This window comes from Neolamprologus brichardi, chromosome 7 (assembly GCF_056152115.1).
Source record: "Neolamprologus brichardi isolate AB-2024 chromosome 7, ASM5615211v1, whole genome shotgun sequence".
Taxonomy (NCBI): domain Eukaryota; kingdom Metazoa; phylum Chordata; class Actinopteri; order Cichliformes; family Cichlidae; genus Neolamprologus; species Neolamprologus brichardi.
The window spans coordinates 37,696,542-38,273,257 of NC_142110.1; the positions used below are offsets into that span (position 1 = coordinate 37,696,542).

The window sequence follows — 576,716 nt, forward strand, 5'->3', positions numbered from 1 at the left end:
CACCCAATCAGGAACGTTCTTTAAACTGAGTGCTTTCTAACTACATTCACACTCTTGACATGCAGACTGGAGGAGCCGGGGATCGAACCACTAATTTTCGGATCAGTAGATGTCCTACTCTACTGCCTGAGCCCCAGCCAGCCAGTGGTAAACATGAGTAAACCCTCACTAAGTTTTGGAGAAAGTGTACACTCACAAACCTGTCAAACCTGCATTTGAAATGTTAGCTACCATAGCAGTATAGTATTGCAACATGGCAATGGGTGTTCTAACTAAAATAGAAAAATATGAACCCACATCTGGTTGACATACACCTTGCCATGACACTAGTCAGTCAGATGTGCCAGCTTGATGCCGGATCCGGGCCATTCCTCTTCTCTATGAGCCTGGGCCACATAAACCAAACCACAATCGGGCCAGATATGGCATGCCATCACATAAACAGTGCCATCTACGCCAGGCCTGGCCCATACCTGGATGACATACCATACCATGCCAGAAGTCAGCCAGCAGTGCCGGCTTGACACCAGATCCGAGCCAGACCTGCCTGCTATGTGGGCTTCTAATCTAATCTTTTTAATTTTGCCAAGTTATTTTTGACTTTAAAGATGACTTTTATATTTTTGAAATACAGCTTTAAAAAAAATTAACCATACTTTCAAAAGTTGTGCATTCATAAAACATATGCAATATTGCATATTGTGGCTCTCAAGAATACATGAAGGGTTGCAGTTCCAAGTGTAAATCAATAATTTTATTCAAATGTATATAAAATGAGAAGATGCATGCAGTTTTTTTTTTAGTTGAGGTCATTGTGTTCATTTTGGAAAAGTTTTCGCCTCACAATTTTCATGCGAGCAGTGCACTGCCAACATTCTGTGCAAATACAGAAAGTAGTAATTTACTGTGTGGGAAGATGAAAAAATAAGAGTGTGGAGGTCAGAGTGGTGGATGATTTAAGTTCTGTAAACAGGAATAATGCTTAAGTTCAGATACAGAAAAACGAATAAATTGTGCCCGTTTAATAACAATAACCTCCATAGTATTTATATTTAGAGTTGTGGTTTCAACCACAGCTGACACAAAGTGCTGTACATTAAAACTAACTGGCCTTTAATTATTTCTTTAAACTATTCTTTTTCCACAGTGGAATTATTGCACAGCACACATTTTGATGATTTTTAATCCAAAATGAGTGTGGCAAGCGACAAGTACGCCCCCGCTAATGCTGACATTTTTGGCTTTGGGAAGGTTCCAAACCAGTGTTGATGTCTGTTTGGGAAAACTGTCTGTTGGAACACCCAACCAAGTTTCAACTATCTAACCACTGAATTAGTTAGATTTAGTTCTCCTTCTTCATTGACTTCATTCACTAAAGTACTAATACCATGGGCAGCAAAGCACCACACAAACATGATTCTACCCCCACCATGCTTGACAATTGGTAAAGTGTTATTACAGTGTTCTCTGAAAGCCTCAACTTTACACCTCCAAACATATCTATTTTCATTGTGGCTAAAAAGTTCAATCTTTGTCTTATCTGACCAAAGAAAATTCCCCCAGAAAATATTTGGCTTGTCCATATGGACAGCTGCAAATTTTAGCTCTAAGGTTTGAACATGTTCAATATGGAGCAGCTGTTTTCATTGGCACTGTTTTGGTCCATAGCCATTAAAAACTCTCTTCACCGTGATGCTGGTGTTCCAGCATTTTTCAGGTCATTTTTCCTTGGTGGTTTTCTGAACATCCTACTTTCCTCTCATCTAAGAGTGACAGTTTAGGTGTACAGTTCTTTAGAAATGGCTTCAAGAGGTCTTTTCATTTTGGTTACATCTACAGTTTTCCTTCTTAGATCTTGCTCCTTGGATTTCCCAAATATTCTGAATGGGTATGCCCTGTATTGGTTAATCCAATGACTACTGTCAAACAAATCCTTTTTATGCTAGCAAACAGAGACTACCAGTTGTAGGTAATCATCATCATCACCAACAAGAAGTTAAGAGGCCTTGGCCTTGTCAAGTTAAAAGACATTGTAGAACCTTCAGCACCACTTATAAAAGATTTAACTCAGTGTATTTGAGCCCATTGTCACGGTCGTGTGGCCAAATAACTAAGATGGACTCAAAAGCAGAACCAAACAAGACGCAGGATAAATGTTTCTAAATCTTTGTTTGACTGGAGCAGGGGCAGGTTAACGAAAGTAGGAGCGAGAGACCACTAGGGAGGTTTCCTTCCAGGGCCAAAAAGGGAAAGCTCCTGATGGGAAATTTTGTTAAACCATATCTCAACTTAAGTCTGCAGGAGAGCACTTAATTATTGGGGTACTTGGAAGGGGATTTGTGAAACAGGAAAACGAAATGAAAGCAGAATAGCTGGGGTAATAAAGATAAGACCACCCGTCTTAGCATGTCAGCATGGGCAGTGGAAAGTTCCATACATTAAGTACTTGTAAAACTCAGAATGAACCCCACTATAAATAAAGGCAAGACTTTGCATGCTGTAGTCCTACTCTATACACTGCTGTACTCTGTATGACTCCTTGCTGCAAGTACATTTATTGAAAACATGATTCTGAGACTCTGTGGTCTTAAATGTTTTGTTAAAGATTCTTCTGACACTTCCCTGAAAAATGGAGTTTCACCATTGAGACTAGAGAAGAGTTAGCACCGAACATCTTCAGACTCTTCAGCCGACAGGGAGAGAACTAGGAACAAAGGAAAAACATGTAAGCACAGGGAAACATGTCAAAGCTCACAGAGAACAGATTTTGGCCTGTTTCCACTGATGACAGGCATGCTATCTGGTGGAGGCTAGATGGTTATGCTGGTCCCTTTATACTGATGCTGATGAAGGAGACAATGATCAGGTGTGTCTGGTTAAAGAGCGAGAAGTCCCAAGGCTCTGGCCACATGGGAGGAGAGTGCCTGGCGGAAGAATAATGTGGAACAGAGAGAAACTATCCCAAGCAATGCCCCTATGGCACCTGTAATTACCTGTAGGTTTTTGGAACTGATTAAATGTGACTGCAGTATAATCACAACAATTCTACCCTGAAAAAACAGTTTAGCAAAATCATTAAAAGTCCCAAATTACCATGACATTCATGCCAGTGTTGAGTGTATGTAAACGTCTGACCATGACTGCATCTAACCGTATCCTGGTGTTTAGTTTTGTAATCAGCTAAAGTATATCAGTTTGATTGTTTTTGTTTTCAGTGTATTTTGTTATTTTGTTTTGTTATTTATACAGCACCAAATCACAACAACAGTCGCCTCAAGGTGCTTTATATTGTTAGGTAGACCCTACAATAATACATACAGAGAAAACCCAACAATCATATGAACCCCCATTATGTCCATGTTAAAGGTTTGTCGAGTTACAAAAGGCCAAATTCCAGGCAACTGGGAGTTATATTTCTCACAGAAAGTGCTGGCACACCCTCAAAATGGAAAAAAAAGCTGCATCAACTAAATCCACATGCAGCCTCACAGGCCACCATTTTTGCTCACTGTAAAAATGCCTCTGGTGTGAGCAATGCACCACAAATGCTTTGTTGTTGGCTGTTGTTGGCTAAGAGTGAATTGAAGGGTCTTCACGCACTCCCAGCATCTAAGTAACTGAAGGACCCTGTGGATTACTTACCTTTACGTATTCTCAGTGCTCATGTGTGCTAGATTTTATTCAGAGTAATTCCCATAACGCTGTTCTCATTGACAGTTTTTTTCTATTTATCTTGTCAGACAATGAGCAAAAATGAAACAAAACAAACAAAGCCCTTTTAGATTAATGTGCTGCCTCACATTTTGCATTCCGATCGACCAACCAGAGCACGCTGAGCTTTCCAGGATTGGGGCCTTAATAAACACACATGAGACAAAATTACATTAACATTAAAGCATATAAACCTATTGTGGAACCCCTAAAATTAAATTCATGATACCGTACATGACTGGCATTTAAAAATAGACCAAAATCAAAACTTGAAAATTTAGCTCATTGGGTCTGTAATCTGTAAGGACATGACAGAGCCTTTAGCCTTTGACCTTTATCCTTGTGCTTAATAACTGTTGCCATTTAACATAATCACAGTCTTTCCTTGACCTTAACCAAGCCGTTTGAATCGTCTACTTTTCTTTTTATTGGGTACCAGATGATGTGAAAATGCTGTTATTATATCTGAAATGCTTCAAATGTCATGTATGAATTTGTAACTTTGATTCAGTGAAGATGTGGAAACTCCTCCACTAGTCTCTGTTCTCATTTTTTTAACAAGGAATTCTGTTTCAAAGTAACTGGAAAGACCCGAGTCTGCACTTACATTGCATTTTCCTACTAATGTTGCTGTCCAGAGTACTCCATCCATTCGAGTGTTTTTAAGCTATGATAAATAAGCGAGCTTTGTTAGGTGTTTCAAGCATGCAATGGAAATGTATGTGGTGTAGTAAGAAAGTTATTAATGAAACTTGTCACATCTGCGCTAACACATTTTCGCTGTGAAGAACTGGGCTGACATGAATGTCGTCTTAGTTCACCAGCAAGGTTGCTACATTTTCTGACTTTTACAATAACTTTGCCTTAATTGCACTTGTCAGATGAAATATAATTTACTTAACAGCAAAAGGAGCAAAAAAATTAACAACTTGTAACAATGTCACACAGACATGTCATATGATATCAAAGAAAGGTTTCATTTAATTAAAATGTGTTTTGAAGTCTAATCACTAAGAATAATTTGTTTATTGTTTTACACAGAAATAGAGCCAAAGTGTTGTATATGAATAATGCTGAGAGATTAAACTTACATCACCAAAACAGTTTTCTTGGTGGTGTTTTGAAACAGTAGCGCTGAAGTACCAGAAAGCATGTATAATCAGAATTAGAAGAAGTAAGAGCCAAGAATATCCCTGATATGAAAAAGTGATTTAAATATCTAATTTTGTTAAACAGCTATAGGCTGTTATTCAGACTGTATAATAGGCAGAGCAGGAGATAAAAATCTTCAGAATATCAAAATTATAAAAATCCTTTTGTGTGTTCATTTCAGACACACTTGGGTACTGCAATGAGAAACAGGAAAAACATGCAAGCTTATCAACACTGCAAGGCAGCAAGGCTTTTGAAGAGATAAGATTTTTTAAGAACATGGTCATGTCGCAATGTAATTCTTTTTTTCCCCCATCAGCTTTATAGAAAAAGCAGTTAATTTTCTAAACTAAAAGTTCAAAATCAAGTTTTAGAAAACTATGAAAAGTAATACTAGAATATGGGGTCATAATGGTCATGTTATCAAAGTTACATTTTGAGCTGAACATAGAGTAAAGGCTGGAGGGTCATGCTCTCTTGAGAGTCATATATATAATATAAGTAAAACATGGTAGTGACTACAAGCTGCATAAATACCCCCACAGAGCAGGCAGCATCCTCTATACAACACTGCTGCTGAAAAGCCTAGCTGCCAGGGACACAAATATTCCTACATGGCATGGTAAATATGTCAGTGTGTATTCCGAGATGCAGTGGTGGAAGCTGCTCAACTTAAACATTTAATTAGAAATCAAGCCACTAGTCTTCTGATGTGTTCAGATCCGAAGGCGATCACTTGAATACCATCAGCATTCATGTCTTTATCTTAACCTGCTTGGAGCACTAGGGCTCGGTAATGACACATAGTGTTTATTTTTTTGCATAGCGTTTATACTCCCAGTATCATCATAATCACCAATGCTCCTTTCACAAAGAATTAAAACTTTGCAAAAGTAAGTTATCCGTTGAGCCCATATAAGCAGTGCTGTAATCAACAGTGATAACATTAGGATTATTTATTCACCAGTAGTATTCCATAGTAATATGCATACTGTATTCAATATTTAATGCTGTGAATAATAATGAATCACTGATGCAGTATGTGCCTTATGAAGAATGCATACATGGAAGCAGAGCATGGTTGGAACTCAGTTAAAGAGGAAGATGTAGTGGGAGTAATTCAGGCAACTAGGCCAGACAGAGGGAGTTAAATGGGCACAGGTGTTTTATGTTGCTTGAGTACTCACTTTTCTTTATTAGCTGTGGTGTACTGGAAGTCATGCCCCTAGGAGGAGACGCAAAATAAAGAGCAGGAGTGTGTACCATGTCTTTGTGTTCTGCTGATTGTTGTTTAAAGGTGGGGTCACACTAGGTGATCCATACCAAGCACTCTGACTTCTAAAGTGTAATTTGTTTAAGTAGAGTGATTGCTACACATCATCCCAAGATCATTACGTTTCTATTTGTTAAAAATAGAGTAATATTATTCAACATCAGCATTTGAATTACTCTTGCAAATAGTAATTCAAAAAGTTGATCACATTTATAGATAATAATAATATAAAAAAAAAAACATACAAAAAAATCTGAATATAGATAAAAGGTAGAAACATATGTGAGGTATAGAAAAACATGCCCATATTTCATATTAGATATCAAAGATGAAATTATTGAGGTCAGAGACTTACAATGACACTTCTTCAGCTTATGACAAGTTTGATTATCCAATAACCATTTTTTCTTTGTTTGTGTGTTGTTTGTTTGGTCTGTAATTCTATGTAAGTACAAGTATGCATCACTCAATAAGAAAGAATACCATTAAAAGCCATACTATTAAAACGTGTATGCACAATATGATTAAGTGTGCCGTGCTCAAGTAAGCTTGGAGAGCTGGGCCTGACTTTAGGTGGAATCTCTCACACCCGAGCATAAAAGTCCAACTCTTCCTCAATGACAGCTGCCTGTGTGAAAGTTTCCATGTTAAAGTATTAAATAATCTATCAAAGATGCGAGTAGATGATGTGTAGCCACTTCTCAAAATTACCCTAAGCAATACCCCCCCCACACACACACACACGCGCACACACACACACACACACACACACACACAAAATACAACCATGAACCTCATTGTGCCCACAAGAGAGCTATGTCTGTCTGTGTAAAAGAGAGAGCATGAAAGAGAGTAGTTCAGCTGCCGAGACAAACTGAAGTGTGCTTGGGCCCAGGTCGTTAAACACAATATGGGTGAAAGTAGGCATAGGAGTGAGGAGGGGGGCAAGGCACCCAAGCGATCCTAAAATGAGGTTGTAGCTCCTCTGACCAGTAGGTCATTGGAAGTAGTGCACAGCATGTGGCGGGGGGGGGGGGGGGGGGGGGTGTTTTTTTGTTTTTGCCTTAGAGTGTAAAAGTAAACACAAGCAACAAAAAAAATGTGTTAAAGGCACAAACCTTATGGATGCTACTAAAGCAACAGAAGCAGCTCTTATGCAAAGGTTGCAAACATTTTTAAAAAGTGGAAAACTAAATAGCTACAGTAACTGGCAAGATTGTGTCGTGAAGTCAGTTTTGTTCAGAGCAGTGCTGGAAGTAACATATTACTATGCTGTAATTACAATACATTTTCAATAATGCAATAAAGCAATTTATTACTGTACATTCTGCAATTACAGTTCAAAAACAATTATGTAATTATTTGTGTTACAAAGGTTTTTCAGTGATCTGCAGTTGGGGTGGACAGAAAGAAAAAAGACAATCAAACAAACATGTTTTGTTTTTTTTTCCTGCACTTGCTACAGCTGATACCAGTTTACAGTGGCTTGCAAAAGTATTCGGCCCCCTTGAACCTTTTCACATTTTGTCACATTACAGCCACAAACATGAATCAATTTTATTGGAATTCCATGTGAAAGACCAATACAAAGTGGTGTACATGTGAGAAGTGGAACGAAAATCATACATGATTCCAAACATTTTTTACAAATAAATAACTGAAAAGTGGGGTGTGCATAATTATTCACTTGGAGATCACGTGAGGAGCTCAGTCATTCGAAACAGACTCACAGTAGAGCAGCTGCTCCTCCACATTGAAAGGAGATATAGCAGAGGTGGTTCAGTCATGTGACTAGGATGCCCCCCCCCCCCCCCCCCCCCCAAGAGGTCCCCAGAGTGAGGAAAGTCTGTACTTCTCTACCCGACCCGAACCCAAATAAGTGGTACAAAAAGCATGGATGAGTTGTTCTAAAGAGGTCATTGAACTTGAGATTATCAACTTGCAACAAGTCACTTCATGAAATTCATGATATTCCACAATCAGCTGTAAGTAATCTTTTAGAAAACAATGGAAGTGTTTGGGAAATGCTGTAAATCATTGAATGAGTGGTAGATGACATAAGGTTACAGAGCAAGCAGCTCTAATAGGTGCAATGGATATGTTGTCCAATACTTTCGCCCATTTGGTGTATTGGTTTGCACATATTCCCATTTTTGCACATATTCCCAATTTGTAATAAGCTCAGCATGCTAAACGAAATGGTTTCCATTTTGAGACCTTTGCTCTTTCTTAAATTTCTCTCAATGTTTTGGCATTTGATAATGTTTTAAATTCACTGGTTGCAATATCCTTGTTCCGTGACTGTGAGGTCAGATAGAGACATTTTACCTCAATCTAACCTTTACTGACAAAACACTGACTTGCCAAGGCTAATTCATAGTATAGTGATATACTATGAATGTTCTGGTCTCCTTGATGCCAGTGTTTGAAAAATGTTCACGATTTTCCTTTTGCTTCATTCTGACTTTGTTAAGAAGAAAAGACTAAACTCTATGAATTGGCTCACAATGCCTTCCATGAAATGCTAAAGAAGTCCTTTAGAGACCCGTTGCAACAAAGTTGCTGCCAAGAACTGTGTTTTTGTTTAAAAGAAAGAAACATAAAACAGATATTCTGTTTCAGACACATCACTAAATGCACTGTAAGTATATCTATCTATTTTCTTGCAAGAAAAATGAAAACAACAACAAACAAACCCATAAACCAGCATAGCTGCGCTATGAATAAATTAGTATATTTCATGAAATTGCAGTGTCTCTAATCTCCTTCATTGCTAGCACTTTCATCCTCAGGAATAGCAGTAGATGAATCGTGTGTTAAGTATCTCTCAGAAGTGTATATAAAAATGTGTAATTACCAAAAGAGATTATAGGAATCTTGCTTTTGGCAGTGTAGGTGTGTTTTATGAATTTATGGATAAAATATAAAAGCAATCCTTAAATTTTGAAAATTTGGATTGAAAAGGAGAGTATTTGACAAAAATGGACAGGGAGCACCAGCTGAATAATGCATATGTAAAGCAGCTTCTTTGAAGTTTTATACAAATCACAGCAAGAACATTGGTTTAGGCTCAGAATTGGTGCCCACATATTTCCCACATACATCCAAAATAATGGTAACAGGGCTGTGGGATTTGGCAGGTGGTTGGCAGTCCCATTGTAGCAATACAGTGCAGGGAAATGACCCACTTAGAAATAAATCACATAATAATTTCTCTTGCGAGCTGAAGTAGATTTGTTTTCTTTATGGACATGCTGTGGTAAGCTGACTTGTCCTGCTGCTTCTGCTCCAAGGTTTACTGCTCTTTTGATTTAGCCAATGATGTTCTGAAGTGTATAAATCCATGCTTCATGGCCCGCACAGGCTACTTTTTCTTTTTGTAACTCCTTACCACTATAAGCAGGGCTGCACATAAGTGGTCCGCAGGTGTGCATTTGCTGTCAAAATAAAAGACGTGCACCAGATAAGAAGTTGCAACGCACGTTTGAGTACATAAGATTTTCTGGAGGAGGACAGACATTTGTTTAGAACTCTTAAAGATGTTGAAGAAGCTCCTTTAAGCAATTACTTTGGTGTTTCTCCACCTCCACAGAAATGTCAGGAGTCTGAACCGCAAAAGAAGCGCGTACTCTCGGAAAAGTGGTTGCAGGAGGTGAGCTGGCTTCAAACAAATGATGAACACACAGAGATGTGGTGCAGAATATGCCGTGAAAATCCCACTCTAGCGGACAAAAACAGTGCCTTTTATATGTACGCAAACGCATGTTGCAACTTGCGCGCGTCTTTTATTTTGACAGCGAATGTACACCTGCGGACCACTTATGTGCACCCCTGAGTATAAGTGTACTAAAGAACATCATCAGTTTAAATTCAAACTGATGACTCCCACTTTGCTTCCAGAACCAATTCCTGTGAGTCAGCAGGCATATGGCACATGCACTTGTTTGGGCAGTTATATTAAAGCATTATCTAAAATAGCTTTCATTTCAATAGTCATTGAGGTATGACAACTGCATATATATCCAGTCAAATCTGATAAAACGTGCTTAAATGTTTGCTGACTTGCATACATATAAGGTTTTAAATGCTTGATTCGCTGGAAGTTATACAAGTTATACTGCAATTTTTACTTCTGCAAAACTCTCCCATAGGTTACAATTGCAATTTTTTTCAGTAATGCTTCTGCTTCTCCCCAGGTCTAAAACTAGCTGTGACCATGGATCCCACAGTCTGCTCTGCAACAGTACAAAACAATCGATCACGGTACTATACTATAATGTACTATGCCACAATGCTTCTAACTATTGAGTTTAACCTTGGCTAAACAGTATTTTGTATCAATTATTATTACATAATTTCCCTAGTGACGAATAAAGCATTCTGATTCTGATTTATCTACCTATCAGATTGAATTACTCATTATCTGAAGGTGCTGAAATGCGTAAGTGTTGTTTTGGCCCATTTTAATCCCTAAGCACATTATAGTTGGTAGTTTAAAGGCTATGAAAGCATACATTTCATTTGAAGGTCCCATGTGAAGCCATTAAGGCCATCGTTCTTCTCCCTTATCCACAATATCTGGATGTGAAGAAAAAGAGTCACTGGTATTTTTAAAAAAAGATACATAAAAGCATGTGATTTAATGTGCCATTTGTTTTTACATCAATTTTAAATAATGAGGAAAAGGGACTGTATAAAACCACTAAGACAGTAAGATCCTAAAGCAGCCAACAAACTCTTTTTACAAATTGAAGGACAGACAGACAGACAGATAGAGTATAGATAGATAGATAGATAGACAGACAGACAGACAGACAGACAGATAGATAGATAGATAGATAGATAGATATCATTTAAACAAACCTACCTAAACTTCTATTTAAGGCATGTAAGTTTGCCTTGAGGCAAATAAGTGTGAATGCAGTTTACAAGGGTACTTGACTCTGAATAGTGTATCGTATTAGTCATTCAGCGCTAAAGCCTATCTGCTAGCTCATGATATTAAAAACCTCTGAGGCACAGACCCAGTGCAATTATATCATGTCAGGGTGCTCCTTTCAGCCAGTATCAAGGGGAAAAAATCAATGGCTACTATCTTGTCTCCTCTCCTGTCACATGATTGGAACAGCAGTTAGGTTTGTGCTTTAGGATACATGGCTAGTTGTATGCCGCTGGGTCTCTGGTCAACAAATGTACTTCCCTTGTCTAGGGAGGTATTTATGGTCTGTAATCATGCAAAAAGGGTACACTCGCATTCCTGATCACTCTGTGTTAGAAAAGGGAGAGACATCTGTGTCAGGCAAACATGAATGAATCACACTGTAGGCGATAAGAAAGCCCTATACAGGTTGGAGTGACAGTTGAAAGTTGAGCTGTAGGCACAGTATTGACTGGAAGTATGCCTGCTGTGGATTCGCAACTTCACAATTAACTGCTGTTTCACTGCATACCATTCACCAGGCACTCGTACAAAAACAGGGGTATTTAGAATAATGAGCACCATCTATGCAAGCTGTCTTCCTTCTGGTTATATTCAGAAATGGACTCGTGCTTCCTCCCACATAGAGTGTGATCTCGGTGCATTATCAACTCACAGTGTCAAACCAGACACTGTTACCATCAGGGGCATCTGTAAAACATCTGTCTGGCCTCTATATAGTTTATCACCTGGTGTTGTTGTGTGTTTGCTCCCCAAATTCACCATACAACATATTTTTGTTATTATTGTTATTTTGTTTTGTATTTCTAATTACCAGATACACTGCTTCAAGATTTGTGGAGATGTTTTCAGAGCAAACAAAGGTTCGGAGTATGTTCCTAAATACATGTACAGTTGCAGTGAATTGAAATTCATAGAAAAATTGTTTAAAAAATTATTCTCAACAATATGGAAGGCTTCAGGGTAGTGTGCAAATACTGAAGTTTTTATATTTAATGTATTTTTTTATGAGTTGCTCCAGGACATAATATTAAATATTGAAAACTTTGTTATTTTAAGGGAGGAGAACTACAACACCTTTTTGGACAAATGACATGCACGATCTTACAGCTATGCTGCCACACATACACATATTTATAGCTTCTGTCAAAGCAGTGCTTTGTATTCATTTGACACCTCAGCCTTCACATTTGGCATGTGATGAAAAACTGGTCAGTGGGCTATTGATGCAGGGAGAAGTGTGTTTGATAGGGTCTGCAGGAGTCCTGCTCGGCACCACCACTAACGGACTCCACTGAGTGCCAATCACATGGAGCCAGCAGGGCTATGGCTTCCTGCTGAGTTGAAACCCCACCATGATCCAAGCAATCAATGCAGACTTAAATGCATTGTGGATGTACAAGCAGTGACGGCCTGATCTAGCTGCTGCATGGCACAGCTGAGCTCACCTGTGAAAAGCGAATGTTGATACAGGAGAAAAATGTGGAAACATCAATTCTAAGACCAGGCTGTGTAGTAGAATAGAATCATCACTTAAATTCTGTAACTTTTTTTGCTTAATAGTCAGGAGTCAACAACATACTGGAAAATTATTCCATTCATTCCCTCTGTCAAGTTCCTTCAGACTGGAAAGAAAGCTTCTGTGAAATACAGTGTTTAGGTCTCTGACGATGCTCTGTGGGGTTTAGCCTTCAGCATTGCCTGGGTCAATCAAACACAGTGAGATATCTGTCCTTAGTTTACCCAGTCATTGTCTCAACTGTATGCTTTGGGTAATTGTTAAGCTGTTAGCTTCTGTAAACCTGAGAAAAGGAGGTGAGTAATATCCTTTGAAAAACATCATGTCTGTTTCGGTGTTCTACAATTTCACATCATAGCATACTAAATTACGATGCGTTTAAATACTAAGCATTTTGTTCTGACTTTTTACTAACTATGCAACATTTTTTCATGTAGTAACAATATTGTATGGAGCAATATAGAACTCCAAGACTAAATTGTATTTTTCCCATTTTTATATTTTAATTTACAAGTGTTTAAACCTTAAATATAAACTTACAATAGTATCACTGGACAGGTGTACAAAGTAGACAAACTGAACCTATACTCAGTTCAAGGTTATCAGTAAACCTTAAATATTAATATTAAATAAATAAAGTATTTAATATTCTGTTCTGAGAAAGCATCACATAGTCAAAGCAGCTTGATCATATGTCAGTATATTTAAATATATACATAAGTATTTGTACCCCGGCCAATCACTTCAGCTTCGTCTGACCATATTCACTACTCAGAACAACTAAAGGTACAATTATTTTTCTTTCTGCAAAATTATTAAGCACTTATTTTTATGTCAAAACTTGTTTAGTCACTCCTTTTGTATGCCACAGACAGCAACACTATATTAAAGCATGTTTGTGACATAATACTACTACATTTGTCCTTTTAGCCTTCAGAGATTGCTAAAACCCTTTTCAACTTCTGCTGAAAGAATGATGCAAGAACAACAGGAAGCAATCTGTGGAGTGTTTCATCAAAAGCCAAGGTCTCCTGGCCCAATCCCCTTAAGAGTACCCATACTTTCACTGCTAGACAGGGGATTTTGTTTGTTTTAAATTGTACTTGGTGTATTTTCAGGCAGTGTGATTAGAGCTTGATTATAGCTTTTGCAGCCAAGATTCCAGATTTTGATAATTTGCATTCCCCTCAGCTCAAACCTTTCTCTAAACTGTGTATACAAAACATTACGTACTTTGTAAAATTCACTTCTGTAGTACTCAGAAGGGGATAGGTGTGCATGCGCAGGAGCACACCCTTTGAAATGCTGAGGTGGCCTATGGGCATGTAGAGCAGTAAATGGAGCGAGATGAAATGTTTCACACATCATTTTGTGCTTTGGTAAACAGCTTGGAAACTCTCTGGATTCGGTTTTGTATCCACTGTTTCTTTCACACATGTGACAACAGAAAGCAAGCCATCTATAGTCCACTTTGACTGTGGAGGGAGGCACATTCAAAGCCTCCAACTTCAGTTGTCTTCAGTGCACACAAAAGACAGAGAACAGCATTCTCCAGCTGATATTTATCATTCAGCACCTTAGCACTACCATCTGTGTCTGACTAACCTGCTGTTCTCTAAAACAAAGGATGCATTATACAAAAATCCAAACCATTATCAAGAAATCTGATTATATAAAAACTGTGACACAAAAGCCTGTAATTGGCAACCTGTCCAGGGTGCACCCCACCTCCCCATGACCCTGAACTAAATAAGTAGAGAAGGAAGGAATATCGTGACAATGTCTCGGTTTTTCTTGGGCCTTAGTTCTTTTATGGTGTTGATTTAGATTTAGATTTACTTTGTTTCCAGAGCCTTTAGTCCTGGTTGCATTTTAGTTTTAATTAACTGTTTGTATTTATAGTTTTTATCCCCCTCAGTGTTTCCCTCTGTTTCATCCTCCTGTGTTTACATCTCTGCTCATGTTATTGCAATTGAGTTTTGGTTGTTCATTTCCTGTTTTACTTTGGTAGAGGCATTAATAACACATGAGCTATGGCAAACATATTTTAACCTGTTTCTGTGGAACTACGAGGTATTTAATATGTGTGTTATTCTAATACCTTATGATATAGATGGGGTTTCTTATTACTTAGGTTACTTACTTATTACTTACTTACTTATTAACTCATTTATTTTGAATTACTAGTTAGAAAGATTAGGAAGAAAACTGAGACTAGGTAGACATTACAGGTACGTCTAGAACAATAAAACTTCCATCCCATGTTCCTTCTACTTCCATCCCATAGTTCAGGGACAGAGAGGTTCAGGTCATCTTTGCACTAAAGTGCAAAGGTTCTAAAGTGGATTTCCATGTTGTCTGAAAAGTTGACAGTCTGTGTAGTAAGAACGAACAAAAATGGTCTATTGCTTCATCTCTGAGTGCTTCTTTAAAGGTCACACAAAAGTAATAATGCACATAAATGAACACCAATGGGGATGAAGAGGGACTGGGGAAGGGGGTGGGGTTATTGTGTTTGCAAGACACAATATGACAGGATTTGAAAAACTATTAGGAATCTAACCACTTCTGTATTTAATTCAATCTAGAATGGCTCAACCAATAAACTCTTAGTCTCATGAAGAGACACTTAACCATTATTATTATCAGAAACTGTTATCAATATATAGTTTAGAAAAGTGTTCTCCAAAGGTGTCTGCACACTGCTATCTAGTCCTCATGAAAAACAATAAAAACAAAACCAAACTGACATTGTGCTTCTTTTCTCAATGATGTGCTAAGAAGTCTGTGTTTGTGTTTCCATGTGGCGTAGCTGACATCCTTTGGGGGTCTCCGCAATATCTGTTCTAGCATCAACGATAGAAACAATGAAGGCAAAACTGCCTGAAATAGAAACACAGGCAGGAATAGCTCTGCATACAAATATGTGTTTGTTCACTGCAGCTTTGTCCATCTTTGTTTATTAATAGATAGATAGATAGATAGATAGATAGATAGATATTTCATCAGATCCGTTTGATCAATTACAGAATAAATTCAATAACACGCACACAAGAGATACAGGGAGAACCACAACTTTAAAGTGATGGCAGACTTTCCTGCTGGGCGGGGTCACTGTCATTAGAGAATACAATTGTCATGGGGAGTATACTTGGTCTGGCGTGCGTAGGTGGACACTTTGTGTCAAATTAACATCCACTTGAATGTCAGGATCAAAGGTGTCCCAGCAGGTATTTACATTATGAGATGATCAGTGGCTTTCATTTCACTAGTGAATGCTTTCAATGTTGTGGCTGACTGGCACACTTCCCATCACAAACAACAACCTTTTTGTTTAGGGTTTTTGTTTTTAATATATCATACTGAGAACCATATTTACCTGTCATGATATAGCTTATTTTATTTATTCTGCCCTGGTCATTTAACATCTCTGCTGTAACTTTAGTCATTTTAGTCCAGCCACACCTACCTACACTGCTTTCCTGCCTGCTGCATAATCTGATCTGATCTTCTGCTCAAATGTTAGTTGTGCAAGATATCAGTTATCTTCAATATGACATGAAGTAAAACAGGCTGGTATCCCCGATACAAATACAGATATCAATTTTTTTTTTTTTGAGAAAATCATAGCATACTTTATTTAGAAAGTCTAAATTTTAAAAAAAAGTTTGTAAGCTTTGAATATTCTTTTGAGAATCATCTATAGGAAGGAAAGCACAATTGTAAAGTGGCTAGCACTGTTGACTAACAGCAAGAAAGTGATGGGTTTGAATCCACAGACAGGTGAGGCTTTTCTGTGTGGGTTCTTTCCAGGTACAGAACTCCGGCTTTCCATGCTTAACTGATGGATTGAGTTGTTTGGTACAAGTTTGGTTCTGCATGCAGCCTTTCAAAATATACAACGATATGACTTAGTGATATAGGACTGTTTCACCAAAGCACCTTGCTCCTGTTCTCCACTGTTTCACTGAGAGCAGTAATTAGCATGTGATAATGAGAGGCACTTATCAAACAGCAATTATTTCGACTAAATTCTGATGATAGGTTATTTACTTTCTATTATATATTCCCTAAGTTACAGAGTCTAAATGTCCAACCCTTTGTAATGAAATTAACACTAAAACAGAAAGATTAGGATGGAAATCATTAGTATTGATCTATATGGTACTAATCAAGATTCCCACTCTCCTGGTTAGGTCTTCAGTATTGACTTGTCCACTAATACAAGTTTGTAATTTAAGTTTGTAATTATTTTGTAAAAACAAAGTTTGCAATTTTAAATAAAAAAAGATCTAAAACTAGTTACCGTCACATGTCAGCAGTGGTGTGTCCAGCGGGGTGGCCTGGGGGGGCACAGGCCACCCCCCCAACCAGACTGGCCACCCCAGGTGCCACCCCAAAGCTAAAACACTAAAATTGAATGAAATATCAAATGTACGATTATGGTTTCACAGTGAAGCTCAGATATCCGAGGGTAAGTGAATGCAGCACCAGCTTCTGCACTATGAGCATCATGTTAGCAAAGGTAGGAGCAGAAAACATTTTTTCAGCGAAAGATTAACAAGTTAACATAGCTGGACTAGCCATCGGACATTTGCACGGTGGGCTGATGACTTATTTATTTATTTATTTATTTTGTAACGGCATGAACAATGAGAGGTGGTGGATTGGCCAGATGCTGGCCGATGTGTAAAAATAACTCAGTTGTTTGGTGGTGGCTATGGCGGAGCTTCCACAGAGGCAACAGGTGGATGAGGGAAGGGGAGGCAGGAGGAGGAGAGACCCGTGGCAGCCGCCGGTCAGACTATCAGGTGAACTGAACTTCAGGTAAGAAGTTATTACCTGCAGTCTATCTGGGTCAGATATAAACCAAGTTTAGGTGGAGTTTATTTTTGTTGTGCTGACTTTTTACAGTCAGTTACAATAACTCATACTGCGTGAGCTAGTATGACGGAGTTTCTATACAGCTGTTCGGTTGCTATGATGTTACTGATAGTGAAGTTTATTTTATTCATAAGGTTAGTTAGTAGAGTTGCCAACGGCTCCTTAAAAAATGGAATGGTCCCTCATTCAGAGAAAATATTGTGCGTTTGGTATTGAGCTGAGAAGAGATGCAGTTTGTCCCGTACTTTAGCTAGAATGAAAAAAGACACAAAGCTGCAGTTATTCTGTGTGTTTACGCTGCACAGCTGTCTCTTCTTCTCTCATTCTCCCCCTCCCCTGTTGCTACTTCAATCATGAAACTGATCAATGATCAGCTGATCGGCTTTTCTCTCTTGTTTGTTTATTGCCCACTTTGCGCCAGAAAGAGGAAGCTAGCGAATGTCGCGCTAAACAACAGTAGCACGTTTCAGCTTGATCAGCTGTTGTTAGAATTTATTTAATATTAATTTCTAGTATCAGCTGATGTTTGCTGGAGCCACAGCTGTAAAGCTGCTGGTCATGATATCGGTTTGGTTATCTGGTGAGAGGGAAATATGAGGATGAAACCAGGAGATGTCCTTACTGAATCATCAGAGCTGAACAGGTGATGGAGAAACAGGTTTACCTTTTAGGTGACATGAATGAGTTGAAGGGAAGTTATGAACTGTTTCTGAGAGACAAATAACACCAGGATCCTTTTTTAGGTAGCTGACAGCTGGTAACTGTGCAGGGGCGGGTCTAGCAAAGTGTTGCCAGGGGGCCAGGCGGGGCATTAACAGGAAGAGGGGGGCACAAAGAAATACTTTTCTTTCTTATTCTCATTTAAAATATTTAGCTTTTATTAAATAATTATCTGAAGCTTACAAACAAAGTTTTTATCTGACGTAAAATGTATAGAAATCATACATATACCAACAAGACAGTGTACATCACTGTCACAACAGCATTTGTTTTCATTCAAAGGCTTTATGGCTTTAATACCTGGTGGGCCGGTCTGTAGTGAAAATGCCCAATTGTATGTCCCAGTCCAGCCCTACAGGTTAATACTGGCAGTGTCACCATGCCAGCTGACTGTATTTCATCATCAGCCAGTGTTGTTCTTCATACATCAATATTACCAAAGTTTACCATAAGGCAGCATATAAAGTATTTACTTGCTTTCAGGTTTCATTCAAATGTTAGTCTTTTCATTTGTTTCCCCACTTTTTTCCTGTTTCAAAATCAAACACCAGTTTGTGAGAAGATTGTCTTCTTTTTTTAATAGGCATTGGTTTTGCATTGGCTAATTTGGCAATTGTATGTTAAAAATGTTCGTATTTTAATATTCAAAAATGTTTTTGCCCAAAACATGTGCACTACACGTCAGTAAAAATACTATGCAAATATTGATGTCCTTGACTGCTGAATAAACACTGACTGATTGTATCTCTTGTACTTTATCAACGCAGTATCTAACAACTTTGCACCATAGTGGTTAAAATCTCATTCTAATAAGAGTTAAAAGCGCATTCGGTTATTAGGTTTATAGGGGTTTTTATATGGTTAACGGTTGGTAGAATTGTTTTTAACATTATCTGCCAATTACATCTGCCACCCTTCTCCAAATCTATGCCCCTAATGCCCCTACCTGCCCCCCCCCCCCAACAAAAATATTCTAGACACGCCACTGCATGTCAGCAGCTCGGGCAGCAAACAGTCACTAGTCTGCCACACTTTGTTTTATCAGTCAAATTTTTTACACATTATTTCTTCTGATATAAATGCTTCTTGCAAGAAAAACCTCAGTCAGAATAAGTTCAGAAGCATTGATGTTGTGGATCATAGTCATCATGTAGATCATTGTCATATCCACAATAACAAATGAATTCAAACACAAGATCAAAAAAAATCCCTGCATGTTTTACCTTTTTATTAACACAAGGTAAGGGCTTGTACTGGTAGGTACTGCAACACAAAGCCCAAGCAGTGGGGATTGAAGATCCAGACAAGTGAAAGGGAAAGTTCAGTGCTTTTTCCAGGTAACTATTAAATCCGAATTATTCATTCATGCTTGAGTGAGTTCCTTGAATTTTCCTGGTGGGTTTCCAGCTGGGGGAGGCAAAGTTTCAACAGGTACTGTAAGTGAGATGACCGGTGGCCAGCTAGGCCTTCCTGGAAGATTCTTACTTCTCAAATTTGTCGATTTGTAAATTCTGTTTTCCATCCAGTTAAAGCCCACATGAGAAGGAGAACACCACAACATTAACAATAATCTGGCAAAGACTTGAGGTTCCAGGTGGCCTGTTGAATGACAGAATAATGAGTAGGTGAGGAACAGGTGTGATGGCTGGGATAGGATGCAAGAGCAACCCCATCCATGGGTGGGACAACAACAGAACCCCACCCAAACCCACCTGAGAGCAAAGATGAAGAGGAAGAAGAGGAGAGACACAGAACCACAAAAAAAGATCTTGTTGGTGCCATGGCAACATTTCTTTACAGACATAAACCACACATGACAATAATCTAACACTGGATCGGCTATGTTGGACTCTTAATACAATTCAGATTTTTACACTTGTACTACCACTATAACAAGTCACATATGCTCAGCTCTTCAAGTATGAAACATCACATTTTTAACAAAACTTTATTTAAGAACTTTTTGTTTAACTATATTAACTTCTATGATGTATGTAAAGATTATTTAAATTTAAGTGAAATGAATCAACACAGTGTATGCAGGACTTTTAGCTCATTTGCAGCCCTCATCCCTGGTTCAGTCTTTAGGATATATGACCCTGGTAAATCATAAAAACAATAACAATAAAACAATCAGATAATTAAACAAAGTATTGTTTTGTTTTGGTTTTTTTTTTTAGTTCAGATTGGCTTCGGCTTGTGCCAAAGTTTTCAATATGTGTTATTTAATATCACATTTGTGGACCTTAACTGTAGATGAGGACTAGTACAGTGTAAGTTTCCATTTTCCTTCTCCTAGCTTTTCCCATTGCAGTGACACCTTTGTGTAATAAAATTATGTGACTAATTCAGCCTGGGCAGAGCTGGTCACAGATTTAAATATTAATCTTGGATATTAAAAAAAAAAAATCTAATTCTCAAAGGTTAGCAAGTTATACTTATTTTCAGAACTTCATGATATCTGGCCCAATACGTTGAAGCTTGCTTGTGTAATAACACTATGAGTTTCACTTCTGATTTGACTGCTTGGCCCGAATGGTTAGCAAATAAGACATTCATCAAATTAAATGATTTAAATGAGTTGAAATAACCATCATTCATGCAAGACTTTACAGTCTTGCATGAATGAAAAAAATTGGGTTTTAACCACACATACAGCCTAAAAACACTGGCTTGTTTCTACATCCCTGTTATGGGTGTAATTCAAGATGTTCTTTTTAATTACTACTTTCGATATAAATACTCAACTCTATAAGAACAAAGAAGCCACAAGAAGAGTGGGTCTGTAGCCTATGCTCTGAACCATATACAGATTCAGCCTTTCCTTTCATTTCCCTCAAATCCAATGAAGCTGTGGTGTTGACATGCAGTAGGGGGCTGAAGTGTGCTGCTGGCATGGGGGAACAGTGTGGATCCTGCCTGCAGGCACCCTGCAGACCTGTTTGTTGATTGCAGATAAAGGTTATATACATAAATGTTTATCATGTATTAAGATGGCAAATACTGTTGTAGAAATGGGAATGAAACATTTCATTAATTAGCAAATAACTGAACAGTTAAAATGCACATTAATTCATTTCTCTAACAGGAAATATAAATTTAGAAATAAACAGGCAAACCAATTAGCTGAAAATAAAAGAAGAGTCATTAAAATGTTTATTTTAGAAATGTAAAGTATTAATACATCAATAGTTCAAATTAAAAAAATATATAAAAAAGTCAACAGGAAAATCATTTAAAAATATACATGATTAAGTCATAAATAATTAATAAACTTTTTTTTTTCATTTTTTTTCAGTGCAGTTTAAAGTGAGTTAAAGATTACATGCTATAAATGTACATTCAGTCCGTTTTGTTGATTTGTGTTTTTATTTTGTTATTTTTTCTATTCATTGTTGAATGCGATTTGTCATTTAGCTTCTCTTTTTGGGTCTGATATACTGGTCAGTGATGTGCTGGGACAAATCCAAGTTGGCCATCACATTGACACAATTAAAAAGAATTGTTTAAGGGAGATATTGTCACAAAACTTCTGACCTCGACATGAGCTTTTTTAGCTGTTGTATATCACAGTTTGGTTAGGGTTAGGCACAATAAGCATTTGGTTAGGTTTTCGAAAAACTGATGGATTGCCTTGCAATAGACTCTTTTGCAACATTTTTCACAACATCAGCAACAAGCTTCTCTTACTTTGGATTGCTAAAGGTCTCTTGGGTTAGACCACCCTGCACACTGAAAACCTTCACTAAAGGGAGTGAGCCATGGCATAAAAACACAATGCCAATGGGGCCTGCCAGTACTAAATATATGACAGTTAACGCTCAGCCCCAATCTGGGCCAAGGATAAATCACCAAAGAGATAAAACAAGGCTAAATGATGCAATCTGTCAACTTCTCTGATTGTCATAAAGTCTAAAGTGTCTAAAGCTTGTGTGTACAAATAAAATCCAATGCAACAGAAAATCCTTTCATATCTCCTGCAGTAAACCTGATGAATGACAAGATTATACCCCTTTAAAGTGCAGCATACTGTGGACAATGTGGAAAGTATCAGTGTGTAGTCTGAGGAAAATAGCACTTCTTAAATGAAATTTTGCTGCTGCTCTCTTTGTTGCTGGTTCCCTTCTATCTCTTCAGTCTCTGCAACCTAGCAACCAAACCTGCTGCCTATGTCTTTACATCATGACTTGGACACCCACTTAAAGGCAGTCTAAACTGAGCAAAATGAGGAACAGCCTAAAGTCAGAGTCCTTTTGCAGGTATGCACTGTTGGCAGCCAAAATCATTCCCTGGGTTGAAAAGTCTGATATTTGTAATTATTGTTTATCAGAGCTCACATTTTTTCCCAAACGAGGTAACAAGGCAAATATCAGTCTTGGCTGAATCTCATACAAACACGGGCAATTCTGTTTGCTTTATAGCTACACTATACAACATGAAAACCATACAAATGATGAACATTGCTAGATTGATGAGCAGCAGCTTTTTTTCCTCTTTGTCTTTCCTCGTGTTTCTCTGTGCCTCAGCTTTTTCAAACACACACACACACACACATAGAGAAAAAGATTCTATTAAGATTAACCTGTATGAAATTGTACAAATTGAAAAAGTGAAACTTCATCTTCAGCTCCAAATAAAGTACACTAAGCTTCTAAGGTTTATTTTATCAGTTCGCTGAAAAAGAAGTCCTTGATCCTCCATACACAACACACACACAAAAATAATAATCTCAACAATCTAAGAATTGTGGTTGTATCAATATATATATATATATATATATATATATATATATATATATATATATATATATATATATATATATATATATATATATGTGTGTGTGTGTGTGTGTGTGTGTGTGTGTGTGTGTGTGTGTGTGTGTGTGTGTGTGTGTGTCACTGTTGAATTGATTTTTTGACCCTTTGTAACATTTAATCTTCTTGTTTAACAAGGTACTCTTCAAACAGAGAAGAGCTGCCACAGCCAGCATTTGTCAGTGAAAGTGAAGATAAGCCCTAAAATGAAAAGCTATATCCAGAATGATTTGTCTAGGGTTTGAATTTGTTAATAATAAACTGAGCCAATTCTCACAGTGACCAAAATAAAGATTTTTTATCCGGAAAATGTTTACAGTGAAGGGCCCTGCTTTCATTAAGGTGACAAGTATAGTAATAATAACACTTTGAGGTTGACAAGCCAACAGGCTACACTAGAAATGTATGATTTTTTTCAAGTTTAGGAAACACTGAACAATTCAAATCTATCTGAATCTATCTGTATGTTACGTAAGGCCCAAAATGGCCTCCGTACAAAAAAGTAGTAGCTCTAATATTGACCAGTAACGAACCACCACACGCACACTGCAATGGGGTACACAAGATTTATATGTTCTTTCTCCGGGTAAAACTACTGGCTGAAGACACAACTCTGGCCAGGAATCCAAGGCCCAAAGCCACCACGGTCAGGGTTGTTAGCCTTTTCAGGCCTGACTTTGTTTGAGGCTGGGTCTCCACATCACATCCTGGGAGCTGGAACTTCCCCAAAACTTGTCCAGTTTCCTCGTCAGGGGCACAGAGAGTCTCCAGTCCAGTGTTTGTTTTCCTGCCTCCCAGCACATCCACTCACATCCCAATAAAAACGAGTCCTCCCTCCAACATCCTCAGATTATTTTAAAAGCAAAACCAGGCCAGGTTAAAAATCTTTTCCGTTAAAATGTGCACACTTCATCCTGGATCTTCGAGGCTTCCCTGCTACACCAGTGTCCTACTAAAAAACAACGACAACGACTACTTCCTGTTTCCTCTCCCCTTTATAGAGAAGGGCTCCAATCCTCCCCAATCAGCTGTTCCCTGTACTCAACTCCAAATAGCTGGCAGCTGGACTAGAGTAGAATCTCCACTCCCACATGGGTGTGGCCCACACCTCACATCAAACACAAAGAAACACCAAAGCATGCAATTAATACAAAACAAAATCTAAGGTAATGCCAACCCAAAAGCTTAGTGGGGGATTCTCTCCATACTTTTCCACCATGCTATACTCTGTAACATGTATGTCTTAAAAACACTGTTAGTACTTATTCTAGGTATCAGAGTTCATTTTTTAGATATTTTTTCTGTCAGTGAGAGAATTTTTTAACAACAAAAAGTCTGAAAGGCAATACAACACACCACCCCCTACCCGTCGTCAGACACCCTGCTGGGATAATAAGCTGGCCAAGTGAGGAGCTAGAAGCCGTTGACATCAAGACAAGGAAGTGCCTTACCAGTTCCTTGGAGGGTTTCACCCCAGATCCATCACCCAGATACTGTACACTAAGTGGAAGGAAGGAGTCAGAGGACTGGTGAGTGTCAGAACCAGTACTACTACTACTGCCCGTCACCCTTCCCAGGGTATGGACCACCAAAGGTAGATCTCCACAGATTTCTATCCTGGGCCATTCTTTCTAGATGTGTCCAGGTGTAGTCCATCTTTTTCGCTTCTGCCTCGAGGTCTCGTCACTAGGCGTTTCTTGGGCGTCCTCTTTTTAGCTTGCCTTGGGGCTTCCACTACCAAGATGAGGAACTGGCAAATAGAGGAAGAGGCTGATATTCAGAAATCCTGCCAATGGCTTCAGTCAAAAAAATGGACTGAAAGAGAGCACGGAGGCACTAAGCATGCACAAGAGGTACTCATCAGTGCAAGATCAATAGAAGCTGGGGTCAACCACATGAGGCAAGACGCCAGGTGCAAGCTGTGTAAAGATGCCCCTGAAAACATTCAGCACATAACAGCAGCGTGAAAGATGCTAGCAGGCAGGGCACACATTGATTACCATAACCAAGTTGCTGGCATTGTATACAGGAACATCTGTGCCAAGTATGGCCTGGAAGTCCCGAGGTCAAAATGGGATACGGCCCCTAGGGTGGTTAAGATTGACCGAGCTAAGCTAGTTATTGTATGATCCAAAGTAATCATATTACAGGCTTTAGCTCAGGAGGTAGAGTAGGTCATCCACTAATCAGAAGGTTGGTGGTTTGACCCCTGGCTGCACCATTCTACATACCAAATATCTTTAGGCAAGATAGTAACCCAAAGCACTTGGATACACTTACACAGAAAAGTGCTTATGTGAATGGGTGAATGAGGTTGCGTAAAGTGCTTTGAGTGCTCAGTGTAGAAAAGCGCTATATAAGAACCAGTCCACTTACCATGTTTACATGACCAGACATTCCCTTGGCAGTTACCGTAAAGACTTTTACCATTGCAGTAACATTTGCTAGTTACTGCTGTGGTAACTAGCAAAACCTTTAAAGTCAAATGTTTTACGTAAAATTTAGCAGTACTTGGCTTGGGGTTTATGGACATCAAAAAGTTTTCACCTTTACCAGAAGTATAGTATAATCATCTGTTAAGCGTTATGTCTTTTGATACTTAAAAGTTGTATTTCTAATTCTTCATTTCATATTTAATGGGGACCCAAACTCAATATGAAACAGAGAACTCAATATCGCAGTCATGGGGGTTGATCAAATGAACATGATATAAACGAAAATCAAAAGAACTAGATTTGATATATTTATTTTTTTTAAAATATTGACGATAATAATTGCTGCACAAAACAGAGCTCACGATGATCTGTGGTTTGTTGCCTTTGTAACATAATTTTAAATGTCGTTTGCAGAATCTTCTATCCAGATGTCGGAGTCTGTGTGAGATTACTACAGCCTCATAAATGCAGCTGTTCCTCTTGCTTACTTATTGTCATTCTCCTTCCAGAACAGTTTTTCCTGATTGGAAAACTTTGTCTCAAATGGCACTAATAGTTTCAGTGTCCACTGTGGCATCAGAGCAAAACCTTAGCCTTGACTATTAAATTCCATAGTGTTATTTTTGATTTGATGATACTCAAGCGGGAAACAGTCTAGTAAAACAACCTTTTCTTCATTAACTGTAAAGCAAATAAATAAATAGGTGAAGAAAAATTTGATTAGATTATGATAAGATGTTGTGACCCAGCCTATCAAAATAAAATAAAATGAGAAATTCTAATGAAGCCTCTGTTTGGCAGTAGAACACAGCAGTGGGCGGATTGATCCAAATATTGATAGATTGATGCTTTAGTTTTTTTTTTCTTCTGTAAATTCAGTATGTTGCTCCTGTTCGTCAGAAAGTGTCTGTGCAAACTCTGTTCCTGTCATGCAGGCACACTTTGTCCCGCCCCCTTTTGCCTGCTCTGCTGTGTTTAGTTGTCCTGCGGTCATGTGACTCATATGCCACTGAGCAGAGCTATCTAGGCTGACTTAAGCGAGAAAGCAAAGCAATGTGTATAGGTGCTTTGCAACTTTAAATTAAAGTACTGCAACCAATGATACTACTGGAAGGAAATTCTCTACTGTGGCAACACCACCAACTTATTGAAAGACATGAAAGACCATGAAAAAGAGAGCTTTGTCCTGGAACAAGTAGTAAAAGAGAGAAAAAAGAGAGAAAAAATGGAAATCCATCAGACAGACCCAGACCCCCAAACCAGAGACAGAGCCCATTGTCACAGTCCTTTGAGAGAGGGAAAGAATAACCAGGTAGCTCAGTGGCGAATGTAATGTCTCAGCCTTAACTGACACTGGATCTTCAGCAATTGTCGTAGTTGTTACTTTAGGCCAATTGCCTACTGTAGCAGAGCAATCGCCTCAGATATTCAGATAATATATTCAACCCACTGAACTGTGTTAAATAAATTTTATTGGAAATGGAAAGAAAATACCTCAAACACGAGCTATGAAAAATGTCTCTCTATACTAACCTTTTCGTACTGAATGTCTGGTCAGGTATTTCATATTATATCGCGCATTTAAACAACGAGTGCTTTAGCAGACACATTTACATTCCAGGTCTCATTCAAAGTTGAAAGTTGTGTTTTATTGTGTTAACGAATTATTATGGAAAGCAAAATTCCGAGTGATTTAATGGTGATTAAATTTGATAATTAAAATTCAGCTTATGAATCATAACACAATGCTCCCCTTTACATAAGCTGTCTTTATAAATTGAAAGTATTGATATTGGCAGTCCTGGTCCTGTATTTACCAGGTTTTGGATTTTTGCAGTATCACACTCCATGTCGATACATTTTCTGGCAACAATTTCGCACTTCGCCTTGAAATATTTCTAAAAGAAAAACAAGTTCAGGTTGATGTTTTTAAAAAATGCATTAAGCATGGTCACCATGAAAGCAAGATTAAATGCTGCCTGCATCTATTCTCACAAGGGCAAGAAAAACAGTCTTTGATCTGACAGCGTTTTCCATTTCCAAATCTAGGGTCTTAACTATTTACTCTTATGTTTGGCTGAATGGCTTATGTTTTCTTTGGACTGCTTCTTAGACTGTGATGCATGTGCATGTCTTTTCTTTTTCGACAGTCAGCTCTCGTCAGTGCTTTCCAGCTCCCAGAGGTTGCTAGACTGGAGTTCTCAGTTTGAATCAAAGCAAATTTTCACCTTTCTACACATCACGCTCATTTCTGTGGTTACACTATACACATTGGTAATGTAAATCTGCACAGAATAGTTTGAAAATTGATTCATGTATACAGCAAAATAGCTGTGGCCAAATTAAATCTAACCAAAGTTGAACTGCAGAAGTGGAGATTTTGTTGTTGTTTCCCCTTGTTTTCTTTTCTTTCCTCTTCTTTTTTGAGTAAATGTTATAAGTCCTGAGCAATACCTTCCATCCATTCTTAAATACACATTTCATCTATTCGATCCTTAGTGGCTTGTCTTGCCTCTCTCAATCCCAGCTCGCAGGCAGCATTATGGGTCTTTGTGCGCTTATGCCACAGCAATATTAGATGCCTCTGCCTTCATTTGTTTGCTGGTCAAGTTTAAACCCCAGAAAGCTTGGTTATTTTTTGGTAAAAGTATGCTCCTTCAAAATATTATGCCTGCATGTCCAAAAATTCATGGCTGCCAAATGTGTGTACACGTGATGCAGAGAGGTCTTTTACAAATGATGAAATTGCAAAGGACTGGGAGTGACAAACACACTGGGAGTGACTCACAATTGCCATAACACAGTCCATAACAGCACAGATGCCAAAGGACACCATGTGTGTATCTCTAAGACACCAGTTGCTTTGGCAAAACATTTTTGACGGCCTGGGAATAGATATAATTCTTCTATAAGAAAATTTGCTAGTTATGTATACCTTTGATTTTCAAACTCAGGACTCTTCACATAAAGCAAAACTTCTGGCACGGATTAATGGAATAGGCTGAAAGGCAGTTTAAAGAAAACACAAGCGTTAGAGACAAGTATAATTGGTAAGACCCTGGATTTGAAAATGGAAAACCTTGTCAAATCAAAGACTGTTGGCAATATTTTTTTAAAAAGTAAGTTTTTTCCCCCCTTTGTGAGAATGGGTGAAGGCAGCAGTTGTTGTTAAACTCCTTTTCACTGCAAACCCATTTAGGGCTTTTTCTCTTGTAGGAGGTATTTTTATTTTTTAACAGAAAAATGATAATAATTTGCACTTTGTGGGAAACCATATCAGTAATGCTAACATTTATAAGTAGAGTGAGGGACTGCTGTTTCTGCTATGTCACCAGCTAACTCCAGGTCTAAATACCACTCGCTGAAGGTCAGTTGTTTGAATAGACATTATATTTTGAGCTATAAAATGTAAGAGCTTTTGAACTTACACTCTATGAGTACAGTGAGTGCAGTAGACTAGAACACTCTTATCATCTCCATCTAAAATAAACAGGTTATGCAACAACCAGGTGCTGCTAACCAACTGCATTTGATTAACCGATTATCAGCGCATGTGTCCATCTCTATAAAAGCAGGAGTTTTGGCAGTTTGCTGCTCTGGAGCATTCAGGTGTCTCTTAACACAATACCACAGTTCTGAGGAGTGGATGTCCCAGAAAAATCCACCCCTTGGTCAGACTCTGCAGTGCTTAAATAATAACATAAAAACCCAAGAAGAGCTACATCTCATACTCTACAGGCCTCAGTTACTTTGCTAGATGTTAAAGTTCAAGAAAGTACAACTAGAAACAGACTGCACAAGGATGGCTTGTTTGAAGGGTTACCAGGAGAAAGCCTCCTCTCCATAAAAAGAAGATGGCTGTATGGCTTAGCTTTCCAAAGCTGCATTTAAACAAACCACAAGACTTCTGGAATAATGTATTTTGGACACCTCAAACCAAAGTAGAAATGTTTGGCCATAATGCACAGTGTAACATTGGTGTAAACCAAATAAGATAACCAAAGAAAAGTTGGCCAAAATGTCTCCATGAAGATGTGAGAAACTGATAAAGACATTTCATGTTATTGCCTCTACTAGCCATCCTATCCAATAGTTGATCTTACAGGAAACTGTAAAAATAAATAAATAAATAAATGAATAAAATAAAATAAAATATAAGCTTTTTTACAGGAAACTTTCATTTTCACATGCATTTCATTTTCAGCACTTACATCTAAAACAGTCACGAGGTCTTAGTGACCAGTAAATAAAAATAGTTGCTTTTACATGTTTTTATTTAAAAGCAAACACTCACAATGAGACTGTGGAGGTTTATGGTGTGATGATGGATCTTGATTAGTGCCAAAAAAGATGCTGTGATATATCTTGATGATAAGTACCCAATGGAGGCTTGGTGTAATTATAGAATTAATCAGTTTCAAAATTCCATTTATGAAAATTCATTTTTTGCTCTCCACATGGACTCTTTACCAACATAATGGACCCCACTGACTATAAACAAACTCTAAAAAGTAAACCTTACCATATGTGAACAAGAATAGAGCATTTTGATCAGCAGCTACTTGAGATAATCTGAACAAGCTATTGGTGTCTGTAGCAACCGATCATCAGCCATCATTTAATCCCAACTGTGAAGGCCACAACTTCTAATAAATTATTTTCATGCTGCATGTTTCTCTTTGTTTGATTGGTGCATTCCTTTCACATCTTTTCTGTGAAAGATTTACATTTTTTTTCTTTGATACTGTTTCTTAGCCCACATCACACAGTACATATTATGACAATTTAGCTAAAATGGAAAATAGGGCTAAATATTTCCGTCCTGCTTAAAAAAATGTCTTAAATGTCTTTGCAATGAAAAAGAGGTAAATGGCAAATGCTGCTCTCACCTTTTCTTACAAGAGCAGAACAAATCTTTTTAAATGCTCCATGAAAAACGACGGTCTTTGATCTGACAAGATTTTCCATCTTCAAATCCTCCCTATTTATTCCTGTGTTTGCTTTTGGCTCTGTTTTCTTTCCACTACACATAAAATGTCATTTTAGACTGTGACAAATATAACTATTGTAAATCTACTCAGATTAGTTTGAGTATTGAAAATTATGAAAACTGCTAGATTTTCCTTTGTCAAAGGAGCTGAGTTTAACCAGAAGATGTTGGGTTTATGTTTAGTTTTGCTTTGTTTGACTTCATCCCAAGCAATAACTTCCTCTCACTCTTAAATACAAATCAAATCATAAATCTATCTGATCCTCTCTACCTCGTCCTTCTCTCAGCCAAAACTCACTCCCAGCATTATTGCTCTTTGGGTAGTAAAAGTGGTCTTTTTGTCTCAAATCATGGCATTCATATTCAGGAGGATCTATTCACACAGGTTATCAAGTAGCTGATGATTGGATGGTTGCTATGAAAACCAAATGTTTGTTGAGATCACTGAAAATGAAAGCAATCCCAGGGTGATGTGATTTTTCTGTCATATGTACACAGTATAAGCCTGAACAAACTTTCATATATATTTCAGGAGTGACACTGGCCACCAATATATATATATAAATATAAAAAGCTGAAAATCACTGAGAATTTCCCATTGATTTTATCTTTCTACAGATAAATAGTTAATCATAGAAATAGTTACTTTTATCTATATAAATAGATAAAGAGTTAGCTGTCTGTGTGATGTATGTGTGTGTATGTATATAGATATACCTATAGCTTTAGATATACACACACACATGTGAGCGTGTGCACACACGCACACACACACATCACACACACACACACACACACACACACACACACATCACACACATCTCTCTATCTATCTATAGATATTGGAAATTCTCTGTGATCATCATCTTCAAGTGTTGTTTTCTTTCATTGCAAGTGTTGTGCACTTAAGGTGTGTGCCATTTGTCTTGCCCCTACTCATCATGTGTATGGCCATGATGGATAGTCTTCTTGCGATAATGATAAGCTCAGAGGAGCTGAGGATGCATGCATGAACTGTAATTGCTATCTGTCGGATTCAGAGAGGAGAAAAGCACTGAGAGAAAGAACTACGCAGAGTGGTTCTTTCTAGACCTGCTGTGGCAGCCTTACCTATATTCATGAAGCAGATCTAAAACATGTTTAACTTTAAATCATATCCTTTACATTTTCTCAATCCCCTGTCTCACAGGATACAGTACACCCTGTGAGCTCTTTCTGTCTTTGCTTCCAAAGGAAAAATTGTGTAATATGGAGTAGACAATGTCCTGAATGTCCAAAATGCAGAAGTGGGTCAAAAAGGCTTGGGGATATATTCTTTTTGATGTGAAAATCTACTCAAGTGAATGCACTTTTAGAATGACAAACATGTTCACGTTAAAATGTTTTTCACAGGAAAAACTTTACACCCCACCGTTCAGTGGCTTGTAGAACCACTTTTCAATTTAATGAATCATTTTCTGTATAATTTTATCAGTCTCTCAAGTCTTTGTGGAGGAATTGTGGCAAACTCTTCTTTATCATCTTACTGTAGTTCATTGAGCATTTGGTTATGAACAACTATATTAAGGTCTGAAGTAGACTTTGGGCTTAATTTTTTCAGCCATTCTGTGGTTGCATTCTTTTGTATTAACAAATTTCTAGCTGTCAGACAGATGGCCTCACATTTGATTCTACAATACTTTGGTTTAAAAGGAGGTCCTGGTAGATTCAGGGACTGCAAGCTGCAAAACAAGCTGCAAAACAAACCCAAATCACCCTTCCCCTGCCATTGTCACTGGCAGTTGATATAAGGTGTTTGTGCTGATATGGCGTCACTATAAATTTTGGCAAAATGTCTCCACATTAGCCTCATCTGTCCAAAAGTTGTTCAGGTGCAACTTTGTAAACCTAAGCCATGCTGCCATTTTCTTTGAATAGAGAAGAGGCTTTTTCTTAGAAATCCTTCCAAATAGTTGCAAATACTATGCGTCACATGGCCTAAATGCAGTGACCTTGGTTTGACTCCAAACTGTGTATCTTCACTGCTCCATTATCCAAAAAAGTCCCCCAAAAAATAAAATTAAAAAAAGAGAAACCATACTTGTTCATTTTTTTCAGCATCAAAAGACTGTCAGAAGGCTATATCCCAGTAAAGGTTCAGTAATTAGTGGATAGCACTTACATATGTAGCCATGTGTTTGAGAAATTGCATTATACACTGATTTGCGCTCATGCACTGAAATAATTTTTGGCTCTCATTGTTGGGTATTGATAAAACTTCACTGGACAGAATAAGTGGTGTCTTATTATGGTAATGTGACCTTATCTGCTTGATTGACCTCTACTTATACTGTTGAATAATTGATATGCATGTTTACAATTTATATCAAATTTAACATGCGCCGTTTAGTCTAGTTAAGAATCATACAAAGCCTGAAGCCTTTTCTTGTATTTTTAAACTGATGTACAAAAACAGGACAGCACTTAAACGTTCCCTTTTTGCAGCTTAGATACTAGATGTTTTCAAGGTCTCGAGTCAGTCCTTTTCTTTTAAATCTTTCATAAATCTATTTGTAAAATACTACGTAACCAATTCCAGTTTCTCTCTATGAATAGAGAAGAAATAAAAGCAAAAATCTGTATAAATATATTAGTAAATAGTAAATATCCTTGTACTATGAAGAGACCAATAACCTACAATAATGAGATGGAAAACTACAGACAGTTATGTTTTTATTCTTGCAGCTGTGAATCCCTTTATTTTAAGTCATTAAAACTGAGAATGAATTTGGAAACCACACAAATGTAATTATCAGCCTAGTGGGATAGAAAACCAGCAGGATTCTGCACCTTGAGAGCTCCAATTGAAAACCACTGATATGCAGAGATATACCAGCACGCCACTCAAAGCTCTTCACATAATCTGAGGAATGTGATAAAACCAGTTACCGCATGCATTTTTTAAGGGCTACTGACCCTGCAAGCTGCAAAACAGATCCGCTATAGAGATGATAAAACTCAGTAGATATTTCATTTAGGAAACCAATGTAAATGAATGAAGTGGTTACAAGTCAGTAAATTGGCCAAGGAATAACTTTCCAGCAGCAGTATTTCTATAGAGGAGTAGTCCAGAATTTTGCTAATAGACATGTTTTGTCTGAGATGATTGACATCACTCTCATATCTACAATATGAATTAATGGAGCAATGGTTGGGAGTTGTTAATCGTACCTAGGCAAGAAGACTTGAGTCTGTATATAACAGCTTGTCTGGCTCTCTTAAAAGTTCAACAATACAGCACCTCTAAAGCTCACTAATTAATACTGTATCACATTTTACCAGCTGCACCAATGTGGCTGGCATTGTTTTAACTTTGTGTGTGTGTTGTGTGTATGTATGTGTGAGAGGGAGAGAGTGACAGTTGCATGATGGCCAACTGTATTCTGAAGGGACCTAAATAACTATCACAAAAAACTTTTGATACTTCTTTGGGAGTCAAAAGTAACTGCCATGTGATTCATGAAATGATCGAAGCCATGGACGGTGTTATGGCAAGATGACAGACTTTTCTGGCAAAAAAAAAAAAAAAAAGTCCATTGCTGTTGAGTGTTTATCCTTTTACAATATTTAATTATAGCTCTGACATACTTAAAATTAGTAAGGATTTACTGTTTCATGCTAGGCTCAAACTGCAGGAGATTTAAAGTCTTTATCAGTTTTGGACACATATGAGGAGAAACTGCTACACATTCATGTGCAATGTTAATGAATGTGTAGGTAGTAATAGTAATGTAGTAATGTTACTAAAAGACAAGTATCAATTATACTGGAGTGAAAAAAACAGACAAAATGCTGAATGTTTTGTAGATGAGAAAGTGGTTATAAAGAGGCGATGAACAAGAACATTGAAGATGTTACCTGTCCTTTACCTGACATATACATGACTTTAGCATAGTCATGTATATGACAGATAACACAAATTTATAGGACAATTTAAAACCCAGCAAAGATGATGATAAACATTTAATGACAACAGGGGGAAAAAGTTTTAGCTTTTTTTTTTAATCACGTTAACTGCTGATTGCATGCAGTATTTATGTCTGTGTGTCCACAGAAAATAATGTAGATAATTCTTCAATATAACTGCCCAAACAGGTGCAGGGGGTATTTGAAGATGGCTGCCCAGTGGCAAGACTTCTTAAGGGTGTTTGCCTCTGGGCTAGAATATTTACTGTTGCTTGGCAACACTGGGAGCTCCGTGTTTTCCTACATATTCAAAGTTTTTACTCTCTACTGTCCAACACATTTTCCCACACAAAAAGAAAAGAAAAGAAAACATTTGCACAGTAAGTTCTGATTGCCATTTCAAACATCCGCTGTTGACGTCTGTCTCCATCTTTCTTACTAATTTTTGAGAAACTGTTCATATAATCACAATCATCTGGCTTTTATCCCTTAAATATCAAATACTTTTTTTTTTTTATCAGTGGTGTGGCTAAATCACAGTCAGAATCAGAATCAGGATGCTTTATTAATCCCAGAAGAGGTTGTGTGGTCACAGTTTCTCCAAGACAGTAAGAACAGTAATTAATCAAACTAAATTTAATATTACACTATATTACAAAGTGACAAAATATAACAAAAAACTCTAATAAATACAAATAACTCTAATTATAAATATTCCAGTATATGCCACATAATTAAATATAAATAGTTGACATTGAGGTGCCCCTCTTATTATATTGACTTTGTCATTTTCTCTGTAGAGGAAGTGATATTATGGGTGTGCAACTATTATAGCGTGTGCTGTGCTTTAGAGTTAGGAATTGAGCTGAGAGAGAGATCTACAGGCAGGAATGATTTCCTGTGTTGTCCGGTGGTATATTTGGGTAATCTCAGTGAACATGCTTCTGTGACTGGCCTGCAAATCATGGAGTGGGTGGGAGGAACTGTCCAGCATTGTCCTTATCTTGGACAACAAAATAAAATGACTTTTGTTTAATATAGAAATTTGAGAGTTGGAAACACCTCATATTAAAGTGAATTTGGGGAGAACATCACTGAAAACGGGGGATCAGATTTCTCTTTGGACAGTCAGTGAATTAGAGCTAGAATAGCTCAAACCCCTGCAATCCAAAACCAGAATTTCATCATCATCATTCTGAAATGTACATTTAGCAGACACGTTATTAGGTTCACCTGTTAAATTAAACTCCTGTTTGTTATTTTTAATACTAATATCTAATCAGAAAAATATATTGTAGATAAAGTGATTTAGTGAAAGTGATTTGTGTCAAGATGACCTGCTAAAGTTTTAACTGAGCAACCGAATTGGGAAGAAATGGGATTTAAGTGACTTTGAATGTGGCATGGTTGTTGCTTACAGACAGGCTGTATTTCTAAATATTTCAGAAACTGCAAATCTACTGACCTTTTATCATACAACAATTTCTACGGTTTAAAGAAAGTGGACTGAAAAACTGAAAATATCTAGTGAGCAGCAGTTCTCTTGGCCAAAATACCTTGTTGTTATCAGAGAGCAGAGGGAAATGGCCAAACTGCTTCAAGCTAAAAGGAAAGGAACACAAACTTGAATAGCCAGAAGAGCATCTCTGTATGCACAACAGCTCAAAGCAGATGGCCCACAGCAGTAGAAGACCACACCAGGTGCCACAGCTGAGAACAGGAAGGTTATAATTTACACAGAGTCAACAAAACTGGAAAATAGAGTTTGATAAATCTTAATTTCTGCTATGATATTCTGACATCCCAGTCTTTTACTAATGCTTTGTTGTATACTTGTGATAGCAGTGTCATGGAGTGTCAGATTTTGTGACCCTTCAGTAGTAAATAAGTATAATTTAAATCCAATCCACAGTTCCCAGTCCTTTGGGATGAGAGGACCTTTGGAATATGGTGAAATGAAACAGTGACATCATGGATAAGCCGTCAACAAATTTGCAGTAGCTACAAGATGTTATCACACCAATATAGACCAAAAATTCAGAAGAATGTTTCCACCACAGTGTTGATGCCAAAAAGAATTAATACAGCTCTGAAGGCTAAAGAAGGTCCTAGTAAGGTATACCTGAGAAAATGTCCTAAACAACAAAATTTGAGATTTCAACTTGGATTTTGGAATGATGTTGTCTGTTGGTTGTTGGTTGCTGTCACATTATAGACTCAGCAGTCAGCAGTGACCAGAACACTTGTTGAGCCACTTATCTCTGCATGGCTAAACTACAGAGGATAATTGAAGACTGCTGAAGTTAATTATTCAGATTGAACATGCTAAACTGTGTCATGCAAATTATTTTATTACTTTACTTTCATTGTGGCCTTTGCTCCATGGATTTGTCCTTTCAATTCTACTTCAGTTACTGAGTTCCCACATTTCTACAAGAAACCGACATGAAGCTGGTGAATCAAAAGGTTGAAGAGTGGCAGCATAAATACTCCCAGCAAGTCAAATGGTTGGTGTATATGAGGGCATGTCTGTGATAATACTGTCTGGTGGCAGCACAGTATTGTGAGCTCCCAGTATTTTCATCTTTGCCTCTTGAACAAGAAATCTTTCCCTGTGAGAGACTGACACCAGAAGCTTACATGTATGTCTGATGTTTCAAAAGAGCTGAGGATGTTAATCTATCAAAACATTTAGCTGTAGCTAAGCTACAAAAGTAATCCTGTCAATGTTATCCTACTTATTCCACTATTTGAAAAATCAGACAAATATATGGAATTAGTTAATTGATATATGACTTATATCACAAATTAAAGTTAAATTTAACAACTATAAATAGTTTAAAGTCTAGTTTATACATTACCAATGCAAACGTCTCTCGTGATTGTCTACTTCAGAGTCGTGACTCTCCTAAGATAATTTGCAGACAGTAATGCCTTACAACAGCAGGGCGATGTGATCAAGAAAGATGGCTGCCTAGTTGAGACATTTAACATTTCATATTCACGGTACAAGATGTTGTTGTCCTAGATATGACAAAAAGTTTTCACTGTCGACTTGCAACTGATTTGCAGCAGCAGAATCACGCAGTCTAATTAAATAAAAAACAGTATGTCAAAAGATCGGGAGAAATTTGAAGCCACATAAAAAGTTATGAGAGCAGGCTTTTAGTCTTTCAGTTTTATTTACGGCCAGTGACCATGGTGGAGAATTGTCCTTTTTTAATTTGTGAGAGTTTTGCAGATGTGATATAAATATAAGCAGATGTCACAACAGCTAATTGTGTATTATGCCCATGATAGGTATTCACATATCTGTTCACATAGATTAGAAAACTTCACCACTTACAGCCTTAAGCCAAAGTATTTCTCCAGGTTTTAATATATCCTTGTCCAAAATAAAATTAACATGAATGAAAACATAAGTGAATGGAAAAATGTGGTGCACATGCTCTGATCATGAGCAGGGTCAACCTCCCCAGGGCCCTGTATAGGCATCATTTTGCTCAGGAGCCCTCCTAAGTGACCCATGAGTCATTAAATCATTTGCGATTGCCTCACAGTCACACCTGACACTCTAGTGCTCCAATCAATCCTTCCTCCTTTAAAACGTCTTGCTCCATCTGTTGGTCCAAGAGGAATTAGACCTACAGAACAAAATGGGGTATAAACTGACAGCCTTTACTGAATAAAATATTTCAGTTTGTAGGAAATTAAGTGAATATTAACTTTAAAAATTAAACACTATTTATACCAATTTCACTGACTACTTAATAGTATTTCCTGCAAGATAAGCGTTTATATTACTCATTTTGGCCTGCCAATCGATATTGCAAATTGAATATTCAATCAATACTGAATGTCAGTCCAGTTTCCATCTTGTATTAGTCGAGTGCCCCCACTGAATCTGTCTTTCCAATAAAAAACAGGTCTTTTAAATAAAGGCTAAACGTGATAAAGACCTCTACTGCCATCGAAGTTATGAATCATGTCCGTTGGGAGAAATGGAAGTAAAAATAGAGGAGTTCACAGTCAGACACAAAAACACAAAACATACCTCTGACTGCTTCATATTCAAGAATGTTTCTTGACTGAATCTCCTTTTTGCAGTTTCCTTAAAATTATATGACTTTTTTGTTTGGTTTTGTGTGTTTTTTGTTTGGGTTTTTTTTTTTTTTGGTGGGTGGGGGGATTTTTTTGACTGAGTGATGTAACCTTTGATATGAGGAATTTGTTTTTAATCAGCTTTTAATTTATAAATCCAACAACTAAAGGATATCATTCTAATTTAGACTTATGTTTCTGGCTGGGCCCTACTTTTTGGATACTACACACCTTTGCCAGCTCAGGGCTTGTGTCTGTTGTTGGTGCAGAAACAAACAACTAGCCTAAATAAAATGCAAAATATGTGCCATTTTTTAACATTAAGTGAAGAGACTGAACAGTGTGTTTTTTTGTTGTCTCGAGGGTCTACATACCACTGCAAGAAAGTAACACAAAAATATTTCTCTCATCTCTGAATTTAGTTTCAGCTATAATATTTGTAATACCTTGCTTGGCTGATGTACAGAATTTCATCCCCAAAGACAGGCAGATGTAGACATGTGAGTACTTAAAACTCCCTTTGTGCTTGTTCTACTCTGGAGTAGCCACCAATAAGTCCACTCACATAGAAATAAACATTCTGCTCACATTATCTACAACATGAAATATTGATCATATTATCTATAACCTTGGTACACACTTTTCTAATAAAATTAAGGTCTCCGTTTCTAGTTTCAATTTTTACTGAATACATGATAATATTGTGTAAATTATAGAGTTGTGTTTGACAAGATGTTACCGTATTAAATTTTGAAAATCCCCCCCTCTTCTTCACTCTTTGTGGTTTCAAGACAGGAGGGGATAGGACTTCAGTCATAATGGGCAATGCTATGTCCATCTTTATATAACGTCTACAGTGAAAGTAACACCATGTTTTGTCATGTCTGGTCATTTAAGTCTTCCCTTACTCTTACCACCATCCACTAGCTAATCTAGTTCCATCAACCATCCTCACTCTGTCATGGTGGACACTTCTATCTGATTCCACATGACATCTCTTTGCTGACACCACACTTTGTTGCAATTCAATCCTCCCCCTCCTCACTATCAGCATTAAGACCTTGTCTGCTGTTAAGAAGAAGGAGGAGGGACTGTACATCAGGACTTTAAAGCCCTTCTGATTTACAGCTCCACCTCCTTGCGCCTGTGGCTCCAGGTGACAGAACAAGCTTCGAACCTTCAAACTTGCTGCTCAATATGCTTGAAATATCTAGAAATTTTACAGTACTTCTCACTCTTAATCGCAAGTGTTTTCTCTGTCTGAGCCACTGAAAGTGCTATTGGCAGATTCCACTTCAAAAATGTGTAAAACGCTATGGAACATGTAGCATAGCTGAATGTTTTTGAGCTGTGTGGTATGCAAAGAGCTGAAAGGCTGAGCCTTGGGAGCTTCAAGGAGACATTGTCAGCTTGCTAGTTGAAATTCATCTAAATAAATAAATAAATTCATGGGTAAAATAAAGGCGCTCTTGTTAGTTTACAGCTGGTTCAAAGAAAATGACCATATCTGACATTCAAAGATGTTTTGATCCATAAAATATCACTGTGCTTCTACAGCTGTTCAGCTTAGCGACACGAGGAACAAACAAATAGGTTGGAAAACATGCTGCTTTGCATCTGTGTTGCCCAGTTTGTATTGACATTGCTTTAGCTCCTCTTATTACACATGAACCCTGCCTTTGAAAATCAGTGGAAAATATATATAACGTATATACAGAAAATTTAGTAGGCTCTAAATAAAGAAGCCAGGCTGCTCACATCAGTGGAGTTGTGTCCTTCACAACCAAGGATGCAAACATCCAGGGAATACGTCAATGTTGCCTGCATTATTTATTTATTTATAATAAAGAAAAAAAACCTTGTTTATTGCTGTTGTAAATGGACACGTCCCAAAAGCATGTTTTTTTCTGAGAAAATCTCACTGAGCAATACTTTTGCATTAATTATTGTTTTGACACTAATCGGGAAAAGGGATGGTGAACAAGTGCAAGAGACAGAGGGAGAGAAATGGAACTGACGAGATGTAAGGAGAAAAAGAAGAGATCATCAGGGAGACAGAGACAGAGAGAGGGTGAGGGAGGAAGGAGACAACAGGTGTGTGTGTGTGTGTGTGTGTGTGTGTGTGTGTGTGTGTGTGCAAAGACAGATTAAATATTAAATATATCCTTATACATTTTCTAATAGAATTTTTAAAGAAAAAACAAAACAAAACTGATCAGCAAAAGAAGTACCCCAAGGCCCACCAGACATTTGCGCCCAGGGGTCCGACAACATAAAAACAACTGTTGGAAATTGTTGGGTATTTAACCCCTTGTTGTCTCATTGGAGGTGGTCCTGAGTGTCGTTGCCCACTAATAATCATGTGAGTTACCACATGAGACAAGATGTGAACAACGGTGCGGGTCATTATCATCACCAGAGCAGAGGTGTGATTCTTGTATGAGACATTGCCCAACACCACCATCATTTGCGCTATTGTGGTCACATAAATGAAGGTGTGAGTGGGACATGAAACACCTGGGAATGGATCTCAAGACTTGTAGCTGGCTGCTGGCTGGAATTGTAAGTCACTGCCTCTGTTCAGCAATACTCGTTCATTCATTTTCTCAGTCCAAAATGTGAACATTAGCATCCTTATAACACTAACAATGTCCTTTCTCTAGATGCAGGCGTCCAGTGGAGTCTTGTCCTGTTAACGTAGCTTTCCTGTGCTATGCCTTGTGTTTGTTGAATGGCCATTCGGTTTCTCCCATGTAAAGGATTCTCACTGAAGCCTAACCAGTTTTGTCTGAGCTTGATGCTGTGTTTAAAGTGCCCTGGAATGTAAAGCTTGAAGAAATTTCTTCTGAGTTCCTCTGACAAATGCGCCATTGAAGAGATGACAATCTTGTTCCATTAGTCCCCCTTTTTCTCCATCATTAATGTCTGAGGCTCTTTCCTTTGCAAGTTCACTAATTTAAGTAATTTATGTTTGTGTACTCCTTGACTTACGTGGCAATGTAACAATGTAGCACATTTAACAGGACAACTACGGGTAAAATATCAGAGACTCTCAGATGTTTTAGAACAGAAGGTGAACTCTCAAATCAGGAAGAAGTCAGTTGTTCTTTTCAAGCACTCAGTGGAAGCAAATTATGTGTTTGTGACAGTCTGCTAATACCTGCTAATAAGTGCCTAAAGAGACCGTTTCATATTGGTTCTTTGCTAAGTGATCTGTGATGTGTAGACACAACACTGGCTCATTCCTTGAGTTTGGTGCCTTTTTTTAAATACTTAAATGATTCACTGGTCAGTGTTAAGTGCCGTAACAACAAGAAGAACAATGGTCAGTTACAAGGATTGAAAATGAGTGAAAGCAGCCAGTGTCCAAAGAAAAACTTGGAATGACCTCCACTAAGCCTGGAAACAAATTTGAAAAAATGTCTGGATCCTTGGAAGCAAAATATTAGGAAACAAGTAGCAGCTTGAGACTTTTACACAATACTACAACACTCAAACTTTTGACTCTCAGGCTCTTGAAATGTGGACTGTTCCTCAATAAGGCACTTGTACAAGAGTGAGAGAAAGATGTGTGTAAACCTCGCACTTTCAATGTCATGGTGTTATAAAATGTTCAGTGAATCACTTTAGCCCACAGTCTGTCAAGCCTAAACTTAAAGCTATTTCATAATGGGCACATTTTTATAATTGATCTTCCTTTTTTAACTCTGTGTCTGAATCATCTAAAATAAAGGAATTACCGTTTGGGTGACTTAACACCATCCCAGGGATTAGTCAGAATGTAAAGTGAGTCAAAAAAGGAAGCACCAAATCAAACATTTGAAACCATTTTAAACTGGTACCTTCAATGTAAGAGAGGAATGCCATATCAGAATGTAATGTTTTACAATTACGCAAAACTTAAACAACCACTATCTCTCTGGTTTCTCAGTAGTAGTGTCATGCCATCCTACAGAGAAATATCTGGATATGTTTCAGTGTTTTATTCCTCTATTTTTAATTAGCCCGACACCCTGTCCAACAGTTTCCCCGCTCTAACAGGTTTCCCGTCGATCTATCTGCAATAATTATGCAACACGAGGTGGGATCAGGCAGGCTACCCACTCATGATATAATGACGACCACATATAGCCCTCAGCATATCCTCCACACCTGCATAATAGACTTGGAAAAGCATGTTAAATGGGGGGGGGGGGTCCTCCGCTGATTTGTGGTGGCGGTGGAAGAAGCAGTCGAACCTAAAGAAAAAAAAATAAGAACAAAAGAAAACAAAAATTTCATATATGACCAAAAATATGCCTGCAGCTGTTAAATGCTGCGTCGAACGTGTTCTCCTCTCTCTCTTTTTCTTTCTCCCACATGCGCGAACACACGTTCCCTCGCGCGGCCGTGCGCGCACACGCAAACCTCGCCAAAGCACTGCACAGGAGCCCCCGACAGTGCCCGTGCTTGCTTGTGCTCCGTGCCTAGCGCCTTTGCTGCTCTGCTGGACGATTGCGCAGAGGACACCTGGCGCACAACCGTTCATTGCAAGCGATCCCAGTGGTAAATGCTCGTTTTAACCTCTCAACTTTTGCAGCGTGACTGTTTTGTTTTTTTGGTTGCAGTTTTGTTTTTTTTTCTTTTTTTTTTCTAAAGATACCTGCTCCGAGACCAAGGGTCTATCAGGGTAAAAGAACCCTGTAGAGCCAGGCGTTTGGCTTCCAACTTAGGGCTTAATGACACGGCTATTCGCGACAGGTCTGGAAAGTTGCTTCGTGTGAGGAAGCATGTGCGCAAACTTTAAAAGCTTTTTTATAATCGAGCGACAGTTTTTCAGAATGAAGGCAGGTGAGTCACCCGTGGCGTGAGGGGCGAAAAGAGCTCCTCGGCTCTCCAGGTACTGACAAGAAAAGACAAGAGAGAAGAAGTCGTGATCTGTGCGGTGGATAGCGCTACGGAGGACGGAGGGAACGGACCGATGAGACAATATGGGTAAGTAAGTGGAGAACTGTGTCGTTTTAAAACGATTCCCGCCCTTTGTGAATGTGTAGACGTTTAGGGAAAAAAAAAATCCCCAAGTCTTCTGTGGCATATTAATGCGCAGCAAGCTGGCATCTCCTTTATTTAAGAGCAGGAGACTACTTTTGTCCTATTCGCTCAGAATCTGTGTGAGTACTTGAAAAAAACAGAGGCTTTCGTTTTCTATTTGGGAATTTGAGCAGGGGGGAAAAAAGGAAGGAAGAAACAGACGGGAGAGTTCATGCTTGTGAATATCAAGGCGAGGAGACAGAGAAGACTACTGTCACCTTATTGGTGTGGAAGTGATGTAGCCCTAATCTGAATCAGTCGACGAGACATTGCAACACGAGCTGAAGCTGAACAGCTCATTAACTGTCCTTGATTTTTATGCTGCAATGGCAAGTTTGTTCACCCAATCTGAACCTGAAATGGGCAAAAAAAATGGTGGTGAGATGTGCCTGTTTTCTTTGGCTTCCACCTCATACCCCCTCTTGTTTCTCCTTTCTAAGCACTGACATGTTTTGACTGCCCCTCTTCTCCTGACAGCTCTGGGTACCTACAATCTCATCCCACACTGCCTATCACCTCCTCCATTTTATTGACTGTGGGTGCTCCAAAGCTAAATTCACTCCTCAGCCTTACAAACCCACACTTCTCTTCAGTGTTTCAGGGGATTCTTCGTGTTCTGCAGCTCCAGCACTTTTTTTTTTAAACATATACTTGGGATCCTCAAACAAGTTTTGGGTGTTTGGGATTGTCACTGAATATGCGATGAAATGACGCTGTCACTTTCAAGCAGTCTGGAGCTGCTCAAACGGAAAACCTCATGATGTTTCATGTCATTTCCTTTCAGTGCAACTTTTGTTGTTGAATAGCTCAGTGAAAGACTATTATTCATATCCAGGCATGCACGAGCGCTTACACGCACCGTTGGACCAGAGCATGTGGTGCACTGAAACCTATATGAGTTGTTTTCTTTTTTCCTAACTCTTCCTAACACTGCAGCCACTCTTTTTGTTTGACTTGATTTTCTGTTGGATTTATGCGCCTTTTCTTTGTTTTTATTTTTCTATTACTAAATCTAATGAAAAGCTGAAACAGGCCCAAGGAAAACATGGTGCCTACACATCTGTGCAGAATTGTGGCATTTTCCCAAGTAATGAGGAGCTTAGTGCTGCTAATGAGCACATTTTAATTATGTCATCACAATTACTATAACCCAGAATAAGTGGCTGCATTTGTTAGGATATCCACACTTCTCACTAAAGCGCTCTCTTACATCCCAGTCGCACCCATCACCTTGTTTTCCCTCATTCAGGGGCTGATTAATTAGGGGAAGTTTATGCTGTTGGCAGGGCTGAAGTTTTCTTTGTGAATTCAACAATAAAACTTGGCATTATCTTAATATCATATACAGAAAACTAGCAGCTGAACAGTTTAGCATCAACAGAAGAATGCTCAATTGTCCTCTCATTAATCAATTACTAGCTTGGTCTAACTGTGAATAATTTCCATAACAACTTTCTTCACTGTGCCTGTTTTGCCAGACTGACTCGGCTTCAATGCATTCAATTTGCATTGATAAAAAAAATAGAAATGCAATAAAATGTCACATCTCACATTTTTCTTTTTGACCATTTCATGTTCAAAACTGGTAACAAACAATCAAGTAATATTTTTACAGTGCATAATTGCTCAGTGTGCAATTTCACTGACAGCTAAACAGTGATGGATGTGAACTCCCCTCTCCATGGCCCGAGCAGTGAAACTTGTATTCATCCCACAACAATAAATGACACAAGGAAGCTACATTTTCAGCTCGAAGAGTGAAGCAAGAGTTTCTGTGACACGGCATCTCGGTGTTCACCAGTCTGTCCGTACACACTCGTCTACTGTAGCAGAACTGAGGAGACAAGAGCAACAGAGCCGTTAGACTGAAATAACGTCCCTTATATTCAATAATCCGTCAGTTTCCTCAAGCAGACTGAGACGCTAATTAGTCCATGGAGCACTCTTGAAAAACCTCAACTGAATGTCTTTGAAAACAAAGAAAAAAGAAGAAGTCACCTGTGTGCACAGCTTTTTTTTAAAAATTTCACATTTTAAGGCTTATAATAGTGCAGATAATTAGGAGATCTACTGTTGTTTATAGGTTGCTCTTGGCAGTAAACCATCCACTTTTCTGCAGCTCCTGCAGTCTACTTTTTTTCCTCAGCTTCTTAAATTCATGTTGCCAGTAATACTGCCAAGTTTTAATTAAATCAAATACAGTAAATAAGTTTATGTAAAAGACAAGGTCTCTCTGCCCTATGGATTAAAACTATAACAGAACTTGTTGCAGTTTCCTTTAGACTTTGCACAACTTTATGACTTTTACAAAACCCTGTCTCTACTTTTTAGAAAACGTGAAGACAAAAAGTCCGACTTTGAACAATCTAAACAGTTGTAGCTCTAGCTACTTTAAAACCTGCTGAAGCCACCACTAAGAATTATTCTCATTGTGAGGAATCTTTCCTTATTCTGAGAATGACTGAAAGTCCCCATTAGTCATTTTTTTTTGCTGAGGTTTAGTAATATGTTCTGTACTGCTTCCCACTCGTGCCATCAAACTGTCATAATATAGCAGATTATTTCAGTGTACCTCCAGGTCATTGATTTGAAGGGTTTTTGTCCCTGTTGTTGTGCAGACTGTTGGGCTATTTTGAAAAGCAATGCCTTTTCCATTTTTTTTTCCTTTTCTTGAAATCCTGCAATGACTTCAGCTGTGAATGGCTTTCCCAAACAATGTGTCCCGCACATTGAACTGATACGGTGAAATATGGGCAGACACACAAAACTGAGAACAAAGTCTGGCAGTAAGAAGTGGGAGCTGAGCTTGGAGAAGAAAAAGATTCTGCAGCTAGAGGCATATGATAATGTTTTATGCCACTGAGGTGCATCACGGCCTGAATTTGGTTGTCATGGTTTTACATTTGATTATGCAGGCTTCTTAATATTTTTGGCTTGATTTGCTTTCTTTGCATGTCCACCAGCCTGAGCAACAGAAAAGATAATTAATTATCCAAAATTATTCTGGTCTGCTACGATTCTGCAACTAAAATCACTTGGTAAATAGGAAAGAGATTTGGGTTTTGGTTAAAAGAAACCGCCAATGACATCATCAAACACCTCTTACTCAGTTACCACAGTCATTATTCATGTGGCCACAAGAGGTCACTTGTCAGAAAACTTTAAACATAGTGATTTGAGAAATAAAAACAACATTTCTGTCAAGCTTAAAGGTTCTTTATGCTTGATAGTTAGATGTGACAATATAAGGTTAATTTTCGCTTAAATACTTATTTTCTGTCAGAAGTTGAATATGATAAATGTACTGTCAAACAGTACAGTGAACTCAGTGTGATCTTCGAGGCTAATGATGCAAGCAGCAGGAAATCAAGGCTAGTCAGACCAGGAAATGTTTTTCAAATCCTCTAATTTTCCAGCTTTTGTGAGCCAGTTAAAATGACAGGAGTGGTACTTGTTATGGTCTTCTGTTGCTGTAGCCCATCTGCTTCAGCGTCCAACATGTTGTGAATTCACAAATGCTCTTCTGCACATCTTGGTTGTAATGAGTGGTTATTTCAGTTACTGTTGCCTTCCCACCGGCTCAGAGCAGTCTGGCCATTTTCCTCTGACCTCTGGCATCAACAAGGCATTTTCACCCAGAGAACTGCCTCTCATTGGATATTTTCTCTTTTTCTGATCATTCTCTGTAAACTGTTGATATGGTTGTGTGGAAAAATCCCACCAGACCAGCATACTCAGACCAGCCCATCTGGCACTAACAACCATGCCACATTCAAGGTCACTTAAATCAACTTTATTCCTCATTGTGATGCTGAGTGTGAACTTCAGCAGGTCATCTCAACCATGTCTAGATGCCTAAATAGAGTTGCTACCATGTGATTCTCTGATTAGTTATGTACCTTACAAAAAGTTGAACAGGTGTACCTAGTGTCGTGGCTGCTGAGCATAGATGTGTTTGTCATACATTTTAATTATTGAAGACTGTGTTCTATACTTCTCATTGTATTGAGTTATAATATATATATATTGATACTATAAGTAATGGTTTCTAGCTAATGTATTAGGCAAATCATAACAATATTGTTATTGAAAATTTTTGACTGTGTTCATTTTTTTTCTCTTCCCACAATCCAATTTTCCATCACATTATCTGCTTGCAGTGCTTGCAATCTTCAACTTCATTCAACCTTTTATGGTTATATTTAGACACTCAAAGAGAGTCGTTAAGGTTACGGTGACTTGACAGAGGTGTTTGCTTCAGCTGACTAAAAGCAGTTTTTCTCTAAGCTTAACCAAAGAAATTTCGTTGCCCAAATCACAAACAAAAATCTGGATGAAACCTGTGTCTCTGTTGTTGACTAATGGCGTATCTTCTTAAACTGGCCGCAACTATTATGCATTAGGCAAACGATGAATTCAGTTGTAAAATGCAACTCATTGCACTCCCCGCATGGAAGTACATGACATCACTTTATTCCAGTAATGTCCCCCACACTCCAGACCTGTGCACATGATGACAATTTGTTATGTGAAAGAACCTGCAGTGGTTCTAACTTTGGCAGAGAAAGTGTTAATTTATGTAGTAGCCCATCGCTCATATGACCTGTAAGAGGCTGATTTAGAAATTAGGTTTCCAGGGGCTTTAAAATAATGAAAAGTAATGACCAACACTGTCATTTATTCTGACTACCACAGCATCCCTGTGTATGCTCATCTTCGTGTGTGAAGACACATGAAGAAAAGAAACTGTTCAGATAATATTTATGCCAGTTTTGTGCCTTGGTTATGTTTTATTCAGAGCAATTTGTGCATTTGGTGCTTTATTCTGAAGAATTTCTGCCAGGAGTCTTGATTTTTCAAGTTAGCAAAAGCATTTTGGAAAAAGAAAATGCACCTTGTTTTCAACTATCTATGCTACCTCCTTTTTTCTTTTTCTTTTTAACTGGCTCCAGTGAAAACCAATGTAAGAAGCAGTTAAAATGATGAAGGCAGAATCCACGATCCAGAGTTCAGATATCTAATGCAATATAGCTTTCTCAAAGTAAAATGAGCTGGTTACAGCATAAGCAACAGAAATCATTAAACTGATTATAATGCTCATTGGGACTGACTAATCACTGGCACAAAGTGCTGAATTCTGATTAAACATAAATGTATTTTGCCACAATTTTGGATGAAAGTAACCTGCAATGCTTTCGACCTTTGCTGATTACCAGCATGCCACCACTCTAACGCGCACACATTTGGACACACACACTTATGCATTAACATCATCTCTGTTGTCAATTCCTCAACATTTACAGCAGACGCGCTTTGCAGTGGCCAGCTTAAACGGTTCAGTTTGTGCTGATCTTTTGACATCAGCACTTATATTGATCTGCAGAGCTCTCTGGCTCTCTGCACCGATTTATAAACCAATAAGTTGTGCGTGTGTGTGAGTGTGTAGGCCCATCGGAAAGGCAGGAGCAGTAAAGTTCTTGATATGTACGATGTTATGGGGCTGTGAAGAGTTTCAGCTGTCACTGACAGCCTGAGATGGAAAGCGCTGTGGGTGTAAAGATGGAAGACTTTGTGATATGGCTGATTTATTGGGTGGAACAGTTTGAGAAGCAGCCTGTCTGCCTCATGCAGTTTGATGCTGCCTGGACTTTAGACACAAAGATTTTTCTTTAAATGCTGATTCTTAAAAAATATATAGGTAGGTAAATAAAAGGCAGATCCACCCCAACCAGAACAGTAAATTCCATCATAATATTGGTTCATCCCAAAATCAAATTTATGTAAAAAACTTTCTGGCCCGTAAATCTCTTTATCCATCAAGATTGTTTTGGTGTGAGTTGCCCTATTTTGGATGTATCCACTGTATGAAGATGTCTTCTTTCTTTTAAACATAATCAAACTAAATGGCACTGACCTTGTGATGTGCAATGTGCCAAAAAATACATTTAAAAAAACTCAGCAGCAATATCTCATTGCAGAAGTCATGACCTAGTTACTCCAAGCAATCATACGTAGTGACTTTTTCTGTCTTCCTGACAAACAGTATCTGCCAACCAATAGAAACATTCAGCCAGTTAATATTACTGATATGACAAGGTGGAGATAATAAAGTGGTTACATCGTGTCACATAAACTGGCTGATTTTTGGATTTCTATGTAATGATTACTTAAAGGGAAGTTTTGTGTTTATTTCTTTGGAAGAGCAAATTCAGTTAGTTCCTGTATAGCTAAAAGAAGACAGACAGTTCTACAGCTAGTATTTCCAAACTGGACTAATCGCACCAACGCAATGTAGATGGATAAGTAGCACTAAAGGCCAAAGGAAATAATATGAAAAATCTATTTTGGAGTTAAACGTGCTTATTACTTTATATTGTGCTTTATTATTTGTGAAGAAATTGCACTTAAAATTCTGTGTATCTTTTCAACCAAGGAATTAAACTTCTTCCACTAGACTAGAAAAGATAAAGAGTACAATAGCTAGATAAAATAGCAGATATCAAGGTATAATAAAAACTGTCTGCTGTTTGATAACTTTAATTACACTCCTGCAGCTTCCTGTCTTTCATGGATCTTCGTAAGACACGTCATGTCAGATCAAAACATTGCAACCACCAGATAATTAAAGTTTTAATGGGGATGTTAAACAGTACTCTGACATCTCTTAAATACCACAGATTTCCATCTATTATTCTCGGTTTTCAATATGTCATTTTTGTGATAGTCTGTGATATTCAGAAAAACATAGGCTACTCACACATGCATAAACAGATGTGTATTTATGGATATTCATGTGGCTCAAAGTCACACCAATATCAGGCCAGCAGTATGGCTGAGAGAAAACTGTAGGCACCAGACCAGAATGGGCTGGCTGAAGCTCACTTTAAAAAGTCACATGGCTAAGAGCACTTCCATCCAACTCTTCTCATTAAGACTGGCTTTTTCAAAAGCGGGCAGCTTTCATGGGCACAAAAACCTGGTGGTATAAAAATGTTGACATTCAAAATTACCAATTAGCCCTTTTAAAGGTCTTCCTCTTTGCAAATTAAGAATGTGGTGTGTACAAATACTCTACATTAGGTTGTGACTTGTGTGAGACATCACTTTAGTCGTCATGTTTTCGTTTGCTGGGCTCCTTCGCTTAAATGACATCGGTTAGAGCGCCAGTCTAAACTGTAGTAATGATTATTTAATTGGTCGACACCTCCAAAAAAGAACAACAAGTGAAAGAATTAATTCATTTCCTTTTTAAAACATGATTGCCAATTGACCTGATGTGGTCTGGCAAATTATTTTCAAGAAAATTGAAAATAATGTTTTGTTTTGGTTTTTGTGATGGAAAATGAAATAATTTAAGATTACCTTAACCCTTTAGTTTTAGCTCATGGAAACATAAACAAGATTCATTTATTTTTAAAGAAGTAAGTTCATTGGTAGGATCCTCCCTACACCATGGCCACTTGCTTTAAACCATTTAACTATTTAACATTTTGTATTCATCTAATTTTTGTTCCCTTTTTAAAATTTAATGCAAGGTGAAATCCTCGCATTGCTAGGCAACACGTACCTTTTAGACATGTTTCACACACCCTGGCTCAAAACTCTATCAAATTTGAAAAACCTGAAGTTAATTTTCAGTAATTGTTTGCACATACTCAAATTAAAACAATACAGATCACACCCAGTCTTTCTCCATTCCAGCTGCGATACTGTGGTATTCTTTCTGACACACACAGACATTGTTTCCCCTCTCCTCCCCTGCTTCTATCTGTCAGACAGACATCCAGAGGTGTTAACTTTCTGTCGCACCACCACTTTCCCTGCCACACTTTACTGGCAACTTTATCCAAATGTCTTTATTTTCCGTGGGGTTTCAGTTACATTTACATTCTGCTTTCCCCTGCAGCAGTCCCTTAGACCCACAGCCTCGTTCTTCACTGTAGCTAGCTAAAGAAAAGTCCTCTTTCCTTTTCCTGACATTCTTTGACTAAGCCATGAATTTGCTGTCTTTAACTGCAGGTTAATATTAGCTCTTTCATTTAGGTCTACAAACTGATTCTTGCATCAGTGATCTCTGGTTTTACTGTCTGCCCGTCACAATCAAGAATTCTCAGTGGAAGCAGCATATCCATCGTTAGCCTTTACTTTCAGCACCTCTGCACAGGATTTATAAATAGGTATTGATGTTTATTACAGTTAGTTGTGGATAAATAATAAATGCATAAACAAGGAATTGTTACTCATCCTATTGATCTGGAATATTATATGCTTAAGGGGCATTCACACAGGAGGCGTGTTGGCCTTTGGTTGCCTGGAATGTCACTACAGGCTCCAGTTGCCTAGGTAACCCTAATATATGTTGATTAACAGTGGCTTTCCCTCCCATTGGTAGTCACTTTAATTGCTCACCCCAAAATTGAGAAAAGTTTCACTTGGAACCTGCCTACTTGATGCTGACAGCAGTTATTTTGACTGTCGTGTGTTCTGTGTTCTTTGGTTGCCAACAAGTGACTTCAGTTTCTTTAGATTTAGAAAATCCTGATTACAAAATTAGGTCTTGAAGAGTTAATCTATAGGCGTGCCTATCGGCAAATTACATATTTTGTATTGTCATATTTAAAGAGGCATAAACACAATCCCATGCAGCAACAGGTTTCTTTCTTTTTTTTTTTTAATTTTATGACAAGAACTGCCTAAGCTTTCCTGAATTCACAAACCTTTTATAACTTTATAACAGTGCGTAGAGTAGTATAAGCAGTAGTATAAGCAACAGATTATCAAAATCAAAATTATTCAGTCATGCTCCCAAAACAGTTGAATTCTCTGAAATTTACTTGACAAATAGCCAACCAACCCACCAACTGAGTATCATATCAGGCACTTTTTTCCCTGTTTGAAGCAACTGATGCAAGAGTGCATTGAAGAGCACTTTTATCTATTCCCTGTCCAATTCTACATTTGTGAAGGGCGGTGCAAATGTAGCTTACTTTTGTTTTGGGTTAACGTGCATAACTTTAAAACCCTGAATGCATACTGCTTTTGTTAAGTTACCAAGATGTTGAATTTATCTTTCCTTTTTTATACACACTTGTTCACATGGCCACTAGAAGTAAGTTCACTTTTAAGATGTGACTATATCTTATAATAACAGATTTCATTGTTATTATATATGAAATTCCAGTTCAGCAGAAAAGTAGAAATGGAGAAGATCTCGAAGACAAAGAAGCCTTTCAGATGACACTTTGCATCTGCTGGGCAGAATGGCAAAGCATACCCTCAAACAACTGTACAGAGTGGATGCACAAATGGGGTCTACGTGGAACACTCATCAGTCTTCACCCTTATTTATCAAGTTAATGACATAAAAGTTAATTAACATTTGGCTAATTCTTTGCTGCAGTGGTTGCACTTCTTTTCTATTTGCCAGAACTCTATGCCTCTTTTCCTAGTGAAGGTTCCAGCAAGAGCAGCTCTGTCTGTCTTCATTTCCCCATTTAACTGCTATGCTTGAGTAGGTCGTGGACTCAATAGACCTCGGTTACTACGTCTCCCACAAATCCAGACAGAATAACTGAGCTCACAGAATTGACTGCTCATTTCATTTAAAATTTTAATGGATGCTGCCCCATTTAAGCTGTATTTTTCTATTACTGCTATTAAGCTCCACTTTTACATATATTTTGCTCACCATATGCAGTGTATTGTGTATGTAGGACTGGCTGCTCGTCTGTATGCACGTATGTGCAGCTCCAGTAGTAGTAAAATAAGCTTTTATCATAAATCAGCTGTTTTATACTGCTTCATGCTTTCGCTGTGAGTTGAAATTACAGCTGACTCCAATTTTCAAATTAATGGCCGTAAAATAATGGGTTTTAAGTGTGTAAAAGGTACTTCATTTCAATATTGTAATGCCACTGTGTCCAATTAATCACAATTGCATGATAGGCCCCGTGACTGGTAATATGTCACGTTCTTCTGTCCTCTGGAAGTATTTTTAATTCTATGTGCCTTAAATCTGAGTGAACACACTCAATAGTGTAATATATCACACATGCTGTAGTACCCTACAGTTTTGCTTGCCTAAGCTCAATCACACATCATACACTTTAAAATTCTTGGATGCTGTGTCAGAACAGAAGTGTCAGGTAAAAAAAGGATGCACAGGAAGTAGGACTGGGAGAAGCTTTAGGTTATGCAAAAATACAGATTAGAATGTATTATACTCTTTTATTTCTAGACTAAAGCCTCATATTGGGATCTGTATTTCTCACAGTCACATTCTATCTTTATTTAGTTTAGTATGTTGGCATGTTTACAGAGAAGAAAGAAAGAGAAGGTGACAATTAAGCCTATAGTGTAGACGGTCTTCTATTTTCCAATTTAAAACAGGCACAGCTGCAGTGAATGTTTAAATATAAAAAGCTAACTATACTTTTCTGCCAGTCAGTAACCTTTAAAAGCCACCTCATACACCCCTCCTTTTAATGTGTATTATCTTTTATATGGTAGAACATTTAATAAGAAATATTTAGGTTTTTTTTTCTTTTTTTCTCCACACTTTCATTTCTTTGAAGTGCCCCAGCATGTGGCCTGTTGCAGCATGTAGCGCTATTGGCCAACCCACTTGGGCACTCTGGGTAATAGCCTTTGCATCAGTGCCTGAGCACTGTGCATTCAAATGAAATATCAACTTGTCTCACCGCCAAGGAAGATGACAGCTGACTCTGCTGGGCCTGCCAGAGACCACTCTGTCCTGGGGGGAGGGGCAGTGTCACTTTTATGGGATTTCGGAAAGGTTGCCACTGGAACCTGGCCTTGGGTGAGGTAATTGGAGAAAATATATATTTTAGGATATTGTGTAATAACTTTTGCTTTTTTTGCATTTGAAGCCCATTTCAGCTGACATTTAGTGTGCGCATTTGAGTGTAACTTCAGCAAATTACCTCTGTTCAGGACGTTGTTGAGCCCCAGGGATACCGGAGCACAGAACCTGTTTCTTAATTAATATTTATGGTCTTCAATTGCATTTTCTTCAGCTGCAAATTGTGTTGAAACATTTGTTGCTGCACAAAATAAAAGAAAGTCTGCTCTACTTGTCTCCTACATACTTGACTTAGAGTACAATTCCATCTTATAAGAAATCTGTTTTTAAAACCTTTTATTGCTATTGCAAGAAATCTTTAAATGAAATGCTAAACTAATAAAGGTGGTGTTAAATTTGGTATGGGTTTAGTCTTTTAGAAATTTTTGACACTGTCCCATCTGTTTTTTAAAATTATGTTAAAATTATATTTGTATCTAGTTTGGTTGCTGAAACATTTTCTGTTATGTACATGTTGAGAGTCATTGTGTACATTGAGTACATAGGAAATCTAATCTAGATTATCCTTACTGAATCAGTAAACTGGGTTACTTAATGCATTCACTAAAATATATAATATATTTTGTGGTAGAAGACTACTACTATTTTACTACTACTCCAGCTTGACCAATCATCGGCTTTATATTGATTTAAATTTAGATGTACCCACAGGTCATTGGAAATAAAACCGTTCATCTGTTTATCTTTCTCTGACCTTTGAATTTAGTCTTTATGTGTTGACAAAAAGTACAATGAGATTTACCGTTGTTCTCATTTTCAAGGTCACTTTTGATTTTTCTTTAAGACTTGTGGTAGTCATTAATGTATAATTCTTTTTAAAACGAATACTAAGAGAAAATTAACTTCAAATAAAAGCTAAAGGGTGAAATACACTTTACAAGGCTGTTACATAGGTTATAAGAAGACATTTGCACAAAGTTTAATACAAATCTTTTCTGGCTTATAGGGATTTGTACAGAATCTGATCTGATATTGTCTGTAGTGATGTCACTTGTTGCCTGGAGACTTCCGTTCAATAAACACCTTCTACTGCTCTTTGTACTTAATGTAAAATAGGTGGTAGTGACAAACTGGAGCTTAATGCAATGTTGGTGTTGCTGCACTATGCTGGTTTTGTTGAAATCTCCAAGATGTTAAATCTACAAGATATGAAATCTTTAAAACCCTCCGGCTCTGATTGGTCACGCTCTACTGAGAAGAAGGAGCCTTGCTGCTGGAAAGTTGTAGCTTACCACAAATCCCATATCAAATCTGATCTGCAGGGGAATGGATTTAATATCAACCTGTGGCAGCTCTATTTTATTTAAGCTGTATTTAGATAAAGGTTGTAACTTTATGATTTTCTATGATTTTTAATATTTTGGTTGTTGTTGTTGTTTTTTTACTTTAATAATGACACAAACACAGCTATATTGAAAGACGCATTTTATATTATTAAGTAATTTATTTGTAATAGTTATCATAGGTATATTTACTTATGCCCTGGTGTACATCTAATACATGAAATCAATGGAAACCTAGTGACTGCCTGCACGTAGCACCCCATTTAATTTCTGATTAATGAAACTGTACTGAGAGTAAACATTTCTCTTCATTGTATTCTATAAAGCCTCTCATGGGAACCTAGCGCACACATGTCCAAGGGGCTTTTATTACTATTCTCTCTATGCAGAAATCCATGCTGAACCATTGTGTGCTAATTAAAGATGCTGTCATGCGTAGGCGTCTATGAGCCCAGTGGCACATTATTGTGGCTGCATAGCTTTGAGTTTTCTGTCATCTAATAACCTCCTCTTGTTTTTTTCACATTTTGCTATTCTTTTTTTAGGAGTACATGCACATGAAATCACAGATGTAGTTTTAGTGATATGACATTGTGAGGTTGCCCTGGGGGTTTGCAACACAGCCGATGTTCCAATGGGATTATCTTTTAGGGAAAACTGATGGCTGCGTGTAGTGCAACGAATGCTTGGAGAGTTCACAAAGTAGTTACAGGAGGTGATGGAAGTGCCACTGCATCTTTTGCTTCAAGGGTTAGAATGATTTATTTATAAAACTATTATTTTTTGTTGAATTTATCTTGACTTATTTTCATGCACTCATTTGCTTCCGTTTATTTCCCCCAATAACCTGCTGTACAGTTCAGAAAATAGCTTTATTCTTGAAATTTATTTACATATGTTTTGCTATTTTATGATATAATTAAATGTAAAGTTGAGTGCTGAACTGAATTTGTATGCCTGTCTGGATCATAGCAGGATATATAAGAAATCTGAAAAGTATTATTTTGGATGATTTTCCTTTTAACAGTCACATAACTCATTAAACACAGGGGAAGGCTGGATGAGATGCTGAAACCAGATAAGTTACTTCAAAGAAAATCTGTACCTCCTATCTCTCAAGATGCAGATTAATGATTTCTTGACATTTTGTATTATTCTGATAACACACACTTTCTCAAAGTTGGTGTGTGCACTCCCAGTGGCCACAAAGTAATTGTTGTTGGAACACATTAAGTTAGAAATCGTGTCCTCTAATGCATACACTGATGCATAGACTAATTCATGTTCACAGGAGCTGTCGACCAGGTTACCCAATGTAGTTTCCATTCATCTTTCTTTATTGAATGTAATTGAATAATGTAAAATAATAATAATAATAATAATAATAATAATAATAATAATAATGTATTCTGATTCTTCTATTATAATTCCTCCAAGGAAGGCATGGCAAAAACTGCTAAAACACTGCAAATTTAAAACAGCACTGATTCAGGAAGCGTACAGGAGTAAATCAAATCACTGGTTAAATGTAATTTCCACAAAGGTCAAAAGTTACCTGCCAGTGTTGAAGTATAGCATAGCTGCATTTTGCAGTTTGTGGTGGCAGCTCATGTATGACATTGGATGTTTGTTGCCCATTTTAGCATGAAATTGTCACTGTGCTGTATGACAACCCCTAAGTTGTGGATTAATGATGCATACTAATATTTTCTGCATACCATTTTCTGCACAGGGGAAGAATTGCCTTTTATTTTCTTACTTTGCAGCTTACAGCAGCAGGTTAGTATAGAGAAAGTGCAAGAGTTAAACTGTACAAAAATTGGATATTCTGAAGCTAGTAATAAACAATTATTTGTTCAGCATCTTTTTAGTTTCATTAATGTAACACTAAATCATTCAGGACAGTTTACACAGTACGAAAGAGACCTTGGAGTGTTGTAGAGGAAAACCCTGTGATCTTTCCATGAGTAAGCAATTGATAATTGTGAGGAGTAAAAAGACCCATTTAACAAGAAGAAACATTGGGCAGCACCAAACTCGGGGAGGACAGCTTTTGACTCACCTGGGTGGGGTGAGAGGGGAGCAAAGAGGGGAAAAAAGGTTGATCATTAAGAGATAGCAGACACTGAGCAGGCTGTTGGGGCCAGTAACTACAGAACAAGACATGTACAGCTCTGGAACCAGAGATACGGGCAGAAAGGTACAAGAAGAAAGAGGACAGAGAGGAAAGGGCACAAACTGCAGGAGAGAGAATATCACAAAGTTAATTAAATGTAAAAGTGAAGTCTAAAGTGTGGAGAGTAGAGGAGAATTACTTAGAACATTATGGGAGGTCCCCATAGCAGCCTGAGCTTATAACGATATTATGATATTACTAAAGGATGACACAGGGATTACAAAAGTCCACCTTAGACATGCCAAACAATACTTTTTCACCATTACTGTGATACAGGATGTGCTCAATTTTGACAGCACTGGATAGCTTGAAGTTCTAGAGACTTCAGTTATGTGTGGATACGGATATGCAGTCAGGCCCCTTAGTATTTGGACAGTAAGGTGTTTTTTTTTTTTTTTTTCTACTTTTGTAAATCACACAGGGTTTTAAAATCAATCAAGATTTTATTGAACTGCAGACCTTCAGGTTTAATTCAAAGAATTTACCAAAAGGAATGCATTGTTGTTGTTGTACTTGTTGATATGATATATGTTTATCTTTAATGATGTTGGTCCATCTGTCTGTCCTCAACATTCTGGAAAGAAATAATCTCAAAACTTATGTTCAACGAACAATCCCATCTTATAACTCAGACTCAGAATGTGTTAGGACAGTGATACATCTTTAAACATATTCGCACTACAGCCGAATCTGAAATCAAGGTCTGCCTGTCAGCATTGATATGAAGGTGTGTTTACATAATTTGAGTGGTGTGGACTTGTTTTGGTTGTCTTGCTGAATGTCCAAAAAATGTAGAGCAATGCGGGAAAAAATGTGCCAAGATCTAAGATCAGCTTTAAAACTTGGACAATCGCTGCATTTGCATGGCAGATGAGGCTGCCACTGAAGCAACAGGCAGCAGTTGTGCTAAGGCCATGTTGATAGGCTGCACAAGGTCTTAAGGTCCTATATAAAAGATCTGAGATACTATAGTCTAACGCAGGGGTGGGCAACTCCAGGCCTTGAGGGCCAGTGTCCTGCAGGTTTTAGATATCACCCTGGGTCAACACACCTGAATTAAATGATTAGTTCATTACCAGGGCTTTGGAGAACTTCAAGACATGTTCAGGAGGTAGCCATTTGAATCAGCTGTGTTGGATCAAGGACGCATCTAAAACCTGCAGGACACTGGCCCTCAAGGCCTGGAGTTGTCCACTCCTGGTCTAATGGTATTGTAAATGATTCACAGAGCCCATTGACAGAACAAATGTCATGTAGGGTATATGAAATCATGGAAGCTTTTTTACTCAAAACAACTTGATGAGGGCTAATACTTAATCTGAGAAAATATCTCTTTTACATCATCCTGTAAACCTAAAATGCTGCACATTTAAGCAGTAGGTCTTGTGGTTACTTAATCAGATGTGTATATTTTTTATCATGCTGTTATCATCCTTGAGAAGTCTGTTCAGAATATTCATTTATGAGGAGAACTATATGTCAGTTAGTGTATTTCTTTTAGGAAACCATTGGCATGACCGGTTGGTTACGTAGAACCACTGTCCCAACTGTGTGTTAGGGCATGACATGACTGGCGGGTTTTTGTAAATATGATTCTTTTCATGACATAATGTAAAGAAAAATAATGTGAAGATAAGTCATAAAGATACTTAAATAAGGACCAATCTCAACAGAAACAGAAAAGTACCACTGCTGAATGATAAACTATTTAGATCACTAAAGAAATAATTTAAAACCCACTATTAAAAAAACCATTATATTTGCCAGTCTCGAATTTTGAGATCTTTGTAGAAGAGATTTTATATTTAAGTCGTTTTCAATGCATGTATAAAGCTGTTGTTGCACCAGCCCAAGCAACACATTGCTGACTTTGCATGTTAAATCAGTAATAATACTTCTTAGTCCTTTTTGTTTGACAGCATGAATATTTTGAAATTGTAAAGATAACTTGATCACCATTCAAATCTTTACGTTTTTCTCTGTATCTCTTTCTCATAATGTTTTGTAGGTCCATTGCTGTGTGATGGACGACTGACACACCTCCTCTTCCCTTTGCTTCTTCTCTTGCGGGCTCCCCTGTTATTCAGTTTTGGTGAGCGAACATGCCCTAATAGCTGCCGATGTGAGGGAAAAACTGTCCATTGTGATTCATCTGGATTTTTAGATGTTCCAGAAAACATCTCAGTAGGCTGCCAGGGCCTTTCCCTGCGATACAATGAACTGCATACGCTGCTACCATATCAGTTTGCTCACCTCAGCCAGCTTCTCTGGATCTACTTAGACCACAATCAGATTTCAGTTGTTGACAGTCGAGCGTTCCAGGGGGTCCGCAGACTCAAAGAGCTCATACTGAGCTCCAACAGGATTACAGCCCTACACAATTCAACATTTCATGGAATTCCAAATCTTCGAAGTCTGGACTTGTCCTACAACAAATTAGAAAACCTACAGCCAGGTCAATTCCATGGCTTACGAAAGCTACAAAACCTTCACCTACGCTCCAATGGTCTCTCCAACATCCCAATTCGAGCATTTCTGGAGTGTCGAAGTTTGGAGTTTCTGGATTTGGGTTACAATCGAATCAAAGCTCTTACCCGCACAACTTTTCTGGGTCTACAGAAGCTGATGGAGTTACATCTGGAACATAACCAATTCTCTCGGATCAACTTTTTTTTGTTTCCACGTTTAGCCAACCTAAGATCACTTTATCTGCAGTGGAATCGAATTAGGGTGGTCAACCAGGGTCTGCCATGGACATGGTATACACTGCAGAAACTTGATCTGTCTGGAAATGAAATTCAGACTCTGGACCCAGCTGTGTTTCACTGCTTGCCCAACCTGCAAGTCTTAAACCTGGAATCCAACAAGCTGTCCAATGTGTCTCAGGAGGCAGTGTCAGCGTGGATCTCACTGACCTCAATAAGTCTTGCTGGCAATATCTGGGATTGTGGAACTGGGATATGCCCACTTGTTGCTTGGTTGAGAAATTTTCGGGGTAGTAAAGACACAACAATGATATGCAGCAGCCCAAAGTATCTCCAGGGAGAAAAAGTCATGGATGCTACAAGGAGCCATGGTATTTGTGAGGAAACCGATTACATTCTGACTGAAACACCTTCACCAACATCAGAGCTCATTTCGGAAGCCACTGCCGAACCAACCTTTGGCCCCACAAGTGGCATTCCACCTATGCCACCGACCAGTACCTTTGGTCCTCTCCCACCATTTAGACCTCGACCCATTCCTCATCCTACCTTTCCCGGGCATATGAGCAAAGATCCCAGAGACTCAGTGGTTCGCCCTCGACCCACTCACATACCACCCCCAGAGATAGAGCACATGACTCTGCACAAAGTGGTTGTGGGCAGCGTAGCACTCTTCTTCACCATGTCGTTAATCTTGACAGTTTTTTATGTTTTGTGGCGGCGCTACCCAGGTGCAACCAGGTTGCTGCAGCAGAGATCCATGGTGGGACGGAAGCGTCGCAAAAAGAGTCCAGAGCCAGAACAGAACCTCAGCTCCCAGCTCCAAGAGTATTACATGAGCTACAATCCTGCTGCAACACCGGAAGCATTGGAGGTGCTAGGCAATGGCACTGGTTCCTGCACTTGCACAATTTCTGGCTCCAGGGAGTGTGAGGTATGATCGATCGCATCAGCCTAAAAATAAAAAATCAAAATCAAAATACAAGACCCAACAGAGAGGTAAATCCTTTATCAAGTATGTACTGTAAGAACACTAATCACAGTTAAGCACCCTTAACTCTTCATTTAAAGCACGCTTGACTCCAAATGTTAGATGTCTCCAATTATTCCAGTTTTTTATTTTGAAACCAACTCTAAAGGGGAAAATACAAAAAGCTAATCTGATCAAGGAAAAGAAATCTACATCATGGTCTCAGAGGACTGCATTAACACAATAATTAATGCATGCATAATTTTTTGTTCTCTGAATTATATTGGTTATGGCTTTAATTACCATTCTTTTGGTTGGAATTTATCTTTATATCACTTGTTATCTGGATGATCTTTTCAAAGCTACCCTTTTGAAAATGTTCTTCATGGTATATAGACTTGAAAGCACAGGGAATAATTGGAAACTGTCTAACTAATTTGTAGACACTACTCTACATTAGCATTGCATGGCTTAGATGTTTTAAAGCTTTTTTGGTTTGCGTGTTTGGAGGAGTGAGAATGATGTGTTTGTGTGTGCGTGTGTGTGGACTAATGCATAAATGTGTGCCTACATAATTAATTTTTGTAATGAAAAATGCCAAATATACTATATTTAGCATCTATTAAGGTAAAATCCCAGGGTCTACGAAGTGCAATGCTGTTAAGTAAGAATTTGGTAGTTTTGCTGTCACAAAGTGAGAGCAGCTGATCAATACTAGATAGAACATAAAGTTCAAATATATTGCCTATCGTCAGCTGAACATCCATTATAGATGTCTAAAGTTGATGATCTGCACTGAGTGTGTCTGGCACACTGTATGCCTCCTCACTTGAGGAAATTTATGTTAATCTGCATAGAGGGGAGGCACTATGGTAATCCCAAAGCTTATGATATGGCTTAAATGAGGATCCCTCTGCTCTTGTAAGGAGTGAATGTATAAACCATTGTAATTACAACCACCAACATGAAAATATGTCTAATTTTGGGACAAAAATTTTACCTTTCAAAATAATGACTGCACACCTGTGTGTTTTTCACCAATGGGCCCAAGATAGTTTAAGTAAATTAAAATACTTAAAATATTTTTGTCTAAATATTTTATTTTAAATGTGATTGATTTCAATTAAATTGAAAAAAGGGGAAATTGGAGGATACAATACATCAAATAATAGTTTTTTCTCTAGTTATCCTAACTCATATTCAAACTTTGTGGGTTCTAATGTGAAAGAGGCTCACTGAGCAAAATGTTTAATTTTGAAATTTAAATTGTTAGGTACTATTCGTTTTTACTTAAACTATAAACTTAATTTTCTCACATTGTGAAGTTGTAATATAATAAGTAAATGTCAGTAAGAAAAAATTTTTTTTTCCTTCCCTGTAGGTGAAGTCAGCATTACAGCAGTGGGGAGGTCGAATGAATTAAAGCAAGTCAACCAAATCACCTAATCAAATCAGCCTGTTCCATATACTCTAAGTCGTAACTCACTTGATATTGACAATGGAGCAGGTCCAGCTTTTAACAATTTACATCAACTGTAAAATTGTTTTCAATCTCCTACTTGCAGTTATAGCAGTATTTTTATTCCAGTTTTCCTCGAGGCATGTGTTTACAAGGACATATTGACAGTTACAATGGTAGCTGGTTTGCTTTCATGATTCACTTTCATGATATTAGACTATTGTAGAGTTCAGTCATAATGCACTGCATTATGATCGAATGGATCATGTCAGCAGTAAAGATAAAGAGAAATGTACTAGGATTAAATTGATTTCAAGTCCTCCCAAGGATAAAAAAAATGGTGTGTGTTAAAATCACATGTACTTATATACAGAATAAACAAATGGCGATCAGTTTCATGCATAGATTTTTGTGAGCAAAGCAGCTAATCAAGCAGTCAGACTTCAAGGATGAATGAAGGAGCACTTCAAAGATGCAGTCCAGTGGTTAAGGGGTGAAACTAATGTCAAATCTAAAGCCAATTAGGATGCTATTCATCCAGAGGGTTATGGCTTCTTTCAAAAATTCTCCACTTCCCCTTTGGTGCTTATTCAGTTTCAATTACAAGTTGTCTTGGTGGCATAGAGGAGGTGTTTTGATATCTCTTTCCCAAAGCTTGTAATATTTGCTGAAGAAATCTCAATTTTGTGCGCATCTTGAATGGATGTTTGCCCCTAAACTTTACTAGTACCCCAAAACTACGCCAATTGAAAACTCTTAAAAGAAACATACCTTTGCTTTTGTAAATAGAGAATCAGATGCCTGATTACGCCTGGGTTTGACCAATACTAATCTACCCTCCAGAGATCAAAAACACAGCTGTACATAGCTTTTCTCTGCTCTGAATAAATGAATCTGGGGCTCATCAGTTGCAAATAAAAACCAGCCAATAAAAGGTATCTTGCTCACTTGCATACTATGAAGGTTTTTTAAGCATTGCTTACCCTGCTACAAGACCAAGCATCCAACACACATTTACGCTGAACAAAGGACATTATGTTAAATTTACATATCTTTAGGCCGGTTTTATTCAGTGGAGTATTTGGGGGTTTTTTTCTGAACAAGGATGTTATTAACTTTTCACTGTAGAGAATAATGTGGGAAAACATAATGTTGTGCAAACTCAGTTAATAAAGTTAATTCTCACTTTCAAAATCCTACTTGGAATTTGGTAAAAAGCATTTAGATTAATAGTTTGTTGGGCTTTTTTTCATTGTTTTGTTTTTATAGATGTATGCAAATTCCAAAGAAGTCCATAACATCAGAGTTAGGTTCTTTGTAAAGAATTGAAAAAAATGAATGTCTTTTAAAGATAAAAAAGTATTGTATACTTCATTTGAAAAGATTAAGAGACCCATATTTGTACAGAGTCTTGTGACTGCTGTGTTAGTCACCAGCACACAGCTTGACTCCAGTTTGATACAAACAAAAGCAATGCTCTGATTCTCTCTTTTGACTGCAAATATTTCTGTAGCAATCAGTGTCAGTGTAAGCATTGTTTCTCTACACATAACCATAATCCAAATCTCATCATCTCAAAAACAATCTTTCCTTTTCAACATCACTGACGGTGTCTACAGTAGTTTGCTTGGGGGCGTTCTACACTGTTGCCTATTTCAGGCGTTTAATAATTGAGAAGCTGGTGTCAGCCTGGTTTAGTTTGATGAAAGTGCCATCTTACTGGCTGTGCCTTTCATTACGGCTGTGTGCAGCGCCAGCAGTCCCTTTTGGGTGGCAATGGGGACGAACAAAAGCTAGCACAACACATTTACTCTGGTGTGGCTAGAATTCGGTGAGGTATTCTGACTGACACGGCATGGCATCAGAGCCTAGCTGGAGACAAGTTGATGTCTTTTTTTACTTACATCCTAAAGATTTTGAGGCAAGAAACTCAACACTTAAAAGTCTGTGCAGCTCCAGAGGTTTGTTTTTCTTTGGGGGGAGAGGGGGTCACAGGTTGAGGTTAGCTGTAGTTATGCATGGCGTTTGCTGAGATCACCAAAATGGATCAGTAATAAACCATGTACAGAATTCAAATATGGGCAGGTCTCTCATGTAGGAGTTGTGGAAAATTTACATCTATGGGAAAAAAAAAACAGCTTTAGACGTGGTGCCTAAATGATAGCAAGCATTACCACAAATAGAAATGAAACACGGCTTATTTCAGGAAGCTCATATGTGTGGGTATACTCTGCTATTCAAGATTCACAACTATCATCCTATTTATCTTATTAAAACTTCCCTTGAAGCTTTAATAAGCCCTGGTAGGCCTCATTGTTTCTGTACCAAAATAGTGATGTTCATGAATCTTCAAAATAGTGAATGCTGAAGTTTAATTTACATAATAGCATTACATTAACAGGCGGCATGAAGTTTAAAGCATAAATGGGTGACTCTTTTAAATATTAGAATGATAATCTTTGCCTTCTGATTCATTTTGTTGCTGATCACATTCGGTTGGCAACACAGTGCTGTATTTCACTGTAGATGGGTTCAGCTACTTTGAAATATTGTAAAAAGTCTAGGCTATGGAATAAAATGGAATAGTCTTTGTTATAACACTGAATATGTTTCAATCACATTTTTATATTTCTAAAATTATTTTCTAAACCCTTGGAATGCCTTTTAAATAATGAAAAATGATACCCCAGTTAATACACAATTTATTATAATTACTTAAACTGAAAAAATAAATCAATGTCATTTAAGAAATATATTTTTTCTGTCAGCAGTAAAGCAACTATTAACTAAAGTTTAATTAACTATCAGTTTATATTTTATTAACAAATTCTGTTATAAAGTGATATTGTGAAAGGTCAATTATACATATTTTGACATACAATGATAAGAAAAGGATAGTAGTAAAACATACAGTTGTGGACAGCACGAGTATGGTTGCAGTGTGAGCATTACACCATGCTGCTCAGCTCTGTGGCTATAATATAGCAGTACACAGTTTTAACTCATTGTATTCAGTTTTGGTGTTGATAAAGTTGACAATTCTCCCCAGACAATGACATTCACAGACTCTGTGTGTGAGCTATGATAACAGGCGGATTGGTTCATCTTCTGTTTATTTATTTAAATTTTTTTAAAAGATGTTTTTGCTGCATTTCAACAACCATTCACTTTTTAAGACTTCAAAGCATAAATTAACTTCATCTTGGGCTTGTTTGTGATCCTCCTACATGTTGACAGATTATTGAATAGTACAAATTGTTACACATACCTATAGGGCAGTTAAAATAAATAATACTGGGATGCATATTTTGATCTTAAGAGCCCATGTATACATACATGTATTTTTGGTAAGCAGTTGTAATGATTTTAATGTTGTACTGTATTGGTGTTGTATGTGTGTGGAAAGGCAATCATATGTGTTTAAAATACTGTTATAATAGCACGCTTTGACATGAACAGTCACTAAAATAGTTTAAGAAATCAACATGAGGTGAGTGATGTTTGATTGTCCCATTGGAGAAAACGGAAAAGTAGATTTGGCAGTTCCTTCTCTCATTGGTCTTTCCTCAAGCGATCCCTGCTTCTGGGAGATACTGTGCTGGTATCCTACCCCACCCTTTACCTTAACATGGCTTTGAAGAGAGGCGGATGTCACACAGTCAGCCCCAGCGTACACTTTGCATGTCCCCTGGCTAATTTCCCCTCTAGTCTCGTTCCACTTGACAGGCGTTCTTCCAAAAACCATTTAGAAGAACACTTTCATTTTCCGCTCTCTCTCCCCTTTACCTCATCAGCTCTAAGGAACCATTAAGAGCTTAAGTGCAAGCAGGCATACACTGCTGAGAAAGATCTCAATGAATATACAGTAAGTCTCACACCCCTGATTCCAGTTTAGTCATTTGCTCCCTCCTGCCCCTCCTGCCCCAAATTCTCCCTTGCAGGCACTAAAACAGCTTTTAATATGTGCATCATGCAATCCTCTCTGGTCTTACATTATTAAATTCATCATTTCTGTGATTGAGCAAGATAGAGTTTAAAGTAACTGAATTATTAAGAGGTTTTTTTGGTCTATAGTAAGCTTTCTGTCTTGTTTTCTCTTGTTTTTTAAACTTTCTGTTTCTTATGCTCCAGAGAGCAAGATCCTGCTGCTCCTGTCAGCCAATAACTGAACCTCTTTTAATGGAAACGGAGGGCTAATGAGGGAGCGATATATATTTCTGGCTGCACAGCCCAAGTATTTTTCCAGTTGACATAACAGAGAAAAGCTGCAAAACATCTTACTTTATCATCATTGAAAATGGCGGACAGTTGGAACAGCTGCTTGTATGACAATGCCAAGAAGTCCCTTGGTGAGAAGTATTTCCACTTCTTCGGTGCAACAAACCTCTTAGCCCTCTCAGAGGGACAATTTCATGCCCTCTTCCCTCGATTGCTGGGTCATCCTCAAAAGAACTCCCAGGAAGGTTGTGCTGGATGATGATGCATGTACTAAAATGTTGTCGACGTGATTCTGCACCCTAGGCACTCCCTCCTATCTCACATGAAGAGATGCAGTCATACATACACAACACAAACCCCGGTGAGTGGTGTATTCTTAGCAGCTTCTGGAGCCTGATTTGGCCCTGGAGCTAAGACAAATAAGGATCTTCTGTTTTACTGGATATCACACCAAAAACAGAGAGGAGATTCTATAGTATATTTTTTTTGAACAGTTTTTAGACTGAAAAGGGGAAAACAGCTCAGTGGCACCTTATATAAAAGATCCACCTCCGCGTTTGCCCTAAATTGAATTTTCTAATCTGCTACCTGCCCCCCTCCTCTCCCTTCTTCTTGCCGTTGGCTTTGGCAGCCACTGTATACTTCATCCTCAGATAACAGTAGCGTCAACCCACCCACCTCACTTGTTCTGTCAAAAACACACAAACATCTTGTTTTGTTTCAGTCTTAATAACTGCAAAGCTGGCACATGTACACACACGTACTAAAATGTGCAGATACAAAAATGAGAATAAGGATAACTCACTATGTCATCACATTCACTGCAGAGGCAGGTCGAAAAAGATGTTAACATATATAACTAGACACACTGACACAGGTAAATTGTGTAGTAATTATGCATTTAATGTGAATAAAGCAACTGACAAATGTAGCAAGGATAAAGAAAATAAAGGTAGGAAAAAAAAAAAGGTAAGGAACTTGCAAGAAATGTTTCTGGCCATTCTTGAACTGTAATAGTCTACAGCAGGCAGTCTTGGCATATTAAACACCTAGATGTCTGCGACACGTATGTAAGTTAGTAAGCAACAGCAAAAAAATAGGTGAATAAACATATATTGAACCTCTGTCTTAATGTGACACTCATATGCCATATGCGTTTCATACCATTTACTGCCTTAAACTGAATCAATCAATAGATAAAAAATGAATGGGCAGTTCTTGTCACCTTCATAGTCAGAAGGATTTATTTCAACAACACCCATCTAGTCGAGAGCGTGTCTGTTTCATGCCAGAAGCCACAAAACCTCATTAAGTGTCATCACACAAAAAAGGGGATTTCTTTTTTTTTTTTTTTTTAAATGAAACTAACTTCTTAAAAAATTTAATATTACTTAAAATTAAGCCACACAGTATGAAATTAACTTCAAAAATGAATTTACTTTGTATTGACTTTCCATTTGCCTGCAGTGCTAGTCTTGCAGAATACGGCAATTCATCTCCAGCACACTTCTTCATCCTGCTCTTATTTAATACAAGTAAATGGGTGTAAATGGGTGTGGACAGTGCCCTAAAGCTAGTGAAGCAATAAGATCTTTGTGTGATTGGCTAAGTAGTTAATAAACAACTCGCGTAAGATGTTGTCCTTGCTTTTTATTGCTGGTACTCTTAGTAGTTTTTAACCAGAAACTTTTATCCGCTATTCTCCATTCTTTGAGGAAACAATGGTGTGTTGAGAAAAGATTTTCAAATTAAGTAGGAATGCTGGGATGTGGGATAAAGTGTGTTGCCTTCAGTTGAGATTTTTCTCAATTGTATTTGGGACCGTTTTCTTTGCAGCATTGTGTGGCTGAAGAAAACTCCAGCAATAACCTAGCATGCAAATGCCAAGATGGAGAAATGCATATGGTTTGTCGGGATGAGACTGCTGATTCTTCATATTAGGTTTAGCAGAATACATTTACTCAGGTAGAGAATTATGAAGTGCAGTAAATACATGTGTCTTTCTACCAAACAGTGTGGCGAGAAGTGATAGTAGCACAAAATCCACATGTACATTTTTGATTTCAGCTTAATGCAAATACCAGTATGGAAACATTGTCATTCACAAGGGTATCAAATACTCACATTTTCAAAACCAGTAGCATCAGACTGATATTAACAAGGTTTCCTTTGGTATTGGTGTCTTGATCAGGCTGAGTGTTGGCTATATTAAAGTTCAACATTCCAAGGGCACTGCTAGTTATAGGTTAACTGGCTAAGTTAACTCACTGAGTTAATCCAGTGGTACAGCCAGTGCAATGCACACCAATCTCGAAGGACAAAAAAAAAAGTATGATATTTCAGACTGGACCAAAGCAGCAGACCAAACGTCCACTACAGGGCCTAAATATGCTGTACTTTATGGAGCTGAATTTCTTTTTCTTCTTCTTCATGATGATCCTTGTAATCGTCTTTCAAACCCTCACAATGAATCTTTACTCATTAGTTGGAGCCCTGTAGTGTAGCATTCTAATTCTGCAGGGAATAAGCATCCACAACTATCTTCCCATTTGTCTTATTAAAACTTCCCTTGTAGCACCTTTTGATTCCTCATTGCTGTTTTATTGCCAACTGTGAAGCATTTGAGTTTAAAAAATGTGAGAAAATTAAGGCTGAAGGAAGTCAGCTGGAATGAAAATGTGGAACAAGGAGGCACTATGCCATTTGGGCTATCTATATCATTAAGAGGTTGGTGGCTAATGTGCAGCCAGGCAAGGAATCCCATGGAATCACCTCTATGTAGGAAGAGCATGGCTGTAGTACCATAAGAGGGTTTACAGCAATGACCAGTGTATCCTGACAAGCTGTCTTCGCTAGACAGACTGTACCCTATGAACCTTGAAACCGTGTGAAGGTAGTTTAGTCATAAAAAATACTTTGTTGTTCTCTTCAAAAGACATAGGTTAGAGTAATTAATTGTTTTTACATACATTTTTTTAAAGTAAGTACAATATCATTTTTGCCTTCTTTGTGCATTGCTTATACAATAAGAATTGAATAGGACAGCAACTTTTGTGCAGAGCTCTGTGTGTGTGTGTGCACTTATATGCTTCTGTGTGTGTGACAGTGCGGCCTTGCCTCAAAGTGACTGATATTTGTCACTGTATGAAGTGTTCGTGTGGGGTGTGTGTGTGTGGGGGGGCTGTTTTTTTTTTTTTTTTTTTTGTGTGTGTGTGTTTTTGCTTTTGTTAGGTGTGGGGGGGAGGGTGTGTGTGTGTGGGGGGGTTGTTTCTCTCCTTTTGCTCCCTCATTTCAGTTGCACAAAGTTGCTGGTTCGTTCTCTACAAATGTTTAAATCATTAAAGTGTGGTTTCCTAAAGGGAACAGAAACATTTGTGGAGATCACATATTTTTAAATGGCTCCCTATAGGCACAATTTTCTTTTTGAAAATCCACATCCACCCATGAAAGCATGTCTTAGCAGACCAGAATAATGCTGCCTGAAGTGCCTTTTCTACTCCAAGTGACCCGTGATAGTTTAAAAAGTTTAAATAAAATACCTATACCTCACACACCACTTACATTTGTTGCCCTGTGCTTTCTATGAGTAATGGCTGCATGGCTACTGTTTGTAATAAATTTTGCTACTTAATAAGTTATCACTAATTGATCTTGCATATTATCTGAAGACATCCTCTGTGTGAACAAATTTATTCCACTTTCTGTCATTATATTGCTGTTTCCATGGTCCTGTGGTGCACCCTGTGTGACTGTGTCTTATAACAGGGTGAAATGGCACTTGGTAGGGTAAATAGTGACTCAAAAATGGCTGTAGGTTATCTGTCTCTCTGTGTTACCCATGTGAGTAGTGACCTGTGGTTGGTGAGCCCTGCCTCTTTCCCAGTGTCAGTTAGGCACAGCGACTCCATGACTTTGAGGATGACTGGAGCTATGGAGCTATTTTTATTTATTTATTTATTTATTTATTTATTTTTATCTAATTCCGCTCATGTATTATAACTTCATTTTCTTCTTCATTGTATTGATTCAGCACTGGTCCATTTTGACATGATAGCATCACACACCTTCTACAGCTTTGTCATATACACTTCTTAACACTTTAAAAATGCATCAGATCTTAATAGGAAAAAAAACAAAACAAGACAAAAAAAAACATGCTGGATATCTGTCTATCCTGATATGGACCGGGTAGTGTGTTAGGAATGAAAGGATGCCACATCGTTTGATGAAAATAAAACATGCTTGTATCCATGCCTGACAATGTTGTGGCATGCTCCTAATGAGATGACGGACAGTGTCGTGGACGATATCCTCCCAGATCTGTTCCAGGCAGTCACTGAGCTCCCGGACAGTCTGAGGTGCAAGCTGGGGATGTCAGATGTGATGGAACATAATGTCCCAGAGGTGTTTTGCTGGAGCTTGGGGGCCTGACAGTGGTTTAAATTCCTTCATCCTCCAGGGACTGCCTGCTTTCATGTCTGTAACATGTTCTCAGGGGGAACCCTGTTTATGACTTTTTTGATCAGACATTCACACCAGTGGCTTGCTGAAAGTAACTTTGTAGTCCTCCATCAAAGTTAATGCTATACTTCCCTGATGGGTTGAGGACCTTCTATGGCCCTGTCCAGCTCTTCTAGAGTAAGTGCCTATCTCCTGGACTCTCCTGCATTATTAGTGGTGATCATTTTTGGATAAGAATATGTAAAGTTAGTTTTATATTCTGGTTATTAATATAATGTACATTCAAGTTTTGTTAAATGTCACATTGAGGCTGTCATTTATTAAATGCTGAGTATGACACTGTCACTAGTAGTTGCATTTGGAGTGCTACTTGCACTTTTGCACCCTCTGGCAAGTGTCAACAGCCACTTCAGTAGAAAAAAGGGGAAAGAAAAACAATATCTCCTGTAGCTGTTTGGCAGTTCGTCAGGATAAAATCTTATTATGTCAGACAATCAAAAGTGATTTGGAACATGTGAACATGTTTTGCATAAAAACAAAAAGAACAAAACACAACAATGTCGTAATGAATTAACTAAGCTAAAATACCCGGTAGTAAAAGGAATAATAGCCAAATTTCTACTATATTTAGATGCATTTAAATTTCTGCGGCCTGCTGTTACTATTAGAGACTTTTTTTTGTATTACACAAATTTTGTCACGTCATGTTTAAGGCTCTGAAGTGAGGAAAGTAATGATGGATAGATATGTTTGGCTTGTAAATAGTACATCTATTTTTGAAAAATAGAGATAAAAATTATATGTCATCAAATTATGTATACCAATAGGAAATGACACGTAGGCTTTTTGATCGAAAGAACCACTGTAGATTCAGAGGAGGAAACGTGTATGAGTAATGCTTTCCCCTCTTTCAACAAGTACCAAAAATATAACTGAATGAGACACCATTTACTCAGAGCCTGCTCCCATGTAATTTTGTTTTCTGCACTATCATGTTCAAATGCAAATGCCTACACAATATGGGAGTTTTCTTTCCAGAGTAGAAGGCATACATGAGTGAGAAGAAATACAGCTTATTCTCTGAAATAGTGAATGGAGATAAATTTGAAATTTCGGCCCCGTTACACTAGTCAGTTCAACTGAATTGTAGGGGTGATGAAATCAGAATGAGATCTTCTTACACTTAAAGTATATTTGCAATAAGGCACATATGGTGCATGAATCTCAGATCGGAAATCACACATTTCACAAGACATTGCAGTCAGTCTTGAATACTTGGCAGCAATGTTCGCAAAGCTGTTTAATAAGTTTACTCTTTACAATTTTTTGTTCATTTCACAGGATCATGTCCACGTCTCATTCTCAGATATATCCTTTAATCCAGGATCAGATAAGTACTACAATAGTTCAGTAGACCCATCATATGAATGTATGTCATTATATTTATCTTCTGATTATTGTATATTTTTCAGTACAGTTAAAACATGTTTCCTGGAGAAACTGATGCTTTAACCTGACACTAGACTGTGTATCAAATCAACCTCAAACTATTTCCGTATATACTGAGGGAAAACACAATTTAAGTCTCACTTAATCTCATACCTTACCTGGTCTCAAATCCTCATTTTATTTATACCAGTGCTTCCTAGAAATGGAACAGCTTCCCTATCTTCCTTAAAAGCATTGTGTGGTATGCGGATATTAATAACTGATAGCCTGAGGTGATTTAAAGTCATCTGACATAATCCTAAAATTTGCAAACTTTTTTTTCTTTTTCCCTATAAAATTCCAAAGATGAACATATTAGAAATTGCTGCTTTACACACCCAAAAATGAGAAATGAACGTCTTTCCTTTCATATCATGTGAAGACTTCTGTCAGTCTCTTAAATGTTAGTGCATCAAAACATTCACAAAAAGAAGGATTGGCATAAAAATGAAATAAACCACCCCAACCAATCTGTACCACGTGATCACTTAGACATAGTGATGGTTCTGTTATCTTTTAGGCATGTGTGACTGTTAATGGAACTGGCACACTGGCATTTATTGATGTTTATACTGCGGACAGTATCAACACAATGAATTCAGGGTTCTAAGCCAAGATTCAACATCAAAATTTAATGGACAATTTTCATCATTTACAAGACCATTAATTATAAACATGGGTTCATAGTAACCCAAGAGCTTGACAGTATCTGGCTGACCAGTCAAAGACCTACTTTGACTGGTCAGCCAATAATTAGATTTCATTTACTTACAGAAGCATAAATCAAAGGCAAAGAGATCATACAACAAGCTGACTGTGACTACAGTGGAAGCATCGTTGAAGGTGTCTGCTGATGAAGGTTCACGATTTCACGCAGCTGTAAAATCAAAAAGATTTTTCACAAATTTTTAAACATAGTTGTATGTTGTGTATTTGTCCAATTACTTTTTAAAGCTCTAAACTTTGGGATTATGTGCCAAACAGTTCTTTTTATATTGAAAACTACTCAAATTAAAGCAGAGACTTGACACTTGTGAAATGTGCACTTCATTGTCTTATGTCAAAATTAATTTGCCAAAGCACAGAGCCTGAATAGTACTGAAAAGTGTACAGTCTGGAGTATAGCGCTGGGTAAGTGGTACAGAAAACCCTCCAACCATGATAGAAATCAATTACTGTAAACACTGCACATGCAGTATATAAACCATAGCAGTTTGGTATTATGGATAAACAATGGGGTGTTTGAAAGGCTTAAATTGAGTTGAGTTATTTCTTTTTTTACCTCTTATAAAATGAAACTGTACCACTGCCTAAACACAATACAATTAATCATCTAAAAAGGTTTTTATCATGATCATTACATTATGAAAGAGTCCATTTTAATTTACATCTTTGCCTCTTACTGATGCCAAAACCTCCCTTGTGTAACCGTTGGCCAAACTACTGTCCAGATGAAATAATTGAATAATAAAAGTGTTTACAACATCTCTATCATACTTAATCATATTAAAATGTATTGTATTGCATCAGACAGTCCTGACTTGAATTCCATTTACTCAGTGACTACAGATCATGATTCCCTATTAAAATATTAAGTCAGTTTGTGAAGGAAACACAGAAGCAAATTACAGTTTCTCACATCTTCAGATTTAGAAATAATCTGTAAGACTGAGCAAAGGCTCAGGAGACTTGCTGCAGCACAGTTTTGCACCATATTACATGAACTCACACAGCAGACTGTTGGTTCCCTTGTGTCACTTTGCTAATGAGTTATTCACGCTTATAAAATGTTGATTAATTGAACGGTCTCTGACCACATAATAAAACATGTGAACTCTGATTCAGGGTGACTTTCTCCCTATATTAGTTATTGTTTCATTTCATGATAATATTTCATAAAGTGAGTCACTGTAGTCTTATTTCCAATGTAAAATAAATAAATAAATGAAGGTCTAAAATAGGAAAATGGAAAACTGACCTCCCGTTCGTGTCACTCTTGCAGAAATCAATAATCACGATTGTAACCATGTTACCAAGATATGACCTAGACAAATACAAGTAAGATGGCATTGGGGAAGGACGAATTAATTTTTAATCAAACAAATGCAGAAACTTGGTTGTAAAAGCTGAGTGTTATAGAGAAGAACTAAGGAAATGCCATTTCTGAGATGAGAGGATCTGCGGGGAGCCAACATGACCAAAGAAGAGCCCCTGCATTTCTAGCGGGGTCCCAGAAGACGTGTGGAGAAAACGGGGAGATTTTGATTTAAACACTGTGCCTCCCAGTGCACAGCCAAACTGTGTGATCTAATAACATTAATTCTATGAGAAAATGTGTCAACTGTCAGTTGAGATTTTGCTGTAGTGTTCCTAATGATTATATCTGTGTCTGGTTTCATTAAGCCATTGTAGGCACTGCCGAGGGCTTGGGGACCCATGTATCTGGATCCACACTGTTGTACAAAAGTTTAAGATGTTCAGATTTTTACAATATGTAGCCTCATTTGGAAGGCATCTGATTTGCCTCAAGTGAATTTCGCAGTGTGGCTATGGTAGTAGGTTTAGAGTTTGACTACTCTTAAGACTCCTGTATCATACAGTACAGCCTCAACAGAGACCTGGTCTCAACAATCTATTTGAACAGACAGAAGCAACAACAAGGCTTGTCTTCACAGATGAACTGGGAGATTAAACATTAACTCTAATTTAAGATTACCAAATTAACTATTATTAACCAAATTACCTATTAGCTCCACTAGTCTGAGAAGAGATATGGAATTTATGATGGCTGTAGATGCTTTTGGACAGAAATAAATGCTTGTTTGTGCAGCAAGACAGCCCACATTGTTACTGTGTGTTCATGACTGTTTAATAACTATTTGTCAGACTCTGTGTTTGACATGTTTTTAGACTTTTAGTGTGGGAATCAGTGACAGCTGATAGAGCAGCAGACTGATGGCTTTGGTGGGAATATGTATCATGTTTTCTTAGACTTCTCTAGAGAGGGGGAAAAAGATTGCCTTTAAGCGATGCTGTTTGGCTGATTGTGCTTATTAAATCCTGCATTGATACATTTGGAGTGAAACTACCAGTTTAACTGCACTCATCTCTGCTTAGGTTTTGGATTAATGCCGAACACCTGGCCGATATCCAGTATCTGGTACATTTTAACGAAAGAGGACTGAGTAGTCAGGTTGATGCTAACATTAAACTCCGGTAATTTCTCTACTTATAAAGCTAACATCCCTGATACAGATGATAGATGGTTTTCCTACCTCATCTTCAACTGATATCCTGTTAGACATCCTTGTTGGTAACAGATGGGGCTAGGGATGAGCATCAACTGCTGCAATAGTTTTTCTGGATTTTTGTAGCTGGTAGCATTTTGTAGCATTGTCACAGATATTGCATGAGATGTTAGGAAAAATCAGTTTGCAACAATTCATATGAAGGGGGACAAGTGCAACCCAACATCTTTGGATATCGCTTAAGGGAAATGTATAACAGAATAGCCCACCCATGACGCAGATTTACTACCGTTAATGCTAGTTTTAAAACTGCATTTTCCAGGTATGTAGGTCATTGGGAACAACATCTAAATTCAATTTCCTTGAATTTCCTATATCATTATAGCCTTACCTTCTAGTCACTTCATAAAGTATTCGCTTATGTGACAGCAGCAAGACCAGGTAAGAGTTTAAGCATTTTACTGAGGTAAAGATGGGTTCAGTACACAAAAAAAGAGTAGACCAAGGCGAAAAAGAATGAGACAGAACTGTGTCAAATATATGGGGAAGCTAAGACTAATAAACTGCTGGAACTGAAAGAATATATCTAATGATTGGACAGAGGTATGGGGAAAATGCAGTTTAAATATACAGGGGAGACAGTTGCACACATGTGCAACATGCTTGGGTGGAGTAGGCAGTGATGCAGGAAGGTGGCACAGGAGGGCAGTAAGTAGGGACAGTTAGGAATCATGCCAAGCCTTCACATTATGGCGTTATTTTTGTGCCACTATTCTGAGCGCACGTAAAAAAAAAAAAATTGCAGGTGCAAGTGTTGCATTTTGAGGAGAAATTTATTTCAAGCGAAGAAAAGCTAAATTTGAGTGAACAACATTCATTGCTGCATGCAAAAAAATGTATTTCAGTGTTTGCTATTATCCATACACACACACACAATAGCAGCCCCTCTCGCTCAGTTTTTGCATTTGCGCTCGCTCGCAATGTGTTGCTTGCGCTCTCAACATTTCTGCCCGTGCGCGCTCAACTCTTTCTGTACACCGTAAGGCTGCCACGATTACGTCGACTATCAAAATCGTCGACGACTGATTTAATAGTCGACGCGTCGTTTGAAGCTTTGTAAGATCCCAAAAGACGCAGGAATAAGTAGTAGGATTTAAGAGTGTAATAACGGACTGAAACAGAAGATGGCAGCACTGCATGTACAAGGATGCCAGCTGCCGTTAAACCCCGAAGAAGAAGAAGAAGCTGTGTCCCAGAATTCATAGCGCAGCCCAGCTCAGTTTCCAACAATGGCGGCAGCTAGTTAGTTTTAATATTATTCTTATTATTCTTTCTGGGTCACAAAATAAACGTTTAACATATTTTCAGGCGAGAATGTAGCTGTGTAAACCTCAAATATCTGCTCAGTTTATCAAGACACCACATATTTTCAAAAGCACTCCAACGTTTTTCAGAGACGTCTGTTACCCAGTAGCTCGATAGCTAGCCGGGGGCTAGGCTAACTAGAGCTCGTGAGAACACCGGACTCCCGGCAAATCGTTTTCAAACCCACCGCCATCTTTCGCTACTCAGGTTAAATGTATATAAGTCACTTGGATAACTTAAAAATGTTATTGTTTGGCTTTTTTTTTGTATTTTATTTGTTCCTGAGTAAATGTTTTGGCTGAGATTAAAGTTATAGTTTTTACACAGCTGAATAAACGTCAAGCAGACAGCTGATTATCAGAAGTGTGAGATGCTGGAGAATTTACTCCGGTGTCCTGTTATATTTTAGATAGCAAGGAGTTTATTAAACTTCACCAAAACAATCTGCAAATTTCATTAAAATTTAATAAACTATCATCTTGTCTTTATTTTTAGTTAGCACATACCTGAAACACTTAAAGCTGTAAGCTAATGATAGTTATATAAGAGCAGATGCATGCTGGTGCAATAAGCTGTACGTTTTACGTCCAATGGATGATGATCTGATTAGTCGACTAATTGCAAAAATAATCGTTTGTGGCAGCCCTAGTACACCATTATATTTGTGCCACAAAACCAGCCAATCACAGACTTGGATGCAAAAATATCTGATTGGCTGTTCTGGTCTCCAATCAGCTCGAAATGACGAAATGCAGTATCCCAGAATCCATTTTGTCCAAAACTCAAACGAGGCCGTGGCAGAGGAACACAGAGCGGCGGCGTTTGAAATATTACTCTTTCTGTGTCACAAAATAAACGTTTTAAGATATTTTCATGTGAGAATGGTGCTGTGTAAACTTCAGGGTGAGGATGCCCGTGGGTAACAGGCATCTCCAAAAACATTCTTCCGGACTGATATTGTCAAAGTGCTTGGAAACGTCCAGCTCCAGGTCTCAAATGTTTCCTCTCGATTTTAGTTGGGCCTCTTATGGACAAAACAAGACTTTTCTCAATTTAGTGGCCAAATTAAATGGACCGCTTTCACTGTGTCCCTATGGGTGAGATCCACACCCATAGTATCATGCTGCCACATGCTTCATCCAAATATTTCAGTTTCTGACTCAATGGTTTTCCTCATGCTCATAGAGTTGTTTTAAATGCTCGCACTCATGATAAAGTATTTATTGATGGCGAGTTGTTGACATGGTCGTCCTTGTGTCAGGTTATTTTGTCTCTGCAGAGAATTTCTGAAACTCTATTAGCGTGAATGTGACTGCTCTTGGTTTTTACTCTGATGAAGTAGGTCGTTTCTAGGTGCTCCTATGAATACTCAGCTTTAGAATTTATTTCAGCCCTTCCCCTAATGTGTGTTTCACAAATTCATTGTGCCATTTTATTTTTTTTTCTTGACACGCATCCTTTTATACACACTTGTGTACTTTTCTAAAGAATTTAATTAGCCACAGTGGAACTTTTAATTTAGTTCTTGACACATCTCAAGGATAATTGAAGCAAAGACGATACACCTGACTATAATTTGGAGAGCCCTGGGGTTTGATTGTTGTAAATAAGAAATTGTATTTTTTTTAAAGTGTGTTGATTATACATTACCGATATATAGACTATAGGTTATTTAACATACATTATTGTTTAGAAAAGTTTGAAAAATTGCTTATCACCATATAGTGTGATGTTTAAAAAATGATTTGCGTGCTGCTTTAGCGCACTCTACTCTTGACTTTTCTGTCCAATAAAGGCAAAAAGAATCAAATTAAAAATAACATATATGTACAAATGTATTATGTATATGTTGCAATTTCAAATCAAACAGTACAAATTCACTTTTCAAAGATGGAGGAAACATTCAAGTCAATAAACAATCCAGTGGGCTCAGTGAAGACAGCAGTCAATAAGGTTAAGAATGCACAAAAGCTAAAACAAAAAAACCCTAATGTTTAGTTTTTGTTTTTTAAATTCTTTTTGTTACCATTTTGCTGTTGTTGCTACAGAGTTGTTTGCCAGAAGTTGGCATATGTCACCATTGTCATGTAGAGGATTCTTTGTAATCGCATTAGTTTTGGTTCTGCACGATGAGGTGGAGTGGAGAGTAGTAGATCTTGTGGTAGGGTAGTTTTATGGTTCTGACCTAAGCAGTTTCAAGAGCATCCAGCTGTGCTTTCTATAACCAGCTCCAAGGTTTTGCTGAAATTTAGTAAGTAGTAGTTAGCTGTGTAACATAGTACCTTGCCACTCCCAACTAGGCCATTTGATCAATGATTGTGAACCGATATGCTGCTGCAGTATCATCAGCGCACATCAGTCCAGCAGAAACACATTGGATTTACCCTGGATTGAGACAAATGTATTTTTAATTAAAATCTAAATCAGTAAATTGGAATTTATTTGAAAAGGGGTTCTATTTTATCACATGCCTCTATGGTGAAATAAAAAGACAAGCAATTCTGTCATTAAGTTTTCAATTTGTTACCATTTGCATTAGTGTTTGGCAGGTTTAACAGACAGCTGCAGGAGAAGTGTTGTTGAAACTGCTGAGGCTTTACATTCACAGATGAAGGACGAGCGTTAACAAGTGTGACAAGGAGACAGAGAAAGTAACCATATGTGTTCTGACAACGGAAGGTAGAGAAAAGGAGAGTGAGGTGAGTCTGTGCATGCAATAGAGTGAAAGACCCTCTGAAAATCCTGTTGTTCGTGATGCAACACTGTTCTTTATTCTTCTAGTTTAAGTATATTCATGATTCAAGGCAGATAATCACTGAAGCTTTGTGTGATGAAACATACTTCAAAATTAGTCAAATCTTGCAATCTAACCTCGTCACACTTGCCAAGCTGGCCCTTTGGTGTTACCTAATGTGAGCAGCATTCTAAGGCGCAGGAAATAATATTGGTGGTATCCAACATTTGGATATGAGACTCAAATGCTGAGATGTAAGAAGATGTTCTGTTTTAAGTCCTGCAGTGAAATAACACAAATAATGTGTGACACTGTGGCCACGTCCTTCATTACACTAGCAGAACATTCCTTTTTGAGTATGATTGCTGAGATGATGCATGTAACCTAACAAGGTCAAAAATTATTACTTGCCTTATTTATTTATGTATTATTGTTTGAGATATGTGAAGTCAGATTTATTGCGTGCTACATAATATATACAGAGAAAGACCTGAAGGGAAAAAAACCTGCTGCTTCTAATGCGGTCATCCATCACCTGCCTGAATCACAGCTATCATAACATTCAAGCAGAGATAAACATGCATGTGCATACACTTAAATAAATATGCATACACATTGAGATATTTCATTAGGGGTGTGCTCACTTTGCTCCCAGCCACAAATCACTGAACCGGATGTGCTCAGGGAAATCATTGAGCTCTACATTTAGACCATGGATTAAATGCCTCCCTTAATTTGTACAAATAGAATATTGTTTGTTTGGTTTTTTTTTCAACTTCACATGACATAAGAACAGTTTACTCTTACTTCTGGTTGTACTGGCCTACTTCAAAGTGGATATCTTTACTGGGCAGTACTATGCAAAAATGTTGAGCCACACCTTGTTTCAGGAGAACAGTTCTCCTGACTTTCTAAAGGTCTTTCAAATTTTTTCATGGATATTGGCTGTTTTTTTTGTTTGTTTGTTTGTTTGTTTGTTTTTTACCCTTTCTCCGTCCCGTCCTTGTGCTTGACCATTTTCAGAGGCATGTTTTTCTTTGTTTGTTAAGCCACTAAATGCTGACTTATGGATCATTCAGACATACTGTAAACAAGGTTACCTAGCTCAACAGATGACCCAATGTTGTGTCTACAAATAACAGAAAACTTGGCAAAGAATAGTTTTTATATTTTATCTTTAGATATTTTGATACTGGCAGTTTGTCACAAAAACACACCATTGGTTCCCATTTCTTGAGCTGAAATTATGAAAAATGCCTATGATAACACAGTTCTACAGGCATAAAATTGTATTTCTGCCCCAACAAGGTTGATTCCCAAAAATCTAGTAGTAAAAAATTTGTCATATCATGCCATGGTGCTGTGGGAGTCCCGTGGACAAGTGGAGGATAAAAGAAGCGTGGCAGGCTTAAACTATTTACAGCAGATGATCAGTATCTGTAAGTCACGTCCTTAAGGAATAGAAAAAGTGCAATAAAGAACTGACATCAGACCTGAAAGATGCATCTGTTGGCCCATCTACAGTTTGCTGAAGCCTAATCAGAAATGGTATCATGGCAGCTGTCAAGAAGTCATTCTTAACCCTTTAAGACCTACCATAGAACCAAGTCCGCCAGAGCTTATATTATATTTTTACATGCTGTAGTGCCATTTTTGGGAGCATTTCAAGTTGCTATACATCAATACAACCATTACAGCCTAGATTTTAATAATATGTATGAATTAAGTGCATAGTGATTACATAAATTGCAAAAAAGTGCAATAAACTACAAAAAAATTGAAAATCGTTTTTGTTTTTTTAACATATATTTCTAGTTAGAGAAATTTAAGAGGCTTATCCCTGAAAACTGTAAATACAAAAAAGGTGCACAAAATAGTTTCCCACCACAGGAAATTTATTTTAAGTGTCTTCATAGTTTTATTTTTGAAATACACCAATTTTTATATACTGCAGGAAAAACGAAAATAAATATTATAGTGCAAATTTGCAAAAAAGCAGCATATGCATCAAAATAAGCTATTTTCAGCAGTGCAATATGAGTCCTAAGCATCCCAGAAACGACACAGAAAGTCATAAAGTCAAACATAACTTTTAAAAACACCAGTATAGGCTCATTGAGGCCCGGACGGTAAAAAAACTACATTTTCACAAAATGACGTCACTTCCGGTTTCGGGCAGGTCATGGCGGACATGCGATAGTTCGCGCTGACGTCTAATCCAATGTAGGAAGTGTTATGATCAGCTGATCGGATCGGCAAAGCGTGTTTCTGGAATATTATGTTTTTGTTGCTGCAAGCGCTTTTTATGCAGTTTTTGCAAAACTATATGTGGAAGGAAACCGTGACCGAGGACAAGCTGATGGCATAAGATGTAAGTACAACTCCTCAGGTTTCATATGCAAAAAAAATTATTGCGCTAGCTCACGTGGTTGCAGAGCTACCGGGATTTTAAAATAGTTACACAAACAGAGCGTGCCCGCTCCGACCGGTTTTAAAGGGTTATGGAATGAATTTTCTGTCCAGAAGAACTGGACTAACAGTCAATGGCAACAACTCCTATGGAGTCATGAATCCAAATTTTACATTTATACATTTCAAGTCACTGTAAACATGTATGGATGAGGTGTACAACAGTGAATGTCGGCAGCCTTGTTTTAACAAAATAAAATAAAATAAATATTGTATGCGCTGTATTTCCAGTGGTATTGTGAATCTTGTCAAGACTGAACGCAGAACAATACGATCAGATTTTGACCCGCAATACAGTGCCATCTGGAAAGCATCTGACTGGCAGAAGCTTCATTTCTCAGCTTGCAAACATATTGCCAATACAATAAAAGCATACCTGAATAGAAAAATAAATATAGAATGGAATGCAATCAGGCATGAATTTCTTCCCTGGACCTCGACATTATTGAAGCAGTGTGGACTCATCTAGACACAGAATGAAACAAAGGGCAGACAGTTTCTTTGAATATTGTCCAAGAACTACTTAGTGCTTAAAGAAATTACAAGGTTATTTCAAAATATGTACTTCAAAGTTGCTTGGTTGTTTGTTTGTTCTTTTACATTTGTATAAACTCTGTTTTTGCTTTATATACAGTATGTGTAGTTACCCAGATCCCAATATTTCTATGTAACACTGTGAGCAACAAGTCACATTTGACAGACCTTGCTAAAAACTAAATTAGAGGTCCTTAATGGATGAATTTCAAGTCATTGGTGGAGAGTCTATTATTTTACCTTTTAACTTTTATTTCTATTGAACACTGTTATATAAAGAGAGCATCCTCATTACTTGTCTAAGGAGCTTGGAAAGAAAAGCGTCTGGACTTCTTTAAGTTGCTTGAAGACGTTTCAACTCTCATCCAAGAAGCTTCTTCAGTTCTAGGGTCAAATGGTGGAGAGTCCCAGATTTAAGGTCTGTGGGACTAACCCACCCTATCATGTGATTTCCTGAGGTCAGAAATCACATGATTGGGTGGGGCTAGGTTTCACATTGAGCTCACCCAAAACCTTGGCTGATTGTGACCTACACCCATTTTCACACCTTGGCTCATGTCATTAGGTAGAAGATCAATAGGGGGTCCATTGTCCCTCTCTGTGGGAAACTCCCACAGAGCTTAAATCTGGGACTCTCCACCATTTGACCCTAGAACTGAAGAAGCTTCTCGGATGAGAGCTGAAACGTCTTCAAGCAACTTAAAGAAGTCCAGACGCTTTTCTTTCCAAGCTCCTTAGACTACAATGACTCGGATGACTGAGAACCTTCACAGACATCCTAATTACTTCAAACCATCTACAGATATCTTTGTTCACAGTGGCTTTTATATTGTCATGTTCATGCAGAATTAGTATTGCAAATTATTAACCAAGAAAGACGATTGGTTCCTAAAGAATAAGAGGATTGAGTATTTGTTTGTGTTCCAGAAAGAAAGTCAGACTGAGGGCTTTTTGTAAGTATTCATGCTGTAGAGATCAAGAGCTTATATGGGCATTAGCTCCCCAGAAAGAGCTCCCCTGTTTAATTGTTATTGTGTTTTGTTCTTTGTTTTTCTTTGAGTAAAAATATGCCAGGTTGTGGTGCTTTAATTTTCCTGCCTTGTTGATGGTTAGAGGTGTTCCATTCATGTACATGAACACGCAAGAGTGGCTATTTTCATACATAAACTTATAACTCAAAATTAAACTATATATCCTTTGTCTCATTAACTTTACATTTCACAATTGGCACATTCTGTCAAGTTCATATTGTCTGCCTGCCTTTGAGGGACTTTGAGGGAACATGCAACTTCACACAAACAGGGCGGAGAATTAGAACAGGGTAATTGGTGCTCTGAGTGGAGTAAGAAGCTTGTGATCCTTTTGAGTGTGGCAGGCATATGTCTGTGTTACTTCCAGCTGTCCTAACTGAGAGCAAACTAATTACATCATGTTTGCACAATGCTAATTAGTATCCTAATTAAAAACATAACCGCTTTAGTGGGGGGTGGATGAAAGTAGGTTCAGCTCTGGACATGTAACCTGTGTTCTTAAAAGACCAGGACTTAGTCTTAAAAGTGCTCATTTGTTCACTGGTATGCCTATGTAGCATAAGAGAAACATTTATAATTATGAAGCTTTTAATGATGGTGTTTTTTAGTAGGTTTTTATATGCAATTATATACAAGCAGAGAAAGAGTTGTGTGAGTTTGCCACGCTGTTTTCAGAGTTTCATTAAAATTACTTTTCTTTGTTTGTTTTTCAGTACAAATACATGGATTTAAATTCTTTTTCTCGCATGCTTCATCCACACACAAACACTATTTATTTATTTACTTACTTATTTATAAGTAACTCAGTACAGTTTATTTATAGAATATTTTTCACAGACATAAAGTGCCTTACAATAAAATAAGCAAATGCTAGGAGTAACCACAAAAAAATATGAAAGCTAATAGAATTACACTTTAGTAGAAATACAAAACCATATTTTAAAGAACAAAAACAAAAAGGATTTAAAAAAGAAGGCCTGGTTAAGGGGAGAAGTTTTGAACGGAGTCCCCAGAGTCAGATGTATCTCTCCAAAAGTTGATTCTGTTCATCTGGACGTAGCGTTTTGTGGGAGAAACGTTTTGTCACTCATCCAAGTGACTTCTTCAGTCTCAGCTGACTGCAGGTTTCCCCAATCTTATAAACATACATTTGCATAATGACTGAAACCAGCCCACTGAAAGAACAATGGGCTGGGAGGTCAGTTCCTTAATGTTAATTATACAAATTCCTTAATCTTAATTATGCAAATTCTCATGACCATTGATCAACAACCACTGACCAGTGATGGTGTAGGTGTACATAGACTGCAGAGTCCTGGCCTGATGAGGTAGCTCTTCTGTGTTGTGCCATCTGCTTCGCCAAAGGTTGTTTGGTTTCCCCGATGTATAAATCCTGGCAATCCTCCTGGCACAACACAGAAGAGCTACCTCATCAGGCCAGGACTCTGCAGTCTATTTACACCTACAGGCCAGTGGACACTCTTTCAATGATGAGGGTGTACACATCTTGGACAGGGAGGAACGCTGGTTTGAGTGCGGAGTCAAGGAAGCCATTTACGTGAAAAGGGAAAAACCATCTCTGAATCGAGGAGGGGGCCTAAGGGTACATCTTTCGCCATCTTAAAATGCTGTGATTGCAGCCATTCCCCAACGCTCTGTGAATGGTACTCATGGCCATTGATCAGTGGGTTTTGGTCAGTGGTTGTTGATCAATGGTCATGAGAATTTGCATAATTAAGATTAAGGAACTGACCTGCCAACCCATTGTTCTTTCAGTGGGCTGGTTTCAGTCATTATGCAAATGCACTGTTTATAAGATTGGGGAAACCTGGAGTCAGCTGAGACTGAAGAAGTCACTTGGATGAGTGACGAAACGTTTCTCCCACAAAATGCTACGTACAGATGAACAGAATCAACTTTTGGAGATTTACTTACCTGGATGATTGAGCATGTATCAAGAAAGAGTCAAATGTAGTTGAAGTCGTAGACTATTCCAAAGTCTAGATGCTGCAGTCCGTTTCCTCTAGTCTTAAATCTCGTACAAGGAACAGCTAATAAATTTTGAGCCTGCAAACGAAGACTGCAAACAGCAGTGTGTTTAACAAGAAATAGGTTAGGGTTAGGATTAGATAAATAGTCTGGAGCTAGTTGATTTAATGCTCTGTATGAAAGTATGATCCATCCAATTTCTTCCGCTTATCCGGGGCCGGATCACAGGGGCAGCAGCCCAAGCAGAGAAGCCCAGAGCTCCCTCTCCCCAGCCACCTCCTCCAGCTTATCCGGTGGAACACCAAGGCGTTCCCAGGCCAGCCGAGAGATATTATCTCTCCAGCATGTCCTGAGTCTGCCCTGGGGCCTCCTCCCGGTGGGACATGCCTGGAAAACCTTGCCCAGGGGGCATCCTTGTCAGATGCCCAAACCACCTCAACTGGTTCCTTTCGATGTGGAGGAGCAGCAGCGGCTCTACTTTGAGCCCCTCCCGAATGACCGAACTTCTCACCCTATCTCTAAGGGAGAGGCCAGCCACCCTTCGGAGGAAACCTATTTCCGCCGCTTGTATTCACAATCTCGTTCTTTCGGTCACTACCCACAGCTCGTGACCATAGGTGAGGGTAGGGACGTAGATTGACCGGTAAATTGAGAGCTTCGCTTTTATACTCAGCTCTCTTTTCACCACAACAGACCGGTACAGCGTCCGCATCACTGCAGCCGCTGCGCCAATCCATCTGTCGATCTCCGGCTCCCTTCTCCCATCACTCGTGAACAAGACCCCGATATACTTAAACTCCTCCACTTGGGGCAGGGTCTCGTCCCTGACCCGGAGTGGACACTCCACCCTTTTCTGGCTGAGGACCATGGCCTCAGATTTGGAGGTGCTGATTCTCATTCCCACCGCTGAAAGTATGAGAATTTTAAAATTAATTCTCAAAATACCTGGAAGCTAATGTAGAGAGTATAAAATTAGGGTAATGTCAACTTGTTTGCTAGATCATGTAATGAGTGTGGCTGCAACATTTTGTATCACTTAGAGGTGGGAAAGAGATGATTTATCTAATATAGTAAATAGGGTATTACAGTAATCTAGATGCAATGACACAAATGCATGAACAATTTTCTCCAATTCAGGGGGACAGACTATAGCTACTAAATTAGTGTCCCCTAAGTGAGAGAAAGAGAGGAATGTGATCAAATATTTCACTGAGATTGCGAACACTGGAGTTCGCAGATGAACAAAAGGAAGCAATCACTGCACTCTTTCTTAAAAGCTTTTCAGGAGGAGCCATAATCATGACCTCAGTCTTATTGGAATTAAACACAAGGTCATTGTTGGAGAGCCAGTCAGTTATCTGGGATAAAAAGAGAACTAGGTTGGACAGCATATCCAGCTGGTGAGGCTCAAGACATATGCAGCTAAATGTCTTTTGCATAAAAATGATAAGAATGCCAAAAAAAAAATTGAGATGCCGGCTAAAGCAAGGATCTAAAAAGAGAATAATAACTGGTCTCGGATTGAGCCTTGCAGAACCCCAAAGGTCAGAGAAGAGTTAAAGGAAAACTTCCTTACCCTAACAGAAAAAGCCCTTTAAGACAAATAGGACAATATTGTCAACCGCATCAAATTCTATATGATTATAGACTGTAAATAAAAAAGCCTGATTGGACAGGCTTTGACTAATAGAAGCACAGTGCAGTCTGTCAGCATATATTCTAAATTTGATTGCATAAATGAATATTTTTAAAGTATTAGACATTCCATTGTGAAAAAGAATAATCAATTGTAAAAAAAAACAAAGGCAGCACCAGCAGCGGCTGTGTGTCTTCTGAGCGACACTGCAAAGCTGGATTTCCAACCAGAAAGGTTGTTAGAGACAGGGCTTTGGGGAGGTTAACTGAGCACTATCCTGTTCTGATTTTGACACACAGTATGCGCTGTGTGTCAAAATCAGAACAGCTGTGTGCCGTAGGCCTAGGTGCAGCTCTGGCTGCTTCAGACCTCAGATGCATGAGAAGAGAACGAGGCAGAGAAAAAGATGGAATGAGTAAGCCCACCTTAATTAGGGTACATAAGTGGATAGAATATATTTTGTCTGGGGTTTTTTTGTTTTGTTTTGTTTTTGGCTCTTTCAGGTCATTTTTATACACTTTTTATACATTTTTATTTTTATACCACAGCCAAATTCTGTGGTAAACAATCAAGGTATGATTTAAATGCAGAACTTTAGGATCAATTAAAGTGCTTTAACAAAAGTACTGTGTTAACTGTTTAGGAATTATTTCCATTTATGTACATAGTCCCACATTTTCAGATTATCCAATTATACAAACCTGCCTAATTTGAAATATATAGGTTTTTGTCCAGGTTTTTTTTCCCCCACTTGGAATAACCTTAAATTCTCTGGACTTCATACATGAGAGCATCTATCAATTGCAGATTTTGACAGCGACTTTGCCAAAGGATTCTGTGATCATTCACTTTAGTTTTCTTTAATGATCTTCCAGGCCTTTGGGTGTTAATCAGCTGGCTAGTACATGCCATTTTTCCCTTCTTTGCACCAGATTGTTTATCTACTCCTACAGTTTTTATATCTCTTTGTCTTTTGGTCTAAAGATGTCCTCCTTCGCTTGTATTTCATCACTATACAGTTCTTCACAGAGAGTTCCAGTGAACAGCTACCAAATGCAAATTGGCAGCTTCTGATTCCAAATGCTTGGAATCAACTCAGGATCATTTATCCGCTTAATTTGTCCCAAGATAATAGGTGGCAATATAAGTGGTTGTGAAACTGCTTGTCATTCAATTGTATGACTATGTTTGAGTGGACTTTAATAGAATACTTTTGTTTAAACCCCTGAAATAGAAACTGACATCTGCCCACCACAGAGCATATATAGAGAGAGAATATAAATAGCATATTACAGAGGACTGATATTTTCATAGAAATGCATTTTAAGTCACATTTTCTTTTGTTGATTATCTGGAATTTTTTTCAGAATTATATTTTAACTTTAATGGAAACCCATCCTCTTTTCATCCTGCACCCATATGATTTTGCAACTATGATTCTAACACAAATCAAATAGCCAAATAATGAAGTCATTTGGCAGCACTTTGTTTACAGAGCATGGTTTCAGATAATATTCTGCAAGAATGAGTAACAAAAACACCAGCAACCATACAGCCAATATTCACAACACAACTCACTCTCACAGCACTCACAGCCAGTACATTCCCTCACAACATAAAGTGTCAATTATAATTCCTAACTAGGGATCAAGAATATAGGTTTTACAGGTGTATGTGGGTGATGCAAGTGTATGTGTATGTGTGTGCGCAAGATATGATATAGGAATTCTGAAATCGGCAGTCACAAACCCACAGAGATGGGGGTTATGCAGTGGGTCGGTGTGAAAGTTAAGAGAGAGAGGATTTTGGAACTAGACCGGAAACTTTGGATTCGCTAGGTCTCTAAAATGAAATTATTGTACTGGCTTTCTTCTGACACTGAGGTCCAAATGCTGAAAAAAGCAATTGCATGTCAGTGAACAGAGACGAAAGACAGAAGCAAGCCTAATATGAAAGCACTTCACAGCGTGTAGAAAGCTTGCTCAAAGGTTGGATTAAAACACCTGTCAGTCCATGATGAAAATCATAAAACAATCCTTGGAAACCCATATTTCCTTCAAAAAACTTGATTAAAGGTTTGAATACTATTAAAACTGTAGGCCTAGTAGTCTAGTGATGGTAAATTTGATTCTTTTTACTGAATCAAGTTTTAATGAGTCACTCACCAAAGTGAATCGTTTTTTTTTTGAGTCATTTGATTCACTGAGTTAGATGACCAGAGAGTGCAAAAAATGTACATTTTCACTCAAACTTAATTTGTTTCTCTTTTCATGTAAATCCCACTGCTAAGATGAATGATTCTAAAAAAAAAAACCAACTATTTTATAGAGCAACATTTCTAAAATTAAGCAATTTCCTATCAAAATTGCTTAATAAACATTTATTTTGTTTATTTGTATTTTATTAGTATTTTCCTTAAATGTGTCAAATATATATTTTCTCATCTAAATGTCCACTGAGCTGTGAGCCAAGGGGCAGTAATGCGCCTTAACATTGGTTGCCAACCAAGAAGAAGAAAAAGCTGTGAGCCAGGAGGGAGGGGGTGAGTGATTCGTTCGCTCTATGATTCAGCACAGGAGGGAGGGGGTGAGTGAGTGAGTGATTTGTTCGCTCGCTCTACGATTCAGCACAGGAGGGAGGGGGTTAGTGAGTCCTGAGTGATTCGCTTACGTTTGCGATTCAGCACAGGAGGGAGGGGGTTAGTGAGTGAGTGAGTGAGTGATTCGTTCGCTCTATGATTCAGCACATGAGGGAGGGGGTGAGCGAGTCCTGAGTGATTCGCTTACGTTTACGATTCAGTACAGGAGGGAGGGGGTTAGTGAGTGAGTGAGTGATTCGTTCGCTCTATGATTCAGCACAGGAAGGGAGGGGGTGAGTAGCTCAAATGTACCGTTAGCATGTTAGCAGAGCGATGCTACTGTGAACCAAGGAGCTATTTTCTTGATGTGAGCTTCTACTCAGGGTTTTTTTCTTCCAGTTCAGAGCAGAAATGCTTTTGTTAAGAAACTGGCTGTTGTTTTCCCCCACACAATTTTAATTATAAGCTTGTGGTGGACCACTAGAGGGCTCCACTCACACCCAGTGTTGAGGAAGTTGTTCCTGTGTTTTGTGGCAGATATGTGCAGTTGATGTTGGAGATGAATAAAGATGGAGTGAGAACTGAGAGCTCTGTGTCGTCGATGCTTACCTCCACATTGGTGACCCCTGACTTGAGCATGCAACGGGCCGCAGATAACGCAGACTCCGCTATGGATGCATCAGCGGCCGCCGGACCTCCGCCTCCTGTTGCAGCTACGTTCGCTGTGGCGCTGAAACTGCCGGACTTTTGGCTCCATGACCCCCCGTCATGGTTCGTACACGTGGAGGCTCAGTTCGCCCTTCGCGGCATCTCGGCTGACGACACGAAGTATCACCATGTGGTGGCCTCGCTCGACCCACTGGCCACCCGTCGCATGATGACGCTCCTCCGGGACTCACCCGCCCAAGGGAAATACGCCGCCCTTAAAGAGCTGCTTCTTCGGCGCTATGCCCTCTCTGACGCTGAACGAGCCGAAAAGCTCCTCAACCTGTCAGGCTTGGGTGGCAGTACCGCGCTCGAGCTCATGGAGAACATGCTATCGTTGCTCGGGCCGGATGACGGGGGATTCCTCTTTGCCCACCTCTTCCTCCGCCAACTACCAGCCGCCGTGAGAGCTGTCCTCGCAAACTCCCCGCTTCTGCCTGCGATGGATTATCGCTCTCTGGCTGAAGAAGCGGATTGCATTCTCCTGGCTAGCCGCACTTTCGATGTTCACGCCCTGGCTACGGACTCGCCGGCGGCACCTTCCACGCCTCCACCTGCCTCCCCCGGAGCATCCGCCCCCTTGCTGACGGCAGGGATTGCTACACGCCGGCACCGCGGAAAGAGCATCTGTTTCTACCATCAGCGTTTTGGCGACAGAGCGCGTCGCTGCCTGCCGCCTTGCGCTTTCACGGCCCAGGGAAACGGACCCGCCAGCGCGCCGTAGCAGCCGCGACCGCTGGCAATACAGAACGGCTGCTCTTCATAGAGGACTCGCGCTCCGGGAGACGTTTTCTCGTGGACTCCGGCTCCCAGAAGAGCCTCCTTCCCCCTACCGCTGCCGACGGACTAGCAGCGAACTGTGGGCCGCAGCTCATTGCAGCTAATGGCTCTTCCATCAAAACGTTTGGGGAAAGGTTGGTTACTGTTTGTTTTCATGGCCGGGATTTCCAGTGGAACTTTGTTGTTGCCGCTAGCTCTGTACCTATTTTAGGTGCTGATTTTCTGTGTGCTCATGGACTGCTTGTCGATGTTGCTAACAGACGTTTAATTGATGCTCTCTCGTTTTCTTCGCTACCCTGTTTTACTCGGGCCGCCGAGCCCCTGATTCGGGCGAATGTAGTGACCTCCGGGGATGCATTTCAGCGTTTGCTTCCGCTGCGTCCACCATATGACGGGCCATACAGGGTTCGTAACCAGGCAACAAACATTTCATTTTGGACTTTGGCGGTCGGCAGGAGGTTGTCTCTGTTGACAGACTTAAGCCTGCACATGTAATGCAAGAGGATCAGGTGGCCCCGGCCCAGGCCCCTCGCCGCGGCCGCCCACCTGCCACCGGGCTGATGGATTCTGTTTTTTCCCCCAGGAGCGACCCACAATCAACGGAGTCCGAGTCGTCTGCAGCTTTTTCTGACCGCCAGTGCCAGCCCCGCTCCCGGGCTGGGTTGCCCTCTGTCAGTTCCCCACCCCCCCGGTTCAGCCGTTCCGGCCGTTTGCTTAAGCCCCGGGTCCTGGACTAGTTCTGCTGGGTGTTCGGGGGGGGGGGGGGAGAGAATGTGTGGTGGACCACTAGAGGGCTCCACTCACACCCAGTGTTGAGGAAGTTGTTCCTGTGTTTTGTGGCGTGATATGTGCAGTTGATGTTGGAGACGAATAAAGATGGAGTGAGAACTGAGAGCTCTGTGTCGTCGATGGTTACCTCCACAAGCTAGATATATTTCTACTAATGGAATTAGTTTGCTAACAACAACAGGGATGAGTCAGTGAGTCAGTTGGGCTTGTGAATCATGATTCACGAGTCAGTAAAGTGATTCTCGAGTATTGAACGATTCGTTCACGAATCGAACATCCCTACTAGTAGTTGTCAAATTATGATTTTGGAACTAGATTAGATGTATTTGTAGCCTAAAAAACTACAAAAATGTGCTGCAGTTTATTATAGCGTCCCCTTTGTGCTGTTTTTGAAGTCTGTTCAGTCTGTTAAATTAGTGTCAAGATTTTAGCTTTGCATTCTATCTGAATCTAATATTCATCCACACGTATTTTAGACTGTTAAAATTATATACTGAAATTAAATATAACTGATCATTCAAAACCAGCAGGCTCAAATATAATTAACCTTTATTTTCAAATCTTGTAGTTACAACGTCAGATGAAATGAAACATGACTTTCACCATGGATTTGATTTTTGTGCCAAGATCACAAAGTACAAAACACAAAAATAAATACATAGAGATACATAAGAACTGTTTATCAAACGTTGAATAAATACATCTGTACACACTTTAACAACTTAGTCATTTTTGGAACAACTAATTTCCCACTGCTAATCAAATACAGAAGGCCATAGAAACTCTTAACCACTTATGCAATTTAGGCATACGCTGTCATTGGTTGAAAGGCAGGGTATACTGTGGACAGGTTGCTAGTCCATCACAGGGCTAATACATAGACACAACCACATTCACACCTATGACCAATTAAGAATCACCTCTTAACCTTGTATACATACAGTGGGGCAAAAAAGTATTTAGTCAGCCACCGATTGTGCAAGTTCCCCCACTTAAAATGATGACAGAGGTCAGTAATTTGCACCAGAGGTACACTTCAACTGTGAGAGACAGAATGTGAAAAAAAAAATCCATGAATTCACATGGTAGGATTTGTAAAGAATTTATTCGTAAATCAGGGTGGAAAATAAGTATTTGGTCAATAACAAAAATACAACTCAATACTTTGTAACATAACCTTTGTTGGCAATAACAGAGGTCAAACGTTTACTATAGGTCTTTACCAGGTTTGCACACACAGTAGCTGGTATTTTGGCCCATTCCTCCATGCAGATCTTCTCAAGAGCAGTGATGTTTTGGGGCTGTCGCCGAGCAACACGGACTTTCAACTCCCGCCACAGATTTTCTATGGGGTTGAGGTCTGGAGACTGGCTAGGCCACTCCAGGACTTTCAAATGCTTCTTACGGAGCCACTCCTTTGTTGCCCGGGCGGTGTGTTTTGGATCATTGTCATGTTGGAAGACCCAGCCTCGTTTCATCTTTAAAGTTCTCACTGATGGAAGGAGGTTTTGGCTCAAAATCTCACGATACTTGGCCCCATTCATTCTGTCCTTAACACGGATCAGTCGTCCTGTCCCCTTGGCAGAAAAACAGCCCCATAGCATGATGTTTCCACCCCCATGCTTCACAGTAGGTATGGTGTTCTTGGGATGCAACTCAGTATTCTTCTTCCTCCAAACACGACGAGTTGAGTTTATACCAAAAAGTTCTACTTTGGTTTCATCTGACCACATGACATTCTCCCAATCCTCTGCTGTATCATCCATGTGCTCTCTGGCAAACTTCAGACGGGCCTGGACATGCACTGGCTTCAGCAGCGGAACACGTCTGGCACTGCGGGATTTGATTCCCTGCCGTTGTAGTGTGCTACTGATGGTGACCTTTGTTACTTTGGTCCCAGCTCTCTGCAGGTCATTCACCAGGTCCCCCCGTGTGGTTCTGGGATCTTTGCTCACCGTTCTCATGATCATTTTGACCCCACGGGATGAGATCTTGCGTGGAGCCCCAGATCGAGGGAGATTATCAGTGGTCTTGTATGTCTTCCATTTTCTGATGATTGCTCCCACAGTTGATTTTTTCACACCAAGCTGCTTGCCTATTGTAGATTCACTCTTCCCAGTCTGGTGCAGGTCTACAATTCTTTTCCTGGTGTCCTTTGAAAGCTCTTTGGTCTTGGCCATGGCGGAGTTTGGAGTCTGACTGGTTGAGGCTGTGGACAGGTGTCTTTTATACAGATGATGAGGTCAAACAGGTGCCATTCATACAGGTAACGAGTGGGGGACAGAAAAGCTTCTTTCAGAAGACGTTACAGGTCTGTGAGAGCCAGGGATTTTCCTTGTTTGAGGTGACCAAATACTTATTTTCCACCCTGATTTACGAATAAATTCTTTACAAATCCTACCATGTGAATTCATGGATTTTTTTTTCACATTCTGTCTCTCACAGTTGAAGTGTACCTCTGGTGCAAATTACTGACCTCTGTCATCATTTTAAGTGGGGGAACTTGCACAATCGGTGGCTGACTAAATACTTTTTTGCCCCACTGTATCTTTAGACTGCGTTTGGAAATCAGAATATCCAGAGAGAACCCATCCAGGCTTAGGGGGAACATACAAACTCCACACCAGAAAGCCCCAGCCAGCAGATTGAAACCCAGAAACCTTCTTGCTATCTTGAATTTATTCATAGCTGTGTTAGAGTAGTGCAATACTTATTTTACTCAAAAAAGAAAGCATACAAGCAAAGGGCTCACATTTATGGGCTCTGGTTGTATCCATAATTTTTCAAGAAATTATTAGGTCACACTTACATTGATTATGAAATACTCTTGTACAAGCAGGCTTCATCTGAAAATTAATATCACTGTTATCGAGAGTGACAGTAAAAGATTAGAGTAGAGTAGAGTACTGGGGATACTTATCAACAATATCATCCACAACTGTTTAGTACATGAGTTGGAATGTGGGACTTGATTCACTATGAATAAATCACGAGCCTTCATACAGTACTACTTTTGGGGATATGCTTTGTGTTTCAAAGTAATGGTAAATGGCCTGTATTTGTATAGCGCTTTACTTAGTCACTATGGACCCCAAAGCGCTTTACACTACATTCAGTCATTCACCCATTCACCCACACATTCACACACTGGTGATGGCAAGCTACATTGTAGCCACAGCTGCCCTGGGATGCTCTGACAGAGGCGAGGCTGCCAGATACTGGTGCCACAGGGCCCTCTGACCACCACCAGTAGGCAACGGGTGAAGTGTCTTGCCCAAGGATACAACGACCGAGACTGTCGGAGCCGGGGCTCAAACCTGCAACTTTCCGATTACAAGACAAACGGTCAACTCTTGAGCCACAATCGCCCTAAGTAATGCCACTACAGCAGACAGCCCTAGATTTCTGTGCCAGGCCTATTCACAATGTTACTCCTTGAGGTGCTGAACTACACATCACTTCTGTCCCCAGTAAATCTGTATAGGGGGACTGATGAGGTTGGTGCTACAAAAGCCAAGCCATCTCTGTCTGTGTATTCAGGGGAAACTGTCCATTTTGAAACCACCAGGATCAACGCCAGCTTCTTATGTCTTCTTTTCTGAACAACTAGCAGGACTGCACAAGCATCCAAGAGGGTGGATGGTTATGGGTTGGCAAGAGATCTAACATGACAAAGTAGACGTAGAAATCTTCCTCAAATTTTTGGATTCTCTTTTGGTCTATCTTATCGCCTACTGGCTTTTCTGTGGACATTAAGTTTGTCAGTTCAGATGCCTGGAAAGGGCTGCAATGTGGGGGAGATTTTGTGTGTGTGTGTGTGTGTGTGTGTGTGTGTGTGTGTGGCACAGTGAAATAGGTTCTCTGTGATTTTTAGTTGTAAGTAAACAGCAGCTACACTTCTACCACATATTGCAATATTTCAGTGGTGGGAGGCAGGGACCCCTGAATATAGAATTTATTGAGCTTTTTCCCACCTTTTTTAAACTCTGAGAAAGCTACTAGAAAAAAGAAAGCACACCAACGTATGTGTTGCTTCATTGAATATACCAGTAGTTCCTGCAGAGTTTTTAACAAGCAGGTGAAGAAGTCAAATGCCCCTGCAAATACATTTTGCTCTGGTTTTAAAAAAAAAAAAAAGTCAGCATTGCTCTCCAGCTGTCCTGCTAAACAATGGTGGGAAAGCAACAGGAGAAAAAAAATGTCATTTTTCTACAACAAGAAAATACTTAACTGCTTAAGTGAAGTCCGACTGGTGACAAAACCTCTTCATTGCTGTGTAACAGCAACCTTCACTGTTGCTGTGAAGGACATTAATGATTTTTTCTTTTTTCACCAGTAGAAGTGATTTGAATGATGGAGTCTGGAAACAAAGATATTCTTAGACATCCAGCATGTGAGGCTATAAAACGTATAGCTTTAGAAGCCACTGACCATCTAATGGCTGTTTGCACTGGAAGTGTTTGAAGAGGTATAAGCTTAAGTGTTTATTACAATAGCACTCATTTGCCCAAGCAATTCAAGAAAATCATCTTGAAGGACCATCATGAGTTTTGCAATAGCTCAGCTCAGATGTCAGTAGCCGTGAAGGAAAGTCTGCACTGTGCTAAAATGAGGACATTTTGCATAATTGCATTGCACAAATGCAAGACAACAACATAAAGCTCATTAATTAACATGTGGAAATTGTGGGCTTTTATCATCAGTCCTCACTTCTGCCATCACTCAGCAAGTTATGTGAAGAATAGCTCTTGAATACAGATTAAAATTACAGCCATTCTGACCACATTCTGTAATGTTCCAAGTTGTTTCTGGAATGCAAAGTACAGACTTTGCAAACTGTAATCAGGACCACTACAGTTCTGCATCAATTTATATTTGGTTGTGACGTGCTGTTAGGGGACCTCTTTGCCCATCAATGCACAGAGCAGGAGAGCAGCAGCAAAAGCAATAACAGCCCCGGGTAGAGAACAGAGAAGGCATCTGCAACAACAGACTTTGGATAGAGTTACTGTAAGTGTCAAAGTGGCTTGTAGCCACAGCAGCAACTATAGGCACGCTAAAGCAACTTAAAAATGATATGTGCCAATTGGATGCATGGGAGGATATCAACTGAGGGCATTTGTGAGTCTACCAGAATTGCAGGCACATCTGTTACATGCATATTTATGAAGATCTATTCAAGACCTTTCCATATATCTTGCTGACTGATGGCTGAAATTCAGTGCTTTTATATGCATATATAATTGTATTTTTTTATAAATCTGTATAAAGTAACTTGTACACATTGCCAGGATTTGATTATGTTTTACAAGATGAACAAATGGCACGCATGTTCTGCATACCATTTGCAATGTGATAAATTAAGTCTGCAATACTGATTAACAGCAGAAATTACTGAGTGGATGATCTGATGGCACAGTACCTGATAGGATTATTTCCTTCTGTTTAGGTGTGTGTCTGCACAGAGTTGTGCACTTTATTGTCTCTGTGTTGCTACACATGTGTTCAGAGATGCACAGTCTGAGGTTTTGCTGCAAGTTGTTTCTGTTTTTGTGCTGTGTTGAAATTGTCTAAGGTATGACAATTTGTGCAGCTGTCTCCACTTCTTTCACATCCACCTGAGAGGTAGATAAAGAGTGGAGTGAAGACTTGTCAGCCTGTTTGATAACGTTTAAATCAAAGTTCTGCTCGGGGCATACTCGTCTGAGCCCTTTGTTACAGAGATCTGCTTCACGCTGACAACAATCTCAGCTTGAGCTGCAAAAAGTTGAGCTGGAATAATTTTGAGCAGATTCAGAAAGCTTTAGAAATTGCTTAGCCTGTCAAAACTCTGAGCATTTTTTTCTTATTAATGCAATGTGGATTTACCTGTAGCCAAGTCACAAATAGGCTCTTTTAAAGGTTAAGTTGTAAAGGGTCTGAGAAAAAAAATGCTCAGAGGCAAAATTGGATAAGGAGGCTGAGTGTGCCTTTGCCTTTTTTTTAATGTGGAGATCAGTTCATAGCAGGTTAGAGTAAAATGTCAAACAAAATTCTTACTTATTTGCAACATCTCAACAAGGTTGACTTGACCTGTGGGAAAGCACTGACATTTAAACTGTTCCAAATTATTCACCTGTGATGATTTCTAATTTACTTTTTCTAGTGTATCCAATGTGCTGTGTGATAGAAATGAGCCTTTTATTATCCCTGTATTTAGGTGTGACCGTGCACTTATCCCCCAGGGTGCACTCTTCACAGGTCACCAGGTCTATCAGAGAATTAACATGGATAGAAAGACAACTGCTGAGAGCATGACCAAAAGTTGACTCTGTTCATATGGACTTTTTCAGTGGAAGAAACGCTTCGCCACTCATCCAAGTGACTTCTTCACTCTCAGCTGACTGCAAATTTCTCCAACCTTATAAACAGTACATTTACATAATGACTAAAACTAGCACGACTAACGAACAATGACAATGTTCGTCGATGAACCTTATAATAAGGTCCGTCCATAAAACATTTCTCCCACTGAAAACACTATGTCCAGAAGATCAGGAATGAACCTTTTGTGATTTTCTTACCTGGATGATTGAGCATGCATCAAGAATACTCAGAGCATGGTGGTGTAGTGGTTAGCACTGTTGCCCCACAATAAGATAGTCCTGCATTTTAATCATGTCTGGGGTCTTTCCATGTGGCATTTACATCTTCTCTCCAGCTACTTCCTCCCACACTCCAAACACACAGATGAGGGATGGATGGATGAATGGATGGCTATGTATAATGCAAAAGTTACTCTATATATTTTTTTCAGGAACACGTTGTTCTAAAAACAAGAGCCTGGAAAATAACGGGGGAAATGCTTCTCTTTCAATAACCATAATAATTCATTAAAATTGTTATAATAATTAATCCAGTTGTATGTTAATCATCAAAGAGTAGTAAACAGTTACCAACTAAAGTGAAAAATTTAATATTTTAATTTCAGCTTTAATTAACATTTTCAAAAAGAATACTTGTGTGCAGAGCCGCCTTTTAATCTTTGTGAGACATTTGGGAAGTCACTCCACCTCAGCCTTCTAAGTTATCTAAGCTTATGGGATTTCATCATCTGCTTAATTGCTTACCCTAATTTGCTTTGCTGGCACTGTCACAGCCCCATTGTACTGTTATCAAATCACTGGGCACTGTAATTAACTTTACATTGTAACCACCACCTCTGTAGCTGGTGCAGGCCAACTGTTAAATGGTCTTCATTGTATTTTTTTTCTGTTCTTGCAGAATGAGTATACATGTCCACGCCCCCTACCCGGTGCCTGGTTGGGAGATTTGCCTACCATCCATTAACCCTCAAACGGACTGCTTTCGGATGATGCAGCAAACCACAGAGACGCAAGGAGAGAGACATATGCAGAGAACCCACCAGGATCCTACTCCCATAGTTCACATTTAAGGACACACTTACAATGGCATTCCACGCTAACAAAGGCAACCACGGACCAACACAAGGAGATACTACTGTCTTTTTTTTTTCTTAAAATTTTCTAATGTCTTTTTTTGGCCTGTGGTCTTTGGTCATTGGCTTTGCTCCTTTCCATCACATCGCTTCATCACTACACAGATACTGACACTGATGACTGTGAACATACAGTCTTACTGTATGTTGCACAGTAGACCTTTTGATTAAAACTCATGAGAACTAACTGGATGATTATGAACAACAACCAAGCTTATTGTATAGATATTAACAGCTTATTGTCTCCATGAGGACAACGAGGCACTGTACAAATTCAAGAGGCTTTAAAAAGTGTAAATCGAGCAATGAGTCGTCAATGAAAATGCACTGAACAAGTAATGGTGATTGCTCTGTTAACTAATCTGTGTATAATTTAAACTGGGCTTGCATATTTTGTTTCCATATGAAGCATCATTGTGTCACTTTTCACTTTTTTACTTTTTTTTTTTTAAGAAAGACTATTCAAAGGCTATGATGTAAATGTGCCTCACTGGAGCAGAAAATTTATGGAACGAGTCACTGAGTTTTTAAGCACCTGCCAGTAAAGAGGAAGTCTGTCGTCTGGTGGAAATTAAGTAAGCAGCTGGAATCTCCATTTGAAGCTTGTGGAAAATTGCCTGAAGAAGGCAAACTATCCCCCAGCCAATAACATTTGGTGAAGATGTTTGTTTATTTGCTTTTTTGAAATTATTTTTTTAAGTTGTCATTAACTGCAATCAAACTTCGACTGTCTTGTACGATTTGGAGGACAGCTAGGGCAATCAAACGCAAATGAGGGGATAAAAGAAAAAAAAAAAGGTCCTATCAAGGATAAAATGTGATTTTCTGAAATTATAATGTCGTTAACGTTGTACTTTATATATATAAATATATATATGTGTTTCTGCAGTTTTCAATGACAAATACCAAAGAGCCAAATGGATACTTCTTGGCTTTTGGCTCTCCCAAACAAGAGCCATAACAGATCCAGGAATGGTTCTTTTAAATGAAATAACCCCCCCTCCCCCCAAAAAAATCTTAAGCTAGCCTCAACACCCCTGACGTACAGCAGTGCTCCATTACTGAATCGGCTTTTCTCATGTGTATAATGTGTATGTCTTTGTGGAAAAAAAAAAATCTTACAATTACAGTCTTCATAAGGAAGATAACTCTGAGCACTGCTTTACATTGTATGACTTTTGTTTAATACATGCTTCACTTTCCTTAAGATAATCAGCCCGCCTCTCTCCTCAAAGGAGAGTGCAGATGTTGCTGTGTGTAGTTCCTGCGTGTGCTTGTGTTTCATTCGTTTTGAGTTTGACACACCGAGTTTTGGATTGTTTGTTTTGGACCTCTCGACATAACCTTTCTACGGCGGAAAATGATAATTTTCTATTGTAAATTTCTGTCCCTCCTCCCTTGAATTTGTTGATATTTAGTAAGCAGCTGTATTCTTTATTCACTTTCGACAGTATGTTTTATAAAGAAAATAATGACTTTATTGGTGAGCAATATGAATTGGTCCAATTAAAATATTCATTAATCATTTTTCTTGGGTTCTAGCTATGTGTTTGAGGCATTTTCTTTGGCATGCACTGGAATTTAATAAGCTTGTACTTGTTTCATGTCTCCATTCACAAATGGTGAAATCTGTCTGATTCCCCACAGATCCTGAGTGTCGATGCTGTCACACCAACATTAGCCTCATTAATTTAGAGAGCAGAACATTGATCTCTGTTTGACCATTCTGTTCAAGGTGATGCTGCAGGCCTCTAATTATGCTTCCTGTGTAATGTGCTGCTATCTCAAGAGGGGGGCCCTGCTTAGTGAATTTGCTCCACGTTTGCTGCGCTTGGAACATGTCAGGCTGTCAGCTCAGAGGTCCAGATGGCCAATCTGTCGGGCAGTCTTCATACTCTTCTCTACCTTTATCCCCCTGCAACTCCCCCTTGCTCACACTTTCTTCCTCCTTGTTGGGTGCCCATACTTGAGTCGTTTTTAGTTTCTTTATATTATTATGACATACAAGGCCAATCCTATGCATATCAGTCTCACTCTTAATCCTTGCTTCCCCTCCATCTGCCTCAAAGCATCAGTGGACTCAAATTTATCAAAGGAGATTTATTCCTGATACTATCTAGCTATACGGATTATAAAACTTGTTGCAAATAAGTTATGTTTGAAATGGGTAAAACAAAAAGATTAACACCATATACTTCAATAATGTAGGTTTCATTTCTGGGCTGTTCCATTCGAGTGCAGTAGCTTCACGGAGCTGATGAAGTCAGCTGGTCATGTGTCAAAGTTGTGAAATTTCCAATGGGAGTGAATGGAAGTGTGAGTGGTTCATTAATCATTGACAGCGCACAGTAGAGACAGACAGGAAACACGCAGAGAGACCGGGGTCGGCCTGCATCCAACAGTTAATATTTGTATCGATCAATGCCCCAGTTGTGTGCTTGATTAATTAATAGAATGATCTAGTCCAAAAAAGAAAATGGCACGATAGAGGAACTCTTCCAGCAAATGTGTTGTGAAATTTAGGAGCACAAAAAAAAAGATATTCAATTTGCAGTTATAGAAAATACAAATGCAAAATCTGAGACTCGGCAACGGTGGGCTTTGTTTGCAATTATAGACTTCCACAATGATGTCTGAAAACATTTAAATAGCATTTATCAGGCACCAATAGTAAACATTTACCACAATCAAAAAAAAGGGTTGCAATTTAACGTCTCTGCCATTTGTATTTTTAGAAACTCTAGACTAGCATTATTTAATTTTAGAGAACCCCTACTTTGAATGGCCTGTTCTTCTCTATTGTGTATTATACATTTCTGTGTTTGGTCATATTTTCTATATTTCTCTGTCGCCTTCTCTTTTTTCCCTCTGTCTATCTGTTTTATTCGCCACTGTTCTCTATGATCTCTGTAACTCAGAGTCCATCTCTGGCGCTGCATGTGCAGTGGCAGCACAGACAGGGCTGTATGCCTGAGAGCAGACACCATGCATAATTCATGTGATTTGGGCTCCCTGTTGACCCGAGTCCAAACAGTTGGCAGTCTATAACACTTGCACAGAAAAGCCCCAGGAAGAAGATGTTAAACTATGAGGGAAATACACTGATGCAAGATTCATCAAGCCAATCCCGTGACATCGTAAACAACGTAACATTCAGACATCATCGCTGTCATCTCAGGATATGAAAGAATAGCATAAAGTATCTGAAAAACCTTTGAAGCAGCTGCAGTCACATACACTGCAAGTAGGACAATGGATCATATGGAGAATTTAAAAATATGACATTACTCTAAGAATTTATGATAGCTTAAGAGATGTCAGATTATATGACAAATGAAAGAACAAAACTGAGAATGTATGTAAAGGCAAATTTTAAGAAGAAAGGAGACAAAAATAATGAGAGACCCCGTTGGGCCTTGATCTATAGTGTTTTCATCCATTGGAGGGCTTCCAATTGGAAAAGAGATGCGAGAAAACATTCTTTTTCCCTTCCCTGCTCTTGGTCGTCACTTCAAACAAATGTGCCACTAATAAATTTGCCTAGTCTCAACCTGACTCACAACCGAATCATTCTTTTTTTTTTTATGTAAGGCATGTTAATTTGATGTGACACTGTAATCTGAAATTTCATTCCGACAGTAGGATTTGTATTTTTTTTTAATGTTAAAATAGCACTGTGTCTGCTTCTCTAGGAATGACTTCTAATCACTCATAACCTCATATAATCTCCAACTTGGAGCACAGCTCACCAGGTGGCTCTCACTTTAATTACGACTGCTGGAGCTATTAGTCAGCCACTGCCTGAGAGAAGTGAGTTAGAAGCTAAAATATCGAACTCCATCAGTGAACGAATGGCAAATCTTTACGTAAGCACCAGTCACATCACTGCTTTCACAACACACCAGGAGTGGCGTTCAGCAGATCATCTGCTTAAGCCATCTGCTCCTTGCTGGGGGACTGCAGGGTTCTCGTTGAGATCATCTTCAGTCGTTGCCAATTGCTGGTCTGATATTTTCACATGCTTCCATCTCCTTTCTTTTTTCTTTTTTTCTGAGGGAGTCGGGGCACCATATATACCATGACCATGTATGACTGATCCTTTAAAAGACATAACTGAGCACATATTGAAATACACCTCTGGAGCATTTTCTTAGCTTCGTTAACTTTTGGGGCCCTACAGTACCTTTACAGTAACATAAAGGAATACCTCTTTACATGATGTCTTTTTAGAGCAATTCCAAAATTAACAAATGTCAAGAAAATCATGCATCTCAATTAGCCATATCTCATACAATGTGAAGTTAATGTGTGCTATTTTTACATCAACACATTATATGGTATGTGTATCTGTGGGGCATCATTGAAAAGCCACGTCTCAACAAAGCATCTCCACCCACTGCAGGGAAAAACATAATGAGCTGGAATGAATAATTTTAAACCGAATAATTCACATAACATGTAGCAGAAAGCTAAGATAGGAGGAGCTGATAATAATCATCTCATGGGTATAAAAATCTACAATCTATGTCTTGGAGCACTAAGCCACTTTTTTATGAAGTGCGATGTAGAATTTGCAAGAAGCAGATCACCATAAAGTACCTGAACTTAAATGTTACCCCTGAATGCAACTGGACTGAGGAGCAAAGTTTACACATATACACGGTTTAAAAGAAGCTCAGTAGTTTAGATGGATTTATCAAAACGGGCTCTCTTATGACCACATTTGAGATAAAATATGTTTCTAATGTTTACCTGACTATGAAATGTGCTGAGAAAATGTGAAGAGGACAACGTCCTGTACACAGGGATTTTCCCAACAAAGCCAATTGTACAGCCAATAATTGTATGTGCAAGACAGCAGTAGACTTTACATTCTGCCACCAGCATATGAGCTTCTGCTAAGCCAAGAGGAAACAATAACCAGCAAAATCAATGTATCCCATAATATTCTTGCATGAGCACAATAAACCACAATAAAACCTTCGTGTTGGAGCTGCCAGACAGTGCAATACAGAAAATTTAGGTCAGCCACAATAAATATTAAACTCATTATCAATAAAATTGCAAAAGCAGCGCCTAAAGTGAGTTCAGCATTTGTGCAGAAATTAATACCCAGGTCACAAAGGACATCAACCCACCATAAAAATTTACTTATTTATTTAATTTTTTTAATTTATTTATACATATATATATATTGCTAACTGTAGCTTGCGGCATCTAAAGTGATAATACGCCCTTCTTTGGGAAAACCAAGGTGTTGACAACAGCAGGGAAAGACAAACTGAGCCTGTTAGAGTATGGCGACTGATATGACTAGCCACCCCCTGAGGAGTACCCTGTTTCTTTTTCCTCCTCTAAGCTGTTTTGTGTGTTCACTTTGTTAGCAGGCTAGGCAGCTTAATAACAGAATTAAGAGTGTTATGTTAGATGCTAAAGCAAATTTAAGCCTGCACAGCAGAACAAATCAGTACTTTTAGTTTACCTGTGGACATGTGTGCTTGAGATTATCATGCACACTGGCCACACATTTTATTAAGTAGTGTTTCTGGACAGTTTCATGCGCTAGTGTACTACACTGCGCATGCTCAATGACATTATTGATGTTCTCCAGAGTGATGGATGTCTGGAGTATTTCTCCAAAACAAAGGGGTTTAAATGTTGACTCAATTAAAAGGACAAAGTTACATTAGGGAGGCTGGGTATTTGAAATGAGACTGGAATTCAAATATGCCTAAAAACACATGGATACAACCTTGCATATTATTTGTTCCATGAAACTGAACACATAGTTGTGGTAGTTATGTCCAAATTAAATCAAGTTTACCAGTAATCAAAGATGAAAACAATAATCAAAATCTTGTAAAATAAATTAAATAAATGCCGTGATAAGATTTATAGTCATGACTTGCATGAAGATGCTTAAGAATAAAATGAGGGTTTTTTTTTAGATTTTATACAGTGAGAGCTCTTCAAAAGTCTAGGGTTTGCAACTTCAAAAGCTGAGCTCTCTGTGGAAACACTAAGAGACTTATATGGGCTGACCTAAAAGGTCAAGGCCTTCTAGTCCATTTAAAGCTTGCAAAACAAGCAGGAGAAGCCCTTCAATTCTGAGTTAAAATGAAAGCCAGCAATGAGAATGAAGCACAAGGATAAGGACCTGCCAGTTCCTTGAACAGAAAGCAAATAAGCAGCATTTATACATAAGTCAGTACCCCAATCAGTCACATCGGTTAACTCCCATAAACAAAACTGTATATACAATCTATTGTATATTACACTCAAGTGACTGCAGTAATAATGGGCAACACTGTGGTTAATTGTTAGAACAACCATATGTAATCAGTCTCAAGGAAAGCTAAGCAAAAAGCTTTGATTAGCAGTTAGTATGCCCCAGATAGCTAACTGTTATGCACAAATAAGAGGATTGTTCATCACAATGATCAACTTCTCAATTTTGATGCGGAATAAACTAGATGTTTGAATGCCCTTGAATAGCAGCAGAGTTGGGAAGTAATAAAGTATAAATACTAAATTGCTATACTTAAGTAGAATTTTAAAGTATCTGTATTTTACTTCTTAATTTCAATCTCTAAAAACAGAGTAAAACTTGTTTAAGTGGCATGTAATTTTAAATGCAGCATTTTAAACAGCTCAACAAATATCCACAAACACAAAACTGTTCCTGTGTAGTTTGCCACACAATGTCTGCTAGCTAAAAGTATAACTGCTTAATTTCCCAGGGAGACAAAAAAAAATAACTTCACTCACAGATGAAAGAAAGAAGAAAGAAAGAAAGAATAAAGATGAAAGAAGATGTAAGAAAGAAAGGACAGGAGAATAAGAAGAGAGATTTTTGTCAAAGGTAGGTAATGCTCGGTGACATTCATTAAATTTGAAAACTAAATCTTACATTTAATGTTCTAATTTATTCTAGGGGTTTGGAGATCAGCCTTGATAGCTCATGGAATATCTGGTTATGTCTTATTGAATTCAGTTGGCTAAAATCACAAAAAGCAATGTATCTCAGCAGGCAATAGGCAAAAGTGAACAGACCTTTGTTTTGGTTTGTTTTTACTTTTAAATAGTTTGATTGGTTTGTTTCTGCCTGTGTTCTAAATAATACATGTTCATGACGTGTGAATTCATTAGAATTTAACTTAAAGTTTGTATTCTGTTATATTAATATTGGTTTTATTATGATGTTAATATGAAAGATGAGGATTTAGTTAAATTTGTAAAATAAAATGTAAAAAAGATTATAAATAGGTGCCAGAACAGCTAGTTTTTACTTTTATGGTTTGAATCAATTTCACAGCCTTCTTTACTTACCACTTATTAGTTGATACTTTACTTAAAATTTAGTTTCATTCATCTCAAGGCACTTTATATTGTAAGGTAAAGACACTACAGTAATGTAAAGAAAACCCCAATAATGAGACAATGATTATGAGCAAGCACTTGGCAACAGTGGTTAGGAAAAACTTCCTTTTAACAGGAAGGAACCTCTGGCACTACATGGGGGTGGGGCAGACATCTGCCATAATTAAATTGGGTTGAGGGCAAAAGAAGAGAGCAGAGGAGACAAAAATCCAAAATCCTGTATACATAGAGGGTGAAAAGAGGTAAGTATCACAGAAATTTTCAGTTTAACAGGGAACCAATGAAGAGTATGGGAGAAATGTCTCTTTCTCACTGCAGCATTTGGGATCAGTTGAAGTATTTGTTGAACTTTTAGAGCAACCTGATAGTAATAAATACAGTAGTCCAGCCTAGAAGTATTAAATGCATAAACTAATTTTTCAGTATCACTCTGATTAAGATTTTTTTCTAATTATAGAAATATTGCGCAAATGCAAGAAAGCAGTCCTACATATCTGTTTATTAAGCACACTGAGACACATATTATGGTAAAAAAAAAAAAAAATCAATAAATATCTCTCATAGTGTTGTGGGAGGCCAAGGTAAAGCTATCCAGTGTAAGTATCTGGTTAGGCACCATGTTTCTAAGAATTTTAGGGAAGCATTAGGGCCTTGATGTCTTTAAGATATTCCTCTAGTTTAACTAATTGTGTCTGTCATCTGGCTTTATAAAGCTGACTGTCATCTGCAGAGAAATGAAAATTTTATGTGATGTCTTCTAATAATAATGGCTAAGAGAAGCATGTATAATGTAAATGTTCCCAGAAAAGAATCCTGTGGAACTCCATAATTAACCTTAGTGTGTGAAAAAAAACGAAGTGCAATACCTTTAATGCATACGGCATGTTCTAAGCACAAAAATCAAAACAAATGTCATCCATAGTCTTCACTTATGTTGTTTCTGTATTTTGATGAATTCTGAATCCTGACTGAGACTTTTCAAATAAACCAACCCTCTGCACCTAATCATTTGGCCTTTTTAGAACTAGTTTTCAAGGATTTTAGACATAAAAGGAAGATGGGAATAGGGATTGACCTATAATTACCTGTAACAGCTGAGATTGATCATATTTAAGATAAAAGTATTAATTAATGGTAGGAATTCTTTGACCAGTATTGTAGGAATGGGGTCGAATAGACCCCATGGTTTGGAGTATTTAGATCAGATTGGCTGGAACCTCCACTGGTACTTGAATAATTAAGCTAGTCACCATAAGCAGCACAAGCAAACTCCAGAGATAGAACCTTAACCTTAAATAACTGCAACCTGAAGAACTGTTTTAAACAAAGACAAAAGGCCAATATGATAGTTCAGTTTGTAGGACATATTCTTAACAAAAAAAGAAGTAAAATGATTACAAAAAACATACAAAAGGGGGGGGGGGGGGGGGGGGAGATGTATCACTACTTTATCACTATTTTACACTTGAAGACTGAACTGAAGATTACAGTAACAGAAAAAAAATTCAATGGTGACATCTAGCACATTTTTAAAGCCAACAGAGATTTTTGTTTTAATTCTCACATTCAATACCTGATATTATGTCCCACCACTGTGCAATGTCACCCAGGGGATTTATACAATTGATTATCTGCTAAAGTGTGCAGGTTTAAGAGAGCTGGGTATTTTCCACATAGCAATGATGTTCCCAAACACACTGGGATCAATGAGATGTGTCTCCTGAGGGAAGGATATTAAGCATAAATGCAGCCAAAGATCGAATCCTATGAATGAGAGAGCATATTTGTAGAGCTGCTCCTACTTCCTATTTTATGAGTTAGGCTAAAAGAATTTCATGTATTTGAGATGAAAAAATGGGAAAAAAATGGACTGAGTGGACACTATGACTGAGACAGCCTCGGTCAGTCTTTGACACACCGGACTACAGAGTATTAGAAATAAGAACCAAGACAAAAACACACTACTGTGCAAACATTTGAGCTACCACACCAATCATTTCTTTATATTTCGCTGACACATGTGCAAACATACATGGAAATAAAGCATATGTCAAAACAGAGCTTGTGCAACTCTAAAAACATTGAAAGTCCATGTTCTAATATGCCTTCCTTTATTCGTCTCTGTTAGAGAAGAGCGTTGTTAGAATTTTTCTAAATAGTCTTCAGGAACAAATACTCTGAGTTTCTTAAAATACAACGTTCTTCTCTCGCTGTTGTCTGCTTTTGGTTCTGTTCAGTGTCAAGATGAACAAAAATTGCTTCAAGAATGTTAAGGCATGAGCTCTGCAGAGCCCAATTCATAGTTTTCCATTATGTTTTTTTTTTTCATGGATAGTGCAATGCCTTTTTGCTTTTTTGAATGACAAATGAAATGGGCTGGAAATGTTCTTTTTTTCTCTCAGCAAAACATGCTTTTTTTTCTTCTTCTTCTTCTTCTTTTTTTTTTTTTTTGCTTTAATCAGTTTAAAATGCTTGTTAAAAAAAGCCAAATGACTATAACAAATAAATATCCCCTCAAAAACTGTAACCATTTACTTTACCATTTAATTTGGCATTCTGTCATTTTTCTTTAGGGTTGTAGGGACCCTATCTCACACACTTAGATAAGTGGTAATCTGTTTTTCACAAGCCACACATGAATGCAAATGAATATGTTGCTGTTATATGTTTTTGCCTCACATTATTTTCACACATTTCTCAAAGCAGCTTGAGACCACTCCCCACTGAATCACCCACCAACATATATAATAAAGTAAAGAATATTATTTATAGGTACCCTTACATCATGTCAATATGGTCCAAAATCTCGATTTTCAACACATTACTTAATCTAATCGGAGAAGAATTAACAAAAGGGGTCCAACTTGGTTCTAGCAAAGTGTCCAGTACCTAACAAAGTGATAAGTGCGTATATTAATTTAACTTGCTATCACCTTACTAACTATAGTTTCAAAGTATTAATTTGTGGTGAAATCTACATTTTACATCGTTTTGAAACATTTCTCATAATTTGTAAATTATTACAAAATCTCTCTTGTAGCTGAAAAAGTGCTAATTGGTATTGAACTTGATGTACCTTCTTAAGTTGTTGTTTATATTTGCAAAACAGAAGGAAACTGAAACTGAAACAGTGTACAAAATGACGATGACTGCTTTGTGATTTCTCTGAGTGAACAACTACGGTACGGTATTCATCCATTTTTTTAAACTTCTGTATATATTTATATGAGAATTAAATTAAATTTTATTGAATAAAAGGAGAAAGTAATACATCTTCATGCGTGGGACTTACATGTACCTAAGGACAGAACGTTGGATTTGTTAATGGGATTTCCCCAACAGGTGAAAATTAAAGTGACAGGAAGTGGATGGGGCGCTTTAGTTTTTGGCTGACTGAGACGACGGACTTGTCGTCTCATGTGCTACAGCGAATGCCAAATACAAAGGCATTCGCTGTAGCACATGAAGGAGGAGCTGGGACCCAGGCTGGAGCAAAAAAGAGAAAGAAAACCAACCATTTGTAATCGCGACCTCTGTCAGTTCAAGCTAATAGCTAAGCAATGTTTTCTTTAGCGACAGGTTCCCTTCCTCTCCACTCTCTCGTGCTGCTTTACGTCGAGCTCTGTCAACTCTCCGATGATGATGGCATCAGTTATAATCAAGTCATTTTGAAGATTATGCCCTTGTTAAAGACAGGGGTGGGATCTGTAGATTTTATTATGAGGACAGATGGTAGCAAACGCTGTTCACCCTAATGCAGCATTCAAAGATCTCTTTCCTCGACTTCCACATAAGAAATAAGTTATGATTCAGTCTCACAGTGAACATGGTTTAATTCACAGAAGGCCAAGTTACTGCAGCTGGCCTTCGAGAGAACTTACCGCAAGTGCACTAATGAGTGGAGAGATGCTATCTTCACACGGCTTAACTGAGACTTTGTCCGCCTTCAGCTATTTCAAGGGTGAGTGAAATTTATTTTTACCCGTTGGCATTATTGTGCTTCTGTTCTTCTGTGGCTTAATTTGTATATGGCTCACAAACACGGCGCTTTCTTGTTTAGTCCATGCTGTCACTGTCCGTGGTGCTAAATGCGCAGGCAGTGAGTGTTTTTATTTCTGTGCTGTGTCAGTATCTAATTTCCTTGTGTATTCATGAATGACAATTCATTCTGAATCCCCTTGAATGCTTGGCAGCACGGTCACTTCTTTTGGTCTAGCTGCCTGGGTTGTTGTCTATACACCCAGTTGCTATTGCAGTCTTTTTATGACTCCTAGTACAAATCTGCCTGTATGCGCGACAGAAACGTTAGGTTGCTGGTTGTGTTTCAGCTGTGACTGGTTTAAGTGAAACTCGGAACAACGGTCTCGGTTGATCTTTTGCAAGCTAGCAAAGACAAATAGCAAGGGATGGCACCAGACTGCCTCTCAGCGATCAGTGGGTGTTAGGAGATACTCATCAGGGGAGAAAGTGGGACTGATAAAAATCCTGTCAATCAAATATGTGCAATCAAGTGATAACGATTAAACAACTCTGTCTTGTAAGATTCTATTGCATGATTTATGTAAATAGTTATGTATAAAATAAATAGTAAAGTAAACCAATGTGATGACAATGTTTTGAAGGCTGCTTACCAGATTTCACACATCAGTTATAGTGCTACCACATGTCAGAGAAAAAGAAAAGTATATAACCAGGTAGCTCCAGATGGAAGTTGCTGAAGAATTCAAGTTGAAGAAATGAGCACTCCTGCTAGGGCTCTTTTGCCAGTCTCCATTTTTATTTATTTATTTTCTTAAGGCTCGTGAATTGATGATCCTTTGGCTGCTTTTAACATAAATGTATCTCTGACCAAATTGAGTTGGATTGTGAGTTTGATGCACAAGCTGCATATATTTTGATCCTTTCTTTTTTTGAACCCTTCACCATGAGTCATTGTCAGACTCTGAGGAGTGAAATGTGCAATTGGCACAGCATATTTCTTATTGCTGGTTTAAGGCGGAACATAAATATCAACGTCAAAGTCAGATGTGCTATATGCCCATCATTTTCCTCCAGACTTTTTCTCTCTTCAAAGAAAAAACAAAGTTGGATGTTGGTATTGGGTACAAATTGGTGCTAGAAAATCATCTTGTGTACATTACATTCTAAAGCAAACTGGCCTCTCACTTTGAAGTGAGCAAATTACAGCTGCTAAGGCAGCTGCATAAATGACTCATCAAGTTTTAAAAGGGCCTCAAAAATCACAATGTTTGTTGAATACGGAAAGTCTTCTCTGACAAATGGCAGCAGAGGCCACGAGGAAGTCCTTGCAAGCATTAACTCAGTGGCTCTTAATAGGATATTTGCATAACAACAATAGAAAAGACAGGATAAACATAGTTGCCGGCATTGTATCAACTAATTGCTCACGTGATGAATGCATCCTTTCTTCCAGTTTTGAATGATTGCATTAATGTTACACTTCTGTTCACAAGCCACTGCGTGTCTAAATAAATAATAATGACATCTATTTAAACTAGCTGAGCTCTGGTTTAGTCCTGTGAAAAGCGTTGTTTATGGCTACACACTCTGATTACACTGCACTGGAAAGTATGAATTTTTAAAGTTGGTGCTATTGCCCAAAGGCAAACACCATGGCAAGTGATTTGACAGGTGTTTAGAAGCTACAGTAATTACAGGAACATTACTTAGAGACTTTGCTGGAAATGTTATTTTGTTGTTTTTTTCTTTGATATTGGATTAAAAAAACAAAAAAAAACACTCCACAGTGCAAAATCTCAAGAGATAGTAAAAAATGCTGAACTACTAAGATTTAAAAAAAAAAAATGCTGAAATTTGTTTTGGGTTTTTAATTCATGTACCACAATATCGTGGCTTCAGTCTTCAGTCATTTTTTTTTTAATACAAAGCATTTATACTTCTAATGAACTATGGCATTATTATCAGTGATGACTACAGCTTTAGGTTTTTGCATCCATGCTTCTACACTTGTTAAACTTTAACATGGACACTGTATGCTGATGCTTGTTTTAAAAATCTGAGCCATTTTTGAGGCTCATGTTTCACTTATGTTGCACATATTCATTCATATTCATTCAACACAATAGTTTGGCCAACTATTTTCTACTTAGCACTCATGATATCCCAATGGTAATGGGGATGGGAATGCATTTATCATTAAAATCAAGAGTTGGATTTCAACTAATGATGGAAAAAATAGCAACCGACGAGGCAAGCTGCCATTCTCCCAGATGGTACATTAATGCATGTGTGCCTTGAGCTGGCAATGGCATATATCATAATAAGGTACCTCTGAGAGCAATGAGGAGTTCTAAAATAGTAGTATCCACTATACTTTGCCTATTATTACAGACGACTCATAGAAAAATGTACATAAGCATCTTTTTGCATTTTATACTGAATTTATTCAGAATTTACTTACACGAGAACCATTGCACTGATTTCAGCTCATTTGACTCTCAACAAAAAATGGGTCAGTAATCAAATGCTAGAAATAATCAAACATGTTCAGAAATGTTAGGACACTGGCCTTGATTCAGCCTGGGCTGGCTTAAGTGAAACCAGGGAGAACAAGCAGTTGATTCAGTGCAAGCTAGTGATAACAAAGACAAATGGAAAGCCATGGCGCCGAAGGAGTCACAGACTACCATACGGTGATTAGTGGGCATTTGAGATTCTCTCTAGAGGAGACATTGGAAGTGACAAAAATCCTTTCAATCGACTGTGCAATCAAGTGATAGCGATTAAATCACCTTCTCTTGGATATGTCTATTGTGTGACTGGTTCATCCATCTTACGCTCGTTCATCTTTTTATGGTTTTGTGAGTCAAAAAGCATGCTTGCGGAATAGCTTCAAACCTTTCATCCAGATGTTATGGCTTTGTGTGAGACCTCAAAAGGCATACACTGTAAAGGCTTGATTTTCTCATGACAAACTGGTTTTAACTGCAGTGCAGACCTTTTTTCCCTCCTATTTAGATAAATAGTTTCTTTGAGTTTTCTTAGCTATTTTTCCCAAAGGCTCTACCACATATATCTGTATTCACCAGTCACTTCATTAGTTACACCTTGCAAGCAAAAGTAGAGTACATGTAAAAGTCCTGCATTCTGGTCCTAATGTCAGAAGCACAACCTTATGACTTTGGGGGGGGGGTTAGGGCGTGTTGTTGTTGTTGTTTTTGTAGTCACTGCTAGTGAAAATAATTTAGATTCCAGCAAAACCTTAAGTTTTTACCCGTCAGCCATAAAAGGCTGATGGGGTATTGCTGTCACCTTGCCCGGCTGGCAGGCGGGCACTGTGGAAGCTTGTTAATGCAATAACTCGAGAACGAGACCATTCAAATTGATACCACAGGTGCAACTACTAAAAACCTTGAATGGAGTTCCAATTTCAGTGGTCTGACCTCAAGATCAGAGGTCTGAGGTCAAGTTTTTTGAAAATCTTGTGAAATATATGTCCCAATATATTTTTCATCTTGTTTTAAATTCTTTTTTTATTTATTTATTTTTTGTTTAAATGTACTCTTGGTTTACAGGGGTTTTTGTTATCACAGCAGAAGGTTGTGCTTGATTGGTGAAAAGGCATTTGTGAAGTACTCCTTGATCTTTAATACTGTATTTTGATGCTGAGCCAGCAGAAGAACAGCTCCTATTGTCAGTGTTGCTATAACCACAGATTTGCTTGTAGGCAGGTACACGAGTTTGGATGATGGTCTTTGCTTAGAAGCACTTTTGACATTTTGAATGCGCTGCAATTCTTCCTGCTCCTCTGTGGTCAGAGTCATGTGGGACACTTCAGCCAGCACCTCCAGAGCAGCTCTCTGACCAGCTTGCACCGCTCCATCCATGTATCCACACCACTGGGTGGCTGTCTCTGTTCCTGCCCAATGTATCCTGTAAATCAAGAAATTTAGTGAGTCATATACGAATACACACAAAGTTCAGTGTTCCCTTGCCCTTGTCAATACATGATAGTAGTGTATTTATGATGTCTTAAGAAATAATAATACAGATGATGGTGTTGACTGATAAGATTTCCTCTCACTAACAGATACCGTTTAAGATTCACCCATAAAACAAATCTCTCCTGGCTTAGATGGTCTATGTCTCTGTGCACTGAAATCTCCCACTAACAAATTAGATTAGGTCTGTTCAATGCTGTAGGGCTTGCTGCCTGGAAAAGCACAGTAACGATGTTGCTCCTCATCCACCTCTTCTGCTCCATGTAATGACAACACGGCCAAGAATGTCTTATAAATCTTACAAATTACTGCCCATGGTATCCAGCTTTATTGTCAACATCAGTCTGCATCATGTGCTTCGGATCTGAACATATTGCTGTCAAAGTAAGCTTCAGCCAGACTGTGCAGGGCTATGTCACTGGTAAGAGTCTATCATTGTGGGTTTCTCAAAAGAAGTGCTGTGTTGTTGTTGATCTAATGAAAGAAATCTGGAAAACAAACGCTGGTCATAGACTATAGAGATACCATGGCAATGCATGTAGCTGCTTTCATCTGGTGATCCCAAAGACACAGTAGACAAAAGCTCTGTTAAATAGGGGTGGTTTTTGATTATCGATTTGTCGATTAAAATCGATTTTAGCTTGAATAAAGCAATATCGATTCATTAAGATCCTGAATTGATTTTTAAATATACATGTATTTTGTCAGAAATGTCAGAATCTCAGGTTAAACCTCACAAAACTATTTCAACAACCACCAAACAGCTAGACAGCAAATGACAGCAGGTAAATGGATTGTGCAAAAAGACGTAAACACAAAGCGCGAATCTGACGCATCAGAATCAGTGAGACGTCGGTTTTCTCACACCGTCGCGGCTGAAAGCAGACAGCTCAAAGATTCTGATGCGTCGGATCCGCGCTTTGTGTTTACGTCTTATTTTGCAGAGATCCAAACTAAGCTTCACATTACGCTTCCCATAAACATCGTCATGAATTCCCTCCTACTTTTGCTGTTTTGCTTCCCCCACAATAAAATCACACTTTGCAGGGCTCTCTCTCCCTCTCTGTGTACTTTAAGAACAGTTTCCCATCTAAAAATCTCCATTTTCTGCATTATTCGCTTGCTTTTTACCCACTAGTCTACCGTTGGTGTACAGCGCTGTCGGCCGCTGTTTTTTTTTTGTTTTTTTTAATGACTTCTGACAAGAAAGCCTTACTTCTGCTGTTCAATACCGAAGAAATGTAAACTTTTTAAAATTATGACAAACTGCAAAACGCTTAGCTGTGTCTCTGATAAAACCTCTGTAACTTTGCTCTGCTTCACTTCAGCAGCATCAGGTAATGTTCATATGCTGATTGATGGTCTTCTTCTGTTTTTGCTCTACTGGAGAATATTTTTAAGCCTATCTACTATAAAAAGCCAGGTCAGGAAAATCCGAAATGTTGTTCTGTGTTTTATCCTTAGTTACTTTGACACAAAGGCAACTGCTGTGATGCTTACACCTCTGATGAAGTCTCCCAAGTGTCAGTACTGATAAATATAATATTTCTGACTGTCTGAGGCAAAAATTTCCCCAATTTGAATTGAATCGAAATCGTGGATCGAATCAAATCGGGACCTTGTGAATCAGAATCGAACTGATTCTAGAAATCAGTGACGATACCCAGCCCTACAGTGCATGCATTACTGTCCCTTATCATCAGCTACATTATGCAAAGAGGCCACTATCCACCCTCTGCTGTTGATACAGGTTAGCTATTTTTTTCAAAGATCCAATCAAATAGCTATAGAAGCGAATGGCAGGATACTATTGAAGAACTGTCTGGGAGGTCTGGAAAACCAAACATGAGCCCCTAAACAAGCATAATAACACGTAACGCTTCCTGACCTGACCCTGTAATTGAGATTCTGCAGAAGCTAAACATGCAATGCAGATTGGGATGGGTGTCATGGCTAGGTGCTTTTGGATGATAGTCTATCTGTGCTTAGTAAATTGTTTCTATTTTTTCGAGAGGTAATTTTCGTCCTTTTTTTGTGCACTGAACTGAATTGTGCACCTCCTTGAGAATTTATTTCAGTAAATAATTACCTCTAAAGAGTGCTTACTGCATTGGCTGATTCGAATTAGCAGTTGGAGTTGGGCCATTTTATACACACTGTTGTTTTTCACCAGAAGAGGTAGTGACAAAATGACTATTAGGGCATCTACAGTCATTTCTGTCTGCTTGGTTCTTAATTGCAACAACAATTTTTAGTCGTAATTACGATCAACAACTGCACACTGATCATTTGATACCAGTTAGGATCATAAATATATGGGGCAATCAAACTTTCATAATTTTGCCTCTGCATATCTTTGCAGTAGATTTTAGCTCATAGAATCAAAATGTGACAGAAGTGCAGGCTTTCACAGGGGTTTAACAAAAGCATTGCAATAGTTGTTTGGGAATTACAGCTATATAATGTCTACTACTTTTTCAGAGGTACAAAAGTAATTGGACAATGACTGTTTCTAATAACTGGGTGAAAATCCACTAAAGTCAAAGACTGTCTAGAAGCCATCGGGATCACCAAATGCTGTGTTTCCGTCCTTGATATTCTCAGTCAGGCCTTTACTGTAGCTGTCTTTGGTTTCTGCTTGTTTGTGGGCATCTCTGACTTCAGTTTTGTCTTTGATATGTGGAAAACATGCTATGTCAGATTGAGATCAGGTTTTTGACTTGGTTGTTGGTTGTACTATGCTTTGGGTCATTATCTGAGCACAGCGGAGAGTGTAGCTGTCAACACATCAAATTTGATCCTTCTACTTCTATCAGCAGTTAAAACATCAATAAATACTAGTGCCAGTGGCTGCCTTCCTGTTCTTGACTGTAACCAGTTTGTACCTTGTTGCAAACTCTCTGTGTTTATATTTATGAAGGTCTCTCTTGGTAATACAGGTTGACAAAGACAAGCAAGAGTTCTCAGTGTGGCTAAATTTTGTAAAGGCATTTTTACTAACCAAGGAAATTATTCTGCATTTTAGTCATCGTCGGTGAGCAAACAAAAGTAAGTTCAACACTAATTAATTATTCTTGAAATAACAAAGGACCAGTCTGGCTGTCAAATTCCTTTTCAGTCAATTGTAGAATTTTTTAAGCGCTTTAACATGTGGGGCTATTTAGAAAACTGGCTCTAATTATGCAATATTTAGCAACTGGACATATTCCTTAACCTCATTGCCTCCCTGTGTCTGTTGGCTGTCTGTCTGTTGGTGAAAATAGTTGGATTTATATTGCTGCTCAATCACAGCTGCCTGATCAATGTTTTTCATTAGCAATTTAGCAAAGCTGATGTTGGTGGTGAGTGTCTGTGAGTGAAAGACAGAGAGGGAGAGTGAGCGACAGATTTTCTGTTATAACCTTCATTTTATGGACGCACAGTGTGAGTCTCAGGTCGCATCAGAGCATCGTGACCTACGAACTTCTAACCCCTGCGAGTCAATCGTGCAGTTTGAGCAGAAGCTGAATAACGCGACTGAAAAAAATCGCACAGTGTATGCCCAGCTTTACATGTTTAGTCCCAAATAGGTGATTATGTATTTTTGCCAGCAGTCTCTTTGATGTTTGCGTTTGCACACCTTACTCAGATGATGGTTAATTAGATTTTTTTTTAACACAACACTCAATCTTACTGGAATCTAACACCAATAAAATGTAGGATCATTTTTGCTTTCACTGGACAAATCCCCTTTTTGAGGATGGCAAATTTTAGAGATTTGTAGCTTTTTATTCACAGCTTTCTACACTATAGGTACTTCAACATACTATTAGATATGATGAGGGTTTTTTATGTGGATGATTTTTTTTTCTTTGGGATATATGTTTTTGCACCACGTTTTGATCTGATGGAGTCACTCACAACCTCTCCAAGTTAAAGAGAGACAATCTTCCGGGTGGTTCAAGTGCCCTACAGCAAGTAAGAGTGCCAGTTCATTATGTAGTAACTGTTGTCCTATTGTTTTATATTATCTATGAAAAAAAATCTATTTGCCTCCTCAGTGGTAGTGAATCTGAATGACCTGCGGTCAGAGGTGGGTTATCTAAGGTTTCATATGGCAACCATGCATTTAATTTGGTACATATGATTGGTTCTTTTGTTCTCATACAATTTTTTTTTGTTTGTGGCTACCCACAAAAAGGAAAAACCATATGGCACAATGAGATGTATCAACCAATCACCTTGGTTAAAAATGATGCCAGTCTAACTCAGTTTTGATACTTAGAAGCTATTGTTTACACTACCACAATGATTGTGTGCAGTTACATGTTTCAGGCCATCAAATGCATTTTAATACTGAATTAAATAAATAAATAAATTTATCGAGTTATGTATGTATTAGCTTACTAAGGGGCATGCAGTTTTTTCCCTTGGATAATGAAACAGAAAACTTGTATTTACCTGAGTTACCTTTATCTAATATTAAAATCAGTTTGATCTGAAGCTTGTAAATGTGACAAATATGCAAAAAAAAAAAAAACGAATAATGATACAGGAGCATCAGATAATGACAGCTGTGCATGGTGGTTACCTCCATATGTGATAACTGTGTTAGAGGAAATCAAGCCAGTTGAAGTTATGAGTTTAATGTGTGTGAATAATGGGTGTGCTGATTTAAGCCCCCCCCCCCCACCACTGATCTAGACTACTTTAATTATGTTTGTCCAGTTAGACATAACTTCTTCTAACTGGTTTTAAGGTTCTTCTGAAACTACAGCAGCCACCAATTTTCACTGATCAATGCAACTGAGAAGGGCTTCACCTCAGCTGACCTACTGCCAAATATGCTTGATGAATTTCTGTTGTCTGAACAATAGTGTTTGATGTCTTTGCAACAAACAGTCTTTACTCTCTATTCACACTATTTGTGGATGTCATAGGCTATGTCGATGAAATCCACAAATAGATGCGAACACTGAATTGAACAGCTAAAATACCATTCAGCGAAGGTGCTAAAAGAGTAGAGAGTAATCAGGAGTAAACAGAGGGTCAATGTGTGGCAAAGCTGCAGTGTGAATGTAATAAGGATTTTGACTGTTTAGTCCAGCCCAATAGGCAACTTCAACAACAGCAGAATTTCTAAGACCTTAAGACCCAAGTCTGAGATGTCAGAGAGCTTGGTAATGAGCTGGTAATGCTGAGTCTGTCTCTCACAACACGCAACTGCCTAAGCTTAGAGGTAAAGTTTAGCTTTCCAGAATGTATGTTTGGAGGTACCAGATATCACCTCAACTATAGGATAATTGGCTGCAGCATATGATTACACACTTGCTTGAGGGGTACTCTGTAATGGATTTATGCAGCAGTGATTCATATCATTGAGATATAGGATACATGATAATGAAAAAGGAAAGCAATATAGCCAGTATGAATAAAAAAAAATTCAAACATGCAGAAGTGGTAGAGAGGGAAATCAATCAACTCAGCCATTACAGTGGCATGCATAGCAGGTGGCAGTAAACAGTATAATGAGCCGCAGCATTATGATGAAAAGAACGAGAGCTTGTCAAATTAAAACGTCTGCATTTTGGCCCTGATTGAACTTGATTGGTGTCTTATTTAAATGGGCGATTAAATGATAAGAAGTAAGTGAAACCGTTCGGCTGACAGCCGTCATAACTGTAGCGCTCTTTCAAAATAAAGGAAATGTTTTGTTTTTGTGAGCTTAAATGTGTGTGGGATGTAAAAGTAGTGGTATAAAAGTCAGTCATATAACACAGGTGCTGCTGGATATGCACAAGTATAACATTTATACAGTTTCTAAAACTGGGAATGATGAAGTCAACTAGTATTTTAAAATTGATACCAACTAAAGCAACTAATCGTCTCAGACAAGTTTGAACCCCGGGTGACCTTGGCCTCAATGTCATGGTCAAAGTTGAAGTTTTCTAAAAATCTTGTGACCACAATAAATCGAGAACAAGGTGACGTGGGTTTTTAAATTCATCCCATACATGCAGTCGCCTGTGTGAGTTCGAAACCTTTGATCTTGAGATCAACTTTTCTGAAAACACTCCTGAGGCTGAGGGGTAGAACTGGTGGCCAGTATCTTTTTTTTTTTCTCAGCCATTTAGAGTGAGGGTGCCTTGCATGTTTTCAGCACTCCTACTGTGCAGTGTTTCCTAGCCATATATCAGTGTTCCTTGATTATGGCAAAATCAAGATTCAGAAATTCAGAAGGATAAGTTTTGCTTAAAGAATGTATTTGTTTTCAAAGAAAATGTAATTTATTGTGAAGCATGTAAATACATAAAGAATCAGTAATGAAGTGGTTCCCCTGAAGGTTTGCTTGTGGAAAATCTGTCATGACTTAATTTTCCTTTGCATTATTTTGGCTTGAGCTAACCACCTGTAAACAGTAAGAAAGTTCAGGCCTTAACTACTGGAACAGGGACTCATACTGGTATTTCAGAATGAGGCTGCTGCTGTTAAGACAGACTTAGATGGGACTCACAGACTAATCATGAACTGACTGAATAGATGCACACTTTAACATAGATCCGATGGAGAGTGATAGCTCTGTAAGTTGTTAGAATTCAATGATACAACGATGCAAGCCCCGGGAATTATATTAAACATAAAATTAAATTAGTGTAAACCAAGCAAGCTACTTTTAGTTGCTCCTTTTTCGCAAAGGGGCACAACAGTGCTTGTTTTGGATTTGACATATTATTCCAGATGTTTCCTCCCTTGGTAAAAAAAAAAACAGAGATCTTTTGTTTAAACTACGTATTTATATTTATACTAAAGAATTAATCTTTCTTTAAACAAAATCTGCTTACTTGGTGTAAAACCTACTGAGGTCAGTTTATTCATATGTCTTGGTTTTTCCTCACACCTCACATACCCTGTTCTCTGCTCTCAAACATCCTCCATGCTGTCCATTCAAGCGTATTATTAACCTAGAATAATTAGTCAGTGTGTGAAGTGTGAAAAACACATTGTCAGTATAAAGATACAGACCATGTCAAATCCCATAATGGGATAATAATGGGACACTAGCTAAATTTTTTGCACTGGTAAATACATTAACCTGGAAGCACCAGCAGCATTTTTGCCCACCAGTCTTGGGTTTGTCTTCATTACATGTGCTAGATTTGTGTCAAGGTTACAGTATGCCCTTGAGAATCAATTTCCTATATGGGGTAGGGATGTGGCTGAGAGCTACCATCACCTTTCTGCTGTTTCAGTCACGTTATGTAATGAGCTTCCTCTGCTCCCCATGGACTTGATGTCATTATGGAAATGCATTACCTGGATCCCCATCTCTCTCTCTCTCTCGCTCTCGCTCTCGCTCGCTCTCTCTCTCTCTCTCTCTCTCTCTCTCCAGCATCTCTGAAGAGGCCATTAGAAATGGATTATAGGGCATTTTCCCATGAGAACACCCCTCCTGATGACCTCTTGCCATTTCTTTAGAACTGGACTACTATGTATCATTAAAGATGTAATCACTCCCACGACTCATGTCAATGATCTGTACGCACTGGGTGCTAGTGAGTAATACCTAGTTGGCAGGGAGAATAGACCTATTTTTTGTTGTATAAAAATAGTATAAACATTCAGCAGATATTCTCAGTATCTCTCATCCTGTCACCTTCTGTACTGTGTTAACATTTACATCTGTGAATTCTATAACTCAAATGCAGATGGACGATGAGTTATTTTAATGTAAGGGAGAATAAGTATTGTAATTCACTGGTATATATGTCATTAGTCAGGTGTTTACCTGCCAAAAGGCTTCCTCAGGCTAGGGTGGTAATATGTTAGCAAACCTGGTGCCATGACATTAACTGGACAGCCACCACTGTAGTCCTCCTTGGCCCAATCCTGCAGGAGAAAATGGATTTAATTATATTTTTTAGTATTGTTTCACATCACATATGGCTTGATTTCTTAGCAGTCATAATATTTTTGACAATTTATGAGGACATAACCATGGACCATGGAAGATACTATGGACTACTTGACATTCCTGTATAGTATGCTAAATAAGCTGTTACTAGTTTAATGTTTGCAGGCTGCCTAAATCCGTAAAACTTGTATTACAATCATTCAATATTAAACATTTTAGAGTGAAAACTTAAATATATAATGATTCTCAGGCAGGGACCAAAAAGACATAATAACATCAGAGTTTTGATTATACAGAATTTGACTCTTTTTAAACCCCAGTGAGGCCTAAAGTACAAAATGTAGCATCTAATTTTCCTTTGGAAAATGTTAACTATATTGAATTGTTTATTGAGGAAAATGTGTAATACCAGCCAGTGATGGGAATAACGGCGTTACAAGTAACGGCGTTACAAGTAACGAGTAATCTAACTAATTACTATTCCTATCGTTACAACGCCGTTACCGTTACTAACAAGAAAATGCGGTTCGTTACTATTTTCCAAAAAACAGACACTTGAAGCTGTGTTCAGCTTACCGCATCTTATATCAGTTGCATGGAAGTAGCTGTAAGTAATCTGGGCGCTACAGCTTTAAGCAGCTGCGCGCGCTCCCGCGGACGATAATCACGATCACTTTCTAGCACAACACCTGGAGCTAAGGGGGCAAAACAATCGCATGAGTGCTGCTGTTTGACTGAGGAAGAATAAAGTAGTTGTGGTAATCCAATCACATGACCACAAAGCAACAAGGTGATATATACCAGTTTTTAAATTGTGTTGATAGGCCAGAATCATGATAAACAATATATACGCGTGTTTTTTCCTCAATAGTTTCGTCACGTTTACTGTCTAAGGACAGCGCAGCAAGCACTCTGCTTATGAGCAAAAAAAAAAAAAAAAAACAGGGGAAGTTTTAGGAGTGACAGAGAGAGAGCAGAAAAAGAGAGAGAGCGAGTTTTGAGATGTGAGAGATTTGTGACGTTTAGCGTGTTTGGAGTGTGTAGTTAATGTGTCGTCTTGTGTAGTTAGTGTGTAATGTTGTTGATAGTTTTGTGTTGTGTGTCAGAACAATGAGGCGACTGCTGTCTCCAGGTACAAAAAGGAGTGATACACCTGCTGCTGTCAGACCTGCAGGTATCAGGCTGTGATGTTTCCTTTATAGTGGACAGAAATTATTTTTTTGGAGTGGCACAAATAATTTGTGTGTCATCTTATTGAATGCAGAACAGCTGATTGTTCTGTAAATAGTTTGAAATTGTTATATAAAAAATCAAGGTAAAAGGTAAATGGATGCAAATAACTTTCTTGGCAAAACCTGTGCATAGGATTTTAAAATTGACAATTTATATTTGCATTTAAAGTTATGAAATATGATTTATTAAACATGTTTGTGGTTGTTACAGTAAAAAATAGAACTTTTTCTACTCTGATTTTATGTTTTTTGTCTGATTTTAGATCAATTGTGTTAATACAGTATGTCAAAATGTACACATAACTGTAAATTCAGAAACGTGAGGTTGTGCTGAAAAGGATGATACCAAACAAGGCAAAGTAAATAGTTTTTAAAGGTAAAATGTGGAGGGAAAATCATCCATCCATCCATTCGCTTCCGCTTATCCTTTTCAGGGTCGCGGGGGGTGCTGGAGCCTATCCCAGCTGTCATAGGGCGAGAGGCGGGGTACACCCTGGACAGGTCGCCAGTCTGTCGCAGGGCCAACACACAAGGACAGACAATCATTCGCACTCACATTCACACCTAGTGACAATTTGGATTTTCCAATTAACCTATCCCCACAAGCTGCATGTCTTTGGACGGTGGGAGGAAGCCGGAGTACCCGGAGGGAACCCACGCAAACACGGGGAGAACATGCAAACTCCACACAGAAAGACCCCGGCCTGATGTTGGAATTGAACTCAGGACCTTCTTGCTGTGCGGCAACAGTGCTAACCACCGTGCCACCATGCTGAGGGAAAATCAAAAGTTGTTAAAAATGGCCAATTATACCTTGGACCCCAGAGGGTTAAACCATGTTTTTTAAAGTAACGCAATAGTTACTTTTCAAGTAATTAATTACTTTTAAATCAGTTACTAACTCAGTTGCTTTTTTGTAGAAGTAACCTCAGTAACTAGTAACTATAATTAATTACTTTTCCAAAGTAACTTGCCCAACACTGACTAATACTAATCATCCAACACCTTGAATCTGCACACAGGAAAACTAATCTTTCAACTTGCACCTCCTAGGATGTCATCCAGTTAAAGAAGAGTAAGGATGCCTTCATGACAACACATTTAAATAACACCTCTATTTATTTAATAGAAATAAAAATGTTAGGGACTTATCAGTCACTATCCAAAGTTCTGTGCAGATTTACTTATTCTCTTCTTTTAAACTTAACATTCTTTCTAAGATGGATTATTAAGTACCAGATTAAATTTCTCTGTTCCTTTAATGTCTAGAAAGTTCGTCACACTGCTTAGCCCAGAGTGCAGAGAAGATTTCTGGTGTATATTCTCCGTTTAGCCCTCACTCATTACTTCCCTGATGTTCTCAACAAGACCTGTGGATTATTCAGTGACTTTAAGATCATGCCAGTGCAATCCTGCCATATATTTTCTGTCTCCACAACTGCTGGTGAAGTGAATAAATTATCTGCCTTGTATCTGGCCTGTATTCCTTTACAGGCCCTAAATGAATGTGCTACGTCATGTAATACAGCTGAGCTATTTGGTTTATGTTTGACACATTTTTAGGATGATAGGCAGATTAAAATTAAAAATATCTTTCAAAGTTTATTGCATGTACATTGTTTTTTACGCAGGACTGTAGAAGATGTAGTATCTCGTGTGCAAAATGGGTGATTGTGCCCCACTTGGAGACCCAGCCTACATTCAGCATGCTTGCCTTCCAGTGACTTATTTATTCAGTTTCTGCTTGTTTTGACAGCATGTTTTTAAAGCAGCCACCTAAAGTCTGCCATTGAATTTTCAAAATGTGACCTTTTTTTTAGTGTGTCCCTAGGGGCTGTCACAAGTCAAGAATTACCTTGTTTATGAGCCTTATTTAGAGTCACCACTATACTTTTTGATTCCATCCTGGCTTTCGTCCTCATTATTCTGGCGGCTGATGACACAGTCATGTTAATTGTTTGTGTATGTTCTTCATTGTGGTGTTTTTTGTCCGTCCGTCTGTCTAGAGCAGGGGTAGGCAACCTTTCTGATGGCGAGTGCCATTTAAAATTTCGTCAGAAGTCAGTGTGCCACATGATTGCATTAGCAATAAATTTAATAACGCTCTATATGAACAGTTACACACTATATAGAACCACTTTATAGAATTATTTGTTTGCAGATGTTGGCAGCTATTAGTGAATAGTTATCAGCTATTTTGAAACAAAAAAATACTTTTTATCCATAACAGCAAATGAACTGTACAACAGAAAATGCAAATGCTATTTATGGTCTCCTCACAACAATGATAAGAAAAATAAACTGGGCCAATATGGCATGTTTGTTAATACAGAGACACACGTGTTAATATGCTCTCTGGTCTCCCACTCAAAGACACAGGTCTCTGAGTGTCCAGCATTCAAACGGCTACCTGAGGTCACTCTTCATGTATGAGAAAATCTGCTCACACAGATATGTGGAGCCAAATACTGTCAATAAGGCCTCTTCAATGTTCTGAAGACAGTTAAACTTGTCAGGTAGTGATGTCCAGCAGGTGAAAATGCAGCTCCATGAACACGCACAGCTGTCGATTCCAGCTGCTTCGATGTTGCATTAACTGGCATTAACTCAGCCAGTTAATGCGAGACAAATCCAGCTGCTCATTAAAGATTTCTGGTTTGATTAGAAAATAAAACATTGGTTCATACACCTGAAAGTCCCAAAAACGCATTGTGTCTCGAGTCTATGGATGTATCCGTGTATTTCCGTGGTGCTGATGCTGTGCTGAGCGGAAAGCTCCTGAAGCTTTTGAAGTGTCGAAATGTGGAAAGCTAACAACATCCCTCTTTCCAGTAGGCTACGTTATTTTTAGCCAATTACAAGTTGAATCTGTAAGTTGGGGCTGTTAGCTAAGATACTGTCAACTAATGTGTCTATGCGAGCTGATTTGCAATGTGCACCGCTGGCCCGGCCATTTATTTTTTGATGCACCTTCTCAGATTAATTCACTGCATGTCGTGCCCAGGGCTGGACTGGGACAAAAAAACAGCCCAGGCATTTTGACTAAAGACCAGCCCACCAGGTATTAAAGCCATAAAGCCTTTGAATGAAAACAAATGCTGTCTTGTTGGTATATGTATGATTTCTATACATTTTACATAAGATAAAAACTTTGGTTGTAAGCTTCAGATAATTATTTATTAAAAGCTAGACATTTTAAATGAGAATAAGAAAGTATTTCTTTGTGCCCCCCTTTCCCTGTTAATGCCCTACCTGGCCCCCTGGCAAAACTTTGCTAGACCCGCCCCTGCACAGTTACCAGCTGTCAGCTACATAAAAAAGGATCCTGGTGTTATCTGTCTCTCAGAAACAGTTCATAACTTCCCTTCAACTCATTCATGTCACCTAAAAGGTAAACCTGTTTCTCCATCACCTGTTCAGCTCTGATGATTCAGTAAGGACATCTCCTGGTTTCATCCTCATGTTTCCCTCTCACCACATATCCAAACCGATATCATGACCAGCAGCTTTTACAGCTGTGGCTCCAGCAAACATCAGCTGATACTAGAAATTAATATTAAATAAATTCTAACAACAGCTGATCAAGCTTAAACGTGCTGCTGTTGTTTAGTGCGACATCCGGGGGTTTCCTCTTTCTGGCGTAAAGTGGGCGATAAACAAACAAGAGAGAAAAGCCGATCAACTGATCATGGATCAGTTTCATGATTAAAGTAGCAACAGGAGAGAATGAGAGGAGAAGAAGAGGCAGCTGTGCAGCGTAACGACAGAATAAATCCAGCTTTGTGTCTTTTTCCATCCTAGCTGTCCAGGACAAACTGTGTTCCTTCTCAGCTCAACACGAAACACGAAATAATTTCTCTGAATGCGGGATGATTCCGTCTTTTTATGGGACAGTTGGCAACTCTACTAACTAACCTTATGAATAAAACAAAGTTCACTATCAGTAACATAGTAGCACCCACCCAGCTGTATAGAAACTCCGTCATGCTAGCTAGTACGCAGTACGAGTTATTGTAACTGACTGTAAAAAGACAGAACAACGACAATAAACTCCACCTAAACTTGATTTGTATCTGACCCAGATAGACTGCAGGTAATAACTTCTTACCTGAAGTTCAGTTCACCTGATAGTCGGACCGCCCTGCCTCGGGTTTCTCCTCCTGCCTCCCCTCTCCCTCATCCACCTGCCAGCCTCCACCACTTGTTAATTTTACTGAATCTGTGGAAGCTCCGCCATAGCCCCCACCAAACAACTGAGTTATTTTTACACACCTGCCAGCATCTGGCCAATACACCAGCTTTCATTGTTTATACCGTTACCAAAAAAAAAAAAAATCATCGGGCCACCGATGGCCAGTCCAGCTATGGTTGTGCCATCAGTTAACCCTTCGCGTGCCAACTGTGGCACACGTGCCTAGGGGTGCCGACCCCTGATCTAGATTGATAGAGATATGGTGTTCTAAAGTAAATCAAAGCTAAGATAGCACTAGCCATAAGATAATTTGCCTATTATGGTGGTATTGCCATCAACTTAAATGTAATCCACTGGTTTTTCATTTCCTAAGGTGCTGGGAGTTCAGGTTTCTTGTATTTGCTCATGCAGTCAATACAAGAGCAAACCATGCTGTGCTTGTGCCTGAGATGTTTTAAAAGCGGAGTAATCAGAAGCAGTACTATCAGGAAAATAAGAATAACAGAATGCAGCAGCTACTCATTTGGAATTTAAAAAGGCAGGTCTGTTAACAGAACTTGTCCACTTTCCACACTAGAAAGGGAAGCAAATTTGGAGGGTTTTAGACACAATTTATGGTCTGTGGAAATGATTCTAGACTCACTGTGAAACCCCAGTGAAGTCTAAAATAACTTTTATTTTAAGCTTTTTTTCCCTAATATAATACAAAAACTTTATACCTTAAGAATACAAACCAGAAAACTGCAAAGTGAGTGAGAGAGATGGGATACATTTTGGCACTGTACGAAACCACCTTAAACTAAAAATATTGTTTTATTTCACCAGACATTTGGCACTTAGCACTTACTTTTTCTTCATAATGAATGAAAGATGCAGCCTCAGGACCTAGATATTTGACCAGACTGGAAAGCACAGCAATTTTCCTTTCTCCAACCTGTAAACAGAAAACAGAAATGTGTGTTGTAACTTGGCACTTTCTCTAACTCAAGACTATAACAACATGCTTTCTACTGAAGTATGAATGTATTGTCTAGAAACCACCAAGTTGGACACAAGAAGTAAAGAATTTGTGCAACTCATTCTCACAGGTGTATTAGCACACATGATGAGCAGCTGAGGCCTGGTAACAAAAGGACATCCAATAAAAGTCATTTAAACTTTGATTGTGTTATAGAGATTCTAGGAAAAGAATTAAAGCCAAACACGTCATGTTGTTGAGTGTTTCTGAAAGTGATCTATTACAGTAAATGTATGTAAATCAAACACAGATGATTTCCTACAAATATTTTTATTTGTAGTTTTTTTATGTTTCCTAATAAAATAATAAATAATACATTATTTTTTTGTGTGTCACAACAGTCACGGATTTCTCCTTTACACTCTGACCGGCGTTGCTAACATCAGCCTGTCATTCTGTTTGAGTTTCTCTGTAAAACCAAACAAGAATGGCCTCCTATTACATAAAATATGAGCTGAGCAATAATATTTATACTTCAGGAACGTTGTAGTTAATTCTAATTTATTTATTTATTTATATTTATTTATTTATAAAGACTTGAGTTCAACGAAGGTGAATGAAGTGCCAACTTAATTTTGGAGTCATCCCATTTGCGCCAATAAATGGTAAAGTTTACACTATTTTTTTTGTGCGATCTTCAATCTCCTGTATTTCTGCATTGGGGATGTTGGCATACTACAAAAAAACAGGCAAAGAAACAGCATCCAAGTAAACATTTAAACACATTTAAAACTGCAACAATAGAAAGCCAGCAAAGTGCAAGAGACCTGAAAATGGAAAAGAAATACAGAAAAAAAATAAACCAAAAACACATGAAATACAAAAAATAATAATAAACTCATGCGTAATTGCATTGTCTACTCACATATACCACCATAGTTTGGGGATTTTTCTTTCTTTTGTTGGGGAAGTGGAGTTTAATTATTTAGCATCCTACACAGAATAAAGCAGCATAGTGATAGTTACTCAAGAGCTTTAGGCAGTCAGGATGACTTAGATGGCAAAACAACTGTAGAGATGGGGCTGAATATATTTATATTTTTATGTAAAGGGAAAACACTGCTACCTGTATGTATGTATGTCTCTATGAATATAGAAGGAAAGAGTGTAGGCTGTGTGCGAAAAGCATGTTGCAAACCACTTTAACCATACTCTTATACACATGCTTAAAGGCATTTAAAGCCTGCATTCTTCCTATACCAAAGTTATTGCTGAAAAGAATTCAAAGGAATTTAAAGGATTAAGACAAGACTTGTACAATTCCAAATATTTTTAAATGCTCTTTGTTAAGAAATAACAGATTGGTTGGCCAATAACATGAACAACCATGCATCTTAAATTTTAGTTAAGTCATTCTCTATATTTGTGGGTTGTCTTTTACAACTTAAACCTTAAACTTAAACCTGGTAACAGTAATTATAAACACCTTCCCTTTATTTCTAAACACTTAACAAGCAAAAAATACCCACTGTCTATTTTTAGGAATGCTCTTAGTCTTCTTTCTATCATACAGGTAAAAAACACTTCTGTCTGTTATTCACTTCAGTTGCAGTTACTGAAAGCTTGCATCAGTACCCCACAATTCTCAGTCTAAAGGCAGTGCTTTATCTGCACTCGGTGATGAGCAATCTTGAGTGCATTTTTAAAATGCTGCCACTGAACAACATCATTTTGAGAATGCATTCTATGTGGCTTTTTTTCTCTAATGCAAACAAGACTTAACCCTAAATATACCCATGATTGCGGAGCTCTTTAGTTTATATCTACTAGCAATGGACATCCAAGTAAAAGCAAATGACCCTGATGGTGGAGGAGTATGCAAGTTTCTGCTTATTAAAACATGTTGAAAATACTGTCATGTTTAAATGACATGTGCATAGAAAGTTACTTAAAAGGCTCTCTACAGCATTTTTCCATTACCTCTTTTGATTCCCAATGAGAAGCCTGCTGGCCAGCAATAAATCCTACCAGAGCAGCATTACCAAAAGGGCTGGTGGCATCAAAGGTTACACAGAATGGACACTCGGTGGAGGACCCTGCCACTATTTCCCCAGAAAAGCCCTTCTCCCTCCAAAAAGCCTGCGAAGAAATACAAACATTCTTAGCATCATCAATAATGGCAACACTTTAATACTGAAACGAGCTACAAACCATTTGCATACAGTCATTCCTTGATTACACGTTGGGGAAATGGCATTAAATTTTGACTGGATTAATTTAAAGGTTTGGCAAAAAAAAAAAAAAAACAACAAACTGCTTTGTCAAGAAGAGTTGTTTAAGCTAAACAGAGGGGAGCTATCATAGATCTGTCTGAAAACAATAACGAATACCTTCTGTGCTTCATGATTAACCTCCAAGACCTGAACTCTTCCACGGCATGCATTTTTAATTTCTCTTTGATATTTGGGCTGATTGGGACCTGATAAATATAAAAACAAAGAATTACCAGATTTTTTTTACCTAATTTTTGTTTCTGAGAAAAATGAGAGCCACATATGAAGATATTCATTTGAAATTTCGATAGAACAGTTAGCAGTATAATGTCCTGGTTAGTGGATATCAGGCCCTTGTAGAGCAAAATTTAGTATTTTGGTCTAAATAACCCAAAATACATATGTGGACGCCAGGTCCTAGGAGGTTAAAGTGATAATGTCAGGGGGAAAAATATTCTTTTGTGCTCATATTTCCTTCAATGTCTTTAAATTTGAAGATAAATCAACAGAACCTTGTATTGACAACTTTTAGTTACTCAAAGTTGTCAGTGGGATATTGGAACTTCTTTTCACATCCAAATGTGAAATATTAAATTTCACAGGAAAACAGTAAAGAAGCACAGTGCACCATGTGGTTAGCACTGTTGCCTCACAGCAAAAAAAGTCCCAAGTCTAAATCCTCCACCTGGCTGGGGCCTTTCTGTGTGGAGTTCCCATGTTCTCCACGTGTTTGCATGGGCTCTCTCCGGGTACTCTGGCTTTCTCCCACAGTCCAAAGACAAACAGTTAGTGGTGTTAGGTTAACTGGTGATTCTAAATTGCCCATTCGTGTGAATGGTTGTCTGTCTGTGTGCTAGCACAGTCCTGCAGGGCTAGCAGGATTGTGCTAGATAAGGATAAGTGGATGGATGGATAGAGAGAATACTGTTCATGAAATCAGGATGGTTTACTGAGCACTTCTTCTTATGTACCATACTGACAAGCTGTTCACACAACACCTTAGTAATAAGGTTGAGGTCCTGTGCTGGCCACTCAGTTATTGAATACCTGTTACCTGACCAACTTCTTTAAAATAATTTGTATAATTTTTGAACTTTGCTTTTGGTTATTATCTGGTTTCACTTTAGAATGATGTTAAACTATAGTAGTTGGGATCAACCACCTCTTTCAGCATCTGTGTATTTATTCTACATCTCACAGCTGTTTTTCTTTTGGTTCAGACATCTCAAACACAGACTGTTTGTTCATAGCACATTTTCCAATCTTTCTCTGTCCAGGTTTTGTGTCCCTTTGCCCATGTTGATCTTTTGGGCCAATATCAGGAGTGGCTTTTTTCTTTGCATCTCTACCCCTTTTGAGACTGTTATCGAAACCTAAGCTGAAGTTCCAGACATGCAACTACACTAGGGAACAAAAAGCAGTGCTTCTTTAATCAGCAATTACCATTACTGGCAAAGTCTTTTTATAATGATCAATCAGCCTTAAATTAGGTAACACATCACTGGATGGGCCTCTGTATAGTACATCTATGTAGTTATTTTATAAAGGAAAGTCCTTGATTTGTACTGATTAAATATTAAATTGATTCCTCATTAAATTTCTTTCAAAAACAACAGATCCAAAATCTGTCAGTAATTGTAGGTTTTATTTTGTTTTTTTAAGAAATGTGTGCTCAATATACATATACAGTCTGTGACAGCTTTGTTTTACTAAACAATATTATAATATTAGCAATATTATAAAGTATAATATGTCGTAGCCAATGCAAATTACACGTTCATGTGTAACTATAATTTTATTTTCATATATTGAGTGTTTGTAATTTGAATACATTTCATGTATGTGAAGACCATTCTGTGGCAGTAAAATAGCATGAGATGTACAAATGTAATACAAATGCTTCATAAAATTATAATCATTTGGCTCTGTCACACACACTATGTGTTGCTTTCTGGCAATCTCATAGCCTCATGTAATAATAAGTAACTTTAATGTTCTTACAGCACAGGCTTTTGGAATGTAGGGACTTTTTTGAACCTGCATCAAATAACACTTTAACTTTTTATTTTAAGAATTTATTCACTTTGTGACATGGGGAATTTTTATAAGAAAACATAATATCACCACTGCTACTAGCAGCATTGTATCACAAATTATTGTATTACTAATGCTACTATGTATTCTGCATTTACATTTGTATAAGCATGGGCTGTCACGTTTACATCCACGTGAATTTAAATGTGTGTTGAGTCACCCTTTTATGCTGTTTCTCTCTAACATTGTGATCAGTGTCATTGTATAATGGCAACTGTGATTCTGAAAGCATATTTCTGGATCTTGCTTTGAATTTGTATTCTCTCTTTTAATTATTTCCATTGTATTTTTGCTCAAAATAAATAATGACTTTACTTAATACATGATTACTGGAGACTTGGTTTCAATTACAGTTTCCTTTTTGGATCTTGATTAGGTATTCACTGCTAAGGACCCCAACGTCCACCCCCAAAAAGGCTAAATAGATTTCAACCAAAATGTGCTTACATTGTGATTGAAATTAAGCTTTTATTTTTTATATTTGATATTTTATTTTTTTATTTCTCCCAGGCTAATTCAAATGCTAAACTAGAATCCAATATGCTGTTTAAGTTCACATTATTTCCTATTCTAGAAACAATCCGAAGAGAAAGCAGATTCTGGCAAGAGAAATGCACTATATTGCCAAAAGTATTTGTGCGTCTGCCTTCACAGATGCACAAAACTGAACTCGAGTAACATCCCATTTTTAATCCATAGGGTTTAATCTTTGATGTGTGCTGGCCTTTGGAACTATATCAGCTTTAACTCTTCTGAGAAGGATTTTCACAAGGCTTATGAGTGTGTTTTAGGGAATTTTTTGGCCAGTCTTACACATGCACATTTGTGAAGTCAGGTACTGATGTTTTATGAGACAGTCTGTGCTCTAATCCCATCCCAGAGGTGTTCTATAAGGTGGAGACCAGGACTCTGTGCAGGCTAGTCAAGTTCCTTTACACCAGGGGTGTCCAACTCCAGGCCTCGAGGGCCGGTGTCCTGCAGAGGGGCCGATGGCGCGATATGGCAGCCTCGCTTCTGTCAGTCTGCCCCAGGGCAGCTGTGGATAGGATTGCAACGATACACAAAATTCACGGTTCGGTTCGATACATTGGTGTCACGGTTTGATATTTTTTCGATAAAAAAATTTTCGTCATGCTTTTTTAATTTGTCATTTATTAAAATTATAAATATATATTTTAACTCAAACTACATTTTTTAAATTTAATGTTGCTGAAACAACAAAGGGATAAAAAAATAAATCTATCTGATCGAGAAATCACTCATCTTTGGAAAAAGAGAGTTTATTACAGAGAAATGGCTCTTTCCAAAATAAAAGCTATACTATACTCTTCTTCTGGGCTATATTCTCAGCAGCATATTAAACATATCAGGTCCCCATAAGGAGAATCATGTGCTAACGGCTGTCTAAATGACTCGGGTAAAGTTTGTAGCACGCGTGCTTGTTGTTTTTGTCTGCTTCCACTTGTCTTTGCACGAGGATGATGTCGGAGTAAATGTGCAGTCATATTCGTTGTGTTCCCACTAGTGCTGTCAGCGTTAATCTAAAATGACGTTAACGCCACAACACAGCAAATCTCCGTTAACAAGCTACCGCGGATCGCCCCGTGCGTGGGGCTGGACGGCGTCAACACGTTAACGAGCAAACTGCGCTAACGCGTAGTTCCTACCCATGTAATTGAGCATTGCTGGCACATCCGACATACTGTTTTACTTTTGTCCATGACGCGCTTACCTTCAGGGTCATACGTCACATGAAGACCAAGATAGTTCCAAAGGCCAGATCTGAATGAGGGTGGGGGAGGTTCAATTTGCCATGTTGCAACGAGCTTAACTTCTGTCTTGCTAGCTTGCGCTGCGCTCAGTGTGGATCTGCGCTCGACAGTGCAGCCTAGGCGGAGTAGTCGAATGCAGATCCACTGAGCTCTCAACACAGACAGCAGAAGAAAAGTTGATAAAATAAATAAAAAATTTTGTATTTATGCCGGCTTGTACACATACACGAGAGACACGAGAGTTCTTCTTTACTGATGTTTACTGTGCTTCTTTAATGTACACAGGTACACCGAAGAACTGGTGAATACAAATGTACAAGAAAATTATATTTCAGCATTAAAACATATTACAATATAAAATTCACAAAATATAAACAAACATACCACTTTGGCCTGCAAGTAGACAAACCGGTGTAATTGGAACTCAGGACTTATTTCTTCTTTCTTAGCTTGACTTTTACACGGCAAAACCGTCACCATGAGCAGCTTCTCCGACCTTACTTCCCAAAACAGTGACCTCTGCCCTTACCTTATACTTACAAAATTAACCAGTTATTTTCCATGTATCAAATTAACTGCAAAAAAAATGTTTAATTACTACTCCCAAAAAATAAATAAATAAATAAAGCAAACCAGATTTAACCAGAAATTGGCTAAAATAAAGTGCAGAAATGAAATGGAACTCTAGAACCGCGGATTTAGATGTTCAAAATACTAAAAACAACCATTAAGGTCAACAACAGAGGTATTTTGTAGGGAAAATGAGATAGTTTTGTCACTAACCAAGTTGTTAAAGAGCATTTTCACGTTGACATTAGTGTAGGATGAAAGTAGTTGCACATACACATGTAAGACCACACAACGGTAGTGTTAAAACATCTGATAAAGCAAATGGGTGTACCTACACCACGGGAATGTTGTTTTTTGTACTTTTATACATGAATAATCAGAGGCAGCTGGCAGCCAAATTAGGCACAAGGCATCCTTTGGTGTCTATGTCTTGACCCACCAGCTGTGATAATACTGTGCACAAAGAAATAATGGTGCTCTTTTCAAGAGCTACAAACAATGAACTTTGTTTCTCGTGATGATTTGTTTCCCTTCCATTCACGTATACTCTTATTTCCTTCAGCCTGTCAGGGAAATGTATATGCTTTACATCTATTATATTTAACCTTTTTAAACATGTATATTTCAGACATATGACTTATGGCTCCTGGGCTACAACTCATAATCGTAATTGATAAAAGTAAGGTCTCCATACATCTGAGAATATAGAATTTCTGCAGATGCACAGGAGCAGAGTAAAAATTAAACCATATTGTCTATCAGTGAGCAGTTTTTCCATGTGTTTATTGGAATCTTAGTGCATCTTGCCAAGACACTGATCAAATAAATGTTTGCATGAGCACAAATTGTTTTATGTTCTGTACAGCTGACAATTTCAGTTACTTAACAAGGCACAAAAGCATTTTGTTAATTAACTGTGGTGTTGTAGTGGAAGTGCAAAATGGATTAGATTACACAAATCAAATTTCATGTGTTCGAAGCTTTTTGTACAGATTGTTGTCAGATTGATGTATAAATGTGTCAAGTTAGTTATTTGCTGTCTGATAAAGACTCCTGCTTACCAAATAAATATTTTTAAACTTTTTCTACACCGGAAACTGCAATTTGTTTTGTTATTGATATACAATTTTTGTCTACAATTAAAATCAGCTGTTAATTTCCCCACATGTCACTGTAACATATGGTATTTTCTTAATCAAGCAAAGTGCAAACTTATAAGGAACCCCCTTGTGGATTCTAACATTTATTTGAAATTTATAAATCTATCAGCAAAGTATTTTTAGCTTACCTTTTTATCCCCCCGCAATAAAAGGCTGAGTACTGTTGACACCCCACTGAGGAGGAGGGGGGTGTGGACACCCAACTTTATGAACTCTGTTGCCTCGTTCCTAAGTTATAAAGGATTGAAATTGGTACATCTACTAAATCTCACCCTAGTGACCTCAACCTCAACAACAAGGTTTCTGAAAATCCTGTGCACACGATAATTCAAGAATGAGGCAACACAATTATCAAATTTATACTATATATAGTATATTTAGTATTATATATATATGTCACATAAAACCTTTTTAATCTACAACCAACTTCATTATCGACCATAGCCAATCAGTCTTAAATGTGGTAACTACCATATTAATTGGAGTGAATTATATGTAACTTTGGCTCAACAGATTTGAAGGGAAAAGAGTTATCATTTAAAACAAATGCTTATTGATTAGATCATCATAACCTTAATCATATAAACATTGCTTCTGTGTGTTCTTGTCTTTTTTTTTTACTTACCATTTTGTAGGTAATAATGAATTTTATTATATGACCCACAGGCATGCTCTGAGTAAGGAATTCTCTCTGGCTGGGCAGGGCTGGTTGGTAGTTGATCTTTGCTGGTGGGAAAACAAAGGTAAACCATGAATCTTAATCTGGACTAGTACTTAAATAAACAGAGTGGTTTTCATATCTATTTTAGCACTTGAAGTATTTTTATTCCAAGCCTTATTCACTCACACATTCATAGAGTTGCTTTTTTTCTATGTCCTAATGCTTTCAACTTGATATTCACACACTCACACTGCATCATGTGCAGCTTGGGGTTCAGCATCTCAGCCTGGGACATTTTGGCTAAAGGAGCTGGGGATTGAACCGCCAACCTTCTGATTGGTAGACAACCTGTTCTACCTCCTTACTGACAGCTACCCCAAAAACTGCCCTCTAGTGCATCACCTTCACTGATCTTACTTCATGCGCTTTACTATAAACCATACTATAACACATATGACTAGTCTACTTTTTTGTTTTTTTTTCTTTTGAAACACAGAGTAAAGGAACTAAAGTTAAGACAGAACTCAGGAGCTAATCCTTCTATTGATCAGGCTTTATCTTTAATCACTGACTAGCATTAATGACCTTCTAAATAAATCGCCAATACCTACTGCAACTCTCTCTGCTGCTTGGCTTCAGAGTACTAATCACAGTGCTTACATCTGTTAAAGCTCAATCTCACTGATGTGAAGGCAGTCAAGTAACTTCATCAGTACCGTTAGAGTTAGCGTATGTCACGCATAAAGAGAAGGCAAGCTGTTTCTGTGCTTGTCCTGGCAAGTGTACCAACATCTGGCTAGAAGCCAGGCTTTTAACGAATGAACCACTGGAAGATGTGAAACATCATTTTGAAACCGTCAAGGGCCTGTCAGCAACCTCAAAATAATGCCCTCAATGCAGAACAAAATTTATGAGCTTGAAGCAGTATAATTGAAAAACAGTGACATGATAAGTGGCTCAAAACTAATTTGACATGGGCACCTAGACATTCAATTGACGGCACTGTACACATGACATAAGACCTGTCAAGTGGTATCTATCCATAATACTATTTTTGACACCATCCATTGCTAAGTTGATGGCAAGGGATGTCTTTTACCACATTTCTGTCAGACAGCTGTTGAATTGCAGATAAGTAAATACAAAATGCACTGGCATCTCATGCTTTTAAACACAAAAGTGCAGTGAAAACACTATCATCCACTCATAAATATGCTAATCTGTTGTGACACTTTTGTGGAACTTTGCTACCGCAACTCAAAATCACAGTCAAATCAAGATGACATAGGTAAAATTATAAAATAGCAACAATGCCATGGCAATTTATGCACTTACATAAACATGAGCGAGTGCGAGCAGATTTTCCTATTTGAGAGAGCCATCAGCTGTTTGCAGCAGAAAGAAAAATAACACTGTTGTCTTATCTTTTTAAGGTATCTGATAATTTCTGTTCTTTTTACTGTTGAGGTCCACTTGTTTTTGGCATCTTCTGAAAAGGTGGGTTAAATCATAAAGCTTTGAGAGCACAGATTTCAGTATATACACAGGATAAATACTGATGATTTTCCCTGACTGATATAGAAGTGAAAAAGCCACTTTGACAATAACAAAATATCCTTCACTCTAGAGCATTTAATTGTACACTGTTGGGATGGCATCTCTTTAAATTGCACAGCCTAGCAACTGAGAAAGTAACACACTTTTGTTTTTAAAATTAAACCTTAATAGAAGTGATGATGTTTGCGCAAATGTAGCATATTCACATTTTTAGTAGTACTAAATAAATGGGTTTACTTAAGGCAATGATAGTCTCTTGGTTCCTTACTGGGTCCAACACTCAGGGGCTGACAGTATTTTTAGTTTTGATCGGATAGTCATTGTCCTCACATTATCATTTCTATTTGACTGCATGGACCTTTTAAAATTTGACATGTGTTACATCTATTCAGTGATCTAAATAATATTCAACTGATAAAGACAGTTTCAATTTAGAATGATAAGAACCTTAGCCATGATGCTAATTAATATCCTAAACTATTTGAGTGAAAGAACCCCTTCTTTAGTTTGACAAGTGAAAGTTGCACGTGAAGGTCAGAAGATTTACATTTGGACCAGACATGGAGAAAAATTTCCCTCTAGTATGCTGACACCATCCTCATCTACCGTCTTCTGAAGCACTCTAATTTGACAGCTCATCAGACTTTTTTTTGCATTATACTGTCATCTATGCAAAACAGTGCCAAGTTCAAGAGCATCTCATAGTGTCCAAGCTATCTGCACAAATGTTTGTTCCTGACCCTTAATACTCTGACATCTGAGGATACTGCTTCCCCTCTGAGTGGTTTCCTTTCAATTTTTTATCGTCATTCTGTCTGTCTTCATTTCATGTCCTTCCTTTTAAAAAAAATTCTGGCATTTGATCCTCTCTGACTTAATTTTTGTGAATGCACTCCTGGACAACAGTAACCACACTTTCTCAATTTCTTCTGGATGTGACCTGCAAGTCACATCTGCGGTTGCCTTCGGCAACTAAGGCCTCAAAATTTCCATTACTTTTTCACTCTGAATTTTTAGCACAGCATATGGTACTGGCACTTTCAGTGTCTTTGACTGTTAGAAGGATGAGGAAAGTGAAACTTGAAAAGCCACTCAAATCAAGACATAACATCAAAGGGGTGATGATTCAGAGATGCAGCTTCTGAATGGCAATTTATGAGGAGTGGTGCAAAAAAAAATCCTTTAAAAAGTATGAAAAGTTCCGGCTGTCTTTTTGTAAGCTGTAAAAGATAATCATTTCCATCCTCACAAAAACAACAGAGCAGTCCACAGCGTAAGCCTCAGCTACCTGCTGTGGAGAAAAGGAAAAAAAATAGTGACACATACACCTTCTTGCCAGGTAACTGGCTAAGATAATTGCATCTGAAAATAGAAAAATAAATTAATGTGTCAGCTGTTAGATTGAAACAAAGGAGGAAAAAAACACAGTTCTGGCCATAATCCTGGGGAGGTATCCATACCCAGAGCTAATTTAAAAGATACAGGTAATAATGACAAATGAATACCAAAGAAATAGCAGTCGCTACTATCATAAATCTGTAAGGCCATTAGAGATGGGCAGCACTCTTCATCAACCACTTAAACAAAATGTTAAAGATGGAGGTCTGTATCTATGGCCATGTTACAGCACAGACCCTTTATTGAATTACCTATGCATCCCCTTGACACTTATTGAAATTGAAGGCGCAGTAGTCGACATATACACCCTCCCCCATCCATACCTACACCACTGTTCGAGTTTTGCTGTTGGTCTAAGCAAAAGTGGACTTGAGGACAATGACCTCTGAGTCCAAAGCAATTTGTTTACTAATTAATTTAACTATGCTTTAATATTGAATGACTTTGAGTTTTATCTATTATTTATTGTAGCACTGAATATTTTACCACCACAATTAAGGCATGGCAGCTGAAAATGCTCAGAAATGAAGAATGGCATGTTTGAGATGAGGGGATATATTTTTTTTAAAAAACTATTTGATTATACTGTATCAGTTAAATACAATCAAGCTACACTGCACACACAGAGTGCATTAATGCCTCAGTGACCATTTCTATTTGTTTGGATGCAAAGGACTAACCACAGCTTTTTAATGATCAGGTTTAACCCCCAAAAGTGTAGTTTGTTAAATGGTCATTTATGACCCTTTTTATGTCATCATTTTTATCTTTCAAAAACTAACATCCCTACTGACCTAAAAAAAAAAAAAAAAATCCAGTAACGATCAATCTCCAATGACAAAAGATCATATCGACCATGGTTTAGCCTTCCAGGAGACCAAATTTTCCATAGCAATTATCCATTGGTCAATGAAGGTTTGCAAAATTATAGCTATGATTGTCTGTTCTTCAACACTTGCTATATTACTCATCAGGAGAGATGTAAAATATAAAGAGAGAGTGAAATTTATTTCCACTGAGTTTAAACTCAGCAAGATAAAAATCACAGTGCGTTAATTATCTTCACAATCACTTTAGCTCCCACTTCACGTTTAATCCCTCAATTAGGCTCCATTAGTTTCATTCACAGCACAGCAGATACTGACCTAGAATCCTGACTCATGCAGTGTAAGTTGTCAAAATCATTGCTAATGCAGTGTTTACCCATTTTTCTACTAGTGTAAACCAGACCTGAATGGCACATTTCCTCACCATTGCCCAAGCCTCTTCTAATTAGAGCAGCTCCTCCTGCACGAGATATGCATCCCACTATACTCAGGTACTGTGAGTTTGCAGTCTTTGAGAACTTTAGCTTCACCGCTTTCAAAATAAATACACACAGACAAGCCCACACAAACATGTGCACTCACAGCATGTTCTACTAAGAGCTTCCTGAAATGAGAAACAGTAATACGGTGTGAAACTAAATGCTAATTTAGCAGCTGCAAAGCTCTCTGTAACTGTTGCTGAATATTGGATGGTATGCTTAATTGCATTATATTAAAAAACAAACAAACAGAAATTTGAAAATGCTTTTCAGGATTTTTATCTTAATCTTATCTAGTCTCAGATTCTATAAACATACTAACCTATAAACTATTTGCCAAGAAAAACATCCAAATATTTTACATGTCCACATTTCAAAATTAACACATGGCAACAGATCCTAATTCCACATTCATCATTTTCATGCATAGCAACCTCAATATGCCATGTGACAAAACAGTTCATAAATCATGAGTGAAAGAAGGGCTATCAAAAAGAAAAGGAAAAAAACCTGACGGGACTCATTACAAAAGATGGATGGATGAACAGGGAGGTAAATACAGGAGCCAGGAACAGGTCTAAGATGATGTATTAGAAAACAAATCCTGGTGTGTGTGGATATAGTGGCACATCTTGATTGCCAGGCATCCTGTAGACTCGGAAAGTTTGGGGGGTTTTCACATTTTGTAACCAGCTGCCCATTACTCCAGTGACTTTACAATTCGTTTGAAATGTCAGCACCAAAAATCTGTAAAAGAGACAGAATTGAGGTGCAGTGCATACAGCAAATATAATTTTAGACTTCAGCCGTCAAAGAGAGACTTGGTATCATTTCGTCTTTATCGTCAATCCCACCTGTCTTGTTCTTTCGCACACCCACAAATCACAAAGCTGCCCAGGTTTACCCAGGTCCCAGAAAATTCAAACTGAAACATGTCACAAAGAGGACTTTAAGCTGCAAACCTTTGTTAAATTTACACCCAACTTCTTTCGGGAGAGGTGTCGTCTCAATCACTGGGTTGACTTTGGCTTTCAAGAGTCCCTGTCAACCTCCCCACACTGATTTAGGGCCAAAGTGTGGCACTGCCAGAGCAATCCATGCTGCATAATTCAACATTGCTCTCAGACCTGTCTCATTAAGGATCCTGGCTTTGGTCCATGGCTCTGACTATGAGGCTTTGAGTGACAGATCTTTTGCCAGCTTAGTACAAATAGGAACAGACTCAGTATAAGCCTGCACTTCGGATTTAGCTTCAGCCCTTTCCAAACCTGGCAAAACCAAGTGTGCTTCCAGTCACAACTTCAAACTGCATCAACTCCACCCTTGGTGTGTGTCCTACACATGACAAGCACCAGCTGGAAGGCAGAAATCAAATCCAAATCCCAATCAACATCAACACAATTTTCCACTATAGCTGATTAGATGCTGGGGTGCAGGTATCTCTATTTCCATATGAGGAAAATAAATCAAGGGTTGAGAAAAATCCCCATATATTTTCAGACAGCCACGAATAAACAAATCACCTGTCTGTAAAAATAATTTTATAGCATTGCTTTCCTTTGAATTTTGGTTCAGTTAAAGCTTATTACAAACAGTCCAAAATATGAAAAGCATTCCCTGCTTTGGTAACTTGAATTTAGAAAGGTTGGTAATGGCATCTTTGCCACTTTCAACTTCCCACAGCTAACGGCTGTAAGTCATGTTAGACTCCAGTTAAAGTTTTGGCTTTAACATTTGCTGTGGTTCAGAATCTAATCCAGGCAGTCCATGAGCTGGAGACCCGAGTGTACTTCAGCCAAAGTGGCTGCCACACTCTAGAGCTGAAGAAGATTTAGGAAAATCGTAGATTTATCTGCATGGATGGACAGTTTGCCACATTTGACAGACAGATGAGAGAGAAGGATATTTGCCTTCTGCATCACTGAGAATTTCATTTAGCAAGTTGACAGAGGTGGGAGACGCACACTGACCTGCCAAATGAGGGGGGCAGGTGACAATCACAGCACTGCACAAGAAGGTGTCTGTAGCAGTCATCACCCTGGCCCACTCAGCATCCTGTTTAAACACAAACAGGAATACAGTTTTATTTTAAAAGCAAGTCACACAGACTTGCAACTAAATTTCATTTTGTTTGATATGGTAGAGCTGTTTTAGGTTACGTCTTTGATCGATTTTGGATATAATTTATTTCCAATACAGTATACACAAAATGAAGTTACTTGCCCTCAGTTGTTTGTCCCTTTGTTCTGTTGAATTACCTTTTTTTCCCACCACGGTTAAATTCTGGGGTTTTGCTTTCCATTAAGCCACATTATATAATCATCTTGTTATATATGTGTTGTATATTTTTGTTACATTAAGTGAACCATAGTCATTGGAGAATGAGTTATGAGGAGAGTTGTTAAATGATAAATCATATTTACTTGTCTGTGTTCATTAAGTATTCCACTAATGTGCTTTTAGAGATCTTTTTAAATGAAGAAAAGTCTGGATTGCACAGAGTGGTCAGTGAGACTAGAAATACCGTATATAAAAGCATGTACATTACATTACAGCACATTAAAAGAAAATCCTGTAGTAAGGGGGTTGTGGTAATTCTTCTGTCTTGTTTTTGGTCTATTTCTACTTTAGGAGGGTGGGGTCACAGCCGATCATTGCTTTGAGTAGTTAGCTCTATCCTTATAGTCTAATGGTATTGGCCATTCCCAGCATCATGATGACTGCATCGATAATGGCAGAGGGGATAACTGAATGCTTTGAGCATAAAAATGATGTTAATCACATGCTGTAGTTTCACTCACCAGTCTCAGTTTTGATTGACAGTTTTCTAACTGCTACAAACTTAAAACAACTTTTAAACGGTGGTTTATGGAGATAGAAGAAGCAGTGTCAAACTATCAGAAGTAGGAATTTATGTAGACATTTACATCTAAAGATCTGAGATGTAGCTCTTTGTTTTTTGAGTTGTTGTTTTTTTTCACTATTTTGTTTTTTTGCTGTTTCTGTAAGTGGCAGTGACCTTAATTTGCTGGATGTTCACAACTTGGAAAATTGTGGTATTGTGTTAACACAAAGCTTTTATCCGGTCGTTAAGTCTGACGTCACTAGCCGTGTCTGGGCCTAAACTTCGCTTCAGGTCCATGTATCAAACGATCAGTATGGCATTACTGAGAGTTGAAAAACTGTCTAAAGTCTTTCATCTTTAATAAAATGATCAGCGTTCTGCTCTACCAGGTGTAACAATTGAGTTTAACATCCAGGCATCCATGAAAACGGAATTTATGACATTTAACGGAGTTAGAAGTTAGCTCGCTAGCTTCTATCTAAATACAATATAGCATGTCCTGACTGCGGGGTTTTGGAAACAAATTAAAACGTACAGCTCTGTTATCACTTCCAACATAAATGAAGACAGAAAACTAAACAGCAGTGACGTTTGTAGGGTTACTGAAGTTTGGCTAGCTGGTATATAATGATGTGCTACGTGACCGCTAGCGACACAGCTATGTTAGCATTATATACAGGCTAACTTTTTTTCTACTCGATAAAAGTTAACGTGAGTGTTCTTGGTGGTCAGGAACAAATGTAATCGCATGGCAGGATGCTGTAAAAGGACCAAACTTCAGCCAGGAGAACAACTGAGATAATCCATCCACAATACGAGGTTAGTCATTCATATACTGCTGCATGGGCTGGCTACAGTGTTGCCAACTCCTCAGTAAGGAAAATCGCTATTAGTTGTCCTAAAAGTCGCTAGAAGTCGCTAAATGATGTCATCACCTAATTTGCATAATTAGTCATGCTAACGTAATTGTAACCTACGCTGCTGGAGAGAGAAATAACATCGTGGACGAGACATAAAGTGAGCAAAAAACGTCCTCAATGCATTTAGTTTATTTAGAACTACAAATTAAATTTCTTTTAGCAATTATTGTTTTTTGTAATGTCACAATTCCAACCCTGCTCCTTTATCCGGGCTTGGACCGGCAAAAGTGACCCGAAATAGGCACTCTGGTGGAGTTACTTTGTGTGTGTGTTTATAAGTAGTTTTAAACCTGATCCACAAAACAGCATAAGAGTAAAAGAAGAACTGACTGCGTTACAGCACCCGCTGCTTGTTGAGAGTAAAAGCGATATGCGCTTTCACGTCTTTTTTTTAGCGACTTTTCTTGGAAAAAAAGTCGCTAGGGGGTCTGAAAACTCGCTAAATATAGCGACAAAGTCGCTAAGTTGGCAACACTGGCTGGCTATAGTTACATCCTAAGGTTTTAAAAACTGAGCTTAAATAAATGATTAGCGGTAATAAAAGCCGAGGGAGGTCAACAGTGATCACTGACTGTTTTAGGAGCTTTTTGAGATTAAATAGAAGAAAATACAAAACATTAAACATGTTAACAACACAAAAGCCATATTAAACGCAGACTACTTTAGGCCCGGAAGTAGGATTCGTCATGTCATCACTTAACGACCGGATAGAGGTGGTCACACATACTGATTATCAGTTAATCAAATGCTTTTGATTAACAGCACCTGGTTTTTAGTTATGCTCTTAGTCCCTAAGAAACCAACAACAACCTTTTATTTGTGGCACTGTTTAAAGCACAGAGTTACAAAGTGCTTCACATTTTGGATAAACATATCGTGTCATATCAAACATATGGTCTTCCATTTATTCCTATATACTTCACAAGCATAGGTGAAATTAGATGTCAGTTATAGCCAAAAATAATAGAATAATGATTAAGGATAAGACAAGCTATTAAAAAGAGTTTTCAGCAGCTTGTAAAAGAAACCACTGATTGTGTAAATCTGATGGGGTACTCCAAAGTTTAGGAGTTGAAACCTCAGCTGTGTGGTTGTCTTTTTCCTTAAAATATAAGACCCAGATCAGATGATTAGAGAGGCTGACCGCAAAAAACAGGTCTCAGTAGCTTATATATGCAGGAGCCTGTAGCCATGTTGCACTTTACATGTTGTTAATAAAAAATTCAGAATGACTCTGAGTTACTTATTGCTTAATGACGGGCTTGGATAATGATGTGCATACCCCCTGCAGAGTGTTCTCCTTTGGATGTTGTAAAGAGGTCTTTCTTTATCGTGGAGCCATCAAAATGTCCCTGCTATCTTCCTGATGGATTTGTTAGAATGGCTTGTTTCAGTGACATTGAGAGGTCCTTTGACCGCATGCTGTGGGTTCACAGAAACAGTTTTCAAATGCAAATGCCCCACTTGGAATCATCTCCAGACCTCTTTACCTGCTTAATGTATGAAGAAGTAACAAAGTTATAGCCCATACCTCTCCATGAAGCAGCTTTTGAGTCAATTGTCCAATTACATTTGAATCACTGAAAGTCTGTGTCTGCATATAAAAATGGCTTTAATTTCTCAGCAGGTAAAGCAATTTTTTTTTCAATCCCTTAAATTGAAGCTGGTCCAATTTTATAACTTCAGATGGCGTCTGATGGAGTCACCAGACACATAAGTTAGAGATAATGGCTGTGCTTTGATTTCAACTGCATTTAGGTGTAAAATAATTGTTCTCAGCGAACGTTAGAAAGAACAGAACGTCTGCACTGTGTGAGAAAGAAAAATAACAATGACTTTCACTGGTGCACCTAACTCTCCAAGCAAAAAGGTTGACCTCTAACTGCAAAGCAGTACTCATGTATTTTTAATCAGTGAGTTTTATTTTAATTTATTTATTAACATTTAATTGTAGGGGGAAAACAAACTGCTTCCTTTCTGATCCAGTATACTTGGTTCTGATTGACCATTTTTAGAAACAGACTTGCAATGACATGAAGCTATTAAAAACCAAAAATGGAAGAATCCTTTCACATTCTTCAGTTAAAATAGCAGTTTTTCAAATATGTGTTTGATTGAACCTCAATTCAACTTGAAATTTTTGACTGTTCAGTGGCAACATTGGGAAATAGGGTAAGGTTACTAAAAAATGCTTTCAGAGGAGGCTGAAGCTTGGCATTTTGATTAAGAAGTGAGCATTTGTACCTAGTCCTTAGTAGTACTCTTAATTTGTTTGTGTCCACGCTTCACGAAGGCATAACTCCCAGAGTTACAGCTGGAAAATTTTATAATCAAATGTGAGATTTTGTCACGTGCAGTTGTTATCATGTTTTTATTTTCTGATATCTTTTTCTTATTTTTTTGTTTTGTTTTTGGCAAGGCCATATGTCTGTCGGCAAAAGGTTCCTGAGTGTTATCGCAGCCTCACCAAATGGGACATCTCTGTGTGAAGTATTTTGAGCTTCTCATGCTTGTATTTGTTTCCTTTCTGTGCTTTGCTTCATCTTAAGTGAAGTGAAAACTCCCAATTGCCCGTAGCTGTGAATGTCAGTGTGAATGTGTTTGTCTGTCAATACGTGTTAGTGCTTTGATAGGCTGGCAAAATGTCAAGGGTGTGCCCCGTCTTTCACCCAGTCTATGCTAGTGCACACTATTGCCTTTTTGTGACCATTTACTTCATAAATGATACAGTTTTACCTTTAGATATTTTCTAAGTAATTAATATTTATCAGGACTGAGTATATTTTTTATTTGATTGTTTTACTTTAGACACTTATTAAAAAAACCTCTTTCTTGAACCAGCTTTTTAAATTTTTGTATGTAAGAAGTAAATTTGCAATGAAAGACAACATAATTTAAGATTTTTGTATGTCTGTGAAGATCTTTATAAAAAGATAAATAGAAGTGCAGGTTCCTTTCCTGGTTTCCAGATGCTGTTCATCTGCTGTAGAGAGTTTTTTTAAGGTCTTCCACTTCTTCTCTTGTCCTGCAGTTTTCTAGGTTTTCTAACACTGCAAATCATGCCAGGATTTGTCAGCTAATAAGTATTTAGGAATAAACTTGTTGGTGCAAAAATACTATTTTATGTCTGTCAAACTGTGTTACATTTGGCATTTTTCATAGTTTCAACAAAAAAAGGGGAACAAATTATATTTTTGCGACAGGCTGCTAGTGTCACAGTGCCTAAAGGTACAATTTATGATTGGTTCTTTGCTAAGTTGTCTGTTATGTTTCGAGATAACGGTGGTTCATCAATTTCAAATTCTAATTTTATTTGTCACATACACAGTCATACACAGTATGATATGCAGTGAAATGCTTACACAACTTGTGACCTAAAGAAACAAAAAAAAAAATGCTATGAATAAGATAGGAAATAAATGTGAAAATTAAAAAGGGTCAATTTAACTAGGAAGGAATAAAATAAAATATAAAAATCAAAGTTAAAAATGAAATAACTGTACAACAACAAATTAGAATGAAGGGTAAATTTAACTGGGAAAGAATAAGATAAAATATATAAATTAAAGTTGAAAATAAAATAAATCACACACGCTATGTGCACTTTCTATGCTTAAATGATTCATGATTACAAGGACTGGACTGGAAAAGAGTGAAAAAGCCACCAATCTTCAAAGAAACAAAAAAAACTTTGAAAGACCTTTACAAAGCCTGGAGAACAATTTTTCAAGACCACTTTGAAAAATGACAAGAAAGTCTGGCTTCTTGGAAGCAAAATCCAAAGAAATGAGGGGCGGTGTGACAAAGTAGATGAGCAGTTGCAATGCTCTTCATTTGTCCCATATGTGTTGACCTTTTTTTTGCACATCATGCACATTATTCTGTTTCTATTTATTTCCTATGATTTGCTATTTGTCAAGTAACATTGCTGCACTCACTATCCCGGGTTTGTTTGTGTAAGCGTTTTGCCGGCAAATCAAACATTCTGCAAATTAAGGCAAATACTCAGTTACATGTTTCTTTATATTTTATTATGTTGCAGATTAAGTAATTTGTTCATACTTATAATGCTCTTTCTTTTCAGTATTCATGAGGGTCAGGTGTGGGGAAACACCTGCCTAGCATTTCCTTATTTTAAAGTCCTGATGATGTCACACATGACATCAGCAGGTCGAACAAAGTGGAGGTGTTTCTTTGTCCATAGAAATGCTTCCTTTTGTTTGTGTTAAGGTTTAAAGGGACTTGTTGAATCTTTTTCTTTTCGTTAATACAGCCATTTAGTTGTGTAAATGTGCCAATTAGAAGTGTGACGTTTTGTGTCTTTTTAATCATCTGTGTAGTGTTTTAGATCCCTCAGTTTGAGTGAGTGGTACTGCCTGGGCTAATTGAAGGGAAACTGATGGCCCTATTTAAAGCCAGTCTCTACCAGTTACAGATGAGAGAGGAGAGGTGAGCTGTGTTACCAGATCCATGTTCTGTTGAGGTTTGTTAATTGAGTTACTTTGGGGGAAAGTTTTGTTAAGTTACCCATTAAATTAAGTTCACTGTAAATAAATTGCTCACGTCTGGAAACCTGAAATGTCTGCGTAGTCTGCTTCCCAACCACCTTCCTTGATGTTCAAGTTTGACTACTTCACAGGTGGATCAAGGTTTCTAGGGAAATGTAAATAAAACACAACTCGAGCAACTGAACTGTAAAAATCACCAAAGGGTGAACTAACAGAGCATGCAGAACATTTTGGTTACTGCCTGTAAACTGTGGCAACTGTGACTCCCAGGCCAGGCAGATAACCGGGTACTAATGAGAGCCATGATAACTGAGAAAGGTTGAAGGAGCGTGGGGCGTGAAAATGAGAACAAACAGCCCGGAGTGTGGGAAGGCATATATAGTCATCCAACCTGAAGGGGACTATGAGTTGTGGTTCAGAGACGTGAAGCGTTTCTTTTATTTTTGTTTTTGTTCAAAGTAAATATTTGTATAATATTTATGTCTGCACAGATTTTGTGTCAGAGTTGATGGCTGTAGCTATGGGTGGGTTGTTTTTTGTTTTGTTTTTTCAAACAAGAAAATATATTGATGAGAAGCACTGCATTTACATGGAGCCCTCTTAGTCTCTCAGCTGTGGATAAAGGAGACATTCAAGCAGAACAGACAGGGCCTTCACATGAGACAGCCTGTTTCCCTACTGAGGAAGCTGTTATCTCTGTGTCGCGCCTCATCAATCCCTGAGTGAGCCGTTACTGTACCCTACCTGCCATATGGCTGTCACAGCACAACCCAGCCGGACATTCTTCCATCCAACACGGTCTGCCAGACACTCTGAAAGCTGTTGGGTGCCTCCCTGTGGAGAGGCAGATATTAGACTTCAAGGTGTGCTTAAAAACTATTATTATTAATTAACAAAATACTTGACCCCTGCAAATGATCGATTTTTCTATACATTTCAATTTGCATTGCTCTCAAGTGTATTTCTAGGAAAGGTTTCCTGGTTAGTCTTCATAAGCCAGAAAACTGACTTCAGGTAGGTTTTTTGTTTTGTTTTGTTTTGTTTTGGGGGGTTTTGCACCAGTGTAAAACACAATATGAGCAAGCTGCTTAAGTAGAGAAAAAACAAACAAATAAGTGATAATGATACATGCACACAAATAAGTGCTGAGGTTGAGAGGAAGGAAAAAAACATAAAATACCACAGGAATAAGCTTCTGTTAAGTTGAAACACTTTTTCCAGTTCACATTTGGTGCCGTGTCGTGTTCAGTGATGCTGCGGCACTCATTCCAGGCCATAGCGAGGATGCAATTAAAAGAAAACAGCTCCAGATGATAACAAGTGCTGGAATTGTGCTAAAACATAGGTTTTTAAAATCAAGCACTTTGCACCATTTAGCAAAAGGCCTTCTTTTGTCGATTAGTTTTTATGCCCCTTTTTTTTGGCTCTCAGCCCATTTTTACACATGACCATTGTTGGGAGGGAGAGAAGTTTCTGAAGCAATAGCACAAAAATGGATCACACAAGTTTTATGCTTCCAGAGGACTAAAAAGTGGAAAAATCCAATACAAGACTGCGGCTTTAAATGCGAATCAATATTTCGAGGACAAAGGGAGGCAGTGGGATTTTTGGGACATAGAATGGGAGGTGCTAAGTTTAATAGAAAATAAATAAATAAAAAGGTCAGTGTGGCCTGAAGTTTTGAAAAGGCACTTGTGCCAACAATATTGAGTGTGGGGAATGATAATAGGTATGTACCTTTATCTTGAACTCTTGAGCACAACCTGGAGTGCTCTCCAGCAGCTTCAGTAGCCCTCCAGCAGCTGTAGCATACATCAGGAAGAATAGGAAAGACATCTGGGATGGCTCAATTCCAAAGACAGACCTGCTACACAGCCCGATTTCCTCTTTTAGTTCTGTCATGGAATAATACATACTATAGACTTCACACATGCGATAACAATACACATTTTCCTACAATGACAGTATAAAATTGTTATGAGCTAACCAACACAGAGTACACTGTCAAAAATGCAGCTTGCTACATGAAAGAGCTACCTGAGAGGATGGTAATTATTGCTTCTGCAATTATCCTGTCAAATGTAGATGCCTTTTTTAGTTTCCTCTCAATGAATCTGCCGATGCAGTGAGTCATTTGATTTGGCGTAAAGAATTTAATCATTAATAATCTATGCAGCATCCACAATGCAATATCTTGACAAATGCATGCCAGATTTTCTGACAGGGGCGATTCCCAAAGGATTAAAGCACGGTTCCATGCCACCATTATGCTTGCATGCATCATTGTGAGCAAATTCTTGCACATATTTTATTGGTACATTTATCTGCAGTGGAAACTATTTTCTTTCCTAATCTTGTTTTCTACTTTTTGAAGATGAGATATGAGGAACTCAAACTTGAATCTCTGGAGTCTCACCAGAGGAGCTCGACATGTTTGCTTGAGAAAGATTGAGGCGATGAGAAGGTTAAAGGAAATCTTTAAACTGACCTGCAGTCCAAGCGTGTTTCTCAATGTACGTGTGCAGTGTCATGCTGTCCAGTTCTTCAGCATTTGGAGTCTTTGAGGGATCCTGGACGCATACTGTTGCGCACAGTCTGTTAATCTGAATGCAGAGGAAAATCACCACATCACACCCACACATGATGGTTCACCACTGTGAACCAAAAGTATCCCATTGATAGAGATAATAACAGAAGAATAGCTCAAGGCTGCCAAATATGATTTTGCCAGTGCAATGTTCCCCACAGTATATTCTTCCTATTGGTACTCTAACCATTTATCTTGGACTCAAGATTTTCTGGTGCTTTGCTGTGTGATAAATGCACTTTTGTCCTATAAATCCAAAAACAGAAAACAAAGTATCATTACCATATTGATTTGAAACTTTTACATTTTTATTGGATAATAAATTAATTTTTAAATATATGTTTGGTATACAAGAAATCAAACCAAACATCATAGATTGGAACTGTAGTATTTCCAGATCCTTCTACTCTGACTGGGCAAAGTACTAATGATAGAATGTTACTGTGCAAGTCTCACCTTCCACAGGATCTGAGTGAAGTCCATTAGCACCGCAGGGGACAGAGCAGGAATGCTGGTCTTGTAAGTGCGAACTTTGGAAGTTGGCCCACCCATGTGGTGCACCTTTCTACCCATATTGAACTGTGGGTAGACTTCTAAGCCGAGCTCTTTTATGAGCTTCAAGATGTGCGTTTGAGTACTGTAAGAGAAAGCATGCTGTTTTAAAACCATTGTTTTTGTCTTTACTTTGAAGTTTTCTGCTAATACATGGTCCAAATGTCATGTTTACTGTTTGTATAGAAGCAGACCTCAAACTTCTACAAGGTTCTACGTTTCACTTCTCAGAGTTCAGATGTTTTCATGTGTTCTGTGACTCACTTAACCGATGTTGGGCTGTAGTTTCAAGCTCACATTTCTAAACTAAGTAACAACGAAATTATGGTTTTATTAGCTGAAATTGTAATAACTTCATATTCTGAGAGCTGAGAATCATTTGCCGTCTTGACCTTTTAGTGTGGAGCCATGTATATGTAATGCTTGCAGAATGTTGCTTGGCATTGAAATAATATCAATATTGATTGATTGGCAGTAAATGTTGCTCCAGAGGATTTCTAGAGATGAAACAACAGGAGAGTTTCCTACTTCACCTCTGTCCAGATCAGAATCCAAGGAAGTTGGCAGCTTTTCTGGTTCCTGGTCTTTTCTGTTCATTGTAAAGTTTCAGCATGTGTGCTGAAAGTGGTGCTTTATGAATAAAACTAGATTGAATTGATTTAAAGTAGAGACTGCATGTAACCATACGAGTTGATTAATTAAAATCATTCTCAGCAATATCACTGATCAAACACTGAATTCAGAAAAAAAATAGCCAGAGTAGGAAAATGAGATAGATGACGCAAGTTTGAGAAATACTGGCTGTTGAATTTAAACCTTACATGTTTGTTTTCGTCGATTTTGGCCCATTTTTGACATTTGATAGCCCAAAGTGTGATTTCTTTTAGTCTAAAAGTTGATTACTTATTTGGACACAAAATACACAATTATGAAAATGTTTAAAAATATTTTATTTTAGTTTTGTACAGCCTCTATTGTGTAAGCTGAGACTGTTCCAGGTCAAACTTGATCTGTATTGGTAAATGGACTGGTTCTTATATAGCGCTTTTCTACTCTTCTGAGCACAAAGCGCTTCACACAACTTGCGCATTCACCCATTCACACCCATTCGCACAAGCACATTTTTTCTTAGTGCTTTCTAACTAACATTCACACACACATTCATACTCTAATGGAGCAATTTATGGTTAGTATCTTGCCCAAGGATATTTGGCATGCAGACTAGGGGAAGCCAGGAATCGAACAGCCAACTTTCCGATGAGTAGATGACCTGCTCTGACCTGAAGGTTGGTTGGGATGAATTTAAGATCCATCAGTAGTGTGAGTTAAATCAAGGAAAATTGTGGTTTTAGGGAATCTTGAAACTGGGACACTATGTGTCTGTGTGCATGTTTTATTCCACAGTTGTGACAGAGGTTAAGGGGACCTTGACACGTCAAGAATTGTCTGTGTGCTTGTTGGTCTTTGAAGGATCACTGAGGAACCTCAAAACAGTGAAATGGTAAAACAACAAAGAAGTGATCATATATGGTGCATGTAAGGAACAGAGGGCAAAGGGTGCCTTGACACAGACACAAACTCTGCAATAGAGCAGTACAGAGCTGCAGGATTTCTGGTTAAAATCCTGGCTGGGCCTTGCACAAGCATGTTCTCTCTGTGCCTATGTGAGTCTCCACCTTCATACCACAGTCCACAGAGGTGCATCAGTTTCTTAAAATTTATAGAATAAAGTGCTTTATGAATATGTAATTAAAGTGTGACTTGTAATTAAGTGGTTTGAGTGATTAGTAAAACTAAAGAAGAAATTATGTAAAAGTCAGTACATTATGTTACATTTACACCTACAAGCAACTCCAATTGAATAGAACACATTAATGGTGTTATTTTTGTGCCACTATTCTGAGCGCACGTAAAAAAAAATTTGAGCGCATGTAAAAAAAAGTTTGCATGTGCAAGTGCTGCATTTTGAGGATAAATTTATTTTGAGCAAAGAAAAGCTAAATTTGAGTGAACAAAATTCATTGCCGTTTTCATCATCATTGGTTCTTTAACAAAAAAGAATCCTACATTTCACTTTACTTACACTTGATCACACTCACAATGGCATCAAAGTTTTCACACTCACACTCATGTTTTCACACACACACATATATATATATATATAGTAGGGGTGCAATGATACTCGTATAGATATTGAACCGTTCGATACAGTGCTTTCCGGTTCGGTACGCATATGTATTGAACAATACGAAATTTTTAATTTATTTTATCAACTTTCCTTCTGACGGTGCTGTCTGTGTTGAGCGCTCAGTGGATCTGCACTTGACAGTGCAGCCTAGGCGGAGTAGTCGAACGCAGATTCACTGAGCGCAGGGCAAGCTAGCGAGACAGAAGTTAAGCTCTCCTTGCAACATGGCAAATTGAACCTCCCCCACCCTCATTCAGATCTGGCGTTTGGAACTATTTTGGTTTTCATGTGATGTATGACCCTGAAGGTAAGCACGTCATGGACTAAAGTAAAACAGTATGTTGGATGTGCCAGCAATGCTCAATTACATGGGTGAGAACTAGTGTGTTAGCGCAGTTAGCTCGTTAACGTGTTGGCCGTCCACCCCAAGCAAGGGGCATCCGCGGTAGCTCGTTAACTGAGATTTGCCGTGTTGTGGTGTTAACCTCATTTCAGATTAACGCTGACAGCACTAGTGGGAACACAATGAATATGACTGCACATTTACGCCGACATCATCCTAGTGCAAAGACAAGTGGAAGCAGACAAAAACAACAAGCACGCATGCTACAAACTTTACCCGAGTCATTTAGACAGCCATTAGCACATGATTCTCCTTATGGGGACCTGATATGTTTAATATGCTGCTGAGAATATAGCCCAGAAGAAGCGTATAGTATAGTTTTTATTTTGGAAAGAGCCATTTCTCTGTAATAAACTCTCTTTTCCAAAGATGAGTGATTCCTCAATCAGATACAGGGCTTGCAAAATCGCTAGCCCGACGTCCCGGGGCTAGCGATCTTTCCAGTCGGGCTACCAAAATCTATCTCTGCCCTGCCCGTCGGCCTATCGTAGGAAGGAAAAATATATGTCAATGCTTTTGCATTCTTTCGGAAATGTAGCTGGGTAATTATGTCATTGGCATCAGTGAGCCACTGTGAATATGTGACATATTGAAATCGCGTTTGCAATCCCGCGAACTGTGTATAGAGAGCGACAGCACTGATTGGTGAGTGATGATAATTTGCGCACCAATTCCTCTGACATCGTCTTATCAATCGTTAGCTTACTATGCAAACATGACAAGTGAAATCTCCCGCAGCAAGCTTAAACATGTGAGAGGTTGATCGCGCAGAGAATCGCTGAGCGTTATGTGAGTGCGTGTGTAAAAGCAGCAGGATATATATTTTAGTTCTGCTGAGCCAAATAAGACAGGTCAGGGTGAAGAAGTGACCACAAAACAGAAAAGTTATGACAAATCAGACTATAAGGCAAAAAGAAAGTGCAGCTTTATGGTTTCATGGACAAAATGTGGCTGCAATATGACGAGCTAAATAACCAGGGCTGCACTTATCTTGTGCGCGGTTTTTATTCGTTGTCAAAATAAAAAACGCGCACAAGATAAGAAGTTGCAGCGCGTGTTTGCGTACATAAGATTTTCTGGAGGAGGACAGACATTTGTTTTGAACTCTTAAAGATGTCGAAGAAGCTCCTTTAAGCAATTACTGTGATGTTCCTCCACCTCCAAAGAAATGTCAGAAGGAGTCCGAACCACAAAAGAAGCGCGTATTCTCGGAAAAGTGGTTGCAGGAGGTGAGCTGGCTTCAAACAAATGATGAACGCACAGAGATGTGGTGCAGAATGTGTCGTGAAAATTTAATAAATGACAAATTAAAAAGGCATGAACATTTTTTTTTTTGTATTGAAAAAATATCGAACCGTGACACCAAAGTATTGAACCGAACCGAACCGTGAATTTTGTGTATCGTTGCACCCCTAATATATATATAATATATAAATTTTATAAACAACTTAATAAGAGATGGTTAGGCTGGTACCATTTAGTGAGTTAACCAACAGGATATAAATATATTCTGTAGTGCAAATTTTTGTATAGACACGTATTTTGAGGTATTATTTGGAAATGGGGAAAATTAACCCAAACCATGCAAAGGCACAAAATAGGAACGGTATATGAGGGTTAAGAAAAGGTTGGACACAAAGGTTAACACATAAGTGCTAGTGGGAATCATTGAAAGAGAACTGCCCTTGAATACGTGTGAAGCCTTGAAACCCTGCATAATGATAGTTTATTTTTTCTAGGTAGCTGTTTATTTGTAGATAGATAAATGTTGTAATTGTTGTTGTAGATAAATGTTCAGTAGTAGACTGTAAGAATACTGCTAAGAAATCCTGCAATACACACTTTGTGACTAGTTTCTCTGAGACTTTAACCCTGTAATCTCAGTATTACATTGCATTACATAAACAGTATCAAGTAACCTCATTCACATCAACCAATCCTATCCAAGGGTTTTCTTATAAGTGGGTATCTGCCAGTACCTTAGCTGCCTGTGTTAACAACATCATAATCTAAATGCTCTGTCTGTGCCGTAAAGATAATGTTTCCGTAAGCAATGCATTCACATATATTCATATATATTATTCTTTACATGATCATGGGAAGCTGGAGTCAGTCCCAGCTCTCATTCAGCCAGCATTTGTCATTGTCTGTGCTGTCAGGTGTCAGTGGTAATCATTGTACAACTAGGCCATTCAACAATAGGCAACAATCTGTTGCAATTATTGTGGATAAATTTCATTTGTTTGGGTAATCTTCCAAATCCCAGTGACTCAGTCAAAACGTCTCCCCTTTTTCCAGAATAACACATTTGCATTTGAGTCATGTTTACTGTAATTCTACTGCATTTCTGTTTCTACCTTCAGTATTAATGTATTTATTTGATCAACATTACCTTCCTACCCACTGCCCTCCAAGGTCCCAGCAATCAACACCGTTGGCTCCTGGTAACTTGGCAGTCACTGTGCGCCCTCCCACCCGATCTGCATGACACAACAGTCATAATTCTGTTATAACAGTGCAATAATTTTTGCTTCATTATATAATTCTGCATTACAACTTACCAGTTGCCTTTAAATAGCATGAAATTTTACAAACCTTTCCCTTCCAGAATCAGTATTTTCATACTGGCGTCCCTTTTTTTAAGCCAATGAGCTGCACTCAGTCCAGAAAGTCCAGCACCAACAACTATAACGTCCCAAATTTCCGCAGTCATAGTCACTTTCTTTAGTGCCAACTTAGCGTGTGCCGGTAAACTGAGGATTCAGACACTCAAATCCAGCCTGTATTCCCTTTTCTTCTCTGTATCAATTAGGTTATCTTATCTTGCAAAGCCTGGGCGGCTTTCATAATAGTGCACTTTGGAACTGTGAACAAGTGAGCTTGTGACCTAGTTGGCAAAGAATCGGCTGTGCAAATTCCAGCAAATAAAGCCAAGAGAGGCGTTTGATTCTTGAACAGTAGAGACATTGTCAGATATAACATCTTTGTAAGACTTTGGAAAAATTTTCAAATATGAATCTTGGAACATGCAAACATTCAAACATACATACATATATACATACAGAGAATGGAGTAATCAGTTGTAAGTCAGAAGGAGAATTGGCACTATAGAGCAAGAGCAATATTATGCAAATAAAATGTAACTTTGAACTTGGAGAAGAATAGATAAGAAGACTGGATAAGACTTCACCAGGTTGCTGGAGACAAAACTGAAGGGAGAGAGTCCCACAAACAAGCAGCAGCTGAAAGCAGCTGCAATGAAGTCCAAGCAGAACATTTCAAAGGAGGAAGCACAGTAATATTTGGGGATGTCCATGGGTTCTAGACTTCAGGCAGACACAGACTGAGAAGGATTTTCATCCAATTATTAAAAATAATCCTTGTATTAGTTTGACCAATTAGTTTGGAGTCTCTGAAAATGGGGGCCTGAGTATAAAAATGGATGTGATCTGTAAACAGATAATGCAGTGCATTTGTTAAAACCCTTGAATTAAACATGAAAGTTGATACTTCAATTACATCTTGATTGTTGGATTTAAAAGCCACTGTGCTGGTGTACAAAGGCAAAATCACAAAAACTGAGTCATTGTCCAAAAACCTGCGGGTCTAACTGTATTATCTCCATATAAATGTGTACAGGCTTTGAAGCCGTTCTCAGTGTGAAAAATAAACGAGTAAAGAAAATTCAGTCAGGTCGAGGGCACAACAGTGTACTCTGCAACTTTTACGGTTTGTTATGAAATAAAACCTGATTCTTTCTGAGTCTCTTTTCTTAGTTAAAATGACAAGGACGTTCGGATCATTATGCAATAAAAAGGACTGCTTAAAAATGACTTCTGAGGCACAGCAAGTGAAAACCATACCAACAAGTGTGTGGAACAAGAAGGGCTTGCATGCCTGTACAAACAATAAAAATTCCTCTTGTTCTGGTTTGGATCTTATGTCTTTGAGTCCATCTGTCTCCATTTGTGCCAAACCTCATATGGAGGTGTTCAGAGTTTCTAATTACTTAGCCAAAACCAAAACTCTGGCACATCGTTTGCTTTTATTTTTATGGCAGTTCTTTATTTTCCTTTTAATTTTATTTTGTGGTCAGAATGATCACTGCTGTCTTAAAGCAAGTTCTCAGAAGACTGGAACAATGAGCAAATAAATGAACAGTTCTAGTGGCTTTATTCCACACGTTTTTATTTCAGTTGTTTTCATTCCAAGACAACAAAATTACCCAGACAGTAAAAAGACCCAGAACAAACATTTATTTGTACCTACAGCAGATGACAAGCATTTGTTTAGAGATGTTTCTGTGTCCCTAACAAATGTAAATTAAGGTTCCTCTTTGCCTCTTTTCACTCCCTTACCAAACAGGTTAACAAAAGACAGGATGTCCTCATCACTTCACATAATAATGTTGCAGAATAACTTTAACTATGTACACTGATGTTCTAAAATCTTTTTTTTTTTTTTTAATTTTTCAGCCATCTGTCCAGACAAAAATTCCTCTTAACTAAAACTGACCCCTTTTCAAAATAGTTAGCAGTGTGTGAACAAAAATTGCAGATTAGTTTGTCACTGTGTTGCATTTTCAAATTAATGGCTCAAACAAAAACAAAGGATCAAGGGTTGCGTGGCCTTTGATAGGGCAGCATTTAATTTGATGAATTGATAGACATCAGAGATGCTGTCAATGGCTTTATCTTGATGTTGTTACTGTTCGCTTATTCATGTTTTATAATTAGTTGAAATAGTTTGACAACTGAAACAGAAAAAAGTAACCAACTTTATTTTAATATAGCCACTGTATCACAGTGTAGGTATCACAGTGTAGATGACACTAGAGCAAGAGGAAACTGAACAGAGGTGTAATATGGTGAAGGTTTAATCGCTCGTCTTGTTTTTTTGATCATTAACTACCTGACATTAACTTTGGATATGTGAGGGTCAAGTGAAGAATGCCTCAATCACACAGGTCTAGTGACCACTGGTTGATGAGAAAAATATGTATTCCCCAAATGATTATAGTTCATTTAATGAAGATTATGTGTGAGTTTAAAAAGGAAGATCTGCAATCATTCATCTTTCCTCCTTTTTATTCCATAATTGCGTTGCACATGTTCAATGAAAATATAAGGCTAGTCTATTCCTGGGTGTTTTGCTCCTAGTCTACTCTTTACTTCACTACTCCTTCCCCTTCCTGTCAAACTTAATACTGTCAACACTTGTCCAATCATCTTCTTGCCTGCCTTGTTTGAGCCAATCAGCCTCCACTCTGTGTTTTAAATCTGTCCTCCTCTTCATTCTCCTTTACAGGCTTCGTGCAACCCATGTCCACGTCACTCAGAGCTCCATTCAAGAATCCATCTTCATCTTCACCACCATGAGCAACTAGAATCCTATAACCACTGGCATTCTATTTTGTCATAATGGGCCATCAGAGTCTAATTGCTAAATACATCAATTTTTTGGCAGTCATGTTCAATTCTTCCAAATGATCTCTCCTTACATGTTCCTTAAGTATTTACAGATGAGTTGGATTCTTCCATCCAAACTATAGGCTACCTACAGCTAACCACCAAAGCAATCACAAGGTTTTTGATTGGGCATCCTCATTGCAACCAATTTCACTTAGCTGCTAAATAGCAGCTGTTGAATATTTGATGACACTGTACAGCTGTTGTGATGAGCTTGTAGATAAACACTATTTCATAAGGATTTGGTCAGATGATGACAAAGGTTTCTAGGGAATAATATAGGAAGACTAGTGTGGATGCAAATTTTGTGCAACTTATTGCAAACATTTTCTACATCTTTTTGTAGAGATTTAGACATTAATATCACATAGACCTTATCATTTCCTTTTAAACTTTACATGTTTAAGTGTCCAGTGAACTGTACCCTACCAATCAAAACCATCAGTCAGATTAAATTTCCAGTAATTTCTATTGCAGCAATACCAACGCAACATCTCACCAACCATATAACAGTGTACTAGGGAACTGCTCTGTAACTATCTGGAAACTATTCTGCATAAATAGCATATTATCATACTGGTACTTACTGAGTGATATGCAATGCTGAATCTAATCTAACTTCATTGTGCAGGTAAATTCCAGAGGAAGTCCTGAACAGGTTTCGTAAAAGGTTCACATTAAAGTAATTTGGAAAAGGGGAGCAGCGACAGTTTCATGCTTTTAAAGCCCTTAAATGTAATTTCTTCCCACAAAATCCAACCTATTTCTAGACAAGTAATTCCTTTTTTAAAGCAGTTACTCAGAAAACTTTACAGTGTATTTTTAAAGTTTGAAATGAGTGGGTGTGCAAGGTCAAAGAGAAGGTAAGCTGGGTTTTAGATGTTTTTTCTCATAGTGTTCTTTATCGAATAGTGGCCATGGATAAAATGACTTTTTAAAACAGGCACAGAGCATTTAAAATAGCTGAAAAAAGTCATATATACATTTTAAAGAAGTGTTATATATGTGTCCTCCTAAGACCTGAACTCTTTCATGACATGTATTTGTAATTTCTCTTTGATATTTGGGCTGATTGGGACCTGATGAATGTAAAAACAAAGAATTACCTGATTTTCTTCTTTTTTTTTCTTTTTTTTTTTTTTTTTTTACCTCATTTTTGTTTCTGAGAAAAATTAGATCCACATATGAGGACATTGATTTTAAATTTCGACAGAACAGTAGCAGTATAATGTCCTCGTAAGTAGATATCAGGGCCTTGTAAAGCAACATTTAATATTTTGGTCTAGACAACCCAAAATGTGATGTCCACATATATGGATGCCAGGTCCTTGGAGGCCATAGTACAGTTCACATAAAGCACTTTATCCTCTGCCTCTAATGTGTTTTCTTCATGTGTCTGCTGAAGAGTACCCCACCTTTTCTTGTAGCAGAGACGTGAGCTTTGCAGTATATTGCAGGGGTTTTTTAAGGAAAGAAAAAAGAAAGCAAATAATAAAAAACAGTTTTTCATCACTTTAGACCTCATGTACTCTGTTTTTAATAGCTTTTCATTTGAAACTATGGACATTTGGCAAATGGGAGGTGTTTAGGTAGTGTATACAACAAATAAGGTATACAGAAATTGTGTGTTTCCAGGAAGTTCTTTTTTGGGTGGTGGTGGTGGTGGTGGTGGGGGGGGGGGCGGTATAAAAACAAACCAAAAAATCAATAACAACACATTTTAATGGGTAATAGGAGAGTGAACAGGGACAGACAACTTAAACAAAAAAACACACAAAGCGTACTGTAGACAAAGCAGCAATTTGTGGCAGGTGATTTGCTTTCAGTGGAGTTCGGCTCTCTTCAAATTAGCACCCTGAGTTTCCCAGCCATTGTTTGCTCCTTCAGTTTCCCTTGTTTACAGAGAGATTGTATTGCATTGTTATTCAGCTGCCTGGACACTGATTTCCTCAAGCACATTTTGATTGGTTTTCTAAAATTGTACATAATTTGTATTCATTAACTTGTGATTACAAAAGGAAGAATGGAGGGTGTTGAAAGCAATATTAACAGCTGAATAGCAATATCAAGGTAACCTTTTGTTAAAGTGGTCACTATCCAATCAGAAAGCTTTATGGTAATAAGAAAGGGCTACAGGAGGAGCTCACATTAAAGCAAGAGCAACAGGTATCACACTGCTGTTGTTCCTTTGTATTCCACAGATAGATGTGTGTGTGTAGCACCTCCATTCAGGTAATATCAGTATAAAGTATCTATATGAATACTTAATTTTTTTTATTTTTACATGTGACGTATAAACGATATATTTGAGGACACTGTACTCATTATTTTGACCAGCTACTAGCGACTATTTTAAAAAGGAACAGTATGTTTAAACAAAGCCGCTCTCAGTTGAGAACAGGATTTTACCTCAGCTGCCCGCCCTGGCTCTCTGTGTTCTTGTTATGTGCTGCAGTTTTCTTGAGCCCAGGTAAGTGCACAGACTGAATCACATGAATCTACCTATGCATGTATAAATGGTAAATATGGTATATTTATCTACTGCATAATACTGTTTTAGAAAAACTAACATTAAGTAAGGCATATTTTTATAGACTGTAATTGAGACCTTCACATCTATTCTCTATTGATGTCTGCTGAGACATAGAGCTCAGTGGTGTTAGTTTTCCATGTTACCATGGCGCCCGGGCTGTCCAATCAGAGATTATGTTTGGAGATGATTGTTGACTCCCTAATGTTCCTGGGACTTACATATGTGCAACGTTTGTGTGCGTGTGTGTGTTTTTCCTTTTTTAGGGTGCGGCTCTTATACTGGGCAGCTCTTCTTATTTTGACTGAGAAGTATATTTAAAGTTTATTTTATGTACTATAGACAAACAGAATTATCTGAAATGTAGTTTATGTTTATGTACTTTTTCCCACTAAGCACTTACAGTTGTGGTCAGAAGTTCACATACACTCATTATGGGTATGAATATCATGGTAATTTGTTTTGGCTTTTTAATGATTTATTTGAACTCTTCTATTTCTGGTGTGTAATGATTATATAGCATGCACCTTTAAGAATTTGTGGGGGGGATTTCTGTAACCCACACAAACGTACACATACAGGGTCAAATATATTCAGACAGTCACTTAAATCTTTTATTAAGTGGTGCTGAAGTCTCTAAAGTGTACTTTAACTAGCAAGGCCAAGCCCTACTAACTTCTCAGTAGTGATCATGATTGACAATGACTGGTGGTTTCTCTTTGTCTACATAAAACATGTTTGGCATCACTCATTGGACTGACAAATATCATGAACAATGAGAAAGTCCAAGGAACTCAATTAAGATCTGAATTTACAGAAATTTGGAAGGTCTCTTGGAGACATTTCTAAGCAATTACAGATTCCAGGATCATCAGTTCAAACAATTGTACAAAAGTACGAGGTATACAAGTGTGTCATCCAGGGGTGACGCAGCATGAACTGGAAACTGCTGGAACACCACTGTCATTTGGCCAGAATGATAAGGTGTGTTTGAAGGAGTAAAGGTGGGGCTTTTAAACCTAAAAACACTACACCAGCAAGAACAGCACAGAGTTACTTATTCTCTAAATCTCATTTTTCTTCTGGAGGGCTGCTTTAAAAAAAAATGTAACCAGTCTTAAATATTTCTTAATTTAATTTGTCCAAGTGCTTTTCATATCCCTTTGTGATATTTGGCTAAAACAATTATGTTTTTGTACTCAGCCTTCCTTTAACAAAATATCCTGAATCATTAGATGTGGAGACTGTAAACTGTGGCCCAGTAAGTGTGAAAATAGGATATTTATCACTGACAACAAAAAGAAGGATTAGATTAGAATCAGTATGTGTGTAATTAATTTATTTTTACTTACAACTGGCACGGCTGTAATTAAACAGCTAGCAGAAATTTCTTAATTCTTTATTTATTGCAAAACAATAGACATGGAGGAGGCTCTGATGAGAAATCAATCAAATACAGTTTATACACGAGATGATAAAATAATAAGAATATGTAAACATATCTATATAAACCTTTGGGAATGTCTTGAAAGACAGAAAGTGACCTGGTGTTGTCTTTCCAAAGTTGTGTAGCTACTGCACAGAATGAAGTAGGGTGATCAGAGCAAACTAGCCTATTTTGTACACAATATGGTAATATTTCTGATATGAATCTAGATTTAACCTTTTGTTTTCAAGTGAGTTCTGTGAAGTACTTTGTGTTTGATTCCACAAGTTGGCACCTGATGATGATGATGATGAAGCTCAGTTCTCATTTTGCTTTTAGGTTTGTTTTTGTTTTTTTGAGGAACAGATGTTTATTAGTTCTCAAGATGCAGAAGCAAGATCCAGGACGATAACTGCAAAATTAAGTTTTGACTGGATGGATGATTTGAGTTGCAGATATTCCAGAAAATGTCTGCTTCTCATGCCATTGCCTCTTGATGAAGTAGGAGAATGAGAGCAGGATATTAATTTGAGAAATATGTTGCAGATGTGTGATACATTTTCCATACAGTGTACATCAAATGTTAGAGTAGAAATAGATGGTGCAACCTGTCAGTTATTGTTGCTGTTAATGTTTTGAAACAATGCTGTTTGAGTGTCTGACAGGAGCATGATTGATCTGAAACTAAGATGTCTTTACAGACTGTTTGATCTCTAACTTATCTGATCATTTAAGACGTCTCCATGATGAAAATGATTAAAACATTGTGCTCCTTGTCCTCTTTTGTTTTTGTTTGTTTGTTTTGTGGGGGGGGGGGGGGGTGTTTTTGGGAAGGGTTGTCTGTTTAATTCTTGTTGTCTTTTAATTCTTGTTGTCTTGTTTTTCTTGTAGTATTTAGGAATTATACGGTTGGCAGCAGGACGAGTTGAGATAACTGAATAAATAATTTATTTTTAGAAGATATTGATGTTTTAACAATTGGAATTCAGCCTGTGATGAATAGTGGTAGATTGATCCAATGCTCAAGGTCATCATTTATTATTTTAAGTAGTGGAGTGAAACTGAGTCCAACCAGCATTGACAGCCAAAGGAAGGCATTGATGCCTGAGTATGTGATGTGACCTGTGCATTATGGGATTGGTAATGTATTGTCTGCTACATTCCAACTATGACTGTATAGGAGGAGAGAAGATTTATTTCAGTAAATTGAGTAATCAGAGATTTTTTGGGGGGGATTCAGAAAGCTCTATCGTCTAATGCACTACCTTATGATGTTTATTTAATGTTTGCATTCCTTTGATGCAAGTGTTCTGAATTTTTTAAGAGCTGGGATACACACAAGGCTTGCAGGTGACATCCAAGGGCCCACAGACCATCCGTAAGGCAGAGGGAGAGAGTGTGACCTTGGGATGCAGCTACAAATCAAGCCCTCATGACACTGGGGAACTTGACATTGAATGGTCTGTGATCAGTCCAGACACCACACAGAAAGATCAAATGGTAAGAAGTAATGTGAGGTCGACCCAGACAATGCTATCTATAAAATGCATACAGGATGAATTTACTAATTGGAGTATTCAGAAGTTTTGTTATTTTATGCCATTTCAAATGTTTGGTAATATTTTGGGTCTATGTACCAGTTATTTTTGAGAATATGTTCTTTGGGACAGATTGTTCCAGTTAAAAAAATCTACAGTTAAGTAGTTCCACTGTTTCCTTATTATTCATTAACTCTTTCAGATTTTATTCTTTCATGTTAAAGTTGAGTCATGCCTATATTTTTGCATGTCAATCTGACCGGCTGTAGCACTCAATAAAAAAGACTGGCATGCCCTTCACTGAAGCGCATTGAATGTTGTCTCCATTTTCCCATTAAATTATTAGTGAGTCACAAATGCATTTCCAATAATAGCATCTGAAATTGTTAGCAAATGATTTGAACACGAAGGTCCATGAAATGAAAGATTTCAACATCTCTCACCATACTCAAACAAAGGTTCTGAATACAGCTAAGCGAGCTTATTAATGTTGCTGTTCCTGTTACTCATCACCACAGCAGATCATCTGTTTGAATCTCTTCCTGCCCTCTACATCCTTACCAGCCACTTGCAAATCTTCTCTCACCACACCCATAAACCTCCTCTTCGGCCTTTTTCTTTTTCTCTCACATAACAGCTCCCTCTTCAACATGCTTATCCCAGCATACCGGGTCTCGTTCCTCTTCACATTTCCAAACCAGCTCAATCTTGCCTCTCTTACTCCGTCCCGCATCTGTCAATCTCACCTGAGCTGTTGCTCTGATATACTCGCTCTTAATCCTGCTTATCATTTTCAGTCCCAATGCAAATCTTTGCAATCTTTAACTCAGCTGTCACCATCTCTGACCCACATAGGAGAGCTGTGTTAACTACCATCTTGTACACCATCCCTTTTGGTAGACTTTTGTCATCAATCACTCTATTCACCACAAACTGCATGCACCCCTAATTAGGTGTCAAAAAAAACCACTTCACAAAACAATCCCTAAATCTTTTAATCTATTCGGATTTCACATCGTCTTTTTCTATTCTAAATCTCATGTGGTGCACATGCACCCTAAACCTCTAAGTCTAAACTAATGTTCATTCAAGGAGACTGGAGAGTTGATGAACTCTCACTACCTTTTAATTTCACAGGAATTAGTTGTTTATCCCATTTGCCTTTTAAATTAAACAAGTCATTAGTGTTTAAGACTCGGGAGAACGTTTTTCCCCCCTTTCATCTCTCCCTATGCAAAGTCGACGATTGACTAGATCTACTATGTATAATGTACCAATATTAAACACATTGTAAAATTGTGGTCTAAGTCAAAATTTAATGTGATATATTGTAGTTTAACGTATAAAGTAGTAGAGGCTTTGCTCCTAATTGTAAACTACTAGACCTATTTATGCACATTTCCAGCTTCATGTCTTTATTCTTGTTTACTAGGGGGTGGTTTTTGCATAATTCACAGTTCAAAATAATCATCATTTATCCTCCTCTGGGCTTTGGTACTTATTTTAGTTCTGTCTAAAAAAAAAGCAGTTTTAGTTTCTGTCTCTTTGAGCCCATTCTTCCTTTTTGCCAACTTTCTTCTGACTGCCTGACAAAGGTTTGAACAGCTGGCAGATGGAGCTGGATCTAAAACTGTGACTGAAATGATGGATATCTTTTTTGACTGACATCATACATAGCCAAGAGTAGAAAAAATGTGGAGCACATATTGCATGACTTTTGTGTGTGTGTCTTATAGAGGGTACTTTTACTCAGTGACCTCATCACTTTTGCCATGTTTAGTGAACAAAAAGGAAACATCTGAAAATAAGGAACAAATAATAGCTCCTCCTTAAAGAACTTACAACCAGCTAATGAGCACACAACTCTAATATCTGACCAAAAAGAGTATATAGATATGTTAATGTGCAATCAAACAATTTTTCATTTACAAGTCTTGCAAATGGGAAAAATCCTGTCATCCATATAAAACCAAAACTTGAAAGCATTCATTTTGAGTTGTTTCTCTTTTTGATGATGTGCAGATACACTACAGATCTCCCTGATTTGTTCTTGGTTAAATGAGGAAAAAAAATCTAACTGCATTTCCATTTCTTACTAACTAGTTATTATGCCTTTTGGTGCTTGGCAGGTTTTTTTTTTTTTTGGGTTTTTTTGCTGCTCCCTGCTGTTGCTGGAAATGAGACTGATGAGTGTTGTGAAACTGAGCCACAGTAAACGTGCTTTAAAAGTAAAACACTGAACTAAAAGAGATTTTTAGAGACCCTCTGAGGCCCAGATTTGGTGGTAATTCAACCAAGCACTCATGGTACATTTAATTTAAGAAGACTGCATTTAACATTAACACCATTTCAGTCAATTGCTGAATTACGCTTATATTTGTCTTTATTTTTTCCATCAGCTTGTATCCTATACCAGTGGCACTAAGTACTTCTATGGTAACCATGCATTTGAAAAAGAGCTCAGCTTTGCTGCTGGTGATCCCTCGATGGGTGACGCTTCACTGTCGATTGCTCTGCTGTCACCTGCTCACACCGCTACCTACCAATGTAAAGTGAAGAAAGCACCTGGAGTGGACATGCACAAGATGTCACTGGTGGTAATGGGTAAGACCAGGCTTTAGGTTGCGTCTCGCTGCATTATTTATGTCCATCACCTTTCCAAACTGCAGTGTTCTTGGTGTTTAGTACTTCAGGAGGCACCTATTCTATTTAAGACTTGTCATGTCATAGTGTGATTGAGGATGGAGAATGCTAGTGATATGGTGCGACAGAGGCAGGTGATCCTCTGCGGTGACCCCCTAAAGGGGGCAACCAAAAGAAGTAGTAGTAAGAAAAAATTATTTATTTGATGACAAGTGAGTCCCTAAATTTGTGTTAAATGGGCCGATTTGATCTAGTGCTTCAACCATTTAATCTGCAATAAAGTTTCCCTGCTTTGTTAGAACATGCATTTTACTCCTTTTCATAACGCATTACAAAACCGATCACTTAGAACTCATCATTTTTTAGAGTCCAGTAATCAATTGCGGGATTGTGAATACTTGCATGATTGAATTACACAATCTGAAATGAAGGTTCACTTACTAGCTTTCTCTGGACATCAGTCTTCATCAGTAGATGGAGTTTGCTGCGAATAGGCCGGTGTGTTTGCAATTTTACAAATGGAAATGAATGAACTGAAGGAAGATGGCTTTGTCTAAAACTAATGACACTTCACTAAGAGCCATTTGTCAGTGTACTGAATCTTAAAGTTTGCCAGTTGGGAAAAGGAACTTACTTAGTCAATCTCATCTATTTTGAAGACTGAGCAGTAACTGCGGTGGAGGACAGTCACCTCGCTGCCAGACTTACAGTGGAGTATGGTATTAAATAATGTGTCTCATAATGGAGCAGATAATTGATGCAGTCCAACTCTCTCAGAAGTCCTGTAGAACCTACATCCACAAGTCTAAACTGAAAGTGTACAACGTATTGTACAACTGTAGTGATGAAACATTCTTCAAAAAATACAAGTTTGCAAGCAATCTCGCAGCTAGGTCTCGGGATAGGAAGGAAATAACATACATTATTGTTTTGCAGTAATGTTTCAATTTAATAAAACATTTTTTGGGTTTAAAATGACCTGAAGAACATAATCTATCCAACCTGGGACCAAATTACCTACCTATATCTACCACAGCCTGAGTTATTTCTCCAATATTTTCCAAGAAGCATTTAAGTGTTCTAAAATTCCAGATAACATCACCTCCCTCCTCAATGAAACGTACACATTGTTAAATAAATATCCATACCCCACTCTTATATGTCAGCAGATAACCCATAGCTATTTTCTTGCTGACAGCAACACAAGGCAGTCCTGAGAGCCAGCAATTCATTTTATAGATTAGACTCCTTGTGCGATCGTGTATAGCATAAGTCGTTTGAAAAAAATATCTGGAGAAATTGGGGGGCAGATTTTTGTAAATCGTCTTTTACTATGTAAATTGTGCAAATGTGCAACATGCCCAGAGTATTGTGTAACATTTTCAGTCTCACCCTAATGGGTAGCAATTTCGACCCTCTCACATCTCTTCACAACAAGATGGCATTGGTGTCTAAATTGTTCAGCCTTGCCATCATTAGCCATCAAGCTTTAACTCCATAAGGATTTGAAACATTAATTTGTCTTGGAGATGTCCTTTTTTGGGGTGATTCATAGATTTTATAGCATATCTGAGTTGGAAAACAAAAACAAGAAAACTCTCTGTATTGTTTGTATATGTGGCAAAACTCAGTCAAAAAGGTTCCCCCTTTTTCATCCTAAAGCTATAAAGCTGTGCTGTTTTATTTCATTTTCTTTTCCCTTTCATTTGAAAGGGAAGGAAATAGAATGGAAATGGCAATGGAAAATTATCCATTTGTTGTATGATTTCAGCGAAGCCGTCTGTACCTAAGTGCTGGGTGGAGGGAGGGGAACTGATTGGCAATCCTGTGTCTCTGCACTGCGAGTCTGCAAAAGGCTCCACTCCCTTAAAATACACATGGAGGAGAGAAAGAGCTGGCTCGATCGCTGATGGAGCCGCACAGAGTAAGTGTGACCTCTGCTGATGTCACAATGATACTGCACATCAAAGAGAATATGTGCATACTCGAGAGTCTATGTATGTGTATATGCGTGTGTTGGAGGTTTGGAGGGGTGGGGGCGGGTGCCTTGGGACTGGGGCACTGTATCATTTGATGCTGTGTGAGCAAAAACTCAATGAAAATCATTTTCTTTGTGAGCGTCTATTATTTGCTAACTTTGTCACCTTTGTTCCAACAAAAATAAATTTTTTTCATTGATTGCTTACATGGCAAAACTCCTGGGTGGCAATATTTGATAATAACATAAACCCTGTAGCTTATTTTAAGCAAGACTATTATAATGGTAGCATTTTACCATGTTACTTGCATTTCTCCACATTAGTTCTCACTCTACAACTAGAAACATCTCCTTGTTCTTCCCAAACATATTTACTGCAAACTACATTGATCAGTGCCTTATATAAGCAGGGAACAAGAAACACACTGCTTGCATGCATACGTAATGAAAATCTGCTCCAAACCTGCATACTAATGAGCTTCATGTTTTTTTGTTTTTTCATGTAGAGATGGCAGTTTGATCAATTTTCATTTGAGCGCCTTATAATGTACAGTATGTATACCCTGAATTCATCTATACTTGTTGGCACGTGCTCATTTTCCCAGACAGTGTGACCGGAGAGCTGAAAATCCGCAACCACTCAGAGAGCTTTGCAGGAATCTACCTTTGTGAAGCAAACAATGCTGTTGGAGTAGAAAGCTGCACGCTGAACCTGAAAGCCAACAAACGTAAGAAAGCACGCTCACACAGACTGCTTGTGTTCACATGCATGACGGATGACGCACACATCAGATCATGAAAGACGTGGATGTTCGAGTTCATCCTCTTAAATCTCCTCTCTTTGTAGCTGTGCCAAAATCTCCTCTTTGCTGTGCTTTTCACACACTGTAACATTAGTGTGACGTTCCTTTTATGCTGTCTAACGATGATGGGAGAGAGACGCTTTCCGTGACAAGAAAAACATTTATTCGTTGAAAGTTTTTAGCCTTCTGTTTTTCATCGCTAACTTTTTCCGGTGTTAAATCCCAAATTCACACAAGTGTAAAGCTATGATAATTCTGCTGCCAGCAGGTCTGCAGACCCTGTTGGCTTTCTACAATGTAGATGAAACAAAGCAAAAGCCGTGTCAAAAAAAATATGTGGACTAATTAAATACAAGCAGAAACGCTAACCAATTTTAAGTGAGATGCCTTAAATGAGGGCAATCTATGTACAGTAATACATCTAAACAAGACAGATATGAGGGGTATAGCAGAGCAGTATCACAGGCAATGAATCTGTTGACAGTGAGTGCACCAGTGGGAAGTACAGTCTGTGTTACAGCCTGCCAGTACAGATGAGATCATCATTTAGTTTAAGACTCACACAACCATCTGCATCCGTTGGATCCATAGCACAAGTTTCTTTTTGGGCCTTATGATCTTTGGAGCAGGCCCCAGTGCATCTCGTCAGGTCCAGAGCCCCTTGAATAAGTGCTTAGATGTTATGCTTCGAACAGTGAATCATTCATAGTCATTCATTTTTATTCCAAGTGCAGGCTTCTGTCCTACACAAGAAGTGTCAACCCTTAGGCTCGTGGCCCTCAACCAAGGATTTGCAGCATAATTAGTGGCATATTATGGAATAAAAGCAGGTAGAAACAGTATAAAACTAGCAGTTTTTAACTGCCAGGAAATACATTATTATACATTCATGCTTTTACATCCAAGTCTCAGGAAACCTACGTGTAGTTTTCATTGGACTACACTGATTTGGTCTACTATTGGCAATGGGGACATAATTTAAAGCACAACTGTGTTCTCCAGTAAACTTGAGCTCAGAAAGAGTGACATTTCCTGATCTGATAACAGCACTCAAAATCTGACAGGCATTGATGTCCCAGCATGATCTGACAATGTTTCAGTGTGCAATAATGAAACATCCATGATATGGCTTTAAGGCATTTTGGGCCCATTGTCCTGCTGCAATATGAATCCTTCTCCACAAAGAGTGCCAACCACAGGGTGACGCATGCCACGTAGCATATCTCTATGAAAACTGGAGTGGTACTCCTCCTTGGTCAGGGTGAAAGTAAAATCACCCTACTATCATTCACTGTGAGCTTGATACACTGCAGTATCATTCTTTCCCCTGTTTGTCTCCTTTCACACACCTGTCTGCTAACACTACAAATCTCAAGCATCCACCATAAAATCCGGATATATTTCATCCCACACCAAGAGTTGTTCCTCCTCCTGAGAGGTGGACTGCTACTTAATGTATTGATCTGTGGATGGTGTGCTTACCTTCGGTGTGCCTGATCATGCTTTGAATACAACTGTTGCACTTTCTGCAAAGGATTCTTGAGTACCATGCACCGTCACCTTAGAAACCCTCCGCCTATCCATTATTTGCCACAGAGAGAGAGCCCTTCTGTGTTTAGAATAATAATTTGACTTGACTTTTTCTTAGCTATGCTAAAATACTGCTACAGTTAAACAGAGTCAGCAATATTCTGCTGGAAACCCAAGGCATTGCCATGTTTATAACAGGTGAGCAATGGCTGTAAGTTAATTTACTTGAAAAAGCTGCTCATGAGTATATTAAGTATATCAGCCAAGCACTTTGCATGTGTTAGTGTGTGAAAGGAGAGATGTGTTAGAAAGCATTTTGTAGAGCCAAGCTAAAGTGATATGCAAGTTCAAACATTTACTCAAGAAAATCAGAAATTCCTAAACCATTTTCAAGTACAGACAGACACAGATAGACAGAGTGAGGCCCATAAGTAATTGGATAAGATCACAGTTTAGCCTCTGGTGTACAGAGGCACAGTTCAAATCAATCAAGATGTGACTGAACTGTAGACTTTCCGCTTGGAGAGGGGTTTAACAAAAGTATGACAATTAATTGTTTAGGAATTACAGTTTTTTATACTTTTATTTCTTTGAAACAAGATGTTAAAACAGAACTTCAGGGTGAATAATTTAATGTTTTTCATACTTATTTTGCAGCTCCAAACAGAGCTGCTGTGATAGTTGGCACCATTGTTGGTTCCCTGCTCCTCATCTTTATCTTCCTGGTCTTTGTTGTGCTTCTGTACTGGAAGTTGAGCAGCAGACATCGCTATGAGAAGGAATTTTCCAATGACATCAGGTACAGTGCAGATACACCAGTGCATTTTAAGATGATGATGATGGGCAGATAACTTACTTTGCTAAACCTCAGCTTCTATTAGTGCTGAATTTTACCAGCATGCTGTGAACATTTGGATAGTACATTGTGTGATGTACGTTTTTTGTTTTTTGTTTTTTGTTTTTTTGTTTTTAATCAAAACCGTGACACCAACGGCAGAGCTTTAACAGGCAGAGAGGCAATTAAACTGTAAGATATTAAACAACACACATCAAAGCCATTCAGATAAGAATAGAATATAAATCCCAGATATCAATTAAAACCAAACAAGAAACATGCAAATACAACAAAAGTATAGGGGAAAAAATGACATGACACTCCATGCGGTAACATATCTCTTCTCCACCAGAGCTTTTTTTTTAAAAAAAAGTTATGATTCTTTTTACCTTTTTTTGTAATTTAAGTGTTTATTGAAGTTATGCATAAAATAAAATGTACAGTATTTGATGGCTTCCTTTGTTCTAAGACTCATAGACAGTCTGGATGACCGCCATCACTTCAAGTACTTTTCCTTCACGCAGGTATGAAAACAAGAGAAAGAAAAGGAACAAACAGAAAAACAACACACAAACAAAGAAACATGTGTACAGATGGATACAGTTTGTAACTATATACATCCAGAGACAGGGCAATTGAAGTAGCAGATGGTGACATAGCATTAGTACATGTTATTATAGAAAACAAACAAAATAAACAAACAAACATTTAAACAACCATTCTTTCAATGATGAATATCAGCGATATCTGGCCTTATAGAACTCGGAGCCATTTTCCCCAGTGTTTTACAAATTTCTCATACTCAAAATTCACTAAAAAAGTAATCTTTTCCATCTTCTAAATCTCAAAAGTTACATCAATCCAGCTGTTTAATGTTGGTGGATCCTGTGTTAGCCACCTTTTGGTCAGTGACTTTTTACTTGCAGCTAGCAGCACACCAAGTAAGTATTTATCTATACCCTTTATGTCTGAGGGTATGTATCCTAAAAATATGGAGTTGAAATTAAAGTGTAAATATGTACTAAATATGTTTTGCATCACTTTATGGACTTCTCTCCAGTAGTTCTTAATATTCTTACAATCCCAAAATATATCGTAGTGGTGTGCTGTTTCGTAGCCACAGTTTCTCCAACATTCACAACTTCCATCATCATAATGCGCTTTTAAAGCTGGGGTAGTGAAAAAACAAACAACACTTTTCCAGCAGAATTCCTTCCACATATGTGAGTTGGATAAATGCCCTCGCTGTAGTGGGTATTTGGTTTTTAATGTTTCGAGTACAGAAGTTTCTTAACTGTAAGTATCTAAGTGGTCTTGGTTTTCTAAATGAAACGTTTGCTTTAAAGTTTGGAAACTCATAATTTCATCTTCCTTTACAATATCACATATCAATGTGATTCCTTTATCTATCCAGTTTTTAAAACTAGGGTCTATTTGATTTGGTGTGAATTCCGAATCATATGCACACCATTTTAATATTTTTATATCCTTCTCCAGCTTATTTTCTTTTACCACCATTTTCCAAACCCCTAGTGTGGCCTTTACCCAAGGATTTCTTATTTTGGAAATGTAGTCCTGTAGATTTCTATCTGCTAGAACTGCCTGTGTATGCATATTGGTTATTGTTTTGCATTCAATTTCCTTCCATGCTGCTACATATGAGGGATCGCACCAGTGCAACACTACCCTGATCATTGCTGAAGTATAGTATTTTTTTAAACATGGTAGGCCCCAGCCGCCATACTCTTTGGGCAGTTGTAATGTTTTGTATCGTATTCTGGGTCGTTTCCCTTGTCATATAAATCTAGAGATCGGTTTATCCCATTCAATAGAATCTTCTTGATTAATCTGGAGTGGGAGGGTCTGAAATAAATATAAACATCTTGGTAAAACATTAATTTTGATGGTTTCTATTCTAGAGCTTATGCTCAGACATGGATATGATTCCATTTTGTAAGGTCATCTTTGACTCTTTGATATACTGACATTTATTGTAACCTGCGATTTTTCTGTTTTGCCTTATATGTTGGGCTAGTGGCTCCAGAAATATAGCAAAGAGAAGAGGAGACCAGGCACAGCCTTGTCTCACTCCCCTCTCCAATGTTAGAGGTTGACCTAATCCTAAACCTCGCAGTCGGGTTATCATATAATGCAAAATGTTATGATTCAATTCCTGTTCTCCACATTCATCACTACAATGCAGATTTTTTTAACACCTTAATTTTATTCAGGGAGGGTAATGCAAATATAGTACACATGCTGACCTTATAACTTTTAAAACATACAGAACGGCAGTGGATACCACAAGTGTCTGGAGCAGTTTCTTAGATCTGTCTTTGAAATATCCTCCACGCTACACCATTAAATTTTTTATTTTTTTAAAATAACAAACTTTAATGCTCAATCTTTTGCAATTTTGTATTTGTGGTTTAGTAGCTTAGGGGACTACATATTCAATTGTGTTCTGCAGCCTTTTGTAATTATAATTTAGAGAGCTTTAATTTTGGAAGGAATGTCAGACTTCCTATTTGATATAGAGAAAGCCTGACAAAGTGGAAGGTAATGTTATTTAAAAGTACTGTTTTACTACTAAAAAAAACAGAGAAACATGTGGAACATGGTTGCATTTTTCAAGCAAAAGCTTTTAAAATAATATTCTTTGCTTTATGGAGGATCAGTACATAAGATCACTGACTTCTGCACCCTAATTATAGCTTAGGGTAAAGACTAGAAACAAAAATTTAATTCTATTGATTGCCTTTTTTTTGTGGCAGATCATAAATAGATAGCTATTGAAAGAAAAAAATGTTATAGCAGTGAGTACTGGTGTATATAATGTTTAAATCTCCAGTAAGCCAAACATTTTTAGCCCAAAGTCTGATCAACGTTTATGTAAACATATGTGTTATTTTAGAGGTTATATTTTGTAGGTAATATACACTCCACAGAATTGCATTAAGGTTTGGACAGTCAAAACACAAAAATTGTCTTCAGCAAATCCCAAAGGTCTCCACCAGTGGGGGTAAGATCCAGACTCTATGGTGGTAAAAATCCATGTATGAAAATAATGCTTTCTGAACCACTCATTCACAATTTCGCCTCAGCGAATCCAAATTCGGGGGGGGGGGGGGGGGGGGGGACAAATTGTAGTTCTAAGTCAAACTACAACTTGACTTAGAACTGTTTTCATGGGTGACAGTCATGCGTTTGGCCCATTTTTGCACAACCTGCTGGATTTGTTTACTTTTTTACTTTTATCTTACCTGATAGCCTAGAGGCTTTCGGGTAGAAAGCCCCGAAGGCTAACTTCCCCCGCTATTAGCGTCAGTCAATCCTACCTCCAAATACATCATTTCACTGGCTTGAAAAGATTTTGTAAAACTTTGCCATCCTCTGTAACTCTCTGCAGATTTCAAAAGCAGAGGATGTTCAAAGTGCATAATGTAAGGCAGTATTAAACACTGGCATGTAAACCATCTAAAAGTACTTTTAAAGAAAACTGAATTATTTAAAGTAAAATAAAATGTGTCCCACAAATATTGAAATAAATATGCAGAGAATGGAGTTCAATACATCCATCCATTTTTTGCTTATCCATTCAGTGTCATTCATACTTCTGTTTAGAATCATGTAACCCTATTAACCCTTTAAAGCCGGTCAGCACGCTCTGTTTTGCGTAACTATTTTAAAATCCCGGTAGCTCTGCAACCACGTGAGCTAGCACAATAATTCTTTTTGCATATGAAACCGGAGAAGTTGTACTTACATCTTATGCCATCAGCTTGTCCTCGGTCACAGTTTCCTTCCACATATAGCTTTGCAAAAACTGCATAAAAAGCACTTGCAGCAACAAAAACATAATATTCCAGAAACACGCTTTGCCGATCTGATCAGCTGTTCATAACACTTCCTACGTCCATCAGTGCGAACTATCGCATGTCCGCCATTACCTGCCCGAAACCGGAAGTGATGTCATTTTCACGGAAATGTAGTTTTTTACCATCAGGGCCTCATGAGCCTATACTGGTGTTTTTAAAAGTTATGTTTGACTTTATGACTTTCTGCGTCGTTTCTGGGATGCTTAGGACTCATATTGCACTGCTAGAAATAGTTTATTTTGATGCATATGCTGTTTTTTTGCAAATTTGCAGTATAATATTTATTTTTGTTTTTCCTGCAGTATATAAAAATTGGTGTATTTCAAAAATAAAACTATGAAGACACTCAAAATAAATTTCTTGTGGTGGGAAACTATTTTGTGCAACTTTTTTGTATTTACAGTTTTCAGGGATAAACCTCTTAAATTTCTCTAACTAGAAATATATGTTAAAAAAACAAAAACGATTTTCAATTTTTTTGTAGTTTATTGCACTTTTTTGCAATTTATGTAATTACTATGCACTTAATGCATGCATATTGTTAAAATTTAGGCTGTAATGGTTGTATTGATGTATAGCAACTTGAAATGCTCCCAAAAATGGCTCCACAGCATGTAAACATATAATATAAGCTCTGGCGGACTTGGTTCTATGGTAGGTCTTAAAGGGTTAACTGCATGTATTTAGATAGTGGGAAGAAGCCTGAGTACTCAGAGAGAGCCAGTGCAGATACAGGGAAAAAATGTGAACACCACACAGAAAGGCCTCAGCCAGATGGTGGAGTCACACCCAGAACCTTATTGCTGTGAGGCAAAAGCGCTGCCCCAAGAATAGTTTTTATTTTATAATTATATTTTTTCTGCTGTCTGGAAAATGCTTGCTAAGATTTTTCTCAACATATTGTCCAATATATTGAAGGATATGCTAATTTCCCTGTCTACAACATTTTAGTGGGATTCAAATATGGACTTAAACCTGGCCATTCCATAACCCTCCCTTCCTTCTTTTTAAGACCTTCCTTGGTGGACTTGTTTGCCTGTTTTGGATCATTATCCTAAGCTCCAGCTCCAGCTTTTGGACAGATGGCCTCACATCATCTTTAAGCAGTCTTTGATGATGCAGAATTCATGGCTAAATCAATGACTGCAAGCTGTCTGGTCCCTGAGGCAACAGAACAACTCCAAATCATAACAGCAACATGCTTCACAGTTCGTACAAAGTCCCTTTCCAGAAAAGCTGCCTTTGGTCTGCGTCAAACATGTCTGCTGTTTAAAATACTTTGGAGCTATTTTTAAATCCCATGAAAGACTCACAGGCATCAACAATGTCTTTACTTAAGGCCTTAGGGAGCTCTTCAGATCTTGGCACGATGACACCATATACCTCAGCAGCAGAGAGAACACCATGCCCTTGATGTCAGAGGTTTAAATAAGACAGGTAACTCGCTTCTAACGCGTTTACATTTCAAATACATCAAACATGCACAGGATGTATGTATTTTTTCACATTATTACCTATGTAATTCCTGCTACATTTTCTTGGGGGTTTTTTTGTACTTTGGCAGGAATGTTCAAAAAAGGCTTTGATGACCGTCACTTCTGGTACAGTTTTCAACAGTACACCTACTTGGAAATGGGGACAAGTTTTCACTAGCAGTTAAGGTAGTTTCACTACCTCTAAATTTCCCATTAATTACATTTTTTTAATCTACAGTAGACCTCTGCAAATTGCGAATCCTCCTGTTTTTTAGCCTTTTTTTGTGAAAATATTTTCATGGTTTAAAAATCCACATGTGAGAAAATCCAATTAGTTCATTTCTGGGTTATTATTTTTAGTGGAGTTTTCTCCCCTGGCTCTGGAACAGTGAAAACTGTGTAACTAGTTAAAAAGGGCATGTGGGACACCAAGCGCAGTGCTACTCTAGGGGCAATGTTCTGCAGATGACCTTATGTTCTGACATCTCTGAAAGGATTTCTCCTGTTGCAAATAAACATTGTCTCACCAAAAAGACAAAAAAAAAAAGAAATGTTGGAGTTGTGGTTCATATCCAGTTGAAAACAGCCCACATGCTTTCAAAGTAGACATTGAAACGAGTGCAGTGTCAGTGTGGGAGGACAGTGTTGTGCACAGGAGACAGAGAAGCACTTCAAGCCACAATACTTATACACGGTTCTCCATATCTGTGACATACTGAGGTTCAACACGTTTCACATGAACAAGTCATCAGAGAGAAATGCTAATAGATGGAAAATGGCAAAGCTCTAATAACTTGAGTGATGACGACTATAGTTAATGTCAAATCCACTGGGGACTTGAGTTTTCTGGATAAAAAGTAAAGAAAGCAGCTTGAAAAGTTCAGATTAGTCACAGGGAGAATCATATCAATTAAAATAGTGACTCAGCTCTCCATCGTGGCCAAAACATGGGAGATGTAGCATTTCACACTGAATCAAAGCACTGGGAGCACTGCTGCTGGACAGATACTTCTGACTACAGTGATCCTATAACTGAGGATGAAATTGGTAGATCGAACAGTGTGACTTACACTTGAAAGCAACAGTTGCTTATTTAGACATCAAGCAATTATCAAGCAAAACCGTCATGCATTTGGAGTCAATCTACCTGACAAAAATATACGTCAACCTATTTATCGGCCTGCAGGGGGCTGAAGCCTGTCCAAGTTGACTCATTTGATCCAGGCTTAACATAAATAATCCTAGATCAAATAATCCAGGCTTCAGTGTGTAAAGGAGTGTTACAATAATTACAGCAGATATAAAGAAGTCATTTTAAAAAGAAACAAACCCTTTGTATAAAGATTTTTTTTTAAAAAACATCAAAAAATATTATAATTATACATTATTATGCAGGAAGAATGAAAATGAATAGAAGCACAGAAGAAAACAATCGGTATGAATCCATTAATAACTTGCAGCTAATTCTGTATGCAGGTTAACAGTTTTCAAATCAGCCTTTATATAAATTATGAGTGAAATGGTTTCACTAGCAGAATAAAGTAGGTGTGGGAATACCTTGGAAATAAGATACTAATTAGAGTTTAATTAAACTAGTACACATTCAGTTCAGGGCAGTTTTTTTCCCCTCATAGGATGCTAGACCCAACACACCCAAGAGCCAAACTTGCCCAATTTTTTCCATTTCTACTAAACCAGGGTAAGTTTATTTCCTTTTCCGACAAAAACATGAGTCCTTGGCTGGCACAGGAGAGAAGAAAATTTCGAATTCGATAGGTGTGAGGATGTTTTCTTTGACAGAAAAGCAGATTCCAGCTGGTATTTCAAAGTTATATAAATGCAGAATGCAAAGTAGCTAAGCTTGGAAGCTGGCAGTGTTGACGAGGAGAGATTGTATGCTTCTGTATGCTGTTGTCAGTGTTTGCTGGTTGAAACCACCACCAGAGTGAATGTTATGCTTTAGTAGAAGAGGAGAAAGTTAAAGCAAGGTCTGCTGTGAAAGTAGGGGCCCCTGGGAAGAGCCTCCAAATAGGCAAAAACAACAAAGGTCTCTGCTTTTACCTACAGGGAAACATTATTTTGCTCGGTAAATAGTGTATGTCCACTGTGTGTGTGTGTGTGTGTGTAACAAATATATAGAAGGCAACTAAAAAATAAGACTGCTCTTTTTCATAAATACCACAATGTGTTTAAAGTGGGCTGTACTAAAACACTTTCAATTTTTATCCCATTGTTTTCTTCCAAAATGATTTCATTTGTTTTATTTTTGATGAATGCAGAGATAACTGTTCATATCCTTCACAATAAGCATAACCCAAACCACTGACAGTAATGTAGGTTACATTACTACTTTAGCCACTAACCTTATAAGCCTAAACAAATGTTGAGGAGATTAAAAAGCTAGTATTTGCAGCATTGCCTCTTATATATTTTAACGCTGGTATTTCAAACTGAAACAACACACTGAGCTTGCCAGTGTTTCCAAATAGAAATATAACACAAAAACTGTTCAGTAATAATGCCAACAGCCCTCCTTTCCAGAGCACTGCATTTGCTAAATCCAATGGCAATATTATTGTTCTGTTCTGATAAGAGAGGAGCCTTCATGTGCAGTGTTTTGTTCTTTGTAGCTGCTGCTACACTGGAGCTGGTTAATCTATGGCTCGATGTGCTTGCTCTTGTAAAACTACTGACATACTAAACATATTGGAATATGACAATTCTGATATTTTAAACGCCTTCAAGGTTAAATATAAAAGCTGTAGAACATAGACATAGACATCCTATAGTTTTTCGTTCCATGTTGGTTTTTGAGCTATGATATGCAAACTGCTCCAAAGTCTACACTTGCTGTTCTATCCATCTGTTTTGAAAGTACAGCCAGACCAACAACTTGTGTTGATTTGTTTTGGGCCAGCAAAAAAGCCAGTATTTAATGATTCTAGTGGAGTATTGGTTTGGACTTTATTATTGTTCACAGGTGGTCCTTTCTGAAGGAAATAATGTCTGAAAGTCCATTTGATGCAGTGGCTTTCTCCTTTGAACATAAAGTTAGTGAGAATTTGGTTGAATGGGGGCATATTCACCCAAATAATAAGCTTATCCTGAAAATAAAGCTAGACATTCATACTATGAAAGCTTAGCAGTTAAAGTGGATCTACAATCCATGCATCCATTCATTCTCTTCCACTTCTCTAATTCAGTGTTGCAGGGGGGCTGGAGCCTATCTCAGCTGCCACTGGGTAAGAAGCAGGGGAAAGGCAGACAGACGGACAACATTCACACCACTGGCCAATTTAGAGTCACCAATTAATCTAACCCCACTATCTGTATGTCTCTGAAGTCAGAGTACCTAGAGAGAACCTCCCCTATACAGCCAGAAAATATTTTACAAAAAGTATTTTTTGTAAAAGCCAGATTGCTTATTTGTTGCCAATTAGAGGACTCTTATAACTCTCTTCTTTTTTGGACTAATTACAGTAACAAACCAAACATGTTAAACTGTAACTTCAAATATATTTTAGTATTTCAGTTCAAATAATCGCCTGTTTTTGCCCAGCTTCTGCATTTACTGTCTGTAGAAATGCTCCTTTAACTCCCTCTATTCCACTTTTATGTCAAACAGGGAGGACGCGCCACCTCCTGACAGCCGCCCCGTCAGCCGTCACACAAGCCAGAGCGCCAGTCAGCTCCCACAGGTCACTTACTGCCCGGTTGATGGCACTGAGGTGATGTCGTTGAATGAGGGACTCAGCCACACTCCTTCCAGCACCAGCCACGGACACAGGCCGGTCAAACACACACCAGCAGAGTATAACAGCAAATATGGATATGCAGTGTGACACTCAGAGTGAGCTCAATTAAAGAGAAGTTTCAGGACAGTTTGAAAACTTGAAACTGAAAATATGCAGTAGTGGCAGTCCTGCTGAGACTTTAATTAACTAAATTCAAAGCTATGCACTGTGAGGATTCTATGATAACATTGTTCAATGTGATTGCTTTAAGATAATCTTAGTAAAAGGAAGTTCTGTTATTTGATTGGCTTGGATATATTAGATTGTATCCTTCAACATTTAGGTGGATGTCTATAAAGCAGATCATCGAAATATGTAGCTATAAAAGAGCATTAATTCAAGAAATTCAGAAATTCACTCTACTATTTGGAGATTGACGTTTAGGTGTTGTGTGACACAATTTTGCAATAAAATAAATGAAAAGAATCCAGTCTCAAATTTAAACCAAAAGAAATATTTATTCATGATAGACCTCATTTGGAAATACTCAACCATCCAAAAAATGTACACGAGTAAGTACTTATTTTTTTCTGAGGATGAACTGACAGGAGTTGAAATATTAATAGCCACATGCAATGGGTTCTTGTCCACTACAAAAAAACAAAACAAAACAAAAGAAAAAAGTGACTACAGCTGATGTCCCCCAAACCCCTTATTCCAGACAAAAAGGAGGCTTCCTGTGTGTCCCCGTTACACAGTGGTAGGACTTTGTGTTTTCCAGGGCATTTGGCCTTTGGAACAATTCACATCTTAGACGGTTACATGTTTAGAATCTAAACATTTTGGCATCCTCTGCTCCATAAGCCTTTGTGAACCAGCCAGAGCTGATGTGCTCAGTGTTTGCACTTTACTTCCAAAGGTTTTTGTTAAGTTGGTTCAAGCTGTAATGACTGACTTGTGTTTTTGACCTATTTGCAGCAAGAAAGCAGTCTTTATTATAAACATCTACATACATTCAAATTTTAGCAAAACCTTTTTCTATTGGTTGTGTGTGCTGAATCAATACAATACCAAGCATGACCTCATTCACTGCTGCTGCTATTTTTAGATCACCCTGTGTGGGTCCTGTTCTATCCCCTTCCACTCGAACTCACACTAGGTCTCCCACATTGTGTCAAAATGGCAACCATTCAGCTTAAGAGTGCGCAGCCCCATGATGTCAGGAACGCATATGGCTGAACTGATATGCTGCCTCTGGGCTTGAAAACTGCTAACTCATAACTGAAATCTGCCCAGCGACAGAGACCTAACTCTTACCACCAGTGATGGCTTGGAAGTTGGGTTAGTTGGATACAGTCGCATCCCTACTTTCTGCACAATTTGAGATCCATGGTAAAACTACAGAAGCAGACATTGTGAGAATAAAATTAATAAAAGCAGCAGCACTTTAAGTGGCCCACGGGTGCACAAGTACATGACCCTGAAGGAGTCCTTGATGTTTAGGGACAGAGTCAACTGCCTTTCAATGTCCGCAACATGGTAATTTTTTGAAAAATGAGAAGACTGAAATGAAAGCCATTCATTAAACTGTAGATCGTGTTCCATAACAACTGAACCCTTTAAAAGAAAGAATTGCCAAAAATTAATACCTGTACAATACTAGATTCAGAAAGCTGCCTGGTACATTTGTGCTGTCAATAGAAAAACTGATGCCAGCACACTGTGGTGTAAATAGCTATAAATCTATTAAGTGTGTATGGCAGGAAGAAATGAGTGGAAATAAATGGAAACACTAAGCACCGCAACCCTAGAAAATCACAAAGCGATTAAGTACATCTTCTGTGGTTTAACGTCTATAGCACACACAGTTTTTCCTTCAGATGAAAACACTGTTTATCAGTCTGCACAACACGAAAATAATTTTCACACAGGAACATTTAAATTAAGGGGGATACAATCCCATCACCTGATCAACTCTTTAGAAAACAGTAAGGCAAGGTAGAAAAATCATAAATCAATTAAATCCTGTGCAGACACTGAAATACAGCTAAATTTGGCTTTAAATAATAATAATGATAATAAAAAATTGTTGGTCCAGTTTAAAAAAAAAAATGAAGAAGCATGATTCTGTGCAAGAAAAATCACATGAAAAACACTGAGACTGTGTGACGTGACTGCTGAGTTGAAAGTTTTCCCTTTCATATCCATCTGACTGACGACTGACTTGTAGACTGTGTATGGCATTGTGTTGGCTATAAAAAAAAAAGAAAAACACATCCAGTGAGTTCATCCAGTGGCCATTTAGGACATAAATGCCTCACCATCTTGTTTTCGGGGGCTCAAGCTCCTCTTTTAGTGAAGTATTTTTGAGCATGGCAATGTTCTTGAGTGGCTGAAGTTGAGGTTCAGTAAGCAACACCCATTCTTCAAAGGCACCATACTGTACATTGGTCTGTGTGTGCGTGCGTGTGCGTGTTTATGTGGGCCACATATGAGCACATGCATACATGGAGAAGTAAAATCAGTCAACAAAGTCGATTCCCTCCACTGATGACAGCCCACAAGGCATCACCATGACAACTAAGGCAAAATCTTTCAACATAAAAAACACAGCATTTTTTTTTCTTTCTTATTTTAGGTTTTCGGATCAGATTCTTTGCTTAAAATCAACTCCCCACAATAATCATTAGTAATGATGATAATCTCTATTCAATAAATTATCTATACTGTACAATTATTTCACCTCGCGTAGACCTGCAAAAAAAGGGGAGCCTTTTTTTTTTTCAAAGTAAAGCTATCAGCAGTCAGTTTCTGCAGTGTCCTCAGTCCTCAGTAAAGTCTCTGCAGAGCACACAGAGGCTGACAGACAGCAAGCCATTTTTTCCTTTTTTCCCCTGTACAGAAATTAAACAGGACATCCAGCAAAGACAAAAGCTGATGCATAATTGAAGATAAACAGAGTAGAAACACTCGCTGAAAAATGAGTATCCAGCAAAACAACAACAAAAAAAAAAGTTCTTTGTTGGGTTTTTTTTTTTTTTTCCCTTGTGTTATTTTCCTGGAGAGACTGAGTAATTTTCTCTGAGAACAGTAGATAGAAGATGGTTCCTGATTTAAAGGGAGCCAGACCAGCAACATCTGAGCCTTACTGCACTCCTTCTTCATCCACATAAGTTGAAGGAAACCATCCAATCTGTAACATGAAACAGTAATTATCAGACACACACAGTATTTTACATCAACCAGTATAAACAAAAGATGTTAATTGGGTTCATTTATTTGCTTTTTTTGTTTTGTTTACATGCTGTGAATCCATTGGATGTGCACCACGACTACATTAGGCCGAGAGCTCTCGGAGCTCTTTCCTCTATATTATTTTGGCAGAAGATGTGCGTTATTTTCCGATAACTGCACAGCTCAGCAGCATCCTTGCCTCTGTTCTGAAAAAATACTTGAAGGCTACTTCAAATGCTACTTCAGCTGTTGCTAGGCTACGACTTCTCCTACTTGTTAGAATTGTAAAGCATGTACTGAACTAACAGAGATAATAGAAACACAAAGGTTGTATTTACAGCAACACAAAGACATCCATTAATACCTGTTGAGGTCTGTATCTGGGTATGTTTTGTCAAAAGAAAATCTCATCCTGAGTCTCTTAATTTTCCTGAATTGGACTGGGTGTTAAAATGCTGAAATGAGGTAGTTGAAAGTAGCAGATGTCTTAATTTAAAAAGAGAAGCAATAATATTTTATGTGCTCAAGTTAAGTCGTGATTCAATTAGTAGCATGTGTACTGTCCATAAACACAGATCAGCACCATGCATATTGGCTGAATTAATCGCTGTGATGCCTGTGGTGCTGCACATGAATGTTAGGGTTGGCGTGATATGTGAAGATTTCAAAATGGTCATTTTTAATTCAACAGCAGGGGAATGAAAATATATTTGCAGGGACCACCGCATCCCATGTGCACACGTGGAATAAAACAATTCATATTTTGCCGTATTTTAGTTTGAAACCAGACAGAACCAGCTAGCCAGGAAACTACATTAAAAGAAAAAAGCTAATAGAAACCTTTCAGCTGTAAAATGAACAAGAGCTAGTAAATGAACCCATAATATGTAATGGGTCTTTGTGGAGAAACCACCAACCAAATGATAATCTACTTAGCATAGGCTCTGGGAGAGCTTATCTTTGCTGGACACAGAATGGAGACTTCCGCAACGTTCTTCACCTTATAAGAAGCTACACAAAGTCATGTCTACACAGAACTGGGAAGTCAAGCTTTTCTTGGGTTTAACACAGCAAAGGAAGGACAATGAATACTCATCAGTTGCACTAGGTTATTCACCTAGGTCAAATCTTATTCTTATAAATATCAAGAATGTAAAAAAAGACGTAAAAAGCCATTAAACAGCAGCTCTGATGTCGTCACTAATAGCCACTACATTCAGCAAATCATCCAATTACGGTGGGTATTTCTTCATAATGTAGAAATAAATAGTATCTAATTTTGTGAGCTTGATGTCTTTCTCATACACAGCAGCAATCAAGACATGAAAACTTAGAGGCTTTGTCAGACTAGATTTGCAACCAGCTAAAGTAGTCGACCTGGTTATCATAGTATATGATACACAAATGTCAATGTATTTGCTGTACACACTGCATTAGCAAATACTTTTTTTGCTGAGTTCTACCAGGTGTAGATGTGCTTTTTTTTTTTTTTTAAGTCGGCACATTTCAGCTTTCATCAACTGAATACAGATGACCTTTTTTACCACTTCTGTTCCATCAAGGTCATACATTACAGAGAGACCAATCCAAAGAAACTGCGTGTGCAGGCAGATGGTTTCATAGGAGAAAGTTAAAAGCTTATTTCCAGCAATCCACACAAGAGAATAAAAGTAAGGTGGGGAAAACACAGATAAAAATCAAAACTAGACTCTGTGGCATTTTTACACCAGGCTGTACAGCAGAGTGTGGTAAGGTTTAGCTTTACAACCGCTCAAGTTGTGGAGATCCTCTGGCTCCACAGCACAACTCTAAATTTACAGCCTAATAGGGAACGTTCCTAAAATAAAATGCTGACATCACATTCACTTTTACCGCCATCCTATTAAACTGGCACATTTCCCAGGAGCTAGTTTTTGTCTTTCAACCACATCTTTTTGTTTTGTTTTTCCTTTTCCCCCGATATCACTGGTTAAATTGTCAAATGTATCAATGCACTTTTGGGGACATGCTTTCCCCAAATTTCTCTTTTGCAGATCTCTAACTTAATAAAGTTAACTGGATACATTTTTGATCAAACTCAAAATATTACAACATTAAGGTATTTAATCCAGTGGTGGCTTTTATGCCTCGGGTCTGGTCAATTTCCCATCCACAACTAAACACTTTACTCATAGTTACTTACTCTTCCATTGGCTTCTCCTTTCCACCAGCCCTGGTCTCCACCGATCTTGCTGTAGATTTTGACAATGTCGCCTTCTCGCAGTGACAGCTCTCTCATGTCTCGCGCTGCAAAGTTATACCTGGCCACTGCTGTGCTGACCACTCGAGGTGTAAACACTGAAAATTGATAACAATAGGAGTTGAGCCATAGTTAATTAACTCAATGGCACACCGCTGAATTCGTAACAAGAGTTATTATTTACTGGTATTGATGAATATTCATGTTTATGTATGAGGGTGACGGTTGTAAGACAAGGTCACACTGAACATAATGGTAATAATTAGTTGTGAAGAATGTACAGAGGCGAGATGGTCAGGTCAGTTTTCAGCGTGACACGCTGTTGCCACAAAATGACAAGTGAGCAGGACAACTTGTTTCATCACTGGAGAGGAAATTGGTTTTCTTTTCTTGATTTAATGAGGAAATGTCATCCTGAGAAGAACTGCAGTGTTCTTGTTAATGAAAAGAGTGCCACAGAGAAGAAGTAATGAGGTCGAGGTACATAGGCTTATTATGTAATTACAAGAGATGCGGCGCGAGAACACAACAGAGGCAGCGGGGGAAAGGAAAGGATAAGTAGATAGTACCTGACCAAAAGGGGGCTTGGCTCTGAGAGGAGGAGAAGTTGAGGCCCTGTGGACTGAGGAAGGAGAAGTTGTAGGATGCACAGGTGGCTGCTGAGAGGAGGAGAGAGAGAGAGCGAGACAAGGGAGGAAGTAAAGCTGGAAAATGTTTGAGGTGAACACATGCAGAGGCGAAGCCAAAGAAGCAGAAAGATAAAAAGATTTTGCATTGAAGCTTTGTGTGCCTGTGCGTTCGGTTCTCATTATATTTAATCTTAACCATGTAGGTGTTGCAATTTGACTGCTTTAAGAGTGTGAATTTATTTACAAAGTCTCAAACAGAAGCAGCGTGGGAACTCTGTTGTTTTTTAGAAAGAGTCTGTTCTGTTCCTATTAGTGACATTATTATTCAGTATTACACCAACCTGCAAAATACATTTTGGTGTTATGTTTATTTAACTGTACAATTTACATTATATTATATTAAGAAAAACATATAATGTCACTAATAGGCATTACGATGACAGCCCAACTGAAGGTTGGATTAACAAGACTTCATCATTTGTGACAACTGATCAAATGCTGCTTTCCATTTTTATGCAGATGGCACTGTTATCTATTATTTACAGTAGTGAAAGCCTTTAAATAGCTGCAGTCTGCGTTTCATGTTGTTCCCATTTAACTCAACTTAAATGGAGGAAAATCCAAGGTCATGCTATTTTCAAATAAAGAGAAAGATAAAAGCTGCTAAAAGGGCTGAAAGTGAAATTATCAAAAGATATTAGTATTTAGTATTGGTATGCATTTAATTCTTTTATTTAACAAGGAGACAGAGAGCTAAAACTTACATTAAGATTCTTTATTTTTTTCCCTCCAGGCAATGAATACGCTGCTCTTTATGAACGCACTCAAGAAACACAACAAGCTGGACACTATACCGATGTTCCTCATGTTTTACTACCATTTTATGTTAAACTACTATCCAATTGGTTGTTATTTTTTCCTTTTTTTTTTTAAATATAAAGACATAGTTTTACAGCCTCTAATTTCTAATATTTTAAAGACAGAGGTGTTGATTATGCTGCTCTTTTTTCTGGAATAACCACTTTTAAAAGATTGAAAAATTAGTACTCTCGTTCACTGTGATATCTCTTAGAGATGCACTGAAATTTATTTGAAATTGGACCTTTTTTGTTCTTGATGTATAATTGCACATGATCTTGATTTTGTGCTTGCTCACTTGCACATTGTGTCACTTGTGTGTATAAAATCTCTGCAGCTCTCCAGGCCAGGTCACACTTTATTTGATTTTATTTTTTCTCAAACTTATTTTTCTCAAATAGATATTTACCTGAAGGTCTACAAAAAACTAATAATACAGACTGTGACAAAGCTCAAATAATCTCAAACAGCTTTTTTGACATTGAGATCACTCAAATGGCCTGCACAGCCACCAGATCCAAGTCAAATAGAGTCACCCTTTGGGATATTCTGGGACAGAAAATTCCCATTGTGAATATGCATTTGAGAAATCTGGAGCAACTTTGAACCAAAAAGGAGGGGCCAACCTGGAGCTATGTAGCAAAGGAGTTAGCACTGGCCACCCAGCAAAGTGGCCACTAAAGAAAACTGACTGGCTTCCTCTTATCTCTGTACACATGTGTAAAATCCCACACCACCTTTTACAAATCCTTTTCCTGGACTTGGAACAGAATTCCTTTTTTGAGGAATAATAGACAGAGGGATCTAAAATTGTTACAACTTGTTGAAAGGATCAAGAAAACAGTAGTAGTAGTAAAAGGTGACATCTTATGAAGCTCCACTGAAATTCACATGAAACCTGAGCTTTTTGTTCTTAATATGTCATTACATACGATATGGATGTCGTTGGGCCTGTGTGTCACGTGTGGTTATTGTAGGGTCCTATTATTACAGGGCCTTTACGTTACAAAGCGCCTTAAGGGGGGCTGTTGTCATGATTTGGCACTACAGAAATAAAACTGAAGTAGTTGTGCTATTTATTTTATATAAAATCAACTCCCCACAATAATCATTAGTAGCTGCCCTATTTATTTTATATAAAATAAATAGGGCAGCTATATAATATAATATATATTTTCCAGCTGCTTCAATTGTTGTTGATTTGACTTATCAGAAAATGTTTGTGTGAACTCAGCCCTCTCAATCATAATAGAGTTGAAAAGTAAAAGTACGCGCTTGGAAACAGTCAAGGATAAAACTGAGAGGAAACCCATTATTAGCAAAAACTCCAGTTGTCTCCATCCGTGTACAACTTCAGCCAAAACAGGAGGAGAAATGATTTCACTATACTGGCCAGTTGGGTCTTTGTGAAGAGCGAACAAAGTGAGGCCAGTGTAGGACAGAAGCTAGCACAAAGACACAGCCAGTATTCATATAGTGTAATGGCCACGAAGGGCAGCCAATTCAGTCATTCCACAGGCTGGAGTTAGCTGACTTTCTCTTTGTCACTCTCTTTATCATTTCACACTGCTGCCCTCCTACTCTGCCCAGCTGCCCCTCTGGCCTCCATCTTTTTTTTTTGTCTGTATGAGTCATGAGAGTCACTGTCCTTGGGAAAAACAGAGGACAGGGGAAGACAAAGAGAGTGGGAGGAAGTGTGTCTCATTTATTTTACCCCCTTCTTACAGTATCCACAGCCACGGTGTCATGAAATTTAATTTGTACTGGACCAGCGTATTTTGGTAACAGAGAGTGAAAAAGGTATTTTCATAATCGTGCATTGAAGCAGGTATTTAACATGCAATGCTCCTTCAGTCTCCATGCAAAAACACTGACACTAGCATTTGAAGATGTCTGTGCATGTCTCGTTAGAGCTTTGGGTGGTTCCACTCAACTTCCAGTGGGCATTACCCAAAGCTCATTAATGGAAATGAGGTCTGTAACATGAGTCAAGTGGTAGAAAAGTTAAAGCCACAAGTCATAGTGTATTTAAGAGTCAAGTCCAAAGCCAACCACATGTGATTTTATATGGGAGAGACATGGCACTAAAAAGAATCCTGAATAGAAATATCTGAATAAATCTTGTACCTACTACTCCCTCCAAAGGGCCAACCGTCTGCTTTATAATAGCTGAAACAGAACAGACAGAAGTGATTCCAAAATCTATACAAGTTTTTTTTCTTGGCTTACTGCATCCATAATGAAAATTAGTCTCGTATTTGTTCAAATGCCCTTGCGGGATCAACCAGATATGTTGATTCTGTTGGCACACTGGATTGAAGTGGAATTTAACTCTTGAAGGTGCTGTATAAAACTTTATAAAACTTAAATATCATGAGGCAAAGTCACCTTTTTTTATTAGATTTTTCTGGTTATTTATGCAGCTTTTTATTAACGTTGCGGCTGTCTCCTTATTCATTTAGAGAGGGGCTTAGTGTTAGCCTGAATAAACTCCCAGGTGCTGTTATGAAGATGCCTGCCAAGGAGTGAAACTTGCTTCTAAAAGAATGATGGATGTTTTATCTGAAGATGTTCTCAAAACTTAGCTTCATCAGAACCACACTGATAAGCATCGTGGTCACTTAATCTATACTATGAATCCACATATTAAGTTACTTGGATTAAGTTATCATTAACACGGAAGGACAAACATTAGGCTCTCTTTCACAACCGATAAACATCAAACCGTGCTCTGCCAAAACGCTTACTGACTATCATTTGTCAGCTGGCTGTACTTAGCTGTTCATTGCTCAAGGATCTAATATGATTTTCTGGTACTAACAGATTGTGTTGTTTGCAGAGTTTGGCTCCTATGCGGTATCAGAATGACTGCAGAAGTGGAAAGTCAAGTATTGGAACAGAGAAAAATTCAAAAGGTTTACCTGGTGAGCGTGTGTTGGCCCGCGTAAGCGAGCGTTCTCTCGACTTGTAGGGGTATCTCAGTGTGGTATCTAACAACTTGAAGCTTTCTTTCAGCGAATGAGACTGATAGTACTCCACAAGCTCCTGTAAAGTAACAGGATACAAAAAGGTGAATTTTTCTGCTTTCACATTGACAACAAGCTCCTATGGGTGTTTCTGTGTTGGCAGTTCAATATATGACCTTTTTTCTTTTTTAACAGTTTAATATGACTTACCAACAGACTTTCAAACTTCTTTGCCTCTGTGATGTGTATCCAGCTGTCTTTTTCAATGACTTTGATGTGCTTTACTTCATCGTTGAATCTGTAAAGAGAAATCACCAAGAACAGATGTTGTTTTTCCACTGTTATCGATTTTCTTTATCCATATCTTGCATATTACTGTTGAGCCTGTATTCTCCTGTGCCCTTAACTTAATGTGTTCTGCTGCTCCACACATTTCTTTTTCAGTACATCTGATTGAATAAGATGAAAATTAAGTATTTTTTCTTAACAGATTTGTTTACTTAATTATATTGAGCCTGGTCCCCACAGTCACTCATCACCTGAGTTAGACACAAATGTGTAAATGTGCATTCCCTTTCCCAACCCATCATTATATGACAACTCCAGTAAAGAACTCATGGATTTTTTTTTTTCCCTCTTGAGAATGCATCCTCTCATTGAAAAGGCACAAAAAAAGGAAGGATTAAAAAAAAAAAGCAATTACTGAGTAGTAATTTGCTGGAGCTAAAAGATGCACAGAAAAAGCTGACCAGGGCTCCCTGTGAGAATATTTATTCCCCATGAGATATGGATAAAAACCTTCCCTTGACATTTTCCTCTCCTGTAAGATCTGAAATACTCACTTGATGCTGATGGCGAACCTCTCCGCCTCAGCCGTCCTCTCTCTGATAAGGTAGGTCCCACTGCAGTGGGATTTTAAAAGGTTGTCTGCCTGCTGCCGCTCCATGTTTCCTGCAAACCTACAGAAAAAACAAAACAAAAAAACAGTGACCTCTAAATTTAAAGTTGTTTCATCAAATGACACTAAAAGCTTTAAAAACACTACACCCATATAGTAATTAATCTTTTGGTTAGGGTCAGCTTGCTTTCAATTGAACCACTGCTTTGAGATAACGCTATAGTTTAACATTAACAGATCTGCACTAATTACAGGATATTGACCTTGGGCTAATGGTACCTTATAGTGCACAGGCCCATTAAATGCACAGTTATGGGTCTTACCAAGGATATCCATAGTAGTCTGCATCCCTTGAGGACGACCGGCATGACTGGAAGGGCTGTCGCACATAACAGACACCGTTCATTAAAGAACACAGCACAGGACTAACTGACATGCACATGCATAAACTCGTCCAATCTCAAATCATACACACTGTAATCAGTCACAACCCACTTTACAGGTGTAAGGGTGCATTACCTTTGGGTCCAAACAAGGCTTTACATAGGAACTGGGGAAAAAGCCGCTCTTTTGTGTCTGTATCAGCTTTCCCTGTAAGACAAACACAGGGTAAGTTTATTTCTAGATGTGAAACAAAACTGTGCTTACTTCAGGCAAAGAAATACTTTAGAACATCTGTGGAAAAAAGGGGAAATGGGTAATATATAGTTTAGTGTAGATGCAGAAAATTTGGAAATCCTAAGGCGCACTGAAAAATTTGTAGGGTGTATAGAGGAAAAACTAAAACTGAGAACTATATTTCCTCCTTGCAGGTAATCATTGTTAAGTAAGACTATATTGATAAACAAATATCTGAAGCAGAGATTCTTTAGTTTAATGTGTATAATGTGAAACAGTGTTACGTTGGTGCCTCCTAGTGGTGCCAGTTTATCTGCACTGGATTAGTTTTGTCAAAACATTTCTGAAAGACGATGTATTCACTTGGCGCTAAATAAATATTACACACTATGCATCATATTTTCGGTGCTAGATGTTGTATGTACAAACTTTCCCCATCAAAGTCAGACAGAGGATGAAATGACTCCACCATCTTATGCCTGCAGCAATCGATTTTAAACTCTGCACACCCGCTGACATCACACTGAGAGATTAAACTGCCATGCTGTAGAGGGATAGCCTACTGTTATAGCTAAGATCAATTAATGTCATCAGAAAGTTGCCCAGAGTCACTTCAGGAAAAGCCAGCCTGATATTAGAGTCGGTGATTCAGCAGGAATGCCAACAGTTCCTGGAGCAAACAGTGTCACAGTTCCTATCATCCAGACTAATTCACTGCAGAGGATCCTCCAGGTCTGCACGTACACTTCTTCTAATGTTCAGCTAAAAGTGATTTATTTCCATTGGTGAAGGTGCAAAGAAGTCTTTAACTTCCTCTAAGATTTTAGAACAATTTTAGGCGAGCGTGGCTCAGTTTATCATTCAAACACTCTTTAAAGTATCCTGTGGTATTTTAGTGAGACGCACAAGCCAAAGCACTATTAATTTAAACTGACAAGGTGACAAGGGGACTCTGTTTACAAGATGTGCGCTGGAATATGATGATGATTTGCAACTACAAGAAAAATTATCTTTTTTTTGTAGCATGGGGGGAAAGAAAGCACTTAGGGATTTGCCTACTCCACAGCAATTTGAATTAAGGGCATTTTGGGGTATGTTACTGTACTTGCTCACCACCAGAGGGATAAGATTGATAGTGCTTTCTGCAGCCTGGTTAGAAAACATGAAAAGAAATGACGGAAATGGCTCCAAAGGCAACAAAACGTTTGCTACTGGCAACTCTAAAGCTCAGTATAAACACATATATCTTGTTTGTTCAATCAATACAAAAAAAACAGTGTGTGTAAAAACTAATATACAGTTTTACAGGAGGTTGTGTGCTTAGACTTTAGTTTTGCTGATTATAAGACTCCACCAAAGTCATTGCAATTGTCCAATAAAATAAGGTTTTTGTCCAGATCTAATAATAGCGATCCTATATGCTAACTATTTCGATCTGGAAGTGCCGGTATTTGAACAAAGACAGAACCTTGACTTATGTTCTATACTTTCTATCTCACAGGTAAACAAAATTGAATTTAACATGAGAATCACTGATTCATTTCAAATTCACTGTGTGAGGTGCTGTGCCAACATCAGCTGTCTGCGTAACAAGCTGTGTGTGTCAAAGTGGGGGATGGATTGATTTAAAAATGATTGACTACTCTACCTCCCACCATGTGATATCCGGGTCTCCCTTCAGAAGCTCGATAAAATCTCCTGTTTGGAAACAGAGAGGTGTCTTCCCCGGAGGCACCGGTGTGCCATGGTAGTTCTTCACTGCCACCATCTTAGGACCTGCAATAACAGTCAGTGCCCAGTACATTACCGCTTCCAGCTTCTCACTAATAAAAAGTCCACTGACATTGAGAAAACAAAAGCTGTAGAAGAGTTGTGAAAGAAAAGATCAGATTCTGCAAGTGTACCTAATAGTGTCAGTCAGTGTATCTCTACTGTACTTCTGCATACTCTACTAATGCATTTATATTGTGGAAAGGTTACTTTTTTGTAATATAATAGAGAAAGGTAAACTTTTACATATTATATTTTCATTAGCTGTAAAGTTAAATATCTGCAGACTTTCTCAAATTTGGAGTATTGATGCTTATTGACAGACTTATTGGCATATTTAATTTTGGGTTTGCATTAGTTAGTATTCAAACTATATAAATAATGTGTATCTCTCGTTCTACTTCAGTACATGCAACCACAGTGAGGCAAGACTCCTAGCTTGACAGTTGTCCAAATGATAGTCGACTCCCTCCTCGAGGACGTAACACCACACAAGGTCATTGCAAAAAAGGCTGGCTGTTCAGTGCTGTATCAAAGCATATCAATGAAAAGATGAACCGGCCGGGAAGAGTGCAGAGCCAAGAGAGGTGACCAGAGCCTTCACAAAAGTGTCAAGTCCACTCAAGAAGAGCTTCACAACAAGTGGGCCGAGGTTGGAGTCAGAGCATCAGAAGCCACCACACGTAGACCTCTTCAGGATCAAAGCTACAACTGTTAAATTCCTAAAATCATGCCACTCCTGAAACAATGGAAAACATCAGATGCAAGTACCTGGTTTAAAGAGAAAAAGAAGTGGACTGTTGCTCAGTGATCCAGGTTTTCTTTTGATTTCAATTAGAATCAAGGTTCTAGAGTTTGGGTGAAGGATGGAGAGGCACACAATCAAAAGGGTTTGTGGAAACCTCATGCTAGAATTCAATCTTTGATTATTTAGGGTGCCATGCCATCTGCTGGTGTTGATGGTTGCTGCTCTACTCTGTCCTATCACGTAAAAATTCAATGTAACCACCTACTAGAGCACTTCATGTTTCCACCTGACAAAAAGTATGGAGCATATTTCCTTTTTCACCAGGAACTAGGAACTCCCACCGCACCAAAGCTAGTATTTATTGGTTTGCTGACTATGATAATGCTGGGTTTGACTACCCAGGCAACTGACGTGACCTGAAACCCCAGAGAGAATCTCATTTTCCTCAATCAACAAACTGGGGAAGATGAGACACCTGAAGCCTACTATTAAAGGAATCTGGGCTTCCCTAACAGCTAAGCAGTGACACAACCTGATCACCACCAGACTACGCCAGACGGATGTAGCAATTCATGGTAAAGAAGCCCCAACCAAGTGCTAACTTAACAGAAATTGTTCATTTCTATATTATACGTAGTTTTTTTGATTGATCACAAATAATTTAATAATTTCAGATGCTGGAATTCTGATAATTTTGTAAAGCCACAAAAAAAAAAAATCTGTATTAAACTATAATCTAGCTTGAAATAGTTCACTTGTGATGTGAACATGTGATGATACAGAATACATTAAAGTTTGCCTTTTTGAATCCAATTATAGGAAAACAAAATAAAACCTTTTCACAATATTCAATTTTTTAGAGGGATTAGTATAGGGTTAGTATTGTTGCTGCAATGGAGCTATCCACTAGATGGCAGTAGAGAGCCGTGCTATTTAAGCGCAGCTACTGCCAAAACAAAGTTGACAGCTGACAGAATATTCAAATGTTAGCTCTTACCAGGTGATATTCCAGGCTCCTAGAGAACAGAGACAAATATCTGATTATTGATATTGTTAATAAGTAAGCAAAAAACATCACCTTTTATCATTTTGTGGTAATTATTTAACAAAGAAAGATGGTGACAATTAGAGAAAGCTGTTGTATATTGAGTGAAAAAGAAACTACTCACCAAGTCAAGAGGATCTGAAAAGAGGAAATATTGAAGATTGTCAAAGAGGATTCACAAGAAAATATTTCACCAAGTGGATCCATCAGCACTTGACATCAGCATGCCAAAATGTACAGCATAGCTTCATGCAGACCATTTTTTAAGCTGACTAACAGTAATGTAGTATGACTGGTTTCCTGTGAGCGTTAAACAGCAGATAAAACTGAAAGCATCAAACTATATTATTACAGTCCTTCTCTGTGGTCCTTATTATACACACACACTAACTGATTTTAAGAATTTATTTGATTAATTATGACCTTCGACTATCAAAGAACTTGATTGGTTCATACTGAACCTCACTCAGCAGTTATTAAATTGGCTCAAATTTGAGAAAATAGGCCACAATGATTTTCTGAATTCATGTTGAGTAAATTTGTCGTTGTCAGATACTGCTGCTAAATCCACTGACACAATAAAAAAGCCTGCCTCCCTTTTACTGCTGCATAAAGAGGCCTACAAGCAGGACAGGGGTCATCAAATTACAGCAGTCATCATTATTGCCCTGCATGTCCGTGACATATGTCACACAGTTTTTATTTATCTATTTTTATCATTTGCTCACTACTTGACCCTCACAAAGTCATCTGAATAACATCTTCTATTAAAGAGGAAATACCTACTTATTTTACAAATGGTGATCACTTCTAGACACTCTTTGTGAGCTCCTGTTCCACAGCGAGAGCAGTAGTAGCCCTGATAGAAGATGCCCCTTGAGGACAGGCACACACACACACACACACACAGAAACATGCACTTTAGTAATGCAAACAGGAAGTGGCTGAGACACAAATTAACCTCCTGTAAGAACAACACACAAGGGGACCTGCTGCTTGTTCCTATAATTGTTCCAACTGCGAATCCACATCCTCCATCATTCCCGTTCTGTAATTCTTTAAAAATCACCAAATCAACTGGCTCAGTTTAAACCGTGTACTCCTGAAGTTTATTTGTTACGGGTACTGTAACACTGCATGCATCGCACGCTGCCAAGTTGAATAGTAAGTGCCATAAATCACGATGGGATCTGCTGGGACTGCAGCAGTAATTAGCATCTAGCAGGAAGAGAGAACGCTGGTCCCTGCTGCCATCGGCTCTGTGAATTTAGGTCAGCAAAGCCATGCAATTTGTGGGTCAATACACAGAGTGGGGTTTAGCCGGCTGACTCTAATAGAGGTGAAAGTGGTGATTCAGTGACACGGGCTATCCCACTGCAGACGAGCAGCATTCTCACATGAGAGAAGGTGTACTCAGGAACACTGTGGGTGGTGCGGGGCCGGGAAATGTTTAAAAATAACATCCGTCAGCCGCAGTCACACTTACTAGAATATTTTCCAAAGAATGCTTTCACACTAATGACGGGTTATGCGAGCCAAAAACATATTCCCTCTGTGATTTAAGTCTGTTTGTTTGTTCACTACCAAATGCTACTTAAATTATTTATTTTTATATTTGTACTGCTGTAGCGTATACTCCACTCCAAGGGTATTTCTTTTGTCCTCTGTTTGTGGTGTACAGAGTCAAAATTACAAAAATTGTGTTGTTGTCCAAATACTTACCTAACTGTAATAACTTTTGTGTGCTTTTATGAAAAAGTGAAGCCAACGTGGGAGTAGTTGCAAAAGGTCTCCTGGCAGCAGTGCTTCTTTGCCAAAAAGACCATCAGCTCCCTGGTTCTGTGTTCTCAGTAAACACTTCCCTGATCATTTTATTGGGCTCAGTTGCTATTTTCATGACACTCTGAATAAAACATTAAGTCTATTTTGTAAATTATAAGTCAGGGAATCAGAGAGGAGGATTATCCAGGATGCTCGTTGGTTAACAAACTGTCAATCACAAGTGATTAGCCACAGAATGTCCTCTGTTTCCTGCTCATCTGCTGACACGTGGTTTCAAAACACCAAGATGGTGACAGTGAAAACATTCAGTTTGAACTTCTTTTTTTGTGCATCATAATTTATTAATAATTCTACCGTTGCATATTTTGGACATACAGTGTCTCTGCTTCATAAAGTTTGTCTGGATAAGTAACACATAAAAATGCTGTTGCTACCAAATGCTGACATAACAGTCACTAGAGAGTCTGGAATAAGGATGTATTTGGTGTGCATTATTAACGGCACTAGAGATACCAGCGCTGGGGTTGTCAGGGTCATTACCTCAAGAGCATCTTGCAGGCTCGACAGTTGGTATTCTTATCAAATGTGTGCATTTCAAAGTTGTGCTGATTAGCTGTGGCTCTCTCTGGCTTGATGTTGGACCTAGATAAGTAAATAATATGGAATTAAATAAACCAGTTAAACCGAGGATACCTAGGATTCTTTATTTTTTCCCATGCTACTGAAAAATAACATGGCAAAGACAATTAGTCTCACATAAAATACATTTTATCCAACTAGTCGTACTCACATGGCCATATCAAATTGCTCCATCCACTTCCTCTTTGTTTCCTCAGTTTTGCAAAAGAACTGGAAGCCCTGCTTCCCTTGCAGATGGATCAGGTAGAAACCATAAGACCACTGGTGAGAAAAAGTGAGTGTTGAACAGATGGCAGAAAAAGGTTTGTGGATGGCAGACCGAGATAAGAAAGAGGCATGTGATATCAGCAGTTCCAACAAATATATGGTCAAATCAAGTCAGACCTAAAAGATCATCAACATGCTTTAGCAATTAATTGGATAAGAAGCTGGTCACAGACTCAGACTGTGCATATGCAATCAAGGTATTACATCCCAAAAATCACCACAGCCAAAACACAAACAAAGCCGCTATGAGAAGATGTGTTAAATAAGGGGATCATTTGAGCTTACCATTTTTCCACAGGACTGGTAAGCATGCAAAAAGAAAGACACCAGAGAAAGACCCAGTTACACATGCAAACATGTACGCACACATGCAGATCCAAAAACAAAAAAGCCATGTTAGACCGGATGCCCAGTGCACTTCAGTACGTTGTCATGAATCCTAAATGATCTTCATTGCATTTACATGATTTTACAAGCACGAATGAACACAATGCACGTTTGACACAACAGTGTATTACCCCATCTGAAATCACATCAGAAATTACCATCAACAAGCTCCTTCAGCTCAAGGGCAACATTTGTAATGATTACACATGCCGCTTCATCGCCTACACCAGCCGGGCCACCTTTACAAAGATCTCACTGACGAAATTGCTCTGTCTCATTTCAAACCGTGATGTTCTTACCTTTTTCATGTCTCTGTTGTTCGTCGGGTCATCCGACATTTTATGATTTTGCAGCTCAATAATCTCTTTGAGCTCATAGCTATAGCCTTTCCTCTTGCAGACAATGACCACTTTATCAAAGAGGAATATATACCTGAAGACAATCATACATTTTTATTGAATATTGGCAGCGATAAAATGTTGCTAAAGGTTATTATAGTTTAGTTTTACTATAGAACTTGGACTCACCGGTCCTGTTTTGTTCGGTTCATAGAGGAGCACACCTTCAGTTCTCCATCTATCTTTGGCCTCCCGTACTCCTCCAGCTTCACCTGCTGCTTAGGTCACAAAAAACAAAAAAACCCAAACAAATATAAAAAGCAGCCTACTAAACCAATGGATTCTGCAATTTTTAATAAATAATTTTGCTAGACTTTTAATTTCAGAGAGAATTAATATCCACGATAAACGATGATTTTGCTCTACACTTACATCTCCATCCTCCCTTTGACTTTTTTCCAAAGTCATACAGAGTGGCTACATGTATAAATTATTCAGAGCACTTTTACTGTACTGTATATGTGGCACATGTACAAACCAAAACTGAATACTGACTTGGCATATCAACAAGGAACAACAAAAGAAATTGTGATAGAGAGATAGAAAAACGAGAAAAAAGGTTGGTGCTACACAAAATATTAAAGTGAGCAGTTTGCAGTTTACATAAATGAGTTATTAAGGGAATTATCATGGCTGAGGATCATGGAAGCAGTTTGAAAGATAGAGGTGTTCTGAGGAGAGACTAATCATTCTGTCGAACTTCAAAAACACCTGTTGATAACATGCCAGTGTGTTGGCATGTATATATTAAAGAACAACCTTTAAAATGTTCTTAGCTGCTCAAAAGAAAACAAGTGCAAGGAAAGTGTGGAGTACTTACAAGATTTTCTATTGAACTTTGGAATTCGCTGATTTTTTTCAGTGTCTCATTGTCTCTCTTGACTTCATTGATGTACATGGCCAGGTCCTGGAAGAGCCAGACATTCTTTCAGGCATCTGCTATTTCAAGCTGTATTTACAACACTTGAGCAACACAGTGGCTGTATGTAATTATGTAGCTTTAGCTAAGAGGGTGATTCTGCAAGATTTTTTTTTAAACAGCACCCACAAACACACCTGCATAGCCTCCAGAGCCTCCTTCAGTTGTTGTCTCTCAGGTCGGTCAGTTGAGTGACTCAAAAGTTCCTACGGAGAGATTATTTTGTTAGAAAAATGTTCTTGTACTTTGAGAAACTGTAAAAACCAAACTCCAATGGTGTGTCTGTTTGTCTTGGCAAAATTTGACAATCTGCACACTGCAGATCTGAAATCATTAACAACACATTAAAAAGTACGCTTTAAAACTTGAGTGCAAGCAGAGAGAGCAACCAGCCAAGTTCAGCTTGTTTTTTGCTTTACTAGCCCCTCCCCCTCCCCCAGCCCCAGATTTCTGTTTTGTTTTTAATGCAAAGAACTGACATAATAATGTACACAATTAGACTGCATTGCAATTTTGTTTTAGATCTGCTTTCAAGCTGTGTACAATACAATCTTATGAATGGTTCAGATTTTGAATTCTGTCTGATTATTATCTAAAAAAAATAATCAAAACTAAGCTTGAGGCAGTAAAGTTTCTGCCAAATGCATTTTTCTGCATCTAACATCAACAATTTTAACTTGCCTTTCTGGCCAGTATTACTCCGATTTAACAAGTTACTTTGTTTCTTTGGTGTCTTTAAGTTAATCAAATGTGAAAGGTAAATATGCAAGTTTTCTTGCTTGCACTTAGGGGTAAAGATTTGCCTGTGGTTTGGTAGGCTGATCAGCATATATGCTGGTTAGCTTGATAAAGTAGAGATTGGTCAAAGTTATGTTGTAAAACAACCTGCTACTCATAAAGGGGTTTACTGTTCAGGTGCTAGGAAATAACACTGTGACCTCCACATTAATGCCAGCTGAGCTTGATGACCTCTGCACACTAATCATTCGATCATGTATTGCTAACTGTTTGTGTAATTTTTTTCCAAAAGTTTACTGATTTTTAAACAAAAATATGATGACGTGAAGACTGCAGTGACACTTAAAGTATTAGGAAACAACTTTATTAGGTGACCAACTGGTACTGGCTGATTGGTTAATTGGGTAAGCCACAGCCCAAACAGGTTCTGGACTGAATCACTACAGATTAATTGTTTTGAGTAATTCAATCTCAAAATTACACAGAAAAATGCAAATAAGTTAATATAAAAATAAAGTAAGTACAGGAACTTTTTAAACAAAAACACAAATATGAGTATGGCAATCTGTGCAATACCAGTTGGAGAAGGGAAACCCAGAAAGATTCAGTGTTTATTAATGGCATGGCAACTTGCCTTTACAGCAGCCCCTGTTACTGCTCCATAACCCAGTGTGAAACAAGGCAGTCAGTTAGTTTTCATATTTAAAAAAATGTTTAAGTTTCTGTTTATTTCATTAAGCACTACAGTGATGTTTTCATGGTAGATTTCACTGCTGGCAGGTACCAGCATGGAGTTAAAAAGAAGTAAACCATCTCTGTTTGAGGTTAGCAGTATGAAGAGACATTAGCAGCATCATTAGCTGCTAGCTGCATAACCAACAGAAAATTCCAAACTATCAGCAACTGCTAGGATTGCTTAATGTGCATGTGAGGTTGTGGGAAAATAAAAGAATAAAACACTGTACGCATAAGGTGGAAAAACAAGTCCGGATGTAAATTAGGAAATAACCATAGTACTCCATTTAACCCATACCAACATACCCGTAACATAACCATGGATCATCTGTCTGATATTTTGAAGCTTATGCTATTACACGGACGAGATCCCCTGTTTTTAGGTCTTCCAATTTCAAACTAATAATGAGCTTCAATATATGGGACATTTCCCTCACTGGCTTTTCATGCCTACTTCAAATATTATCAGCAAGTGCTTGACAAACAAAACCAAGAAAAAAGTGCTTTCATCTGGGCTCCACCTGTAACTTGTATTATCTAAGTAACCTTCTGCACCTTTAAAGAAAGAGGTGCATTACATTTGCAAAAGAAAAACAGTTGTACTGTACAGCAAAATGTATAGCACAAGATCATGATTTAGGTTTTCTGAGAATTGTTGAATTTGCTCTGTGAAGTTCAACATAAAAGAATGAAGAAAAGAGCCATGCACAGTATCATCAAATAGGGTTCACACTCTTGAGATGATATCTATATAACAACAACTGTAGATGTACCCTTCAGCAGGACTGAACACGCACATACCCAAACCAAAACAAGCCTTGTCAGTCTGACATGCCCTGAGGCCTCAGTGTGCAGCAGTGTTTTACTGCAAAGCTGCAGGAAGCAGTGAAATGGGGTGTATTTAATCTGATTATTGCACGGTTGATTTGACCTCAGTGGCTCAGTGCGACTCCTGCAGGGGTTCGATTCAAACTAATACAGATGCCACGGCGCTCTCTGTGTGGACCTACAATCACCTGATGAATCACCTCCGCCCCTGGCTATTACAAACCGTATCATAAACCCATATGCTCATCCATAATTGAGACGCAAATTCAATTAATCATGAGTAATACTGTATTACAGTGGCTTTTGTATTTATTTATTTTTTAAAAATATAAATAAACACAAGGAGACAGGTGAATTGTTGGATTATGGTCAGACATTGTGATTTTGCTTATAAGCAGAAAAGGTGAAAAAAGAAGCAAGAACGATTAAGCTTATGATTCCTTGCTGCAAGATTAGGTTAAAAATGTTTTTTAACCCAATTATTATTTAGTCATGAAAATTGTAGTCCACTACAATTATTTTAGCACCAGATCAATTGTTGCTAATAATTTCAAACAATTTAATGACATATATATAGATATATAAACATAAATATATGATTAAAAGAAATAAGAGAGCAAATTTGTGTTTTGACAAGTTGCAACTAGCAATAGCACCTGACATTTTTGAATTAAAGGGCACAGAAAACTCAACATAACCAATTAGTGAATAATGTGCAAAGGCAGACACATCAATGAGGTGTATTAAGTTAAAGTCCACAAAGCAATATGTGTTGCCTCAGTGACACTTCAAATAACAGCTTTTTAAAAGGGCAGAAAAAAGTTTGTAAAATAGGTTAACGTGACGTCTGAAAAATCATAACAACACTGACCAAATCCAGACAGCTGACACCGCCATTAGACACGGAATAAAAGAGAGAGGTGTTATGCATCATTGGAAACCAGAGCAGAGATGAACCATTATGAGGTGCCGTAAGGGACATTATTACTGAAACGCTCTCACACACACTACTGAAACGCTCTCACACACACTACTGAAACGCTCTCACACACACTACTGAAACGCTCTCACACACACTACTGAAATTTTAGCTCTCACACACACTACTGAAACGCTCTCACACACACAACTGAAACGCTCTCACACACGCAACTGAAACGCTCTCACACACACTACTGAAACGCTCTCACACACACTACTGAAACGCTCTCACACACACAACTGAAACGCTCTCACACACACTACTGAAACGCTCTCACACACACTACTGAAATTTTAGCTCTCACACACACTACTGAAACGCTCTCACACACACTACTGAAATTTTAGCTCTCACACACACTACTGAAACGCTCTCACACACACTACTGAAACGCTCTCACACACACTACTGAAATTTTAGCTCTCACACACACTACTGAAATTTTAGCTCTCACACACACTACTGAAACGCTCTCACACACACTACTGAAACGCTCTCACACACACAACTGAAAAACCAAGGCATTTCAGTTGAACAGGAAGGCATTTCAGTTAAACAGGAAGGCGTTTCAGTTGAACAGGAAGGCATTTCAGTTGAACAGGAAGTTAATTCTTGACAAAGAAACTGAAGGAAAAAGTGGTAGATTTCAAACAAACCACTACACAGATGTCTACTCAGCAACCTGCTAGTTAGGGGTGGGTTTTTATAATCGATTTATCAATTAAAATCGATTCTGGCTTGGATAACGTGAAATCGATTCATTAAAATCCTGAATCGATTTTTTAATATAAATTAATTTTGCCCGAAATGCCAGAATCTCAGGTGAAACCTCACAAAATTTCAACAACCACCAAACAGCTAAAACAGTAAATGAGAGCAGGAACAAGGATTCTGCACAAAGACGTAAACACACAGCGCGGACCGCGGATCAGAATCAATGGGATGTCGCCTTTCTCACCCGATGGCAAGGACACGGTCGGGGCTGAAAGCCAACAGCTGACTGATTCTGATCTGTCGGCGGTCCGCGCTTTGTTTTCATGCCGTTTTTGCCTGATTCTAAAGCTGTTAGTTTGATCTCTCTCCAAACAATATTGACTGAACCAGCAGCAAAAGAAGATCCAAACTGCGCTTCACATAAACATCGTCATGAATTCCCTCTGACGTTTAATGTTTTGCTTCCACCACGATAAAATCACACGTCATGCACAGCTCTCTCTCTCTCTTTCTCTCTCTCTCTGTACTTCAAGAACAGTTTCCCGTCTTAAAATCTGTTTTCTGCATTATTCGCTTGCTTGTTACGCACAAGTCTACTGTTGTTTACAGCGCTGTCGGCCGCTGTTTTTTTTTTCGTTTTACATACTTCCTAAAAGAAAATCTTATTTCTGCCGTTCAATACTGAACAAATTTAAACATTTAAAAATTATGCAAAATACAAAACGCCGTGTCTCTAATAAAACCGCTGGAACGTGAGAGGTAACGTTCATATGTTGATTAATGGTTTTCTTTCGTTTTTGATGTACTGCAGAATATTTTTTATAAAATCCCAGGCCAGGAAAAATCACCTTCATGTTTTTCTGTGTTTTATCTTCAGCTACTTTTACACAAAGGCATCTGCTGTGACGCTTACACCTTTGATAAAGTCTTGCGTGTGTCAGCTTCCTTTTTTTAGATACAAAAATATGTAAATGTACTGATCTGAATTATAATATTGCTGACTGTCAAAATTTCCCAGAATCAAATTGAATTGAATTGAATCGAATCGAATTGAATCGAATCATGGAACGATAAGTTAGACAGCTTAGTCTTAGTGAGACAGCTGTATTACTTAAAAATATATTAGCCTCAGCATAAGTCAAAATTTAGAATAGCAGGAGACGGGCATTATCCTGGTTATTTTTTTTTTTTTGGCATATGTGCTTTTTGTCTTTTTTAGCAAAGAAAAAAATATCTTAAAATCATCAATAAAACCAGGGAGAGAAGGCTTAGCGTTCCCCCATTTAACACAATGGATATGATATTTACTCAAACGTATGATGATGTTAATAATGTCTGATACACCCAATGCTAGATGATCCATATAAAAAAAATTATGATGTAATTCAAATAGTGGCACATCATTAATATTTAGGGAAATCCAATTTTTTAAGTTGCACCAAATACATTGTGTGATAGGGCATAGAAAAAAAAAAGATGTTCTAGGGTTTCATTTTAATCAGTACAAAAAGAACACTGATCCACCTCAAAGCCAAATCTCTTTTTTTAGAAATTCTGCCACAGGATTAATTTTTTTTAAAGTGTGTTTCTTTAACTTTAGGTAGAATAGGCTATTTCATAAATTTTTAGTATGCTTTATCCAGTGTATATGAAATAACTAAATTAGAACCATGCAATGTAACCATTCTGCTGTAACTATGAAATATTTTTGTCTTTGAAGAAACTACTAACAAATTTCTTATTGCATTTTTATCAAACAGCTGACATTGCCCTAGCAATAGATTTGGGAGCACTGATGAGAAATTATTGTATATCATAAAAATTTTAATCAAACGAAGCAGAGGCAGTGGGACCAGTTCACAAAATTTGTTATATTCTCTTTGAGAACAGTTTAGACAATATTTTTCTGAAAAGTCTGGGTAACTTAGAATTACACCGTTATCATCCAACAAATCTGTTATGAATATAATCTTTTTGTTCAAATCAGTCACTCTTGAAAATTGATTTTTGATTAAGTGTTATTACCCTATTATTCCATAAGGTTGAATTATGGGGAGAAGTTGTGGGTAAATCTCATTTTCCCAAAAATGCACAGTCTGTTTTGGAAAGTTTGATATCTTTATGGGGATTTTATTTACCGCAAAATCACATTTCAAAATAAAGTCTAATCCTGTATACTATTTTATTAAACAAGGATCATAGGATGTGGAGCTAAGTAGAGTCTGGCTGTGACAGACAAGATTTTAACCATTTAATTCTAAGGGTGCTATCCATAAATTCTAATTCTGGAGTTTTGATACCACCTTTATTGTATTCCTTCACAAGCTGATATCTTTATATGTAATGGGTTTTATTCCTCCACAAAAATTCGAAAATAACTGTGTTAGCCTTATTAATGCTTTTAGGGGAGATATATAGAGAGTGACAAGGATAAATCAATTTGGAGATGCCTTCAGCTTTAGATAGGATGTTTCTGCCAAAAAAAGCGAGGTCTCTGCTTAACCAGTGGCTAAGTGATTTCTTCATCTCGATGATACAGTTAGAAATATTGGTGTCTTTTCTGCTAATTGGGTTTTTTAGATATTATCAGCCCTATATATTTAACTTTAGATTCAACTTTAACCAAAGCTATTGAGGAGTCAGAGCTTGTATGAATCGGGAGAAGTTCACATTTTTTGATACTGAGAGATAAACGAGAAGCTTTAGTTTTCTCTACCATGTATTTATCTTTCAAAAACATAGATGTATCATCTGTGAATTGACTTATTTTGAAGTCTTTATTAAAAATTGATATTCCTTGTATGTCGTTAGAATTTTTGATTAATAGTGTTAACAACTGAGTTGCCAATATAAAAAGCTTAAGGGAAACAGGACATAATTGCCAAATTCCCTGTTGCACCTTGAATCCATTCCTTAATTCAAGGAAGCTAAAATATTGTTAAGTAATGCGGCTGCTTCACTTAGGCTACAAGCACAGCCGTCCCCAACCCCCAGGTCCTGGACCAGTACCGGTCTGTGAGTCGTTTGGTACCGGGTCGCAAGAGTTGAGGCTTGAGTTTGAAATTCATGGTTTTCATGGTATTTATCATTTTTTTTAATTTTTATATTGTTTACGTGACACAAAAAAGGTTGTGAACTGCTGTACTAGCAGGTTGCTGAGTAGACATCCTTGTAGTGTTTTGAAATATACCACTTTTTCCATCAGTTTCCTTGTCAGGAAACAACTTCCTGTTCAGCGGAAATGCCTCTGGTTTCAGTGGAGTGCGTGAGTGCATTTCAGTAGTGTGTGTGAGAGCTAAAATTTCAGTAGTGTGTGTGAGAGCTAAAATTTCAGTAGTGTGTGTGAGAGTGTTTCAGTAATGTGTGTGAGAGCGTTTCAGTAGTGTGTGTGAGAGCTAAAATTTCAGTAGCGTGTGTGAGAGCGTTTCAGTAGTGTGTGTGAGAGCGTTTCAGTAGTGTGTGTGAGAGCGTTTCAGTAGTGTGTGTGAGAGCGTTTCAGTAGTGTGTGTGAGAGCTAAAATTTCAGTAGTGTGTGTGAGAGCGTTTCAGTAGTGTGTGTGAGAGCGTTTCAGTAGTGTGTGTGAGAGCATTTCAGTAGTGTGTGTGAGAGCTAAAATTTCAGTAGTGTGTGTGAGAGCGTTTCAGTAGTGTGTGTGAGAGCGTTTCAGTAGTGTGTGTGAGAGCGTTTCAGTAGCGTGTGTGAGAGCATTTCAGTAGTGTGTGTGAGAGCGTTTCAGTAGTGTGTGTGAGAGCGTTTCAGTAGTGTGTGTGAGAGCATTTCAGTAGTGTGTGTGAGAGCGTTTCAGTAGTGTGTGTGAGAGCTAAAATTTCAGTAGTGTGTGTGAGAGCTAAAATTTCAGTAGTGTGTGTGAGAGCGTTTCAGTAGTGTGTGTGAGAGCGTTTCAGTAGCGTGTGTGAGAGCATTTCAGTAGTGTGTGTGAGAGCGTTTCAGTAGTGTGTGTGAGAGCGTTTCAGTAGTGTGTGTGAGAGCTAAAATTTCAGTAGTGTGTGTGAGAGCTAAAATTTCAGTAGTGTGTGTGAGAGCGTTTCAGTAGTGTGTGTGAGAGCGTTTCAGTAGCGTGTGTGAGAGCATTTCAGTAGCGTGTGTGAGAGCGTTTCAGTAGCGTGTGTGAGAGCGTTTCAGTAGCGTGTGTGAGAGCATTTCAGTAGTGTGTGTGAGAGCGTTTCAGTAGTGTGTGTGAGAGCGTTTCAGTAGTGTGTGTGAGAGCGTTTCAGTAGTGTGTGTGAGAGCTAAAATTTCAGTAGTGTGTGTGAGAGCGTTTCAGTAGTGTGTGTGAGAGCTAAAATTTCAGTAGTGTGTGTGAGAGCTAAAATTTCAGTAGTGTGTGTGAGAGTGTTTCAGTAGTGTGTGTGAGAGCTAAAATTTCAGTTGTGTGTGTGAGAGCGTTTCAGTAGTGTGTGTGAGAGCATTTCAGTAGTGTGTGTGAGAGCGTTTCAGTAGTGTGTGTGAGAGCGTTTCAGTAGTGTGTGTGAGAGCTAAAATTTCAGTTGTGTGTGTGAGAGCGTTTCAGTAGTGTGTGTGAGAGCGTTTCAGTAGTGTGTGTGAGAGCGTTTCAGTAGTGTGTGTGAGAGCTAAAATTTCAGTAGTGTGTGTGAGAGTGTTTCAGTAGTGTGTGTGAGAGCGTTTCAGTAGTGTGTGTGAGAGTGTTTCAGTAGTGTGTGTGAGAGTGTTTCAGTAGTGTGTGTGAGAGCGTTTCAGTAGTGTGTGTGAGAGCGTTTCAGTAGTGTGTGTGAGAGCGTTTCAGTAGTGTGTGTGAGAGCGTTTCAGTAGTGTGTGTGAGAGCTAAAATTTCAGTTGTGTGTGTGAGAGCGTTTCAGTAGTGTGTGTGAGAGCTAAAATTTCAGTTGTGTGTGTGAGAGCGTTTCAGTAGTGTGTGTGAGAGCGTTTCAGTAGTGTGTGTGAGAGCTAAAATTTCAGTAGTGTGTGTGAGAGCGTTTCAGTAGTGTGTGTGAGAGCGTTTCAGTAGTGTGTGTGAGAGTGTTTCAGTAGTGTGTGTGAGAGTGTTTCAGTAGTGTGTGTGAGAGTGTTTCAGTAGTGTGTGTGAGAGTGTTTCAGTAGTGTGTGTGAGAGCGTTTCAGTAGTGTGTGTGAGAGTGTTTCAGTAGTGTGTGTGAGAGCGTTTCAGTAGTGTGTGTGAGAGCGTTTCAGTAGTGTGTGTGAGAGCTAAAATTTCAGTTGTGTGTGTGAGAGCGTTTCAGTAGTGTGTGTGAGAGCTAAAATTTCAGTAGTGTGTGTGAGAGCGTTTCAGTAGTGTGTGTGAGAGCTAAAATTTCAGTAGTGTGTGTGAGAGCGTTTCAGTAGTGTGTGTGAGAGCTAAAATTTCAGTAGTGTGTGTGAGAGCGTTTCAGTAGTGTGTGTGAGAGCGTTTCAGTAGTGTGTGTGAGAGCGTTTCAGTAGTGTGTGTGAGAGCGTTTCAGTAGTGTGTGTGAGAGCTAAAATTTCAGTAGTGTGTGTGAGAGTGTTTCAGTAGTGTGTGTGAGAGCGTTTCAGTAGTGTGTGTGAGAGCTAAAATTTCAGTTGTGTGTGTGAGAGCGTTTCAGTAGTGTGTGTGAGAGCGTTTCAGTAGTGTGTGTGAGAGCTAAAATTTCAGTAGTGTGTGTGAGAGTGTTTCAGTAGTGTGTGTGAGAGCGTTTCAGTAGTGTGTGTGAGAGCATTTCAGTAGTGTGTGTGAGAGCTAAAATTTCAGTTGTGTGTGTGAGAGCATTTCAGTAGTGTGTGTGAGAGCATTTCAGTAGTGTGTGTGAGAGCTAAAATTTCAGTTGTGTGTGTGAGAGCTAAAATTTCAGTAGTGTGTGTGAGAGCTAAAATTTCAGTTGTGTGTGTGAGAGCATTTCAGTAGTGTGTGTGAGAGCATTTCAGTAGTGTGTGTGAGAGTGTTTCAGTAGTGTGTGTGAGAGCGTTTCAGTAGTGTGTGTGAGAGCTAAAATTTCAGTTGTGTGTGTGAGAGCGTTTCAGTAGTGTGTGTGAGAGCTAAAATTTCAGTTGTGTGTGTGAGAGCGTTTCAGTAGTGTGTGCGAGAGCGTTTCAGTAGTGTGTGTGAGAGCGTTTCAGTAGTGTGTGTGAGAGCGTTTCAGTAGTGTGTGTGAGAGTGTTTCAGTAGTGTGTGTGAGAGCGTTTCAGTAGTGTGTGTGAGAGCGTTTCAGTAGTGTGTGTGAGAGCGTTTCAGTAGTGTGTGTGAGAGCGTTTCAGTAGTGTGTGTGAGAGCGTTTCAGTAGTGTGTGTGAGAGCGTTTCAGTAGTGTGTGTGAGAGCTAAAATTTCAGTAGTGTGTGTGAGAGCGTTTCAGTAGTGTGTGTGAGAGCTAAAATTTCAGTTGTGTGTGTGAGAGCGTTTCAGTAGTGTGTGTGAGAGCGTTTCAGTAGTGTGTGTGAGAGCGTTTCAGTAGTGTGTGTGAGAGCGTTTCAGTAGTGTGTGTGAGAGCGTTTCAGTAGTGTGTGTGAGAGCGTTTCAGTAGTGTGTGTGAGAGCTAAAATTTCAGTAGTGTGTGTGAGAGCTAAAATTTCAGTAGTGTGTGTGAGAGCGTTTCAGTAGTGTGTGTGAGAGCTAAAATTTCAGTAGTGTGTGTGAGAGCGTTTCAGTAGTGTGTGTGAGAGCTAAAATTTCAGTAGTGTGTGTGAGAGCGTTTCAGTAGTGTGTGTGAGAGCGTTTCAGTAGTGTGTGTGAGAGCTAAAATTTCAGTAGTGTGTGTGAGAGCTAAAATTTCAGTAGTGTGTGTGAGAGCTAAAATTTCAGTAGTGTGTGTGAGAGCTAAAATTTCAGTAGTGTGTGTGAGAGCTAAAATTTCAGTAGTGTGTGTGAGAGCGTTTCAGTAGTGTGTGTGAGAGCGTTTCAGTAGTGTGTGTGAGAGCGTTTCAGTAGTGTGTGTGAGAGCGTTTCAGTAGTGTGTGTGAGAGCGTTTCAGTAGTGTGTGTGAGAGCTAAAATTTCAGTAGTGTGTGTGAGAGCTAAAATTTCAGTAGTGTGTGTGAGAGTGTTTCAGTAGTGTGTGTGAGAGCGTTTCAGTAGTGTGTGTGAGAGCTAAAATTTCAGTAGTGTGTGTGAGAGCGTTTCAGTAGTGTGTGTGAGAGCGTTTCAGTAGTGTGTGTGAGAGCGTTTCAGTAGCGTGTGTGAGAGCATTTCAGTAGTGTGTGTGAGAGCATTTCAGTAGTGTGTGTGAGAGCGTTTCAGTAGTGTGTGTGAGAGCGTTTCAGTAGTGTGTGTGAGAGCGTTTCAGTAGTGTGTGTGAGAGCTAAAATTTCAGTAGTGTGTGTGAGAGCTAAAATTTCAGTAGTGTGTGTGAGAGTGTTTCAGTAGTGTGTGTGAGAGCGTTTCAGTAGTGTGTGTGAGAGCTAAAATTTCAGTAGTGTGTGTGAGAGCGTTTCAGTAGTGTGTGTGAGAGCGTTTCAGTAGTGTGTGTGAGAGCTAAAATTTCAGTTGTGTGTGTGAGAGCGTTTCAGTAGTGTGTGTGAGAGCTAAAATTTCAGTAGTGTGTGTGAGAGTGTTTCAGTAGTGTGTGTGAGAGTGTTTCAGTAGTGTGTGTGAGAGTGTTTCAGTAGTGTGTGTGAGAGTGTTTCAGTAGTGTGTGTGAGAGCTAAAATTTCAGTTGTGTGTGTGAGAGCGTTTCAGTAGTGTGTGTGAGAGCTAAAATTTCAGTAGTGTGTGTGAGAGCGTTTCAGTAGTGTGTGTGAGAGCGTTTCAGTAGTGTGTGTGAGAGCGTTTCAGTAGTGTGTGTGAGAGCTAAAATTTCAGTAGTGTGTGTGAGAGTGTTTCAGTAGTGTGTGTGAGAGCGTTTCAGTAGTGTGTGTGAGAGCGTTTCAGTAGTGTGTGTGAGAGTGTTTCAGTAGTGTGTGTGAGAGCGTTTCAGTAGTGTGTGTGAGAGCGTTTCAGTAGTGTGTGTGAGAGTGTTTCAGTAGTGTGTGTGAGAGCGTTTCAGTAGTGTGTGTGAGAGCTAAAATTTCAGTAGTGTGTGTGAGAGTGTTTCAGTAGTGTGTGTGAGAGCGTTTCAGTAGTGTGTGTGAGAGCGTTTCAGTAGTGTGTGTGAGAGCGTTTCAGTAGTGTGTGTGAGAGCTAAAATTTCAGTAGTGTGTTTGAGAGCGTTTCAGTAGTGTGTGTGAGAGCGTTTCAGTAGTGTGTGTGAGAGCGTTTCAGTAGTGTGTGTGAGAGCTAAAATTTCAGTAGTGTGTGTGAGAGCGTTTCAGTAGTGTGTGTGAGAGCTAAAATTTCAGTTGTGTGTGTGAGAGCGTTTCAGTAGTGTGTGTGAGAGCGTTTCAGTAGTGTGTGTGAGAGCGTTTCAGTAGTGTGTGTGAGAGCTAAAATTTCAGTAGTGTGTGTGAGAGCTAAAATTTCAGTAGTGTGTGTGAGAGCTAAAATTTCAGTAGTGTGTGTGAGAGCTAAAATTTCAGTAGTGTGTGTGAGAGCTAAAATTTCAGTAGTGTGTGTGAGAGCGTTTCAGTAGTGTGTGTGAGAGCGTTTCAGTAGTGTGTGTGAGAGCGTTTCAGTAGTGTGTGTGAGAGCATTTCAGTAGTGTGTGTGAGAGTGTTTCAGTAGTGTGTGTGAGAGCGTTTCAGTAGTGTGTGTGAGAGCATTTCAGTAGTGTGTGTGAGAGCTAAAATTTCAGTTGTGTGTGTGAGAGCGTTTCAGTAGTGTGTGTGAGAGCATTTCAGTAGTGTGTGTGAGAGCTAAAATTTCAGTTGTGTGTGTGAGAGCATTTCAGTAGTGTGTGTGAGAGCATTTCAGTAGTGTGTGTGAGAGCTAAAATTTCAGTTGTGTGTGTGAGAGCTAAAATTTCAGTAGTGTGTGTGAGAGCTAAAATTTCAGTTGTGTGTGTGAGAGCATTTCAGTAGTGTGTGTGAGAGCATTTCAGTAGTGTGTGTGAGAGTGTTTCAGTAGTGTGTGTGAGAGCGTTTCAGTAGTGTGTGTGAGAGCTAAAATTTCAGTTGTGTGTGTGAGAGCGTTTCAGTAGTGTGTGTGAGAGCATTTCAGTAGTGTGTGTGAGAGTGTTTCAGTAGTGTGTGTGAGAGTGTTTCAGTAGTGTGTGTGAGAGCGTTTCAGTAGTGTGTGTGAGAGCATTTCAGTAGTGTGTGTGAGAGTGTTTCAGTAGTGTGTGTGAGAGCGTTTCAGTAGTGTGTGTGAGAGCTAAAATTTCAGTTGTGTGTGTGAGAGCGTTTCAGTAGTGTGTGTGAGAGCTAAAATTTCAGTTGTGTGTGTGAGAGCGTTTCAGTAGTGTGTGTGAGAGCGTTTCAGTAGTGTGTGTGAGAGCGTTTCAGTAGTGTGTGTGAGAGCTAAAATTTCAGTAGTGTGTGTGAGAGTGTTTCAGTAGTGTGTGTGAGAGCGTTTCAGTAGTGTGTGTGAGAGCGTTTCAGTAGTGTGTGTGAGAGCATTTCAGTAGTGTGTGTGAGAGTGTTTCAGTAGTGTGTGTGAGAGCGTTTCAGTAGTGTGTGTGAGAGCGTTTCAGTAGTGTGTGTGAGAGCATTTCAGTAGTGTGTGTGAGAGTGTTTCAGTAGTGTGTGTGAGAGCGTTTCAGTAGTGTGTGTGAGAGCATTTCAGTAGTGTGTGTGAGAGTGTTTCAGTAGTGTGTGTGAGAGCGTTTCAGTAGTGTGTGTGAGAGCTAAAATTTCAGTTGTGTGTGTGAGAGTGTTTCAGTAGTGTGTGTGAGAGCGTTTCAGTAGTGTGTGTGAGAGCGTTTCAGTAGTGTGTGTGAGAGCGTTTCAGTAGTGTGTGTGAGAGCGTTTCAGTAGTGTGTGTGAGAGCGTTTCAGTAGTGTGTGTGAGAGCGTTTCAGTAGTGTGTGTGAGAGCGTTTCAGTAGTGTGTGTGAGAGCGTTTCAGTAGTGTGTGTGAGAGTGTTTCAGTAGTGTGTGTGAGAGCGTTTCAGTAGTGTGTGTGAGAGCTAAAATTTCAGTTGTGTGTGTGAGAGTGTTTCAGTAGTGTGTGTGAGAGCGTTTCAGTAGTGTGTGTGAGAGCGTTTCAGTAGTGTGTGTGAGAGCGTTTCAGTAGTGTGTGTGAGAGCGTTTCAGTAGTGTGTGTGAGAGCGTTTCAGTAGTGTGTGTGAGAGCGTTTCAGTAGTGTGTGTGAGAGCGTTTCAGTAGTGTGTGTGAGAGTGTTTCAGTAGTGTGTGTGAGAGCGTTTCAGTAGTGTGTGTGAGAGTGTTTCAGTAGTGTGTGTGAGAGCGTTTCAGTAGTGTGTGTGAGAGCTAAAATTTCAGTTGTGTGTGTGAGAGTGTTTCAGTAGTGTGTGTGAGAGCGTTTCAGTAGTGTGTGTGAGAGCGTTTCAGTAGTGTGTGTGAGAGCGTTTCAGTAGTGTGTGTGAGAGCGTTTCAGTAGTGTGTGTGAGAGCGTTTCAGTAGTGTGTGTGAGAGCGTTTCAGTAGTGTGTGTGAGAGCGTTTCAGTAGTGTGTGTGAGAGCGTTTCAGTAGTGTGTGTGAGAGTGTTTCAGTAGTGTGTGTGAGAGCGTTTCAGTAGTGTGTGTGAGAGCTAAAATTTCAGTTGTGTGTGTGAGAGTGTTTCAGTAGTGTGTGTGAGAGCGTTTCAGTAGTGTGTGTGAGAGCGTTTCAGTAGTGTGTGTGAGAGCGTTTCAGTAGTGTGTGTGAGAGCGTTTCAGTAGTGTGTGTGAGAGCGTTTCAGTAGTGTGTGTGAGAGCGTTTCAGTAGTGTGTGTGAGAGTGTTTCAGTAGTGTGTGTGAGAGCGTTTCAGTAGTGTGTGTGAGAGCTAAAATTTCAGTAGTGTGTGTGAGAGCTAAAATTTCAGTAGTGTGTGTGAGAGCGTTTCAGTAGTGTGTGTGAGAGCTAAAATTTCAGTAGTGTGTGTGAGAGCGTTTCAGTAGTGTGTGTGAGAGCTAAAATTTCAGTAGTGTGTGTGAGAGCGTTTCAGTAGTGTGTGTGAGAGCTAAAATTTCAGTAGTGTGTGTGAGAGCGTTTCAGTAGTGTGTGTGAGAGCGTTTCAGTAGTGTGTGTGAGAGCGTTTCAGTAGTGTGTGTGAGAGCGTTTCAGTAGTGTGTGTGAGAGCTAAAATTTCAGTAGTGTGTGTGAGAGTGTTTCAGTAGTGTGTGTGAGAGCGTTTCAGTAGTGTGTGTGAGAGCTAAAATTTCAGTTGTGTGTGTGAGAGCGTTTCAGTAGTGTGTGTGAGAGCGTTTCAGTAGTGTGTGTGAGAGCTAAAATTTCAGTAGTGTGTGTGAGAGCATTTCAGTAGTGTGTGTGAGAGCGTTTCAGTAGTGTGTGTGAGAGCTAAAATTTCAGTTGTGTGTGTGAGAGCGTTTCAGTAGTGTGTGTGAGAGCGTTTCAGTAGTGTGTGTGAGAGCGTTTCAGTAGTGTGTGTGAGAGCTAAAATTTCAGTAGTGTGTGTGAGAGCGTTTCAGTAGTGTGTGTGAGAGCTAAAATTTCAGTAGTGTGTGTGAGAGCGTTTCAGTAGTGTGTGTGAGAGCGTTTCAGTAGTGTGTGTGAGAGCGTTTCAGTAATAATGTCCCTTACGGCACCTCATAATATAAACCATAGCCTCCCTGACGAAGTCTCAAGAAGAAAATCTTACAGTGCGGATCTGCTTTTCGGGATGGAAAGCTATTAACTTTCTGAAATATATACAGCACAAATCCTTGAACTCTAAGTGTCAAAAATGTCACATACAAAGTTCTTTGAAGTGGGTGCAGCATATATTGTATTTCAAGGATTTAGCAGCGTCTGAAGCACACGCTGATGAGTGGTGATTTGACTTCGAGTTAGACTGTGATGCCAAATTTGGTCAAATCAAAAGAAACCTGCGTATTCCTTATTTAGCTTAGCTTAAGTGTAGAGTCGAGAGTGAAAGAAACAACATGTTTACTGAAATCAGAAAACACCTTTTTCATGTCTCTGTTGTTCGTCAGGTCATCTGACAGACGCATCATTTCCGTTAACTCCAGAAGACGGGGTTTTTGCACCTCAAACTATATCTGAAAGTTAGCAACATACACTAGCTGTGCCACAGAGACATAGCAGCACAGACGATTGGGATAAACCTTTGAAAGGTAAGAAGTTAAAAATAAAGCAAGTGTGTATGCTATCACACGGCTATTTTGCCAAAATCTTAATTACATTTGAATGAAACTGTGTAAACACATAAACAGGTTTTACAGATTTGGATTTTACCTTTAGTAGGAGGTGATACTTCAGCACCCTCTGCATGGGAACTACCAAAAGATCTTGGAGCTTGAACTTTCCTTCTTGCACTTTCATTGTACATTCCTGTGGAAGAGTGACACAAGCAGTGGCACAGTTATTACAAGTTGCATAATACAGCATTGTAGATTTCCTACAAACAAGTATTCATTTGTTGTTTAAGAATACACTGTTGTGTTGCTGCTGTTACTTCCACACATTCGCAGGGCACTCCTTTAGCAATGAGGCCGGTTTATTCTTTCAGGGCACAAAAACTCTGGTTGTGCCAGCTATTTGTGACACAATTACGCAGCATACTGAGAGAGGACATCCTCTGACAAATGAGTGCATATCCCTAAATTCTCCCTCGGCTCCATAAGAAGCGGTCTTTTGTTAGTATTATCCTATAAGGTTCCCTCACAGTGGTGTCTGTGTACATCTTTGTTCACTCAGTTTCTTTAAGTGTGCAATATCAGCAAAGCTTATCCTGTTTTACAAACAGTACTTTTCTATACTGAGCCAATAACAGGCTGACTTAGCCTTTTACTAAGCTCCTTTATTTTGAATGGGGTATCTCAGTTACTACTACCCTGTATAGCTATATGTATTGCCTTTTGTGCTCATCAGCTCTAGGGCCCACTTGTCCTCCCATTCTAACTGCAAATGTGCTTTAATCCCGCTCTATCCTGCATTCCTTTTCTAAGGATTTTCAGTCTGTATAACATCACAAAATCACAGAAGCATACTGAGGGGGAGATCTTGTTGTATACATAGATTCTAAAAATGTCCCAGATTTACACAGTAAAGGTTCCTTTTCTCTTGTTTCATCTTTTCCTGTGCACAAGGAAATTTAATAATACAACCAAGATCCACCACAACCCCTGTTTGGTTAATATTCTGTTTTGTTCAGTATAACAAAATGTTCTGAATTTTTTAAGGCTCTGGGGGCAAATATGCAAATTACATCTGACTTCATTATAGGTTCTGCCTAACAAAGGCAAAGCTTGCCCCCACTGATGAATTCATTTAAGTCATTATTTACTCATTGTCATTGTTTATTCAACAGTAAATTTTACTTTTGAGTTGGGCTTTGATTGAAACGGCCATATTCTAAAGCAGCTTATTTTGTTGGTACAACTCTTCAGAGCATGTACTGCAAGTCTGGATTGATATAAAATTTTAGATTTGACTATACTTTCTAAAAGAAATACTGCATCACTTTTTCCTTTTTCTATAATTGGCACACAATGAATTTAGTAGTGATGCAATACACCGAAATATGTTTCTCTTCTCCTGTGGTGTTTGCACATGGTGCATGGCCAAAACACTAGCTATAATGCCATATCAAAACAGGTGGACAACTATCCAGCTGCTGTAATATAATAATCTATCTCCACACACTGGTGCCAGGAGTCAGCAGGAACATTTAACAATTTGTAAATATAATTTTGCTGGCTATCACACTCTGGAACCCGGTGAGCTTTTTTGACATGGTGCATTATCCTGTGGAAGCAGCCATTAGAAGACAGGCACACTGTGGTCATAAATGGATGGACATGATCAGCAAAATACTCAGGTAGGCTGTGTTTTTTTTAAATGACACTCAGTTGGTACTGTAAGGGGTCCAAAGTGTGCCAAGAAAATGTTCCCCACACCATTAGTCTACCACCACTAGCCTTAGCTGTTGGCACAAACAGGATAAATCCATGCCATCTTCTTTTTGAAGCAAAATTCTGATCCTGTCATTAAAGTGTCACAGCAGAAATCCAGACTCACCAGAGCGGCACATGGTGTGGTCATCTGATTTAAGGTTGGTCACATTTTGGATTCAGAGAAGATGTTGCATACCTTGGTTGTAACATGCTTTTTCAGTTATTGTTGCCTTATTATCAGCTAGAAAACAATCTGGCCATGATCTCTGCCCTCTGGCATGAAGAAGGTATGTTCATCCTGACAAATGCTACTCACAGCATATTTTTACTTTTTTGTGTCATTGTCTGCAAACTTTGGAGATGGATGAGTGGTAAAATCCTAGCAGATCATCAGTTTTTAAAATACTCAGACCAGATAATTTGGTACAAATACCACAACTTCTGAGTACAACATTCATTTTAAACGTGTGTAGAGATGAATGTTACCTCTACTTTAATCCTGACATCTTCCCGTGTGGCTATTAGCTCGTCCAGTTTCTTCTGGGCATTCTCCATGTGGCTGCAGTACTGACCATAGATCAGCAACCTGGGGATGTGAAAAACTAATTAATCCAGTTACTCTGTTACAACTCATCCTCATTAAGGAATCCACAGAAGAAATATGAGGAGACTGTATAAAAATGTTTACAGCTGATACTCTCAAAAGAAACAGTACAAGGACACAAACATTTACAAGTCCCAGAATAATCTTGAATACAACAAAAGCAACTTTTTGAAATGTTAGGCTTTCTTATTAAAGCTATTTTATTTTTAAGATCATGACTACATCCACTCACAAATGTCCCACTGTGGCCTTAGAAATGCTGGAGGTCCAAATAATAAAACATTAATGTTTTTAGGAGACAGTTGAGGTTATAATTTGCATATTTTTGCTCGTCCTCGGTGAGGAAAAGAGCAAGTGGGCTCATAAAACCTTTAATCTCCGTGTAGTGTTTGCAGTCTAGAAATAAGAATTAATAAGGACTAATAAGTCTTGTGTTAACATCTAAAATTACAAGATTTATAATATCTTTGTTAAAACACAGGTCAAAAATGTCTACAATTAGCTGTAAAGTAGAATCTTTTGGTAGTATATGGACCTTCAGGCAACGTATTCATTTTAAGATTATTAATATAATTTGGGAAGTCACGTTAAGAGTAATTTAGCACTAACGGGTACAGATAAATCCATGTGTGAATAAATGTATTATAATTAATGTATTATAATTAAAAATATATTCACATCCAAGGGAAATATTTGAAGGGGCGGCATGCTCTTGCCAATAAGCTATAATCATAGCATACTAATGAAAGTCAGGGCTTTATATCAGTTGGTTTGCAGAGCTCCTCTTATCAGTGTGTGAGGGGAAAACAATCTTTTAATTTTGAGTAGTGAGGATATGAGAGCTGAGTTCATTAGATATTACAATGGGACACTGACATAGATCTACGGGTTCAGCTGGGAGGGAGTTCAAAGTCATCTTGCCTGGAGGATGCCACTGCACGTGGCAAACATTCTTTGCGCTTACTCAGTCAAAGTAGGGCACTGGCACAGGCTGGTATAGTGCAACCCCACCTCCACCCCCACAGCTTGGTAGAGTTGGCACATAGGCCTCTTAATCTGAATCTTAAGCGAGCGGGGCGGTGTAGAGAGCTGGCACCCTGAAGTCTAATCAAGCCTCTGATAGCTTTGAATAACAGGCACTAAAAACAAACCATCCAGGGAACTTTGGTAGTGATGCAATCAGGAAACAAAACTGGTTATGCATAGTGACACATATTATGTATTTATTTTATATTTAACTTAAGGTTAACCATTTCTATTCATGTTTTTTAATCAATAAGGATACAAATATTTGGAATGACAAGTCTGTTTAAACTGTCATTAATGGGTATTTCAAAAATTCTGCATGCAGTGTTCCCAAAACACAAATTTCAAATATTAGAGCAAAAGTCTCTTTTTAAATGATTACCGTAATTGTCGGGCTATAAGCCGCTACTTTTTGCACAAACTTTGAACCCTGCGGCTTTTAGTCAGGTGTGGCTTTTCTATGGATTGTCCATGATTTTTGTCATATCGTAAGACGATTTGTTTTATATGTTCCGCTGTTGTACGACACTACGTTGCCTGGCGGAAGGGCATGTGATCAGACACACAGTATCGGGTTCAAGAGTGGTATGTTGGTCACATGTCCATCCGCCAGGCAACATAGTGCCGTACAAGTAGCGCAAAAACAAACTTCAAAGTAGCGCTATGCGTTCAGCGGGAGGCGTGGATGACGAGCGACGATAAACTTGCGAAAAGCAAGTTATGCTCAACTCCACCAGTGGAATCTGACAGCGTGGAAAAGTGTGAAAACATCCATGATCACCAACGGATTTCGAAGGGCTGGACTGCTGCATGATGGAGAGGAGGACACCGCCACGGCCCTTCTGAGGGTGTTCGACTCTGACACTGACAACGAGGATTTGTTTGGTTTTGAAAGTGACAACGAAGGAGAGAAGTGGAGAGTGGATGACGAAGCCATCCTGAGCCTGTTCGTATCCGACACTGGAGAAGAGGACTTTGGTGGTTTTAGTGCGCAGGAAGAAGAGAAAGATGGTGGTGAATGACTGACTTTTCTTCTTGTTAAAGCCGTGTCACTGCACCTGAGCCTAAAAGGTAGTCCGAATCTATTTTTCTGGTGTGCTGTAGGTTATTGTTATGTACTACATTTGTTACTCGTTTATGAAGCACAGTACATGTTTCATACTTGTAATTACCGCTACTTGTACATATACCTAAAAAGTTATGCAAATATGTACCCATAACTTGTTTTTCAAAATATTAATAAAAGGGGTGTGTCTCCAAACAGCCATCTCTTTCCTGACAATTCCCTTTGTGCATATTCTCTTACATATGATAAGTCAACATTGAAACACCTGCGGCTTTTAGTCAGGTGCGGCTAATGTATGTACAAAACAGGATTTTCCCCTGATTTTAGCTTGTGCGGCTAATATTCAGGTGCGCTTTGTAGTCCGGGAAATATGGTAATTGCTCTCTTCCAGTGGTTCTAAAACAATTCATGGCTACAAAACTGCTTTTCAGTTATGCAACTTATGCCAGATGGGCTTCACCTTAAAAGCAGCATTTCTGTCAAACCCATTCACCATGTGATTATCCTCTGCTCTGCAGAGATCAACAAGAGGTGATCACTGGAGTTTTAACTGGAGCTCAGACAGAGGTTTGAATAAGGCCCCCTCCTGCAGGCTCCAGCTATGGTTAAGCCCAGGGCTAACAAGCCCCTGATTAAGATGTGATCCACACTCTGGGAGACAGCTCTCCTCAGCTCTGGCTCCTCTTTGACGACACAGTGATTGAGATTAATGGTGGCCTTGATCAATTTTAAGGCTGTGCGATATAGTGAGGACATAGTGGTACGTGCCAGGTCACAAATCTTATAGTGAGCTATCAGCTCCTAATGGGACATGAAGGAGTTTGTAATAGCAGCATACGAAATGATGCGATTTAACTTCAGTATGGGAATTATAAGAAATGTTAAAAAACTTGGTGAAGATGAAAAAAATGAAGAACAATGAAGAACGACTCTTTAAGTTATGCAGCAAGCAAATGTGGCTACACTGTCCTAAAGGCTAGAGCAGGGGTAGGCAACCTTTGTGATGGCAAGTGCCATTTAAAATTTCGTCAGAAGTCAGTGTGCCACATGATTGCATTAGCAATAAATTTAATAACGCTCTATATGAACAGTTACACACTATATAGAACCACTTTATAGAATGATATTTGTTCACAGATGTTGGCAGCTATCAGTGAATAGTTATCAGCTATTTTGAAACAAAAAAATACTTTTTATCCATAACAGTAAATGTACTATACAACAGAAAATGCAAATGCTATTTATGGTCTCCTCACAACAATGATAAGAAAAATAAACTGGGCCAATATGGCATGTTTGTTAATACAGAGACACACATGTTAATGTGATCTCTGGTCTCCCACTCAAAGACACAGGTCTCCGAGTGTCCAGCATTCAAACGGCTACCTGAGGACACTCATGTAAGAGAAAATCTGCTCACACAGATATGTGGAGCCAAATACTGTCAATAAGGCCTCTTCAATGTTCTGAAGACAGTTAAACTTGTCAGGTAGTGATGACCAGCAGGTGAACATGCAGCTCCATGAACACGCACAGCTGTGGAGTCCAGCTGCTTCGATGTTGCATTAACTGGCATTAACTCAGCCAGTTAATGCGAGACAAATCCAGCTGCTCATTAAAGATTTCTGGTTTGATTAGAAAATAAAACATTGGTCCATACACCTGAAAGTCCCAAAAACGCATTGTGTCTCGAGTCTATGGATGTATCCGTGTATTTCCGTGGTGCTGATGCTGTGCTGAGCGGAAAGCTCCTGAAGCTTTTGAAGTGTCGAAATGTGGAAGGCTAACAACATCCCTCTTACCAGTAGGCTACATTATTTTTAGCCAATTACAACACCCAGCTGATACTTGAAATTAATATTAAATAAATTCTAACAACAGCTGATCAAGCTTAAACGTGCTGCTGTTGTTTAGCGGGACATCCGGCGGTTTCCTCTTTCTGGCGCAAAGTGGGCGATAAACAGACAAGAGAGAAAAGCCGATCAGCTGATCATTAATCAGTTTCATGATTAAAGTAGCAACAGGAGAGAATGAGAGGAGAAGAAGAGGCAGCTGTGCAGTGTAACGACAGAATAAATCCAGCTTTGTGTCTTTTTCCATCCTAGCTGAAGTCCGGGACAAACTGAGTTCCTTTTCACCTCAATACGAAACGCGTGATATTTTCTCTGAATACGAGACGATTCCGTCTTTTTACGGGACAGTTGGCAACTCTACTAACTAACCTCATGAATAAAACAAAGTTCACTATCAGTAACATAGTAGCACCCACCCAGCTGTATAGAAACTCCGTCATGCTAGCTAGCACGCAGTACGAGTTATTGTAACTGACTGTAAAAAGACAGAACAACGAAAATAAACTCCACCTGAACTTGATTTGTATCTGACCCAGATAGACTGCAGGTCATAACTTCTTACCTGAAGTTCAGTTCACCTGACACTCGGACCGGCGGCTGCCTCGGGTTTCTCCTCCTGCCTCCTCCATCCACCTGCCAGCCTCCACCACTTGTTAATTTTACTGAATCTGTGGAAGCTCCGCCATAGCCCCCACCAAACAACTGAGTTATTTTTACACACCGGCCAGCATCTGGCCAATCTTTCATTGTTTATACTGTTACAAACAAAAAAATAATAATAATCGGGCCACCGATGGCCAGTCCAGCTATGGTTGTGCCATCAGTTAACCCTTCGCGTGCCAACTGTGGCACGCGTGCCTAGGGGTGCCGACCCCTGGGCTAGAGCTTCTTTTTCATTACCAATCCATGGCCTTAGCCGTCTCGAGGCAGGCGTTGCCGATTTGCAACAGTTTAAAAACTAACAACCTGATTACCCCACATACATATTTTATGAGGTTTTTTTACTCAGAAGTACCACTGCAGGACTTGGTTGTGCATTAGCAACAAAAAGTTTAATTTGAGCCTGAGAGGGTTAATAAACAAACTATTCAATGAACAAATTATGTTTCTCTCAGAACAATAACAAGAACTAAGTGAATGAAAGTGAATTAATGAAAGACTGATTTATTTTCTTGTGTGAGTCAATTTAACAGAAGGCCATTCTAAAGCAGGGTGATATGACCAAAAATATTTATCACGATATACATTTGAAAATTTGCAATAACGATATAACTGACAATATAATTGACACTAGACAAAAAACCCCAAAACCCATCAATGTATTTTCACTTAAACAAGCAGCTGTTTTTATGTGCATTAAAGTTATATAAAAAATTAACAGTGGAAATGCAAATTCCTTGCTGACAGTTTAACCAAAAGGCATTTCCAGTGGAAACTGGCCGACATATCCTCAGCATAACCTTGTATAATATCCACAAAACTTAAAAAGAGGTTATACACACACAATACGGTAATATTATGTTGAAGCGCAGTACGTATCACTCCGCGAGGCTCCTGCTTACAATAGCCATAATGCTCTGACAATCCATCAAGTGGTGCGGCTTAGCAGCTTAGCAAAGTCGTACTAAAACATTTGACAGATTTTCGAGCGCCGTGTACATAAAATCGTTTCGAGGTCAGTAAACACAACCAGAATTCATACATAAGGCACACGGGATTATAAGGGGCACTGTCGATTTTCAGAAAAATCAAAGGATTGATTTTAAGTGTGCTGTATTTTCCAAACAACACGATAATAACGACGGCCCGCTAGCATGCTCTACCAAAAATAGTGCTTTGTTGTGTATCTGACAGACGAAAGCTAAACCAGTTCCACACCACTGAAGTTGCAGCATTTTTACAAACCAGTTCTGGTTCATCCGTTTCATTTAACGATCCGCTTTCGCTCTTCTCATTCTGTGTCGCCGCCATGTGCGTATGTAAACATAAGCACTGCACATGCGCGTTTTACCCATATTCTATCGCGATATTTCATTTTCCTATCGTTGCCCGAAGCATATTATCGTGAACGATATGATATAGCCCAGCCCTAGGCCATTCTTCAGTGTGTGGAAGTCGTTGAGACTATTTTAGCTACAAGCTGTTGGTTCTGCTGCACATTTATTTTATCTAGGCCACCTGTCCATTGCCAAGTAGCTGGAGTTTAATCTCAGTGCACCTACTAGTCCTCCAAAACCCTAGCTTCACATCACGTTCATATTTCTAGGGTTGAGTGCTCTTTAGGGTAGTAGTGTATTAGTGTAGCGTTCTTTGTTACAAATGTAATTATACAAAGCTTTAATGAAGTTTATGGAACTCAAACAATTTGTAAAGCTTATTTTAACAGGTAACAAGGAACAGTGTCAAATGAGCTACAATATTTTTGCTATTTTACAATTACATTGCTATATTTCATCCTGTTTGTGTTCAGTATCATGAAAAGGCAACCAGTTAAATTCTGTATGTATATAAAATAAAATATAGGCTGCTGTTATACAATAAATGAAAAAAAAATGTCTATATCTATTTTTATGACCAAAATGTCACCCCAACAATCACTAAATCTCACAAAAACTATATTTAGACACAACAAAAGTTGGATACATGAACATTTTTAATAGCAAGCTTTTTATCTAAACTGTGAGAGGCCAAATGAAAGTGTTGTCATCTTCTTAAACCGAGATCGTGAAACCAAACTGCTAGTGATACACAAGTACACTGAAGCATCCATGCAGTCTTCTCACCCAGCCAGCTCTAATTAGTCTGTGATGTGGTGATAAATACGCTCAAAGCTTAACCACGGCTCTTAAGAAATTGCTGAAAACTGGTGACAATTCATTACTAACAGTTTTCGACTTAGAATTTGTGCTTGAATGTTTGCACACTGATGAATACTGTGTTGTGGTTGTTTGTTTTCCTTCTGTACAGATTTGAGGAAAAACCTGATCAACCTATTTTAGTTGCTCCCTTTAGGGTTTGCCACAGCATATTATCTGCCTTCATTTCACCCTAACCATAGCATCCTCTTCTGTCATACCAACCCTCTCCATGAATCTTCTATGCAGTTTTCTTCTTTTCCTCCTACCTGGCAGCTCCATATTCAACATCCTTTGCCCATTATCCCTCCACTGTACATGTTTGACCATCTCAGCCTTGTCTCTCTAACTTTGTCTCCTAACTGCTCAAACTGAGCTGTTCCTCTTATGTACTATTGATGAACTGCATGCTTCATTTGGCAAACATTTTATGGCTGGCTGCCCTGCCTGATGCTACCCTCCCCATTTAACTGGGCTTGTGAAGTACATAGAACTATGATTTTTTTTTTTTTTTTGGGAAGGGGGGGGGGGGGGGGGGATGATATCAGATATAACATCAACAACTTTTATAAAGCTGATTACAGCGAGGTAAACAAGAAGAAGAAATCATCCTAGTGGTCAACCACAAAGTCTGCAGTGTGAATAGTTACCTTCCACTGAAAAATAACGATATTTCTATTCATTAAAGGACTGTTTGGTAAGTTTCCCTCTGTGCCATTAGCATACCTGCAGCCCACACAAGGAAAATGAAAAAGGTAGATAAATAAACAGGAGTTTGCAAGTGCAGGAAGAAACTTCACGTTTTTATTGTTTTAAGTGCCGGTGATATTGCCCTGCTGTGCTGGCCACTTCTGACGCCATCGTGCATGTTATCTCACAGGAAATGCAATTTTGAGTAAATGTGCTCTGAGCTTTCACCCCCCACCCTTGTGGAGCCCTGCGAGGCAAGTCAGGCAAGTGAGGAAACCTCCCAGCAAAGCAGAAGTGACAGGCTGTGGAACTAGCTAATATTCTCTGACACATGGCATTGGGACCCTCTCACCTCTACTCAACATATCCAGCACACAGCAAATGGAGGAGAACACAGAGCAAAGACCTCCACTAAAGAGCCTCATAGCATGGCCATGATTAGGCACTGCATGGATATCAGGGAGTCAGATTACTCCGGAAATGAGTTGGGGAATGTTGCAAATGAGTGCATCAACAAGAGGGCACTTAGATGCCCATTTAGTTTATAGAGCTTCCTCTGAGTGTACTTTTCCATTCTGCCTGGTTCTGACTGTTTAAGAATTGAGCATATAAACCAGTGACATTTTCAGCATGGCATTCAGACCAATACAAAAAAAAAAGCTTTTCATCTTTGGCACCAACGTGAGGCAAAAAAACGATACAAGCACATTGTTGTAAAGGTCACAGGGACTTACAAGCATAGATAACCAAATTTATTATGCAAAGCCAGGTCCTTAGAAAATTGCCAAGATGAATGAAGAGAGCGTTGCTGTGTGAATAAAAATCCCCTGGTCACTGTTGTCTATCGCCATGGCGAGACAAGACACCACTGTGGCTCATAATGAGGACGGTCTACATGTCAATCATAGTGAGAAAGTCAAGGCTTCTGACGTAAAGGTTCCTCAAATCAAATGAATGGTCTTAAAATAACCCAGCATCTCTTTTGTGACAAATGTTGGTAATGGTAAATAGCAATGAATCGTATGTAATTAGGAAATCTGTATATAAACGGAACGAAGCAGAAGTTTAAAAACCATTTACCAAACAACATGCAGATTGTATAGTGCTGTGAATAGGCATGTGTTCCCTGTCTGGTTTCTTTTTAAAACCTGAGTAAATATAAAATGCAGTTTTAAAATGATGATCTTATGTATCAAGGGGAAAAAAATCTATCCCAAAGGTTTACTTTTTCACATAGGGAAATAATAATTGGTTGCTTTTTGAGTTGTTTTTTTTTTAGACATTTAAAGATGGACTTGCTGGGATGTTTCAGATCATTGTCCAGCTGCATAACCCAAATGCTCTTGAACTGAAAGCCTCTCCTTAAGAATTTTCTGGTAGAGACAGAATTCCTGGTTCCATCAGCTTCACAAGTCATCCAGGTCCTGAAGCAGCAAAGCAGCCGCCAGCCATCACACCACCACCACCATGTTGATACGATGTTCTTTTTATAAAATGCTGTGTTAGTTTTATGCCAGATGTAACAAGACGACATTACTTTTTCACAAAGGGCCAGGTAGATTTAGATATTTTTTTTCCTTGTTCCCTTAAATTACTTTAATGATTTAAACATTTCAGTGTGACCATTATACAAAAAAATTAAAAAAGAAATCAGCAAGGGGGCAAATACATATCCAACCTATCTTGGCAAAAGGGTGCCTCTCCCTGAGCCTGGTTCTGCCAGAGGTTTCTTCTGGTTAAAAGGGAGTTTTTGCTTCCCACCGTTGCCAAGTGCTTGCTCAAAAGGGTTCGTCTAATTGTTGGGGTTTTCTCTGTATTATTGCAGGGTCTTGCAAGGTCCTACAAAATAAGGTCCTTCGCTTTGACTTGGTTTTATATAAATAAAATGTGTTTATATAGTGATCCAGTTTAAATAACATTGAACTAAATTTAATTTTTACAGCACTGTATGTGCCCCTTTAATGCCATTCTGTTTGTTCAAAAGAGTGGAAATCTTAGTGTAGAGCAACATTTGATTTTTGTGTCATGGAGCTCTTTGCTTCAGCACAACATTGTCCATCATACAGCATAGCGTGTACAGACAGGTTGATATCTTCCCAGTCTTGTGTGAAATAAATTGACTCGCCTGCCCAATGTTCCATCCAACACTTTTACAATAAACTGTAATTCTGACTGTGAGACTTATCATCTTACAGTGACCAGTGTTACAGGCACTTTAATGGGTAGGACAAGCCTGCAGGCGTGTTCATAAAGATGTAGATTCTTCTTCTTCCAGTATATTATTATATAGTATATTATCCAGTATTGATACAGATGGAAAAAAAAAAAAAAAATATATATATATATATATATATATATGGATATATAGGTATATATAAAAACAAGAAACTTAAACCACATTTCCTCAGTAAACAATACAATTGGTGTAACTACAGATGTTTCCAATGGGACTTCCCTTCCTGTACTTTTAAAACACCTCTACGTGCCTCTACAAACGTCTGATCACGTGACAACCTCCCCTTGTCCTTTAGTGACCTATGGCCAGATTAAGGTGTCCTACCACTGCTGAATCAGACCAGGGAGTAAGATGAGCTTAATGAGGATGGAGAAACAGTAAGACTGTGGATGCATGTATGAGGCTGAGGGAGACAGTATGTGCCTCTGTCAACAGGAATACAGTCCCTTATGTCAAACCGACTTTATGTTACATGGTCCCTTAAGGCTTAAAGAAGAGGCCCCAAAAAAGCCTATTACCTATGCAAACTGATGTCACCCAGAGAAGTGCTGTGAATGTTTTCGGTTAAAAGCATCAGAGAGGAGGGAAAAGTATCTGTGCTATCACTGTGCAGAGGAATAGAAAATGTACTTATGGATGCAGGGACAGGTAACACATGCGGTGCATTGTGTGACTCGCTTTCACGCCGTAATGGCTGTGTTATTCGCAAGAGTGCCACATCCATAGCACTGTATGGAATCATAAATGAGACCAGAAGCTATCATCATTACCATTAGCTATGAAGCAGTCGCCTTAGCGGGGATCATTGCTCCCCTCAGGGATGCAAATTATCCACACGTTGCTCCACAGCTGGGCGAGATTGAGATCATCTGAGAGAAAATCCAGTTTGCCAATAACCCCCAGCTTTAACTGTTCACTGGGTTTCATAATCTCCACACTGCTGGAAACACCTTCTCATCAAGTCATTTCCGTATTAATTTGTAAAACATTATTTATTAAACCAAGTGAAACAATGAGATATTTGGCAACAACTCTGAATACTGACTGAGACCTATTTTCAGAAACAGAGAAAATTATTTTTACTGCCCTTGGGAATTTGTTTATGATTAGCTTCTAACAGATATTCATTTATTAAGATATTTGTTAAATGTTTAGGCAGTTTTCAGCTCTGTTGTTTTTAAAATGTGAATATATATCCTGAGCACCTGACAGTAGAAATCACAGAACAGCTAATACGTGGGTAAAATAGATAGATGGTGGTGGAATAAGTGGAAAGACTAATATAAAGGAATATAATTTTGACAAGCTAATGCAATGCTTTGAGTAAACACTCTGATGGACAACAATGGTGTACATGCTCTCTCAGCTTTTTCATTAAACCGGTTCATTTTAATCGACTTCTTCCTTGAACACTAATCCCTTCAATCCACTGATCCGTGGATCCTCAACTTGATGCTGCTTCCTAAATTTGAAAGTAAAGGCAGAAAATGCCACAGCTTCTAAACTATAAGTGGATTTTAACACCCGATGCACAGAACACAGAAAAGCACAGGATGTCTATGAACAAACACAACGCAGCAATGTCTGGATACCAACCTTTCTTTGAAGTCGAGAAATATCTTCCCCAGGCCGCTTCCTCCACTGACCATGTTCATTTCAATGGCTCGCAAGAGAGCAAAGTGGACTTTGATCACATCCTAAAGGAAAAATAACAATAAAAAGAAAGTAGAATTTCATCATCACCCCCAGCCTGAAACATTGATACAAGGCTGGACGGATCCATGGTTTCATGTTGTTTATGATCCTACAATCCAAATGTTGTAGCTGAAATTGAGACTCATCAGACCGGACAACTTTTCCACTCTTGTACTATAGAAAATGTAGTGAGGCTGTGCAAATTGTAGCTTTATTACAGTAACTGATCTTTTTTCAAGGTTCATTGTATTCGGAGGTGCTCCTCAGCATTTATTGGTTATTACGAGTGGCTATTTGATTTACTGTTGCCTTGCTCAGCTTGAAGCAGCCTGGACATTCTCTTCTGACCTCTGGTATGAACAAGGCACTTTCTCACAGGCAACTGCTGCTTGCTGGATATTTTCTCTTTTTCAGAATATTCTCTGTAAACCCTAGAGATGGTTGTGTGTGGAAAAAAGCCCACCAAATAAGCAGTGTCTAAAATACCAAGACCAACCAGTCCTGCAGCTAATGGCAATACCACATTGAAAGTCCATTAAATCACCTTTCAGCCCCTGGTGCTCTACTTAAACTTCGGCAGGTCTTGACCGTGTCTACATGCCTTAATGTGCTGGGATACTGCCATCTGAGTGGCTGATTAGATATTTGCATTAATGCTCTGTCTGATTTTCAGCTATTTGGTCCTGTGTGAAGCACTTCAAAGTGCAACCAGGATGAAAGGTGCAAATAAAGTTTAATTAACTGATACAAGAACTCATCTTGAAACATTTAGTACACATTGTTGCCCTCTTTATTAAACTCTAATTAGTTCAGATTGCTAAGTGAAGATATAGTTGAGAAGTTGTATTTTTAGGAGAGACGGAGAACACACTCCTTCTGAATGTGATCATCTTTGCTATTTAGGTTATGTTGCCTAATTGCCAGAAAGCTGTGTGTCTATGTGGCTTCTATGTCCCAGAAAAAGAGAACAGAGGAGATCAGCAGTATAGACCTTTTTCACAAAGGTGGCTAAACATTTATAGCATATTACAGTTATTTAATATATTTTATAACCCAAGATTATTCAACATTTCTCGTGAACAAGCAAGTATGAATTCCTACTACTTTATCACCACTTTCAAATCTCCATAAGCAGTCTGCAGCTCTCAGACATAATGCATAAACCTGGGAGAAGCTGGGCAATACTGTGACACACATTAAAACAAACACAATTAGTATTTACAGTTCAGGGCCAAATTAAACTATAAATACTCATTATAGGAGAGACTCAAATAAACTACTGCTGCTTTGTTTGTTACAGGTCAGCAAAACAGTGTAACTCATTAACATAATTTAATGCAACTCTGTACCACATGTGGTCCAGAGTGCGTGGTGGTATTTTACACCAATGAGGCATATTTTCTCGGAAGGAATGTTGACTGTTTTCTACTCTGGCCGTGATGAAAACACTGAGCAATGACAACACACTCAGCCCAAAGCAAAGCATGAATTTTCACAGCTTTGCACCCTTAATATACAGTAAATATAAACAACAGATCCCATCATTCTTTCAGCCATCCATACACATATCGAGTTATTCGCTTGGTGTGAAACGCATCCAGGTGTGCCGCACTGGCATTATGTTGTCTCGTAGAGTGGTTACTCACCTCCAGGTTTACAAAGATAGCCTCCATGTCCTGTGGACTCAAGACTTGCCTCAGTGGGATCATGTAATTCTTGGAGGAAAGGGGGAAAAAAAGAAAATTGGTGATTTTATTTTATTTTTTTTTTAATTTTTGAATAGCCACAGATTTCCCTTTTACAAACAAACAGTATAATTGGCATTTTCTCTCATGTCATGTGTGAACAGTTCACAGATCTGTGAAAATGACCCACAAAAATATCAGGCTGTGTTGTAAAAAATCATTTTGAGGGCTAAGTGGGCAATAAATACATACAGCTGTTGTTTACGAAGCCCACTTAAAAATATGCTTTTTATTTCTCTAACGCTGCTTTATGGTTGTCACATTTCATCATCATAATGATGACAAATAGATCAACTAAGAAGCAACGCAAAGATAACTGGGTTTATTAACCCCAACTCAATTAAGCTTAACGAGTCCTCTGATCATAAGAAGGTTATTTATTCTAATTTAGACTTGTGCTGGTCTGGTGTGGGAAACACAGGATGCACATTTGGTTTAATGAAATTAGCGGAGCGGATGATTTGTGGCGCTCCATGAAATCGTGAATGAAATGTGTCAACGCGGAAACTGATGCGATAGCAGCACCGATCTCAGCGATGGTTTATTACTACACCGTGAAAGCTCAAACGTACGCGCGAGTTTGTGTGCACGTGTGAGGATCTGAGTCTTTGAGCACAGACAATTTGTTGTTATAGACAGAATGTTTGTTTTTGATTTTCTCGGTAAACGGTAATCATACCATTTTGTAAAATGTTGTGTGTCCTGTGCTAAATCTCCTTTCTGCAACAGCAAACTTCACGGCTCATATTCAGAAGACACACAGAGACTTTAGTCCTGGATAACTGTGAGAATGTTTCAATGTCATTCCCTAATAAGCTAAAATGAATTGTGACCAATTGTGCTACAATTACGTGAATGTAGCGTGAAAAGTGAATGTTTTAAATGTGCTAACTCAATTAAAGAAACTGTGTCAGCAGGGAGAGAGTCACGGCTGTTTCTAGCTTTCTGTGTTACATCTGCTAAATATTATTATTATTATTTTAATTAGTCAGACAGACAGACACGTACCACAAAGACACATTATACAGTAATGTGAAAAAGTCTTGAATCCACTTTTTTATATTTTGTTAGAAAAATCCAAAATAAGCGTAGTGATTTATTGAAACACACAAACATAAACGGAAATATAGAATATAGGGGAAAAACAAGGTTTGTACAATTCTGCTGAATTTGAAAGCCAGTATTTGGTATGGCCAAATTTATAATTCAAGACAGACAGAACTCTCTTAGAAAAGCTTTCTTGTAATTCTTTTAGTGTTTAGGATGTTCTCAGGGCTTCTTGCAAGACATTTAAAGTAGTTAAAAACGTTTCTTTCTCAGTTAGGCCTCCTGGCCTCTCTTTTGTTATTTAGGTTTTATTAGGTTTCATTTATTTATTTATTTTAATGTGGTTCTTTTTTGATATTGTTTACTAGTTTTTCTAGATTACTATTAACAAAATGCCTAAAGATATCATTTTAAACCAGTTTTTTGCCAAGTTTTTCTGTTATGTGGTTCTCGAGTTAGGTGTCTTTTTAATGCCTGAACTATTTTTTGCTTTAGTCGTTTAAGTGACTTAAATAACTATTCAAATTATTTTGAAAGTCAGTCAGCTAAAAGGACTGTACTAAAAACATCACTGAAAAAGACAAAAAAAAACCCCATAAGACAGCGACTGTCCAAAGAAGAAACACTTGCAGAAAAACCTCAAGACCTGTTGCTGAAGACCAGTAAAAAAAAAAACCACACACACATAAAAGAAACAAAATTGAAAAAAAATGAAACAATAGTCTGGCTCCCTGCAAAGAAAATGTAAAGAAATGAAAGTGACTCAAGATTGCTGCACAGCACTACAGACAATAAGAAAATAGTGTTCAAGGGTAAGTGCAGAAAAATAAATATAACCTTTTAAAAAGTTCTAGTGGAATAAGTGAATAAAATAAAAGTAAAATAAAAACTAAAATTAATAAAAATGAATAGCTTCACTTTTATTGCAGTATATTCCCTTTGTAGGCAGCAAAGTATTAATCAGTTCTTCTAAGCTTGATGTGAATAAGTCACAGCTAATGTTACAATGACCTGATATAATTACTGTGTTTAAATGTAATCACAGAGCAGGCAATCTTTGCAGCAGAGCCTTGTGAATAAATATAATCCGACGCTGCTCCCTTCTCTTTGCCAGAGATGATCGTTACACTCTTTCATACAAATACTGTGTGGAGTAAGAACAATCACCTGTGATAAACTTCAACACACAAAGAGTAAAACGCCTTTAAGGTGGGTGGAGAAGCATGCATATAAACAAATTTTATCATTAATTATTTCAGAAATATTTATTTTTTCCCGACACATATAGAGTATGTTCTCTCATATGTGATGTGTACTTAAAGGCTTAGGGATCAGTGTCATCCTTGAAAGCTGAGATAATAATAATCATATTGATCTAAGTCCATGACATTTGTGTTCAAATATATATGACATTTCCATGCTGTGACCCGGCCCAAAGGTCTGAACCACCAACAAAGAAGTGACAAAGGAAAATTCAAGCACTGCATGGTTGTGCCTATGGGAAAATGCACGCTTATCAGAAACTCAAATAAAGCTGTATTCGTAAACTCACCTTCTCAATGTCCTCTAAAGTCTTGTAGTACTTTGCTTCAGTTTCCTGGATCTCCACTAAGCAGCAGTTTCTCTTGTCATCTTCTGTCATACCCATTTTCTGCAGTGAGAATCAGATAAAATAATCAGTGACGACGGTCACTTTGAACAGTTATATATTGCTAATTGTTTCAGTGATTATTTTTTTATATGTTACTAAGAGTACATTAAAGGCTAAAATAACAGGGTCAGCATCACTAGTTTGCAATTTAAAGGACCACACAATGTTTTGATGTTTCAGTCAAATTCTGCAACACTTTTTTTTTTTTTTTTGTATAACACTACTGCTATAAGAGCTGACTGTTGTTTTTATGAATTCCCAACTGTATGGAAAGCTATTAGCAGACTTATGACAAAGTGTTTGTGTCATGTAATCCATCAAGGCTGTCGACTTGCGTTATCAGCAAGAGATAATGCAGTGCAGTCTTCCAATACAGTCACTTTTAGTCAATTTGCATGTAAACTCCTTTACTCTGCAAACATAAAGAAATACTGACAAAATGAATTTAGACTTCATCTGACAGTTTACACAACTTATAGTCAGCTGTGCTTTCCTTTGCCAGGATGATCCACCCTTCATCATCAACATCTTTTTTATGTAGCCAATTTTTCCACACTTAAGAAATTTTTTAAAAGCTGAGACAGTAGGAACAAATCTAACCCCCCCCCCCCCCAAAAAAAAAAAAAAAAAAAAAATCTAACACCCAATTATTGTTGTTTTTCTGCTAAAACAAGCAGAAATATATGTAAAATTAGACATGTTTGGATACATGCTCGATAATCCAGAGAAGTGATTCTGTTCAACTGCACACAGCTGAACATAGTTTTCCCCACAGGTTTCCTCAACTTTACAAACAGTGGTTATGCAACTATAGTTCATAGGGTTGGGGAAACCTGCAGTCAGCTGAGACTGGATGAGTGATGAAACATTTCTCCCACTGAAAGCTATACATCCAGATGAACAGAATCATCCTTCTGGGAATGATTTTTTTTAATGTATCTGATTATGTCAAAGATAAATTTCTAAATATTTAGCACAGCTGGTGCCATGGCTAGAGATGGTGATGACACTGGCTATGACAGAAGGATGCAAAATAATGAGTTTTTGAGCGTCACTGTATGTGTGGGTTAGCTGGTTTAAGAAGACATGTGTAAAGAAATGGACATGAATCCAACATTGTCAAGGCAAAACATTGCAAGCAGGCATGCTGTGATGGAGCCAGGTTAAGATGTGAAAAAGAGTCAAACTTCTACAGAAGGCCTGATGTCTCCATCTTCAGATGTGTATGTATGTGCATGCTTTGTTGAAAGAACAGTATACTGTAAGTGAGAAACCCTGTTGATCATGGCGAAACACACCCACACACATAGGCTTTGTTTCCATAGATTTTTTATGTTGTAGTATGATTATGAGCACCCTGAGGAATTAATAGCTAAGCCATCTGGAGCAGATCTGGCTGTTAATAACCAGTGCTGGTAATACGAAAACTGGCACTAACAATGCAAAAACACAAGTCCAGGCCTTAGGCCAGCACAGGACCAACCAATCCGAGAAGTAGGGTTCAAAGCCAGCAGCATATTGTTTATTTGCTTTAGTGTGGCAGCTGGCGATGCTAGCTGAAGTCAGCACTGCAGTCACAGAGCTGAAGTCACTAGCTCTGAGTCAGACTGAACCAGATGGGGTATCATTCACCATCGGTCCCATGGTCAGTAACTTAATTGGCAGATCTTTCTCTTGGGATGCTAGGAGTTGGTTTTAAATAAGGTGGTGGAGGGAATTTGCTGACAGGGTGTTGTGAGTCACAAGCACAGTGGCACTCACCTGCATGTATCTGATCTGCAGCATGAGAAAAGCAGAGCAAGTCAGAAGTAAAGATTTGTCACTGATTATGAAAGAGACATCTGCTACAGTTGAGTTTAGAGACACGATGTCATGCAGATACCGTACGACAATGACAAGGCTGAGCACAGAAATAATCTAAAGCTAATTAAAAGTGAGTGGGGGTGTTTCCTCTGGCACTATTAGTTCATTGCATTCCTGTAATGCAATTCGTTATGGTAAAATGATATCATGCAAAAGAAAATTCTGGGGAGAGTTGCAGTGATTTAGTCATAGACCTTCACGAAGCACATTTGTACAGTATATTAATTAAAAAAAAAATGCAATCAGTAATTGTGAAAAGAAAAAAAGTCCTTAGTGATCAAACAGGGCAGAGTTCTCACCATGGGTTGTCGTACTTCCACTTTAATGATGTCCTCATAGATGTCATCCCCATCATCCTCGCATGGCACACAGTCATAGATGTCATCCTCACCCAAGTCATGTTCACTGGGGGAAAACACATGCACTTTAGATGAACAAGTCCATCTAACCACCAACCTTCAAAACCAAATGATAAACAATCTTTTCTCACACCTCCACGTCAAGCTTCTTTGAGTGCACAGAGCAGGTGAACCAGCTTGTTATCCTTAACAAGCCCTGCCTGAAGGATACTAGTGATCCAGGCAAGGGAACACAGAACCTGGTGTTCACAAAGCTCCAATAAGTTATGAAGTGGCATCTCTCTTTAATGTATTTATGTTGCTTTGGCACCCAGCTAGCTCACTGACCTTTAATTAGGCAAGAAGCCAGCAGAGCACCGACAGTTACTGTGGAGACGGAGGATCTCCTGGGAAAGATTCTCATGCTCTGTGAGCCAAAACTGTGTCTCCCCCTGCTCCGTATAAGCAATTATTGTTTGGGAAACTTATTGAGGCGGCAGGGATCCCGCAGCAGGAAAACACTTTGGCAAAGGGCCCATCTCAATGCAGTTAATAAGAAGGGAGCTTTAAGTCGCAAAAGGGAAATAAATGATTAAATACTGTAAATAAATAAAGGTAGAGTTGCCTGCTAAATAACAGAGGACAACTGTTTGAACTATTACAATAAGTTGCTTCAGCGAACTTCAGTGATGAAGCCCATTCTTTTATAATTAGTTTAGAGCATGATGAGTAAGCTATTAATTACTGTACTTGGTTCTGAAGGGTGCTTTGATCGTGATTTCTAAACAAATATATGGACATTTATTCATGGTGAACATGGGAAATATCATATGCATCTAAAAATATGTCTGTGTTATTAACTTTAATAGTGGTCTGACTCCCAAAAGGGATGCAAATTTAGTCACTAAAGGAAAAAAAATGATCTTAATTGCTTCCACGCTCTGTGCTGAACTCCAGTTTCTGTGAGGGTTGACAACCAAGACACACAAATGTACCATCCACCTCCATCTTTTGTTATAGTTCCCAACCTTCGCTGCCCTGAAATCCTCCGGAAAAGGACGCCTAAGGTTGAGACTCAGCGAGCATCCGCTCTTTTTGAATGTCCTTGAGCAGAACACCAGCTCAGGGGATGCTGTTTTGTACTCTGACCTCTCTGAGTGAGAACAAGAAAGAAGAGGGTTTGCTCTTCTTGGATGAATGCTGCATCCTCCAAATGGATGTGCATGTGATCCCTAGCACATAAACCTGCCTGTTTGTGCATTCTTGAAGCACAAACCTCACTGCAGTCTGGCTAATGGGGGCCATAACCCGGCTGCCGTTATACCAAAACAACCAGATCCGGACCACAAAATCCTAATTCCCCTTTAAGATCACTGAAATTGGTTATTTTGTTGAGCTTTCATAAGATTTATTAATTCATGCATATTTGAAAACGAGATTTTGTAGCACAGGTCTACAAAAAAAAAAAGAAATCTTGTTTGTAGGTTGGTGGATTCCATCCACTGTGATGTGACCTTCTACACCTGCCATCAAGGAAGTGATGTCCCTGCTTTCACTGCTGTCAGGGGAGGGAAAAAAAGCGAAGTGAGAGAAATGCCCTCAATCAAATATGCAGCTTTACCCTAATGCTGGTGCTCAGGTATGTTTGAAGTTTTAATTGAGGTGACTTGGTTCACTATCAGCACTGCACTCCATCTTTCTTCATTAAGTAAAAGCGTCTCATGTTGAATACTGAGAAGGCTGCGTGGGAGGACAATGGCCACCTGATGCTGTCCCTTCAGTATCTCCTCTCTGAACTTTAAGACTACAGCACTCTCCACAGACACAGATGAGCGCCATGACAGAAAGGCTCTTTGGAAAGCAGGTAATTCCCATATTTTTTTGTTTAATTCCTCAGAAAGAGCTTTATATGAGGGAGGTTTAGTGCAGTGACATGAATGTTGCCTGTTAAGAGATCGAATAGAAAGTTTGTAATATCTAGTTCGTTTTTATCTATTAGAGAAAGCTTGGCTCACTGGAACATTTGTTAACATCTGTTAGCTTCTTCATCTCTCTTAGTTATTCAGTTTGTCACTGATCATTTTTAGCAAGTAAGTTCAAAATGTATGCATGTTCTTATTAATGATTAATGAGTAATTACTGCATTACACTGATGAACCACATGCGTAACTGATTATGAAAGCTAAACTTTTCCTCTTTCTTATTTCGATCCATATTCAAAACATCATGCCAAGTTTTACTAATATGTGTTTTACTTATATGCCAACAGATATACAATATTTTATCTTGCTTGCATTTAGACAACCAATATTCATTATGATATTTTCCTTGTTGATTATAACAGATTGTTGCAAAATAGCATTGAGACAACATTGGAAGGGAGGTGTTTTACAACAGTTGTCATATCATTAATGTTAAAGCAAGTAACAAGTAAAGTAAATAGCAATCATTACCACACTGCTGAGCATTTTTCTGCTGGGAAATTTTGGGTCCTGGAATTTGTATGTATTTTCCTTTTGAAATGCACCACCCACCGACATTGTTCAAGAACAAGCACATCCCCTGGGGGAGGATGCTGCTATTAAGGTTTTACTAGCACAGGACACCACAAATACCTCCTCAGAACTGCTTGAGGAACACAACGAAACAGCCCAAGGCATTGATCCAGCCTCCAATCTCTGCAAATCTTAATGCAATCGAGGGGGTACAATCCTGAGCCACAGAGGCCCTGCCTGACAAGACGCAAGACGTCAAGCATTGGCTGCAAACGTCCAGGTGGGACCGTCTGTGCTGTTCTGGTCCAATATAAGCAATATACCCACCTAGCAGATGGTTTTAATGATGTGGCTGTTCAACATAGTATGTGTAGTCAATCAAATCTGTGTGTGTATACACTGTGGGTATGTGTGTGTGTACACACACTGTTAGAAAGGGAGAGAGCACGAAAACAGTAAGATCTTTCTATCTAGTTTAGTAAGTCACATGAGAATTATACAGCTTATTTCTTTATACTTAATAAAAATTGCATGTATGTGCATGTGCACATGTGTAACCATCACAGTGAATGATTAAGGAATGGAAGTAGAGGACCTAAGGACTAACAAATTGGGTCTGATTTTCTCTCTGATTGCACAGTGACCGGCTAAAGGCTGTGTAGTGTGCTTGCATGCAATTGGCCTGCTGTAATGTGCTTCCGGCCTTCAATGACATAGAGTTAACATGGGGGTAGTAGAACGTGACTCATCATATCTGAGCTACTGACCACATGTCTCTGAAGGCTTGGCTGCTTTGTGTATTTTTATTTAAATTTCAAAAGTTGTTTTTCTTTGTTACTGCTTCAATATTCTGCTCCAGCTCTGACCCTCCACACTGTAGCTACTAAACTGCATTTGTGCAGTTCAAAATCAGAATAAATGGGGCAGTAGTTTAGCTCACTGGGATGTGGGGAAAAAAAGCCTGTGGGATTGGCACATATACCACAGAGGAGAGCACAGATATTGGAGCAAGGTACTATAAATGGAACCTGGAGCTTTCCTTAAGGTTTAGGGCCACAAATGTGCCTCGCTATAGTACATTGACCGCATTTTGATAATGTGCACATGAGCAGGGAAAGTTTCACTACACTGCATAAAATACTGCATCATGGGGACACTAATATACTTTGGAAATGTATAGAAAGAAATCTTGGCTATATATAAAACATTAGTTTGATGGAAAAAACTGGGAAAGCACCTGATATCAACACCCTCGGGCAAAGATTCTGATAACCTTAGAGGAATCAATACTGTACTATTTCCAAAAAGGCAGCAATGCATATGACATCATTAATAGCACAGTTTGTGTCCTTGATTGTAAAGATTAAAAGATGATAAATACTATTACTATGTAATACCAGTCATTTAGAGACATGATGCTACTTAATACCTTGCATTAAGAAAAAGAAAGAAAAAGAAACAAACCTTAACTGAGCTCACTTCATGTTATTGACTTTTCATGTCAACCTTCCTGAGGGATTAATGGAGCAAAATAAAATGCAAAAGAGTGACACAAAAGGTTTGTGACAGTGCATGCTTCGGAATGGAAATCTATGTGTTCCTTTCGCAGAGCAAGAGTCCCTTGGCGACTGTGCCCGATCCACCCTGATTTCATGGTTTGTCAATTCCAGGATGGAGTCATTCCAGATGGGAAGAACTCTCAGCTAAACGATGTGAGGACTTGACTTGAGAAGGCCAGAGGGGAGAGGCACAAAGTTTAACATATTAACCTGTGAGACCTCAATTAGGATGAAGGCTGGCCTCTATCTGAGTCATACAGTATACTTGTGGAAACAGATACAGTCCAGCAGAATGCCAAATCATCATATACAAATAAACCATAAGTGCACCTATCAGGGAATCTCCATTCCATTCATTTGCACTAAACATTTCTGGGTTAGCCCATAATGACTGCTTAAAGTATCATTGGACATTCTTCGGCCATAATATTGTAATTATGGAAATCTTCTTGCAACAAACCGTCACATGCCTAAAATGACACATGCAATTTTCAGGTAATCGAGAAGTGGGCATCACATGTCTTGCCGCCTCACTCTACCCCAGCAGCACCCATCAAGCAGTATTTGCGGGGGTGATAATGTGCCTGATGTGAGCTCTCTCTCTCCTTGTGTGTTATGTGTAAAAAAGGGTAACTTGACCCCTGTGACGTGACGACGTCTGCAATTTATGAGTAAAAACAACTTTAGCCAAGCAGACACGAGCTCTTTTTCATCCTCACTGCGTTCAGGAGAGACTCTATCACCTGCAAAAACTTTGATAATTGTGAGTTAGGAAAAAAACATTAAACACAATCTCTGAACTTCACCAAGTCATAAAAGTTTGATTTCATTCCCACATGAGCGGCCAGAGCAGCCATTTCATCTCAGCCGACATAATGTCAGTTTTTAAAACTCAAGTCAAAATCCATTTTTACAGACATCGGTCAAACGCAGTTAGCACCCACCAAACTTAATGATGCAGTTTTATTGATTTCTATTGCTGTATTATTTCTGTTTTACTTTTCCCACACAGCTTTTCTTTTCCACACTTAATATTTTTGGTGACAATATTGCAGTATTATTTCCTACATGCTGTTGTTTTTATGACACCATATGTCCTGCCATTGCACTATTTTCCTCCACTGGGATGCTTGTTGCACAGAATAGTTTTACATCCATAAAAATTATTACTGCGGGAAGATTATCGCTGTCCTCTCTCTCACTCTCGCAGTTCAGTCACGCACCCGTCGTAAATTACGTGCGCATCAATATTTCAGACTAATTAATAAGCCTCTGAGAGCAGGGTTATTGCTAGCGTGGCCTATGTGCTACTGTGTCCAACTGTATTAAGTGAAGGACATGCTGATGAATCAATTATGCTTGTGTCCATTGGTGAAACTAAATGCATAGATGTTCAGTGGAAAAGGTCAAGAGCAGCTGCACTAGAGAGCAGCATGATTAATTTAATAAGACCCAGCCCTCTGGATCTACAGGTTACACAAAGAGCAAAGTGTTACAACACCACTGACCATTTCAGGAAAAAGAAAAGATTAACTCAACCTGCTGCCATGGTTACAGAGGCTAAAACCCATCAGTGGAGAAAGGACATTTTGGAGGTTAAAAGTTAGAGGCAAGACACTAGTGCAGTCGATAACAAGTGTCATAATGGAACGCCTGTGACTGTTTGCTGTGCTGGGCTATTGTTGCTACTGAGGTACACACTGACTAAAACCAGCGCATCTTTCAGCAGTAATTTCAGCAACCTGGACAGTGCACACCACTGTCACTTTTCAGGTGTATTTAGAACCACAGTAAACACAGGGAGCATTGAATAAGATTGACTTTTTTTTTTTATTATTCACACACACAAAAACATTGTTTCACGGGTTTCATGGCATTACTCCACAAGTTTTCAAATTCTCTGGTTAAAAATCATGCGGTATCCTGATGAACCTCAGGAGTTCTTAGGTAGGCTCCAAACATGATTCATAAGTTGTTCTCCCAAACTCAGAATTGAAGTTTATAAAGAAGAATGTGCAGAGAGAAACGCACCAGCCTCGCTCACGCTACACACCATGAATACAGAGATTGGAGGGAGGCAAGCCCACAAAGTGGATAAACTGAAACAAGACAAGCTCAATATAATAGTTCAGACAGTTTGACAGAGTATTCCCTGCTGTTTTCTATTTAAATAAATGTTTATTGATATATAAAATTTACTGTTCACAAAAATCATACCCAATTATTGATTTGCAATTAGTTTTGCAGGGATCCTAATGATAATGTTAGGTGTTAGAAATAGCTGCTGCCATGCATAATGGTCTCTTTTCCTGCTGCAAGCTGTTGCACTTTGTTGGCTGTCATTTGTAATCCAACTTTTTTTTTTTTATCTCTGCCATTGTTCTTTGCTCTGTACTAGATAAGGAGTACAATTTGTGTGCCAATCTGCGAGCACACCGTGTTATTTTTAGAAAGCCTGCATCCATGCTGTCCTTTTCACCTCACGCCATATCTGTGCACCTTGGCTCTCCCTCTGTGTCTCACTACTTGAAAACCCCTTCTCTAAATAAAAGGAAAACAAAAAAAAGGAAAGCAGCCTCTCAGCATGCTCTTTTTCTTTTCTTTTTTTTCCTTTTAGTTTATTTTCCATGGTAAAAGCCCATGTTCCAAGTTTTCAGGGCTTCATATCTGGAATTAAATCCATTACTAGCCTTTTTGGCTAGCCCTGCTCTTCTGTTGCATGAGAAGATGCTAAAGGATGATTATGTATTCAGCGGGCATATATCTATAGCTCGCATGCTCGCCTTTCTATAACTCGCTCTCCTCCCTCCTATCTTTCTGTGATGAATGACACCATTCTCAAAGCCTTTAACTAATTATTTTCCATTAATCCGAGTCAAGCGGCTGCTGTCATCGCTGCCAACTCTGAGCGCATCTTTCACAGACAGAAAAACCCACCAACCCACCTAATATGCACCAAACCAGGCAGCCCGTTACTGAAGGAGGTATAGAGGCAGCTAAACCTGGAGTGATGCTGGTGTTACCGTGGCAACAGGAAGAGTGACAGAAGGCTCTATGTGTGTGTAATTAAGCAGTTAGAGGAAATTGGCAGAAGTGACAATCACAGTTCACTTTTAAACTTCGCGAGGTGCGTCACATTTAACCGACAGGTAGAGAACTGTTACATAGTCAGATGCTTTTTTTAAATAACCGGTGGTTCATTGAGCCTATTCAGATTAGAAAAAACAATGTAAAACTATACATAAAAATGGGGGTAAAGAACAAATGAAAAACAACCATATGCTGTATATCACTCATACTTTAGTAGATGCAGAATAAGCTGTTGAAAAAGTACTGTAAAATCTATATTATTGATCTGTTGCAACATAAAAGTATAATGAAAAAACTTAAATAGCTTTAAATAAATCTGAATATTTTGAAACAATGCCTAAAAAATTAAAAAGAACCTGGCATCGCTATACAAATATATGTGCATATAAATATGCAAAACTTGTGGGCCCGGGGTAAAACCTTTGGCACTGTGGCCATTTCATAAGTGCAAAACAATTCACCTCCCACATCCAACTTTATAATCAATGATTAGCAATTAAAAAGGGTCAACTTTTAATTTTAGTGAAATAAAGGTGAGCACTGTTGCATCAGTGCATCAGTCTTTTGTGTTCATCTTTGCCACAAAAATCTAAATTACAGAACTCAGTTTCAGTCTACATTTCCCCCTGGTTGTCCATGTCCTACTCTTTATGTAGGACACCCTCGACTGGGTTAGCGTTTGCTAGGATATATGGTGTTCATGGTTACATTTAGGGTTAGGAAAAGTCTTTGGAGAAATAACACAAAGTCCCCCTAGGTGACGAAAAACAGTTTGTGGTGAAAAGAAGACTTACTCTGCCAACTCCTCCAGGCTCCGGTACACATCATCCTCATTCTCAGCAGTATCCTCCGATGGAAAAGGTCTGGCACACACACACATATGCAGACACAAACAAACAAACAAACAAAAGAAAAAACAGAAAGTGAAACAGAGTACAAAATGCTTTATCACTGCAACACCTCAGTGTTCCAGGTAGAAAAATAACTAGTCAGAAACGTCATGTTACATCTGTCAGGTTGCCACTCTTTGCTCCATCATTTCAACAGCACAGGGGCAGAATCTATTCAACAGAGGACCCCATCAGTCACAAACAACATTGTCAAAACACATCAACATACTGCTACTGGCAGATAAAAAAAGAAAAAAAATCTGCCATCTTCCACCGACCAACCTTCTCAGGAATTCAGGAAGGAATACACTATTTTTTCTTCAGATGGCTAGGCAGGTGGCTCATATATCCTCTCACAGGGTTTTTGGACAGCTTGTCAAGGACCCTCAGGGGCAATGTAAAGGACAAAAAAATGACCAAGCTGAATGCAACCTTCACTGCTTACACGAATCAACTGATCCTATGCTGAAATTTCCCTTACCTGCAAACACTGTCAACAAACAATCCTCCAAAGGAGTAGCAGAATCAACTAAATCAATAAACAGCATATCTTTATCTTCAAGATTTCTGCCAACTTTACTCTTAAATGCATGATCAGTGTAGATCTCAAACGACCAACGCTGTTAAATATCCTTTTTTACAAAGAGCAGATTGTGACTGCTGCAGTTTATAGCCTATTAGCTTAATGCTGTGTACAACTGAAACCCATTAAAGTCACTGAGGTCATGATCAGTGCTAATCATCAAAACACAAATGGCAGAGAAACAGTTTGTGTATTATTACTACACACACTCTATACCCTAGGACAAAAAGTAAACCTTATGTAAGTTCAAATCCATAACACTCATGTTGTTTTACGGCTTACATAAATACTACAATTATTATTATTTTAATACAATGATAACAGCTTTTAGAAAAGTAAAGCATGGCTTCTTTTTTGGTTTCCAAGAAAAAGCAGAGCACCAGAATTGGACCTTGGACCTCCATTTTATGCCACTGTAAGTGATTTCACTTGTAAGGCATCACATTTTAGTTTCAGATGAATCGCATGTTATTCCTCTTTCAACATTAAAGCTGTTCATGTGGTGATGAGGTGTTGTTGTACAATTATGAGGCAATAAGCCTCACTTCTCTGTTTGCCTTTTTTTTAAAACACAGAGTAGAATTAAAGCAGTTAACTCTACTGACATTTATTAAGTCATTTTCAGTTCAGTTAACTTAATTTTTAATTCTTTAACTGCTGCATCATTTCCCAAATCTGGGGTCAAGTATTTCTCAGCTCGTCGTAAATGAACAAATAAAGTGGTGGTTGTTTTTATGCGGGAGAATTTAGGAATTAGAGTAGAGCACAAAAGGGACAGCAAATGAAAAAAATGTCACTGTGAAGACTGAGAAGTGAGCTGGAAGCTGATGTGGACTCTTCAGTGATGATACAAGACAAGACCTTCAAAGCTCTCATAAAAGCACTCTCCTCTCCATTAGCGCACAGCTTTGAAATCCTTTGACTGTGTTTAATCCTATGATATGATCAGAAGAGTGAGACTCAGTTCCATGCCCTCCTAAAAAGCCAACTGAAGTGGACTGCGTCTCTGTAAAGCTGTGTGTATGTGTGACACCAGTAATTAGCCTTTGTGTAATTAGAACATGTCAGCCATCAGGGTAATGAATGCTCAGCTAAACAGTCAAAGGTCAACTAACACACACGCACAGTACTGCATGAGCCGCTTTGGTTTATTTATTCTGCTAACTGTTCCATGCTTAAGTGCTGTAACTTTATTAAAACGCATATTTTCAAAAGACAATTACAAGTACTACTAACACAAAAAACTGCCTCATCTGATTTATGTTACCTTCTCGCTAACTGTTATGAAGCACACAGGGCGCTTTCTCCGGAGTGCAATAACACACCCACATCTGAAGGCCCCCTCCAATGAAATGTGCATTATATTATAAGTTATTAATGGAGTCCCGCAGGGCAAAATTTAATTACATAGTAGTTTGTGGAGATATGCACTCGTATCTATCACCTCTGTGTTGTTTTGCGGAGCCAAGCTCTGTCCGGTGCTGCTGTTTTCATTTCTCTTAATGGTGCAACGAGGTACAATTGAACTATGTTCATAATTTCATCAGTACACCTCTGATGAGCTGTCTCTTGGCTATTCAGTGCTAGAAGGGCGGGGGGGGGGGGCGGCTCGATTATGTGCACGGTTTCCAACTTTCACGCTTTAGGAGTGCGACACCTGCTTTCAGTCTTTGTCTCGCCTTCTCAAGCTGTTCAAACTAATCTCATTGCAAATAAAGCGAAGCCTCGGAGCGCATCCCTGGTGAAGAAAACTGCTACATGTTAAACAGAGGGGAAGAATGCAAGGCTTTTATTCCCCCCGCCCCAAAATTCAGCACCAACTGGTCTCCAGACTTCATAGAAAATGGTTAATCGAGGAGCACATTACCTTTGGAAAATGATTACAATTTCATGTCACTGACTCTTGCATCATTCACCTCGTTTCACTGTTTTACTGCAAAATTGTAAAAATGCAATGGACACCACATTAATGAGAGCTGGTGAATTATTTGTGTTTAGAAAATGTTAAAGATTTGTTTTTTGCTTGCAGATATATTTTTAATTTTAGTTTTGCCTGTGAATGCATCACATATCTGCAGTAGTCTAATCATTAGTTAGTGGCCATCCACACTGAGTCATGAGCTTCATCACAGCTGTCCAGATGTTTTTCATTTCACTTCATTTTTTTGTTGTTATCCAAAAAGAAAATAGAAGAAGAAACCTTACAGCAGTAAGACCTGGAGTCCCTGCATGCAATGTTTCTCCTGGAAGAAATTCATTATTAAGCATACATATATATGATGAAAAGATGTATCAAATGTAGAATTTATATATATATATATATATATATATATATAAATTTACAAATTTATTAGACCATCGCCCAACGTAACGTTTATGTCACAGCTGCACTAAATTTACAGTTTAAGTAATTACAAAAAACATATATGTTTCTTTAATGGTTAACCCACCAGTATCCGCAACCTCTTTAACACAAATGTATCTATAATGCTAAAATATAATTATTGTTGTTACCCATGAAGTTACTGTTAAAGCAGTTATGTTTGTTTGTTTGTTTTTTTTACAGTTTTGCATCCCTGAACAGAAAAATTAGTCTTAATGCTTTTATGTTATGCTTGATTCATTTTTGACTTTTCATTTCTGACTCAAATTTGGGTATAAAAACACGAATTCAGTTCAGTAACTGCTGCAAGTTTTGGTTTGAAATACATTTTTCCCAGAGTTCTAAAATATCTGTCTTGTGTGTGTTGTTGTTTTTTTAATTTGAATAAGAGGTGCTCTAATAAATTTGTTAAGCACTGTATACTATGTTTTTTTTATATTTATATTTTTCTCATTTAAAAATACTTTGAAAAGAGACTAAAAGAGATTCAGTATTTTTGTAATTGTAGCTATGTATAACCAATGAATTTGGTGTCTTTATGTGTTTTTGCCTACTTTTAACCATTGAGGTATTTCTTTTTATGTATTTGAATGTTTTTTTACTTTAATTCATAGCAGGTGAATGAGGAATTGGATGATTCAACTTGTGTAAATATTATAGTCGCTTTTGTTATTTGATTTGAAACATCTCATGGTCAAACCACAAGAGGTAAAAAATCTCTTTAAGCACAAATAAAGCATTGTTTTGCTTTGGTTTTTTGTTTTTCTTACTAAACATTTTTCATAAATCACAGAGTTCTCATCTTACACATTGCAGCTCTTCTTCCTTTCTCACTGAATTACATTACTGTAATGAACCCCAATGTCTTTGTGATCATGTCTAATTTATTCCACACTCTTCTGGTGTAATGGGAACTGTTAGTGCAGGTGTCCTGTACAAATCCGCAATGAGCCAGTCCCATTGATCCATTATTGTCAAACAGCAGAACAACAGTGTAGGTGTTGTGTGTGAAAGTAGCTCAAATGGTCAGCAATGGAAGCAGTTTCATGTCCCAGGACACGGCTTCATTTCTGCAGGGGTCGATAAATCGCTGGAGCTCCAGCAAGCTTCCGCACTTTGCTACTTATTGTACCATGCTTGTCTATAAATCTCCCCATTCTCCCTGTAAACCCACTGCTACAGTTTCATTTCCTGGGGAGGGGCAGTGTGTGCAATCAGCATGTGAATAGGAGGGTTTTTTTCTTTTTTTTCTGCACATGTGAGTTGGATTCACAGCGCTTACAGAGAAATTAGCACATGCAGTACAGTCAAATGGTATATAAGAAAAACAGAAATAGACATGCAACATGATGACTGTGTACTAATAAGCGTGATGTTCAGTGGTGTAAAGGGGCACAAAATAAGCACAGAAAGACAGACAAAGTGTGCTTTATTATTCCTTATAACTTAAATAACAATAGATAAGTTCATAAACTAATACATATGTCAACAGGCAGATTTTGTTACTTTTAGACAGATGCAAGAACTTCCTGCTTCCCTTTGTTCTGTGTTTATGCTAAACTAAGCTAGCTAGCCATATTCTTCAGATTTTTAATTATCATAGAATATACATCGATATTCTAATGCAGTTCTCAGGAAGCAGAGATGGAGATGTCATCACCAATTCCCTATTTAGAAAGCAACTATGCTGTTTCGCCATTGTTACACACACCTCCTATTATCTTTGTTAACCTGCTCTGTCTCTTCTCTCTGTCATTTGTCCCTATAGCTGACTGGCTAAAGGATCTACATCTGCATATAAAGAGGGAGAATGTTGGACAAATTTTCACAGCAGTTTTTTTCCAACCTTTTGTATCATGGAAACTTCAAAAAGAATGCCTCATTTTGCAGATTTTGACCCAAAACAAAGGATTAAAAATGTTATGGTCTAGTTTTGGTCTCAGTTGCTTCTTCATTTAGCATATCTCGCAATTTTTCTATATTTTTCTGTAAGTCTTCTTTTAAGGAAGCTCCTTCTTATCCTTTGAGCTATGAATGCTTATCCATGAGCATGTAGCATATTTCAAACGATGATTACAGAGTCTGATTTTTATTTTTGTTTATTACACTGATTAATTAACTCAAGTCAAACTTGGGTTTTGGTGATCTGAAGAAAGACTTTGGGTAAATCTGATGAAATATTTGTGACTGCCTGGAGGGAAGCCATAAAACTTTCAGTTTTCAAACTTCTGCTATGATTAACCAAGATAAATAAATATTTAAAAAATGTATCAAACCAGGGCTTCTTGGCTTGTTAGGCAAATGTGCAAACCACCATGAAGCCACTATAATATGTAAAAAGTAAACATTCACAAATGTAAATACATGCTTGTGACAATATCACACTGGAGGATCATTATTTTATGTCAGCTTCCTGATCAGATCAGTCTATGTGGTGATCTGAGGTGTCCTACACTCTATGACCTGATCCCTCAGAGGCCAGGAGATACTGTACACTCAAACAGCAGGGATCAGTGATGAATTAGGACACAAGCACAAGCGGGTTGAAGGTTACAGTAGAGTTAGCTGAGGATAGTGTGTGTGGGCGGTAGGGTGGCTGTCTGGAGGGGGCTGGGGGTGACAACAGGGCAGAGGATGATGCAGGCTTATACTGCAGATAAGCCGTAAGGAAGCCAAGGTCAACACGTATGACACACAAAAAGATGAGAACATGAGGCTTAAAAAAAAGAGGATTTGTAGTTTTGTTACTGAAGAAGACAACGTCAATCATGAAGGCAAGCAGAATAAAATAGAAAATAAAAGGGGACCAGTTAAGGTTTTAGTGCTAAAAATATGTTTTAGGAGAGGGTTAAAATAATGCATCATCACATTTTAGATTTTGTTCTTTGCTAAATTGCCTGTTATGTGTAGAATTTGTTCCTGTTTCATCATTTGAATCTATGAAAAATGCCACAGATAACCACAATGCTTTTTTCATCAAGGTTCTTAAAGAGCTATTAGTCAAAATTTGGCAAATCTCAGTGCGGTGTGCAGTGTGTCTGAATAAAGTGAACGAGTGAAGGACAAAAGAAGAAGTGGCAGACCTAAAAAGTATCTACAACAGACGAACAGTATGTGAACGCCATATTCTTAAAAATAGGAAAATGTCCAGTAAAGACCTGACACAGGACCTGAGAGATACATCTAGCCCTTCAGTTGATCTGTCTGTATGGAGGAGGTACACAGAGATACAACAGTGAGTGTCTACAGATGGAGGCTCTGTCATGGTTTGGGGCTGCATTTCAGTCAGTGGTGTTGGGGATACTGTCAAAATCAATGGAATAATGAATGTGGAAAAGTCCCATTAAAACACATAAAAGCACTTAATGTCCTTCAAGTTGCATGGAGAACTATTCCTGAAGAGGATATACAAGAACGGTTCCCTAACAGAGTTCAGGATATGCTGAAGAATAAAGGTGGTCATACCAAATTTAGATTTTCAGGCTTGTTAGAATGATACAAAGTCAGTAAATTCCATAAATGTTTAAATGTTCAATAAATCACTGCACCTATTTCCAAAATTTAAAGAAATGAGGGGTGACTATAGACAGAGATTACACCAAAGGAAAATCAGCTGGTTCCAGGAAATGTGTGAAATGCTGAGTGATTTTATCCAGAGTGCATCTCTGTGCAATTACGTGTCTGCATGGAGAAATAAAGCCTTAATGCCCGACTCTGGCTGGAATGCTGACACAGAAACAAAGACATGAACTACTGAGCTCTGATTACAGCGAACAGACAAGATCAATGTGCTTCAACAAAAATCAAAGTCATGCCTGTGGCAATGTTATCAAACGATTAACACAATGAGGAACTTTCCAATCGGTCTACAGTTCAATGCATTGCCACAATGTGCTGTCTGTGCATGCACATTTAAGATTGTGGAGTTACCATCTGGACATCGAGCCCTCCAATCTGAGGAGCCTAAGCTGGAAAAGAGCTTTGAAATTGCTCTCTAAAAAAAAAAACCCTCCATTCCACAATATTCTTCTCAATCCAATTTCTAAAACAACCTTTCATGCACTGCTTTTGTTTGTGTGTAGCACAACTAATTCAGTCCAAATATATCAAGTCAAAACCCAGTCAAATAATGAAAGGAACTTTGTCATGATTTTTTTTTTCTTAATGTCTTTTCTTAATATTGAGTCACCTATTACATTTTTTTAAATGACAAAACTGATGAAACCCCTGTTTGTGCTGTACTTAAGGGGGAAAAAATCAATGGTTTGCTACTCTGATAGTTCATTTTAATATTCACCTCGAACTCACCTGTGAAATGTAAATTTAAGTCACCACATCTACGGCTAGCATTTAGTATTAATTTTCTGCATTCTGGGATTTTCTTTTCTTTTTTTAATGTTAACTATTCGGTTTTAGAGGTGGTCTGAAGTGTTAGCTCTGAGGGAGTGAAAACAGTGTGCCACGATAAATCCTACCCACACTTATCGATACAGCTTCAAAACCTGTAAAAATAAAAAGGTAAAAGCACATCACAAGTATGTGACTTGCTTTTGCTTGCACTCCTCATTGCTGAAGCTTGAAATGTTCTTGTGACTGTCATTTTCAATAATTACTTTTCAAGTCATTATATTCTACAAATTTACCATGGATAAGAAATATATTCATATATACATACTTGCTTAAACTAAATATATGACACAATGCTAATAACAAAAACAAAGCGCTGACTTAGAGTCGAGACTAAGAAATATTTCTAAAAAGCTTGAGAGAAACAAAAAGACTTCTACTCGAGTGATAATTTATTTAACTGAAATGTAATAATAAAATAATAATATTAAAAACAATTAACTCTTTGTTATCTTTGCAAAAGTTTAAAAATGTCATTTTCTGTTCTGAGACTAGATCACGTTAACAACAAAATTTTAACAAGCATCTTAGCAGTACTTTTAATTTCCAGCCACTTATCAAGACAACACTTTGTATTATGTCATTCCTCTTCTGACACATTCCCTTAGGATTTAGATGAGTGTACTCTTTAGTATCAATATTCTTTTGTTCTGGCCAACAGTGAAATGTGACCCTACTTAATAAAGTCATCTTTTAGTCATTGTGATGAAGTTCTCATTTGTTTTTGGGGAATAGACTAAGAGGTCAGTACTTACTTTTAGACCAAACAGCTCTGGGTTACTAAAGGCAAATACCTACTGCTTACCTTTCAAGCTTTTCTTTTCTGTCTGCTTTTGCACTACGACTACAGTAAGACGTCTGAAGTGATATAATTCAGAGTATGCATCGATTCTTAATTTTATTCTCTTGTAATAGTTTTTTTCATCCTGTTCAGGTTCCCTCTGTATTTATCCACATAGACATAGTGCAGAAGTTAATTTGTCTTTAAAAACGTAGCTACAGAATCTACGATAGTCCCAGTTATAGCAGAGAAAAGAGGTACAACCTCCAAAACTATCTAGAACTGTGACTTTAGCATTGTGGTGGCTGATCAATCAGTTAAAGGGCAAACACTCCAAAAATAGTGAAACCCAAAAAACTGAAAAGTTACTAAAAGTAAAATAAGTTGAGAATAAAAAGTCCTGTGATTTACAATGAGGTCAAATGAGCATTGATTTTGACACCTCACAGCAAAATGGTCAGCATGTACAAGCAGTGAATTAGCCAGCAGTCAGCGGGTTATGTTGCCTTTATTAATGTCAGGGGACCTGCTTTCTCTCTGTCACTCTCTCGCTCCCTGTTTCCTTCCCCTCCCTTCATTTCCTGGCACAGCTCCTAATGGCTGTGCTCCATCAACTCATTACTCAGACAGATAAAATGTCTTTTTATGTGTTGCCGGTGAGCCACCGAGCTCCAAGCAGATCAAGCAAATGACGAACTTAGGAGCCCATTCCAATAAATGGGGAGAACTTTCTCAACTTCGCCATTACTTGAGACTAAAAATGACTACTCTTGCATGGAATGAAGTATTCTGACTGCGAACGACACAGCGCTGTCTGAGTGACAGATGGGAATGTATTGTCAGTCATTTCTGTCCTGCATGATAATGTGGAGGTTGAATGCTGCTGCTAATTGCCTAAAATGTAAATTGAATTTCAAATGAGCAGCAGACGTTAATAGCTACATCTATTTTAAAATAGGCTGGTAAGAAAATGTGGAATCGTTCCAAATGGCTTCTTTGACTCTGATATTTGGAAGTGCTTCAGCTGTCTAAAAGACAAATGAGAGAGAAATGAGACTCATACCTGATGCCTTTGATTTGTGCAATGCTGTGGTGGGAGATCCTCGACAGAGCGGAGATTACCTGAAATAAACAAAGACATGAAACTTAGAACAATTAAACTACAAATTTCTTTCATCTTTACTTTTATGTTTGAAGACCTCTAATGAACTAAACATTCAGTTACAGTTACGGTAACCACAGATTACAGTAACTGACTCATGATGTCATCTTAAAAGGCTGTGATCACACTGAATACCAGAACACAACCAGTTTGTTGACTTCCCAGTAACCAGTTTCGTGTCCCTTAACATTTGATTCCATGAAAATCAGCCATAAGTCTCTGTGCTGCATGTAACAACTCTGTTACAACAAGCCTACTTAGTAATACGTTTCACTAAGTAGTAAACCATATTACTAAACACTGACTTATGGAGTGTCCTTAAGCACAACATATCTGAGATATGGGAACGTGTGGCCTACAGGCTCCTCGCTCCCTATTTTACATAAGCATCCTCTCTTGAGCATTTGTAGAATGACTGTAACTCAGGGGTAGTGCAGGTCATCTGCTAACTGGAAGGTTGGGGTTTTGATCCCTGGCTTCTCCAGTCTACATACTGAAGTATCTTTAGACAAAATATTGAACCCCAAGTTTCTCTGTGATGTTCTCATCAGACTGTGAAAGTGTAGGAATGCTAGATAGAAAATGGTAAGTGTTGGGTGATTGAGGCATGTTGTATAAAGCGCTTTGAGTATAGAGTATAGAGTAGAGTAGAAACGCACTATATAAGAACCAGTCCATTTACCACTTCAGTGGTGTCAGAGGAAACGTTAGCACAGTGCACCATATTTCAACTTTTGTTTTTGTGTTATGGCATTTTGTTGTGAAGCACTTTGAAATGTGCTTTACAGATAAAACTTTACTTATTTATTGAATTTAAACTTTACCAGCTGGCTGTGAAATGCTTTGTTTTCATACCGCTACACCTTTACCCCCAATGTTCAAGGCTGTATCCACCACTTTCTGTAAAACACAAGCATCACATACATTTACAGCTATCTCCTTTTCTTGCAATACATTCTGATATGCTACTAAGAATTCACCATTAAGACACCTTCATTGCATCTCTGCATAATACTGTCGAAAGCAGTCGTCTAACACTAAAGCAGCTCCAGACGGCTTCATTATACTGTGTTCCATTTTTGTTTCTTGTTATGCACCACGTAATTATTCTAATAATAAATCAGAATTGAAAGACTTATGATTTATGATGTAAGCGATTGATCGTCTGTGTCCATTTCGATGGATTTTAACAGACAGGCTCCAGAAAGAAAAAAAAAAAATCAAAGGCAACAACAGAAAAAGAAAAGTAAAAGACACCAGAGGGGAAGAGCCACTCGCATTTACATCGTATATGCTGCAGTTAAACAAAACACACTCCTTGCAGCTCCTCTGTTCTTTGAGGGTGATTATCGAACATTACTTGAGCGTTTCTTAGCAACCCCTCTCATGCGTATGCAGCTCCACACAGGACTGTGTGTAAACATAATGCAGGCCACCATGTTAATAGTAACATACAAAGACATGTGGTGCAGAGCCTCGGCTAGGTGGCTGGCAGCTTTTTTGTAAAGCCTCCATACTTATTAGCTTTTTAGTTTTAAACGCTCAAATGTGTCTGTGCATGCATTTAAGTTGATTTCTTGCTGCTTATGAGTCACACGCAAGTGGGCTTACAGCTAAGGACTGCAGATGGTGCGCTTGCAGGCCCTACAGAGGCTAGTTCAGGAAGATGAGGACCACCGCCCCAAAACACACGCACGCACACAGACACACTCACACACAAAAAAACACAACCCCCTGTCTCCTATGCCTCATTACCCACTCCTGGGTGTATTTCGGGTTGTAACACCGTGGCAATGCCAGATGTCTCCTCGACAGGGAGGACAAAATTGTTCCTTGGCAGGTGTGCCATCGACAGCATCTCATCAGATTCCCTCTTCTCTAAACACACAATGTGGCACCTCAACGCCTTTAGTATTTAACATTCAACTTGAGCACATGTTAATGGCTGTTATGAAGCAAAGACCATCAATTTCGAGCTGTGGAGTGCTTGTGTTGAAGTGCTGTTGTCCACTCTCTCTATTCAAGGTGTTCTTGTCTTTAACATAATCAGTTACACAAAGTGCATATATGTCACATTCATTTACATCAAACCACTCTAGAGGGGGAATCCTTTTATTCAACCAGATAATAAGAGGTTATTTCTCTGAGCTGCTAAAGACCTGCGTAATGGAGTGTTTTGGTCGTGCTTAATAGTTTCAACACAGGGTCAGTCTAACATTATATACCTTCTTTACATATAGATTTGCAATTAAAGGAAATTAAAGGAAAGATACTGCAGTGTTAGGCCACCACATGCTGCCTGACCAGCTTCAATTCAAGTTGCTGGTGAATGTCTCCATCAGTCTACTGACAGGCAGAAGCATTGTTTTAAAAGATCCCTAATTTAGTATTTTAATCATGATGGTGGAGATGTCTTGCTTCTTTGCTGAAATTTCCACATGGATATTCAGCTTGTTAGAGATCTGGCCATTGTCTTTTTACTCATCTATACGGTGTTTTGGTGATTTTGCCAAGGTTGCATAATCAGAAACGAGTTGTTGTGACTGCAGGATGCAAAGGGCAAAGCTTCAATTATTATGGCTGATTATCACCGAAAAGCCTAAAAATGGCATTCGGGACAGCATTAGTTTGTTTACAGGATAAAAGCGATTACTGAGAACAACTATGGACTGAGTTTTCAGAGACTACAAAGATAACAGTATGGCTTCTATAGTGTGAAGGTCCCCTTTATGAAGAGACTAAGGGATAATATTTTTGTTTTAACTTGACACCTATTTGTTTACTGTAAATAGAGATGGAGGCAAAAAAGGAAAAAGAGACAGATAAAGATGTGGAAAGAAGCAAGGGAGTAGATAGAAAAGATTACTATGTGTCTTTGTTTCAGGTGTCTGTGTTTAGGGTATTTAAGAAATCACTGAGGATAAACCCATTGTGCTGCTTGGTGGCATTTTGCCCACTTGGCAAAGCTGCAGGAAGGGAACGCATCTGGCAAACTGCCCCATCATCATTATTGAGAGTTTTTTTGGTCTTATGAGCCTACATATTCTTTGTTGAAGGGTGAGAGACAGATGACAAAATTTAAAGACAGAGCAAAGACAAAAATGTAAAATGCGAATGAAACAAGAGGATGAACGGGTGTACGCGCTTGGCATTTAATAGCAATTAATATTTCATGCTGCCTGCCATGATCAGCTGCACTCAGATCTGGCTAAACACAGGTGCCTCGAGCCAGGTTTGCCCAGGTTCAAAGGATAGCAGAGCCACTGGCTTCGAGCCAGAGAGGTCACAGCAGGGCCAGACCCCGTGTGGCCTGAGGAGATTGTGTGCCAGCACTGAGCATGCTAGCGTGACTTTCACACATCACAGGGTAAAGTCTATTAATATTAAATCTCAAGTTTCCTCAACATGAGGAAGTTTGTTCTCTTTTCTTAGTTCATGTTGGCTTCACACATCATAATGCGAAAAATATGTTCTCAGTACTCGGAGCCATGGCAGCTCGTGACTCACGCTAGCTTTGGTAAGAAATGCTAATTTGCAATCTGTTTTCAGGGCAGCTGAAGGAATGAAAAACTGTTCTCATGTACTGCTTATAATGAGTATTATGCTTCTTATTAATCTATTTAACGTACAGTTATTGTTTCACTATTGATGTCAACACATCACAAAGCTGTAGGACTATAAAAGGAATACAAAGGATACTGAAAGGATAACTTCAGGGGAGCATCCCTTTAATAGCTGGTCTTTTTAAAAACCCTTTCTTTTTCTTCTTCTCCTTCATTTTTTTTATGAAACAGACTTGTTTTATCTCTTTTATAAGGTTACTGCTTCCAGCCTTTGCTCAAAGGTTGCTTGTCAGTCTCTCTTACTTTCTTCTCTTTGCCCATGTTTCTGTTTTCCATTCTACCTCTAATACACTCTCTTCAGCCGCTTCTGATCCTTTAGTTCAGTCAAAGCCTTTGAGTCCGCGCACATTATTAATTCCCCTCTCATCTTGTACTCCCTGGGGGATCCTAACTCTACTGCTCGCTAGAGAAAAAAGCCTCTTTTGCCCCTCTAGGAATATGGAAAATACAAGTCACATGATGGAGTAATATTGCAGGTTTTTAAAGCCCCGAAACCATGATCTCGCCTTTAATCAGCACCCCCAACAAGCCCCTGGCATTCCCTAACCCATGGGTGACCCTTATTGTCAGACAAGATGAATGCAATTGAGGATGCACGTTAAGTCTCACAGTCTCAACTTGTGCTCACGGTTTTCTGCGCATGACTGAAATGTAACGTTTATAGCCCGTTTACTGCATAGAAAGGTGCATGTGTGTGTATGTGTGGAGGAGAGAGCAGGGAAGGATGGGGGAGAGGGGATAATGGTTGCATCTGTGGACTGACGGGGCGAAGCCAAGTGTTTGCAAACACACCGACCTTACATGTCTCCAGACTCGCCACATGTGGCCTGTGTCCCAGCTGGGCGCCAAGCGACACTGCATGCGACCACCCTGCAGCCAATCAAAAGACCTGCACAACACGGGTTCCCCCTGGCAACCGGGGCTCGACTAAATTTGCATGGTCATCAGTTACCGCACTGATCAAATCAAAACTGCAGCCATATGCTATTAACAGTCGGAGGGTGTGGCTGTGATCTGATTAAGATCTGAACACAAGAAGACAGTCCGTCACAAACACACACACACCCCTTTGCCAATTATATTTAGATCTGATGAAGTTATGACATGATTATATGTCTGTGAAAGTTCTGATTATATCTTCTGCTGCAAATCAGTGCAAGTATTGGAAGCTATCCAGCAAAGAGGAAGAATTAATTAAAAATTCAGGACATTACTTTTATTTTTCTCTTTTCTCTCACTGGGCTCCTGCTCAAACAGCTAACTCCCTAATAGTGTGATATATTTATGAAGGATTCACACTTTGATTGGACAGCATTGCTATGCTCATGCCAGTCTGCCTAAGTTGTAGGCAAAAACCAAAAGGGGCACAGAGTGGGAGAGCTGAGAACAGATGGCTGAGTGGGAACCCTGTGTGCCCATCAATAATAGACACACAAAGTAGGGAAAGCAGAGTCTGTGTGTGTGTGTGTGTGTGTGTGTGTGTGTGTGTGTGTGTCTCCATTCGACTGTCCCACTGCCTCTGGGAGTTTCAGCATTTTACAAACCTCCTCTTATCCTCTGCCTCCTATCCTCTCCCCACCTCCGCCTTTGCCTTTTTGTTCTCTTTTACATTTTCTACACAATTCACAGAAAATTCTCCTGAAAAGCTTCCGTCACGTATCCCATATATGAGCGATAAACACCAGTGTGCAGTACACACACATAACTTAAAGGCCCAAAAGAGTTGATTACTTTTTTATTGCATAGGGGCTCTGTGTACACAGGACAATAAAAAAGGCGATAAAGAAGAAATAAGTTAACTTCAAGTCAAACATCCAAAACTACAACTGAAACAAACTATATAAATAGAAATACTATGGAGGAGGAAAGGGCATTAAACCAGTTATAAATCAAGCTGAGCCCAACAATATTGGGTAACAGCCTAATTAAGCAGGCTAGAAAGTAAACACTTATTCTCAGCTAACAGAAGTGCACTGATGGCAATAGTCTGCTACAATCCATACTCTTATGCAGAAGAAAGCAATACAAGTTATCTAAATATTTAAATGAAACAAGAATTCAGAAACACATCAAGGATATTTCTGTATATCAAGAGCATTAAGAATGCCTGTACACATGCTTTTTCGCGCAATTACCATTCAGCCAAGCATGTTAAAGCGGCGCAACACATATAAATCAAGTCAATACAAGTTGGAAGCTTCAATTAATTTCCATACCAAACATTAGAATGATGGAAAATGTGATCTGACAGTGGAATGTTTGTTGGTGCAAGATTGCCTGGTTCATCGCGCATTCCTGAAAATGCTTATCTCTCAGCATTTTTCACACATAAAGAGTAAACTCTATAAACAGTTAATGATGTGAAAAGCAACAACAAACATAACCAATCGTTCTCTGGGCGAAAGTACCTTGTCAATAAGAGGTAAGATAATTGTGAGACTGGATGGTGCTGATAGAGTACCTCAGTTAACCACTCTGTGCAACTCTGCTAAGTAGATAAGCATCCCAGAATGCACATAATGTCCAACATTGAAACAGATGGTTGATAAGAGTTGGAGACCATGTCGTGTTCCACTCCTGTCAGCCAAGAATACAAATTTGAGGCTGCAGTGGTCAAAGGCTGACCAATGGTGGGTGAAATGTTTTCTTGGCAGTCTTTGGACCTGTTAATACCAATCAATCATAGTTTAAATGCCACAGCCTTTCTATGTATGCTTGCTAACCATGTGTATGGACATGATTTACAATCTTTTCATGGTTACGTCCAGCTTGACATCAGATAATTTCACAAAGCAAGAGTCATCTTAAAAATCTTACATAAAAATGACAATGAGTGTACTTCAGCATTCTGCCCAAACTCCAGATCTACAGCCGATAGAATAGCTTTGGGAGGTGGTAGAACAAGATACTGGGGGTGTGAATGTGCAGCTGATAAATCTGCAGAAATTATGAAATTAAACAATCAAGTCAACATGAACCAGGATCACAAAGATTTATATTCATTGTATATTTTGTAAAACTATTAAAAACAATAGTAACTGAGGTAGTTTTGAGGGCACGCTTGTACAAAATATAAAATGTTGGCTCTGTTTATATTAAATGCTTACTTCTACTTTCACCATTCTCCAGACCCACGAATCATGGGCTGTATTTGACCAGCATTGTCTTTCTATTCAAGGGACATCATGACTCACTGTGATCAGTCTCAAGCATCGCGCTAGAAATTACTGAATGCCATCGGGAGCTAGGCCTGTGTAAATCCTGATTGCAGACAGATTGGCACTTGCCACACTGCACTAAATCCCCTCAATGTGGACCTTCCAGCTGCTTATTTACAGGGGATTTTACTGGGTATGTCTGTGCAAGAAAAGCCTCTGGCTTGGCCTGCGGGTCTGAAAGAGTGCTGCTGCTGACCCTAAGGACCCCAAGCACTATGGATGCCAGACAAAATGGCTCTAAGCTTTTTTCAGGGTAGTTAGCCCACACATGAAATGCACATCGTTCCTACCTATCCCACTGACTGAACTTAATATAACACAGGTAATTCTGAAGGTTTTTTTGTCTATTTTGAAATGCATATCCTACCACCACCAATGAACTATTGATGTAAAAATGTACCAACAAATCAATTTTAGAGCTTATTTAGGTTTAAGGACCTTGAACATCGATTCGATCTGAACCTGCGCTTGAAGGGAAAAGGGCAACAGTGGCTAACATGTGCAAATTATACTCAATAGATCGTTTTGGCCTGGTCAACACCTGCCGATGTGCTGCAGCCATGTCCATGACCTGTCCCATTTCACGCTATATCACCAGACATGGGCCTGCTCGTTTATGCGTGACTATGCCTGTTTTGTGTATGCTGTACATGTGTGTATCAGCACACACACACTCAAGATGTGTACACATTTTCCTCCTTTTCTCCCCCCTTTCTTTCACACACAGTAATAGAAACAGCTCAATGCTGCACCAGCTTGTAAATAATGCAATATTAGTGAACAAGAGCAGAGAGAGGGGCTTAATGGAAACTTATCCAGAAACTGAAAATGACAAAAACAAAATAAAATTTAAAAAAGACCCAGAAGAAACTCATTTATTGTTGTTGTCGGCTGATATGCTTCACAGCTAAAAGAACAGAGGACTTGGGCACAATTATTTTTAATAAATTCAGCTCTGTTCAGTTCAATTTTAAAAATACCAGAACAACATATAATCACAACAACACTCAGGGAACCTGAAAACAAGTCCAGAATTGTGTTAAACATTTACAATAAAGTGGACATAAGTGTTAACATGCTAAAATGTCTTTATCTGAGTTTATATAAAGTAAGTAAACCACAGAGGCCAAACCACCAAAACAAATCATATAAAAAAGGGACTGGTACTTATAAGCAAAGTGGTTTCTTACTACAAGCCTCGTCCACCCATGCACACGTACATCCATCAAAGCTTTTCAGTGCCTGAGCACTTATAACCTGACATTCACACATTGTTTTATTGGGGGCAACTGGGGGTTTAGTACTGTGCCCACAAGCATGCAAGTTGAAGGAGCCAAGGATACAATTGCCAACTTTCTGATTAGTAGATGGCCCACTCTGTCTCCTTACCCACATTTACAGGAGACACTATGGATTGATGGTCTCTGAGTGCAGCATTTCTTTTCACCTTAGACCAACTTAAAAGGTTTAGTTTTTTTTTTAAAAAAAAAGAAAAACAGAAAGGCCACCTAAATGCTTTTGCATTACTGCTGTATAAATCTGCACTTAACCTGCGTGCTCCAAGAAGCATAGCAACACTGATCATACAACAATAGCAGAAAAGGTGCCTCTGCACTCACCAGAAAGCACTCAATCAAGACTAATATTCTTGCAGCTTACTTGTTGCAAAGCCAGACCATTCATAATAAATGAGGAGGGAACGTGTTTTAGAGTATCACAGCAGTGTTTTAGCTTAAGGCTGAGCAAGAAGGTATGGGGGTTTTGGGAATGAGTGGGTGGCGAGAGGAACTTGAAGACAGCATTGCCAGTGATTCTGCAGAAAGAGCCAAACAACAAGCATTCGACTGAACATCTCAGCAGAGCAGGCTCAAAAATACCTTGCTATGTTAACAGATGGAAGTTGAGATGTGATCGGTAGGTGCAACTACGTCAGTGGCACTCTATGGTAGCCATGAGAGGTCAAATGTACTGCAGCTTAAGAAATCACTAGCAAATAGAAAACCGCTGCAGAAGCATACAAAACACAAAAGAAGCTGAATAAAAATCAATGGAAATAGAAAAAAAACCCTCACAACCCTGATGGTCCTGTTTTAAGCCTGCCCCATTGCAGTTATTCACATTTTTTTGATTTCTGTCACTTTCCCAGCTGGCCCATCAGGTTATTGGGACCCCAGAAACATTTCTGTTGTGTTTTGTGAGATTTTGTTGTTGTTTTTTTTCTACTTCTCTTGCATTTTATTCAACTTCTGTTGTAATGCTTGCTTTTGCAGTATTTTTCAGTTTGCTGGTTTTTTTTAAAGTTGCATTTCGTTTGACATCTCAGGGCCACTGTAGCACAGCAGCCTCTCAGAGTAGGACTGTACACACTGCCACTGGTGGGTAGGTGAAAATAAAAGACAATGCCTTAACAAAGTCAGGGAAAAAAATCATCTCTATTTATAGAGATTATCTTTATCTGATTTATTGTTGTTGTTTTTTTACATAAAAAGATTCATTCTAAAAAAAAATGTCACTTTATGAGTATCATAAGGATGTGAGGATGTCAGTGACATTAATCCTTCATAAATCCTTGTCCAAGAGTTGCGTGATCAATCTCCAAAGATGTCAAACCATTTTTTTTAAGATTTGTTGCATGAAAATTTAATGAAAGGTTAATCTAAGGCTTTGGTGGATGAATGATGAAGTAAAATATGTGACTGTATAAATCCTCGATCACTTGTTGCCCAAAGGGTTCAATTAAAGAGGTGAGTAAAACAAAAAAAACAAAAAAAAACAAAACAGTGTATCACCTCTCAGAGCATGAAGGCAACAAAACAACAAGTCTGCCCTCAACAAATTATGGATGACGCCTACATTTACACTTGTTTGACTAAAACAGCTCTTTGGGACATGCTGTCAAAACAACACATATTGAGAGCGAGTGATGTAGAACAACCTTCCCCCCGCTGAGAAATACTTGAGTCAAACTCAGCTGATGCTTCTGATGATCTCAAAATGAAGTAAAAAGCAACTGTGACTGAATGTGAGAAAAATAATTTAAAAAAAAACATCTCTGAGGCACATTTGAAGATTTTACACATGGTAGGTTATCAGTTGTGGCTCAACCTTTGCCTTGCCTGCAGCTCATCTTCGAGACAGAAATAACTTGGCATTTATTATCAACAGCTACCACAACAAACAAAATCTTCTTCTCGTGGTCTTAGCATACTGCTGAGGAAAACTCCCACCCCTCCTTTAAGTGCTGAAAGGACTCAGTTAACACAAAAATTGAACAGGAAATGAGAAAATGTGTATGTGAGTGTAGCTGAGGATAATGTGCCTGCTCTGGCTGGCCCGCTTCTTTTTTTTTTGTCTTCCTAAAAAAATGTGTCTGACATTTGCATGCTAGAGTGACTAAACCCCCTGCTGCGATGGAAATTTCCCATGTGTTATGTCATGTTTCGAATACTTTCATCAGCTGTTTGTAGGCTATGAACTGTCCCACTAGGTCGTCAATGACATTTTAATCAGGGGGTACGTGCATTTGGGGCACTCTGTGACAGAATGTGTCATTAAGAATAATGTCTTAATGTCTCACAAACAGCTGTGGGAAATATCTTGAGATGCAACAGAGTGTGTTAAATCACAGGCACAATTTAAGCAACTACGATTTAAGATGTTCTACTATTTAAAATGAGTGATATTATCATACTGCTTGAGAGACATGTATTTAATTAAATTATATCCACTGTTCAAATTTAACTATTGCTGCAAGTTTATTTTGTTAGTGATTATTGGCTTTATACTTGGTATAGCTGAAAGTACAATGGCTCCTAAAGAGGAGGCAGAATCTGTTTTGGGGTCATCTTGAAGAAAGCTGAGCCCAAAACTTAATTATTTGTCTTGGAGAGAGCATATAACCCAAACTACAACTATTATTGCACCATACTCTATGATATACACACATCTACACTATTTGCTAGAAAATGGATGTACAGTTTGCATTATGTCTGTGACTGTCTGAAGCTCCTGATGTTGCAATTTTTATTATTTATTTTTTTTCTGCTTGTCAGATCTATAATCTGTTTAGTCTGCTGGCTGTTTGCAGAGCATTTCCAGTCAAGATGCCATACAACACTGTCTGGCTCACAACTCAACAGCAAACAGCTGCTGCCTTCAGCAAATCCGTTGGTTATTACACAACCTTTCCTCCTTTTTTCAGCTGCAGTGGAAAAACAATGCAAGAGAACTGTGCTCCATGCAAGTGTAAAATAACCTAAGAACATACTAAAAACTTTAAAGAAAAAAAAATACTGCTAAATCAAATAATAGGAAGATTAAAAAGTTCTAATGATAAAGTTAACCAGATAAAACTCTTTGTGATTAGTGATGATGCACACAGACATGTGAAGAGGGGGAAAAAAGAGAGAGAGCTATCTCCTGTTGGTCTTTTACTGTAAACATTTCATTTTTTAAAATCATCTTGTAAAGCTGAAGTCATTTTGACATGTAAACAGCATTTTCAGTTTTAGTCGCTCTACACGCACATCAGAGATGATCCCTGACACAGAAGCAGCGTGTAGTGACACAAGGGTTTAGGGCTTTAGAGCAGGATGTGGTGATAAGGGCAGACTGGAGATCACTGGAGGAAAAGGGATTTCCCATGATGTGATGGAGCTGGGCTGATGGGGCTAATACGTCCACACGGGCCTTATCAAACACAGACACCTGAGTACATGTGTGTGTACGTATGCCCGTGTGCATGTGTGTGCGTGTAAATGTGTAAGCAAGACTAAGGGACATGATGGTCCAGTAGGTTTCGGTTTGACACAGAGTACTGAGAGAATGAATGGGATTAAACCAACAAGCGTAATCCAGCTGGCCTGTGGGATGGAGGTCTGCCCACTACCCTCTGCTGGAGGAGATAAGAAAGCTGGGGGAAGGCGGGGCATGGGCAAAACCCCCACATTATGCAAACATCTGAACTTACTGCAAAACAGAATTGATTTCATAGTCAAGTGTTTTGTTTGTATTGTGAATACTTGATAAAGGCAAGATGCTCATGATTGCTTTTGTATATGTTAAATGGTGAATCCAGTGTTTGTGGAATAAAAGGTCCCTGCATCTTTAATCTTTGTGGAAGTGCATTGCTACATGACTGGAATACCCCTTTAAAAAACTAGATATGTAAAAAAAAATCTCCAAAAAATACAAATACATAAAATAACAAACCACACTACAATAACCAGAAGATGCCAGTATTACACACAGAAGCTCTATATCAAGTATCATTAAACACTAAAACCCCCATCCAAAGTTCAAGTACAGCTAGTATATCCAAAGTCCAGCACAGTCATTTAAGAGCAGTTTTGAGAGCCAGTAGGGGTCTTCAAAGAATGGTCAAATAGTGCCCAGAGAATATTGAATATTTTTTTTATTTTAAGTTATCTTAAAAAGTGAGCGTACAACTACCTTCAAAGTGATCAAGAAAGGTATGCATTTGTGTGCACATATCCACATTACTGTCCACAAATGAACCAGGATAAAAAGCTTATGCACAAAGCCACATCCCAGAAAGCATGCTACTCCATATAGACTTGGTGTGATGGTAACAATAATATAGTTTATGCGACCTAATAATATACAGTAGATTTCTTTGCCATCTATGATACTTCAATGAATACGATCAATCAAAATAATTCTATAACTATATGCGCATGCCTTCATCGGCACTCACGCTAACCTATACTACAGATTCTTGGAGCTGAAGCAACTTCAGGGTTCGAAGCTTATTGGTCTCATTATTCATGCACAAATGGGCAGCCTTCGCTAGTCCGACTCCACGTCCCATCTTGAGAGAAGTGGTATTTGCAGATGATGAATCATATGGCAACCCCCTAGCTTTATATTCAAACTGGTTGCCGCGATACACTTTTTTTTTTTTTTGGCCTTTTCCTTGAACTGTGGCAATATTAATTTCTCTCTAAAATTCTTATCACACTCAACAATGTTTACCCAGAGGAAGAGCTGCATGTAGCCAGGGCTCTCTTTATATTCAACTAACACAAAGTCAAGTGGGAGGTATTCAGAACCACTTCAGGGAGATGATAAGCTGGGAACTCTGGCATCTGAGACATGAAGGGATTTTAATGGCATAAAGCTTTGATTCCTTTCTTTACTGAACCGTATCTTGGCAATGCAACAACAAAGCATTTGTATACATATCGGGTGAGACAACGTCAAAAGTAATATTTTTCTTTTCACATGTTTCAAATGACATAAAAGCTGATATTCTCATGACTTATCATACCATATATGAAGTACATTTGTCAAAAAAAAAAAAAAAACAACTGGCTGGAAAAACAAGTGAGATCAAGGGAAAAGAAGCCAGAACAAAGTTAAGATAGTTTAGTGTGAGACATGCTTTTAGTCAAGCAATGACAGAAGAGCTGTGGCTGTTACCTAGAGGGCTCATCGCAATGGCCAGCAGGATTTTTCCATGGGAGCAGTGAAAGTGACAACTGGACAAAGAGCTTCCATTACAGGCCCTGTCCCCTGCGCTCTGCCACTATTAAGACCCTGTCTGGGGAACACCTAATGCTGCTGACAGATGAAGAGGAGCACAAGGCAACGGGGAGCAATCTAAACTATCGGAGCAGATTCCATTCACTGCTGCGACCACATGTCAAAATAATACTGAAAGAAAAACTGCCAAAGTACAGTGTGGTTATTTTTGTAAGTGCTCTTTTCTCCTTGTCTTTTTATCACTGTAAAACTGTGATATTTAACACTTCCTATCTACAATGACCTCTTTGATAAGCCAATAAGATCAAAGTTTACTATAACCTCAATCTGTGAGCTACCTGCAATATATTTTAGCTTTGGTAATGCCATGAAAAAAACAGACTTCATAATGAGTCACTAATAAATGGGAAACTGCTTTATGGGAAGTTACACATGAATCATGTCATTTGTCATGATGGAGATCCTGATCATAACCGCACATTAATGGCTTTGCAGAATGGAGAACTGCAAGTGAAAATTCAGGTTGAACATGAAATAATTGTTGGTGAGCACAAAAAAGGCTACAACATTGTGCCAAGAGCAATGACAATTAGAGTCTCACAAAAAGCTGATAAATGGAATAGAGTCAGGTCACGAACACACAGGAAATGACATACTTTTCAAACGCTGTGACAAATGAGGCAAGAGTATAATCAACAGGAAAGAGAGAGACCAGAATGAAACACAAAGCGGTGTAAAGCACTTTAACCATTAATAGCTCCCAAAATAACTTTATTGTGGTGTACGAACAACATATTCAACGTGTTCACAAACAAATCTAGAAAGCATTTACTGGAAAATGTATCCTGCTGCATGCAATAGGAAGAAAGAAAGAAAGAAAGAAAAACAGCACGTGAAAAAAAGCCTAAAAGCAGACGAAAACTTTGGTTATGCCCTAATATCCAAAAATAATTTCCATGGGGTCAGAGGACTCTGACAATACAGTATCTGCCTCGTGGGTGCATACGGCCCCATATTAAGCGATGTTTGTAAAATAAGTCAGACACTAACCACAAAGTTTACAAGCTCTTTTACTGTCTGTCAGTTAGTTATGAATACATTGTTCCTGTGTGAACAGATTGGTGAAAATGCCGTGTACAAGTCAACATGGAGTGTATAAAAGAGGGCCAGCAGAGGAGGGAAATAAATGGCAGGGTTACATGTGGACATGGGACAGCGCGTTTAGCATTTAGAAATGTGTTACATAAAATAAACTACACTAATCAACTAAGGATGAACAATAAAGATCCACTGGTGATATGTGCAAATACAAAAGTTACAGTTCTCTCGTGGCCAAAGACTTGATAGCAATTTCAAAATGGGCATTGTTGTTTTTGCTTATTTTTCTTTGCTGAGTGTGTTGGTCTGTGCGGTTGTGGTCTATCCTGTATAACCGATCGACTCCTACAGGTGGGCATGTTCACGTGCAGCGTGTTAGGATACTTTTCCATGTGAAGTTGTGGTAAAACATTTTTTACTGGAAAAAAAAGAAACATAATCTTGTCTGTGTGCAGAGTTCCCACTGACAATTTACAGGTTTTCAGACTGTGTATTGAGGCAGCTTTTACCGGCGGCACAAAGCGAATCTTAAAGCAGCAGCACTGAGAAGGAGGCACATCTTTCATATGAGTATAACAGGTGTCAGGCAGAGAGACGAGGATGTCGGAAAGTATGAACTGAGGGTGAGATAGCTAGTTCGCTATCATCTATAAGATAGATTCCAGGGCGTGACATACTGTGAGTGGCAGTATACACATGTTGGAAGCAATTCCAACAGAGTTTTCTGACTTCTTATAATTTTATTGCATTCAGAAAATCATAAGGGCTGAACATAATGTAGTTTGTTTAATGTGCATTTGTACTCAGAGTAATCAAGTTTTTTTTTTTACAAATAACACTAATTTGGACATGTTGTCATCACATAATGCATTAGTTCTAGTCATGTAATTTGACAGCAAAGAAACAACTGGGTTTGTGACCTGACAGGAAACACTGAACACCTAATCACATCGTGAAGGCATGAAAAAAGAAAAAAAGAGTGACGGGCTTTAACAACTGTATCACACCATCAAAGCAAGAAGCAACTGGGAAGCAAATCCGCCATGGGCGAGAGTGTGTGCACAGTCGGGAGGGGGTTGTTCAGGGTGACAGAGAGGGCATGGGGTGCTTTACATTACCAGAGATATTGCAGTGACAGGCTAAGCTTCAAACACACGCTGTACATCAAAAGTAAGTTGGGATGGAGGAAACCCTGCATTCATATCACATCAAAAAAGGAAAAAAAAACCTGTAAATATGAGCAGAGACATGGGGGATCCCACCTTTCTTCCTGATGTACTGATAACTGTTTTCTGCCCTTCTGCCTTTAACTAAAGCACAGGTGTCGAACTCCAGGCCTCAAGGGCCGGTGTCCTGCAGGTTTTAGATGTGTCCTTGATCCAACACAGCTGATTTAAATGGCTAAATCACCTCCTCAACATGGCTTGAAGTTTCCCAGAGGCCTGGTAATGAACTAATCATTTAATTCAGGTGTGTTGACTCAGGGTGATATCTAAAACCTGCAGGACACTGGCCCTCGAGGCCTGGAGTTCAACACCCCTGAACTAAAGGAATAAATTGATCACACACACACACCCAAACACAGTTGAACAATACTACAGGTGTGATTTGGTTTTTGATTTCTCCATCCAGCCAACATACCACAAATCAATGTTCAAAGTAAATGAGGAGTGGGTGCAGGCAACGTCAGACAGAGAGAACAAAAATTGTGTTACTATCTTGCATTGCAGTAAACAGGAAGTGTGGGGATCATGTGTGTTTCCAGGAACTGGATACATTTTGGTAACAAGTTAGGACACCTTTGGATACAGACTCTCCTTACAGTGTTGCATATGCACAAAGGAAGGCTGAATGTGTATATGTTAAAAGATGGGAGGAGGCTATTCTTGGGTGAGATGATGTCGCTAGAGATTTGACAACCCACAGCTACGCTTCAAAAGGACTCATTTCTTATTAATGTCCGCTCTGAAGGGAGACAATGCGTTTCTGGGCGGGGCAGGGGGGGACCATAACACTGTGTGCAAGTGTGCGGCATGGATATGTGTTTACAGTTGCATGGGCGACTGTTTGCACGTGAGCGAGTTCCGTCATGAGTCTGTATGCGACGGATCAAAGAACGGCAAAAATCCAGAAAATAGTTAATTGGGCTCTCTTTGTGCTGCCATTCTTTATGATGTCCCACACAACACAAAGTGAAAGATCCCACTCAAGGCCCCCAGAGTTCATGAACTGTGAGCGAACGTCACATCAAAGCGGGCGACGGCAGCGGAGAGAGTGTCATGTCACATTGGACAGAGGGGAGGTTGGTGCCTGTTAACCTTTCAGGATGGCCAGACGCATCAGCCAACACTGGCAAGTCTGTGTGGTGTCACACTTTCAAGTCCCCCAACCCCTCCCCCAGTCCTTTTTCTCTTTAGTCAAATCCCACCCACCCCCAACCCCACCACCCTCCACTTCACGCTGAATATTTTCACATTCCCTGACTCTGAAACCACTGTTAACAGCCCGTGCGACAGCGAGAGAAACGGGAGCGCTGTATGTGTGATGTGGTTGTACCTCCAGGCTACGCCAAGCAAACTGAGCTTGTCAGCCAATGTGAACAGACACCAAAAAAAGAATAATGCATGCTGATGAGGGTGGTGCAAAGGGACAGGGCTGGGGCTTGGAAGTTAGGTGGCCACCATAGCAAGGCTCTACGCTGGTGAATAATTCCCTCTCATGAGGCAGGTTAATGCCTCTCCATGTCACTCAGAAACTCTATGGCATTTTGTTGTTGCCACAGCTGAGCTTAGATCTCTGTTTTCCTACATAAAGAGACACTCTTTCACCTGCTATAAATTAGCATTCTAGCCTTATTCCACTTTATTTTACTGTTTTTATTTATTTATTGGTTCTTGGAGTGAAAAAAAAAGTATGTATATGATTTGTGAGCTGTAACATAAGCAGAGCACAAAAATAGCAGCTTTATTACTGGAGATTCCAGCTCTATCAAGATGCAGTTTTGCTTCCTAGCTAACATATAACACCACAAATTATTTATTGCTCTATTATTAATGTAATAAAAATATTGTGAAATATGTGATTGCATCGTTGGTTATGTGGAATAAAAAGCATTGTGTGTCATCACCAATACAGAACTCTGTCTGTGAAACGAGTCATCCATCTTCGTTTACTTTTTCAGGCACCTTCAATTGAAAGGTACATGAGAGCTTACATGTGGTGTCAACCTTGGAAATGCAACTAACAGAAAACATAACTTTTGTAATCACATTCTCAGATATGTTGTATTATTTTGTTATACTGCAATTTATGGTAAAAAAAAATATGCAAATGCATTTTAATACAGAAAAACTTAATTATTTGTTTTGAAACATACTTGGATAAATGTGATTCCATAATATTTCAATCAAACTTCCATAAACTCATTTTCAAAACAGGCAAAAAAAAGGAAGTTTATTTTTTTCTTTTCATTCCCCGGTTCAAAACTCAAATCCACTTTGCCGCTGAAAGAGATTCATCATGTATCTGCCAAACTGTTTGAGCCCTGTTTGTTGTGGAGCGTAACACAGTAGAGGTGAAGCTGTATCAAGGGAATGTTTTCAGACAGTTTGCCAGGTTAAGCAGAGTGCGGTGAGATAAGTGCAGGAGTTTGAGGCTCCATACGGCTTCTGTGGTTGAAGTATGGCTTGCAGGGAGCTCACTAAACAGGATGTGGGTAGTGCTTCTTTTTGGTGTTTTCACTTCTTTGTGTGCACTCGAGCATGTGTGACAGTGTGTGTGCTTGCAAATTTTCATATGAGTGTGTTTGTCGGAGAGAGATGTGTGAGGAAGAGTCTTAGACAGATACAAAACAAACAGAACACAAAAGGGATTCATCGCTGTTTGACTGTTGATTCCAAATATATGGGATCGACTACAAAAAAACAAAACAAAGAATGATGTATGCTTAGCTTTCTTAGAATAGCATTTATATTTCAACCAAAATCATTGGAAAATGTTGCTGCGTGTCTCCTAGGGAAAAGCAGCATGTGTCAACCATTCCAAGACTCCACCCTAGACAGAAATCAGGTCACAAACAAAAAATGTAAAATTATTTAAATGTGGATTTATTGTTATTAATTTTTACTTCAAATGTCTCCACAATCACGCCTAGCTCTCACTACTACATCACATAATAAGGCCACACACAGTAGTGCTGTAACAAACACCGCACTTGAACGCCTCAAGAGATAAAATGGGTGCATTAGGGCAAGCTATTCAAACATAAAAATCCATTCTCCATACATTCTGGATCGGTCAATGTCCTGAGATGGCATTCATTCTGTAAGTGATCAATAAACACTGTATAACACATCATACAAGATGTTCAGTGTACAGTGGCTTGCCTTATCGATTAACTGAGGAATAAGATTTAGAGGTGGAAAACCCCCGATATCTCTGAACAGTTCTACACTGCAACGGCTGCACAAATGTATGTAATTATACACTTTGTTTTGATATCTGAGTACATGTGATGGGTGAATTTCTGTGAATGTCATGGGCTGTATATTAAAGATGGAGGTTGATAACATGGCATCAGCCATTAGTTTGTGACATAATGTTTAGGAACTTCAAATTTTGCCATCTTATTTTTTGTTGTTTGAGACAAAAGTCTCTCCTTGCTGGATAATAAAAAAGATTGCAAGCTTCTTTCATTTACTGTCTAAAATCCTTCAAAATGTGACCTTGTTGTGCAAAAAAAGCAAAGCATAAAAAAACAATGACAAACTGAATGTTTGACAGTGTCAAATGTGTCATGTACCTTTTGTGTGTTTTGGCAGTTCTTATGTGTTGCAGACCTCCTGGGGCTGCACCACAACTTTTTCAATAAGCATTTTGAGGATGTTACACTAGTTGTCTGGTAGAACACACCTGAGTTCAGCTACAGATTTCACACTTCAAAGTGGGCTATTTGTGCAAAGGCCTACTGAATCAACCTGTGTGAAAACTTTTTTTTCGTTTATTCTTATTACAGAGGAATTTTTAGCAATGATCTATGAAAAACTACCTTTCCCTTTGAGAGCTTACAATATCACCAACCTTTTTAACATCTTTCTGTATCATGCACTCTGTGGCTTATGATAAAAAGACCCAGGTTTATCAGGATGCTCACTCACATGTAAACAGGCTGTCGTTCTTGCTGCTACTGCTGCCAGACATATGTGCTCTCGCCAACTGCCTCACTTACCCTAATGAAAAACAAACTCTGTTTTGCACTAGAGGGACCATGGTTGAAGATTCTGAATTAGGCAATTTGTGGCAATGCACAGCACAGCTTCAGAAAGTGACAGCACTGCAACAAACTAAGCTATTTTCTGTAATTGTCACAAGGAGGGTGAAAACTCATAATGCAATCCCAAAAGTGAAAAACACCTGTGGTGAAAATGACATGAAACTCTTAAGCAGTCTTTTTTTTTTCCTCATCATCTCTCTTTCAAATGAAAGCAAAGCAAGGTTAGGTCTCAGTAAGGGGAAAAAACAGTCTTTACTGGTGTGTAAGCGTGTGATAGTGTGTGTAACTCAAATCTAAGCCACAGGGACCTCACTAAAGGAGGAATGAACCTCTTCTATGTGGAAATTGGAAGCATTTGGGGGGAGGATTCCCTTTATTCTGCAGACAGACAGAATGAGGGAAAGAAAGAGGGAGCAAGAGAGAGAGAGAGAGAGAGAGAGAGAAGGGGGGAGAAGTGACACATCACAGCTTCAGACAGCTCACTATGTCAGCTGAAACAGACAGGAGCTCATTATGGGTCTCCATTCAGCATGTCTCACCAGGGACAGCATGGAGTAGACTGGGGGAGGGGAGTGGACACAGAAAAGGGGAACCACAATGTGGCTTTTTTTCCCCAATTCCAAATTGAAAAGATGCAGAGAAAGGATTCCTAGTGTGTCAGTGACATCAATAAAAGAGTGGTACAAACGTCAATTGGAATAGGAAAGAGAAGTACCACACCAAACCTGATTATACAGATCATATTCTAAACAACCAATGTTTTGAATATACACTTGCTCATCCGTACTGCCAAAAAGGTCTATATTTTCAACTTGAAACTCAAACCCCACTAAGGTGATGGAATATAAAAAGAGCCAAACAAGTATGCAACCCAAAGTCCATTAACTTGGTTGGGTGGGGCTTGTAAAATTCATTAACATCAGGCAATTCAGGATCGTAAATGTACTGGATCTTCTATAGCACTTTTCTACTCTACTTGAACACGCAAAGCACTTTATATAAAATGACTCATTCTCACACACTCTCTTTAACATACAACACACCCTGATGAACACATCAGGATCAACTCAGGATTTTTGCCCAAGGATGGCAGACTGGAGCAGCGAGAGATTAAACCACCAACCTTTCAATTAGTGGATCAGCTACTCAGCTTCCTGAGCTGAGATAAAGGTAGTTGGGGACAAGGTCATTCAATCAGGATCTAGGCCCTTAACTAGAGAGTCTCACAGGTCCAGCAAAACAGCAAGTGTCATCTTTGTTGTCACAACTCTGTAAGAGGTCTCAATCATTAATGCAGCTCCTTTTTTGTATGAGAGAGATATGATGTTCAGCTAAAGACAGATTTTGTTTTGGCCTCGTCATGGGACCTTATTGGAGTGAATTTCTCTCTACAAGACCCACTGTCATGCTTACGCTTCCTCTCTGTCCTTTTTCAGACTCTCTTCCAGGCACAGTGGAACAGTTATCACTTCACCCTGGCTGTATCCAAAAAAGAGAAATACTTCCTTTCTTGGAAAGATTTTTTTTGTTATTTTTTGACAAGAATACAAACAGAAAAGCAGGTTCACAGCACAGTCACCAGTTTTGTATTTTTTTTCCAACAATAACAGCAGCGGGACTTTAAACGGGGCTTTCAAACCAGGGAAAGCCATTAAGCTGTCAGTTGTCACAAAGTGCTGGAAAACTCCCGTACCCATCTCACCTGTCTTATTTTATTGCTAAACCATGCTCTCTTCCATAACGTCAGAGCCATTAGGGGACACAGGAAAGACCATAGAATCACTATTACCTCATAAGACCATTTTCAAAACCTCCTGCCATCATCTTGTACCATTTAAGATCAACAAAGAAGCGTGCACATCTTAATAATGTAAGACACGTAGCAGCAGGGCCACCACAAAAACAGGGCACAGCCATCTCCCCTAATCCTTGTCTGGGTTGAAAAGCCATCCAAATAAATTATGAATTATTCAGTTTGGTTTATTGTGTTGAATTCTCAAAACCAGGCGTCTGCTTTGTTTTTCATTTTTCACATGCACACTAGTGCTACTCAAATCCACTTTTACTGTCCACTTGGGGGCATTTTTCTTGAGCATCCCTGCTCACTGCTATCATGCATGTCACTCAGAGTTTTTCACTGTGAGGTGAAATCACAACAGCCTAGAGTGGACAGGACAGCCACGCACATGTGCACGAACGTTTGCAGTGCTAAGCATGCACGCACACACAGGCAGAAAAAGGCTTTCTGAGAGGTACATCCAATTGCAATGTGTTTGCACGCACACACCCAAGCGCAAACACAAAGCGACAGTGACACTTTCAATAACCCTGAATCTGATGGATGTGGAGGAATCTGACAAGCACTTCTGTCATATAAAGCAGGGCTTGGAGACTACCCAGATTCAAGACTATTACCAGTCTTCTTATTGAGTCTCTGGAGTAAACTGTAAGATCACAACAAAGATACGATTTGATTACTCAGTATTACATCAGCCATTGGGTGGACTCATGCACATGTATATATGTCTTTTGCCAAACACAGTATAGCCAGTGTGTCATCCTTATGTGACTTCTTAGTTCAACATGCATATCACTGCTACAGGGAAGGCATCAGGATGATATAATCTGGCCAGGAAGCAGCTGACATGACACCAGCGGACAGGTCTGGCAACCACAACGGCCTCCAGAGAAATTTAGAGGAGAGATTGTATCAAGTCAAGCCAAATCTTTTTATCAAAATTATAAGTCTAAGCATGTTTCTATAAAAAAGGTTATTTTATATCTTTGGATGAAGTTAGGAGAATAGCATCCCCAAAACAAGCTGACTAGCACATTCTGAGCTCATATTTCAAAGATGGTATGATGTATGTGAGGGCACACATAAGCATTTACCTTTGATGTAGTTTTACTAGGTTCACTTCTCATTTAGCTCTCTTTTAATCCAGCAAATCATGAAAAATTGTTTTTGCCAACTGCTTGGCAGAACCTGCTGGACATAAAGTCCAGTGGATTAATTCAAAATATCTTTTGGAAAAAGCTGCAGTCTGTAAATGGGGTTGGCTGTGTTAGGCTGTTTTTATAAGTGTGAATAAAGGTGGGTAATGGTAGGCTATTAACACCCACAATCAGTAGCCTGAGGGTTGTTGCTCACTAAGTTTCTGACATTAGGCATGGCTAACCTTTTCTCAAGAGGGATCTAAGGACAGCATTGATTAGTTGGTCAGTTTATTTCAAATGCCTTAGTGTAGTGAATTGAATACTGCTCATGGAGATCTGCGCAGTTAAAATGAACTCGAAGCATTACTAAGGTCAAACACATTTCCCACCAGCTTTCTAGCTTGAAGTGATGAGGACCACGGTCAAAGCTGTGATAAAGGCAGACACTGTGAGCTGCAGCATGAAAGGAGTCTCATGTGCTGTATTGTATCTGACAAGAGAAGGTCTTAGTTCAAGTGTTCTCACACTACTACACCTTAGGGTGTAAACGCACTCACACTTATAAGCAATGACCGGCTGATCTCTCGTGTGTATTTCCCTAAGTGAGCATGCATTTTTAATTTGACCAGAGCTACAAGTGCAACAGGTCAAACCTGCAAGTCTGCCTCCATCACCCAGCCTGCTTCCGCGTTTTGACTGTCATTGGTTTGACTTTCATTTTGCTTTAGGGAAGTGTCCCACAAAGCAAAGTTAGGAATTAGATTTTTGGTCAGCTCCATTTCCTCGATACACAGTTCAATTTCTTTGCTCCACCATTACTGTTTTCATTTAATGTAAAAGGCCTGCACCTCAGCATCTTTAGCTCCCCATTATTCAAAGAAATTAAAGTTCTCTGGTAACTGGTTTTATCATTCTCAAAAGCATCTTTTACAAGCTTTACCTTAGCAAAACATGAAGTAATTTGTTTAATGGTGGGTTTTTTTGAGGGGACACAAACAAGACTAAAAGGCAGGGTGAGCTATTACGATAATGTGTTTACTCCTGTTATTGTCCCAAGGGAGCACTCACAGATTCCATTGAAAAATGGCAAGAATGGAAACCAGATATCTTTCATTAGAAGAAGAAGAAGAAGAAAAAGGATACATTTGGTTGCCTACAGCTCTAAAATCAAAGCAATCATTTGCAACAACACGATATGTTTTTGCAGCAGAGAGGCTTTAAGTGACTTATATCCCAGATATGATGACAATGCATTTTTCAAATATTTAGTAATTCAAATATTACATTAGCTTATATGTACCTGGAAGAAAAGGACTGACGTAACATTTGGATAGAAGGAGAAAGGGTGTGCCTAAAGAAAAGTGCCACATGAGGAACAGCAGATGGAAGGAAACATAAAAGCAATAATATAGGGTTTCCAGGCCGATGGGCTACAAACCATTTCAATTTTTTTTTCTCATCCTATTTTCTCTACTCCCATCCCCCACCCATATTGTCTCAGTGTTGTTTCTCTCTCTCCACCAGAAAAAAAAAGAAAAATAAAAGATAAAAGCAGTTGGTAGGTTTGGTTTGTTTTGTACCTCTTTGATAATGGAGTAATGTGTATCCCGATCAGGCAGAGTCCAGGACATACTATCTGTCAAATAGGCACAAGCCAGGGCAGTCATGACTGAGTCGGGCATGTGAAAAGAACAGCAGCTGTATTTGCCCTACCGTTTAAGCTCTGGGCTGTGCATGTAATACTTGCTTCCCCTATTGTTTATTCATTGCTTCCTAGACCTCACAGAATATTGAAAAAGAGAAAGAGCAAGGGGTGAGATGATTGCTGTTTTTTCTTGCTCGATGACATTTCTGCTCCTTAGAGAAACACACAGCACACAGCCAATTGCTCCAGGCAAGCTCCTCACATGGGTTTGGAGTTTGTGCATTAATGGGAGACAGTTGAGTGCTGGTGACACTTTATAGTGGCGGGCCCTTTGGAAACAACTCATAAAAGGGAAAGATGGATGATTTTATCCAGAGTGCAATAGAAGAAACAAATTAAAACATATGTCAGCTTCTTGCAGATATGCACTCGTTCTTGATAAATCACTAAGTCTTATAAGCAATTTCATTGCTCAGGAGTTGTTTGTTTAACCCCCTTGTGTTATCATAGTCACAGAAGGCTAACAATTGCATCCGTTTTGTTTTAAATAACTGCATATGGAAGAAAACTGTTAAAACAACAAGCTAAAAACATGCAACCTTTCAGGGGAAGTGCAGTTTTTGGCTTCGGGGAGTTCTTAAAAACCACAACAATGGAACTTTTCAAATATTCCTAGAAAATTAATGTTAATGACATAAGACATAAAAAATACTGCCTTTCTTAAAAGCATGACTGTCGATCATATTAAAACAGTTATGCCAAGCTCATTGTCATTCCAAGTAGTTTTATAGTCACTATTTTTGAAATCATCAAGATATACTCTGATTATGTTCTGAAATAGAAGATGAAATAAGGCATAGCAGAATAAATCCAGCTCTGGATCCCCCCAACCCTCCAGCTGTGCCACTGTAGGTGACCACGGAGCTTTTAACATGGCTACGAAGGTCAAAATGAGACGCGTGCCATTTTACAGCAGCAGTAATCTTTTGCAGATGACTAATTCATCCGTGAGGGCATTTTCCCTACTGACCAAGTTCCCTACTGATCAGGGGGAGTAAAGCACAGATAATACACCCAAGTGCTCCAATTAAAGGCTCATCTGATGGAGTACAAAAGCCAAACAATTTAAGGCTTCGGCATTGTTCTGAAATGCGACAGCTTCTCGAGATTTCTAGATGATTCCAGTGAAGTAATGCTAAAATATATCAGACATAAAACTTGTGTAAAGCCCATTAAAGCCTTTGTAGGCAGTTATTGCGTGCTTAGTGATGGCTTTGGCGTGCTTGATGCCCTGCATAATTTAGTGTGAAATCGCTATTTCCAGGCAAACACAGGTTTCCGAGCCAAATAGTATTATCAGACCCTTCCAAATAAGCTATTTCATCCGCCTATCAATTGATTATATATTTTTTTTAGATGTTTTTCATTCATGTGTTTGTCTTTGTTTTTTTCTTTGTGTTGTTTTCCCTCCCAAAATTGGTATAAAGGGTAAGGAACATTTAAGTTTCCCTTCTGACAACAAGCATCAGTTCAGGAGGTTTAAATGCCTGAAAGATATTTTACAAAGGCAGCTTTAGTTGTGGCACACCAAATCTTTTTATTTTTTTATTTACTGCTCTATTACAGTGACATACTGCTCTTTAAAGCAGAAAAGGGCTCGAGGACATTATTGTGAGATTCTACCGACAAAATATTGATGTGGAAGTTCAAATACAGTATTTATAGACTTTCAAGTAACGTCCTGTAACATTTAAAACTTCATTTATATAATGCTTGGAAGAGGTAGGAAAAATTGTATCCTTATTCCTTATTTCTTTTAATAAATGACAAAATGGCAGAAAATCCAGTAAGATGACTGACATCCTATGGTGCTCTGAAGTTAGTGTGATGCATAAAATCCAAAAGTCAACTCATTTTTCAAAGTCAGACAAATTATGTGCATAGAAATTGTAGCCACTCCAACTTCAGCCTGCTGGTGCTGCTTCATGAAAACAATCAAGAGACATACAGCACACTCCACTGGGCTCCCAAAGACATCAATTGTGGCCAAAAGAAGAATCTAAGTTAAAATTATGTAAAAGGAAGAGTAAAAATATAACGAGCACCTACACAGCTCTGCTGCTCAGCTCTCAACTAGCACGACCTGGCCAGAATGTGGTACAGCTGGGGCAAATACATGGCTCTGAACGTGTAAGGCCTTCTTGCAAATCCTTTTGGGTTTTACACCAGTGGTGCTGAGGAGTGGAGGCTAGGACTAATTGGCAGGTTGAAGCATGAGGCAGTATACTCATAAAGCCCGACCCGATCCTGAGGAAAAATGTTAAATTTTAAAGCAGACAGGAGAGCATGCTTCAGTGGCTGCTGGCAGGGTTGCTCTGCAACAAAAAAAAAAACAGTCTTAGTAGTAACCTCACATGGCTCTACTTCAGTGCCTCTGACTTGCAAGTTGGCAAATGAACTTACAGCACATGTAGACACAAACATTTACAACTTGGTGAGGTCCTGTCATTGCACTTTATGGATTGTGTGCAAGTCAGCTAATGGGCTTAAAGGCAACTGGGCTACTGTACTGTATGTGTGTGCATAAGAGCATATGTATATGACAGGTCTATGGTCACAAATTCTCCCAGCCTTCCTCTAGAGACCCAGTGCTGACAGAGGGAAAGCAGTAGACAGAAGCAGGTTTATATAAACAGCTTTATAGTCAGTAAGCTGAGACTGATAAAGGAAAGAAAACATTTGATGAAGATTAAAAAGGTAAAAAAAAAAAAAAATCAACAACAAATTACTGGACTAATTAAAATGTTCATTTGATAGTGCTGCTACTGCAGATTGAAAGTCACCAGATTCCCATTACTGTTATAGTTCATCATGTGCATATGACATTTTAATCATCCTGTAAGTGTTGAGACATTTCACTCAAAAATGCTGATGTGAACCTCAAAGGATTAGGATCACCAAAGTAATCTGGATATCTCACTTTGGAGCCATGAATATCTGTATCAAACTATGTCGCAATACATCCAGCAGATGCTGATGCATATTTCTCCGGATAAATGGAGACATTTTTCCAGTGGAACTAACGAAGAATTCTGGAGAGATTCTGATTAATCTTGAGGAGATCATAGGTATCAGTTAAGGTTTATACCATGATCAAAGTTGCTGTTAATAAGCGAGTAAACCCTGTAGTTTGGTGTAAATTTTAAACACATAATTAAAACAAGTTAAAAAAAAAGCATCAAGTATTTGAAACACACATTTACTACTCTACAGTATACAGAGAGCAATAAATGCTTTAAAAAAGTACTTTTTCTTCTGTTCCATTCATCAGGTGGGTATTTAATATATTGTGAAGTTTGGATGTTTTTGCTCTTCACCATGAGACATTAGAGGGAGGCTGCTGACACATAGTGCCCTCAAAGCTTGGCAAGGCAGCTTCTGCAGTCAGAGAATCATGCTTAATGAAAGCATGACCTTAGCTACAAGCCATTTACCCTCAAGGGAGCCCTCCCACGGGGGCAATGCAATAGCAAACCAGGGCAGGATAAGAGCTCATGAGTCCAGTGCCTGAAGGACCAACCATTAAAAATAAATGAAAAGTAAACTAAGATACGCCACCTGTTGAGTGAAAAGTTTGCCCAAAAAACAAAGAGAGCCATGCTCTGTTTGTATAAATCACACTGATCAAACAGTTTGCAGAGAAAAGGAGCAAATACACTCAGCTCAATGGCAGAATTTCTTCTCCTGAACACACTTTTGGTTTTGCGCTGGAAAAAACAGAGACTTTAATTCATTGGAGCAGAACTTTTGCATTTGCATTCAAAAAACAAAACTTTCTAGCTCACACAACATGCAAAAACAGCTGTCATGTTAACTTGCACTACAAAATACAGAAAAAATACAGAATGATTTCTACAGAAATGGAAATCATATCAACTATTACCTTTAAAGTGTTAAGTATGTTTCTGCACATAGATTTCACTACAAAAACATAATCTCTATTGCTTGTAGTTCTTAGCGCTGTGTCAGTTCACACTATCCTTAAAAAACTGTACTGTATGCCACAATGCACTTGTGCCAGTATGTTTCAACTTGTAAATAAAAATGTTCAAAATGTGAGCTTTGAGTTGCAGCAACAGGCAGACAGCCTCCAAACAGGAGTAGGCAAAAAGAGTAACCATAATAATGATGATATCCACCACCAAATACGATGACGAAGAACAGAAAAGGACAGAAAATGTCTGATGACCTCCATGCAGCATGATTAGCTTTGTAGTTTATACAGTATAAAAGGATATCACTCTGGAGGCAATTCATCAAAGGCCATCTAAACCATCACTCTGAGCCGTGCCCTCCACAGTGGGAGGGGACAGTATCTCAGTGGAGAAGCCCGGGAGCAGCTGGAGTTTGAACAAAACAAATTATTCAAAGAAAATGTTCCATTCCAGGTTGGGGTTGTGAGAAATATTGAATTCACTGTGAAAACACAATTTTTTCAGGGACCATAAGTCTCACAGTTTGGGATTAAGAGTTTTAAAGTTTCCAAAGAAAAACTTCTAAAAATTGAGCATTGAAGCCTGAAAACCTGAAACCAAATACAGACACCAAAAAATCTATAATAATTAGTTTCACATCCACTTTTTAAACCAGCATTTTGTGACCATGTGACTGTTTGTTCATTCTTCTGTAGAACGTGCCATGATGGTGGATTTGTGTTACATTCGGTAGATTGGAAGCAATCTATTCCGCTATGATTGATTGTTTCATTATGCACCCATGATTCAAATGCAGAATTAAATGGATTCAAAACATGCATGAAAGCCACACAGTAATACTATAGGAAACCACCATATATAAGGCAGCATATTTGTGATGCATGTAGCACACAGGCACACACACACAATTGCAAGCTACAATCTGGCCAATTTCAAATAGCAACAGGCACTGTAGCAGATAAGCTGACACAAAGCATGAAAAACCCTTGGATTGGTCCAAGCACGATCCTGCGCACTGCCCTGGGACATGCCAAGCTTCCTCCATGCTAAACCCTAAACATTCCTCCACTCCTTTGTAACCATGGGGAACCTTTTAAATCACACTCTGGTGTGTATAGTTTACAATTATGTGATCTTATCAAACCTAAATTCTTTTTTTTTATAAATTTTTTAAAACCCCAAACTTTTCAAACTTTGAAATGCAATTTGGTGCGTGGGTCAGCGCTCTCTGACATCCGCATGAGCGACAGAAAACCCAAACAGCCGTAAGGGGTGTCTGGCCTGTGTCCACCCCTGTGTGTCTATCTCAGTGCTCCTGTTCTCTCTCGAGTCATCCTTGGCTGCTCCACAGGGGGTGTCAAGATGGAACAATTCCCTCAGGACTGATGTGCTTTCGTGCAGACTGCTGGCCCCCACATTAATAAGAAAAGATGCGGCTGAACTGCTCCCATCACTTCCAGTAGAAAGAACATAATTAAGACACAACTGTTTCCAGTTGAACAATGGTTTCCTTTTTCCCTCAAGAGAATAGCAACTGCTCCACTCACCAAAAACAAAACAAAAAAAGTAATAATAATAGAATAAAAAATGAATGCACAAGACTCATATGCAATAAACAAGTCTGGTAATGTTACAATTTTGAATGAAATTCAAAGCATAGTCACCACCAAAGTTATCACCAGTAGAGACTGAAAACAATGATCACAATTCTCATAGAAATTAATCCAAGGGCACAAAATGGCATATAACTTAGCTCATTGTAACTATAAGATAGATATTCCTTGCAGAAGGTTATAATAAGAGATTTCTTATCTTTAAACACAGAAATCAACCACAGGTTTTGGTCAGTTCTGCAAAGAATAATGTGACCATAATAAGAGAGTCTACATGAATATTTTGGGATTAATTAGGTTATTTCTGATTTTGGGGATATCTGTACCACTCTGCCTGATTCATCCAGCTGCCTCTTCTTTGGTGTCTGATAAGAAAAAAATATGTGGCCCATTGTTTCCTTTTATCCCTTTACTGTCTCCTCCCTGTCACTCACCCTGGGCATGAGAATGAGTTCTTATCTGCTCTGTGTGTGTGTGTGTGTGTGTGTGTGTGTGTCTGTGCGCGTGTGCGCGCCGGTGGGGGGTCTGACCACCGACACACACAGATATAAACACACATGGGAACAGCATAACAAGCAGAGACGTCTGAGAGATGGGCCACAGAGATACCATACAAGCAAGCAGGAATACATTAATAGTAAAGCGAGATGACGCATGCAATATTAATCAGAGCATTATCAAACATCATTTCAGATTGCCTCTCGCATTGTTGAGGAGCTGCATAGAAATCTATACACGTCTCTTGAATGGACCTGAAGTGGGTCTCTGTAAGAGGTAATTAAGTTTAATTGATGGAAAATGAAGTGAGATTACTACTGGTAGAAGTTCGCCAATATCCAGTGTTGGAGAAGTGTGGCAAGTGGGCTATTCCCACAAGTAAACATGTACAAACATACATACGCCATCTGTGAGGTTACATGGGGTTTACTTCAGCACTTCCATGGGGTTAAACTGTTCAAATGAAGCAGGAAGGCAGAATATTCCCACAGTGTCCTGTCCCCATAGAAACACACACTCTCTCTTTCTTACACACACACACACACACACACACACACACACACACACACACACACACACACTGCATCCAACTGGTCATGTGTTGGTAACAAGACTAAGATGACATTGATTTAGTGATGATGGTGGGTAACAGATGATGCCTGCATCTCAATGAATGTCATGATCCTATAACATGGCTAGCAAAAATTATAATGTGTGGTGCACTATATTCATGTATAGGACTGAAATAGAAGGGATTTACAGTCTGCACAGCATTAGTCGCCTTATATCCCTGGCTGTGTGTGTGTGTGTGTGTGTGTGTGTGTGTGTGTGTGTGTGCTCGTGCGTGTAGGCATCCATCCATTCATCCATGCATCCACTAAGTACGGCTTATCTGGGTCCAAGTCTAAGCAATTACTAGGGCATTTGACTAGGCTGTATCCAGGAAGTATCCTAGTCAAATGACCTAACCACCTCAACTTGCTTCTTTGAATGTGGAAGCTCCGTAACTCTACTCTCAGCCCCCCCTGAATGACTTCCCTCCTCGCACTTATCTCTAAGAGTGAACTCGAACGTCCTTCACAGGAAGGTCACTGTCACTACCCACAGCTCTTACCGAGGGCAGGAACGTATTGATCACATAATCATTGACTATTACATTAAGAAGCAATACCACTTTTGCTTATAATACAATATTGACGTAAGAGGATTACAGATTGTACAGTAACAACTGTAGCGTTTTTGTTTAACTGCGTTTCCTCTCACAAATACGTATACGCTGATATACAACAAAGCTTAATAGTTCACTATGGACTTTCTGGCCCTGGTCTGCACTGTCAAAACAGCTTGCTTTTATTCAAAAGCCCAAATTTGCAGGTCAAAGTTCACCTAAGTTAAGTGCTAAGAAGGATTTACTTCAACCGCACAGATAAACCATTCTGATGTGTAAGATGTTTAATCTGTGTCTTCCTGATGCTGCTGCTCTGGTGCCCCCAAGCTACGCGTGGAGGCTGTCAGGCCACATTGGCTGGTATTTAAGTGAGTCGGTGTGGGCAGTAGACCAGCATGCTGTACCTCACACCTCAGAGTGTGCATCTGCTGGAAGGTGGCGACCAACAGTAGCAACCCCAGACATACCAAGGATATGAGAGGAATCACAGGGAGGCAGCTGCTCCTTATCACCAACATTTCTAAGGGTCAAGCTGAGTATCTCTGTCGGAAGGCTCTCAGTACATTATGGTCACGGATTGGCTTTATATTGGCACCCTGTTAAAACAAGATGCATTTGTATTTGCATTTTGCATGCAACTTCTTTTAGAAATAGAGGACATCAGAAAGAAGCCAATGTGAGTCTCTGCATTCAGATCTGAGTCAAATATTTTATTGCTTGGCTGTTTTTAATGACACTGCAGTGTCGGTCCAGTCTGTCAAATCACACATTTACAGGCTTAGCATGCTGACCCTGCTGATTTCTAAAAAAAAAAAAAACAGTTTCTAAGAAATAAATGTCACAATTCTTCAGTTAGACACTCTTCCATCTAAATTGTCGTTTCAATTATTTTCTGTGAAAAGTGCCCATTCATAGCACCAGAAATTTCAAAGCATTTTTATGTAAAAAGAAAAAAAGGTGTGTAAATAATCAACACCTGATTTTAATACTAAGGATCCCAACAACTTGAACACTGTGTATGAGATCCATTTACTTTACAGCAGCTAAAACATTCTCCGTAGATAAAACAACCAAGTGTAATATAATGCTTCATGCTCCAGCACTCCACTCATATCTCCATGACTCAAGCGGTGTGTGTAAACGCTAACACAGTCTCATAAATAATTACATCAGTTTGATGTGTCTAGAGGAATTTTTTTCCAACCTGGGGTTATTTTAAATTTTTGTTGCCTTGATGTGAAGCTGATTAACTCAGTTCACTCCATGTACAGCCCAAAAGACCCAATATGCAAACAAACGGGGCCGTGAAGTGGTTCACCACATGCAGATGCCTTTCAGACAAAATTCTAGGCTTGTTTTCTTTTCCACTGTATACAGTTGGATGACTTAATTTAAACTCCACCAACCAAGGGATACAACAGTTATAAATCCAAAACAAAACAAAAAGCAAACATGATGTAGAAAAAAACAGAGAAGAGACACCACGACTACTGTTTTTTTTTCAACTTAATATTACAATACTCTATTGTGCTCCTGTCGCTTTGGTGTTTCTGAAGGAAGCAGATGAGAAATGATGTGTGGTTTTAAGTCAAGAGAATGATAATTACTCTGATAAGTACTTTAAGAAGAATAGTTATTTTTGGGATGAATAAATTAATTAACTAATGTGTGCATGATTCATGTAGAAATGTGAGCAAATACAGCTAAACACGGAGAGAAAGCCAGGGTAGACATTTGGTGAATCTGTAATTGTTGTTTAGAGTAGAAAGCCATTTCTCATTTTGTATTTGTTATGAACTTCTGTCACTCCCATAGTTGTTAATCCTCTATGCTGGGGGATATTTTGTTTCCCTGCTTGCCAGTATACAGTAGCCTATACAATTACTCCACCAACACACACCAGGTATAGTGTAGTATACAATATGACAACATAACACATGATGAAAACACGAGGTATATGCTATACTCTCTTTCATTCCACCCCTACGGAGATCCTTTTCTTCCCGTCAACTCTCACAGGACCCTAAAGAGTCATTTCTCCAATCTTTCAGAAGGCTCGGCTTGAAAGGATCCCACAAGAAACTGCCGTTTATACAGTATATAAATTCCATTTTCATGCCTTCAGACTTATCGTTTCCTTTTACTTCTCCATCACAGAGGCAGAGGAAGTAATTTAGCAATGGAATATGGAGAGTGTCGGCCAGTAGGAGATAAAGATGCCTGCGCCTCTTCCCCTGAGGGAGGGAAGGACGGTATTGCATTTTTCACACACAGACTGTGGTTGCTGCCACGAGAATCTGCTGTTGGTTGTAAAGACTTATACTGTTAGAAGTATGAAACTTTTTAAATATTGCACTTTGTAAGCTGTCATGTCAGAGCTCCCAGTTCCAAAAGACCGTACGCAACATGGCTTTACCCAGCCGACTGTCAAGGGAGGTGTGAGCAACATGATGTGAGTAAACTTGCAATGGACTAACTCTCACATGTGGTGCGAGTAGGGATGGGTACCGGTATCCGGTGCCATGATGGCACCGGTTCTGACATAAACGGTAGTAACCAGACCGAAAAGCAGCGCACATTTCGGTGCTTTTTTTCCCTGAGCTGTGATACACTTTCTTCTTCCTTACATTTGTATTGGCGGTTGGCAAACAACTGAAAGGTGCATTACCGCCACCAACTGGTATGGAATGATACACTTTGGATTCTAGCCAATCATTTTACGTTTCCGGGGATAGTAGGCGGGCCCAGGTACATATGTTCTTTTAGAGCAGAGCTACAGATTAAAAATGCCCAAGGCTAAGCGGTCAAAAGTCTGGCTGTACTTCACAGCAAAAGATGCAAACTCAGCAGCTGCAACAAATGCTTTAAGCTGATACTGTGATACTGTCAAAGGAGGTAACACCTCAAATCCGATGAAACACCTGGCGATGCATAGTGTTTTTTTAAAAGCCGAGAAATGCGCCGTATTTGATAGCTTGCTGCGAGACCTCACACCGAGCACATCTACTGCGGGTGTGGTGCCTGTTATTGGACCCGGAGTTAGCAACATCCCCCAAAAACCCGAAGAGGAGAGTCCTGGCCCCTAGCCCTGCCAGTGTAGCAGAAATGATGAAGGATGATGATGCAGCAGCAGCCGTTCTTCTCTGGGTGAGTAGCTTAATGTTGTTCGTGTGTAATTTACTTTGAGTAGGCTAACCACGTTATTACATTAATGCATGTAAGGTGAACTAGCAAACACCATCATAGCTACATGCGGCTGTCTTCTTGTTTGATGGCAGATACTCCCATCACCCTGGCCAAAAAGGCTAAAATGACCAAAGAAAAAGTGGAAAACAGCTAAACATGAGAGGTTTTTGGACAAAGTTTGTGTTTTTTTCCATTGTTTAAGCACTGCTTCCAGCCAAGAGTGATACCATATATGCCCCATAGCTGCAGAAAAGGCTAACATTGTTATCTTTAAAAAAAAAACAAAAAACAGCTGAACATGAGAGGTTTTTGGACCAGTTTTGTGTTTTCCATTCTTTAAGCACTGGTTTGAGCACCGGTTTGAGCACCGGCACCGTTTCAAAAGTACCGGTTTGGCACCCGTATCGGATAAAACCTAAACGATACCCATCCCTAGGTGCGAGTGCTTAATATAGTAATAAAATTGTTTTTTAAAAAAACCCACAAAGAGCGATATAGCACGAGTTTACAATATCTTAACATGAGAAAAATAACTGCCCCCATCATGAAGTTGCATGGCTTAACACCATCAAAATACAGAGACTTGAAATAAAAGGAAAGAAACTGGGGGAAAATCACTGGAAGTTTTAAGATCCATCTGCTCCGGAGCTTTCGCACAAACACAGATGGTCAGTGCACACATTTCTAGCCAGCAGAGACAGATGATGTCTCTATGGTCACTGATTGTGACAGAATGTGTGGACTGTAAAACTAATCCCCTCTACAAACTTAAATTATTTAGAGAGTTATTCAGGATTTTTTTTTCCACTTATTGAGAAGCCAATTGTCACCTCAGTCAGTACAGGCAATATTGACTGTTTGCACAGCCTCTGTGTTCATCCTTAATAAACAGATAATGTAGTAGCTTCACAGATCTGAAAGGCCTGCTTAATTCAAGGACACTTGTTATCTGTTAAATTCCTTCAGTTCATCTTCCTGTAAGGAAAAGTAAGGATTTGCTTTGATCATGCTGAAAATATGAAGTTTTAGATGCTTGTCTTTTTTCTGCTCGTGCTTCACCTTCATATGAAATCAATGAAGACAGCGCAAAATGATTTTGGGGTCCTAGTGAATTCAAACCCTGAATATCGGCATGGCTTTGAGCTGCTAGAAATGACTGCGGCATTTCTGCGTTAAAGAGTTACAGCTCCTTTATGATAGCAAAATAGTTGCTTTGGAGCCTGGAAAATGGTGCTATAATGACACCGAGTAGCGCAGGGGAAGAGAGCCTTACTGCTAATTGATCTGATATGAAGCGATGGGCCTCTGTGTGTCTCTGTTGTTCTAACTGTGAGATAATCACGATCCATTTCCCAGTCGGCCATCCAGGGCAGAGATGTTGCATCCTAATATAATCCATCGAGCTGGCTTTTTGTCTGGTCAGATAACTGCTGTAATTAATTACATTAGAAGGAGAAACTTCATTAGACGACTGTGTCGCAGCTTCAACACACCTCAGTCTGAAGAGCACATTTAGGGCCCAAAATCTCAAAGATTTTTGTTTTCCTTATCTAGAAAAGGAGATAATGCTATATCTTTAATTTGAATGTTAAAAAATCACCAGTTTTTTTTAGGACACTCGCTCCCTCTGCTTCATAATGCTATTTGTACCCTGAGTTTGTTGCATTTAGGCTCCAGGGACTGTTGATTGTTGTCTCACAATAAATGAATTTGACAGAAATTAGCATTCAGTTTTCAATAATCGGAAAGTTTCTGGGGTGTTAACAGATTTTTTTCTGCTTCATTTCCTCACTGAGGAGGATGAAGCTGATGCGAAATAAAAAAAATTAATGCTGAACTATAACGGATCAGAGAATAATGTATGTGTGTGTGTGTGTGTGTGTGTGTGTGTGTGTGTGTGCGTGCGTGTGTGCAAGTGTCCTTTAACCTCCTAGGACCTGGCGTCCACATATGTGGACATCACATTTTGGGTTATTTAGACCAAAATACTCAATTTTGCTCTACAAGGGCCTGATATCCACTTACAAGGACATTATACTGCTACTGATCTATTGAAATTTTAAACGAATATCCTCATATGTGGCTCTCATTTTTCTTAGAAACAAAAATCAGGTAAAAAAAAATAAATCTGGTAATCCTTTGTTTTTACATTCATCGGGTCCCAATCAGCCCAAATATCAAAGAGAAATTAAAAATGCATGCCGTGGAAGAGTTCTTAGGAGGTTAAAGAACACAGCTTCATCTTACCCCACAGAGTCATAGAAATAATGTGCCATAAAAAATGTGATGCAGGATCAGCAAACCATGAATTTAAGTGCTCAACTTTGCAGAGAAGTGAAGATTAAGGAATATGGCATGGGACAAGTATTGTGGCTTTTGACCTCTACAGCCTCAAAGAAACCTATAAAGCTGGAAAATGCTTTATACAGACACATAAGTCTGCATTTTATCTGCAGACTAAGTGAATCTTGAATGTGTAATTTGTCTCTAGGAGATTTAGACTGGTAATAAAAAGATACCTAGGACAACTCAAAAACATCATCATTTTTTTTTATGTTATCAGTTTAGCTAACAATAACAGAAACCCAATGAAAAGGCAGACAAGAAAATTGATTTGTAATTATTTTAAGTGTCTTTAAAGCCTCTGCAAATCCATGCAAACTACATCCACCGATGTTTTTCACTAACTTGTTCTTCTTTTATTCTTATTGGTACCCAGATTTCTGTAGCTTGTGTTCATAGGCAGCATAAAGTATGGATCTGAACTGTTCTTTTTACAAGTGGCTATATCTGTATGTAATTGCTAAGTTATCAGCTAATGCTGGGTAGCTTGGTTAGAAAGCCTGATTCAGAAATACACATATTAAAAAACACTACAGCTTCACTCACCAAAACTAAAGCACAGACTTCCAGTTAAAGGACTGTACCACACAGCAAAACATAATATTAGTCAGACAATTCATTAAAAATGACCTAAAGGGCACAAACAGCACACACGTGGTAGAAAGGTCCAGTCTAACGGCTCAAACCAGTGCCCATGAGGCCGAGCAGGCTCCAACTGCCACTGTTATCACACCCAGAGCTTCCATTACCAGTTAGCAAAAGCTCACCTAGTTGTGGCCATATACTATCCACTATGTTTAAACTGCACCAGTAACAATCGTGCTCTCTTAGGATAGTTTCACTTTGCGATTCGATTGGCTGGTGCTGGTACTAGAATTTCAAAAGGCTTCTCAACTCTTCTTCACAGCACAAACAAAGCAAAGAAAGTGAACCATAGTATCACCCCATTCTAAGTAAATGAGAAGTCTGGAATCCATATGTGCTGCGTCCTTGAAAACGTTAAACATAGCACTAAAGGAATCCCCAAGCACAACAATGCACAATTGCTTATTAACTATAACAAATATATATGTATAAACACTACATCAAAATACAACAACCAGCAGAGATCATAAACTCAGTTTAGGTGTAACCAAAATGTCTTGACCCTGAGCAGAGACAGCACAATAAAGCAACCACTTAACAATTACCGCAGTCTGATGAACTCACAGGACACAGGCCTTTGTTCTGCACTCACTATATTAATGACAAGGATGCACAAGATAGATCAACAGCTGGACTTGCAAAATCAATAAAATATTCAGCCTGCGGCTCCACACTCAGCTGAGCAGCATAGCTGTCCTAGTTGCTTATTCAGAGGAGCAGCAGCATGTTTGTCCATAATGAGCTTCCTCATTAAGGTATGGAGGGATGGACCGGGAGACCGACTTTGTGTCAGAGGGCAGGTGTGTGGATGCGGAGTAAAAGCGAGGGAGAGAGGCTGCAGATAGGTGGGTTTGGTGTGCGTTTGTGCCGTCTAGCTTTGGCATGTTGTATTGTGTGAGCAAATGTTTGGACTCGCAACAATTTGGAGGTGATTAGAGTTAGCCCAGAGCCAAAACACTGATGCTGGACTACATGAATGCTCCAAAGTCTGCCAAATTCTGTGGTCCAAAAAACGATTCCGCTATTCTTCTAGTAATTGTGTAATAAATTTAGCCTGTTGGATTCATTTTGTTTGTTTGTTTGTTTAAGACCACACAGAAGTTTTCTTCTGTCTGTCCTTGCGATATATAGCATTAACAAAAAACTCTACGGTAACAAGCAGGACTTTAATGTGTCAATAAACTTTTAAATAAAATTAGGTATCATTTATTAGCACTTCTTATCACTCAGCTTAAATGCTGGTCAGACCTTTCACTCTGTTTTTATATCTAATATAATGACAGGTAAAATGAGGTAAAAGCATGCGTCACTGACGTTTTTCTTCCCCTCATTTACATTTAATGGCACTTCTATTTCTTGTTCAATATTCTGACTTCCCCTCACATTCTTCCTCAGTCTCTTTGTTTACACGCGTTTCTCTTTGTTTCACTCGCTCTTGTCTCTGTTTTTGGTACCCCCTTTCCCCTTCATTCTGACAGTCAGTCTTTTGGGATGATGTAGGGGTTGAGAGAGAGGGCGGGGCGTCCAGCAGTGAGGGGGAATCGATTGCTAAGTGGTGAGAAGACAAGCAACCAAGTGGGGCTATATACAACCAAAATTACTCTTGCAGCAGTGGGGGAGCGTTTGGAATACCGTCCTGCTAAAAACCACTCGACACAAAGATATATACCTACCTAAAACACACAAACAGCATTCAAGGTCAGTTTTACCAGTAGGAGAATGGAATGTGCAGCATTGAAGACAGCAGAAGGATGAATCCATGAACTACAAGGGATTTGTTTTTTCCCTTAAGCATCTCTGAGCTAATACACAATGTAGGTTTACTTCAGCCAAGCTTAAAAAAAAAAAAGAAATAAAAAAAATAGATGCATGTCATATTCAGACAGACAAAACCCAGCAGTAATCCAATGAGAAAATCTGACACCTCCTACGCAGTTATAAACAAGCAGGTCAGAGGTCAAACCATCAGAGAGCAGGAAAAACCTGCTCCACTCTTCAGTCACATTTCTGAGGCGCTGAAAGTAGGCTAGCAAGGTCTATAAGGGATTCCAAGGCTATCTATAGTGAGAGTGTAATGATAAGCCACCATTTAATAAACTCTATTCCAGGAGGTCTTACAGGGTGGATTTCATAAGGGAAATTAGTCATTTTGACCACAGCTCTATCTGCTTTTTGCTCTCTGAAGAGGTTCTCCTTTTGTGCCTCAGCCACTGTTTCTTGCTCTGTCACTTTGACGTATGCAAAAGATCATTTTTATTGAAGTTAAACAAAAAAAGATGGCACTGCATTTTCCCCACTTGTTACAGGGCTGGTTCCTTCAAAAAAGGAAAAAAAAAATCTATGTACTCTATATACGCATTTCACACTACCAGGTTTTAGAAATTTTAAAAATCCCTAAGATATTCTGTAACAGTAATCTTACAGGCAGCACTTCTCTGCCTGGCTCTTTACAGAACTGCCAAATAGTCTCTCGTAGCTGTACAGTAGTACTAATTTTACATTTTTGAATACTGGAATTCTAAAATATGCACGGTGCTTATCCCTGTTAAGGAAACCAAGAGAGCCAGGGTGAGCATTATCCTGTAAGACTGCATTCTTGTATACAAGCACCATAGAGTCAGTTATAAACTAGAGAACACAGCAGTTATAATTAACAAGGCCATCTTCCATCAGCCTCGAGCAACAGACAGTGAGTGCTGACGGACACGGTGTCTCTATTTTAGATGTTCGCATCAGCAGTTTCAGCGCTTTGTGCCAACGTTGCCAAGCATTTAGCTGCAAGACTTTAAAGGGCTTTTTTTAAAGATGTAATCCTTCACTACCCAGAACTCTTTTCTTTGTTAAAAATCAGTGCAGCAATATTCTGTTATAAAATCTTTCTGTCTGTGCATTTGTTTGTCTATTTGTCCCTGAACTTGATTTGAACAACCAAACTCGTGGGTAAATCTAACCCCCCTGTAGGATCTTATCTAAATAATATATTATAAAGTCATAATGTTCTCTAGCAATCCAACAAAAAATGGCTGAATGGCCCATTTTAGTATTTATGCATCTTTAACACTTTTTGGATGAATTCATCATTTTAATTTCACACCAAGAACATCTCATTTACAGTATTAACTTAAATGCAGAGTGATAGATTATTATGCCATCACACTGCTTGCCAAGTACTTAGCAATGGACTAAAATGACCCATTTTCAGTATACAAACAACATTATTAGCCATTAAGTGTATCAGTTTGCCAACAGGAAAAACAGTTCAAACAGAACTGGACTGAGGGCGTAGTTAGTTAGCAAAATGTACTTTCTGTTAGCAGAGTCGTTTTTTTCTAAGGCTAGTTAGCTTATGAAACACTTTGGAGCTACTGGTTTTAATTCATATAAAAGTTTGCAGAACCCAGTATTCATTACAGCTGTGTAATTATGCATCACACTAGTGCCAATATTCATTGCCAGTGCAGGAAGCTAAGTGGTCAATGTAATGTGGACAGTGGAGGTGTGGAGGTCAGGGAAGTAGATTGCAGTACATCAGACATCAATGCAGAGATTTCAATTTGAGTCCCACCTCATCCTTTTTAATGACATCAAACATGGGTCATATTGATTCGTGTGCATATAAGATGTACATATAAATATGGGAAAAATGACAAATTTCTTGGAAGTGCCAGATTTGTTCAGTTAAGCACCACCAGCAGGTTTGTGGGTTAGTGAATTTTTTCCCAGATGGTTTTTGTAAAGTTTGGTGATTTTAAAACCACCATCATCTGGTCAATATGTTCTTTTGTAATACTTGTGCTTTTAGGGTTTGTTTGGGGTTTTTTTTTGTTTGTTTGTTTTGGTGGTGGGCGGGGGGGGGGGGGGGGGGGGGGGGGTTTAGCTGCCTGATGTTTCAAAACCTTGGAAATAGGAATGTTAATGGCAAACGACCTATCTAAACTTCACCATAGTTAGAATAATCAGTATTGTAGAACCCATCAGCATTCTACTCTTGTGTCTGTTTAAAATAAAAAAGTCCTGTTTTCAGGCTTCCAGCCTGATCTGCATTCACATCATTTTTGTCCAAAATAATCCCAAGTGGGACTTCATCTTCCAAATATTTTCTACATGAATTGTGTGAACAGCAGAAGCGTTGGCAGCAGGCAGGGGGCTGTTTTGTCGTTACGGGACCACTGACAGCATAAAACAAAACAAAAAAAGATTCACTCTGAGGAGCTCTGTTTGAATCATTCCAATTAGAAATGTTATATCTCCTGGAAGACGAGGCTGTGTATTTCAGTGTTAGAGGTGGAGATGGAAGTACGTCTGCTCTCTGACAGTCTGGTGAATTCCAGGTAATCCCAGGAGGAAGAGGCACAGGAGAAACTGAGACTTTCAAGCTGACAAGAGTCAATATGGGATGCCGTGTGCCACCTTGACAGGTCACAGCTCTGTTCTCCACAGCCCAGAGGTGGATGTCAGGGAGAAAAACTCACTAGATTTAGATGGCTTGTATATAGAACTAGTGTCAGTATATAGAGTAAAAATTCAAAAGTATAAATAATTCATCATTTTGATCCCTAAAAAGTGGAAGAATATGATAACTTGGGGTTTTTTTGTCCTTTCCTTCCCATTTGGCTAGACATCAGTGTTATTTTCGTGTTTTGATTTGCCTGCATACTGCAGGCCTCAATTAGCTGCACTTTAATAACAGAGGCATTGTTGCTGCTTGGCATCTACAACCTACCTCTGACACTGAGCACAGATGATGTTTTAAATGTCCAAAAGAAGAAGGACATGCAAAAGAGAAAAATAATAACAGCAGGTGTTGATTGATTTGTGTTTCCGTAGCACATTGCCACCCTGCACCAACTTACATCAAGCAGGCAGCAGGGCGGTGATGGCATCATTCTGCCGCACTGATTTGGCAAATTGTGGCCTGCTACAGACGCACAGTGCTGCCCTTGGGTTACAACAGTGTGCTGAACGTGTTTTCCTGCCAATGATTTGCTGTCCAGTGTGTGAAAGAGAAAATAAATTATGTGGCTTTTTTGATTTACTTTGATTTTCTTTTTTGTTCTTTACTTCAAATGTGACGACAGCCCCTTGAATACAAATCTGTTCTTCCATTTTGTTTTGTTTTTCAAATTTTACTGAGCTACAGCAATTTACAGAAACACCCACGAATATTTGCAGGGCATCTTTTTGCAAAGAGAGTGCGTTGACCTTGGACACATACAGATAGAGTAGTTATAGTGTTGACAACTTTGTAAGTTTCTTTCTTTCTTTTTCTGTCTCCTTCTAGCGTGCTGACCCGCAGCTGTCTCATGACTCATCCTGCCCCTCTGATTTGTCTCCGATGAGATGGTGTGATGGTGCATTAGCCTCACCGCTGTGTTTGCTTGATGTCATGTCCTGTCCTCTATGCTGCATTACATCTGACTCCGCAGCGGCCCATTAGGTCTTACCGTCTCCCACATTATATGTAATGTGAATCTAGTAGTGCATATCAGTATCTGTCTGTGTCGTAGGCATTCTGTTTTACACCTGTGATTAAGCGACGACCCTCATTAAAATCCTTTCTTGCAGCAACGACTGCCAGAGCCCAGAATAATGATGATCGCATCTTTTTTTCCCTCCTCGCCCCATTCAAGAATTTCTAAAGCTGTATGTGAACAGAGATAAAATATTTAACAAGAGAAAAACTCTCAGGTCACCTAAAGTATCACAAATAATAAAATGGAGAAGGAGTAATCAGCTACACATGACAGGAGTGAGCTGTAGTTATGAATGATCCCATTTTATCTGATCAAAAGCAAAAAAGGACAGAAATAAATCTTATCATTAAATAGAGGTGGAAGCAAATAATAGGTGCCATTTTGGCACAAGTTAGCTGACTGCTACTTTGGCCATCTGGCTTAGCAAATTAAGGTAGATAAACTCTGTTGAAATTTTCATCACCTTGGAATTTATTGTAATGACAAGGACTGAATGAGTATGAAAGGACAAATCCCTTTTTCATGAGTACTTCTACATGTAATCTATTCAGCCACAGTAATCGCTTAATACCTTTCTAAAAACCTGTGCTGTATTATATTAATGATGCCCCAGAGACAGGAGTTGTAATAGTGCCAGTTAATGAAGCAGAAAGGTGTCTGCATCAAACACATCTCCAACTTATTTCTCTCCACTTCCTCTTTGTGTCCCCTACTCTCAGTTTGGATTAGTATCTCCTAATCACCCAGTCCTTACTACAGAGGCTGGCATCGCCTCTTTTGTTCTCGCTGCGTGGCGACATTCATACCATCAACTTTGTTTTCATTAAAGATCAAATCAAAAACGTGCCTCCGTAATAAATACACACTGAGTGAATTATTGCCGTCGCCCATGAGGAGAGATGCATTCTGACAAATGAGATCTGCTAAATGCGACAGTGGACTAAAAGGTCTGTGAGCCGTCTGGTGTCTGTGGTGGATCCGCTCAGTAGGAAGGCACCCTAGAGGGCTATTTGACTGACTTATGGAGATTGATCTTCCTCGGACTGATGCTTAGAAAGAACAAAGCAGGTGAGGCATTGACTTGTACTGGAACTTCAGGATCATGACTTTATCACTGATCTATAATGGATCAAAACCTCAAAGGAGGAAAAGTTAGCTACATGTGAAAAAAGAGTAATAATAAGAAAGTGGGAAAAGGAAAAAAAATGAGCATAATTGAAAGTGATTACTGTAGACAATAGATGTCTGTGTCGCAGATTTACAAGGACTATATAATGGTTTTGTATGTTTAATGCAATAAACTGCAAATTGCAAATTATACCCTCAAGACATCCAGTAAATGTCCAGATTGGTAACCTACAGCCAAGCTATGCTACTTGTTTTAATATCCTATAAAAATGAACTTTCAAAATTGAACCATAGCTGAGACTAATTATTTGTCGCTGTGAATGTGCAGCCCCCCCCTTCAATATTGAAACTTTGAGACTGTTTACAATCACTCGGCAGCAGTTAGTCAGCCCTAAAAGTTGACATTTTAACCATGAGTAACCCTGTGATCATCTTCTGACATCTTCACAGCAGGAAAATCGAATCATCTGTCACACTGCCAACAATTACTTCTGTCACAGAAGGTCACGGCGAGGAGCTCAAAAGACGGCTGCAAAAAATACAATCTTAGGGAGTACTAACCAACACGAATAAACGTAGTTCAAACTATTTAGACTGCGTCCAAAAAGAGACACTGAAAAAGAGTGGGCAACTTTCCATAAACTCACTAGAATCATGAGACATATATATTAACAGAAAAGGGGCTAGAAACAGGACATCTGGGGGTTTTGCTTCCTAACTAAACCCAGATGATTGATGCAGTCATAAAAGTTCTACTTTGAGTACCTGTTATTTAACCGATCTATCAATTATATGTAAACGTGAACAATATATTTGAATAGATGTAAATTATTGGATAAATAAGACAATTAAACCCCTTTATGCATGATGTACAAAAGTGTATTTTTGATTTAAAAAATGTCGATAACATGACATAACAGTGTCAACTGCTGTGTGTGTGTGTTGCTGTGTGGTACACCTGAACACGCGATTTCTTACTGAGATGCAGGGCAATGGTAATTTAACTGGAAGAGCATGTTCAGGTGTTTATTGAAAAAAGATGATATCCATCCCAAATGGGGAAGACACGGTGGATTTTAAAGCATTTCCTCCATCGTACATCAAATCGATTAACATTCATCTCAGTGTGAGTGAGTGGAATAGGCAGAGAGCTTGCACTGCATCTTACACACCCTCAGCGATCGATTCGGCCATAAGCTGACGGATGGGGGAGAAAAACACAGAAAGGGTGGCGGCTGGGAGCTTAATTGCTGAGAGGCTGCTTGAAAAGACAACATGCCTGGTACAGTTGGAGGAAAAGAGAGATGTAAAAGAACAAAATAAAAAGTTGGAGGACATTAAAAAGTGCTGAAGCTTTTAACCAGGCCTGCAGAGTCGCAGCAAGCTAGCCACTCCATTAGCGCCTGTACTAAAGCACTAATGACTGTGAAGATGTCATATAGCACACCTTCACACCAGGCAAAATGTGCCGCTGTGTAATAGTTACACTGAGCAAGATATAGACTTCAGCTTGCAGATGGTGGATTCAAAGCAGAAGGCAACATTAGGACTAATTTAAACTGCGCGCTAAATCAAATTGAGTCTGCTCATATCATTAGCCTAGAGTAATTGCAATTATACAACAATTGTGCTGTTTATGTGATTGTGTTCTAAAATGTATATATATATATATATATATGCTATGCTGGCATGCCGGCTCGGACGTCGCCCAGATCAACAAGGTCCGCATCAGGTGTTGAGGAACCAGGGTACCCTGACGAGAAGTGGCTACTGGAACAAGAAGGCATCGGTGGGCAAGACACAAAATCACCGGTCCCATCCAACTACCGACCAATAACCTGCCTCAGTACTACATGGAAGCTCCTGTCAGGCATCATATCGGCTAAGATGAACAGGCACATGGGTCAATACATTAGCGGAGCACAGAAAGGGATTGGCAAGAATACCAGAGGTGCAAAACACCAGCTACTGGTAGACAGAACAGTCAGCCGAGACTGCAAGACCAGACTAACCAACCTGTGCACTGCCTGGATTGATTACAAGAAGGCCTATGACTCAATGCCCCACAGCTGGATACTGGAATGCCTAGAATTGTACAAGATCAACAGGACCCTAAGAGAACTCAATGGGGATGTGGCGTACAACACTAGAGGCCAACTTGAAGCCCATAGCACAAGTCACCATCAAGTGCGGGATCTACCAAGGAGATGCTCTGTCCCCACTGCTGTTCTGCATAGGCCTGAACCCCCTCAGTGAGATCATTGACAAGACTGGCTACGGATACCGACTACAGAATGGAGCAGTTGTCAGCCACCTCCTGTACGTGGATGACATTAAGCTGTATGCCAAGAGTGAACGAGACATCGATTCACTGATCCACACTACCAGGATATACATACATATGGAGAAGTGTAGTGAGGGGAGTACCTGGGGATCCTGCAGGCGAATGGGAACCATGAAGAGGCCGCTAGGAAAGCTGCAACCACCAAGTACCTGCAGAGGGTCAGGCAAGTCCTGAGGAGTCAGCTGAACGGTAAGAACAAGATCCGGGCTATCAACACCTACGCCCTGCCCGTGATCAGGTACCAAGCTGGTATAATAAGTTGGCCAAAGGAGGAGATAGAAGCCACTGACATAAAGACAAGAAAGCTCCTTACCATGCATGGAGGGTTTCACCCCAAGTCCAGCACCCTGAGGCTGTACACTAAGCGGAAGGAAGGGGGCCAGGGACTGGTGAGTGTCAGCACCACAGTCCAGGATGAGACAACAAACATCCAAGAATACATCACGAAGATGGCCCCAACTGACAGAGTGCTCAGTGAATACCTCAGGCAGCAGAAACCCAAGAAAGAGGAGGGAGACGAGGATCCATCATGGAAGGACAGGCCCCTGCACGGTATGTACCACCGGCAGATAGAGGAGGTGGCTGATATCCAGAAATCCTACCAGTGGCTGGAGAAAGCTGGTCTGAAAGATAGCACAGAGGCTTCTTCCCCTTATCCAAGCCCTGTGGCAATTGGAGTCTATTCCAGGACAGGTACTACCTGGACAGGTTGCCAGTCTGTCAGAGAGACTGCCAACCTTTCACACTCTCAATCACCATTTAACCTAACCCCATTTACTGCATGTCTTTGAACTGTGAGAAAAGGCTGGAGTAGCCTATGGTGAGAACCCACACTGACACAGAGACAACATGCACACAGAAAGGCCCTGGTCAGACGGTGGTTTAAAACTCAGGACCTTCTTACTGTGAGGCAACATCAATGATGCAGCAGTACCTGATGCAGCTTATACATTTAAATGATTTTATGTGTTAACAATTTAAAAATTCATTTATTAGACTGTTGTGTTTTCAAACTGTAAAACATCAGCTTTCTAGTCAAACAGAAAGCTGAACAGAGTGAAAACACAACAAGAATGAGCCACTCTTGGGGGTGGGGGAGTGCATCTTGTTTATCTGGACTCTTTGCCCTTGTGCATCTGCACTTGATATCCGCTTAATCACCCAATTCTCTTTGTGGGACTGCACTCGTCAGACTTTTTCCTTTTCATCTTTTTATCATCTCACTTTCCAGTCTCTCAGCTAACATTCATCAAACATAGATGGCTTGTTTCATGCTACATCATTAGTCTGACTTGACGCCCATCTATCTTTGTACTACTTCTCTTCCTCTCCCATCTCCCTCCGTCTTACCCAAACAGTTTGACTTGATTTAGGTGAACAAGGCAGGCCTGAAACAGACAGCTCAGAGAGCTTTTCGACATTGCTGTAAATCCATTATTGGTACATTCAATTAACACGGCGTGGCGAGAGCACCATCTTGGAATAACATCGCCTGATAATTAATGGAGTCATTATTTTAGAAGAGAGTACTCTCAGCAGCTGTAGATTGGTGGTTTCTAGTCGCCATGATGATAAACATCTGAGGAACATGATCATATGACTCTGCGTGTGACTGGGATTGTAATTAATGAGCCTAAACTGGCAGTGTTCTACAGGTATATCCATTATTTTGCATAACTGTATGCTCTAGGCAGTGGGTTTAAATAATGTGTTTAAAAATGAATGTATTTTAAATCACAGTTAAAAGCTGAAAAATATGTGCCCACCAGCTATTTGTTTTCAGGAAAGCCTTGCAGGTGTGCGTGCCTGAGGCATGGTGAGTGCAGCGATTTTTTCTCCCCCGGACTGGGCCATGTGTCAGCTAGTGAAGGGATTATGGTGGCTGCTCTTGACATGATATCATATCTCAGGTCATAAAAAAGAGAAACAGAGTCCCCAGCTACTCATAATGTAGCACAAGGAACAAATTGGCCTCAGTCAACACTTCCTGCTCACTGCAATCCCTCAGATTATATCATGGAAACAAAGATAATTTCCAAAAAGGCGTGTGTCATGTGTGCATGTTTAATTAAAGAAATAGTTCTTGGGAGAAAGACTTACGGGAAAAAGAAAAGTGGCAGAAGAAGTTAAGTTGTGATGCTGCACACTGGGTCAAATCTCAGAAAGGCAGAGCACGAGGGAAATTAAAAAAGAAAAAAAGGAACTGGAAAGGGTATTAAATGTTGAGTTTGCACGGTGCTCGATTAAATATTACTGATTAACTGGACAATGTAAGCACTCTGAGGCTGTGCAGGTGCTAAGCATGTCAAGGAGAGAGCCTGTTGGTTTGCCATTATCTGGTTTGTAACAGCAGTTAACAACAGGCACCCGAGTCTCCCGTAAAACATATACTCCTCCATACTTCTAAACACCCAAGCTGCCTTTAAAAATGCTAAAAATCATGGAATACAGTTTGGTTTTGTGTTAATTGAAATTCTCTGTGCTTCCACTTTCTGTCTGCCGCCCTCTGTTGTGATCCTACAGAAAAAAAGTTTTCTCATTGGTACAAATAGAATTGTGAATGCTCAGCCTTATGTGCCTCACAGCAGACAGCAATGCTTTGATGCACATACTCCAAAAAACAGATTGTGTGCGCTGATAAATCTTGACTGTCAGACTGCCTGTTTGTGTCTATGTGTCTACTGTTTCTTTCGTCTCCAATTAGACGTAATATTCTCAATTACAGTATTATTTGGGACTTACTGCCATGCTGTTCTGCTAATCGTTGAAGCTTAATGTTATACAGAGCCTAAGCCCAGACTGCAATCAACATAATCTCCAAAAATATGATATTGACTGGGGCCATTAGGGTTTCTGTTTGACACATTTACGGATCACAGTTTAATCTTTGTAGTTTTATCTCCCTCGCCCATACAGCCAAACCCACCGTCCCCTTATACAGTACAATTATTATTCCCTCGCAAACACAACCTCAGTGATCCATTGCCATTATTGCATGCACGCACAACACCCTTTCCTCTTAAATAAGCATGCAACAAAACAAATAACCTCAGCAAATCAATTAAAGAGTGCTTTGTTCATGACTGTCAGGGTATGCTTGCTTGTTTGTTTTAGTGCTGTATTACTCTAATAGGTCACTGAGATTACCTCGCTATCGCGGGTCATTTATGTGTTAATCCTGAATCAACACGAGCCCAAAGAGGCAGTCAACATGCAGAAGGGCTCAGACTTACTTGACTAGTTACACAAAAGCTGCAGGCATAAATGTAGCAGGTCTTTCTAAATCCACTAACACACTGCATACCAACTTTTGAGCTTGCAGTTCAAAACAAATGCTTTTTATATGCTTCCATGTTTCCACAAGTTTGTGATAAAGTTTTAGCCTTCGAGCTCCAGTTTCAAAGGAATAGTCTGCAGAGTTTACATTGGAGAATGATTCTGACAGGTTTGCATACAGGGTATCCAACTCTATTCCTGCCTTTATATAGACAGAGCACATTCAAAATATATTTGCACTCAAAAATATATATTTGTTTAATATTGTCTATCAACTTCTTTCTCACTGCTCAGCTACTTTAATAGCGGACATCCTCTCAAGAAGACAAGGAGTGCTTTCCTGTTAAATCCAGTGCTTGTGTTTGTTTGATACCAAAAATAACTGTTTTACATTCAAAACTCGGTGTAGCTACTGTGACATTACCAGTTGGCTTGTAACATCCCATTTCAAAAGCCTGGAGTGTAAGAATTTGTGGATGATGCCATGTTCATGTTTTGGAGGGAAAAATGCCCATAGAAAGACTAAAAAGTGGAGGGCTAGGTTATCAGCTAAGCCTTCTTGCAGTCTATGGATGGGTACCCGTGCATCTAGCAATAGGCTAGCTAGTCAAAAACTGGAGGACAGATTTTCTTGAAGGGATATTTTTACAAAGTTGTGCAAAATTAGCCAAGGCAAAGCATCCACCTGTAGGTCAATTCAGCTGTGCCCAAAATTGTTGTTGACTTATAGTCTTATAGTCTGCAAACACAATTTAAAGACTGTAAATTGAAAAAAAAATCACCCCTTCAGGATAAAAATTGATGAGACCCATTGTGAGCCAACCAGTCGACAGCCATGGCATGGCTGGTGTCATTAAAAAGCAGACATGTCTGAGAAAAACGCATGATTTCCACTCCCATGTGAAACCAGCTGTCAACAAACAGCCGTCATCGCAGGCAGCGTGATGATGGCGCATTAGGCCCTCTGAGAAAATGCAATAAGAGAGATGACCATCACAGTTATGCGGGCGACAAGGGCACAACGGATTATACAGCTGAAACTATACTGGCTTGTTTCCCTGAAGACAGAAGTGGGGCTGAACTTGGTAGTTGCTCTCTGACAAGGACATGCCCCAAGTGGGAAGACATCCTTCCTGTACTCCTGGGGTACCATTACAGCTTTCTAAGAAAGAACCAGGACACTGACTGAATGTGCATTCATATAAACACAGAAACCTAGAAACGCAGCAGGAAAAGCTTCACAAAGGAAATAAACTTAATGATATACCGTAAGTGGCTGGACTTTTGCACCAGAGATGTCAAAAATAATAAAGGTAACTTAATTACCTCTTAAATGTTATCATGTAACTGCTTTGCCACACCTCTTTGTGTGAACTACTTCCAACCTGTTTTCAGATATGTGTTTAAAGGTCCTTCTGATAAAAGTAAAAAAAACGAAGGAAAAAAAAAACCACACACATTAGTTAAGGCTTCCAATAATGTTTTGATGACAAGAAGATTGATCTAAAAAGATCTTTTCTTGGGGCTGCAAATTATAGCCCGCCATGTATTCCCATGTTATGGTCCTGCACAGACAATGGCTTTTTTTGCTCAGGCACAAAGAAAATATATAACTGAAAGTAAATGAAAACAAATGCTGCCACTGTGTTGTGTGTTTAAGCCTGAGGTTATCGCTTCTCGGGGAGATATTTCTATTCATCTTTACGCAGGAGGAGCCTCACAAATCACAATCTCACACAGGGCAGCAAATAAACAGCCAACACAAATTCATTCACACACACTGATAAGACCTGCTCTTTGTTCTCATAATCTCCAAGATCCCACAGTGTCCAATCTAATCAGTATTTAAGTTATGGACTTCATAAGGGTGGCGCTGAAGCCAACAAGAGCTGAGTTTTATGGAGGACAAAAGAGATCAGACTGGGAAATCGAAGCCTCACATCAAAATGCTAGGATGTGCTGTTTATAAGACAGAAGAATCAAAGTTTAAACGATAGCAGTCTACTTCACAGTAGGGCTGTTTAAAACCTATTAATAAGTGCGGCTTCTTCATTTTGCACAAAAATTATCATCTATATTTAAGCAAGAATATTAGAATAAAATGAGGATCTTGGCTCTTCATTAACCTCTTTGTGCAATTGTGACATCTTCCTCCCTGATTACTTCCGTGCCATCGCAATATAAATGCACAGCTGCTCATGTGATGAGTGAAAGACACACGCACACGGAGGTGAAAGCTGGAGCATGAAATTAAGCATGATTGTTTACATGTATTCAGTATGGCTGAATCAAGTTCAGCATGTGCACACAAGCGTGTCTCCCTCTGTTTAATATACACGCATCTGTATACTGCTGTATGCACATGTGGACGTGCCTCTGTGCATGGGCAGTCGCATTATATGGAGCATATGCTGTCCGGAAGGCAGAGTGTCACTGACATGCCTCTCGCCATAATCTGTCCTCTTGCTTCTGCTTTGAGACTGACCCTGACAGAGACAACTTCCCACTATCGTTTCCACCCCTCTCAGCTTTAGGCTACAGAGTCAGACCTCTTGCAAACCCTGCCACCTCTACTCTAACCTTCCTCAGAGTCAAAAGCGTAAGAGGGATTCCAGCTGATGAATTCTAGGAAAGGTTAAAGACAGCTAAATTAGGATCTGTAACTGGCAATTTACAGGGGCTAGTGTTAGCTGACAAATCTGTCAGTACAGTGTCAACCCGAGAGGGCTTTACTTTAATCAGCATCCCTCTGTTAGATAGTAGGTGGCTCTGAGAATCCCCAAAGGTTTATCCTCTTCAGTCTGCTCAAGAAAGTTGACTTCTGTGAAGGACACAGAATCCATCCATTTATTCCTCTCTCTCTTCTTCTCTTATGCAATTCAGGGTCCTTCAGGGTCACAGAGGGCTAGAACCTATCCCAGCTGGCAGGATACACCCTGGACAGGTCAAAAATACAGCCAACCATGCACACCTATTAAGCTAACCCCATTAATTGCATGAACTGTCGGATGAAGCTGGAGTACACCCACACAGATAAGTGGAGAACATGCAAACTTTACACCAGCCAGATGGGGGATTCGAACCTGTGAGGCAACAGTGCTAACCACTGTACAGACAATCCATTTCACCAGTGACCATGTCTCTCTCCTTTGGACAAAGAACCAATGGTTGAAGACCATAGATTTTTGTGGCAGCACCACCTGGAATGATTTTTCCTCCTTCAGGCTACAATGCTACTCAGTGCTTTTGCATGTTGCTTCTATGTTTTGTTTGTTTTTGCTTCAGCTTTTGAGTTATTATCCCTAGGTTGTGCATTTAAATTACTTCAGACCTCCCTTGAGGTTGTGCCTAATGCTATGCTGAGATTGAAGTATATGTTTACATTCAATAGAATATCAATATCAGGTCAAAGTTTTTATAGGACAAAGTTCCATTATTGTGACTAAACATTAAAATGTTTGTGTGCAAAATTGTACTTTATATATCTAAAGTTAATATAATTAATATAAAGAATTACATGAACATTTTTTATAATTACTGAAAATGTATCTTTTGTGCAGCATGGAGAGCGACCTTTGTAAAACATGTGTAATCAATTGATAACCATTTTTACATTCCTGCTAACACTGTAAAAGAAAGAGGTGAGAACAAATCCTTTTTTTACCCTCATTAAAAGCTCCACCTGCCAGCCCACGATTAGCATTACGGTGCTAATTGTCTGGTACTGTAGGTAAATACAGCAACATTGCCTCTGCCATCCACTTCTAGTCTCATTATACCACAAAATTAGAAGGCCAATTACAGGGCATTACCTTGACAGCAGGAGAGCGGAAACCTTTCCAGTGTTAGATTACACATAATAGTACCACCCTGTTAGCTTCAAAGGATACAAAGAGCAATCTACATACCAGAGATGCTATTAGTTCGATGGCTCAAGCCAATTAGCTTTCTAAGCACAAAATCACACTGTTGAAAGTCTGTTGAAATTACTAATTTTTTCCTAAATAATGTAGCTCTTATGAAACACTGGCACAATAAAACTGTGTTTAGCACTGTCACATCACATCAAGAATGCTCCTCAGTTAAAACTCCCATAATCTATAGACATGCATTCAGGTATCGTAGGTAGGTAAACATCCACATGAGAAGCACACTTAAATAAATCTATGCTTGATTGCAGTACCAGAAAATGCAATAATACAAAACTGTTTAAGTTCTGTAGCTTGCTGAAGATTCAGTTCAGTTCAGTTCATTTTTATTTCAAACATTTCAAACATGATCCTTCACAATCATTACAATATATTATTCCATTATTTGTTTGAAAAGGAGTAGGTAGAAGTATTCACTTATTTGTCCCTACCCCCTCAAGTTTTACCTCTCATTCATAAATTTTCTTAAATTAAAACAAACAACATATGAAACAAAATTAAAGCAAAACAAAACAAAACATACATAAATCAAAAACAAAAAATTAGCAATCCCCACCAGGGTATAGTTTCTTTCATATGAAAAAAAACAGAAGGTTTATATTTGCAGATGCACAAATTATGGAAAAACAAACAACCAAAACAAAACAAAACAAAACAAAACAAAACAAAAAAAACCCCCAAAAAAGAACCACAACACCATTACCAGCAACATTACCGTCCTGGGTTAACCCCGTTTTCTTCATTGTTATACTTATTTAAAATCAGGTTTTTATATTTTACTTTAAACTGTTTTATGTTTTTACTTTCTTTTATTTCTTCTGTTAGACTGTTCCATAATTTAACTCCTGCAATTGAGATAGACATAGTTCTTAAAGTTGTTCTAGCACTTTGTATTTTTAAATTCCATTTCCCTCTTAAGTTATACCCACCTTCTCTTTCTATGAACAATTTACAGATTTCTTTTGGAAGCAATTTATTTCTTACTTTATACATTATTTGCGCTGTTTTAAGCTTCACCAAGTCTTGGAATTTAATAGCTTGCATTTTGACAAATGATAGATAATCAAAAGATAATCTAACCAAAAGAAGAAGACATAAATAAGAAAAAATGACTGGACTGCAATGATGAGAGAGGTCACTCATGGTGACCGAATTCTTCATTAAATCACCAGTTCCAGGAATAGATGGACTGGGAGGAGGTCTGACAAAGCAAATAGGCAATTCAGAGGGAGACAGAGAGCATAGTCAAGTCCCCCGGGAGCACTATTAACAGACAGATAAGATGAACAAAGGATGATGTGGCAGCTCTGGTCAGGCGAGGTCATACCGAGGACAACAAAGACATCCTTAGGCATAGTAAGTATGCATCTCAAACTGACTGAAATACGATCTTTGCCCTCTGTGTCATTTAAGCTGTTGTATAATTTGATTTCCACCTCAGGCTCTTAATGTGTTTATTTTGCTGTTTCATCATTTTAAAACCCATTATACTATCTAGGTTACATTTTTGTGTTTTTTAATATCTGGTGTATCTCACGTGGTTTTATATTACTGCTTTATAAGATAAATTGTTTTACTTTCAAGAAGGTTAGAGAGTAAATTTTAGTTACATGCTGTAAGCCACACTGGGATTTATTCCCCTAAATAATGAATTATGCATTTATTTGTTCAGCTTTTTTGTTGTTTTCTCTCGACTGGCTTCTTTAACCAAAGCTTCAGATAATGCAGGTAAAACCAATTCAAATTTCTTTCTGGGCCTCAGAGTTTCAGTCAAACTCTACTTTTTCCTTTAACTTGGAAGTTCATCTTACCTCAGTCACTGCGATTGGCCAAGTCCTTTAGCTTTGACACATTACTTTTACGTGGGGGATCAATTTATAACTGCAAGTTTAAAAAACTTTGCACCAATCATGTTATTGGTGACACTGGAGCTACCGCATGATACCTTCTGTTTTCTTTTTATATTCAGTCTCTGTTCATTTAATAGTAGTTCTGCCTGTGGTTCTATAATGCAGTCGAACGATTATTTACTCCAAATCACAGCAAAAAATAAAATAATTGAGCTGTCAACCTAATATTTAGCTTATAGTTAATATATGGTAATGGCAATTTTATTTATATAGCACATTTCATTAAATTTAAACCCAATGTGTTTGACACAGAAGATAAAAACGTAAAATTTATGCAGGTTTAACAAAGTCTCGAGGCAGTGAAAACACTCAAACAAAGCATGGATATGAGGGAGGGTTTTGCAGGTACAGATAATAATAAAAATGGGCTGAACATGTGCAATTCAGACTCTTAGTGTACACAGCTGAATGAACAAGCTTTTGTGGGGCTGTTACAATATGCAGCCAGTGCTTCTGTTACACAACATTTCAATTCAAAAAGTCACGGTAACCCTAAAATCCTTGAACGGACCATAAGCTTTGCAAATAAAATTGCACACAGAAAGACCATTAATGCCACCAACATGAGCACACATGTGCACCACCTGCATAGCAATGCCTCTCTCTCTCTCTCTCTCTCTCTCTCTCTGCGTTCAGCTGTGCTCATACTGTAGTTATTGAACTGACAGATTTTATCAGTGATCTATGGCTTGCTTCAGCTGCATCACCTCTAGCATTTTAAAAATCTCACTGCATGTTTTCCTTTCCGTCTGGCCAAAGTCACACCTCCGCACAGCTAAAATCATCCATTCCCTGATATACATATGCACTGGTTTATTTTCTCTTTTTCATTTTTTGTTTAATTTCACAACAAAGACAGCCGAGTCAATCTGCTGTAGACAGATAAAGTTGTGTCACCACAGATCAAGCACTAACACAGAGGACCTGGACCATTGTATGCATGTGTGTGTGTCTTTTTTGGGGGGGTGGGAGTCTTAGTGCCTATCTGTCAGACCCTGATAAATGATTCCATGCTAAATATCTCCTCTAAATCTGCCTTTATCAGGCATAGAGGCCCGTTCAGCCCCACCATTAACATTGCAATTTATGGGACAGCTCCCAGGCTCAACAAATCAATTCCCAAGTGTACCTGGCCAATTCAGGCCAGATTAGTTGAAATTAGGCAGGGCAGGTTTTAATAATACATTTGATGATTACTGCAGCAATGAGATATCTTTGGTCACGCCTTGTTTCACACTCTCTGCTGATGGTTGGTAGCTTTAATAATGATGTCTGATGCAGCATTTTCTTTTGCAGTTTGTAGTGCTTCAGAGCACAATGGATTTAGACTTTACGACTAGTATTCGTACTCATCAGTATTACCTTTATAAACCCATGAATACCAATAATAAAATGAACTAATCAGTTACAAAACGCCCCGCCATATTGTCTGTGTTTGCTTTATATAACAATATCAGGGGAGGCTGCTTTGTGTGGCATGTTTCTTGAATCTGCCAGCTCCTATTTACAAAAGAAAAGATGTTGTCAGTAAGAGGAAGACAAAAACCTATCTGCCACCTCCTCAACCAGGATCCTTAGAAAACAACCTAATGCTTTTGTTGATTTTGAATTCATTTGTGTCAAAAACAACCCACTGGAGGCCTTATCTGTGGGTGCGAGTTTTTGTGCATCTAAGGAAAAACACATGTTTCTCAGTCAGAAAGAATGAGGGGAGGTGGCTTCTTTTTTTAGTTTCTTTGGCTCTCTTTTGGCCTTGTATCATCTCATTTATTTTCCTGTTGCATCTCACCATTACTCTCTGCCTGCCTCTAGATGTACATAATTTATACAGATGGGACAACCTGGAGGTGGATGGCATTTGTGGAAATCAGACTCTAATGCAGTTCTGTTAGACCATTCAGATTCATTACAATGAATCTTGCACACATGCTAAGATGGTTTCCTATAATCCCCTTTTTTAATGCTTTAAAAAAGGGGTTTATAAAGTTTTCAAAAAAAATGACAGATGTTTCAAATACTAGATTTTCAGATACATTTTTAATCCAACTATTTTATTTCATGTAGTCTTTATTTATATAGGCAGTCACATTACAAGAGGCCCATTTCAGGCAAACATATTAAAATTACAACGATCAAAGAAACAATAAAATACCTACAACTGTCTAATGTGAATTAGGCTAATAAGCACAGCAGGTAGAGTGCAGTCAGTAACCTGTCCCCAATGTAGTTAATCTGAACACAACACACAGGCAAAATAATGAACTGGCTGAAGAGTGGATAAGATTTCAGTGACCATTGTTTTCTCTAGTTGACTAGAACTCTACATCCAGAAACTTAACAATAATAAATGATCAATTGGACTGCATACATGCAAAACTACAACAGAAAAGAGGAGATTTATTATGCAACTGAATCTGGCAGACGGGGAACTTTATCCAAGCCCATAGGATACAAGAAGAGCCAGACAAGCTGTGAGAAATGATTGGCCTTTAAATGGGAAGATGGTACAGGGCTCTTTAAGGTTAAGAATTTTCTTGACCAAGCAGGGGCAAATTCAGAACATCAGAGGCCAGGGGTTATACAAACAGAAAGCATTCCTTTGTTGGCAGGAAGAACGAGCAGATGAGGAAAAGGCAACATCCTCTTCCGTCCCTCGCTCAAGTGAAAAGTCCAGAGAACTGTAAATAAGTTTCACCACAACATCTCCTCTCCCCGCAGAGCTTTCCTCTTGCGCAGCACTTTCACACGAGATGACATGTACACACAGTGCTAAAAAAGCGCTCAGACGTCAGCTTGATGAGCCAATGTGCATACTTCTGTTTGCACAAGTATCTGTTTGTATGAGTTTTTGTAAGGTTTTGCACACTTGTGCGCCTGTTACAGTCCCACCCACGGGCAGGGTGCTGTGCTTATTGGATTCTATATCTTCCAGTCACAAAAGAAAGAAGCTTCTGTTAAGGTCAAGGGCCCGGGGAAAATGAGGGATAAAGAAGTAAAAAGGCAAAGATGAAGAAGAAAAACAGAAAAAAGTGTTAATGTGAATCTGCAGCGTTTTAAGATGTGCGCTGTCTCTTTGTTTCTCGTCACTGTTAGCGAAGTCTGTGTCACTGCTGTCTTTAGCATCCAACATTCTCAGTGAGACAGAACTGCTCCTAGCACTCACTCTGACACACTTGATAGCCACTAACATTATTAACAAACAGAATGCTGCACAGGCATGATGCCTGTGCAGCATATCAGCATGCAAATGTTACTAATCCATTTCCCACTGCCGAAATACTTATCATAATTAGAAAACACTTGGTCTGACTGATAGGACATTTAAGCTTACCACTATTCTCAATATATATACACCTTCTACATGGGCCTCATTTTCGGGTTTGGGTGATTTTTGTGGCAGAAGATGTACAAATGTGAAGCATTATTACTAATCTGAACTTACTGTACCATAGGAGAATTTGCAACATCAACTACATTATTGATATAACGTTACTCATTTGAATAACTGTTTTGTCTGGAAAAAACATTTTAAAATGTAGAACTTCCTGTTAATTTACATACAGGATGCAGCAGAACTTAACAAATTAAAACAAACCTGAACACTGTATTACAGAAGATTCCTCACATTAATGCGGAAAAAATAAATATGAAAAGTATACAATGTGACAACAGTAAATAGTCTAAAGGTTGTTTTAAAAGGTACTCCTCTGAAAAGATACTATGGACTCCAAGTCCACTGTCTTTAGAGACCAGTTGTTCTTAGAGAGCAGATGGTAGCTATTATTCTGCTCTACAGCCACCTGCTGCAGGTTCTGGTTAGATTAACTTTCCAGCTCAGAGTGCATCTCCAGAGCACAACAAGGATGACCACACCAGCTGCAAACAAGAAAGGTGGAGTTCGAGTCAGCCCGACCACAAGAAAGTCTCCAGAGAGCCACAACAGCAACTCCTCAGTCTGACAACAAAACAGAAAGGCTAGGGATACCTGACTAGAACTTTCACAATAGTAAGGTTTGTGCACTACAAAGGTTTGCAGATTACATTTTAATCCACTGGATTTGGAGAGTGTGTATATTACCGTTCCAATTTTTGTAACAACCTCCTCAAAAATATTAAGCCTTCGCCCTAAACAGTGTAATGATTGTGTCATCGTTAGGAGATGGTAACTTCATCTTCACGCTACAGACATTTAACTAAGAAACAAAAAGCAGCTGAAAGACATTCAGGCTAATTCAGCAAACCTGGTATACAGGACGATCAGAAAGTGTGTCGAGGTCATTCAGCGGGATGCTGAGACTCCAGTGTGAGCTTCTTCTGACATACAGCTTTCCACATGGACATAGCTGCAGTGGGTCCTGACCTCTGGACAAGGGCCAGTTCCTACCCTACCTCAATATGCAGATTTTCTTAGCTCAACTGACCCAGGTCGGCCCCCTGCAAACACATGCAAAATGTCTTTGCAGCAATTTCTAGCTATACAAGGGCTACTAATACTGCAATGCATGCCCATTTCATTCTTACCATGAGAAAAAGACAACATTTCGGTATAAAAATGGGTGATCTAGTGCTGTTCCGTTCAACAACACTTTCAAACATTCTCATAACTAAGATCACGATAAATCTGTTGCATAATTAGCTATCACAGTTGTTAGAATGAATTACAAAAAAACCTTAGCCCCATCTAAAGGGACTAAAGGGAAAATACCTTTAGTCAGCCTCAAAACCCTAAACTTTATGAATAAATCCTCACTCAACTACTTTCAGCAGAGCACATTATGGGGTGGGGGGGGGGGGGTGGGGGGGGGGGAGTGAACGAAGTTATGTAAAAGAAACAAGAAATAAAAGGAGAGATAGCGCCACGGCACAATACTCAAAAACAAGAAGTTGGGACTTTGAAACACCTAACAGCGCTTCATTTCTCAGAGCTACAATCTCATTATTTTCCCCAACAGTGCCTCAGCATATAAGGTGAAATATTACTGCATTTTAAATCAAAGCGCTGAGCATCACAAAGGAATCTGTGCTGTTGTTCAAGACAAATGAAAATAGGTCACATAGCAACTCTGATATGAGTCTCTGAATAGATTAACTTTTTCTCTTGGTTAATTTATTGAACATTTGGGAAGGGTTCAGGTTTGAGTTAGACGGATATCCCAAACTTTCAAACAGTAGGGAATTTCTTCTACTTCCAACTTAGTGGCAGATGAGTATTAGCTTTCATACAAGTCCTCAGTAATTAAATGATTCTCCAAAAGTGGTCCATTTCTAAATTGTGCCATTTTTGCCCAAAGGAAATGTGTGGTATTCATTTCAAGAAGGAATGAGCTGAGGTCAGCAGTAGGACTTTCTGTTCTACTGAGGCTTAACTATGCTAGCAGCTTTGGACAGCTTTGCTAGTGTTTCCTGGTGTCAATGTTAACATGCTAAAGCACAGAAAATCTTCAATGGCAAATCTATCTAATAGCTAAGGCTGAGGTGAACATCATTCATATTATAGGTGCCAAAGAAGCAAAGGAGTGCACAATGGTGATGGTAATGATGTTGACTTATTAAACTGTATTAACTAATGAACATGACTGTGAGAAAAAGAGATAATTCACTGCAAAAAAACAAACTCCAAACTCATGGCTGAGAAGAGGAAAAGTCATAGTAAAATGTTAATGGTAAATGGCCTGTATAGCGCTTTACTAGTCCCTAAGGACCCCAAAGCGCTTTACACATCCAGTTATCCACGCACACATTCACACACTGGTGATGGTAAGCTACATTGTAGCCACAGCTGCCCTGGGGCGCACTGACAGAGGCGAGGCTGCTGAACACTGGCGCCACCGGTCCCTCTGACCACCACCAGTAGGCAACGGGTGAAGTGTCTTGCCCAAGGACACAACGACCGAGACTGTCCAAGCCGGGGCTCGAACCGGCAACCTTCCAATTACAAGGCGAACTCCCAACTCTTGAGCCACGATCGCCCCATGGTACTCCTGAAACCAGCAGGATGCCATTCCACACTCATTCCATTTGAGATATTCCAGTTTGGTCCAGAGCAATGGAAAGAGTAATACCTGCCATGTAACTGTACTGAATATATAGGCACAATGACTTGCATTTTGTGAAAAAGAATAATAATAAAAGTGGGTTTTAAAGAACTTCCTGTCAATATTCAAATGTCCTCTCAAGTAATTTTAGTCTGCATATAGTGTAAAGGTTAATTCCTCCTCCTTTTGTTTCAGCTTCCTCTTGCAAACTGCCACATGGTGTCAAATGGTAAATTCTTCAACTCCTAGTTAGTGTGCCTACAAGCTCACTATTCTCCACCGCTAACAATATACAAAGAGACCTTTCCTTGTTGTTCACACACTAACACACACTTGAGGCTACAGACATCATGTTCGCGACAGCTGAGTCACTTGAGTCAAATTAAATCTTGTCAAAAGCAGTAAGTCAGAGAGTGAATGGATGAATTCCTTCCTTCCATATGAGAACATATCACTGCAACCAAATTAAATCCAGCTACTTAATGTGCGTACAGCGTGTCTGTTTCTGTTGCACTGTGCTTTCCAAGTCTGTGTGTGCCCCTGTGCTTATGAGCCATAGCATCACCCCTCTGCCTCTGCAATGGCTACAACTTGTGCAGTGCGGACGCCTGGGGAGCGAGATCAATGCCACAACTTTCACACTGAGGGGGAAAAAGGAAACAACTCTTTATGGTCCATCAGACTTTTCTGCACTAGAATGACTTTCCATTTCTGGGAGCATGGCTGAACCTACAATAAAAAAAAAGAAAAGAAAGAATGATCCGGCCTTTTCAGATGCTGTTAGGTATCCCTCAGTGCAGCACCGAATGAGCTCAGAAACCCTTTTGAAAACAACAGAACCAATACTGGAAAAGCCAGAAGGAGGAGGTGATATATTAAACTGCCAACAGAACAGTGCAGCATTGCTACTTGTTCCCTTTCTAGAAAAAAGAACATGTGAGTGGCAGAGACTTGGCTTTAGGGAGCCTCTGTAATTTCTTTAGTTTCTTTATAATGTGCCCACTAACAGTGGAAGATTTAGTAGGGTTGTCTCCTTTTCTTTTTGCAAAAGACTCTGAATGCTTGGATCATGTTTGTGGTTTCTCAGTACAACCTGCATTTAAAAGAGTCCCAACGCATTTATTTTATTTTATTCCAGCTACAGTCCAAAGCTCCAAAACAGGGAGTCACTCCAGTTTCAAAACATGAATTTCTTTTTCTTTTTTTTCCCAGACTGTGAGGATTGTCTATAACCATCTCTCTGCGATGAATACAATCCAGTGTGACTATTAACTGCATGCATGTGTCCACACAATGCTGCAACCACACACACAACGACCACACTGTGTTAGTCAGGGTGGAAACATGCTCTACCGGGAAGTCTGACTGTGCCAGCGAGCTAACAAAGTCTCCAGTGTGTGTGTGTACGTGAGAGAGTGTGTTGGCCTTCTAAAAACACTCTGGTGTCCATATTGAGCAGTGCTGCAGGTGTGGGCAGTCGGCAATTTCACTTTGACCTTTAATATTGCGCACAGCTTGGCACCTTTGGCTGCATAGTGCAAATCCCACTGTGTTGAACTTACCAACCAAATGCGTCTCCATCTAAGGAAATTGGACTACATGAATAACTCTGACTGGAATTTTTTATACCCCACAGAAGGTGTGACTGCAAACTAATAACTGCAGGGGCTACTTGGAGTTATTTTTGGAGGGTCTTGCCTTAAAGTCCATTCTAAACTGCAACCACCTATTTTCATAGTCTCGTGGTTTTCAGGTTTTGGGGTGTTTTTTTTTTTAGCAATTAGGACACTGGTGGCTTGAGGAAGCAAACAGTAAAATTGTGATGGGCCAGCAAACCTGTTTTGTGGAGTAAAATCATTGGGCTTACTATTTAATAAAAGTATGGGGAAAATAATGTTAGGCTTTTAAGCGTTTGGAAATAAATCTGGCCTGGCCCCAGTTATATAACGAGTCAAACGTATACAGGAAAAACCGTTTTATGCAGTGTGTGAAGAAAATGAGAACATACAGAAAGCCACAACCACACCAGCTTAGGCTCCAGGCTCTCAAGGTAAAAACTAAGGGGATTATTGATTGTTACCATTAAGGCTGACACAGGTCCAGTCTGGCCATTAGCTTTCTATCTTCCCACCACTGAAACCACTCTCCTTTATCACAAAGGGCACTAAGCTGAGTGAATAAACTCCAACCACAACAGGAATGATAGCAATGTCACTCTTCATTTCAAATCTTTTTTCTTTTACATTCTAGAATCCATCTTCATCATCTCTTTAAATGCATACCTCCAACACTGGAGTTTTTCAGACATTATTTTCTCAAACACTTGACCTCTGTCTGCCAGAATTTTCGTCTCTATGCCTGCCTGCGCCAAGTCTGCGACCCTCTGTTCTCTGCGGGTGTCCTCTCACGTCATCACTCTATCCGTCTGATTGCGTAGTCAGATGACTTGTCTCATCGAGCTCACAGAAGCCCGGAGAAACCCCCGCTCAAAAGGTGTCTGTGAAGGTTCTCAGTCATCCAGGTCATCGTAGTCAACGGAGCTTGCAAAGAAAAGCGTCTGGACTTATTTAAGTCCCCACTCAAAAGGAAATTCTGAAAAATGTTTATAACATTTAAAATACAACCTTTTTTTTCTGAGCTTCCAATAAAAGCACCAAGAATTTAGAATAAAATCCCAAATTACTGTTTAAGATGAAATCATTAAAAAAAAAGACGCAACTCTGAAGTCAGTGACTGACATGTTTGACAGGATTAGTCTGTTTCTGTCCCTCACTCCATTTCGGCCTTTTTAAACCCCCCCATTCCTAATCCTGCTTTTCTCCCTACTTCTCCTTGAGCTTGAGCCTTACGGAAGCATCCAGAAGCAAACTAATATCCATTCTCTGAACTTACTGCTCACATCGAGCCCGTCTCCTTCCCCTTTGTCAAGCTTTCACCCTAATCTCCATAATGCAGTCTCTGGCAGGAGCTGCTGTATGTGCTTTGTCCAGGGCTGGGCCCTGGCTCTGGGATGATGAGCAGGTAGCTATATGGGCACTTTCTCTGCTGGTAATTGCAGCCAAGGCAGACAGAGCACAGCATGGGGGAAAGGCGTGTAGGTGTGCATACACACTCACATCCAAAAGAAGCTAAGAATTATGTTCAGGAGTGTGTCTCACCACATCAGATATGGAAGTAAATGTCAGAAATGGGCTTAGACTCCTGAATGAATTCATCTTTTCTTCAAGTGTGACACATAAGGTAGCATTTAATAAAATTTAAAAAAAAATCCTCATTACTAATATTTCTAAAGAAAATGTTTGCAATGGGAATATTTGACTTGACTAATTTTAGTCTTTTGTTTCATTGCTTTAGAGAACTCTGGCCTTTCATGAGCCTACTTTGACATTTCTAAATGCAAACTGCAGTGAACTCTAAGAGATTTGTGGAATATTAATTTCAAACTTTCACACACTGTTCATCTACTGGAAAGTTTTTAACCAGACACTTTTTTTGACCTACACTTATCTAGTGGGAATTTGGGAATCAACCACTATTTTATTCCTGTCAAATTGTCTTATTATTGGCATTTCTCATAGATTCAGCTAAAGAAATGCAAATAAATTATCTGTTTTTGTGACAGGCTGCTAGTAACAAAGTGCCTAAAAATACTATGTTCTTTGCTAAGTTTTCTGTTATGTTTACACACAATATTGGTCCCTTGAGTTAGATAGATTTATTATGCTTAAGGCTTCAGAGGTCAGTGTTAAGTGGTTTAACAAACAAAAAACACATTCCTCTGAAAATGGTCAGGTACAAGGAATGGACTAAAAATAAGTGGAAAAAGCAACCTCATCCAACGTCTGACATCCAAAGAAAAGCTTTAAAAGACCTTCAGAAAGCCTGGAGAACTATTGCTCAAAAGCATGTTAAAAAATTACAACAAAATCTTTCTGGAAGTAAAATATAAAAAAAAATATGTAGTGGTGGCTTGAGACTTCTGCAGAAAAAAAAGACAAGCTGCACATTTTGCCATAAAAAATATTTTCATGTAATGAACATTTAGATTTTGTAAGTACAGTCTTTAGTCATCCAATCAAGCCAATTTTTTTTTTTTTTTGGTTCCTGAGCCACTCCATGTTCCCTTAAGAAAGGGAACTTTTAGCTTTACCAGCACATCATGCAGTCCACCCAACAAGCCACATAAGGTCTGTGCATCTTTGCTACCTACAACGATGCCCCCGCAGAGAAATGAATGAACAGAAGCACAGAGGAGGGAATCAGTTTAGTGGTCGCTGCAGGGGGCATTTATAACACCTGGCAAGCTACCCAGCAGCACACAATAAGGATCCTGGCTGCTAGCTTTTTATCAACCATATCAAATTACCATGTGCCATGCGGAACACAAGGTACACCCACAGGTAAAAACACAATTATTTTGACCTACATGGATTAGAGGTGAGACATGGGTGGGGGAGAGGGAAGCGGGAACACTAGAATCTGGGAAAGAAAAAAAAAGAAAGACCATCTTGACCATATGCTGCAGAATCTGGCAGAGAAATGTGGTAGAACAGGAGGAAGGTGGTGTATTAATGGGATCAGTAAAAGGTAAGTGGGCTTGAGCATCTTGCCAATATCAGGCTGTCGCTATCACACTTAAATGTGTTGCTGTGACTTTCTATAATACATGCCGCAGGTAATGAGAAACTATGTCATCCACTCAGTCTAATTTCCATTTTACAGCCCTCTGATAAGGGGAAATCAGGGAGCACAGGCTCCAGCAGAGACTTTATGGCCCTGAGCTTCAATCTGTGTGCACATGTTTGTGCACAAATGTGCGGGTTTCAGTGTCCACCTACACACACTAGTGTGTATATGTGTGTGTGTGTCCTTCAGCACTTTGTGTTCCTGTTGATGAACTGGACCGTATAAAAGGCAATGACAAATTTAATGGCTTCCATAGACAGCACTGTTAACGTTCCAATTGAGTGAAGTGTTTTTTTCCACTTGTACAGTCATGCATGTCTGACACAGTGACTTTTTTTTGGCAAAGCAAGTGATAAGCCCAAATTTAAAGTGCTCTAAATCTGTGCTTTAAATAGTGCAGAGGACTTGAGTTCTGAGTATAATTTTCTTTCTGGTCTGAGATTCTACTGACTTATACATTTGTCCCCAGAGGTCAGAGGTTGGAGTGACTGCAGAACCCCTGAGGGTTACTCTTCAATGATACTAAAGGAAAGCTGATATCTAATCAATAGAGTGCAACCTAAGCATTGTCTCTACTCTAAATAGCCAATAACATTTGCATAAAACTTGTAAAACAAAACTAGATCATATTGTCATAAAAATATTCTCTGAATTAAATCTTCATTTTTAGTAATAAATCTGATAATAAATCTTTGATTTCTATGTGACATGTGGGACAATGATGTCTTAACAGCGACCTGACATGCACAGTTAAGCGAAACTGCTTTTCGTAAGAAGAGTCAGAGTAGCTACATCTTTTCAGCTTGTGTATAGTATGTAATTTGAAATATTAGATGTTTATATAGCCGAGATCTTCACTATTAGACCCCAAGCCGAACCCCAATGACCGACTTTTACTGTGCGTCAGTAAACACGGGGTCCATTAACGCTGGTATACCACTTAATACTGGTGTTGGAAGTGCAGAGAAAGAGTTTTTGCAGTTTTCCTAGTGAGCCTACCTTGTTAACAAACAAATGAATCATTTTCTCTGACACACACTGCCATTTGTTAACCCTAATGGCTTTTTAAAAAGTAGCTTATTTCTCCTGCTTCTCTAAATCTACTTTGACATTCTGAGTGCCAAATGTCTCCTGAAATAATAAGGTGCTGAGTCATTGTTTATGCCATAACACTGAAGGTTTGGGAAATTATCATCAATTTGAGAGCAAGTATGTCACAATTGCATAATGGAAAGTGTATACTGAAATCCAGTTTCAAATAAATATGATTTATATGAGCTCAGTGGGCTTGTATTTTAGTGCCATTTGTAAGTAATCGCTGTAATGAAGGGGGGGGAAAATAGGACAGACACCAGTTTTGGTGACGTCTTTTTTTTTTTTCTTCATTCCAGTGACTATACCTCAGAGGATATACCTGTCCATCACAGCTGTGCTTCTGAAGCCTCAGGGGTGGAAAAATTGGGGGAGGGGAAATAATGAGAGCTCACACCAGCTGCGATGAATTCAAGCAGCCTTGCTCTGTGGGGGCCCTTCCTATTTATCCCCTTAGTTTAGTCGTGCTGTGCTCCAAGACACCACTCTCGCAACAAGGACACACCCTCCAGTGACCAATGACTCACAGTTCGAACGCGAGAGAGACTTGTGATCACACCTCAGCAGCCTTTTGGGTACTGAGCAATGCATAACAGTGAGCTGAGAATCTTCAAAAGGGCCAGGCTGAACACGAAGCTTGAGCCAAATCAGATCTTTTCTTTTTCCCTGTCAGTTTCTTTCTAACAGCGTATAGTAACATTCACTGCCACCCAAAACAAAAGAGGCCAATTATTTCCACAGTGGGATTCACACTAAACCGGGCTTTAAAAGTTCAATAAACGGTTTTAAAAAAGCCCATCACTTTGCTTTTTTTCCTTCTCCCTTAGCGTGTGGTTTAAATGACACTCCTACTCAATGCTGTCAGAGGAAGAATAGTAGCAAAATAAATTGCAGAGGAAGAAAGGAACAAAGACAAAACACTTAAGCTATGTGAGATATTGCCACTGATGCAGAAAGGTATTGTTGCTTTAGTTTCAACATTTGAATAGCATTAAGATTTTCTTTCTTTCTTTGTGATTGCAACAACAGAATTTCATAAAATAAAACAAAAAAATAAATATCGTTTCAAGTAAGCATCGTTGTCACTGTTGAAGAGAATGTGAATTCAACATGAATTCGTGACAGAGTTTCTTTATAACTACCTGGCGCTAACTTAGTTATTGACTAATAAATTAAGTAGACATCAACAGTTCTACATCATTACTCAGTATGGTACTTTCCTGTGGATGTTTTTGGTCCTAGCCTCAGAATCATTACACCCCTCCGCTGAACCACCTGTTCTGGCGGGTGTGGCAATAACGAGCTGCAGAAGTAATGAGGCTGTGGGAGTGTAGCACGGGAAGGAGAGACAGAAGGGGGTCTAAACACATGAAGAGGGAGGAAGTTTTCATTTATAATTAATGTTAGGAGAAATATCATCAGCACCGTGGCATTTACAATGAATTATTCATTTTATCTAGGAAGCTTTATGTAAAAACTTGCAGTTGGGGGGTCTTGATGGACAGTCGGTGAAGAGGGAGAGCACAGGGATGGAAAGAGCAGCCACAAACCTGTCTGCTGAGGCAGGAGGGAGTGTTTTCACTGAAGGTTATAGGGATAGATTCTTTCTTCTGGGAGCAGTAGGGGTAATCCTGGATCAAGGGATATTTTGTTGGTGGATAGGAGGAATTTAGATCAAGTAAAAGCAGAAGTAACACAACGCATCCTACTAGCTGAAATATCTCTATTATGATACTGATGCATTACATGTAAGTAGTAATAATCTTATGTCAGCATAAGTGATCTTTCTTTTAGGTTCTTTTAGGTGATAAAATGTTGCATAAAAGTTCAAGGTGAAGATTTCCCTGTAGTTCCCACGAACAGTTAAGGCAGCAAGACGCCCCTGTTTGATACTCAATTTTAGCCAATATACAATATTGAGGTACTTTTTGTGTGACTGTAACTGGAAGCTAAATGCTAAAAAATGCCAAGAAACTACAGAATGATTAAAAAAAAACAAAAAAAAACCTCATACGTATTGATAACAGGGAGCTTTTCCCCCCTCAGAGTGTCTTAGAGATCAACTTTATCATTAAACTATAACCACAAGTGATTGCACTGCCTCGAAACTAGCCCAGTTGCACCAACAAACATTCACAAGCATATATATTGCAAGAAATACAGAAAGCCTTATCTCCTTCACAAGGATGAGGTAACTGAGAATGTTAGCTTTGAAAATCCACTTAGTCCCTGACAGGTAAAGGACAGTTGCTGAGGATGGGGCCACTAATGGAAGTTGACGCATTCACCCGAGTTGCCAACATTGGCTACTTGACCCTTAAACCTCCCTCTATCACTTACTACACTCTCTCCAGCCTGAACCTGACAGGCACAGATCACAACCCTTTTCACAGTTTCGTGAATCAATACCAATAATGCACCAAGCATGGAAGCCTGCACACTAAGTGGAGAATTCAGCCTTATATAATTTCCATTGCTAAACAAAAACACAAGCTTTCAGTGGATAATTAACCTCAGGAACCTCTTTGTAACTCCAGCTTTGGTGAAAATTAAAATAAATAAATAAAAACACCTGTCAGAGCAAACACATTTTATGAATTCTCCAAATGCACAATAACTTTTAGTGACATTAAGCAACAAATCAAGTCTTACCTATCATTTCTTTTACTCAAATCTACTAGAAATGAAGCAAAATAATTCCATAAACTAGGCAATTTCTGAGTAGTTTAACTTATCATAACAAAATAATGCACAGAGTACATGAAATGCAGCAAGCCTGCTAAAACAATGAAAACAATTGCAAAGAGCTCCTAGGGTTAGAATGTATATTTTATACTGTATGTATGACATGTTCACAAACTGGCTACAAATGAGCACAAGGGTGTGTAACTGAGGTTAAAACATACTTCAGTAAATAGCATTCAGGCAAGTGGCCAGCAGTGGTTGAGGCACGTTCCAGATGTTAGTAGCACTGGGCGTGGATGCTAAGCAACTAGCTATTTTCAGCCACAGAGCGCAGCAAGGAAATGAAAGGAGCAGAGTTCAGTGTGCAGAGATTTCAGGGCAGCAGACAGGGTAATCAAACACCGCCGACCATTGGCAATCATGGCGTCCCGACACAATTGTGGCTCGCCTGCAGCTAGCTAAGTCTTATCACAACACACTCACAGTGAAAGTGGTGTGAGATGAATGAGTGGGAAAAGAGGACAGTGAGGAAGGGAAAAAGATGGATGGGAGAAGTGAGAGGGAAAAGAAAGGCTGCTGGAAAAAGGAGCAGTTGGTACAAATGAAATGGGGAGACTGGTGCGTGTTTGTGCTGGGATTCCTTCACATTACTGCTCTCCATCTGTTTCAAGGTTTGTATTGTGTATTTGACATTAGATTAGGCTATAGGCTCCGATGCTGTCCAAATATCTGTGCTATCCTACTATGAAATGTAGGATTTATTCTAAAGCACATTAAATTCAAGCAAATTTCAAGCACAAATACTTTTCCAAAATTCTAAAGTGGATAATGTAACTGAGGTGGAAAATAAGCACAAAGTTACTGTTAGCACACTGAAAAATGTGCTCGCTGTCATCTGAATAACCCCGCAAAGTGGTGCCTGATTCATATAAACACAAACTCACACTGTGTCATGTGTCACTGTGTGGCAGGCAGGCCTGTGGACCCAAAATGCAGAACACAGATACAGGGCTGGAATCACTGGAGCTTTATTGCTAAACTTCCAAGAATACACAGAACTGGCAGGTACCAGAGCACATTAGCAAGAACCACTGAACAGAACACCCACGCAGCATTGCAGTAGATCGCGACGAGGAACAGAGGGAAATGCAGCTAATAAATAGACACAGGGAGTGAGGGCAGAGGGGAAACACCTGGGGAACACGGCTGGGTATAATCTAATTGACCAGACAGGGAAAGGAAAACAAAACATGATGCAGCACACAATGATGGACAAGTGACTATCAGAATAAAACAGGAAGTACAAGAAACATAACAAAGCTGAAAGACTGAGAGACCCAGCGAGCTAGAGACAAGAGAAAGAGCTAGAGTTAGGGACAGGAGTGGGTGAGAGAGGGACACTGAGAAACCAGAAAGACACTGAGAGACAGACAAAGACAACTGGGGAAACAAAGATAAATAAACACAGAAACAAGACCGACTTCCACAGGAGATGCTGAGGACAAGACACAGAGATGAAACAAAGACATGAAAGGACCCTAATATCAAACAAGACACCATGAACTAGAAATATAGACAAACTCAGAGACACTAAAAAGAACTAAAGTCAGGACTAAATTCAAAGCTTGAACTTAAATTGTCTTCTTAATGCAATGGTATGAAAACAAAACTCAAAACACTAGGTTACAAATGGGGGACCATGACATACTGAACATCCACTTTCCATTCAAATGCAGCCTACAAGTGAAATTGACCTTGACACTTCACTATCAAGTCACTGAGCATTACTTTTATAGCTTTACACTTCACAAGTCCCTCAGTCATGGCTCCAAGGCTATTTCAAGCTAGAAATGGATCCAAGCAACTCTGGCTGCATCTCAAATAAATGACGCCATTTCCTTTAATGAAGACAGCAAATCTGTCAGAAAGCTTCCTTCCTCCACTGCTCTCCAGTCACACATGGAAAATTACCAAACTGTTGATAGATGGTTAACAGGTGCAGGCTAATTATGCTAATCATGGCAACAGCCAAATAAACTGATTACCATGTTCATTTAAATGACAGCAATGTTCCTTTGGTGGCTAATTAAAATAGGTTGGGAAAAAGGAAACGAGGCGGCTGGGTTCGGATGGAGGGAGGTGTTTAAATAAAAGCGTTCTCTGGGGTCTACTGTAATAAGCTGTATTTCATTGGTTTAATGATGTCATAATGAATTTCTAATGATGGGGGATGGGTTAGAGTGCAAAGAATCAAAGTGTGGCGATATGTGCATGAAACCATACAAGGGCTTCACAAAACAAGCGAGCATAAGCCGAAGTTGGATGTGGCCGAAGGTGTCTTGGGATGAAATTAGTTTGATTATAAAAAAAGAAAAGTCGGTAGAAAACATCAAGTTGGTTATTTGCTTCATCTGTTTCAATACCAGCCCCGCTGGAAAGCGTAGCAGGGAGGTTTTGGAGGCACAATTACTTTGTAATAGCATTGGGCTCTTTTGGCCTTGAATCTCTCTGCCTGTGACCTGCGGAAAGCCATCATTAGAGGAAGAGATGGTGACCAGAGGCCAAGGGAGATGAACTCTGGGTCCCCTGGCAGCAAATGTGGAGGTATGAAAGGTGGATGGGGGCTGATTAATGTTTATAGAAGCTCTGCCACCAAAAAAAAAAACAACCCTCTCCCCAAACCCGTCTGGTTTAATTCCACTCTTAAATTATAGCTTTCACTGTAGTTCCAACCAACCATTAGGGCTGTACTTAGCAGAATGCCCTGTTTGTTACTCTGATCCCAAGCATTTTCAACAAAAACTAGTACAGAAAGAAGGGAAGAATGAGATAGTTTCACTGTATCCTATTCACATATTTAGGACCTAATTCATAATATCCCATTGTTCCGTATCAGACGTGGACACGGCATTTTTTGCGTCAAGGTAACAAAAGAGGATGGCTCATATAAACTGCATGAATAAAACGTCCCTCTTTATCTTCCGTTTATGAGGCATGCTCACTATTTAAATGTATGTCACATTAGTGGGGATCTGCTCAATTCAATATATTATAATGTGATGTTTGGCCCTTAATGGAAAATCAATAGTGAGACAAGCCTGCCACCACTGAGACCATACAAAAGCAATTTCAAAATTGACATATGGAGGGCCTATGTGATTGATTCTGACTGCCGTTGGATTTTAATACCATTCACTGAAAGCTCATTGACTCTCAGATATCGTCCTGTGGTTTATCTACAAACTGCCAAATGAGTCCTTGTCTCCTTTAACTTTCCTTTCATTCCTTTTTTCCTCTTCTTTCATTGGGCCTATATTCTTCAGCCCACAACAGGATGAGCGAGCGTGTTTAAGATCTAGAATTTAATGAGTAGATAACATTCCTCATTGTCATCATTCAAAAATGATGTAATATAGTTTATTCATACATCACCTCTACAGAATATTCTCCAGGCTTTAGTATAAATACAGCCTTTTCAATCAGCTGAAAGGCTACAGTATTAACATCACATAAACATGTACCACATAAGTCTTGGCACAATGGCATGAGCTGCCACCATCTAATTTATGAACATCATGCATTACATGCAGCCTGTTTTAACAGCCGAAAAGAAGCCAAGGCTCACTCTGTAGCCACACACGGTGCAGTCAAGGCTATTACATCTTCAGCAGCTGAAACCAACATGATATGTTGACCATGGCATGATTGTCTTGTTATACAACAGACACACTAGAGAAAACCATGGTTGGAGACTAGTATCTGATCAAAATTATTATCACAGGGCAACCACATTTTTTTTCTAGCCAAAGAGGTTGCCATCCCGTTTTTACTCTTTGACTAAGCTAACCAGTGAGAGATGCATGGAAAAAAGTCATATTTAAAAGCAGTGCTGTATGTTGATATTTTTAATGATATATAAACCTGGAGTTAAACCAGCTGATTTGATGATAAACTTTTTCAGGACCAGATGAAAGAAAGTAACCAGAAGTGTTTTCCCCCATGTATGTACAACAGCTGGGTGCATCCTAAGGCTTTTCCAGTTCTGGTGGAAAAATATAATCCCCTCCTGAGTTTTCTGGATCAACAAATTGGTAGAAGTGCTAAGATCATCTTCAAAGAAATCCTGATTTGATGTTAAACCACCTCGAGTGTTTTTCTTTCCTGGATGTCTGGCTGTCAAGCCAGGTACAAGGGGCCAACATGTAGCTTTGCAGTCTGCCCAAGATAACATTTAGGAAAGTCCTCTGAGGGTCTCTGGTTAACCACTAAATACATTTTTAAAAGTCCACTTTAATATTGCATAAAACAAATGTTCATTAAACTCTTCATCAGCTAATACTATGCACAAGTGAGTCAGACATCTTCACTGTTGGGCCAACACACATATCCCACCTTACTGTAGGCACAGATTGCAGAATGTTACGAAAGAGTATTGCACTTAACTCTCATCACTTAGTGACAGGAGATGAGATTGCTGACCCTGAGGTGCTACACCCCAAATGCTCAGCTGAGCTCTCAGCTCCACAATGACAGCTAATGTAACCAGCTGACCAGTTTGACTTTGAACTACCTTTAAACTCATGCAAGCCTTACAGGCACGCTTCACTATAATGCACATGTCTTCTACACATGCTTTTCACATTGTATTGAGGGCAAAATGAGTATTCATAAGTTCCAAACAAGCAGTAGTAACAGCAGAAAGAAAACGAGTATCATGTGATTAACGCAGCAAATTCCACATTTCAAAGCTGAAAAACGTCCAGACTCATAAAACTCCAGCCTGTAGAACAAGATCTAATCAGAAAAATGCCACATCTCGAATGTGTTGTAGCCTGATTGATATTATCAGAAACACAAGCAACATCATGGCTACGTCCACACGTACACGGGTATTTTTTAAAACACGTAAATGCAGAAATGAAGGAAAGCGCTGCTAGGAACTAGGGATGGGTATCGAAAACCGGTTCTTGTTGAGAACCGGTTCCCACTGTTTCAATTCCTTGGAATTGTTTGCCAGTTTTGCAAACGATTCCCTTATCGATTCCAGTCGCCCCAAATGACATCACCACGTTGCGGAGCGTCATTTACCTGGCAGGAAACACGGCGCCTAAGCGGCTCAAACGCTCAAAAGTTTGGTTATACTTTACGAGAACGGATGACAACAGGACAACTTGCAATACTTGAAAAGTAGATATTTCATTTAAGGAAGGAAACACTACGAATATGCAAACGCATTTGCTCACAAAACACGCGGTGACCTTAAATGAATGTCGTGTTTTTAATCCCGCTCCGGACTCGTGAATCTCAGCCCAGCAGCAGCGGTAACGTTTGCACGTCCTCTCCCGTTAATGCGGCAGGTAAATAATCAACTAACAGTGCATATTATGTTAGTGCGATCTGTCTTATTACAAAACCTGCCATTACTGTGCATTTAGGTGACCATGATGAGACAGAGTCTGGCTCAGATGCTGGCAGTTCTCGTTAGCGTCTCCTTTCAGGCTAGGATAGACGAATGTCACCGAGCAGTGACTAAGTTTGTGGTCAAAGGTTTGCACCCATTTGCCACAGCAGATGATTTTCAGTAAGTGAATGTGTTTAATTGTAGGCAGGGACATTACTGGATATTCTTGTGTAATTGCTACAGAATAATTTATGTTATACTTTGTTATTGCTACAGAAGAATATTTATTTTATTGTTTTACATTTACAATTTTTTTTCCTGGGGACCCAGTGACACCCCATTGAAGAGCGTAGGCTGTGGATCTCTTAAGATCTCACTGTTGGGTTTGTAAGACCATGTTACTTACTCTTGTTCAAAGAGAAGATATAAAACAAAGTTCTAAGCTAATCGACCTTAGTGTTCTCCTTTTTTAAAAAGAATCGATAAGAGAATCGATAAAGAATCAAATCGTTAAACAGAATCGAAAATGGAATCGGAATCGTGAAAATCTTACCAATACCCATCCCTACTAGGAACATGCCAAAGCAAACAGGTGGCGATATATTCCTAACCGTGTAGAAATGTTGGCCAATCAGAAGTCTTGAAGCCTCGGTGGGAAATAGTAAACAAAGCCGGGGCATAAAAGCAGAACCGAGTCGTATGTGTGGAGGGACAGTAACTGTGTGTATATGTAAGCATTTAAACACTGCAGAGAGAACAATTAACAGTAATAGTATTGTAGAAATTCATTTCACCGAAACAATAATGTGGCGCACAGTGTGACGTCAAAAAAGGCGCACACCTTTGATGCTGAGTTTTCTGCGTTTTCTCCGTTTTTCTCGTCCACACGTAAATACAAAACGGAGTTTTCGAAAGTATCCACCCTGGCCGGCGTTTTTAGAAATCTCCGTTTTCAGTGACCGAAAACGCCGTTTACGTGTGGACGAAAGGTGCAAACGCATAGAAAAATCTGTGTTTTCAAAAATACCCGGGTACGTGTGGACGTAGCCCATGTCTCTAAGTAGCCAGCGCAGTTAAAGTGGGCAGTACTGTTTCTGTCCTATGCAATGTCAAAGGACATTTTGGAGACTAAACAGCTGAAAATGCATCCATGTTTTGTAATGTTTAACTCACCTTGCCAAAGTCTCTGACATCAAAGAGGTCGAAAGGGTCAAAGAGTTCACTGTTACGGAGCCCAAACTTGTCGTGACACACCTTCAGAAAAGTCCGGATGTTCTTCAAACACAGGAACTAAAACCAGAGGAAAAAAAGGAAATAAATAATATCATTTAATTATAAATTCACAAAACAATATGAAAGCAAAAAAAAACAAAAAACACACACCCACACACACACTCACAAAAAAAAAAAAAAAAAAAAAACACATCTTGGACTCATTTAGGTGTTTATCAACATGACTAAACAAGAAGTATGTTTTCCTTGGAAACATGTTGTCAGTTTAATATTATTATTCAGTGCCACAGCATTCTTGGAAATAGATAATTCCCCGGTTAATGATGGCCAGGCTGCCCCAGTTTATCCCTTCCCAGTGTGTTTGTGTCGGTTTTCAGCACCAAATGTGAAACTGATGATCGCTTCTCCTGAGTTTGATGGGCTGTTCCTCAGACTGAAATAAGGAGTGCAAAGAGAGGAGACAAGGTGTCATTGGACAAGCCCAGCAGCAAAGACCTGCTCCGAGGTACACTCGACCTGATGGCTTCAGACATTTACCTCATACTGAAAGGTCACAAGAGTGTCCAACAACAATTACACAAATTCCTTTTAAAATGTCATCTACAACTTACAAATTTTACAGAAATGTGAATATTCCAATGTTCAGCGTATATACAGGTAGAGACACAGTCCTACGAGTCCATGCAGTTAATGATGTTGTCTCTGAATTGCTAGGAAACAGCATTCAGCTCCTTAATCTGTTCATTTTTTTATATAAAAAGGAGGACCACACACACACGCACACACACACACACACACACACACACACACACACACACACACACACACCACCCCCTCCACAAAAAAAGGTAGGATTTAAAAGTTGATCTCAACACAATGGCCTTTACAGCACAAGCAAACAAGATTCCCTAACACATTATCAGCCTATAAAAACTGTGCTTGGGAAGGTGATTTTCCTTTCCTTTTAATTTTTTCCCATTTTCCCCTTTTTAAAAAAAAAAAAAAAAAGATCCAATTAAACACTTTTTTTTAAATTGCAAAACTGCCAACTTTGTGGTTTTTGGTGGGGGGTTTAACCACAATAATATTCTAATAGCATTAATGCTACTAACATTACAGTCAAGAAGACTGGCAAGAGAAATTCTAGTATTTTATCTGTGACCTATGGGCAATGGACCATACAGTTGATTCATACACCTTTGCTAACCAAATTCATCCACCTGTTATATAAAGAGTATATGCCTAAAACATCTCTAAACTACACACTTTAAGCAAGATCCACTGATGCTGTAACATGAAACTACCCTGGCCAGTATGCCAGTCTAAATTAATGCATGACAGTCAGGCACCCTCTGTTTTTACACTGGCAGTAAAAAAAAAAAAAAAATTGCTGAACACTGTTTCAAGATCACAAGTTAGTGATCTTGAGACTGAAGAGCCATTTGGGGGCAATGGTTGGGAACCTACAGCAGGCAAAGGATGCTCATAATAAACTGCATAATACCCTCCTGCCACGAATATTGATGGTCTCAGTCCCCAAAATACGCCATCACACAGATAAACCTTGAGGGCTGAGGCGCAGACCAATAACCGCAGTATTGAAATATTAATAAGCATAACTGCCTCCCATCTACCATCTTTCTGTGTGAAGAACAAATTACCTAGCATGCAAATCCAGATGCTGCTTAGATATGCGCTTTCAATTTTCTGCATGCAAGCGATATAAACTGATGGCCATGGAAGCAGAAAGAACACACAAAAGGAGACGTAAATGGGCGAGTATGTATGAAACAAAAAACTTGATTGCTTTGATTCTAGTAAAAGCGTTGACAACATACTCCATCTTTGTAATAGCTGTTGGATAAAACCAGTAAATTAACCAGAAGCCTTGCAAGTCACACTTGATGTCGAGTTAATGTTAAAATCCTTTCAAAGGCAGCAACAATAAGCTCCTGAAAACCCAATAAGTGGGTTTTCAGGTGCAGTATTATCCATTTTCCAGGCACTGAGAGGTGTGCATTGTGCCTTTCTGCAGCTTGATGAGCTATAGTGTGTCCTGGTGCTACGCCTGGTCATGGGATACATCACCTTCTTCAGCCTTGGTTTTCACCCTGAAGGGATGGGGGGGGTTGTTTGTTTTTGCAGAGCACATCGTGTTTTTTGCTATTATCTCTTTGATAATCTTTCATCTGTCAAGTATTTCTGGCATTTGATGATATTTCAGCCAGCCTCTCCTGGTCAACAGTGAGAGCCCTGCTGACTCATTCTCATTCATGTGTGCACATCTGCTTAGTCCTGGTGTCACGGGTGTGCCCCCGTAAGAGAGCCACACTGGCCTGTGAAAAGAAATGCAACTGGCGAGCGAGCCACAGTGACATTTACAGTTCAGCAACCAAGGTTATCCTGTCTACAGATCCGCACGTGCTGTGAACGGGGTGAAGAAAAAAAGCTTATTTTCCCAATTCAGATAAGAAAAGGTAACATTTGCTGGAGTGGTTTACAAACGAGAGAAAGAGAATCTACAGATATGGATCAGCAGGCGGGAGATGTGTCTGACATTCAAATGTATATTTGGCGATAAGAAAACCACTGTAGGAATAAGCACAGTTGCTATGATCTAAGTTAAAAATAATGATAAAAAAGTAAATAAATAGAATACATATACTTTTTCTCCTAGAGTGGGAAGAGTGGGTGCACTTGATAGGAAACAGAGTATGGTCATCCCCTTAAGCTGATGTAGCCCTCAGCACAATCTATCAAGTGTTACCGCAGTGTCTGGAACAAATTCAAGGCAAAGCACAGAAAATCCTAAATTTTATTTAGAGGGTTGCAAATGCATCTCGCATTGAGACACTGATAAAAAAGAAACATAAGAATTTTAATTAAAATTCACCAACTATGTATATTTTATTAATTTAAGGAGAATTCAAAGTTACATGAACTCAGAGCAATCGTAAATCCATCATTTTTAACGTTGCCTGCACAATCTGGTGGTACTGGTCGTTGAATAATAATAACATCAGCAATCACACTGGTTGAATATAAGTGTCACGTTAGCCATGCAGTTCTGTTTGTGTGTGTGTCTGCCACCAGATGAAAGACTGGACAGTGCTTTTGTTAGCCACTGATAGCCTTCCCCATGTAGTCAAAATATTGAATGGCGCAACAATCGGAGAAACTGTGAAAACTCTTCTGAGCAAACAAAAGACTCGGTGTTAAAGGAGGCAAAGAATGTGAGTTAGACAGAAAACAAAAGTGAAATAAGAGTGAAACCCTGGTCAGGCATTCACACCATGGAGAAAACTTCGGGACTTGAGTTTGTTGAAAAAGCGGCTTTACGTTGGCATTATTCCCACCAGACTAGTATGTAACAAAATATAATAATAATAGAACTAATACAAGCAGATGCTTTAGAAAATGAAAGTGTCTTGTGTGTGGGAAGCCTGAAGGTAAGCAGTCACTTTAACTGTCTCGAACCAGGAATCTTTGGTGTCTCAGGCAACTGTATTAACCACTATAACATGGAGCCAATACCAAACAGCATTACCTTTATGCTCTAGGGCCTCTATGATAAGCATCTGTCACTATTTTCCAGCATAGACTCATTAAAGACATATTCACTGATTATGAAGTCTACCTCCAAAACTTCACAAACAAAAAGAAGATAACTCCCACGTGTGGGAAACAAACATAAAACAATGGCTGTTATGGTGCTTGTTCTGCTGCGTGCACCTGACGTCTAAGAATCCTTCAAACCTACAAAACAATCTTTTTACATGGAGAAAAAAAAAAGATGGAAATAGAGACGTGGTATTTTGCATAAATACCTCCCCCACATACCAGGAAAAAATATGCAACTGTGAACAAACAAATGAGCTTGTGTGCATTTCTGTTGAGCACACAAGTGTGTTTATTGTTTGCTTTGAGTCTTTGCCACCTGAAGGCAACGTGGTGTCAACCCAGTACTCCTCTTACTTCACTTTAGTTTGAAAATCGTGCTTCTAAAGGTGTTCAATCTAGAAGCAAGTTCAGTAATAATCAGATTCAGGCATCAGTGCAAGTATTTCAACTAAATCACATGTTTAGAAGATAGAAAGTGAAAGTCTAGGAACAACGGAAAGTGAAAAGCAAAACAGATATGGCAAAGTTAAATAAGATTTTTGAAAAAGAGAGGGAGAGAGATGGGATGAGGCTTTTTACAAGGTGGTGTGTGTGCACCACTGGAGCAATGTTCTGATTTTGACTTCTCAGTCAAACAGCAAACGGCTCTTTAAAGAGGCACACTTGTCAGGAAGGCAGGGAGGAGTGCCGAGATAGAAGGCAAGAGGAAGGAAAGGAGCAGGAAAAAAAAGGAAAAAGTCAGGTAACAAAGACCCATCACATCCTTGACAAGCCCTTCCACCATATCACCACGCTACATCACACAGAGAATAATGCATTATGCCTGTGGGAGGGTGGTCCTTATCTGCACACACCCACTACATGCTCATATAAGAAGATACAAATTAGAACTTCCTCCTGGAACTGCACAACATCAAATTAGAGAAATGGGATGCAGAAAAGTGTGCAAATGAATATGGAAGGAGAGAGGAGGAGTAACAGGGAAGTGTGACTTGTTTTTTGCTCCTGTAGCTCTTTGGTGTCTGGGAAAAGGGGGAATGAGGTGGGGCAGATCACAGCCCATGGGGAAGAGATAACAAAAAAGAGAGGAGGTTGTATGTAAGGCTGAGAATTTAGAAGAACTGCTTCCAAATTGATCTGATCAGAACTGGTTTCCTGAATCAATTAGCCCCTATCGCTTCACAAATTAGATGCAAATTTACAAACAAAACATTTAAAAAAAGAAAAGAAAGAAAGAAGATACTGTGTTTCTGGCACCAGATGTGTCTGGCAACAGTTCCCATTAAGCAAAGGCAGTGACATCAGTGAAACCAAAACAACAATAATAGTATGTTATATAAATCTAAATGTATTTTAACAGAACCATTATGATATAACAAAGCAGAGAATACAGTTTAAACAAATAAAAAAAAGTGTATGAAGAAGTTAAAGAAAAAACTGTTTCTAATAAACTTGGCAGTGTATGCAGCAAGGCACATCTAACAAGCCCAGGGTGCGTTCAAAAACAACGCAATGCAGTAGGTTGTTTAGATAAACAATTTTGTGTGAGTCCAGACACGATAACAAGCACTAGGTATAGCTTGCAGATAAAGTTGCAAACACAGTATTGTGCATTTGGCTCACCTTATTTCTCAAGGTAGTGATTATACTTTCCTTTCACTAAAGTATACTTTTCACTATTGGACATTTTAGAACCGTTACCCTTGGGGAAACATAACTTTACCAATACATGCACTTTCAGAAGAAGAGTAATAATTAGCACGTAAAGCAATTCAAGTCAAAGAAAATGGTGAGAGGAGAGGAGAGGGCTTTATAACCAGCAGAGTGAGGTGAGTCAGATCAGATCATCAGATACTCAGACAGTCAGTCACAGAACTGCAGTCAATGAAAGAGACTGATGCCTGTCTGGGAGCTGGGAGCCCCATGTTGTGACTAGAGGCTGTGAATCATTCTGTACCTTTACAACAGCAGAAAGAGAGCCATCAGCAGGTGAGGGAGAGCAGCAAAAAGGAGCTCAGATGACTAAAGCATAAGGCTGACTAAGCTGTCTAAACACACGCATTTGCACACCTACCAAGAGGCACATGCATGCATCCAAACGCAAAGGTGATCATGGATCTCAAATATTTTGTTAATGATGCAAGCAAGGGAGGCAAATGCTTTCTGGTAATGAGTGGTCTATGCTTTGTAGTGATCAGCACTCAGTCTTTCCAAATATGCCTCATCCAAGTGCTAAACTCGAGACATAAAATCTCCATTACACCAGCTGTGTAATAACCCCATTCAGCCTAAATCACCAGCCAACAAAGGAACAAGGTGAGGGGAAAGCCTTTGAAAAAGAGCTTCAAAAATTCACAAAACATTTCTACCAGATTGCTAGTGCTGTGAAATGATAAATTAATATATGTGAAATATTTGACATATATTACTAGATTTAGTAGATATTAATAATATATGATGGATGGTTATGACTATAACCTAAAAACAACCAGAAGGGTCAGACAAAGTTAATACTTTCAGCCTAGTATAAGCAGCATAAGCACATGCCTGTTACATAATGCTCATAATTCATAATTCTCAGCGCTGTATTCATTTGCACATGCTGTATATACCAAACATTTTGAGCCACTCATTAGCAATACAAAACAATGCTCTTTTTTCTTTTTGCACATTAAAAGACCGCTGCAGCACATTCACAGGCAGACTCTGGTCAATGATCTACCAAAAGCCTATTTGGCAAATCACAAATGCACGACAGAGTAAAAGTTTAACAGTTTTACTACTGCTTATGTTAACAGCTGCCATCTAAGATTGGCAGTTGGGGTGTTCTGACTTTCAAAGTTTGAAATTCAACCTGAGAGGCTGTTACAATTGAAAATGATGATTTCCAACTACAAGTAGAAAGAAACTGAAAACCAGGAAACACCCGGTGTCAGTGGTATCTTTATTATTGCTGGTTATTTACCTAAAATAAAAGGTAACAAAGAAAACTGATATATTCCACTTTAGTTAGAAAACTTGCATGCTATTATTTTTAATTGACTGCTAATATTGGGTATATAATTGGCAGCCTTTAACAGCTTTTACATCTAATTTTGTAAAGTCACTTTGAGGTGATCTCCAGCTTGTTGTGTTGAGCCATTTTTTAATCCCATAATTTTCAGCATAATTACCAGTTTAGCAAATTGCAAAGATATTACATTGCTAGCTGGCTTTATCAAAAACTACTTAGCTGTTATGTGGAAAATGAATACCAAATAGTCTTTAGCATTTGCCCCACAAATTATCATGAGGTCTTACCAGTGTCAACGCCAGTGAGTTAAGCTCTCATTCTTGTCAGGCTATCATGTTGTATCTATTCTCTTTTAAACGCGCAAAAAAGGAACAAACAAAATCAATATGAACACGAGTGCAAAGTTCCTCTCTGTGTTCTTGGGACTTCCTTATTTGTGATCAATGTCTGCTTTGATGAACATTAAAAGAGCCAATGATTCATCTGAGTTTCCAGGGCTGCAGACATGCAACGGTTGCAAAATGAAAGTTAAATTTAAAAATAAAATTGAATGAATGTATTCTGAATACTTGGACAATATGTTTAAGTAAACCATAGTTTTATCTCAAATTGCAACAGTTTTTCCAATCCACACCCTAGTGCACATGGCTGGCTGAGCTATAGTAAGTACCAAGCTAATACAAGGGTGGCACGTGCCAGGTGACACTAAGAGTGGATTGATAGGCACTGGGGCTCTTTTGCTTCACTTCCAGGTCACCCAGATGTTAAAGTCAATGAGGAGACAGGCCCTGCTCCTGCAAATTAGAGAAGTGGACACTGCATGAATAATTCATGGCAATAGTATGCAAATGTGTTAATCTTATCCTATTACCCCTAAAAGCCTGTAAGCAGGGAAGGATTGACCACAGTTTTAAATCTTGTACAACCCTTAGCAGTCGAGGCAGAACTGCTTCGTTAGTGAGGCTCACGTGGCCCATGTTAAAATATGGAAGTTAAATAGGCTACGTACGTTTTTTTAGTGAGGTTAATCTCCATTACAAAGGAAGATAATTCAGCTTAGAGCATCATAGACTCCAGTGGAAGAAAGTCACCACAGCTGTAGAGCATAATTTAATCAAGTCTACCTTCACCCTTACACTGGCTACTCATAAAAACACAAGCACTAACACTGGGTATGAGATCAGAAGCACACAGCGTGAGCAAGAATGCATTAGTTGCACAAGCGTAACAAGCCATCAGTAACATGCTTGCCACATGAAAGTAGTGAACCTGAAGATAACAACAACAACAAAAGAGTCATCTTCATGGGAATGAAAAGCCTTTTTCAATGGGAGAGAGTTAAAGGTAATGTTGAAAAAAGAAGGAATGGTGTGTCTTCAGGTACTGCACTTTCCTCCTTTTTACCTTTTGATGTGGAAATGACCAAAGCTAGGAACAAAGAACATGCTCTCATGGATAATAGTGTGGGAAAGGAAATGGGACCTTAGCTACAACTTATGAATGAGTTAAAATTACTAGTAGCAGTGCAAGATGGGATACTATTCTTTATGGATTATAACGTCATTATGTTAATTATATATATAAAAAGATAAAATTCCCCTCTCGCTCATTTGGGCGGTCTATCCTTCAAGCTCAGGTCCTGTACCAGAGGCCTGGGAGCTTGAGGGTCCTGCACTCTTCTGGAGAGTGATCTAGGATGTTGTTCCTGGGATCTGCTGGAGCCACTTGCCTAACTTGGGAGTTACTGCACCTAGTGCTCCGATTACCACTCGGACCACTGCTACCTTCACCCTCCACATCTTCTTGAGCTCTTCTCTGAGTCCTTGGTACTTCTCAAGTTTCTCGTGTTCCTTCTTCCTGATGTTGCTGTCATTTGGTATCACTATGTTCATAACAGTGGTCTGTTCAGTAGTCACATGGTTAACCACTCTCATCTAGACTGTTGCATGTATATAACTATTTCAAGAATTGTGATTTTATAGAGAATGAAATTAATGTTTTTACTGATTCCTTCACTTTCCCCCCAGAACTACAGGTCAGGTCTTCCTCTGCAACATCTCCTGAATGGACTGCCACAATTTTTGTACATATATTCTCAAATCCCAGATGGACCACTGCAAACAGAGTCGGCAGCAAGAAGAGAACTCCTTAAAGCAGCAACGTGCAACAATGAACACTGTTGACAACTGAAATGCAGGGCAATAAAACTGAAGTTTATTGTTGGAATGAGAGGCTCGTTCTTTGGTTTCACCTGTATTTGCAACCAGCTCAACTTGTATGTGCCTTCAGAGTTAAAAACTTTGCATGAATATAATGATTGGCATCAACACAACTTGATTATGAAGTCATCAGCACTGTCACTTTGCAGTGACAACTCTGCCACTGATTGCATTTGTCACAAAAATTGCTCAAAGAATATTGCAGAGGAAATGAAAACACATGTGATTGGCGCAGAGCTGACAGAGAAAATGGAAACGAGTTAAGGAACAAATGCATTTGCCACTTAATTCTACATTACCTGAATTTCCTATTTCAGATTTTCTTCTTAACCTCCCAAATGTGATTCAAACAGCATTCAAGATATGTTTTCTTATATTTTCTTATGTTTTAAGTTTCAAAGAATCAGGCAGATAGGAGGCTTTCTTCCTCCTTTCTGCAGGTGTTGTTCAAACTGTTTTACGCGTATGAAAAGTGTCTTCTCAATACTAAACCAAAAATCTAACACAGGCCAAGATGTTCAAACATCTTAGTGCATAATGCAGCCCTCCAGGTACAATCTTCTCTTCATATAAATACAAATCTGTGTTGTATCTAAGCAACAGGCCATGTTGCTGACCCTCCGGAGAGGAGTGTGTGTTTGAGGCATTAGTTGCAGACTTAAAGCTTGATGAATGTGTGGAGGAGGTCCACCGAGAATCTTAGACACCCATGGATCAATGGCCAGGTAATTTATGACACGAGGCCATGGAGAGGAGAACTGCATCTATTCTTTTTCCCCTGTGAGTTTTCCTCACAACGTGAGACTCCTTGCGGTGATTTAGATTCACAGTAAGATAAATTACCCATTAGCTCTCTCCACACAAAACAAAGGCTCAAAACAAATACTCATTTTACATGCATAGTTTAGACAAAATGATCCTAACTTAACCGAACATGGCTACATTCGTTAGGCTCATTAAGTCACTGCCTTGTATAATATGATGCAGAGTTGCATTTTGAGGCTGACTCAAACAAGGCTGAAAAAATAACTATGAATTGAAATCTGTGTAGACATTTTTTTTCTTTTTCTTTTTTTTTTTACATAGCACACATACAACGACTTTAACATTCTCTTAACATTTCAGATTCATCATAAGTAACTTAATTAAAAACACTTCTGTGGCCCCAAAACAAATTATGCTTGTACTGAAAAACAGAATCAGATACAGATGAATCGTATTTTACTGGAAGCCAAAATCACCATATGAGCTTCTGACAACCAATCCGAACAGATGAGAGTGTGAAACATACTGATAAGCTTTGATATGTCGCTATATTTTTCCAAATTACAGAATGTTAGTCACACATGCAACGAATCCCAGAATAACAAAAGAAAAAAAGGAAAAATAAATTGCAGAACTCTATGCAGTCATGTGTTCTCTATGATCATCATCAAGCGTGGCCACCTATACAAAAGCTAAAAATTTGGCAGTTTTCTGGTCTGGAGCATTCAGGTATAAGTTAACACTATGCCACAATCCTACCAAAGAAAGCTAGGTCAGAGTGTGCAGAGAAATGTCAACAAAAAAAAACCATCGCAGACTCTATAGGCCTAAGTTAGCATGTTTTTTTTTTAAGAAACACTGAAAAAGTATGGCTTGGCAGGAGAAAGCCTATTCTCTCTAAAAAGAACATGGCTAAATGGCTTAGTTTGCCAAGTTACATCTGAACAAACTACAGGACCTCTGGAACAATGTCCTTTGCACAGACAAACACAAAGACAACTTGTTTGCCTGCAATGTACAGAGGCACGTTTAGAGAAAACCAAACTCGATATATCAGCACAAACACCCTATACCAACCATTAAGCACACTGGTGGTTTGGGCTTTTGCAGCTACAGGGTCTGGGCACCTTAAAGGCACTGATCTCTCTGACCTCCTCTTCATTCCAAAGTATTAGAGTATAATATGAGGTCGTGTGTTGACAGCTAAGACTGTCTTATGCAACAGAACAATGACCCAAGTACACCAGCAATCTACAACGGTGGCTGAAAAAAAAAAAACTGTTGCACTAATCCAATCAAATTCCAGACCTCAACACTATTGAAATCATGTGGCAGGAGATGGAGAACAAACAATGTGAGAGACTGACAAAATCCAACAGAAAACTATTACCTCAAGTTATTGCTACTAAAGGTGGTTCTACTGTACAAGCTACTTAATCATGAATTGTTCTTAGTGTTTCACAGGATTTAAGTTTGTTTGTTTTTTTCACATGGCTGTAGGTGAATTTGAGAACACAAATGGCAAACAAGGTTTTCTCAAAGATTAGATAGTCCTGTACTATTCCTTTTGCAGACTGGGGCAGCCAGGGATCCACCAACCTTCCAATTAGTAAAAAGGTCCTTTACCAGCTGCCACCTTGGCTTTAAGAAAAATTGAAAGCCAGAAATGCTACTTGTAGAAATATATTATGCCAAAAGTCAACAAGCTAGTGCTGTCTATTTGTCAGCTCTTTGTTTAAGGAGGCTATCAGGTACACTGAGGGGCTGCGGCTCTGTGCTCTAGATGCCTGTGATTATCTCCAAGGTGACTAATGCTATTAACATGGAGAACAGCCTGTTAATTATCCAACTGGCTGTGGGACCGAGCTCAGCCCGCTTCAATCATCATACAGCTTGGATTAACAATCATTCAGTCATCACACAGCTTAGATGTGACACACAATGCACCAATCAGCCAGTTTACAGATTAGGTGATTGGACGGGTGGATGCTGTAAGATACAGTTTGAATACTGTCAGTGATATACTGGACAATGGTGACCTAAAACTGCAATGAGGTGTCCATTACCTAGGAGGTAGAGCACGTCGTCTACTAATTGGAAGCTTGGTGGATCCCTGGCTGCTCTAGACTTTATGGTAAAGTAACTTGCACTACATAAGAAGCACTCCCATTACAACAACAGGCTTAACAAAAAGCTGCCTGAACAGCAAACAACTCGTTCACATAATGCATGCATCTAATCAGTCAGTCAGTATCCAATGTAAATTTATATTTTTCATGAAAAAGCCATAGAAAAATATGGTACTCACATAGTGCTTTTCGACTTTATTTAAGCACTCAAATTGCTTTCTTACCACAAGCCTCATTTATCCATGCACACATCCATTTTTTTTTCTCTGTCTAAGTGCGATTAACCTAATGCTCACACACTCACACAGATGCATTAGGGGTAACTCAGGGTTTAGTATCTTACCCAACACTAGAGGGTCCGAGGATGGAACCATCAACTCTGATCGGTATACGAGCTGTTGCTCTATATAAAATACCAGACCTTCAGCATCCATTATACTTTTTTCCCTTGAAATTTCCAGTTTCTTTATTAGGATAATAAGAAATAATTACTCTCAGCTTAAAGTCACACCTATTTATGATTGCCCAACTTTGATAAATAGATTATTATTTAGACTCAGCAGAAGGAAAGGCACATTGCTTCTTACTGCAAAGTATTTTTTGGCCTCTGCATTGCCCATTACCGTCTGAATAAGGACTGGATATTAACAGCCTTTTCATTCAGACAGAAAGGATGCTCCTGATAAACACTGAGTGTTGTTTTCTATCAAAAATGTATGTAATATATACATTTTTGATCTATATGATGTCCGGTTTGCTACTTTAATGTCACAGAAAAAAAAACAAATATTTATAAATATTTATAAATATTACTGTAACTGTAACTTGTATTTTTCACTTCTACAGTTCCTTTGATATAGTCCACCTGATCTTATAAAATATTCTGTAATAACAGCGTTTATTTATTTTGACAAATATTAAAAGCAACGTGACCTGCGTCAATACAAATTAATCACAGTTAGCTTGGATTTCGAGAGCTGCTTGCAATCCCTATAATTACTGCCTACACTGAAGGGGTGTTATTTCTTTTTTGGGGGTGGCTTTCCTCAACTTATGCACGCAACCGTCAGGCCTTAATGAAGCAACTCTGTTTACACTTTAGCTTGACAGCTTAAGGTCAGTGAATCCTGTCCTCTGTCACAATGTATCACAATGACATCAAACTTTTTTGGCCCTGATCACCCTGTGTAGTTGAGTCAACAACATTATGTATTGGGAGCACACTTCCTGTTTACATCTCTGCTGCAAATTACAAAGGAAAGCTTGTTGGCACTGTCCCTCACAATTAATCATGAACAACACTGTCACAGCGGTAAGAAAAACACGGACAAAAAAGCCCTTAAAAAGCATGCAAGTCATCGTCTGCTATGTTTTTGTATATTTCTGAGCTTTGCTGCTTGCAAAAAATCTGTCACTTCATGACAGTTAATTATCCATTTACACTGCTCGTTCTACATTATCAAAGGAAACAGTCATAAGTTATCAACAACTGTCTTTATGATCTTCGATGCTCCATTCCAGTTAAAATTGAATTAACTTTTTGCATATCTGTGATCCACCTGTCCTGGGTCCTTCGAGGTAGACCGGAGCTAAATCTGAGACATCAAAAAGCAGACAGCAAAAGGGCTTAACTTTTATCTTTTTTAAAACACAGTCAGAGCAAGAAAGAGAGAAGTCTGGAAGAGTAAAAGAAACAAAGAGCCTTGTCAGACGGATACAGCAATGGTGGATAGCAAGGCAGGATCAAACGTCCAGTTTCTGCCGGTAATCCTCCTCAAGAGGAGAAGCAGGGGAGGTGGGAGATAGGGCAGGAGCGGTGGAACGGAGAAGAGAGGAAGCTGGTTGCTGTGCCATGGAAAGCAAATGTTACTGGCTTTTTCATCCAGCAGGCGAGGCGACGCCAGCCCCTCCACAGCTCTCCAGACTGTCTGGCACACGGGCCACAGGAGGAAACCTTTGGAAAGATCACAGCCCAAAGCCTCAAGCATGGAAAGACTATGTGTATATTATGTGTGTGTGGGTGTGTGTGAGAGTGAGAGAGAAAGAGAAAGAGAGAGTGTGCATGGCCATATGTAGCTGCTTATGCCTTTCAGATGTAACACTGTGGCTGTCTCTTAATTGGAGGCTTTAGCCCACGTACAGTGTCTGTAATCCACAACATGGCAGCAGTATAAACAGACCCCAAAAATACAAGGTTATACCTCTTTTCATGCCTCAAAAGATATGAATATGAGTGGTCTATTTCTGTACCACTGTATGGGCGCAGCGCACTACATGTGAAATGCTATAAAATATTTCACGTTAGCTTTAAAAATGTACCAGAAACAGAACATTAGGACAAATCAATCTGTTTCCTTCACATTTTAACAGCTTCTACGGATTTTTCATGATCACACTTCACCATGAATGTATGTGCATTTAAAATACCAATCTAGTTGAACTTACATGCATTAATGCATTAATCCAGTGTACAATGACTCAGTGTACACGCTATACAGAGCTTTGGATTGACATATGCTTCCATCTAGATTACATCTTTCTTTTCCTCCAGTTAAGTACTGCTTATTTCAGCAAGACAGTGCTAAATAACATAGATTATCAGCAATAGGATGGGGCAGCTGTGGCTCAGAAGGTAGAGAAGGTAGAGTTACTGAACCAGGAGTGCAAGTGTTTGTACATTTATGTGCAAAAAACACTTATGTGCATGAGGTTTGTAGTAAGAAAGCGATTTGAGTGCTTGAATTGACTAGAAAAGTGCTACATAAGAACCAGTCCATTTAAAAGCTTGCACTCTAAACCTGCCTGTCTTCATCCGACAATGAAAACGTTCTCTTTGTAGCTGTTAAAAAAAGAAAAGCTACACAACCAAAGAATAACAATTCACCTGTAACTTGAATTTATCTTATATTAAAAAAAAAAAAATAGACATGTCAATTTTGTGTTAGTTTGGTTTTGCAAATTGTCACTTCTGTTCTGCTTGTTTTGTACAGTTTACTCAGTATTCCATTTTTTTAATGAGGTTGTAAAAATTATATTGAGTCACAAGCCAAAAAAAATGTTTTTTTATTTCTTTCCTTTGAAGTTACTCAGGTTCTGAGGCTTTAACCTGGCTATGCTTCTTTTTCTTATTAACTGCTTTTAAAATAGCAAAAACTGAAACTATCACAAATGAACACCCAAGGCATTACATTTTTTGAGAGAATTGTTGACACCTCTCTCTATAACCATTAGAAATATTAACATTACAAACAGCTACATAGGCGCATTCAGCTGTCTTACAACAGAGGCTTTCAGCGACTGACACAAGCCCTCTCCCCAAAAAATGATTCTCCTGAAGCTAAGTGACTCTATGGCACTGACATGCCATTATATCCTCTACAATTTACAATTTACTGCAAACTAGCACAGAATTAAATTTCAGCTAGTTTTAAATATTATTTTCATAATCCATTTGTGCTGACCCTCAAAAATCACAAAAAACAGAAATCCCAGAGGAACTGACTGAATGTGTATGAAAAAGGAATAGTTTAGTGTTATTTAATTGACTGATGCATAACAGAAATATGGCCAAGAAAATGAAAGCAGTGAAAGAGCAACACAGCCGATCGCAAACTGAAAAAAAAGCGATGCTATGAGCTATGGTCTCAGAAGCATCCCACAGGGCAGAGGTGAGAGAATCTGAGAGGCAGAAGCAGCTTGATAAACCAGCTCTCTCCACTCCATCTCCCACATAGCTGGACACTACCTGCAGCACATCTTTAAAAATAGGAGGGAGAAAAAGCTGTCACTTTGGATTTAGCCTACTTTTCAACATGTGCATTAATTTCAAAGCAGATGGCAAAAAAAGGAGAGTGGGTTGAAGGGAGGGGCATCTCCTAAGCTGTTGAATGACACAGTGAAGTGCTTCACATGAAAGAGGGAACGGAGAGTGTGGCGACCTAAGAAAACAGGGACAGAAATTATTTAGAGGCACATTACAGCCTTATCATGTAAAGATGATATTCTGTATCGTTTACTGCTATTAGATGTCAGCATATCCAGCTCAGGTTAGCAACATCAAAGGAGCGAGTTGTGTTCAGTAAGGAACTCACTGGAAGTATTACTCCACCAAACCTTTTATTGATCTGTGTATCTATATTTCACTTGTAGGCACTTATCATCTAAGCCCGCCATTGAGATTTGCGGGCTAAAAGGATCCAGGTATAAATCAAAGATATTTTCAAAAAAGGAATAAAAGAAGAGCAATTGAGAAATACATCTTAGTATAGATACATCTCTAAAGAGAAACATCCCCTGCAGAAATTGCCAGCAGTAAACAGCTCAGCTATAAAGATCTCACAACCCCACACAGCGCTGATAAAACTGTTCCTATAAGCTGGGAGCAAGGTGAAGCAATCAACTCAACTGCAATCAGTCTATGTGTAATTAATTAACATGCAAGCCCGATGAGAGTTAAGCCTATGCACAGTCAGTTTGGTAAATCATATCACAAACAAGCTGTCCTCAAGGACAATCATTAATCATGAAATCAGCCATCATGACGAGTGTCCTTGAGGCATCTTTCTAACATGTGTTTGCTGGTCTGAATTATAGGCTTACCAGCTTCTCTAAATGCTTCCATAATGAGGTATCAAAATCAACACACCTATGGGAATTTCCTTATGTATTCATTTTTGAAAATTGCTAAAGCATGTTAGTTATTCTCATACACTGTTAAGAGAGGATCTGTCTGCTTCGGAGAGGAAAGGGGCAATGAACTAGGAGAAAGAGCATGGAGAAGTGCATCTGATGGGAGCGATGAAGGTGAAGAAATCGGCTTCTTTGTCCCAATCTAAAAAAAATGTGACACCACATCCAACATGCTATGAAAACCTGAGAGAAAGAGAGGAACTGAGAGCAATCTTAAAACAAACAAATAAGCCTATAAAGTGGCGCAACTATCTCCAAAGACAGAAAACAGCTATACTCTTTAAGGGTAGAGGGCTAGCCAATTGAGGCAGAAGGCCCACAGCCAACAAGCGAAACCAACTGCAAACTGTGCCATCACCACAAAAAATAAAAAATAAAGAAAACAAAACAATTTCCATGTTCGCTCACAATAAAACCAACTTACTGTAAAATTCACTTTCCTTCATAATTGTTAGGAAGCAACACACCTAAAAGGAGTAGATTACACTGGCATGTGTATTCAAACTACTAAGTAGACTTACAAATCTGAATAGGTCAATAGTACTTTAATCAGCTTACAAAGATAAGAAGCTCACTCTTTTGTAGTCTAAAGGTTCTTGTCAGGGAAAAAGGTCTCTGAAGAAAAATGAGCTCCACACGATCTTCTATGACTAACCAAATGTTTGATTCGTCAAACCTACATTGATCTGTGCACAAAGATACAACGAAAATGGCCTGTATTTATACAGCGCTTTACTAGTCCCTAAGGACCCCAAAGCGCTTTACATATCCAGTCATCCACCCATTCACACACTGGTGATGGCAAGCTACATTGTAGCCACAGCCACCCTGGGGCGCACTGACAGAGGCGAGGCTGCCGGACACTGGCGCCACCGGGCCCTCTGACCACCACCAGTAGGCAACGGGTGTCTTGCCCAAGGACACAACGACCGAGACTGTCTAAGCCAGGGCTCGAACCGGCAACCTTCCGATTACAAGGCGAACTCCCAACTCTTGAGACACGATCGCCCTGTAAAAAGAGGACAGTTAAACTGAACTGTGCATTTTGAACGGCCAGAATTGTTTCATGGTTTGACCAACCCAAAAAAAACCAAACAACAACAACAAAAAAAACCACCTGATAGCTAGTAATAAGATGACCTTTAAACTCTTGAGCAAGAGTTGCCTGAAGATTTCTGCATTAAGATCAATAAAATGTCATTTTGAATAAATTCCTCTCCACTTTGCTAAAAATCTTCTACAAAGCAAATCATCAACAGTACATAGCAATTTAAAAATATAAATAAATAAAGAAAACCTGATGCAAAGCAATATTGCTCTTCGAGCTCTGACAGATGGATGTTGGCATTCTCTGAATAAACCATGATGAAACAATAATTTCCATCAACCCGCTGTACACACTGGGTGTCACACCACCAGCTAAAACTGGAGCTGCAGCGGGTAGATGTGGAGAGAGGCAATTATTTGGATACTGTTGTGAGAGAGTGGGAGTGTTAACAGTCTAATACTATTTGAACATGGATATGGTCCACTCTATTACATGCAGGGAAGCAGGCAGAGTAATGGAATATTTGATCAGCACAGAAAGCACAACAGCTCAAACACTCTGGCTATAATATCTAGATGTCAGACAAGTCAACCATCTTTTCTTTTTTTCTATTTTAATCAACCTGATGTAGGGAAACTGAGAGAAAAAAAATTAATTGAGCATACAGTGTGCATGATTTTTTTTTCCTTTTTGTCTAGCCAGATTTGCTTTTTTTGCATATAAAGGACCTGAGGAAGTCCCTTAGACACAGTGAAAGAAATAAGTCCTCACCAAGATGTTCCTTCTCCTTTCCCATTGATGTGTAACATATCTGACAGGCTGACAGCTGATAAGAAAAATAATAAAAAAATCTCAACTTGTTTACTGAGGTCCTGTTACTTGCCTTACACCATCCACTCATGTCCACTCATGCCAGAGATGACCGGATGATATGGTTGAAATCTACAGTCTTGAGTTACTCCCATTTATTTGTACTTTGATAGAAAAATGGTAAAACTTAGGATATTCCAAAGATCTTCTCTGTCAAGATGATCCTACACTGCCTTAATAAAAAAAAGCTCAGGGAGACCTGCCTAATGTAGTATCCAAACTAACTCAAAACAGCTAAAAAATGGAAGTCCATTTTTTTTTCTTAGAATAAAAAGTAAAGCAAGATTTCACACTCAGCTTCTTAACATTAGCAATGTGTACATGAACCTGTCACTTATCCGCATACCCAAATACTTCTATGCATGTACGCTTTCAATGGATCTGCCATTAGATGAAACAATATTACAACCTCAGCTCCCTTTATGCCTTACTGTCTAAACAAAAACTAATTAACTATGTTTTTAAAATGTAATATAAAGGGACTTGTACATGCTATTGGTAACGGTAATGAAGTCAAATCTCCCTTGTGACTGGGGCTATTCAGGAAAAAACAAAAACAAAAAAAACGGTGTGTTTGACATCACAAATATCTCATTGTCTGCTCAGCCTTCACGGCACTTCCCGACAAAATTCGGTGGAATTTTCATACCAGGTTACCTCACTATTAACAGACAGATTAGATCGCACAGGAGGTTATTCAAATGGCTAAACAAATCAGACATAGTGAGATTCACATCCTGGGTTACAACAGCTTTTGGATGCCTATTAAATAAGTTCAAGTGACTGAGCTCATGTTTTAAAATCAGATTTAACCATACAACAATCTCATCTTAACCATGTGCCTGCCCACACACAAACAGAGAATCACTAATATTGTTGCTAGGATTCTATAATGTAAGGGTATGAAGAAAGAAGAAATGTCATGTTATGGATAGTTTTGGTTCATCATACTCACATACAAACATCATACTCATCATTACTTGGTATATTTACAAACGCACCAGTACTTCGAGGTACATTAGCGCAATCTTTTTCAAGGTGTCTTGGTGGTTATGCCACAATTCTTCTCTGTAGTGTCTGTGTAAGTTGCTCCAGTTTCTTAGAGTGACTACACAATGTTGACATCAGGACCCAAAGGGGCATAAAATATGTTCCAGAACTCTACTAGTTGTAAAACTAGCTCACTATGACTCTTGCTGTTTCTTTGGACTTGTTGACACTGCAGAATGATTTTGGGACTTCCTGGTGGTATAAGCTGATAGATAAAATACTAAATATTTAAAGTGACCAAAATGTTTGCATAGCTGTGCTTGATCTTCAGCATCAGCCACTGGTGACTGGCAGTCAGAACAAATGTTATGTTCAATATGCAGATTGTGCACTTTCTTTTTTATTATTATCTCTTTTATTGGGACAGCTGTTGAACATAACAGTAGTTTGCCTTTTTACACTTTCTTTGCTGTCACATTTTAACTTATAATTGAAAAATAAAGAAGACAGAAAAAGAAGAGAAAAGAAAAGAAAAGAAGAAAAAAAAACTAGGGTTAGGAGGCAGCAGAGCAGGTAGGTTTACGTAGTACTCAGGGTTGTAACATCATATACAAAATCACATCTCATATGCTTAACATAGTCTGTCCATTTAGACCATATTCCGTAGAAGGTATCCCTCTGAAGTTTAAGAGAAAATGACACTTTTTCCATCGTATAGATCTCTTGTACAGAATGTATCCAGTCTTCTATCGTTGGTGGTTCAGGCTTAAGCCATCTTCTCGTAAGAGGCTTTTTACTTGCGGCCAGAAGGATATACAGGAGTCTTCTGTCGTTGGAATTCAGTTTATCCACTGGTACATTGCACAAAAATATGGTCTCAAAAGTTGAAGGAAAAACAAATGAAAAAACATTTTGTAAATGATCATGGATTAGAGACCAATACTGGCGAATAACTTTACAGTCCCAAAAGATGTGGAAATGGTTAGCTCCGTCTCCCCCACATCTCCAACATTTATCACTAATTCCTCGATATCTTTGTTGAGCAGGGGTAATGAAAAATCTCATAATGCTTTTCCAGCAGAATTCACGCCAAACATTAGACCCAGTATGCACTGTATCTTGCATGCGTGAGCCCAACACTTCTCTGTAATTGACAAATTACCCTCCTTTTCCCACTTCGCTTTAATATACAGAGTGCTGTCGTTTTTACACTGCCGGATGCTGTTATATAATTTAGAAATAATTTTACTTTGCGCTTCAGATTTGGTTAGTAATAAGAATGTTTCTACAAATTGTAATTCGTTTAGGTTCACTTTTAAGTTTTGATTAAAATAATTTCTGATCTGTAGATATCTAAAAAAAAAAAATCATCTGATCCCAAGTCATGTTTACTCCTTAAAGATTCAAAGCTTTGAAATGCACCCTTATGGACAAATGAATAATAATTAGTTATACCTTTTGAAATCCAGTTTTTGAATCTATTATCATATTGATTTGGAGTAAAATCTGAATCATATGCACACCATCTTAAAACCTTAGAGGCATTTTCCAAACCACCAATTTTTATTACTTCTTTCCAAGCAGATATCATTATTTGTAGTATAGGTTTATCTGCCATATGTATTTTATTCTGCAATTTTATGTCCGATATTAAAGCTGAAACTGGTATTTCTTTTACTATTGTTCCTTCAACATCTTTCCATCCAGCGTTGTAGTTTGGACAACAGAGACAAATCAGTGGTCTTAACTGAGCTGCACAATAATATTCTCGTAGACAGGGAAGCCCACGACCTCCCTTTTCTTTCTTTAATTGGAGCGTTTTATAATTAACTCTAGCTTTTTTCCCATTCCAGATATATTTTGACAATGTTCTATCCCATGCCGCAAACTGTTTTTGTGGTATAGCAATCGGTAGAGACTGAAACAAATACAGCAGTCGGGGAAGAATATTCAATCTGATTGATTCAATCCTGGAGTGTAGGTCCAGAAATGGAATAGTGTTCCATCTTTGTATATCTGATTTTATAGATTCATTTAGAGGGGCATAGTTGGCATTGAACATTTTGGTGAAGTCACGATGTATTACCGCCCCTAAATACCTAATGCTATCTGCATCCCATTTCCATTTATAACGATTCTTAATTTCGACTGGTGGTTCATAGTTTAAAGTTAATACCTGTGTTTTATTTACATTGACCTTATATCCCGATAAAGAACCATACTGTGATAGTGCTTCCATGATTTGGGGGAGTGCCTGTGAGGGATAGAATATTGTTAAAAGTAAGTCGTCAGCAAATAATGCTAATTTCTGTTCCCCTCCTGGCGTTCGTACTCCTGTTATATCCTGTCTCTGCCTGATCCACTGACTTAGTGGTTCTATAAACAAAGCAAAAAGCAGCGGTGAAATGCAGCAACCCTGTCGTGTCCCTCGTTCCAATATAAATGATTCGGTGAGGTCCCCATTGATTTTGATTTTAGCTGTTGGTTTGTTGTATAACTCTGAGATAATATCAATTATAGATTTATCAAAATTAAACTTCTCAAGCACTTTGTATAAAAAGGACCATCTCACTGAGTCAAATGCCTTCTCGGCATCTAAGCTTAACACTAAGGTCTCTAATTTTTGTTTGTCAACTTGCCGCAATATGTGCAAAACCTTTCTGATGTTGTCCTGGGCCTGTCTATGTTTAATGAAACCCATTTGGTCATTATGTATTAACCTAGGTAATATCATTTCTAGTCTCTTAGAGATAATAGATGTAAACAACTTGTAGTCAATATTCAATACACTGATTGGGCGATAGTTGATACATTCTAATTTATCTTTTCCTTCTTTTGGTATATTGGAAATTATTGCTTTCCTCCATGAAGGAGGGATAATTTTCTTTTCCATTACCCAATTAAATGTCTTTATCATGGTGGGGATCAAATGATCCTGCATTATTTTATACCATTCTGGGCCGAACCCATCTGGCCCCGCCATTTTCCCTCCCTTTAGTCTTTTAATTGCCAAGTAAATTTCTTCTTTAGTTATTGTGGACAACAGCATTTTATTTTGTTCCTCTGTCACACCTTGCAACTTTAGACCTGACAAGAAAATATTGACAATAGAGTTGTTATCTACAAAAGGTTGGGAGTAAAGTTTTCTGTAGTAATTCTGGAAGCATAGTTTAATTTTCCCCAGTTCAGTTTCTATTTGTCCATTAAGAGGATTCTTTATTCTATGTATAGTCCTCTCTGCTTGTTGCTTCCTAAGTTTAAGAGACAGAAGTCCTAGTGATTTCCTCCCTAGATTGTACACTTTCATCAATGAGAATAACCTAATTTAAGTCTTGGCTTCAGCATCTTGGTTGAATTTTTTAAAAATCTAATTAAAATTCATCTTGTGCGACTGATTATTTTTTTGGGCTGTCTGCCCAAATTTCTTAAAAATGTCTGGACTCACTGCCCTGAAAGCCCTGTCTCCAAGTGTGTTTGAGTGAGTGTGTTTTGTCTGCCTTTGTTGTCAAATGTGTATGTGCATACAGATCTGTCCACACAAGTACAGTATGTGTGTCCAATGTGATGTGACTGAGATAACAAAGGAGACAAACGGTCCATTTAGCATTATCTAAGAAGTTATCGCGCTGACTAAGAGAAAATATATACAGGCAAATAAACCCCAGATACTATCTCAATATAGCTACACACTCCACTTGGCAAACTTTTATCCCTCTATAGACGTGGTGCAGACACAGCCCTCAAGGCGACTCTACTCTTTAATGACTCAATAGAATGGTCGATATACTACAGGAACATGTAAACTCAGGTGAGCTGAGCTGGCAAACTGAACATAGAGTTTAGTTTATAGCCTTCATTGTGATAGTTAAGGTAGCAAAACCTGAGGTAAAATGCTGCAAAAGATCACCTCTACAATTTAGAGATCAAGTGCACACTATGACACTTGAATCGGCATACAGTCATAGATTTTTTGTAAAATGATACACAAGGAAATATGTTACGTATGTACTAAATGGTTATCCACAATGTCTCAACATACAACCAAAAGTGAGCCTCTAACCCCAAGTAGTACCAACTATACCCTGGGATTCTCTGTGTCATCCAAAATATCAGTACAGTGCCAGACATCCACACTTCTCACTAAAGGAATGAGAACAAAATGTAACTGAAAAATACAAACACTAAAGAGCAGCAAGTGAATACTGGAACCAGAGGAAGATCTTTTGTCTTGAATGCCTTTGATTCCTTGGAAGTAAAGAAACACAGACCAGCCAAGGGCCAAATATAGCCTACGTGCCTACATAAAAAGACTGCATGCACCGTATTGTACAAAGAAAGCTATTTATAAAAGAACTATGTGAATGTGGATAGCTCTGAGCATGCTTTTCTCTAGGCTTTTTTCACTCTGTCCAATATCAGCAACGAGAAAGCCATTTTCCCCCCTCTACAGTCAGGTTTACATTGCTTTCAATTCATTTTCTTATCACTATATCCAGTGGCTGGGTCTTTGATCTGTGCTAGCGTCTAAGATTAGCAAGCTAACAGCATGTCAAAATAATTTCTTACATTGCTTCATCACTCCTGTGAACTGAACCCTCATTTTCATGTATATGGCCTACATTAGGATGACGGATCTGAGATGACATCCATCGAAGGGCTTCAGTACAACGTCATGGTGACGGTGGTATATTGCACTAAGTGCAAATCCGTGAAAATGCAGTGTGACTACAAGGAAAGCAGTACACTGTGTTCATAGTTACAGTTGATTTTGTGAATCTTATGTTGTGAATCTTGCATTGCATCTTTACATCTTTTACATATTGACACATTTCTTTTAAAAGTAAGGGGAATCTGCAGAAAGTACAACTTGTTGTAGAACCAAGATTTGTGTAGTTGCTGATAGCTAGATCAAAACCCTTGACTATTCCTTCATTTAATGGGTATTTCGTTTCAAAATTTCAGATAATTTATTTAGAAATATGTATCCTCTCAGTTTGGAAATCCAACATTGGACACATAACCTTCTTGTGATCTGTCAAATACTCATGCTGGCATTTACTACCAAAGCAACATGTTTTAACACTAGAACCACAAACATCCCACAAAACCTTCACCTCTGCTGCTCAGACGTGAAACTGATCCAGCTACTCTAGTCTAAATTTCACTCTTTATTTGCTCGGTGACTTTACCACAGCCCAAACTCTGTCCATTCACACACTCTGTCCCGCTGTTCTCCAACTCGGTATTCCAATTATACCGCAACATCCCCAATCCATTCATCCCAGCTATAATTCTTCATGGAGTTGAACTCTACATGCTAAATATTTACTTATAAATTACATCTAGCTGGCTCGCGATATAGCTGCGTTCATAACAATTATCTATATAAACAATCATACAGAGTATAACACATGGTCTTAGCTGTCGTAATGGCCACCAAGAGAGTGGGTGATGAAAGGGTGGGGGTGGGGATACTGGTGGTTGCAAGACTTCTGGTTCTTTATACATTAAGTCTATTGGAAAATATCCCTCGGATTTGACCTCCAGAAACATTTTCATGATTAATTTATGGGTTACGTCATTTATTTTGGGTCATACGGAATAATTTCGTAAATTCCAAGATTCAGAAGGAGGATTATCAGGTGTATGGCCACTGGCTAAAGAGTTGTCAATCACAAGTCCTTAGTCTGTGACCACACCCCCTGATAATCCTCCAATGACAGTTTCACAGTCAGATCTGCTACTCCTTTGTTACATCTGGTTTAAGAACACCAAGATGATGATAGTGAAAACCTGCATCTCAAGGCTTCAAAACAGGAGTTCACAAACCAACCGGTTACATCACAGCTACAACCATTTTTTATACTTTTCAAACAAAATGTCTTCCTAGGGAGCGAGACGTATCATAATTGTTGAGCATAGCATTTTTATATTTATTTCTATGTGGGTCAAAATGCCCCAGCTTGGCAGATGCAGGTATAAATGGTCTTTGTTTTTTATCCCACTTACTTGAAAATACACTATACAGTGGCTAAGCTCATTTTAGAAGAAGTCATGAAAGAAGAGATGGCCAGAGATTGTCTGACTTTAACAGGTCTTAAGTGCAAAATAGCAGTAGAGTTATCTAAATCGACAGAATTGCAATCAGCAAGCGATTATAAATTAACTGTAATGTTCTCAACTATGAGGACTTCTATGAAAGACAGACAGTCATCTCCATATTGGCTTAGCCTAACAGCAGGAAGATAGCTATTCGCTGATAAAGGCTTGCAGTAATAAGAATCTCCATTACAGCAGGCTTTTCTCTCCAGGAGGTTAATGACAATTAGATGTATACTACTGTCCATCCATCTATCACACGGCATGAAGTCAAACAGTTAACCTTAAGAGCTCTATGAGTGTGTCCTCTTTTTTTAAGACACAGAGAAACACAAAATCTCAAAGTCATTTACGTGGTATGGTGTGCAGATCAAGGCAGGCAAATTTGATGGTTATACACATACAGCGATCCTAGGATTGCTGATGTGCACATATAAAAAAAATATACATCCCGGGTAATATCTTTTGATGACCAAGGCTTCGTCTTTTCTATGGATTTATGCTGAACTTACATATTCAGTCCAACTAATCTTTTTTTTATTGCAATGAACTGCAATAAGCATCCATAAACACAGCATCTTATACTTGAAGCCAGAACTCTTGTGAACTTCTATTTTGATGCTAATTACATAGGAAGTCTCAGGTTTCTCTGCAGCAGCCAGTCATTATTCCACTCAATACTGCACATCCAAAGGCCATCACTCACAAAAGTCACAACACTCACTGGCAAATTAACTTCCTGATGAACGCAGTCACTGGACAAGCTAATTCACCCATCATCTAAAGGAATCACAATTTCCTCTTTTACTCCTTTCTTTTTTTTTTTTATCCACAATTTCCTCAACTTCCCAGCATCAAACTGGAGCATTCAGCTTCAGACTGTTCCATTTTTTTGGAGCACAGACAAGGTTCATTACACTTCGAGTAACAGATAGTTAAATGCATGTTATTGCAGTTAATTAAGTACATTTGTATGGTTTTAATTGTTAGACAATTGGCAGAGGGGAAGGAAAATCTGGGGAAATATGAAGAAACATAAAAGATGTGATTGTTCATATTGCTCAGCATCACCCACTTGGGCTGTTGTTTCATATTGCACAATCTGAGATGCAACTCCAGGGCGCAATGCCTATTGAGTGAGAACATATTACAAACCAGCATGGTGGCAGACTGTTTACTGAGGAAATTACACATTATGCCGCTGTGTCCCATAAGAAAATTATTCAATTACACTTCCATTGCATTTGTTGATTCGAGTTTGCCTGAAAATGAATCTTAATGGCAGTTGGGAATAAAGCATTAATAGAAGAGAGGGAAAAGGAAAAGGAGAAGAAGGAGAAGAAAATGCACAGATGGAGGTCAAGTATCTTTATTTTTATGTTGACTTACAAAATGTGACTAGCGAGGGGAGATTTACAGAGTAAATAAGTGATGCATACACTTGCGGAGGGGGGCTAAGGGATGATAAGGAAAGATGGATGGATGATAAGGAAGATGAGCAAAAGTGTGAAAGAGTAAATAAATGGAGGGGGGCCTTATTGATGATGTTTGTGCTGTGTGACAAGCCATGGAGCTCCTGTTCTCAGCACTTCACTGAAACATTACACTTGACTATGAACCGGATCTGCATCGCTATGGGAATATTAACCATCTCTCAGGTTTTTCAGGAAAGAATTACAGAGTTTTTAACTTCATGCCTTAAAGCAAGAAAGATGAGCTACTATGCACTTAGAAAACTTTCAGAACTTTTAACATTTTAATGTTTAAACAGTTCTCATTTAAGAATCTAGGTCAAAATAAGGCTGCTGGTTTGGCCACTGAAATGAGATACACAGCAGTTAAAGCTAAGAATGTACTTCACCATTCTTAGTTGTTTTATTATATATGATTTTATTTTTATATCTATCAGCTGCAAAATAACCTGTACAAGAAATGCCTTATCTAGTTTAATAAGGCCCTTTTCTCAAGCTAACAAATAAAGAGTTCACCTGCTATTGCTGACTCTGGAAATAAGTATAACCTTATATTTTGTTGGTAAGGCTGCCACGATTAGTCGACTAGTCACGATTACGTCGACTATCAAAATCGTCGACGACTGATTTAATAGTCGACGCGTCGTCTGAAGCTTTGTAAGATCACAAAAGACGCAGGAATAAGTAGTAGGATTTAAGAGTGTAATAACGGACTGAAACAGAAGATGGCAGCACTGCATGTACAAGGATGCCAGCTGCCGTTAAACCCCGAAGAAGAAGAAGCAGTGTCCCAGAATTCATAGCGCAGCCCAGCTCAGTTTCCAACAATGGCGGCAGCTAGTTAGTTTTAATATTACTCTTATTATTCTTTCTGGGTCACAAAATAAACGTTTAACATATTTTCAGGCGAGAATGTAGCTGTGTAAACCTCAAATATCTGCTCAGTTTATCAAGACACCACATATTTTCAAAAGCACTCCAACGTTTTCGGAGATGTCAGTTACCCACTAGCTCGATAGCTAGCCGGGGGCAAAACTCACTAGAGCCGGTGAGAACACCGGACTCCCGGCAAATCATTTTCAAACCCACCGCCATCTTTCGCTACTCAGGTTAAATATATATAAGTCACTTAGATAACTTAAAAATGTTATTGTTTGGCTTTTTTTTAGTATTTTATTTGTTCCTGAGTAAATCGGTTTGGCTGAGATTAAAGTTATAGTTTTTACACAGCTGAATAAACCTCAAGCAGACAGCTGATTATCAGAAGTGTGAGATGCTCGAGAATATACTCCGGTGTCCTGTTATATTTTAGATAGCAAGGAGTTTATTAAACTTCACCGAAACAATCTGACATCTATCATCTTGTCTTTATTTTTAGTTAGCACATACCTTAAACACTTAAAGCTGTAAGCTAATGATAGTTAAATAAGAGCAGATGCATGCTGGTGCAATAAGCTGTACGTTTTACGTTCAATGGATGATGATCTGATTAGTCGACTAATTGCTCCGCGTCCACACTAGCATTTTCAGTCGTTTTCACAGAGTTGTGCGTCCACATTGTAATGGCCGAAAACACTTATGTTCCAGTACTGCGCATGCGTGAAACGTAAGACGATTCAGCCTGCCTTATTTCTGTCTGCCATTTATTTACTTTCCGGCTCTTTGAAACATTGCGGCAAAATGTCGAGAAAAATCACAGAGTTTTTTAAATGGACTAACAATGAGCTGGAGTTGTTGCTGCGAGTATGAAAGAATTTGAAGAAATGAAGAAGCATGTACAAACTGATATTAATCTTTAATGGGGCTGCCAAAATTGAGAGCAAACAAAACAACTGCTGTATAATGTCCTCCGCTACCTTAGTTTAATTGGTCACGTGACTGCATCACATGACTAAAATGTGTCATCGTTTTCAAAATGTCTCAGTTTTTTCTGTCCACACTGCAACGCGAAAGCACAGTTTCCAAATGTATGTGTTTTCAAGAGCGTTTTCAAAATGCTGCGTTTTCCTTCGTGGAAAACGCCATCTCAGTGTGGACAGGAGGCCAAAACAGAGAGAAAACGATGCGTTTTCAAACGAAAACACATTAGTGTGGACGTAGCCTTTGTCATCCTAAACCAGGTTTGCCGACTCTCACATTTCTGGCGTGTGACATATGCTTTTGGCCTGCAGCTGTTATGCTGTGTAAACAAATCGCATAGCAAATAAGGGGAAGCTACAGAACCACTCCTTTATTTGGAAACTATTAGGTTTGGATTTCCTTTCCCAACCCCACAGGGATTCATGTCTACACCTGGAGAGGGAACCAAGGACCTTTTGCTTGTTAGACAAATGTGTGAGCCACTACACTATTCACACATACTTACTAAAAGTGTGAATTTCTTTATTAAAAAAAAAAAAAGTATGGCAGGAGGCCAAGTTTGGGTGCCTGAACAGTGCAATCAAAAGTAAAGAAAAATAAATTATTGTTTTTGTTCAGCCAAAGTGATAAGTAGCACAGAAAACATGATTACCATTTCTAATGTGGGACTAGATGGCCTCTAGACACCCGTCCACTCTCTTAACACATACAAACACGCAGAGATTCCCATATATTTGCTAATATTTTTCTGCAACACATAATAAAAAAAAGATAAAATATATAATATATAATTATATAATATGTAATTTTCATTTAATCAGTTGTTAGAAATACCAACACTGCCAGACTGGCATATAACCAATATCAGCCTGTCAGTAAATCAGAAGGACTAACAGAAACCAGAGGAAACATAGTCCTTGAGCTGAACTGTTCAGCTATGAACAATTCAAACACATGCGTATTCCTTCTGTTTGTTGCTTGTTTATAGCTAACGTAAAACCTCCTCCAACTAAACAAATCAGTATTTATTGTACTTTTATTCTCTGTATCTAAATTTGCCTTTACAATCACTATTTTTGTTACATCCAAAGACTCGAGCCTGCAACCTACAAGTTACTGATCAGCTGCTCCAACCCACAGTCTTTTATTTTTTTACTCAAGTAACCATGTATTATTTTCAGCTGCTCTTCCAGATATAATACACTAGATCTGATCCTTGTAGGGAACCACCAACCACCTGCAAATCCACAGCTGTTTACAAGATTTTCTTCAACTACAATATGCTGCCACAATAAAAACTTAACAATATACCTTGGTAAGACTAAAAATATACCATTACCACACAATTTTGGATTTTGGGAGGTGAGGTAAGGATTTTAAAAACTTTCTGGGATTGACTGAGGGGCTGATTGCTCCTGAAAACAACTAAATGCTTGTTTAAAACCTGACTGGCTAACCTGAAACATTTACCCTGGCATGCTACTGGCTTGAGTGTTACAGCAATTTACTGTTGTACTTAGTGTAAGTGATTTAGTACCATAGACATGCTGAAATGGCCCAAATTGTCTGGCTTTAAGAGTATACCCACCACTTAAGCCTTGGCTGAACTGTGCATTGTACTGTGAACGTAGCGGTTTGTTGCAGCTTAGGAAATGTTGCAATAAATCCATTCTTCTCCTTCTCGTGGCTCTTGCCCAGATATCTGGATGTTGCTAAGCTTTAACAAACAGGCTCCCTCTGCTATCAGCCCTAGTTATCAGCCCGTCACACTGTATGGGGAAGATAAATCTAGGCAATTAAAATTTAAATTGCTATGTGCAGTGCCGAGACTTCCTTCTTTCTGTGTATCTCCAGATCTCTCTCTCTCTCTCCGGCACTTGGCTGGAGTGGTTCAGACTGCTTATGTCAGGAACAAAAACCAGGTGTAATCCTGGAAACTGCATGTCAAACAACAAACATCTCACTTGAGAGGAGATTTTGGGGTTAAAAACCTAATAAAAATCGAATGACAAAAATGTAACTAAATTGCATAAATAAAATAACTAGTAACACCTCAGTGCAACCAATATCAAAGATGCTCTGGAGGCAAGAGACTTTTTTTCCCCCCAGACAGCTTTTAAAAAAAAAGTCCCACAAGGCTCTTTAGTCATCTTAATGGAGCAGTTTTCCCAACTGGCCAGAGTAACCAGCCAGTCCTCATTTGGTTAGAGAAGCTCTGAGACGGGTCAGAGGATGAAAATAGCAATAGCATGTAGGGTAATTCAGTACCTCTGGCAACATCAGAGCAACACCTTTCCCTTTTCTGAAAACCTGGATCACAGCAGTGGAGAGAAGAAAGGTAGAAGTGATAGAGACAACAGGGTTTTGAGAACAAAGAAGACAGCTCCACGTGACAAGTGCTCCTTACTGGTTCTTGTGTAAATGATAGGTTGAGACAACTCAATTGTGTAGGAACATGAGTGAAGGTAACTGCTGGAGCCAAAGACGAAAGGACACTTTTTTTTTTCCATCATATCTGAATTTAAGCTACAAAAACCTGACTGGCACTTGTTTTACCTCACCTAATCCAAAGTTTAAAGATGACTGACTGTAATGATTCCTTCTTTTAAATAGTTTATTATTCATCTCACTCCACTGACTAAATAACTGATTCAATTTGTCACAAATCATCTGCCAGTTGATTTTAGCCCTAGTAATAAAAATCTGAAATCCATAGTTGTTAACAATATTTTAAAGTGAAATATTGTTAAAATCTACCTCCTGGCTGAGTGATATTAGTTGGAAAGCTACAGGGTACAAAACGGATTCCTGACTGTGGTTGATCCTGCTTGCCAAAGCAGATGTGTCTCTATCTAACTCGCTGATCAATTGCAATGGATCTAACACCACGGGTGCTTTCACTGATATCAGTGCACATATTGACATGGTGTTGGATCAGCATCGGGAGCCAATTCGGGCGCAAGAGTCAACACTATTAAATGGTTGAGGGTAATGCACATGTACTTTGGTGAGGGTGTTAGAGTTACTTAGAGTACTTGAATAAATAGGTCTGAATGGTTTTAATGGGTGCGAATTCTGCCTTTTTAAACCAGTCTGCTTTGAAATTGTCTATTTGCTCCTTTGTAAATAGGCCAGAGGAATAAAACCCAAGTTAGATATTACAGCATTTTTAGAACCCATACTCATCTCTCTCTCTCACACACACACACACACACACACACACACACACACGCAAACACACAAATTGCCTAAAAGCCTCAGGGAAGGCAAAGCTGCTCCCAGAATTTTCATGCGTCCATTTGCTTTAACTGCTACTCCATCATCACAAAGACAATCTTTGATCTTTGATCCATGACAATGGTTTGGCCTTTCCTTGTCCCTCCTCCTCCACCCTGCCCCTTTACACTGTATCCATCTATGTGGAACAACAACAGTAACATCTCCCTGCCAGAAAACAGCAAGTCCAACACAATGCAGTAGCTGTGCCCAGATAATGCAAATGACCAGATAAGAATTAGAGAGATAACCTCACACCCATATGAGCGATCACACACACACAAACACACACACTGCTGCTGGACAGTTTGCATCTTTAAGATAGGTGCACCACACAGGGCCGTGCGGGGCCCACATGAGGCAGAAGATATGAGGATGATGAGTCTCAGACATGTGGTGGGGCTCTGTTATAATTGGAGATCTTGTCCACCAGCTGGAGGAAGGGCTGAGAGCACAGGCATGACTCAGCTGCAAAGGCCACGCCCAGGAAGAAAAAGCATATGCAAACACAAGAGAGTCATTGAATGCATGGAAGCATGCTGATCAGAAAAGAGACATCCCTCATGTTTCACACATTGCTCTGGCTTCGTGATAAATCCTCATCCAGTTTGCAACAATCCATCTTTCTAATGGTACTACTCTCTTATCCAAACTGCTATGGAAATATAATCCATTATATCAGTTAGGTAGCAGAGGCAACAGTGTTTGTACTGCTGCGTATGTGCATGTTTACGTATGTGTTGGATGATGTGTACTCGGTGTGTGTCTTTGTTTGCACAATAAAGCAGAGCAGTAAAGCAGAGCAATTGGTTTCATAAAGGCCACTGTGGTTCAGAGCTCTTCCACCTGATTAGGTTTACAGGCGCAGATGATACATACCACCATTACCGTTAATATACAATAAAACGCAGATCATCTAAAGTGGCCCAGAGGAAAATGAATCAAACCTGAAAAACAATTTGAGTGTATATTTTCCTTTGTCCACTAATCCTTCAGAGGAGGTCTCTGCACTGCACTATATAGCACTCTTGCCAATCAGTGAGCTACTGAATGCTAATTGAAAACACAGTGTGTGCTTTTTGTCACAGGGGCAAATCTGTCTAGGCGTGACTGCCTGTGTGGTACCCTCAATTTAAACATGCAGAACTCCCAGCTTGAGTTCCCTTATCTTATCAGAGTCAAAAAATAAATAAATAAAAAATAGGAATCGAGCCCACTCCTTTGCAGATATTTCACTCCTGCTAGAAGAGTTCGGGTTAATGTTGTTTTATTTTTTTCTGCTTTGCTGAATAACAATCACTCAAAGCTTTCTGTTCTTAATAAAGTGGTCATACATAAAAGGGCATTATCATGAAAAACTTAAATAACAAACTAGTAATACTGTCAGAAAAAAAAAAGAATAATGAAAACTAAATGAAAAACCAGGCAGTTCAAACAACCTCAGCTACAGAGAGGGGATTTTCCCATGAGCAAGCAATGCAAACTTTTACAGGCATAGTTCCTGTATACCAGCTACAGTTGAAAAGAAATGAGTAAAATGAGCCACTACCCTAGACACAAAATCAGTTGTGAAGCTTCCTCTGGCTGTTAGTCGACAGAGACAGAGAGGGGAAAGACCTCCCTGCCCTATAAATAAACAGCACTCTGTCCTGACTTCCTCTGCACTCATGCAAAAGAACCATTACAAAAGCCCGTCTGCAGTGCTGAAACTCACGGCTGACCAATAAACTTGCATAACGATAGGGATAAGCTTGGTTAATCATGTCTGAAAATAAGTTCTGAGAGCAAAGAACACCACAAGTTGGACTGCTGTCAACAAGCTGACAATCTGTCCTCACTTCTATGATACAGGCACGGGCCTGGGTAAGACTGAATTAAAAATACGTTCTAAAATAAGAGGTCAAATAATCACTAATTTAATTTAAAATGCGGCAACCACCCAAACATCACTGTAAAATAACTGAAACGTCATAATATTTCAATACTATAACTTTTATTGATTGGGGTGGCTTGCTTCAAAGAACCTACTCAAACACAAAGATTAAACACAAACACAAAGAATTTCAAACTCGTGCAGCTAATCTGTTTGTGTTTGATTTGCTTGTTTTTAATAATCTTATTTCTGTGTTAATATGTTAATTTTAATAGTCTTCTACTATCAAAATACTACAAAGTCTTTTTTAACCAAAGGAAATATCAAGTTTAGATGCATGAACATTTCTTATCCCATCCATTAGGCTTCATACCAGAGTTACATCACAACTTCCTCCCAGCGGGGTTAACAGTTCCCTTGGTCACTCAGGGGAGTGAGTGTGTGTGTGTGTGTGTGTGTGTGTGTGTGTGTGTGTGTGTGTGTGTGTGTGTGTGTGTGTGTGTGTGTGTGTGTGTGTGTGTGTGTGTGTGTGTGTGCGCATGTTGTTGGGGAGGTAGGACACATCCCTTCCAGATTCCAACCCCATGGTTCAGCACGTCAACCTCTACATCCCTACCAAACCGGAAAATGCCCCTCACCCCTCATCCCTCCTCCCTGTTTGTGATTATTTTAGGATTACTTTAGAGGCTCAGCCATTAGATGCTGTTTTTCCTCCATATCCATTAAGAGACTTGTGCCTGCAGCAAGGGGACATGACTGGCAAGGAGGGACTAACAGCCCCCAGCTTTAAATCACAGCAGTCTCTCAGATAAAAGAAGAAAGGCACACTGTGGGAACTCCCTTATTTATAGCTTATAATAGAATAAAGAGGGCTTCTTAACAAAAATGAGCAGACCTGCCTAATTACCTGCAGTGAAGTTACTGTAAAAAAAAAAAAAAAAGTAGCAGTGATGCAAGGTTCAAGAACCTTGTCTGATTACTCCAATTTTTGGTCATCAACAAAAAAGCTAGGATTTTTGTTAACATTATTTATCTTCTGACTATAGTTTTAACTGAATAGCAAGTCCTGGCTTTATAAGTACCTAAATAACATCTTCTGCTGCCTAAATAGTTAAATGTTTCAAACCCAAAGATACAAAATACTAAATGTTGAATGACTTCAGAAAACAATCAAACAATTAAAAAACTTATCAAATTGTACTTCATTTACATGATGTTGGTTTAAACATTTCCACAGCCGGTACGCAGCAGAAAACCTATTTTCCCTGAACATAATAACAAGCAAGAAACCTACTGCAAGATGTTATGTTAATTTCCAACTCCATAATTGTATTCTTTGACTCTACAAGAGTACCTTTGCAATATTCACTGTTCAAAAAAATCTTATTCATCCTCTACTGAGTGAAAATGCAGTGTCTCAGTCCATGCATTGAAACATGTTATAATAGCCCCTCTTCTCTTCTCTTAGAAGCAACAAGGGGATTGGCTGTCCTTCACAAACAAAGGCCTGGAACAGGGCTCATGTGGGGTGCCTGTGCTCACGCGTGAAAGGACATTATTAAGGACATCTCCTCTCACTGTTAATATTAAGATACAAAAATAGAAACATTAACGTCATTTTTTGAACCTTTGTCTATGATCATCCACCATTAATGTGTGGATAGCAATTTTGAACAAACTTATATAACAGAAAAGAGACTATGTGGCAAAATATCTCAAATGTAGCTGCTGTAAAATGCAAGTTAGTTTAAATTCTGGACTGAAATCAGAAAACTTTGCCTTCCTTTCTGACACTTCACTCGTTAAACAAAACAAACTATATTACATTTTACTGTATACATTTCCAGAGCGGCAGACACTAGTGCTGAGTCATCATCCACATTTAAATTATTCATTAAACCTTGAGCCGGATCCGCCCGGTCAGGCTTTCTGATCAATTTCCACGTCTAACTGTGTCGTGAACAGCGTGCCTGCTTTCCTTCCTTCAACCAACAGCAACCAATCATCACGTTTACTTTCAGGCTTTAAACTATCCATCACAATCCGACACCGTGCTAGTGATGTGTAGAAATCTTGAGCCACCCCCATTTCTTTGGGTTTTACTACCAAGGAATCAGACTTTTAAGTGATGTAGCGCAATAGCTCACCCGGCTTTATGAAGGTCTTTCAAAGTCTTTTCTAAAGAACTGGCAACTTTTTTCCACTTGTATTTAGGCTAGCCCTTGCACATTATCGTTTGTTACCAGTCACCAAACACATAATCTGTTCCCATTTCTTTAGTTAGATCTAACAGCTAAAATAATAGTTTGACAGGCATCAAATGAACAGTATCTGAGATTCCTGTCCTAAAGAAATAGGAAAAAATTCAGTAAACTTGACAAGAAGACCTGAAAGATGTGCGTAGACTATTAAATGTTCCTGAAGACTATTTTAAATAATTACAAGCTTACCTAAGGTGGTTCAACATAAAGGTGGTCATACCAAATATTGACTTTAATGTCAGTTAGAACTGTGTTTTTGCCTTTTATAGTTCATTTTAGACTGCATTTGTATTCATGTCTGAATAAATTGGTGCAACTATCTCCCATTTTCCTAGCAAAAAGAAATGAGGGGTGAATAAAAGTTTTTGCACAGTGTTGCAGACAGCTGAAATAAAAAGATAACTATGACTACGTTTGAAATGGCTTTATCTTAAAGAAAGTCCATACTATGTTTATATTTGTTTTAAAGAGGCTGTATTGTAGTTCTTAGGTATGTTTTGCTGGATGAATTAAAAATAAATTAATCAATACAAATAAATCGAAAAACATCTTAAGTTAAAATAAATAAATAAATAAAATAAAATAAGATTTAGAGGTGGAAAGCAAAGGGTTGATAATAACTTTAACTAGGATTAAGATTTACAGAAAATAAAACTCTGTGCATGGGTTAACACACAGAACTCTCACGTTCACCCTTCAAATGTCAGTATGCTGTACTCACTCTGTTGTCAGTCTGGGGCGTTAATCTAATTGGAGTGTTTGAGTGTTTTATGTGCTATGTAATGAATGACAAACACACTACACATCACAGGGGGATGTCCTGCAGAGGAAGCAAATGCCAACATATGGCTTTAATATTCAACAAATGAACAGTCAGATCTTTCACACGAGCACTTTGGTTGAGCCAAATAAGATAGAAATGCAAAATAGACAACAAGCCCACACTTGATTTGCTAAGGGCTGCAGTTAGCCTTAAACAAAGCACAGAAGAGAGCAGAAGTAAGGTGTGAATGGTCTGAAAATGTCCAAAACCAATAATACCTCGCTTTGTTCTTAAACTTTAATCTGTTACACTTCTGCCACTGCGACCGGTGAGTGCTCGAGCACCAGATACACACAGCTGAAAATGTGCACTTACTGTATATCTAGAATTGCATAAACTCCCATTGTACCCTTTAAAAAAATGCATGGTCTTATTTTAAACACTGCTGAAGTTAGAACCAGAAGGCATTGCTGAAGAACAAAAAGTCAAATCAGCATCCAAGTTTGTGTAGTGGCGGGCTTACTTACACAGTCAGCACTTATTAATGTTTTTGAGAATAAACTTGAAAAGGTGGTTTGTGGTTCACACTGACTCTATGGACCACATTTATGACTGCAAGTCATCTAGCTGGCGTGTACATTAAAACTCTGCAGAATTTGCTTTGATGTAATTCATAGTTAGAAACTAAAGGTTAAAGAGATGGGATAGATTACATATATTTATTTATTTTAAATAAGAAAAACATCCCATAAGGTATAGAGTATATAGAGTTTCCATAATGCATAATCCCACCAACATTCTGTTTTTTCCTTACAATAAATAAATATATATTCTGAATAAAAAGCAATACTTTGACTACACTTTCTGATGGGTTTCATTTATAAAGCACTGCTGTTGAAGCTTTCAAACATCTGCCAGTTATTCATATGCACACGCTAACCTCGGCAGAACTGGTTTCAGTTGCCGTGCACCCTTCAATGGAAAGACTTGCTTCCGCGTAGAGAGCTATATTCCCCTTTGAGATCTAATCTAATCTAATGATTTGTGTACCCCTTTTATTATTTGTTGTTTTTTCTCTGTTAATTGGGTTCTTGTGAACATTTCTTGCTCTTGGGTGTCCCTTGGAAAACAGTCTTAATGAGACTAATTGATTAAACAAAGATTAACCTAAATAAATGACCACTGCGGCATTCACTGAAGTGGTCCTCTACCCCACTTAGGTTCGTTATAAATTTGGCAGGTTAAAAGCCCATCATCATCTAAATCCCCCCCCTCACAGATACATTTCTTTGACACCTTCTGTTCACAGTTCCACTTGTCTCCCAGACACACAGTTTCACACCCCAAGTTTGGGTTAAAAAAAATTGGTCATGTTACACAGCAGGGGGTGTGCTGTGTAGCTTCTTTGAAGCCCTGAAAATGAGAGAAAGTAAGCACATTCAATTTTTTAATTTTTTTTGAGATCATCGTGCATTTCCAGACTTTAAAAAAATTTATCAACACTGACCTTCTGAATGCCCTTAAAAAGCTATTTTCAGTGAGTTTATCTCATGATTCAGTTAGTGTGAAATCGAGATTTTTGTGTGAGGTATGATTTATACCACATTAACATACACTTGTCAGCCAGTAAGAATGCTAATGTCATAACAAACAAGCAATAAACACTTTAGCTGTAAAGAATTGAAAAACCCAAGAAAACTGAGTAGTTATTAAAAATGACACTTTCCTAACTGCACACTATTCAATAACAAGTGAGCCTCAGACAGCTGTAATGACAGTTGTGATCCTTGCTATGTGCAAGCCAGTAACTGACCCAGTGATTCGTGGTAGCTGAATAATTTAGGGAGCATATGCTGCAGTAAAGAGTAAAGGCATGCAGTAAAAAGATTTTTCTAGGACGTTCTACCTTAATCAACAGTTTTGGGGACACAGATGTGCAAAACACAGCAGTGTGACTATCTCTGAACATGTTAGCTAAGTTTGAAGTTTCTTTGCCCTGGGCCATTGCAATAGAATGTGCTCCTAAAACCACATTAAGCCAAAATAGCCAATTAATCAAGTGTATCGTTAAAAGTCAGTATAAAACCCAATGGCAGGAAATCCTGTGTTCCCCATCACATTATGTTGTCTAGCAAGGCATCCTATTGTTTTTCTCATTACTGCGCTCTCATATGCCCTGAGGCATTAGGAACCTGGCATTAAGTAGATGAGAAAATGGAAATGTCTTCTTTTATTCTGGTAGTTTGATTGCACTTCTGAAAAGAAAAGTTCTGTGCAGAATCCCGTTTGTCCTCAGATCCTTGTGAACTCTTAATGAAGCACTTCAAGTTTTCAGTGGCTGTAGTGTTTATGTTCCTGCTTCTCTCAGTCTCTTTGTTTTTGCTTCATATCTCCACAAGATGCAAGCAGAGCAGGTAATAATTGCTGTTGTCTCATAACCTTGATAAAAGTACACCTGCCACAAACAGCTCTGTGAAGAGCTGATTTGCTGCACTTGTGCATTTTTCATAGCTGCCATAAAAGGACACTTGTTTTGAAGCTTTATCATTTCTAATGGTGACTAAATAGCCTGTAATGCTGCTGTCTGGATGCAGGCAATTTGGATTCAAAGCAGTGAATGTACAATACAAATCTTGCAACATGCGTATAAAGAATGATTGCCATATTAAAAGTGGATCCTCAATTTATTATTTTTTTGTTATCTGCCCATCAACTAAGAACTATAAATTTAGAGTTTTATGCGGTACTTTTAGATCTGAAAACTGTACATTTGGGAACACTTGTAAATATTTGAATATTCTCTCAGATCCCCTTAACCCTGGGTAATGTACAAGTACTCAATTTAAATATTTCAGTAGTCGTTCCTTTGCTGGCCAGTGATGGGAACCAGGCCTCCTTTAATTAATGGAGGAGGAAGCACAGACGACAGGACTGTCAGCAGGGGTGCAAGGGGCTGGAGGCCTCTAACATTCAGCTGTCTGGTTTTATGAAGTTCTTCACAGAGGAAGTTTCCTTTGTCACCCTGAAAACCTTTACCCCCACTTATTGGCTCTTCTGGCAGTGTCAGAAATGTGGGGTGACAGGCAAACATCACCTTCATCCAAAGCTCCTCAGGGACTAGCTAACACATTTACAATGTCTCACACGTACTGACACCTTTGAGCACATAGGTGCTTAAAGAAACAGAGATACAAAAATACATTTGATTATTAAAATGGAGACGATTAAATAAAACTCTTATTTTTTTACTCATAGTTAATCCTTTTCACATTCATATTTGAGTTTTATCTGAGGCCAGGAATATGAGCAGGCTTTTGGTCAATCTAGTCAAATCTGCAACTTTTGTAGTCAGTGCATTGTGTGGGAGCCATACACAATCTGATGGTGGTGCTACAGCACATGGCAGTGGATCACCAAAGTCAATAGCATCCATCCTCGGGGAAATATAAATCTTTGTACAAAATTTCCTGGCAATTCATCTTAAAGTTCTTTAGATATTTCAGTATGGACCAAAAAGGTGGACCAGCTGACTAGCAGATAGTGCCATCCATCAAACCAGCCGCTAGCATGCTAGAGGTTCTCACAAATAAAAGCTTCTACTGGGCTGTCCTCAAATGTGACTCCAACATCAATGATCTCAATATTCAACCTTTGAGCAACAAACTGAAAAAAGTGCAATACGACTCAAGAACACAACATAGTGTTATTTAAATGGAACTGTCTGCAGCACAAGGTGGTTAAAACCACACACATAACAGGATTTCCAGCGGATAATAGCAATATTTACATGACCAAAATACTGAGACATGTAAACCAGCAGACTCTTATGGAAATTAGCTCAAGTCACACCACACAACTAGTGTGCTCTGGAATTGTAAATGCCATAATTAAATAATATTAATCTAATCAACCTTATTATTCATGAAAACCGGTCCTGTATGCATGCTGAAAATAAAGTACATGTTTAAATAACATGGGTTAGCTCAGTGGTGTACTATTTTGTTTACTACTACCCAACAAAGCCATGACTGACAGCCTGAAGCCCTAAGCAGAATTTTAGTTATCAATCAAAGCTGGGGTTTAACAATGCTGTTTTCTCAAAGGTTGCCTCTATGATTACACAAATTAAATTCCAGCAGGAGAAAAATACATCAGTTCTGCCAGTCAAACAGCCAATCAGCAGTGCCATTCAGTCAACTGGTTAAAAGTAAGCTCATTTAAGCCAGCGAGCCCTATAATGATCTCCCAATAGTGTCATCACTCGTGCTGACATTTAAAGACAATTAAATACCTGCTTCTAAATCCAATATGCTGTTTGGATTAAGTGGGAACACACTTCTAACAAGGCAGAACGTGGCTATAAACTCTATAGTCCTCAAGGATACTATAGAACAGTATGTGTATAATGTGCATGCACAACACACCAATTGGTATTCTACGAATAGAGGACCAAGTAATTTGGAGAATGATTTGGAATAAAAAACCTAATATTTAATTTTGTACCCGCTTAAATCTTTTATTTTCTCCCAACATGAAATGGAACAAGATAACCCCAGAGAATGGGGTGTAGATCAACATGTATAACGAAAAGGAGGTGTATGTGGGAAAGATGAATGCCATCACGCAGTGTCGTTTATTATCTCAGAAGCCTGTCTGAAGGTTGCGGTCAGGGAAAATGCTATCTGCTACCACCCCCATATTCCACTGTCAAGGGCAAGTCATTTTGGAAAAACAACTGAAGAATGAGAAAGAAGAAGGAGCAATTCCAGAGGCAAAGAGGAACAGGTCAAACTCCACATACATTTAGTCTTAGCTAAGCCAAGTGCAATCCTGAAACACATTTTATAATAAAGCCTACAGCCTTGGCAAGGAAGGTGTTCCAAGGTAGGGACAATAGAAGGTTTCAGGAAATTTATCTTGTTGCACAAGCCTTTTCATCCAGTTAATGAATACATGATGGAGCACACAAGGGAGGCAAAGACCCAGACCAATGTGAATGCAATGAGCTAGGATGTCTAAAACATGGTGGTTAAAGTTTAACCCTGGTTAAAAATAAATAAATTTTTAACGTTAAAAATCCCAGAGGACGATACTCACTAACTTTTTTGTTGCTCATTATTCTTTTGTAACAGTAAAACTGAGCAACATTTAGATTTGGGATTGGGTGAAGAACATGTAGATGTTTAGTTACGTTGTAGTTATCTGGATCTTATAAACAGAATTACGCCCTTTTGAATAACCAAGAGTTAGAATTTAAGTTAGATACAGCTTTGCCTATAACTGTGTAATCAGTGCAATTAAACAGTGTCAAGTTCATCCCAGATGGATTATGTACAAAGTGAACAGTATACTGACAATATTTTTAAAGGATAGGCTATAATAAAGTCAGGAATGCAAAATGTCTGCTCCAGTAGACTTTTTGGTATCAGTTAAGACCAAGTTATCAAATACCTAAGGCCAAAGGTGAAACTATTCTCTAAAACCCAGCTTTAATACCCCAACAGGTTACCAACAAGTTAATAAGAATTAGCATTTCCAGTAGCTTAACCCTTTAAGACCTGCCATAGAACCAAGTCCACCAGAGCTTATCTTTATATTTTTACATGCTGTAGTGCCATTTTTGGGAGCATTTCAAGTTGCTAGACATCAATACAACCGTTACAGCCCACATTTTAATAATATGTATGCATTAAGGGTTTTTTTTACATATATTTCTAGTTAGAGAAATTTAAGAGGCTTATCCCTCAAAGCTGTAAATACAAAAACGTTGCACAAAATAGTTTCCAACCGCAGGAAATTTATTTTGAGTGTCTTCATAGTTTTTTGCAAAAAAAAAAAAAAAAACCAGCATGTGCATCAAAATAAACGATGTCCAGCAGTGAAATTTAGGTTCTAAGCATTCCAGAAACAATACAGAAAAGCATAAAGTCAAACATAACTTTTAAAAACAGCAGTATAGGCTTATGAGGCCCTGAAGGTAAAAAACTACATTTTCCACGAAAATGACGTCACTTCCGGTTCAGGGCAGGTAATGGCGGACACGCGATAGTTCGCGCTGATGTCTATTCCAACGTAGGAAGTGTTACAAACAGCTGATCGGATCGACAAAGCGTGTTTCTGGAATATGCAATTTTTGCAAAGCTATGTGTGGACGGAAACCGTGACCTAGGGCAAGCTAATGGCATAAGATGTAAGTACAACTCCTCCGGTTTCATATGCAAAAAAAATTATTGCGCTAGCTGCGCTAGCTGACACCATATGGACTACAATAATTATTGGCATGATGTATGCTCAATAACTCAGGTAAGGAAATCTCATAGCGTTTCTCTTACTGGAAAATGCCACGTCCCGATAAACAGATTTCTGGTACAACAATTATTCTACCCAGTATTAGAATATACAATTTTTTATGTATGTATTTTTAAATCTTGGCCTTTGCCACAATTACCATAACAGCTACTATTTATCGCTATACCACCCACATCCCTCAATAAAGCAGACATGGTAAATAATTTACATGAGTTTGGGGAACTGTATCCCCAGCATCCAACCACTGTCTTGACATGGCAGGAAAGAGCAGAAACAGAAACAGACACAGCTGAATGAACAGGCAAATGTTAAAGTCTTACAAAAGCAGAAGTTTGTCCACCTTATTCCACAGCTCTAATTCTGGCTATAGCACCTGCTCTGCACACTCACATAAGACCAGTGATGTAGAAAACTTCTTTGTGGCACGAGTGCAGGTCTTTTAATGATAGAACTACAGGACAGAAAAATTGGGGATTTTTCTTTTAAGATAACTGGAAGCTTACAAAATAAAAGCTTGAGATTTAAAAATGAGTGCGAAAAAACACCTTAAAGGCTGGTGACTCCTCTGGAAATAGATTTGGAGGACACCATGATGGAAATTTAAAGAGGAAAATAACACCTTTTGCCCCAGTCAGAGAAAGAAAATTATACATTTTGCACAACACTGAACAGCTGAAAACACCCACATATTCTTCTCAGAAATCAGCAAAGTTATGATAAGAATGCAACACTTGCACAGGGTTTGGTAGGATAACAGCACAGTGTCCAGACTCCAAGTGCGCAATCTGAGCCAAGCATTGTTGGACTCAGCCAAGGTGGGAATGGGTGCGTTCTGAACTCTCTGTTCTCTGTCCAGATGTTTCTTGTTGTCTGGCTAACTTGGGGGGGAAAAGGGAGGGAATTATTCAGCTCTTTCTCTCACTCACTTTCTAAGCAACCAAGTGCTTATGCTAAGTAGAAAGTGGGAAGTGGTGCATGTCCTCAGAAAAGGAAAGACAAAAAAATAGAAAAATGGAGAAACAGATAAAGACAGATAAATCAACCATGTCACTGCCAACAGAATTTCACAGCCGGGGGGGGGGGGCAAAACCCATAATAACATACAACATATAGGAGGCACCCATAATAATCAAGTGCAAATAAGCTCATTGCCTCAAACGATTGACTCTGATAAACAACAACATAAGTTTCAGTTCAGAAGAACCCTTTAAATCATTGATGTGTAATCTTCAGTGTAAAATTCAACCTAATGTTAGCCAGCAATTTATAACGTTAGTTTATAAAGACACAAAACAAGCACAATTTTTTTGTGGCACAATTGGCAACAAGTTCAGGATGTACTCTAACTTATGCCCAGGATAGCTTGATTGGTTTCATCCTCCACAACCTAGAACTGGATAAGCAGATGGATGAATGATAAAGAATCCAATCCAATCAAGGTTCATATGAATATGATCTGGGTGTCATTTCCAAAGATGATATCAGAGTATTAATCAATGTCTGTATCAATAACTGACTTCAGCTAACGACCTGGTTAAGTTCGTTGGCTTCTGATTTATAGATGTTAACAAAGGAAAGAAGGGAATCAGTACTAATCAGTGTCTTACTAACTACAGGTAAAGTTACAGTAAAAGATTATTTCACAAACAAACATTGAGAATTTGGTTTTGCTTAGTACAAAACCAAATTAGTACAAAGACATTTTTAAGAAAAGCTATTGACAACTAAGGGACAACCACAGTGCAGTTAAGACAAGTCTTTGTCTGCTAATGGAGGGTAAGTTGACCAGATGAGCGATGTACATCAGTGCGATGGATACGCTCAATTTGACAAGAGAAAGCCACTAAAGGTTCCTCTCAATCTGATTCTCTCTAGCTCTGCATTTGTTGTCCCTTTGTTTTCCCAGCAGCTTCCGCCATTAATTCCAAATTGTTTAGCCTTCCATCTTCACACTCTGCTGCTTTCATTATGCTAACACCAAACTGGTGGAAGCTTTAATGTTTTCTTTCACCTCTTTAGATGGGATTGAGGACGCTCACCTGCCTTTCTTGCAACTGGCGCTTATGAGAAATTGTTTTTTAGAAATATCATCAATCAAAGGACGATAGGATGACATGTCTGTGTTGCAAAAGCCACAGATATAGTCAATTTTGTTTGAAAGACAGAAGGAGAACCAGTCTCTTTTTTCACCAGCTAAACCATACAGTATGACTATACTTGCGAGAGTGATGATAAATGCAAAAAGAAGTGTGACTTTCAGAAAGCAAAAAAGCAGACATTAAATTAAAACGCTGGAAACTATAAAACATTATTTCATCATGTTATGCAATGACTAACCATAACCAAAGCACTGCCCTAGAAGTCTTATTTTGCAGAAGTTTGAATTGCACAGATGCACCACAAATGTCAGTCTGACACAAAATGCATGATCTGCATTAAAGAAAACAACATGCGACTGCGGACTAAATATAAATACAAGTAATAACAAACAGCTCTGAGGAATTTATGTGAATGTCGCAACACCTTACAGTCCAACTGTAATCTGTCTCCTTTGGTCCGCTAGTGTGTTAGTTCCAGTCCCTAAAGCCTCTCTCATATTTCCTGCATTTCCAAAAATGTTATAAATCCCGCAAGATAACTTCCAAGGCAAATCAAAAACTATGGATCAGGTTTTCCTGGCCTTTGTTAAATGTGACAATTACAGTTTCATTTGTATGCAAGGCAGCAGCCCAGTTGTGATACATTAATATGAAAAAAAGAAAAAGACTAAAGAATTTTAGCGTCTCCAAAGGCCGGTTTAAAATGTTCAGAATACAAATGAATGTCTGCTAAAGACAGACATGTTCTACTGTTGCTCTCTCTTTTCCACTGACCAGTGGTTGAACAACCTCCAACTGCACAACCTGTTTTAGTCCCTTCGGACAAGACTGCCTGTCCTTGAGCATAACACTGGAGGCGTTCTCTTCCTGCGTGATATTATTAGATTTGTGTCTTTAAGCTTGTAATCACCTATCTGACTAATTTCATGTGTGGGAAACTGGACCAAATCCAATAACAAATTTTAATCCGCAGGCCCAGGCTCACACAGTGCAGTTAATTGGCGATGTGTTCATTAGTGCTAAAAAGACCAGTTGATTAGTAGGACAAAAAGATAATATGTAATATCATGGTTATTCCTTATTTTAATCAAGAAAACTGCAAATACTTTGTGAGTACAACTTATATACATATATAAAAAAAAATACATTTTCATTATTATATAAAGAAAATGGGAGGGGCATTTTATACTTCAAGCTTATGAGTACTAACATAAAAGTCATACATAAAGGACTAAGCACTTAATTAAAAAGCAAATCAATTCACTAACCAATCAAGTGCAGCCCTAACAGAAATACTGTATGTTCAGCTGATCCTGATAGATAAAAATAAAACCACGTTTTTGAGAGATTATAATTGCAAAGCTGAAATTATGAGTCACAAAGCCATGCAACAGGAAATGATCACTTCCACGCTCTACAGCCCACAACACACTGTTCCACTTTGTTTGCATGATTAACAAGAGACTCAGCCGTGGAGAAGATCAATAAGTTTTATGGGACAGAGTCTAACATTGTAACCCTACCTTTGTGCCCTTCCTGTTCCAGAGCTAATTATGTGATATGATCAATACACATCACTAATGGGATATTGGCGCTTCTTGTGGCGATTTCTGTGGCAAAGGCCTGAAAAAAAATCCATAGACAATGCAACTTTTAAACACCTCTCCTCTGTTTAGCTGCCACCCAGTGATGGCTTGAGGTGGTAATGAGATGTGTGCCCAAAGCAGGAAGTGCAAAGCAGTGCATGTCCTCAGCATGAAACAGAGCAGTTCTACCTCACAGTAACTCAGATAAGATTTCTGGCAATGATTCTGTTCTGACAGCAGCTCAACATGCAGCAGGCTAATGACACCAGCTGACAAAGCAATACAAAAGAGATGTTGCATCTTATATTTCAGTATGCAGTGTGATCAACTCATACAGCATAATGAGACATGTAAAATATCATATATTATAAGTTTTTATTCCCATTATTTTCCATATGGTAAGACAGACGCCATCAAGACTTGATTTAAAAAAAAGAAAGATCTTCAGTGTCCGGGTTTCATAAGAGGAACTCCAGGGGAGAAATTCAGATATTCAGCCATCTGGCTAACCACTACAGAGGCAGAACTATGGCCTCCTCTTTCTCATTTCTCTGTGGAGTGATGGTGCCCAGCAGAGCATGGCTGGCTCAGAAAAGATTCAGGCGCCATTCCACTGCATGCCCGTGTTAATCACCCCCAACAACCACCATGCAGATGGAGCCTCTTTGGAAATCAGACGGTGACCATAAGGCTGCATGATCTCTTTGTCCATCTCTAGTGGAATGGCAAAACTGGCAATGTGTTGTCTGGGAGTATCTGGCTTCTCAAGTGAAATGCATCCCTAAAGGTTAGTTAGGTAAGATAATTAGAGAGGATGCCAACAGAATAATTCCTGTCACTATAGGATTCATTTTCAGACAGAAGGATTTAAGGTAATTTTACTGCCAGTTATAAAAATGCTCTCAACTCTTGGGACTGAAATACTCTTGACAAGAATTGCGGTAATCTGCCTCTACATGACATCACTTGAGTTTTCCCACTCAGTCAAAGATTAGGTCAACTTGGAGTTCCCCACATAAACGTTGCACTCACAATTCAGACTAAAAGCATTCCCCAAGGAACCCAAAAGAAAGGGAAAAGAGGCATATCATTGTTCCACATTGTTTAGGTGGAGCAGTTTTTCACTGTGCATGATAAAAAACTTAGCAGAAGACTGGCTGACTCATGCTCAAGCAACTACAGAATACCAAATGTCGGAGGTTAAGCATAGCATTGCAGTGCAGTGCTATGAAAGTTTATTACTTTGCATCATGAAGCATTTGGTATAGTTTCAACTACTACAGCAAGCTAACAAGGTGGGTTTAAACCATTCTTACCATACCTTCCATGCGGACCCCAAATGAGCTAATCAGAAGGCAAAGAAACTACATTCAAACAGTCAAGAAAAAGATTTATTATAATCCATATCACATGATACGATAAAGCACTGAATTCTAACTTGTAAAAAGCAGGCCTCTGCATTACCGATTTTCTCTGGCTATGTAAAAAGATAGCCCTTTTATAGCCCTATGCTGAAGCATATTAAACAACCATGAGATGCTAATCTAGAACTGATATAAAAATCCTCCCATTTCTTATCCACCCACAACACTTCATTTGCCTGTTTGTTAGTCGTGTGATCAATCAAACTGAGCTGCGAGATTAACACATGGTCACATCCCTATAACACACCTATTCTGGTGATTTTAGGACTTTGAAATCAAATACGCAGCCCCTGATATTTCTGCAGCAGCCTTTCCACTTGAATTGTCACACACACATTGCCTGCATTCAAAAAAGCTGAGTGCTCACAGTTTGCATTTGGATGCATACCATTTCAGCCCTTATAGCTCGGGGGAAGGGGTAATGCTGTGTATCAGTGAAGGAATAAAACTGGACTCTATAGAACAATATTCTTAATTGAATTTATAACTATAATTACATAGTACAGAATCATGTGCAGTATTTCATCTTTGTAAAGTCCCACTGTATTGTGGTGCAGTGGTTTAAGTGTTGCAGTTATTCCAGGAGCTTTGTTATGGAGGATAATTTGCCTCTGGTAGGGTCTTCCTAGGGTAATTGGACCACTGGTGAAGAGCTAGATGGAGAGTGATCCCTATGATAACCTAAAGATCAAGTGACCAATTGCCAGATCAGGTATACCAGGTCCCACCAACCACAGGATGAGCTTTAGGGGTTTGGTGTCTTGGGAGTTCTGGTACCAGTTTGCTATACAAAGACTGGCCTGTGTTCCACTTTGGAGTTCCCCAGGGGAAAAGCGGTGGGCAGGATCGGGTATATTTGTAATCTCCCCTCAGTTTGGTGCCTGTATTTTGGGGTTTTCCCCAATGGATGAGAGGACCCCTGCCAACAACTTCAGAGCGCATTTACACCCAATGACAGTTCAGAGTTCACAGTCTTCTTGGAGTCACTGGAATGAGGTGTTGAGGTTCTACCTGGGGACTCTGGTGGCCCTACTCTGTTGCCCTACTGGGGATCTTTAACATTCACATAGGCAATGACTGACTGACCTGGAAGGGTGTGATTGAGAGGAACAGCCTGCCTGAGTGCTGCCCCAAGCAGTGGAATTTAAGAGTTTGGTGGCATTATTCAAAAGTGAGAGAGTGAGGGGAGAGTGGATTGCAAGACTAACAAACAAATTGGTGTAATCTGTTGTTGTGAAGAGGGAGCTCAGCATAAAACCCAAGCTGTCAATTTACCTGTGAACATATGTTCCTACCCTTTCTACCTAGGGCACAACCTCTAGGTAGTTACTAACAAACAGAAGAGATCACATATACAATGATGGCTACGATGGCTAGGCTCTCCCTTAGCGATAGGGTGAGTAGCTTGGCCATTCAGAAGGAACTCAGAGTAAAACCGCTACTCCTCCACATCAAAAGGAGACAGGTGGTATGAAGACATGACTAGGGTGCCTCTTAGACACCTCCTGGGTGAGGTATTTTGGGCATGTCCTGCTGGGAGGAGGCAATGAGGCAAACCTAGGACATGCTGGAAAGATTACCTCGTCGATGGCTTGGAAAGCCAGCCCTAGATGAGCTGGAATAGGTAGACCCAAACACAGATAAGTGACAGAAAAAGATGGATAGATGGATGGATAATATTTATTTATGGTTAAGCCATATTTAACTCTAGATTTAAATATTTTAATGTCAGTTTATTCCATGGAGTGACTTTTAAATGTTTGCGTTGTTCTGTAAGTGACTTCATTACCACGTTCTATTATAGCTGTGACTTCAGTTATGCACAGTACTTGCAGATGTGCCAAGCAGCAACTGCATAAGCAGCAGGCCCACACACTTACAATGTGTATACATGTGACCATTCATTTGCACCTAATGAATATTGACCTCAACTACTATGGCATTTATTCATCTGCTGAATAATGCAAGTACTTAACCGTTTTTCTATTTATGGCTCTCCTATGCTGCTATGCATTATTTCTCATGCAGCACTGCAAGTTGTATGCTTTTACTGCCTCATATTAATTTATTTATGAGAGTCTATAGCATACAGTGAGTTGTTGTCCAATTAATGACTGTGAAGAAAAGCTCACCTTATGTGTTCCTTTTGTATGACTGTTCTTTTAGCTTTAAGCTATGTTTCAGAAAAATAATAAAGAATCTATCTCACAAAGAAAAAAAACATAATTGAGTTTTTTTTTCCATCTGTGTCCAGTACTGTGCAAATGTCTTGGGTCACCTCTCATTTCTTCATATTCTGCCTCCAAGAAGCCAGACTTTCTTACATTTTTTAAGTGGTCTTGATCAATAGTTCTCCAGGCTTTCTGGAGGTTTTTCAAAGTTTGTCTCTGCACACTGGCTGCTTTTTTACTTATATCAATCCAATCTTTGTACCTGACCATTGTCAGATACTTTCGTTATTCGTAAATCCATAAACACTGACCTTTCTATTCACTCAATCATAAAAATGGCACCTAAAACCAGCAACAAGGGTTGTAGTTTCAAAGTAAACTATTTTCGTGTACCTCAGTTGTTCCATTCATTTGCTAAATGTCATGCATTGTTTAAGTCAGCCCTGTAAGAATCCCTTTTGGGCCATTAGTAATATTCAGTTGCTTTTGTTTGTACAGCTGACACATGGATTAACTTTAAGGCAATACATCTTTGCTAGCTCAGAAAAAATTGTCCCAACTTGAAAAGGAACAGCTGGGCTGCAGCAAAATTTTAAATGGTCTCCATTTGTTTTTAAATTTGTTGCTTCTGTTTCCAAGTGAACGGCTGCTTTACAGAACAGCAGCCCAGGGAAATACTCAACAATAAAAACTTCTTTTGCTGAGAATGAGGGATAATCCTAGCATGCACAAATGTATTGCTGTCCACTCTGCTATATTGCCTGAAATATATAATACTTCCAGAAGTATTGTCATAGTTTTAAACAACATTTCTATAGTTTTAATATCACCGTTGTTAAACCACAGGTGGTGCAATATTACTAAAACAACATGGTCGTAACCACAAGAGTTCAACCGCCACATATATGAAGACGAATTACACTTGCAAACAAAGAAAAACGTCCTGGAACTGATTCCATTCTTAATCTGACTTCAGGTTGATAAAATGCCCACATTTGTTAAGCTCCTCACACAATGACTCCTTTATCAAATCTTTCATTCACATTATCTCTGACACTACAGGCACTGGCAAGGGGAAAAAAATGACCCATAGACAACGCTGTTCTGAACAAATGTAGACGACTGGCTTAAATGTTTCAGTGTTAATGAAATATTTGTGGGAGGGATAGTCTTGATAACTCGAAGGATGATTACTCAGCCAGCAATACTATTCTGTGACCCTTAGGTAATCTGTTCACATAATTAAAAACAAGAATGACTGTAATTATTTTCTTTGTTTTGTTTTTATATCCTGCAGCTGCAGCACAAGATTACCTGACAGTCAAAGAAAATAAAAAGTCAGGTTAATGTACATCAAAGAGAAGCAACAATTGTTAGTAAAATGCTTTACAGCTTGTTAGTGCCGCACCAGTTTGGGGTGGTTTAAGTTGGGACGTTAGCTACCACTGTGTCTGTGTCATTCTTATCAGAACTAGATATTGTAACTTTTTTTTAACTAACAAGAACAAGATTTAGGTTCCACAAAAACAACAAGTACACTGGAATCTGTATCCAGTTTTGTGACAGGTCGAGACTAAGGCACGTCCAGTCCCTCCAGGAAATACATTAAAAAAAACCAAAATACTATTTATAGGTCAGTCCTGCAAATGTCAGCGCTCAACCCACACAGACGTTAAAATTTTGGGGGGATTTTTGTGACCTCAGGAGTCAGATTACCTTACACAAAGGTTAGAATACACCGGCCCAGACCCATTCTCTCCTTGTCAATCCCATTAGCTTCCAGCAGCACAGTCTCAGCTGTTCAACCCAAGACATATCCCTAATGAGTTCCATTAGCAGTATTACCTGCATCCGGCGAGCGCTGAGGTCATGGGGTCAACAGTAGACCTAACACTGAGATTAAATTACTCCAGAGGGAGAAAAGGGTGGGTGGGTAGGTGTCTACATTGGTTACTACCCCCCTACCCACTCTGGCCATAAACAGAGATTTCAGAGTAGAAAGTGCACTGACATTTAACATGCTGTTTGGTTCATACACTCCCGTTGATCTCATTTTTAACCACGCAGATCTGAGACAGGGCAATAAGTGTTGTAAGTTTGACCTACAGTGAACAATGAATGTATACTGTAATCACGTGACTGATGAAGACAAAATGAAGCAGGATTTGATTAGGGATTTCAATGCAGCTGTCCAGGTTTTGCCATGTCACAGAGAAGGAACACAGAAAAAGAATGACAGATGCAAAAATGAATGAAGAAAAAGATAAGCAACAAACAGATTGCACAGGAAGTACCAAAATAACAACACCCTAGTCTGATGTACTACAACCTCTTTTATAGCCTTTTATCACTTTTCCTGCCTCATTAAACAGGTATAAAGAAGAAGAATGCAGATATTTTTAGCAAACATTTTTTTTGGTAAACCCATTGTAGTCTTACAGATTAAGCTACATGTGCGAATCTCAGCACTAAGGAAAGGCTCTTAAAAATAGACACAAGCAACAAATTAGCTTACATATTTTGGATCTCATTACAGATAGCTTTATGTGAATTTTGCATGGTTTTCCCTATTTTGGCCCAGAGCACTTAAAAAAGAGATACTTAATCTAAAGTGCGCCACTTCCTGGTTACAAGAAAGAAAAAAAAAAAAGAAAAAAAAATCTTGTCTGAAGCTGAAGATCCGACTGTAAAGTCCTGCGTGCAGAAAATAACTGTTTAACACAGCATAGAAGCTGTTTTTTCTCAATGAAAAGTGGCTTTGAATCCTCTTATTTGTGTGACACTTCATTGGCCGGCATCAGTCTGTGAGCCCCTTAAAAAAAACATAAAAGGATGTCTTTATACCACAAACCTCTTGTTGTTTACCCCGAGTCTACCTAGTTAGCATCAAACAGCATCTAGAAAAAGACGGCATACAGCTACTGAAGAAAGTTCACAAAGCTAGCCACATACTTTCCAAAGAGCTGGTAGAGACAAAACAGGACCTACAAGGTGAATGAAAATACAATTTGTCAAATGGCGAGAAAAACAACTTCAAATAAATGCTAGGCAACTAACACGTTTTCCACATCAGCTGTTATCGCTGTGTCTGTGTTATTTATAGTTATTTCTAATCCTAGCAGCAAAAACATTTCAGTCAGTTTTCTATAGTGTGATTTTTAGAACCGGGTGAATGATGCATAACACCAATGTCATGGTAATCCCGGTTTGCAGGAATGGCAGAATTTAAAAAAAAAAAAGAATTCAGATCTGATCCGGTTACTTTCCATCAGCAGCCAATATTTCTGGTGGGAGCTGGACAAAGAGGAAGAACCTCAATTATGTTGAGTGGAAGCAGCAGGCTCTGTGTGGGTTCTGGAGCCCTGCAGAGTACTGAGAAACTTCAGTGCAGCTCTGCAGGCTCCTCAGCTTCAATACTGATTGAGTCTGAACACAGGTACTGTAACATACTTACAAATATAATAAACAAGTGCACGGTCACACAAGGAAACAAAAGCACAGCAAACACACACATACACACACACACACACACACACATATATATATATCCACCTGCTCACCCCATAGGCATTCACAACTAACAAAAAACAAAAGAAAATAAGAAGTGAAGAGAGAACTGCAGAACACTCAAAAGGCTCAGTCTCATCTTTCAGACACCGCCTGAGGCACTGGATTCTGAATAAGTACACTTTGAGCTCTGAAGCATCTACAGACACCAGTGCTCATTAGCCACCCATTTACAACCTTGAGGTAAAGGCAAACAAATGCTGAAAAACACAATTAGGAATTCATTTGACCACATAAATGAAGGTCAGTTTCACAGCTTCCTTTCAAGAACTACTCCACCTCCTCTCCTGTCCACAAAGGGGAAGAAAGACAAAATCAAACAATGTTTAATCCCCCTTGGCCATGCTCTCTTTTGGTATGTAACTCTATAATTGCAAATCTGATAACAGAGATATTAATGAGGTTAGTGCCATGATGTTTAACCACATACACTAGGAATCTAAATGGACAGTGACAAATTAGTTTCCGAGTGTGTATTTGGTCCTGTATGTTATCGATTAAGTTAGCACAAGTGCACCATTTTTGTTTTAAGAAAACAGTAGGCTGGGAGAAAAGAGGGCTTGTCAAGTTTTTGCCAGCTTATTGTGAACACCCTCAAAAATATACAGCAATATAGCAAGTGATTTTATTACTGAGAGGGTTTTTTTTTAATTTATTTATAATGTTTATGTTGTAAAGCTAATCCTGTTGCCTATTACCAGAATATATAATTAAGAATTATACAGAATTTGTAGATCTGTGAGTTGAAGATGAAAGCTGCCATTTCAGCATGCTCAAAGGGTCCGGGCTTACATACACCGCTCTGTCAAGAGCAAAAGATGGAATTTGCAGAAGCGCAATCTAGAAACCAGTGAATACTGTCTGACACACAGCCATGAGCTGGCATCCCATGTGTCTTACTGTGAAAAACTCTTGAGCCATCCCGTCTTTCCTTAAATTTTGCTTCCAAGGACTCAGACTTTCTTGTAACTTTATAGTTGTCGTGAGCAACAGCGCTCCAGGATTTCTGAAGGTCTTTTAAAGTTTATCTTTGAACATTGGCTGCTTTTTCATTCTATTTCAGTCCAGCCCTTGTACCTAACCATTTTCATAGGAATGTGTTTTTGTTTGTTAAGCCACTCAGTCACTGAATAATGAATAAATAAAATAAACATAAAGAGGTACCTAACACAAGGGGTGAAACAGTGTTGTGCCTACAAGCTAGCAAAAAACAAACAAACAAAAAAAAACAATTTCAAATTTTGTCTTTAGTCTTTGATATTAGCAACCTGTTGCAAAAACACATAATTTGTTCCCACTTCTTTAGTTGAATTTATGAAAAATGCCAAAGATAATAGGTTTGATGTCATTTTTGCACCAATAAGGTGGCTCCCCAAGAGCTATTCGCTGAAAACCTGGCACATCTTAGCGTGCAATGTGGCCTTAAAAAAAATTGAGGAACCTAGGCAAAAGATGAAGAGGATAAAAGATCAAGTATCTGCAGCAGATAAAGTCTGAAAGTTACCGCCTTAAGAAAACAAAATCCATCAAAGACACAGGACCTGAGAAATATATCTGCCCCTTCGATTGATCCAGTGTTCATCATCAGAAACGGTTTCAACGGAAGAACGGGTGTCAAGAAACTAATCTTTAAAAAGGGAAGCAGGATAAAAAAGGCTGAAGTAAGCCAATTTCTTTACTGGAATAATAATAAAGAAAATCAGTGGCAACAGGTCTCTGTTTTTGCCTTATATACTTCACATGTTTCAACACATCACTGCACCTGTTTCCCATTTTACTAGCAAAATATGTAAGAAATGAGGGGTGGCTCAAGACTTTTGCAGAGCACTGTACAAGTGGGTCAAATGAAACACACGTTCAGGAAACTTCAAAATGTTCATCTTAAGACCATGAAAGCATCATCAAGTCATAACATACAAGGTAGAAAAGGACACTGAGTGGAATTTCAATTGCAAATTCATTAACTGTCGACATGCCGTGTTTTGTGAAAAAATGATGACCATCGTGTTTCTACCAGGAATTCTCTTTGATGTCTGCAGAATGCACAAAAGCACCAAGACCACAAACTGGGATCAATGCCAAACTTGAAAAGCATTATTGTGATTAGGCTCTGTTAGCAGTAGAAGTAATCAGTCAATAGAAAAAGGAGAAACACATACTTTGTGTCTTTATGTTCTTCTTTCGCCATAAACCACCATTACGATGCATCGACTCTACACCTACTACCATGTGTTGAGGACGTCTTAACTAAATGTTAGAAACTAGTTATATTCACAGACAAAACTCAATTTCAAACCTATCAATCACCGCTAAAGTTTATCCACTGAATACAAGAGAAATTTTGTACTGAGCAAACAATATAATTGCTCTGCTTCATCTCCTCTTCATTTGGTTAAGCCACTAACTGTGTGTTCTCGGATTTAAAGCACGTGAGCTTTGACCTTTTCCTTATCATAAATCACATACTACTGTTCTGCTGCCAGGATTTTGTTTAACCCAATTTGTCACCGAGGACACCACTTTCACCCTCGCTGCAGATTCACTCAGTGGTACTGGGAGCTCGGGATTAGTGGGCGGATCAAAGCATGCCATCCAAGTCTCTCTCTCTCTCGCCCTTGTAATCACTGAACCCAGTAGCTTCTGGAGGTGATAAGTTAAGGCCGCTGTTGGTTACCAGGCAAAGAGAGGGGGATGGATAGCGATGCCACTAGCATTTACTTTCATTGATTAATATGTAATTCTTTCTTCCGTTAAGTGTTTATTGTCTTAAATCGAAGATAAATAGCTTAAAATGTCCACCACAAGGCACAGAATCTTACATGATATTCTTGTTTTGTTCAACAGTTGCAAATGATCCCATTTGATAAGCGGGAAACAGAGACAAAAGTGGCATTTTTGCTCCGTTTGAAAAATATCTGCCACACTTGCACAGGAATTCCTTGTTGATCTGGCTAACCAAATTATCTTTTCCTGATTAATCAAGGACAAAGAAAGGAGTGTTTACTAGAAAACAGCACCCAACACAGACAGAACAAAAAAAAGCAGACAGACAGACAGTAGACCCACACACACATTCACACATTATTATGACAGAAAGAGGTCACAGAAGGTGTGCCAAGCATATCAGACAAATTTGCTGTCAGCGAGGAATCGCTTCCTAAAACAGCTATTAAAGCCCGCAGGTATGACAATAAGAATAATCGAAATATGTCACAGTGCCAGTGCCAAGACTTCTTCACCATGTGCAGCGGAGGCTGTGTGGTATTTCAGTGCAGACATCAGGGTGAATAAAAGTCAATAGACATGTTTGCCACAGAGCACTTCTACTCCACCACTGTGGTCATGTAAACTTCCTGTGGCACCCGACACTTCCTCTTATTGGCTTTGGAAACATGAATGAGCTGAAGTGCAGAGGGAGCTTTACAGAAGCAGAGGCATGCAATAGCTACAGTTCAAACCTCTAATCTCATTGCCATGAAGTCTTGGGTTTCGTTTGAGTTTAATTACATACACACAGGGATACTTCTCTTTGAGTCTCTTCCAGTTTGCCATTTCCCTTCAACTTGAGACAGGTAAAAATTTAAAAGCAAATAGTGCAGCATCCTTTTAAAACTGCTACCACCAGATAAATGGTGTATACTAAATCATCAACCATGGAAGAGCATCACTCTAAGGTTCCATAGCTTTTACTTTATTTAGTGTCCTCGATTTTCTCTTCCCTAAGAAGCTTATTATCTTTGCTCACTTCCGCACAGAGTTAGACTGTCTAGATAACACCCAATTAGCAAGTGAATGTGAAGATGCTCTAGCTGCCAACTGCATGTCAATTTCATTGGGGGGGGGCTGATACTTGCATGAGCAGAAATAAAATACTGGGTAGATAAATGTTTAACCTTTTTTGGGGGGGGGGGGGGAAGAAATGAACGGAATTGGTTTTTAAGTGCTCCTGGAGCCACCAGCAGAACAACTCATCATCAACCTTGAGGCCTATATCACCACATGGATGCCGGTGTGACACTTCCAGAATAAGGTGTTAGTGGGCATAATTGCATTATTTTCTCCATCTGGGAAAAACTAAATGAAGCTTGCATGTTTTAACACACAGAGCCCACCACAGTATGTGTTTAACTGCTGTATTATCACAGATACACTGATAGAATTTTTTTTACTGTGCCAAGGAATGGGCTTGTTGTGACAGGAAGGAATCTCTGGATCAGCTGGGGAAATCCAGGCAGAGAAATGTTGTACAAAAAAAAGCTTTCCAAACAATTAAGGCAAATCGTGGAACATCTCAGTGGGAAGTGGCTGCCCAGGGAATCCCAGGGTGTGGATGTGTAGCAGCGTAGTGCATATAAAAGTTTGCCCGGGGGGCGTGTAAATCAAAGCCACCACTTGGTCGTTTAAAATGTATACCGAGGCGGACTCACCTGTGACATCTGGGGTCTGAAATTGATCTCCTTCAGGTCCACTGATCCCGGGGAGAGATTGTGCAACATCTGGCACAACAACACCCCATCACGCAGGGCCTGTGCCAAGTCGAAGACGGCCGACGAGGGCCACACAACCCGGTGGTTCGGGGGCAGGACCTTGCAGTCTATCAACCACCGTCCGCATTGTCTCCACTCCTCCATATCTTGCTCCGAAGTCTCTCCTCGCAAAATAACCTGGTTCTCGAACTGGCTCAGTGCGAGCAGAAAAGCGTTGTTTCACGGCGCACGAGCAGGCACTATGGTTGATTTCCCACCGGCTCCGGGTATCTTGATTATTCACTATGTACGCAAATCAGGCAATTTCGCAACTTTGTATTATTCGCAGTAGGGCAGCGCACTATATCCCCATGTCCAGGCGCATGTCAGCTCCCCTGTCTCCTCAACGTGAAGGCTCGGAAATGACTAAAATAATAACAGGGATCCACTTCGGCACACAGCGACGATGTAAGCAGAAAACGGAGACGAGCTACGTGAATTTTCTCCTCTTCATTCTTAAAAAGTTTCCTACTCAACACATATAATCCAAAGAGCGTAAAATGTTTACAACAGAGACAAACAAACCAGCTGGATACAGCAGTTTGTCATGTATCGACTTCACTAGTGTTTCACATTTCAGTGAACCAAACACCACGGGCTGCTGTGCAATGTGGGGAAAGCGGCTTTTCAAGTCTCTGTAGACGATGAATAAAAGCACGGAGTCACCATTCGCATTTGCATTTATCGTTTCCTCAGTACTCTAAGCGTCAAAAACAAGGACTTCCACTCAGTCCCAAAAGCGAAAGATAAAGAGAAAGGGATAACAGACCAGACTCTCTACAACCCTTGGTTCAATCTCTTTTCACAACTGTCTAAACGTCGCTCTCCAGCAGCGGAAACATGTCCAGTCTGGGAAACAAAAAAGGGGGGCATCTGTGTTTACATGTATCCTGTAAATGCAACTTCGCCTCGCGCCTTTACGCACGCCCAAAAACAGCGTTATCAGTGTGTCCAGCTTAGGTTTTCTCTGATTTTTGCCTCCCTTCCGCTCACGTCCTTGCTCTCACGTCTCCCTCTCCGTGTTTCCCTCTCGGACAGAGATGTTTAGAGATCCCAGCTGCCGATCGTAGCTGTTCAAATCGGAAAGGAGACCAGGCTTCAGGCTCGGTATTGGCCCAGGAGTTTGAACTTGCCCCTATGTGCTGATTAAGACACGTAAAGTTAAAAGTCGGGTAGTTTGCTTTAGCAGCTCCACTCTTAAAAGAATTTGGGTTTCAGGGAGTATTTTTAAACTAAGCGTTAAGATGCGCCCTCTGATGGGTGAAGCGCACACTGCAAGGGCAATTGGCATAAAGGGGATATATATATATATATATATATATATATATATATATATACATACATACATACAGATAGATAGATAGATAGATAGATAATTCTTATGGTTGCAGAAGCTTTCCGTGTTATTCTGAATATGCCTGGTAGTTGTACTGTAAGTCGAGAGTCTTGAGCAGATCACTAGTAACCTAGAGGTTTGAATTTTCAGCCACTATTCAGATGTTGACATCCTTAATTTCTGAACACTATATATATTTTTTTATTAATTCTGATCCCTCACCAGAGTAAGAATGAAAAGCAACATGACTAATGCTATCACTTTTAATTTGTTCTAATCCAAATCTAGGCGATTTATGTTTGAGTCTTACAATCTGAACACTTTTATTCTTTATAACAGTAACACAGTTAGTGTCCACACAGAGGTGGACTCTTTCCAAAAACTCTTTGTGTCTCTGAAAAGACTTCTTACAAATATTCCATTAGTTTGTTACGCAGAGAGGAGCGGTGAGAGAAACATCAGACTTCACTCTATCTTAACTGAAGTAATTGTTTTATTATGTCTTGCCAACATCATGCACATACAGACAGCAACTTCCCAAAAAGGCCCCCAATCCATTTCCTGCTCCCTTTAAATATTCTAAAGACCACGCCTTCTCAATACAGACTGGCCTATAAAAGAGCTGCAATTGAGGCAGGCCTCCTCTTTACTGGGAAAACAAGATGGCCACCACAGAGGTAACCTGCAAAACACTTTGTTACACGAATGCTTCCCAACATAGTTAAAGTGTTACAGTTGGAGTAAAAGTAACATGAAAATAATGAGTACATTTAATTTTCACCTAAACAAAATGTATTGTCACTAAATGTCTCACACAAAAGTCAGTTTGGAGCATATTTTCATGTTGTTGGGCCGATTATTCAATGCAGTCCTTCCACACAAGTACACGATAATAATACATCCATCTGGGTTTGGGTCAGGGTAGAACGAGTTTATGCAGAGAAGCCCACACCTCCCTCTCTCTGGCCACCTTCCTGAGTTCATACTGGAGGGACATAGTAGGGTTCTCAAGCCAGCTGAGAGATATGGGTCTGCCATGGAGCCTTCTCCTGGTAGGACATGCCCAAAACACCTCACCCAGGAGACATCCTAGCAGTTCCCATATGGTTTCAGCATCTTGGTCAAATGCCGGAACCACATCAACTGTTTCCTTTATTGTCAGGAGCAATTTGGGAGGGTCTTCTAAGACAGAGTAGTCTAGGGTGAGGGGGCAGACTAAGAGTGATCCAGAAAACTGTTTTTACAAGAAGAAAACAAAGGGACATGACTACCCTGCCTGGGAAAGGGTTACACTTTAAGGGAACTAGGCATAAAAATGTATATTTATGTCCATAGTAGTGGGGTCTCTCACTCTTTTGCTTAGTTCCTGTGGCTGGTGGTATAGGCTACATTTTTAGACTGTGAATAGCGATGCATGAACAAAAGCAGTACCAAAGCAGGCTTTTGTGGTGGAGCCATTTTTATAGACAATTAGGTCAGAGGTTTTCAGACAGCATTTACCCACTTCTCAAGCCAAAAGCACTTAATGCCTTTACATGTTTAAGTAGCAATTAAATATACAAGTTGTTTTATAGTGAAATAAAGATAAACAAAGAAGCAAGCTCTTTTGTTTCCCCACACCTCCACAGAATCTAAACAGTAACTGAGAGGGGTTAGAGGTCAAAGAGGAAATAATATGTAAACTGTTGGTAAGGAAGTTTGCACTCACTCTAGGGAGCTTATAGAATAGAATAGAATAAACCTTTATTATCCCACGGATGAGAAATTGTGGTGTTAAATTGTGTAAAATTTGGCATAAAATTAAGTTGCTTTCACGCCTTATCAGGCCTTGATTTGGGAACTAATAACTAACTAAATGGTAAATGGATTGCCTGTGGTTTAATGCTCCTCTAGTTATAGCATATATTCAAAGCACCTATGCTACAAGCCACTGTCATCCTTCCAGAAAGCCCTGTTTTATAGCATGCATACAGTGTCATTCAGCTTGACACACATTGGAGACATTTTTTAGTGTTCACTGCCTAAGAACACTTCAACATGAAAAGCGGATGAGCTCGGGTTATGTACTTTAGTAAATTAATGTAATTGAGGGAAAAATGTATTTGCTGGATTATTGTCAGTATCCACTAGAGGTGGGAATCACACATTACCTCACAATAGCACACTGATGATATTCTGATGCAGTAATTCTGTGGTATTTGACACTTTGCAAGACAGAAACTCAGTGTCTGTGTAACTGAAGAAAACATACTCCTAAAAAAGCAAGAGACTATAATTATCTCTAATTTGCTGCACAAGAGTGTTAGTGTGTGCATATTAACATTATTCTTCAATTTAAATAATACATCAGTTTAGTTAATATGATCTTCTTATGTTACGAAGTTATAAAGTAGTTTCTCTGAGTAATTGCCAGGAGAAACCATTAAAATCGTCTGTTTGTTTTATTAAAAATGCAGATTTTTTTTTTGTCACTGTGTCTATAATCAAAAGAAGAATCAATTTCATACAATGCAGTTTTGCTATTTTTTTTATTCCATTAGCGACAGTCTACAGTCATCCTCAAACAACATCTAGCAGTTTGTAAAAGGGCGACTTCTGATTCCACAAAACAAAAATGGCGGATTAGTTTAAAGTTAACCTATTTCTTTATAAAAAACCCACACACCTACCACTACAAACCACATTTACCATGATTGCAAATGCTGAAGGCTGAAAAATGCAGTTGGCTTGTCATAACTTGTTCAGTAATGGGTTACCTGTTGTTTCTGGGAATGCAATAAAATGTGTTTTAAAAGGAGTTCACAGTACTTGGAAACGACCAGATTCTGAACATTGTATTTAAAATCCAGCACAGATGTAAACAAAGACAGCAAATTAAATTTTGAGTACTCCAGTTTCAGGATCCTGGTAGCATGCATGTTGGCTACCTGTTCCATAACTTTCCACAGTCGACAGACAAAAACTGATTTGCTGGTGGATATGGCTTTCCTCAGTTTTACAAAGACTGATGGCCTCACCTCCATAAAATGAGACGACATGCTTGCTACTAACCAATCTCATCGGTTCTGTTTCCAGACACAGTGGGCAGCTTTTCTCACCAACAGGAAAGAAAGACAGCAGTTTGTGTGCATAGTAAACATTTAACCTGGCAAAGAGACAGATCTTCCCCCCTCAAGAACTGTTGGAGTCAAAGCAAATGCAAAATATTGGTCATGCATGTTTAAGTTAGCAATTCAGTCATGTACTATCACGTCAATATATTTTATTATTTCACAGAAATAAAAAATAACAACAACAATGTTTTGGCTGTGATTTGTCATTTGATATATATTTTGGGTTTGATTTTGCTCCTTTCTTTAATTGGGCAGTTACCTTTCTCATTTCCATATCCTCCCAGTCTACTGCAATGTTCCCCAATGTCATCTTCTGTTAATAAAATAATCACAGTTGGTCAATTAATCTCTTAATTGTCACCAACCTCAATATGCCACCTGTTTCTTGTTAAACCCCCTTTGTCATGTCTCATTACTTTATCAGCTCAGTCATCAGTGCATCTTCCCACCTCCACATTCCCACAGGGACATAACACATTTAGCCAGTTTGTCTCTGGGCATATATGAGAGAAGCAGAGCAAAACCTGATTTCCGGTGCTCCTTTTGAAATTGAAAGATTTTAAAGATTGCACAGCTGCTGGCCCATACGATCTTAAATCACCCATATAGAAACCGGGGATGGCTTTGGTTTTCAGAAGGCTTGAGATGACTTTTTTTTTAATATAGCAAATTCTGTGCAAGTGAGCAGTTTAAGACACTGGAAATGTACCACCAGAACAAATTGTTTTTCCTGTTTGTTTAAGAATTTGGAGAAGGTAGTGAATTCTCATAGTATTCTCCCACTGTACTATCCATGGTGCCCTGAAAGCAGTAAAGGCTGACATGGACAGAATTTGTACTAACAAAGAGCAGCTTAGCAGAAACCTTCGCAGAAACCCACTATCTCACACAATTCTTGTCATCTAGCTCCGTCACTGAAGAGTAAGGACTTTATAAGCTTCACCTTTCTTCCATCTGCAGCCATGTTTACCTCATAAAGTGACACAAGGGCTTTGACTGTTCAGATTAATGGAGATATCAAACATTCCCATGGTAGCTGCAGCTCCACAGACTGTATCAAAAAACATGGACATATCCACAGAGCCATCACTTATTGGTTAATGAAGTCTAGGAATAGCAAAAATAAAAACATTTGTCACTTAAGTACAGGTAGAAGTACAGATATTTGTGTGAAAAATAATCTGGTAGTACTGATTCAACTTCTTTACTCTAAAGTAAAAGTGAAAAAGTAGAGGCTCTGAAATGTGTTCAGAGAATAAAAATGTGCAAAACTACCTGAACCTTGAAGTGAGGTTTAGCATGTGGAGGACCCTACGATCGGGTGTAGCAGTGTAGTGTGTGGAAAAGAATTAATTAGACATAAGTTATAATAATTTCTCTTGTGTAATCCCGTAGACTTTTCTTTCTGTACAGGCTATGCTGGTACTGCTCTGAGATTCACTGCTTATCGTGCATTCAGACAGCTGAATTTAACAAAATTATAACCCCTACACTGTATAAAGCTAGTGTATCCATAGAATTCAGTGAGTAAATCACCAGTTTAAAATTGGTCATTTATAACTGTTACCCCGTTACGTTGACCATGAACACCACAGCTGCTCTGAAACAACAACCATAGATCATTACTGCAAACTTTACCAAAGTCCTGAAAATGAGCCATTGTTGCCTGCACTAAACTGCCTTGTATTTCATTACAATCTTTGAATAACAAAATGTTTGTATATATTCGTTTGCAAGATGTTCCATGATATGAAAATATATAACTGTCGTCAAAGGTTTTGATATACTCATCATAAGCATGAATGTCATGGTAATTTTTGCTTTTACTAATTTCTTTGAACTGTTATTTTTCTAAAACAGAATAGTTGCACAGCATATATCTTTTATGACTTAAAAAAAGAAGAAGTTCTGATGTGTGTTTGGAATCGTTGTCCTATTGTTGCTTTAATTAAAGTTGAAGAAGGTATTCTTCTTTCATTATTCCATTCATTTGCTGTATTGTACCATTACCAACGGCATTCAAACAGCACCAAAGGAGGACACTATCACCACCATGCTTGACAGCTGTTACATTGTTCTTAGATTTGAATGCTTCACCTTAGTTCTCTACACACACCTCTTGACACTGTGGCCAAATAGCTCAATCTTTGTCTTGTTTGACCATAAAAATGTTATCCAGAAGGCATTTAGTTGGTCTATGTGAGCAGCTGCAAATTTCAATCAAGCTTCAAGATGTTGATTTAAGAATAAGGGCTTCTTTCTTGGTCACCATCTTCTTAGTCTATGGCAATGTAGAACTTGCTTGACTCTGGACACTGTTGCTGGCGTTCCAGTAGTTTCCAGTTTATCACATCGCACTTTTACGATCCCTGATTTGTTACTGAAGATCCTAACCAATTTCCTCTCAACTGAGTGTTACAGTTTAGGACTTCTTCCAGATTTTGGCAAAGTGGTAATACAAAAATAAATCCAAAATAAATTTAAACTGTTTACCCAGTTCCTGTTTTTTTTTTTTTTAAGTAATTAAAGATGTATGCTGTACAACTATTCCACCCTGGATAAAGAACAGTTAAGAATCCGTTAAAAATCCCAAATTACAATGACATTCATGCCCATGAAGAGTGTAAGTAAGCTTCTGACCACAACTGTGAACTTCAGGAACACATCATGGATAGATCAAATATCTTTTTGCTAGATCAAATGAGTGGAAAGGTTCTTTTGCAACAGGATATATGAGCTCAAGGCACACATTCTTCTACATCTTCTATATACAGTGTATGTGCAGACCGCATTTCTAATAAAATAATGCATCACAAGTTTTGCCATCCCCAAGGGAACAGCTATCCTGCTTGAGACATCAGTGTTTGATTAATAGTGAATTAATTGAACATATTTCACAACTACATAGAGAAACATCTCCTTCTGGTTGCAGACTTTGCACTGATATGGAAAGGCGGGCAAGATGGACTATGTGGAGGATAAGCCTCAGTAGTACTGTGCCTTTTTGGAGCAAGAAAAGGCTCTGTAAAGATGAGGTTCTGCTGCCCTCTTTAAAACCTGCCATCCTTTCTAAAGAGCAAATATATGTTCATACTTTGTGGTTTTCTGATCTTAGAAGCACTTGATCTTAAAAGCACTTTCTTTGATGTACTTCCGATCTGCGATCAGCAGAAAAAAATATAAGACTGAGTGTTAATGTGAAACACTTTGCTTCACACTATACCATTATACCAGATCTGCATTTAGTAGTTTGCCCCCATCTTACTTTGCTCAGACAAAGCTTTGTAATCTTGTATGCAACACAGTCCATATAAAAATATATGAGCAACAAAACTGGACGCTGAAAATATCCTTTGTAAAATTAATTCTGTGATGCACAAATGGTCTTTGAGTTTGGCCTTTGGGTTCTGAGCCATGAGATCACTTAACCTTTAAGGACTGTTTGAACAGTTCCATCAGCCTAAAATATGGCCTATAAATCTTTAAGCAGGGCATTTTTTATGTGGAGGATAGTGTTGCTATGCTCTCTCAAATTCCAGAGAGAGAGAAAAAAAAGCAAGACAAATGGAGTCCTGGGATTGATTCTGAGAAGAAGAAAAAATGACTTAATTTTGGAGGATTTTTTCAGTTTTACTTCTTAAAGTTCACTTATGGCAATATGTGATCTTTTACAGAGATAGAAGAAAAGAACATATCTAAAATCCCATCCAGACAGATAAATAAAGGTCAGCACATTCAGTGAAACCTAATGGAACATCCAGTTATGGCTTTTTCTTTTTTGTGTGGTGTTCCTCATGCATTTCACAACATAACATTTAAGAAAAGCACATGCAGGATATAAAAAAATCATTAAGTGGATGCATGTGCTAGCTAAGGTTGCAGTAATCTAAAAATGCCACAAACAAGCTTGACGTGTGTGTAATAACAGAACAGGCCTTCTCCTTGCACAGGTGCTACTGGAGTACCTTCGAGTAAGGCACGTGAACCTTAGCACCATCATGCTTATCGTGATAGAAAGGATAACAATATAGTGCAAGATAATACATGGCGTGTGAGTTTAATGCAGTGCAGTACTGCAAAAACATCATGCTCGGCAAAATATTTTGCTGGGTAAGTAATGGTTTTGAATAGATTAACTAGAATCATAAAGTTTGTTACAAATTGAAGATATATTACAAAAAAGAGGCTCACACTATAAGAACATCATCTGCTAATTTGCAATTATGGTATATGTCACATTAGCATAAATCGTTTACCAAACAAAAGTGGATGCATATGAAGCTCAATCTGTAAAGTTCATTCAAACTGACATTGACATGAAACCACAATCATTCACTTGTATTAATTTCTACTGGGTTTTCGACAAGGTGATAAAAAGAAGAAGGGTAGGGAAAGAAAAAAAGAAAACAAGACAACCATTAATCAAGCGAACTGTGCGATGTGTTTGTAGAGATGTACGTGTGTGGTCTTCTTAACACTATATTCATGCACTGAGTGATGGCCAGAAGTGGCAGAAATGACTAGTTGTCACTGGAGCTGTGGCATTGATCAATCATGCCCTGAGGTTGCTGAGGGCTGTTGCATGTGGCATGACAGGAATGCAGGTCACAAAGATCACATCACCCAGCAACATGCACACTGCAAGGACAGCAGGCTGGTGTGGCAGAGAGAGGGAGAAAAGAAAAGGGTAGATGATGAATGGCCTCACAAACCTCTCCAGCACTAGTACACAACTGATACATACAACTGGAGAACTTAACTTTTTTTTTTTTTTTTTTTTTTTTTACAAAAAGGGATCTGCATTCTTTTAAATCATTTTAGTGGTCTTCTGATTTTTACAAATCAGATAAACGTTCTTGTATAAAATGACAAACTGTACTGACGAATGATGAAAAAAAGTAATGCATAGGAAACAGACTAACACTGTAAAATCAAAAGCAAGAAAAAAAAGAATAAAGATTAAGATGGCACATGATGGCCATCTACTGGTGAGTTCAATAACTGAGCCACAGGTATACTTTGCACATTTTTTACTTTTCATTTTTTTTCTGCCAGTAAGCTTTTCTTTGCTTCCACAGACGTCTCACACAAACCTTCCCAACTCCATATATGCTGTCATTCTGATGTATGTTGAAAGTTGCACTGAGATTTGATGAGAGTAATCACCAGCTGTTCAAAGCGGGCAGCACTGGGCTTGTGCCAGTTTTGCAAAGCAGCTGGACGGTCAGATGGAAGTAGAGCTAATGTTTTAGGCAGCTTTCTTTCGCTGTTAGCCGTTTCCTGACAATGTTATAAGCATTTCCCATCCACTCTGAAGGGTTTTTTTTAAGCTTTGTAAGATTTTATTTTTTTTTGTGGGAAAAAAAAAAACCTTAACTCAAGAACCCAGGAGACAGAAAAAAAGCCAAGATGCAAAGCTCAAGCAAAACACTGATGCCACTGAGGTTTTGGGCCCCCAGTGAACCTCAATGAGAGCCATTATCCACAAATAAGGAAAACTTGGAACAGTAGTGAACCTTTCCAAAAATGGTAAATAGACTGGTTCTTATATAGTCCCACCAACCTTTTAGTTAGTAGGTAACCTGTGCTACCTCCTGAGTCACAGACAGGAGGTCTAAAGAGTATCACAGAACTGCAGACCTCACTTGCTTCAATTAAAGTCAGCGTTCATGATTCAGTAAGAAAGAGACTGGGCAAAAATGGCATTAATGGGAGAGTTTCAAGATGAAAACCACTGCTGAACAAAAAGAACACAAAGGCTCACTTTACGTTTGCCAAAACACATTTCAATCACCAAGACTTTGGGGAAATTATTCTGTGGATGGACAACACCAAAGTGCAACTATTTGTTAATCTGGTGTGAAACTAACAGCATTTTATACAAAGAACTACAAACACAAAATCAAACATGGTAGAGGTAGTGTGATAGTCTGCAGCTTCTTTGCTGCTTCAGGATCTGGACAGTTTGCTGTAATTTATAGAGAGCAGAATTTATGTTTCTACCACAAAATCCAGAGGGAGAACATCCAGCCTTCTGTTTGTTCCCTTTAGTGCACCTGGGTTGCACAATAGAACAATCCACCTCTGACTGGCTCAATAAAAAAAAAAAAAAAAGATTTTCGAGTGGCTTAGTCCAACTTTGGACTTAAATTTGACTGAGTTGCTTTGGTATTAAATTAAACAGGTCATTTATGCTTGCAAAAACTCCAACGTGACTGAACTAAAAACAATTCTGCATAGGAAGAGTGAGCTAAAATTCCTCCACAGTGGTGTTATAGACTCATCGCCAGTTAGCAGAAATGCTTAACTGCAGTTCTTGCTGCCAAGGGTGGCACAACTTGATGTTAGGTGCAAATACCTAACAGGTAGGTTTGGATAGATTTTAATCCCTTAATAAATACATTCACAATTTAAAAACTGAATTTTGGTTTTACTCTGGTGAACTTTGTCTAATATTAAAAGAAAGCCAATATCAGGAAGCAGACCGGTGTTATTTTCAGGTATTCTGATTTTTAGTTTATATAGAACAAAGAAATATATAAAAAACAAAATAGTTACTACAGGAATGGAAGCTGAAAACAAAACAGTATGCAACAACAAGCACTGTTCATATTCCGCGCAATCAACTCTCCATTACATCTTTTTGCCATCACGAAAATCTCTAAAATTTGTTATTAAGGTTTCTGGAAAGCATTTTTATGGTGTGATTTGTTCATGGGAAATTACATTCTCACTGTTTGGACTGTTCCCCAAAGCAAACTGCAGTGTTTCATGATGTTCCTGGCCTCTGCTGCTCAATTTCATCTTCATAGAGAATAAAAATAAGAAAACTGTTGAGACCTGATAATTCATCAGTCTTATGTAACGTGCATTATTCTTCCATGGTACACCTAAATGCATTTAGTGCTAAATTAACCCTTTATTTACCATGGGCCCGCTGGTGGGCCTATTTTTACAGGCACTTTTAAATGATCATAACTCCATTACCGTTTGTGCTGAAAAGACAAAATTCCAGTGATTTCATAAAGAAGAGTAGAAGAGCTTTATGGGGATATCTGCCTAGATCTTACCATGTGCACTCACATTACTGTACTTCTCAACCATTTTGGGGGCTTTTAAGAAAATTCAAATGGTTACTGTGTTTCATTTGACAGCCAAAATAAGTCCACCACGCCTGTATAAATCTTGGTCAATAAATGGTTAAGAAACAATTTAGTTACAGCACTTAATATTAGTATTATAAATTGAAGTATTTCCAAATCAGCAAAGAAAAAACATAAATGTAAAAAACACGGGATAATGGTCAATCAAAGACGTTATTGTCTGAAACTGATGTAATGAAATCTACTCTTACCCAAGCAGAATGCCATCCGGCTCGGTTGCAGATTTAGAGTCTGATAAACACCAGAGAGATCGTTATTTAAAATACAGTACAAACATTTTCAATGGGAATTTTTATTTTAAACATAATGAACAGGTAACAAAATAGAGAGGTTTAATATATTTGACGAAATGTCTTTTGGTCATAATAGCAAAAATAAATAAAATCAATACAGTAATCATGAGTCACTGTCTTCTGTGCTAGAGTCAGTGAAGCTGGTGTTGGCAGAATCTGAAGAACTGCTGCTGCTGCTGCTGGTGCGATGAGATGGAGTTTGACGGCTTTTCTCTGGATGAAGGGGAGTAAAAGAGGCAACATCATTGATTAAATGCTACAGATAGTGATAGCAGGGAAAATCTATGAGTGATTTGTGCCTTAATGTCAAATGAATTCAAGTGAGCCTGTGCTTGGTACTTACTCTGAAATTTCTTAAACTTCTTACAGAGACATGACTTGACATATTGCTCCAGAGCACGCAGAGTGGATGGCTTTAGCGTCTCAAAGTCAATCTCGATTTCATCTGGGTTGGTGTTGCACATCGAGGGCTCCCGGCTCTGAATGATGTGCACCACGTGGCCCAGTTTCATGCCAGGTAACCGGTTAATGTCCAGGCTTAGCTGGTGCTTTTCAACGTAAGTCATTGGCAAAGATTCATCCTCTGACTCCCATTCATTGCTCCCTTTCCATGAATATCTATCAAAAAGACAAAGCAGTGAAAATCTCTGTTAAAAAGTAATACCACAAAATAAAAAAAGTTCATGAGCTAAACAAAACATCATACCTAGCACAGGAATTTGATGTACATCTGGAATTCAATACTCCTACATTTTGTCGGCTGTTGTCTTTTTTGTCCTTTTCTTTTTTCTTCTTTGGTTTACTCACAGGGGATTCAGACAGAGCAGCAAGCTGTCCATGAACGGCTTTAAGCTGGCAAGAAAAGTGCCACAAAAATTAGAAGTCTTGTATTCCTGAGAATGATGAATCAGTAGGAAGGTTCAATACACAGTTAACACCCATGCTCCCTGGAAGTAGCCTTCCAGCAGACATTGGAAAGTTGAACACACAGCAACTTTTGGCTCAGAAACCAGACCGCAGTTTTCAGAATGAGAGCGAGCCGTGAAGGTGGTATATTTGGCACAAATGACTTGAACTGTGGATCAAAAAGGAAAGTGTATTGCCAGCCCAGCTTGCCATTTTGCTCTCTAAAGTATTTAATTCCTCAAAATAAAATGCAATGTAAGGGTTATAGCCGTGGTGGGGTGAAGAAGATTGCACAATGATGTGCACTAGATCACAAAGGAAAATCTAAAAGTAGAAGCAGCTCTGAAAATGGTGCTGAGCTATCCAAGGAGACTATTTCCTTGTGCACAGTGGACAAACTTAAATCAGATATGAGCTTTGTTTTGCAGTGCGTTGCACAACTTTTTCATAGCACCTAGTAATAATACATCTGTGCAGTAACCCACCTGATCTGCACCCACCTGTTCTTGCAACTCAGCAAGTCGGGTGGCACGCTCCTCTGCAGACTCTGGTTTCTCCAAACTGCCACCTGCTTGTGAGGTCACTTCCACGTGTTCGTCTGGCATCTTTGCAAACCTTTGCTCGAAAACTCCCTGAAGCAAACAGAGTGAAATAGAAAGCAGAGCAACCAAAACTTTCCCCCTCCCACCCATTTTTAATAATAATATTCTATAAATTCCAAACCCACCTGAAGTTTTCTGGCCTTAATAACAACATCATGATGTGCAGGATTGTATTTGTAGCAGTTAGAAAAAATTAACCTAACATCTGCAGCAAACGCTTGTGCATCTTGGTACTCTCCTGCATCCATCTTTTTCTGAAAATAAAAAAGGTAACCAAATAAAGCATGTGTATCAAGGCACAAAGCAAATGCATGTATAAAGGCATATAAGCAAACATACTTTAACCGTGCTGAGATCCATGGGGTACTTGATGATGTCATGATAATCGTGTAGCTGCAGAGCTTCTGCGTCTACAGGCTTGTAAAAAGGCCAGGCGTAAGCAGAATGTTTCTTAGAGAGCATTTCCTTCAGGATATGCTTGCAGTACTTCAGCTGTTCACTAAGGCCACAGGGTTCAGTGTTTTGTTGTGATGACTCCTCTTCAAAGTCGCTCTTGGCACGGCTTGAGCTCTCACGCCTCTTCCTGCTTTCTAAAAATAATTAAATTGTTACAATTAGTTCATTTAAACAAACCTTTCTCCTCTCTCTTATCTGCCCTATTTCCTTCATTAGCTTAGAGTTTTTAAAGATGTAAAATAATTAAAGCGAAAATGGTGCTAAAACTAATCTATAATCTTATTAAAACTTTAGACTTTTAATAAGTGGATAAGAAGCACACATAGCTGTGAAACTGAAAGTCTGGCTTGCCAGGATTTTGGAGAGTAACGGTAAAACCCATCACTCTCCATGAACGCCTGCACCCTCTCATCTCATATTTGGTTATTGCATTACATACAAGGTGTTCAGCATCTCATCAGTGACACCCTCCATGTGCTAGCCTATGCAGTCTGCTGAATTCTTGCGACCGAACATCAAAGTACTAGTTTACTACTAATAAGCAGTCAGTGTTACAAGTTCTTTTAAGTGAGTTACCTGGTGTGCTACTTTTTTTGCCCTTCCCTTTGGCAGCATGAGGAACAATCTCCACTTCATTCTGAGGCATCTGGGCAACTTTTTGCAAGTAAATCTTTTCCAAGGCGAGCGCCATCAGGACAATATCGTCTGTAGGCTGAAGAGGACAGAGGGAATGATTTTTTGCATTTTGTAGCTCAACTACGCCAATTTTGGACACGGTAACGTATTGTCCTCTTGCATGCCTTAGAGAATTGGTAATTAGTTTAATAAGGAATTTTCACAGTGAATGCTGTTCTGAGAAAATGTTGGCGATCAACGCCGAAAGCCAAATTAACTGCATCCAGGCCCAGTATACAAAACTCAACTCTTGCTCAAACATTCTCCGGCATGGCATATATTGCCCAGTGTGAGGACACGCTTAGTATCTGTAAGGGAACAATGGAAGGAATTTGCAATCACAAAGCTCCTCACCTTATTGTATATGTAGCAGTTGGTAAACATGGTGTTGAAGTCTTGCAGGCAGTCACTCGCACTCCAATAATAGTTGTTCTCTAGTCGTTTCTTAATGGTTCCCATGTCCATGGGCAATGTTATTATTTTATGATAGTCCTGGTTAAGAGAAAGAGTTGATGTCAGATAAATATAGCATTACATTTTTGCGCAGCCCCACACTGAGGCTCTGCCAAAGTTTGATTAATGAAGAACAATTACACTGCACAATTTCCAGTTTATTCATGTTGGATATTATTTAATTAATCTTTTTCTATAAAACTTGATATTAACTACATGTTAATTACTTTATTAAGACAGAGTCAAACGGCATCATTCAGACTACTTAATAGTGTTTGGAACTTAAGGCAAAAATGGAGGTGGCTAAATCGCCACCAACTTAAAATCACCAAGATTAGCTTTTTTGCACTTTCTGAAGTGAGTCAGATAATCAGGCTGGAATTAACATCAATACTGTTTAACATCAACTGTTTGCATTTTTAGATTCAGCACTAAATTGGATAAATAAATTAGTTACACTTCATACACATTCTTGCTGATGTATTAAAATTTAGGATCAAGGATATGTCGGCAGGCTTTCGAGTCATTTCTTACTAAAGTATGGCTAAAACTAGGATAAGATGCAAGACACAGTGACACTGCATTCCATTATCTCTATACTCACTGTGGTATGTGGGTTGTGCGTGAGAATTAGGAACAAAATAAAAGGGAGGAAAAACAAAAAAATGTCTTAGACAACATTAAATTAACAGTGAGAGAATAACAAAACGAAAAGAAGATCTAGTAGTTTCAGAAGAGAAGAACAGACAGACCCGAGAGCACAAAGCAAGTTAGCATATCTGAAAACTAAAAAAAAAAACAACTATATATATATATATATATATATATATATATATATATATATGTAAAACTGCTGGCAGCTACCAGTAAATGTATATTTAACAACAATGGCTAAATAGATCATATAATACAACATAATGCCCACTTAACATCACTTTTGCATAAAGAATGGGGACATTGTGGAATTAAAAAATATTTTCATTATGAGCAAAACTATGACTTACTTGTGCAACTAACTGAAGAAAAGCCCTGCAATCCTGAGGCTGAAGTCATTTTTGTACCATGATTTGTGAAAAACCCATAAAAATGACTTGATGCACTGTAACCCTGTCAGCTGAACATGTGCAAACTACTCACTGGCAGTCCAAGAGCAACTGCATCGACAGGCTGGTAAAAAGGCCAGGCGAACTGGTGCCGCCACAGGGATTTGATCACTATGTTCTGCATATACTGCAGCTGGTTGGTCCTCCGGCCTTGCTTGTTGGGATTGGTCACCTCGGGAGGTGGGGGATTAACAAGCTGAGGAGGGTCCTGGTTGGTGTCTGTGGACATGACGGCTGCACAAATTCTTCTGGGTTCTGTGATCTTCTGTAAGTCATGTAGTGTTCACCTGACAGCTTGTCACACACTCTGAAAACTATGCATGAAGCAGGCTGGGGAGTCGTCAAACCACACAATGTGGCCTGCTGACATAAAAGAATAGACTGTTATGATCATGTGGTTCTCCAAATATTAAATATAACACTATAAAGAGGAAGCAACTGATTACTTCACACCATTGATATAGTTTCAAAAACAGACTATATCTCATATCTTTTGAAGCTTATCACATTCATTTTACTTTATTATTATGTAAAACAATCTGCACGTGACTGCATAAAGGCTCTTTCCTTGCATGCTGAAAGGAGGCAATTGAGGTATTTCAGTCATCCAGTTAGAATGCCTCCTGGGCATACCTAACTGGGAGGAGACCCCGGGGTAGACCCAGAACCAGCTGGAGAGATTATACATCTCATCTGACCTGGGAATGCCTTGGGACCCCCATGGGGAACTGGAAAGAGTGGCTGGGGAGAAGGATGTCTGAATACTGCAACCCAGCTTCAGATGAGCAGACGACACGGAGGGTGTGTAAAGGTTTAGTGGGCATGCGAACTGAGAAATGTTTTCTTGGCAAATACACTGACATAATTTAAGAGGCTGTTTCACTGATGGTGTTGGAATCACCTATGTTTATTTAGCTGTCTAGCAATCTGCCTGCAATTATTCCAATTTTAATATTTAGAGAAGGTGGAGAGATGGAAGTATGCATTGGATAGAAGAGGAATCAAGAGGTGAGAGGTGAAGAAGAAAGTGAAGAGAGGGGGAAGTGAGTGGAGATGAGTGTCACGGGTGATTTGTGACAGGAGGACAGCAGCAAAAGTGAAAGCGAAGGTTTAGAGGATGGGAGCGAGACGGGCTATGAAGTATGGTTTGGAGCACTAACAAAAAGGCGGGAGGTCGAGCTGGAGCTGTTAAAGGTGAAGGTCTAAGATTTTCATTAGGCCTGATTAAAAATGAGTACATGAAAGGGTCAGCTTAGACTGAGGTTGCTACAAAGGATGATAAAGATGGAGCTGCTAGGTATGAAGAAAAGAGAAAGACAAGAGAAGAGATTCTTAGATGTAGTGAAGGAGAACATGGAGAGTGTTAGTGTGACAGAGGAGGGTGCTACAGATAAGGTGAAATGAAGGGAGATGACCCATTGTGGCGACCCTTAAAGGGAGCAGCAGAAAGGAGCAGGTGATTTCGATTTTTTTCTTATTTCAGTTTTATTTTCAGTTCTAATGCATTTCAATTAATTTCGAGGGAGGCTTTGTTCATTTCAGTTTAGTTTTTAAATAGCTTACAAAACTTTATTCTTCAAATATTATTATATTTTGTTGGTCTAAGTTAACACATTATATTTCAAGACAAACACATTATTGTGAACGCATCCTTTTCTCAATAAATAAAACCAAACTGGGGAAGACTAAATGCATTTCATGTATTTAATTTTAAGTTTTAGTGAGGTGATATTACTGTTTATCTATTTTAACATTTAAATCTATTTTCCTTTATTCCAGATCAAATGTTTCTTCAAATCTAATTTTATTTCGTTTGCTCATTTTACTAAACATCGCCACTGGAGAAGCCAGTGAGAGTCTGCATGATCTCAGACGCGGTATAAATCTCAACCTAGCTCATGTAATATCATACCATACTAATATAATGCTAACTTAACGGAGTAAGAAGGAAGAATCGGATTGTCAAGTTTTAAATGAGCACGACAGAGTTAAATAATCAGGAGGCCAGCTCTTGGGAACACTAACCAGTCACGTTCAGCACGTTAGCTTCATTTGGCTAGCAGGTTAAGGTAAACCTATATGGGCGCATTGAGAGACAGATTTAAGTCGTCACTGCAAATGGGCAATAAAAAAACACCACAGTATCTTGTGCAGTGCCTACTGTGGTTTGTGTATTTCAGTTGGGCCTCGCTCTGCCGCGGTTAACTTACCACTCACAAAGTTTTCATAGGGACGCCAGTGGCTGCTACCTGAACGCTCGCAATTACCTTCAGATAACGGCAACACATACATGTACCACATAACTTGTTTCGCAGAGGATGACGGGAGAGTCACGAGTGTTTACCAACTCGTTTTTTCTTCTCATGAAGGTACTTTAAAATGCTAGTTTCTATTTAAGCCCGTTCGCGCCGCACCGAAGGCCAAACAGAAAAAAAAGTCGAGATACTGTAACTCCTGGCTGCACTTAGACCAGCTGAAAACTTCCACACAAACCTGCTGCGGGCATGGCTTCAAGTAACAAGCTCCCCTTCGTCGAAAGCTTCTGTGACCAATTTTTTAGCCAAAGTTAACAGCGTATACCGCCGCCTGCTGTGTCGGAGGGTGTCGCGAATAAAACCAAAATGACCGAAAGTGTAACGATCCCAAGAGAGAAGAGCGTTGATTTTCTTCTTCTTCTTCTTCTTCTTCTTCTTCTGGCTGCTCCCTTTAGGTGTCGCCACAGTGGATCATCAGCCTCCACGTCTAGCTGCGTCTAGCTTCCTCCTCTGCCACACAAACCCTGCATGTCCTCCTTCACTACATCCATGAACCTCTTCTGAGGTCTTCCTCTTTTCCTCCAGCTTGGCAACTCCATCTCCAACATCCTTTGTCCAGTATATCCACTACCCCTTCTCTACACACTGTTCAACTGTCTTCAAGCTGATCAACCTTGCTCTCAGGTACTCATTTCTAATCTTGTTCATTCTGGTAATTCAGAATGAAAATCTCAGCATCTTCACATCTGCCATATCCGGCTCAACCTCCTGTCTTCTTATGAGCGCCACCATCTCCAAACCATACATCATAGCAGGTCTCTTTGTGATCTTCTAAACCTTCCCTTTGACTTGTGCTGCTATCCTTCTCATGTTCATCTCCACCATTGCCTGCACACTCCTCTTCACCTCTCTTGTGCACTAAACTCCCATTTAAACTCATCCACCTTCACTACCTTTATTCTTTGGATTTTCAGTGTTACATGTGTTTTCTTCTCATTCACACATATTTAATATGTCTTGCTTCAAACGGACTTAAATGCTCATACCTACACCTTTCCGGACTCTTTTCCACCTGCTCCCTACTCTCTGTACATCATAGTCCACTGACTTTATCAGTCAACTTGTCCATTACCACTGCAAATAAGAAGTGGTTTGGAGCCAATCCCTGATATAATCCCACCCCTCCTTCAAACCCATCTGTCACTCGTATTGCACACCACACCACTGTCTTGTTGTCCTCCTAGATGTCCTGCACCACCTTAAGATATTTCTTTGCCGCATTTCATCTCTTGTACCCAATCATATGCCCCATATATTCTCTAGAAACAATCGAACTCATCCTGACCTTCTCTAAACGTCTTTATCAACAGTTGTTTTTATAATGTTTTATAAAAATGGAAGATATAATAATGAATGACATGCAAAACTCTCTGTTTAATGGATTGTGGCAGTATGCGCGTAAACACGTTGGTTTGCGTCCCGCCGTGAAAACCAAAGAAGAAGAAGAGCGTAACACGCATGCGCAAAGCCACAGCACACCACATTCCCCGCTTCTCTTTCCCTACAGGCAATCATCCAAGAGCAAGTCACTTGCTGTATACGTTCTCCATGATCGTCTGAATACACATACATGGTGTGTTTTTTTTTATCCTTTAGAGTGTTTACGAGGAGTAACAATCTGACCGTGAAGCTTCATTAATCTGTGAGTACCGTCTTTATGACTGAATCCTCATTGTGTGAATGGAGGGCCCCTCCATGGTACCTCAGCCAGTTTGTCAACAGCACCAGTGCATTTCGAGCAGCGGCGGCTGCATCATCAAATAACCTTTAGCGTCTATATAAAACCACCAGTTTTAAAGTGGCGTTATCGTTGACGGTTAAACATCTGAATAGTGATATAACAGCGTGGCTAGCTGTCGTTCAAATACGATCTTAGTCAAGAGTTGAATTTTCCAACCAAGGGAGTCCGTATCGCCCTTTGTTTGATATTCTCTTTTCTCGCACGTTTGTTCCATTTAAACGCGAATTCATGTTAATATATTGCAAACAGATGCCATCTAGTTTTAGCTGAATGCATTTGCGTTTCTGTTTGGTGGTTTTAAGTAGCCACAACGAAGTAATGCAATGCTAGCTAGCTAAAGCTAGCTTAAATGGCTAAACTTGGAGCTAAATGAGAAAGCAGCAACACGAACGAGAGAAAATAGCTGCAGCCTGTACCAACTGGGGTAAATGCGGCGTTTAGCAAAAACTGCAGCTCATATGAGGGGCATAAAACTAAAAGGAAACACCGTGAGCTAAACGGCAAGGTGGTTTCGTATATACTTTGTGCATTTTTGTCATTATGCAATATATACCATTGTTGTCATGTGAGATGGAGAAAGAGGTTTGCCCTTTCATTGCATTTTAATACCACTATCAGACTAAATATCGACTATATTCAGTCTAAACTTCGTTTTAACTTGACTGTCAGTGAATGTTGCAGTCAGTGCAGGGAGTTATGACCATTAAAAAATATAAATATATATTTGACTAACTTTATCAGGATTTTAGAGACTAGAAAAAAAATTGCATAGTCATCATGTAAATAAATAAACACAAACTAGAAAACTTCTGAAGAAATTTCGAGTGTGCCAGTGTATCTGCTGCTTGTAAACCTATCAGAAACTAAGAATAGTTTTTTCAAACATGTAAGATTTATTGGGTGCATAAAATAGTTGCTTTGAAAAAAGTTCAATGAAAAAACAGCTAGAAACATGTCGAATGGTCATTTTAATAGCAAAGGAATTGTATTGTATAGTATGTCTTATTTTATTTTAGGCATAAACATTCACAGGCATTTACACAGTAGTAGTATAAATCAAGTTAATGACGCAGTAGTGAAGTTTATAAATACAATCATGTTTTTATCACTTCAAAAAGCGGCTTTAGTATTTTTGAGTTTTTGTTTTGAAAGGCAAGTTTAATTTTGCTAAACTTATTTTAAACCAGTTGTTTGTCAGTCACCAAGTGTCTGAGCATGAAAGAGACCGTTTGAAAAATGTAATCATATTATCCAGGCTGTCAGTGGTATTGTTCATGCAAACCTCTTGAAAAGTTACTGAGGCTCGCTGTTATATTTGTTCATTGGTATTTATAACTGGTATACTGATCAGCACCAGTAGCATAAAGAATATCTTATGGTATTTATTTTTTTCTTCTGGTTTAGGATAGTACACAGTAGATGCTAATTTCTTCACCATGGCAACTGAAGACAAGAAACCAGAGACTGACACAAAACCTCCAGTAGCGCCGTCAGCGTCTGCCAGCCAAAGCAAGGTTTGAATTTTTGGGACTATCGCTATTCTGTTCCAGCTGTAGCCTTTTAGGGCCAGGAAATAGCCATAGTTGGGATTTATAAGAGAATGTATTTTGTTTAATATAGACTTGAATGTTAGAATGTTAGTATATTTGTCACATCTCAGCCAAGAGTTGTTAAATGTTGTATTTCCTTTTCACTCACAGTCGGCACCTGCAAAGCCAAACTACAGCCTGAAGTTCACATTAGCGGGCCACACCAAAGCTGTGTCCTCTGTCAAATTCAGTCCGAGTGGAGAATGGCTCGCCAGCTCATGTGAGTAAAAATCACTGCTGGAACTACATTTTTTTTTTTCATGACTTAATAATTATCAATAAATTATTGCAGCTTCTTGTTGAGTTTTAAGATTGATGATGTGTTGTTTTTTTAACCTATGCTAAGCGCGTATTCATTCTGTCTCTACAGCTGCTGATAAACTGATCAAAATCTGGGGCGCGTATGACGGCAAGTTTGAGAAAACCATATCTGGACACAAACTTGTGAGTTTGACTAATTCTTAGCTATACTCCTGCTGTGTTAATGGTTTTGTTTTTTATTGGCTGGACTAACGTAGAGCTACTGTAGCATCCTTGATGTTTAGTCAATTGGGATCAGATGTTTGGAGTCGTTACTAAGAACCAAGCCACGGTTCCATTAGTTCTTACATTGGCCCCATGCTAGCTGTTCTCAGAGCTTCAAGTCCTGATCAGTTCCCATGAATCTGCAGGGTATATCTGATGTGGCCTGGTCCTCTGACTCCAACCTCCTGGTATCTGCATCAGACGACAAAACCCTGAAGATTTGGGACGTCAGCTCGGTAAGATGGGAGATTATTTAAATGATTCTGCTGAAATGTGTGATATAATACTAACTCTGTTTGCTGCGCATACATTTTAGCAAGCTGCACAGGTATATTACCATCATAGAATATTTGACCAACAGTTTTGGTTATTTTTATTTTAGCTATCCAGCAGTAGGGAGTCTAGTGATGTTATCTGGCATGGGATCTTCTTTCTAGAAGGATCATAAAGATAAATAATAAAAAGCATGAATAGCTGTGGCACAATTATGAGTATGATCTTGGATGAGTGATTGGCAGGTATCAGCGTGGCAACTGAAGTGTAGTGGCACTAACTACAACTATTAGGTTAGCTCATGTAGGTAATTGATTGTCATTTTTTATATAAATGAAATGTGCACAGCACAAAAGAGTTGGAACATCTAAAAAAAAAAAAAAAACATTATTAAGGAAAAATATACAGTCCTATGCAAAACTCATATTTGGAGTGAGACTTTCATGTCATTTTTAAAAAGGTCTTGTGTTTTTAGGCTTTCTGAAGGTCATTCAAGATTTTCTTTGAATGACCTTCATAGGATGCTTTTTTACTCATTTTCAGTCCAGGCCTTGTTCCTGACCATTTTAGGAAGAATGTTTTTTGCTTTTGTAAAGCCACGTAACTCAAAGGATGAACTTTTTTTTTCTTATATTTAATAGACAACTTTGGAAAAGAACCAATTTTAAATTTTATCTCTATTTATTTATTTTTTACTAAGAGCCTGCCACGAAAGCTGCTAATATGTGCCCATTTCTTTTGTTGAAATCAAATATAAGTTTGATGGGATGAAATAATATTTTTCTACCAACCAGGTGGTTTCCCCTAGAACTATTAGCTGAAAACTTGGCATATCTCAGCATGGTGTACAGCGTGTCCTTTACAAAAAAAGGAAACAGGACAAGTAAAGGGCAAAAGAAGTGGCAGGCCTTAAAACTATCTATAACAGATTAAATATGAAAATATATGAAACAGAGTCCTGAAACAGACTCTGAGAAATGCACCTGGCCCTTCAGTTGATCTACTGTTTGCTGAAGCCTCATCATAAAATGCCCTCCCCAGAGCTCGGACATTATTGAAGCATTGCAGGATCATTTTGACAGAACAGAACAAAGGGCAGCCAACATCCAAAGAGGAGCATAGAATGTCCTCCAGGAAGCCTGCAGAAATAGTCTTGAAGAATACTTAAAGAAATTACAAGAACGTTTTCCTAAGAGAGGTCAGGATGTGCTGAATTGGCTTTCATGCTCATCAGAATTGTTTTTACTTTATGTATTGTATTTCCATTTATGATTGCACAGTTTACTGCTCCCCATTTCCCATTTTCTTAGCACAGTATAAAGAAACAAGGGCTGGCTGAAGACTTTTGTATAATACTGTAGATGAATATTATAAACATATTGTACTTTAAAATACTCAGCTGATCTTTGTCCACTCCTGTGCAATAGGCTGAGTCATCCACTGCTCTCTCCCCACATCGCCAGCTTGGTCTTAAGCCTGAATCTGTGAGAGCTACACCCCAGGCTGACAGCCTGTTCTGACTATGACACAGATATTATGCAGTATTGCTGGTACTGCTAAAAATACTGATTTCATTTTCACAATCAATGTTCAGAATATTTGTTGACTACTTGAATGCATGAGTTCAACTAAATCTATGGGGAGGCTTGTTATTCAGGCCCTTATACTGCAAAAGATCATCTCATGATCATTTGGCTGGACTTACTATTCCTGCTGTCTGAGAGAACAATGCAATCTGTGATTGGTTAACTTGTGGGCAATCTCCCCTTTATTTACTCTACCTGCACATTCTCATTCTGTTACTGGGAGAAGATATCACATGCTCTTTTCAGAGAAGTTCAGAGACATTATGACATGCTTACTTAGTTAGATTTGCTTCTGAATTTCTTTGTAAATTTAGCTGAAGTCATGTGCTGATTTTGTCAGATGATGTTGCGTTTATCAAATTCGGATCTTAGCAGAGCGGCAGATTGGAAATGGCTCGGAAGTTGCTGATTAAAATGTATTAATGGGTTATTTTATATGGGCCTATTTTCTGATAATAGAGTCGGAAAATATGTAAATGAGAAGGCTTTGTTTGGGAGTACTACTTGTAATAGAATCTCAGTGTGTTGGAAATGTGGTGTACTGCTGTAAAAAAGGGGAGATAGTGATTTGGTAAGGCTCGGTCTACATCGCTGCTGTGTCTCTTATCATTATACTTTTATGAAGTATGAAAATGAAATCCATGTAGACTCTTAGGTTCATATCAGTGGTTTCTGCTGATGTTAAAATTGTATTACATTTAAAGCTGCACTTGTAGTGTGGTTTAGTTGAAGATGGTCCTTGATTTTTCAGTGTGGGTGAGAAATGTGACATTTCGACCAATTTTCTCTCTAATCCAGGGGAAGTGCTTAAAAACTCTGAAAGGTCACAGCAACTACGTCTTCTGCTGCAACTTCAACCCCCAGTCCAATCTTATTGTGTCAGGATCGGTGAGTACCAAGCTCTTGGCAAGAAACAAGTCCTAACTAAATGGAAAGCAGATGTTAGACCTTTGCGAAAGCTCTCACTTTGAGCATTAGAAGCAGTTTCTGAGTGGTTTTCCAAAAAATGATTATTTTTTTTCTCTTCCGTTTCTAGTTCGATGAGAGTGTAAGGATATGGGACGTGAAGACTGGGAAATGTCTGAAAACGCTGCCAGCTCATTCTGATCCAGTCTCTGCTGTAAGTTTATTTTTATAATTAATTAGACAAATGCTCCGGATTTAATATTAACACTGTATTAAAGGCATGATGGTCTGCCTCGGCTTGCAGGTTCACTTCAACAGAGACGGCTCTCTGATTGTGTCCAGTAGCTACGATGGCCTTTGGTGAGTACTTGGATCCTCCTGAGACTCTCTGGCCACAGTTCAGGGAACATGGGTGCTTTTTAAAAGAACAAGCTTGTCTTTGATAAGAACTGGAAATGCTCCATGTCTGGCATATTTGCTCTGTGCTCGAGCTAAAAAGAATCCCTTATCATCACATTGTAGCTTATATGGATGACTTTCTAGTCACCCGGTGTGTGATTTTTATTTTTTTTTTTATTTATTTTTTTTTTAATACACGGAAATGTCTCTCAGTTAATTGTGTTATCTTTCATTCACAGTCGAATCTGGGACACAGCATCAGGGCAGTGTTTAAAGACACTGATAGGTAAGATCAGTCACACACGTGTTCCAATTCTTCTTGTTTGGTTTGATTTGTTACAGAATGTGCTAATTAAACGATTGATTAGTGACAGCAAATCTAATTAGTTTTGTATTGAGGCATGAAAAATGTAATCAGACTGAAGCTTTGAGTTTTTTCAGTTTTGTTTTGTTTTTTTAAACGTGTCTTTGTGATCAATGCATTCTTGTTTTTTGTGTTTCTTAGATGACGACAACCCTCCTGTGTCGTTTGTAAAGTTTTCCCCCAATGGGAAATACATCCTGGCTGCTACACTGGATAAGTGAGTATAGACGTTGCTCAGTTTTGTGGCTTTCCTTCACGACGCTTGCTAATTTTGGGGGGGGGGGGGGGGGTCTCTCTCACTGTAAAGCGCCTTGAGGTGAGTGGTGTTGTGATTTAGTGCTATATAACTAAATCTGAATTGACGTCTTAAGGAGCTGGACAGTTTTTCACAAGCACCACTTGGATTTCACCAGCAGGAGGCAGCACAGCATCACAGTGAGCTGCTGTCTGTTTATTTGACTGTCGATTTTAAACTTCTGTTTGTATTTCTTTTAGCACGCTGAAGCTGTGGGACTACAGCAAAGGAAAGGTAATTGCCTTTGAAAGCTGTTGAAAGCCTTGATTATCATTCAGTTCTTTTATTCTAACTGATTTAATTTGTCTGTGTTTATGTATTAAGAGTTCAGAAATTTTAAATCATAGATGCACATTCCCAGTAGTGTCCTAGCCTGAGTAAAGATGGCATTTTATTTTGCTTTAAGATGTGAAATGTTTGTTTAGTAATGAATAAAACTGCAGATTTTACAGTTTTGTCATTTTTGATTGTATAACAGATACAAATAACTTCTGCTTTTCTAACATTTCAGTGCTTGAAGACATACACGGGCCATAAAAATGAGAAGTACTGCATATTTGCAAATTTCTCTGTCACTGGTGGGAAGGTAAGATCATTTCTTTGAGAAAATGAATGTTTATATTTTGTTTTTATTGGTGCTTTTAGTTTCAGTGTTACTTTAAAATTACAAAATGGTCCTTTTGAAATCACTTATGTGTGCAAACATAACTCTGAGCCTAAGTGCCGCTGCTCTTTTGCAGTGGATCGTGTCGGGCTCAGAAGACAACATGGTTTATATCTGGAACCTGCAGACGAAGGAGATTGTGCAGAAACTCCAGGGCCACACAGGTACTGCAGATGCACTGTGACTGAAAACGCAGATAGAATAGCATTTTTGTATGGGGACTAAAAGTCTAGGGCAGAGTTAGTTGTCTTTTAGAATCACTTTGCATTTATTTAATTAAATATTTGAAGGCATGGCTCATTTTTAAGACAGAAATTTGCAGCTGTGTTTTAAATATTGTGTTCTGGTGCAATCTGTTCTTTTAGTTTGTCATTCTTTAAATTTTCTTCCTGCACTTTTTTCAGATGTTGTCATTTCGACTGCCTGCCACCCCACAGAGAACATCATCGCATCTGCGGCTTTAGAAAACGACAAAACCATCAAGCTATGGAAAAGCGACTGCTAAGCCATTTTGGATCTTTTGGGCCACTTGTGTTCCTTTGTTTTTTTTTTTTATATATATATATAATTTTCCTACATTTTATTGTAAGACAGGAGGACTTTTGTTTTCTAACAGAGAGCTCCTGCTGGATTGGAAGAATGAAATTAAACTCCATGAAATGTCATGACATTCAGCCAGGAGAACCAAACCAGACACATCATCCACACAGTTCTGCAGCGGACGTTATCCCCTCATCAAAGCATGTGCCAGATTTCGATGTCTCATTATGGAAATTTGTGATTGTTTTTTTTTCTCTCCCTCGTTTTACTTTGCAGCAATATTCTGGTGCTTCAGTATTTTATTTTTTTAAACACTGCATTAACCTCGATGTCACTGCCTCATAACAGTCTTCACAAGCACGATTCTAGTCTTGTACAATGAATATAATGGTTATTTGGTCCTTTGTGTTATTTTATTTTCTGCCTTTGTGTAACTCAGTAGAACCATTTACAATCAGTGACTTTAAAGTAAAGAGGTGACGGTATACCTGAGGACAACTACTTAATACTTAAGGACTTTGGATCTTAAGTGAGTGCTTTTTGCCCTAACAAGATATTTTAAAAAACATTTTTTTTAGGGCAACAAACCAGAATTTGACGTAAGTGCAAACATTGAGAATGTTTACAATTCTTCAAGATTTGCTACAAAAATCAAAATGACCCTGAATGACCCTTAAAAAAAGAAGTACTTACTAACACTTGACAGTTCACAACAGTGACCAAATGCAGTTATTGTGTTCCAGTATTTGTACATACAACAACGCCACGTGTCGCAGTTTGATTACTTTAGCTGTCTTTGTGTTTTTATGTTCTCTGCTTGACTAGCTGATAGTTCTGCACATGAAGCCAGCAGGCTGCTTTTCCTGTAGTTAACCTGGATTCTATGTAAAATATGTTCGCATCTGACAGCTGTAATTCACATCTGAATAAAAACAGTTTTTGTATGTTTCACCCCGAGTCATTGACAGTTTTATTTCTGTACACCTAACACAAATCAACTGGAAACGCTCACTTAAAATTTTTTAATAACCTTTTTTTTCCTGTCCATGAATGAAGAACATCAGAGAACAACCCACGAAGAACAGATGACAAAATTCCATTTTCTTAAAAATAGACAAAATATAATGAAAGAAGATACTCCCATCTTGCAGCGACAGGTTAAAACATGGCAAAGTAAAAGCGACACAGTTACCAAAGTGCCAAAGCTTACTATTACTCCTGTCTTACATTTTCAATCTGAAAATTATCTCTTGCCGTCAAATAAGCTTTTCCACAATGTACATAACAGCCCACAGTGAGAAGAGAAAGAACAGAGTACATAAGCAAGGGATAAAATTACCTTTGTACAAAAATAGAGCTTTTACCAAGTGTTGTTTTTTTTTTTAAAACTACAACATTTTACTGTTTATGCCACAAAGAAAGCAGTGATTGTGTCACATGTTCAGCTTTTCCTGGTTACTTTTTTTTCTTTTTGAACATACAATTGCTAAGCAACACATACATTTCAGAGGGTTTCAAATCTTAACCATTTTTTCCCCTCTCTTTCATAGTTTACTAAGGTCCCATAAACTGCTGAGAAGCTGGTTTGAGTTTATAACTGCTGCAATTCTGCTGGTTGATCAGGATTTTTTTTTATTAAGGTCAAAATGCAAACAAATCCTCAGGGGGGGGAACGAACACCATTAAAAGCTTGAAGAACACCTGCCGTTTGGTCTGAATCACTCGTCTCCTTCTTTCAATGTTGGAAATCCTTAAGGAATAGAGCTGTCGATATATATATTTATAAATATATACACATATACATATTAACAAAATATAGCATTCAATGAAGGTAATCATTCTTTGCAGGTGACCATTTCTTTCTTGTCAAGATCGATTTATGGCTTAAGATAGCTGCTGTCACTAATCACAGTAGAAGGAGACATCGGACTCAAAAGAACAGGAGAATAATCGTTATAACACTTGGGTCACCCGGTTGGAAACGAGCATTGGATTGTTTTATCATCTGCTTTTCTTGATGAAAATCAGCCTCTAAAAATAGTTTCCTCTGAAAATGTATGAACGTTTTTGATTTAACAGACAAACAAATATGTATATATAGATATATATCTATATATATATATATTTTTTTTTTCAATAGTATAAATACTGTAAGCTCAAGCTGGCAGTCAATACTGTCACATGGATAGGTTGTAATATTCAGGCCACCTCAATGAAAATGGAGAATAAGAATCAAACACAAAGCCAATAGGTCTTTTTGATGTTATTGCTACTTTACTCAGTTTTAATAAGCACAGATACTGAGGTTTTGTCTGAGCCAAAGGAATATTGATGATAGTAATGCGGTTAGAAAGTGCCTTCTTTTTGTTAACAACAAAAACAACAACAACAACAACAACAACAACAAAAATTCAAGTTATGTTGCAGCGCTCTTTCTCTTCCACTAGAAGGAGCTCGCAGCTCTTAAACTGCTACTACATCCCTCCCTTTCCTCTTACCCAAACTTCTCCCTCACCCAAAGTAAACCTTGCAGTCCTGCTTGAGCTGTATAGCATCTGACATTTCAGAGCCAGCATGTATGAACTGACTTTTTGATTTTTTTCATCGTAAGACAAAAGAGATCATTGGCCATCTGGGGGATCAGTTTCACAGAGGTGGAATGACATTTACAAGTTCTCTCCCAGCGCGTGCTATTTATTATAAAACTAGCACCAAATAATGATGAAAAACTGACATACGGACATTTTACAGAATGGTTTGTTTTTTTTTTCTGAGTCAGAAATCTATGGAGTCTTAATGACCCTCAAAGCGTGATTATAATTGATTAATGTGCTAATAAACTCAACATCAGTAGCTGACAGCTAAACTAAGCTCCGATTGCTTCCCACGAGTTTCATTTTTCATAAACCAACTGCGAGACTGGATATGATGAAATATACATGAAACACCAGCTGATTAAAAAAAATTGTTTTATCATTTTAAGCGTGGATTTTATTTCATACGCTTAATTTACTTACATTTTCAGTGCAATTCAGATTTTCATTTATCCATTACTATCAAGCAAATTATTTTCAAAGGGCACACTCTCAAGACTCCATACATTTCCTCAGACCCGATTAAAAATCTGACTTTTATCAAAATGTAATGAAAACACAGTGCTCGGGTTTCTTTTTTTTCTTCTTTTGTTTCCCAGGTTCAGATAGTGTAAAGGTGCTTATGAAAGAGTAGCAAAGATGCAGATATAGAAAGAAAATCCTATTTAAATCTTTTTAACCATCATAAGTATTATTATTATCTGCAGTAGCAAAGCTGGTGTTTTTTTTTTTTTTAAATTTGGTTTTTTACACTTGGTGAGTTTGTTTGAAATCCTGGTGACACCTGCTGTAGTGTGACCTATCACAAAGTTTACCTTTTAGTACTTTCGCTGGTGCTTATATGTCCTTCTGTTTCTGGGCAGATTTTTGTCATCAAGGGTTACCATGTCAGAATTTGTTTTAGCCCTTACTTATAATGGCCACATTTACTTGAGAGGCTTTGCCTTTTTACCAGGCCACCGCTGTAAAGAGCAGTTGTCTCTTAATAATTTGCCTGGTTAAATACAAGTTTGAGTTCATTTCAATCAAATGTGAGTAAACCAGAGCTAAATAACCCCTAAATATCTTTAAAAAAAACAACAACAAAACCCTTGGTATTATTTTCTCCTGTCAGTAAAAAACTTGCAGTGGACCCACATTTGACAAACACATTTCTTTAAAAGATCTCAGATCTGTGGACAATCTTTGGAAATGCAATTGATGCATAGTTTTGCAGCAGCTGCAGCATTTACAGAAAAGCAGAGGAGGGGGGAGAAAGCAGAATATGGGCATAAAGCATATTTATACACAACATGTATATATGTAGAAACATGGATATTTAACATTTCAGTTCAACTTATACGACACTTGGTTGTCCAGAGAAGTGCAGAGAGAGCGAGTGTGTTTGTGTGTGTGTGTGTGTCCCTCTGAGGTGTTAAACAATTGTGGCGTTCCTGATTGGGTTGGGGCCAGAGTCCACCTCAGAGGTCAATTACATCGACATCAGCTCTCTGTTTAGAAACCCGACTCCACGGTCATGAGGTTAAGTGCCAAGTAACAAACAAACAAACAAATAATGGCTCCTGCTGCAACAGCAACAAGTACATCTCTCACATACTGTATATGGTCTAATCCTAAATGGGTATCAAGAACCGAAGGGCCGAAGGATGGAGGCAGAGGTAAATTGTGCATTGCTGTCTTTAAAAGTGAAAACTGAAAATAACGTCAATACTGTTTCTGTACAGGTAGATATGAGGTGTTTTGAAAAGCTAATACCCGCTGTGTTGAGCAGAGTGTGGAGGTGTAAATGGTGTGCTGGAATTCACATGAAACGCGAGGTGGAGAGGGTGGAGAATGGACGATAAGGAGCTAAGAGGCTGGCAAAACTAGGACGTTTACCCACAGTGTGAGTGTGCACAAACTTTCCAGGCGTCCAAGCTTGTCGTGATGAAGGCCAAATGTTGGAAATGTTACTTTCCAAAATATATGTTGTTCCTCCGTGTGCTGGTAGCCTTTCAGAGCATCCAGTGGGCTGTAAAGCTTACAGTTGGGTACTTTAAAACAGCCTGAATGGTCCTGTGTGTAGATTGTACATAACAAACTTTCCCAACTCTCTGTCGAGCAATACGCGAACTGAAGGGTTGATAAGTGGACTACCACAACATCCTCCCCAGTGTTGCACAGTGTTTAGAGTAAGACATGGTTGTATTTGTTGGAATTGGGCAGAGACCTGAGGGTTTTGAGCTCTTGCAACCTTGTTAACCCACCTCTGAATTCTCCAGAAAGCTCACACATTGAAAAAAGAACACAGCTAGTGCAAGACCTGACGTGCTTAGTTGAGTCAGGCAGGAACAGACAAGTTCCTTTAAGCAGACTTATTTCCCCGAACCAGCCCGCCCCTCTTAATTAAGTTCAGTCCTGAAAGACAGTGAGGGCTCAGGTCCAAGTCTAAACAGCCCAAGGCTCTCAAGAGCCCACGATTGTCCCGATCACAACGTTGAGTGTCCAATTATGACATCATTACTGTTCAATATATGTGTGGATATATATATATATATATATATATACATATATATACACACACACACATATGCAAGAGCAACTCTGTCTTTATGTGTTAAAACCTGATCATCTCGGCTTTTTCTTGTCAAGGTGTAGGAAAAGCGATGATGAAAACAATGGCTCAATATGTTTCTTTTGTCCTCTGTCCGTCCTCATTTCAGTCCACCGTTGTCACTCGTCTTGCTGCGTGGTTTTCATATATAATATTTCTTATTCGTATTTATATTTTTTACAAGGTATAAAACAGACCCATGGGCGTGACGGATTCATTGTTTGAAAACATCTAAGCGAGGCGAGGGGTAGAAGGGACAGAGGAGGAGAAAAAGAGGGAGGAAGGGGGAGGTTCTCCATCCAAGGCTGTCTTGTGATTTGTCCCTTGCTGGAGATTCTTTTAAAAAATAAAAAAAAAAGGAAAAAGGCCCCCCTCTTGATCCAAGGCTGATGAGGAGGGTTGGGTGGAGGTAAAGAGGGTTCAACCCCTCACCTCTATTATGTCATTTGATGTGGGGCTTCTAGCATCTCCATAAGGAAGGTGTCAATGGGCGTGTCGCCGATGAGCTTGAAGAAGAACAAGTGCTCTAGACACTTAAGACCGATGGAGCGCAGTGCAGGCAATCGCAGCAACAGCTTAGCAAATCTGTCACAACACAAAACAAGAACTTAGCACAGGATGAAAAGCTGAAATAATTTTAAAGTATTTCTAAGCTTGCAGTTTCAGGGGCATTCGTTTTGGCATAAATATGCACCTTGTCATAAGCAGACGCTCATCCATCCAGCTGCAAGTTATGATTTAAGAGAACTGGTGATGCTTGCACACACAGGCCTCACATTAAATATAAGACTAAGAAAAACCTAACTGTTTTGAGCAAATGGCAAAACTTCAGTGCAAAACTATCACACAATAATAATTTTAATAGTTTTTTATGCAGCTGTAGATGGGTTTCAGCAAACTTTCAAGCTGAAAATAGCCACGAAAAAGCCACAGATGTGCCAGAAACTGCAATGCCTGAAACAACCACTTGAGGCTGATTCCAAAAGCTAACCAGTCCCCATATACCCTCATGATAACATGCCCAACATGTTTGCAACCAAATGTAGCAAATATCTATACCCCCCTTGTTTTTGATGACCAAAATTGCCATCCCATTAAAAAATACACAATGAATTAGTATAACATAAATCAAGCTTATAATATAAGTTAAAACATCATCTACTGTATCAACTCAACTAATACGGTCACATTTGGCGTTAAAAAATCCAGAAATTCTGTCAATGATTCATATACCAATTCACAACATCAATTTTTGATATACAGTCTATGTCAAAACTGATAACACGGTGAACTCAAAGCTACTGATAAAACACATTTCTTGTGTGGATGTACTTCAAGCTTTTTTCTTTGACTTCTACCTCATGAGAGGCTGTCTGGGTTGAGACTTTAAATATTAATAACAGCTGCAGCAATAAACACACTCGTGCTCTTGATTTTCTCAGCACCGCAAACAGGTAATGTAACAATAAGGGCTCGGTGTTTATGATCTTACCTGCCAGGCTGCTCTGGGTATTTCTGTTTGCAGTAGGCCTCTAAAGACGCGTAGACTTTCTCTCTCAGAGCTTCTACTTCGCCTGGGTTGGACAGACCTTTAGAGTCTGCGGAGAGTGGCAGAAAGAACAAAAGAATTCACTACACCACGTGGCTAGGCTGTGCTGCTGTTATTTGTACACAACTGGACATTCTTCTTCTTCACTATAAAAAGAAAAAAAAACCCAAAGAAGTAAACAAGTAGGCGTGAAAAAGCTTTCAAATCTGCACTTGTGCCCAGTGGAAAACTAGCATACCTCAATATGGAAAAGCATCTCCACATTCTGGGCTAGTCCAATTAAGACCACAATTCTCAAGCTGCACCAATTTAAGCTTCACTGGACTCATCTTTGATTAACATTTCTGACGAACAAAGCATTGTGAAGTTGACAAACAATGAATGTACATTGGTTGTTAATGGCTGGACCAGATCACACAGTGTGGGAAAGAAAAGGACTGAGGGCCATTTTTGCCTTGCTGTTCCCTCCACCCCCACCGCCGTATGTTTTTTTCCAGTCAGTGTAGTCTTGCAAACCCCTAATTAACAAGGAATCAGGCGGAAAAGTGAACAGGGGCCAGTGGGTCTGGGTATGGCCTGAACAAAATGTGAAACACAGAGGATCAGTGTGTCCGGGGTGAGCAGATCCGCAGAGCCCCAGAGAGATTCAGGGAGCCTCCCTTATTGAGTCACTAAAAACCTGGGTCACATTCATGGGTTAGTTCAGTCCACTTAGATTCCATTTGGATAAGGTTTAAATACAGAACAGCACACTCATAGCAGAAGTGCCTTGGCAAGACACGGGCCTCAATTAAAGAGCACACTCTTTCTTTGGACCTTTGCGGGGGAATGTAGTAAAATTTACACAAGGTTGTCAAATTACAAAATAAATGAGAATTCATCAATTTCAAGTAAAAATGGTGCTTTTTTTGAAGTCTTGAGAGAATCAAGGTCAACTCAAAGAGATAGTTTCCATTACAAGCTGAGATACCAGAGCTGAGACATAAGTTATGCACAACGCAACAGCAAAGCCAAGAGTAGCTGGAGTGATCATATGAGATTCAATCAGTGAAAAAAGAAAAAAAAAGAAAAGAAATTGCACTTCAGGATAATATTCTTCCTTGAATCTAAATACGTTATATTTACTTTTAACAAAAGTCTAGCAGCATTTTGAGACCATTTCCCCAATGTGAAAAGTTGTTCCCACTGGAATTGATTAAAGCCAAATGAAAGCTGAGCCAATGAGGATAAGACACATTTGTCATGTTCTATTTTAATCCTGCTGTGGGACAAGGTTTAATAATCCAAGTTGAAGAGTTTGTGTTGACTAAGCGTTACGCTTCGAGTCCTCAATGACTCATATTCTATTCCAGCAACGTCTGTGTCGGCTGATTATAGCTACAGTGCACAAGGTCTTTATACTTTTAATAAAAGTTGCATTTCACTGGAATACGCTGATGTTCAGAAAGAAAAAAAAAGCCAGTATAAAACAATTGCTCTGAAGGAAGAATTACACAGTGCAGTAGTTTGATGACCCATTTCTCTAAAATGGGTCATCAATTTAGATTTTTAGTCATTTTAGATTACTGAATAATTTTTTGGGTTTTTTTTTTAAATAAAAGTTGAAACTAAAAAAAGGAGAAAAAAGAAACAAGAGTTTGCATTGCACAAACAGCAAATGAAAGTTTTTATATAATATACACAATGGTTACCTGGGTTGAAAAGGACAATAGCTCGAAGGCACCCCAGTTCTGTCTTATCCATCTGCATGTCCCTCATCTTTGACACCAGCTCTGTCAGCACTCTGCACAAAAGCAACAGGAGACAGTCAGAGATGCTACTCAGGTTAAAATACTATGTCAAGAATATTTAATTCTTGGCTAATAGACAATATTTGTGTAAAATGAAACTAAACCAGTGGCAGAAAATTAAAGATCACATTTAACTGGATTATTTTTTTTTGCAAATGACACACTATTCTTGACTGGTGCATTGCAAATACAGTTTTAAGTTTGCCTCTATTTGAAAACACATGCACACAAGCTTACTCTGAGCCCACACTGGCACAGTTAGATCAGTGGAAAAGTTTACAGCCCTGCAAAGTAATTATATTTAGTACATGGTTTTCATAAAACGAAAGCCGCAGAGTAAACACAAGCTGTAATCTAACACCAGTGCTCCCACTGTCTGTGTGTGACATCACGGGTGGGAGTGGTGGCGTGTGGAGTCGCGCGAACTCCTCACCCCACTTTGACTCGGTCACACCCTCTCCCTGGCACTCTTTATTTTCCCTCTCACTCCGTTTCTTTCTGCTCCTCGCGCCCATATAGTAAAGTCAATTGTGGCTCTTAGCTCATTCTAATTCAATTTGCTCTAAGGAGGAACAACAGAGCTTAAAAAAGACAGAGAGGGAGAGAGAGAGAAAAGGGACTCAAGCGTTTAAGTTGATCAGTCTCTTCATTTGTATGGAGAAGAGACAGTGGACCAGATAAAGATGCATTATCAGTTCTCTGCATCTTAACGCTTGCCACAGTTAATAAAGAGATGGAATATGTCCTGTGGCTGTGAACGCTGATGACTGAGCGCACAGCCTGCTGATCAGAGGCGCAAGAAGGGAGACACAAAGAAAGTACTCAAAGTTTGACTGTGGCTTGACTGAGTCTGATGACAGCACGTGCAGCTGCAAATTCTCTGCTGGCTCCAAAACTGTGCAAGGAAACATGCGCTTCATTTGCAGTTTTTAATTTTCAAAATATAATAACAATCCATGACCGGAACTGTTCAAGAGTAATGTAGTTTAAAAATATATATATTTACAAAAAATCCCAAACCAATACAAACAAAATGTAAGATATATTTTGCTTATACGTTAGACAAACTTCCATAAGGGTGGTTCCTGCATCCAGCTGCGCTGTGACTCTATGGTGCATGGATTGTCTATATAAGATATGAGAGGTTCTGTGTGACCCCTGTTGTGTACAGGCGTAAATATTTTATATATTGGAGTCAATCAATTGTGCCTGTGCTGCTTGGTTTTCTGTAAAGCCCACCTGCGGTTTACAGTATTCTCCATTTTGTGTAATATTTCATTGTTTCGATTAAATGTTACATGAAATATTCTACAAGGGGTGGACATTTAATAGAATTTTAATCTCGATCAGAATTTTGTTTTCCCACAATTATAACATTTAAAATGCATACTCTGCCAATATAAAATGCAAAGCAAAAGCAATTTAGGCACTCTCTAAATCAGCACTTGATCATGTGTCTGTGTTTGCCAATCACAGCTGGTCCCTGCAGCACAAAGCTTGAAGTTGGACTAAAAGACAAATATACAACAAAAATCCAATGTCTGGCACAGCACAAAGCAAGGAGCTTGTCTCTTGAATTGGATCAATATCCGTTATTTGGATTTTGGGGCAAGTGATGTTAAGAACAAATCATAATGGAAGAATGCTGTGAAAGAGTGCTGCTTTGCATTGCAGATGCAACTGAAAATACGCCACAAACTGCAGTATAATTAATGAATTAAGGCCAAGAAAAACAACTGCCGATGTAAATTGTCCAAGTGCCAATTAAAGGAAGCCTGTACAACAGCGTGTACATCCAGCTCACAAAGACACACTGGAATTGTTAGTTATTATCCCAAATTGGCAATATTTGTGCTGTATCAAAACCTCATGGGGTTTCACAGCTGGCAAAGACTTTGCTCTGAGTTTTAGTCTGAGTTTCTAATGCTAACGTGTTATCAGTAGAGAGACTGACCGATATACTGATGAGCCGATATTATTGGCTGATTTTACTCATTTGCCATTATATTGATATCAGTATTTTCAAACAGCCGATAAATAAAAATTTAAAAATATATGAAGAAACAGGAGAACTAACTTTAACCATGTTACGAGATTGAAGCTGCATAGTTTGTGCACCAGGGGGCCCTCTACAACTTCTCTAATGCAATGTGTTTAGACCGCCAAATCATCACAAAAGTTAGGCAGAGAATAAACGACTAATCCAAATGTTTTTGTAACAATGAAACAAGTTTATTTTTACATTTCTACAACATCTTAGTAAGGACTTATAAATAAATACATCTAACAAATGTTTTGTGTCCCTCGATGTTAAACAAAATATCGGCTGATACTAAATATGAGTATCGGTAAGACTCTAATACTTTTTTAACTCTTTAACTTTTATTAACTTAAAAAATAGGCCACCTTTATAAATCACAATATTATCAAAGCACTACTTTCAGGTTGCATTACATGCTACTCGAGCACACCTTTAGAAAGTGCTACCTAATATATTATTTATAAAAGTTTTTGGTGCAGTTTCTACATGAATTTAGATGTCACTAAGTCCAAGAAAATTTAGTAACCTGTCAAAGATGGCTCCCACTCCGGCACTGTGGGCGCTGTTGCGGTGAACGTGCAGCCCCGTTGCCAACAGAATCCCGTCTTTAACCGCTATCGAGCGGTGCGAAAATGATGCAATGAGGAGCTCGTTCCAACCTGAGAAAGAGATGAGGAGAGGGACTGAGAAAAAAGTATGAGAAATAAAACCACTCACACTCTCCGAAATCCCCAGTACAAAAGTTCACACAGCATTCGAGCAAAATGAAACTGACAACAAAGGAGGGAATTCCAATGAATCAATTAAGCTGCGCACTAAAAGCATGCAGCTTTCTTAAGCACAGGCATCAGGTTATTACTAAGACATTTGAATCATGCTTTCTAAAGAGACAAGCGTGTAAACGGGATGAACTGCGCCTGCCATCGCAATAAAGACAACAGGCTTGATGCGCCAAAGCAGGGGGCTCGACACGGAGCGCCGAAGACACAAGACGCTGCCGTTTGAGTGACAGGGCTCCTTTAACTGTTCTGCCTGGCAACACTCGCCTCTTCTCCCCAGAGTTGAGTTGGGTATGAGAGGAGCCGGGATGCTTTTATCTGTGATACAGCAGAACTAAAGCGGTTATTTATAGAAAACCTGAGAGCAGAGACGAGCGTTGCCGAATAATGTCTCTCTCTCTCAGCTTTGCTCCATCTTTTTATATGTGCAAAGGATAAGAATGATGGGAGGATTTATTTATTTTATTTGTTTTTTTAGGGTAAGGGATGGGTGCATTATAGCATTTTTTTTTCCTGGAGGAGGATTTAGAAAATAATGGTGTAATTTAGAGTGACAGGCAAGCAACAAGGGCAATGTGTTGGGAGAACCCAAAAGACCTTCCTGCATGTGACGTTAGTGACTGTAGCAGAAGTGACAGATGATTCACTCTCCGTTTTACGTCGCTGCTTCTGTGATGCTTGCTTTTCCTCATACAGCAGATGCACGAAGAGACTCTGGGTCTGTCTCTTGCATCAGTCACATGACCGAGAGGTATCCAAGGTTATGGCCAGAGTAGTTTAGTGTTCTCTTTTTTTCTGACTATATTATTAATGTTCATGGGCATCTGTTGTATCTACAAATGTGACTTATTTAACAATGAAAACAATGTCCTGTGATTCTGTTATTTTTATTTTTGTTTTGTTTAACCCTTGTTATTTTAAACAGCAGCAATTACTTGCCTTTTTAATACACAGTCAGTGGGCATAATACAATACATCTTACACTGAGTAATCAGTGGTTTGTTGAACCAGCAAATTAGATTAAATGTATTCATATAACAATGACCATTGATTCTAACCCATATCCTGTTAATTATATATCATCACTGCCAATCACTGCAAATTGTTTGCTGGTTAGATCATGCAAAATACTTAAGTCAGCTCAACAGACCTGCTCGTAGAAGGATGACCTGGTCGTCCAGCGGCAGCTCAGAGAAGTGGGGGATTCTTTTAGCCCACTCAACCAGGGTAAAAAGTTGTTTGTCAGCTGCTTGACAGATATTTGTCACTGGGTCGTTGGGCTGCAAGGGACGAGAGACAAAGATAGAACAGGTTAAAATAAGTCAGAAAATCAACTACTGTGTGAATTAAATAAGATTGAAATTTTAGTTTTGTGTCTTTTGGCTGAGAACCTTGTGCTAGGGCATAATTGAGCTACAGTGCTATGAAAACGTATTTCCCCTCCCTTCCTGATTTCTAAGTTCTTTTGCATATTTCTCACACTTGCTACCAATGGTGGTACAACCAGATATTAGGGGGCAATTACTTTTTCACATGGTGCAAGGAAGGTTTAGATTTCCTTAACCTTTTAAAGCCAAGCGTATCGTATTTGATACATGTGTTTTTGTGAGTTTTTGAGACTTCTATATCATCAGCGTGACTTTTTTAACCCTATAAAATATAATTGGCATTACACATTTTTAATGACTAAATTGCAAAAATATGGCTAATGTAGCAAATGTAATACAAATTAAAACTCATACATATGCAGATTAAAATTTGATATATCAAATATTTATATATATATTTATATAGAGAGATTTTCTATAGATTTAGGGCAGTTATTTCATGGTTCAGGTTTTAAAGGGTTAGTAAATTTAAATTATTGATTTTAAAACTCCTGTTGTATTTACTCAGTATATCTTTGTCTAATATTAAAATTTGTGTTATGATCTGAAACATGTAACTGTGACAAAAGTGCAAAAAAATAAGAAATCAGTAAGGGGCTTTTTTCATGGCACTGTACCTATAACTACGTAATCACACACACACTGACACCAACATGAGTGCTCGCCGTGAATAATATCTTCTAAAGAGGTATGGCGAAAAAACAAACAGTGATTCTGTCTCAGCTTGTGGAGGAAATACCTGCAGAGAGCTGTCAGTGAAAAAACAACTTTCGCTGAGCTGACTCTTTCTTTGGGGACCTTTTAGCCAAAACACAAATCAGCCTCTCTGACAGCTAGTAGAGCTCAAGAGGCCCTCGAGAGGCTCCACTGACAGAGCAAGTGGTTAGGAGCTCAAAGAGGACTTTATCACGGCACCAGGAACGGCTTTGTAAAATGTTAAACCAATGTGCTCACAGTAGTGCTTCTAATAATGATTGTGTAATTATGCTGATAATCATGTGACCAAATTCATATACCAAGAAACCTTCTGTTGTATTGTCTGCTGAAAAAAGCTGACATAATATAAAAATTTCAAAAATGTTTTAAGCTTTTAAAACATATTTTGGAAGAAGTTTGCTTCATGAAATAAGCAAACTGTTCTAGAAACTGCTGGCTAATACATGTTACAGTATATGTTACTATTCTTTCTGTGAAATAACAGTTTTCTTTTGAGTCCTAAATTATTAAATAAAAGTTTTCATAGGAGTCCTGTGAAAACTAAGTACACCCTATAATTCCCTAGCTTGTAGAACCACATTTGGTTGACTCGTTGCTGCAGTTCATTAAGAGCATTTGTTTATGCACAGCTCTCTTTAGGTCCCACCACAATATTTCAGTTGGGTTGATATTTGCACAGATTTGTGGGCCAATGCAGCAATTGAAATCTTTTGTTTTTCAGCCAATCTGTTGTGGTCTTGTTGCTGGCCAGTTATATACGACCAAATTTTGGTCATAACTGGAAGCTCTAGCAGTCAGAAAAAATGGCCTCACATTTCATCGTGAGTTCATCGTTGACCCAATGACAGAAAGGTCCCCAGGTCAAATCATCATGCCTCCACTTCTTTTCTTGACAGTTGGTATGAGGTGTTCTGTTTGGTTTTCACCAAATGTGATGCCGTGCATTATGGCTAAACACTCTGTCCAAATGGCATTGCTTGGGGTTTTCGTCTCAAGGTTTGTTCAATTGCAACCTCACGGACCTGAGCCATTCTGTCATGTTCTTTGAAGAGTGAAGAGGCCATACTTGTTCGGTCTTTAGTTATGAACTTCAACATTTAGCACGCTAACTGAGGCCTGTCTGAGATCTTTGTGCAGTGCATCATCTGTCCTTGGGGTGATTTTGCTGGGACGTCTGCTCCCCACTGGGAAGACTGTGGTATTGTGTTAACACGCACCTGAAAGCTCCAGACCGGCAAACTGCCAAAATTGCTTTTATAGAAGTTGTCATAGCAAGCACCAAAAGCAAAAAAAAAAAAAAACATGTCCATTGATAGACAACGCAGCATACAAAATTTAATTCCTGAAAACAAACGTTTCCCGCTCACCAAAAAAAAGAAAGGGAAAAGAATGTGTGCATCTTTTTGGCTTTAGTCAACAAAATAATGGTATGAGCCTAAATAAATGCATTTCTTTTATTTAGAGCTTATTTTTTAACATACAAACTGAAGTTGAGGTGAAAACAAAGCCAGATTTGATCCTTATCTGCTAATGTATATAATGTGTCCTTTATAGAAGAAGACAACTTCTGCATGCAATGAATGCAAAATTGCAAATACAAGGACTTGTTCTCCTTAACTGTCCTGTCACATTTGATTCAAAAGTATTGTTCTTTGACCCTTGGGGAGTAGTGGTAGAATACTAATGCAATGCATACATGCTCCATGACCAACTCAGTAAACTGTAACTCCATCTGGGCTTTGGGTTAAAAAAATCCACAACAATACTGCCATTCTCTGACAAGTAATTCACAGCCATCCCAAGAGTACACATGCTACTCTTGATATGCGTGTGTGTAAACAAAGGCTTTGTGAACATGCTTTTGTGCATAATTTTAAATCAAGTCAGCATCCCTAAATTCTAAGTAGCTCCACATGAACTCGCCCTCTGACAAAAACAGTTAGCAACTTCTCCCCAACTTCTCCTCCAAATCCCACAGATCGATGCTAAAAGCTAGGAGGATCCTGACATCAACTGCAGCTCTCCAGAGGAGATTAGCTCAAGATGAAGGAGAAAATATCTCTTCACTCACATTCTCCTTTTATAAAACACAGGGCAAAGACTATCCCATCCTCTCCACTACATTCCCTCCCTGCGGTGTGAAACTAACACACTGACTGCAGAGCATCGCAAATACGCAGCTCAAATCTGAAAAACTTAAACCAGACACAAAGCCTACACTGTTTTGAAAACTGTAAGTCATCTTGTTTTTTTTTTCTTCAGGGAGAGAAAGAAAACAGGCACCTTATGAATATTTCAGCATCTGATCTCCGTGGGAGATCTGGACGCCGCAGCTCAGTACGACAGTTTTCGTGAACTGCGCTTCCTCCCCAAAACATAAACAGATCCGGTTAATTCATTCCAAAGGGCACAGCCCAGCAAAAAACAAATAAAAACCACAGGGGGCTTCAGCGTGCGCCACAATTGAGCCACCGCTCCCCGTAAGAATACAAGTCCCAGGGTTCTCGTTAAACATGGCAAGCCTTATGAATGTTGCATGGCTATCTTAGCTGTGTTTACACTGACCTGGTTTCTTTGTCACCGTCTGTGAAGATGACGAGGAGAGGAGCTTACAACTTCCTCAAACAATTCTCGGGCATTGCATCTACTGTACTTACTGTTCAAGCCAAAGAGAGGACTTTGGGATGTTATCAGCCCCTGACCCATGAAAGGATAACCTCTACAGTTATAAAAAAAAATTATCTCACAGGTCAGATAGAAAGACTACTTCTTTTTCTTTTAATTTGGAGATTAGTGGCAAAAAAATGTGGAGGAAAAACAGCAAGAACACCAAAAAACCCACCTGACACAGAGAGTAAGGTCATAAACGGACATTTACTGTTTTTTTGTTTTTTGGGGAGGTTGCTTATTTAGGCATATTTTTTTTTATACGTCTGCCACAAACAAAACTGTCTTCAATCCAGGCAAATCAAAGTGTTTATAGCAAGACACCCTTCCACTGCTGCGGTCGATTACTAGAGCAACTTGCATTCTTCCCTATGAAATTTTCATGGGGAGACGAAAGATTTGCCCTTCAGTCTTTCATTATTGTGCTTGAACCACACTGTACTAGAGTGACAACAGAGAGAAAATTGGGTACTCACACAGATCAGGATAAAAATGAATTACTCAAGTATCCCACTTTTTAGATTAAAAAACAACAACAAAAAAAGCCTTTCTTCATATGTCATAATTATAGTTAACAGAAAGATAAGACCTTTTATTAAAATTATCCATAAAGTAATTCAAATATAGTAGAAATAACAGCAAGAAATAACACAAAAAAGAAAGACAACGGGATGTATAAAATGGAAGTAAACCCTAAGGATTAGTGAATGATAACATTTTCCCCTCTGCCCTTCCTACTTAGAAGAAGACCTCTCTCTCACTGACTAAAGGCATATTACTAACGACTGTTTAACTCCTGTTCTAGGTCAGCATGAGATAAACACACTTTATTCAGCTTGGCCAGACCCCGACCATTAGACAGTGGCGGTGGCCTATTCATGGTGTACACTCATGACCCAGGTCATGTGATTAATTACAACATGGAGCACTGGTTCTCAATGGAGACCTGGTAGGGGGGAGGCAGGGGAACAGCATTTGGATAGCAGAGGAGTCCTTGTGGTCAGGACAGAATGCATGCCAAGCCTCTGCCAACATTGCAGGCTTCACTTCAATTAAAGGATCCGCTCACTCAAATCAAAAAACAAAATTAGATTTCATTTTTTATTCCTCGCCATATCCAGCTATACTTAATGTCCTGGTTTAGGGTTTAGGCTTTATATACAGTAGTGGCTAAGAATTTTAAATGCCCACCACAGCCCAGGCTACCAATACCTGGTTGGTGGACAAACTGAGTGACACCAATTGTTGCTAGGCATCTCCTACCAATAGCCTGGAATCCAGTTCACCTTTGTGAGGTTTTCCGCTGCTTTCATCATTATGAAGAAGCCCTGTGCCACTTTTATATATATTCACATATATCTTACAGTAGCTTGGTAACATTAAGTGCAAACACAGCTAACATTATGAAAGATTTTTTATGGTTGAAGATAATTAAAGAACAACTTCATTTATTCTTCTGGCAACAGTGTTTAGCCTTGTTAGACACTGTTACACTTTATCTTTTTGCTAAGCCCATTGACTAGTATGATGACTTTGCCTCTGGGGGCAGTGGGGATTTTTCACGGCTTCCAGCGTGAGGATATTGGACTCTCTATTCTATTAGCCACTCACTGCTCATGAGAGCAGATTCAGCTGATAAATATTTAAATCTCTAACAATTCGCGAGATTATATTTCGATAAATACCTTCCCTCTGTCTTGCTTTCAATGCAGACATTTATTTTGTTTATTTCCATGCATCGATTAAACTTCGGCTACAAACAGACAACAAAAAGAAACCAAAAAGCTCTTGACCCTTGATGACCCTGAATATTTGTGTATTTAACAGGCAGATATCTGTTTGTAGCTTAGAAGGTAAAGGAAGGCGACTACCAATCAAAAGGTTAGTGGTTTGATCTCCAGCTCCTTCACTTCACATGACCAAACTCTCCTTGGGCAGAATACTGAATCCCAAATTGCCTTTGATACATTCATCGGTGTAATGCATTACATTTAATTTTGAAAACTATTTTCAGCATATTCATATGATTCCAATATGATTTTGCACAGGAGTTGGCAAAGAATACATTTAAAGCAAGCCTTTAAACACTTTCACTGCGGTTTTCTAATCTGTTCTGGAGGCCCTTAGAAATCTTCCTCTTGGTGTTGGGCAGGCAGCGGGCATCGAGGGACCCAGCGTGGCAGAGCCCAAACACTCAGTGCATTAGTATGTCTGAGCTGCTAGCCGCTCCCCCATGAATCCCTACTCCTACTTCCTCTCCCTATAATGCCAACGCTCATCTCCTACATTTCCATCTGGCCCCCCGAAAATAGCTCCCATTTACTCACATAACAGCCTTCACATTTCTACCTTTACTTCACAAGACATTTCCTTCCCCCGAAGCAGATGAATCCCAGAAGAAGTCCCCTCTCTCTCCCTCCCTCATTCAGTCTCACTCTCCCATCTCTCCCCCCTCCCCGCCTCCTTTGGTAGGCTTCTGCACAGCTCCTCTGTTTCCCAGAAGAATTCCTGAGAAAGCTGAGGCTTTGTGGTATGCTTTCAGGAACAGTCTGTCTGTTGCATTATTCATCACTCCTAGTCTCCACTGTGTCAAAGACAGCCCACAGTGCCCAGCTGATACTAAGGGGCATATATGAGGAAACACACAGCTGAGTGAAGGAGCTAATAGACCAGGTAAGCTAGTTCCTGAGTCCACAAGTGGTAACCTAAAAAGCCCCAAAGGAGAAAACAAAGTTATTTATATTTGATATTCAGTAACATGTCTACCATCAGGCAGCAGGTAGATGAGAAAAACAGCCGCAAGCTTTAAAAAACAGGGAACTAAAATGTGTAATTTATCTAAAACATGGTTGATGTGAAACATTACTACAGCAAGCATATCCACATGCAGGCAAATCTGACTTGACTTATACGTTTGGCACTCTTCACTGCAGAACTGAAATACATGAAGCCCTCGCACATGGAAAGAATTAAAACAACTTGTGGACAATGGTGGAGCAGCTCCAGTGAGTCTTTTGAAGCATAAATTTCTAAAATATAACTCATAAGCCATAAATCTAAAAGTTTTATATTTGTACTAACTGCAAACCACTACATTTAGTATTTAGCATGCATATGCAGAGATTTTAAGTTGCCTTTTAACTGAGATTCATTGTATTTACTGTCCAATACCTAGGAGCTCCTAAGTGAAAGCTGTTGGGAAGTTTTCACATTTATGAAAATGACAAAAGAAAGAAAGAAGTCAGACCACAGATGTTGTGTTTTTCAAGCTTCCAGTCAAGATGTTGAAAACAAACTAAATTGTGAAAAATACTGAGACTGACACAGTTTTAAGCAATAAATGCAATAAAAAAGACATTTTGACAATAATTTAAACAGTAGAGAAGATCTATAAATGAATCAACCTGTGCTTAATGCTAAGGCATTTTTATTGACAGCTAATTTCCAGCTAATCAGAAATGAATACTTAAGTATGACTAGTACCACTGGTATAACAATGGTGCATATCACTAATTAGTGTGAATGCTGAAAAGCATTCACAGTATTGTTATTCTTAAAGTGACAATTTCAATAAAAAATGCCAGTTATTTTAACTTAAATGAATTAGAAAAATGTATTATATCATTAAACAGTGCACGACTGGATGGGTCTCGCTTATTCAAAGAAAACAAGCCTATGGTGTCCATTAACACACACAAGTTGGCTTTGGACCAAGAGAAACTCTGATATGATTGTGACACATCAATCTTTCATGAACTCACTCACTTTAGCCAGACTGCAACAAACCCTTCCTCCTGCTACTGCTTAGTTTGGATAATGCGTTGATTATATTCCATTGCTGGCATGGATGCAGATAGCTGGAAACGGTGGAGTAGTTATATTTGTTATATTTCTTTGAAGTCCACCGACTGGAGCACATGCATAGCTGTAAACTAAATTCTCTGCAGAAAAGTCCATCAGGTCACAAAAAATAGACGGGCACTCGGATGTCCGTACGGACCCTCACGGTCACGTCCGATGATCAAATTTCTGGCACTTGGACACAAGTGGAACCGAGCAGACTCACAGACATGGAAAGCATAATAAAGGTTTAATCGGTGAGGAAGGAGAAATATTTGAATAAGTTCACATCCTCAAGTTGCAATGAACCCAAACCCGTTAAACTGAGAGATCATTCAGTCTGGACATTTGAATGAGTTGGATGAGTTTGGTTTTCTTGAGAACACCATTGGAATACTGAATGTCTTCAGGTGATCGTGACTGAAGCTGTGAAGCCAGCCAAGATGAAACAGTTGACAGATAATCATCCTGTCAAGTGAGTAAAATACTGAGAACGAGAAAAGAACTCAAAGCAGTAACCACGTATCAAATGGAGGTACTAAATAGGTGGAAAAACCGACCCACCATCCAAAGTAAGCCTAGATAAATCACTGTGTGTGCTCCTATGAGTGTAAATATATACATAAAATCATATCATCTGAATCTGCATTACACAAAAAAACTCACCGAGTTTGATGGCACACCGAGGTTGGTCTCGATGTAGGTCTCGGTTTTAGGTTCTACTGCTTCCTCGGCTTCCAGGATCTTCTCCACGGGCATGTCCTCGTTGGCGCAGCTGGTAGACTCCACCTCATTCTCATTTTTGTCCTTGGCTCGCTGGCGCTCCTCCTGAACGGCTGCATGTAACAAAACTGGTTTCGGTCACTACTGCTGTTTTACAAGGTCAGTATGTGATCAAAAACACACTTTGAAAGAAAGAACTGTTTTGACTGTGAAGCTTAGCAGCTGTTTTGGTTCACATTCACATTTTGGTTCAATGTGATAAATAAACTGTGCACTGCAAGTCCTGCAACTAGCGAACAAACATCTAGCCTGAGTCTGTTTTCAGTGCTGAATCTTCCCCTTTGATTAATCACTTGAATTCTTGCTGCGTTTGTGAGAATAATTGTCCACACTCGGCTCTACATCGGTAGTGAACTAAATACATATCTGGTGCTTGTTCATGGCTGCTTGTGCTTGCCTGTGTCTGTAATTTAGTGTTCGACATTAAGTGCATCTTGGTAAGCAACTGAATAGTTCATAACTCCGAATGTACAATGCCAGCAAAAACATAGCCGAGAGAGTTTAATCATCAATAATTGCTTCAGCAGTGAGGATGGAAAACAGAAAGACCTTGGGTCTGCATTATGTACAACAAAGCAGCATGGAAATGTCCAAGGACATCTTCCAGTTTCCTTATCAAAGATAAGTCTTTACGTAGTGCTCACTGACATACACAGATCATTTCTAGATACATAAATAACATTTGGCCTGTCGCTCTTTCGTTACACCATGAATGGAAGCCAGAATATCTAAAAAAAAAAAAAAAAAAGTCTCAGCACAAATCAATGAAGACTTTATCGTGTCTAAAAACACATTCAAACGCAACCGTGCTGGTTCTGTCATCCGATTGGCTTGGCAAGCAGACACAGGAAATGGTTTGTGTGCCGAGCAGACACAGAGACTCACTGCGGCCGAGGCAAGAGAAACCGCACCTCCACCCTCAAATGAGAATGAAAAAGACGCATGTCTGTGTGTTTTCCGTCTTTTCAAAGGGCTGTAATTCACTTAATTCAAAACACCACCGAAAAAAGTACTCTGGCTTTTTTTTATATGTTTTTCTTCCAGCCACGGATTAATAAAAAGCTCTTGACATAATGTGTTTTGTGATAAAGGGCTGTTGGAAATTTAAAGTCAGCATGCAGGTTTATATACACACACCTGGAGAGCTGCACTGCCACACACACACACACACACACACACACACACACACACACACACACACACACACACACACACACACACACACACACACAATGGGGTTTCAGATCTGACTGAAGATCTGTCTTCTTGAGTTTCCCTTACTCTGGTTTCTATTCCAAGTCCCGAATCAGAGAGGCCGTGGTCTTGTTGTGGGGGGAAAGGAAAGCAGGGGTTGTTAGAGGAGGAGAGGGAAAGGGGCCCCACTTTAGAGGAACTGCTGTCTGGCAGTGGAGGTCAGCTCAAGGGTAGAATACTTGTGTTGGAGTCAGGGAGAGGTGAGGAGGGCTGAAATCATGTTAGCTTTATTCTCCCCTCCTCCTCCTCTACTCTCCTGACTGGGAGAGCATAAATTCATTTAATCCTGTTTTTCTGTGGATTCGCTCAGCCTTTTGGGCTACTGTTGCCATGTTCTCCAACCACAGCCCCCGGGCTGCATGGGGAGGCTTAGGCAGCATTGCAAGTGAGGCAGAAGGCAGTAAATGATAATATCCTTGAAAGGAGTAAAGAGCCCAACAATGACATAAATAAAAACAAGAGAGAGGAGATGGGAGGCCAAGTAAAGGTCAGGAAAAAATGGCCTTAGATAGAATATCCTCCAAAACATACTGATGAAAAGAAGAAACCTATTCTCCTCATTAACTGCGTTTTATTCAGTAACCACCCACAGACACCTGGTTAACACATGCTGCTGTTTTTGCATCCTTAGATCTCTTAGCCATCTCCAAGCATCAAGTTGTGTAATCTATGCACTCTTTTCAGTAAACATGGTTGCCTTGATGAAGAAAGGCAGTGACTGACTTGTTCAACGTGCAAAAGAGTGCTTAACAGCACCGCTGAAAGGGCTAATATTTTTAACACCTAGATGGAGTGTTAAAATTCACACCTTACAGAATGTTTTTCCTCCCCTCAGACAACAAAACCATTTTCAACCCCACTGTAAGCTTTCCCTGGAGACGTTTACTGTGCTGCTCCATAATGAATTACAAAAGCTATCTGTCAATTCAATGTTCATGTTGTGTTGCTGGGTTTTCTTGAACTGCTTTGAGCCAATATAGCCATATTAAAAAAAAGAAGAAGCTGAAGATGACATGAGAACTTGATATAAAAACAAGTGCATGGGTGAGGTTTTGCAGTATGCAGCAGACACATGTTTCAAGATGTGCCATTAATCTATTTCTGAAAAAGAAATGCAAAAAAAGGCAAAGTTGAGAACTGGTAAAACAGAGGGAATAAAGTGTAGCACACAAACGGATCATCAAAATGATTCTCCTTTGAACAAGGACGATTACGGGCAATAAAGCCAAACCCAGAGTACCCAGGTTCACCCCAAAGTCAAGATAAGTCAGGTTAAAACCTGCAGCCAAAAAAATCCATTGGTTTGAAGTGCAACCGAATCCCAGAATCTCAATGAGAACTGAAGAGTGAGTGTTTCTCTAAGTTGTATTATGTATTTGTTTGGGGTGGTTTTTCTCTTTAACACTTGGAAGTACAAGGCAATTATTATCCAAACACAACGACACCAGATAGTCACGTGAAATTGAATAATTAAGTGTTGTAATTATGTTTGCGTAATGTGAATATTAAAAGCCCAACAAGGGATGAGGGTTAAAAATGAGAAATAGCTAGAAACTCTATGTGCAGCATATCGGTTTCTTGCTCCAATTCAGAACTTTATAGTCTTAGAGAGTCCTTCTATGCACTTCTGTCAGTGTTTTTACTGTCATTATTGAATGGATCAGAGAGATTAATAATCACTGCCTTATATAAGAACTCACAGATGTCAGCAAATCCCTGGAGGGAAATTGCCAAAATTATTGGAAGTACAAAGAAGTGGAAAATCATGTTTGCTTCAAAAAAATCAACAACAACAAAGAATTGGCACCCAAGAGAGTGGGAAAAAAAAGTCTTGTGAGTTTATTTGTTTCTATGGTGGCTGGCACCACATATAAAGCACTGGGGCTCGACCACAAGGCAATTAACACCACGGAAATGAAGCATGAATGATGGCAACGGCGTTAGCTACTTACGTCGGTTATGCCGTAACCCCGACAAACTGCAGACGTCTAAATCTGTTAGTCTTAAAGACCAACGTCTGATTTAGAAGAAAAAAGGAGATGGAGCTGAAGATTCTGTTTTCAAGAAAGATGGGATTTGCATTTGCACAGACTCAGTGCATGTTAATAGCCTCTGAAAATGGAAGACTATGGAAAAAAAATAAGTGTAATTCCTAAACAGGTAAAAGAAAACTTTTGTTAAACCTTTTGAATTTAAGCTTAAAGTCTCCAGTCAAAGTCTGCAGTCCCAGTAAAATAAATATCTATTTATGTGTAGGTAATGGTTTCCTTTTAAAATAACATTAACACTGAAAAATGACTGAATAATGGTAGAAATTGAATAATGATCTTAAACTGGGTTTGAATAATAGGCCCTATATTTTGTCCCATGTGGCTGATCGAATCTCTGAATGTCTTCCAAAAGGACAGCATTATGTGCACACCATCAGCAGCTTATAACTTTAGGAATGTGGTGCAAATTTTTCATCGTGCTGTGCAATTACAAGACATCATCCAGTTGGAGTACTCAGTTGGAGTATTAAACTTCACATATCTTGCAACATAAGTACAGCATCCATCTTTTGCACTGTGTGAAAAATGAGGTGGCTTACAATAACTAGGTAAGCTGTTTCCCACACCACATGTAAATTTCCAAAAATCATTAGAAGGAGAAGAAGACAAAAAAGGATTCCAGGAAATACAGTGGAAACATAAACTCGCATAGTTTCATAGTTTAACCGAGAATGTTTTTCTTCAGTCTACATTGCTGAAGTCTCCGTGTGGATTGCCTGCTCTCACAAACCCTCATTTGGTTTCCACGCACAGCCATGTTTGATTCATGGTGCTGAACAGATGAATGCATTCTAAAAAACTAATGCTGCAAGCAGAAAATTCTCTCATTTGAGATGCCGGGTTTTCTAAAAATTTGATGCGTCTCTAACATATGACGTCAGTTACCCTTGACATCGCTTGCTGGGTGAGATACAGTTGGTCTTTGCAGCTCTGCATCACTTGCCAAGTTTATCAAAGTATTCTGTTTTTTGTTTTCTTTGGCCTATAAGAAGTGGAAACTTTGCAACGAAAAGGAAGGATTACATTTGACATGTCAAAGTATTTTATGTCAACTTCTAGGGTATTTTGAAAGCTCTGTCGTTAATGAAGTCGTAGCTTAAATGAGTATTTGTGTGCAGTGTTGGGTGTAATGCATTCCAAAGTAATGTGTTACTATAATGAAATTACATTCTTCAGTAACACAGTAATGTAACGTGCTCTTGTACTAAATTCTATCATTAGATTAAAGTTAAAATGACGTTGTTACTAAAAGTTCTTCAGCTATCTACATGGGAGGCAGATAGAAAGGGGGAAACATAAAACATCAAACAAACTTTCTTTTTTTCCTGTGAACTTGTGCTACAATCAGATCATTTCAGTTTGTGTGCTAGAAGCAGAAAAATGGTGAAGTGGTCTTCAGCTTTTGATGAGTGGAGATGGACATTACTGCATCCAGGAAAGAAACAACAGCTTTGTACTACTAACATAACTTCGGCTCTTTGCAAAAATCTGCACAACCAGCATGCTAACGCAAAGCTAAAGCCCAGATATGTGTGCTGACCCCAGCCCAGCAGTCAGGCCCTGAACTTCAACAGGTAACAAAGGCAGTGATGAGCAGTCACGCTTGCAGCGCTGCAGCTTCCTTTTCAGCCTGTGCATTATAGAATTAAAGTAGAATCGCTGTGGCAATTGCTTTGAAGTGTCTTTGGGCTGTTTTTCAACTTTGCTTTGTTTTTTCAGCTTTGTGTTCATACATAAACACTGAAAGAAAGATCGTATGTGTGTCCTTATTAGAATAGGGATTTGTTTTGATGTAGCTTAAGTTATATCGTTAACTATACTGTTAACACATTACTGATGAGTAATGTGAAACTGATATATTGAATAATGCAACAGTTATGTACTGCACTTTCATTTCAAGTAATGACTCCGATACTGTTTCTGCACCAGTGTCAAACGCACCAGCCGTTTGAGTACAAACCAAATTCAGAATACCCCAAAATTCTGGAATCTCAAAATTCCGTATATTTCTACTCACAGAAATGCCAAAAATACATATCATATGGATTTCTGAATGTACTCCTTGGCTACTCACTTCCCCAAAATTGAGCATTTTAAAAGGAAGATTAATAAAAATAAGGAAATAGGAAAGTGAGACATTATCCTCAACGGTATGTGCTGTACCTTCTCTCTTCATGCCCATGGCTAAACACTTCTGGTAGCGACAGTACTGACAGCGGTTCCTCTGGCGTTTATCAATGACACAGTCTTTGTTGTCACGACAGGTGTAGGTCAGGTCTTTGCGGACAGTCCTTTTGAAGAAACCTTTGCAGCCCTCGCAGCTGTAGACTCCATAGTGTTTACCTGAGGAAAAGGGAAAAGAGATTGTTTGCTTAATGTTAGTTTTTGATCTTTTTTTTTTTTTTGAAACATAAGGTGACACAGTACACATGGATTTGCTGAGTTGGCTGTTTTGCTGCTTCTTCATTAGTACACACCTATGACCTTACCAACTACAACACATTCGGAGAATTTACTGTGATTTCATGAACATGTTATTTACCATTCTATTGTGGTTACAATAACACAAACAAATACACAGGAAACACTTTGAAAGAACAAAATAAAAACTATGATCACAGACCCTTCTACTAACCCTTTGGTGATGAAGGAAAAGAGGCTCACTAAAGGGAATATGTGAGGGGGGGTGGGGGGGGGGGGGCATTCTAATATGGTGTTGTCTGACCCTGTTTCTAACAGCTCTTTTTTGTTATTTATGACGGATGGAGTCCATTTGGTTTCTCCAGTGTTGATCAAACTGTTTCTTTGTTAGCTCTCTGCTGGGTCAGACCACCAGAGAAGATAAATAAAGCCCCCGAGCACAGCTAAATGAAGCATGACTTGCTATTAAACATTGTTTTGATTTTCCCCCTTGGGTGCACACAGCACCAATGACGCAGGATGACAGTAAAACTGTCCAATGAATTAGATATCCACCTTTATCCAGAGGCTACAAACTTTTCATGGTTATCCCCAGCAAAAATTGAAACACATGGTTATTTGTTGGCAGTGTGGGAAAAAAAGAGATTTAAGACAACTCTACAAAGATGAGTGCTGTGAGAGTCATTTCCTCGGATAACCCGTGGTTATCTGTTCACCCACGGTTAATGTTCTTGTGGTTCGGGTGGTTAAGCTAGAAGTTGGCCAAATGATAGCCAATGTTTAAGAAAACTCTGGAGCAAGCTATTGTTCTTTGAGAAGCCAAAAAGGTTATTTACAATCTTTATTTATTGCGCAACCTAAAGTGCTACGTGAGAAAGTTTGATTTGGGACAAAAAAAGATTACTGAAATATTAAGGGTGCCAGACTTAAATGGAATTGTATGCCTTTTCTTGTAACACGTTATATTGACTTTGCTTTGTTATCGTTACCATCTTTCAGAGACTAATCAAAAAATAGCCTTAAACGACCACCCACCCACCCATCTATCTGTCCATCCATCCGTCCATTACTGCTTATCCATGTTTGGGTCAAGGAGTCTAAGGAGAGCTATCCAGGCCTCCTTCTTCCTGGTCCCTGTCTCTGCTCTTCTAGGGAGACTCCAAGGCATTTCCAAGATAGCCGAGAAATGTAATTTGTCTAGTTTCAGGTCTTTCCCAGGGCTTCCTCCTGAAAATCCACTAAACAGGCTCTGGTTGGGCAAACTCCCATGCACCCTCGAATATCCCGAAGAGGATAAGCAGCTTGTCCAGTGTTCCATGATAAAGACAAAACCACATTGTTTCTCCTGAACACACTGTAGAATATATCTTGTATCTCTATCTGAATATAATTTGCCAGTGTCTGAACTTTAACTGTGTTGAAATGAAAATCAGGAAACTCCAAAATCTGCCTCTATTATTCATTGTACTGACTGCTTCACAGTAGGGATGAATGATGAGTTGCGCATGGTCGCCTTCAGACATAGCGCTTTCTTGTTTCAGTAAAAAAGTGATTTAAGGTTATGTTTCATCCAATCAAGATGATCTTTTGCCACATGATTTAGGTTCCTTTCATGTGCGTTCCTGCTGCTGCCCTCACATGCTTTTCTTCAGGAGTGGCTTTTTTCTGGCTTCCCTGTCATTTAGCCCAGATTTTTAAAGAATTCTGATGACTGTTGTCTTTCCAGGAAGCTCTCCCACTGCAACAAGCTGCAGTATGTAGTTCTGCCAGAGCATACTGTGGGGCTGTTTTCTGACCGAAGTTCATGTGTGGATCTCCTCCGGAGGTTTCTCCATGTGGTTAGAGCCCAGGCTTGGGCAAGATGCTGTGTAGTCCTGTTTTATTTTAATTGGAAACAGTGCAATATTATGCAGTCTAAGCTGTTTAGATTTTTTTTAAAAATAATCCATCCCATGTCAAGTATCCCTACAATCTTTTAGATTTTTTTTTTTTTTAGAAATTTCTGATTGGGAAGTGATTTGTGAACATGTTCAAATAGTCACCTAAGTGCTAAGCAGTGCTAAATGGACTTACATGGAGACGTTTCACTGCTCATCTGGAGTTCTAAATGATTAGTGGGAATTTCCCAGAATTTTAAATACTGTAGTGTAGAGGTGACTCCATTGTGTCTGCTGCACACTGTTGAAGCAGCTGTTAAAATTTTTAGATGCAGGAGATGCAACATTCATTGTTCATCAATCCGTTGATGAACAATGGCATTCCGATCATTCAGACACAAGTTAATTTTGGTTTCCCCATTGACCCCATTGCTCTATTCTGTGACACAGAGAGCAAACTACGCATTTGTTTTTGCCATTAGTTACTCTTGTCGGCATCAACACAAGTGAATCACAGCCACTAAAGTCCTACAGTTAGCATTGCCTGCCTATTCATTAATATGACTGCAACCAGTTGGATGTGACTGCACCCAGTTGGGGGCAGACATCAGAAGGCCCATTTTGAGTAACTACCTATTTCAGGGTCTTCTCTTGTGTGTTTCTGGTTCTTGTTCCCCTCTACTCTTGTAAACCCCTTCTTATCCCAGAGGTGTAAGGCTCTTATAAACCCATACACTCCAATTTGAAGCTTCTCTCTAAAATGTGTAGTCCAAGAAGCCCCATCCATTTCCACTGACATCCTCCCAAGTGAACTTGGTGTTGCTGTTCACTGCACAGATGTGCTCTGTGAAAGTTTCCAGTTCCTGTGTTTTGATTTTCCTCCTTCGCATACCTACCTTTAAAAACAGTAATCTCCAGTGAAAATAACCTTAGCCATTACCGGTTCTCAAAAAGATTTCTGACAAGGTCAATTCTGACATTGAATTATTTTCATGCTTCCTTTGCAGACAGTCATCACAGTCTGATGTCACTCACCTGAGGAGCGGTCACCGCAGATGGCGCAGATGTGTTTGGTGAGTGACAGAGCTGTGCTCGAGGGCTGGGCAGGCACCTTCATCACGCCGTTGAGGCCCAGTGGAGGCTTTATGTCCTCCGTACTGCTGACAGAGTTCATTGGAGAGTTCAGCTGGAACATCAACACACAGAAACACACACGCCGACAAGTCACAATGCAGCCCGCTAAACTCAAAACATCAAAATCGCACAAGCACCGTCAAATAAATCACATAAGCTTAAGGTCAAATTCGCCAAGAAGATTATACACAATAAGGACATTACATGAAACTGGAGTCATGTCACTCAGGGAGTACTGAACAATCTGAAATGTACAAAACAAAAGGCATATTAAGACTACTGATGCGTAATATAGATGGTCAGCAGCCCTAGCAACACCTCTTTTTTCCTCTGTCATTTCTCCCTTTCTCTCTCCTCCCTCCTGTTCCCCTTGTTTTCAGATCTAAATCTGGCGCAGCAGGATCCTGCACCACTCAACCCCAGGAACTCTTTTATTCATGCTCTCAACAAGCCCTGCTGGCTCCAAAATGTTCAGCGCTAGCATAACTCTACTGCAAAATTGAACAGTACAGCAGAATAAAGAGACAGCATTTGTTTTAGCAGCAGCGCAACTGCAGCCCTAAGTCTAACTTCAATAGTTGCCTGTGTGTCTCTCTCTGAAGGAGCTTTGATAAAATTCATCCAAAAATGACCCCTCTTTGCTTTCTGCTGAAAGTGAAAAGCAAGGGGGAGGCTAATTATTATAACAAGCTACACGCTGTTTCTAGAGGAGATAAACGTTACGGGGAAATATATAAATTATTCACTAAATATACTGGATGGAACAGAAACAAGCCAACTATTAGTGGGAAAAAATGACTTCATGAAAAAAAGTAAAAGCACTAGTCTGATTGACTGTGCTAAAACCACAGTATTTTTACATGGGGGTAAGAAAGGGGGAAGGAAAACTGCATATAGTCAGACAAGTAGATTCTCCACAGGCACATTCATAACAGAGGGATGAGAGACAGAACACTATTGGCAGAGCAGAGCCAGATGTGTTTTTATTAAGTTACTACACATGAGAAATGTCTTATAGCACAAACACTTTCTGAGTTAAAATTAAGTTCATACTGTTGCAGAGGAACCCTGTCTATATCTGCTGGGATTAGGAATGACAGAAAAGCCATTTACATCTTATAATGACAAGGCTAACATATTTTGTCACTCTAAAACACACCCTAAGCCGTGTTTACACTCATCTGACAAAAGTACATTAGGAGCATAATGGAAGAACATAGAAAAGTATACATCAGGGCAAACAATGCCCTTTATTAGACGCACAGGACATAAACCAAACAGCCACTGAGTTAATATGCATGTTGGTAAGTGGTTACACAACTACAGTTGTAGCTGTGTAATATCTTTATAACTGGGAATTACAGAATCTCAGGTTTACATTGCTACAATTCATAGAAATATCACTTAGATTATACATGAAACTAATTAGGATATTAGCTAAAAATGCCTTGAAATTAAAATGGGTATTATTCTGTTTTTATTCAGAGTACACGAGTAAAGGTGGTGGACTTAAAAACTTTCAGGAAAAAAAAAGAGAAGAAATGTTTTAAGTGATTTTTTGCAAAATCACATTTACTGGATACACACGTGTGTCTCGGTGAGCACCAAATGGATTTTTTTATCCACATATTGTTAAAGGCAAAATCATACTGAATACTTAAAAGAAACAGACGGGCTAAAAATCAAAGGAGCTGTAGCTGAGATATACTGACTTTTAGTGAAGGGTCAAGCTCCAACAACCCTCCAGTCCAGAGTAGAGATGGCACATACCACTTTTTTATGTCCGATACCGATATCATAAATTTGGATATCTGCCGATACCGATATGAATCCGATATAGTGTGTTTTTTAATCAATAAAACGTTTTTTTTTAATATCTTGCTGCATTTTGTATAAGTTCATACTCAAGTTTAAATAAATAACAACACTAAAGCTATTCTGTTATACCTGTATGTAAAAAATACACTGCGCCCAAAATATTTCATAGTTCAGCAACACCGATCAATCTAATAAAGTTAAACCTGCTCCATCCTCCCTATTCTGTTATTTTAAAGAGTACTTATATTAAGAAATATTAAGCAACCTAACTAATAGGGTTGCAAACTCCCAGCAAAAAAAAAATAGGGAACCACCCCCCACCTCATGATGCTTAATCGATGTAATCAAATTTAATTTTATGCAGTGTGGGGAAAAATGCACAGAAATAAATTATTTTTCAAGAATAATTAAATAGATTCAACATCTTTCTTCAACAGAATTGCAGAATTCACAGATGGTATCTTCCCAAAGGAAAAAGTACTATAGCTTACTAGGGTATATTAGACTTAACAGTTACTATATACAGTAATGGACTTCTATACATTTTACATCAGATTAAAACTTTGGGTGTAAGATTGGGATAATTATTTATTAAAAGCTAGACATTTTAAATTACAATAAGAAAGAAAAGTATGTCTTTGTGCCCCCTTTTCCCTGTTCATGCCCTATCAGCCCCCCTGGCTAAACTTTGCTAGATCCGCCCCTGCACAGTTACCAGCCGTCAGCTGCGTAGAAAAAGATCCTGGTCTAGAAAGTAATATTAAATAAATTCCAACAGCTTATCAAGGTTAATAGTGCTGCTGTTGTTCAGCCGCTGGTTTCCTCTTTCTGGTGAGAAGTGGGCCAAAAACAAAGAAGAGAGACAGACTCACGACAGAAAAGCCGATCAGCTGATCATTGATCAGTTTCACGATTGAAGTAGCAGCAGGAGAGAGAGAGAGAAAAGAGGCAGTCGCTCCATATATGTTCCATCGCGGGAATGCTTTACAAACATTCAGAGATGAACTTACACACTTGCTTTACTTCTCTCTGGGAAAACTTCCTCGGAGATGAAATGCTGGTTTGCTAGCGAGGCTACAAATACACACAGCCGCTCTATCACGTGATGCATACTGCTCCGACGTGCTACGGTTATGAGCCGAGTTATGCCGTGTAGCAAGTTTTGTGAGGTGCTTTTTTGATATTTAATGGATCGGATTACATTTTTACAATTTTTTATTTCTCGCCGATATCCGATCCAGTAATTTGGGTCAGTATCGGACCGATACCGATACGTAATATCAGATCGGTCCATCTCTAGTCCACAGTTCCCATATTTGAACTCATCAGCATGTTTCATAAGAAAAGAAAGTCAAGGAACACAGCTCCTCTAGAACCATGGACAATATATCAGTTTAATTTATTTTTATTTCACTATGTATTTTTACAGATCATGTATCATAAAGATAAGGCAGATAAGACATGCATACAAAAATACTTTTATATGCAGCTTATATGTAAATATGTAAATAACTACATACTCAAATTGGAAGTACACATGGCCAAGATACTACCTGCACTGCACACAATCTGTATACAAGCCACTGTGGCATTTCACCTTCAACAGCTTGCACACCCTAAAATCGGATCCCTCTTTAATGCTGAAAAAAATGTTAGCTGTGCCAAATACATACATATTGCTGGAAGCTACAATACACCATGCTTCCATTGAGAGAAATATTCAAGTCCATGGTGATTTGCCATCACATCAAATAGGAAATACTAGATGTCTCCTGCATCATTTTACACATATTTCCAGAGAATTCAGCATGACATATGGGGTGTCATGGGAACTTGGGGAACTGAGTTGAATTTCAAAATTATAGCTTACATAAGTTAGAATGTTTGGCTGTGTGAATGATGGATTAACTTGGGAGGGAGGGATGAGTGAGTTAAAAAGGCTAAACCCCCTTTCACCATAAGGAAATGTTTAGTTTACACCCTGGCACTCACCACTGGCCTGAGCTTCACACTAGGGGTGGGTTTTTATAATCGATTTATCGATTAAAATCGATTCTGGCTTGGATTACGTAAAATCGATTCATTAAAATCCTGAATCGATTTTTTAATATAAATTTATTTTGCCCGAAATGCCAGAATCTCAGGTGAAATCTCACAAAATTTCAACAACCACCAAACAGCTAAAACAGTAAATGAGAGCAGGAACACGGATTCTGCACAAAGACTTAAACACACAGCGCAGCCCGCAGATCAGAATCAGTTAGATGTCGAATTTCTCACAGTTTGGGCTGAAAGCCGACAGCCCGCTGATTCTGATCTGACGGCGGGTCTGCGCTTTGTGTTCACGCCCTTTATGCGCTGATTCTAAAGCTGTTAGTTTGATGTCTCTCCAAACAATATTGACCGAACCAGCAGCAAAAGAGGATCCAAACTAGCTTCACAAAAACATCGTCAAGTATTCACTCTTACTTTCTCTCTCTCTCTCTCTCTCTCTCTCTCTCTCTCATTCGCTTGCTTGTTACACAAGTCTACCGTTGTTTACAGCGCTATCGGCCGACTTTTTTTTTTTCTGTTTTATATACTTCCGAAAAGAAAACCTAATTTCTGCCGTTCAATGCTGAACAAATTTAAACTTTTTAAAATTATGCAAAATGCAAAATGCTTAGCCGTGTCTCTAATAAAACCGCTGTAACTTCAGAGGTAATGTTCATGTGTTGATTAATGGTTTTCTTTCGTTTTTGATGTACTGCAGAATATTTTTATAAAATCCAGGCCAGGAAAAATCACCTTCATGTGTTTCTGTGTTTTATCTTCAGCTACTTTGACACAAAGGCATCTGCTGTGACGCTCACACCTCTGATAAAGTCTTGCGTGTGTCAGCTTCCTTTTTATAGATACAAAAATATGTAAACGTACTAATCAGAATTATAATATTTCTGACTGTCAAAATTTCCCATATTCAAATCGAAGTGAATCGAATCGAATCGAATTAAATCGAATCGTGGATCGAATCGATTCTGGACCTTGTGAATCGGAATTGAATCGATTCTAAAAATCAGTGACGATACCCAGCTCTACTTCACACTGTATGCACACAAACAAACACACACACAGAGGCACACACAGACAGCCTCAGTTGGGAAAAAAAAAAGGTTACCATCCTACACAGCTTCCAATAGTACTTCAAATAAAGGTTAAAAAGGAAACATTGTAGAAAAAACACAATACAATGCAGAATTTCAAGGGACACTAAAGGTCAGCAATGCATGCAATTCAATATCTGAATCAACTCCTGGGAGTCAAAGCTGATGTCATTGTTTTCTTCCAGTATAAGGCCACGTGATAGGAGCGTGACGAATCAATGAAGGATATGCAGTGATGCAATCAGCCAGAAAAAGTTGGTATAATTTTTGCATCTGGTTTTCAAGCTAAAATAATTTTTAATCCTACAACTGTTTATAACTTGCATAGTTCACATTTCTGTATAACTGTATATCTCAGATTTCTGTATAGTTTTTCATATTTATATCCTGTTCATAGCCTGTACATAGCTTGTACTTACTACAGCCTGTACATACTTATAGTTATAGAATATTCATAACATACTTCATACCGTGTACATTATAACATACCATAATAGACCCATTTCTGTAATATACATACATATCTATATTATTGCTAATATATATTGTAATATATCTATATCACGGCTAAAGCACTTCTGGATGGATGCAAACTGCATTTCGTTGCCCTGTACCTGTGCATGTGCAATGACAATAAAGTTGAATTCTATTCTATTCTAAAAAAAATGTCAGTGTTCATTGTGTATCTACTTATAGCAGAGCTTATCAAACTTTCAAATACCCCCCCCCCCCCAAAAAAAGTTTGCAACACCAGCCCCACCAATCCTTGCAGAATCTTACTAAAATAAATATCTTCAAAACTGCATTTAAAAGAAAAACATCCTGTTTGTTTTCCATCATTAGATGATATTCATTCAGATGAACCTCTTTTCATATTGTTCCCCTGGTTATCCAAGCAAGACAAAAACCCAACTCTCCACTGTGGTTCAATGCCCCACCAGGGGGCCTGTCACACAGTCTGTGGAACACCATGGTTTAAGGGGTCCTAAAACAAAGACCTAGTGTTGATGCTAGTGGTAACTGTGAGAAAGAAAAAATTAAATAGAAAAGATTAGTTTGGATATAGCCTCAAATTTGCAGGACAAAAAGGGTACAGGGATATACCTGCATCACTTTGGCAGCACGTGAACACACCCACATCTATGCAAGTTTATCCACATGCATGCACAAACCCACATCATGAGGTCTTACCTCAGTTAAACGCCTGAGTCTAGTCCTTTCCCCTGGAGTGCAGCACTAACAGAGCTGTCTTCCTGACTGAGACTGTCTCTATCAAACCCTCTTTCTCCCTGACAGAAAAGATTCTTCTCTCTTACAATCTATTTTCAGTGAACCTGCAACTCAATCTCAGCAACACTGCTCCCCAACAGTGGGGTGGGCAGGCTAGGGGGGGCTTTTCTTTTCCTTCTGCCCATGGCGATGGAGACAAGGCAGGGAGATTAAAGTGGCTCAGGACTAGTTCTGGAAATAGAATATATGCACCCGCCCTTACAACACACACACACATGTGAACCATTGCAGGGAGGTATGCCAGTTGTGTGTACAGCTCTGGGAAACCCCACTAACAAGCCTCTCCTTAGACACCAAAGAGACACTTTAAGGACAAGAAAGCTTAAAACAGACTAGGGTCATTTAAAATTCAAGACTTTTCAACGTAACACACGATTCCCTGCAGAACAATGTACAAAACAAAAGAGACCTGAAATGGTCTAACTAAATTACACATTTTTTTTCTCTCTGTAGGTGTTACATAACATGTTGTGGAGGGCATTCCAGTGATACATCCAGTACAGTGGGGGTCTGTGTCTGCTTGAGGGTGTCAGATTCTGCACTGAACTGATATGCATGATTATATGTTCTGTGCCACCTGCTGGCTCCAGCATTCGGCTGTAACATTCAAACATTAGGCTAAAGGTGATGAATTAATAGTTCTACAAATATGAATGGAAAAGTGACAGAAAGTATCAGCGGCTGCATGGAAATATATTAAAAAAAAACAGCGCATAAGTGTTACTTTGGTTTGGAATTACAAAAACACTATGACACATTATGCCAAACAAGTGTTTTTTTTAATGTTGGGTCATGATAGCAACAGATATGTGTGGTTAATTACAATGAAGAGAAAAAAAAACCAAAACTAGAGGTGCACAAATCAACTGTCCGGGGACCAACACGGGACGATTTCCGACCAGTTAGCCTCCAGTATGGACACTTATGAACTGGTCCATTTTGTGGGTGCAAAACATGCACACAATGGTGCAGGTAAATCTCACACACACACTTATAGCCACACACTATCATGTTAGTGTGGAAGTTAACCCAAAGTAATCTATGGCACACCACCACAAAAACGCTCAAACCAACAAACCACATACCCGATCATCCCCTGTGCATTTTAAAGAAACTACAAAGGAAAAGCGGCTAAAACTAAAGCTATCTAGAGCTCAAAGTGAGACACAAGCCAGCAACCTAAAGTATGTGGTAAGAACAAAGGATGAAAGCACAAATTTAGAAAAAAGTGAGAAATAGAAAAGATTTGACAATGAAGCACCTGCCCTGTTATCTGTTAAAGGAATAAACACACTGGAAAATGATGTAAGCACCTGATATTTGCTTTGTTACATAAATCAGTACAAATTGTAGTTTAATAATTCATTTTATTTTGAAAATAAAAATTGGAATTGGCCAATAAAACCGCAATCAGTTCATTTTTAAGCAAAACCTAATTTTTACTATGTGACAGCAGTCAAAAACAGTACATCATGGCCTTTATTACACTAATATATACTCCAGTTACAAAGTACAAAAAAATCCAATCATGAACCAGTGAAGATATCTCAAAAACTAAATATACTACAAAAAGATAAATGACAATACAATAAATTATAATATTTTATTATTGAAACCATAAACAAAAAAACAATAGTTCAACAAAATAATGATAAAGGGAAAAAAAGTGTATTAGTGCAGCTCGCATTACTCATAATTCATTTTAACAGAAATAACAGAATATTCTTGGCAGCTGAACAGCCCCTGTGAACTATTAATATTCTATGACAATACATGGCGGTGGAAATCTAAAGAAAGGAGCGTCCCCTGAGCGAACACAGGACAAAAGAGAAAGAAGAGTAGAGACAGTAGAGGCCTGTGCTTAAGATGAGCTTAGCTCGATTCAGAGAGTCAGAGCACAGAGTTTGCTCGTAAAGATACTTCAAAAGGAGACATCAAATCCTCGTGCACCACTCCTTAATGCACAATCCTCATGTGGAACTTCAGTTACTTTGCTGTTCAAGGGCACCTTTGTTAATACAGAGAAAGTTATCTTCACTGGGTCTTTTCAAAAACGCCCTTATAGAATTTCTTCATAAGGTTTTCCATTAAAGAGCGGCACAACATGACCAGGAACTGAATGTTCTACTTCACAACCCACTGTTTCCGATCACACTCCTGACACTTGTTCCGCTCCCTCTACTGTGCTTTGCTTAAGAATTATTAATTTTTGTAACTTTAATTTATTTCTGCTTTAAGGCATGAAACTGAAACTATCTGCAGCTAGAATGTAAAAGCAAGGAAGTGTGAGTGGACCTGATACAAATCTGCTGTTGACACGAGATGAAGTCTAACCAGCTGTCGACTGAGAGGTGAGGACAGGGGATCAGGTAATGATCTAGCCTAATGATAACCCCAAGTCCCCTTTCACCTCTGACACATTGTGACAATCACTTCCTTCTAAAAGAACACTTATCTTGGGACTCGTGCAAAGCATGGGTGGAATGAGTCAGAACTTTCCTCTCATCGCTGTTGTGTGTGTGAGCGTTATCTTGACATGCATCAACAGAGACGGGGTATCAGATTTCACACAGGGAGGATGTGGTGATGGACCCCTCTTCTGTAGCCTGTGGGCTTTAGCCACAGTTAGATAACTTATAAAAGATCGTAAAGACACTTTTTTTGAACGCACACAGCTCACATAACAAAAACTAATCAACGGACACATGCACGGCACAGTTCATGCAGTTATTTGTGGATGAACTCTGGGATCCTCTGCGAATAGGTCCTGTCATGTAACAGCAAATTACATGAGTCATGCTCAGGATGAGGAAACAGGAAGGAAAGGCAAATTTTAGCTATTACAGTATGCACTGTATGACCATCATGATTACATCCAGCACTCTCAGAATTACTGTCAAAAAGACATTTTTTGGCCTATGTAATGGAAAAATGTCCGTATACTTTATGCTTCTAAAGACTGCAGTACATAATGTGTACTTACATTGTACTTACATTAAGCTTTCTAAATACACAGTAATTAAAAAGCACCGTGTTACCATTATATTCACACCTACATAGTCACTGCATTGGCCTATTTCAAAAAGAACAAAAAGTTATAACAGGAAACAATAATGTCACTATTTTTTGAACTGCTTACTTAGCTGAAGCCTTGGTGATTGCATGTGGAAACCTTGTATTTATGGAGGCTTTTAGCACAACAGTGAATAATTAAGTCTCCGTCAAAAGTCTCAGTGAACGAAAGGAATCAATGAAAAATAAAAAAGGATCCCTCACTTACACATGGGATCCCAACGTGGCCATAATTTATGTATTTTAATAGCTTATTAAGTGAATACATACATTATTTATCAACCATTAATAAAGCCTTTGGTTACAAAATATAAATCCTTCCTAAGTATGTCTTTTTGTAAAATAGCTCCGTGATTATTGTCACTAAGCTCTATTAAAACGCTCTCCCTACTCTCTCCCAGTAGAATTTAGCAGAAGCAGACATTATTCCAGACAGCTTGGAGGTTTCTAACACTCGCCCCATGCTGTGCCATAGCAGATAAAATGAATCATCGCAAGCACTGCCAGCTTATGTGTGTGTGTGTGTGTGTGCGTGTTTTGACAGAAACTTTTGTTGCAGTGAAAAAAAGAGGATATTAAGCCTATCAGTGCTGTGGAAGCAGTGAGCCTTGCAGCAGTGAAGCTGGAATACACACAGTAACTTGCAGCTGTTGTCTCACCTCAGAATGGCACTGCTGGGCACGTATTTTGTCTAAGTGTTTTTGGAATCTATTGGAGTTTTTGTACATACAGGGGTGGGTTCACGGCATGAGTGGATCTATGTGTCTATGTGGATATATGAATTTCTGGAGTTACATGCAAGCACAAGCGTGCATTATCATTTGGTCTCCATGTGCATGTGTAAGTGTGTTGTTTGCGTGGGTGTTGATGAGCATACAGCAAAAGCCAGGGTGTTTCCTGCATAGAGAAATTGTTGGTGCCACCCAACGATGTTTTAATCAGAGCCACCAGAATTTAGTTTCAATAATTATTTTAATTAATAATCAATTTGATTGAGTTTGCATGAAATTCAGAAGATACATGCAGCATAAAACTTGAATTATTATTTTTTGATTAGTGTGTGACCTAGAATGCAAATACTCTGCATATATACATTTATAATGGCCAATGATAAAATTGTCTTATTCCAAGGGAAAAAAACAACAACAAAGAAAACAAAAACAAAAAAACCCACTGTTTTTGCAACCTTTGAATAAACATGTATTTCTAACTGATAAAATGAGCTATATGCTGTAATACTGCCTGACTATTGAAAATTAGAGATGCACTAAATGATCACCCAGCAACTAGAATCATATGTATTTGACAGGCTGTGATGGGCTGATTAATCTTAGATAAAGATTCTGTGCTAATCCGTCATAGCTTGACATGCACTTGTCCAGAAATGTAACTAAATATAGGAAAATATGTCACAACAACTGCAATATCTGTGCTAGATGGAAATATGCCGTGCAAAAGACAAAAAATTAAACACAACAAATTGAATTATGTAAACTGCGAATGCCAACAGCCAATTATCTAACAATGTAGCATTTCCTATTTCCTCATTTTGATAGCACTGAAAATAAACATAGGCAACTACAAAATCTTTTAATGATTTATTTGAGCTGTTCTCTTTGTTGCAATATTAAAATGACTGTTGTGACATCAAATAAGAAAAACAGGAAATGGGGGCACAAGTTTGAATGTATTTTGGATTTTTTTCCTAATCTAGTCAGACTTTGGAAATCAAAATCTGGCAAGAAAATTGCAACTGATGCATTTCTACAGAAAATGTATGAATTATGAGCTGCACTTGCACTTGAGTTGTCTGCCATTCAGTATTCCCACAGCACACTCTTTGTGAGAAACTATTTCAAAAACTGTACACTGGCATGTCCTCTTTGTTGTAAAGATGGGTCACTATCTTACATTTCACTTCGAGATGGATAAAGACATATTTTTGGTTTCAAGACAGGCACCAGTCCAGAGATTAATGCTCTAGTGATTATGTTATCAGCGTAGCTTTTTAGGTGTTTCCTACTGTGCACCATAAAAATGAACAAAATTATATCTTTTATGTCTTTTATCAAATAACGCATAATCTGGCAGCAATTTAAAGACCATTTCAGTGTAAAACCACCAATAAATTTAGCAGTGTTTTGCAAGTCATTTAGTTATATTTCCATTTTCCACCATTTGGCGGGTAATATGATGACAAATCCAACTGCTTTTAAATGATGAGTCTTTTACTTGGGTAATAGTATTAGTGTCAGGCAACTGGATTCCCTTTTACTTTCCATGGCCGACAACAAGTAAACAAGTACTTTATTGATGACTGTTTCCGACTGATTAGCTCCCTAATCCTAAACAAGATGTTGGGTGATCAACACCAATTCTGCCAGAATGAGGTTTGATACTGAACATCTGACATTTGCAAGATTAAACTAATCTGTTTCAACACTCTTTTCATAGAAAATGTCAGCCTTGCCTTCTTTGTGTAACACATCTTTCACTTTTAGTTATGGATGCTGAAGAAAAGAATTTATTATAGGACTGTAAAGAGTTTATAAATATAAAATGACTAATATCTGTGCATGCCTTCAAGTTTTACAGGCGTCTGGGCAGTGACAAAAGTAGAATTAGTCATACAGAAAGTGTCATTACACTTCACAGACATACCACAGTGTACATGTCTGTCCACAGGCTGCATTGAGTTGCTGTAATATCACACCAGCAGATGTAATTAAAGCCCTGAAGGGATTATTTCAAGCTTTAAAATAAAAGTGTGCCCTCAAGGCATTCAAACGACAATGTCTAGAGCCTGCACTATGAGGCTGCACCGTGAAACTTAAGACTAATGTTAGCATTTCAATCCCTTATAGCTCCTACCTCCTAAATGGCCCAACTCTTGTGTGGCACGACACAAGCAGAACACACACAGGCCCAAGCTTTATCACATAATCCATCAGCTATTGAAGGCTTGTAAAATAAAAAGTTATGGAAAAAATAAGAAAAATAAGATCACTAATAAAAAGCAAACAAAGGAGAGGAGCTTTAACGTAACTCTTTGTCGAACTATTTTCTATAAAATCTGCATTCTCCCCATCAACACAATGTATTAATCATTTGCTTTAATTCCGTCAGAACTGCACTGCATCTTTACCTTTATAGTGCTATGGGAAAAAGTAAGCGCTAAATTGGTTTCAAAGTTTTCCTTAACACATCTAAGCTTTGATTGGCGTTAGAGAGCCTTGATTGCTCCCCTAAGACCTTACACACAGTTCTTTTCTACAGCCATGGAGCCATGATGTCATGCAAAGTCCATCAAAGACCACAGCAGTGGAAGGGACCTTTATTACTCCCACAGAGAAGGGGGTTAAGGTCCACCTCTCTCTCTCTTTCACTTGAATGTGCTGTGTTTCAGGCTCCTAGCAACACAAACGCCTAAACACGATGTGCTGAAAAGTGGCACATGACATCACAGCCGCCGCTCATTTATAATTTATGAAACGCATGTTCCATTTCTTGTAAAACATTTACACCTTTTTCACATTTGTGTTTTTGAGTCCAGAAACAGTCGTGCTTAATATGTATTTTGAAAGCCTTACTGTGAGACACTGGTCTGTTGTTGGTTTAGGATTTGCTGCTAGGTTTCAGTGGGAGGACAGAACCCAGAGGGGTACAGACTGGGTCTGGAAAATGGTAGCCAGCCATGGTTCTATGATAAAGAACCCCTTTTTCCCAACAGCCAGACAATTCTTCTCATTGTCACTGCAAGTGTGAACTGTGTTCCAACCACTGCCTATAATCCCTTCCATGTGTTTGGGTAGTTGCGGTGTCTGTGATCGAGGGACGGTCTGTCTTCTCAGTAAGTTCAAGCCTACAGACATAACCACTGATGAGTTTGATACTAAGAAGCACGACTACGGTTTGCCAACACACCCAGAGCATATAGCTCAAAAGATGTCTTGCAACCTCTCCCTTCACAGAACTCCAGAAAATATGAGTTGACAACCCTGGCAAAACCACGAAATAAAAGACAAAGTATGCATTTCAAATAACACACAATATCTTTTATGTATAGTATGTTTGCTGACAATGCATGGTCCTCTTCACACAGAAAAAAAGGAGAAAGAACATAACCGCAGTATGTCATTGTGTCTGGATGTTCGGGACAGAGCTGAAGGGGAAGTACTGTTGTTTAAGATGTAAGAACTGGCTGATAATAAAGGACTGTCTCTCTCTTTACATGTGGTTAGCTTTTTTCTGAGGATGTGAGACTCCTGAATGAATAGGACTTTTGTTCATCTTCTCCCAAGCTTTCATCATGTTTTCAATTAAACCTTTGATGTAGAGGGTAGTTAAACCTTGCTGCTTTTCATTTATACATTGTTTTTTATTGAAAAATATATAGTTTTTAGGGCAAAGTAGGTAAACCCGATTACCACCTGACCGTGCATGTCCATCTATAAATCTAATCTTTCTACTGGAAGATGCTGCTGAGTGCAGCTGATGGTCCAATAAGGTATTCTTGTGATTATTGTATTTTATAACACTACATATGCATGTATGATCATTAGAAAGAAAGTACAGTATATGCAGTTTGGTGTGTGTCCACGCCTGTGCATTGTGAGTCGTTAGCTTAGGCAGGGTCTCACACTGGTCTGGGCGGTTAAGTAGTGAAAAAGGCTGAGCTGTGACCTCGTTCCAGTTAACTGCTCCTGACAAAAGCAAGTCAGCCGAGTGTTAAGTGTAAGTGGCATATGCCGTCTGACTCAAATCACGTCTTATCAGATGTGCCGCGCCTCACGACCACAGGGCAGTGCCGCCATCTTTATGCTCTAAGCCACTGCACTTTCAAATCAAACCACTGTTCCCCACCTTTGCTGAGCAGCAGCAAGAAGCCTCAACAATCTCGGTTATGGAATCACTCATAGTTAACCGTTTACAAGACCACCTGTACAGTTTGGGTTTGGGTGGCATTCGAAATATGTAAAACACAGGTGTCAACAATAACATTTTTGTTTTTCCTTTTTTTTATTATTTAGCATTAATGAAATTAGATTTTTTTTTTAAGTTTTGCAATATAATGATAGTATGCAGATACGCCTTAAGTTAAGCATAATACTTGTGTGTATACTGCTTCTCTTAGATAGACTAATCAAAAAATGTCAGCCAAAATGCTATTTTTTCTTGTTATCTAAAGATATTTTAACATTACAAAAAATTTATTTTCATTATTTTTTGAATAATAAAGAAACAATGAAATCACACCAGTACGGTAACCTTCGGTTTGTTGGACGCATTTGCCCTCACATCAACTGTTTCAACAAATTAACCACTACAGCACTGTAAATACTATACCAGCTATAATTACTGTAAGTACAGTATTAAAACAGTTGGCACTAACTGAATCAGTTCTTACTTGTTCTTGACACAGCTACTAAACATGGTGGGATTGGCTGTGAGGCGGTACAAAAATAGCCCTGTATGCTGACACCACAGGATATTTTTCATGAATGCCATAATGTAAACATATTTTTATGTGTACACCTAAAAAGTTATGTCAAAACACTAAAGCACGTGTAAAAGATTCATTGAGACAGAGCAGTTTTTTCCCACAACCTGGTACACTGACAGTTGCTTCAGTATATTTCATGATTTACTTTAAATTTTTCAGGCATCTGATTGGTTTATGAGCTAACTGCTAACTAGCCTTTTTTGTTTCTCTGCTCAGTTGGTTGTTGTGTGGTCCTCAGTGTCATTCAGCTTTCTCAAGTCTCCTGTCCCACAATTGGACAAATTAAAAATCCACCATAGTCTAATATCAGCTCTCCACCCCCACACGTGTGCCTCACTATCATCACAATTTAAATCAGTGAAAAACATTGCAGGTTCAGCTGAACCCACCAAAGTGTTTTGCTAACTAAAAATTTCACCTGCAAATAAAGAATAGCCCTCCAGGACAGGAATGACAGTGCAGATGAAAGTGTTGGAATGATAAAGTGCCCAAGAATAAGAAGGAGAAGGGTGGGGAGAAGGACGAGGGGCTTTCTAGCAATGAAAGATTTTGGCTGCTTTCACAAAATGCTCCTAATCCACTCTAAACTCCATTACATGTGGGACACTTTCACTAAGAAGACACAGATAAGCTCAACAATAGCAAGGAGGGCCCATCCAAAAAAAAAAAAAAATCAACAAACATAAAGAAGGGCAGCAACCACATTTTGGGGGGAAACTATTTCAATTTTAGATATGGCACCAAACGGAAACTGGGCCACTGTATGCTTTGATGTCTCAATTGTGTGCGTGTGTGCGTTTAATAGCAAAGAAACCAAAGCTTATTGATGGAACAAAAATGACAGAGACAGAGAAAAGGGAGAAAATGGAGATGTTGTGACAGAGACAAGGATAGAACAAGACTAGGAAAGCGGACAGCCAAAGAAAAAGGATGGATGAATAGAAAGAGACGAGAGTAAGATATGGCAGGGAAAAAATATGCCTCAGATATAGAAGTAAGAGTGACAGAGCTAAACTAATGTGGAATCCCAGTTGAATAGGACTTGATTAACTGTGCCACAGGGTCAGAGCAGGGTCTCTGTCTGCTGGGGCCTGGCTTATGAAAATGATATGTGTGCATATATGTGTGAGTGTGCAAGTTTTGACTGTAATTTGCACTTTTGAAACATGTGACTGCAATTTGCAAGACATGATATACGTAAATGGTTTTTCTGGTTGGCTTAGGGCAGCTGCACTTCTCTGTGATCTGGAGGGGAGCACACAGAAAACCTCATGAATCCTAGGATGAAGGCTTTCTGGTTTCTTAGAGTATGAAAAATGTAGGATTAATGCATGTTCATTTTGCCCTAAACACACTACAGCTTCTTGCTACGAGGCTTTTTTTTCTTGATCTTGTGTAATAAATACAGTCCACACCTCACATTTACAGAGATCTGCTTTTGCCCCTCGCTAAAAATGGACAGCTGCAAAACTTTTGGTCAACAATATCTATATAGAAGAATTAAGAGTCGTAAAAGGTTTCAGTAGGTAAAACTGTGGAAGGGCCATTAACTTAAATTTTTGCCTTTTGTAAGTGCCTCTTGTTGGCCCCAACAAAACAACCAGCTACTAGTAACTCACTTTTTTCCTCATTTATTTCTTTGTTTTTAATTTGAATTACAATTATAGAATATATGAATTCCACTTTATGGATATTGGATATATGGTAATGCATATTTAATTTCCTTCATCACATTTCTTCCAAAAATAGCTAACTTTAAAAAACATTTGTTAAAACGCACAATAATAAAATTACAAAGTAACTTAATGCATTTTGGAGTAACATCATATTTAAATATATATATGGGGAAACAGGTGGAATTGGTTCTATTAATGTTGTAAATTTGCAATATTGTACTTTGCCTAAAATAAAAAAGCAACCCATGATGTGCATGACTCTCAAACCTCAAATGAAAATGTAATTAAAACTAATGAAAATCAGAATTTGGTCTATAATGAGAGATTACATCAATCTATAGCGCAAAAAAACTGTCAGTTCTTTATTAAAACACAATATATAGACAGCAGTCTAAGTTCTCCAAACCTTTTTCTTTGTTTTGATACAAAAATAAACCACACTGTCCCTGCAGTGGTTCTACTGACATTTTGCAGACAACACACCTGTTGACCATTTTGGATGTGAAAATCCTGCTGACAGTGTAAGATGTAGTGAATAAGGTTCCAGTCACACCTGGCTTACAGACTGATCAGTGACCACCTAGAAACCGCTCACCGTGAGGGATAATTTAGCACTCCCTGACCACTTGTAAGTTGCTGAAGGTTGATCAAAAGTTGCTGGGAAGATAAGACCTGCATATTGCTTTCGCCTATAATTTGAATGAAAGTGATGGATCTGTCTACAAACACCGTCCAAGCTCTCCAAGCTGTACTGAAACTTTGTAAAGTGTGACATAAACCAGAAACAAAGACCATTTGCCTTCAAACCAAAAGTTTTGAAACACGCTGGCATAACTTCACAACCCGTTCTTTCGCACTTTCTTAGTAATACTGCTGCTTGGCCAATATTTGGCAAGCTTTTGCAAACAAACATGAGAAACTACAGACATTCATGGAACTCTGCTAGCAATTAAAGCTATGGGTAGGAGGTCTTCGGTCCAGCATCTTCTCTGTGACCAAATTCATCCAGCCAGTTCCAGAATCAGAATCAGAAAGACTTTATTTATTCCCAAGGGGCAATTAACAGTAGTGGTTCCTTTCTAGTCGGGGAATAAATATATTTTTTGCTAACAACAAATCACATGAGAAACTTCATTACCCCATCTGGGGACATCTCCCCACAGTTTGTCAGATTTATAAACCTTTGGGTTAACCACGAGAGTTCCAGGTTTAAACTATTTCAGGTATCAGAAAGTGCAACCAACAGCTATGGCTGTGAGTATGAAAGAAATATATATTTTGGTTTATCAGAAAGTGAGCAGATAACTTGTTGTCAGTATGCTTACTACTCTCTATATAATCATCCTTAAAATGTATACTTTTAAAAGTGTGAGTCTCTTAACAGGCCTCACCTGGGGGCTAACGCTAGGACCGTAGCCCATGCCAGGCGAGTTCATGGAGTGAGGGCCCATGGGTGAGCTGATGACAGAGAAGGGTGAAGCCAGGCCATTCATTGGAGAGCTCAGCGTACTGATGGGAGAGTGGAGAGGGCCTGAGGGCCCCATGGACGTTGGGCTGAGTAGAGATGGGTGCATTCCACGGTGGGAGGTTGGAGACCCCAAGGGCGAAGAGGTCACCTGGCCTGATGAATCTGTTCAGGAAAAAAAAAGAAAGATTACACATTTTATCTTGAAGATTCCAATGAGCAAAGAAAATCACTGATAATAAACACAGGTAATTCTTGCCATCCCGTCATATTTTCTTATGATAATAAGGTCTTTTGATTTTGCCTTCATAAGATTTTCAAATCAAAATGAGACAGGAAAAATCTGATGCAAGGCTTCGCAATTTGGACCAAAAAGCCACTTTGATAACTAAGTTTTGAATAAACACTCAGATTTCTTCAAAACAACGCTCTCACACTTGGTTTCTTCCAGCCAGGGTCGTTGGCACCGCAAGGCTAGCACATCTGGTAAAGTGTGAAGGCAGTTCTTTAATGTGAGTGCTGTGCAGGAAAATGGACAATTCAGCAAAAAACACTTAAGACAATTAAATCCAACAATCACCAACAGTGGAAAAACCACAAAGTCAGCGGCTGAAGGGTTGTGGGTATGGGCAGAATGTCATGAAAAGCTTGTGTACATGAAGCGGGTGTTGGTTTTCTTTACTCGACTGTTTTTCTCCACCATCATTTTTGATGGATTAACATATCCTGAGAAACTTCAAAGTAATGTACCAACCATAAATGGACATAGTTTCCAGGTCTGAAAAGCGAAGCCAGCGTAGAAGTGCCTTAAACTCATGCAGTTCCAAAAAAGACTTGTGGTTGCTTAGAAGTGTATGGAAAGTGACATTCGGCTTTCTTAATCTGCAACTTCATTAAACACTTTCCTGATGAGCCTCACCTGCTAGTCTCAGGTCAAACTGAACAGAGGATTAAATCCATTTGTTAAACTGTGGTCCTTCTAAGAGTCACAAAGGAGAATAATCCAGGAAAGGCTTGCTAGCTAATGATTTGTAAACCATAAATCATTAGCCAGCGAGTGCACAGTTTCACAATCTCATTCATCCCTAAGTCACCACATCTGGTTTCCAAGATGGCTATGGCCAAAAAGCTGAAATCACAGATTTAAGTGGGACTTCACAAACCAGTAGGTGATGTCCTGGTGGCAAGATACCCCTTTTATACTGTCTATGGTCTCCTCTTTAACAGTCAATCCTGTTCTCAGCTATGTGTATAATGCTTAACACAAAGAGCAGAGCAGACAGTGAAGTAAAGGCAAACGTAGATATACAATGAAACTGAGACAAAGGAAAGAAACAAGTATGACATTAAAAGAAATAAAAGAGAGTAGAGACTTTTGGATATGGGGGGCCATGGATGTGGTAAACACTTAAAAAGACTGTATAACTTTACAAAGCAGTTCTGCTGCTCTCTCACAGACTGCTTCGTTCTGGTAAACTGAAGTCCTTCCTTGAGGCATCTACGAGGTCAGGGATATACACTGGATTTATATTGCATATAGCTTATGAATGGGGTAGTAGTGGGCTCAGGAAAATGACAAGCATGACCTTGCACCACAGCTGAGGAGAATCCTGCAGTGACTGAGACTGAAGTCAGAATGATAAGGATAAGGTCATGTGTACAAAAAGCTCATCTGCGCTCACAGCCCCCCCCCCACCATCAGAGCTCTTTATCGTGACTGAGCTTTCCATCTTTCCATCAGCTGTCAACAGAGAAGATATGAGACAGGCGAGAACATTAGCAAAGAAGTACTGATATACTGTGTTATGTCACTGAGACTTTGGCAACTTTGTTGTATGTGTACTGATAACAAACCTCCTGTCTCAACTTTCAACACTGCAGTTCAGTCTTGCATACTTTCCATTTATGACTGAGACTGCCTTTGCTTCCATCATTCTTTTTTATAATCTCACATCCATTGACCCCATTTTTATTCATTAAATGTCCCACAAAGGGACAGACCGTTAAGACACACCAGCTTTTTGAACATAAATGTATTTATAGACATTATAATTTGTCAAACAACAGTGGCCTTATCAGTAACTGATTCACATAATTAGTTTTGCAAGCAAAATGCTGAATAATTAAATGTTGCAAAAATGTCCATGAATAATAATAATAATAACAATAATAATAATAATAGTGACATATCTCAGTGTCTCCAAAGACATTCCCTCCTTTTTGTATTTTAACTTACAACAATTCCTCAATCCATTTTTATAGCTGGCATTAGAGAGCTGAGGTTCACATCAGTTTCTCTGTTGTCCTTAAATACCCTCCCCTATTTTGACACTGCAAGTTCACTCTGTCTGCTCTCTGCAGTGGGAGCATAGACACATGTTATGTAATGAGTTGGAGTGTGGCCTGTCTATCACGCTCCCACATTTTGTACGTGACCAGGTTCCTCTATTTTCTGCACAGTGGAAAAAAGCAGATAGTTAAACTAGTTAAGAGCAGAGATTAGCAACTTTAGTTTCTTTTAGGAATTCTCCCCATCCTTTTTATTGCTACGTAGCCAAAGTAACAGCCATACAAACTCAAATTGTTTAAAAAAAATGCTACAAAATACATTTGCAGGAGCACTGGTTTTAGCAGCACTCTGCACTGAGTACCAGTGCAGTTTTCAGCTGAGTCAAACCAAATACTTCCTGCACATCTTGCTTGACTCAAAAGAACTTCCTGTTAGAAACGACACACACACACACCCACACCCACACTGAAACACCCTATCCTTTGGAAAATAAACAAACAGCCTTGTTAAAAAAAAGGGGCTAATAACAGCTCTGTATCTAGCTATGTTACTTCAGTGTTGGATCCCATGACTGATACTTCTTGAGCTTCTATCTAATGGTTAGATTTTTTCCTCCAAAAATATGTGCCCACACACACATAGCTCCAAAATAAATAAATAAATAAATAGCTAGCTAGCGCTTTTGCAGTCAGCAATTCCCATAACCCAACTGGGTTTCAATTCAAGCAGATAAAACGAGTGGCGGTATTAGAGTTGCCAATCTGCCATTGTAGCTCTCAGTGGGGGTGGAGGGTAGGGGAGAGTGGGACTCAGCAAACAGAATCCCAGCAAGGCCCCACCTAGAGGGGGGATGACAGAGACAGGCTGGGAGGTAGATCCGCCTGTTATGTCTCTTTTTTCCCCTCCCATTCATTCTTTATGTCCCTCTTTCTTCCGACAGCTTTTGGAGAAGAGGAAAATCCAAAGCAGAACACTTTCCCCCTCTAATGTTCCCCCTCTTTATGACCAAGCAGCAAACCATGTGGTCACACTGGATTGTATGTGGATGGTCTTGTTTGGACAAAGCTCCCAGAACATAAAGATTTCTCAATGCGAAATATCTGTGTGTGCGTTTGAGTGTACAGTATGCGTGTGTATGTTTACTCCTGTTGGAGTTGGGTTGCCAGTGTAGGATTACAGCAGGATGAAAAGGACTCTGTCCTAATCCTCCCCGGAGAGGAAAGCAGAAGAGAAAATTAGGGTAGAGGAGACAAGGAAAGAAAGGATAAGGAAACAAATAGTGGTTGTAAGGACAGAAGAGTGGAGAAGAAAAAAAACGCAGGAAGGAAGATCCAATGAGAGAAGGGGAATCAAGAAGAAACAAAACAAGAAGAATGACAGAGAAGAAAGGAAAGAAATGACTAGACTGGACAAGAAAAGTAAGCAAGGAGCAAGATGGAAATAAGGTTCCTCTGTACATACACAAGACATGTGCATTTAGGTTTAAATTAAGCTTTGCCAAGTTCTCCTTTGAGATAAAGTCCCAGCTCATACAACAAGATCTCAAATAATTATTATTACTATAAATATTGTCATGTGGATACAAAAATACAACTCAAAGAATCTCTGTTAAATCTTCAACCAACACTTTGACTTTAAGCCCTACTAATCAAGGAAAAAGAATTGGAGAAAAAAAAAAGGGGGGGGGGGGGGCAGCATAGCCACTCCTGCGTTTCTTCATATAGCCAATTCCATCTTAACCTGTTAAACTTGAAATGGGAATATGCTTCATGAGCAGTCTTGGAAAAACAACCTCTGGCAGCCGTTTGCACTGTATGCAAGATATGAAATAAACCTGTTCAAAAGATAAGAGTGACTGAAAAGCCAATCACTGAAAAAGGGCAGGGCAGGTAAGAGCAAAAATAAAAATTAAGATAAGATAAGATAAAACTTTATTGATCCCACGACGGGGAAATTTTTGCGTTACCTCAGCTCAGGTACAGATATCAGAAGGAAATACAAATAAATACAAACAATAAAAAAATAAGTGAGATAATACATTATATACAACGGTAGCATACACAGTATGTGATTATGGATATGGTTGTGGAACTATGCAAGACATAAACTATATAGCTTAACATAACTATTGTACCACTACTATTCCTATAGACATGTACACACACACACATGTACACACTAAATATACATATGTATACATATACATACATATATACCTGCACATGTCCATACACATAGAAGGTCCGTTATGCATGAAGTGGTGACCGTGGATGTTCACAGTGTCCAGTGAGCATCGTGATTGAGGAGTTATAGAGTCTAACTGCTGTTGGGATGAATGATCTGCGAAAGCGCTCCTTCCTGCAGCGAGTGTGTTTCAGTCTCTGACTAAAGGAGCTGCTCAGCACACTCACAAGCTCATGCAGTGAGTATGTGAGTGTGAAGCATACTGAAGCATTCGCGAAATGAGTGGCAGCTGTCCAGGTTCTCTTAGCGTCAACTTAGAAAAAAGGGTGACTCACAGCTGAAAGCCACTTAGAGCGTTGCCGTCTGCAGGCTCTCCCTGTCAATTTGTCAAAATCGCCGGGCACACAAAAACAAGTGACAGCAACAAATAAGCAAATTACAGCTTGTTTTGCTGACAGAGACAAAGTTCTCCACTTATCACCTCTCCACTCCATTCAAAAGTCTCCTACATCTAAACAATGCCTCCCTCCCTTTAGCTTTCCTTTCTTGCTCTTTTGTTCTACTGTTGAGTGTTATTACAAGGGGGAAATTTTGCCAGTTTATTATCTAGCTGTTACTCACTTGTGTGTTTAAAGATGATAAACGGACGAGAATCAGATAAGAAGAGATAATGAGATGACAGATCAATGCAAAAACAGGAACATGTTGGAAACAACCTGTTTACATTTTTTCTGACAGGTGAGCTGCTGCAGTTGTGATTAATGACCACCCTCTCTCCAGAAAAAAAATGACACCATCTGTTATCTGCACAACAGCACTGGTGTAAACAGTACAAAGAATTTCTGGTCTGTACAGGATTAAAGTGAGTGGGATGTTAAAAGGGGTGCGATTTAACTGGCGCGGAGATGGGTTTGGTTGCTAGCACACGCTAGACAGCATATTTTATTCATTCATGTAAGCTAACAAATTGTTTTGTAATTGTAGACAGCAGGGGCAAAATCCCATTCATATAGTCTCATTCTAACAGTCAATATTTTAATTTAATCACCTTTACTTCCATAAATTTAACCACTCCTACTCCTACTCTGGAGAAATCTATAACTTATATTGCACCATACGAAGTTGCGCTTAAATTTTGGATGGTTGCTCCATTTGCTGGTAGTTGAAATCATGTCTCAGGATTTCTTTATATTTGAATACCTGTACCTCTAACCATGTGGACCTGTTTGGAACTGTTCAGAGCACCTTGTTCAATTCATGCCACGAAGAGATAAGCCGGTTCTAAATGGTAAAAGGGGGATTAACACAGTGCTAGCAAGGTTTACCTGATAAAACATCTGATGAGTTTACTTGTCTACGTTGTGTGTACAGCTTGGATTTAAACATTTTCAAAGCATCTCAAACAACATGCTGGATCAGTCTGCTTGTTAGCATTAAAGTAAAACAATCAAAGAGGAAAAAAACCCTCGCCGTTCAATTTTCAGCAGCTGATGCACATAAGAACTTGTGACAACATGAAAAGATAAGCAACCACTGTTCTCACATAAAGACTACAAATAACTCAGCTGCCTTCAGAACTAACACCGTTGGTTGCATTCCCTAACGAGCCCATGAGATTGTGTTGCCCCTGCCACCAGCATGGATGATGCATTATAGATAGAAAGTGCACCACTATAGTCTGAACAATCCTGAGAGCCGATGAAAAGTGTGTCTTTCCTTTCTTTAGACTGCTGTCTCACAAATGACTTCTCTGGCTTCATATGCTTGTCCTCTCAGCGTCTCATTCACCTTACTTCGGAACAACCTGTTTTGTCTAACCTTTTTAAAAACACATTCACAATCATAGCCATGTGCCTATACAGAGGCAGACAGATGCTCATTTTTCATTCCATGCCTAACTCTGCTCCTCTATTATTCATCTACTAGTGCCACAGTGGAGATTTAGTATAACGCAAGGGCGTGGGATGCTACAAAAACAGAAAGCGAGAACAGATAAATCTCAGTAAATCACATACTTTATGTCCAGTTGCCTTTTAGCTATTAAATCTCCTGAATCATCATCAACAGAATTGACTGTCAGTAGGAAAAAATCATAATGCTCTCTCTTTCTGTGTTTGTGCATACACCACTGCCAATTTTAGTTTAATACCTCTATAGCTTGTGTCCAATCCCATATTCTCTGAAGACTTTGTTCAGTCTTTCAGTGCAGAACAAAATGCAAAAACAAACAAAAAAAATATCCAAATGGGCTTGATGTTGATCCTTTGCACAGACGACGTGCTTTCTATACTAACCGTGATTGGCTATGGCTAAGTTGGGGAATGATGGCATAGGTGAGAGACCGGCCAGGAAAAAAATGATCATTTTACAGACCGACTTTGCAATAAACAAAGCAGTTATGAGTCACTTGCACCTACACTGTGACACTTTAGTAAACTGCAGCTCCAAAGAAAAAACTGGATAAAAGGGTGGCATGTCAACAATAACACGGGCCCCGTTTTTAATGCACCCCTCCACCCCACACCTTCTGTTGATTTGAGGCACCGAGCAATATTTTTTTCCCTTTTTCTTTCTTTTTTTAAAATTCTTCGGAACAACGTTTTAGGACATCGTCTAGGTGAGTCACTTTTGAAAAGTACAGAGCGCAGCCGGAATGAAACACTAGTCATTAGCATTTCTCCGGATGTGTTCAGGAAGAAGAGTGAAGAGGGAAAAAGAGATTCAACTAAATAACCCAGGAGATTCAGTGGGCTGTGGAAAAAAAAACAGAGCCCAAAATAACATGGGAGTTGGTATTACGGTTTCATTTTTAGAGTTTTTACTGCTGATGTCTCTATCGCCATGACGACAGCGGGCTGATATTTTTCTCAGTCTTCCTTTGTGTATGCGCTTCAAAAACTAGATCATTATTCATTGTTCTTTTTTATCCATTAAGCTTGACACTTTCTGTGTGTGCGCATGTGTGCTCATTAATTGGGAAATGTCTGTCTACTGTTTTCCACTACATAAACAGACTAATCTGGTGCCCTCAGTTATGTCCAAAGTGTAAATATCTGAGTCTGATATGTTTACTCTGTAGATAGGAGAGAGGAAGTGTGGCTCTGTGTGTGTGTGTGTGTGTGAGGGAGGGTGTGTGTGTGAGGGTGTGTATGTTTATTGTGTGTAAAAGATGGTGTACGGAGCGAGCTTGTGATTGGCTGATGAAATATCAACTGGTTATGCATAGAATCGGCACACACTACTAAAAAGAAGGTTTTGTTTTACAAACTTATTATGTTCATAAAATTTCTGAAATTTGGACGAAAAAAAAAATCCTATTCGCATTTTCCACTAGTAAACAACCTGTTCTGGCTCTGGAGCATAAAAAATCTGAAAACTTCTGTTTGCAATGATGCAAAAAATGTGGATAAGCGAGGAATTTTCATATATCTAATAAAAATGTAAGTAAGCAAGTAATTTAAGCTATAAATAAAAGCACTAGCTGTTCATATAGCACTGTGGCGTGGTGGTTAACACTGTTGCTTCACATCAAGAAGGTCCTCGGTCTAAAACAGCATACTCCAGCTTCCTCCGACAGTCCAAAGATGTGGACTTAGATTAATTAGTGATTCTAAATTGCCCAACAATGTGAATGGTTGTCTGTCTCTCTCTATTAGCCCCACGACAGGCTGGTGACTTGGTGTGCCCGCCTCTCACCGTAGGGCAGTTGGGATAAGCTCCACCAATCATTAGTTATTATTAATCTCTGACTCTCTTTCACAGTGTGTCTTTTCCTCTGTCTTCCTTCCTTCACCTCCAACCAGTTTCGGAACATGGCCGCCCCTCCCTGAGCCTGGTTCTGCTGGAAGTTTCTTCTTGTTAAAAGGAAGGTTTTCCTTTCCACTGTCACCAAGTGCTTGCTCAAAGGGGACCTTTTGATTGTTGCTGTTTTCTCTCTATTAGGGGCGACCGTGGTTCAGGGGGTTGGGAAGCTCATCTGTACCCGGAAGGTCGCCGGTTCGATCCCCCAGCTCTCTCTGTCCTGGTCGTTGTGTCCTTGGGCAAGACACTTTACCCTACTGGTGTTGGCCAGAGGGGCCGATGGCGCGATATGGTCAGTCTGCCCCAGGGCAGCTGTGGTTACAACTGTGGTCTGCCTGCACCAGTGTGTGAATGTGAGAATGAATGAATAGTGGAATTGTAAAGTGCTTTGGGTGCCTAGAAAAGCGCTATATAAATGCAATCCATAATTATTATTCTAACGTCTTCACCATAAATATCAATATAAAGCTCCTTCAGGCAAATGTTGTTATTATTTGGCGCCATATATATAAAAGGGAAGTAGAAGAGAACGTTAACTAAATAATCACTGGTGAAACTGCCTAACAAATAGTTAGTCATTATATTGTAGCTAATTGAAGCAGATTTTTAAAAATATTACTTATTTTCAAATACCAAATATTTTACCCTGAAATAAACCCTCTTTCTTCTGTTGATGTGAACTTCTACAGGTACTTGACCTTGTGTTTTCCAGTGGGATTGATGCAATAAATGAGTCAATAAATAATAACAGAATTTATGTATTATGCACTTCTTGTAAATCTTAGTGCAAAGCTTTTTAAGCCTTTATGACTTTCTCACACACGCCTGCGTGTTACTTCTTTAACGCTGTCTTACTTTTAGAAACGAGTGGTTGCAGACAAAAGAATGTTATCAGCATCTCTGCTGACTATGAATTTAGAAAGGTGTATTATAGGCTCATTAAATGGGTTTTTGTTCTTAGTCCTTTGTTTCCTGTGGTCTTTGTGCTCATTATACTCCTTGCACAATTAACACTATGCTACAAGATAAAACAAAATACCATGTTTACATGTTTTTGTCATCTCAGTTTTTATTAGTTAAGTCCTCCATCCTCAATACAGTAAGTGAGGATTGAGGACAGTGCAAGAAGCCACATGGTGATCAAGGAGCTAGACGCTATGATCAGACAGCCCAGCTGCAACTATACCTCGATCTTTATGACAGTGCTAATCAAAAGTATCCAGACTCTCTTTATACTGTCTGTTTAAGCCCATATCTGCTGGGATTCATGAACCAACTTGTAGATTAAACAAGAGAGTGTAGGAGCAACAGATAAAGGCCTTAATGTGGGATAAGTGGCAGAAAAGAACCAAAACAGGCCACCCATAATTTCACAGTAGGTGGGCTGCTAACAGCCATCATTTGATACACTGTGTTGATATAACCCGCTTCTTTTTGCCTGCTGAAACAACTGCCCTCATTAAAGACTTAATTCTCTCCCTCCCACCTCCCTTTTACTCTTTTCTGTCTCTCAAAGGCTTTATTTTCCTCCCATTTCAGTTCATTTCCCTGATAGCATGTGGATAAAAGAGCCAGCTCCTAGGGCATGCTGGTGCCCTCAGTGACTCTTAAGTGTCTGAAGAGGCCATGAAGCTGTGGCTAGATGTGGCTAGGTGCCAGCTAAGCCACAGATTACTGGCACTATTGCTAACAGTGCCCCGGCTGCCAACACTATGATCTGCTGTTATGGCCTAATTGTTCTTGTTAGCTCTAAGGTGATATACCATGTCTCCCTGGGAGCTCCACGCAGAGCACCAACCAGCTCGTGCACATGATACAGTTGACTGAGGTTGGGCCAGATTCTTATGTACAGATCATTTCACACACTGCTTGTAACTTTCTGGTCGAACCTTTAAACAAGGCAGATCTGAAGAGTTTGAAGCAAAGCCAAATGCAACTGGTTGAACAACCTGAGAAATTACAAAAGGAAATGTGAGCATCAAATTTAGTTTAACATATTTCTCACTGGGTAAAGACACACTTTAGAAACCTTGCTCCATGCTTAGAGCCTCATGTGAATGCCACTCACCCTGGTGACTGAGCGCACTTGGAAAGTTGAAAAGTGTTTTCTTTAACCTACTAATCACCAAGCTTATCCTTCCCATATTGCTTTATTTAAGTATGGAATTAATTGGTGGCTGTTTGTCAACTGCACTGTAAATTCGGTCATGCTCAGTGATTTGCTAGAATGAGAAGGGAAGGCTTTCTTTGTAACGTGTCTTCAACTAGGGTCATACAGACACCATAAAGCTTTAACCCAAGAAATTCTGAAAAATCAACAGCAACCAGCACCCTCAATTTAATGTAATCTCGCCAATATCCTGAGGAAGCAAATCCAGATGTTTTATTATTCATTGTCTATAAGTTAGAAATGTAAACAACTGCTATACAAAGACCAAAAAAAGCAACAAAAGATTTGCACACACAAATACACAAGACTTCATAGGATTATCTACAATTCCATAATCCATATTAGCACCCCAAAGTAAAGTAATACTTCTCCATCCCTACTCCAATGACTATGAAGGATGAAACGTTTTGAATGTTAAAGGGGTTACTTTGTTCTGTTTTTAATGATCCTGCACAAGTGCAGGATCATTAATATCTAACCTGGCTGCAAAACTGCTCAAGGTACATACAGATATGGGACTATTAGCTGGTTACGGATTATAATTTGATGATTAAATATTGAGCTGAAGTTAGTATTGTATTTGCTTTACTTGAAGAAAGTCAAACACACTCGAAGTACTACCTATAGTAGGTAGCTTTATTTACACACCAAATTCATTTACACACATTTCTCACTGTGAGGAGAAAACTAGTACACCAAGAGATAGTGAAGAGGGCAACAAATGGAGTAAAAAGGCCAAAGGCACAAAGAATGAAAGCAACATAGCTACTGTGAAGGAAATGTACTCAACAAATGAATGACAGCCAGCATAGTGAATATATCTCACTTGCTGTGCTTTGGTCAGTGGCTTATGTCATAGACGTCAACTGACAATACCAGTTGATCAAAGACATGGCGTTGAGCGATAATTACTTCTGCAGCCTGCAGAGCAGCTGTCGGGTGAAGAAGATTACACTGCAACTGATGTTCTTCAGCTCTGTTTGAGTATTCATTACCACAGCAGCTTAGTAAGTCAAACGAGGTCAGTAATATTCAAGACAGTCAAGACTGACAGGCTTTTTGAATGACCTTAATCAGATAATGTGGAGGTTTTGGAGGCGATTTTTGAAGTTTGCAGACAAAAGATGATGAGAAAACATCACCTTTACCACCTGCTTTATTATATTATAAATCTCTATGATTAAGATTTGCAAAGCAAAAAAAAAAAAAAAGTATTTAAACATTTTAAGGACATTTAAGGTTTCATGGCCAAGACTGCTATGAATACATGTAACTGGGGAAATTCAACACAGCCAGGAAGCTTCTGATTCATTGAACTTCCTCTTTTGTTGAGCCCAGAGATGAATATCACAACACAGACCCTTATCTGACTTGCTCACTGCCAAAACACACTTGAAGGCGCACGACCAAGTATATGGTTTACAAACACAAACACACTGAATGCAATTTAGCAACAGCGGGTACAAAGAATCAGATCCATTTTTTTTTAAACTTTCATACCTAGGCACAATGATGCATTCATCGTTTCAAACAAGGGTCATGTTTCTGCAAGGTTACGCTTATGAAATAAAATGAAAATGGTTTGTGGAACGACAAAGAAAGAAAAACACTAAAACAAACCTTGAAAATTTTGCATATATATATATATATATATATATATTAATATTATACACTCAGAAAATATTAGAGAACAAAGTGGTTTATTTTTACACATAGACTATAAGAGGGGCCTAAAAGCACCAGTGTCAACAATTAAAATAATAAATGGTTGCTCGATGATGCCGTGCAACTACACAAACTAAAGTTATCTGAGGTCTGTGTGGCCAGTATTTCTTTTTAAGAACATTGCAAGCCACACTACAAATAATAAAGTCATATAATTAAACCAACTAAACAGCTGAATGGATTTCTGTATTTCACCTTCAGGCTAGTCAAAAATGAATCCAGAAACTTTAACTGATTTTTTTCTGCAATTTCTGCAATAAAAGTCAGCAAAAAGCCATCACAACTAAGTAAATAATGAAGAGCAGTCTTTAAAAGATTAATACAAACACCGCTAGCAGGGAAAATAAATGTAAATGCAGAAGATCAAAAAAATTTCACCATTATATGTGGAGGAGTGGAAGTGTTAGGTGTGTCTTGTATTTACGGTGGAGTCATAAAGCCATCAGTGACTGATGACTAATTATACCAATTACCACGACGGCAAAAACAAACTGTCCCTACCCTTTGGTGACATCAGGATGAGGAATTTGTCACTTCCTAACGTGTTTGGAGACAGTGGGCGATTGACAACTTCCATTTGTGTCAAGGAACCACTGAAACACTTCAAAAGCTGAACACTGTGTGTCTAGGCTCTGTTTATGTGGCTGTTTACTCTCTGCAACACCTGGAATTAGCCCAAGGCAGATGTTGACCCACACAGAGCCTTATGTCCACCTTCCCTGCACTCATTTGCCGAGTCAGTATTCAGCCTATAAAAATGGTAATTGTCCTCTTACACAAATCTAGATACAAAAATACAAAAGTAGATTGTTCACATTTAGTTCTGAGACACAGAATCAACACCAAAGCTTTATTTCCCGCCCCAGCGGAAAGATTAAATATACTGACTGTATTACAAGCCTTTTAGATGTCTTCCACCCACCTTTTATTTTCTCATTTTCCCCCTTATGATTATTATTCTTTTGTTGTAAGCTGTGAGGTGCTGGTCTGTTTGTAATGAAATCCAAATGGAGAAGGAGCTGGCTCCTGGCCGTAAGCTGGAACTGCCCGACTCCCACCCCCCACTCCTTCTCCTTCTTCCTCTGGGGAACAAGCCAGAGATGAAGGGAATGGGAATGATGGGTAGAGATGGACTGATCGATGTATGAACACATAGAATGAGCGCTAGAGGTTCATAAATAGATAACAGAGATTCAAATGGGGGAGGAAAACAAAGTGCGAGAAAGTCTCTCAGAGAAAGCTTATAACACTGGGGGCCGCTCGGAGGGTGATGGGAAACTATGTGTGTACGTGATGCAGGAAGAGGCCTCGCAAACTGGGTGGGAACACATGCGCTCCAATAAGACCAGAGGTTGTGTGTCCTGAAGAACACGCGTGTGTGTTCTGTCAGTTCTGTCACTGGAGGAGTGTACTTTGGATCAGTGCATTGACTCACCGAAAACAAACACAAAATTCTGCAGGCCAGAGGATCGGAGGCACGCTGTATCCAAGACAAACAAGCAAAATCATGAAAATATAGTTGCATTGACTGAGGCCCAACCTTACCACCCCCACGCCTCCATCCGCCCCCTTCTCTTGCTCTATTGCACACAGACAGTCTGTCCAGTACACACAAAATCAATTACCTTTTGGCCCATTATTAACAAAATAAGTCAGATGGACAACTCAAACAGCTTGTGTCAACAGCGTAACGTTTCTCCCCTGAATGCTTTATTTCAACCAACAATTAATTCAGCTGCCAAGTTCCAAAAGAGCTGCTTAGTGACACTGCTGGTTCTAAAACTCATATTTTATTTAAGCAAGTGAAAATCTAAACACCGCCCTGTGTAGCAAATTTGCTGCAGAAGGATACAAGCGACAACTTTGGAAATTTCATGAAAGAGACAATTGTTCTTAAATCAAGGTGAAAGCCAAGCTGTTGTCATGGCCATGTGCTGTGTTTTTGTCTGCCTATTAGCAAGATTTTGCAAAGACTAATATGCTGAATTTCACTGACATGTTGGAGAGGTGGACCAATTACCCATTAACCACAAAATGATTTCTCTTCAGGTATCCTTAAGATCTGTGTGTTTGCAGTGTAGACCTTTGTAATCTGCATCTCCAACAAGTATTTTCTGCTAGAAAGGAAGGATCACATTTGATTTAAAATGTTTGAGCCTGGAGAGATGATTTTCAGGAAGATGCTACAAACAGGGATATGGCTCATGGCTGAATTACCAGCATGGGACATTTTTCATGGGGTCAGGAGAGGTTGCAGAAAAAAAGAGAAAAGAAAAGAAGAAAGCACAAACACGGTCAACTGAAGCATCTTGAGCATCTGCAGGTCCGTAAGTGGAGCTGACATATATGTGGATCAGAGTCTATAGATGCATGTGTCTTACCCCTCCCCAGTGCACATGCTTTCACATTTAATTTTTCCCCATACTTCCTCTGCTCTGTTACTGTTTCCTTCAATGTCTTTCCACATCTTTTATTCTGCCTTTGCTGCTCATCACAGGGACTCCCCAGAGGTGGAGGATAATCCCTGTTCGGAGCAGCAAGTCTTTTATGTCCTGGGAAGACACACTGGTTAGAGTGCTGCCAGTTCCTTTTCCTCTCTACTGATACCTCGATCAGCTTCCAAGCCTTGCTGTCTCCCGCTCTCTCTCTATTTCTTAATGTTTGTGCTTTTGAACATGTTCTTTCATTATAAAACCCATTTCTTTTGCCAGGGATGTGACTACCACTACTAGCCTGTGTTTACACAGCATCAGCAAAACAAAAACACAACGGAGTCGGATGCATCTCGAGGTGTTGGAGAGGAATCTGCCACTGACTGATTCTATGCACTTATGTATGCTCTGCATGTTTTCTAAAGCGCCCAGTCAAGGTTATTTTAAAAGAATGTAATAGAAATGACTCTAAAAGCTGTGTTCATGCAACTAGGACTATTATTTACTGTTATCAACTTCAGCAACTCAAGGCCGGTAGCTGCCCTTGGTCACTGACGATTTATGTGTCATCCACAATAGCCCCAAAAATATATTGTTGCATATTTCAATTGCTATACCATACTCTAGCCGAATTCTTTTCAAATCAAAATCACAAGATATAAAATCACCATTGAATATTTATTTTGGTCCAGGTTACAATGGACTCTAAAAAGTTCATGTTAACTATAAAAAAGTCCCCTATAGAGCACTAATCACACAAAGGTTGTTATTTCTCTGCCCTCCTATACATCATTCTTGGAAAGTCCAGAAGATTGTGGCTTTCAAGGAACAATGTAAAAAAATATGCAGCCCAACACCAAAAACAATGTGTAATGTTGATGAAAAAGCCAAAGACCAGCCAAATTTAAGGGGAGTTAAGCTAAAGCAGAACCTCCAATAATGCTTGTATACAATTGCAAGTGCTTCTTTATTTCCAACAGATTCACAGCCCTGCAATTGTAACTTATAAACATAACATTAGTGAACCATGACCTCCATCAAGCAGCCTGTTCAAATTAAGTCTTGTTTGAGATTGAGTTGGTTACAATGGCATCAGATATTTAATCAACAGTTTAAGCACAAAAAAGTATAGTTTTTTTTTTATGTAAATGTTTTTTCTCCATTTTGGTAAAGAAATACACTTTATATGGTTTCTTTAATACTTGTATTATTAAAGTGAGGTTTTAGTACAGTATTATAAACCAAAGGCTGAAGAGCCAGATTAAACTTACCACATAAATTCCCAGGTTACTGTCATTTAACGTTATTGAAAAGAAAAAAAAAAGTTACTGTTTAAAAGCAGACATCTGATACATAATCTTGACCTTAAGAAAAAATTACAATGATAGACAATAAACCCTTATAACAAGCTATTTGGTGAAGCACAAAGACTTTTTCAAAGCTTTCAGGAATTTGTTTGCGTTTGGTCAGTGCAAAGAAATCTGAATGGCATCGACTGACAACACCACAGCAGCTCTTAAGTGACAGTTACTATATGTTTTTTAACCAGGCTTGAAAAAGGAAAATCTTTGTAATAAAATAAAACATATACATGTTGGAAAAGCTAAAACATGTGATCCCTTCAACTAGTCTCAGGTGTACACAGAAACATGGGAAAAGTTTTCAGGCTTTCAGGCAGAAAATGAGTCATTCTTCCAGTCTTACCACCGAACAATGATCCCTCAGTCCTATCAAAAGGTTCCTTTACTGCATGATACTTTTTTCCGATGATGCAATGATGCAGCACAGATTTTCTGTGACATTTGTGCTGGGAAAATAATTTTCGAGAAAGTCCTTTCCCCATCGCTAAAATCCATATTTCTTCTTGCCTGTGCCTCTCATGGCCTGGATGCCCGTGAATTACGTGTTGAGATTGGCTTTGTGACAGAGGCCAAATAAAGTGGGTGTTATGACTGGCATGTAGAACCACTCCTGAGAAAAACAGGTGTCGTTCATTGGCTTACACCAATGTGCCCATAACTGCAGAGCCATGTGATTGGTGGAAGGAAGACACCACTGCTCAGAGAGGAAGCCGCTGATGCCAGGCGTGTTTGTGGGCATGGGGCAGCGGAGGTGAAGGGAGAGAGGGAGGATGAGGAGGGAAGCGGGCACCGCAAAGAACAGACCACCTGGATTACAGGCCTCAAAGGCCAGCCTGACAGAGTCAATCTGAACAACAGTGAACAGAAGACAGCCAGTCTGCTGACTTCCCCTCTCTTGCATTTTCACTGGCAGTCTGCCAACAAACACATGCTGCCCAGCAAAACTTTCAAAAGAGGCTTCAGCTCGGGTTTTTCCACCAACTTAAAGGGCTTTTTTCCCCCTTTGCCCACTGAAAAGCCAAAGTAAACTGATAGACTCAAAAACACAAATTGCAATATTTAAAAAAAAAAAAAAAAACATTAAAAAGAAAACTTCAAGCCCTCATAACATGCAGAAGCAATGCTCATATTGAGATAACAATCCAGCATACTAGGGTTAAGAGGATAAATACGTTAGCTGTTGGCAAATACACTGGGAATTACCGGTTGATGGACCAACATTAGCTGACTGGAAGCTTTTAACATGCCACTCAACCCTATCACTTACATTTTTTTCTTATTTTTATTAAACAAAATTGAAATACTCACTTATACACCAAGTCTGTAGTACTGCGAAAAGTATTTGTCCCTTCCTAATTTTTTTCCTTCTTTTTAAATCCATGCAAACAGTGGGGTGGAGTCACCAGTCAGTCGCAGGACCAATCTGGTCTATAAATGAGAAAACAATTGCCCCCTAAACCTAATAACTGGATGTGCCTGCTTTGGCAGCAAGAACTGCAATCAAGCATTTGGGATAACAGACAATTAGTCTTTCACATTGCTGTGGAGGAATTTCATCCCACTCTTTGTACAATTGTTTTAATTCAACCATATTGGAAGTTTTTCTTGCACCAATCTGAAACCTTCATTTGTTTTTGGGTTTTTTCTTTTTTTTTAGCGATTCAGAGGTATACTTACTGGTGTGTGGCAGCAAATCATTCAGGTACATGTTTGACGAAGCATGTTTTTTTTTTTTTTTTTTGTTTTTTTTTTACCTCTTCTTAATTTCAAGAATTATCAGAATCCAGCAGTGTTTTTTTGGGGGGGCATTTTTGCCGAATCTCTAATTGTTAAAACATGAATTCTGACTTTAACTGAGGTAAGTGAGACCTTCACTTTTTTAGATGTTGTTCTGGGTTCTTTCGTGACCATTGAGACATTCTTTTGTAGGCTGGCCACTCATAGGAAGGTTCACCACTGTTCTCCATTTGTAGATAACAGCTCTCGCTGTAGTTCGCTGGAGTCCCAGAAATGGTTTTGTAAACCTATCCAGACTGACAAATGCCAATGACTTTGTTGCTTACCTGTTTTTGGATTTCTTTAGCTCGTGGTATAATGTGTTGCTTTTTGAGATCTTTTAGCCTACTTCACTTTACCAGACAGGTTCTATGTACGTGATTTCTTGAATCAACACGTCTGTGACTAGTGAAATTGAACTCAGCTTTCCAAGAAACAAATGTGGTTAGCTTTGATTTAACAATAGCGGCAATTGCTTTTCAACGTAGGGCCCAAATTTGGAGCTTTAATAAAGGAAATTGTCATTTAAAATCTCATTTTGTATTTACTCAAGTCATCATTGTCTAATACTAAAATCTGTTTGATTATCTAAAACATGTTAGTGTGACAAGTATGCAAAAAATAAAATGGCACTGTGTATGAGGTCTTAGTGTATTCATACTTTTTAGTGTCCGTGTGGGCTTTCACAAATGAATCAGTCTGTAACTTCTACAGACTTCGCCTTTTACCCAGACAGATACTCCAGTCTAGGCGAAGGCTTTAGATGTGGTGCAAGAGGAGTCATTTCTTCACTTCAATCTATTTTCTTTTCTTCATATTTCTGCCTTTGCTTTGAGAAAAATTATTTTTCCTGCCCTCTTGGCACTGCATCCTCCACTGTGAGGTCACTCTGCCATATCTAACAAGGATCCTTAGGGCAACGAGGGTGTGAATTACTCTTTTCTTTATCCTTGTTGCATCCAGAAGTACAACACAGAGGAGGAGACAAAGAAATGAAAACACACAACCTTCAACAGAAGACAAGGGTTCAACCAAGTCAGCAAACTAATGGGAGGAGGCCACTGGCAGATAACTTGTACAAACAGGCACACTCCTCTTTACCACACACATACTGAAGTGTTTTGCTTGGACTCAAATCCTTGCGATAGGGAATGTTCAGATGCCTGGCTGCCATCTTCTCTCAGCTGAGAAAATGCTGTCCTCTTGCCATTGGAGTGTCAGAGGAGGATAGTGAGGAGGACAAGACTCCCGCGGTTGTATATTGCCTCTGTAGATAAGTTGCACATTTTTCATAAACACACACAGATGCAAACACTCACCAATTAGACGAGCAAGTAGCAGGCCTAAGTTCCAACCCCCCGATCCCCCTATCTACCCACCAATTGTTTTAAGTCATAAATATGTTACCACACATGCAAACACACTGCAATTATTTGCCATGCATGACAGCATGGGTATGAATACATAAACATAAAAGAAACCATGAAGCCATCAACAGATTATTAATTTCAAAAGCCCCACGTACACCCACCCACCCACACACACACATCAGCTTTTAGAGTTAAATTATAAAAGATGATTTGCCTCACATATATGCTTCAGCAAGTATCTAAAACACACAGACGAGGAGGATATTAAAAAAAGAGCAAAAACAATAATTCATCACTCAATTTATTCAATGGAATTTTATTCGCACATGGCATATTATGTATTTATGTAACCACTAAAAATACATTAGAAAATGTTTAAAATTTTTAACCATTAAGTGGCTACTTTGCTTGGCAAGTGACCTGTAAAGTCAAGAATTCACAAACCGACTTATCTTAAGGCTTGTTAAGCCTCAGCTTTGTTAAACAGAAAAATATAAACAAGGGAGGATGACACCTCATGGAAAAGTTGCAGTTCATTCCCCTTTTCTTACAATCACTTGATTAAACTCAAAATGCAACATGTGTTTGCCTATTTTGAAAATAGCAAACTGCAGCTCCGCTATACGGCTATGTTACAGAGCGGCATGAAGCAGGATATCTGAAAGACAGACAGAGGAACCAATCTGAGAGCTGTGCAGCTCGGCCCGACGCTGATTGATAGCTGGCTGTGGATCCTGAGGGGCATTGAGAGTTTAATCACCCATAACTGCAATTACAGACGAACACGTCAGACTCATAAAGCACTGAAACAAGATGAGCGCCTCCTTCCTCTCCTCCCCTTGGCGCACATCAGCCAAATTCCACTAAAGCTCAAGGAGGAACAAGGGAGCTGAAGGCATAACCTCAGAGAGAGAGACACACACAGAAAATCCCTACCTAGTGCAAAGCATTAGAGAGGAATTGCAGAGCATTAATTAGTACTTTTAATATACTTATATGCTATAAAACAAGTCATTATGCACTCCACTTGTAGTACTGTTACCTTGTTGTGAAAACGAGTGGGTGTGCCATGTTTCTATAGAAGACATCTACTGTAAGGATCTCGAGGAGCCTTGATATACAAGATTCAAAAAGACTTTACCACAGCATCAGTGAACATTAACATATCAAATATGCAAAGCCACATACACACACTTATACCTAAAGCATGCATGTGGATGTGCGTGAGGGCACACACTCCTAATGATCACATAAAAGCTTATAGCAGAGCATAAGACAGGCCTTAGGATGGATTAAGATGCACGCCTTTATCAGTGGGTTCCCACAATCCCCCCTAGAATATCTCCGCTCCCTCTTTCTCCCTCACTTTCTTTTTTTGCTCTTCTCAGTCTTTCCATTTCCTCCATACCTTAGGGAGATTGCTAGAAGGAAAAATAAAGAAACAGAAACATTCTTCAAATATGTATGTGAATGGACTGGCCGCTGGCAGAGGGTCACTTCTGTTCAAAGCAGCAAACGTCCAAAGTAGTCATATTAATACTGAGGGTAAGATTAAAAGTAGATGAAAAGGACAGGCTCCTTTTGTCACCAGGTCAAATGTTGGGGGGGCTGGATGGTGTCAGAAGAATAGCTGATGTCATGATGGGAAACCAGAGATGAGAAAGCAGAGGTGGGAAAGGGAAAGCAGATTTTTTTCTACAATGGTTTCATAGAACTGCAGGTCTAATAAACACTGTGCGCCTACCTTCTCCACATGTAAGGCTTTTCCCCCCGTCAAGTATCACTTTGCCGCTAACAGCTGCTATAACAGACATTTCTGTGTAGGTAACCTTCCTTACTCTGTCATATGTCAATCAACAGTATACTTAGCTCCCACTGGTTGTTGCTTCAATCGCTCGTGTCAAAGTTCAGAGAACTTTGACAGTTTGAAGTGTCACTGATCTTCCATTATTTGAGCTATGTATCACTGCTATTCTATTTCTCTGTTAACACTCCTTCAAGGAGGGAAAAAAGGGCTCTTTGGGTCAAATTTTCAAAGAACAATAACTGTCATTGACTACTTCCTCATACTATAAAGCTGTGCAAAATACCCATAATAAGCTAAGGAGACAGCTGGAAACGGACAACAATTTGAAAAACATGAAACCCTTCACAGCTGGTGAGCTAGTACCAGACAATGTCAAACATGAGCCCAGAAATGTACATCCAGTGTAATGCCAACGGCCAATTTAGACCTCTCCTCTCGTTTGGAGTGCAGATTAGAGACAAGCTTGAGAGACAACCTTTGAACTTTTTGAGTTTACCGGGGGGCACGGCTGGTCACAAGATCAACAGAGCAGTTGATTCATGACACAGTGGCTACATTACAACACACTGCTGTCTGCCACATCTGGTCCCTTTAATAAAGAAGCCTTCTGCCAGGGGCAGTGAAAGTATTCCTTTGTGAACAGAGGAGGAAAACATCCCATCTTCCCCCTGTCATTCCCACTCGCGCAGATCTGAGTGTGTTCCTCTGCTATAGTGAGCGAAACCTTCCCACCTGATTGGTTGCAATCTACTCATCAGCTGCACAATGATGCGAGATAAAGAGGGTGAGCCTCCCTGTGTGTGAAAGGTCAACGCCCCTTGGCGCAGGGGAGCACACACTATGTAAACAGGACGGGCAGAAGGATCAATCATGTAGAGCGTATTTATTAGTTTAGTTGGCCGAGAAGTACATCCACTGGAACATGATTCAGGACTAATCATATGGAGAAAAGAGGCAGAGGAAAGAAACGGGGAAGGAGGGGAAGCAAGATGGAAAGAAGAGGGGGGGGGGGGGGGGGGGGGTAGAGCATAGGTGTCAAACTCTGGCCCGCGGGCCAAATTTGGCCCGCAGCCTAACTACATTTGGCCCGCGAAGCCAATACTAAATTACTATTAGAGCTGGCCTAATGGTATTATACAGCTAATATATATATTGTTTAGTATTAAGCTTTGCTTGTTCCATATTCAGTTTTTCAGCAAAACTTGTTTGAGCCCATAAGAAAAGATTCATTCTTATATCTGGAGGAAGATTTTTTTTTCAATAAATATTAACGTTAGCCCGCGACTTTGTTCCAGTTTTGAATTTTGGCCCACTGTGTATTTGAGTTTGACACCCCTGAAGTAGAGACTGAAAGTATTTTCCTCCACCTGTCTTTATGCATTAATTTGCACAACTAAAAAGCCTGCAGGGTGGGTAAACACAGAAGAACTTCAGTTTCATATTAGCTGAGCCATATGAACAAATATTGCTTGATAAATTATGATTGCTTCATAAATATAATAATTATATCCACAAGAAGATAGCGAATGAAAATACACTGATTCAAATTTCTTCACAGCTTTTTTTTTTTTTTTAAATCACATTTTGATAAATATATATATGTTTTCCATTACAGGGCTTCAGCCGAATAGAAAATATGTCATATACACACACCTTCATGTAGACCTTTTTTGCATGTTAGACTCCACATTTACTAAATTTTAATAATTACTTCACCAACGGATGATATTAGCAAGAGCCTCATCTCCCATTACGCCATGACTGTTGTTTCATCTGTGCGGGAATTGGGTTTTCCCCATTTACTTAGTAAAATCTTTTTTGCCAATAATCCAGACGATGGTCTGCCTCACTGCATGCTGTGCTATGTGAAATTTTCCTGGCACCTTTCAATATTTGATATGGCACACCCAATAAAAGCAGCAGTGGAGTTTTTACAATCATCCATACTTACTGGACATTTTGAATATTTCTTGGAGCACTGATGTTTTCTTGTCATTCTTTAAATTCACTCTAATCAGTGACAATTCCTTGGAAATCCACTTATCCACTAACAAATACATGTTAGCAGATAGTATGTGGTTGTGCATGTCCTAATATGGACTACTGCAATTCATTATTATCAGGATGTCCAAAAAACTCACTGAAAAGCCTTCAATTAATCCAAAATGCTGCAGCAAGAGTACTGACAGGGACTAGAAAGAGAGAGCATATTTCTCCTGTTTTGGCTTCCCTTTATTGGCTCCCTGTTAAATCCAGAATTGAATTCAAAATCCTGCTCCTCACATACATACGTGTTGTGATTTGGTGCTATATAAATAAAATTGAATTGAACTGAAATTGAGAAAAAATTATATTTTACTGCTTTATTTTGCTGTTGCTGCTGTTTTTGTCTTCAGATCCTGTTGATGTCTGACGTAATGATCCAGAGCTACAGAAAACACCTTAAAAGCCATAACAGATTGTTTGCTCATGTCAGAAGAATTTCATCTTTAGCATGTTTTTTTTTAACTTTACAAGGCAAAGTATTTGTTTGCATCTTTTTGGATTCTTTGTTAATTTTACATTGACACGAGCCAATTTTCAATTGTGTATAAACACTACCAGACATCAGTCTTCAAAATTGATTTTAGTACGCCCTGATATAACTAGTATCTAATAAAAGCAATAAGGTAGCCCCGTGATGGATTAGCAACCTGTTCATCGTGTTTCCTGCCTTCTGCCCTGCAGTTCTGAGCAACAATACACATTAAGGTCAGTAATCTTGTTTTGGAGCTGACAATTAAAATTTAAAAACAGAAAAACTTCCTTTTATTTTTCTATTTACCCTTAGTGTAGTGGATCAAACATGAAGTAAAAAACACGAAATCCTGAAAAGGAAATATTAGCAATAAATGAATCTGAAGACCCCTGCAACCACTGCAAACATGATGTCAGACATGATCTCCCTGATGTTGATTTTAGACTATGATCCTTTTCTAAATTTAAATTTTTTTAAATTTATTTTTTACTAACAGAACTTGCCAATGATCATATTTAAATAATGTAACATATTTTAAAGTTAGATATTAACCCTCATTTCACAGAACCCTGCACTTACTTTTAAAAGTAACGTATGTGAAATCTGTTTTGGTGAAAGTACAGAACATGTCAGAAATCTTTTTGTAAACAAGACAGTATAAGTAAAAAAGAGTATACATCTACAGGTTGCATAAGCTTTTGTGACAAATATTAGGTCATATTCTGGGAAATACAAGATCAATAACACAGTTTCACAACACTGAGAGCAGGTCAAAGTTAACCTCTCATACTTTCTTCAGATAATATCAATATCTTAAGTCATAATTCATGCAGTGAGATAACAAAGTGCTGTAAAACTGTTAAATACACTTTTTAGCATGCTGCTCAGAGAATAGGGTTGTGCTCATTATGTAACCTGCAGGACTGCTGTGGTTAGGCATTAATTTTTGCACTCCCACATACTAATTGTGTTGCGTTCAAAAATAACCATTATGTGGACAGGTAGTCAGAAGCAAAAATGCTTGAATAACAGCAAAACAAAACCGGTGATAATAGACCTGTTTGTTTTTCCATGAGCTCTAAATGCTCTTTTAACCCTTGTGACCTCTGGCAAGGCAGATGGAGGCCAGAAAGCACAGCAAGCTGTTGTTGTATTAAACATGATGATGTCTATAGACACTGTCCTCTAAGTATACTTCAGCTCACATTCAGCACATCTCCAAGTTTATGCTGGTGTATGCATCCACGCGCACACCAGCATAAAAATTACACTCTGTGTGCAGCTTTTCTGTGTCTCTCTCTTTTGATACATGTGTTTTTGACACTCAATAGTCTGTTTGGTTGTCTTGTTTCGATTTGCGCGTCGTGCCACTGAGCAAAGTCTGAATAATGGAACTGGCGGCGCGCTGGTGTCGGATGAGACAGTGCCACCACAAAACTAGCCCGGCTGTTGTGTAATCACCAGGCTCACACACACGTGCCCCGTCTGTGTATCACAATACATGGAACAGATGGCGGGGAGGGTGTTAAATAAACACAAATACACGCTCATTATCAGCTTGGGTTACAGGCAGCTGCTGCCGCTCATTTTGCCTTTGACATAGATGTCCTATAAAATCGCATCCCGATGAACACTTCACATAGAAGGGTGAAAACCAAATCACAGCATGGCAACCAAACAAGTCATTTCGGATGCGGCGGGGTATTGAGAGTGGACGGTTGGGGTTAAATAATGTGAGGGCTCAGCTCGTTCTGATCACTCCCCTGAATGGTACACGCTAAATCTAAAATGAAATTTGCCACAGCTGGCAAAGAGATGAAAGGAACACAACATTGTAAGTACAATAGATACAGTACATCAGCACATCAATGCAGGTGTACATGCACATTTGAGTCCAGAGACATAAATACAAGCACACAAAGACACCCATAGCTATACAGCGACTGATCCTGGAAAAAGCAAAGCATTAGGCCTGCAGTGCTTTTCTTTCTGGCACTAAGCTCTTGTTTTGATGCTGAGGAGCTCTTAACTTGACCAGCATTAATAGATGGGCACTAAATGCCCCATGTCTTCTAGATTATTTCATAATACCTAGCGCAAAACTGTTGTGTAAATGATTAACTCCTTCTTACTTCAGCCATGAGAGGATAAGATGTGATATGACACCCGTGACACATATTAAGTGTCAGAAAAGGAGAAAAACAAAACAGCAGAACTTACAATGATTTCCTTAATATCCCTTGTCTTGTTTTGACTATCCACCCAAGCCTCACCTCCCTATGCCCCTAAAAAACACAAAACAATATTACAGAGAAGACTGGACCGGTGACTGTTTCCAATTTCTGTTTAATGAATGACCTCATTCTTTTCTCCACTACTCTAAATCAAACACAGGCACCTATGAGCACGTGGCACTTGTTTTGGATCTGCTGCATTTTTTAAACAGGGCACATTTTAATTTATCTCATTGTGCTGCTTTAGCTTGCCCCTTTCAATCTCCCCACATGTTTGTGAACTTGTTATAGTGATTCATAAAGGTCTGGTTAACTGAACCGCGCAGCAAAACCATCTGATAAATAACATCCGATGGTGTGTCAATGCTAAACCATCAAGTTTCAACCCTCACTCTGCAATCTTTCACCGACTCTGCCACCAGCTCTTAATATGACTCTTCCTTTGCCCGTCCTCTGTATAAAGTCATGCCACCACTGGTGCACAACTACACCAGTCAATTAGCTCAATGTCAGTGACTGTAATGGACTTTTGGACGCAATGCCCCCATGGCGTTTGGTGCGCTCTTTCCCCACTGTCCCTACTCCATCACAGTCACATTGACTGACCCGTCTGCACGGGCAGACACCAAAGGTCAACTTTCTGCAACAATGCCCCAGGTCTGCCCAGCACTCAGAGCCCAAAGACAGTGGGTAAGAATATGGCTGTTAATTCAATTTATGGCATTTTAGGTGCACAAAGTCCACCAGCTTGCTTGTTGAGCCATCAACAACAATGATTGAGTAATCTGGCCAAAGTGTTTGAGTGTTTACAACATGCACGATTATGTTCCTGCTCTTCTAGTCTCTGCTGAGTACATAACTGAGGGATGGAACTGGGATGTTAATTGTAATAATCTAGCTTTAATACTTTGATTTTGCTTATAATCAAACCAATTACCATGGTCTTCATGAGACGTCATTTCAGTTGTTGTTCTGTTTGTTTGGCAAAACAGGGGCTAAAGCTTTAGTGCTGCTAAAGCCAGTTCCTAGAGGGCCACCAGCTTCTCAGACCAACACCATGTCCCAACAAGACATTTCCATTAGGCACTGCATTACCATCACTCTGTCAATTGCTTTCTCCATGCACCTCAGGAAGTGGCTCTCTGTGGAGAAAGCACGGAGGATTGCAAACACTTCTCCCTCCACCTTTCACATCCCAGCATGTGCTGGCCTGCATTAGCACACTCGGATGGGCCTGTTGCTGTGCAGTGGGGACATGTGACATTGAGATATCAGAGTTCTGCCACCCTGCCTCCACCCACCATCCTCATACACACACATACAAACAGACATTTTTTTACAGACCTCTCTGGCCTTTCGTTCTCTAACCTACACCCATCAGTTCTTGTTTTGCCCTTTGCAGGAGTCCAAGGGCGGAGCCTGCACGAGGTGAGGTGGCAAGTGATACATTTTTGACCTTCCACTTCATGAGATCGGCTTCATTGACATTCGGATACAAGTGCTCGTTTCCACTGCCTCTCCCTTCCCCCACCACCAAGCCAGCTATAATGCCAAGCATGTCAAATCACTTTAGCATCAAAATACCAACAGTCATCTCCCCCGTCCTCTCTCTCCTGCTAACTCCTTACCCCTCGCTTTCTCTCCCCCAACAACCCTGACTGTCCATTTCCCTTTCTCTCCCCTCTGTTTATCCTCCTCTGGGGGTGGAGGGGGGACGCACACAGTGGGATGATCTGTCGCTGCCACTGCCTTTCCAAAATCCCATTGACAAGGACAGAAGCAACTGACCATAGTGAGCAGAGGAATGGCTAGAACTGCCCCTGACAACACTGAGCCCCAAGTGCACTCTGAAAGGACACCTGAGCTCCCTCACCACCTCATTGACAAACAGGCCAGTGAACAAACAAGAAGTGAATAAGTCTGCTGTAACATTATGCTGGATCTCATTTTTGTTTATGATGGAGATGTTTGTAATAGACAAAACTAACAAAATGAGAATGTCTACCTCCACAAAGTCAAACTCTACATTAAAACTGCAAAGATACATTACAGGTTATTAAACGCTTCTGCATTCTTGTTACTTTCAATCATGACTTAAGCCATGTTGGATGTTGCAAGCGAAGGATAGCAACAGGGAAAGCATGGCCCAGAGAAAAAATAAGACTTTTGACCTCTTCCTTCTGTCTGGCCTCATCCAAATATCTTAGGTTCATCCAGATGCTAAATGGTAGCTTTCAAGATTCTTCATCATCTTAGAAAACAGAGAAAAGACAAAACAGGCGCCACAACAGATGGTATTCCTCAAAATCATGTCTTTTCACTCTCATTGTTTATTATGGTAATCTATCAAACATGGCTTTTTTCCACTGGGAGTAAATATTTTTTGTCCATTGTACTTGCATGATTTATCCAAGCCTGTAACATATTATTCTGCACATAAAGAACACAACACAACACTCACTGATTTTTTTGAAGAGTATAGTACAGTAAATAATGGCTAAGAGTCCTTTTGTAAATGACACATGCAATTTTCTTGTATCTTGGTGCTCTGATGTTTGTGCATGGTTAGATGAGGCCAGTGCCCCTCAACACTTAGTCAGCCTGTCTAATATAAACAGGGCACTTTGGATCACCCTCAAGGATCCAGAAAAGCTGCACTGCAGGCTGATTCAGATGTTTCTATCAGCTAGCCATAGCAGGGATACAATCAGGAGTGAGATATCTGGGTCAAGATGCACGCATTCATTTATATTCATGCCATTGGTTAATTTGCCCATATATTCCAGAAGAAACCGACGTGCTTGGCTGTCATTAACATACTGTTCTGTGCTAGGCAACGTGGGGCCTCAAGAATGAGAACTTGCTTATTCATGTTTAATTGAAGTTAATAAAAAATGCAGGGTTTCTTTTTTTTTCCTCCATTTTTTTCATGCAGATGCAAAGCCTCACATACTGTACTGTTACTCTCACTCAAGGGGTCAAAATAAATTCCAAGGACAGCTGGCAGGATGAAGTTTCACCTCATTTACGTAAACTGTCTCTGAGAGAATATATTATCTATAGTCTAAATATAATGCAGCAGTAAAAAAAAAAAAAAAAAAAAAAAAACACACACAAAAAATAACAAGTGCTTTCCGCTCAACTCCTCACTGTTTTTAAATAAGGGGAGGGGGGGGGAGGGGGGAGACAATGGATAAATTTGTATTCCACTGTAAGATTAATTAGGCATTCAATTATTCTGTACCCCTGATAATTTACATTTAAATGCTGCTTCCAGTGCACAACCAAGATTTAAATTTAAACTCAGAGCCTTTGAGAATCTGAGCTCAGGTAATTATTCAAGTTCAACTCCCAGTCCTCAACTCCAGCACCCATATTTCCACTGTGGAGATGATAATGACCGCACCACAGCGACGATATGACAACTCCTGTCCATCCCCCATGTCCACGGCTGCCCATTCTTTTCACTCTCCAATGGGTCTGAGCTGTAACAATGAGATAGCATTTCACTCTGATGGTGCTGCTCTGGGATTAAGGGCTCAGAGAGTTATCAAAGGCTTAGTCACTCTGATTTCTAGTGACCCACCGAGGATGGCTGCGGATGGCATTCAGTACCAGCACAGAGACCTCCACCTCTGCAGATGCATCCTAGCTGCTGTGGCAGCTGGCCACCAGGGGCCATGTCACTTTAGGGAATTCCATGTGACCAGATGGACAGTTATTAAGGGTATTTAGTGAATCCTCCTTAGATAAAAGGACTAGCTGAGAGATTATTAGAGAGCAATACAAAAAGAACATGAAGGGCAAATGTGAGGACACACACACAAAAACCTCCTGTCACAAAAATCAATACATAAATATCAATTATGGTGGAACTGATGGCTCAACTAATTAAGGTGTTAATCGTGGGAATTAAATTTAACACCAGAATCTATTTAGCTATCTGGGGAATTTTAGTTTCTTTATATTTTAGTCTTAACATTGTGAAATTTTTCGCTGTACACCAATTGCATTTCATCCACACACATGCACACACACACACACACACACGCGCGCGCACACACACACACACACAAACTCAAACATCTAATTAACTCCAAAGTTTGGCAGTTCTTATCGTAGTGAGGACAAACACCAGTGCTCTGGCTATAATTAACCACATACAACTAAAACACGCAGAAATTAACTGGGCTTAGCATGAGATGAGTTGTGATTCTTTGAATTTGTGTATTAAAAATACAAAAATAACTTGTCTGTCCCGATGAATGGGGTTCAGGACCCATAAACTGCAGCTTAGTTGCTTCTAGCCCTGTTGGCTTCTGACCTAGCAGGAAGCAGCCGGGGACAGCACTGACTCCAGCCAGCCAATTAGAGAGCAGGGAGCACGAAGCACACTGAGGCTAACGAGCTCCCTCCCTATGACCCTCCTCACCTCTTCAGGACCCCACGATGGGAAATATGAGGAGCCGGGAACCACTTTAACTAGACATTAACCCCACTTCCCCACCCCAACCGCTACTCTAAAACCCTGCTGTGTGACCACAAGGTCCACAAACACATGCTGCCTCTCTCCAGAGGCCCACCACATGGAGTATTTCTGCAGAACTAATTCTAAAAAGCAACACACAGAAAAAACAATGAGCAAGTAAACACATATTTCTTGCATGGAGATGGAGCTGTGTCACTAGCCCTACAGTTTACGCTGGGCTGGTTCTAAGTGGAGGGATAATGAAGCCTCTTTCCATGTAGTCAGAATAGAAAATGGGTTCCAAATGAATTGGCAGGATTTGTGAGGCAGTGAGATAATTCTGAGGCACTGTAATGAAACAGGGCTGCATTAAACACTAATGTTGCTTGGTATTATGTGTAATTGTTACTTATTAAAACATAATCAATAGAGAGTTAGAAATCACAAGACAACAATACACCTGGAGGGTTAATCTCTGCAGGTAGTGCCGGATACTCAGATTGAGTTTCTGCTGCATCAGTCACATCCAGAACTAATGAAATAACAAGAGAGGGAGCCAGTCGTGATCATCTATGTCCAACATCCCCACCCCCTTTTCTCTCCAGGCAGAATTGGTCCTGTCATTTGGACCCTCCAAACACGGACCATATGCGAGTTCAGCCCTGGCAATCAGACTGCATTGTGGAACAGGCAGCTGAGTTCATCAGGAAAAAATTAGCCCGCCGCTCTACAGGCCTCGCTCCCATTGGCCAGTCACGAGGCCTGCTCCGTTTGAGGGCACCCCAGACATTCCTGCGGATAATCTTTTCCATTCCTCTGCTCAGCTTGGTGAGGACAGACCAAATCACAGCACAAGGCTTGCATTGTGAAGGCCTTTTTCAAAAAGCTCTGTTTTCAATGCTGTCTCTCTTTTACACTCGCTCACCTCATGCACCACATTTCCAAAATAGAAAAAAAGAAATCCCATCATGACTTCTTCTTCTCATTAAAAAGCAACAGAAAAAAAAAAGTGAAAAGAGGCCCTAAATGATTTGCCTTTTTTCTAACATTATCCTGTGGAAAAGTGAGGTCTTGAATACTACATTTCTCACGGTCCCTTTCCAGTAAAAGTTTGTTTTTGAAAAGCCCAAACAATGTAAAACCACTGAAACCAGAGCCGAGCCACATCAGTGTGCTGCCCGGAGTTCAGCAGATCACTGCTGAATACAGCTCCCCCGGGCGAGGCTCGCAAGCCTTCCCAGAAACCTGCTGCTTGGTCACCCCTACACGCCTCACGCCTACCACAGCAACTTGTCATTGTGGCTATAGTTGGGCAGCTGGAACATCATGATTGGAGGACAATCACACAATCTAGGGGCACTGGTGAATTTATAGAAACATATTCCATAATTAGACCCACAGATTATTACAGAGTCTATAAACTTAGACTCCAGAGCGGCTAGCCACCCCTCTGCTGCTATGACTTAACAGTTAGGTAACTTTCTCTAGAGGTATCCAGTGCTCTTGGCTGCTTAACACACCACCGATTTACTTTAACAACTCATGCGAGAATAGCAACAAGAAAAGAAACTTCACTCCCCTAACTCCTCCTCTCTTCTCTATTTGCCCCTGAGTCTGACACAGACAAAATAATCTAATGTTACTTGTAACCTGGTGTCCTACCAGTCTTAAAATAGCCACAACACAAAGACGTAAAACCTTTAACATACTTCAGTGAGACTACACAACTTATCCAGATGGTCCCAATTGTTCAGAAAACACATCCACCCTCACTATTAAACTCTGACAGTAAAATATGTTGCAATCAATCAAGACAACTCTGCAAAATACACAAAGATGGGGGCGAGGTTGGTAGAATAACTGTGCACCTCATCGTGCTGAAACTTGTCCATATGAAAGTATTTGCCTGTGAAAGAGAGGGTAGTGGGTTCTCATTTTCTCCCCCCTTCACAGAGCAGGAAGAGAAAAGAAGACAGTTAAGATTTACTATTGATTTTGAAAAAAATATAAAAACCAATAATATTTTAAATAAATACACAAACTATGGTTAAAAAACAAAACAAGATGAAGACTCCCTCTGTGAACACTTGGCAAGTGAATTTTTGGATATAAAATACCATCTCTTCAAGATTCTACTTTAATAGTTAGCAGTGTAAAATTTTGCAAGAATTCACCTATAATTTATTCAATACTGCCAACACTGTGCAGTCACAGTGACCTTGACCTTTAACCACCAAATTCAAACCCGTTTACCTTTTAGCACATGGTGTACGTTTATGCCAGATGTAATGAAATTCTCTCCATGGCGTTCATGGTTTGCACAAGAGTGTGACAGACATGAGGTGACAGTGACCTTGACGGCTTATGAGGAAAATCTAAGCATTCCCTCAAGAGTTAAAGTGACTGTTTGTTCTAAATTGCATGGCATCATTTAAGAAATACAATAATATGAGAATAGTATGCAGATGGACAACAAAACCCACAAAGCTTAGGTCACAATTTGCACAAGCATTGAGGTATAAATCTTGTATACAACATGAACAGTATTATTCCATTCAAAATTTCCCATCTTTTGAGCTCTTTCAGTTTTTCAAGGATAACAATGTGTCTCATTTACTGCAGCAAGACAAAGAAATGAATAAAATTAGTGTAATCTTATTATTAAATTTGATTGCATCTTTTTTTCTTTTGGCTCACTGTCAGATATAATAAGATGATTTAAAATGTGGAAAGTCCTAAAGGCAATTTTGATGCAGACTTGAAAGAAACATGCATGGATACTATCTTTGGTTATCACGCACAGATTGTACAACAAGACTGATCAGATTTTGTTGTTAAGCAAAACTTATGATTCAAAGCCTTGAACTTTTTGTTTCGAATTGTATTGGTAATCCTTAAAAAGGAAAAAAAAACCACAAATTTACTGATTATAGAACTATTTGAGTTTTTGGACATGAGGTGTTTTCCCTAGCTTTGAAAACGCATCAACTGTGCTCGAATGTTTAATAAGATTTACTCGTTATTTTTTAAATCCAATATACCACCTCAATAAATGAATTCCTCAGATGCATCTGAGAGCACTTAAAAAAGGGGGAAAAATCAAACAAAAAAGGAAAGAATTATGATTAATTTACAGTTCAGTGCAAAATGAAACAAAATAATCAAAACTCAGAGCTAATTTGTTTCTAAAAGGAAACAGATTTCTTTCAGAAAATGTTTGTATTCTCCAACAACAGAAGGCTAAAAAAAATATGAAGGTTTTTGCTTAGGAAAATTGTTTCAGAACTAATAAAAAAAAAAATTAGATTTAGATTTTAGAATGCTTCTACTTTGTGCAGAAGAATCAAACCGATGTTCTCAGAGGTTGTTTGTTTTTTATAGTGTATGTAAGTGACTTTGTCCTAGCACACAAGTCATGCTCTCATCACAAGGCAGGCAGCTCAGCTGGTAACAGCACTGATAATGCTGAATGAGGGAGCCTCAGGGATGGAATGATAAATGTATCAGCATTAACCACATGTTCTGCACAGTTTGGATCCCTATTCATTAGCCACATACCAGACAGTTCAGTTCAGAATACCCACTGATGTCAGCCTCTGCTTGTCTGAGAGGGCCAACTGAGATGGTGGGAGGAAGGGGGCCGTTCTCAGAGCACCTCTGTTAACTTGTCCATCATTGGGGCTCCACATGCAAAGACACCATTAATCATAAAAACCAGACGGAACACTGCCTCCTGAAAGGGTCCCCGAGCCACACCTCAAACCAGAGGTTGTGAGGCGTATACATGTATGTGCATCAGGTTTGGAGATGACTTCTTACCTGTTAGATTGCACAGTGTATTCCCTCATATTTTTCCCAAGATCAAACAAAAGAACAAAGAAACCAAGAAGTTTATCAAGTTGGTGTTACCTGAGGATAGACGGCGGTCATGGAGGGGGCACACACCGCTAAAACAGGAACAAGCGTCACCAGAGCGACCTCGCTGCATCGGAGGAGCTAGAGAGCACTGGGGCTTCAAGAACCCTGTAATGAAAGAAATACGGAGAAATTAAACACAAAGGACAGGAGGAATATGGAGAAGATGATAAAGCAGATTAAACTTTGACATTAAAGTGATTGAGTCACCATCAGAACGAGCATACCGCTCAAAATGTATAGCTTTGTAATCAGGTGTACATCACCCTAAACACCTCTCTTGTGGCACAGAGCCAGCTCACTGCCCATGAGTTTTGTATGTCTGTATCCAGCCTTGAAGGCTCCACAGAGTGGACAGAACCTGCAGAGCGCTGGCTAGGGTTGGTTTGTGGAAAGGCAAAAGGCTTTTGGGCACAGCACTAAGGTTAGCAGCTCTGTGTGGTCAAAATACCAGAGTAAGTTGGGGTGCCTGAAGGGGATGGGAGAGGCCGTCATACTGTCTGTCTCAGGGGTCGCAGTGGTCATTTTCAATAGGGAAGCCATTATCTGACACAATAAGGCAACTGAGGAGGCTGTATCCCCTCCAGGCAAGTGCTCGCAAGTCACTGACATCATCCAGCAAAGAAAAGATCAACAAACAAATCTAGATTGTTCAAAACAGCAATGTTTGGAGAAATCTGTCCTGAATTATAGAACCCTAATACTATCCCAAAGTCCTCAATTTGATGAACTTAAAACAAAATAGAGAAGAATACAAGAGGTTCATGATAGAGCTTAAAGAACTACAAATCTATTAATATCAAATTACAAAAACGTCCCAGACTGAGTAGCACTAACCTTTATGATTGATGATGATACCATTTTTTATTATTTCTTATAAATGGACTGAAAGTGGAATATGAGTGGTATTTTGCTTCACCTACAACGCAGCCAAAAGGAAAACCTGTGTGTGCAGAGAAGCAGTCGCTCCATCTTTATTGACAGGGTAGCTCAAGCAGATCTTATTGGCATTAGAGGACCTCTGCAAATCCAAACTTTATTCACTCCCTAGGAGGACTTTTGGATTTTCTGCAAACATCAAGAGCAGCAAGCGGAAGAGCCCTCCCCATCGCTGTTGTCTGAGCCCAATAAAGCTCCTTTATTACCACCATGAAAAACATGTCACTCCAGATGAGCTCAGAGAATGACATTTAAAACAGGCAAAGAGATATTGAATTAGTTCCCCATGATAAGCTGTCTGAGATGCTGATATTTATTTTTCATGCTTTTAAGGGTGTACCACGTGGAAGTGCATGTGCAATCATATAGACATGTGAGCAGGTGGGGCTTTCTTATTCGACACATTCATTAGTATTACAGATGATTCAGGGACTGGCAAGATAATTCAAGTTTGGATCAGTCAGAGCAAAGAAACAGACTGAGGTCACCTTGAATATCACAAATTAAATAAAACAGGCAAAGAGGAACACATGCAACTAAAATAAAGCCTGTTTATTCTCGTGTCACGCATATCACTTATATCACTGTTTAATGAGCATCATATTATTATTGTCATCAGATGTTGGAAAATGTCATCTTAAAATAACAGCAAAGAGTCCCGAGCCCCGCTTTATGGGAACCATGAAGATTACAGGCATCTTGGATGAGCATCAATCAAATGTTTGCGATTCAGAAAACAATACCCTAACAGACTCTGTGTGTGTGTCTGTGTGAGTAAGTTCTGATTTGTAAGTGCGCTGTCAATTTAATGGGATTAGTTCAAACCATAATGCAATTAAATCTTTTACTCTTAGCTTGGAAGCCAAGTATGAGTTAAGATCATTTCAATATGATATACCAGATTATAGTTTTGTGCAAGCCATCTCATCACCACTCTAACACAGTGACTCAAATCACTTTTATGGCCTTATTAATTACAGATAAGAATATTCTATTGTAGACTATGAAATAAATTAACATGGCTTTTCTTTTCTTTCCAAGCTGAATAGAAGGACATCAAAATGAATCAACCACACCATTTTTTAACCAAACATACACACAAGAGTAGTTCTTCAGAAGGAACTGTGTCAGTACTCATGGAGAAGGAGAAGAAGGGTGCAAGAGAGAGGGAGGGAGTGAATCTTGGAACACAATAGTTCTGCCATACTCAACCATATTTTTCCCATCTTTGCCAAATAAAGTTCTTCAAAAACACGACACACTCCTGGTTGAAGAAAGGGGCTGGAGGCCAAAGAGTGACACATGGTATAGTGCTTCGAGTAATGTCACTAAACATTAAGGCATTTCCATATGAGCCCTACCTCCCAGTCAAGTTGCACTTTTCCAAAGTCAGGAGTAAACTAAGGAGACAGCAACACCCACCTCCCACAAAAAAAAAAGCCTTACTCTGAAAGCAATCCACTGGAATAATGTTCCCACGGGGAAAAGTAATGTTAAAGCAATCTGAAATTTCACTACAGAATAAGGACGAGGTAAAGACAAAAGAGAGACAAATTTGTTTGAAGCTGAAAATGATCTCAACACCTCAATGTGTATTGTAAAAACACCTACCTTATATCAAAAAATGGTTAAAAAAAAAAGAAAGAAAGAAAGAAAGAAGAAAAACCAAGTTGGTTACGTTGCTACTGATAAACAACTTGAGTTTAAATCTCAAAAAACATAATTAAAAGGAATGAATCATCAAATGTTTAGTTGGCAGCTATAAAAATACTTCAAGAATGATACATTTGACAGGAATCCGTCTTTTTTTTTTTCCTGTTGGCTCGATAAATCATTTTGAGTGAAGGGCTTTACATTTTAAACCTTGAAGGACTTGATGAAAGTGTACGACATGTATGTGCAGGTTCCGGACCTGCTGTCGTAAAAGGTAAGGTTGGTACATGTCTCGTCATTAAATCTTCTCCAGCACTGCATCATTATGCCTTAGTTCATATACTCAAGCAGGATCTTGATTACTAAAGTGTTTGATCTTGCACTTCACTTCTAAGCGGCAAGGATCTCATTGGCTTTAATAACTGCATGATCCAATTTTCCAGGGACAAGCTCAAAACCTTCCTTTAACAGCCAATTGGCATTATCCTTTCCAGCCATCATGGGGGATCAGGGCAATGTAAACACGCTGGGAGTTTCCTCATTAAAGACAGCCTGCTAATGAAATCCCATCTAGCATTTACAACCTTGTGCTAATGAAGGCAAGCCTTTGAGATGTTCTGCTAATGAAAGAAGGGCTTTTTATTGATATAAAGCTAATAAAAGAAAGGCTTAATGACAAGGTTCTAATGAAACAAAGGTGTGTAAATGTGGCGTTATAACAAAACCCACTGATAAGGTGAAATCTGCAGCATTTTTATTTAAGCACATTTTTTATTTACTGCAGATAAACCAACGACTAGGTCTCCAGAATTTACAAGACCTCACAAACAGGGGCCTGTTGAAGAAAATGCATTCAAGCATTTATGAGTTTAAGGGTTCCTAGCTGAATTCTCCTGAAGAGTAAGGATTGTTCATGTCCTACAGTATGTTGCCAGAGTGAACAAGCCCAAGGTCAAAGTTCATTGGCCCGCTAATGCATCTCCAAGGTGCAATAAAAAAGCCCTTCCTTTATGGGACTTCAGGGGCTAAGATCCTGATAGAGTGCTTGGAAGGATGGGACAGCGGGGGCCATCAACCGTTACTGTTACCATCATGACTGGCACCTTCGGCTGGAGGAGGCCTCAAACCTCCATGCATAGAAGAAGGAGATTTCAACTGTTCAATTGTGTTTGCCGACATGTACTTGAGATATGTATTTTACTGAATTCTCTGTGTATAAAATAGCATACAATTACATTGATATGCTGTTCCAAGTGTCCTCCTGTTTTTTTTTTTTTGTCTTACATCAGTTTATTGATTTTTATTTTTATTTTTTACAAAAGCAATACCAGCAGAAGCCCCACCTTAAGCTAAATTTTTTTTCTGTGCTTATGATATAAATGTCGTTTTTTTAATCTATTAATTAATCATGAAATTAATTGGCCCATTCTTATGTTAGCACTATGTCAGAGGTTACTGTAACACACTGTTTACATTTTAAATGACACACATCAAGCGTAGCTATTTACTTTCATCTGATTTCCATCATCCACCTACATCACCTCCTTATGCCTGTAGTTACCATTCAATAAAAAAAATCCTGTGTACAGATGCAAATCTTTTTTTTTTTTTCCATCTGTTTAGATATATAAGATACAGGATCCATCCACTGATAATCAAACATTTCTTGAGTGAAGCATTCCTCTCAGAAATGACAGGAATGCTGCCCTTATTTGTTGATCATCAGCATGGAAAGCGGCCTGCCTGTCCCTGCGTGTATTTGCTTCATCAGCAAACTGTCTTCCCTCCCACTAGGTGAAATCTATTTTGAAGAAAGAAGCCGTACAAAAAACATGTCATTAAACTTGCATTTATCTCAGCCAGAGCAAAGTCTGGGCAGATCTATTACGACAACAAAGCCAAAAAAAAAAAAAAAAAATCAATGATCTCTAGAAGCCACACCTAGTTGCTGATAATAGCATGATGCTTGTTCAAAAAATAGCTATGACATATTTTACAAACTTGGAAATAATGCACTTGTTGTTTTTACATGCCTCTCTGTATTGATTACACGCCCTCATTCAGTTTCAGAAACACTACCTCTGGGCTAAAATTTCACCTCAGCTTCAACCACGTTAGACAGGTGTTAAACTTTCCACATTCGTGAGTATGCAAGCGCCCATTTGGGTCCAAGTGGGTAAATTTTAGTGAATGCAGGCTTCTGAGCAGACCTCTGTCTAACCTTTACCGTCTGGTGACTGAACAGGCACTATACATGCACCTTTTTAGCAGGACCTCAAGTGGACTTGGGGAGAAAAAACATATAAGAGGAATTCCTACTTCCCTGGAATATAATCCCCCTGTTAGTGAAACCTCAGGGGTCCCTGAGTATCCAAACCAGACAGAGGTCAGTGGAAGACCTTATCACACACTTGTAGGATTTGCAGGCCTCTGCTATGCATTTGATTTCTAGCCTAAAACAATAAGTTCCTTTTATCAGTGCTGATTTGGCTTATAAGCAGAGAAACTGAAATCTAAATCAAAAATTTGCAGATTCTGTAGGTTAATGGCTTGCTCTTCCTTCCGATTATGAGGCTTATTTTAGTCACAATGAACGGTTAAGGCAAAATCTGCTGACACAGACCTGTGAAGACCTTGGCAGGAAGACATAATTTTCAGGTTCAGCCACAACAAGCCTAGATTATTTGTAGCAAAACTACCTTTGGAATGAAGTTTATTAATCATAACTGAAAAACAACAACAACAACAAAGAAAAGAAAAAACTGTGACTAAAATCTGCAACACCCTTTTTTTTTTTTTACTTTTAAGTTGTGAGTCACAAAACCAACTGTTGCTGAGGTCTGGACTGGCAATAAAAAAGTTAACTGGACAGCTTTATTGAATGACTTATTAAGCGACTGTGTTTTGTGAGACCTAAACTGAGGTGCTTTTGAAATGAACAAGAGCACCTTTCTGTAACGGTTCTTAAAAAAAAAAAAAACATTCCTTCCTACTTTGTCTGAAACTGAGTCTGCACTTTCACACAGTCAGGATAATGAAGCTGCCCTGGTGTCACATTCGAAGCTGCAAAGCCTCTATAGAAAAGGTAGAATTGACATGAATGACCTTTTTTAAAACAGTAACATTAGGGCTGTTATTGAGAAGTCTGTCTGTCTACAACCTATAGCCTTTTTCTAGTTTTGATAACTTTTTTTCTCTAAAAACTATTGACGGAAAAAACTTTCACTTAATCAATAGAGAAAGGTAAAATATACAGGTAATTGCATTAGTTGGTGTTGGATTGTTAAGCAACAAAACCAAAAGCAATAACTGACATATTTATTTTTCCTTTCATTTATACATAATTTGGGTACAAGTAATCAAACCCACCACCTCCATCAATACAAGCTGTTGGATTGATTGTTGTTCTCAATATATGCCATACTTTCCTTCCACAAACTTTAATGTTCTGACACAAGTGTTGTGTGACAATTCAACGCAAATGACAGATGGAAGTGTTTAGGCATAGCCTCCATTTCACCTGACCACTCAGTAGGGTTTCTAACCAGTTACCACCAGTCCAACAGCTGCTGGTTGCCAGTACATTTGCAGAGGAGTGTGCACTACAATCTACACCACCTTGATGGCTCTTAAATGTGTTGGACTAGAACACTTTTGCTTTTTTACTTCCATATCGACCTTATAATCACAAGGCATGACATTTGCTAGTCATGCTGATAAGAATGTGCATCACTGTCTGTACATAACTCTCAACCAGAGCTCAACGCAACAAGCAGCAACTCTGCTTTATGTTTCTTTACTTGTTGAGTTGAATTCTGCAGGAATAAAGTTTGCAGAAAGCCCCAAAATAAAAGCCATGCATTGTGTGCCAATATATTTATAGAATGACTCAAACTTAACTGACAGCTTCCAACAGGCAGGCATGTGCCATTTTCTTTTTCTTTTCTTTCTTTCTCTTATTTTTGCATAAAACATCCCAAAGCAGTAGTGTTCAGCAGAGAGGACACAAATGCAGCAGTTCATGATCACATCTAAGAGTTCTAGGTTTCACTTAGTGTGATGTGATGAAGCCAGTAGAAGGCCTCTGATGAGCAGACAGACAGAGGCAGGAAGAAAAGCTAAAAGAGTGTGGTAAATGAGGTTAGAGAGGAAGAAAAAAAAAAAAAGGGGGGGGGGGGGGGGTTCAAAGGCTACTTGTGTACGTCAGAACCTTTCTCCAGGGCAAATAGGGGAACAAGGGCCTCACTGCTGCCCAGCAGCCAGAGTAGCTCCTTGGGCAAACGACTCTAATCAAATTTGTGTGATTGGACTCAAAAAAAGCTGTAAGGGTAAAAGAGGCTCCTTTCACGCAGGAAGGACACAAGGAAGCATTTAAAAATCTACTATCCCTCTGCTGATCTTTACAGTAGCCGTTCACATGACGGACTATCTGCCCACACCAGCAGCCCTTGGCAAAGCACACACTGGCCCTTTCTCAGCTGTGAAATATTAGCACCAGAAAGGGAAAGATAAAACTTTGTTTTATGTGCTTCTTCTAATGGATCATGGGTGAAAATTAAGGCCATACTTTGCAGTATTCACCCTGCTCTGCACGGCTTCAGTGTAGCATCAAAAGTGCTATTTTTAGCTATGATTAATAGTTGCAATTGGACACGGTTCTGGCCTAAGTTCAGGGCCTCGATTTTATTTTTCCTTATCATAGTTGACATTTTAGAGTGATCAAAGAAAATTATGTTAGAAAGTAATGTAAAAAAAAGAAGATGTCGTGAGGCATCGCGTTGTGGATTGCATCTAAGGTTTATCATTGAGGCCAACAAATACTATTCTTCAAGTTTAATTTGGACAAGTAAATGTGTGTATCAAGGCACACTGGTACAAATGTGGTTTAACCTCCTAGGACCTGGCGTCCACATATGTGGACATCACATTTTGGGTTATTTAGACCAAAATACTCAATTTTGCTCTACAAGGGCCTGATATCCACTTACGAGGACATTATACTGCTATTGTTCTATCAAAAAATGTAAACAAATATCCTCATATGTGGCTCTTATTTTTCTTAAAAACAAAAATAAGGTAAAAAAAATAAAAAAATCTGGTAATTCTTTGTTGTTACATTCATTGGGCCCCTATATGCCCAAATATCAAAGAGAAATTAAAAATGCATGCTGTGGAAGAGTTCGGGTCTTAGGAGGTTAAGTTGATGAGAACTGTTTTAGTTGTACCCATAGGCATTCAAAAGATGAAATTTTCTCCACTTTAAAGGTATAAGGAAACAGTTTTGTTTATGAAAGAAAGAACGGTTAGAACTTAAGGGACCTGGTGTTTTATTTTGAAAATCTTTATCCCATGCACTAATTTTTACATTGGTAATTGTATTTTAGTTCATTTCATAAAAAAGAGTGACTCTCCTTCATGTTATTTTTTTTTCTTTAGAAATAAATACCTGTTGAGGTAAAATTTTTGCATAAAATACAGATTAATTTAATCAGAAGGTATTGGTATAAATTAGTAATACAGCAAACTCAAGCCCAGTTTCATTTTATGATACACTCTAGCTTTTATCATAGTTACGTGGGACCTGGGTTACAATGGTACACAGATGAACATTCTGCAGGGAAAATCTAACGCACCAACAGCTGAACAGAGATGCTCTCTGGCAAAATGAAGGTGTGTTACTGTGTAGCGACCTGTGCCCCACTCACTGTCTGCCTGAGTCTTAGCGGAAGGTCCCAGAACACGCTTCCTGTTAGCTTGCTAAATTGTCTCCACACGCCCACGCTTCCATCTCTACAGGAGCACAGAGTCTCCCATTAACCACCTCCTGTTGCCTCAGCCTAGTACATCTTCAACCCGCATGCCGAGGATGTAAACATGTACAAACAACGATGGTCAAAACAGAAGGAAGGACCTGTGCTGCCACAGACGTCATCTATTCTTCTCTTCTGAACAATATGTTTTATAACTCTGACCCAGATTCAACAATCAAGCTTTACGCTTGCTTAAGTCAAGACTTGCATTAGCATTTTCTCATTCTCCGTTATTGGTACTTCCAGGCTCATTTGAGCTGACACAGTCAAATTCTAACCAACTCAACAACAGCGAAAAGTTTAGTGTTTTCATGTTTTCTTTTCACCGGCAAGAAGCTTTTACTTCTGAAATTACTGATAATAGAGGTTAAACATGGAATGTTTCACAAGACTGTGTAAAAAGCCTTTAACAATCCAGAAATTATTATTTCAATTTTTAACAGCCTACAACCAAAAGATTGTACAACGTCCTCACATTTTTTTTCTTAATCATCAGTGAAATAATTTGTTTTTTAAAATTGCTTTTATAGCAAACAAACACGCACACAAGGTAATTTGGAGGTTTTTAGACCCTCATGAATAATAAGTACATCAGTTTAAAAAATAAGTTATAGCAACATTTCATAAATACTTCAATAACAAAAAAATACATACATATGTTGAGAAACTGAGTCTCCTATGTGAAATACATTAATGTGAAGTAGTACATAATTCAAAACTTGAAACAAAAACATCTGGTGCTCCAGCTGCTCTGCATGGGTGTGGACCAAAAACCAGCATAACAATAAAAAAAACCAGTGAAATCCATAATACAGTAGAATAAGAATTACACAAGGCAAGACTTGCAAGACAGTTTCAAAAACAAGGATAAAGTGCACTCTTTGTCTAAAATGCTTCTTTAAGTTGGAGCCATTAAATATGAATGGCAAATTTCAAAACCAGCAATACTGATTCCAGATTTTTGACAGCAAAGCTCCATTAGGGTCAGATGACTCCAGACTGAAAAAAGAAAAAAAAAACCACTTGCCACCTGTCCAGGCTTTCAATTCAACATTAAATCAGTTCTAAAATACACACTTCTCATTCAGTATTAATATTTCGGAAAGACCCAAGCTGGACTTAAAAAGAATTGGACAGGAATGTCAGGGTTCCTGGGTCGGTGACCCAGTGTTTTCAGTTTTCCCTCATCAATGTTTCCACTTCCTGTTTGTTCCTGTGTCAGCTCGTCTCGTGCCATTAGCCAGATTATGTTCAGCTGTGTACTCACCGGTCTCTCATTATCATCCTCATCAGTCTGTGTATTTAAGTCTTCTGTTTCTACTCGTTCTTTGTCGTGTCATTGATGTTATGTTGTTGTTTCCGCCTGTGTTCAGTCAGCCATTCAGTCCGTCCGTCCTTCATTCATTCATTCATTCAGTCAGTCAGTCAGTCAGTCGTCCAGCCAGCCAGCCATTTCCTACCTCTGTTCTGTGTGTTCACCCCATCGACAATAAATCACCCAGCTTCACCTACCTGCGAGTCCTGCGTTTGGGTTCCTTCTTCCTCGCCTCCACTCCGCGACCCCTGACAGAATGACTCGACCCGTGCCACGAAGACACGATTGGAACCCAGCGGACTCGGACCTCTACGAGCGGCAGGAGGCAGCGCTTTCCCGTTGGGCAGAGGTGGTCAGGGGAAAACAGCGGCTCTTCTCGGAGAGAGAGCACGTCTTCGAGGGGACTCGCCTGGCTCTGGGCGGGCCTCGGAGACGCCGCGTTCCCCCACCTGCTGCCTCACCTGCCCCGGAGCATTTGCCGCGGAGAGCGGACGTTTCATGCCGCGCTTCGGCCGCTCCCTCTCTCGCCGCTCCGCTCCTCGTTCACACACCCGCCGCCTCATTCGCCGGACCTCCACCTTCGCCAAGGCACCGCGGCTACGCCTCCCACCTCGGCTCCATGGAGGCTACCGCGCCAGAGGCTCAGCTGTTTACCCCGGCCGCTTCCTCTTCCCGGAGAAAGCGGCGCACACGCCGCCATAACACGGACTGTTTTCAACAACTCCCGGTGGTGAGTTCCGGTAACTGTTTTCCACCCTCCTCATTTGACACTTCACCCAGATTAACTAACAGATTCACAGCTGATTCATGGGGAGATTCCCTCCTGGATGATGTAGACTGGGAAGATTTTTTCTGCTGTGCTCCCGCAAAGACTGTAAATCGTGGTGGCAGAAGAAACAGAGTATTCCCGGATAAACCTGCCTGTATCACACACCCGGTCACTAATTCCACACCCGTCACTCAGCCATTTCCCACCAGCACGGCAGCCCAGATTCGGCCTTCCTCCTCAGCCATTTCATCACCTCAGATGACTAGGGCCCGGCCTACACCCACACCAGTACCAGCTCCCACACCGGTGCCAGCTCCCAGGAGGAGGGCAGCTGCGACGCAGCCTACCTCCACATCCGCTCTTGTTTCCCGGGTGGGGGTGACTGGTGTCCAGCCACCTCCCGTGCCTGTCCCAGCACCCAGGCTGAGGGCAGCCTCAATCCAGCCTGGCCACCCTAGAGGCTTGGAAGAGCTAACTGGTTCACCTACTACTTCACCTCTTCATCCACCTCCTGATCCAACCTTTCACGCCCTCGCACTGTCCCTGGTTAGGCTAGCTGAGGTGTCCCCTGCTCAGGCACCAGCTTTACTAGCCCAGGCTGTAGCTCTATCTCCTTCGCTAGCTCAGTCTGTAGCTGATCCATTAGCCTCCTCAGTCCAGTCAGTTCCCTCACCTGCTGTTCAGCTCCCACTCCAGTCAGTTCACTCGCCTGCTCTCCAGTCTGCTCCTGTTCAGTCCCCTGTAGTCCAGTCTCCTCCTGTCCTCCAGTCTGTCCAGTCTGTAGTCCAGTCAGTCCAGTCGTCCCCTGTAGCTCAGTGTCCTGTTCCCTAGTTGCCTCCCGTCCAGTCAGTCCAGTCTCTCATCCACCACCCTGTTCAGTTCCCAGACCTGCAGCCACAGCACCCAGAGCCAGCTGTGAGCCCTCCTGCTCTCCAGCCAGGGGCCTCCGCGCCCGCCGGCCCTGCCTGTCTCCAGCCAGGGGCTTCCGCGCCCGCTGGCCCTAAAGCTGTGGCTCCGTCACCCCCGGCTCCCATGCCGTCGCCTGGTCCAGACTCAGCTTCGGCTTCAGCTTCGCCTGGGCCAGCCTCAGCTCCCGCTTCGCCTGGGCCAGCCTCAGCCTCGGCGTCAGCCTCTGCTTCGCCTGATCCTGTGGCTGCCGCACCGTCGCCCCAGCCACGTTCTGGACGTCATCGCCGGCACGGCCGCCCACCGGACCTGCTCAGCGGCCGCCGCCGCTGTCCTCGCGGCCGCCCACCGGACCTGCTCAGCGGCCGCCGCCGCCTTCCTCGCGGCCGCCCGCCTGAACTGTCTCGTCTCGGCCGCCGGCCACGCGGCCGCCCGCCTGAACTGTTTGTCTCTCTGTGGACTCCGTCCCTCCGTCCTGGGCCCCCTCCGCCCGCCCTGTACTGGTCTTTTTCTCTTTTGGCCGTCGGGTGCCGTCCTTTGGAGGGGGGGGGTACTGTCAGGGTTCCTGGGTCGGTGACCCAGTGTTTTCAGTTTTCCTTCATCAATGTTTCCACTTCCTGTTTGTTCCTGTGTCAGCTCGTCTCGTGCCATTAGCCAGATTATGTTCAGCTGTGTACTCACCGGTCTCTCATTATCATCCTCATCAGTCTGTGTATTTAAGTCTTCTGTTTCTACTCGTTCGTTGTCGTGTCATTGATGTTATGTTGTTGTTTCCGCCTGTGTTCAGTCAGCCATTCAGTCCGTCCGTCCGTCCGTCCGTCCGTCCTTCATTCATTCATTCAGTCAGTCAGTCGTCCAGCCAGCCAGCCATTTCCTACCTCTGTTCTGTGTGTTCACCCCATCGACAATAAATCACCCGGCTTGACCTACCTGCGAGTCCTGCGTTTGGGTTCCTTCTTCCTCGCCTCCACTCCGCGACCCCTGACAAGGAAGAGAGTGCTTATGGAGAAAAGTCAAGTTTTGGAATGAAGAGTTTGGGCCAAAATAACCAGTGGAGACAACGGGGCTCTCTCCAGTATAAGCCTTCATGCATCAGGTCCGATATTATGGACATACCTTAAGTGTGCTGAACCTTAGGGAAAAGCAAAAATGCACATATACTCGAATTACCAGAAAACTCATAGCAAATCATAGTTCTTCATTCATGCATACATTTTATATGTAAATATATAATATCTAAGTATATAATAGAGTCTGTGCTCATATATGAACAGTTATATAAACTTTGGAAAGCCGTAATGAAACTGATTTTCCACCAAAGGTTTAAGTAATCCTCTGATCTTTACCAAACACCTGGAAAGGTTCAGTTTTCCAGGAAAGCTCTGGCTAAAGATCTCAACTTGCTCTTTGGATCTTTACACGTGTTATGTAAAAACTTGTGAAATACTATGAGGAACCCAACCTTGCCGAGTCTTTCGGTTCAGCAGTCAAATGCTTACTCTCAACTGCAAACAGGTTCATCTTAATGACTTTTATTGCATTTTATAGGAATGGTTTGGGGTTTTTTTAACATCTAGAATCCATGAAAAATATTACATTCAAGCCACAAGCACCACAACTGCATGTGATTCATAATTTTTTCTGTGCTTCATCTCTAATTCTAGACGTTATTTCAGACTTGGTAGGTCAACCCACTGATTGCACTCCTTTGCTTGTAGATCTCAGCTGACATTAGTGGAGTGTATCCTGGATAGGTCGTGAGGCCATTGCAGGGCTAACAAAACGAGACAGACCGCCAAGCACACGCTAAACCTATTGGCAATTTAGAATCACTAATTAACTCACCATGCATGTCTTTAGACTTTGGAAGGTTTCTGAAGCACATGGGAAATATCCATGCATTCAGTGACATGTAAAGTGTGTAGTGCTCCATGGGTGAGTAAAACAGCCGAGGCTTGTTATGGGTTGGAGTATTATTCCAAAGCCTGAGTGATCTCTCGTGCTCTTCAGGAACAGATGCATGCCACACATTCCAAGAGGCAACCAAATCATTCCAGTTGAGGATATGCCAAGCTGGCTGGAATTACGCTTTCATCCAGATAAGTGTCAGTTTATCCATCTATCATATCCTCCAATCTAAATGGTATTGTTTGAAAAGTAATAAAAACACCACCCCTTTCCTTTTTCTCTTGAAAAGCTTCTGACAGCAATGTTTAGCTTAGCACAGGTAAAACTGACAACACGCACAAAATGTCTACAAATGAATAAGAAAACAAAACTCAATTTGCATGCACGTGCATGACAATCAAATGGAGAACAAGCTTATTGATACTGTTTAAGGGCAGATGGAAGTGTACAGTTCAACTTAGCTTTTACAAAGAAAAAGGAGAAACTTTGGAGAAAAGTGTGTTTCCAACACACCTGTAGTGACAAAGTTAAATTAAAAAGGAAAAAAAAAGTTGGTAAAAACTGTAGTAAGCTGTCAAGGACAAGTCATAAATTCAGTATTAACTCTAAGTTGGCGTCACATCTTTTATATGAGAAATGTCTCATTTTTTGAAGTTGGTTTGTTTTAAGTCCATAATCAAGGACAAAGTTGTCAGCTACATTGTTACAAGATATTAACACATCATAAGGAAAAGAGAAGTCACTGGATCAGTCATGTAAAGGAGCAGCTGCCAACACGTGGATGGACCACGAGTTGGGAGATAAAATGAGAAAGAAGAGGCAAAAACAAGTGAAAAACAGACAGCGAAAAAAACAATGGGAGAGCAAGTCAATGGAAAAAAGGAAAGTGAGAAAGAGAGAAAAAGGGGAGAGACAGCCAGTGGGAGGCATAGAGAACTAGGTCAAGTCACATGACTGGGATTGACTACAGGCAGGATTAAATATCCTACAGCATGTGGTCATTTACACAACAAATGTAGATTTCATTTTATAAATTATTTCTCTTCCATGGGGGAATGAGGCTCAGCATAGCAAGTGTGTAGCTACTCTGTATGCTGGTTGGAAGCGAGGCTTTTCAATGAGCACAAAAACAGAGCATTAAAGACTTGAGCGAGCCGTTCCCTCTGAGACAGGAAACAAAGCGAAAGCCTGCGATAGCATGAAAATGATCATAACAGGAGGGGACACGGTTCCAGCAGGAGACGGTTCCATTGTGACAGGCTAATGGCTGTAACATACACTGCCCATTATCCTGGGTAAATGCAAAGGACAGTGAAATGTTACAAAAACAAAGATGTCATGTATTTTAACCACTTACAGTGTGACAGCATAAGTGTGCCGGCAAGCCTGAACACGAGGTCTTGAGGAATATATTGATTCATACTCATATTATCGAAGGCTAAATGCAAAACACACCACATAAATAGCATGGTCCATTCTAGTGGTGCCTGCATGTATGTGTGTGCAGAAGGAGGCACACCCACCGCAGGTCGGCACAACAGGAACCCGGTCCGGCTGCAGGTAGGGGCTGGCTGGGTCGAGGTAATTTAACTTTCAAAATAAGAGCAAGGCGATTGCCCACGAGCAAACCAATTACAGATGCCACAAAAAAGTAATTTAAAAAAAATGTCAAAACTAGTCATAATCATAATATTTAAGAAGGTTAAGAAGTTAACAGTGGAAATAAAAATTGGTGAAATTTTCACTGACCAAAACAGGCTCCAAATTAAGCATTTCAATAGTGATCTGGCATCATCATTACTCAGAGCTTGTCTGAATGCAATAGTATGAGTGAGACATTTATAGAGTAATGCAGGATGGCATGTCGTGAGATGTAAAATGTCACTAGTACCCCATCAACCCGTCATTTCCGCCACCATCCATCCACCCTACTCCACTGAGGAAACTGCAGCTGCCAATCAAGCACAGAACTGCAGGCTAAGCTGGTCATAAGCTCAGTCAATCCCCTGAAGCCCAGTATGTGGAATACCAATCATTCATTCACTGTGACTCTGTGGTCGGTTGAGAAGAGGAGATACACAGCGGAAACGTGTGTGTGTGTGTGTGTGTGCGCGCGCGCATATATGTGTGGGTGGGTGTGAGAGAGAGAGAGAGAAAAAAGCTGGTCAATGGACTGAAATCTGTCACTTCCTGTCTAACAGGAGATTCTCCAGCAAATGAAAGCCAATCAATGTGATGTAATGTAACACCAGTATCCAGAACAACATGTGGCCCTTTGGCTCTGATCGGTTTGACCCTCAGGTTTTGAGGTCAGAAGCCCAGCGCTGTGCATTTTCTATCAGATCTACAACAACAGCAAATAAATGATTCATCTGTGACATATCTGACACAAATATTTGGGGAAGCAGAGGCTCTGGAGACAGAGAAGGGCGTTTCAGAAGGTTGGTGGTTTGATCCATTGGTTGTAGTATTAGTTGTTAGTTGTAACATTACAACATTAGTTGTAGCAGGGATACTAGAATAGAAAATCAGAGTTTTTTGGTTTTTTGCTTGAATTTTTTTTAAATAAGACTGCAAGATATAATCTAATATTTTATTTTGACGTTGTTTATGTTTCCACAGCTCTGCACCTCACAGCGTGTACAGCCTTGGAATTTAAGGTTTATAACTAATTACTTACCCCAAATCTAAACAATCATTTGACTTGGTGTATATATTAGAGTCATTTATGATGTAAAAGTAAAACTCTCTGGTTAACCTTAAAAGATTTATTTGCAGTTTTACCGTGTGTGTGTTTTGTATGTGTGTTTAAGCACTGGCCCTAAGGTGCACAAAAAACGACATCAATAAGAACAAAGCCCTTTTATGATAGCGTGGGGAGCTCCAGGTTAATAGGTGAGAGGCACCTTTCGGAAGCTACCTAAATGCCATGGATGACCTCACTCGCATGTCTACCTGCAGAAACCACAAGATATGATGAGCCAGTGAAGCGCAAGACTGCTCCAAAAATACTAAATCTGCCTTCCAGGGTAAAAACTCTTATCTCAAATAACAATTACTGACCAAGAGAGACAGACCGTCATATTTGTTTAGCGCTGAGCAGCGGTGCCCCTTTTCAAAAACTGGGGTCCAAAGGAGCAGAGTTAATTTGGATCAAAGGATGGGCAAGTGGACAAGCCAAAACAAGGTCATTCTGCAGGACCACACAGAGATGTGTGTAAATACAATGGCCTTAAGGCACGTGGACAATGTTTTCTAGTGTAGCTTGATGTCAAGGTAGTGTGTATATCCAATAATCCTCGGTCCCTCCGGCCGTTACATTCAAATTTTAAAGAAAGCACAACCCTCTGACTAAACTCACTACATTTCTATGTTTTCCTTCTTTTTACATGTTCCTCCACTATGAAATGATATCAATATTTAAAATAGGTATTAGAATGCACTGTAAGCTAACATCACACACACACACACACACACACACACTAGTATCATCAACATCAGCATTCCTAGAAGGACGTGCAACTTGTCAGCTCAGCCAGGCAGAAAGATGTAGCTCAGCTGCAGAGTAACGTAGAGGAGAAAAAAAAAGACAAAATCACAATCCTCACAGAAACACAAATGACTGACAGCGTATTTGCTGTCAGACACCAGATAATAAAGGAAATTAGATCAACATAAAAACAGGCTGAGCGAGATGATTGGAATAGCTGTAACAAATAAGTATGATTATTTCCAAGGCCTAAAACTGAGAAAGGTTCAGTCAAAGACTATGTTGATTCATTACCTTACTGATTGGAGGCTAACTGCTCTGTATTCCCTACATTTCTGTCTTCATCTTTCCTGATGAAGGATGAAATGCCTGTCATTTATCCCCCCTCTTTATAAGTATCTCTTTCTTCCCCTCCACTCACCATCTCTCTTCCTCTATCCTCCTTTCTTTCTTTCACTGATCACTGCTCTGTTCCTGCCTGTACATACTGTAGCTCTCAAGGGGGCCCCGCATAAGTAAGCCCATCAGAAGGAGCCCAACGATGCATCCCTTTTGATCAGCACAGTTGCCACATTAGCATGTACCTCTGTGCTCTCCTCTGCACTCTAAGAGAGCTACCTGCCTGTCAGCGCCGCCGACCCATGAGGAGCCTTGCTCAGGTAAGACAGAAGGTGCTTAGAGCCCATCTGAATCTTAATCACTAATGAACACAGGCTTGCTTCACCAGTGATGAGAGGGAAGAGAACCGCTCTTGTGATCTCACCGAGGAGACAGACAAAAGCCTGGTTGTGCATCTGTAATGTACTGTAAGGGCCTCTTAGCTGAACAGAGCACTGCAGACTCTGTGAAAACTAAGTGATATAAAGCAAGTTGAGGCGTTGATTAAATACTAAGGTCTTTCGGGCCGACTTGGGATACTACATCTGAAAGGAAGGCTTGTGAAATCATTCTTCGTATTTTTTATTCAATGACAACAAACCACATAAAGAAAAGAAAAAAAGAAAGAGAAAATGTTTTTCAAGTAACAAAAGCCTGTTTGTGTTTCTGTAATCACACACAGTGGCCCTTTCACAGCTATATCAGAAAAGTACGCTAGTTCGGGTAAGAACAAATCAACACTTTTTTAAATACATATATATGGTATTTTTTTAAGCACTACAAGTAAAAGTTTAAAAAAAGTGGAGCAATTCTTTTCCTTTTCCCTCAGTTTTATGAGGAGCTGTGTTTGGCGCAGGTCTGGCCTGAGTCTGGATCCACAGCCGGGTGCCCTCTCACTTCTCTGCCACTTAATTAGCCCAGCTCAGCACAAAGGGGAGTTGGTCACATGGGCCCAATTTGGGCAGCTATAAAGTCTACAAGGGCTCTACATGCATTACTTTGGGAGTATTTACATGCATGCTGCAAGAAGGTAAGAGACTTTGAAGATGCAAAAAAGAAGAAGAGAAAAAAAAAGGAAACAGAAGAAGTTAAAAGCAGAAAAAAAATGAAATGAAAGGAGGGGAGCCTTAAATTCCAGGGAATTTTTCCAGATGTTGCACAAATATTCTGCTGAGGCAATCCAGATGTGCTCACTCTGTTTATTCCCTCCTTCTGCTCCCTCTTCCAAGGACTTTGCTTTCTTTGCCTGGCCTCTCTCTCTCTCTTTTTTTCCAGCCCCTCTACCCCTTCCTCCTCCAAGCAACACACATCTTTGTTCCCTGATAGTCCCTTTTAAGTGAGGGCTTTAATAGCCCCCACGGCACCTTAGCATCCACTAGATCCTGTAATAAACATCCATTCTCATTCTCTACAGTCCATATGTGTGTGTGTGTGTGTGTGTGTGCCACAGAGACGGAGATTAGCTGTCTCTTTTTAATCGCTCTTTGGATCAATTAACAATTAACTCTGTTACTAACAATAGCTGCGCTGATGAGGAAAAAAGTCATGCACTGAGCAAAGCAGGACCAAAATAAAGGCAACATGCTTCCTGCTTTCTCTTCCCTGACTTCACACTGATCTGTTTTTCTTTTTTCATTTTCACCCTTACCATCACCTCTCCCTTCCCCTCACTTACATACAATCACTGTCATCTCTGCTGAGCATGCTCCTCTCCCACAGAGTGTGACCCAGCCACAACCCCTGACCTTACTTCTCCCAGACAGCACACTGATTCCCATCTGCTCCACATATACCACTTCATGAATCAGCGTTGGGGACTCCACCCGCAGTACATACACGCTGTAGCATCAGTTAATCATCCCGACGGCATACAAAAGCCAACATGTGTAGACTTGTACACAATGAAATGTGCATGCTCAACCACAGGCAGAAACCGCTTTAGGATCCTCAAATATATTTTTTAAAAAGTGGCGAGAATAACACCTTCAGCTCGTCATGAAAAACTGACATGAGTCAATGTATATAGTGAAAAATATCTGATATGAAAGCTGAAGACTTGCGCACACGGACACATCTAAACAGCTGAACACTGCCCTGCCAATAACAACAACTCAATGCTCAGATCAGTTCTGTTTAATCGTCAGCCTTCTCCCGTTTCCAGTTCTGGGCTAAAAACAGAAGAACGCATCCCAAATGATAGTTGAACTTGTCAGAGCCGTTCATGCAGGCAACTGTCAGCACTTTGGTATGCAGAATGCTGACGACAAAGACACGGCCGGCACCTGCACGCTTGCCTGTCTGTCTGTCTAGTAAACCTGGTTTTTCAACACTCTTCCCCTAAATAGCACAAACAATATTCTAGATTATGTGGGAGAGTGAAAGAGGAAAAAAAAAAACCTTACTTCCCTTACTCAGGCAGAGATGTAAAGCCATGTATATAATCCATTTACATTATCCTGAATATTTTCCTTGGTTGCACAATGAGGGGGTTTTAAATAAGCATTTAACTCGGTATTCACTTGATGCGCTTTCTGCATTCATTCATTCTACTTTAGAGTAGCTAAGTAGCCTTGCTCAGTTAAAAAAAGAAATAAGTGCACCCAGCATTGTGGACTCACTGTGGTCAAGATGGGTTTATATTAGAGCAATTTACTATGCGTTTCATGGCTGTCTAGTTATATGTGGCCTTATTGTTTTGTATTAAATGGTTCTACGGTGTGGTTTTATTGCGAGGCCTGTCTGCAAAGCAAATTTCCCAAATGGGACAGTAAAATACTAAAATAGATTATAATAAATACGCTGAATATTGAGGCTGAAGGGAGTGAACAGCCACCTAAGTGCTCCTGATGAAATGTCACTTGTAGAAAAATGTTATATTTGAAAGCATGCAGTGCTTTTCAAAAGTGGAATAATTAGCACACTAAATCCATCTGTCATATTAGCACTGCCCTTTGTGTGTGTGTGCATGTGTGTGTGTTTTTTAATCCTTTCTAGATAGACAGCCCTTCCTCCCCCTCCGCTATTAACAGCCTTCCACCTTTGCACCATTGAGTACATTCCTAAAACCAGACGGCTGTAGCATGGTCTGTAACCACAGGTGACAAAACCCTCCAGACTATCCGCACATGTTCATGTCTACATGTGCACATGCACACAGGTGCGTGTTGTTAAGCCAGGAGGCCACAGTCTGGGCGGATGTATGAACATGCTAGACCTGTAGGCGTCAACAAACAGTTAATCGGTCTTTCACTACCGCAGGCGGACGAAAAGCCTACAGAGGGGCCCTGTTATCTCACATGTTATCATTCTGAGTTTGTATCTTTCATGCATGAAAATCTGTGGCAATAGTGCGAAAGCTCCGACTTGTCAGACATATTTAGGCCGCGAGTCTAAATCTGAGCTGACCTTTGTCAATCTTCTTCCGTATGCTAATATTCCTCCATATCTTCAAACTCATCAGTAACACAGACTGGAAGGTAGTTTCTGTAATAGATCTACTGTTTATCATAATTGCAGTCACAGCCTTTAATCTTCCAGGCAGATTTAAAGGGCCTCTGCAGAAGTTGTGCCCAAATCCACTTCTTTTATTCTAAGGTGGGCATGAAAGTCAAACAAAACTTCCTAATGCCTGGTATTTTGAGAGCTCACAGTTATAGGATGAGGAACTACTCTAGCTGGACAGCAGCTTCAACTATCCTCAATTCAAGCAGGAAAGACTCCAAGGAAAAGAAAAACAAAAAGAATTTAAAAAATAATAATAAACTACAGATTTCTGTAAGTAACTGGCATCACAAGACTGGCAATATAAAATCACTTTTATTTTTTAAGATTTATTCAATTCAATGGAATTGATTTTTACATATTTATATATTATATTTCAAAATTTTTGTTTTTATATATTTATAGAAAACCAAACCACAACAACATTTGCATCAAGGCTCTTTATATTGTACAATAACACAAAGAAAATAGAGTGCTGTAATCTTCATACTTAGAGAAACTGAACAGGATGGCAGTTAACGCAAATGTGGACATTTGGAGTGTGTGGCAACTGGGAGCATGTATAGGATATATTAATCAATACAGGGAAAAAAGAACAGACTTGCTCGTGGCTACTGTAAAACTGCCTCTATCAACAATATAATCCTTTTCTGCAATTGAGGTGGTTGTGAACAGTAAGCACAGTTGTTTAGCTGATATGAGGACATTCATTGTTTCCAGTGACCACTGCTAATTTCCCAAACAAATGGCCAATAAAACCCATAACGTTATATTTGTCAAATAAGCAGAAGCGTTTGTTCTGATACAATAGCACAAATTATTAATGAGTAGGTCTCGTAATATGATTGTACAATGTGGCATCATAGTGCTTCGATTAGTGCTAATGATGCAAATCCAAAAAAATAATACAATGTTCCATCAATTCCATCTAAAATTTAGGATAAATCCTAATAAAAGTTAGTTAGTTAGTTTCTTGAGCTCCTAAGGTGAAGAACTGTTAAAATAAAAAGGGCTTATGAGGAGTTAACGAGTTTTCTAGACAGGGAAGAAAATAAGCTTCAGAACTTTTATTTTATTTTGGGAATATTACAATACTTGATAATACCATTTTTTCTGATTAACACTGGGATAACATTAAATCTATGAGGTCCCCTGAAAATGTGTAGACGGCAGAAACACAACGTTAGAGAAGTGAGTCACTGGCTATTATAAGGTACCCGTGTTGGCATCCATGCCTTATTCTGTCTGGGTCTATTTTATATTGTGACTATTCGCATACAAGTTAATTTTCCAGGTTCAAAAGTTTTCCGTGTGTTCAAAGCAAGCACATACAGATTCTCTGTCTCTCTAAGAAAAAGAAGAAATTACTAAATTTGAAGTTTGAGTGTGAGCTTGTCTCAGATTTGACACTGTGAGTCCAGCTTGGCTCATTTCTTTTCATGGCAGTACTACCTGGCTGGGAATAGAACAAAAACTGAGGGACAAAGTTTGTGATTCAAATTAGAATCTGGGGATCATTCTTTTATGTGTGAATATATACATATAAATTATATCCAAACATATACATTTGTGAATTGATATTCATTCAGTGGGAGTCACATTACTGCAGTGACTACGACTGTTATTTACAACTGCACCTTTCTCTTTTCACTACTATCACTGTCACTGTTTCTCCAACACATGAGCCGTGTGTGGAGTGAAACTGATAACAGACAGAGGAAGTGAAATAACATTAAACAAGTTGACAAAAACTCATTATGTAATCTTAAGTGTAAAAAAAGTGTTACTCCCATTTTAAAGAGAGTGAGATAGAGAGAGAAGCCCGGCGAGGAAAGCGTCATCGTCTGAGCTTTTCAGTCGTGTCAACTCAGTTAACCTCAATCTGCAAGCATAAAAAGAAATGCCGCCATGAAATATTTCCAAACTGTTTTCAGCCTTTTGTTGTCGTCACCCTCCATGCTGTATTAGCTCACCTGCACCTACTGCTGATGTGCAGCTTTGTAGGCCCAAACTTTCTACTTTTGGAAATCAGGATCAGACCAATATCTATCGATATTCTATATTTAATTCAAATATAAGACTGATGCATCATAAATGCACATGCACACTATATATTTTTTAACAAGACAATGTAGAATAATATGTTTGGGGTTGTTTCAGTCCCAGTCAGCACAAAGTTCAGAGGACAGTAGTGTGGAGTCAGCTGGTAGCTTCATGAAATGTTGTGTTACTCATATTTTTAAGTATTTTGTGAAATAAACTGCCTGAAAGTAATGGTTATATCGCCAGTTTAATTTTTAAGACTACAGCTTAAGATCCTAGATGCTCAAAGAGCACCAGTTGATACATACATTTATGTCTTCACTCTGTAAAAAAGTGTTTCAGCTATTCCTGTCATTGCTAGTGATGCTGACAAAACCAGCATTAAACAGAGAGTGTAGTAAACTTAAAAGTAAATAAAATTAAAAATTAAAAATAATTAAAAACAAACTTAAAACCATCACCTATGCATATAACATATGCAAATACAGCATTTGAACATTAGGCTTAAAATAAACAAGCCGAACAAGGCGATCTCAAGCACAAGAAAGTAGATAGCGGAGGAGGCCGATGTCAGTCAAGATACGCATTTGATGGTGCACAGGTGAGAATGGACATAACTCTCACTCTTTGCTCTCAAAACTGCTGCCTTGTCTTGCACCCAAACATCCGCCCACTGACACAAAGTCATACTTGCACAAACAGAACATAACCAGGGCGTTTCGCATGCTCTGGGATTTCCGTACCCTTGCGCCCAGCAGTGCATGAAAGTCCACCCCCGTGGTATCTGGCAAGGTGACAGACACGGTAACAGGGTTGGTGATGGTGTTGGTGAGGAGAGAGGAGAAAGGAGAGCGTGGGACATGCTGGGACACCTTTCACTGCTCGTGACCTCCAAAAGAAACTGCGATGGAGCAGCATGAGACAATCTTAATCATCTTACTCCGTTTCTGCTGTGGCAGCCTGTGTGCACATGTACATATTATACATACGGACGCATGTGGGACATGTTTGAAAAAGACTGCACAAATACACTTGGTTATTGATCAATTAACAAATGAATGGTAATACACCCATCCAAAGATCTGCAGGAAAAAAAATGTATAAATGAAACTCAACAAATTAAGCAATTTGTAAAAAAATAAATAAATAAAAATTCGGTGGTTCTCATTGGGGCCAATTACTAGTGGCTTGAGGAATAGCAAGTGGGCACGAGGAAGTATAATGACACGGAGGAGCACAGCATATCTAGGATTCTCTCCTTTCGTCCTCACTCCAGAGCGAATACTCATCAAAGCATGTGTGCTCATAGCATAATTAATAAACACATCATAACCGCTAAACAGACAAGTTATTTTCATGCATTACTGCAATCGCAGAAGCAGAGTCGACAATTGTTTTCATTACTGCAAATATGCCAACTTGAGGGATGCGCAGAAGAGGACAGGGTAGTTAGCTTCTGACAGCCCCCCGTTTTCTCGTAGCATCTTAATTTCATAACAGAAGCCTAACATCCAGCGCTCTTTTTGTTATTCCTTCTTTTAATTGTTACCGTCTCTGCCTGCATTGACTTTCTCGTCCTTTTCCTATTCTTTTTTGCGATGCACACAGAAAAGAGAGTTTTGGCTTGAGTAGGGCAAACCGACCTTGCTCTCAATTCGAATTATGAGTGTGATCTGGTCAAATCCCCACAGAGACTCCGTTTCCACTTCAAAAGAGTGGCTGTACGCACCCTGAATAATGCCAGCCCACAGAAAAGCCATTCAGACACTCTCAGGACCTGCAATAAACCCCGAGACCAGTTGAGCTCACAAAATCGCAATACAGAACACATAAGTGCTCACAGCAACGACCAAGTTTCTGAACAAAGTGTGGCTGTAAATGATGAAGTCAATTTAATCAACAACAATTAAGCAGTTAGTGGCTGCATGAATATTATATAAGAAATATTCTCCCATTCAAGCACCTAAAATACGTGCTTTTTTGCTACGGCTTATATATATATATATATATATATATATATATATATATAATTTTTTTTACCTTTCTGCTCTTTGATTGAGTAGAACATTTAAGCAGTGGGTCAAGGTCACCTTGAGCTCTGAGCATTTGTGGCACTCGTCTATTAGTATTTTATAACTAGACTCATCCTTAGTCGATCTAAGATCCTATCAAAAAGATAGGAATATAAAAAAAAATAAAGAAAAGGTTACTCAAAAAAGAAAGGTGAAGAAAATAAGGGAAAACTATGCGCTACTGTCTTTAAAATCTTTACAGGCCGGATCAAATGCCAAAGGCAAATTCTTTAAATGATCAAGTATATGGGGAGCAAAGGTCAAGGTCTGTGGTGCAAAGTTCAGTGTGGCCACAATCAATAAAGACCTCCTGTGAGCAAGGAGCTTCTTACACAAATAATTAACGAGCCTTTGAATCATTCCATGATTTGTGCATTAGAAAGGCTCCAAGCACTTTCTGATTCGTACTATGTTTAGAACATAACCAAGTGTGGGCTGCAGAATAGAGATGGAGAGAAAAGCAAGACAGACTAAATATGCACGGTTTTATCTGAAGCCAGTGTGGCTTCTTAGTCATGAAATATAATTACTGATCAGCACAGATGTTCCTTTAAAAAAAACAAAACACTTTCTGGTCTACATGTGTTTGGTGCGCTCATAATTGAACATAAATCTATTTTTTTTCTCTCATATAGTTAGGTTTGGATGATGGCATGGGTGATGGGTGGGAAAGTGAAGGGCGGGCACGTAGAAGGTGAGCACATTTTCTTTGATTTGCTTGAGTAAGAGGCCTTGTGGGTGAGACTGGGAGAGGAGAAAAAGAGAAAGGAGCTGGAGAGAGAGAGATGTCACTTTAAGCCATTAAGTCTTGCAATAAAACCCCTCCAATAAAAATGACAGCTGCAGCCCCTTTTTCCTCAAAAGGGGAGCAAAAGCATCACATCAGGAACAAAAAACTGGACGGCCGTAAAAGACAAACTTGGCCAAATGCTTTTGGCAATGTAATTCCATCAGCCCACTCCCACCACCACTACCACACACACACACACACCCTTCCAGACGCACAGCTTCTTGCAGTATTCGCTTTGTTCCTGAGTTACTGCCAGAAAAGGAATGTAGCCTTCAGAACCCCCACCCCGCCTCCTCATCAACCACTACCACCGCATATCTCACTTTTTCATCAAACACCATGAACTTCATTGATTGTGCACATCTGTGACTTTGTATGATGGGGGCACCTTATGTTCCCTCAAACAGAAAGCACCAAAGAGTTTAGCTCCATTGAACTCGGGAAAAACAACAAACACCTCTTCAGCAGGCCTAGAGTGAGCAATCAGACGCTTTGCAATAGTGTTAAGCTTAGTTTGTGCTTGCCACCATGTAATGTGATTACAGCTCACTTTGGTGGCACTTTGGCTGGCCAGATATCTCCCAATTTTTGAACCCTCGTGCGCAGAAAAGGTGGCGCAAAGGCAACGGTGCATGAGTAGTGGAGGGAGACTGCTGCAACAGCTGGAAAAGATGAGACTTTTTAGTAGAAAACTGTTGAAAACCTAAAGATGTGTGTGTGTCTGAATGATGTACTTCATATTGTTACTCTCTCTATTGTGATTCCAACGGTGCAGTAGTGTATTATTGTTAGCAGTGACACCTATTAATTAGGAAAAGAATGCAGCTAGTCAAGTCAATCCCAAATGTAAACGTGTGCACTGTGATCAAAGCATCACGCACCCATGGCTTTAAATAAAGGATATCAAATTTAGTCCCATTAATGACTACAAAGGGAAATTAGAATTTTACATCAACATAGTTTAGGAATATGCTTGTGTTTATTGGGAATGTATGACCAGGTAGCCTTGTTTGAAATACAGGTCTGACTGAACTTATTTTCAGTTCTACACCATCGCTACCATACAGACAGTAATTTGACTACCATGTCTTGCACCTTACATGCAACGTCTATCACCAAACTTTTTTTTTTTTAAATTCTGCATCTGCTTGAAGCACAACTCACTATACAGACAACATCTAAAATGAAGCGGGCCAAAAATTACTTAAAAAATTGATCTGAGTGATCTGAAAGGCAGACTAAAATTAGCAAAAAGGAACTTTATCGCTGTCTTATTCACAAAGAGTCACCACACTTTGTGAACAGCTCCCACGATCAAACCAGGAATCTTTCACTTGTTAGGTAAATGTGAAAACCACAAACTGATATACTTGTCAATTAGTTTTGTTTTGTTTTGTTTTTACTAAATCAATTATTTTATTAAAGACTTTTTCTGTTTGGAAACAGATGAAATCATATACATATTTGCTGTTTTTAAATCACGTCTTAAAACATATCTATTTATCTTGGCTTTCAGCACAGCAGGACTTGTTGATGTCTCTTATTACGTTTCTTATTATATTATTTTTAATTTTAAGATATTCTACATGTTTTATATTTGTAGCACTTTGAACAACACGGTTGGATGTAAAGTATGTTATAAATAAAGATGCTATGCTATATATTTGATGTATCAAATACACAATTAATCATAAATATGGCTCTACATTTCTTACAGTAGTCTGTGACTTACTGTAATCAGGACAATTTTATTTAATTGTCCAAATGTGCCTCTGAATGCACTACACTGTGAATAACATACTCTACAGCACCTTCTCATTTTCGACCACTGATATAAACAAAAGTCAATATGACCAATAATAGCTGGGCACGCACAACATTTAGCTGGTGAGATTTCATTAAGAAAAACTTCCTAGATGTTGACATATTAGCCATGAAATAATCAACCAAACAGACACTCAATACTTATAGAGCAAATGACTTGGAGAGGAAAAAAGACTTGAATTCGGCATGGTTAAAAACCTCTCCTTTCCTTTCACAGGAAAAATGTTTATTTCACTGACAGACTCTAAGCCCAGTAATTCTCGGACAAAAGGACACATTCTCCTTTTAATGTCATCCGTTCAGTCGCCACAGTTTATTGCCAGATATGAATGGAGGATGGTAGACAGTGGGATTAGGCAGCGCATGAGCATCCAGTACTGGGCATACGGTGCCAAAGAGAGGTGTCGTCATCGCAGCCAACAAGCGATCTATAATTGTAAAATGTACCATGTGTCATCTGAAACAGTATCACAATTTCTAATGCGGTATGACAGATAATTACCCGGGTAAGCGGTTAATCAATAAATTCAAGGACTTTGCAGATAACGGCGTCCTTGAATTAACAATCAGCGCTCAAGTGGACCTTTGATAGAGCAAGTGCAAAAATAAACGGCAATTTAAGGACACACAGATTAAGACTATAGGCGATGAAGAAGTTGCTGATACAGCACGTAGAGCAGCTTGAAGGGAAAGATGTGGGCCAACTCTGATGGGAAAGTGTCGAGCCTTACACCAGCCAGATACCACAAACTTTTAGATACCACTTTGTTTTCCATATACGCTCCACGGACCACTCTGGTGCTCAATTAGGTAAAGTGAAACTTGAATCACTTTCAGCATGGACACACAATACACTTGCACCTGTAATAACAGCCTGTCAGTGTGTGTCACACTGGCGGTTTAGCGTAATTCTGAGAAGCCACATAAAGGGCGCTGTGGCAACAGTGTCAGCAAGCGAGGCCTGTAACTGAAGAAAGCCGCCCAGTGCCTCAGAAGTCCCTGTGAATCTCCTTGGTGCATACAGGCAGCTGATGATATGTGTCAAGGTGTAACACGATGCCCCCATGAAAGTGCAGCAGACACAATAAAAAGGGCTTGCCTACAGCTCTGTGCCCGTCTGGAACAGAGGACAAGGGTCTGTTTCACTCACTTTGACAAACTTACAGTAGCAGTCATAATTAATGATTTATGTTGTTCCGTGTCTTTAAGCTGGAAAAATGTAAATGACCCAAATATTTAAACATTAGATCTAAACAAAAACACAGGCACTTATTAAAAATATGTTGCATCAGCTACTAGACATTATTACTCCTGTGTAAATACCCTGTTCTCCTTTACTTTCTGGAAAATTAATGTGACTAATGTGACATTTGTCACATACAGGACCCTTCACAAACTGAGATCTTAAGTGGAAAATTCACCTCCTTTAACAAAACTATACTCAGAAGTTCCCACACCTGTGTCACCTGTGTGCGCCTGGCCTCAGGTCCTCAGTAGTTCTTTTACCTGAGCAGTGTGCTAGGAGATGTCAGGCAATTTTAGGAGAGTTTTAAGCTCAGGAGCCAAGTTTTATACTGCCTGTTTAAACCACAAGTACAAACGGAAGTCAATTTAGCCGCGAGATAAACCAAGTCACGTTTTTTTGTTTTCCTTTATGTTTTATTAAGGGCTGCCACTTTAACACAACGACTTCCACAACGCAAAAGCGAGGCATATGCTGCTTTAAGGATGGTAACATAAGTTAAAAAAACATAAACAAATAAATACATTGCCCGTCCTTTAAAAGGTACATGTGTCTGTTACGCGTATAATTTATCAATACCTGCTTGCGGGCGTAGTTTAAAGCTTCACCTCGGTGTGCATTTTTCTCCTCATGAAACTTACAAAAGTGTCGACGGCCAAAGTCAAAGCGTAAAGTTTTCTTGCTTCTTTTTTTCTTTCTAGAGTTGATTTCACAGCAGCGCACGCGAGGAATGCGCGCTCTACAGCGAGCGTTGTCATCTGTATCACTGCCAAATGTCATCAGCTCAAACGGCTGAATTATAAGCGCAACACCGCGAGGATAAGTCTGCTTTGACTCAAAGATAAACTACAAGTCCGCGTCGGAGGTAAAATTCTGTATAGCCACGGCCGCTCCGCGGCGTCAACAGCCCCAAACGTGTTGATGCATTTTGGCAACTCGCTCCACGCGCTGTCAAAAGACAGAAAAGGGGGCAAAAAATATCAGAAAAAAGACAAAGAAACGCAGAGCGAAGACACGTTGCACACTAATATACGGACTCAAGTGCGATCACAAAACTACCGCGTTCATATTAAAATGAGGCAATGTCATTAAACAAACAAACTTACCCAATGACAAGAATGGTTTGGTTTCCATGTCTAACTCGTAGGTTAGCTCATGCCAGCTGAAACCACCGCGTTTGGGAGTTTTCTGTTTTTTTCTACAGGCGGCTGCTCGAATAGACCAGACCAGGGCGCTGCTGCTGCTGCTGCTGTTGACTTCTCGAAGAAGACAGAATTTGCTCAAAGCGGTAAAAGTGACAGATCGATGTGTGATGGTCTCCGAAGATAACCTAATGTCTCTACCTCTGTTTGCTCACTCTGCTGCTGCGCTCACACTCCTTTCCTCTCCCTCTCACGCTCGGTGTACAACTCCAACTACTGGATCTGCACTGCAAAAGGGACCTGCGCAGGGGGTACTCCCACAAACGTAGACCGGGCTGCAGCGACACGGAGAGAAACTGGAGGCTCGCTGCGTGAACTTTGAAAAGAGAAGCGCGTAAAGAAGGGTGGACGAGACCGCACGGCGCAGTCCATCCCGAATATGAAAGTTTTCGAAATCAAGTGGAATCAGTTCAGCAGCTGAGTAGCAGCTACTTACTTTTTCCACCGCTTATCTCTTGTTATTTTAACCTGGTCACACGTGTTGAACCTCGGCTGTTGGCTCAGCAGACACATTTTTCAACCGCATTTACTCACTGCCGAGGGCAACACGAAATGAAAACACGAAAAGCACATTGAGCTACACAACCGGAACTGGGATTTTGGTGGAATTGTAACCAATCTAAGTCCCATCTCATATGTGCTTTTATAGATTTAAGTCACTTTTTTGGAACTCTGGTAGGAGGACATTTGACATTCTTCTTTCAATGTTCTGCGCATTCAAATGGTGAATGAAAAAGTCACCAAAGCCATACATTTCTTCTCCTGCCACCAGATACTCAACAAATCAAATTTTAACCATTGAAAAAAAGGAAACTGAGTATTACTACACTCTCCAACTCTTAACAATGAGTTATTATATTTATACATCGTGAAGGCCAATAAGAAAAAAAGGGCAAGGAAAGACTTCTCACTACTTCCCTCAACTCCTTCCACTGTACATCTGGTCATATGTATTAAATTCCTACTATAGCTTTCCAACAAGGAAAAATTAGAAAGGACAAAATATGGATTTATCACAGATACAAAAAAAGTTTAGGTTAGATTCACAGAATCCCCTCTAGGCTGTAGCTTTACAGCAAGCAGTAGCACACTCATTTGCATAACCCTCACTGCATTAGCTCAATGTGCAGTCTAGATCATTCCTCTGTTATTGTTCTCTGTGCCATATCTGTGCAGTGCCAGTGGATTCATGTCACATCCACCTTGTGTGCTCCTCCTCCCCCTCAACATTCACACAGGAACCAGGAACATGTTTCAGGAGGGTGAAAAATGTCCTTTCTTTGGCACAGATTGAAAGGGGGAGTAGCTCAGATGCAAGCTTTGCATTTTCCCTTATGCGGTGCATATTGGAGCGGTGGAATGTAGGCATACGCCTCCTGCAGCCATCCTCTAGGCCTCTGTGATGAGCCCGCTCCTGTTACAAACTTGAAGGTGTTCGCCACGTTTGTACTGAGGCAAGATACATAATTAATGCAATGCATGGCACATCAAAGATCAAAGACAGTTGTGCAAAAAAAAAAGGGGAGAGGGAAATTAAGTCTGACTGGGCACTGATTCGAGGTGTGTTTGTGCACGTGTGTGAAAGAGAACGTCTATGTTTCTGTGTAGGTGTACAGTGGCATGGGTGGGGTGTCTGTGTGTGGGGGTGGTGGGGGACTACCCAGAAGATTGTCCGTTGTGTTTGTGTGAATTTTTCTATCATCTTTCTTCCACATTATGCAAACACAGCTCCATCTGATTATTGATAACTGCTGAGGATGGTGAGTTGACGCGCTGGGTGAATGCGCACCAGAAGGGGCTGGAGAGAGCAATTGGGCATCCTGTTTGTACTTAGCTGAGTAGACAGTTTTGCCTTGGGCTTTCACTGTGTAATATAAGACAGACATAACACAATCCTTTTAAACACCTCGATCAGGCTGGGTTCTCTCATCTTCCCGCTAGAGCAGGCTATTTAATCCTCAGCTTGGGCTGTGATTAATAGCACTTTGACCCTTAACCTTCATCCATATAAATTTTCTAGAGGCTGTTGTGGCTCTTCCAAAGTTGTCACACCTCTCCTCCTAGAGGCCTGGAGTATACACTTTCTCTAAATATCTTTTGGTTTAGTTCTTGCTTCTTGCCTTCTGCTTTTGTTTCCCCGCTTTATGCAATGTGTGTTTGGACCTCAGGGGATGAGAGACCACCACTGATATGATACACTCTACTGTGGTTGCTTTGACAGCCCCCCCCCCTCTTTCCCACTCCGTTGAAATGAGTGATAAATGAGACAAGGTCTCCTTTATAGTATGACCATTCACAACAAACTCATCCATAAAAGTTATTATGGCATCCTTTAGTGGCAGTGACAATGGATACCAAAAACTGAAGATTGTACAGATATATACAGATTTTTTTTTAAATCTCAAAAATGATTAATGCTGAGAAACATTTCAGCATCAGATCCTGAAGGTCTGAAAGGAACTAAATATTTTAAGACTAGTGAAATAAATAAACAAAAAACGAAACCAAGGTTGTTAACAAAATAAAAGAAAGCAAGCTGCCACACAAAAAGTAGAATTTGTTCTTATCTGGAGGACGTGTGACTTCTCTTTTTTAAAAATGTGACTTCAATTAAGTGGGGGGGACGACACAAAAGCATTTTAGATCATTAGCCTGTTTGCTGAGGTGTTCAGCATTGTCCGCCCCAAGGGAAGGTCTTGATCGTCACAGCCCCGGGTTCACATTCCTTAACCCTCGGGGTCAGGGCTTTGTCTGAGGATAGCACTGAGGCAACTTCCCCTGCGGAAATCAACAAGAGCAGCTGACACACTGAAGGCTGGAGACACTCACAGAGACAGGAAGAAGTACCACTACACACAAAGAAGCAAGTACATGGTCAATCTTGCCTATTTTCTCTTTAAAAAATGAGACAAATTTTAAGGAAATGTGTAAAAGGATAACAGCAGAGTGTGTGTATGTTTGAAGGCATTACATTCAGTGCACATATCCATCCTTTTACCATAATTTCTGTACAGTTCAAACAAAAAAGGAGTCATGCTTGTGATGTGTTGTGTACACAAGACATATATCATTACGTTTACCTTCATTTGTAGCAGGACTACAGTTGGACATTGTGTGTGTGTGTGTGTGTCTGTGTGTGTGTGTGTGTGTGTGTGTGTGTGTGTGTGTGTGTATGATAGCAGCGATGTTGATTCAGCAATTTCATAATGCACTTTTCCTTTCAAATCACAAATGACAACATAAACCTATTTTGAAACAATCGTTGGGTTGCAGTTGTACGTCTGCAATGCTCATTTCATCCCATATATACATTGCCAGTTTTCAACACTCTATTTTCATTTCACTGGGGTAGATAAAAGCTTTGTGGATATCGGCCCATCAAATCAAACTGATAGATAGAATGAATCTAGGCATATGTCCAAGAAATGTTAGGAAAAAAACCCAGTATTTTCTTAAATTATTACAGCACATTCTGCTAAGGGCTGTTATCAATACTAAACATTACATCAGCTCTATCACTGTTTTACCATGCTGGGTTTTGAATGCTGCCACAGGCAGATGAAACTCCCTCAATGGAACAGTCTGAAGCTCAGACATGCATCATTCTTTAATATCATATTAAAGTGAAATTGGCTACATTTAAACAGACATGATGATAAATCTCATATGCAGTTGGCCGAAACAGGTTTTATCTTGGAGGGGAGAATCACCTTCCCTGAAGAGCATCATCTTCTCACCTGCGATTGAATCCAGCATTATTGCATGATGATGGAGCTACTGTGCTCCTGGAGCCGACAGATTGAGAGGTTAAATTATGGCTGTGCAAAGGGTTGAAGGTGTAGTCAAACATTTCTTTTTTTTAAACCATCCCCTTCTTCCTCTGTAATGGTGTGGATGAGGATGATCGAAGTAAGAAAATAGATGCGTTAGATTTTATTTTCAGTGATGAGGTTTAATTATTTTCCAATAAATATAAAAAATATGAATTAATTTTGATAGAATAAGCCATATTTTCGTTCCTTCTCCCCTTAGTCATAGATGCATGAACTGTCACCTGCAGGATGTCCCATTTCTACCAGTAATCCATCCAAAACAGAGAACCCGTCTGTCTTTTGTGCACAGAAACTAAGAAGTGTGGGTAAAAAAGTATCTGCACAGACTCATAAAGCAGATCTGACAGCCATCTAGATCAGCAGTTATTTCAACTATATTATCCATCACATCTTTTTTTTGTTTGCAGCATTAATATGTTCACTGAACAGATTTTGCAAAAGGATTTTTTTTCAATGCAATGCTGCCATTTTGTTTTGCAAAGCTTGGCTGCTTCATGTCGCATTGTTGCCAGTCCTGCTTCCTAATCCTGCTTTGATTTGCAGCATTGTAACTAGAAATCAGAGCATGTCCTGCAACAAAGCATAGGTCCCACACAGTTTGAATAATTTGGAGGTGGCATTCGATTAGCTGGATAACAGTCTTTTTAATACTTGTATCTAAAATCTTTGTGACAAATAACTTTTTTAACATGCTGCAGCTGCCGTGTGGGGTAACTGAATACACCGATTTGGACACATTACAATCTAAAAATAACAATTAAGTGGAATGAATAAATATTTAGCTCTAAAGCTAGGATTTACATTTTCAAGTTATTTAATATGGCTATAACCCTCTTCGAAACTCTTATGTGTTCTAAGTGACTTCCTTTCCAGTCAGCCTAGTACAGCTGACTGAGAGTGTGACTCTGTTGGACTTCAGCTGGGTAAACACTCCCTACTGAGGCCAGAGATCTTGTGTACACACAGGGCACAGCACACATTCAGCAAGGGGGGGCCTCACAGCGCTGTGAGGATGGATGGTATAACAAGGCCAGAACAGTCAAAATATGACGAGAGACCACCCCATCTGCTGAAACCATTAAGCCCCGATGAACAGTTACAGGCTTTGGTTGCGGTCTAGATGTGTCTGCTCTACACCTATTGCCTGCTTATACATGCCTGTTTACAAAGATGCAAAATGCACACATTACACGTTGAGAGATTCTCAGACTCCCAGTCAAGGAAATTGACTCAATGGTGCTTGAAAGAGAGTCATTTCACTGAAAGCAACATTAGAATGAAGTGGAGTAATAGGACCCCTCTTCTCTGGCTTCCTGCACACTCACCTTCAGACCAGTTCCGTCAGTTGCAGCTAATAATAAACCCCTGTGAGTCAACTGTGGTGGATGTGACACCGATAATAGATTTTTATTTGCTAAAATCAAAGTCATTTTTCATGGGTTTGAAAGGTGAAAAGAAACCTGTGGAGATAAGCCTCAGTGTTATCTGTCTATCTATCTATCATTCTATCTATCTATCTATCATTCTATCTATGCAAAACTGGTACAACAAGATTAAAGAGCAACAAAAAAGGGTGTAATGTATAGGTAAAAAGATGCTGTTATGGGAGAGGACTCCTGTGTCTCCTCATTGGTCTTCTTTGGCACTGATGCAACAGTAACTCTAGTTGCAAAATAATGAAATGGGAGGGACAGCTCAGTCTCAGAAATGCCCCAACCAAGTGCGCCAAGGCAAACATACCAAGAGACATGCAAGCAGCTTCTTCTCAGTAAGTCGCTGTCTATTCTCCTTTCTTTTTTCCTTTTGAAGTACACAGAAAAGGATCATTATCTCTCTTCAGTATAATTCTAAGATAAAATGATATGACACAGTGATAATAATAAAATACATATACTGCAAGTAAACAATATTGTCCAAAATATCAGTACGCTTTACACACCCACAAACAAAGCAACAAGATCTCAGGAGCTTTTTAGATAACACCCTTAAGACCAGTGTTGGGAAGGTTACTTTTAAAATGTATTCCATTACAGAATACATGCCCCAAAATGTATTCTGTAACGTATTCCGTTACGTTACTCAATGAGAGTAACGTATTCTGAATACTTTCGATTACTTAATATATTATCATGCTTTTTACAACTACATGAATGTCATTTATTGCTATTACCTAAGGTCCGCGGCTCCGAACCGTAGTAAAGGGACCTCTGGCTAACATGTCGGGTTCGTGTCGGGCTCGTAGCCGGGAACTAGCTTTACTTTGTTGTCTGGGTCAACTTTGCTAGTGAGAGACAGAGAGAGGCGTTGAAAGGCTGCTCCAACAAAACGTATTGTTTCAGAGGAAAACACGAAAAAAGTGTACAGTCGAGTCTTAATAGCTTACTTACAGCTGGGCTCGTCAGGCACTCTTTTTGGCTGCAGTGGTTATTATTATATTTACATGCTTCCAGCTCCCGTTTCTGCCCGGTGACAACTCCACTCTCCTTTTTCTACCTTCCTCGTGCTCACAGACACATAACGGGTATGGCAGTCCATTCTCCCTGCAGCACGGACTACACTGCCCATGAGGCTACATTCTTTAGAACGATGCCTGTAACGCTCTGCTATTGCCTTCATATTAAATCATTTTTAAAAATATTTCCTCACGTCATTGAGGCACAGGCGTTTGAGCCTCTTAATGCGTGTTTTGTTTGGGTTTCCACCGGTGTGGAATTACCAAAGATAGAGAGGATGTAGCCTAATATATGAAACAGGAAAAGGCCGCTGTGTAATCCCTTTATTTCACCAAAGTAACTGTATTCTGAATACCACCTTTAAACGGTAATTGTAATGGAATACAGTTACTCATATTTTGCGGTACATGTACTCCGTTACTCCCCAACACTGCTTAAGACTAAGACATACGACTTGTTTCTTGGAAATTATTACGTTTAAACATATTTCTCAAAATTAAAATGACATTTATTTCTAAACTTATAAACTAAGTTACATAAAGTCAACTGTTTTTACATGCAGTAAGAAAAGAAAAACAAATAGTACCTATTTACAGAGAGTAACTGTATTGTAGAGATTTTGTTGTAGAAACAAACTTCCACATTCCATAGACAAACATCAAGAAGCATGCAAGAGACACACAAAACATGCAATATTTCATTTACACAATTAGCAGTTCCCTCAGTGCAATTTTTAACATAAAATTATACAGATTTATTTCAATGGTATGTTGAGGGGCAGCCACTTTCTTTCCTATAATGTCCAGTCATGGGTAAAATGTAAGTTATTACTCGATACATCGCAGGGTAATTTGCTGGAAAATTCTTCTTCTTCATGCATACACTTGCATATATATGAACACTACATTGGCATTTTGTCTGCATGTGTCACTACAGTAATCTAACAAAAAATTTAATTGGTAGGTATAAGCCGGAGGCCATGACTGTGACTAACTGGTTAATTTTACACAGTTCTTGCTTGTGCAAAAGCCTTTTTTTTCTTCCCTGAAGGAATTCTGGCATTCTTCAAAAGTCACGGAGACCATAAGCCAATCAGTATAGCTGGCTTTCATTACTCATATTTTGATTCAGTTCTGACTCTAGCTACACACACACACACACACACACACACACACGCACACACACACACACACACACACCAAAAAATCCTCAAAAGTATCATTGTAACATTAAAAATTAAGAACATCATGAGTCTTTGGTAAAAGTAAGAACGACTTAGCAAAGAACAAGTTATTTTACTCAGTGGCAATATAGTGAATTTAAAGTTTCAAAATTCAAAAAAGAAAACAAGAAACAATCACACATTTTTCAAGACTTTTCATTTAAAAACAGCTTTATCTTGTCAGCTGACTGCTGGAGAGCTGCTCTTCCTTCACACATTATCTGCCTGTGAACTGTGAGCCTAGGCGATGTTTGTGTGTGTGTGTGTCTGGGCCACACTCTCGTTGTGATTTATAGCTCCTCTCACACTCTCCCCTTCTGTCTGCTGGTCAACTGCCACAGTAAAGGCAGCTACAATGAACGGCTATGAAGAACCATAAATCTGGACACTTCCTACCACTGTCTCCCATTTCAAGGGGAAGCCTGTCCTGTTGCAAACATGATTAACCCTCTTCCTCTTTGTCCACAACCCCTTGCACACAGCTTCCAAACTCTGTCTCCTTTCCCCCCAAAAAGAGGCCCTGTTGCAGGGAAAAGCAGGGCCTCCTTCACACCTCTGAGGCGAGGAACCCTCCAGATTTGCCATTCCTTCCCCATGCAGGAAATAACCATTAATGTTAGACTATGGCTGTCAAATGTTAAAACCGAGAAAAAAGAAACCTAAATGTATACATTGTTTTAACAGCAAAACAGTAAAAGTATTCATAGAAGGATGAAAATGGTACCCGAAAGGCTCATAGGCTAAACTTTACATAATGCTTCAGACCTGTAAACACTGTGGGTAAATAAATAGTTACAAATAATGTGAAGACAAACAAAACAAAACAGTTAATCTGAGGAGTTACAGCATTCCTCCCCTGCAATATGCTAGGTATAAAAGCTAAAGCCTTTAAAAAAAACTTTTCTCCCAATGACAATTTAAGAAAAAAGTTTTCAAAGGGATTTAGAACCAGAGGACTTCTTCAAGATGAGTGAAACGATATTCCCAGCATGCCAATTTGCAGCTTAGCAAGGCAGTTTGCTTGGTGCGGGGAGGTTTTCAGAGCCAGAATAAAGACATGTTGTCATTGAGCTGCCCGAATACATCTATGAAATTTCAGATGAAAAAGGGAGGAGGGTGTGCTGTCAGCAGCAAATGGGTCCTTCAGTGAACTGGGGCAGCAGACCATAGCCTGAGCCTCCAGCTGAAGTCCCAGCCTGTACAGTCTACCCATGACCAGAGGAGACACACACACAAATGAAGCACATACTCATAATAATCATCCCTGAGCGCACAAAAGGACACTGGGAGGCTAACTATACGACCACCTGCCTACTCACACCCACACACATACACAAAAAGACACACATGCACGTTCAAATGTACGCATACCCACATGCGCAATCATTAATAATGTAGAAGCACACACAGATGCTTGATCTCCTTGCTGTCAGTCAGGCTTTTTTATATTGGGTTCCAGCTGAGGACACTGATGTAACGTTCTTTGAAACACTTTATATGGCCAATCAAGCTGTGGCTGTCAAATGTCTTTGAATTCTGATCTATTAAAAAAATGTGTCAAAATATTACAGTGGTATGGCTTGTTGGCTGGTAATAATTAACTGGTTGTGGAAGGTTTGATATACATTAGTTGCATTAAACAAATGCCTCTATCAACCTGCATGGCTACACTGAATACAATCATCAGTACAAGAACTATGTTCAGCTGTTCCCGTATTCATAAGAGGCCACCACAGCAGGTACCTCCACATGTTTGATTTGGCAGATTTGTTTTTTATATGCCAGATGCTCTTCTTGACAGAATCCCAAAGGGATTTGTATTTCCTCCTGGGATCAAACTGGGGATCTTTCACTTATTAGGTGAATGTGTAAACCACTCACTGAAATCACCAGTTTAACGGTATCACATTTTTAACTAGCATGTGCTAATGTTTAACATTTAACGTGATGCACATTTTCTAGAGGATTTCAACAAAAATCTTTTATATCGAGATGTATCTTTTTATAACACAGCCTAAATAAATGGTTGTTTGTACTATTTCCTGTATATATTAAGTGTCTGTCTACCTGCTTAACAGAAATTTTAGACTACAATAGGGCATCATAAGAAAGCATATGTACTATGAACTTTACGTCTTGTAAGTTCAAAATATTTTATTTGAATCACATTCAGGATAACATATCTGCAGCCCGAATCAATATAGGAAATCCTGTCGATGCTACTGTAGATATTGTATACAGACTCCACAAGACTAAACAGTTATGAGGCAACTATTCTACAACATCCAAGTATGACCTCCAGCAAAAAAAAGTTCAACAATTAATACATTAATTCTAATACATTAAGTATTCCTGAATCTATTTCCTATGCATTTATTCTTTTTAACCTTGTTGCAGTGTGATATTTAAAATCTGTTTTGTGATTGAATTTTTACAATATATTATTTTGGTAATATTCCACAACTACTACACTACAACTGTAATGCCAAAGAGTTAACACGATCATTCCACTGATTTATTCATTTATTTTGTGAAAAGTTTAAAGAAAAAAAAGAAAAGCTAAGTACAATGATGGTGATAATGAAAAAAAAGGTAAGAATAAACAAACAACAACGCAGTCCCTGTAAGTGTTTCTATAGACTTTACAGGACTTTACATCATATAAAAAGCTGCAGAGCCTGAATGTCCTTTAAAGAAATCAATTTCTCCAAGTTTTGAGGGCAAAAACATTATCAGCATGCCAAAGCAGAAAGCAAACATCCAAGCATTAGAGATTCAGTGTATGACGGACATCCTGATGACTAATTCTCATGTCCTTTTTTCCCATTATAAATAAGGCCCAGTGTGGTTAGGTGTGGGTGGTAGAGTCATGCTCCTCTGCTGTCTAAATTTTTGATCAGAAATTAGCTCACGCCCCCTCTTTCCCACCTTTCCTTTGCTAATAGGAAAAACACTGATGTCATGAGCCCATTAGCCATGTAATGATTTACACTTAAAGGGCCCAAGAATGAGATGCCACCTGCTCACATGCTCTTTTTGCCCCCCCCGAATTGCCCTACCTCACCACCTACGTCTGAAAGTGTGATGAGGTCATTATGTCATTATTCCGATAATGCCGTCAATGACGTCCCAGCCCCAGTAACAACACCTGTTTGATGCACCCCATGGGGACATATACAGCAAACAGCTGGCATCTTTTCTTTACTTTCTCTCAGATGGGGTGGGGGTGGGGTCAAAATAAATAAATGACAGAGTAACAGTGTTTATGCAAATCTCATTTCACATGCGTCTTGTGTCCTGCCATGCTTGCTTGGCAGCTCACAGCTGAGATTGCAGGGCAAGTGACAGCGCATAGGCTTAATATGAGTGATTTCCTCTGTAATGATAATGCGATTGTGCACACTATTTGTGGCAGGCACAAAGGGGCACATTAATAAGAGACGGTTCGAGTTAATGTGCAAGCGATCAGGCACACAGAGTACATATATTAAAACATGTGTTTTACTTCAAGGGCAGAGAACAGCCTGCTGTATTATTCTGATTCTTACCCCCTATTGTTTGTCTTGTTCGCCTCTCACTCTCTCGCTCTACAAGAACTGTCATGTGCAGGACTTCCAGTATATTGTAAGTGAAGTGTACAGTAATGCTTTTGGAAAAATTCTGGTTAAAACAGCTGTTTAGTGCTGAATCTGGAATCAATGTTAATGGTACGATAAGTAAAACAGTGCAATCTTATGTGATTGTAAGCCCTTTGTAGAATTACTCGTTGCCCTTCTATTCATCCGCAACTCACGCTACAGCTACAAAATCAAAGACAGGTTTCAGAAAAGTAAAATTCCCTGACAAAGGTCACATAACAAAATAATATTGACCAAGATATGAATGGAATTGGTTAAGAATTTACAGCTGAGCATTCTTTGGTCGGATTTTACCTTACCATTAAAGTTCCTGGTATTTCAGTGAAAGTAAACTCAATTGTAAAGAAGTGGATTAAATGAATATCAAAAAGCACTTGTGTACCATGTCTCACTGAAGAACCAGACACAACCTCAACATCAAAGCGTCACCCGTTATGCTTCCACTTGTTGGACAGATACCTCTACTCTGACAGCACTGCTGTCATTTACACAGCACACCAGAGAGACAGAATCAAAAGCAGACACATCAAAAAGCTGCCAAGAGTTTTTTTTCCCTCCCATCATTTCATTTCTGCCTTTTCAACCTCGCTCTCCTCACCCCAACTCCTAATCATCAGCCAAGCAGATTAGCATGTCACTGCTGGGTATCCAGTTCTCCTTCAGAGGGGCCCCTAGATTTTTTTCTCTCTCTCTCTTTTATTCTGGGCGAATCAGACACTTCATTGGAGTATGAGGGAGTCACCAGTTAGCTAACTTCATTGTACAGATGGGGTCAGGGACAGGTCAGCTCCCAGGCTTATGCAGAAAGGATAGGCTCTGGTCTGGCTTTGCCCTGTGGTCTGCAGTCCCTCACCCCACTACCACCAAACTCCTAGCCTGTTCTTATCTTCAGCTCTCCCACCTCCCCACTCTGCACCCTCAGGACCTGAGACGCTTTGGAGGTCAGCAGCCTATTTGCGAGGACACTTGGCTCTTCACAGGGGGTGAGATATCCTTTACAAGAGCTCCTGTCATCTGGACAGTGAGTAATGAAGCCAACTTGGTGACAAGTACTGATGAGCAGCCCCGGGCTGGTTTGGGATCCATTGCTCCACAGCTAATGAAACCACTAGTGGTTGTGACTACCCGACTCCTGTCGTGGCAAATTTCTTCTGGGGGGTCACTTTTAGAGTCTAAGGTCACAAACACGTCAGCTTTTATTTATTAATAAAGCTCAGGTTCATGCAGATACCAGCAACAAGTAGCTTCTGGGGCTATAGAAACACTGGGTTCCCATGGTTTGATACCTCATTGGCATCCAGACAAAGACTGGTGATGAATGGCCCCAAAAGGGCTAATAAAACATTAACATAGACAGTTAGTCTGATGGGAACAGCATGATGGATTAAAAGATGACTCCTCAGTTTGTGTGAAGCAAATGTCTTTCTTGTTATTTTGCTGTACGGGGGAAAGCAGCACAATACGAGTTTTGACAAAAACCACACACACAAAAAAGCAACAACAAAACAACATTAATAAACACATGTAGTCATGTTGAGGTCTCGTTATTTAACGTGGTTTTTGGCTGTGTAGCCGATGGATGCTGGAAAAAAATGACAACTTAAGGTGCAAAGCTGGACACAAAGCGGTCGTGCTCCACCTCTGGCATCAAGTCAGTTGGAGCAGAAACATTCATTATTCACAAGCTCCATGCTTGCATTATGTAATGTGATAGGTCATTCCCAACACTTTATATGAAGCAGTTTCAACTGAAAGCAAATATGGGCTGCCACAGAACGGAGTTTTATAAAGTAAACCAATTCCACTGGTGAAAAAATGAATACTGCATGTTGTGCCTTTCTCCAGAACTTCATCTTATTTACCAAAACCCCCCCCAAAACATGCATTTTAAATCAGATATGCTATTTTTCATTAAAAGATACAAAAACAAAATGAAAACATCTATTTTTATGATGGTGATATTTAAATTATCTTCATACTTTAGAAATTACTACACTATATGAAGTTACCATCTAAACGGTATACTTTTTACAAGGTAATCCTTTTTAAAAACTTCAAATGGGATGATGTGAAAGTGTAAATCCAGCTCTGCGAGAAGCTTAAATAACCTTATGTAACCCAAAGGAGGAAGACAAGCTTTGGCCTATACTCACAGCTTGCTTTAGACCAACATTTTCAATTAACTGTACTGTAAAAATGAGGCTATAAAATTAATTGTCGGAGTACCAATGTATATAAAGAGGAATTTTGTACACAAGGCACCTAAATGTCTTGAGCAGTCACAAGCAAGAAAAAGATCACACACAGTTACACTGAATGCAAAATTATTTAAACATCTGCCGTCAGCAGATTTAGCCAGGTGACATGTGTGGCTAAAGGTTCGTTAGCAGCTGTAGAAGCCAGAACTGAGGCACCTGCACAGAACTGATTTCAAAGGAGATGGACTAAACGTTCAGTCTGCGTATAAATATCCCTCCCAGATGTTCTTTTCTACTCAGTGTTTTCTCATAATGTGATTTATCAGAGATGGGATTTTAGTGTTTTGTGTCTTTGGTGTTGAGGGCTTATTCTTTAATGTACCACCTTCTAAATATATCTGGTTTTCTAAAGGGGGGAAGAAAAAACAGCACACTGTATCCTCTTCCCTTCCTCCCCACTCTCAACCTGAAGCGCTTATAGCTCCGCATCAGGGATGAGAGAGAATATTTAATTTCAAAAGATTAAAAAAAGTGTCAGACCCTGTGCTGCGCATCCAGCCAGGGAGGCCACGGATTGCTGCTGTCTCCCTTGTGTTTGCCTGCTGTGAGCTCATGGGAGGGAGTCGGACTTATTCTTTTGTTTTGCTTTTGTTTGTATGGAAACAATTAAATTAGTCAGAGACAGACTGTAGAGATATTCTGCGGGGCTGGAGTCCTTTGTAGTCCTTTTGCTATACCAACAACCGTATTTGTTTAATTTATTCTCATTTTCTTGCTTTGTTGAACCATGTGTGCTAAAAATATATATGTACAGAATGACTTACTTTAGATGATGCTTTACCAGTTTATTGTTTGGAATATTTATCTATTCTGTAGGCACTTTCTGTAAATGCATAATAACTCAAATCCTCGGAAGCCTGTCTTTGCCTTGACATCCCATTCTCCACCCATCTAAGGCATACAGAAAGAAACAAATGCACAGTATTAATTGTATCAGCCACATGGTTCAACCCTGACCTCTTACACTCTAAATATCTCATTGCCTATTTCAGATTCTTCGAATAGACAATGTAATGCTCAGAAATATAAAAGCTGAAGTTTATACATCACATTTCCTTTGTTCTTATGTTTTGAAAGAATAGTAAGAAATGGAAAAAAAGAAGATTAGCCATAATACAGAGGAACAATAACTCAAGCACAAGGACTTTTGGACAAAAGCTAATCATGTTTTCTGTGGTAGGATCCAGAGAAGAAACACATGGCAGAATTTTAACCCATCTTCTTTCTCCTGCTGTCCTCTTTCTAAAGATTGTGCTACAGCGTGGGGGTGAAGAGAACATAGACCTTATAGGATAGTTCTATTTGAATTCCCATACAGTTTAACTCAAGCTTTTGTTTGTCCACCACAGAGTGTCTGCTCATTGTTGGCAAGTAGCATCCTATATAGTAGGGTTTTCAAAAACAGAGCAGCCATGCAGAAAGAAGTGTTTAATTCAATATTCTGCAAAGGGAAGACACCCAAAACACACAACAAACATATGGAAAATTCCTCTAAAGTGTGACAGTGGACATATAAATGGTTGGTAAGCCTGCGCAAATGAACAGTACAGAGAGGAAGCAGTGTGTGGAGAGATGGAGGACTCATGAAACCCACATATAGTACAGCATACATAGAGCAAAGGTGCAAAAAAGGAGAATTTTCTGTATTTCTGTCTTACATCCCCTCATGAAAATACGTCTGCTTTTCAAATACTGATATTTGATAGAAAATGCCATAATATCTATATGTTCATACATACAGGGACTGTTTCTATAGAGTTATGTAGAGTAGAAAAAAACTTCATGTAGCTCTTATGATAATACATTAATGTATCAGTCAATGTTAAATCATAATAACACAGACTTCCTGAAACATAGGTGTTGCTGTTCATCAACCGCTGTGAAATATTCCTATAACCAATATATTGGTTAAAACTGGAAAGACCCCAGAGATACTGAGGAGTATCAGAGAAGTAAATAATAAACGATTTACCGAACAGATTTAAACGAGCGGGTCATCCAACATAATGGTGCACCCACAATGGTCGCTTTTATCCCCCACTTTTATTTTCTCATCAATGACTGAACAGTTATAGGGTGGAGGTGTTCATGCTCAAAAAGCAGTGACCATAACTCCATCCATCCACACAGTCCTGATCCCAGCACAGTAGGAAGAGCAACAAGAAGACATGTAGAGGCTTTGTGCATAATTACTGCCGAGATGAATGTTCTGTCTGCACCCAACTGCTCCCGTCCATTTTTCTTTCTGATGAACGAGGAAAGGAGACAGCACCCTGTCATCTGCTGCGTTGCTACTGGCAGCAACAGTAAATCTCCCACTCAAAGTCACCCTTGCTTCAGGATATCAGTGTGTAGTGGGAAGGAAAGGGGGATGTTAAGAAATAGATAGGTGATACCCCCCACCCTTCCTCCTAAACACATGCATACAGACACATGCCCTACACTGCTGTAAATTCAACCCAAACTGCAAACTTTCATACTTTCCTATTGTTTGTAGCTCTTTTAAGTGATGAATTGTGATTGTGATGCAAAACTCATACAGTATTTATCAAAAAACTCTGAATCATTCCAGAATATGACATTTAAAGGCAAAGTGATGGCAGCTGAATGTTTCACAAAACTACTCCCAAATTGCTAAAGATACTCCTGCACCACAGTATATTTGTGTCTTTTATGAAGCATCTTACCCGCTGAGAAAACAGAAGCTCTTTGAAAATCAGTGTTGTCAACATTACCATTCAGAACCGGAATAAAATTTATTGCAGTTTTGTTAGCTATATAGTTATTTTATTGGATGTCTTTCTTTGCCATAAGTGCAATCTGCAAGATAACTTGGCAGGATTGTCACATGTTCTGAAAACCTTTGAATTTTTTAGACCTGTTTTGTGGTCCCATAATTAATAAAATGTATTAAAAAACAGTGTTCCAGGGAATAATTTAAACATTATTATTTTTGTTAAAAAGCGATCTAAGAATTAGGCAACAATTGTTCGTGGATCAGATGAAATTAGAATGGCAAGATGGGCATTTACAGGCAAAATGCCCAGCTGTGAAGGGCTGCTGCAAATAGGACAAATAAGCAAATAAGATAAACAAAACAAAACAAACTTTTTTTTTAGTAATTATTTTTGAACAAATAGAGTCCAAGAATAAAAATAAGGAGCTGAAAATGACCATAATGCTTTGTTTAGCTAGCAATAATACATAGGTCTTAGGTTTACTTACTTAGGTTTCTATGCTTACTAGGTTGTTTTGCCTGGTAGGTTATTATGGGATTGCTCAGTTCAGAATATTGATGCTGTTATTGTCAAAAAAAATAGAAAGCAAAGTTTTTGGTTTCATGGACTCAATGCAGCTTCTTTAGGCTGATAGTAGCCCAAAGACAAATACTTTGTCTTTGGGCTACTATCAGTAATGGGACATAAAGGAAGTCCAATCTAGCAGGAAACTGTGCTGCACTTTCATATAGAGACCGCCTTGAAGACAATAGTGAGCAAATTTAAATCAGATCTGCAATATATAAATAACTTGTGTTACATTGTTGTAATTGTCATTTAAGTGTTTCTCTACATTACTTTCAGTTTGAGATCAAAGGCTATTTAATGTTGATATTGCAATACCAATTTGATTCAAAAGAAAGAGATATAGATAGTCATCATCTCTTGTTATCAACTTTAGACCCAGTTGCAGCCTGAACTAACCTACATGTTAACATTAACTAACCTAGATCGTATATATTGAATATACAATGCTGTGCAAATATTGTAGTTGCTGAAAGAAGGGATATATTAAAAAATAATGCCATGAGTAGTTGAGATTTATTAACATCAACAACAAAAACAACAACAAAAAAACATTACTCATAGCGATATTTAGTGTTTATATTTGTGCCAGCTATGCTTGGTTTTTCAAATTCAGTAGGTTTCAATAATGTCCAAGAACCGGATGCTCCAGTAGTTTTGAGAAAAGCACAACTTGCATTCTTCCTTCTTCTCCATTCGCGTTTGCCCAGCCAGTAACCTCCTGAAAACAGGTAATCCACACTCTTTAAACCCCATAATTCCCTGGATGAGGTACAACTTTCAACAGGTTAAATTCACTAAATTTTTCACTTTATAAACACTAAAGACATCAAGTGATTAGTTTAATACAACACTGGCTATTTCATTTGCATCACAGTGAGGATTACAGCACGAGCATTAGCAGTGAATAAAAAGTAGTGATAAACTGACACTTTTTTGGTCCATTGTTGACTTTTTTGAGGGCACTATATGTTTAATACATTGATGTTGGACAGATAAAACCAGTCACTGTAAATATTATGCACCACATAGTAAAAAGAAAGTGATTTTGGGTAGGGTATACCCAGAGGCTGTGTAAAGTATGTAGCTGGGGGAAAGAAGGAATACCCAGATCCAAAGCTGGGTCCATGCATTTTGGTCTCTTTGAAGGCTTTTTTCTCTCTTTGCGCTCTCTCATTGTGCCTCTGCCTCCCAACTCTCCTTTGATAGATGTTTGTTCTGTGTGGCTTTGACTATGAAAAAAAAAGCTTTGTATGAAGGTGGCAGGACATTAAAGTCTGAAAAATGTTTCATGTACCGTATTTCTTTCACTGAGACTAACTCTGTGTATCTTAGACGGTGACCTAGCAGTGCCTCAGACGCAGTGAGGATGTTTTTGTTGTGGAAATTGGAGTGTGAAAAGGTGGGACAGAGGGTTACCACAATGGGCTTTGTTTATGTTTTGTTGTTGCTTCGCGTTTTTGTCACTTTGAGTTGCTCCTTTACTCATGTTCATTTTCCATCCTGCAAATACAGAAAGTCTCCTCTCCCAGCTCTTTCTTCCCTCTCTTTCTCCCCACTCATTTCAGCTTTGCTTCACTTCTCAGGAAATAACCTTCTATTGCCTTTTCTAGTCCCAGAGGACTGAGAGATAGAATCCCTCCTCGGTCTAGGGAGTTCTGTGAAGATAGTGTAACAGTCTTTTCTCACAGTTACAGCTCCAGGCTCTGCGAGGAAGCCTCTGCTCGTCTTCCCCTCCTTCCCTTCCACCTCCTCCCTCCTTTCCTCTTTCTAACTTTCTCTTTGCAAGATTGGAGCAGTTCTCAACAAGGTGTGATAGTTTAAGAGAGGCAGTGGTGCAGAAGAGGTGAGACTGGCAGTTACCAGCTGCTAAAAATCCCATTTCATGCTTCCCATCATAGCTGGTGTTGCTCCTGCATACTGGATATGATTCTGACCAGCTTGCCAAAGCTTTTCCAAAACTATAAAAGACTTTAAATTCCTGTCCCTCATGCATACAGAAGCAAAGATAACAGCAAAATCCATGATTTTCACTTTAGCCAAAAGTGCCTTGGTGTTTTGGTATGCCCACCACTTGGATGTAAAGACCAAAATACCTCCATGTCTCAGTATTGTCATGAACCCTTAAGAACATTTCTTTTGGTTGTTTTTATTAAAATACCTTGAAAAATATAATACAAATTGAACTAAAATTTTGTAACTATCCACGTTGACCAAAGGATAAAACTGACGAAATGCCTTTGGAATACCTAAACTTTTCTCACTGGCATGACATCGAATATGCAGAGTTTGGCCTTCAGGGTACACCTCAGTGCCTGAAAACACTAGATGAGATTATATTAGACACTAGAAGCAAACAGTCCTGTGAAAAGGCTGACAAAAACATATTAGAAGACAGGATGGTTGGAAGAGGGTTGTAAATCATAAAACTGTAACCCAGGAGAATTTGGTATGTGTTCTCTTTGGGAGCATTGCTCTAAGACTTGTTTACTTAGTGTTTAGTTCCATTTTCACTGTTTGGTTTGGTTTAGGAATCAAAACTACTAATCCGTGTGTGTGAAAAAAATAAAAATTGTGACCACAAGGTTACTGTCTTTCACACTCAAAACCTCACAGCCCCTACTTTCTGAAAAAAACAAAAAACAAACAAACACTAGGGTTAAATGTGCATTTTTCCTGCACATACTGCACCATGCAACACAGCAAAGAACACACCAACAAACAAAATAGCAAGTTTAAGCTTACATTTTGATCTTTCTTTTCACTAAAGTAGGTTAGCTAACATAATATGATGATTTAACAAGAAAAATATATATTTTGTAGTAGAATGACTTTATATAAATGACTAAAACAGGCTCAGATCCATTCAGGTATATCTTCATATGGGTAGGAACCAGCTGACAGAAAGTGGCATTGAATAGCCAACAAATAGCTGCAAATGGCGGTGCATGGTGGTTCAGCTAAGTCTAGAATTAGGTGTATGTGGGTGTTTAGCATGTATTGGACTTTTAATAGTCCGTGACTCATAGCGGATAGGTGTTTATTTAACCTTATCATTGGTTGTCATCCACTCAGGTGTGCACAGGATGGATTTCAAAATGGAAACACCATTTATTACTTTCTTGTGAAACCCTTTTCCTTCTCAGAAATAAGCCCGTTGCTCTAAAAACAACTTTTCATAGGCAGTGTTATTTGAACAGATTATAAAAGTACTGTAGTTATGTAACACATTTGACTCATTTTAAAGTCAGTTTGCAGAACTGTTTTCTCTTTCTCTTTTGCTGTCTCTCTTTCTCTTTTGTGTTTTGATTTTGTAAAACCACAGAGTACAACCCCAGATGACATGAAAGAGATAATAAAATGCAGCAGTGTTTTTGAAAAGAAAAAGCACTGTGTTGAATGAATGAATGATTAAATCCTTGTTAGAATCTTCCTTTTAATGTTAAAATAGACACGAGACAGCACAGTTCCAACAAGGACCTATTTATTTTCCAACTATAAGAAATGCAATGATTCGCTTAGGCCATTTTAACCTAATACTAACGGTAATGGAAATAATAATTCTGGAGCTTACAAATACTTTCATAGCAGTTCTGAATTCACTTACAGTATTTTTAACATTCTGTTTTGACATTTTCTTGAGAGGAAAAATGAGAGAGGCAGGCAATTACTTAAAAATAAAGGAAATTGATAGTTGTATAACTGCACTTGATAACTCAAGAAAATGGTTTAATTTTGGTTATGTGATGTGTAATTTAGGAATTAGCCTTTGTCGCTTTGTTCATACTGTGTCAAAACCTCATTGGAGGTGTGATTCAAACCTGAGCATTCAAATGTCAAGAATGACAAACGGCAAACAACAACCAAGAGAAGCAAAATGGCAAAAAAAACCCAAACCTTTGTATTTGGTGAAGTCATCAACAATCTAACTAAGTACCATTTTCATAACTATACAATAAGCTGATTATTTTATTGTTTTATCAGTCTTTTAAAGCTTTAAAGTGTGCACCACAGTGTGCTGGAGTCCAGTGTGATACCTTGAAATACCTTTTGTCTCACCAACAATCCACAAATCCATCTCTCTTACAGCTATGGAGATGCTATCCAAAATGCAGAGAGACAGACAACCCAACACTCATATCCTCATTTATGGTGAATTCAGTATGCCCAGTTAACATAGCGAGCATGTCTTTCGACTGTGGGAAGAAACTTCCGTAGGCAGAGGGAGAACATGCAAACTTGACACAGAAAGGCCTCAGGCAAACAGGAGATTTGAACTCGAAGCCATCTAGCCATTAGGGGTGGGGGAAAAAATCGATACTGTGTAGTATCGTGATATTTTGTTTGCCTGTATCGATACAGGGACAGCAGAAATCGATATTTTGTTATAAAAATGGTTTTTGTGCTCTGACTTCAGAGCATGTTGATCCTTTTTCTGAGCAAGAATCCTGACATTCCTTCAGTGTCCAAATGTGTTTAACTTTTTTTTGGCAGCAATAAACATGACAGTTTACTTATTTTAATTTAAGACAAGTTTTATTTTAATTAAGTTTAAAACTTTTTTATTTAATGTAAAATTATATTTTGTTTTAATTTACTTTCAAATTCTTCAGTTGCTGAAGGGGCTGCATAGTTTTCATAAATTGCATAGTTCAGAATAGCTATAATTGTACCAGATGGTTGCATTCAGTTAAGTTGGACTAGACTGTAATACAAACCGTTCAGTTTGTCAACAATAAAACTGACATGAGAGAAAGACTGAGTGCCAGACTTTGATATTAGATAAAATGAATATTGATAAAGTTTACCTTTATGTACAGAATCTGAATATCGCAAAATATTTTTAAAAATTGCAATAATATCGTATTGTGCGTTAAGTATTGCGATAATATCATATCGTGGGATGTATGGTGATTCCCAACTCTACTAGCCATAAGGTGACAGTGCATGATAAATGACTTAAATCAACAAGATAAATCACAAATTATAATAATGAATGAATGAATAATGATGAAATCAAGCTAATATACACAAAAATATAAGATGTAAAATGGATAGCTTTTAGTCAGTTTTATACAATAAAATAAACAAACAGATTTGTTAAACAGAACAAACAGATAAAAGAATACCCTCTCTAAATTAAAATTAGAATCCAATCCAGTTTTATTTATAAAGCACTTTAAGATACCCAGGACAGGACCAAAGTGCTGTACAGGAAATAAGTTAAAAACAATTGAATAACAGAAAACAGCAAAAATAAATAAATAAAACACATAATACATAAAAATTTAAACACCCCTATATTAAAAAAACAAGATAAAACGGCATAGAGTCAACTAAAAACAACTAAAATAAAACTAAAACTAAAAACCAACATCTCACATGGTGTCAAAGGCCAGGGTAAAGAGGTGGATTTTCAGGAGTGATTTAAAAACAGGTACGGAAGAAGCCTGTCTAATCTCTAAAGGGAGACTGTCCCACAGTTTTGGAGCTGCTACAGCAAAAGAACGATCTCCTCTAAGTTTATTCTCAGTCCTGAGCACCCTCTGTAGATGAGTAATGTATGATGCACTAACCCCTATATAAAGTAATCCAGCTGAGCGCTAACAAAGGCGTGGATAACGGTCTAAAAGTGCTGCCGTGAAAGAATTGGCTTTATTTTTGCCAGCAGTCTTTTTATCATTTAATTTTAAAAAGTTAAGAGACATCCAGAACTTAATGTCATCAAGATACTGAGGTAATGGCTGTGTGGAATATGCACCTTTTTTCTTTAGAGGGACATAGATCTGGTAGTCATCAGCATAAAAGTGGAATACAATGCCGTGTTTTCTCAGTATAGAACCAAGAGATACAAAGAAAAGAGGAGGGGGCCGAGAACTGAGCCCTGTGGGACCCCACGCAAGAGAGGAGCAGTGGACGATACATGGTCACAGAGACTGACACAAAAAGTTTGCCCCGCCAAGTAGGACCTGAACCACTCCAGTGCTGTGCCCCTAATGCCCACCCAGTGCTCCAAACAAGAGAGTAAAATGGCATGATCCACTGTATCAAACGTAGCTGTCAAATCTAAAAGCACCAGAACAACACAGTCCCCAGCATCAGTAGATAAAAATATGTCATTAAAAACCTTTAAAAGGGCTGATTCAGTGCTATGAAAGGGTTTAAAACCAGAAAATCTAAAACATTTTTCTTTTCCAGGAAGGTCATTAATTGGCTGTGAACTATCTTTTCACGAATTTCGGAAAGAAAAGCTCAAACTGTGGTTTACCAGCTTGAGAACCAAAGGACCAACTGTGGGTAACACCTCTTTTAAGAGTCAAGGAGGGACAGCATCATTTGGAGACCCTGCAGGCTTAAAATGACCAACAGTCTCCTTTAAAAAGGACAGAGTCACCGGCTCAAACCTGTCAAAGATAGCAGAGCAGGAAGCAGAGACTGAGGGGTCATGAGCACAAGGAGAGATTTGAGCCCTGGTGGTGGAGACCTTCTCAATAAAAAAGTGTAAAAAGTTTTCACAGGCTTCAGACGAGGGCTCAATACAGTCAGTATGTGTTGCACTAAGAACAGAGTTAATAGTTTTAAATAAAACACGGGGGTTGTGACAGTTTGACAGAATAATGTCAGATAAGTGTTTTCTTTTGGCATCTTTTACAGTTTTTTGATATTGACGCCAACAGTCCTTTAGCATCTGAAATGACACTTGTAGTTTGTCCTTTTTCCACTTGCGCTCAGCTCGATGGCACTCGCATCTGACAGCTCGGGAATGAGGGCTAAAACACCCTTTAAGGAATCCCAGGTGGATCTTTTTTTTATTTAAAGATGGAGCATTCAAGGTTTAGTGTTTTCTTCACTACAGAAATATGTGGCGTAATCAAAGCAAGATTTACCGAAAATCAGGCTGTGAATGTCTGTGAGTCTGCCAGAAGTTTCAAAAACACCTCCAAAATATTCTCCCAGAACCCCACAATGGCATCACATGGAAGCTTTTTACGTTGGCGTTTTTGTGTGAAAGTGCAATCAAAAACGACTGCACAAAATGTACCTGCCATGAGAAAAGGCAACTGCTTTTCAGAGAACATTAGATAAAACTACAGTTTTATTGTATAACTTTATAGTGAATATAAAGCCAAAGATCAAGTCTTTTAGACTAATGTGCCCTGGGAAAAACAAATCAACATTGTTGTTCACAGTAGCGGCAGACATTTTTGTTGCAGACCAAAGACAACTTTTCAGGAGATGAACTTCATACCAACTGTCAAACATGGTTGTGGAAATGTTATGGTTTTTGGGGGGTGGTTTGCTGGGACTAGGCGGTATGTTGCCATTGATCCAAGTATGAATTCTACATCATATCAAAGTGTGCTTGAAGATGATGCAAGGCTGAGTGAAGTGGAAGTGGATGGTCAATAAATACATGGAAAATGAAGAAACGGAAATGGCCTTAAAACATCTCAATGAATTTAGCATGAAGAGGTTGTTAAGCTATTCAGCAAACTAGTGATAGAGTGATGGGGCCAATGGTGAGCTTCTATTTAATTTTTTTACAAAACAGAACAATTTCAATGAGATATATATATCTATATCTATCTATCTATCTATCTATATATTAGGGGTGCAACGATACACAAAATTCACGGTTCGGTTCGATACTTTGGTGTCACGGTTCGATATTTTTTCGATACAAAAAATGTTCATGCTTTTTTAATTTGTCATTTATTAAAATTATTAAATATATATTTTAACTCAAGAGTACAGTTTTTAAATTTAATGTTGCTGAAACAACAAAATAATAAAAAAATAAATAGATCTATCTGATCGAGGAATCACTCATCTTTGGAAAAGAGAGTTTATTACAGAGAAATGGCTCTTTCCAAAATAAAAGCTATACTATACTCTTCTTCTGCGGTATACTCTCAGCAGCATATTAAACATATCAGGTCCCCATAAGGAGAATCATGTGCTAATGGCTGTCTAAATGACTCGGGTAAAGTTTGTAGCATGCATGCTTGTTGTTTTTGTCTGCTTCCACTTGTCTTTGCACTAGGATGCTGTCGGAGTAAATGTGGAGTCATATTCGTTGTGTTCCCACTAGTGCTGTCAGCATTAATCTTGTTGAAATGACGTTAACGCCACAACACGGCAAATCTCCGTTAACGAGCTACCGCGGATCGCCCCGTGCGTGGGGCTGGACGGCATCAACACGTTAACGAGCTAACTGCGCTAACACACTAGTTCCTACCAATGTAATTGAGCATTGCTGGCACATCCCACATACTGTTTTACTTTTGTCCATGACGTGCTTACCTTCAGGGTCATACTTCACATGAAGACCAAAATAGTTCCAAACGCCAGATCTGAATGAGGGTGGGGGAGGTTCAATTTGCCATGTTGCAACTAGCTTTGCTTCTGTCTAGCTAGCTTGCGCTGCTCTCAGTGGATCTGCGCTCGACAGTGCAGCCTAGGCGGAGTAGTCGAACGCAGATCCACCGAGCGCTCAACACAGACAGCATCGTCAGAAGAAAAGTTGATAAAATAAATTAAAATTTTTGTATTGTTCGATACATATGCGTACCGAACCGAAAGCACTGTATCGAACGGTTCAATATCGATACGAGTATCGTTGCACCCCTAATATATATATATATATATATGTGTATATATATATATATATATATATATATATATATATATATATATACATACATATATATATATAGTTACATCCCCCCCCTCTCCCTACTAACCCTTTGTTTTGTCCAGGCTCCACCTCCTCTGTCCTGATTGGATGCTGCGCAGAGTCCGGCTGATTGGTAATCAGCAGAGCACTATTTAAGGCCTGTGGAGCTGTGCTTCTGTGCCCTCTGGCCATTTTGGTTGCCATACCTGAGCAGGCTTGCATGCCTTTGTAGCTGGTATGAGCATTGTTGTTGTCTTGTCCAGACTGCTTGTAGGGGAGAGCTGCCTTTTGCTTTGACACCCTGTTTTCTCCTGTTTATGTGCTGTTAGGTAGGTTATGGTTATAGGTTGTATATTTTGTTTCTTTGGAGTTAGGTAAGTTTCTTTTATTTCTACATCAGGGATGTTTTGTTTGTTATGTTGGCCTTGGCTCTCCCTGACGTTACACCTCAGTCTGGACTCAAATCCCATCACCAGTGTTCAATAAACCTACTAAAATTACCCTCTTGGCTCCTCCTTCTCTATCCACCTTTATGTTCGTCCCTCCAACCCCCTAGACTAGCCAGGGGATGTAACAATATATATATATATATATATATATATATATATATATGGCTTGATTCTCTATCTTTACAGTATTACGGTACAGACCTGATCAGTCCAAAGCAAATTACTATCATTATTATACAACATTTTTTGAGAAACCTTCTACATTTTGTATGATTCCAGAGCATAGTGTCCACAATATCAACTCTGCAGCACAAAATCCTCATAGACTGTGACAACAGCAACAACAACAACATCCCCCAGACTTTTGGACAGTAGCTACACTCATTCACATCTCCTACACACTTGAACAACGCCTGTTGTGTTTTCTTGACACATAACAAGCATTAGCTGAAGCTCAGTGGGATTCTTAGACAACAAAGTTCTGTGCTTTGGTGTTTGATTTATGATGTGATTGTATGTTTCAAAAACCTGCGGCATGGTCACATCAGTGTTGGTGTCATCCCACTCATTTTGTCTGACAATGCAGGACGCCGGCCAGGCACGCCTTGGCAAGGTGCCTGAAGGACAATCAGCAAGAAGCATGGAAATTGTATTTTCATTGTTTACAGGATAATTCAAGACCTCAGGGGTGGGGTCTTAGAGTTTGTTTTCGTCTTTTCCCCCTTTTTGTTTATGGAGCATAAATATTACATGATTATCAAAAATTAAAGAGGACAAATTTGGGCTTTAAGCATAAAATTCAATAAAATGCAAATAAAGGATGAACATAATCCTGGGGGTAGTTGACAAAAAAGTATTTATTTTCAAAAGTAAAAAAAAATAATGCATTAGCAGGGTGAAAAAAACAGTACAGGATATTCATTTTTCCCCTCACCAGCATCACCCTTACGTGTGAATAACGTTTGGATGCACCCAGAGTCCTTGATGGATTCTTCTTCCTATAACATTATATGAGCTATGTCTGTCTTTCACCATCTGAAGTGAAAATACTGGCTTCATTGTGTCTGTGGTCTAGACTATACAAAATATATGTACACTGTAATATTTAGCAAAGTGTTGTTTCAGTCAAGGTGCATCAAGCAGATATTTTCTGCTAAGCAGCAGAGCATTTCACAGGGATAAAATTATGAGGCGAGATACAGAAAGAGTTCTTTACCAACAGAGCTGGCATAAATCAAACACACATTTATAAGACAGTTAATATGGGAATAGAAATGAGCTATGAGAAACAATTTTGGCTCCAAATAAATGCTGATGTTGCTCTGTAACAGCTTGATGTGTAAATTCATTCGTTAACCAGTTTGCCATTTTAACCAAAAGATGATAAATGACAGTGTTGTTTTCTTCTTTCTGTTGCAACCAAGTTGCCAAGAGAATAGATAATGCAGACTTGAAATGGCCGAAGGTGTGTTCATACAGGACATGTTTTACAGTGACTTAGTTAACAGAAACCCCAGCAAGTCAATGATATTTGGTGACATCAAGCCAAATGGCCAACAAGACACCTCTGATGCAAAGTGAGCAATCCTGAGATAAATAATCAATCAGAGTGCAAGATATCATTTATTGACATATAGCAGTCAACGAGGCAACTGGACACGGGAATGTAGGGAAGCGACCATCTGTCAGCTCCAAAGTGATTCATGCAGATAAATAGGCAAAATAGGCAAATAGGTATCGAAATAATTCTATTCAAGTCTTCCAATCACTTCGATGAGAACAGGTGTATAAAATCAAGCATCCAGGGATGCAGAGTGTTTCTACAAACATTTCTAAAAGAATGGGTAGCTCTCAGCTCTCAGTTAACTTCAGCTTGTTCCATGATAGGATGTCACCTATTGAGTTGTGAAGTTTCCTTGCTACTACAAATTCCACAGTCAACCTTTAGTGGTATTACAGCAAATTTGACGCAGTTGAGAACAACAAAAGCTCAGAAATGAAATGGTACAGCAGGCGACATAAAATCACAGAGTGGAGTCAGCGGCTGCTGAGGATAGCGTGCATTGGTTGTCAGCTTTCTGCAGATTCAGTTGTTACAGACTAATACATTTCATGTGGCCTTCAAATTAGCTCAAGAACAGTGTGTACAGAGTTTTATGGAATGGGTTTGTGTCTGAGCAGGTACATCTTAGCCTTACATCACCAAGCCCAATGCAAAGGACTGGACTCTAAAGCATTGGAAATATGTTATCTGGAGGGATGCCATCTGGCTATGTCTGCCAATCTGATGGATGAGTCTGGGTTTGGCGGTTGCAAGGAGAACAGTAGTAGTCTGACTGCACTGTGCCAAGTGTAAAGTTTGGTGAAGTGGGGGATTATGGTGTGGGGTGGTTTTTCAGAAACTGGGCTCTGCCCCTTGTTCCACTGAAAGAAACTCTTTATGCTTCATCATACCAAGACAGTTTGGACAGCTTTTCCCATTCCAGCATGACATTGCACCAGTACACAAAAACGCACAACCTGATAGAACACCTTGAGTCAAGCTTTCTCATCCAACATCTGACCTCACAAATGTACTTCTGGAAGAATTGTCAAAAATTCCCATAAACACATCCCTAACCCTTGTGGAAAACCTTTCTAGAGGAGTTGAAGCTGTTATACCTGCAAGAGGTGAGCTGACATCATATTAAATCTATGGATTAAGAATGCAACTCAAACTAATAGTTGTGCAAAGGCAGATAAGTGAAGGCTTTTTTAAAAAAATAGTGCATACTGAATTGTTCTTTCTACTGAGTGTGGTCAAACAAATTCTTTTTATGCTGTCAAAGAGAAACTACCAGCTGAAATTAGTCACTAATGAGAAGTTAATAGGCCTTGGCTTTGTCAAGTTAAAAGACACTGTAGAATGTTCAGCACCACTTATTAAAAGATTAAAGTGAGTGTGTACAGAACTTATTGAGTCTATACTTTTCACCCTGTGTGGATTAGAGAAAACTCAGACTTGTGCATCCAATTCTATTTTGTAAGTTTTAGGTTTTTTCTTCTTTTTCTTCTTCTTTTTTTTTAAGTCATTAAAGATGCATGCTGCACAATCACTGTCCCTAGAAAAAGAACTTAAAGTTCAAAGAATGTACAGTGGTCCCTCGCTAAAACGTGGTTCACCTTTCATGGCCTCGCTGTTTGGTTTTTTTTAAACAGTGCATTGTGTTCTGTGTCCTAATTTGCTGTTGACCATTGTCAATCAATCTCCTCCGTGCCGTGTCTCCTGTACAGTACAGAATGCGTTCAGCTTGTCAAATTTACATAAATCTTCAATCACTAGCAGTGTGACTCTGAAGTGCTGTACTGTATGTTTGTAAGTTGTCTCCCCAACAAACACAACACTGTCCACGAAAGGTTTGGTACCGTTAAAGGCACCTATGGTAGCACCCAAAAGGCAGAGGAAGATGCTAACCACCGCACAAAAAGTTGGACTTCTGGACATGCTAAAGGAAGGTAGAAGTTACCGTATTTTTCGGACCATAAGGCACACCAGATTATAAGGCGCATTAAGTGAAACAAAACAGTCAGATAAGTCAAACTTTACTCAACTCATTCTTCTTGCTTCCTCCACTTCCGTACCATAGAATCATTAATGTGGAATTCTCTGGCAGCTGCTCTGTTGTTCTGGACCTGAAAACATGGTTTGATCTTTGGTTTCATTCTATAATACTGGACTTATTTTTCTACGAAGGTTTGAACTTTGAGAGTATTTAAACAAGAGAGAAAACTGTGACAATGTTCATGCCTGTCTGAGAAAATATATACAGTGTGTAGTGAGGGGTTTTACAGCCTTAAAACATCTATAATAACTGTAAAAAATAAAGCTGACTACTTCGTGGATTTCACCTGTCGCGGGTTATTTTTAGAACATAACTCCCGCGATAAACGAGGGACCACTGTATTACAAGCCGAGGATTACCATGACATTCATGCCCATGACTAAGTAACCTTTTGACTACAACTGTAATTACTATAGTCCACCAAATATTTAAGTATCTTGATGTGCAGTGATTCTTTGTACATGATCATGTGTATCGTTAGACTCAAACAGAGGACTGAAATACATTTGGAGAGTCTTGCCTGTTTTGACCTCCTAGCCTTGTGCCCTTTGCCACCCCCGTCCACCAAGTCAAGCAGAACAAAATAAACAGCAAACATACCCTATGACCGCAAGTTAGCGCTTCGCTGCTCTATTCACAAAAACCCCACTAGCACCGCCTAGTTAAAAAAGCCACACTTCCACCCCAAAAACACACTCCCACATAGAATCAACCACAGACACACATTTGTAAAAGTTGCGAGCAAGTACCATCCTCTGTGGAACGTGTCAGAACTGAATGCTTCCACCATACGTTGCCATATACTATTTTAAGATAACAATCATCTTATTGTGGCTTCCGTCCATAAAAAGGTTCAAAAAGCTGTACAGGATGTTCTGTAACTCTTTAGAGCCTGAAAGTAAATTTCTGGGTCCAATTCTACAAAAAAAAAAAATTAATGCTTGTGGAAAGTATAAACAAGGAGAACACAACCAGACACCAGAAAATTAGACTGTAATTGTAGTCTAGGTTACAGATGATAGATAGTAACAAATGCTTAGATGCAGTGTTTATTTAAGGAAGCATAAGCAAACCTAAAGAGTAATGTCACCCAAGGTAACATCTTTCATTGTTTTAGCCACAATGGTTTGTTTATGGTTAAATAACCATTTGTTTACTGAAGACTCTGACCTCTATCTGCAGGCTTACTTATGCACTCATCTCTATTATGCATGCGTGTGTGTGTTTGCATGCATTTTTGTCTTCTACTTCTTAGCCATCAAAGTGCCATCACAGTGTTCTTACACTGAATAATCACAAAGGGCAGCAAAAAAAATTGCTATTAATAAAACTGTTTTTAAGCATGTTTTACTTCCTCTGTTCAGGTTTTGTTATAATAAGCAGGAGGTTTACACTTTAAATTAAGCAGTAGTTAAACAGCAGTGTCAGCCTCTCGTGGCACCCGGCACGCAGGATGTTGAAAGTGTAAAATAACAAGCTGGCAGAGGAAATACAAGTAAATAGAGTATGTGACTGTTGCACAACAGCATGCAGCCATGCAGAGTGCTAGAGACAGCGGTTTCACTTCAGCTCGCCTCCTTTTGTGGAAATCCAGCAGGAGTGGCTAAAACTTGGGCTCTGTGATTAAAGCTGAAATGCAAAATAAACATATATATTTTTTAACTGCTTGGCTAAAAATTTAGATTCTGAATTTGAAAGAAAAGGTTACTTATAGTAAGGTCCTTGCTGGTTACACCAAACAGACCTTCGGCTTGTTTTTTTCTCTATTTTTACTTGCTCTGAACATTTTGTTTTTCTGTGGCACAAGTCACACTTTCCATAGCTCTATTTCCGTCTATGGGTTAAAGTGCAGTGCAGACAAAAGAAAGAAACCACTCAGTTGGCTAACATCCTGTTTTCTCAAATGTGCCTGCCACTTCTAGACTAGAACCAAATAAAGTATATACTGTTTATACATGTGTACATGTGAGGGTAATTAAGTCTTTAAGCCATTATGTGTGTTTTTGTACAGGTAAAATGTTATGTTATTATTATATAATAAAGAAAATGTTCAAGTTTTTCCAAGTTGAAGTGTGAATGTTTCCCTCACATCAGAACTTATTCCTACTTAGAAAAGGTGAACAGGTCATTTAGTGGTATAATGTGCTTCTGTGGATAACACCTCTAAGAATTTGTAAGGCTACAGTGCTTTCACAAAGCTGAGAAATGAATGTGATACTTCATGCAAAAGATAATGCTCCTGTTTCCAAGAAAGATATCAAGATGTCGAGTGTTGTCTAGTGCCCTCAGTTATCTAATCATCTACACATAAGTCCACAGCAGAGCTATTGAATAAGAATAGTAACAGTGTGTTCGCGATCCTACCAGTGCTGCCTCGATCATTTGTTTAATAGCACTGTTTTTCTATTAATTAGCCGTCCGTTACATTGCTGGTGAAATTAATGAAGTTCTGATTTAAAAATGCAAACGCTTGTGGATTATAGGGCAGGTTGTGACATAGCAGCATAGCAACAAGGACATATGACAAATCAGATTTTTCTTGATGATAACGCCCTATGAAACCACCTGAGCAGACAGTAATGAATTTTTGCATCACTTCATTATTCCCTTTATCAGTTCTGTATTTTTCTTTCCTCTTTGCATTTCCTTCTCTTCTCCGTAACACATCTCAGAAAACTATTCCCTGAAAATGATTCCCTGAAAATGAGCAATACTGCTAATTTAAACATCTGTGCAGCACTATAAAAAAGTATAACATATAAATATGTCTATTCAACTGTTTGCTTTTTCACTCATTTTTGGTACAGCCCTTACATCTGATCATTTTTTGTATTGTTTTCTTTAAATTGTATCTTAATGGTGGAAGGCTCTGTGATGCTTTGGGGCTGCATTTCAGCCAGTGGTGTAAATTTATGCAATTATGAATGAAGAAAAAACATGCAGTAACATCTGGAAATAATCTTTTGTTACAATTAGAATTACAAAAATACAAGAGGAATAAAGGCAGTCAGACCAAATACTGACTTTTAAGCTTGCTTGAACATAACATGTCAAAACTGTGTGTTGTGCTAGGCTGCTGGCTACAAAGCAAATTGCCCCTTGGGGATAATAAAGTTTATCTTGATCTTGATCTTGATAAACCAGTGTGCGAAATTAGAAAGGCTACATGCATTTTTCTTTAGCAGTCTATATTTAGCCCCCTAGTGGCTTAATAGTGTTTATATGGGAGAAAATAATCACCATATTTTTTGGCATTGTTGGCTGAGTCACAAGAACACAATAAGGGAGAACAGTCTGTTTCAAACCTTTTAAATGTGCTGTAACTTTAATCATATCTATAACTTAAACCAATGGATAATCTTTATTGTGACATTCCCAGATCATAAATGGATTAAAAGATCAATTTTTAAAAATGTAGAACTGATATCTTACATTTGCTCCAGGCCCGCTACACATACATCAATTGTATAATATAGGTAATAAATTATATTTATCAGGAGAGAGAAAAGTTGCTTATGAAATAACTCCTGTAGTCAGAAGTGATAAGACTTGTGTTCCAAAAACTGGTAACAATCAAAAACCCAAAGACATATGTCCTTGGGGGTGCAATGACAGAAAAGGGAGAAAACATCACCTCTTCACATCATTTCACATTTAATGCCAAACCAGGCAGACTACTCTACATTTTGTTAAAATATATATATGCAAAATATTAGTAAAGATAACCTAAAATATAATTGCTAAATTAAAGGGAAATGTCCTCATGAACCTTTAATTGCATCAATGACACGAGTTATACTGAAAAATAAATCCTCCGTTAACCCTAATGTAAGACCCAAGCCTTCACCAAGCCTTCTAACAAATTGCACTATGCAGTCAAGCTCTGACTTCTTACAATATCATATGATCAAACACTGAGATGTTGCCTGTCTTTGTCAAGGCATTGCCTGTCACTGTTAGGCCATGTGGTTTTGTTGACTGTGCTTTCTGAGGAATGCCGATAAGGCTCGGCGGTGTGATCCCTTGAGCTGGGAGGACTCGGCACATAAGCAGATATCCATCAAAACATATGTGAAGTGGACTTGTGGCTGATTGAGGTCCTGATATTCCCTCCTCTGGTCCTCATTAGAGAGAGGAATGGGGGGAAGGCAGGGGGGTTCTTTGCCAGAGGGACTATGGCATAATGAGAATAGAGCTAGAATAAGGGCTGCTGCTATTCTTATTCAATAGCTCTGCTGTGGACTTATGTGTAGATGATTAGATAACTGAGGGCACTAGACAACACTCGAGTTTTTATATCTATCTATAAAATACATATATATGTAATAAAGCTGTCTTGTAGGGGGCCTTATATTCTGGTATTTGGTGTGCTTTAGAATTGGAAATCTGAGAAAGTTTTTCATTCATTTTGTGAAACACAGACTATTTTTGCGTTTCTGCCAATGTTACCTGTCATAGTCTATATTTGTAAGAATCTTCTAATATGATTAGAAATTAAAGTAGCAGTTCAGATTTGTGGCGATGAATATTTGATTAGAGTTAAAGGACTTAGTTAGACAACTTAGCTTCAGATAAACCAAATGGGTAAAGTAAGCAAAAAGTTAACAGCGATGCTCTAATTGTGCTGAACTTTCCTGGTTCACATTCCTAACAAAAAATGAACATATTTTAAATAATGTTTGATTGCAGTAAGTAAAGTTTATATTTAAATAATTGTATATTTATATTTAATCAGCAGGGTGGTGTTGGCACTGTTGCCTTACAGTAAGAAGATCCTGAGTTCAGTTCCACGATCAGGCCAGGGTCTTTCTGTGTGGAGTTTGCTTGTTCTCCCTGTTTTTGCCTTTGTTTCTCCGTGGGTACTCCGGCTTCTTCCCAGTCAAAAGACATGCAGTTAGTGGGGATAGGTTAATTGGAAACACTAAATTACCCCTAGGTGTGAATGTGAGTGCGACTGGTTGTCTCCTGTCTATGTGTTAGCCCTGCAACAGACCGGCGACCTGTCCAGGGTGTATAATGCATTTCTGAGAGATCACTCCAGAGTCTTTGTGGGACAGGAGCGGAGACCCAACCTCCTTTTGAAATAAGCTTTGACCACGGGATGGTCAAGAGTGATTAGTAAATGGATATGCATATCTTCCTCAATATGCTGGTGCAAGACCATTGACACTTTAAATAAAAATAGAGCCAGTGCAGTAGAAATACAGACATTTAACATCTATTTGTTTAAAAAGCAACCACATGAAGTAGTTTGAAATCCTTTCACTGACAGACCAGCCTAGAAGTAAACACAGTGTGATGAGTGATGGAGACTTCCTCTGTATAGCCCAGAAAATGTGATGTAACACATTGAAGGTGAAAAGTGGAAAAGCTCTGGCTAAAGTACAATCAATATTACACTGAAGAGCGGTCACAACCTTTGGTTATTTTTATTAGATGTTCTTTTAACTGAGGTGGTCCTTTCTTAAGAGATGTGGACATTTGGTATAACTGCGTAATTTGTCTTGTAAACTTGAAGGAATTGCATATAAAAATGGGAACTGAATTTAGTAAATTTATACTTCTTACTGGTCAACTAAATCTGTATGTGTAACAAACATTTTCTACCTTTTTTATGTTGGGAACAATAAACAATTAGTTCCTGCAGCTGTTGTCAAAATTGCCCTGACATGATGATCTGAGATATCTACAGAATAATGGAGCAGGACAAGTCCAGTCTCCAGCTCACCGCAAATGGAAAAAAGTAACCAGATGGCCCAATATACATGTTTCATTTATTAACTAAAACCTAGTCCATGTTCCGAGTGTTTTTTCTCTCTCACACAAACAAAATGGCAGAGATTAATCTTCTAATGACCACTCCACTGAATTTTGCAACACAGAAATAGGTTGTTATTTTTCTAGGGCTGTAGGTTTACTGAGGAGCCAGGTGGCAGCTGATAAGCATGCCTGTTTTTTTTCCAAAGACAAATGTTACTGAATGTGCATATTACTACTTATTTGTTGGTTTTCTTATGAAATAATATCTTTTTTTTCTTACCTTTACATCACTCTTACAATGGGGATTATGCATTTATTCCACACTGAAGCAGCAGTTTGTCACTGTAATAATTTTCCTCTGTGTTTTATCTCTGTTTGTAGACCTCAGTCAATTATTGTCACAGTTTCCACCATTCCTTCCTCTTCACCCCCTCTTCACGACAATATATGTGGTGTTCTCTGTGAATGATCTCAACTCAGTAAAGAGTTGAGATCATCAGCTTCATGAACCAGGTAGGAGGAGAGGTATAACTGTGCTATATAGGCATTCAATATTCATGGTTTAAGAGGCCAGACTATTCGCAGTCATTAGTGCACTTGCTGCCTCTCTGCCATCTCACTCGGCAGCTCATCATAGAGCCAGTAACTCAAGACATGTTCTCGTGCAATAAATATGAGCCCATCCGTTCTAACAATCCCTTCACCTTACACAAACCGCCACCTCTTCAAGTTCTTTAAAAATGAAAAAGGTGCTATGAGTCTTATTAGGATGTGAGAATTTTGAATGAGATAAATAAATATTATAAACTCCTCCTGAGGGCTACAAGATATATCTAAGAGTAGGTTTGTACCATGTCTGCACTATATTGTTGCTATAGAAACATTGTGCATTTAGTTTCCCTACTGCATGTAGCACGGAGGCAAGCCTGGACATTTCTGAGAGTGAGAGCCAGGTATCAGCCTCCTATTGCAATTTATTACCTTAAGGGGGAGAAACTTCTACAACCTTGAGCAAAGCACAGAACTTTGCAAAATGTGCAGGAAAAGTGTTCCCATTAAATGTGGAAACAACAAAGTTCTTTCAAAACAGCTTTGCGTACAACCAGAGTACAAAGGAGGAGGTACTAGCAGCTGGTGATGTGTGACCCAAATATAAACAAATGACTCAGCCAAGCATCGATAGCTGCACTCACTAGTTGGACTCCATAAGACAGGAAGAGCAACAAGAACAGCAAATGGAAAATACAGATGTGGTTATATGGTGGAAAACCAATGGTTATAAAGCTCAACCTAAGGTGAAATGTTTGAGGAAGAAAATATTTTTCACTTTTATTTATAGTAATTATTATGCAGGTCCTGAAGAGTCACATGGTTAAGTTTCTTAGGTTATTGTTAAGCGCTTATTTTATACTTTTACTTAACATTTCCAGGAAAAACACAATCTAAACTACACTTGTTTTTATTTTTAGCTTATCCACTTATCACTGCAAGGTAAGAGCATAGATAAAACATTGTTCAGCATATCTCATTGATCTTTCTGAGTAAACTTCAATAGTCCCTTCCTCCTCCTCAACCATCAGAGTCTCTGTTAAACCCAATTTCTAGATGATCACTCAAAGAAGTGTTCTGGTACTCGGTGTTTAAATGCATTTGATTAAAAACAAAAACAAAACAACAACAAAAATCCAAAACGCAGCTTCTTTCTCAAGCAACAATATACAAAAGAAGTAGAAAACTATATTTCAGCAGAATATATAGCTTTGAGTATATTAAAGTCAAATTTTAATCACTACATTGTTGGTTGCACAGATGCTTTTTTGTGTTTTAAAAAAATGGATATACTTGTAAATGAATGAGCATGCTTGATGGTTACTGCAAATTATTTATATCGACAGTCCTTTTATTCTGACCTCTTCACCAGATGTCTTTTATCTGAATAAATAAACATGGTTAAAATAAAAATAAAGAAACGATTTATGCTTCAAAGCAAAAGATTAATTTCTGGCTTTGGATTAGGCATTGCAAAATTTATGTACTGAGATAAAGCTCAGATGTTTCTTTCTACCACTATATTATAACCGTACTTAATGATTGATATTTAATTGCTGCCAGTAAAGTAAATCTTAGGTTTCTACTTTTTTTTTTTTTTTTACATCTGAAGCTCAAGTTGAAGTCCTGAGCCCTTTCAGTAACCAACTGTCCGTCTCTGTGCTATTCTCTTCCTCTCCTTTGTTTGTTGTCTGGTTTAGGAGTGCTCCATGACACCATTTGTCTCCATAACAAGTTTTAGTGAACAGCGCTTTGGTGGGCCCACCTGCAAGAACCCTGGTGCTGGTCGCTGCTCACCACAGGCCTCCTTGGAGTACCCACAGAGGAGGAGGCAATTAAGGTCTGAGGAAGGAGCAATAAATCTCCATAAACTTCAGCTAGCCACTCTCCCCCTACTTTCGCTGGACACTCAGATAATGCATCTCTGCCACTAAAGTCCCCATATGGACTTGAGAGGAGATGAGGAAATTTCCCACAGCTAAACAGCTCCTTCTCAAAGTCTTTCATTGGAGAAAAGCCAATAATTCACATTGGAGAAATTTTGGACAATGTTGATATGATGTGCTGCTGAAAATATTCAAGATTTTATTATTCAGCAATACTAGCTTTTTTTTCTGGTTTGGGAAACTTAACCTATTTATTGGGCTGCCAATAAACGTTAGTGTTTAAATCTAAGCACCAAAGTCAATCACTTTATTAAAAAAAAGCAAGCTAACTGTGTAGAGGCTGGAGGTGGGTAATACGAGACTGCCCTTTGTCAGGACAGTTTCATGATAGATGGCAAGCTAGGACAGATTTATGGGTAACAGAAATATTTTTTGTCCAGAGACCATTTTTACAGCATGTCTATGACATGAAACCACTTTTTATGTAAATATCTAGAAAATATTATTTAGCAGTGCAGTTGAGAGGAAGGCTCTCTGGTCTCACTAATCAGACAGGACGTGCAGCGGAAAACATCCCTCTTGAGAAGGAAATGCCTGCTTCCTCTTTATCATATTCTTAAGGACATGCTCCTCTGCAAAGCTGCTGATGTATGGTTTTATGACCACCACCTACGGACAAATAGGTAATGTGTGAGTGCTTATGTGCATCTGTTAGATAAAGAATAGAAAGAGACACACAGAGAGACAGAATGGTGCAATTTATAGCTGTTTCCCCCCAAAAATAATTTAATTAAAAGAAAAAATTGAATCTTTTTGAATATATTTCGCTATTGATGAACACTGTATCCAACAAAAGTAAATTTACACCAACCTACTAACATTATAAGAACTGTATGCAAGTCTTTGTTTTTTCTTGGCATGTACTTAAATGCCTTTGTATGTACCATGTATACCAGGCAAGCAAATAACTCTTATTGGCTAATGGCTTTAACTCTACTCTGTCTGTAGCCAGATTTTAGAAAAACAATCTTGTCAGACTGTTTCTTCATTATTCTTTGGAAAGGACAGCATAGTTGAGTTTGGAGTCTCTTTTCTCCCACTGGACTACTTATTTTTAGGATGGATGCCCATACATGGTCAGCTCGCTATTTTCTCCATCTTACTCAAACACCTCTATCAGGGTTTTCTTAATGATAAAAACACCTTTAATATAGGTAATGTTCAATGATTTCACAATTCATATTACTTTCAATTAGCTTAATACTTATTTTGATACCGATGTTTAGCAAAGAATTTCAAAAGGCAATAAACAGTCTTAAATCACTTATCACTAATCATTTAAATCACTAAGGACATCATCATCAAGGGGAAATTGGCATTGTTTTCATCCTCTTTACTGGTCACATAGTCCCTCTGCAAAGCAGCCACTACAGGCACAAACGTTTCTGCTTGGTGAGTGCTGAAGGGAATACATGTTCTCAGTGGTAACTTTCCTTATAAAGTCGAATATCGCCCATGTGAGTTGACCAGACTTCATAAAGTTTGTGTGTTGAAGCAAACATAGGAACTGGCTATTTTATGACTGGTCACTTTCAGTGACAAACAATGTCATTGATTAAAGACTATATGGTGGTAGGGCTGTCCTCATTTTCCAAATACAAAAAACAAACAAAAACTGGCACAACTGGCTCTGATAACCTCATGTAGGCTACTGACAAAAAACTCCCCCCAAACTATTACATAAATTGGACACATAGACATACTCTTTAATTTAGAGAATCCAGGTAGAAGTGTAAAAATGCAATTCTTAAAATATCAACGACCCCCTTTTTCATTTTCAATCAATATAAAATTAAATATCATCTATGAACTTAACCTAACCAAAACAACATTGTTTAGAGAGATGCTGAAAATGGTTACCATTTGAACAAAAGCCTTGCAAATTAACAAAGTAATGAAACTGCATTCTCAGTTCTCAGTGACTAAATATGAGTGAAAACTGTTACTGAAGTTGTGTTAACAGCTCTTTCAGCATTTGCTGCTGATTGATATGTAAAAGGTGTTGACTTGATATGTGAACCATTGTTCCCCTCTGCCTTCAAGATAAACAAGCTACCTGTCTGGCACAATTTACATAACACACATCAGGGGGGGGGCTGAACTGCTGTGTGTGTGCATGTGCATATTCTACCTTTCAGTGACCTGGAGATGCACTGCTTCTGTGCACTGGTAAAACCACATGTGGAGGTGGCAGTACAGCTCATTCGATCCCTACACCTCTGTGCTGTTCTTTTTTCCTCTTGCCTATTTCTTCTCTTCAGTGGCGTGATATCATTTTACTGGGTCACCAGATTTCCCAAAGTCACACTGGGGCCATGTTGCTCACCTTTTGACTTTTTTACCTCTTGAACTTAGAGAAATTTCCTTTGATATAGGTTAAGACTGCCAGCTGTCATTCTCACCTCCCACTTATTAAAGACTGAAACGACGTGCAGTAGAAGGTGTGCAGTTTAGGGAAAGTAAAGAGGCAAGCAACAGAAGAAAACTGATAAGCATCAAGCTGTACTTGTAGAGCAGCTCATCTAACATTAATGGCAGAGTAATTGCTTTGTAACAGTAACACTTACTAGGCCATCAATAATGACCAGGGAGGTGAGTGTAGAGTTACTTGGTCGGGATAAGGGTCCATTGTGCCTGAGCTGAAGCCACAGGATAAGCTGAATGAGCCTGCAGTTATGTCGGACAAATATTTATACAGTATTATGTTACTAGAACATTCTAACTAGAGGAGACAAGAATAGGCAGGGTGATTGAAAAGTCAGCTACACATGTACTCCAATTCTACTTTATCTAAGGATCTACTTTTGGATCACTCACTAATCAAAGTTCAGGAAATGCATTAATGAATGTGATCCCTAAAACTTAAAGAGTATTTCTTTTTAAGGTACTGTGAGAAGCAGAGTTCTCGAAAGCTTTTATACTGTTCAGTTATACTGTTAGGTACGTCACCGTGCACTCAGCTGACAATTTATGTGATTTGTTAAAACTGAGAAGATAAGAGCACTTGCCATCAACCATAGTCAGTACACATAATGAATACTTTATTGTAGTACTACACATTATGTGTTAAGTTCCCAGCAGCACAAACTCCACCGAGAACTGAGGACAGGTGTATTTAGTGGTTTTCAATTATCTGCAAAGAGATGGTCTTTTTGTTTAAGCAGGCTAAGTTCATGTCTAAGTATATAATTTTAAATTATTAGAAAACCCAAACATATTCTGTGAGTAGTTTTTGGTTTTCATCTATTGCTTTTAGTCAATGAAAAACATTTGTGTATGCACAACATTTTTATTAGTCCCATCATGCTGCAACAGACAGAAGTAATACTATAATAAGGAGCTCCAACTTGAACTTGGCTGTTTCAGCAAAAAATTCATGCCCTTCTACTGCGAGAGTAGTGGTAAAGTAGTAAAAACAAGAAAACAGTGTTCAAAACACTGTCATGGTCAGTATTTAGTCTTGATATGTCTTCTACTTAACATGCCGTGGAGATGCTGGGTCAACGTGTTCATCAGAGCCAGCCACAACCACTGACCATTGCACAGCTGCAGGATGCATGCATCCAGCAATGGAAAAGCAGTTCTGAACAGCAGATCCAGCCCATTACCAGGTGGATGACTGCTTGCATTATGTGAGTGTCGTGCACTTCATGAAAACATCTTCATTACTAATTCTTCTCATGCCTTTTCATTTTATTTTTTGTCCATCTGTCCAAAAATAAGCACACTTGCTTTTGTTGGTATCAGTTTCTTTTAGGTAAAAATGTTTCACATCAATCTTTATAACATGGCATGGGAACATTTAGAGTGGATGTAAGAATGCAACAAATACATATAAAAGAAAGTCTACATGAAAAGATTTTGTTCAATAACGTCTCCTGGAAACCTGAGTTGGATAAGCAATTAAGAAAATGAATAGAGAAATAGATGAATAGTGTCTAAAATGTTTTTGGCCTTCATTGATTGGTCACTACAACACAGCCCATGTTGGTCATTCAGCAGTAATATATCTTTAACTCACTTTTGGGCAGCGGTTCCCAAACTGTTTTTGCTGAGCCCCCCTTTGTTTTACATGAAAAATGTACCCCCCCCCCCCGGGCATCCTCCAACCACACACACCCATATTTTGCTCCATTGTGGTTTATTTCACACCTCAAACATTTAATAAACAATTAAGCAAATACAAGTAATCTGCAATAAATTAGAGGTAGTAACAAAGTAACCTACTAACTCTTTTATGCTGTGTCCACACCTACACGGATATTTTTGAAAGCGCAGCTGTTTCTATGCGTTTGGACCTTTTCGTCCACACGTAAACGGCGTTTTGAATCACTGAAAACTGAGATTTTTAAAGCTCCTTTTTTCCCGTTTACGTGTGGACGAGGAATACAGAGTTTGTCACGCAATGCCAAAGGTATGTGCCTTTTTTCACGTCACGCTGTGCGCCACGTTATTGTTTACATGAGATGAATTGCAGAATGGCAGATAGAGACAAAATACTGTTACTGTTAATCTGACCATCTTCAGGTTTTACACGCTTACATACACACACGCAGTTACTGTCCCTCCATTTACAAAGGCAGAGGCGTCACGATGTGATTATTTTACATGTAGTTGTTTTTTTTTCCTGTGTAATAATATTCAACATTGCTATCAATACATTTTTCAAAAAATGCCTCTCTGTGCAAAACGGGTTCAAAAACATAAACAACTGTTGGATGCTGTTTGTCCGTGATTTGAACCGGGGGAACAAATCGTGTCAGGATCAGCCTGATATTATTTGTATCCCACTGTAACTTTACTGCATAAAGAGCTAACATCTCCAAAATGTCAGGAGTAGTTAGTCATTACAAGAAGTGTTTGTGAACTAAAATTCAAGAATGTGGGATACTGTTTGTCCGTGATTTGAAAAGCCCAGCGCTGCTCCTGACGAAGGGAAAACCAATTCTGCAGGGGAGACCTACCTCGGCACGTGTGCAGGTGAAGCCAAAGGAAAGATATGCTTCACCATATTTCACTAAAGTCACCATATTTTCTAGTCTTTGGCTTAGAATGAAGTTGGTTTGGAAACATATTCAGCTATGCTTCATCTCCTGCTTTGCGTTTGTGTAGGCGCCCCGTGCTTGCAGTGTCCAAGGATTTTTTTTTCCCTTTTCATACCACGCCCCCCCCTGCCATGCGGGCCCCACACTTTGGGAAGCTCTGCTTTAGGGTACACTTATTTGATTTATGTCAGATGATGGCACATATAAAATAGTATTGATACCGGTTGAAATCACCTGTTTTAGTATTACCACAGTGACTAATATAAAGAAATGTATCAAAATGGATTTGTTATTTGTGACACTCAAAGCTGAGGTAAACAGCCTATTTTTGTATGAAATTAGTCTGAGGAGCACCTTGTCAGGGTTCTGTTTTCAGGCTTTAAAATCATGGTTCTCTTCAGATCAGAGAAGACAATAAGTATATTAAAGAGTGAAATAAAATGGAAGTAAAATGTGCTGGTGCCAAACGTTAGCAAAAAAGAAGAGGGAGCTGGATATTTGTCTGGACTACAAACAGTACTACATTTACAGTCTGTTCATGTCTCGGCTAAATAACCTTGAATTCAGCATTCATGTAAAGGAACAGCATCAATTTTAAATGCCAGTTGAAATCCTCAGAATTATGCCAAATTCTGTTGAAATGGAGACGTGTCTTGGAGATGTTGTGAAGAAACTTCCTATATTTATTATTCAAAATGTTTTCAGAAACCAGTACTATGGTTATGTGGATAACCATTTTCATGCAAAATAACATCCTTTGTTAACCCACTTGAGTACTGAGTGATTATGTTATAGAGCTGTGGCATACAATATTTGCACCCAATAGGACTTCAGAAAGTACAGCTATGTGTAGCCTAGTAAATAAATTGTACTCTAGGAGTGCATGAAAAATGGCCTAATTAGCCTAATTCTTTCTGTAATGAAATCAAAGAAGTGTGTCTTTCTTTCGAAAAACTGGAAGTTAAGACAAATATACCAACTTGGGTTTTGAGGTTATATTAAGTTGCCATGCGACCTTACACGCCACTCTTCTCACTGCCAAAATAGCCCTCTGAACATCCACAGCTGTTGAAGCCCTCTCTTTGAACTTGCAGCAGGAGGCCTCAAGCACCCCCTGGCCCTAAGCTATCCCGCCTCCCCACCAACTTTGCAGTTTGTAACCATAGCCTGACGTGGACTTTTAAGAGGGCTCAAGCCTCCCACGGCAGCTGCTCGGCTGGTAAATGGATCCACATACTGTAGGCAGATCACCTGAGAGCTCCAGGGGTAGATCACTGGAGAGCTGCTCATGTGTCCTGCTGCCTGCTCTGTTTGCAAAGAACCACAGAGAAAAATACACGGAGGACCCATGAGACTGACCAGAAATGAAAACTACATACTTTAAAGGCCAACTGTTGTATTTAACAGACACTGTTCTACAAGGTGTATTGTAAAACTGAGAATAAAAGTATGTATCATTGAGAAGAGAAGTATGGTGCAGAAAACCAACCAAACAAATAATAAAAAAACAAAATAAATAAACAAACAAACTGTGTACTTAAGGGATAAATGCGTGGAAAGTAGGTGGTATCTACTAGTGTATAACACGCATTAACATTTATGTTAAAAATATCTGACAATTCAACTGAGTTTTATTTATATTTTTCACTGTTCTTTTTTCAGCAATATTAAAAAATAGAACACATAACAAACCAAAACAAGGAGTAGTTTTTATTTTAGGCCATTTGTTTTTATTTATTTGTTTTTAAATGTGTGTTATTTTCACTGTAAAA

The 576,716-nt window shown here is 39.0% G+C and overlaps 7 protein-coding genes and 2 pseudogenes across 29 annotated transcripts; 5 read left to right on the forward strand and 4 right to left on the reverse strand.

Annotated features, from left to right (window-relative positions):
• Positions 1-42,910: 42,910 nt before the first annotated feature.
• Positions 42,911-102,050, forward strand: lrrtm4l1 (leucine rich repeat transmembrane neuronal 4 like 1). Of its 2 annotated transcripts, none has more exons than XR_015719351.1 (3): positions 42,911-43,457; positions 59,903-61,598; positions 100,317-100,393. XR_015719351.1 is itself a non-coding variant. In XM_006795628.2 (3 exons), exons 1-3 carry the CDS (start codon positions 43,454-43,456, stop codon positions 100,380-100,382), a joined length of 1,701 nt encoding a protein of 566 aa, XP_006795691.1. In that variant the 5' UTR covers positions 42,911-43,453; the 3' UTR covers positions 100,383-102,050. The 2 variants fall into 2 exon arrangements, 1 of the variants encoding a protein (XP_006795691.1); XM_006795628.2 differs by having other exon boundaries at positions 59,903-61,533; positions 100,317-102,050.
• Positions 91,339-92,368, forward strand: LOC148102142 (uncharacterized; annotated as a pseudogene).
• Positions 102,051-111,735: 9,685 nt separating the features above from the next.
• vsig8a (V-set and immunoglobulin domain containing 8a) lies at positions 111,736-184,926 on the forward strand. Its single transcript, XM_006795627.3, has 7 exons — positions 111,736-111,892; positions 167,729-167,904; positions 170,342-170,546; positions 172,357-172,509; positions 173,169-173,291; positions 175,554-175,695; positions 184,710-184,926. Exons 1-7 carry the CDS (start codon positions 111,736-111,738, stop codon positions 184,924-184,926), a joined length of 1,173 nt encoding a protein of 390 aa, XP_006795690.3.
• On the reverse strand, positions 114,344-159,787 carry si:ch211-127i16.2 (putative flavin-containing monoamine oxidase A). Its single transcript, XM_006795626.3, has 12 exons — positions 159,576-159,787; positions 159,373-159,460; positions 154,294-154,474; positions 153,739-153,853; positions 152,988-153,145; positions 151,995-152,084; positions 144,948-145,032; positions 138,681-138,781; positions 132,167-132,325; positions 130,076-130,162; positions 123,679-123,779; positions 114,344-115,845 (listed from the first exon to the last, which is right to left on the reverse strand). Exons 1-12 carry the CDS (start codon positions 159,691-159,693, stop codon positions 115,500-115,502), a joined length of 1,629 nt encoding a protein of 542 aa, XP_006795689.1. The 5' UTR covers positions 159,694-159,787; the 3' UTR covers positions 114,344-115,499.
• Positions 184,927-185,316: 390 nt separating the features above from the next.
• On the reverse strand, positions 185,317-394,739 carry vav2 (vav guanine nucleotide exchange factor 2). 11 transcript variants are annotated; one of them, XM_087843569.1, is made up of 30 exons: positions 393,476-394,739; positions 334,885-335,001; positions 257,908-257,966; positions 248,595-248,663; positions 240,618-240,723; positions 238,357-238,455; positions 235,659-235,727; positions 233,914-234,014; positions 222,474-222,573; positions 220,327-220,422; positions 204,353-204,421; positions 204,117-204,203; positions 203,426-203,511; positions 203,198-203,330; positions 202,797-202,811; positions 202,396-202,505; positions 202,146-202,247; positions 200,610-200,698; positions 199,948-199,961; positions 199,776-199,794; positions 197,909-198,036; positions 196,162-196,233; positions 195,966-196,021; positions 195,587-195,703; positions 194,955-195,042; positions 194,700-194,823; positions 193,906-193,947; positions 190,861-190,950; positions 190,235-190,389; positions 185,317-188,011 (listed from the first exon to the last, which is right to left on the reverse strand). In XM_087843569.1, exons 1-30 carry the CDS (start codon positions 393,677-393,679, stop codon positions 187,964-187,966), a joined length of 2,664 nt encoding a protein of 887 aa, XP_087699695.1. In that variant the 5' UTR covers positions 393,680-394,739; the 3' UTR covers positions 185,317-187,963. The 11 variants fall into 11 exon arrangements, with proteins under 11 accessions (XP_087699695.1, XP_006795684.1, XP_035765739.1 ...); XM_006795621.3 differs by having other exon boundaries at positions 203,426-203,514; XM_035909846.2 differs by lacking the exon at positions 202,797-202,811.
• A 10,723-nt stretch (positions 394,740-405,462) lies between these two features.
• Positions 405,463-412,342, reverse strand: LOC102787370 (bromodomain-containing protein 3-like). Of its 7 annotated transcripts, none has more exons than XM_035909853.2 (10): positions 412,168-412,342; positions 409,709-410,034; positions 408,473-408,610; positions 408,020-408,155; positions 407,327-407,577; positions 407,113-407,241; positions 406,871-407,017; positions 406,186-406,331; positions 405,823-406,097; positions 405,463-405,692 (listed from the first exon to the last, which is right to left on the reverse strand). In XM_035909853.2, exons 2-10 carry the CDS (start codon positions 409,901-409,903, stop codon positions 405,583-405,585), a joined length of 1,527 nt encoding a protein of 508 aa, XP_035765746.1. In that variant the 5' UTR covers positions 409,904-410,034; positions 412,168-412,342; the 3' UTR covers positions 405,463-405,582. The 7 variants fall into 7 exon arrangements, with proteins under 7 accessions (XP_035765746.1, XP_006795678.1, XP_006795680.1 ...); XM_006795615.2 differs by having other exon boundaries at positions 409,709-410,037; XM_006795617.3 differs by having other exon boundaries at positions 411,885-412,342.
• Positions 412,343-413,451: 1,109 nt separating this feature from the next.
• Positions 413,452-421,822, forward strand: wdr5 (WD repeat domain 5). 2 transcript variants are annotated; one of them, XM_006795614.2, is made up of 14 exons: positions 413,452-413,631; positions 415,129-415,244; positions 415,431-415,539; positions 415,690-415,763; positions 415,991-416,080; positions 418,502-418,591; positions 418,740-418,823; positions 418,914-418,969; positions 419,248-419,294; positions 419,514-419,589; positions 419,868-419,901; positions 420,179-420,253; positions 420,408-420,495; positions 420,736-421,822. In XM_006795614.2, exons 2-14 carry the CDS (start codon positions 415,167-415,169, stop codon positions 420,834-420,836), a joined length of 1,002 nt encoding a protein of 333 aa, XP_006795677.1. In that variant the 5' UTR covers positions 413,452-413,631; positions 415,129-415,166; the 3' UTR covers positions 420,837-421,822. The 2 variants fall into 2 exon arrangements, with proteins under 2 accessions (XP_006795677.1, XP_006795676.1); XM_006795613.2 differs by having other exon boundaries at positions 415,135-415,244.
• Positions 421,823-423,246: 1,424 nt separating this feature from the next.
• On the reverse strand, positions 423,247-532,425 carry rxraa (retinoid X receptor, alpha a). 5 transcript variants are annotated; one of them, XM_006795612.3, is made up of 11 exons: positions 532,115-532,425; positions 502,362-502,475; positions 468,243-468,481; positions 450,251-450,401; positions 447,081-447,260; positions 441,496-441,665; positions 433,368-433,497; positions 431,965-432,097; positions 429,299-429,390; positions 427,551-427,656; positions 423,247-426,643 (listed from the first exon to the last, which is right to left on the reverse strand). In XM_006795612.3, exons 1-11 carry the CDS (start codon positions 532,140-532,142, stop codon positions 426,496-426,498), a joined length of 1,491 nt encoding a protein of 496 aa, XP_006795675.1. In that variant the 5' UTR covers positions 532,143-532,425; the 3' UTR covers positions 423,247-426,495. The 5 variants fall into 5 exon arrangements, with proteins under 5 accessions (XP_006795675.1, XP_006795673.1, XP_006795674.1 ...); XM_006795610.3 differs by having other exon boundaries at positions 441,496-441,680; XM_006795611.3 differs by having other exon boundaries at positions 450,251-450,410.
• On the forward strand, positions 512,341-515,488 carry LOC148102143 (uncharacterized; annotated as a pseudogene).
• Positions 532,426-576,716: the final 44,291 nt, after the last annotated feature.

Excerpts from the sequence above, each read along its gene's own strand:
- lrrtm4l1 (XM_006795628.2), top strand. Across the intron at positions 61,534-100,316 it reads CTGGCTCCAGGGAGTGTGAG|AATGAGTATACATGTCCACG; the intron begins GTATGATCGATC and ends CTGTTCTTGCAG.
- vsig8a (XM_006795627.3), top strand. The coding sequence starts at position 111,736 with ATGATTCAGTCTCACAGTGAACATGGTTTAATTCACAGAAGGCCAAGT. Across the intron at positions 111,893-167,728 it reads CGCCTTCAGCTATTTCAAGG|AGCTGGGATACACACAAGGC; the intron begins GTGAGTGAAATT and ends GAATTTTTTAAG. Across the intron at positions 175,696-184,709 it reads GAATTTTCCAATGACATCAG|GGAGGACGCGCCACCTCCTG; the intron begins GTACAGTGCAGA and ends TATGTCAAACAG.
- si:ch211-127i16.2 (XM_006795626.3), bottom strand. The coding sequence starts at position 159,693 with ATGACTGCGGAAATTTGGGACGTTATAGTTGTTGGTGCTGGACTTTCT. Across the intron at positions 153,854-154,293 it reads TCACTCAGATCCTGTGGAAG|ATTAACAGACTGTGCGCAAC; the intron begins GTGAGACTTGCA and ends CTCTGCATTCAG. Across the intron at positions 145,033-151,994 it reads CTGTGACAGCCATATGGCAG|GATGCTGAGTGGGCCAGGGT; the intron begins GTAGGGTACAGT and ends GTGTTTAAACAG.
- vav2 (XM_006795621.3), bottom strand. The coding sequence starts at position 393,679 with ATGGAGGAGTGGAGACAATGCGGACGGTGGTTGATAGACTGCAAGGTC. Across the intron at positions 203,515-204,116 it reads AAAGTTCAATAGAAAATCTT|CAGCAGGTGAAGCTGGAGGA; the intron begins GTAAGTACTCCA and ends TTGTGACCTAAG. Across the intron at positions 202,248-202,395 it reads GAGCAATTTGATATGGCCAT|GTCCAACATCAAGCCAGAGA; the intron begins GTGAGTACGACT and ends TTACTTATCTAG.
- LOC102787370 (XM_035909853.2), bottom strand. The coding sequence starts at position 409,903 with ATGTCCACAGACACCAACCAGGACCCTCCTCAGCTTGTTAATCCCCCA. Across the intron at positions 407,578-408,019 it reads CAAAAAAAGTAGCACACCAG|AAAGCAGGAAGAGGCGTGAG; the intron begins GTAACTCACTTA and ends AATTATTTTTAG. Across the intron at positions 407,242-407,326 it reads TGGATCTCAGCACGGTTAAA|AAAAAGATGGATGCAGGAGA; the intron begins GTATGTTTGCTT and ends TTTTATTTTCAG.
- wdr5 (XM_006795614.2), top strand. The coding sequence starts at position 415,167 with ATGGCAACTGAAGACAAGAAACCAGAGACTGACACAAAACCTCCAGTA. Across the intron at positions 418,824-418,913 it reads ATTCTGATCCAGTCTCTGCT|GTTCACTTCAACAGAGACGG; the intron begins GTAAGTTTATTT and ends CTCGGCTTGCAG. Across the intron at positions 420,496-420,735 it reads GAAACTCCAGGGCCACACAG|ATGTTGTCATTTCGACTGCC; the intron begins GTACTGCAGATG and ends CACTTTTTTCAG.
- rxraa (XM_087843578.1), bottom strand. The coding sequence starts at position 481,640 with ATGTGTTCATACATCGATCAGTCCATCTCTACCCATCATTCCCATTCC. Across the intron at positions 450,402-468,242 it reads GTCCTAGCGTTAGCCCCCAG|CTGAACTCTCCAATGAACTC; the intron begins GTGAGGCCTGTT and ends TTGATGTTCCAG. Across the intron at positions 441,681-447,080 it reads CATGGGCATGAAGAGAGAAG|TTTTGTTACATGCAGCCGTT; the intron begins GTACAGCACATA and ends GACCGAAACCAG.